At 38.7% G+C, this 576716-nt stretch overlaps 1 protein-coding gene, 1 long non-coding RNA gene and 2 pseudogenes across 18 annotated transcripts; 2 read left to right on the forward strand and 2 right to left on the reverse strand.

The window, feature by feature from the left end:
• The first annotated feature begins 12034 nt into the window (after positions 1–12034).
• On the forward strand, positions 12035–12898 carry LOC104657058 (annotated as a pseudogene).
• Positions 12899–16030: 3132 nt separating this feature from the next.
• Positions 16031–245769, reverse strand: UTY (ubiquitously transcribed tetratricopeptide repeat containing, Y-linked). 16 transcript variants are annotated; one of them, XM_030926238.1, is made up of 31 exons: positions 244594–245110; positions 244334–244397; positions 235422–235530; positions 215118–215167; positions 184443–184501; positions 180730–180850; positions 167684–167738; positions 164624–164658; positions 137949–138042; positions 134918–135044; positions 129751–129849; positions 129070–129289; positions 128397–128531; positions 127779–127934; positions 127185–127277; positions 125221–125316; positions 124669–124692; positions 124297–124386; positions 104860–105632; positions 96994–97123; positions 95368–95473; positions 94316–94521; positions 76820–76884; positions 76668–76742; positions 76028–76176; positions 73585–73699; positions 69699–69886; positions 68747–68888; positions 35900–36026; positions 33586–33756; positions 16031–16663 (listed from the first exon to the last, which is right to left on the reverse strand). In XM_030926238.1, the coding sequence occupies exons 1-31, from the start codon at positions 244743–244745 to the stop codon at positions 16619–16621; spliced, it is 4071 nt and encodes a 1356-aa protein (XP_030782098.1). In that variant the 5' UTR covers positions 244746–245110; the 3' UTR covers positions 16031–16618. The 16 variants fall into 16 exon arrangements, with proteins under 16 accessions (XP_030782098.1, XP_030782100.1, XP_010355075.2 ...); XM_030926240.1 differs by lacking the exon at positions 124297–124386 and having other exon boundaries at positions 127779–127868; positions 244594–245769; XM_010356773.2 differs by having other exon boundaries at positions 16032–16663; positions 124297–124692; positions 127779–127868.
• Positions 245770–294455: 48686 nt separating this feature from the next.
• LOC115895638 lies at positions 294456–340040 on the forward strand. The gene is made up of 3 exons (XR_004055813.1): positions 294456–294529; positions 315363–315425; positions 339878–340040. It is a non-coding gene; the product is annotated as an uncharacterized LOC115895638 (long non-coding RNA).
• A 36231-nt stretch (positions 340041–376271) lies between these two features.
• Positions 376272–377639, reverse strand: LOC115895645 (annotated as a pseudogene). Its single transcript, XR_004055826.1, has one exon. The product of XR_004055826.1 is annotated as a keratin, type I cytoskeletal 18 pseudogene (transcript).
• Between the last annotated feature and the right edge of the window lie 199077 nt (positions 377640–576716).

Below are 576716 nucleotides of genomic sequence, written 5' to 3' on the forward strand. Positions count from 1 at the left end.
CACACATATATGTGTGTGTATATACATATGTATGTGTGTACACACACACACACATATACTACAAGGTTATAGCAACGGAAATAGCATGACACTGTTATAAAAATAGATATATGGATCAATGGCAAAGAATTGAGGATCCAGAAATAGAACCACATATATAGAGCTACTAATATTCAAGTTGACAAATATATGCAATTGGGAAAGAACACCCTATTCCATAAATGGTGCTAAGAAAACAGAATAGCTAAGTGCAGAAGAATGAACCTAGAACCATATCTCTCACTACATACAAAAGCTAATTCACAATGGATTAAAACTTAAATATATCAGTTTTGTGCATATGGCTAGCCAGTTCTCCCAGCACCATTTAGTAACAGAGAACCCTTTCCCCATCGCTTATTTTTGTCAGGTTTGCCAAATACTAGATGGTTGTAGATGTGTAGTCTTATTTCTGAATTCTCTATTCTGTTCCATTGGAGTATGTGTCTGTTTTTGTACCAGTACCATGCTGTTTTGGTTACTGTATCCTTGTAATGTAGTTGGAGCTTGGGTAGCATGATATGTCCAGCTTTTTTATTTCTGCTAAGGATTGTCTTAACTATACAAGCTCTTTTTGGCTTCCATATGCATTTTTAAAGATTTTTTTTCTAATTCTCTGAAGAATGTCAATGGTAGTTTAATGGGAATAGCACTGAATCTATACATTACTTTGAGAAGTATGGCCATTTTTACAATATTGGTTCTTCTTATCCTCAAGCATGCAATGTTTCTCCATTGTTTCTGTCCTCTGTGATTTCCTTGAAGAGTGGTTTCTAGTTCTCCTCGAAGAGGACCTTCAATTCTCTAGTTAGATGTATTCCTTGGTATTTTATTCTCTTTGCAGCAATTGTGAATGGGAGCTCATTCATTATTTGGCTCTCTGCTTCCCTGCTGCTGGTATAAAGGAATGCTTATGATTTTTTTGCACATTGATTTTGTATCCTGAGATGTTGCTGAAGTTGCTTATCAGCTTCAAAAGATTTTGGGCTGAGATGATGGGGTTTTCTAGATACAGGATCCTGTCATCTCCAGGAAACTATAGATGCTGGCAAGTCTGCAGAGAAACAGGAATACTTTTTACACTGTTGGTAGGAATGTAAATTAGTTCAACCATTGTGTAAGACAGTGCAGCAATTCTGCAGAGACCTAGAAGCAGAAGTACCTTTTGACACAGCAATCCCATTACTGGATATATACCCAAAGAAATATAAATCATTCTATTATTAAGACACATGCATTTGTATGTCCATTGCAGCACTAATCACAATAGCAAAAAGATGGAATCAACAGAAATGCCCATCAATAATAGATTGAAGAAAATGTAGTATATATATACCATAGAATACAATGCAGCCATAAACAGGAATTAGGTCATGTCCTTTGCAGGGACATGGATGGAGCTGGACACCATTATCCTCAGCAAACTAACAAAGGAACAGAAAGCCAAACACTGCAAGTTCTCACTTAAAAGTGGGAGTTGAACAATGTGAACATACAGACAAAGTGAGGGGAACACACTGGGGTCTGTTGGTGGGTGGGGTGTGAGGGAAGGAGAGCATCAGGAAAAATAGCTAATGCATGCTAGGCTAAATACCTAGGTGATGGGTTGATAGGTGCAGCAAATCACCATGGCACATGATTACATATGTAATAAACCTGCACATCATGCACATGAATCCAGAATTTAAATGTAAAGCCAAAAACTATTTTAAAAGTGTATTTTTTTGGTTCTCTCTCTGTCACCCAGGCTGGAGTACAGTGGTGCAATCTTGGCTCACTCCAAACGCCACCTCCTGAGTTCAAACACTTTTTGTGCCTCAGCCTACAGAGTAGCTGTGATTACTGGCATGCACCACCATGCCCAGTTAATTTTTGTATTTTTAGTAGAGATGGGATCTCACCATGCTGGCCAGGCTGCTCTCAAACTCCTGACTTCAGTTGATCCACCTACCTCAGCCTCCCAAAGAGCCGGGATTACAGGCTTGAGCCATTGCAACTGGCCTATTAACATCTTGAAGACAACCCAGAAGCTTTGACCCAGGCAAATAATTTATGACTAAGAACTCAAAAGCAAGTTCAACAAAAACAAAATAAACGAGAATTAAACTAAAAATTTCTGGAAAGTAAAGGCTAATGGAGTGAACAGTTTACACCATGGTAGAAAATATTTGAAGACAATGGCCTAATATCTGTAATCCACAAGGAACTTAAACTATTCAACAAGAAAAAAATGTAACCCCACTAAAAATTTGGAAAAGAAGATGAACAGCTAGTGTTTAAAAGAAAACATACAAATGGCCAGGAAGAATGTGAAAATGCTGTACCTCATGAAGCATCAGGGAAATACAAATTAAAATCACAACAAGATACTATTGAGAGGTGACAATGTGCCAGCAGCCCTCACTCTGGGCGCCTCCTGGCCTCAGCGTCCACTCTTGCGGTGCTTGAGGAGACCTTCAGCCTGCCACTGCACTGTGGGAGCCCCTCTCTGGGCTGGCCCAGGCCAGAGCAGGTTCCCTCTGCTTGCTGGGGAGGTGTGGAGGAAGAGGTAAGGGCGGAACCGGGCTACCCAGGGCGCTTACAGGCCAGCCCGAGCTCCGGCGGTGGTGGGCATGGGCTTCAGGGGCCTGGAACGCCGAGTGGCTGGCTGGCATTGCTGGCCCAGGGTAGTGAGGTTGTGCAGGGTACCCCGGCACTGCCGGTCTGCATGTACTGTGCTCAAATTCTCTCCAGGGCTCAGCCGCCTCCCCAAGCGGCAGGGCTAGGTACCTGCAGCCCACAAGGTCTGAATCCACCCTGCCCTGCCCCCTGCCCCTGCCCCGCCTGCCGACACCCGCCCACCGGCCCCTCCCCCCCACCCCCAAGGTAGGCTGCTGTGTAGCCCAAGCCACTCCTAGGGAACCGCCCCCTGCTCCCTGGCATCGGGTCCCATCCACCACACCCAAGGACTGAGGAATGGAGGCCCGCATCAGTACTAGCCCGCAGCTTGGCCTGCAGCTGTGCTGCGGGATCCACTAGGTGAAGCCAGCTGGGCTCCTGAGTCTAGTGGGGACTTGGAGAACTTTTATGCCTAGTTAAGGGATCTTAAATGCACCAATCAGCACTGTGTCTAGCTCAGGGTTTGTAAATACACAAATCAATACTCTGTATCTAGCTAACCTAGTGGGGACTTGGAAAACTTTTCTGTCTAGCGCTGGGTCTAGCTCAGGGATTGTAAACACTGCAATCAGAACTCTGTCAAAACGGACCAATCAGCTCTCTGTAAAATGGACCAATCAGCAGGATGTGGATGGGGCCAGATAAGGGAATAAAAGCAAGACGCCAGAGCCGCCCAGTGGCAACCAGCTTGTGTCCCCTCCAGTTATCTATTGTGGAGACGTTGTTATTTCACTCTTTGCTATAAATCCTGCTGCTCTTTCTTTGGGTCCACACTACCTTTAAGAGCTGTAACACTCACGGAGAAGGTCTGCAGCTTCACTCCTGAAGCCAGCAAGACCACGAACTCACCAGGAAGAATGAACAGCTCCAGAGGCGCTGCCTTTAAGAGCTGTAACACTCGCAGCGAAGGTGTGCAGATTCACTCCTGACTCCAGACACATCTGAACATCTGAAGGAAAAAAACTCTAGACACGCCATCTTAAAGAACTGTAACACTCACCGTGAGGGTCCGCAGCTTCTTTCTTGAAGTCAGTGAGACCAATAACCCACCAAGTCCAGACACACTGTCTTCCACCAGTCCGAATGGATATTATTAAAAAGTCAAAGAATAACAAATGTTGGTGAGAATTTGAAGAAAAGAGAATGCTTATATACTCTTAGTGGGAGTGTACATTTTTACAACCTCTATAGAAAACCATATGGCAGTATCTCAGACAGCTAAAAATAAAACTAAAATTTGATCCAGCCATTCTATTACTGCATATCCACCCAAAGGAATATAAATAAGTATATCAAAAAGATACTGCACTTGTATGCTTATCACAGCACCATTCACAATAGCAAAGATGTGAAGCCCAACTAAGTTTCGTCAGTGGATGACTGAACTAAAAAATGTACAAACAGGCTGGGTGCGGTGGCTCTCGCCTGTAATCCCAGCACTTTGGGAGGCTCGGAAGGGCGGATCACGAGGTCAGGAGATCCAGACCCTCCTGGTTATCACGGTGAAACCCCATCTCTACTAAAACTACAAAAAAATAGCTGAGTGTAGTGGCGGTTGCCTGTAGTCTCAACTACTCAGGAGGCTGAGGAAGGAGAATGGCGAACCCGGGAGGTTGAGGTTGCAGTGAGAAGAGATTGTGCCACTGCACTCCAGCTGGGAGACAGAGTGAGACTCCGTCTCAAAAAAGAAAGAAAGAAAGAAAGAAAGACAGACAGAGAGAGAGAGAGAGAGAGAGAGAGAGAGAGAGAGAGAGAGAGAGAGAGAGAGAAAGAAAGAAAGAAAGAAAGAAAGAAAGAAAGAAAGAAAGAAAGAAAGAAAGAAAGAAAGAAAGAAAGAAAGAAAGAAAGAAAGAAAGAAAGAAAGAGAAAGAAAGAAAGAAAAAAAGTGCTAACATACTATGGAAAAATGCTGACCTGGAACTGAAGGCTGTTAAGTGAAATACCGAGAAACACAAGGTCAAATACTACATTTTTACTTGTAAGTGAAAGCTAAATAATGTACAGACTTGGACATAGAATGTGCAATGATTGGCATAGGAGAATCAGACAGGTGAGAAAGTGGGAGGGAAGTAAGGGATGAGAAGTTACTGTATACAATGTGCACTATTTAGGTGATGGGTACACTAAAAGCCCAAACGTTATTATATCTAATATGTTTATGTAACAAAACTGTACTTGTATGCCCTAAATCTATAAAAATTTTAAAATAAGATCATGAGGTCAGGAGTTCAAGACCAGCCTGGCCAAGATGGTGAAACCCTGTCTGTAATAAAAATACAAAAATTAGCTAGGTGTGGTGGCAGGTGGCTGTAATCCCACTACTCAGGAGGCTGAGGCAAAAAAATTTCTTGAACCCAGGAAGTGGAGGTTGCAGTGAGCTGAGATCATGCCATTGCACTCCAGCCTGGGTGACAGAGCAAGACTCCATTAAAAAAAAAAATTTAAAAACATGATTTATAGAATGCAAATTAGAACCAGGTGTAGGTGGCTCACACCTGTAACACCAGCACTTTGGGAGGGAGGTGGAGGTGGGAGAATTGCTTGTGACCAGGGGTTTGAGACTAGCCTGTGCAATGTTGTAAGACCCTATCTCTACAAAAAAATATTTAAAAACTAGCCAGCATAGCACATGTCTTTAGTTGAAGCTCCTCTGGAGGTTGAGGCAGGAGGATGGTTTGAGTTCAGGAGTTTGAGCTTACAGTGAGTTATTATGGTGCCACAGCACTCGATCATGAGTGACAGAATGAGACTCTCTGTAAACATTTTTAAATATAAAAAATGACATACAAATTAAACAGATTTTAATTATTGCACTTACAAAATTAAAATATATAGAAGCATAGTCTCTGGTAAGGCTGTTAGCAAACAGAAACTTTCCTATGTTGATAGTGAAAATAGAAATGCACATTGGTAAAACAGTGCTGGATAAAAAACTGGGACTAAAACGACATTGGCATTTGTCCTCTGATCCAATAATTGTGCTGGTAAAAGTTTATGATAAACTTGTATCTCAATGATAAGGAAATACATGATGACAAAGATACACAGTACAGCAGTATTTGTATGACTGTATATTAAAACCACTCAAACATTCATTTACAAGAGAGTAGTTGGATGAATTATAATACTTCCACACAATGGAGTACTTTATATCAATAAACAATGAGAAAGATCTCTAATAACCAATTTGAAGTAATTTGAAGAATATACTGTTAAATGAACAGATGTATAGTATGCTACCTTTCATGTAAGGAGGAAGTGGATGAAAAAATGTACACATATCTGTCATATATGCAGAAGAAATACAGAAAGTATAAACCAGAAACTAAGGGGATAAGTTACTTTCAGTGGAGCAATGAGAAAGGAAGAGAAAGAAATAAGGAATAGTCATTGGGTAGTAGATATGAGTAGGGAGTGACACTTCTCTGTCATTTCTCCTTCAATATTATATAATGCCCTTGTTTTTGTTGCTGTTGCTTTTACTGTTGTTGGTTTAACAAATCTGTTTTATCTGATACTCCTTTCTGCTTTTGCTTTCCATTTGAGGGATTTATATTTTCCCATTTCTTTTCTTTTTTTTTTTTTTTGAGTCGGAGTCTCGCTCTGTCGCCCAGGCTGGAGTGCAGTGGCCGGATCTCAGCTCACTGCAAGCTCCGCCTGCCAGGTTCACGCCATTCTCCTGCCTCAGCCTCCCGAGTAGCTGGGACTACAGGCGCCCGCCACCTAGCCTGGCCGGTTTTTTTGTATTTTTTAGTAGAGACAGGGTTTCACCATGTTAGCCAGGATGATCTCGATCTCCTGACCTTGTGATCTACCCCTCTCGGCCTCCCAAAGTGCTGGGATTACAGGCTTGAGCCACCGCGTCCGGCCTATATTTTCCCATGTCTTTACTATGAGTCTGTAGCTGTCTTTAGCTCTCAATGTAGGTCTTCTGTAGGCAGAAGATGGCTGGGTCTTGCTTTCTCGGTCCAACTTGACACTTTATCTTTTAAGTGGAGCACTTAGGCTATTTACATTCAAGGTTAATACAGATACGTGAGGTTTTGTTCCTGTCATAATGTTAGCTAGTTGTTTTGATATGTCAGTGGGATCTGTTTTGGAGTGTTTAAAGGATCTGTGAGCTTTGTACTTATGTATGTTTTTATGATGGTGAGTATCATTGTTTTGTTTCCATGTTTAGAACTTCTTTGATAATTCCTTGTAGGCCTTTTCTATTGGTGATGAACTCCTAAGTATTTGTTTGTCTGGGAAAGACTTTATTTCTCTTTCATTTATGAAGGTTAGTTTCATAGAATATAAAATTCTTGATCGGGTATTATATATTTCATTAAGGAACATAAAAATAGCCCCTTTTCTTTCTGGCTTGTAGGGTTTCTGCTCAGTAGCCTGCTGTTAATCTAATGGGATTTCTTTTATAAAAGATTGAAGTTTCTCTCTCACCACCCTTAGGATTTTTTCCCTTTACATTTATGTTGAATAGTCTCATGACTAAATGACTTGGTGAGGTTCTTCTTGGAATTTATCTTCCAGGAATTCTCTGGGCGTCTTGTAGTCATATGTCTAAATCTGTCCCAAAGCCTGAGTTTTTGTGAATTATTCTTTTAATTAGGTTTTCTATACTTTTTACTTTTTCTTCTCCTTGTATAATATCTAAAAGTCATAGGATTCAACACTTCACATAATCTTATTTTCTGAGGCTTTGTTCATTGTTAAAAATTCTTTTTTCTTAACTTTTGTTTGACTAGGTTAATTTGAAAGACCTGTCTTCCAGCTCTGAAATTTGTACTCCCACTTGGTCTAGCCTATTGGTAAATATTTCAGCTGTATTTAGTAATTCCTTTGATGAACACACCCTAAGTTATTTTCATGATTTTTTGTGTCAGTTTTTAGCTTTCTCTTGGATCTCATTGAGCTTTATTTATTTATGTATTTATTTATTGAGACAGGGTCACACTCTGTCACCCAGGCTGGAGTGCAGTTGCACAATCTTGGCTCACTGCAACCTCCACCTTCTCGGTTCAAGCAATTCTCCCTCCTCAGCCTCCTGAGTACCTGAGATTACAGGTGTGCACCATCACGCGTGGCCTCTCATTGAGCTTTAAAATCAATATTTTGAATTATTGATTTTCTGGTATTTCAAATATTTCATTTTGGTTAAAATTCACTGCTGGAGAGTTACTGTGATTCTTTGGGAGTGCTGTAACACTCTTTTCTAAATATACTTTTGAAGTTTTTCTTTGATTGTTTCTCATCAGGATAATTTTTTTCTTTTTCTTTTTTGTATTACTCTTGTTTGGCCAGGAATCACCTGTCCCTCACCCCCATGCCACCCTGGTCACACACACCCCTTGGGGAAGTGTCTATAATGCATAATGTCTTTGACTTTGGTTCTGTGTCCTTTCAGTGGGAAAGGGTCTATACAAGTTGCAAGAGTATTCACTGTTCACTGTTCAGGCTAGTAGATGGCACAGATAATAACTGTTGTTAATGCAGATGTGCCTATACTTGATGCGTGTTTACTCAGAGAAATTCTCTATTGCCTCATGCAATTGGCTGATCTGTGAAATGCACAATAGTCTGAGCTCCATGCTTAGCCCCACATATGGGGTTGGTTGGGACAACATGGGCAGGGCTGAACCAGAAAGGCCCATCTACAGGTCCCCCAATGACAGGCAAAAGCATTAGTTCTTCGAGACCATCCTGGCTAACACAGTGAAACCCCGTCTCTACTAAAACTACAAAAAATTAGCCGGGAGCGGTGGCGGGCGCCTGTAGTCCCAGCTACTCGGGAAGCTGAGGCAGGAGAATGGCGTGAACCCGGGAGGCGGAGCTTGCAGTGAGCTGAGATGCGGCCACTGCACTCCAGCCTGGGCGACAGAGCAAGACTCCATCTCAAAAAAAAAAAAAAAAAAAAAACCATTAGTACTGAGGGGAAGGGGAAGGGGTTCTGCTGTACACCTCCCAAGTGGCCAGAGGTGTGTGTAGGCATGAAGTTGTGAAACCTCTGCTGCCCCAAGTTCTGTCCCAAATTTAGGCTGACTGCAGCCTAAATTTATAATCTAGGGGTGGGTGTTCCAAGTGCCTGAAGACATGTCTGGGTGTCAAGTGAAGAGTACTCTTTTGTACCGAGATCTTTGCAATGGAGGGAAGTTTTGGCCAATGTTGCCAATCGAGGCAAGCAGAAGTGGGGTCTGCCTCCCTCTAACCCTTCAGAAGTGGTGAGGCATGCTTCGCTAACAAGCCAGGGGCGTAGGTTGGGACATCTAGCTGTAACACAAACAGACATGTTCCAGGTCACAAAGCTCTCCCTGGCTGCAAGTCTCTGCCTAGGAGAAACCTCGGCTTTAGCCAGTCTTCTCTTGCTTCAGTTATACAGTGGTGTCTTCCTCTCAACCTTGGATCTGGAAAAATGCCTAGAGCTTTTCCTGGTGTCTTTCTCCTTCACTGCCTCTTGGCCTCTCCACAAGTTAACTCCCAACTATGGAAGAAACAAGGTGTTCTCCCTTGGCCTGAGTTCCATAGATCAATAATGGAACAGTGAGTCACAGAAGTGGACTCTGTGCCCTTCTCACATACTGGAGCTTCACTCACTTTTATCAGCTGAATGTTGTCATCGGGTTGGGTTACCAACCCTTTCCTCTGCAGAATCTGTGGTGTCCTTCAGTGTATTCTATTCTGGTAAATTATCATTTTTTTTCCTTTTTTTTTTTTTTTTTTGAGACAAAGTCTCATTACCTTGCCCAGGCTATAGTGCAATGACTCGATCTTGGCTCACTGAAACCTCCACCTCTTGGATTCAAGCAATTCTCCTACCTCAACCTCCTGAGTAGCTGGGGTTACAAGAATGCGCCACCATACCAGCTAATTTTTGTATTTTTAAAGTACAGACAAGGTCTCACTATGTTAGCCAGCCTGGTCTTGAATTCCTGACCTCAAGTGATCTGCTTGCCTCAGCCTCCCAAAGTGCTTGGATTATAGGCGTGAGCCACTGTGCCTGGCCCTACATTTTCTTTATCGTATTAAAGCTTACAGAATGTATATTTAGTCATGATTTTTGTTATTTCCAAGTGGCAGAGGGACATTAAAAGCCTCTAATCTGCCTGTCTGGAAAAAATCTGTTTTTCAAATTTTAAGAAGAGTTTAAGAAGGGTTGATGTTAATTTTTCTTTAAACATTGGTTACAGTCATCCATGAAGCCATGTAGTCCTGGGCCTTTGTTATTGTGAATTTTTGATTATTGATTCCTTATTGGAATTCACTGAAGGACACCACAGATCCTGCAGAGGAGAAAGTTGGTAAGCAAACCCAATGACAGTAACTTCCTTTTTGTAACTCTGTTTCTTTTATGTCAGCTAGGCTGGTGACTCATGCCTGTAATGCTAGCACAGTGGGAAGCCGAGGCATGAGGATCACCTGAGCTCAGGAGTTCTAGAGCAGCTTGAACATATCCAACCCGATCTCTATAAAATTTAGCCTGGCAAGTGCCTAAGCAAGACTGTCTCCAGGAAAAAAAAAAAAGTTTCTATGTTTTCTCATTCAATCTTGGTATTTTGTATGTTTATATAAATTTATCAATATCTTCTATGTTATTTTGTTTATTGGCAAATAATTGCTCCCTGCAGTCCCTTTTGATCCCTTTTGTATCTCAGCCATTCATTGTGATGTCTCCTCTTTTATTTCTTATTTATTTGAGCCTTTTTTTCTTAGTGTAGCTAAGAATTGGTTTTATTTTTCAAAAAGTTAACAGTTTGTTGATTCTTTCTGTTCTTCTATCCTCTAATTGATTTATTTCTTGGTAAACTTTATTTCAATTTATTATTGCTTCACTGCTAAGTTTGAACTTTGTTTCCTTTTCAATTACTCAGTATGTTGTATCTTCATTTTCATTTGTTTTGAGCTGTTTTTTCCCACTTTTTCTGTTATTGACTTTTTGTTTCTATTGTGATCAGAAAATACATCTCATTATGTTCTCAGTCTTTCTAAATTTTAAGACTTGCTTGTTAAGTCTTTTTTTTTAAAGTTTTCTGTGTAAATGTTGAACCCATTTTTGAGGGGTATTAAAGTCCACTGCTGTTATTGTCATTCTGTGCATTTTTTCTTCTGATCTCTTATCACTTGCTTTATGTTTAGAAGGTCTACACATACACACCCACACCCACACATATATACATATGTATAAAGAAATATTTATATATCTAGATGCTAGATATAGATATATAGATGCTTCTACATATATAAAGGTTACTTTAGGCTGAACTTAAAAAACATCATGAGGCCGGGCGCGGTGGCTCAAGCCTGTAATCCCAGCACTTTGGGAGGCCGAGATGGGCGGATCACGAGGTCAGGAGATCGAGACCATCCTGGCAAACACGGTGAAACCCCGTCTCTACTAAAAATACAAAAAACTAGCCGGGCGACCTGGCGGGCGCCTGTAGTCCCAGCTACTTGGGAGGCTGAGGCAGGAGAATGGCGTGAACCCGGGAGGCGGAGCTTGCAGTGAGCTGAGATCTGGCCACTGCACTCCAGCCTGGGCGACAGAGCAAGACTCCGTCTCAAAAAAAAAAAAAAAAAAAAAAAACATCATGAACAATCCTCCCACGACCCCCTCCTGAGTAGGTGGGATTACAGGAATGCACCACAATGCCCGCCAAATTTTGTATTTTTTGGTAGAGATGGGGGTCTCACCGTGTTCCCCAGGCAATTCTTGAACTCCTGGACTCAAGTGACCCGCCTGCCTTAACTTTCCAAAGTGCTGTGATTACAAGCATGAGCTGTCATGCCTGGCCTAATTTTTAAAAAAACATATCACCGAATGGACAAATTTTCCCATTGTCAGATAAAGTTATCCCATTGTCAGAAAATGAAGGAGAGGAAAAAGATAATGAAAGGAAAACAGCTCATATGGGTAACAGGAAGTACAAGGAGACATTTGCTTATAAAAGAGGAAATCAGGCTGTGCGCGGTGGCTCACACCTGTAATCCCAGCACTTTGGGAGCCCGAGGCAGGAGAATCATGAGGTCAGGAGATCAAGAAGAGCCTGGCCAATATGGTGGAATCCCATCTCTACTAAAAATACAAAAATTAGTCAGGCATGATGGCAGTTACCTATAATCCCAGCTATTTGGGAGGCTGAGGCACGAGAACTGCTTGAACCCGGGAGGTGGAGGTTGCAATGACCCAAGATCACCACTCCAGCCTGGGTGACAGAGCATGACTCTTTCAAAAAAAAAAAAAAAAAAAAAAAAAAAAAAAAAAAAAAGAGAAATCAGATTCAGAGAACTAAACTACCATATCCTTAACATTACTGTCCTTGCCTTCCCCAGGGTGTTGCTGAAAATGTCAGACTCAAATTTAGATAGCAGCAAGAATTTCTTTGAGGGGGAAGTAGACGATGAAGAAAGTATGATTTTGACATTGGTGCCAGTTAAAGATGACCCAAAGATGGAACAAATGGAACCAAGTGTTTCTTTAACTTCTGATGTCAAATTGGAGAAATTTAAGAGATACAATCAAGGTCATCTACTTCAAACAAATGAATAATTTACAGCTCCACAAAAAGCTAGATGCAAAATACTAGCACTTCCCTTGACGACCATTTTGCCTCCCACTAATATGGGACACTTTGTGGGACTGCTGTCAACAACTCAGTTTGAGTACTAATAGCAAGAAAACAGAAGTTTGTCTGAGGTTGCATAGGCATGCTTAACTTGAACAACAGCAAGATATGCCTGAAATGTCACAAGATCAGATTACAGCGACGTTTGAGGAATTGCAAGGCAGTGCCCAAGAGAGCAAGGAAGGCTTAAGAAAAGTTATGAGGTGAATGAGAGAGCAGAAGAGAATAATACAGTGGAAGTGATAAGTGCAGTGCAGGGAGTCATATTGGCATCATGGGCAAGAATTGCTGCAAGAGCTGTGAATTCATGTCGCATTCCTGTTTCTATTGAGGCCTTTTTGATGCAAGCCTCTGGTGTCAGGTGGTGTGTGGTCCATGGCAGATGTCTCTTGGCAGACACAAAGGGTTGGGTACAGTTTCATGCAGGTCAGGCCTGGGTGCCTACCACTCACAGGAGGATGATTTCTCTCTTCTTGTTACCTGCGTACATTTTTCCATCCCTAGGCATAGAAGATAATATGTTATGCCCCCACTGTGTTAAGAGGAATAAGATGATGAAAAGATTAATGACAATGGAGAAATAGCTGCAACCTGATTGAATACAATGTACTAGAGAAGGAGGGATATACTTAAAACCATGTAACCTATTATGAAGGAATGGAAGAGGAGACAATTTGAAGGAATCCTTGTAACCTACAAAACAAAATCATAGTGACTAGAACTCCACGGTGAAGATGGTTGACCAGTGACACAGCCCCATCTAAAGAGCCCCTTTCTGTAAGCCTGAAAATCCATTAAAATAGTCACTGCAATTGGCCAAAAAAAGAAAAAACAAACAAACAAACAAAAACCATGCCATGAACTATAACCTAAATAAAACTAAGACTGTAATCTATTCTGTGCCAGTCACTGACTTTTGGCCAATAAAAGGTGACCAACTGTTCCAACTGTTCAAATAAGGCAAATGCTGAACTGTGACCAATCCAGCTGTTTCTTTTTTTTTTTTTTTTTTTTTTTTTTTTTTGAGATGGAGTCTTGCTCTGCCGCCCAGGCTGGAGTGCAGTGGCCGGCTCTCAGCTCACTGCAAGCTCCGCCTCCCGGGTTTACGCCATTCTCCTGTCTCAGCCTCCCGAGTAGCTGGGACTACAGGCGCCCGCCTCGTCGCCCGGCTAGTTTTTTATATTTTTTAGTAGAGACGGGGTTTCACCGTATTAGCCAGGATGGTCTCGATCTCCTGACCTCATGATCCGCCCGTCTCGGCCTCCCAAAGTGCTGGGATTACAGGCCAATCCAGCTGTTTCTGTACCTAACTTGTTTTCTGTAAGTCACTTTCTTTTTCTGTCCATAAATCTTCCACCAAGTAGCTGCAGTTGAGCATCACAGCCTACACTGGCTAGGGAGGCTGCTCTAAACTTTTATGAATTCAATTTATGAATTGTTCTTTGCTCAGTTAATTTTTTTAACACATAGGTAGCTACTTGTATTGCTATTCTGTTAACTTTACTATTTTATAGTTCTTTTGAACTTCTTTCTTCTCTGGCTGTCTTTGTACTTGTTGATTTTTGGTGTATATGTTTAGTGACATAAAGTTAGTTCTTTCCCCTTGTTTCTGCATTTACTATTGGTATTTTCTTTGTGGTTACTCTAGAGGCTTACATAAAACATCTTGTAAGTCTATCTTAAGCTGATAACTGAACTATAATTGCATCAACACTTTTACCTTTCCTCCACTTTTATTACACTTTATATGGTGTGTTCATTCATTATGATTTACTTTAGACCATTAAAGTATTTGTGTGTCTATATATTTACCTGTATCAAGGAGTTGTTTCAATGTTGCTGTTTAGCATCATTGGTTTCAACCTAACTTCCTTTAGCATTCCTTGTAAGGTAATTTCAGTGATGATGAACTTTTATCTGAAACCTCTTCAATTCTCTTTTATTTCAGGACAGTTTTTTGCTGGGTTTGGCATCATTGGTTGGCATTTTTCTCCCAACACTTTGAATATACAATTCTATTCTCTTCTGGCCTGCAAGGTTTCAGCTGACAATTCTGATTGTTCTATGGAGATTTCCTGAATGTGACAAATTGCATTTTCCCTGCTGTTTCACATTTCTATTTGGTTTGGACTTTTGACCATTTAATGATTAATGTGTCTCGGTGTAGACTTGTTATGATTCACCTGATTTGGTATCTTTTGAGTATCATGAATCTGGGTCCATTTCCCTCCCCAGAACGAGGAGTTTTGAGCCATTATTCCTTCAGATAAACTTATCTTTTTTCTTTCTCATTCCTCCTGAAATTCTCATAATGTGCTATGTTGACTTGCAACTTAAGTGGTGTTCATAAGTCAGTCACTTTCCTTAGTCTCTTCACCCTTTATTCCTTTTGTTCTTGTGTGGCTAATTTCAAATTTCATGTTTCAGAGTTCACATTTCTTTCTTCTGTGTGATTAATTCTGTTGCTCAATCACTGTATTGAATTTTTAAAATTTCAGTTATCATATTTTTCATTTCCAGATGTTTTTCCTTCCTCATATCCATCTTTGTATCATTCTGTTTATGTACCACTTTCCTGATTTCATTTAATTATGTGTATTCTCTTGTATCTCACTAAACTTTTTTACAATGACTATTTTTAATTCTGTCAGGCAATACATAGATCTCCATTTCTTTATTGCTGGTTGCTGGAGATGTGTTTTGTTCTTTTTATTGTGTCTTATTTTTCTGATTCTTCATATTCTGTATAGCTTTGTGTTTATATGCATGCATTTGAAGAAACAGTTCTCTGTCTCAGTTTTTTCTGACTGACTTTCAGTAGGAAATATATTTTTAAGTCACCATAATGAGAAGTTCTGGACCTTTCTTCCTATTTGCCCTGGGCATTTTTGTTAGTTGTTTTCCAAAAAACTGTACTATCTTCCTCTTAAAAACAATCGTGATTGTGTTACACCTATCTGATGTGTGAAGTGAGACAGAAACTGAACTTCTGGTTGGCACAAAGGAATGCTTTGGGGGTATACACTGCTCTTTCCCCTTTCCTGGGAGAGAAACCTCAGGCATGCATCATCTTCTGATTTTACATATTTATGCTAGCCACAAAAATATCTCTCTCTCCTTAGCAGCTGTGGACATCCATACTGTGCCAGTTCTTTCAGTGCTGTGAGATGAGATAGGAGCTAGAACCTCAAAATGTGTACCGAAAGACCAGGAATATTGAATCTGCCACAAACTCTTTTCCTTCAGCCATCGCTTTTTGCTGTGAGCTGTGCTGGAACTTGGAAAAGAAGCTAAACTAGGTAAAAGAATATTGTTCTTCATATTCATTTCAGTGCAGCTGGTATCAGTTTGTGATTGTCCAGGGTACTGCAAATGCTTAAAGGACTCTGAGCTTCTCAAAACGGAATCTTGATATAGTTTTAAATCTGTGTTTATGTGGGGGAAACAACATCTGTAACTTCCTATATTACTGTCTGGCTGATTTGACAATAATTTAAAATAAAATAAGGTATCATGTAAATACTTTAACAAGCAATTACAAATCTCTTGAAATTACTAATAAATTTCAGCAAAAAATGAGTAATAAAAACACCAGTTTAACTATAGAAATAAAAAATAAAGGAATTAGAATAAAAGACAGTGTATTGGCTCAATAGTAGATTATATAATACAGAGGAAAAATTTCAGTGACAAAGACAGAACTTCCTGTGTATTCTCGGTGAACACGAAAGAAAAAGTAAGTTGAAAAAAGTGAACACAGTTGTGGGACCTGTTGTTTCAGGAATCGTAGGGTGTTGCTTTTCTGGCCAGAAACCTCTCTGGGTGGTGGTGCCTTTGCCAAAGTTTTGCTCAGGCCTGCTGGGCTTGCTCCACTCACTCAGTCTGGAAGGCTGCACGTGGCTCACATTATTGGCATAGATCCCATGCCTGCTAAGGGCTAGCCAGATGTGGAGCGGAAAGAGGTATGTGAGCAAGTGAGTTTAGGGTCCCGCTATTGCACACAGTCAGGTACACTGGCTGCTGCACAAGGGTGGGCAGCTCGAGGTGTTGGCATAGGCACCAGCTCTGTGAGGGTGCAGTCGAAGCAGGCACATCACAAGCAGCTTCCACAGCTGCAGTGGTACCAGGAAGTTTGGAGACTCCAGAAACCACAAGGTCCCAAAGAGGGACTGACAACTCTGGCTCAAGGAGCTTCCAGGTCTGGGCTCTCTGAAGGGCTGCAACTCCTCTCCTCTTCACTCACAAGGTGGTGAGCAAGGGGTATGTGTTAGCCCTGTTTGTTTTACAGCTTTCAGCCCCACCATTCAGCAGCTCCCAATTTCTTCTGCTGTGTCAGGGAAGAATGAGGTCTGTGGACAAATGAAGGGAGAACAAGACAAAGAGAACTTTTATTGAGTGACAGAATAGCCCTGGAGAGGGAAGTTTCTCTATGGGTACAGGTCTTCCGGTCATCTCTGCAGCTCTCAGCAGAGATGAGGCTCTGGAGTGGGTGGTTCCTTTCTGCAGCTGGTCACCTGAAGTCTGTCCAGCTCTGCCTGAACCCAGGGCTTTTACGGGCTGCAGAAGAAAGTGAATGCCGATTTGCCCATGGGTGGAAAAGGCACCACAAGTTCACATTGGGGTTTGCCGGACTGCCCAGCTTTCAGGCCCTCCCTGACCTGAAGGTGGGGGCTCACCAGGGACCTGCCCCCTTCCACGCAGGAACCTGTCTGCCTCCTGCTGCCTTTCATGGTACCCAGGATGTATGTATCAAGGGACACCTGCAGGCCAGTGTAAGCTGCCCTCAGCCCCTCCATCAGCTTCTCTCTTATGCTCATCAGTGCCCAAAGTTCAGAGTGGGCCAGTAAGGTGGAAGGCTGGCATGTCAGTACTGCCTTTAGCATGAGTACAGCTGGCCAGGCTGACACAATGCCAAGTCCTGGCCCCAACCTTGCTCTGACATCAGAGTGGACACTGGGAGCGGAGAGACGCCAGAGAGCAGGACCAGATACCTCCAAGCCTATGGGAGAGGGGTCCTTCCTGGGCCCCTGTGAGTGCAGAGATGCCTGGCTTTGCAGCTGTGGGAAGGCTCAAGAGCACAGGGAGGCCCAGGTTCACAGCTATGACTATCAACTTGGAAGTGGGGGGGCGGGGGGCGCTCCCACTTGTCCCCAGCTCCTGATGACCTTGTTGAGTGTGCAGCTCAGGGAGTAAGTAACTCAAACATCAACACTAAGATGTAAACATCAACAAATTTAAAAGAACTGAAATAATGCACAGTGTATTTTCTGAGCAGTCAAACCAAAGTGGAAATTGATATTACACAAAAATACAGCCTCCCCACTCCCCATCACTAGGGAATTAAACAGTTCTAAATAATACATAGATCTAAGAGAAAACCCTAAAGGAAATTTTAAAGTATATAAAACTGAATAAAAATTAAAATACAACATATCAAAATATGAAGGGTATAATTAAAGCTGTGAAAAGGGAGTTATTTCACTAAATGCATGTATAGAAAAGAGATACTTATTATTATTTGAGATAAGTTTCCACTATGTTGCCCAGGCTGGACAGCAGTGTCACAATCACAGCTCACTGCAGGCTCAAGCAAGCCTACTGCCTCAGTTTTCTGAGAAGCTGCAACTATAGGCACCCAACATCATGCCTGTCTAATGTTTTAATTTTTTGTAGAGTTGAGGTCTCATCATATTGTCCAGGCTGGTCTTGAACTCCTGGGCTCAAGCAATCCTCCTGCCTTGGACTCACAAAGTGCTGGGTTTACATGCATGAGCTACTGTGCCTGGTTGAAAAAAGTTTAAATTAACTGAAGGAATTATATAAAGTAACTAAAGAATGAAGGGCAAAACAAACCCAAAGGGTGTTGTGGGTGAGGGATGAGGAAAGAAAAATCAGTAAAACTTGGGGAAAAACAGTAGAATAAATAAATAAAATAAAATTTTGCTTTAAAAATAACTGGTGAACTGGTGAGTGAAGTCACAAAATATCAATAAGGAATAAAATACATTACTGCAGATACTATACTACTGAAAGGGTAATAAAAATACCATGAGAAATTCTGTAACTTAAAAGAAACAGTTCTTCAAAACTCACAATCTGGCAAGTCAATCAAAATATAAGAGACAATCTGAATAGTCTGTGACAATTAAAGAGAAATTGAAATTTCCTTTAAAAGTCCCAAAAAGAAGACCTAGACTATTATGGCATCACTAGATAAGTCAGCCAAATATTTTAGGAATTAATATCAAGTTTACAGAATGTCTTCAGAAACTGGGCAGAACACTTCTCAATTCAAAATAAGGCCATTCTTACACTGACACAAAATTAGAAAAAGACAATGTAAAAACAGAAAATACCAATAGTACTCAAGTACATAGGTATAAAAATAAACATTTTAACAAGCTGAGCTCAGCAAATACAAAATTAAACAAGCATGCAACACAAACAGTTGGGAGAAGGCTCATCTACGTAAAGCTACTTTGACATTGAAAATCAGTTAATGTAATCTATTTAAAAAGTCATATGGTTGATATCAACAGATGCAGAAAAATGAGAGCACCTGAAAATTTCAACACTCAAAGGTAAAACCTGCTAGGAAACTAAGAAGAGGATATTCTTAATAAAGAGCATTTCCTTATAAAACTACTGCCAACATCATACTATTAAGAAAATTTTTTTTTAAAGATTGGATACAACAGAAAGTAAGAGTGTCCATTTTCATCATTCTTATTTAACACAATATTGGGAATTCTAGCTGCTGTGATAAAGTAAGAAAAATAAACACATTAACAACATATAGGAAGGGAGGAAATAACACTCTTCTTTATTGCAGACTGTACACATGGAAAATGTAAAATTTACAAAAATCTTTTTTGAACTAATAAATGAGTTGTGCATGGTCAGAGGATATTAAATAAACAGAAAAAAGTTAATCATTCTGTTGACTAAAGATGAACTTGCGGAAATAGAAATTAAAAGCCCAATACCACTTACATCTCTCAAAAATAAATGAAGAAGCCTTCATGATGGCTGAGTAGGGGCATTTGCTTTCTCCAATAAGAGAACCAAAGTGAGTAATTACACATGAACTAGACCATCCAAGAGAGAGCACTGGAAAAGAGGCAATACCTAAAGCAAGGAAGAATTAGGTGAGGCAGTCTGCTTGCCGAGGATGGGCTGGGAGCTGAGAGACTTTCCAACAAGGTCAGGGGTGAGTGATCCTCAGGAATCCATATTCATACTAGGTACCCCTGTAATTCTAGTCACTGGAGAGCTAACCCCACTCAGTAGGCCCTGAAACTAACATAGGGAGCAGCAGAGAGATGGTATGATGGTACTGCCTTAAGCATATAGCCTGTGCAGGATCCCTCACATTCCCTGAGATCTAAGCAGTTACAGCAAGGCACACTCTCTGGAACATCACCCTAAACAGACTGAGGACCATCTTTGGAGTCCAGAGGAACCAGGGCTGAGGTGCAAGAAATGCATGTGCTGCTGACTCTGGAACTTAGCTATAACCAATCACGGGCTACTTGGGACAAAGGTATGTCCGAGATGCAAAGAAAGTGCCATTCTAGAGCCATGCCGCCAACAGACTCCCTATTGTTTTGAAGCCCAGCAGTGGTAGGGCTGAGATGCAATAGAAAAGATGGCTGCTGTCGCCAAGATGTAGCTGTGAGCACTACCAGAGCTGAGGCATGAGTAGTACCTGTGCTCCCAACATATGAGCCTAAGCTGCTGTCACTGAAACCAATAATGCCTGCCTAGTGGCATGAATGCTACCACCATCTATCTAAGCATTCTGCCAGTGGCCTGAGAATCCCCATAACCCCTGCTTTCCAGGGCCAGCACACGTACACACCATCAGCCCTGAGGAAAACCCAGCCTGAGCAGGTTTAATCCCCTACCTATGCCACAGCAAAGCCTGGATCTTGGGTGTGACCCCACTCAGTCCACTAATGTTGACACCTGAACACTCCTTGTGGGGGAATCAATCTGGATCTTATCCACCTGGTTGCTATAACCACAGCTGATACCTATATGCATGTGTCAGACATAAGCCTGGAGACTGGCCTGATAAGCTCACTGCAGTCTGATACACATTGCTTAAGGCATCCTTCCATTGTCACTGCCAGCGCCATCATCCATGCCACATGAGGTGTCCAGAGGTCCAAGAACCTACCTACATGCTGAGCTCACAGTTGCCACTATCAGCATCAGAGAGTAAGCCACCTGGGGGCCCAAGCATGGCCTGCTTGGATACACTAACACTGGTGTCAACTGTAGGTCACACAAAAGCCCAAAATACAACTATTCAGTGCACTGCTGCCACTACTAGGGCCTGAAGATGGGCCAGTCTGGCATCCCAGTCCCAGGTAAAACTGCACTACAGCCTCTAATACTAACTGTACCCACAGTCAGTGAAAAAGTCTCAGATACCACTGATGCTCTTTACAACCAAAGAAATCACACAGAGATTATCCTACTGCATGAACCCAGAATCAAAGCCAAAGTGCCTTGCCCAAGCAATGCCACATATTCATCCTCAGAAATATGTGCTTCCCTATGAAAGGGAATTAAGAAAATTGGAAGTGACTGATACATCAGTTATGCAGATATCAATGAAACGACACATGAGAAAGCAAGTTAATAAGACATTTCCAAAGCAGATAATAATTCTCCAGAAATAGATCTAAATAAAAAATATATACACAAAATGGCAGAAAAAGACAGTAGGAATTGCAAAGAAGCTCAGAGAGGAAGAACATTTTAAAACAAATATTTAAAAAACCCAAAGCAAAAACAAGTCAGTATATGAATGAGAAGTATAACAAAAAGACAGATATTATTATTATTATTATTTTGAGACAGAGTCTTGCTCTGTCCCCCAGGCTGGAGTGCAGTGGCCGGATCTTGGCTCACTGCAAGCTCTGCCTCCCGGGTTTAGGCCATTCGCCTGCCTCAGCCTCCCGAGTAGCTGGGACTACAGGCACCTGTCACCTCGCCTGGCTAGTTTTTTTGTATTTTTAGTAGAGACGGGGTTTCACCGTGTTAGCCAGGATGGTTTCGATCTCCTGACCTCATGATCCGCCTGTCTTGGCGTCCCAGAGTGCTGGGATTATAAGCTTGAGCCACTGCGCTCAGCCAAGACAGATGTTATTAAAAATAAGTAAATCAATTCTGGAACTGAAGAAGTCTTTGAATGAAGTACACACTAGGTTTGGAAGCAGCAAGAATTGGCTATATTAAGCAGAAGAAAAAAACCTCAGAACTCGAAAACAAGTCTTTTGAAATTAAAAAACCAGACAAACATTTTTAAAAGAATGAAAAAGAATTAACAAAATCTTTACAATATATAGGACACCATAAAGTGACCAAATATATAAATTACTGGCATCTCAGCATATGAAAAGATAACAAAAGGTTAACAATTTTTTTAGCAAAATAATAAATGAAACTTCCCAAGTCTAGCAAGAGATTTACATATCCAGATACAGGAGATCCCATGATCCCCTCAGATATGACACAAAAAAGTCTTCTCCATGACACGTTATAGTAAAAGTGTCAAAAGTCAATGACAAAGAGAGAATTCTAAGAACATCAAGAGAAAAGTGTCACGTTATCTATAAAAGAAATCCCAACAGATGAACAGACTGCTCAGCAGAAACCTTGCAGGCAAGGTTAGAATGAGATGATATAACCAAAGTAATGAAAGAAAATACCTGTCAGCCCAGGATGCTATATTCAATTCAATTTTCCTTCATAAATGCAGAAGAAATGAAGTCTTCCCCAGACAAGCAAACACTGAGGAAATTCATCACCACTAGATAAACCCTACCAGAATTGCTCAAGGGAGTCCTAAATGTGAAAATGAAAGCACAATATTTGCCATCATAAAAACACATCACGGTATAAAATTCAATTATAAGAAAACATACAAATAGGAAAGGACTCAAATGGTACCACTACAGATAACTGCCAAACCACAATAATAATAAGAGAAAAAGAAAGAAAAAGGAATATATAAAATCAGAAAACAACAGTATGAGAGGTACAGAACCTCACATACCAACATATCAATAACCTTAAATATAAGTGGACTAAATTCCACACTTTATAAAATATATAGATTCTATGGATTAAAAACTATGATCCACTTATATGCTCTCTACAGGAAACTCACTATACCTGAAAAGTCAGCACATAGACTGAAAATAATGGTGGGAAAATAGTATATGTAAGCCAGAAGCAAGTAGAAAAAAAAAAAAAAAAGACAAAGAAGATCATTATATAAAGATAAAGGAATCAATCCAGCGAGAAGAAATAACAGTTCCATATACATGCAGCCAGTACTGGAACACCCAGGTTCATAAAGCAAATATTAATTGATCTAAGGAGAGATATTTCAACGCAAGAATAGTGAGCAACTTCAATCCCCACTCACATTAGACTGATCATCTAGACAGAAAATCAACAATAAAACACTGGACTTAAGATTAGACATTGGACTAAAGGTACCTAACAGAAACTTGGAGAATGTTTACCCCAAAACTGCAGAGTGCATACTCTTTTCACATCAGCACATGAAAGATCCTCTAGGATAGACCATGTTAGACCACAAAACACTTCTCAAAAAAATTTTAGAGAGCCAAGATCACATCAAGTATATTCTAGCACCACAGTGGAATAGAACAAGAAATTAACATTGAGCTCAGTGGCTCATGCCTGTAATCTCAACACTTTGGAAGGCTAAGGCAAGAAGACTGTGTAACCTCGAGTCCAATACCAGTATAAGCAACATAGCAAGACCTTGCCTCTATTAAAAATTTAAATCAGCTGGGCATGGTGACATGTGCCTGTAGTCACAGATGCTGAGGGAGCTGAGGTGGGAGGACTGCTTGAGCCCAGCGGTCAAACCTGCAGTGAGCCATGAGTATCGCACTGCACTCCAGAGCAAGACATTGTCTCAAAAAAAAATTTTAAAATTAAAAAAATAAAAAAGGCTGGGCATGGCGGTTCACACCTGTAATTCCAGCACTTTGGGAAGCTAAAGTGAGATGATCACTTGAGCCCAGGAGTTCAAGACCAGCCTTATAAGTGAGATGCTAATTCAATTAAAAAAACTAAAAACACAAACCATAAAACCACACAATAACAACAACAACAAAAAAAACCCCCACAAAAAACTAGAAATTAATACCAACAGGAACTTTGGAAACTATACATACATGGCAATTAAAGAACATATTCTTTAACAACCACTGGTCAAAGAAGAAATAAAGATTAAAATAAAAAAATTATTTAAATAAATGAAAATGGAAACAACACACCAAAATCTGTTTAATGTAACAAAAGCAGTTAAAAAGAGAAATGTGTAACAATAAGTGCTTACATCAAAACAGTACAAAGATCTCAACCATGCAATCTAATGATGCACCTATTTGAAAAACAAGAACAAACCCAAAAATAGCAGAAGAAAAATAATAAAGGTGACAGCAAAACTAAAAAAAAAAAAAAAGAGACTCAAAAAGAATACAAAGGATCAATCAACACGAAGTTCGTTCCTGAAAAGACAAAATTAATAAACTACTAGCTAAGCTAACCAAGGAAAGCAAGAAGACCAAATAAACAAAATTAGAAGTAAAAAAGGAAACATTACATCTGATACTAGAGAAATAGAGAAGATCATGAGAGATTATTATGCACAAGTATAAACTAATTACAAAAATTTAGAAATAATGGATAGATTTCTGGAAATATACAAACTACCTAGGATGAATCAAGAATAGCCAGGCACAGTGACTCATGCTTGTAATCCCAGTACTTTGGGAGGCTGAGGCAGGTGGATTATGACGTCAGTAGTTCAAGACCAGCCTGGCCAAGATGGTGAAACTCTGTTTCTACTAAAAATACAAAAATTAGCTGGGCATCTGTAACCCAGCTACTAGGGAGGCAGAGGCAGGGAACTGCTTGAACCTGGGAGGTGGAGGCTGCAGTGAGTTGAGATCATGACACTGTACTCCAGCCTGGGTGACAGACAGTGTGAGAGTTCAGCTCAAAAAAAAAAAAAAATAAAATAAAAAAAAAAATAAAAAATCAAGAATAAAAAATAACCCTGAAGAATAAAAAGTAGTGATATTGATTCAGTATTAACAAGTATCCCAACAAAGAAAAGCTCAAGACCAAATGGATTCACTGCTGAATTCTACAAAACATGTAACAAATAATAGCAATCTTCCTATTTCAAAACATTGAATAGGAAGGAATTATCCTTAACGCAGTCTATGAGACCAGCTTTATCTGATACCAACACCAGAAAACACACAACAAAAATCTATATACCATTATCCTTGACAAATGAATCCCCTGCTCTTGGCTTAGAGGAATTAATATCATTAAATTGAACACACTGCCTTCCCCAAAGCAGAAAACACACAACAAAAAACAAAACTACACACTATTATCCCTGATGTATTGCATCCCATGATCACGGATCCAAGGAATTAACATCATTAAATTGAACATTCTGCTCAAAGCAATCTACAGATTCAATCCAATCCCCATTGAAATACCAATGTCATTTTTCACAGACACAGATAAAATAATCCTAAAATTCATGTGGAACTAGTAACAAAACTGGCTACATAGCCAAAGCAATCCATAGCAAAAAGAGACATCATACTACCTGATATAAAAATATATTACAGGGCTACAATAGCCATAAAAGCATACTATTGAAAGAGACATAGATCACTGGAAGCAAATTGGATAACCCAGGAATAAATCTAGGTATTTACAGTCTAGTGACTTTTTTTTTTAAACTAGATGAAAAGAAAATACATTTGAAAAAGGACACTATCTTTAGTAAATGGTGGTGGGGAAATTGTAGACCCATATGAAATAGAATGAAACTAGACCCTTTTCCTTACTGAATTAAAAAAATCACCACAAGGCTAGGCACACAGTGTAATCCTAGCACTCTGGAAGGGCAAGGTGGGCAGATCACTTGAGGTCAGCAGTGCGAGACCAGCCTGGCCAACATGATGAAACTCCGTCTCTACTAAAAATACAAATATTAGCCAGGTGTGGTGGCAGGTGCCAGTAGTTCCAGCAGCATGGGAAGCAGAGGAAGGAGAATTGCTTGAACCCAGGAGGTGGAGACTGCAGTGAGTCACGATCGTGCCACTGTACTCCAGCTTGGTTGACAGAGCAAGACTCCATCTCAAAAAATATAAAATAAAATAAAACAAAGTAAAATAACCTCCAGATGGATCAAAGACTTAAAGACCTAAAATTATACTACTACTAGAAGAAACACAGGGAAAACACTACCGCACTCTGACCTAGATTTTATGGCTAACAGCTCAAAAGCACCAACAAAAACAAAAATAGACAAATGATACTATATTAAACTAAAAAGCTTCTGCACAGCTAAGGAAATAATCACTGGAGTTAACGGACAACCCACAGAAAGGGAAAAAATATTTGCAAACCATCTGACAAGAGACAAATAATATCCAGAAAATATAAGCTCATACAACTCATTTATAAAAACAATCCCATTAGAAGGCGGGCAAATTACATGAATGGATAATTCTCAAAAAGACTGTATACAGACTGCCAAAAGGCATATACAACTGCTCAACATCACTAAGCATGAGGATATTCAAATCAAAACCATAATGAGATAAAAAAATCACAAAAATTGGAGAAAATGAATGGAAGTGGAGGTCATTAGTTTACTTTTTAGAGACAGAATCTTGCCCTGTCACCCAGACTAGAGGCAGTGGCACAATCATGGCTCACTGCATCCTTGACCTTCCAGGCTCCAGAGATCTTTCAGCTTCTGCCTCCCGCGTAGGTGGCAATACAGGCATGTGCCATCACACCCAGGTAAGGTTTGCATTTCTTGCAGAGGTGGAATTTCACCACGTTGCCCAGGATGGTCTCAAACTCCTGGGCTCAAGTAATCTACCTGCCTGGCTCCCAAAGTGCTGGGATTACAGGTATGAGACACTGAGCGTAGCCCAAGTACATTATGTTAAGTGAAACAACCTAACTGTGGAAAGGAAAACACTGCACACTCTCATTCATATGTGGGGGCTAAAAAATGATTTAATAAAGGTAGAGAGTAGAATGATACTACTACATACTAGAGGCTGGGAAGGACAGATGGCTGGGAGGGAGCTGATAAAGACAAGTAGGTTAATGGGTACAAACATACAGTTAGATAAAAAGTATACATTCTATCATTTAACAGCAGTACAGATGAATGTAGTTAATAAGAATGTATATTTCAAGGGAGAAATAGAAGAGGACTTGAATTTTCCCCAACCCATAGCTATGGTAAGTCCACAAAGTAATGGACACTCAAAATATCCCAATTTAATAGTTATACATCCTACATATGTAGCAACATATCACATGTACTCCCATATATATGCAAAATATTATCAATTTAAAAAATAAAATAATCTGTAGGTATAAGATCTGTACAGGATCTACATACTGATCATTACAAAAGCTAATGAAAAAAATCAACAAGGATTTAAATGGAGAGAATTACCATATGGACTGGGATACTCAACATATTAAAGATGCCAATTTTCTTAATTTTATTAACCTACTAATTATGCTGCAAGCATATTTATGTAGGTATGTATTCTAGATATTAGAACATTGTTGTTTATATAGTTAGCACAACATAACAGAATCACAATAAGGTTTTCTGTAGCCCTAGACAAGCTTATTCTAAAATGTATATAGAAAGGCAAAGACTCTACAATAGGTAAAAACAGTATTTAAAAAGAATAAAGAACTGCTTTATCCAATATTAAGACCTATTATATAACTACAGTAATCAAGATAGTGAAGCACTTGCACAAAGATGAACAGATATAAAAACGAAACAGTCTAGAAAACACAAAAAACAACCAACACAAATTCACTCTGCTGATAACTTTTAGAGTTACAAACAAATGGTCCTGGAGCTCAGACACAAAATGCAAAAACAAAAACAACAATATTGATGTATGCCTTATAATGTATTGAAAAAATTAACTCAAAATGGATTATGAACATAAATGTAAAATCTAAAAAATTAATCCACAGGGTAATATCTTTTCAGTTCTAGGTGTAAGTACATTATTTCACTGAAGCTGCTCAGGTTAACATCACAGTAAACTTGCACTAACCCAAAGAGATCTCCTTTTCTATCTTTTCAGAATGATATAGACTTAGTTTTCAAAATATTTACTCTTCCTGCCTTTTTTTTTAGCTTGTTTTCCCTTCCCTTTACGTGATGCCAAAAGGTGGACTTGTAGTCTTCTCACTTGTAGATTCACTAACTTGCATTTCTAAATTTGAGATTCACATATCCATCTGTTACTTTCTTTTTTTTTTTTTTTTTTTTTTTTTTTTTTTTTTTTGAGACGGAGTCTCGCTCTGTCGCCCAGGCTGGAGTGCAATGGCCGGATCTCAGCTTACTGCAAGCTCCGCCTCCCGGGTTCACGCCATTCTCCTGCCTCAGCCTCCCTAGTAGCTGGGACTACAGGCGCCCGCCAGGTCGCCCGGCTAGTTTTTTGTATTTTTTTTAGTAGAGACGGGGTTTCAGCATGTTAGCCAGGATGGTCTTGATCTCCTGACCTCGTGATCCGCCCGTCTCGGCCTCCCAAAGTGCTGGGATTACAGGCTTGAGCCACCGCGCCCGGCCCCCATCTGTTACTTTCTATATCAATTAAAATCACTTAGATGTCCCTATATCTTCTGCTCTGTCCTTTCTGGATTTTGTCTTGTTAAGAGCACACTTCTCCATGGGGATCTGTGAACTTTATTCCTTAAAATGTTTCTGAAATTTGTGGCTTTACTTCCATTCCACAAAACGAAAATTCCAAGTACAAAACATTTCTTCCCTGTACTTCCAGTCTTAGAAACAATCCCGTGGGATATGTGTAAAGAACAAGTGGAGCATTGAAACAAATGCAAGTGATAAAAGATTTTGCAAATTTATTGATTCTTTGGTATAAAACCACTCAATAGCTCTGTTACTAACTACAAGAACAGTCAGAAAGTCTTAACATGACTGAGGAGTTTTACATCATCAGGTCTCTTCCCCAGTTATCTGTTTACTCACCCAATACCTTAGTTATGACAAAGAACTTGAGGTCCCCAAACATTCATGTTATGAAGTGTGAATGTAGATGACCTAATGCTGTTTTTTTTTTTTTTTTTTTTTTTTTTTTGAGATGGAGTCTCGCTCTGTCACCCAGGCTGGAGTGCAGTGGTGCAGTCTCAGCTCACTGCAACCTCTGCCTTGCAGGTTCAAGTGATTTTCCTGCCTCAGTCTCCCAGGTAGCTGGGACTACAGGCATGTGCCACCATGCCTGGCTAATTTTTGTACTTTTACGAGAAGAGATTTCGCTATGTTGGCCAGGCTGGTCTCGAATTCCTGACCACAGATGATCTGTCTGCCTCAACCTCCCAAAATGCTGGATTACAGGTGTGAGCCACGGTGCCCGGATGACTCTTGAATGGAAACTGTAACAGTACCTTTTTGTTATTTTTTCCATTTATGTTCCATTATTAGACGGTAAAAGCCTTGTGGGGTGTAAAGGACAAGTTCACATCTTATCCGTATTTGTCTTTTAGGAGAAGCTAATTAGAATGTTTAAAATAAAAATATGTTACAGGAACTTAATGGCTAACAAAAAGGCTCAAATATTTAGGAGGAATAGATTCTTTACACTGAAATTAAGTAATCATAAACGTAAGTTGATTTATACTAGTATTTTGAACATCCTACTTTGTAATGTATTACTTCAGAAAAGCTGATAAGGTTTACATTAAAATGCAGAAGCATGCCAGCTGCAGTGGCTCACACCTATAATCCCAGCACTTTGGGAAGTTGATATGTGTCGATCTGAGGTCAGGAGTTTGAGACCAGCCTGCCTAACATGGCAAAACCCCTTCTCTACTAAAAATACAAAAAATTAGCCTGACGGGGTGGCCTATAATCCCAGTTACTTGGGAGGCTGAGGCAAAAGAATCGCTTGAACCCAGGAGGCGGTGGTTGCAGTGAGCTGAGACTGCACCGCACTCCAGCCTAGGCAACAAGAGTAAAACTCTGTTTCAAACAAACAAACAAACAAACAAACAAACAAACAATCAAACAAAAAAACCAGAAGCTGAGATTTCTGGTAACAACCAGGTTAAGTAAGCCACATTATATATACATGGCAGAAATGCAAATCAATCTAAGAAAACTTCATATTTAATCGCTGAGAAAGAGAATATGGCTGTTTTCCACATAGTTCTTGTTTCTTTTGGGAAAAGTATCATTTTATGCAACTACTGGATTATTTTCTGAACAACATGTGTGCTATGAATTTCTTTTATTGAAAGGCACATAGGTAGGGTCAGCTTGAGCAGCTTCACACGTCCCGCAGTACAAAGGACAATAAAAAAGAATCTTTTTATAAAGATCTCCAAAATGCAACTTACAAAGGTGATAAATTGATTAAAGTAGATAACAGAACTTTATCTAGATAAATGCCAAACTAGTGATATATTTGATTTTCAATTTTGGTTTTCTGCCTATTTAAAGAGTGTAAGCTTCTGAAAAGTATTACTCTCAATGGATAATCCAATTATCCATTAGGAAACATGTAAAAGGGCTAGGTGCAGTGCCTCATGCCTGTAATCTCAGCACTGGGGGAGCCTGAGAAAGGTGGATTATGAGGTCAGCAGTTTGAGACCAGCCTGGCCAATGTCATGAAACCTCATTTCTACTAAAAATACAAAAAAATTAGCTGGGTGTGGCGATGCACACCTGTCATCCCAGCTACTTGGGAGGCTGTGACGGAAGAGCTTGAACCCAGGAGGCAGAGGCTGCAGTGAGTCAAGATCACTCCACTGCACTCCAGCCTGGGTGACAGAGTGAGATTCCATCTCAAAAAACAAAAACAAAAACAAATAAACAACAACAAAAAGTGTAAAAGATAAACAGGTAAAGTCATTTTCATGACTAGGTCAATTCTGTAAATTCAACATACAGTAATCCTGGCCATAAATCATCTTAAAAAGAGTTAAGATGTTATGTTTAACACAAAACAACTGGTTAAGAAAAGTTCAGGTATAGCTATGGTATTCTAGATGTTTCCTGATGGTTGATTTGTAGTTTTTTTGGGGGGGTGCTGGTGGGGGGAAGTCCTGAATTTCAATCTCAATGATTTCTGAATAAGATAATTTACAAGAAAATTACAAGAATATCAGCATTTAAAATATCTAGAAGTACTTACTATTTTTCTTCCTTAATTACAAATTGCATTTTTTCCCTGAAATTAGATATGTGATGACTACTGCTAATAGACTTCAATTGCCTAACTTAATAAAATATCTTCATGAGTTTTCTAACAACTATTTTTAGGAAGCTAAAATATACCAAACTTGTCTGAGGAAAGTACTACATTAATGCAATGATCAAGACATTTCACCAGGTAAGATTATAAATTCCCTTTTGACATTTAAATAACTTCTATTAAAGCATTCTATGATTCTTCACTAAAGCTCTCTGGAAAGCTGTTACAAAGAAGAATGTGATAAAATAAAAATGCTTCAGAAAGGAGAGGTAGAAAAGACAAGTATTATTACCAAATGAGGTAATATTAAATTAGTAAGTTTTTCATATGAAATAAAAGTTTTAATCAAACTTATTACAATTTACTAGCGATATAGATTTTTTAATGCTTTCTTTCCCTTCACCCCAAATCATGTTGTACAAGCAGGACAGTATAGCATTTCAAAGTCATCTAGCTTTAAAAAAATAAGTCACTTAGTTGTTCTCTAAAACAAGAGGTCATCATTCTGAATCTTTTCCATAAGAAACTCTTAATTATAAACAAGATTTATCAAATCTATATAATGTTTACTTTAAAATCTTTACTTCACTCACTATATGTTTTCTACTATTATAAAATACATTTGCCAGCAATTATTTATGGGCTATCACTATGGTGACTACAACTTAATAAATCACACTAAAAGACATTTACTTTAAAAATAGCATACTTCTGTGAGTAATACTTTATAATAGGCACCTCAAAAACTATCATAGATGTAAAAAATTAACTTTTTAAATCTATACAATTATATATTGAGGTTTCTGTATATATTATACGTGTGTACACACACACATATAAAATACATATAATCATTAGGTTTGAAAATGAACAAAAAGTGTATTTTTTCAGAAAGTCTTTTTTAAACTCAAACATTGGAAAACCCTTTAAATATTTAACAATTTTAATAAAAATTTCTGTATAATACTAAGCAGTTTTATTTACACATATAAAATGTAATAGGAGTAGTGTTTAAAATTACAGAACTCCTTAGTATGTAATGGCAGTTAAGTCTGGAAAAAAACAACATTCCATTCACAAATATTTTCAAGCAATAAATATGTATTTATAAATAGTGTAAATCTGTATCAAGACTAGAAACAAAAATCACAAATCTGAAGTTTATTTCTTTGTCTATGTGCAATCCATTATCTTTGTATATGGGCTATTAATATTTAAAAAAATTATTTTGGAACCACAAATGTAATCATCATGGCCTCAAAACACACAAAAACATAAAGCAGTAAAAAACTTACTCAGGTAATAGTACACATTTTTAAAAAAGCTGATCAAGAAGACATTTAAATTTGCTATCTTATGAAGAAATGACCAGCTAGGAAAGTGTTTTTAACTAAGGAAAATTCTGCAGGGTTAAATACAAATGAATATTAATTCATCAGCCCAGAAATACAGAGACATGAAAAAGGCTATCTTCAAGTCAGTATTCTGTGTCACTTTGACAGTTTTGTCATATGTACACAAAACATATGATTAATATTATTTTTCTGAAGTACAGCTGAGTCAGCATGTTAAGTCCTGAAGTAGAGGCAGCACTCTGTGTCCAGTTGCTTGACATACTATTCTTGGAAGGTTGCATAGACATAGCTTTTAGTCAATAGTTTTATGAAACAGCTACAAACCCAGTGGTGCAGAAATTTCCTGAAGAGCAGAAATTATCTCATTTAATATTCATGGAACAATATCAAGATGAGGATGACAATGAAAGACCCTAGAAATAAAAGTTAAGATTTTGTTATACAAATCCTTAATCGTGTTTGCTAGTTCATGACTATAAAAGACAGCCTTTTTATGAAGTGAGTTTACAAGACACACGAAATCTCAACAGTTTCCTAAGAGAGATGCTCTTTTCTTTGTTTTCTTTTTGAGACAGAGTTTTTGCTCTTGTTGCCCAGACTGGAGTGCAATGGCATGATCTCGGCTCACCGCAACCCCTGCCTCTTGGGTTCAAGCAATTCTCCTGCCTCAGCCTCCAAGTAGCTGGGATTATATGCATCCACCACCATGCACGGCCAATTTTGTATTTTTAGTAGAGACGGGGTTTTTCCATGTGGGTCAGGCTGGTCTTGAACTCCTGACCTCAGGTGATCTGCCCGCCTTGGACTCTCAAAGTGCTGGGATTACAGGCGTGAGCCACTGTGCCCAGTCGAGATGCTCTTACTTTATCCATTAGAACCAGTTCTTTAAGAGTGCTGCGCTATTACCTCCATTTTTCATCATTTAGTGAACAACCTTTGGAATACTGTTAAAAGTTAACCAGTTTTTTAGATCGCTAAAAGAAAAGTTGTGTGGACAAATAATTTTAAAGTTAATTAAAATTTCACTAGCAACTGGCTTATGAAAATGCCACAGCTAGATGACATTTAATATATTTTTCCTGAGTCTTACATATCACATAATCTAGTCAAGCAAGCTCCATCAAGTACTGCTATCAGGCTAACTCTTCTGGGAATCTTTAAAATCACAAAGCACATGAAAAAAACCCACACATTTCTTTCAGATAATTACTACAGAAGAATTAAGTAACTTACATGTATATACAAAGGTTTTATAAGTTATGTAAGCAGCATAACAACTACAAAATATTTTAAAACATACAGAGATTTACAAATGTAATTAGCGTAACTATTCTTTGGGGTCATTCTCACTGAGAAGCAAAAATGGTAATAAACATCAGTTTTATATAGAAAAATTAACATGAAATATGAGGAAGGCTACTAATATTTTTCCTTACACAGTATGTACTGCACTAATGGATAATTTAAGTTTCTTCTTAACACATATTTATCAGTTAGCAAAGTCAAAGATCACTGCTTTAAACCCACCTAACTAAGCGTACTCACGTGTTGATCACTTACTAGTGTAAACTGATCATAAACTTGGATTAGGTCCTCCATTTTGTACTGTTCGAGCACCACAAAATTTTCCAAACTTCTGCTTGTTTTTCGTGCACAATCTTGGCAATGTACTATGTAGGTTTTTTGGGTATTGCTTTCATTAGTGACAAAAAGCAGATTAAAAACCTCCACCTATATTAAATAAATAAACAAACAAATAAACAGTACTGGACAGTGATATCTGAAATTATTTTAGCCCTTTATCCATGGGGATTCTACTTCACATGGAACTGTACAATGATTTTTGGTTAAATCCAAGGGCTTAAGACAAAACAAGACTATGGCTGTGAGTTTGAGACACCAGGTTTCTTTTGTAGCACATCCAGAGAAAAGGATAACATTAGGTATTTAGAGATTGTCTTTAAAGAAATTAAATACTCATTATGACCATTCACTAAAGTGTAATTCAAGTTTTGATAAAAATCAGTGTATTTTTATTTTACCAATAGTACCAGATCATTACTTGCTTTTCACTTTTCTGTGAGAGTACTCATAGTGTTCTGTGTTTGAAGGATTGTGTTCCCTAAATGACTGAGATCCACAGTCATTCATTTTTGATGTCTACGGCACATCACTGTGGTTAATTTTCACCAAGGCTAGAATTACAATAAAAAAACTTGGAATATGCACATAATCTGATATTTTTCAAGATAACGAAACTGATAGGTGAATAACAAGAAGTGTGTGTTTTAAGCCTCATATTAAACAAAAGTAAAAACAAACGTGTATTCATGAACATTAATGTAACAAGAGACAAAATGCACATCTTATAGACAAAGACTGATGAGTTGCAAAGGCTCAGCCAGAATAATGGATAACATTGAGGAATACAATAGTTTTTTTCATATTCTAGAAAAATACATTCACTTTTCTGAAGTAAAACACCTAACTAGAATCCACTTGAGCTCATAATAATATACTTTGGTGAGTTTATACAATTTAAAAATTGCCAATGAATTTAATCAATTTATCTCAGAATTACAAACTTAAAGGTTTACATTAGACTTTTAATTTTAGTCAAGCATCCTCAGACTTCTGCTTGATTTCTTCAGTTAAAAAAGCGAAATCTTCATTACCTTAAGTCATCTTTAAACAGAGTTAAAATTCCAAATATGAAGCTCTCTATTACCATCAACAGGAATAACAGTACTCTAGCGACCTGAGCTGCAAATGTAGGGTTCTTCTACTTATCATAATTCCCACACTGGATCAACTGTGCTGGTAATTTTACAACGTAATAAACACTTTTGAATGCCTCCCTTTTTTTTTTTTTCACTTTCTTAAGGTTATGTTCTAGTCTAGGATGTTCATTAACACCTCCTAACACCATTCTAATAGCGTCCACACTGACTTGTTTGCTTTCTATCTCCACTTCATCCAATTATCAACCACCTTTTTTTTCTGAAACATATAACATAGTCCTCTGCTCAGAAATTTAAAAGCTCCATTTATGTCAGCATATATATCGAATTCCTTAAAATGCATCAAGATGATCTGCAAACTACACACACAGCCTACTCTAATGGACTTTAAGAATTTGCCATCTACTTTCCAGCCACATTGAAATAATTAATTACCCTTTACTGAATATACTATTCCTTTTCCCATCCATACAATGTTCCTGAAGCGTAATGATGTTCTATAAATCTCCAATTATTGCTATTTTTCTCTGCTGCAATCAGAACATTCTTCAAGAACTCAAATGTTAAGTCTGTATGCTTGAGAGGAGAAAAACAGCAGACAAATCATTTTCCTCAGTGTTTCTGTAATAGTTTGTACATATATCCACTCTCATATTCATCAGTTAGATGTGTATTACAATGTGTTATTTATAGTTTGTCTCTGCAAGTAGAATATAAACTTCTCCAGGGCAAGCAACACATACTTATTCTGTACATCTTGTAAATCTTAGCCACAAGAGAAATATCAATAATGTCTTATAAAATGAACTAAAAAGGACTTCATTCTGACCTGCCTGAATATTGAATTAAATCCTGTTTGTAGGCATCTGTGTACTTGTTATGGACTGTTCCTAGTCTAAAGCTGAGATGATTATCATTTGGATAAGGATTTACTAAATAAATTCTTCTGTAGGAGATACTTCTAATATATCTAGTTAGTGAAATATCAGATGAGAACTTAGCCTAACAGTTTTAATAGTCAATTTCAATCAAAAGCATAACATCAAAGTATAGGTAAATTTAAAATAAAGCAACAACATTCGAAACCTAGAGAATCCAAAACAAAACAACTATCAGTAAAAACAGTTACTCACCTCACAAATGCTACAGTAATGAGCTGGTTCATCATTTGTCCGCCCATGCCATATAACCTCCTTTCCTGCTGCAACAAGAGCTTCTCTCAATGTCTGACATTGCTTCAGAATTTTCAAAAGACAATACCTATTGTAGGTAAAAATTATTTATGAGAGTAACTACTGAATACTGTTACTGAATTATAGGTTGGAATTTTTATGATTATAGAGAGGCAAGAAGGCTGCCTATTCCCTCACAAGCAGTGCATTTATATAATAGATTTTAAAACTTTGCACTACAGCAGACAATTATCTATGCATATGGTCACTATAAGATACAAAGTTAGTTCCAATATGAGAACAAAGGAAAAACAAAAGAGTATTACTTGCTGAATTTTAATTCGAAAATCATATAGTAGAATCCTTCATTATTATTCACACTAACTTTTCTTATAATTTATAGTTTTCCTACACATACTTGTGAGGATAACAATATATTGTATATAATTATACAATAATTTTCCTGTAATTTGATTTTCCTGTAATTTGCTGTCACTGCTCAAAACTGTCTGCTAAAGTTCCTGCAAATCTAAGGTTTTCAAAGCAGAGGTGGTATAGGTCATACTCTGAGGTACATTTCAACTCTAAACTTACCTTAAAAAGCATGATATGGGTTTAATGAAAATGCCATTAACACCATTTGTAAACATACAACCTCCTGGAATCAGGAGAGTTTGCGCTAATTTGGAGCTTGCTGCTCTATTACAGTACAGATATTGACTTGAAATTATCATTATAGGGATTACAAACCAAGTATTTAGGGAGAAAACAATCATATTATCAGTACATAAAATTATTTTCCATATCTGTTTATTATCTTTCTTTCCCGTGAGTGTAACCATCATGGGCGTGACGCTTTATCTGTTTTGGTTTTGTAAACTGTTGTGGGACTAAATAACAACAGTTAAATTTTACAATATACATTAAATTTTACATAAATTTAAATTTACATACAACTTTACGATATACATTAATGGCAGATTTAATTTCCTTCATTTATATTTTCTTTTCTTTTTTTTTTTTTTTTTTTTTGAGACGGAGTCTCGCTCTATCCACCAGGCTGGAGTGCGGTGGCGCCATATTGGCTCACTGCAAGCTCCGCCTCCCGGGTTCACGCCATTCTCCTGCCTCAGCCTCCCGAGTAGCTGGGACTACAGGCGCCCGCCACGGCGCCCGGCTAACTTTTTTTTGTATTTTTAGTAGAGATGGGGTTTCACCGTGGTCTCGATCTCCTGACCTTGTGATCCGCCCGCCTCGGCCTCCCAAAGTGCTGGGATTACAGGCGTGAGCCACCGCGCCCGGCCCTTAATTTATCTTTTCTTGCCATTTGTTGCTTGCCAGGTACTAGTTATGTTTCTTTACTTTTTAAATCAAAATTGCTATAAGTAACCCTGGGGCAAACTCATTAGGGATATTATATACAAAATATGGAAACATTTAAAAACATAAGACAAGTACAGCAAGATAAGCCTAATGTGGCCTGACAAATTCCTGAAGTATAATATAAAATACATAATTTTCGGTTTGCCTTTAGCAATTATGCCTCTTTAGAAACAAAGCCATATTTTTGTCTATATTTGAATTTTACCAGAGCCTTATTGTGAGTTTTTGTATGTCTGGAAGAGGTGCCGGGGAGACAAGTGAAAAATTCAGTTCATGTCAAAAAGTAAGAATATAAACCACATTGGATCTGTAGCATCTACTGATGTTTTCCTCTCATCCTCTCCTACATGATTTCACTTCTGGGTACAGGGATATTACTGCATATGTTTTCAAAACAGTGTTTCAAAACATGTCATATTTCACAGGAAAATAATGTTTCAAATTTTATGAATTTGTGTTTTTTGCAAATTCAACCATGTTTCCAAATGAGAAAATAAAGTGCCACAAAGAGGTAGCAATCATGAAGGCTTAGTACCAGACAAAAGACATGGAATTGGTACATTAGATATGCCACGTAATTCTCATAACAGCTCAGTGCAAGAAGCATCCATATCCATTTAACTAAGTGGGAAACGTGGGGGTCAAAAAGGGAAAGTTTGCATGATGTTATAAGGCTATTTAATTAGGGATCCAATTTCCTACATAAGTAAGCTTACTCTTACTATGTCTTCCATACCCTCTTCTGCTCACCATTTGTCAATTTTTGTACCCACTCATCCCACCACCCTGTGCAACTGTCTTTCATGAAGATAAAATCCTTGGGGCTAAAAAAAACATTATGTTCCCCCAGACAATGAGGGTTAGTTTTTTCTTTTTTTTGAGACAGAGTTTAGCGCTTGTTACCCAGGCTGGAGTGCAATGGCGTGATCTTGGCTCACTGCAACCTCTGCCTCCTGGGTTCAAGCAACTCTCCTGCCTCAGCCTCCCGAGTAGTTGAGATTACAGGTACACATCACCACACCCACTGAATTTCTGTAACTTTAGTGGAGATGTGGTTTCACTATGTTGGCCAGACTGCTCTCAAATGTCTGCTTTGGTCTCCCAAGGTGCTCAGATTACAGGCATGAGCCACCACACCTGTATATGAATGTATAATGAAGCTTAGTTCTGTGCAGTCAGTTTGGTTCTACTTATTCCTCAGCAGATAAACTTTCATTTCCAATAATTCTCATTATTTTGACAATTACATCACAGTTTTTATTGTATTACTTTATACTTAGTTTTGAAATTTCATATAAAAACGAGGCAAAACACTACAAAGGAATAACGCTTGGTTGCTAGAAATAAACACTAAGAATGAATAGTATTTCTATAGACACTACAGAAACAAACAGTTGAATAATATTAATATAAAAATAATAATATTGTTATTATATATTACAACAGCCATTCTGCAAGCAGACTCTCTGGAATGATGGTAGAGAATTATATGCCTCAACAGTGAAATCTTAAAAGCTGACTGCTGTTATATTAACAATACTGAATAACTGAATTGTGGTTACTCCATGTTCTCATGTATTCTTCTTCAAATAAATTTTTATTCCTTACCACTTCAGAAGGCAGCAGTAGGAAATGAATAAAGAACAACAATAATTTTGAGAGGTAGAGGCTTTAATGGAGACCACATAAATGAGGATCTAATTCAATTAAAGGGTAGGGAAGAATACAGAGAAAGTAATAGTATTAAGGTAAAGAATATTTAAAAGATTCAAGATAAATTTCAAGACTTGTTTTAATATAAACTGTTGGCTTTGATACAGATTTCATCTGAAGAGAACTTTTGAATTTTTCTGAATGGCCTATACACAGCCACAGAAATGCAGTGTTGACATTTCTTCATTTTGCTCAATTTGAATAGATTTACCCTACAACAATTACAAATTCAATTTAAAAAATATATAAGAAGGGAAATGAACAGGCATATTGTGGCCTTCTGTTAAGGCATAAAACACCAGGAATACTGAGACTTCTAAAAGGCAACAGGATTGAGACAAAATTACTTTAAGTTTATATATTTTATCATACTCTGCTCTAAAGTGGGGAAAAAAATAGAAGCTGATAAAGCTTCTACTGCACAACTGTATTAGGAATAGGATAAAAAACAACTTTAGGAACCACAGAAGCAGTAAACTCCTAGACTTTTGAAAATCAATCTTATTTATTTATTTATTTACTTTTTATATTTTAAGTTCTGGGATACATATGCAGAAAATGCAGGCTTGTTAACGTAGGTGCATATGTGCCATGGTGGTTTGCTGCACACATCAACCAGTCATTCACATTAGGCATTTATCCTAATGCTATTCCTCCCCTAATCCCTGACTTCCGACAGGCCCTGGTGTGTGATGTTCCCCTCCCTGTATCCATGTGATCTTAATGTTCTACCTCCACTTAGGAGTGAGAACATGCAGTATTTGGTTTTCTGTTCCTGTGTTAGTTTGCCAAGAATGATAGTTCCCAGCTTCATCCACGTACCTGCAAAGGACATTAACTCATCCTTTTTTTTGGCTGCACAGTATTCCATGGTATATATGTACCACATTTTCTTTATCCAGACTATTACTGATGGGCATCTGGGTTGGTTCCAAGTCTTTACTATCGTGAGCAGTGCTGCAATAAATACGTGTGCTTGTGTTTTTATAGTAGAATAATTTATAATCCTTTGGGTATGTACCCAGTAATGGAATTCTTGGGTCAAATGGTATTTCTGGTTCTAGATCCTTGAGGAAGCACCACACTGTCTTCCACAATTGCTGAACTAATTTACACTCCCGCCAACAGTATAAAAACATTCCTATTTCTCCACCTACTCGTGAGCATCTGTTGTTTCCTGACTTTTTAATGATCACCATTCTACGTGGTGTGAGATGGTCTCTCACTGTGGTATTGATTGCATTTCTCTAATGATCAGTGATGATAAGGTTTTTTTCATGTTTGTAGGCTGCATACATGTGTTCTTTTGAAAAGTACCTGTTCACATTCTTAGCCCACTTTTTGCTGGGGTTGTTTTTTTTCTTGCAAATTTGTAAAGTTCCTTGTAGATTCTGGATATTAGCCCTTTGTCAGATGGATAGATTGCAAAAATTTTCACCCATTCTGTAGGATGCCTGTTCATTTTGCTATGCAGAAAAGTTCTTTAGTTTAATTAGATCCCATTTGTTAATATTGGCTTTTGTTGTCATTGCTTTTGGTGTTATAGTCATAAAGTCTTTTGCCCAGGCCTACATCCTGAATGGTATTACCTAGGTTTTCTTCTACGGTTTTTATGGTTTTAGGTCTTACGTTTAAGTATTTAATCCACCTTGAGTTAATTTTGTATAAGGTGTAAAAAAGGTGTCGAGTTTGTTTTCTGCATATAGGCCGGTTTTCCCAACACCATTTATTAAATAGGGCATGCCTCCCCCATTGCTAGTTTTTGTCAGGTTTGTTAAGACCAGATGGTTGTAGATGTTAGTCATTATTTCTGAGGCCTCTGTTCTGTTCCATTGGTCTATGTATCTGTTTTGGTACCAGTACCATGCTGTTTTGGTTACTGTAGTCTTGTAGTATAGACTGAAGTCAGGTAGTGTGATGCCTCCAGCTTTGTCCCTTTGGCTTAGGATTGCCTTGGCTATGCGAGCTATTTTTGGTTCCATATGAAATTTACAAGTAGTTTATTCTAACTCTGTGAAGAAAGTCAACGGTAGCTTGATGGGGATAGCACTAAAGCTATAAATTATTTTCAGCAGTATGGCAACAACAATATTGATTCTTCCTATCCATGGGCATGGAATGTTTTTCCATTTGTTTGTGTCCTCTCTTATTCCCTTGAGCAGTGGTTTTGTAGTTGTATTTGAAAAGGTCCTTCACATCCCTTGTAAGTTGTATTCCTAGGTATTTAATTCTCTTAGCAGCAATTGTGAATGGGAGTTCACTCATGATGTGGCTATTATCGGTGTACAGGAAGAACTGTGATTTTTGCACGTTGACTTTTGTTTCCTGAAACTTTAATGAAGTTGGTTATCAGCTTTAGGAATCTGGGGCTGAGATGATGGGGTTTTCAAAATACACAATCATGTCATCTGCAAACAGAGACAATTTGACTTCCTCTCCTCCTATTTGAATACGTTTTACTTTTTTTCTTCCCTGATTGCCTTGGCCAGAACTTCCAATACTATGTTGAATAGGAGTGGTGAGAGAGGGCATCCATGTCTTGTGCTGGTTTTCAAAGGGAATGCTTCCAGTTTTTGCTCAACCAGTATGATATTGGCTGTGGGTGTGTCATAAATAGCTCAATTATTTTGAGATACGTTCCATCAATACCTCATTTACTGAGATTTGTGAAGGGGTGGTGAATTTTATTGAAGGTTTTTTCTGCATCTATTGAGATAATCATGTGTTTTTTTCATTGGTTCCGTTTATGTGATGGATTACGTTTACTGATTTGTGTATGTTGAACCAGTCTTACATCCCAGAAATGAAGCCGAGTTGATCGCAGTGGATAAGCTTTTTGATGTGCTGCTGGATTCAGTTTGCCAGTATTTTATTGAGGGATTTTTGCATTGATGTTCATCAGGGACATTAGTACGAAATTTTCTTTATTTCTTGTGTCTTTGTCAGGTTTTGGTATCGAAATGATGCTGGTCTCATCAAATGAGTTAGGGAGGTGTTCCTCTTTTTCTATTGTTTGGAATAGTTTCAGAAGGAATGGTACCAGCTCCTCCTTGTACCTCTGGTAGAATTCAGCTGTGAATCTGTCTGGTACTGAGTTTTTTTTGGTTGATAGGGTATTAATTAATGCCTCAATTTCAGAACTTGTTATTGGTCTATTCAGGGATTCAAGTTCTTCCTGGTTTAGTCTTGGGAGGGTGTATGTGTCCAAGAATTTATTTATTTCTTTTAGATTTTCTACTTTACTTGCATAGAGGTGTTTATAGTATTCTCTGATTATGATTTGCATTTCTGTGGGATCAGTGGTGAGCTCCCCTTTATCATTTTTTATTGCGTGTATATGATTATTTTCTCTTTTCTTCTTTATTAGTCTGGATAGTGGTCTATTTTATGGATCTTTTCAAAAAATCAGCTCCTGGATTCATGAATTTTTTGAAGGTTTTTTTGTGTTTCTATCTTCTTCTGTCCTGCTGCGATCTTAGCTACTTCTTGTCTTCTGCTGGTTTTTGAATTTGTTTGCTCTTGCTTCTCTAGTTCTTTTAATTGTGATGTTACTGTGTCGATTTTAGATCTTTCCTGCTTTCTCCTGTGGGTATTCAGTGCTAAAAATTTCCCTCTATATAATACTTTAACTGTGTCCCAGAGATTCTGGTATGTTGTGTCTTTGCTCTCATTGGTTTCAAATAACTTCTTTATTTTTTCCTTAATTTCATTATTTACCCAGTAGTCATTCAGGAGCAGGTTGTTCAGTTTCCATGTATTTGTGGGGTTTTGAGTGAGTTTCTTAATCCTGAGTTCTAATTTGATTGCACTGCGGGCTGAGAGCCTGTTAAGATTTCCATTCTTTTGCATTTTCTGAGGTGTGTTTTACTTCCAATTATGTGGTCAGTTTCCAAGTAAATGCAATGTGGTGCTGAGAAGAAAGTATATTCTGTTGATCTGGGGTGGAGAGTTGTAGATGTCTGTTAGGTCTGCTTGGTCCAGAGCTGAGTTCAAAGTCCTGAATATCCTTGTTAATTTTCTGTCTTGTTGATCTAATATTGACAGTGGGGTGTTAAGGCCTCCCACTATAATTGTCACTATTAGTGTGTGGGAATCTAAGTCTCTTTGCAGGTCTCTAAGAACTTGCTTTATAAATCTGAGTGCTCCTGTATTGGCTGCATATATATATTTAGGAGTTAGCTTTTCTGGTTGCATTGATCCCTTTACCATTATGTAATGCCCTTCTTTGTCTCTTTCCATCTCTGTTGGTTTAAAGTCTGTTTTTTCAGAGACTAGGATTGCAACCCCTCCTTCTATTTGCTTTCCACTTGCTTGCTAAATCTTCCTCCATCTTTTTTTTTTTTTGAGCCTATGTCTCTGCACGTGAGACGGGTCTCCTGAATACAGCACACTGATAGGTCTTGACTATCCAGTTTGCCAGTCTGTGTCTTTTTAATTGGAACATTTAGCCTATTAACACTTAAGGTTAATGTTGTTATGTGTGAATTTGATCCTGTCATTATAGTGCTAGCTGATTATTCTGCCCGTTAGTTGATGCAGTTTCTTCATAGTGTTGACGGTCTCCATAGAATTTGCTAGTTTTCGCATAGTTGGTTCCAGTTGTTCCTTTCCATATTTAGTGCTTCCTTCAAGAGCTCTTGTGAGGGAGGCCTGGTAGTGACAAAGTTTCTCAGCATTTGCTTGTTTGTTAAGAATTTTTTTTTCCTCCTTCGCTTATGAAGCTTAGTTTGGCTGGATATGAAATTCTGTGAAAATTATTTTCTTTAAGAATGTTGAATATTGGCCCCCACTCTCTTTAGGGTTTCTGCAGAGATATCCACTGTTAGTCTGATGGGATTCCCTTTGTGGGTAATCTGACCATTCTCTGTGGCTGCCCTTAATATTTTTTCCTTCATTTCAACCTTGTTGAATCTGATGATTGTGTCTTGGGGTTGCTCTTCTCGAGGAGTATCTTTGTGGTGTTCTCTGTATTTCCTGAATTTGAATGTTGGCCTGTCTTGCTAGCTTGAGGAAGTTCTCCTGGATAATATCCTGGAGTGTCTTACAACTTGGTTCCATTCTCCCCCCATCACTTTCAATCAAATGTATGTTTGGTCTTTTCACATAGTCTCATACTTCTTGCAGAGTTTGTTCATTCCTTTTCATTCTTTTTTCTCTAATATCGGCTTTATGCTTCACTTTAAAGTGAAGGAGGGGTTGCAATCCTAGTCTCTGATAAAACAGACTTTAAACCAACAAAGATGGAAAGAGACAAAGAAGGACATTACATAATGGTAAAGGGATCAATGCAACTTTAAGTTGTCTTCAATCTCTGATATGATTTCTTCCACTTGATCGATTCAGCTATTGATACTTGTGTATGCTTCATGAAGTTCCCATGCTGTTTTTTTCAGCTCCATCAGGTCATTTATGTTCTTCTCTAAACTGGTTATTCTTGTTAACAATTTGTCTAACCTTTTTTCAAGGTTTTTAGCTTCCTTGCATTGGGTTACAACATGTACCTTTACCCAGAGAAGGTTGTTATTTCCTACTTTCTGAAGCCTACTTCTGTCAATTCGTCAAACTCATTCTCTGTCCAGTTTTGTTCCATTGCTGGTGAGGAGCTGTGATCCTCTGTAGGAGAAGAGGTATTCTAGTTTTTGGAATTTTCAGCCTTTTTGGGATGGTTTTTCCTCATCTTTGTTGATTTATCTAATTTTGATCTTTGACGTTGTTCACCTTCAGATTGGGTTTCTGTTTGGACGTCCTTTTTATTGATGCTGTTCCTTTCTGTTAGTTTTCCTTCTAATAGTCCCTTCTGTTGCAGGTTTGCTGGAGGTCCACTCCAGATCCTGTTTGGCTGGTTTTCACCAGCGAAGGCTGTAGAACAGCAAAGACTGCAGCTTGCTCCTTCCTCTGGAACCTTTGTCTCAGAGGGGCACTTGCCAGATGTCAACTGGAGCTCTGCTGTATGAAGTGTCTGTCGACCCCTGCTGGGAGATGTCTCCTAGTCAGCAGGCATGGGGTTCAGGGACCTACTTGAGGAGGCACTCCATCCCTTAGCAGAGCTTGAGTGCTGTGCTGGGAGATCCGCTGCTGTTTTCAGAGCCAACTGGTAGGGAACTGTTTAAGTGTGTGCCCACAGCTGCCCCTTCCCCCACGTGCTGTGTCCCAAGGAGATAGGAGTTTTATCTATAAGCCCCTGACTGGGGCTGCTGGTTTTCTTTCAGAGATGTCCTGCCCAGAGAGGAGGAATCTAGAGAGGCAGTCTATAGCGGCTTTGTTGAGCTGCAGTGGGCTCTGCCCATTCTGAACTTCCCAGAGGCTTTGTTTACACTGTGACGGGAAAACTGCCTACTCAAGCCTCAGTAATGGCAGACATCCCTCCCCAGTAATGGCAGAGACCCCTCCCTACACCAAGCTTGAGCGTCCTAGGTTGACTTCAGACTGCTATGCTGACAGCAAGAATTTCAAGCCAGTGGATCTTGGCTTGCTGCGCTTTGTGGGCTCTACTAAACTAGACCACTTGACTACATGGCTTCAGGCCCTCCTTCCAGGGGATTGAACTGTTCTGTCTTGGTGGCCCTTCCAGGCTCCACTGGGGGCATGAAAAAACAAAACAAAATGAAACAAAATGAAACAAACAAACAAAAAACTATAGTTTGGTGTCTGCCCCAACGGCCACCCAGTTTTGGGCTTGAAACCCAGGGCCCTGGTGGTAGAGGCACCTGAGGGAATCCTCCTGGTCTGCGGATTGTGAAGACTGTGAGGAGAGCATAGTATCTGAGCTGACTGCACCATTCCTCATGGTACAGCCCCTCACGGCTTCCCTGGGCTGGGGGAGGGAGTTCCCTGACCCCTTCCTGGGTGAGGCAACGTCCCACTCTGCTTTGGCTCGGCCTCTGTGGGCTGCACCCCCTTTCTAACTAGTCCCAATGAGATGAGCAGGGTACCTCAGTGGCAAAGGCAGAAATCACCTGCCTTCTGCATTGATCTCACTGGGAGTTGCAGACCAGAGCTGTTCCTATTCAGCCATCTTGCCAGCCACCTCCTAGAGTCAAATCAATCTTATTTCTTAAGACTTTCTTTTAGTTGTTTGGATACAAGAATGTATGAAAAGGCATGGAATAAAAGTGGCTTCTGCATTGAAAGAAAAGCCTAAATAATGTTTTGGGGCAGAATAGGTAATCAAGGAAATGACCCTGTTCTTGGGAAGCTACTGCAACAGGGGTGATCTTATAGCCAACATAGTAAGCCTTAGCATTTGCATTGTCATTGAGCTCATTCAACCTAAGCTATCTTCAGTAGAACTTCTCCCCCTAAAGAGCACGTACATTTTGATTTTATGTACATTTGAAGATTTTACCTATCTTCAAATGACCCTTTGCTCATTTTAATACAAAAAAAGCACACCCATGGGTAGAGATTTAAGATGCTAATGAGACATGTGACATATGAACAAATACCTACAGTGCACCCAGAAGACCATCCACAACATGCTTACTAGCAACATCTTTTTGACCTCCTTATGAATAATCATGTAAGATTTTCCCAAACAGGGAGTCTCCCTGAGGCCAGTCTTTGATATCTCATACCTATGAGAAGCCCATCCCCTCTCAGGATGTTGTCTCTCTCTCTCTCTCTCTCTCTCTCTCTCTCTCTCTCTCTCTCTCTCTCGGTGTATTCTCTCTATTCTGTACCTACATTTCAACACACTCTTTTTCTTTTGCAAAGAATTACTTTATGCCACACCTCTTTTGCTGTGTGTCTCTTGTTTAAATTATTTTAATTTAAGAAGACAAAAACCAAGGTATCACAATAACCATCAACAATTTCACTAAACATCTGATAAACCTGACAATTCTATTTGAAATACATTGCACATTCTATTCTACATAGTGTACAAGTCTGGGTGTGCTAACTCACACCTGTAATCCCAGCACTTTGGGAGGTGGAAGTCGGGGTATTCCCTGAGCTTAGGAGTTCGAGACCAACCTCAGCAACACAGCAAAACCCTGTGTTTACCAAAAATACAAAAAATTAGCCAGTGTGGTGGCAGGCCCCTGTGGTCCCAGTTACTTGGGAGTCTAAGGTGGTAGGATTGCTTGAGCCTATGAGGTGGAGATGGCAGTGAACCAAGATTATGTCAGTGCACTCCAGCCTGGGTGACAGTGAGACCTTGTCTCAAAAACAAACAAACAAAAAACCCTAATCTACCTACTGTACATAGTGTATTCTAACCTAATCAATAACCTATTTGTACAATGATAAGATACTTAAGATGATGACGACTATGGATAGCAAGCACAACAGGCTAGAGAAATGAAGCCTTCTAAAAAGAGGTGTTTTAGAGTTGGATTTTATTAAGAGTATAGGATTAAATATACTTGAAATAAAATACACTTGTAATATTAGAGTAAGGAAAAGTATTGATTAGAAATAAATATATCAAAATAAAACAATTTTAAAAGTGTAAAAATAAGGGGCTTTATTTTCCTGGGCAATTGACGCACACTATAGATTCATAAATAAATATATTAGGAAGTGAGGAAACTCAAGTATACAAAAAAGGAAGATGGGATTTAAATATAAGCAACATGGTTCTAGTGTCTGTGTGTCCATTACTCTGTAGTAAACTAGTTTGTTTGGAGCAGATCCTGGATCTGATTTTCCTCACCTATAAAAAGGAAATAATGATATCTATTTTATCATTATTTATTTATCTATGAAGATTAAGATGAGTGTTAACATATATACAGTAAGCAGAATAACAACCACATCTACCTCCCTAACAAGGATGTCCAGATCTTAATTCCCAAAATCTGTTATTATATCATGCAGCAAGGCAAAGGATATTAAATTTGCAGATTTAAGGTATCTCATCAGCTGACTCTGCAATCTGACATAAAATTATCCTGGATTATCTGGTGGGGTCCAATATAATGGCAAGGGGCCATAAAAATAAAAGAAGGAAACAGAAGAATTAATGTCAGAATGATGCAATGTGAGAAAGACATGATCAGACTTTGCAGGTTTCAAAGAAAGAAAGTGTCCATAAATTAAGGAATGTACACTCTCAAGAAGCTAGAAAACACAAGCCAACAGAGTCTTCCTTATAATCCTTTCCTATAATTTTAAGATAATAAATTTATGTTTTTTAATAAATCTGGTCAGGAAATCTGTAGTATTTTGTTAAAGTACTAATATAAAACTATTATGATATGCAAAGGGTTGAACAATTTGTGCTCAATAAATGAGAAACATATTATCTGAAATCAATATGAAAAATTCCTAAACACAGTTAAAATAATTACCATTATTAAAGTTTACTTTTTGAGTTGGAAAAAAATTGTGGCATAAGTGCCAATTGAAATGTTAATAGTTCACACATTGAAAACATATTTAGACCACTCTCTATTCTAAGGCCCAAATAATTCCTGAAAAATCATGTAAGATATTGTTACTATTTGTTACTTTTGCAGAAAAGGAAGCAAGAATTATAGAAGTTTAGTAACTGGTCATTAAACCCCAAGACAAAGAAGTGAAGAAACCAAGACTATATGCAGATCAGACTCCAGGGCTTAGATTTCTCACCACTATTCTATGCTGCTCTCCTTTTAACACTGTCCTGTGACATTAAATAGAACATCTCCCAAGTCTGTCTACAAAGTCAAAGAAAAACAAATAACAGTTGTTACATCATAAGAAGCATAATGAACGAAAGTACATGTACATTTAAGATAGCAAATTTTAAAAGTGAAATATAAGTAATGCTTTAAATGACAGTCAAAGAATATGTAACAAATCAACTTTACGTTGATTTCTTTGGAATTGAACTGTTTAAATTTCAGAAAACTAATTAATTAATTAATTAATTGGCATAGTTTCACTCTGTCATCGAGGCTGAGTGCAGTGACTTGGCTCACTGCTATGACCTATACCTCCTGGGCTCAAGTGATTCTCCCTTTTCAGCCTCCTGAGTAGCTGGGATGACCCAGGTGCACACCTGGGTAAGGAAATTTACTTTTTAACTACTAGTTTATGTTTATGAATTCTACAATACGTAATTCTTTGATGGATCACTGAGAATTGATTTTTTAAAACTATGTATTCTAGAAAGAATGATTTCTACTCTAATTCCTGTCTGACATATTCCCCTGAATTAAAGATTTCCTAAAAGTTCAACTTTTCAGAAGAAAATGTGCTACTTACTATTGTTTTTGATTGATTTTCAAGTGGTCTCATATTTATCATGGTGCGTTAAATGGCAAATAACAATATTGTTGCATAACTCAGAATTAATAATGTGGTTAACTGATAATAAGGTTAGGTAACCTCCCTCTAAAGTTTTTATTTTTTACTATGCTTGTCACAGCTAGTCTTATTTACTATTGTAGCAGATCACATCTGCCATTTAATTACACAAAGAAGGTCGTTTTAAATTACACTGAAAAATCTAACCAGTAGCTGCAGCATTATCACTTAATTCCTTTCAAGGATTCTGTTGAAAGAAATGCTTCAATAGTAAGACATAATGAATACACAAGTCTCATGAAAACGAAGAGTCACAGAACTATCTAAAGAATATACAGACCAAAAATACATTTCATATGTCTGAAACTATCAATGATGCATTGCAAAAAGTGAGGATTTCCTTTCACGTTCAATAAACTCATTAAAAAAAAATCAGAGTAGAAATCTTTATTTTGATGAACATAGATAAAGGGCAGGAACAAATATCTTTCCACTAAATTTTTTTTAAGCTTTAAGGTAAATTTGGTAACATCTCATAATACAAAATGAAAATTACATGCTATATATAATAAACGTTTTTATCACACCAATACTGTAGTGTTTTATTTTCCTGATTATATCACAGTAATATATTATATATAAAATTTTAAATATTTAAATATATTTTATAAAATAAATGTTACATATATTATATATAAAATGTTATATACATTATATATATTATATATATGTTTTTTCTCTCTTAGGGCAATTACAAACTAGTACACAGAATGCCTCAGTTAGCTTCCTGCTTTAAATCTCAAGTTCTACATTTCCAACAGCTTTTTCTAACATTGGTATCCAACTTCTTCAAGTTGTTACTGTCTTGAAGTGGAGTCATGTGTCACCATTATTAAGAAGTGCTTTCATATTAGAAAGGTATATTTTTAAATACTTTGTCTCTAGGTATGTGATGCAGGCTACAATAATTGAGATAAGGCTGGGTGCAGTGGCTCATGCCTGTAATCCCAGCGCTTTGGGAGGCCGAGGTGGGCAGATCACGAGGTCAGGAGATTCAGATCATCCTGGCTAACACACTGAAACCCTGTCTCTACTAAAAATATTTAAAAAATTAGCTGGGCGTGGTGGCAGGCGCCTGTAGTGCCAGCTACTCGGGAGGCTGAGGCAGGAGAATGGTATGAACCTGGGAGGCTGAACTGGCAGTGAGCCGAGATCGTGCCACTGCGCTCCAGCCTGGGTGACAGAGTGAGACTGTGACAAAAACAAAAAACAAAACAAAACTTGAGATAAATGTCATGCTTTATAGACATTACATCATAAAATCTACAACTTTCAATCAATGTATTCCCAAGTGCTATCTTTAACCTTTCTATCTCCATTGTCTCTTTTGATTATCTCCCTAATGAAAAAATACAGTAAGAACTCATACTATCTATTTACCAGCTTTCAAGACCCAATGCAGTGCTTTAAATTCAGTTAGCACTCAAATATTCGTGAACATTGCATACACACATACATACCATATATACATACATATATACATACGAAAGTAGCACTGTTGGCTGGTAAAAGTATTAGGCTGGTGCAAAATAATTGCAGTTGTTGACATTAACACATTTTCAGAGGTGGTTGAATGATTCTGGGTAATATTTTCAATCAGAGTTATAACAAAAGGTGGTTCTAATATCAAAAACTAAAGTTGGGAGTAGATTTTTAAAAAATCATAATAAATAAAATAACTATTCAACGATTCCAGATCTTGTAAGTATAAAAACAAAACTCTGCAGGTAAAATAGAGCACAGATAAATACATACATGTAGTTAGATTAAAACACAATAATCAATCACAGAAGGGAAGTATGAGGAAAACTTGTTTTCTCATACTTGTTTTCTTCTAAGAGAAACAAACTACATCTGTATGTTAGTTCAACAGTAAGACAACTGCTACCACAAAGATAATGCAATTTAAACTGAACTGTGTAGAAATGGAGAGCACCCCATATGATGAAAGAAGACCCTCCCTGCCGACCTCTTAAAGAGGAATCTTGACCAACTGGAAAGGTTTTAGAGGATATTAAGAATAATCATAGGAGAGTATAAAAATAACATAAATGGGATATGTTTTAAATTCATTAACACTAGATAAGAACAAAAGAGGATAAAAGCTGTTTTTTTAATTCAATTTCCTTCTTATCCCACCACCCGAACCATAAGTAAGTCAAATGATCTATATTTTTATAACATAACCACAACATAATCTTTCACTCAACTTCCAGTGCTACAACCTCAATCTAGGTTAGACTGTTGCATTTACTTTCTAATAATTCTTTCTACTTCTAATCTTGCACTCGGCATTCATTTTTCATAAAGTCATAATTGCTGGATTTAAAATATAAATCAGGAGCTGTTTCCATAAAATTCCATAATAATTACCTAAAGCAGCTCAGAATTACTAAGTCTACCTAAATGTCCTGCCATTGGTTTCTCACTTAAGTGAACACCCCACCATCAATTTAATTTTACTTGTATTACCTAACAGTAACTTTATTATCTATCTGGAATTTTTCTATCTGGTTGTGCTAGAATTTAAAGCATGTGGAGGTAAAAATTTCATCTTAATATACTGTTGGATGTATTATTGCAAGGCACACTGTATGGCACAGAGTTCTAGGATTATCAAACACTTGTTGGCGTTATGAATTTTGCATAAATTTGGATAGCAAATAGTATATTTTACACCAATCTGTGAATATGTTTCAAAAATTATAGTTAATGACCATGATGAAATTACTAACTGGCCAACCAGAAACTGTGGAAATGAGAAATGCCATTATGACAGTAGGTAGAAATTTGGCTGGATGTTCTTTAAAACCCCTTATAGTTTTCAAATCCAAGCACAGACCAAAAATCAAATGAGTAACTAGATAAAATAGTACATAGGTACACTATACTGGCTTCACAATTTTGGCAAAATTATTTATTTTGGTGAAATTATTATATTTATTTATTTTGGTAAAATTATTATAAAATTATTTGTTAGAACAAAATTCTGAATTTACATTAGGTTTTTATTTTTTAAAAAAAGACAGAATTACTTTTAAAAGATAGTGACGCAACAAATTTTGGAAACATGATAAATCTTCCTCTCCCTTTAACAAAATACATAGACATACTTTGAAAAAGCCATCCTATTAATAACAAAAATATACATTTAACTGCTTAATCTAAAATTCCCAAAAGGTTATTAAGAAATCACAACAGCGAGACTGTAGAATGGAAAATCCTAGCCTCCATCTGCCAACAAAAACAATTATACAGCTAGCCATGAATGGAAAAAGCTCTGAGAGAGACCAGGTGTCCAGTTAACAATCCAAAGACATACAATGGAGCAAAGAAACAAAAAAAGACACAGAATAAATTCACAGAACGGCAGGAAGAACAGTTTCATGTTTATTGTACCATATATCTCTTAAACCAGCACAACTCATTTAACAGAGGACTCTTATCAGTGAGTTTCCCTCAGGGGAAAAGGACAGCAGGGCAGGCAACTAGCTTGCTCAGGGGCAGTAGTCAAAAGACTTGCTTCCATACTACGCCCTCCCACCCTGGTGACTGAAGAGAACACCACAGCTCAGATACCTGGAGACAGCTAGTAACAGTAAAAAAGACAAGGCTATCATATAGCAGGAGCAACCATGGTCCCCAGCAGAGGATCATACCTGTAACTGACAACCTCAACGGCCACTGCAGCTGCCATGAAACCCCTAGAAAAGGAGTGACCACCCCCTCCATGATGGCCTGTGTATCAGACACCAATGTCACTGACACCATGAAAACGAATGCATACTAGGCCCAGCATCAGCAAGTACTAGTGTGACTAAGACTTCCCTTTTTGAGGAGAAAAAAGTCAGATAACCTCAATAGCTTTCACTACCAACAGATAAATGCGGCCTTGGCTGCACAAAAACAGTGCCATTGTGACAACCCTGAAGCCAGAATCCCTGTACTACATAAAGCTACTCCATCAAGCATGCACCTGCAGGTGATGATCTTTGCTCATCAGTCCATAAGTTAGAAAAAAGTGATTACTCCCTCAAATGCTCAGCCATCCAAAAAAGCTACAAGAAACATTAAAAATATCAAATAAAGATGAAAACACAAAAGGAAAATAGTAATTTTTGAGTTACTCTCCCCAAAGAAATGAAGATCTACAAACTACTTGACAAGGAATTCAAAATAATCACCTAAAGATGCTCAGTGAGCTAAAAGACAACACAGACTACTAAACAATATCAGGTAAACAATACATCGACAAAACAAGAACTTTAGCAAAGTGACAAAAACTACGACAAAACAAAACAGAAATACTGCAACTAAAGAACATAATAACTGAATTGAAAAATCTTCACAGAAGATTCAGTGAAGCAGTAGAAGGACTAACTGAACTCAAACACAGATCATTCAAAATTACCCAGTCTGAGGACAAGAAAAAAAAGAAAAACCCAGTAAGAAAGTCTATAGGACTTACGGGACACTATCAAGACACTCTATGCCTTATGGAAGCTAATGAAGGAGAAAATAAACACAAAGGGGCAGAGCCTACTTAAAATAAATAATGGCCAGATGTGGTGGCTCATGGCTAGTAATCCCAACACTTTGGGAGGCCGAGGCAGACAGACCATTTGAAGTCAGGAGATTGAGCTCAGGAGATTGAGCCCTACCTTGATGACATGATGAAATCCTTTCTCTACACAAAAAAGAAAAAAAGTTGTTGGGCATAATGGTATGTTCCTGTGGTCCCAGCTACTAAGAGGGGCTGAAATGGGATGGTCACTCGAGACTGGGAGGTTCTGGCTACAGTGAGCCCTAATCATACCACTGCACTCTAGCCTGGGTAACAGAGCAAGACCCCCTATCAAAAATCAAAGAATGAATGGATGAATAAGTAGAGAAAGGAAGAAGGATATAAAACAAACTAGAGAATAAAATGCATATTCAAATTCATTATGCCCAAAAACTCCAAATAAGCTAACCATAAAGAGATCTTTGCAGGATACATTATCATTGCTTAAAATCATGCTGAAAATAGTAAAAGAACAACCCATCAAATTGAAGGGAATCAGGAGAAACTTTACAAGCCAGAGAAGACTGGGATAATACTCAGAGCAAGGAAAAACAAACAAAAAAACCTGCCCTTAAAAAATAATATGCTCAGCAAAATTATCCTTTAAAATTAAATGAGATGTAAAGTCTTTCTCAGACACACAAAACTAAGTGAGCTAGCACGAGATCTGCCTTAACAGAAATGCTTACGGAAGTTCTTCAAATTGAAACAAAAACACATTAAAAAGCAAAGCAAAAACAGAAAAACATAACTCTGAACGTAAACTTATGAACACATAAAAATTAATGCAACACTGTAAAAGTGGTGATTTACTCTTTTTTTTTTTTTTTTTTTTTTGAGACGGAGTCTCGCTCTGTCGCCCAGGCTGGAGTGCAGTGGCCGGATCTCAGCTCACTGCAAGCTCCGCCTCCCGGGCTTACGCCATTCTCCTGCCTCAGCCTCCGAGTAGCTGGGACTACAGGCGCCCGCCACCTTGCCCGGCTAGTTTTTTGTATTTTTTTAGTAGAAACGGGGTTTCACCATGTTAGCCAGGATGGTCTCGATCTCCTGACCTCGTGATCCGCCCGCCTCGGCCTCCCAAAGTGCTGGGATTACAGGCTTGAGCCACCGCGCCCGGCCAAAAGTGGTGATTTACTCTTAACCCTAATACAAAAGTTAGAAGATTAAAATGTGCTAATATAATGTTAAAAGAGGCAAACTCTAACTTGAACAGCACAAAGAGTGTGTTATCTACAGGGCAGTAAAAATGTTGTGTTTTGTATGTGATCCAAATTAAGTTGTTGTCAATTTAAAATAAAAGGTTTAACTATAAGATACTTTAGAAGGGAGCAAGAGGGCCGAAAAGGACACTCCAGTGATCATTACCCCTGCAGGAACACCAAACTGAACAACTATTCACACACAGAAGCACCTTCATCAGAACCAAAACTCAGGTAAGGAATCACTGTATCTAGTTTTGACACAATATTTTTCAAAAGGCACTGAAGGAAGTAGAAAAGACACTTTTGAATCACTGATACCACCCATCCCCAATCCCTGTCAGTGACTATGTTGAGCAAAGAATGTGTGCTTGGGGGAGACAGAGCCGTGATTGTTGGACTTTGCATTGAAATTCTGTGCTGCCTTGTCTCAGTGAAAAGCAACATGAGGAAAATATCTCTGCCTTGTCTCAGTGAAAAGCAACATGAGGTGTCACTTTGCTGGCACCCACTGGGGGAACATTTAGACAGATCTAGCCAGAGAACTGTCCTTCACAGCAGTCAGAACCTGAGTTCTAGCTGGTCCCATCAACATGGTCGAATGTGCTCTGGGATACTAAATGAACATAAAAGTCAGTATCTGCCAGAAAGACTGCAGTTCTTAGGCAAATTCTAGTGCTGTACTGGGCTCAGAGCCATGGGACTTGAGATGCATGTGACCACGTGAGAGAGCAGCGAGGGCAGCCAAGGGAGTAACTGTCAGCTTTCCCCAGTTCTAGGCAGCACTGCCTGCAGTTCTTGGAGAGACTCTTTCTTTTCACTGGGGAGAAAAAGGTGAATTAGGAGGACTCTGTCTTGCAACATGAATACCAGCTCTGCCAGAGTATCATGCAGAGTCCTGAAGCCCCTTTCCAGGCCCTACTTCCTGGATGACATTTCTAGACATACCCTGGGCCAGAAAAGAACTCATTCCTTTGAAGGAGAGAAGACCTAGTTCTGGCAAGATTCAACATCTGCAGACTACAGAGGCCTTGGGCCTTGAAATCTCAGCCGTACCTTGACAATATTTGTCACAATCCTTTGCTGAGACCTAGGGCTATGCTGGCTTCAGGTGTGACCCAATGCATTCTTAACTGGGGTAGCCATGAGGAAATATTTCTTCTGCTTGAGGAAAGGAGAGGGAAGAGTAAAGGGAACTTTGTCTTGCACTTTGGGCACTAGTGTGGCCACAGTGGGGCAGAGCACAAAGCAGGTTCCTGGGGGCTCCCAGTTTCAGGCGTTGGCACAGATGGCATCCTGGACCCCCTCTGAGGAAAAAGGAACCTGCTGGCTTAAAGAGAGAGAGATCCAAATCTGGCCGCATTCAGCATAAGCTGACTGAAGTGCTCTTGGGCCTTCCGTGAACTTCGGTGGAGCCAGGCAGAACTTTCTATGAGTCTGGGAGTACAGAAACCATGTGGACAGACTACTTCTGCAAAAAGGAGAGGGAAGAGTCGGGGAGACTTTGTCTTGTAGTTTCAGTACTAACTCAGCCACAGCAGAACAGAGCACCAAGTAGATTCCTAACATTCCAGACTCAAGGCCTCTCTTAGGTGGCATTTCTGAACCCACCCTTGGCTGGGGAGAAGCTTGATGTCTTGAAAGGAAGGACACATTCCTGGATAGATTCACCACCTGCTAACTGATGTAGGTGGGGCACATCAGTAGGAGCCAGGCAGTGGTAACCCTGGGGCTTTGGGTTAGAGTCAGTGCTGTGCTGGGTTTGGGTTGGACCCAGTGCAGTCCCTGTGGTGATGGCCCAAAGGGTGTTTTTGCCATCTGTCCCTCAGCTCCAGGAGTCTCAGCATGGTGAAAGACTCCATTTGTATGAAGAAAAGTATGGGAAAAGAATAAGAGTGTATAACTGGTAATCCAGAGAATTCTACTGAATCATTACCAAGACCACAAAGGCGGTAACTCTCTGAGTCCATAAAAATCACAGTGTTACTCGGTTTGGGGTGCCCCTTAGGCAGATATGGCTGCGGCAACAAAGATTTTTTTCTTTAGAGATGGAGTTTCACCCTGTCATCTGGGCTGGAGTGCAATGGCATGATCTTGGCTCACTGCAACCTCCACCTCCTGGGTTCAAGCAATTCTGCTGCCTCAGCCTCCCGAAAGTAGCTGGGATTAGAGGTGCTCACCAGCACCCCCAGATAATTTTTTATATATATTTTTTTGAGACAGAATCTTGCTCTGTCACCCAGGCTGGAGTGCTGTGGCATGATCTTGGCTCACTGCAAGCTCCGCCTCCCAGGTTCATGTCATTCTCCTGCCTCAGCCTCCCGAGTAGCTGGGACTACAGGTGCACACCACCGCACCAGGCTAATTTTTTGTATTTTTAATAGAGACGGGGTTTCACCATGTTCGCCAGGATGGTGTCGATCTCCTGACCTCTTGATCTGCCGCCTTGCCCTCCCAAAGTGCTGGGATTACAGGTGTGAGTCACTGTACCTAGCCAATTTCTTGTATTTTTAGTAGAGACGGGATTTCACTATGTTGGCCAGGTTGATCTCAAACTCCTGACCTCATGATCCACCTACCTCAGCCTTCCAAAGTGCTGGGATTACAAGCATGACCCACCATACCTGGCCTGACCAAAGATTTAGATCACAACACTAAATCACCTTTGAATACCTAGAAAACCTTCCTCTGAGAAACACAGGTACAAGCAGTCCCAGACATGAAGACTACAATAAATAAATAACTCCTCAATGCCCAGACATTGACAAACATCCACATCTGCGACAATCCAGAGAAACATGGTATCTCCAAATTAAGTAAGGCACCAGGGGTCAGTCCCAGAAAGACAAGAGATTCACGACCTTGCAGACAAATAATTCAAAATAGCTGTTTTGAGGAACCACAACTACACGTGACATAACACAGAGAAGGAATTCAGAATTCCATCAGATATATTTGAAAAAGAGATTAAAAAGAGTCAAGCAGAAATTCTAAAGTTAAAAAATGCTGCTAACACACTGAAGAACGCATCAGAGATTTCTAATAGCAGAACTGGTCAGAAGAATCAGTGAGCTTGAAAATGGGCTATTTGAAAATACACTATCGGGGAGACCAAATAAAAAAGATTAAAGCCCACCTACAGGAACTGTCAAGATAGTGTTAAAAAGGCAAATCTAAGAGTTGTTGGCCTTACAGACAAGATAGAGGCTGGGCACAGTGGCTCACACCTGTAATACCAGGACTTTGGAGGCTGAGTGGGTAGATCACCTGAGGTCAGGAAACCAGGCCCAGCCAACATAGTGAAACCCCAGAATTAGTTGGGAGTGGTGGCATGTGCCTGGAATTCCAGCTACTTGGGAGACTGAGGCAGGGGACTCACTTGAACCCGGGAGGTGGAGGTTACAGTGAGCTGGGATTGCTCTACTGCACTCCAGCCTGTGCAACAACAACAAAACTCTGTCTCAAAAAAAAAGAAGGTAGATAACAAACATCAAGGTAGAAAGTTTATTGAAAGGAAAAATGGAGAACTTCCCAAACCTAGAGAAAGGTATCAATATTCAAGTACAACAGTGTCACAGAATACCAAGCAGATTTTTTTTTCTTTGAGCTGGAGTCTCACTCTGTTGCCCAGGTTGGAGTGCAGTAGCACTGTGTTGGCCCATTGCAACCTCCATCTCATGGCTTCAAGCAATTCTCCAACTTCAGCCTCCCAAGTAGCTGGATTATAGGCGCCCACCACCACACCCAGCTAATTTTTGTATTTTTTTTAGTAGAGACAGGGTTTCACCATGTTGGCCAGGCTGTCTCGAACTCCTGATCTCAGGTGGTATGCCTGCCTTGACTTAGCAAAGTGCTAGGATGATAGGCGTGGGCCACCACGCCCGGTCCACCAAGGAGACTTAACCCCAATAATATTCTTAGGCCTTTGAGAATAAAATAACCAAAGATCAAGGACAAAGGAAAGACCTAAAAGCAGTGACAAGGGAAACAAATAAAATACAAAAAAAAAAAAAAAAAAGCTCCATACATCTGTCAGCAGACTTCTTGGTGGAATCCCTAAAGGCCAAGAGAGAGCAGCATGACATACTTAAAGTGCTTAAGGAGAAAAAATTCCAGAATAGTAGATCCAGCAAAAATATCAAACACAAAGAAGAAATACTTCTGACAAACAAAAGATGAAGGATATCACCAATACCAGACTCGCTCTACAAGAAATGCAAAAAGGAGTTCTTCAATTACCAAATATAACTACAAAAAGTTTTCAAGATACAGACAATATAGTAAGATACAAATAGAAACAACAGAAAGTTTAAAAGGGGGATGAAATTAAAGTGTGTTTGTTACTTTTCTCTTTGCTTGTTTTTGCTATCAGTGTTAAGTTGTCATCAGTATCACCAGAGAAAACCACCTTCACAAAAAGGGAGACAGCAAGGAAAGAAAAAAAGAACACAGAATGATGAGGAAACAAAAATAAAGTTACAGGAGTAACTCCTTATCCACAACATTGAATGTAAATGAACTAAGCTCTCCAATCAGAAGAGAGTGGCTGAGTGCAGAATTAAAACGAGGCAACGACATACTGCCTAGAAGAAATGCCCTTTACCTATAAAGACACACAGAGACTGAAAATAAAGGGATGAAAAGAGATATTCTATGCAAACAAAAATGAGCAAAGAACAGGAGTAGCTGTATTTGTGCCACAAAACTGATTTCAAAATAAAATCTGTAAGAACAAAGAAAGTCATTATGTAATGATAAAGGGGCCAATTCAATAAGAAGGGTTAACAATTGCAAATATATATGCACCCAACACTGTAGCACACAGATATATATAAAGCACATATTATTAGAGCTAAAGAAAGATAGAGATCCCAGTACAACAATGGCTAGAGACTTCAACACCGTACTTTTGGCATAGGGCAAGTCAGATCAATCAGACAGAAAATAACAAAACAGCATTGGACTTAGTATGCACTATAGACCAGAGGGACCTGACACATATTTACAGAACATTTTATCTAAAGGCTGCAGAATACACATTCTGCTCCTTAGCACATGCATCATTCTCAAAGCCAGATCATAAGATAGGCCACAAAACAAGTCTTAAAACATTAAAAACAAAATGAAGCAATATGAAATATCTTCTCTGACCATATGGAATAAAACTAGACATCAGTAACATGTGGAGCTTTTGAAAGTATAAAAGCAACTAGAAAATTTTGGGGGGAAAATTTTTCAATTGGAAGAACAATTAAAATTTTCCAATTGTTTTTATAGTTTCAAACATCCTAGAATGACCAGAGGCCAACGAAGAGATTAAGAATAAAATTTAAAAACTGCTTGAAACAAGTAACAATAAAAACACAACATAACAAATCCTATGGGAGATAAATCTAAAACTGTCCCTGGAGCCAAAGAAAGGTCGTCACCTAGTAATAACTGGGTTCATTCAACTGGGAAGTGTAACTATCAGAAATAAATGTGGCCCCCAAAACATCAGAGTACCTACACATATATAAAGAAAATATTGACAGATATGAAAGGGAATGCTTATGGCAAAACAAAAATATATAGTAGGGGAATTCAACACTTACCTTAGAATAATGTATACAGCCTCCAGACCACCCCTAACCCCGCAAAAAAAAAAAAAAAAAAAAAAAAAAAAAATCAATAGCTGACTTGAACCAGTACTAACAGGGAAAAGTTTATGACTATAAGTGCCTACATCATAAAGGAAGAAAATCTTCAAATGAAACAACCTATTACTGGCAGCAACATACACCAATAAATTAGAAAACCTAGAAGACACAGACACATTAACAATACAACCTACCAAGACTGAACTATAAAGAAATATAAAATATGAACAGATCAGTAATAGGTTAACAAGACTGAAGCCATAACAAAAAAATCTCACAGCAAAGAAAAGCCGAGGTTCAAGCAATTCTCTTGTCTCAGCCTCTCAAGTAGCTGACATTATAGGCGCCTGCCACCATGCCTAGCTAATTTTTGTATTTTCAGTAGAGATAAGGTTTCACCATGTTGGCCAGGCTGGTCTTGAACTCCTGACCTCAGCCTCCCAAAATGCTGGGATTACAGACAGGAGCCACCATGGTTGGCCTCACTGTTGAATTTTACCAAACTTTTTTTTTTTTGACACCAAGTCTCACTCTGTCACCAGGCTGTAGTGTAGTGGCATGGCTTTGGCTCACTGCAACCTCCGACTCCCAGGTTCAAGCAATTCTCCTGCCTCAGCCTCCTGAGTAGCTGGGATTACAGATGCATGCCACCATGCCTGGCCAATTTTAAAAATTTTTAGTAGAGCCAGGATGCTCTCCATCTCCACCCACCTCAGCTTCCGAAAGTGCTGGGATTGCAGGTGTGAGCCACCATGCTCGGGCAAATTTTACCAAACATTTAAAGAACTAACACCAATCCTACTCAAACTGTTCTGAAAAAGAGGAGGAAGCAATACCTCTAAACACATTGTATGAGCACAGTATTACTCATATACCAAAACCAGACAAAGACAATTAAAAAAAGAAAGCTACTGGGCAATATAAACAGAGGCCAAAATCCTTAACAAAATATAAGCAAACCAGATTCAAAAACACATTGAAAAGACCATTCATCATAGTATGCAGCCATGAAATGGAACAAGATAATTTCCTTGCATGGACATGAAATCCATTATCCCCTGCCAACTAATGCAGGAACAGAAAACCAAACACCACATATTCTTACTTATAAGCAGGAACTGAACAATGTGAACACAGGGAGGGGAACAACATACACTGGGGCTTGTTGGAAGGGGTGGACAAGGGAGAGCATCAGGAAAAGTAGCTAATGCACATTAGGCTTAATACCAGGGAGTTGACAGGTGCAGCAAATCACCAAGGCACATGTTTACCTATGCAACAAACCTGCACATCCTGCACATGTACTCAAGAACTAACATAAAATAAAATAAAACAAAAACTATTCATTGTGACCAAGTGGAATTTAACACAGGCATGCAAGGATAGTTCAATATATGCAAATCAATCAGTATATCATATCAACAGAACGAAGGACAAAACCATATGATCATTTCAAATAATTCTGAAGACACACTTCATAAAATTCAACATCCCTTCATGATAAAAACTACTTAAAAACCAGATATAGAAAGAACAGACCTCTACATGATAAAAACCATATATTAATACAACAGACACAGCTAGTATCACACTGAATAGGGAAAAACTGAAAGCTTTTCTTTCCTTTAAGAGCTGGAACACAACAAGAATGTCCACTTTTACCACTAACAAAACTAAGAACCAGTCTTTTAAATCCATAAACAAAATTGACAAACTAAGAAAAAAAGAGAGAAGACACCAACAAAATTAGAAGAGAAGACATTATAAAAGATATTCAGAAACAGGCTGGGTGCAGGGGCTCATGTCTGTAATTCCAGAACTTTGGGAGGCCAAGATGGGCAGATCACAGGGTCAGAAGTTCGAGACCATCCTGACCAATATAGTGAAACCTATATCAACTAAAAATACAAAAATTAGCCGGACATGGTGGTGTGCACCCATAGTCCTGGCTACTCAGGAGGCTGAGGCAGGAGAATTGCTTGAACCTGGGAGGCGGAGTTTGCAGTGAGCCAAGATCGCGCCTCTGCACTCCAGCCAGAGCAACACAGAGTGACTCTGTCTTGGGAAAAAAAAAAGAGAAGAAAAGGAAAAAGATATTCAGAAAAAAAAAGTATAAAAGAGATTATTATGAACAATAATATAGCAAAAACTAGATAATCTAGAAGATACGAACAAATTCTTTTTTTTTTTTTTGAGACAAAATCTTGCTCTTGTCCCCCAGGCTGAAGTGCAATGGCACAGTCTCAGCTCACTGCAACCTTTGCCTCCCGGGTTCAAGCGATTCTCCTGCCTCAGCCTCCCGAGTAGCTGGGATTACAGATGCCTGCCACCACACCTGGCTAATATTTTTATATTTTTAGTTGTGGTTTCACCACATTGGCCAGGCTGGTCTCAAACTCCTGACCTCCGGTGGTCCACCTGCCTCAGCCTCCCAAAGTGTTGGGATTACAGATGTGAGCCACCATGTCTGGAAGATATGAACAAATTGTAAGAAATGTGCTATATGTAGCAAATCTGCATCAAAAAGATTTAGGAATTTTGAACAGACCAGTAACAAATAAGGTGCTTTAATTAGGGATTAAAATTCCCCTAACAAAGAAAAGCCCAGGACCAGATGGCCTTGCGGGTGAATTCTAATAAACACTCAAAGAAAAACACCAACTTTTTCCAAAAAATAGAAGAAAGAAGACATCTAAACTCATTTTATGAGGTCAACACCACCATAATATCAATGGCAGACAAAGACGTCACAAGAAAATGAGATGATAAGCCAACATTCCTATAAAACATAGATGGAAAAATCCTCAGTAAAATAGGAACAAATAGAATTGAGCAGCTTATTAAAAGGATCATAAACCCTGAAAAAGTGAATTTATCCTTGGGAAATAATAATGGTGTGACACAGGCAAATAAATGTGATCTATCATACTAACAGAGGAAAAGGAAAAATGACATGATTATCTACACAGATCCAGAAAAGGCATTTGAGAAAGTTCAAACTCGATTACTATTTAAAACTCTCAACAAAATAGGTACAGAAGGAATGGATCTCATGGTAAATGCTGTAATGGAAAAAGTACACAACTAACATCATAATCACTGCAGGCAGAAATGAAAAGCTTTCCTTCTAAACCCTAAGTAAAATACTCATTCTTGGCATTTGTTTAGAATCTAATACTGTTTGTTGTAGCCAGACAATTAGATAAGAAAAATAAATAAAAGAAATTCAACTTTTTTCATTTTTTTTTTGAGATGGAGTCTCACTCTGTCCAGGTTGGAGTGTAGTGGCGTGATACTGGCTGATTGCAATCTCTGCCTCCTGGGTTCAAGCAATTATCCTGCCTCAACTTCCTGAGCAGAGTTGAGACCATAGGCATGTGCCACCATTCCCGGCTAATTTTTGTATTGTCAGTAGAGACTACAAAAGGGGTTTAACCATGTTGGCCAGGATGGTCTTGATCTCTTGACCTCGTCATCTGCCCACACTGGCATCCCAAAATGCTGGGATTACAGGAGTGAGCCACTGCACCTGGTCATGGCATTCAAATTTTAAGTGAAGAAGTATAATTACCTGTATTTGCAGATACCAATTCTATATGCAGAAAACTCTATAGAGACTCAACAAAGAAAATTGTTAGAATTAATAATTCAGAAAATATTCAGGATACAGAATTGGGATAAAAAAATCAACTGCACTTTATATAGAAAAATCAAACTACTAAAAAGAAAAAAAAATGAAGAAAACAGTCCACTCATGTAACAAAAAAAATCTTAGTAATAAATGTAACCAAAGAAACGAAACATTTGTACATGGAAAACTATAAAATGCTGATACAGAAAATTAAAGACACACATAAATGAAAGACATCTGTACTCATGGTTTGGAAGTATTAATATAAATACTGTTAAAATGTCCATACTACCCACAGTAATCCACAAATTCAATGTAATCTCAAGCAAAATCCCAACTACATTGAGTCTGTGGATTACTGTGGGTAGTATGCAATTTTAGAAGAGAAAAAGTCTTCTAAAATTCACATGAAATCACAAAAGATTTCCAATACCTAAAGTAATCTTGGGGAAGAAAAACAAAACTAAAGGCATCAAATGACTTGATTTCAAAATGCACCTCAAAGGTATAGTAATAAAAACAGTAGGGTACTGGCATAAACACAGATATACAGACCAAAAGAACAGAACAGAGAGCTCAGAAATAAATACAATTATGAACAACTGCTCTCTGACAAATGTACCAAGAATAAATACGGGGAAGGAAAAGTAAAGTGTTTTCAATAAACTGTAATGGAAAAATGGCATTGTTTGATACAGAATCATAAAACTCAACTGTCACTTCATATTATATACAAAAATCATCTCAAAATGGCTTAAAGGCCAAGACCCAACTGAAAAAGTACTAGAAGAACACAGAGAAAAATATTGCTTACTTCAGGTTAAATGAAATAAAGAAGACTCAGAAAGACAAACACTTCATTATCTCACTTACGTATGTACACTCTAAAAACATTAAACTCACAGAAGCACAATGTGAATGATGACCATAAGGAGGGAAATATGGAAAGATGTCAGTCAAGAGGTACTATGTTTCAGTTATACAGAAGTAGGTTCTGGGTATGTAACATACAAGATGATGACTGTACCAGTCTGTATAGTATTGCTATAAAGAAATACCTGAGGTTGGGCGCCCTGGCTCATGCCTGTTATCCCAGCAGTTTGGGAGGCCGAGGTAGATGGATCGCCTGAGGTCAGGAATTCAAGACCGGCCTGGCTAACATAGTGAAACCCCATCTCTATTAAAAATACAAAAAATCCGCCAGGCATGGTGGTGGGAGCCTGTAATCCCAGCTACTTGGGAGGCTGAAGCAGGAGAATCGCTTGAACCCAGGAGGTGGAGGTTGCAGTGAGCTGAGATTGCACCCCAGCCTGGGCAATGAGAGTGAAAACTCTGTCTGAAAAAAAAAAAAAGCTGAGACCAGGTACTTTTTAAAGGAAAGAGGATTATCTGGCTCACAGTAGTGCAAACTATAAAAGAAGTATGACACCATCATCTGCTTCTGGCAAGAGATTCAGACAGCTTCCACTAATGGCAGAAGGCCAGGAAGGGGAGGAGATAGCAGAGATCATAGCAAGAGAAGGAAGAGAAGAGCAGAGGCAATGGGCTCTTTTTTAATAACTCTGTCAGGAACTAGCAGTGTGAGAGTTCACTGACATCCCTAGCTACAGAGAAGCATTAATTTACTCATGAGAGAGCCCTCCCCATGACCCAAACACTCCCCAGGAGACCCGCACTTCTAACACTGGGATCAAATGTTACCACTGAATTTAGGGGAACAAACATTGAAATTACAGCATTATCTCTGTGCCCCCACTCAAATTTCATGTACTTTTTATATACAAAATAACATAATTAATTTCCATTAGCCCCGAAAAGTCTTAACTTGTTCCTGCATCAACTCGAAAGTCCAGAGTCTCACCTGAGATGCAAGGCAAGCTCCTTATAGCTGTGAGCTTGTAAAATCAAAAATGAATTATTCACTTCCAAGATATAATGGAACAGACATTGGGTAACAATGCTTTTCTGAAAAGGATAAATCAAGTCAAGAAGGGAATAACAGCCTGTATACAACCCTGAAAACTAGCAGGGCACACACTGAGTCTTCAAGCTTCAAAGTAATTTTTCTTGACTCCAAGTCCCATATTTTGGACATATTGGTGTGAGCAGTAGGCTCCTAAGGCCATAAGCTGCTCCACCCACATGGCATTGCTGCACACAGGCCATGTGACTGCTCTCATGGGTTAAAGTTGAATTTCTGCAGTTTTTCCAGTCTGGACTTACATGCTGCCACTGGCACTATCAACCTGATGTCTGTAGAACTGTGGCCCTGCTCCCATACCTCCATTAGGCACTGTCCTACCAGAGGTCTCTCTGTGGAGGCTGTCCCTGTGGTAGGCTTCTGTGTGGGCATCCAGGTTTCTTATATATCCTCTGAAATCTAGGTAGAAGCTGCCAAGGTTCCATGGCTCTTGCACTGTAGGCAACACAGACTTAACACCTGTAGAAGTCATCAAGGCTTAAAGTTTAAGTTCTCTAGAGTGGTGATGGATGGGTGGAATAGCATCCTGGGGTGGCTCATGGCAGCAATGCCTTGGCTTGTCCCTCCCTACTTTCCACACGTTTCTATTCTCCCCGGTCTCCAGGCTTGTGAGGAGAGGGGCGACCTTCAACATTTCTGAAACGCTTTTAGGGACCTTTTCCAATGAGCGTGAAGATTAGCACCTGGTTCCCTTTTACTCATGCTAATCTCTCTAGTAAGTGCTTGCTCTGCAGCACCCTTGGATTCCTTTCCTGAAAATGCTCTTTCCTATTACATTTCCTTTCCAAATTTTATAATCTGCTTGTCTTTTAATTGTAAATTCCATCTTTAGTTCATTCCTTTGCTGCTGGTTTAGATCGTAAACTGTTAAAAGTAGCCACATAACTTATTGAAAGTTTGCTGCTTAGAAATTTTTTCTGCCCCTTACCCTAGGTCATCACCCTTAAGTTCAGCTTCCTGCCAAACCCTAGGGCAATGGAAACAACACAGCCAGGTTCTCTGCTGCAAAGTAACAACAGCGACTTTTGTTCCAGTTCTCAGTAAGTTCATCATTTCCATCTGAGATCTCATCAGCAAATCTTTCACTTTCTCTATCAGCTTTTTGGCCAGAAACAGTTTACCAGTCTCTAAGAAGCTCCAAAGTTACCCTTGCTGGACTTCTTCTGAGCCTCATCAGAATAACCCATTCATTATAATACAAACTTTTCCTAGCCTGGTCCTTCAACTCTTTGAACCTCTGCCTATTACTCAGTTCCAAATTTGCTTCCACATTTTCAGGTATCTTTTAGTAAAAAGTGGTATCCCATTTCTAAATATTGATTTTCTGTATTAGTGTATTTACTGTTGCTATAAAGAAATGCCCAAGGCAGGGTAATATATAAAGGAAAGAGGTTTATATGGCTCAGCTGTACAAGAAATATGGGACCAGGACCTGCTTCTGGTGAGGGCTTTGGAAGGGGAAGGGGAACTGGTATATACAGAGATCAGATGGCAAGAGAAACAAGAAAGGTGCCAGTACTTTCGTATTTATATATATGTTTATCAAATTATCAGGCTGTACATCTTAAATGTATACAACTTTCACTGTCAACTATACTTTAATATAAAAATAAATTTACAAATACACTAATACAGAAAATTAATTACACTAATTACAAATTGTCCTAGGAAATCAGTTTTATCAGAATTAGGAGAAAATAGAGATTTGTAAATTTACCAGTATATATTCATCTACACCTTTATTCTGCTCGAAGTCATAATAAACATGGGTGACTGTTAGCCATCACATCCCCTGTAACTTGCACACATACGCCCAGATGGCCTGAAGTAACTGAAGAATCACAAAAGAAGTGCAAATACCCTGCCCCGCCTTAACTGATGACATTCCACCACAAAAGAAGTGAAAATGGGCAGTCCTTGCCTTAAGCGATGACATTATCTTGTGAAATTCCTTTTCCTGGCTCATCCTGGCTCAAAAAGCTCCCCTACTGAGCACCTTCTGACTCCCACTCCAGCCCGCCAGAGAACAACCCCCCTTTGACTGTAAGTTTCCTTTACCTACCCAAATCCTATAAAATGGCCCCACCCTTATCTCCCTTCGCTGAGTCTCTTTTCGGACTCAGCCTGCCTGCACCCAGGTGATTAAACAGCTTTATCGCTCACACAAAGCTTGTTTGGTGGTCTCTTCACATGGACGCGCATGACAGTGACTATTTGTAAGGGAAGCAAATATTTTAATCTTATGTGATTTTATAACACTTATGAATATATAAGATTATTTACATCTTATTACATTTTGCCAAGACTTCTGACATTTAATGTCAATATAATTCTTTTGAAAAGAAATACTGAATGGCTACCAATACCCCCAAAGAGAAACTGCAGCAGTTTTAGAAAGCACTTACTTAATCATTTCAAAAAGCTTTGGATCTGACACTTTAATATTTCGTGCCATATTCCAGGACAGATGCACCATGGGTACCGGTGACTTCACACTTTTCAATTTGTTCCATTCGTACCGTTCCACTGCCAATTTATACTGGCAGGCTAGGAGGAAAAAAGCAACAGTCATAAAGTAACCCAAAGTAATAGAACATATGAAGATAACCATTATTTATCACCTCTAAGGCGATAAATAATGAGCTTTTTTCCAAGCCCATTGGAAAAAGTCCCTAAAAGCATAACTTCAATACCAATTCTGAAAACCTGGAAACACTGTAAGACTATTATGTTTTGTGATAACTGTGGTTGAAAAAATCCAATGTAAAGAGCACTCACAATATGCAAGACATTGTGCTAGGTTCTTTTAACATCTCATTTTATTCTTTCAAGGCCTTCATTTGGTAGAAGAAAGTGGTTTGGTAGAAGAAAAAATGAAGGCCTGAGAGTTAAAAAAAAAAAAAAAACCAACAAAACTTGCCCAAAGTCATAAAGTTAACAATGTAGAGACATGGTCTATTTCAGGTCTTTCTAGCTGTTAAGGCCAGATTATTTATTTATGTATATCAAATACTATGACATTTTTGGGCTGCACATATGGTATATCACATCAACTGAAAATTCTAATGAACAACTACAATGCTTTACTCAGTAAAGGGCTTCCTTTATAAAAACATAATCTAGCACCCTAAAAGTATATCTTGTATTTTTGCAAAGAAAATGTTTATATTTTTAAAAAATCTGTGTTCTTGGATTGCCATTTTTAAGCTAAATTTAATTTCTGTATTAAAAATTGGTATTTTTTTCCTACAAGAGATACTATTTCTATTTTCAGTGAGTTATTTTCTACTAGTAAAATAATATCTACTAGGTAACCCTTTAAAATATAAACTTTGTTGGTATTATTATTCAGAATACCTGTAAGTGGACCAACATTCCAGGCAATGTTATTGCACCAGCCAACAGCTTGAACCCAATGTACAGTGCCTGCATTTATCCAGACCAAATCTCCAGGTCGCTGAATAAATCTATACACAGGAACATTTGCTTCATAAAGATCTTCAAGGTTGGGCCACCAAGAACTCATTAAAAAATTCAAATTATTTCTGAAAAAGAAAATAATGAAAATCAAGTTGAAAAGTGTTTTATTTCTGAAAAAGAAAATAATGAAAAATCACCTTGAAAATTAATCGAATTAAAACAGATTTAACAAGAGTTAAAAAAAATGCTTTAAATTTTTCTTCCATTAATACTTTGTATCACAGGGCTGGGTGCAGTGGCTCTTGCATGTAATCCCAGCGCTTTGGGAGGCTGTGGCAGGCAGGTCACTTGAGGTCAGAAATTTGAAACTAGCCTGGCCAATACAATGAAACCCCATCTCTACTAAACACACACACACACACACACACACACACACACACAGGCAAACATTGTGGCACGTGCTTGTAATCCCAGATATTCGTGAGGCTGAGGCATGAGAATTACTTGAACCTGGGAGAAGGAGGTTGTAGTGAGCCATGATTGCACCACGGTACTCCTGTGTGGGCAACAGAGAGAGACTCTACTGCAAACAAAACAAAACACAAACAAATAAAAAAAGATTTGGCATTCACAAAAGCATTGCAACACGAACTGCCTCTTTCATTTCCTGTTGAAGACTTGGGCCACGGTCCTGAGAAAAATTAATTGCAGGTGAATACTGATAGACTTATCCAAAGATCAGCTACTATAAGCTTAAACTTACTGTTCAAAAGTCTACAAATTAATATTTAAGTTTCTAATTACAGTTAAACATACTGATTTTTAATTTTGTTTCAATAAGAAATATTTTGACTCATCCTTTCTTTTTAACTAAAAAACCTCAATACTCTGAAATCTCTAAAAATGAAAACTCTGGTTAGAAATCACATTAAGTCATTTAAATCTTAATCATAATTACTGTGGTAGATATAAGAACCAGGACCTCCTCTCAATATTCCTGAGTCAGGGGTGAGAAGGAGAGCAGAAATCATCCTCTACTGCTGTCTGGAATCCTAGGCAGGAAAGGGGAGTAAGGACAGAATGTCTATTTGCATAGGCTTTTAGGAATTAGGTGACTTAAGGCAGCTGAAAAAACTAGCACGAGAACCCATATACACATATACAAACCACCACTGGCACCAATACAGACAGATACAATTATGAAGTTTTAATATAAAAGTCATTTTTTTGTTATTCTCCTTCATCAGATTTTCTGTATTGTTGCCCAGGTGTGGTGGCTCACACCTGTAATCCCAGCACTTTGGGAGGCCCAGGAGGGAGGATTAGTTGAGGTCAGGAGTTCAAGACCAGCCTAGCCAACAAGGCAAAAACCCCAGCTCTAATAAAAATACAAAAATTTGCCAGGCATGGTGGTGCATAGCTGTGAACCCAGCTACTTGGGAGGGTGAGGCAGGAAAATTTATTGCACTTGGGAGGTGGAGGTTACAGTGAGCTGAGATTGTGCCACTGCACTCTAGCCTGGGGGACAGAGCAAGACTCCATATCAAAAACAAACAAACAAACATTGTTTTTTTCAATATTGTGATGTACTGCACAGTAACTACGTTAAGTTTTCTATTAAGAATTTAGTAAAATATTTCAAATTAAGTTTTCTCAAGAGGAAGAAATTCACATAGTTGAAAATGTTTCAGATTTAAGAACTAGCTTTTGCTTTGTTTCTATATTTTATCTTTAAAAAATGACAAAAATCTGGAGTTGTCTATATGAAATCTTAGTCTGTTTCATTTTATTCTCCTAAAATTGCTTTTGACTTCAGCAGAGGTTAGCAATTCAAGGAATGTTTTGTATGTGGAGACAGAGTCTTGCTCTGTTGCTCAGGCTAGAATGCAGTGGTGCAATTTCAGCTCACTGCAACCTCTGCTTCCTGATTCTATCAATTCTCCTGCCTCAGCCTCCCAAACAGCTGGGACTACAGGTACACATGACCATGACCTGCTAATTTTTGTATTTTTTGTAGAGATAGGGTTTCACCATGTTGATCAGGCTGGTCTTGAACTCCTGACCTCAAATGATCAGCCCTCCTTGGCCTTCCAAAGTGTTGAGATTACAGGCATGAGTGCCCAGCATGTTTCCCATAAACTTTAAAAAACTTGCCAGTAAACAGGAAGCAAAATGAAAAAAAGAAAGGAAAAGGAAAAAATTAGAAGCATAGCACAAATCTGACTTTATCTTACTCATATACTACCAATATAAAATTAGAGAAAATTTTGTATTTAAAAAAAAGGCAGCAAAACCAACAAATGCAGACAGTATTTTTTTCAAAAGTTCAAAACAACGGCTAATTACATATAGGGAGATACTTTATGCAAAATAAAGTTACAAGGAAACTGCAAAGAGGACTGCAAAGTTTTTGAACTTAAAGATAAATAAATCATTTAAACTTCGTATTTTTATTATTCCCAATCTTTAACTTTTCAGATATCACATTCCCCCCTCCCCCCAACAATCATTAACCTAAGGTCACTTCTCTGTTAAGAAAGGAAAAAAGCTAAATCCTGAAAATGGCAGTTCTCATTAAGGAAAAATGAACAGAAGTCATTATATTTAAATGTTAACAAGAACTGCAGTATACTTAAGAAAAAAAATTCTCTGTGTAGCACAATAGGGATTCCCCCGTATAAACTTCTTTTTTCCTTGTTTGCCCTTGCTGTTTCTGTGTATTTGGAGTTTCCTAGGTTCAGAACAAAGGGTTCAGATCAAAGTGTTTATTGATGTTTTAAATGTTAAAAAACATCACCTTTGCTATGCTGAGGAAACCTTACGTACCACACAACAAAGGCAACAAAAAGTGATTATTTCTTGCCAGTAGGTAAGAAAATTAACTTTATGTTTTAATAAGATGCACTTTTTACCAAATAAAATGTAAAGACGTTCCAAAAGGTTAAAGTAGAAATTATTTTGTGAAACATGCATATTAATTGATTATCATGTAACCTTCATATATAATTCTCTATGAGAATTTTGTCTATTTTTTTACATTATGTTTTAAGTACATAATACAGTTTCAATTATGTCTGTATTTTTCCACTACTTCTTTACAAACTCTAAAAAACAAATCCTGTGATTCCTTTGTTATTGATATTTTTAGGCTGAATTACAAAGATACACAAGATTGAGTTACTAAGCTACAAGGGTGCCTTATTTTATAATTTCCCGTAATTTCTAAAAACAATGTAAGTAAAATTTTTCTTTAAGGCACACTTGTCAAATCTGGAAGAATGCATGAAATTTTTACATTAACATAAAAAACAATTTACTCTCTTATCAATTCACACCTATCACCACTGCAGAGACTACTTCATGGCATCTTTCTGTTTGTTTGTTTTGAGACAAGAGTCTCAGTCTTGTCACCTAGGATAGAATGCCATAGCATGTTTATGGCTCATTGCAGCCTCAACCACCAAGGCTAAAATGATATTCCCATCTCAGTGTCCCGAGTATCAAGGACCACAAGTGCAGCTAATTATTGTGATTTTGCCATATTCCTTAGGCTGGTCTCAAACTTCTAGGTTCAAGACATCCATCTGTCTCAGCATTCCCAAGTGCTGAGACTGCAGGCACAAGACAGTGTGTTTGGCATGGCATCTTTTCATTAAGTATTTAGATAACACAAAAGATTTAAAATCAAATCACTTAAAAAAATTTCTGCTGAGCAGTAAGTAAAACCACTGATAGTTTCATTAAGAAACTCAGCTTTGCACTTTGTCCTTTACAACTATTTTCTCATAGTTATGTTAAATGAAAGTTTAGTTCAGAAACCTACTTTTCACAGAAGTCATTCAGAACACCCCAATAATCCTCAGGTACAACAAACCATTCACAATCTCCTGGACCAATATTTATGTTAACAGAGCAGAAGTTGTTATTTTCTTGGTGACCTGAAAAGTAAAAGAGAATTAAAGTCACAACTGCAGCAGCATATGGACTGAGTGAAAAATACATGCTTAGAACTTTGACTGGAACATAATACACAATACATATTAGCTATAGCATTACTATTTCCTTCTCTATAAATGACTTCTCAATTCTCACAAATAGTATCAGAAACCTTATTAAGAAGAGAAAGGTATAGTGTTCAAAATGTAACCTGTCTCCTAGCACTCTTAGCTCCTACCACATGTTAAATGTTAGCATATAATGTAAAGAATCACAACTCTTCCACAATGAGTAGGTGGATGGCACTGCCCATGGCAAGGGGCTTTAAAAATAAAAACTACAAATATTAGGACACCACGGGCACCTACCCATGGTGAAAGAGTTAGAAAGATTTACATTACATACCATATATATTATCTCAGCTTATGATCTATCAGCAATCTCAACATTTTAGAACACATTAAAGATCATATCAGAATACGAAGTGTATTATAGCAGGCATTATTTCTACTAATGCAATACTGGAATAAAATCTCCATATACAGAAATTCAAAACAATGTTTCTTTAAATTATATCTGGCAAACTAAAACATACTACATTTCTTCTAAGGAATTCCTTAACAGTTCCATAGGACATTGTTGAAGTACTAATGTTATACAAAGAAACCAAAAAACCCAAACACTTTAGAGACAAATGACAAGGAGATTATTAAAAGTTTGGTTATTCCTCTGCTAGATTTTAAAAGAAAAATGACATTTTTCATTTCATGTGATTTATTTCATTTTCACTGTGAAAATGAAAGGTGTTTAATATCTACATTTATTTGCACTGTATTATTCATTGGGCAGATCTGTGAAAAATATCATGTGTCAGTCTCATTGACCTGTTGAATGAAAGTTCCATGAATTTTGTCAGAAACAGAGATTGAATATCTTCGCTTGTCTTAAAAAAAAAAACAGGTCAATGATTTAGCAATGATGAGGTTGTATTGCTATTTTTAGAGCTCTGAGTTGCGGTGGAAATTTTTCTGAAGAAGTACCACATTCTGCCACTGTTATTGACCACTTACTGGCCATGAAATTTTACTGCAGTCTTCAAAACATTTCTTGATAAATTCAACCTAAAAATTACAAGGCAAAGAGAACTTACATGTGAAACTTTTACGATGATAAATCATTCTGAAGACAAAAGAAATTTTTTGAATTGCAAGTAGTATCAAGCTGCTTTTATACACTACTTCTTACGCTACTAAAAACAAGTAAGAAGCTAAATCTCCAGTAGCACAGACATTTGCAAACATATACTTCTTTAAGTTCAAAATATAATTTCAGCAGCATTTTCCAAACCTCAACAAAAGTGCAGGAAAATATGCATATTTCAAAAGCCATTTGTACTACTGTGAGGTTTTCCAACTGAAGGTGCAACTGACCTTCAATTTGAGGAAATTAATCTGCAATGTAATGAAACCCAAAATGAAAATAACATAAAAGGAAACAAAAATCTAATCCCGTAAGTGTCTTTAAGGCAATTAATATACTCAAGAAAATATGCTCAAAGTTTGACATTAGTACATGGTACTATTGATCCACTTGAAAAGTCATTTTTGAAGATCTTAGTACCACAGAACAACTTTAACAGATGTACATTTGTAGTTAATATTGATGACACAAGAACAGAGTATTTGAGCCCCAATGAAGTACTACTTCCTCCAAAATAATTCCATTGTTTTAACTAGTAAAAAAATGCATTCATTTGTTATTTATTTTGATTTTCATCAATAAAAATCCATAAAAAATATGAGTTATGTTTTAATAGAACACCTATAAAATATCATCAATGGAATCTCTTGGCTTGCAAAGTTTAAAATATTTAGTATCTAGCCCTTTAAAGAAATGTTTGCTTAAAATTAGGAAGTTTTTGGATTACATTTTACTAAAAAAAAAAAAAAAAAGCGCATCACATACTTTAAGCATTGTCAATGAAATTTTTATTATACATAACTTGAGTAAACTGGTTCATAATACATCATTCTTACTGTAACTGTGGTAAAACCTCTGAAAAACATTGTTAACTTGTCATTCCTAACACTCAGTAACTTAGCATCCCTTTCCCACTTCACATTTTTCTGATTTTTTTTCATATAAAAATGATGGAAAAACAATACTCTGAGCTCAATTATGAGAGTAATATGAACATTTTTACCCATAATAAAGAATTTTAAAATCCTTTTGGCTTTAGAAGTATAAATGACAACGTGTTCTCTTTGCCTATTCCACATGATAATCTCAATTTTTTCAATCATATAAGGTATGTCAGTCATTAAAATCACCTGGTGTCCGACTCCCAGGAACTTTCATATATAGTTGTACTGTATTCATGCCCAGAATGGTATGTCCAACGTGGCTTAGAAGATTTCCTGCTGACACCACACGCACAAAAGCAGGAAGTTTAGTCAGTTCATGTAACTGTAACTTCCACCTGCAATAAAATAACAGACTAAGAGTAAAAACTCATGAGCATTACCATATCCTCAAAAACCCTGTGAGTCAATCAGAAAAATAATTAAATCTATAAATATTTTACCTGTACAGTCAGTACAACTAAAGTGTTTAACTTATTTCAAAAATAATAGTCTTAAGACAAACACAGATTACTGAAAAAAAAAATGTATAACTACTAAATAAAAGAAACAAGTTATCTTCCATTTATAAAGTTGTATTAATAGAGAGGGTACTTTGATTTTCTTAAGAGTAACATTTTAATTGTAAAACCCTGTCAAAATAATTTCAGAATTGTAGTGTTATTAGGTAAAACTAACACATCAACATAAAAAAACAAGAAACAGAGAGAGAGAGAAAAAAATAACTAGGAATAGAAAAAAAAAAAAAATAGAAAACTAGACAATTCCCAATCCTGCAATCCGTCATTGGTTCAGTTCATGGAAACAGTACTAGGGCAGGGAGACTTACTTTTTGTTATCAGAGAGGTCAATGTTGGTCCCAAATTTTATGGTTTTAAACGGTCCTTTCCTTCTCCTTCCAGAACTTAAAAAAAGAGAGAGAGAATATTAAATCCATGTATTTTAGACAGAAATGTTGCGTGGGTGCTAAAAGTTACTTACTTCTCTGAAGATGTGGATTCATTATCTGAATGATCTTTGTGTTGTGTTCTTTTCTCATTTTCTTCCTTCAGGTTAAGAAAAAAATATTCATACTTAGTATCCTCTAACAGGCTATCACTTCCATTATACAAATTATGAAAATACTCATCTACATGGGCAGTATTGACAATTTTTGAGAAATAAGTTTCTACAGGCACATTTCATAGAAAGTATCTTCTATAATCACATTACATTAAGTTACAGGAAAAGTCAAAGTCCAGTGCACGGTACTCAACCTCCTCCGTCATCTACAAAATTAACATGAAATTCAGTTATTATATTAATGTCTAAGAAAAGCATGTAGTCATTCATATTTCACTTTGGAGCATGGAATTTTCTAAATAGTAAATGAATTTCATTTAAAATGATGTCAAGAGAATATGAGAGAATGAAAAATGAAAACAAGGACAACATGCAAAAACTTTCTAATTATATATGTAAAAAAAAAGATGTGAGAAAGCACCTTAATAAGACAGAATTCCTACCCCCGCCTTTTTTTTTTGAGCCAGAGCCTCACTCTGTTGCCTAGGCTGGAGTGCAGTGGCGTAATCTGAGCTCACTGCAACCTCTGCCTCCTGGGTTCAAGGAAGTCTCCTGCCTCAGCTTCCCTTCAATTCCCTTTTGCAATAAGTAAAAACCATTGTTTTGTTTTTCCCTGTAGACACTGTTTTATGAGAAAGAATCTGTAGACTCTTATACTTAGGCCAAGGACAAGATAAGAAGAACTTGAAGCTGAAAGTACTGAGGGGTGTAACTATGAAAGTTAATTATAAGTGCCAAGTAGCAAAGCAATGGCACATATTCTAAACTGGTAGAAATATGTTTCCATCCATATGCAAATATGTACAGAGTGAGCAATGTTAAGATCCTCTATTTCTGATTACAGTGTCATATTTAGTTACCCTGGCTTTCTCTGTGGGTGAATCACATTAACAAAGCTAAGAGCATATGGATGAAGTTCTTCACAGACTAAATTTTCAATGCAAAGAGTTCTATATACATAATAAAATATTTTCACATTTTTATTTAACATTTTTAATAAAAAATTAAATGCCGAATATAAAAATGTTTTTCTCTTGAGAAATATTTCAAGAATATGCAACGAGAAAATGTTTCTCAGAGGACTGGAAATCCACATGTAAAAGAATGAATTTGGACCCCTACCTCATAATGTATAGAAAAATTAGCTCAAAATGAATGTGACTTAAATATGAGATACCACACAAAACTCATGCAAAAAAAATTAGTAAATCTGTATGACTAGGGGTTAAGTAATAGTTTCTTAGTAATGACAAAAACAAATGAGATCCAAGAAATGCAAATAATTGAACTCCATCAAAATTAAAATTTTTGTGCTTCAAAGGACACTAACAAAAAAAGTGAAAAGACAACTCACAGAACAGAATAAAGTACTGACACATTTAACACTTGAGAAGGAATTTTTAACAAGAATATAGATGCAGATAATTTACAGTTTGATAATCAAAATAGCCCAATTAAACAATGGGCAAATGAAATAAACATGCATTTCACCAAAGAAAATATAACCATTAACAATTATGTTAATGAAAAGATGCTTATTACTTCAAAACCAATAGTATGCTTAGAATCAAAAGGAGATAGTATACAGGTATCAGATAAGACAGATAAATGGGAAACTTATAAATTAAGAATAAAAATGTAGGCCAGGCACAGTGGCTCATGCTTGTAATCCCAGCTGAGATTTGGGAGGCTGAGGTAGGTGGATCACTTGAGGCCAGGAATTCAAGACAAGCATGGTCAACATGATGTAACCCTGCCTCTGCTAAAAATACAAAAAACAATTAGTCAGGCATGATGTTGTGTGCCTAAAATCCCAGATACTTGGGAGGCTAAGCCAGGAGAATTGATTGAATCCAGGAAGCAGAGGCTGCAGTGAGCTGAATTATCACCATGCACTCCAGCCTGGATGACTTGAGTGAGAATCAGTCTCAAAAAAAAAAAAAAAAAAAAAAAAAGTAAAATGTAAAATGATGCAGCCATTTGAAAATTAATCTGGCCATTCCTTAACAGAATAAACAATGAGGCCGGCTCCAGTGGCTTACACCTCTAATCTCAGCATTTTGGGAGGCCGAGCTGGATGGATGATTAGAGGTCAATAGTTTGAGACCAGCCTGGGCAATGTATTTCACATGGTGAAATACTAAAGAAGTGGTTTAGTGATACATGCTGTAAATGAATAGACCTTGAAAATCTTATGCTAAAAGATAAAAAAGAAACCAGTCACAAAAGAAAACACAACAATTAGCCAGGTGTGGTGGCGCATAGTTGTAGTCCCAGCTACTCAGGAGGCTGAGGCAGGAAAATTGCTTGAATCCAGGAAGTGGAGGTTACAGTGAGCCAAGATTGTGCCACTGCACTCCAGCCTGGGCAACAAAGCAAGACTGTCAATAAAAAACCAATGAAAAACCCCAAGAATAAACAATAAGTTATTATACCACATAATCTAGCATCTATACAAGGGAAATGAAGATATATGTTCCCACACAAATACTGTTTTTGAGTATTCATAATAGCATTACTCAGAATACCTAAGAGGCAGAGCAGAGATAACCTAAATGTTCATAAACTGATGACAGAGTGCCTCCACCAAAAACAGTATATATCCAGACAATGTAATATTGTCACTAAAAGAGAAGTGGTTTAGTGATACATGCTGTAAATGAATAGACCTTGAAAATCTTATGCTAAAAGATAGAAAAGAAACCAGTCACAAAAGAAATTATATCATCCCATGCACACACACACACTCAACATCGGCAAATCTACACATACAGAAAGCAGACAGGTGGCTGCTTGAATTCTTGGAGCTGGGGGAAATGTGACTGTGGATGGGTATGGGTTTTCATCTGGGAATAAAAAAAAACTTGTAAAATTTATTATGATAATGATAGCACACCTATGAAATACACTAAAAACCACTGAACTGTATACTTGATATGTGTAAATTGTATATTATGTGAATTATCTTGATGAAGCAGTATAAAAAGAAATAAAGGACAGGTGACATGAGCCCAAATGGTGAATGAAGAAGCCCCAAGTCCTCACACTTCCTTAATGTAAAAAAATGTAAAATTACCTAACATAATCTGATAGAATTTATGGAAAACAATCACAGACCTATAGTATCCAAGTAAACAACTTATAAAAAGCCACATTGAAATCAGTAGGAAATACTATGGTGTTTTTTACTTGTGCTTGCCTCACACTCCATCAAAGGCCTGGTACAGTGTTGCTATAAAAGAGGTATCAATTTCGTTCTTTATTTGTTCCCTCAAAAGAGAGACAGCAGAGAAAACCTCACCTGTAATTTTCTAATTCATCTAGGGACTGTCTAAAATATTGGTCTCTGTTTTGCCTAATACTAATGCTTCTCAAAAACTTTTTAAAAATTTCATTTAGCATGCTATGAGCCTAGATTTATCCTGAGACCTGGACAAAGACACTGTAAGAATACAACAATATATCTTATAAATAGTAACACAAAATTTCTAACAAAATATTAGTAAGATGAATTCAGAAACACATTATAACAAGTTTGTATGTAATGAACTAGTGGACTTTCCTCCTGAAATTCATGAATGATTAACAACATATTAAAATTAGTCAATTTAATATACATTAATAAAATGAAGAAAAAACTCATATGATCATCTCAACTGGTAAGAAATACAATGTCACAAAATTCAAGATGCTTATATATGATAAAAACATTCTACAAACTAGACACAAATGGAAAGGGCTTCAACATAATAAAGGCCATATATGAAAAACACATAACTTAACGTACCTAGCAAGGACTGACAGCTTTTCTTCTAAGATCAAGACCAAGATAAGGATTTATGGTTTGGAAAACTAAATATTGTTAACATGTCAATATTACCAAAAGTGATCCACAGATTCAATGTAACCTCTATTAAAATACCAACAATTTTTGCAAGATTAAAAAATTCATTTGGACGGGTGTGGTGGCTCACGCCTGTAATCCCAGCACTTTGAGAGGTCAAGGCAGGCGGATCACGAGGTCAGGACCATCCAGACCATCCTGGCTAACACGGTGAAATCTCGTCTCTACTAAAAATACAAAAAAATTAGCCAGGTATGGTGGTACAGGCCTGATTATATGGTATGAACCTGAGAGGCGGAGCTTGCAGTGAGCCGAGATCGCGCCACTGTGCTCCAGCCTGGGCAGCAGAGTGAGACTCCTTTCCCTGCCCCCAAACAAATTCACTTTTTTTTTTTTTTTTTTTTTTTTTTTTTGAGACGGAGTCTCGCTCTGTCCCCCAGGCTAGAGTACAGTGGCGCGATCTGGGCTCACTGCAAGCTCCGCCTCCCGGATTCACGCCCTTCTCCTGCCTCAGCCTCCAGAGTAGCTGGGACTACAGGCACCCGCCCCCCACCACGCCCGCCTAAATTTTTGTATTTTTAGTAGAGACGGGATTTCACCGTGTTAGCCAGGATGGTCTCAATCTCCTGACCTCGTGATCCACCTGCCTCCCGCCTCAGCCTCCCAAAGTGCTGGGATTACAGACGTGAGCCACCACGCCCGGCCACAAATTCATCTTAAGGAAGTTCAACAGAAAAATGATCTTGAAAAACACTACTTTACTTCAAACCATACCATAAGGCTACATACAGTAACCAAAACAGCATGGTGCTGGTACAAAACAGATACACAGACCAATTGAGCAGAATAGAAAACACAGAAATAAAGCCATAGACCTACAACTGTCTAATCTTCAAGAAGACAGATAAAAACAAGCAAGGTAGAAAGGACTCCCTATTCAACTAATGGTTCTGGGTGGAACAACTTGCTAGCCATAGACCGAAGAACAAAACTGGATCCTTACCTTCCACCATATACAAAAATTAACTCTAAGATGGACTAAAGATTTAAATGTAAGATGTCAAACTATAAAAAAAGAAAACAGAAAATACCCTTCTCACCACTGGTTTTGGCAAACAATTTTTAACTATATCTCTAAATAAAACTGCAACAAAAATGAAAAGTGATTAAGTGGGACCCAATTAAGGCACAGAGCTTCAGCACAGCAAAATAAACAAAAACTATTAACAGAGTAAACAGACAAGCTATAAAATGGGATAAATTATTTGTGAACTATGCATCTGACAAAGGTCTAACATCCAGAATCTATAAAGAACTTAACAAATCAACACAAAAAACAAATGACTCTATTAAAAAATAGACAAAGGATATGAAAAGGGTATGTCTACTTAAAAGAGGACATATAATTTGTTTTCTGCTAGGAGAAAATAAAATAACATACAAGTGTCAGCCAAAAAATAGGAAAAATGTGGCTGGGCATGGTGGCTCGTGTCTGTAATCGCAGCACTTTGGGAGGTCGAGGCAGCTGGGTCATCTGAGGTTGAGAGTTCGAGACCACCTTGGCCAACATGGAGAAACCCCGTCTCTACTAAAAATGCAAAATTAGCCAGGTGTAGTGGCACATGCCTGTAATCCCAGCTACTCAGGAGGCTGAGGCAGAAGAATCACTTGAACCTGGGAGGAGGTTGCAGTGAGCAAGAGATTGTGCAACTGCACTCCAGCCTGGGCAACAAGAACGAAACTGTCACCCGCAACAAAAAAGAGAGAGAGAAAAAAGGAAAATGTTTGATCATCACTAATTATCAGAGAATTGCAAGTCAAAACCACAATGAGATACGATCTCATATTAGTCAGAATGACAACTATTAAAAAAGTCAAAAAAAAAAAAAAAATAGCTGGTGAGGCTGTGAAGAAAAGAGAAGGATTATACATAGTTTATGGAACATAAATTAGCCACTGTGGAAAGCAGTTTGGAGAGTTCTCAAAGAACCTAAAATAGAGCTACCATTTGACCCAGTAAACTCATTACTGGGTATCTACCAAATAGAAAACAGCATTCTACAAAAAAAGATACATGCACTCCTATGTTCATCATCACTGTGCTATTCACAACAGCAAATGTGGCAGGCCAGGTCTCATTAACAGCTGAATATGCAGGCCTCCATCACAACTGTTTCAGCACGGGCTGAGTAGTTAATTTAAGTATTAAAAGCTGAAAGAGTCAGTGCCCTCATATAAAGCCTGGAATGTAACAAAAGTCCATCAAGAATTTTGCCCAGGCCTTTTCTGGGCCTTGAAGATAACAAAATAACAAATTCTTAACAGGATCTGCTTAGGATTAAACAAGTTCTTCCTGGGCATCTGAAGAAACTCCCCAGACTTCCACAAGTAAGTTTTACTGGTGGTCTAAAGAAACTCCCCAAACCTCCATAATTTAGCAGGAAACAGGATAAAGGTACTCAGCACCTGGAGACATCTAGAATAACTTACTGAGGCTCCAGAGGAAGGTCTTCAAAACTCAGACCTATTATAAATTAGAAGCTGTTAATCCCTTATGAGTTTAGATTAATGCACACTACACACTAACATATAGCTTAGAAGGTATATAAGCTCTAGAATACTTTGTAATTTTGAGTTGGTATGGTAATATTTTCCTGGCTTTCTCCCTGTACCTGGTTACTTCAGAAATAAACACTCTTCTTTCCCAGTTCATCTGCATCTCATTATTGGGCCATGAGAATAAGTGGTGCAATCATCAATTTGGTCTGGAAACACAAAGACATGGAATCAACCTAGGTGCTCATCAATGTTGGATTGCATAAAGAAAATTGGTACATATAGACAATGGAACACTATGGAGTCAAAAAAAGGACAAAATGATGTCCTTTGCAGCAACATGGATGTAGCTGGTGACCATAATTCTAAGTGAATTAACTCAGAAACAGAAAACTAAGTTAGTTGCACGTTCTCCCTTATAAGTGGGAGCTAAACACTGAGTACATATGTACATAAATGTGAGCTAGATGTGAAACGAAAGGAGGTGGAGCATGAGGTAAAAAACTATCTATTGTGGGGTACTATGTTCACTTTCTGGGATTATTAAATCCAAGTGACAAACTTGCACATAAACCCTCTGTCTTTAAAACAGAAGTTGATATTTTAAAAATAAAGGGCTGGTTGCGGTGGCTCACGCCTGTAATCCCAGCACTCTGGGAGGCAGATCACGAGGTTAGGCGATCAAGACCATCCTGGTTAACATGGTGAAACCCCGTCTCTACTAAAAATACAAAAAATTAGCTGGGTGTGGTAGAAGGTGCCTGTAGTCCCACCTAGTCATGAGGCTGAGGCAGGAGAATGGCATGAACCCAGGAGGTGGAGCTTGCAGTGAGCTGAGATTGCGCCACTGCACTCCAACCTCGACTCTGTCTCAAATAAAACAAAAAAATTAAAAAATAAATGAATAAATAAATAAATAAAAGAAAGAAAAATGAACACTTCCTAATTTCAAAATTTACTATAATACTACAGCAATCAAAATAGTGTGATAGTAGCATAAAGTGACATACAGACCGATAAAAGAGAACACAGAATCAAGACAAAAACTCTTGCATGATTTCTGACGAGACTGCCAAGACTACTGAGCAGGAGAAACGTCAGTCTTCTGAATAAATGGGATTGGAAAAACTAGATATTAACACGCAAAAAACCAAAGTTAGTTCTTTATCTTGGATCACATACAAACTTAACTTGAAATAGATCAGAGACTCAAACATAAGAGTTAAAACTATAAAATTGTGAGAACAAGTAAAAATGCTGTGATATGATATTCGGCAATGATTTCTTAAACTTCAAAAGAATGTGTCAACAAAGTAAATAAATTGGACTTCACAAAAATTAAAAAATTATCAAAGGACACTATTACCAAAACAGTAAAATTATAATAAACAAAATTTGAGAAAATACTTGTAAAACATTGTAAATCATTGCAAATACTTGTAAATTCTATTGGTCATTGCCAATGGGAATTAACATGGTGCCAAAATGTTAATTTACACTGGAATTAACACTGCGCAATACAATATTGTCTTCCTTTAAGAAGTTCAGCAAGTAATTACCACACAATCCAGTAGTTCTAGAGACAGAACATGTAATTTACATCAATTTTCAGAGCAGCAGTACTCAACACAGTAACTCAAATGTGAATAAACAAAATGTAGTACATACTTAATGGAGTTACTGTTCAGTCATAAAAAACAGTAAAATTATGATGCTAAAAACATAGATGCACCTGACCGAGAAAGCCAGACATGAAAGGACAAATACTGTGTGATCCCACTTACATGAGCAACCCAGAATTTGTGAAATGTATTTTGAAAGAATGTGAAAAAGAGATGACCGGGCACAGTGGCTCACACCTGTAATCACAGCACTTTGGGACACCAAGGAAGGCAGATCACGTGAGGTCAAGAGTTCAAGACCAACCTGACAAACAGGGAGAAACCTGTCTCTACCAAAAATACAAAATTAGCTGGGTGTGGTGGCACATGCCTGTAACCCCAGCTACTCAGGAGGCTGAGGCAGGAGAATCGCTTGAACCCAGGAGGCGGAGGTTGCAGTGAGCTGAGATCACACCACTGCACTCCAGTCTGGGCAACAAGAGCGAAACTCCATCTCAAAAACAAACAAACAACAAAAACAAAACAGATTATTAAAGGAGTTGAGGAAGAAACGTAAAAGGAAAATATCTTATCACTAAGCTAACAGAAAAAGTCCAGCTTGGAACTGCTTAGGGCAAACTTGCCTCCCATTCTATTCAAAGTCACCCCACTGCTCACTGAAAGAAATGTGTATGTTATGTGATTGCCTACTTTGGAGAGGCTAATCAGGAACTCAAAAGAATACAACCATTTTTTCTGTTTTCTACCTATGGCCTGAAGGCCCCTTCCCCAGAAATGAGTTGTCCCTCATTTCCAGACCTAACCAATGGTTCATCTTACATATACTGACTGATGTTTCATTTCTCCCTAAAATGTATAAAACCAAACTATACTCTCATCACCCTGGGCATATGTCAACAGAACCTTCTGAGGCTGTGTCATGGGAGCGTGTCCTCAACCTTGGCAAAATAAAACTTTCTAAATTAAATAAACTGAGACCTCTCTGAGATTTTCAGGGTTCACACAGAGGTAACCAAAGAGGGATTTTCAGTGGAGGTGCCTCTGACCTTTGACGAATCTTCTATTAGTGCTTGGTACCAGCTTGAGTTATCTTTAGGCACCACACCAACATGACAATTTGCTGAGGCATTGGACGAAGCCCCTTTAGAGAATCCCCGATCTCCCAAAATTTGTTCAAGATCTGAAGTTTATTTTGCTGGATCCAAAGTTTATTTTGCTGTACAACTCATTTTTTTTTCCTGAGTTTTACTTGCTTCTAACACAAGGAAGACATGCTTGTCCTGCTTCCATGATGATGATGGAAGGCAAGTAACAGTTTGTGCTCTCTTCCAACAAGGAAGATGAGTTGTTTTACTTTTTTTTTTTAACCTGCTTCTAGGATGGTGTGGAGCAGTCATCAGCCTCAGACCCAGCCATAGGTAAGTAACTGAACTGTGGTTTGCTTTGGCCAAAGTTAAGATTAACAACCAGCTGATCTTAATTTCTCCTTACCAGTAGAGCACTCAGTAATCATATAAACTGTGCAATCATTTGTTTTGCATAAATGTTTTGTTGTTGTTGTTCGTTTCTGTTTTTCTTGTTGTTTCGGTCTTTTTCCCACTTGGGTTTGATCAACTCTGTATGACTTGATCAAATCCAAAGGAAGTTCCAAATTAGAGGGAAAAAGTCCTCTGAAGTGACTAAATTCCCACGAGACAGACAGAGAGAGAGAAAAAAAAGAGATTGTGTGGTAGGGGAAGAAAACCAGCTAGCAAAAGGAAAAAGAGAAAGAGGAGAAAGTCTATTGATTTTGGCTACTATAGAGCTTTACTGATGTAACAGCCACCTTTTTGCAAGCCAGCCTAAAAAGACAGAGCAATTGCTGTATTTCTGAAATAGGAGCAGTTTATCCTATTTAAATATATGGTAATGAGATTTTAAAAGATTTTTTTTTGGACAGAATTTTGCTCTGTCACCCAGGCTGGATTGCAGTGGCATAGTTTCGGCTTACGGCAGCCTCCACCTCCTGGTTTCAAGTGATTCTCCTGCCTCAGTCCCCAAGCTGACATTACAGGCGCACGACACCATGCGCGGCTAATTTTTATATTTTTAGTAGAGATGGGGTTTCGCCATGTTGGTCAGGCTGGTCTCGAACGGCTGACCTCAGGTGATCCACCTGTCTTGTTCTCTCAAAGTGCTGAGATTACAGGTATGAGCCAGCATGCCCAGACACTTCCGTACTCTTAAAAAGAAGACAGTGGTACTAGTTTTTATAGTTACATCTTGAATTTAGTAAGATTGCCACAACTTCTAATCTTTTGGCTTCAGGCAGTATAGTCCACAGGTAGTAAGGCTTATTTTAGGAAAGAAATGTTACTTGGTTTCAAAGTTAAACTATAAACTAAGTTCCTCCACAGTTACTTTGGTCTAAGCACCAGGAATAAACAAGGACAGCCTGGAGGTTAGAAGCAAGATGGTATTAATAGGTGAAATGTTTTTCTCTGTCAAAATGTAATTATAATTTTGCAACGGTGAGCTCAAAATTTTTTTTTTTTTTGAGAAGGAGTCTCGCTCTGTCACCCAGGCTGGAGTGCAGTGGCCAGATCTCAGTTCACTGCAAACTCCGCCTCCCGGGTTTACGCCATTCTCCTGCCTCAGCCTCCCGAGTAGCTGGGACTACAGGCGCCCGCCACCTCGCCCGGCTAGTTTTTTGTATTTTTTTAGTAGAGACGGGGTTTCACCGTGTTAGCCAGGATGGTCTCGATCTCCTGACCTCGTGATCCGCCCGCCTCGGCTTCCCAAAGTGCTGGGATTACAGGCTTGAGCCACCGCGCCCGGCCTCAAAATTTTAAATAATTACAATTGTAGTTTTTATAAATAATCTAGTTAAGCAATTAAGTAAAAGTAATACGATAAATCCTTGTTGATAAACTTGTCAAAATTTAGAATCTACAGTTAAATAACAGATGTGTTATTATTTGTGTATTTTCCAATAAAAATATATTTGTAGGAAAATATCCATTCTAGAAAAAAGGGTGTCTATAAAAAGCGAACAATTTTTTGTCTAATTCAAAGCTTAGGTTATGTATAAAACAAAGTAAGCCGGGCACTATGGCTCATACCTGCAATCCCAGCACTTTGGGAGGCCGAGGCAGGTGGATCACCTGAGGTCAGGAGTTCAAGACCAGCCTGGCCAACATGGTGAAACCTGTCTCTACTAAAAATGCAAAAATTAGTGGGGCATGGTAGTGTATGCCTGTAATCCCAGCTACTTGAGAGGCTGAGGCAGGAGAATTGCTTGAACCTGGAAGGCAAAGGTTGCAGTGAGCCAAGATCGTGCCACTGCACTCCAGCCTGGATAGCAGAGTGAAACTGTCTCAGATAATAATAATAATAATAATAATAATAATAATAATAATAATGTAAAAGGAGTCAGCAAATGCAAGAGGTGAAAAGAAATTTTATAAAAATAAAGAGATTTTGTTTTGGTAAGAAAGCTTAAAGAGAAATAATTTCATGTGAGAAAGAACCTTGTATAGTAAATTTAGTCCTAAGTAAAACAACCTGGTTGTTTAAGAAAGAGGGATGTTCAGGACAAATCAGAAAGTCAAATATGTCATGACCCATTAGCATAGGTCATAATAAGAGGATTTATTAAAAAAAGAAAAACTTTCATATATTCAAGTTATCTATGATTAAAGGGAAATGACAATGGTCTTTCTAGAGGTTGGATTAGATGTAAAAAAAAAATACACATTAAAGGATGATTGGTTTGTATAACAATGAAATTTTCATAAGGGGTTGATTTACTCTTTTTAAATTATAAGAGATTTTAACCCAAAGTTCAACTTTTATTGTATCTTGCTTGTTTTGGTTTTCTATCCCCTTTTAAAAGGCAAAATTAGGCCAAGCGCAGTAGCTCACATTATAATCACAGCACTCTGGGAGGGTGAGGCAGGCAGATCACGAGGTTTAGAGATCAAGACCATCCTGGTCACCATGGTGAAGCCCCATCTCAGGCAAAAATATAAAAATTAGCTGGGCGTGGTGGTGCATGCCCGTAATCACAGCTACTGGAGAGGCTGAGGCAGGAAAATTGCTCAAACCTGGGAGGTAGAGGTGCAGTGAGCTTAGATTATGCTACCACATTCCAGCCTGGCAACAGAGCGAGACTCCATCTCAAACACCACCACCACCAAAACCAACACCAACAACAAAGGCACATAATAGTAACACTCCCCTTCAATTCATTTTCAGCTCAGATAAGTTTTTCTTCAGAGGGTTCTGTTTGTTGTGGTCTGATGGTAATAATGTATTCTTAAAGGTCTAAAGAAAATGTTTCTTTCCGCAGAATATTCTGTGACAAGCACAGAGGTTGTTTCTTTTGCCTTTTGGTAACTGGCCTAACCAATTTTACATTTTATCAAAATAATTCCTATACCATTATTATTGTTTGGTTTGCTTAGGAAAAACTGAGATTAGAAACAAATTTCTTTAAATTAAGGTTGTATGTCCTTATACCTTGCCGTACATGCTTTTAAAGTCCTTGTGATACTGAGTTATAGGGCTTTGACTCGTGGTCTAAAAACAATGAGTCCTGCTGAGTCTTAAACACTGAAGCCTCATCTTCAAGCCTGGTAAAAGATGCCAACCAAAATAAACTGCATTCCTGAGAAACAGGTCCAGAAATTAAAGCTATTCAACTCCTCAAGGTCCAAGGACTATTGCAAAAGAGGTGAGTATGTGAGATTTTAAGGGACGATTTTGAAAGATAAGAGATATTCAGTTCCTGTATAAATTAACCATTAATGTCAAAGACACACTGATATAAGACCAGCATTTGTGTCCCTGTGTCAGATTAACAAGGGTTTTTTCAAGCATTAACCAATTCCTTAAGAAAGACTATAAAAGAGTATGGAAGTTATATCTTAACATCACTATGAAAATTTATAGATTTCTATAAAATTTTATAGAAAATTTTATAAAATTTTGGATAACAAATTTAATTGGTTTCATGCGGTTTTTATTAGGGCTTATTGTTTGGAAAGTTAAGTATCCTCAATAATGAAGGTTTTCACCTTCTTTTTTTAAAATTCTTGAGTTATCACTCTGTTTAAATTAATGATTTATTTTACAATGACCTCTGATCCTATTTTATAATATCAAGCTGCTTTAAATCTTTAATATTTGACAAACTTCCCAATACCAAATGATAAATTCTGTCTTTTTCTAATTTAATTAGTCCTTTAAGATATTAATAGGTCCCCTAATGTCCAAAAATCACATATTTGGCTTATTTGGCATAAAAATTATATAGTAAGCATTGTCAAATATAAAAAGGTGATTGGCTTTCTTAGGGCTGCATTTGTGTAAATCTATTACGGCTGTGTGTTCCAAAATTATAGGAAACTCCTATAATTCTGTTATGTCTTAATGTACATGATTAGTAATAATTATAATAGTTATGTTAAATTATTTTGTGCCACAGAGGTAATAAATTTCCTAGTCAATTGTGTGTTTGACTATGACTGCTCTAAAACTTGTAGTCATCCACAGACAATTGTTGTCTTTATTTGGTCCTCTTTAGAAGGTGGTTTCCCAATCAGCTATAAACTCTTTTTTTTTTTTTTTTTTTTTTTTTTTTTTTTTGAGACGGAGTCTCGCTCTGTCGCCCAGGCTGGAGTGCAGTGGCCGGATCTCAGCTCACTGCAAGCTCCGCCTCCCGGGTTTACGCCATTCTCCTGCCTCAGCCTCCCAAGTAGCTGGGACTACAGGCGCCCGCCAACTCGCCCGGCTAGTTTTTTGTATTTTTTAGTAGAGACGGGGTTTCGCCGTGTTAGCTAGGTTGGTCTCGATCTCCTGACCTCGCGATCCACCCGTCTCGGCCTCCCAAAGTGCTGGGATTACAGGCTTGAGCCACCGCGCCCGGCCAGCTATAAACTCTTAACAGGTGCTCTTGAATGCAAGTTTCTGATAACTATGAGACTGTGATATGAGAATACAGAAAAAACTGTCAGGACTCACAGAGAGCTGAAATATCAAGCAGAACAGGAATATTAAGCAGAATATTTGTGAATATCAAGCAGAACAGGAATTACCTGCATGGACTAAGCTAACAGAATTTGAAGTAATCTTTTAAACTTTTTGTTTAAAATATTGCTGATCCTTTGTTTTTCAGAGTCAAGAAAACTTTAAAGTTATTTAAAACTTTTAACAATTGAGTACTGTTATGAAGAAAATTTGCAGTATATTTCTTTCTATCTGATTTCTCCGGAATTTGAAAACTACTTGCAAGTATTCTTAGCAATTATAGCAATACAATTATTTGCATAAGTGAAATAAAAATGTTTTCATTTGTAATAGGACACAATGGTAGAAACCGGTTATTTTACCAATGCTTTGACTGAAATGGTGTACTTTCCTTTAAGGAGTCAAACTTGACTTATGGAGTCAATAAAATTCCCTTGGGGAATCTGGCCTCATACCTTTGTCTGCATGGTCCCTATATAGGGTTACTGTCCTGTGGTAAGTAAAGAATGTCACTTTCTAATAGGCCCAGGAACCCCAACTTTATCTTGGAAAATCAAGAGTAGAGGAATTCAACCAAGTCATAGGTATTGATAGTAGAAATCGATGGCTGGGTTCAGCTTTAAAAAAGTGTTAGCTGAGACTACTTCTACGAAACAAAGTTCCATCAAAGCCAATTAAAAAAAGAAGCCCAGGCCAGGCGCGGTGGCTCAAGCCTGTAATCCCAGCACTTTGGGAGGCCGAGACGGGCGGATCACGAGGTCAGGAGATCGAGACCATCCTGGCAAACACGGTGAAACCCCGTCTCTACTAAAAATACAAAAAACTAGCCGGGCGAGGTGGCGGTGCCTGTAGTCCCAGCTACTCGGGAGGCTGAGGCAGGAGAATGGCGTGAACCCGGGAGGCGGAGCTTGCAGTGAGCTGAGATCTGGCCACTGCACTCCAGCCTGGGCGAAAGAGCGAGACTCCCTCTCAAAAAAAAAAAAGCCTATTGGAAAAACAACTATTCTTGCTGTACTTTATACAAATAATACGGCTGAGTTTAATAAAGAAAATACATCCTAACTGGAGAAAGAAAAATTATGTTTCAAAAACAATAGTAAACCTGTGGCTAGAGTCTAGTATTGCCAAATATTTTTAACTAATAGGCATAAACCATCCTAGCCATGAAAGATCAGACAAAACCTGACAGCAGACTCATTTTCTTCTCAAATGCTTTCTCCAAGAGATTTTTTTTTTTAATGGGGGCAATGTGAAGGGAAAATGTCTTGGGTACCTGAAATCACTATGCTAAAGGGAAAGATCAAGCTGGGTACTGCTTAGGGCAAACCTGCCTTCATTCTATTTAAAGTCACCCCTCTATTTACTGAGTCAAATGTATATCTGATTGCCTCCTTTGGAGAGGTTAACCATAAACTCAAAAGAATACAACCATTTGTCTCTTACCTACCTGTGGCCTGGAAGACGCCTCCCTACTTTGAGTTGTCCCACCTTTCTGGACTGAACCAACGTTCATCTTACATGTGTTGATGTCTTATGTCTCCCCAAAATGTATAAAATCAAACTTTGCTCTGACCTTGGGGACATGTCTTCAGGAATTCCTGAGGCTGTGTCACATGCACACATCCTCAACCTTGGCAAAATAAACTTTCTAAACTATCTGAGACCTGTCTCAGATTTTCATGGTTTATTAACTAATGATGAGTTATGTTTCATGGGGTCAGAGTTTCAGTTTAAGATGATAAAAAGGTGCTCGAAATGAATTGTGGTTTTGGCTGCACAATAACATGAATACCCAAGGCCACTGAATTTAACAAAAATTGTTAAATCATTACTTTCCTGTTTACCATATAACAAAAAATCCAAAAAATACGCTATTTTCACAGCAGAATTGGATTCCTGTGATATCAGTGTGATGAAAATACAAAACGAGGTCAAAATTTTAAACATCTTCTGGAGGTCAATGACACTAGCAAATTATAAATTTGAAACTTCCAACAACATATTTTTCAGCTATAAAACTTTAAGTTTCAAGGAACAGCTTTATAAAAACGTAACTTTTCTATATTCTTTCATCTGATATAGTAAACCGCAGTTCTATTTTATAATTTATTTATAATTTCATTTATTTTCTTTTTTTGAGATGAAGTCTTACTCTGTCAACCAGACTGGAATGAAGTGGCACAATCTCAATTCACTGGAAGCTCTATCTCTGGTTTCAAGTGATTCTCCTGCATCAGCCTCAAGAGCAGCTTGGAATACAGGCACCTGCCACCACTACATGGGGCTAATTTTTGTATTTTTGTAGAGATGGGATTTCACTGTGTTGGCCAGGCTGGTCTTGAACTCCTGACTGCAAGCGATCCGCCTGCCTCAGCTTCCCAAACTGGTGGTTTTACAGGCGTGACCCATTGCGCCTGGCCAAATTTGTAATTTAAAGGGGCCATTAAGAACAAACAATTCAAACAAATATTTGAGAAATACAATTGTGGTTGCATTGCTTAACTATTTTCTTAATTTTTTTTGAAAAAATTCAAAAACTCTTATTTCTAACAATTCTATTTTTCCTCATTTACTATTGTATTTTACTAACCACTGTCCTGTTTAAGATTTTGTTTTTCAATTTTCCATGTATTTTTGACACATTTCTGTAAATTTCTTCTATAGTTTAAATTCAGAGACTACAATTAATAGAGGAAGACTGCTAATGCTCCCAAAGGAAAATTATCCAGATAAAGTAAAATACAAACATCTTTTCACTGCTGAGTGACTATATGAGCTGACCAGATAATTTTCTTCATATTAAGTATCATTCTGCAAACCATAAGTAGGCTTAGTTTATCATTAAAATATTCCAAAAATAAGGTAGATGTAAAATAGGAATTTTATTTCTCTATTAGCAAAGTGTGTTTCATACACTGTAATTTTGCTTACATTTTAAAAAGTTTATCAGGCATGGTGGCTCACACCTGTAATCCCAGCACTTTGGGAGGCTGAGGTGAGTGGATCACCTGAGGTCAGGAGTTCAAGACTAGCCTGGCCAACATGGTGAAACCCTGTCTCTACACAAATATAAAAATTAGTCGGGCAATGATGGCGGGTGCCTGTAATTCCAGCTACTTGGGAGGCTGAGGTGGGAGAATCACTTGAACCCAGGAGGTGTAGGCTGCAATGAGCTGAGATTACTCCATTTCATTCCAGCCTGGGTGAGAGACGGCAAGACTCTGTCTCAAAAACAACAAAATAATAAAATAAAAATTTAATAATTTATGAGCTATAGCACTTTAAAAACAAACTGTTAACAGTATGCACTAGACAATAGTTATGAAAGTAATATGCACTATTAAAAAATAGTAAAAATTAAAAAAGGAAGAAAGAAAAACTTACTCTCAATGACTCCTGGAAGGAGGAAGCCTGGTATTGTGCATATTTAGCAATTGTAGTATGAGATCTATTACTTTCACAATGCCAGATTTTCTTTGTTCCAGTGGGATCCCAGTTTTCATCTGCTGGTTGCAGCAACTGTGTCCTCACTTCTACCATATGTTCATTGTTAGCTTCTACCAAAGTTTTGGTAGAGAAAAGTCCAAGATCTTTACAAATAATAAGTTTCATTAATCAGTAAAGTTGTATTCAGTTCAATTAAAATGTCAAAGTACTTTAAAAAACTTATTTAATAGAGTTCCATCAGTTTCCCTTAAGAGGGCTCCAAGTCATTTGGTATCAGAGTTACACAGCACGTGTTTGAAGCTCTGGCTATAACCATCATGTCAGGGTGTCGAGGGTTGCAGCATTTATAAACATAATCCAATTTTACTTATATTTATAATACTCAGAACTTCTTCAACTATGTAACCTAAATATTGTATGTTGGATAATGATACCAAATTTAAATCTAAAGTAAAAATCCACCACAATATTATGTTTAAAAAATGATAATAAACTTATTGCTAGAGTCTAGTATTGCTGAATATTTTTCATAATAGGAATAAACCATCTTAGCCATGAAAGATCAGACAAAACCCCACACTGGAGACTATTTTCTTCTTAAGTGCTTTCTCCAAAAGATTTTTTCTTTTTTTAAACGGGGGAAAAGTAAAAGGAAAATATTTTGGGTACCTGAAATCACTATGCTAAAGGTAAAGGTCAAGCTGGGTACTGCTTAGGGCAAACCTGCCTCCATTCTATCCAAAGTCACCCCTCTATTTACTGAGCTAAATGTGTATCTGTTATTATCTGTATATGATATCTGCATAATCACTTGCATCAGTGCTAATGATGCTTGTTCATGCATGAGAGACAAAAAGTGAGTGAGAAAGAAAATAAACACACATTAAAATAAAGACTCAGAATGATGGGGGAAAAAAATCAGTGTTCTGTCAATGTTATAAAAATTTAAAGATAGTAAAACAAATATTCAATCTTGGTTTCAAGCTTACCTAATTTAAGAGCTCCAGCAAGGCCACGTATTACTGTAACAGGGTTTTTTGGATTTGTACAAAATTGATGTAATGGAGGAAAGAAAGCATCACGTTTATTTTCCAACTGTAAAAGCAAAATATTTTGTTAGTCTCAGACAGATGACAAAATATACCTCAGATTTGTGTCTTTAATAAAATGGCTAAATACAATACTTGAAATTTGTGAGTTTTTTCCCATCAATCTGGCTATTTAAAATTTGCAGTGCATCCTAACCTTTGATACTGTGTTGCTACATATTACAGTACTGTATCATTTGTCTTGTCAGGTAAGTGTGGAGGTAATAGCTAAAAAAAACCCTCTCTTTAAAAAATTACATTTGAAATTTGATTTGTTTTAAAACTGTTACCTATCTCTTATATCACAGTGATTCATAAAATTCTTTTAAATTATTTGAGCTGTTCAAAAGTATTTACCAAGCATATTTTTCAAGTTATCTTCTATTGCTTCTTAAATGAGACAACAGGTAGAAGTGACTTTTAAAGTTTAAAATCAAACTGTTTTCAAAACTATTATCAAAACTTTTAGAGAATTAAGAACCACAACAGGCAAATCTTAAATTTGTATTTGCTGCCTCAAAGTTTCAAAGGAAAAGCTTATTTTAGTCTCTCTTCCATGACTCTTCTAATACCAATGTCAATAAATTTCATCTAGGTAAAAAATCAATACTGAACATCTGTCCAAAAAAAAAAAAGCCAAAATCTCCAAAATCCTCTCTTACATATTTAATTAAGATCACTCTAATTACTATCTCTTCAAGTTTTAGCTTCAGATTCTTTAACTTGTGAAGGATAATGAAAAAGTTGGTGACACAAATTCTTCAGGAGAAAAAATACATAAAAGTTATTTTGATGTAAGCCACATCAGCTCACTTCTTCAAACGCTTATGTTGCTAAATAGTAAAAGAGCCACTTAAATTCCAATGGAAATTTTGTATCTACATGTATTTATGTAAAACTTTTAAATAACATGTACTCATAATCACTTTTATAACCTCAACCAGTTTTTATGAAGACAGAAAAAAATCCCTTTATTAAGGAAATGTAACATTCAATAGGTATACATAACTAGCAGTGCCAGAATTCAGATTTAGAACCGTGTTTACTAAAAGCTGACCCTGGAAAACAATTATCTTTTGCTGCTCTCATATAATTCCAGTCAATATTTGAGAAGACCTTAATTTTTCTAGACAAAATCTGTTTGCATACTCAGTGGTCAAGAACTTTTTCTGTCAAACGCAAGATAATAAATATTTTTGGCTTTACGGACAACCTAGTCTTTTTTGCAAACTCTGTCAATGTATTGAAAATGCAATCATAAAGATAGCAACTAAATAAATAAGCATGGTTATGTTCCAACAGAACTTTATTTTCAAAAACAGGTTGGTAGGCAGCTTTTAGAGTAAGATCACTCATTTGTTACGTGCCCTGAAATATAAACATGTTTTTCTGAAATATTAAACCTGTGAGAGTAAAGTCTATGCTCCGTAAGGGAATCTGGCTTGATTTAAAACATACATCTATTTTCTAAAAGACACATTAGTTCAGACTCTTGATTTATTTATAAGTTACTCAATGGGGACTCACATAAATACTAGGTGTGGGTGGATTCAACTTGTCCTTTGGCAAGGGTGGGTATGGTGAAGTTGGTGGTCTTGGAGGTGGACATTTATCTAACAAAACGCAGCTATTAGACAAGCCATTTTTACCTAGATTCCTTTTAAAAAAAAAAAAAGCAGAAGAAATATATCAGTGATATATTTATTTTAAAAATACAAAAAAAGAGAAAATCTGAAATAAAAGTCAGGCATAAGGCATTCACAAAAATACAAATAGTGTAAGATATTCAGATCTATTAAATAAGAAATTGAGAACTATTAAATTTCAGCAGGTCTTATAAAAGCTAAACAAAATATACTACACACAGAGTATATAAAATGTTGACAAAATTCCTCTTATTCATTTTCCAATTTGCTTTCTCATATGAAACATTAATATAAACTCAAATGTTCTCTCCAACATGTGCCATGGTTAAATGTTCTCCATAAACTGGTAAAATACTTGATCAAGAAGTTATTTACATATCCTTAATATCATAGTATATCTCCTTTCTCACATCACATCTTAGTAATTATTTCTAGAATACCATTGTGAAAACTTTCAAATTCAGAAAGCTCATTAGTTTCATCCTCAAGACTTACTTTCTGTGGAATTAGCTAATACTCAATAAGACTCCATTTTCCAAACTTTCGCATCTTATAATTTTAAGTGATGTGTGTAGTTGCTCTGTGTTGTCACATTGTGCATAATTATTACTTAACAGTATTTGGATTTTTTCTTTAATGAAAGGTACAATATTTGTTAAATTATTGATATAAATTCTTAAAACATGGCGAAATTATTTCCATAATCCAATTCTTCTTTTAGTATGCAAATACAAGTTATTTCCTAAACTCTTAATATTTTAACAAATTCAGAAAACTAAGCCTTTCAAATTATTCAAGCTGTCTCACCTAATTATTAAAATTATGAAATAATCAATGTATTAAAATATCAAAGGAAGGAGCTCTCAAAAATGTTAATATTTCAGACAAAAATCTGAAAATTCTGTTTTGGAAAGTAAAAAATACATCAGTAACTGCGAACAAATTATGTTTTTATTTCAATATATAGAATAATAAAAGCTGAAGCAAAAGCTTGTTTTGCTTTATTTCCCTACACAGAAAAAAACTTTCAAGTCATGCTTCTGTGGTTGGACTAATAAAAATGAAGCCTTGAAATGCAACATATACACTTTTAAGATGTCATAGTAAATAGCTACTAGGGCATATAATCTTTTTTTTTTTTTTTTTTTTTTTAATACAGAGTCTGGCCTTGTCCCCTAGGCTGGAGTGTAGTGGTGCAATCTCAGCTCACTGCAAGCTACGCCTCCTGGGTTCACCCATTCTTCTGCCTCAGCTTCCAAGCAGCTGGGACTACAAGTGCCCGCCACCACGCCCGGCTAATTTTTTGTATTTTTAGTAAAGACAGGGTTTCACTGTGTTAGCCAGGATGGTCTTCATCTCTTGACCTTGTGATCTGCCTGCCTCGGCCTCCCAAGGTGCTGGGATTACAGGAGTGAGCCACCGCACTAGGCTGTATAACCTTTTTAAACAATTAAAAAGGTCTTAATGCATTTTTAAGTTATGAATTTGGTTAGAAATTTGACTTATCTATTTTTTAACTCAAAAATGTGCAAATATCTATTAAACGTTTACATTTAACTACCTATTACATTCTAAAGTAGTATCTAGATTTCAGTTTCTCTCCACAAAGCATAATAACCCATAGGTTTAGTTACAGATGATACATGTTAAGCTTTTAAACTTAAATACAGAATTGAACCTAATTTATAAACTCCTTATAACTTCTGTTTTAAATAAATAGAATATACTTGGTGAAGAGACAATTCAATTCTCACTATACCAGTACTTAATTGTACTAAATTTGGTGAAGTATTTAATTGTACTAGAAATTTCTTTATGTTAATTTATTGTAGTATCAAAAATTAGTTAAACAATCACCTCTATAAAAAAAGAGACTAGGCAGGGTGCCGTGGCTCATGCCTGTAATCAAAGCACTTTGGGAGGCAGAGGTGGGCGGATGACCTGAGGTTGGCAGTTTGGGACCAGCCTGACCACCATGTAGAAACCCTGTCTCTAGTAAAAATACAAAATTAGCTCTACGTGGTGGCAGGGGCCTGTAATCCCAGCTACATGGGAGGCTGAGGCGGTAAAATAGCTTGAACCTGGGAGGCAGAGGTTGTAGTGAGCCGAGATAGTGCCACTGCACCCCAGCCTGGGTGACAAGATTGAAACTCCATCTGAAAAACAAAATAAAACAAACAACAACAACAACAACAACAACAAAACAATTAGACTAAGAACTTGGGATTGACTGTAGAATTCTGTCTTTGTAATTTCTACAGTCTATCTAAGAACTTGGGATTGACTGTAGAATTCTGTCTTTGTAATTTCTACAGTCTATAAAAGAAAAAAAAAGTGGATACATAGGAAGCTAAAGCATTGGAAAATGTAGATACTGGCATCTGAAGAAAGAATAAGATGAGGCACGAGCAAAGGAGCCATGATTCAATCACTTGAATGCTGAAATCAAAATTTAAATTGTGAAAGAAGCACAATGCTTTCCTGATTAAAAATAACGGACCAGGAATATACAAATAAGAAGACGATCAGAATAAATGATACAATAAATCATATCTAACAATTCCTTGACATATTTCTATCAATTATTAGAGTTAAATCACAAGCTTTAGGAAGCTTCTTAAAGGAAATAATATAGATGTTTTTAAAAAGTAAATAGTATATCTTTTACTTAACAGGTATACAATCTGACCCTAATGCAAAGAGATAGGTCTTTTTACATAGCTACATTTATGGAATAATCCTATAGACAACAGAAATAGACTATCTTCTGAATGTATGTATGAAGAATCCAAAATTCTTCAAAAGAAATTATGAAACTTTATTAAAGTTCATAACGGGAATGAAACAAAGTTGAAGAAAAAGCAGGTGTTGGAAAGACTGAAGAGTTTATCTTACTCTGAAACCTTCTTGCTAACCCTTAGTTACTTATTGAAGACACTCATCATTATATAATATTAAAAATGGCTTTTTTGAAAATAACCTAATTAAGTTTACTTTCAAGTTCACCCATATAAATTAAGGATAAAATGAGATTCTCTCCAAACACCTCATAATAATTTATCTTTCCTTATAAGCCTGCTTAATCAGGGAAATTAACTCTCTTACTCCCATATTACTTAATTTGAATCTCAGTTTTCTCTCCAGAACAGATGCTACTATCAACTGACTGAATTGGTGCCCCCATAGAAACTATCATTTCTCATTCTGGTTCTTTCTCTACAACTCAGAATAATTTCATTCCCAACTTTTGAATCCATCCGTTTTTTCTCTTTCTTTCTGCGACTGTTTTCCTTTGCTTTCTTAATTTCTCTCCTATTTTCTTTTTGGTAGGTTATCTTCAATAGCAAATTGGAACCTACATTTATTGGAATAGTCTTGCAGCCACAGATACAATATTTTAAAAATACACTATTTATAGCTTTTAAAAATAAAATTATTCATTTCTGGTAAGGTAAAGTCCTTTTACCATGTCTGACCCAAAAATAATTCTTTCAGAATGCATTTTATTATAAAGTGATTGTTTATATACACCTCAAAATGAGATAGATTAAAATCTATAGTCCATTAATATAAAATATATAATTTATTTAATTATTTTGCAAAAAAAAAAAAAAGATCACTACTATATTACTGCTCTCCAAGGTTGTTGTAACCATAAATTATAAAAAAGCAAAAAATTTTGATTTCATCTTAGTAGCTGATCAGTTAACATACATTTAATGGCTGACACACAATGGTTTCTAATAAAATAATCAAAATACCTGAGGGTCTAAACAACGTTTAGATACAGTCGTAGAGAAGAAATATGTAACACCTTAACATCTCACAGTAACAGGAAAAGAGTTGTATCATCATTTGGCAAAAGCTGTTTTCAAATTTGAAGTTTAAAAACTTTTTAATAAAATGACCAAAGTAGATTAAAAATAATGTTTAGATTGTTTAGTTATAGGGTATTTCTTTTCTGTTAATTTGCATCTAATTTCAGAAAGCTCTTTTATGAATCTAATAAAACCAATATACTATTGTTACAATTTCCAAGTTTAGGTACTAAAAATACAAAAGGAATACAGAATGTGTATTTTGGCATCGGAAGTGACTTTCACTTACATTTTATACTCTTCCATACAGAACGTTTATGAGACGTAAGAAAACTTATTAAGATTTAATTTTACTGTGTTTAAAGTATATGTCAGGTTTGTTTTTGAGGTAGTACAAATGCTGTAAAACTGACCGTGACAATGACTGTACACATCTGGTAATCTGCTAAAAACAAATGAACTATATACACTAAATGACCAAACCATATGGTATGTGAGTTATATCTCAATAAAGCTGTTTTTTAAAAAGGTAGATGAGGCTCATTGGGGGCATCAATCTGTTGCCTTAATATCAAAGAAAGTGTTCCTGATTCTTTTTTGTGGGAATGGAATGAAAACCAATTTTTAAACAAACATGTGAACCCCCATTGATTAAAAGAGTAGCACTTGAATCCCTGAACAGACCAATAGTAGGCTCTGAAATTGAGGCAATAATTAATAGCCTACAAACCAAAAAAAGTCCAGAACCAGATGGATTTACAGCCGAAAATACCAGAGGTACAAGGAGGAGCTGGTACCATTCCTTCTGATACTATTCTAATCAATAGAAAAAGAGGGAATCCTCCCTAACTCATTTTACGAGGCCAATATCATCCTGATACCAAAGCCTGACAGAGATACAACAAAAAAAGAGAGAATTTTAGACCAATATCCCTGATGAACATCGATGTAAAAATCCTCAGTAAAATACTGGCAAACCGAATCCAGCAGCACATCAAAAAGCTTATACACCATGATCAAGTGGGCTTCATCCCCGGGATGCAAGGCTGGTTCAACATACGCAAATCAATAAATGTAATCTAACATATAAACAGAACCAAAGACAAAAACCACATGACTATCTCAATAGATGCAGAAAAGGCCTTTGACAACATTCAACAGCCCTTCATGCTAAAAACTCTCAATAAATTCGGTATTGATGGAAACTATCTCAAAATAATAAGATCTTTTTATGACAAACCCACAGCCAATATCATACTGAATAGGCAAAAACTGGAAGGATTCCCTTTGAAAACTGGCACAAGACAGGGATGCCCTCTCTCACCACTCCTATTCAACATAGTGTTGGAAGTTCTGGCTAGGGCAATCAGGCAAGAGAAAGAAATCAAGGGTATTCAGTTAGGAAAAGAAGAAGTCAAATTGTCCCTGTTTGCAGATGACAGGATTGTATATTTAGAAAACCCCATCGTCTCAGCCCAAAATCTCCTTAAGCTGATAAGCAACTTCAGCAAAGTCTCAGGATACAAAATCAATGTGCAAAAATCACAAGCATTCTTATACACCAGTAATAGACAAACAGAGAGCCAAATCATGAATGAACTCCCATTCACAATAGCTTCAAAGAGAATAAAATACCTAGGAATCCAACTTACAAGGGATGTAAAGGACCTCTTCAAGGAGAACTACAAACCACTGCTCAATGAAATAAAAGAGGACACAAACAAATGGAAGAACATACCATGCTCATGGATAGGAAGAATCAATATTGTGAAAATGGCCATACTGCCCAAGGTTATTTATAGATTCAATGTCATCCCCATTAAGCTACCAATGACTTCTTCACAGAATTGGAAAAAACTGCTTTAAAGTTCATATGGAACCAAAAAAGACCCCGCATTGCCAAGACAATCCTAAGCCAAAAGAACAAAGCTGGGTGCATCACGCTACCTGACTTCAAACTATACTACGAGTCTGCAGTAACCAAAACAGCATGGTACTGGTACCAAAACAGAGATATAGACCAATAGAACAGAACAGAGCTCTCAGAAATAATACCACACATACACAGCCATCTGATCTTTGACAAACCTGACAAAAACAAGAAATGGGGGAAGGATTCCCTATTTAATAAATGGTCCTGGGAAAATTGGCTAGCCAGAAGTAGAAAGCTGAAACTAGATCCTTTCCTTACTCCTTATATGAAAATTAATTAAAGATGGATTAGAGATTTAAATGTTAGACCTAAAACCATAAAAACCCTAGAAGAAAACCTAGGTAATATCATTCAGGACATAGGCAAGGGTAAGGACTTCATGTCTAAAACAGCAGCAAAAGCCAAAATTGACAAATGGGATCTAATTAAACTACAGAGCTTCTGCACAGCAAAAGAAACTACCATCAGAGTGAACAGGCAACCTACAGAATGGGAGAAAAATTTTGCAGTCTACTCATCTGACAAAGGGCTAATATCCAGAACCTATAAAGCACTCAGTCAAATTTACAAGAAAAAAACAAACAACCCCATCAAAAAGTGGGCAAAGGATATGAACAGACACCTCTCAAAAGAAGACATTCATATAGCTAATAGATACATGAAAAAATGCTCATCATCACTCGCCATCAGAGAAATGCAAATCAAAACCACAATGAGATACCATCTCACACCAGTTAGAATGGCAATCACTAAAAAATCAGGAAACAACAGCTGCTGGAGAGGATGTGGAGAAATAGGAACACTTTTACCTGTCGGTGGGACTGTAAACTAGTTCAATCATTGTGGAAAACAGTGTGGCGATTCTTCAAGGATCTAGAACTAGAAATACCATTTGACCCAGCCATCCCATTACTGGGAATATACCCAAAAGACTGTAAGTCATGCTGCTATAAAGCCACATGCACACGTATGTTTACTGCGGCACTATTCACAATAGCAAAGACTTGGAATCAACCCAAATGTCCATCAGTGACAGACTGGATTAAGAAAATGCGGCACATATACACCATGGAATACTAGGTAGCCATAAAAAAGGATGAGTCCATGTCCTTTGTAGGGACATGGATACAGCTGGAAACCATCATTCTCAGCAAACTATTGCAAGAACAGAAAACGAAATACCACATGTTCTTACTCCCAGGTGGGAACTGAACAATGAGATCACCTGGACACAGGAAGGGGACCATCACACACCGGGTCCTATTGTGGGGAGGCGGGGGGAGGGAGAGCATTAGGAGATCTACCTTATGTAAATGACGAGTTAATGGGTGCAGCACACCAACATGTCTCATGTATACATATGTAACAAACCTGCACTGTGGCTAACTAAAGGCAAGTCTACTTAAAGTATAAGGAAAATATTAAGGAAAAAAAAAAAAAGAGTAGCACAATATAGCAAGTCTTACCAAACTGGCTGATAAGTTAGAGCTGTAGAATGTTAAAAGTAGTAACAGGCCTTATTGATTATTAAGGCTAGTCTTTGTTTATATTTGAGAAAACATTTAGTCAGACTCTAGAAGTTACATAGTTTCCAGGAGACAGGAAATGCAGAGAAACTGCAGTCTATCATATAGCAGGGCCTCTCAGGGGTTGGGGGCACAGGGAGGGAGAGTATCAGGACAAATACCTAATGCAGGAGGGACTTAAAACCTAGATGATGGGTTGATAGTTGATGCAAACCACCATGGCACATGTATACCTATGTAACAAACCTGCAGTTCTGCACATGTATACCAGAACTTAAAGGAAAATAAAGAAGAAAAAATCCACAATTTTCAACATAATAAATTTCCTTTTGACACTGTTGTTTTCTGTGAGTGACTCTATAATCTTTTGAGCATGTTACATTTATTAATATATCACATAAACCTTTTAGTTGTCTGATCTGGCCAGAAGTTGACCATTTTCATTTTGTGATGAATTTTTCCACACTAACCTGAATGCTTTCAGAACTTCTGTTGAACTGGGGCATATAGACACTGACATTGATGGTATGATCTGAGAAGTAGATCTGTGGCTAACTAAAGGCAGGTCTACTTTTGTAGAGTTCTGTGAGTTCTCCAGCCCCTCTCCATTGACCGTGTGTATTCCACTGTGAGGACTGTTAAGGCTGGTAACACTGTTTATGCTTGCCTGCTCAGTGGATTTAGGAGAAGGTGTTGCTGTGGAAATGGCTGAAGAGGGTGAAGAGGCAACAGAATGATCAGTCTTTGTATGAACAGCTGGGTGGATATTATTGACTTTGTCACAGGTTCCAGTACCCACATTGTCATTGGCTTTTCCAATCAACAAGGCAGAGAGCTGAGGATTGTCTCCAATTAATAAATTTGGTGAATCTCCATGGTTAGGACTGGAAACAGCATCTGCGATCAACTGATGAACATGATTAGAAAGTCCCTTGACATCAGCACAGCCATTAGATGTGTCTCCAGTATGCCTGCTTGTTTCAGGCACCAAGGATCTATTTTTTGAAGGCTTGCTCTCTTTGGTAAAAATAATGCCTTGTTGTCCCCCTGAGGTAGCAATATGAGAGGAGAGGTGACTGTCAGCATTCCTCTGTGGTACTGAATTACTAGGCAGAGTGAGATGTTCATTCGGCTTCTTAATACCAGTACTAGTTGCCTGCTGATACTGGGCAGACTCAGTGGAAAACACAGGTTGTTCTTCATTAGGTCCTGACACACATGAACTCTGACTCTTATGAAGCCCCTAAAAAAAAACAAAAATTGAAATTTAATGTCATGGAAGCTTGAATGCATATACAGAAAACTCTTGAGGATTAAAATGTTAAACACAAAGCCACCATAAAGAAACTAAATTTTGTGTAATGTAATTTAAGCCAAATCTCAAAATCATTTAAAAGTTCCCATAATCAACAGATTAAAGTGGTTAGTATTTTTAGAGAACATGATCTAACCTGCCTGCTTAATTTGATTTACTAATATGTGAATAATTTTCTTCCTATTAGGCTTTTTAAAGTTTAAATTATTCAGTTCTGACATACATTTTTAGCTGAATAAAAATTTATTTCAAAATTTAGATGTGGAAAAACATGTATAGTTATGTATGGTTATTATACTTAATACATGAAGTATATTTCAGGGAATACCATTTACAATAAGCCACAGACTATGCAAAAACAGTCTCAATAAAACGGAAAGACCTGAAATAATAGGAAGTGTGTTTTCTGAAAAGAGAATTACATCAAATATCAAAAACATAAAATCCTATAAATACCCGAATGTGTGAAAACTAAAGAACAGAAATCTAAATTTCCTATGGGCCAAGTTAAGAAATGACAAAATAAATTAGATAATTCTTTGAACTTGGTAAAAATAAAAGCACACCATGTAAAAATTTAGTTTAATGCAATACTTAGAAGGTTTTATACTTTCAAACACTTAGGTTGTCAAAGAATAAAGGTCTAAGATCAAAAAGATAAAACACCAATTTAAGATGTTGTGGAAAGAGTATCAAACCAAAAATAAACACAGGGGAATAAATAACAGGAAGGAAAAAAAATTACTGAAATAGAAAACAGAAAACCTATGGAAAAAATTTGTTAAAAAATATATACAACTGGTCTTTGAAAGGATCAACAACACTTAAAAAAAATCTTTATTGAAATATATCCTAACAGTAAATATAAACTTAGCAAAGTACAAAGAAAAGAGATTGTACTGTCAGAGATCTTACAAACAACATTTTAGGAAGAAATTATACTAATCTTACAAAAATCTTTTCAGGATATACAGCAGTATAGAGCTTTACTAAGTCATTTCAGAGAGCCAATAATACTCTAATACCAGTGAAAGCCAATAAAATGTATCACTGAGAAAAACATGTCCCTTGAATATAGACAACATGATCCTTAAAAACATATTAGCATGTCAAACCCAGCAATATATAAGAATTATGCACCAAGACAAATGAGGAGTTATCTTAGAAAGCAAGTAGGTTTACATGTGAAATCAAGCAATGTAATACCATACTATTAGAATAGCGACAAATAACAAAAAAGGCGGAGTTACGTTTACCTATTTTTAAAACTTACTATAAAGTTATAGTACTAAGGCTGTGTAGAATTGGTGTAAGAAAAACTATATACAGGAGTAGGACAAAAGAATCTACAAATGTATCCACATATACATTGCAAATTAACTGTTGACACAGTTGCCAAAATGGGAAGAAGAGTTTTATACAAATGATGCTGGAATAATCAAATATCCTTATGCAAAGTGGATATTCTCACACAACGTACAAAAATTAAATGACTCAATTAAATGTATGAGACAGTCATAAAAACTAAATTATAAAATATAATATGATACCAAATAGATTGCAGAGGGTAAGCTCTAGAAAGTCAGTTAATTATGTTAATCCCCTTTTTTTTTGAGACAGAGTTTTGCTTTGCTGCTCAGTCTGGAGTGCAGTGGTGTGATCTTGGCTCACTGCAACTTCTACCTGCCAGGTTCAAGTGACTCTTGTGCCCCAGCCTCCCAAGCAGCTGGGACTACAGGCACATGCCACCTTGCCTGGGTAATTTTTTTTTTTAATAGAAACAGGGTTTCATGGCTGGGGGTGGTAGCAGCAGGCAGATCACCTGATATCAGGAGTTTGAGACCGGCCTGGCCAACACGGCAAAAACCTGTCTCTAATAAAAATACAAAAATTAGCCGGGCAAGGTGGTATGTGCCTGTAGTCCCAGCTGCTTGGGAGGCTGAGGCTGGAGAATCGCTTGAACCTGGGAGGCAGGGGTTGCAGTGAGCCAAGATTGCGCCACTCCACTCTAGCCTGGGTGATGCAGCAAGACTCTTTTTCAAAAAAGAAAAAAAAAAAAAAAAAAAAAGAATTGGGTATATTGGCCAGGCTTATCTCAAACTCCTCACAAGTTGGTCAGAAAGGAAAACTGTTTCACGGACGAGGGAGGTATGTGAAATTGTGGGAAAGACACGGTCTTGGGAGAGACCAACTTGGGGTAGGACGTGGGGAGGCACAGATCTCTTAGCGTGGACTGTGTGCTCTGAGGCGAGTGTGGAAAAAACCAGACCTAGGACACTGTATACTGCCTATAGGACCAGCTCCACAGCTGCAGCTAGCTGTGAGAGGAATTAAGGCACACTCTTGGCTAAGCAGTGTCCTAACCTCCCATAATAGGATCTGGTCTGGTGGATCCAACAGTGAAAGCGTGCTGTAAGGGGGGAAATAGGAGGAAAAATGTCAAAGCCCACTCCACTGGAGTGCATGCTGAAAAAAACTTTAAAAAGGTTTTAATGGTGATTATGGGATTAAGCTAACTCCACAGAAACAGAGAACACTTTGTGAGACAGACTGGCCATCTTTTAATGTAGGGTGGCTAGCCAAAGGTACAACAGACGGAAATAATTGGCTGAGTGTCCTAGTTAGTTACTCAGGCTGGAGAACAGCCTGGGCACCCAGATCAGTTTTCCATATATTAACTCCTAGCTAAGTTTAATTCAAACCCACACTAAGTGACTACAGGCCTGCTTTGAGACCTATTGTAAGACTCTAATGGCCCGGACAAAACCAGGAGCCATAGAAGAGACTGCAAGGCATCAGAAAAAGAAAAGGAGTCACAGGAAAAGCGGAAAAAACCTGTCCTACAGGCCCCACATGAAGAGTTAGAAAGTGCATCCCCCTATGCACCAATTTATCCATCCTGGCAAGGAAGGCTTAGACAGGATGCTGTCCTGGCTGCCTCTGGAGATTCAGACTCAGAAGAAAGCACCCCTCAGGCAACACCACGCAGAGAGGAGCCAGAGTCCCTGCCTGAAAAGTCAAGGGAGAAACTCCAGGGGCATGAGGTCGGCTAGGCTGGGCTGTGCCCGAGCAATGCAGAAGCCCCTCTGAGAAACACGGTGACGAACTTATTTAAATGCACAGAATGAAGTCCAAGGGGGAGAATAGTCTTCGTTTATCAGCCCTTCTCTACTACTGATCTCCTAAATTGGCGACAACATACTCCTTCCTATATAAAGAAGCCTCAGGCTCTTACAGATCTAATGCAGTCTATTTTCCTAACTTACAATCCTACCTGTGCTGATTGCAAAAACAACTTCTTCTGTCATTATTTAATATCGAAGAGTGCTGTAGAGTTATACAAGCCACTTTCCAGTGGCTAGAGAACAATGTGTCTGCAGGCACAGGAGATATCAGACAGTCTGCACAACAGGCACTCCCAATAGAGGGGGACCCAGGCTGAGACCTTAACCAGGCTCAAGGGCTACAAAGTTTGCAAAGGTATCGAAAGGCACTCCTAAATGGAATAAAGGTTGGAGTGAAAAAGGCCACCAATACCAAAAAGGTCTTAGAGGTCCTCCAGAAGCCAGATAAAAGTCCCAGTGAAGTTTATGAGAGGCTCTGTAAGGCTTAGCGGTTTTACAAGCCATTTGATCCAGAGGCAGTGGGTAATTAGTGTATGGTTAATGTGGCATTTGTAAGCCAAGCGCAAGGAGACATAAAGCAAAAGCTTTAGAAGTTAGAAGGTTTTGAAGGCATGAATATTATCCAACTTATCCAAGTGGCTACTAAGGTGTTTGTAAATTGGAATGAGGAGGCCAAGAGAAAAGCTAGATGCAGAGCTAAGGAAAAGGCAGACTTGCTGGTGGCGGCCTTAGTTGGCGGAGAAACTGGTTTTGTGAGAGGGCATGGTAGTAGGAGAGGACAAACTAGGCAAAACCAGGAAGCTAAGCCAGGACAAGAGGGCTGACCTAGGTTTGAGAGAGATTAGTTTGCAAGACGCAAGCAGATGGGACACTGTAAGAATGAATGCCCAGACAGAGAAAAGGATAAAGTCAACAATCAGGGACAAAACAGCTGGCCAGAATCCTCTGCCGACGGTCAAGGGGTTCACAAATCAGACACAGATCTAATCAGACTGGCAGGAATCAATAATTATTATGAGGACTGAGAAAAACCAGCCTCCATTTCATTAGGCCCTGAGGAACCTATGGTCTCAATGGAGATAGGGGGCTGGAAAACGGACTTTATAGTTGACACTGGTGCAGAGCACTTAGTAGTAACTCAAGCAGTTGGCCCATTGTCTAAAAATTATGTCAATATAATTGGAGCTACAGGAGTAACAGAAAAGAGGCCTTCAATTCTAAAAGATGTAGGACTGGAGGACAGGAAATCCAAAATGAATTTCTGTATTTGCCAAACAGTCCGGTTCCCTTGTTAGGAAGAGACTTGTTCCAGAAATTGCAAGCAGAAATCTCCTTTACCTGAGAAGGCGACATGACTCTGAAACTAGGATAAAGAAAAGCCATGATAATGAACCTAATTATCCCCACAACAGAGGAATGGAGACTATGAGAGATGCAAAATTTGTAAGATGCATTTTGCCAGTGGAAAAATGAAGCAATGTATAAGAAATTATTTCTCAAGCTGCCAGGGGTGTGGGCAGAAGACAGTCCCCCAGAGTTAGCCATAAATCAGGTCCTATAGTAGTGGAACTGCTGTGGGACACTTAACAGTGCAAATTTGTCAGTATTCTATCCCAGCAAAGCCAGCCACGGGATTACAAAGGATATAGTCCGACTCCTTAAATTTGGATAATAGAAAGATGTGCCTCTTCTTGGAACACTCTACTGCTACTGATGTTAAAGCCCTCCAGAGATTACCAGACGGCACAGGATTTGCAGGCCATACATAAGGTTGCAGCTACATCATATGCCATTGTGCTCAACCCATATACACTGCGTGGGTGAATTCCTGCTGACGCTGCTTGGTTTACATGCTTAGACATAAAGGACGGATTCTTCAGCATCTGACTAGCCCCTGAAAACCAGGCCATCTTTGCCTTTAAGAGGGGCTCATGATAGTATACTTGGACCAAACTCCCCCAAGGATTGAAAAACTCCCCAATCATTTTTGAGGACCCACTTGCCTCAGACCTGAAGGGTTTCATGCCACCAAGTGGCCGCCGTGTCCTGCTGCAGTACATAGATGACTTATGCACCCACAAAAGAAGAGTGTTTTCAAGGCACACAAAGCCTCCTTCATATTCTGTGGGAGGCTGGTTATAAGGTGTGTAAGGAAAAGGCACAAATCTGTGGCCAAAGAGCAAAGTATCTTGGCTTTAACATCTATCAAGGGCAGCGTGAGTGTGGATGTGAGTGAAAAGAGACTGTGGCATTTCTCAACCTGACACTAGACAACAAATGCGGGAGTTTATAGGGGCAGCTGGTTTCTGTTGCATTTGGATTCCAAATTACTCACTCTTGGCAAAATCATTGTATGAGGCTACCAAAGTGGTGGAAAAGAACCCCTCCTGTGGGGAAAAGAACAGGATATGGCCTTCAAGGAAATCAAGAAGGCTTTGATCCAGGCCCTGGCATTGGGACTGCCAGACACGACAACGCCTTTTTACGTGTATGTCCATTAAAGAAAAGGAATAGCTACAGGAATCTTGGTACAAACACTAGGGTCATGGTATTGGCCTGTGGCATATTTGTCCAAGCAACTAGACTTTGTGGATATGGGACGGCCACTCCATTTCAAGGCAATGGCAGCCTCTGCCCTGTTAGCAGAAGATGCTAACAAGCTCACATTTGTACAAAGGTTGATAATTCAGATGCCCCACAGAATCATCACCCTGATGGGGCAGAGGGGGCATGGCTGGCTTTCTGACCCTAGGATGTTAAGATATCCTTAACATAAAAGTATGTTAAGTACTTTTGTGTGAAAACCCCTACATAAACTTGGAGACTGTGAATACTCCAAATCCAGCTACACTGCTGTCAACAGAATGGGCAGAGCACGGAAAGCTCCCATTATGTTGCCCAGGGTATCATTGTTGTGTGGAAATGGTGGATGAGGTTTTCTCAAGCCGAAATGACTTAAAGGACCAGCCATTAAAAAACCCAGATGTTGAATACTTTACTGATGGAAGCAGCTTCATATCTGAAGGTGTCAGATGGGCTGGATACGCAGAGAAACACTGAATTCAGTAGCTGAAGCCTGCCCTCTGCTGGTTGGAACTTCGACCCAAAGAGTTGAGCTAATAGCCCTCACTAGAGCATTGCTATAGGCCAAAGTAAAGTCAGTAAACATCTACACTGACTCAAGGTATGCTTTTGCCACTTTGCATGCACATGGCGCCATATACAAGGAAAGAGGATTATTAACTACTGAAGAAAAGGAAGTCAAAAATAAAAAGAAAATACAGCAGCTCTTAGAAGCTGTATGGGCTCCGAAAGCAGCAGCAAAGAGCATCAAATAGGAGGTGACGAAGCTAGAGGAAACAGGAAGGCAGACAGAGAAGTCAAAAGAGCTGCGATGATGGAGGTAACTAAGAAGGAAGGGGAAACCCTTACGATGCCCTTACTGGAGCTTCCCCTTACAGAACCCTCTAACTACGCCTCCACTGAAAAGGCTTGGTTTGAGCAGGAGAGTGGAAGTTTCCAGAAAGGAAGTCAGTGAAAGTTCTCAGATGGGAGGCTTGCCATTCCAGAAGCAACAGCCCCCTGGTTCATAAAGCAGTTTCATCAAGGAACACATATAGGAAAAACTGCATTATAAACTCTAGTAGGATGGCATTTCTATGTGCTGTGCCTAACCGCCATCACTTGAGTCATTTGTGAGCAATATTTAACTCGTGTCCATACAATCCACAGCAGGGGCCAACATAGCCCCCAGGGAATCAAGGAACTGGTCTACACCCTGTGAAAACCTGCTTGTGGACTTTACCAAGCTGTCTTGAGCAGGAGGCTACCGGTACATGCTAGTGTTTGTCTGTACTTTCTCAGGGTAGGTCAAGGCATTTCCCACCAGGACAGAGAAAGCTCGGGAAGTAACCAGGATCTTACTAAAGGACATTATTCCTGGATTTGGACTGCCTCTAACTTTAGGATCAGACAATGGCCCAGCATTTGTGGCAGAGATAGTACAACAGCCAATGCAGATGTTAAAAATCAAATGAAACTGCAAATAGCTTATCGCCCACCGAGTTCTGGAAAAGTTGAAAGAATGAACCGGACACTCAAATAGCTGTTAAGACGTTTTGCCAGGAAACTCATCTAAGGTGGGATCAGGTGCTGCCCATGGTCCTTCTCCAAGTGAGGTGCATCTTACTAAATTAACTGGGTATTCACCCTCTGAGATGGTGTTTGGTCAACCACCCACAATCATAACTCAGAAAAAAGGTGATTTAAAAGAAATCGGGGAATTAACCTTAAAAAGGCAAATGCAAGCCTTCGGTGAGGGCATGCAGGAAATATAAAGGTGGGTAGAGAAAGAATACCTGTTAGCCTCTTAGATGCAGTACATCCCTTCCAATCTGGAGACTCTGCCTGGGTCAAACAATGGAACCCGACCACCTAAGGGCCTTTACGGGATGGTCCCCATATTGGGATCTTGTTTACCCCCACTGCTGTTAAAGTTGCAGGTATCACACCATGGGTTCATCATAGCTGAATGAAATCAGCAGCGACTGCAACTCAGGACCAGTGGACCTGTCAACAAAATCCAGACTACCCAACATAGCTGATTCTGCGGCAAAACCATGCCACTGCTGAAAAGGACAACTGCCCTGCTCTGACCACATCAGAGGTTGGTCGGTCCACGTATGGCTGAAGCTTAAGGAAACATCAAGCCCTGCTCTAGTCACACAACTGGAAGCTGACTAGTCTACGCACAGCTGAAGCCTGAGGAAGTCAATGATAGATAAGTAAGTGTGAACTGATTTTACAAGCATATACTCTTACTTGTACTCATTATTTTACTATCATGTTATCTTTGCAAATGCTGCCAAGCTTTTTGCCCAGAAGGGTGCCCATGCACAGTATAAATTTAATCATATTAGTAATACTGAAGCTGCTGACACTTACACCTATGGTTATAAAAGGGGACCAAGATGACTGTCATCACTGTATGATAGAAGCCTGGACCAGAAAAGGTATGACTAAAACTCTGTTACACCAGACCTACTGTAAGTGTACAGGGACTCATACAGGAACTTGTGTCTATAACCAGACTAGTTAGTCTGTGATTCTGGAAACAGGCAGCTCCAAGTATGTAATGACCCAGAGTTCTTGCCCTGTGACTTCTGGTGAATCCCTAATGCCATCACATACAAACCTCACAGAAATCGGGGTTGGTAAACTTATAAACAAAGCAGAAGTATTCCCTTACTCACATAAAGGGCCTGTCTCCATGATATTTTGATGCCTGCCAAGCCACATATCTCAGTAAACTGAATAATACTGGGACCATCTGTAAAAATCTAGGACAAGAATCAGCAGCACAGCTGCCAAGGCCATAATAGGAGAGTCTGAAAAGGAGTGCGCTGATTGTGATAATCAGTGGACCACATATGAATTTATCAGCACCTGTACACAGGAAGGGTTGCTCTGTTTGCCAGCCAAGCAGTGAAGATAGGAACTTGCAACCCACTCAATCTGACGATACCAAAGCCAAATATGCCTTTCTGGACTAAAGGGCGTAAAGGGCTACTAATGTTTGATCAGGAAGGAGCTCTCCTAGGACTTGGTATTCCTCTGGCCAACACCATGAAAACCCAAAGGACCCAAGTTCAAGTTAGCCCAATGCAATACTTTAGGTTTTATAAATCTTTCAATGAACACTTTAATCCTGAAGTATCAAAAATTCAAATTCCTCATATATCAGCTGAAAACCTGTTTGCCCAGCTAGCCAAAAGTATTGCTAACAATTTAGGAGTTACTGTATGTTATATATGTGGAGGTACTAATATGGGAGATCAATGGCCTTGGGAAGCCAAAGAAGTGATGCCACAAGAAAATTTTACCATGCCTGAATTTGTTACACAATTCAGTGTAAATCCAAGTGTTTGTATTAAGGAACCCCATCACTGGAAAATACTGTATCGCCTGTTGGGACAAAGTCTTTCAGAACCAGGTAGGGGCAACAACTTGCCCAGGTCAACAATATTTTGGAGAATCTGAAAACAGAACACAATGGAGAAGTTTTATAGACAATTCCTCTGTGTCAGATTTAATCCCTTTTGCAGTTCCCAACACTAAATCAATCATGGTACCACCGTAATAGATGGATGACTACTTATTCCCTTCTCCTGCCACTTCTCATCAGAAGCATCCAATCCACCATAGATGCAATAGTACACAGACATACCACCACCCAAATAATGGCTCTGCAAAAGTACGAACCGGTGTCCCAAGATGAGTATGTACCCACTCAAGAAGAAATAGCTAACTGTGGTGCTCTTTACTAATCTACGTTTGTGTTGAGAAACCAAGGGGGGAAATGACGAAGGAATTAATGAAATCAACTATAACTTATTAGTAGTAGTAGTAGAAATTTAAAAATCCTCTTAAAGTTGCTGCAACTTTAAGTTGTGACTCCCCCAACCTCCAACTATCCTCAACTTAAAAGAAAATATTAACAGCCTGTCTTCTCTCTGTGATCAGTGGCCCTTATCTACTCGCCCCAGCTCTACATTCCTCAAAGTTTATTACAGGCCCAGCGAGTTCCTGCTTACCTCCCTAGCACAGCTGCCGGGTCACAAGACTGATAAGTTTAGGTTGCAAGACATGATTTTCTCAAGAGGTAAGAAATGTTGTAATGATTAACTGCCTTTGTTTCTTGCTTCTGTATCTTGCTTCTCGCCTTGTGTAGTTCCTGTCTTTAGATGTTTAAAAGTAGTAGGGCAGGGCGCGGTGGCTCACGCCTGTAATCCCAGCACTTTGGGAGGCTGAGGCAGGCGGATCACGAGGTCAGGAGATCGAGACCATCCTGGCTAACACAGTGAAACCCTGTCACTACTAAAAATACAAAAAATTAGCCGTGGGTGGTAGCCGTGGGTGGCACCTGTAGTCCCAGCTACTTAGGAGGCTGAGGCAGAAGAATGGTGTGAACCTGGGAGGTGGAGCTTGCAGTGAGTGGAGATCGCGCCACTGCCCTCCAACCTGGGCAAGGGAGTGTGACTCTGTGTCCAAAAAAAAAAAAAAAAGTAGGAAAACCTCTTTGTTTGGGACTCAGACTTTCTAGACATCTGTCCGGCTGAGCTGGTGATCACCTTAATAAATTCTCTTGAACCTTTTTCAGTCTCTCCAGTCTTGATTGTCCCGCAACATTTTGTGTGATAAAATAACTGAGCTTCTTACCCTACCAATTCTGACATGTAAAAAAACTAACCACTTCAAAATAAATTTTTAAAAATAATAAATAATAAATTTTTAAAAAATAAATTTTTAAAAATCTTCAAATACTTTCAGGATGGACAGTCTCTGTTTTAGACTGAATAGTAGCTTTTTGTTCCTTGAAGCCATTTTTATTGAGTATCTGGTTTGGCCACATCTAACTTTTTCAGGCTCAAGGGATGAAACAGAATAAAAATACCCTAATTCCCTATTTTACCCAGCTGATAAAGTAGACAAAAGGGAAATAAAATAATTTAGAATATATAATATCAGGTGATGTTTTGATAAACACCTTATAGAAAAATGTATCCGAGAAGAGGGCAGAGAACGTTGGAGACAATAGGACACAATTATGAACAAAAAGATAATGAAAAGCTGATATCCTTGAGATTGTGATGTTTGATTAAACTCCTGGAGGAGGATCTGAGAGAATAATGAAGATACAATCAACCCTTTGTATCTGTGGATTTCCACATGGGTGCCTTTATCCAACCACTAATCAAAACTATAAGGAAAAAATATATAATAATACAACAATACAAATAATACTTTTTTTTCTTTTTTTTTTGAGATGGAGTCTCGCTCTGTCACCCAGGCTGGAGTGGAATGGTGCGATCTCAGGTCACTGCAAGCTTCGCCTCCTGAGTTCACGCCATTCTCCTGCCTCATCCTCTCGAGTAGCTGGGACTACAGGTGCCCGCCACCACGCCTGGCTAGTTTTTTTGAATAATACTTATTTCTAAAAGAGTACAAATTCTTTTGAGGAGCTAACTTTTCTATGATGATCAGGACATAGCTATAATAGAAATCAAGAGGAAATCAAAAGAAAAAGCTGGTAGATTGTACAAACTGCCTGTTTGACACAAATTTCTTATTTTCCTCACTCAATTCCTATTGATCAAAAGCTAACAAAAGCAAACTGAATGGTAGCCCAGCACTATTCAACTTTCATTTTAGAAGGGTTATTAACAGGATATATTCCCTAACTTTGAAAACACAATGGCGGGTGAAAGAATTAAGAAACTAAAGGTCACATACTGTATTATTCCATGTGTATAAACTGTTTGTAATACATTAATCCATATGCACAGAAAACAGATTGGTAGTAAGTTACCCAGGGTTAAGAGAAGGGAAGTGACTGGTTAACTTACTGTTGTCACCCAAATTGAACACAAAGGCAGACAGATTCACACCTTACCATAGTATCATAACTTACCAGAGCAGATGGCCGTGAACACAAACTGCTGCTGGAACCACTAAGAGAAAAACCTAGACTGTAACTGAAAAATTGCTGGATGCTCAGTTTTTGAGAGTTAGAAGCTTCAGGGAGGCCAACTCTTAGCAAACCTCCACATTTTTCTAAGTTTTACCTCCAGAAGCCCTAATAGGATCTTACAATAAAGATTAGAAAACACACCTCTACCTCTTCTAACAGGAAAAGCAGCAAAGTAAACATTCTGAAATGTTTCCTAAGCATCCATTCTTAAAAAGGCATGACTCTGGGAAATTACTGTAGTATTTGGCCAGAGCCTAACACATCCAGGGTTTTATTATAACTAAATGACAGACAGCAAATACTCAATGCCAAGCCTCTCTAGCCTTCCTGCTTGTCTACTGGGGAATAAAATGCTGACCAGCACTTGTGAAACGCATCAGCCAAAAGGTAATGGCTCATTAAAAGACGGGCAACGGGCTGGGCTTGGTGGCTCAAGCCTGTAATCCCAGCACTTTGGGAGGCTGAGGCGGGCGGATCACGAGGTCAGGAGATCGAGACCATCCTGGCTAACACAGTGAAACCCCGTCTCTACTAAAAATACAAAAAATTAGCCGGGCGTGGTGGCGGGCGCCTGTGGTCCCAGCTACTCGGAGGCTGAGGCGGGAGAATGGCATGAACCCAGGAGGCGGAGCTTGCAGTGAGCTGAGATGGCGCCACTGCACTCCAGCCTGGGCGACACAGTGAGACACCGTCTCAAAAAAAAAAAAAAAAAAAAAAAAAAGACAGGCAACTAATACAGAACACTTCCTTCCCACACACTTTATCACCTCATCAATAGAACACCTCCAAAATAACAGAAGAATACAACTGAAAGAACTGCGTGATTCAGATCTTACATAAGCAGTAATGTCTAGGAAAAATATGATAACAGAGAAAACAAACCAAAAACAGCACATCAAATAGTAGCCTCTTACATTTGCAATCTTGGTAAACAGTAAACCCAGGCTAATAGTCTGATTAACATAAACCTCAAAGTGAAAGCCTATCTACCTGAGATACTTTTAGCCAGTATACAGGTTTAGTACAGAAAAATACCGAAAAGTGTAACAAACATTAAATGGACATACTAAAATGGGAATGAGAAAAAAAACAGAAGAAATATTTGAGCCATAATGCCTGAGCATATTAAAAATTAAGGATTGAAACTGTTAGGGACAAACTGCCCCAAAAAGCTTCTTGATCCTGTCCACCCCTCCCCACTGGGCAACTCCTCTTCATGCTGCCCCAAGCCTCTTTACATTTCTAAGTGTTTATGTAGGCGTCATGGTAAAGCCAACCAGCTGACTTTACTTACAAGGCCTGGCTGTGGAAAAATAAACTCCGATTACAAACCATCTAAAACCCACAGAGGGAGCTTGCGGGAAGCATAAGCAAACTTGACCTCCACCCTCAGGTACCATAAATGTTACAAGGTGATATGATACATGGCATAATCAACCAGTGGCAAACAATCCCATGATGTGGCCATATCAAAGAACTTCCTCAAACTCCGTCCCCAATATCAATCTCTCATTCTATAACCTGGCTGCTGCTGCCTCCTTTGTCTGTGGTAAAGTGGCTGGCAGGTTTACTAAAAGCTTGCCTGAACTTGGGTCTTCCTCTCTCTCTTTTGTTGTTTCTCTCAGCTGACCTTATGCAAACCAAACCACAGACCCAGAAAACTTATGAGACTATCCAACAATATAAATAACAAAAAATACTACAATACGCATCTATAAGTAAACTGCAAAAAAGCAAAGACAATGAAAAAAATCGTGAGAAAAATTAAGGAAAAAAAAAAAAAAACCCACCCCAGCTTACCTGTGGAGGAGCCAAGTTAAGAACTGAATCTGACTTCTCTTGCGAACATATGCACTAAAGGAGTGAATACTTGTGCCCACCTTTACTGCCCAATTCCTATGTTGAAACTGAATCACCAAGGTGAAGTTACTAGGAGGCTGGGCTTTTGGGAGGGGTAAGGTCACAAGGTGTACAGCCCTCATGAATGAGATTAGTGTCCTTACAAAAGAGCCCTGAGAGAGACTCCTTGCCCATTTTACCAAGTGAGGACACAGCAAGAAAGTAACATCAATAACCCATCTCACAACACACCACATAGGCTAGCCCTTGGTGTTGGACTTCTCAATCTCCAAAACTGTGAGAAATTTCTTTTCATTATAAGTCACTTAGTCCATAGCATTGTGTTACAGTGTTCTGAATGAACTAAGACTCCATGCGAAAGAGAGAGTAGACAGAAATGTTTGAAGTATTAAAGGAAAACTCAAACTGGAATTTCAGCAAAATTATCATTAAAAAACCAGGGAAAAAATTTTCTCAGACAAACAAGAACTTGAGAGACTTCTGTAACTAGAACACATGACTAATAGGAGAAACCGTGAGAGATAAGGAAAGGAATGGGAGCTTTTGTACTTTTTGTGTAATTTTTCTATATATCAACATGGCTCTAAAAAATAAAGTATATTAATCAATAAAAATAAAAAAAGTTTCAAGAAATTCATATCTCTATATCAAAACCTTAATAGCTTTACTGTGCCATCAGATAAAGCTGCACTGAGGTCCTGCACTGAGGCCTCACTTTCATTCTACTAATGAGGAAACCACCCCTCATATTGTCTTATGGCCAATTTCTGCCTCCAAAGAATTAAAAGACAGAAATGAAATCCACAGGGAGACAGCCAGTGCCGCACCTGGGCCTGGTTAAAGATTGGCTCCCGACCTAACTGATTATGTTATCTATAGATTCTAGACATTGTATGGAAAAGCATTGTGAAAGTCCCTGTCCTGTTCCTTTCTGATTACCGGTGCATGCAGTCCCCCATCATGTACCCTCTGTTTGCTCAACTGATCACAACCCTCTCACTTTGAGAGGTGAGAGCCCTTAAAAGCGACAGGAATTGCTCACTTGGAGAGCTTGGTGGTTGGAGACGTGAGTCCTGTCTAAGCTCCTGGTCGAATAAAGCCCTTCCTTCTTTAACTCAGTGTAAGAGGGGTTTTGTCTGTGGCTTGTCCTGCTGTACTACCTTTTCATAAGCTACTCTCCAGCCACTCCTTACCTGCGCTTTTTCCTTCAATTGTCTGAGTCTCTAATGTGTTAGACCTCCCAAGGTACTTAATCATGTCACCCTGTATTACAATTAATGGTAATTTAAATTTTGCTAGTCCTTTCCTCCCATTAGAATAAATATTGAACAGCTTGCATAGTAGTGGCATTCTCCAGGAAATATGTGCAAATATTACCTGAGGATAACCTTCTAAAATGTGTCATTATGCCTTACTGAAATAGCGATGAGATTTGGTGTAACTGTAAAGTAAAAAAATTTTTTTTTTCTGTACACTAGCTTTATAATTATTAATTATAACAGTCCCTCATATTTGTAGGGGATATATTCCTAGACCCTCATTGGATGCCTCAAACCGTCAATAGTCCTGAATTCTCAATATTTTTTTTTTTTTTGATTTGATAACTGAGGGACAGCAACTAAGTGAATAAAGGGTAGGTAACATGTACAGTGTTGATATGCTGAACAAAGTGATGATTTACATCCTGGTCGAATGGAGAGGAACAAAACAAGATTTCATGACACCACCCCGAATGGAAAGAAATTTAAAACGTATGTATTGTTTATTTCTGGAACTTTCCATGTAATATGGCCTGCAGTTGTCTCCAGGTAACTGAAACCACACAGAAAACAGTACTGTGAATTTATAACATTTCAAATAAACTTACGTGCACAGACTGAATTACCATGTAGTCCAGACATACCTCATTTTATTGTGTTTTGCTTTACTGAACTTCAAAGATACTATATTTACTACAAATTGAAGGTATGTGGAAAAACCCTGGATATCAAGCAAGCAAGTCCACCTGTACCACTTTTCCAACATAATGTATTCACTTTGCATCTCTGTAACTCTCTCAATTGTTTTAAACTTTTTCATATTATATCACTGATTTGTAATCAGGGATCTTTGATGTTATCATTTTCATTGTTTGGGGCACCACAGACAGGGCAGCAAACTTAAATTAATAAATGTTCTGTGTTCTAACTGCTACACCATCTAGTCCTTCTATTTTTCTCCCTCTCTTCAGACCTCCATATTCCCTGAGACACAAAAATATTAAATTAGGCCACTTAATAAACCTTACAATGGCCTCCAAATATTTGAATGAAAGGAAGAGTTGCATATCTCTCACCTGAGATTTGTGGATTAACTCATAATTTTGAAAGAAGTTTTACTATGGGTATTTATTTATTTATTTTTGAAACAGGGTCTCACTCTGTCACCTACGCTGGAGTGCAGTGGTGCAATCTCAGCTCACTGCAGCCTTGTCCTCCTGTGCTCAAGCAACCCTCTCTTCCAAGTGTCTGGGAATGCAGGCACATGCCATTATGCCCTGCTATATTTTTGAAGTTTTGGTACAGAGGGGGTCTTGTTATGTTGTCCAGGCTGGTCTCCAACTCCCGGGGTCAAGCAATCTTCCTGACTTGGCCTCTCACAGTGTGTAATTAAAGTCCTGAGCCACTGCATCAAGCCACATCTCTCCCTTTAAATCCAAAGCTGGAACAATTAAAGTTAGTGAGGAAGGCATGTCCAAAGCTAAGACAGTCGCAAAGTGAGCCCTCTTGCACCAGTTAGCTGAGTTGTGAAGGCCAAGGAAAGTAAAACTACTACTCCCGTGGACATACAAATGTTAAGAAAGCAAAACCACCTTATTGATGATACAAAGAAAGTTTTAGTGGTCTGCATAAAGGCTCTCATCACTGACAACATTCCCTTAAGCCAAAGCCTAACCCAGAGAAAGGGTCTAAACCCCTCCTTCACATCTATGAATGCTGACTGTGGTGAAGAAGCTGCAGAAGAAAACTCTGAAGCCAGCAGAAGCTGGTTTATGAGGTACAAGGAAAGAAGCCTTCTCCATAATATAATTAAGTGCAAGGTAAAGCAGTAAGTTATCCAGAAGACCTAGCTAATATCACAAATGAAGGTGGCTACACTAAACAACAGATTTTCAGTGAAGATGAAACAGCCTTATAATAGAAGATGATGTGATTTAGGACTTTTCTAACTAGAGATAAGTTAACGCCTGGTTCCAAGGCCTCAAAAAGACAGACTGACACCCTTGTTAAAAGCTAAGGAGGCTGGTGACTATAAGCTGAAGGCAATGCTCATTATCATTCTGAAAATCCCATAGCCTTAATGCAGTATACTAAATCCACACTGACTGTGCTTTATAAATGGGATAACAAAGCCTGTGTGATAGCCCATCTGTTGACAGCATGGTTTACTGGATATTTTAAGTCTATATGGATAGGTACTACTCAGAAAAAGGGATTCCTTTCAATATAATACTTCTCATTAAATATGCACTTGGTCATTCAAGAGCTCTGACAGATGTAAAAAGAGATTAAATTTGTCTTCATGCCTAACACAGTATCTACTCTGCAGCTCATGGACCAAGAAGTAATTTTGACTTTAAGTCTTATTATCTAAGAAATACTTTTCATTTCATAAGTCTATATATAACTAACGCAGACAGCAATTCTCTAATAAAGTTAAGCAAAGGAAACAGAAAACTTTCTGAAATGGATTCACTATCACTCAACATGTCATTAAGGACATTCACGATTCATGGGACGAGGTCAAAATGAATGTGGAAGAAGTTGATTCCAGTCCTCATGGATGACTTTCAAGAGTTCAAGACTTCAGTTGAGGAAGGAATTACAGATGTAGAAATGGCAAGACAATTTGATAAGTGAAGTGTGAAGAAGTAACTGAATTGCTGCAATCACACAAAATATTTCAAATGGATTAGAAGTTGCTTTCTCAGGGATGAGAAAACAAAGTGGTTTTCTGAGAGGAAATCTACTCCTGGGGAAATGCTGTGAACACTACTGTGATAAAAACAAACGACTTGGAATATATAAACTTATTTGATAAAGGCAGTGGCAAAGTTCAAGAGGAATGACTTTAACTTTGAAAGAAGTTCTATCATTGGTAAAACATCAAATAGCATGGCATCCTACAAAGAAGTCTTTCAAGAAAGAAAGAGTCGGTTGGGCACAGTGGCTCATGCCTGTAATCCCAGCACTTTGGGAGGCCAAGGTGGGCAGTTCACTTGAGGTCAGGAGTTTGAGACCAGTCTGACCAACATGGTGAAACTCCATCTCTACTAAAATTACAAAAATTAGTCAGAAGTGGTAGTGCAGTCCCAGCTACTTGGGAGGCTGAGGCAGAATTACTTGAATCTAGGAGGCAGAGGTTACAGTAAGCCAAGATAGCCCCATTGCACAGCCTGGGCAACAGAGTGAGAGTCTATCTCAAAAAAAGGGAGGGAGGGAGGGAGGGAAAGAGAGAAAGAGGGAGGGAAGAGAGAGAGGAACGAAGTAAAGAAGGGAGGGAGCGAGGATCACAGTAGCAACTATCATTGTTGTCTTAAGAGGTCACAGCCACTCCATCAGCAAACACCATCCTGATCCGTCAGCAGTCATCACCACAGAGGAAAGACCCTCCACCAGCAAAAAAAATTATGACTTGCTTAATGATCACAGGCTTTCTTTTTTAAGCAATAGAATATTTTCAAATTAAGATGTATATGCTGTTTGCTTATAGAAACTGTAATTGCAAACTGACACAGTATATTGTAAACATACCTTTTATATGCACTAAAAAATGAAGCTAAATTAGTGTGATTGGCTTTATTATGAACTCACTTTATTGCAGTTGTCTTGCACGAAACCTGTAAGATATCCAAGGTAGGCCTGTAATGATCTTGGTACCACTTAAAAGTTTTATAAGATTATCAATTACTTAAATTACTTTTTAAAGACAAAGACATTCTTTAAATTTCTATCTTTTCTTCTTAGAATGTACACAAACTAAATAAAGATAAACTATACTATATAAGAGCCAAGAAAGCCTCTAGTCCTTTTTTTACCTGAGCGGAGTGAGATAGTTGTTTTCTCCATGGCTCTTCTATGCTGCTGTTCAGGTCTGTATGGTTATGAGGTAGAGTGTGTGTATTCTGCTGCAGGTAAGGCACATTTCCATTACTTTCACTTCCTGCTATACAGTTACTGCCTAGCAAGACAGTGTCTGTACTTCCTAGAATTTTTGATGTGCCACAAGAAATACAGCCTGCAGAAAAAGCTCCACTGGACAAAAGTTTTTCAACGCAAGCAGGGTGAACTCCAGGCTGAGAGACGCTAGATACTCTGGTCAGAGCAGCATGGGGTTGTGGATCAGAGACAGAGTTTGTAGGCAGTGACGAATCAGCTATTGCCCCATTATGAATTCCAGTAGTTCGTACCTGAGCAACTCCTTTGTGTCTCACCTTCAAAAACAAAAAAGAAACACTGCTGTGACTTAGAAAATGTGTAGTTCATACAACTCTAATTTCATATAACATTTCATGTCTCTATTTTAAAAAACATACTTCGACAATAGATTCACTTTAAAATATAATTTCTACACAAAGAAGAAAGGTGTTTCAATATATAAAGAAACAGCCCTTTATTAACAGCTCAAGGGCAAAATAAAGCAGATAAAAATTACAAATAATGATTCAAAAACTTACAAGCTTTTTTTCTGTCATGAAACAGAAGATTTCAAATTTCCATTCAATTTACATTCCTGTCAAATCCTTCAAATCAATAATTTGGTTCTAAGTTAATCTGAGTATATTTCCTTTTTAAAAAATTTGACCATTACTAATACGTATGTGAAACTCAGATATAAACATTCCATGAAGTATACACAGAAACTATAAGTTAGCACTAATATCCTCTAAAATGATATTGTAGTAAAGAAATATTCTCAACATGTTGATAAATTTTAGAGAAAATAAAAATATTATACATACTTGCTGCATTAAGACAAACTGACTTTCTAACTGTTCCAGCTGACGCTTCTGTGCTGGACTTAAATTATCTCTATTTGCACGCAGTTGTTCCAAGTGCTAGAAGAAGAAAAGAGGCGAATACAATCAAAGTTTAATCTAAATTTTCAGACAATATAAGGCAATTCCTCACTAAAAAGACTATACAGATAGAACCTTTACACGATGAAAGACAGCAATTCCTAAACAATGTTAAGATAGCGATTTTTTTTTGAGATGGAGTCTCGCTCTGTCGCTCAGGCTGGAGTGCAGTGGTACAATCTCTGCTGCACTGTAACCTCCACCGCCTGGGATCATGCCATTCTCCTGCCTGAGCCTTCCGAGTAGCTGGGACTACAGGCATGTGCCACCATGCCCGGCTAATTTTTTGTATTTTTAGTGGAGACAGGGTTTCACCTTGTTAGACAGGATGGTCTCGACCTCTTGACCCTGTGATCCACCTGTCTTGGCCTCCCAAAGCACTGGGATTACAGGCGTGAGCCACGATGTCCGGCCACAATAGTGATTCTTAACCAATGTTAGTCAAGCTCAAAATCCTTTAAGAAGTGTGAAAAAGTGGCCGGGCATGGCGGCTCACACCTGTAATATGAGCACTTTGGGAGGCCGAGGAGGACAGATCACGAGGTCGGGAGACTGAGACCATCCTGGCCAACATGGAGAAACCCCATCTCTACTAAAAATACAAAAATTAGCTGGGTGTGGTTGCACACACCTGTAATCCCAGCTACTTGGGAGGCTGAGGCAGGAGAATCCCTTGAACCTGGAAGGCAGAGGTTGCAGTGAACTGAGATCGCATGTCACTGCACTCCAGCATGGCAACAGCGCAAGACTGTCTCAAAAAAAAAAAAAAAAAGTCTGAAAAAGGCAGTAAAATCTAAAATTCTGAGGAAAGCTGTTTTGTGTGATTTTAGTTAAATGTATTATGGAGAAATAAAAATTCAAAGACAAAGCTATTTAGCTTAAAATGTATTATAATAAAAGTGCTTAATGCAACATTATTTGTAACAGAATTACTGAAAAACATGTAAATGACCAATAGTTGGGATCTGTTTAAATAATGGATTTGCCCCATGCAATCATAAATAAAAGAATAGAGAAGCAATACACAGACACAGGAAGATCCAAAAAAACTGAGATCCTAAAATATATGTAAAAGTGTTCCTACAATTCTATTTTAAAAAGAGAGAACTGGAGATCATACCATCGCACTCCACCCTGGGCAACAAGAGTGAAACCCTGTCTCAAAAAACCCAAAAAAACAAAAAAACAAAATACACACAAGAGAGACTTTGCCAGGCGCAGTGGCTCACACCTGTAATCTGAGCACTTTGGGACACCAAGGTAGGCAGATCATTTGAGGTCGGGAGTTCGAGACCAGCCTGACCAACACGGTGAAAACTTGTCTCTACTAAAAATAAAAAAAATTTAGCTGGGCAAGGTGGCACATGCCTATAGTACCAGGTATTTCGGGAGGCTGAGGCAGGAGAATCGCCTGAACCCAGGAGGTGGAGTTGATATCGTAAGCTGTGAGCTGTGAGCAGTGAGCTGATATCATGCCACGACACTTCAGCCTGGGCAACAAAGCAAGACTGTCTCAAAAAAAAAGCAATACACAAACATATTTGTTTGTACACGCAGGAACTTAACATCTCTAGAAAAAAACTGTTAACATTGCTAGTCCATAAAAACTAAAAATAGGTGGTTAGAGACAGAAACTGGAAGGTCCCTCACCTTATGTAATCTAAGTTTCCTCTCCTCTCACAAAATGGATTCTAATTCCTATTATTCTGGAAAATGTAGGCTCATTTTAATTACATTCATATTAACTTAGTTAACCGTCATTCAATTTGACACTTAATACCTAAAAAACAATGTTTACTGTTTTTACTGCTTTCAAATTGGGGAAAGATTGTCAAAGAAATTCATACCTGTAATTTCTGTGGTGTCAAACACAACGAATAAACTTGCTGTACTGGATGATGTGAAAGACTCTGGACAACATTCCAGTTATCAGAACCATTCTAAGGAAAATGTATTGTAAAAGATTATTTGCTTAATTTCATACACTTCTAGTTATGACTAGTGAGAACCAAGTGACAAGGAATTGGAATAGGTATATATATACGTATACATATGACTTATCCTTTTAAATCATTAAAATTATTAAAAATGCACAATTAATTCATAAATGTACACATTCAGAAAAAAAGGCCCATATTTAAGTTAGGTCTCAAAAAGGTAGAAAAGTGGTTTACTCCTATTCAACATTCAATTTATTTCAACGTCAGAAGTGATGGTAAAAACTATGTTAAAACTGTAAAAGCAGGGAAATGAATAGAATGACATGATGAACACAAACTTTTCCCTACCTTCTATATTTAATGTGATGCAAAGATTATGGAATAGAAATACTGCTTCACTTTCTGATGTCCACAAGCTTAAAATACAGTCCAGGCACAATTTCAGAAGAGTTAGTTTCATTTTTGATTGGGATTTTCCATATCTCTAAAATGTATATATACCTTTGTTGGACTAGATGTTCTTTTCTTCTTAGCAGGACTGGACAGGCCTTCTACTTGGCTAGAAGTAATCATGTGTAGTGACAAGGATTGCTGTAAAATTGGTGTTTGACTGTGGTTTAATACAGGTTCGGTATTTGGATCATAAGCTCTATAAGCCTAAGGATCACAGAAGTTAGACAAAAATATGGTTCTACATATTCCTAATTCACTCCTTCAAATTATAAAACTTTATATACTTTTCAACACTATGTGGACATCATTGATGGCAATTATTCAAAATTATAATCAAATGAATCATCAAGGGAGCAATGTGTGTCTTCTTTAGAAAAGTTTCATCTTTTAAACTTAATAAACAACTATAGAAAAGTCACTTAAGAATTAACTTTCAAATCATGAGAATATACAAAGGTTTTAAACTGACACCCGTATTTCTTCCCATATCAGAGGGAATTTTATTTTGATTTTCTAAAACTTTTTGGAATTAAAAAAGTTTTATTTTTTAATTAAAAATATTTCTCTATTTTAAAGTCTTAGTGAAATAAATTTGATTACTAAAGAGTGAAAAAAAAAAAAAACCCTTAAAGCTGGGCACCTACAGAATATAACCCAACTTCTCACCTGCTGTGCTGTGTTCATGGCACCCTGCCTGGAGGTAAGCTCTGCGGGGATTGGTAGGCTCCATGCCTCCTCAATACTAGGAAGTAATTTAGTTTTATTCTGTAGACTACTTTGTGGAAGGTTACACAACTGAGCCTAGGAAAAATTATGTGAAAAGCAAATTTAACACAAGCCTACTTGAGTAAGAGCAAGTCCACAAAATCTTCCACAGTGTTATAGGTATTTAAAAAAAAATTCTAAATTTGGGGATTTTAGGTAGATGTTAAATATAAGAAGGGCAACTAGAATATTCTTGTGATAATCAGAACAAAGACAAGCTCTGTTTTTCAGTTCTCATAGGTATCTTCTCATGAAATTTTAAGCAAGAGTGAAAAATGGCATTTGTGTTATTTTCTCTACAATGCTATGAAACAAAATGTAGATAGCACACTGAAAAAGTTCACGCATATTAATGTAAAATATAAATATGCATCAATAAATGTGCAAAAGAACTTAGTTTACATACTGCATATTTCACTTAAAATTAAATGAAAAATAATACCACAAAATATTACAAAGTATGGAAACAAGGTAACATCAAAACACAAATAGACAAACATGCCAGCCACCCTTCTCCTGCCAATTATTATAGGCATATATGTGTCATTTAAAATATACTATTTAAGATTTTTACCTGTAGAAATTTAATTCTTGCAGCAAGCGTAGAGGTATTACTACAACGTTTGCTTCTAGTTGCATTTAGGTAGCATTTAATGGCATCCTGAGGTTGATTGCAGGATTCATAGAGAGTACCTAGGTCCATCCAGGCTGCTGCATGCCCATGGTCCAATTGTACAGCACAAATATAGGCCTGTAAAGCATCCATAGGCTGATTTTGCTGCTGATACAACACACTGGAAAGAAAAAGAATGCTGTCAAATTTAACTGGTTACTTTCTTTTGTTTATTTTTCTGTTTTTCTGAGACAGCAAGCATCTCACTCTGTTGCCCAGACTGGAGTGAAGTGGCGTTTCCAAGGCTCACCACACCCTTGACCTCCCCAGCTCAAGCAATCCTCCCACCTCAGCCTCCTGCGTAGCTGGGACTTTATAGGACATGCCACCATGCCTGGCTTTTTTTTTTTTTTTTTTTTCCATCTTTCATGGAAATGGTGTCTTACTATATTGCTCAGGCTGGTCCTGAAATCCTGGACTAAAGAGTTCAACCAGCCTCAGCTTCCCAAAGTACTGGGACTATAGGCATGAGCCACTACTACTTCCAGCCAGTTAATTTTATATTACTATACAGTATATTAGACGTTTCAATCATCCAGTATATCAAGCGAACTTCTATTGCTTTTATATACATAGCCTTACCCTATTGAACACCATGTATCTGCACTTGCTTCTGATTTATCAATAGATTGCCTGTAAGATATAAAGGCATCCTGAACTTTCCCAATACTTGAGTAACACCTAAAAGGAAAAAATATAAATAAATAAATACAATTCCATGAATAATTTATTTGCCAAAAAGATGAACTGTATTCCAAAGAAGAAAAAATAATGGGCAACCATATATATGTGTGTATATATGATTATCAATGTGATTTATTTTAATCTCTATTGTAATTAGATGTTAAATACTGTCTTGAAAGAGCTAGTACATGTTATATTAATAAACTCTTCTGAAACTATTGGAGATTTCTTCAATACTATAATATTGAGGGTTAAACATAAAGCTCTCTATTTACACAGTCTGACCTCAGGCTTCTTACATCATAAGAATATAGTTAAATATAAAGAGAAAAATATCTTTGATAATGACTTTTATATTAGTATTTAATATTCCCCTTCCATTTAATAACACTCAGAACACTATCATTCTTCGTTAACTGTGTGACTTGTTGAAAAAAGTAAATCTATTGTAAAAATGATTATCAACATGTAGTTCTCTACACATAAAGTTTTTAACTTTATATTCTTTATGATGGAGGAATTCCATGTGTGTGCATATGTTACCAAGAAACCATCTGTATAATTTCACTTTACTATGACATTAGATGATACAAAACAGCAAAAATCCTTCAATATCTTTAGTGGTACAGGTACTATAGGTTGATTACTCAATCTCTTCTAATTTGTGTATCCCAAACAGCTGGGAACCACAGATTAAAACAGAAAACATGAGAAGAGGCATTTCATACAGGTTTGGAAAATATGTGCAAATATTACTGAACCTACAAATGGAAAATTTTAAATCTAGGCTATCAACTTGAGATATGCAGTTTAAAGGGCAAGTAATATGATTAAAATGAAAATAAATACGGGCAGACAAAACCATATACAGACACTGGTAAAGAATAATACGGGAAAAAACAGAAATGGCAAGAAAGAAAAAGATGGGGGAAAATAATCAAACCTAATGATTAATGAAGATGTGATGATGTGATTACAGAGTAGGGGTCAGGGGGCAATTGTTTTAACCTTGGTTCAGTGGGAAAATGGCAGTATCACTTAAAAATGAAAAAAGAAAACACACACACACAAATCAGGAAAGTTGCTAGAGAACACCACGAAGAGGGTTTTTAAAAATGCCAATTTAGATGTGATGTGAGGACTTTGGTAATGCTCAGTAAAAAGAACCAGATGTGGTACTGAATTATAAGCTAACTTAAAGTCAGAGATTTTAATGTGGAATTTACTCATATGGGAGAGTGATTTAAGAACACAGATGCCTACAAGGGAGGTGCAGAAACATGTCTACAGAATGAGTCATTAATGGGCTGGGAAATACAAGAAATGACAGTAACTGAAACAGATATTTAGAGGATGCATACAAACTGCAGTGTAGGAGGGGAGTGGTGAGATGAAGAAGATACTTAATAACAATGTTAACAGCGACAGACACCAGAAAGAACATGAATGTTAATAGAAAAGACAGAAATTTTCTTCAAACCAATTTCAGATTGTCAGACAAATCTGGCTAATGCTGAAAGAAAGAAATAGCAGTATTTTCTCAGATCAACATTTTCCAATTCCATTTCCAAAAAGTGAAAACTAGAAAGCCAATGCACCAAAACACAGATCTGAGTCCAGTCACCAAATACTTTCCCTCTAATGCAATGTGTCTAGGTTCCTCTGTGATAATCCAGAGTAATACAAAAAGCACAGGGTAAATTTGAGTGGCAACTCTTTCTCTGATAATAATTACATGGCACCTTGAGGAAAACATTTTATTCCTCTGGACTTACTTCCTACATCCATAAAATGAGAGTGAACAAAGGTTTACTCCCCTAATCTCTTCCAAATTTAACATTACACAGTTCTGTGACTCCAGGAGACTATTTTAACTGAGGCAATAACCGGTGTCATTACGTAAAAATGTAATACAGCATCCCCATTTCACTTTGATATGTACATTCCAATTGAAAAGCTAAATTAATATTCAACACAGCCCTAAATAATGACAAATTATCAGATGCCTGTGTCTTACTAACACCCAATGTCCTTATGCAGAGCTTTAAGAACTTTTTAAGTATAACTTTTAGCAAATCATTTTTTCAGCACAAATTACATTAGAAGCATTAAATCAGAAGGCAGTAGATGAGACTGGAAAAAAAAGCAGAGAAAAAAATTTCCATGAAACCAAAGCTGGTTAATTACCTTCATCTGAGAAGTCAAGAAAGTATTCTGTAATGTTTGAAAATTTTAGCTAAAAAGGTTAAAACCAAACCACATCCAAATGCCTTACATTCATATGACTCAGGGAAAGACCTTCGTGAATACTACTTTCCTTACAGAGCTATAAAAGTTTATTATTGAAACTATAATTTTATTTTATTTTACTTTATTTTTTTTGAGACAGGGTCTCACTCTGTCACCCAGGCTGGAGTGCAATGGCACAATCTCAGCTTACCGCCACCTCTGCCTCCCAGGTTCACATGATTCTCCTGCCTCAGCCTCCCAAGCAGCTGGGACTATAAGCATGCACCACCACGCCCAGCTGATTTTTGTATTTTTAGTAGAGACAGGGTTTCACCACGTTGGCCAGGATGGTCTCCAACTCCTGACCTCATGGTCCACCTGCCTTGGCCTCCCTAAGTGATGGATTACAGACAGGTGTGTGCTACTGCACCTGGCCTTCATTTTATTTTTTTGAGACAGGGTCTCATTTTGTCAACCAGGCTGGTGTGTAGTGGCAAGATCACACCTCACTGCATCTTTCAACAATCCTCTCAACCTCAGCCTTCCCAGTAGCTGAGACCACACACCCAGCTAATTTTGGTATTTTGGGTAGAGACAGGGTTTCACCATTTTGCTCAGGCTGGTATTTGACTCCCGAATTCAAGCAATCCAGGCTCCTTGGCCTCCCAAAGTGCGGGGATTGCAGGCATGAGCCTGAGACGGTAATTTTAAGCATCTTTCATTATATTATCTTATAAAATTCTACAAGAAGTAAACAATTACAACCATCATTTACCATAATGAGACATTTCGGTGCTATAACAAAACATGCAACGTATCTTATTCTTGAAAAAAAAAAAGCAAAAAAATGTCCTGGTTCATAGTCTTTCTATTTACAGTAAAAAGAATTGCTCAAATACAATAAAAATGCCATAGACCAGAGTTTACACCTGCCCCTTTTGGTAATTAACCTCTTTTAATGTTATTGTATTAAGGCATACACTGTGCAAAAGCTAATAGTATGTAACAGTGCTAGCTCTAAGCCTAAACACTACTTACTTAGTTCACTTGCTCTATTTAGTAATAGAACGATTCCATTGAGTAATAAAGCCAGTTTGCTCAAAACACTTTGTTGTGCAATGCAGATATAAAAAAGATTCAGCTTCTCCTGAATTTGAATGGTGGATCAAGTCAAAGTTTGGAACTCTCAAGTTTTGTATTACAAGTAATGTAAGGTCAAATTATTTTACAAACCCTAGAGTTCTTCATTACGAAAACTCTACCGCAAAGCATTAACTTCATTATTATTATTTATCATTAACAGATGACCAATATTTTAAATAAGGAATAATCCTAACAATAGTCTCCCTTTAATATAAATATGCTTTCCTAACTTTCAAAAAAAAAAAAAAATGAAACACTGTACACAACTAAAGTTAACAGAAAAACTAAATTCGAATGCGACTGCATGTCAAAGTTACACAAAATAAGCTACCCTATGTATAAACAAAACTAAAATTTACCACTGAAACAAATTAGGGCAATTAAATTAAGATACAACCTTGTTTTGAAAAGATGCCTGACAGGTATAATCGAATCTTCTCAATAGTCAAGTAAAAACTGAGACACCAATTAATATTTATGTGTCTGATTTAATTTGCTTCATAAAGTGCTAAGCATACAGAAAAACTCAAAACTCACCCTGTGGTCAAGAAAAATAGGGAGAAAAAATGTCTGGGTTACTAAAAATTTTTATGTTCCTACCATAACAAACAATAATAACTTACACATTTCCTCTAGATTTTCCACTAGCACTGTAATCTGAGGGCTATGATTAATAAAAACATTTTCATATTAATATAGAAATCACCAGCCAAGATTATGAACAGCAAATTTCTACTGATGACTGACAGATAAAATTTGGGGTTTTGTTCAATATTTTTTAAAATACTAGATATCAAAGGAAACACAATTTAAATACTAAATTGAAAAACTATTAGTGATTATTATGTGATGGTAATGTTTAAGACTCTTTAAAAGTTAGCAATAACTCTACTCAGATTAAGAAAATGTGATGGCGACACCACAATTCTACTAAACACAAAAATCACCCAGGCATGGAGGCACACTCCTGTAGTCCCAGCTACTCGGGAGGCTGAGGTATGAGAATCATTTAAGCCTGGAAGGCAGAGGTTGCAGTGAGCAGAGATCACACCACTGCATTCCACCCTGGGCAACAGAGCGAGAGCCAGACTATGTTTCAAAAAAAGAAAAATACAAATATGAAAACAAAATCTACTAAGTACAAGAAGAGTACCTCAATAAGAGCAACAAAATTTAAAGCTATCTATTTTTTATCTCCTAGGAACTTTCAATTTTCCTTTTCTCTAAAATGAAAATAAAATATAGTTTCACATAAAATATTATATCCAATAAATTATATTTTTATAAGCATACAATACAATTATATTTTAATGTAAAATAGAAAATATAATTATTTTAATTAGGGGGATATTTTAATGATTTTTAAATATTAGTTATATTTTAATAAAAACGTAATTATATTTTAATTTTAATTAAATTATGATTATAACAGCAGTAAATAACCACAACAAAACTTCAAAGTAATACTGAAAATGCAAAATAAAACGTAGGTTCAAAGAGCTGTAGGAGTGGTACAGAGTGGGTACCACAGATTTTATTTAATAATTAGATTAATAACTACAGCTACACAGACAACTGAAAGACTAATTGGGAATTTATTTTTAAAATGTCACTTTCCAGATTACATTTTACAAAATCTACAAATGATTTTACATTACAAATAAACTCTAGATAGCACAAGTATCTATCTCACCTTCCAAGAAAATACCAAGATTGGCCAGAATTAGGATCTGCCTCCAGTGACTTTTGGAGATACTGAATAGCATAGCTTTCCTTTGAGGCTTTGTCTCCTACTATATCCATATTATGATGCATCCAACCTATAATTAAAAGGTATAAGCATTTACCCATCATTCTAGTTCTTCAGTTTCAAGAAAATCATGGGAGAAACAGCAAATAACTTTCTCAGTAATTTATTCATTTAACACAGACGACATTTTTCCAAAATTTAAAACTAACAAATAAAGTGTAGAGAAGTTTATTTCACAAAAAAAGATACAATCAAAGCTAAAAAGGGATCTTAAAGCATACACAGAAAACTAAATGATTTTAGGAACTGGCTTGACATAGAGATGACAAATCAAATTCTCTTTTGTAAATTTAATTTGAAAAAAATGCAAGTTATAAATTATAAAATTGATAAATTTACTATCCTTTAAAGGTTGCCATGCAGTGAGAGAATTTTAAAAACAACTTTCAACCCCATGCTTACATCCAAAGAATAAAAAAATGCTTATGTAATCAAAGATAATCCATTTACATTCTTTCTGCTGTTGTTGAGATGGAGTCTTGCTCTGTCACCCAGGATAGAGTGCAGTGGCACAACCTTGGCTCACTGGTATCTCTGCATCCCAGGTTGAAGAGATTTTTCTGCCTCAGCCCCTCAAGTAGTCAGCATTACAGGCATGGGACACTATGCCTGACTAATTTTTGTATTTTTAGTAGAGAGAGCATTTCACCATGTTGGGTAGGCTGGTCATAAACTCCTGGCCTCAAATGATCTGACCACCTCAGCCTCCCAACAACGTACTGGGATTACAGGCATGAACCACCACACCTGGCCCATTTATATTCTTTTTAATAGCTGTGTTCAACTTTTACCTAAAACATAAACCTTCATAACATCTCAAAATAATATATAATTAATTTAATTACACTTTAAACAACTTACAAAAGGCCTCATACATTACTGACATTGTTTATTTACAGTAATAATATTATAAATGTCACAGCATTAGATAAACAATCACAACAAAACTTCCAGGCTATATGGAAAAAGCAAAATGGAAAGTAGCAAAGAGCCATAAGAGTGGTACAGAGTGTGTACCAGAGATTTTTGTTTAATAAATAGATTATGAACTACAGCTACATAAACAATTGATAACTAATAGGTAATATATGCTAAATGCTCAAGTCAAATTAAAAACAGTCTATCAGCTGTGACTTAATTCAAGTGTATAAAATTAGCTTTGCAAAAGCATCTAAACAAAACTCTGCTTAACTGCTTTTGAAACTGTGGAAAAAATAGTGACATTATAAAAAAATATATATTACAACCAATTTGAATAAAAATTAGGATTTTATTTGCTTAGACCAAAAAAAAAAAAAAAAATTACTGTACTGAAGGACTACCAACAAATATTAACCCAAATAGCAAATATAATCAAGATAGATAAGCAACGAAATTAATTACTGGGGAGGGGGCTTGCTATATTCTAAATGATAACATATTATCTTATATTACTTTCAAACACTAGATTACCTTATCTTCAATTTAAGAATGTAACAGATTTTTGAAAAGAAAATCCAGTAAGATGTTATACATATAATTTTAGATGAAATATTCCCATTGATCATATATCAATACAACTACAAAGCAAGCTTAGTATCCGCTTACTAGCTGTGTGATAATCTTGATTTAATTTACTTCATAAAGTGCTAAGCACACAGAAAAACTAAAAACTCAACCTGTGGTCAAGCAGTAACGGATAATGTCCAGAATCCACTACTAGCTGCACCAAGCACTATCTCTTTTTTTTGGGGGGGACTGAGCCTCGCTCTGTGTCGCCCACGCTGCAGTGCAGTGGCAAGATCTCCGCTCACGGCAAGCTCCCCCTCCCAGGTTCACGGCATTCTCCTGCCTCAGCCTCCCCTGGCAGCTGGGACTACAGGTGCCCGCAACCACGTTCGGCTAATTTTTCGTATTTGTTTAGTAGAGATGGGGTTTCACCGTGTTAGCCAGGATAGTCTCCATCTCCTAACCTCGCGATATGCCAGCTTGGTCTCCCGAAGTGCTGGGATTACAGGCGTGAGCCACTGCGCCCGGCCTTGTATTTTGTTTTGTTTTGCTTTGAGACAGTTTCGGTCTGTTGCCCAGGCTGGAGTGCAGTGGCTCAATCTTGGCTCACTGCAGCCTCTGCCTCGTGGGTTTAGGTTATTCTTCTGCCTCAGCCCGGCAAGTAGCTGGGATTACAGATGCACGCCACCATGCCTGGCTACTTTTTGTATTTTCAGTAGAGAAGGAGTTTCACCATGTTGGTCAGGTTGGTCTCAAACTCCTGATCTTAAGTGATCTGCCTACACAGGACCCCCACAGTGCTGGGATTACAGGCACCTGGCCAGCATTAAGCAAAATCTTTATATAGATGGTGAGAAGGAGTGTGCTTGATACTAGGTTTTTCAATAATGAAAATACACTTATAGAAGAAAATATTCATACAGCAGTCCCCCATTACCAGCTGTGGTTTCAGTCTCCCAGTGCCAAAAAATATTTAATGGCAAAATCTCAGAAATAAAATACTCATAAGTTTTAAATTGCATGCCACTCTGGATAGCATGATGAAAACTCATACTACTACATCTTCTTCTACTACTCTCTGTCCAGTGTATCCACACTGTCTATGCTACTCATTCAGTAGTCACTTAGTAGTCATCTTAGCTACAAGATTAGAAAAACATAGTAAAATATAGGATTTGGAACTATCTGCAGCTTCCAGAGTATCATGGAACATATAACTTGGTATAACAGGGAACTACTGTAATAGAATTATTTATTTAAAATTTTACCTCAAATTAATACATAATAATTAAATGTCACATTTAGTCTTAAACCACTGACTTCTAAATGAAAACAAATGTCTGAGCAGAGGGAAAAAAACTGAACCTCAAAAGGAAAATCTCTTCAAATTAATGTAATGTATAACAAAAGTTAAGTTTTCATGTACCTAACTGTTGCAATACAGTTGCTTTTACTTGTGCAGGAAGGTTTTCTGTCTGTAAAAGTTGTTCATATGCTTCCTTTGCAGAATGATACTTCCTCTAAAGAGCAAAGGAAAAAGAATATTTAGAGAAAAATAAATATTAAAATAAAAATACTCTTGATTTTAGCAATATATACATGGCCATTCTTAACTTATAAGTAACTTAATAAATCTATATAATAATGAATATTAAAAATTATAATAAAAATAAATATTACAGTATTATTAAAATAGCTAGCACATGAATATTTACATATTAATAATGTTTAAGAAGTTTCTAGTACCATAAAAAAGTAACAGAAAGTAAAAAGTGCTAATATTTTAACTTAATATTTATTTTGCCCAGGCCAGCCATGTTTCAGATCACAGCAAAAAGATAACATTAAATATAAGACGGCATAACCAAAATATTACATTTTTAAAAAAGTCCATCTCAAATGCTACAAAAAAAATTGCAAGCAACCTCTAACATTATTTAACTTTCATGAAGTTACAGAAGTATTCTACCAGACAACGCAATATTAGCCTAGAAATACTTTCAAAGAGAAGAGTAATTTGTTAATACATCAAGTACCACTATTCTTTACAAACTTCTGCACTTAGCAAAAAGTACAGAATCAAGAAGTGTTTAAAATTTAAATTCAAAATTTAAAATACACTGAGAAAATAGTCTTTAGAAATATTTATAATTTTAAAGACATTACATTTTCCATAGATATATAGTAACGATGTTTGTAATATTTAAAGTTATAAGCAATTTTCTAAGTAAAACCATTTGCACAGCTCTACCTCATAAAATACTTGTACAACTAAAACCTATTATTGTTATAGTTATAAAGTTACACTCAACTCCTACAAATTAAAATAAAACCAATATTGAATCTGAGATATACTTAGCAAAACCATGCTAAACAAGGCAGTAAGAAAGTGACTTGTATTTATAATCTCAACTGCCTAGCTTTAACATTTTAAAAATAAAATAACAAAACGATAGAGTGCCATTTCAAGAGTTACTAATGACTGTAACAAATTACCAGAGCAATGTAACTTATTCAATGCTGTGTAAACTGGGACTGAAAATAAATGTTACCAAAACAGAGAAAGAAGTGGAGAGGTAAACAATACTATTTTTCTCTTTCTCCCTCCTTCACACACAGATGCAAATATAGCAAAACTGACCAAAAACAGGTGAAAGCAAGTCACAAGTAATGAAAAATGAAGTAAAATTTATAAGCACTTAAATTAATAAAAAACACTTATTTTCAAATAAGGCACTATAGACCACTGGAGAGTATCAGAGGGAAAGAAAATATAAAGTGAAACATTCAAAATATTTTAACGGCAAAAAATTACAATTAAAAATGGCTAACCATCTCAGTGCAAAAAAGGAGAGGGGGCAGGTGCATGACAACATACATCACTTTTTCACGATTTAAAAAAAAAAAAAATTGGCTTGGCGAGGTGGCATATGGCTGTCATCCCAGCACTTTTCAAAGTCGAGGTGGGTGGATCTCTTGAGCCCAGGAGTTCAAGACCAGTCTGACCAACATGTTGAAACCCCACCTCTACTAAAAGTATAAAAATTTGCCAGGCATAGTGTCGCACACCTATAATCCTGTAATCTCAGCTACTCAGGAGGGTTAGGAAGGAGAAGTGCTTGAAACTGGGAGATGGAGGCTGCAGGGAACCAAGGTTAAGTTACTGCATTTCAGCCGAGCAACAGAGTGAAAGCCTGTCTCCAAAACAAAACAATACAAAAACCAAACCTTGAAAATTATAAATGGAAGGGAGATTCTTCAATGCAAGGAAGGCCATATGTGAAAACCCCTCCAAACATGTCAGTGAAAGACTGACAGCTTTTCCCCTAATATCAAGAACTACAAAGGAAACCAAAATCACATTTCTACTCAACTTAGTAATGAAAGTTCTAGCTAAGCAATTAGACAAGAAATAAAACACATCCAAGTCAGAAAAGCAAATAAGCTCATTTTCCTGAGATGACATGATCTGTATAAAAAATTTTTAAGCATATACAAAAACCACAAACACAAAGCAAAGTTGCCAGATTCAAAATCAGCATTTAAAAATTAGTTGTACTTTCATCCTTCCTTATCTGCCGTTTCACTTTCCATGGTTTCAGTTACCCACATGCAAATGAAGTCCAAAAACAGTAAATAATAATAAAAAAAATCCAAAAATAGAACAATTTATAAATTTTAAACCGTGTGCTGTTCTTGGTAGCATTATGATATCTTACAACATTCATGCCACTGGGAACGTAACTCATCACTTTTTCCAGTGTACCTGCATTACATGTATGTACCCACCCTGTACATGCTGTTAAGTCTCTTAGTAGCTATCTTGATTACCAGCTTGAAAACCATGATTCATAATGTCCAGTACTATTTGAGTTTTCAGGTAACCCAAGGAAAAGTCTTGAAATGTGTCCCCCCCAAGTACGTTGATGGAGAATTTGTGGGGTGATAGGGCGTGAGAAGGATTACTGTACACTAGCAATAGTAACTAATAATTTGAAAAGAAAATTAATAAAACAATTCTATTAACAGGATTAAAAAGAAATTTTTTTCTGAAGGAATAAATGTATCAAAGGCAAAATATCTGTATATTGAAAACTACAAAACAATGCCAAATGAAATTAAAGACACAAACAGGAGACATTCTGCATTCATGAACTGAAATTCTTGATACTTTTGCAATGACAGCACTTTCTAAAGCAGTTCATGGATGTAAAACACTCTCTATGAAAACTGCATACTGATTTGCAGGAACTGAAAAACTCATCCTAAAATTCATATTGCAAAGGGCCAAAAACAGCCAAGTAACTGTTGAAAAAATAAAGTGAAGAATTTGCACATTCAAAGTCCATACTGACTAAAAAATGATAGTAAATGAAACAATACGGTATTGGCATAACAATAAAAGAGAGCCCAGAAATAAAATGCCCACACAGGTGGTAAACTGATTTTCACCAGAGGTGCCAAAACATGTCAATGGAAAATAATGTTTTAAACAAATTCAATATCCACATTGAAAATAATGAAAATGGGTCCTTATTTTATACTACATATAAAAAATTAACGGAAAATGAATCAAGGCCCTAAATGTAAGACTTTAATCATACAACTCTTAAAAAAAATTGCATGATGTCTTCACATGCTGGATTTCACAGTGATTTCTTAAACATGACACTAAAAGCATAGGTAACAAAGAGAAACTAGACTTCTCCAAAATTAAAACTTCTGTGCATCAAAGGACACTATTAAAATAGTGAAAACCACAAAGTCGGAGAAAATATATGCAAATCATGTATCTGGCAATGGGATTAACGTTCAGTATATATGAAGAACTCTTACAATTTGACAACCAAATGCCTCACAAAAGGGCAAAGGATTTGAACAGACATTTCTCCAAGAAGCTATACATGTGGCCAATAAGCATATGAAAGAATGCTCAAAACCATTAGTTACGGCGGGGCGCGGTGGCTCAAGCCTGTAATCCCAGCACTTTGGGAGGCCGAGATGGGCGGATCACAAGGTCAGGAGATTGAGACCATCCTGGCTAACATGGTGAAACCCCGTCTTTACTAAAAAATACAAAAAACTAGCCGGGTGAGGTGGCGGGCGCCTGTAGTCCCAGCTACTCGGGAGGCTGAGGCAGGAGAATGGCGTGAACCCGGGAGGCGGAGCTTGCAGTGAGCCAGGATCCGGCCACTACACTGCAGCGTGGGTGACAGAGTGAGACTCTGTCTCAAAAAAAAAAAAAAAAAAAAAAAAAAAAATTAGTTACTAAGGGTACTCTAAATCAAACAATAATGAAATACCACTTCACAACCACTAGGATTAAGGACATGGAGAAATTTGAACCTTTGTGTATTGCCACTAAGAATGGTACAACTACTGTGCAAAACAGCTTGGTGGTTCCTTAAAATACTAAACAAAATTATATTTCTCAGCAATTCCACTAGATACATACCCAAATGAAAACAAAGACTCAAGTAAATACTTGTACACTGCTGTGTATAGTGGTATTATTCACAACTGCCAAAATACGGAAACAACCCAGCTATTCATCTACAGATGAATGGAAAAGTAAAAATATAGATATGAATGAGTATAACAAAATATTGTTCAGGTTCAAAAAATAATGAAGTTCTGAAAATGTGAATGAACCCTGAAGATTCAAAGTTAAGTAAAATAAGCAAGACACAAAAAGATAAATACTACATGATCCACTTGCGTGATGTATCCTGACAGAGACCAATTCAAAGACAGAAAGCAAAGGATACCACAGGCAGAAGTCAGAAGAAAATGAGGACTTAGTAAGTATGGCTTTTGCATTATGAATGATAAAAAAGTTATGGAAACAAACAGTGGCAATGGTTACACAATACTGTGAATGAACTTAATGCTATCAAATGGCACACTTAAAAGCACGTAAAATATGGCTTAGGAGTCTGAGGCAAGAGGGTTTCTTTAGGCTAGGAGTTTGAGACCTGTATATGCCACATAACAAGACCCCATCTTTACAAAAAAATTCTAAAAACTAGATACACATGGTGGCACATGCCTACAAGTCTTAAAGATAAAAGAAGAAAAAAATAGTAAACGTCAGGGAATGTTTATTTCACTGTTATAAAACAAACCAACAAACAAAAAAGAAACAGTCAGTATAGTATGTTGCCTTACGAAAATGTTTATATATAAACCTACATATAGATATGAGCCCAGGCTGGTCTCAAACTCTTGGCCTCAAGCAATCCTCTTGCTTCAGCCACTGAAAGCATATTATTTTTAAGTGTACCATTTAAGTACATTCCCAGTGTTGTGTAACCATCATCACTATTTCCAAAGCCTTTTCACCACTCACAATACAAAATCTGTCACTTTATTAACTCCCTATTCTTTTCTGACTGCATCCTCTGGTAACCTTAACTTTAGATCTTTAAATTGGTCTATTCTGGATATCTCATACAGGTAGATCATAGCATTTATCCTTTTCTGCCTGGCTTTTTTTTTTTTTTTTTTTTTTTTTTAAAGCTCTGTCACCCAGGCTGGAGTGCAGTGGTGCAATCTCAGCTCACTGCAACCTCTGCATCCTGGGTTTAAGAGATTCTCAGCCTCCTGGGTAGCTAGGATTAAAGGCTCATGCCACTACACCCAGCTAATTTTTGTATTTTTAGTACAGATGGGGTTTCACCATGTTGGCCACGATGGTCTTGATCTCTTGACTTCATGATCTGCCCGCCTCAGCCTCCCAAAGTGCTGGGATTACAGGTGTGAGTTACTGCGCCCAGCCTAGCTTATTTCACTCAGTCTTTAAAACAAAACAAAACAAAACAAAATACGTTCTTATATACTCATACCCTAAATTCTGAAAATTTTTAGAGAAATTAGTACATAAAAGTGTTGTCCTTAGCAAAGCAGTTTGGGAACTATAATGACAGAGGAAACGGTAAGACTTTTGTTTTAGCTTTTTATATTTATTTTAAGCCACAAAAATACATCCACTGAAAATATTAAAATAAAGAAGAATAACTATAAACATTTAAAAAAAATCTTCATCCAAACAACATGGTGCCTCCACTCCACATCCCCAGGCAATTCTTGAGTTAATAGCACTTAAGACTCATCTTATGCACCAGTCCTAGAATCAGTGATTTCTCCAAGGAGCACTAGTTCCTTTTACTAGAGAACAGTACTAGTAACAGAGCAGTAGGTGTGCTTGCTGATATTGTTCATCACTGCTTCAGTTCATCTTGGCTGACAGAACAAGGATATATATAGATTTATACATATACATGACAGTTAATTTCCATATAGACACATATCTATAGGTGTATTTACATATAAGTTATTGATATAAAAATACCTTAATCCAAACGTGAGTTCATACTGATATCACCAGATATAATCCATTTCCCATAGTTCATTCTAGTATCCCCCAGTGGCCTATTTGTAGACTCCTACCTCAACATGGAATAAACTGCTTCCAAGAATACCATTTGTTTTCTTATTTCCAGAATTTCTTATTTTCCTATTTCATCTTCTCATTTCTTTTTCTCCTCTTCTATTTTTCTATTATTTTCTATTTATTTCATTGTCTTATTTATTTGTAGAATCCCAGTATGTTATAGTTTTTGAATTTCTAAAATTCATGTCCATAACAAACACCTTTCCCACTAACAGCACAATTCTTAGGCACAAGACTGTTTTATTTTGTTTAAATGTAGTTTCATTTCCAAAGATCAGCAGATTTCTCCCATTACCCTCTTCAAAGAGATCATGTGATACATTTATGACAATATTTATTTGGATATAGTCTATGTTCCTTTCTGGAACTTCCTGACCTCACAATTTTTTTAAAATTTTATATACATTTAAGGTTCATTCTTTAGGCTCTAAAGTTAGATGCTTGCCTTAAATAAGTAACCTAATGTATCCAAGATAATGTCATATATCTAACAACACAGCAGCATGCAAAATGATTTGATGATTCTAACATAACCTGGGGGCTTCATCTAATTATTGCCCCTCTCTAAACTCCCTGAAAACATCTGATCTCATTATTATACTTACAGTTTTCACAAAATGCCAAATAAATAGAGTAACAAAGTACAGAGTCTTTTTGTAATGGCTTTTTTGATTTAACAACATGTATTTAAGATTCATCTTTGTTGGTACATGAATTCATAGTTCATTCCTTTGCAATATTTAGCAATATTAAACAGTATGTATTAGCACAGTTTTACACACTCACCTAGTGAAATGTATCTTGGTAGTTTCCATTATGCAGCAGTTAGGAATGAAATTATTATAAACATTCATACGCAGATTTTTGTTAGAAAATAAGACTTTCAAGTCAGTTCGGAAAATGTGCAGAAGGACTTGAGTAATATGTAAAGTCTGTATTCAGTATTACAATAAACTGTCTTTCAAAATGGCTGTTTCAATTTGCGTTACCAAAAGCAATGGATTATTAATTTATGCTACTATGTAACTTGCCAGATATAATATTGTTAGGCTCTTAAAATTTTAGACTTTCTAACAGTTGTACACTAATAATACTTTTTTTGTTTTAATATGAATTTACCTACTAACATCTTTTCATGTTTACGTGCAATCTGAGTATCTTCTTCAATGTGTCTCTCTTCACATATTCTCAACATTTTAAATATTTTCTTATTATTACTACTATTAGGTTTTACAAGTTTCTTGTATCATTCTATAAAGCCCTTAATTTAATATGTGAGTTTTACATATTTTCTCCCACTCTATGGCTCATCTTTTCAATCTTTTAATAGTATGTTCCTGAGATCAAAAGATTTTAATGCTAATTATCAAATATAAGCATTTTTTTTGCAAAGATAGTACAAAGTGTTATATCTCAAAACTAACAATAAAGACAAGTTCTTACATATTTGTACCCTTGTGATCTATTTTGAATTCCATTTTGTGTACAGTGTGAGGTAGAGATCCACATTTTTTTCTGCATAAATGTCCAACTGTTCATTACCATTTGTTTGAAGCACAATCCTACCACCACTGTATCACAGAGAACACTGTCAAAATCAGTTGACTAGACAAGCCCTGGAAGTCAACTGAGACACAATCAAAAGAAAATTTAGAAAACCAGAATTAGAAGTGTAAACTAGCTAGGCACTCTGGGTCTAGACCAATGTAATAATAGTATTAGCATGTCCCACCTAAAAGAACAACCTGACCAGGCTCATTCCCATCACTGAAAATACGAAAGAGCAGAGCACCCAAAAAAGTGATGTAATCTAGTGGATCCCTTTTAATAAATGGCATATTCAAAAGTCCTTTTCTGAGTGCCCTTTCATCCGCATAATGCTGAGACTACCTTCCCCCACACAAAGAGGCACCAGTCAGCCTGGCTGTGGAAAGCATCCTCTTCCAGTGAAACAGCACCATTAGAGTGAGAACCTGAAGGAATACTAAATAAACAAACAGAATAACATAGAACCACCAGTATCTTACAAAGGAATTTTTTTTTTCTTTAGAACCACAGTCTGGAAGAGTAAAGGCAGAATCTACATCACAAACATGCTTCAATAATCACTTCAAATTCCCTTGAAACAAATGAAAACAATAAAGATCTCAGTAAAGAAATACAAGTTTAAAACATAAAAAATTGAATTACAAAATTTAAAAATGCTACAACAAAACTCAATGAACAGCTCACTAGCACAGGAGAAATGAAGAGAACATAATCTGTTACAATGAACTTGAGGACTTGGCAACAGAATTTACATTTGCACAACAACAAAAAAATCAGATCAAATATATACATAAAATGAGGACCTATGGACCAATAATGAAATGTCAAGCATTTACAACATAAGCATTCATGAATATGAAGCACATGTGACAAAAAGAGTAAATGGCAAAATTATGGCTAAATGTCACAAATTGACAAAAGACATAAACCTATTCAAAAGGCCAAGCAGGCTGGATGTGGTGGCTTACGCCAGTAATCCCAGCACCTTGGGAGGCTGAGGTGGGTGGATCACATGAGGTCAGGAGTTTGAGACCAGCTGGCCAAGATGGTGAAACCCTGTCTCTGCTAAAAATACAAAAATCAGCCAGGCGTGGTGGCGGGCGCCTGTAATCTCAGCTACTCACGAGGCTAAGGCAGCAGAACTGCTAGAACCAAGGAGATGGAGGTTGCAGTGAGCCAAGATTGAGCCACTGTACTCCAGCCTGGTGACAGAAGGTGACTCCATCTCAAAAAAAAAAAAAAAAAAAAAGAGGCTGACCAAAGCTCCATGGGATAAATCCAAAAATATCCATGGCAAATATGAATTTCCCACCTGAAACCACAAACAAGAGAGGAAATCACGTATTAGTCAACTGTTGGAAGAAAAGATTTTTCAACATAAATTATATCTGGTAAAAATATATGTCAGGAACAAAGAAAAATAAATACATTCTCAGATAAAGAAATTTGTTGGTAGCCAACCTACCACAAAAAGTATGGTGAAAATCAGAGTTCTTCAAAAAGAAATGATAAAAGGAACCTTAGAGAATCTGAAAGAAAAAAAAAAAAAGAGCGGACACATGTGTACTCAAAATAAGATTTCAACATATAAGTTTATAAAACTATGCTTGGCTATTTTTTTAAAAAGTATCTGATATAACATAAAATTATTTTTAAAGTGGGGAAGGTAAAAAGGCAAGGAAATGGCTATAAGGGATGTCCACATTTCAACTGAAGTAGCAAAATGTGGACACTAGAAGTCACATGTGCATACTGTAAATAACTAGAAAAATTAAAGAAAATTATATAGATATTTTCAAACATCCAACTGATATTTCAGTATGAAATTTTAAAAAATAAATCACATAATCCCAAACAGGTCAATAAATTCCTCGATGCAGTATGTAAAGACAACCATGGGTTTAAAAAAAATAAAACAAAACTCACTATATGCCATTTACAAACAATGAGTTTCAAATTTAACACAGACTGAGAGTATGAGAACAGAAAAATGGAAAATAATATTGTAATAATTTTTGGGCAAGTGCGGTGGCTCATGCCTATAATCCCAGCACTTTGAAATGCCATGGCAGATGCATCACTTGAGGTCAGGAGTTTGAGATCAGCCTGGCCAACATGACTAAACCCTGTCTCTATTAAGAGTACAAGTTAGCTAGGTGTGGTGTCACACGCCTGTAGTCCCAGCTGCTGAGGAGGCTAAGTCAGGAGAATCACTTGAACCTTGGAGGTGGAGGTGGCAGTGAGCCGAGATCGAGATCACACCATTGCACTTCAGCCTGGGAAACAGAGCAGACTGTGTCTCAAGAAAAAAAAAAATTTTTTTTTTTTTCAAGCAAGTCTCATGGCTCAGCCTCCCAAGCAGCTGGGACTACAGGTGTGTGCCAGCAGGCCCAGTTAATTTTTTGTATTTTTTGTAGAGACAGGGAGGGTGTTTGGTGATGTTGGCCGGGCTAATCTTCAACTCCTGGCCTCAAGTAATCTGCCCATCTTGTGCTCCCAAATTGCTGGGATTACAAGCATGAGCCATGGGGCCCCACCACACCCGGACTTAATATTAATAATAATTTTTAAAGACAAAAATGTGGGTGGGCGTGGTGGCTCACGCTTGTAATCCCCAGCACTTTGGGAGGCCGAGGCAGGAGGATCACCTGAGGTCAGGGGTTCAAAACCAGCCTGGCCAACATAGTGAAACCCTATCTATACTAAAAATACAAAAATTAGCTGGGTATGGTGGCAGGTGCCTGTAATCCCAGTTATTTGAGAGGCTGAGGCGAGAGAATCACTTGAATCCAGGAGGCGGAGTTTGCAGTGAGCCAAGATTACGCCACTACTCTAGAGCCTGGGTGACAGAACAAGACTCCATCAAAAAAAAAAAAAAAAAAAGCACTGACAATGCAGTAATGGACTAATACCAGAGAAAATGGTAGAGTAGACAACTCCAAGGACTCATTCCTCCACAAAACATTAAAAACAAAAAACAAACAAACAAAAAACAAAAAAAAAAAACAAGCAAACCCTATCCAAAAACATTAAGGATTTATAGTAGTCATAAAATATAGCACCAAGAGCAGAGCCTGACAGGAAAAGCTGGGGAGAAAGATTCTTTGGGAAATTAGGACATTCAAAAGTGCCAGTGTCTACTGGGATACCACACTCATGTCCAGAAAAAGATTCATGCTTGCTTGATGAAAACCGTAAGAATTCACCTTTACCTGATTTCACTTCTATGTGATTACTCAGGACAAGGAGGAAAGCTAAGATTTGTAAGCTTACTTATGTATTGGAGTTGTTCCACACCAAAAAGACAATTTATAAAGGGGAAAATGTTTCAGAGGTTTCTTTTCTTTTCCATTCTTTTCACTCTCTCTTTTTCACTTATTATATTTTACTCCTGGTGTGCAAAGAAATCTATATATAATGTTAGCTAAATACAAGCTAAAGGAATAGAGATCACACATGAAAAAGAATACCAAGAGTGAACATACCTGGTGACCATCAAATAGGCAAGAATTCCTCATGTGAGGACTTTAGAAGGGAGTAAAGACCACCTGGTAACTATCAAAAGAGGCCATCTGGAGGCAAAACTCCTTATCTGGGAATTCAGATGTAATTAAGTTTCCTTAGTATCTAACGTTAGCATCTGGTTTCAGGCCTCTTTCAACTTTTATAAGTAACAAAAATTTCTACGCATCTCTGGAATGCCATGCTGAAACTAATTTTATAATCCTAAACCATTGGGAGCAAGCCCCCCAAAATCTGGCCATAAACTGGCCATAAATAAAATCTCTGCAGCACTGTGATACGTCCATAATCGCCCTAATGCTCAAGCTGGAAGATTGTGGGTTTATGGGAATGAGGGCAAGGAACACCTGGCCCGCCCAGGGTAGAAACCGCTTAAAGGCATTCTTAAGTCACAAACAAAAGCGTGAGCGATCTGTATCTTAAGTGCGTGTTCCTGCTGCAATTAATTTGGCCCATCACTCATTTCCCTTCAGGGATAGTTTTAGTTAATTTAATATCTATAGAAACAATGCTAATGACTGGTATGCTGTTAGTAAGTATGTGGGTAAATCTTTGTTCGGGGCTGTCAGTTTTGAAGGCTGTGAGACCCCTGATTTCCCACTCCACACTCTTATTTCTGTGTGTGTGTGTCTTTAATTCCTCTAGCGCCGCTGGGTTAGGGTATCCCTGACTGAGCTGGTGTCGGCACTAAGTTCCCATCTTAAAGTCCATAAATGCTCCTAAGGAAAATTCACCATGGTCCTCTTGATGTGATACCCAGATGCACTCTTTTGCAGCATTCTTCTTTTCCAATAAACTTTCCTTTTTCAAATCTATATTGTTGGTAAATCCACTTTACACTGAGTCAACCCTGTGCTGGGGTTCTGACACCTTGCCTGGCAAATACAGACTCTGGAAACATAATTTAAACAGTCATTTAAAAACCAAATGTGGACTACAGTAAGAAACAAAATCAAATTCTGAGGAGAAGGAAGACACTGTCTTCTAGAACTGACCTCTTAAAGTATTTAAAATGTCAAACAAACATACTGAACATGTAAAGAAGCAACATATTATTGCCCATTCAAAAAATAAAGATTTCTGGTTTCTAATTTGGCATTGAAGAAGCTGGAAGTCGTCACTCCATCCTAGCAAAGTAAAAATCCAAACAAGCTGAAATATCAATAGTTCTTTTTAGATTCATCAGAGAAGTGCGGGTCACAGTGCAAGCCAACAGCCCAAACTGGAGAAATATGACAGACCAATGCAGGGAATAAGGACTGGCCAGAGCAAATACCCCTGAGCACTATCCTCAGAAGGAAATAGTGCTGTCTCAGGGAAATCGGAACTGTGAGTGACAAAATTACAGGCGCTCAGCATGGACACGTGAGAGATACAAACACCAGAGGGACCCAGTTATCTGGGGCACACACACAGTTTCTGAGTTTTACCTCCAGTTTCTCACAGTGAATAATGAGGGGAAAAAAATCTGCCAGTCTAGCTTTCCTGTCCTGTACCAACCTGTGAAAAAAAATCTGAGAAGCACTGTGAAGTTGACAGTTCAGAGGCACAGACTCCTTAAAGACTGAAACCTAAATCACAGACCTAAATACAACGCTCCTATACTCCCCATCACACTTACCACAACATTAATAAGGGGGATGTGTGTGTGTATATTTATATATATACATCTAGTGACCAGGTATGGATATCAAGAAAAAAATAACCAAAAAGGCAAAACAACAACAACAACAACAAAAAACACAGTTGGAAGAGATAGAGCAAGCATCAGAACCAAACTCAATTATGACACGGATGTTGCGAATATTAGACTACGAATGTAAGATAAATGTAATTAAGATCCAAAGAGATTTAACTGATAAAGCAGACAACAGAAACAGGTAAAGGAAAGAGAGAGAACTCCTAAGAACCAAAGAGAAATGCTAGACATAGAAAATAATGTAACAGAAAAGAAGAATACCTTTGAAAACTTACTGGTAAACTAGACAATAATGAGGAAAGAATCTCTCAGCTTGAGGTTATCAACAGAAACTTCCTAAACTGAAAAATGAAAAAAAAAAAAAAGTGAGAGAATGACAAAAAGTGTGAATTACCTATACCAGGAATTATAGAAAAAGAAACAGATAAAATATTTGAAACAAAAGTGAGAATATCCACTAATGAATCTCAGATAGAAAACCACAGATGGTGGAAGCTCATGGAACACAGGGCAGAATAAATGCCCACATGTTTACACATAGGCATATCATTTTCAGACTATACAAAATCAAGACAAAGAAAAATACTGAAAGAAACTAGAAGAAAAAAAAAATTAGACAGCAACGGTAAGTATTACCTGTGTCTCCTCCTTAGAAACCATGAAAGTAAAAAGAGGAGTGAAATGTCTCTAGTGTTTACAGGGAAAAAACAAAATAAAATAAACCACCAACCAGGGACTTTATCCCCTGATAAACTGTTCTTCCAAAATGAAGAACACAAAAGGACCCACTCAGAAAAATTAAAAAGGAAAGCAGTTGATGCCAATACACCTGCACTGTAACAAATAGTAAAACAAATTATTAGAGAGAAGGAAATTGACAATAGTCAGAAACTCAATATTCATAAAGAAGACCATCAAAAAAGGGGTAAGTGGCGACAATATTAAACACTTATAAAAATCCTTAGTTGATCTAACAAATATCAGTTCATTTAAAACAATGTAAGTGAAATGAAGAGCAAGAATGATATAGGGAGAGAGAAACAGAATTAGGATTATCTTATTATTCTAAAGTACTCTCACTACCAGTGAAGGGATAAAGAAAAATAGTGCTGTTTTATAGTGGACTTCTATTAGTGCACAATTAAGAGTAAGTGACAGCCTGGGCATGGTGGCTCACGCCTGTAATCGCAGCACTTTGGGAGATGGAGTGAGTGGATCACCTGAGCTCAGGAGTTTGAGATCATGGTGAAACCCAGTCTCTACTAAAAATGCAAAAATTAGCCAGGCATGGTGGCACATGCCTGTAATTCTAGCTATTCAGGAGGCTGATTATTTCAGGAGAATCGCCCGAACCCGGGACGGGGAGGTTGCAGTGAGCAGAGATCGCTCCATTGTACTCCAGCCTAGGCAACAAAAGTGAAACTCTGTTTTGGGTAGGGGAGAAAAAAAAGAGTAAGTGACAGTAAGACAGGAGTGAAAATGGAATCATAGAATGCTCAATTAAAACCACAAAAGGTAGAAACAAGTCAGAGACAAAAACAGAAATGGAAAGAAATGGTAACAAACAAAACAAGCAGATATTAATCAAATTAAACTCACATTACACCTAACAACTTTTTCAGTAAATCACAGATTGTGTAAATTACAGTGGTCCCATAAGATTGTAATGGATCTGAAAAATTCTTACCCCAGGTGGCATCACAGCCATGTTAAAGTCTTAGTGCCATGGAACACTTGTGTTTGTGGTGATGTCGATGTAAATAAACTTATTGCACTGCCAGTTGCCTAGAAGTGCAGAACAGTATACATACTTGGCAATGATAATAAATGACCTCTTACTGATTTATGTATTTATTATATTATTTATTGTTATTTTAGAGTGTTCTCTTCCTACTAATTAAAACACCCACCTAAAGTATTTTTTAAAATATTAAAAGTAAATTATATGAAAAGATAAAATAAATGCTGCCGGGGACGGTGGCTCACGCCTGTAATTCCAGCACTTTGGGAGGCCGAGGCAGGTGGATCATGAAGTCAGGAGATCGAGACCATCCTGGCTAACACGGTGAAACCCCGTCTCTATTAAAAACACACACACAAAAACTAGCCGGGCGAGGTAGCGGACGCCTGTAGTCCCAGCTACTCCGGAGGCTGAGGCAGGAGAATGACGTGAACCTGGGAGGCGGAGCTTGCAGTGAGCTGAGATAGCGCCACTGCACTCCAGCCTGGGAGACAGAGCAAGACTCCGCCTCAAAAAAAAAAAAAAAAAAAAAAAAATCTATATATATCTATATATATATATATATATGTATATATACATATATGCTAATCGTAATTTAAAAAAAAACCCTGGAAACACAGCAGACTTCAAGCCAAGCAACGTTTTCTGGGATAAAGAGCAGCATTACATAGTAACAAAGGGGTCCACTCTCCAAGAAGACAACAATCCTTAACATTTATGCACCTAACAATGGATAAATAAGGCAAACACTGGCAGAACACCAAGGAAACATTGATGAATTCAATAGCTGGGGAGAATTTAACATATATTTATTAGAAATAGAAAAATCAGCAAGCAATCAATAAAAACATAGAAACAGTGGAAATCAACAACACTGTCGACCAACTGAATATATAGTCATCCCTTGATATTCATGGAATGAATATCATGGGACACCAAAATCCACACATACTCAAGCTCCACAAATTACCCTGTGTAACCAGGGTATGTAAGAGTCAGCTCTCTGTATTCCTGGGTTTTCATCCCACAAACACTGCATTTTCAACCTATATTTGGTTTTGGAAGTGGAGCCTGCAGCAGTAGGAGAATACACATTCTTCTTAAATTCAAATCAAATATTCGCAAAGTCACAACACATTCTGTAACATAAAATATACCCTTAACAAATTTCAAAGAATAAGAAATCATACAATGGGTGGAGGGCAGCTTGAATCTACAAATCAGACTTAAACCAGAAGTCAATACAATTGAACGGACTGGTTAATCTCTAACATAGTTCAAGATTAAATAGCACACTCCTATTTTAATTTAGGAATTGACAGTATAAACTGAATAAAACTAAAAGGACTGGTTAATCTCCAAAACAGTTCAAGATTAAATAGTACCCTCCTATTACAGCACTAGTAAGAAGAGTTCTCAAGAAAATAAAAAAAAAATATTTTGAATTAAATGAAAATGAAAACAAAACTTATAAAAGTTTGTGGGACGGAGCAAAAGCACTGAATGAACGTATCAAAAAAGAGAACATACTGGGCAGGGTGCAGTGGCTTATGCCTACAATCCCAGCACTTTGAGAGGCCAAGGCAGGAGGATCACCTGAGGTCAGGAGTTTGAGACCAGCCTGGCCAACATGGCGAAACCCTGTCTCTACTAAAAATGCAAAAATTAGGCAGGTGTGGTGGCTGGCACCTGTAATCCCAGTTACTTGGAAGGTTGAGGCAGGACGATTCCTTCAGCCTGGGAGATGGAGGTTGCAGTGAACTGAGACTGCACCACTGCGCTACAGCCTGGGCAACAGAGTGAGACTGTGTCAAAAAAAAAAAAAAAAAAAAAAAAAAAAAATACTGGCTGGGCGCGGTGGCTCACTCCTGTAATCCCAGCACTTTGGGAGGCTGAGGTGGGCGGATCATGAGATCAGGAGATCGAAACCATCCTGGCTAAAATGGTGAAATCCCATCTCTACTAAAAATACAAAAAATTAGCTGGGCACGCTGGTGGGCACCAGTAGACGCAGCCACCTCGGTGGCAATGCAGAAGAATGGCGTGAACCGGAAGGTAGAGCTTGCAGTGAACCAAGATGGTGCCACTGCACTCTAGCCTGGACAAGAGAGCAAGACCTGTCTCAAAAAACAAAAAAAAAAAGGTACCGAAAATCGATCACTTATGCACACACCTTAAAAAATCTGAAAGAGCAAATTAAATATTAAAATATTAAGTAATAAAAATTAGAACAGAATGCAATCAAAATGAAAACAGGAAATCAATAAAAAGTCAATGAAACCAAACTAGTTCTGTGAAAAGATCCATACATTAGTAAGCCCCTACTTTTCAGGTTAACAAAAAAAGAAATAAGACACAAATAACTCACATCAGAAATGAAAGCGCAAATATAGCTATGGATGCTGTGGACAATAAAAAGGATAATAAAAGAATGCAATAAAAAAATGCCCAAAAAATGTAGAGGAAGTGAACCAACTTCTTGAAACAGATTCACCAAAACTCACATAATCTGAGTAAGTACATATCTAGTAAAAAAAATTCAAGGCAATAATAAATAATTTTCTAAAAAAGAAGGGCTGTAGGCCTACATCATCTCACTGGTGAATTCTACCAACATTTAGGGGAAAAAACTACAATTCTCTGTAATCTCTTTAAAGAGAAAGAAACAAAGTACTTGCTAACTCATTTTACATGGCCAGTACTACCCTAAATCCAAAATCAGAAAGACATTTCAAGAAGCAAAAACTACAAATCAAAATATCTTGTAAATATGACATGAAAATGCTCAGCAAAATACTAGCAAATGAAATACAACAACCTATTTTGCAATCCAACCAAGTGGGATTTATCCCAGATGTGCAGAGACAGTTTAATTGAAAATCAGTTAATGTAACCCATTAACTCAAAGGGCTTAAAAAAAAAAATCACATGACGGCAGGCCATGGGGATCACTGTAATCCCAACACTATGGGAGGCTTAGGTGGGCAGATGGCTTGAACTTAGGAGTTCAAGACCAGCCTGGGTAACATGGTGAAACCCTGACTCTACTAACAATACAAAAATTAGGCAGGTGTGGTGGTGCAGGCCTGTATTACCAGCTACTCTAGAGGCTGAGGTGGGAGGATTGCTTGAGACTAGGGGGCAGAGGTTGCAGTGAGCTCAGAGCACACCACTATACTCCAGCCTGGGCAACAGAGTGAGACCAAATCTCAAAAAATATTAGTAATTAAAAAATAAAAGGTTTACAGATTGGGAAGGAAGAAATAAAACTACTCTCTTCATGGACAAGATAATGTATGTAGACAATCTGAAGGAAGTGACCAAAAAAAAAAAAAAAAACTTGAAATTTTTAACTCACAATCGCATGATCTGAGGGTGATACGAAGAAAGACAACTGTTTCTTTATTTGAGATGGAGTTTCACTTGTGTTATGCAGGCTGGAGTGGAATGGTGTAATCTTGGCTCACAGCAACCTCCGCCTCCCAGGTTCAAGTGATTCTCCAGCCTCAGCCTCCCAAGTAGTTGGGATTATAGGCAAGTGCCACCAGGCCTGCCTAATTTTTTTCTATTTTTAGTAGAGATGGGGGTTTCATCATGCTAGCCAAACCTGTATCCAACTCCTGACCTCGGGTGATACTCTCCTTGGCCTCCCAAAGTATTAGGATTACAGGTATGAGCCACTGTGCCCCACCAATTGTTTCTTAAATATCTGCAATAAACTAGCAGAATTTGGTATTAAAAATACAATACTCTTTACATAGCATTCCCAAAATAAAAGTAGGTATAATTCCAGCAAACATGTACAAGATCTATATGAGGAAAATAACAACTACAAAAAAACACACTGATGAAGATACCAAAGAAGAAATAGAAAAATATTCCTGGAAAAGAAGACTCAATTCTAACAAGTTATTACACTTTGTGGATATAAACCAATATTAATGTTTACATGAAGAGATATATTTGTAGTACATACTGCCTTAGAATATTGTACAATTTTTTTTAAGTATACAGTTTCTTGTTCTGTCTTCGAGACAGCAGGGCAGCTATCAAAGTTAACTATAATCTCCAACTCCCGGGCTCAAACAATGTGCCCGCTTCAGCATCCTGAACATCTAGGAGAGGTATGTACCACTATACCTGGCTAATTTTTGTACTTTTTGATATGTTGCCCAGTCTGGTGTTGAACTTTTGACCTCAAAAGATTCTCTCACCTCAGCCTCGAAAGTGCTGAGATTACAGAAATGAGCCACTGCATGTAGCTAAAAAAAAATTTTTTTAGACTTTCGTGTAGACAGTCTTGCCATGTTACCCAAGCTGGTCTCATACTCCTGGCCTCAAGGGATCCTCTGACCTCAGCCTCTCAAAGCACTGGGATTACAGGTGTGACCCACTAAGTCCGGCAGTTCTTCTGTGTCTCAACCTCTGTTTACAAAGAGCTCTCCAGAATAGACTTTTGTGAGCTATTTTAATTTCTCCAACAATGATTATTTCACCTCTGCCATTTTCGTACTTTGTATACACATGCAACTTCTTTTTCTTGAAGCAACTTTTGAATGTTCTGTCTGCTTTTATTCACCAGGGGAAGAACATTAAGGCATACTTTCTAAAAATTTCTACATTATTAATTTCTGAGTGTCTATTTCATTTATATCCCATTCAAAACATTTTCTTATAATATAATATGAACTTAAATTCATAGAATAAGACTATGCCTAATACAATATTCTTTTACATAAAAACCGGATTTGGCTTACCTTTTACATAGAATTTTTGTGTTTGTCTATGTGAATAAAATCTGCCTTTAAGTACCAAAACTTAGTACCAAAACTTTTGGTGCTAAAACTAATTCTAACTTATAAATTACTTTAAGAAACAATGTAGGCTGGGAGTGGTGATTATTAATCCTGTGATCCCAGCACTTTGGGAGGCTAAGGTGGGCAGATCACTTGAGGTTAGGAGTTCGAGACCAGTCTGGCCAACACGGCAAAACCTTGTATCTACAAAAATACAAAACTTAGTCAGGCACGGTGGCACGTGCTGTAATCTCATGCGCCTGTAATCCCAGCTGCTCTGGAGGGTGAGGCAGGGTAACTGCTTGCATACGGGAGGAGGAGGTTGCAGTGAGGTGAGATTGCACCACTGCCCTCCAACCTGGGTGACAGAGCAAGACTCTGTCAAAAATCAATCAATCAACCAATCAATCAATCAATCAATATATCAAGTAAACATTCCATTCATGTTTAAAATAGCTTAAATGAAGAATTATTCACAGTAACATTATTTCTAATTTTCACAATTAAACTGTTCAAAGTATATCACTGACATTATACAATACAGCTCTACTTGTACTAATAGTAACTTCCAAGACATAAGTTAAAAAAAAAAAACAAGAAACAAAGAGAATATGCTCACTACATATAATTTGAATAAAATAAAGGAAAACAAAAACAAATTATATAAATATATGTGTGAATTTACCTAAACAATTAAAAGATTTTTGTACAATACTCAAACAACTATTAACACTGGTGGCTGCTTTGGAAATAAATATAGTTAGAGGCAGACGGAGGGAGAATTCACAGACCCCCCCCTCTTTTCATTCTGTACAAACACATGCAAAATTATGCAGTATTATAATAACAAAATGAATGTTAAAATATCATTAGTTTCTAAATCTGAAAGACTAGTCAGAAAATCCATCTTTAAAAACCATCTGGTTTTCCTTTAAAATTTTTTATATTAAATTTTAATTTCTGGCTGGGAGCAGTGACTCATGCCTGTAATCCCAGCATTTTGGGAAGCTGAGGTGGGTGCATTACCTGAGGTCAAGAGTTTGAGACCAGCCTGGCAAATGTGGTGAAACCCCTTCTCTACTAAAAATATAAAAATCAGCTGGGCATGGTGGCAGGTGCCTATAATGCCAGCTACTAGGGAGGCTGAGGCAGGAGAAACACTTGAACCCGAAAGGTGGAGGCTGCAGTGAGCCAAGATCACACCATTGCACTCCAGCCTGGGCAACAACAGTGAAACTCTGTCTCAATAACAAAAAAAAAAAAAAAAAAAAAAAAAAAAAAAAAAAAAAAAAATTAATTTATGTGAATAAGACTGGAGCAGCAACTCGCCCATTCAAGTTTTCTACTTCTGAGTAAAATCTCATCATTTATCTTCTGCTAGGAAAAAGCTTCTAGATTTTAACAGTTGTTATATTTTTATACAGTAGTTCGAAAATATCTTCTATTAACACAACTGTAACCCTGTAGCAAATTTCTCCACTACTTCTAACATTTTTGCTTTTTTTCACCTGTCAGAAATATCCATTTGATCTTTTCAAGGATTCAACTTCTGGATTCATTAGGCAATTTCTAAATACAAAACTAAAATAAAGTAGGCTTAAGGAGTTACTGTGTTAAAAATATGTACAAATAATACCAAAAGAAGTAACAATAGATGATGAAATGCTCCTGTTATCTTATTAAAATGAACAAAAAATAGCCAAGAAGAAAACTAATACATTTAGAGATGTTACTGCATATGTTGCATGCAAACAGCATTTGTGGATACTTACTTTATATATGTGTCTTTAAACATTTCACAACTTGCATTATATTAAAGATCAAATAACATTCCATTGTGTATATATTTAGATACACCCTCCCTGTTTTCTTTATCCATTCATCTTTCAATGGCCATGTAGTTTGTTTCTACATCTTGGCTGTTGCAAATAACCCTACAATTAATATGAAGTGGAGACACATGCTGATGTTGTTTTCTTTGGATATACATGAAGTGAATGGCCGGATTATATGGTAGCTCTATTTTTAATTTTTAAAGTAACCTTCATCTGTTTTCCGTAACGGCAGTACCAATTTATATCCCCCACCAGGACTGTATGGTTCATTCTCTTTTCTCCACATCCTCGGTAACACTTTTAACTTTTTGATAACATCCACTGATATAGTGAGGCTTTGTGTTCCCACCCAAATCTCATCTTCAGTTGTAATCCCCACCAATACCCAAATGTCAAAGGAGAAACCAGGTGCATGGGGGTGGTTTCCTCTATGCTGTTTTTGTGACAGTGAGTTCTCACAAGATCTAATGGTTTTATTAGGGCCTCTTCCCTCTCTGCTTGACAATTCTGCTTTCTGCCGCCTTGTGAAGAAGGTGCCTGCTTTCCCTCACCTTCTGCCATGATCCTAACTTTCTTGAGGACTCTCCAGTCCCGCAGAACTGTGAGTCAATTAAACCTCTTTCTTTTCTAAATCTCCCAGTCTTGGGTATGTCTTTATCAGCAGTGTGAAAATGGACTAATATAGCCTCCTAAGATACGTGGTGATATTTCACGATGGACTTGATTTGAAATTTCCTGATTAGTTTTACCAAGCAGTATGTCATATACTTGTTGACTGTTAGTATATTTGCTTTGGAAAAATGTCTATCCAGGTCCTTTTGCCCCTTTTACTTGTAGGTTACTTTTTGGTTACTGAGTAATATGGATTTTGGAGATATTTGGGGTATTAACCCTTATTGGAATTTATGGTTTCCAAGTACCATCTCCCAAACTTCCTGGATGCTTCTAACTTTGTTGACTGCTTTCTTTGCTGTATACAAGCTTTTTAGTTTGATGGAATCCACCTATTTTTACTTTTATTACCTATGTCTTTAGTGCCATATCCAGAAAAATCACTGCTAAGATCAATGTCACGCAGCTTTCCCTGCTGTTTTCTTCTATTATGGTTTTAAGTCTTATGTTTATAAGTCCTCAATTCATTTTGAGTTGCTTTTTGCGTACGGTGTAAGATAAGAATCTAATTCCATTTTTATACATGTGGATATCCAGCTTTCCCAAAACAACTTACTGAAAAGACTATCCTTTTCCACTGTATTTTCTTGGATCCTTTGTCAAGTATCAGCTGACCCTATGTATGTGGGGTTTTCTTCCAGGCTGTCTATAAAGTGCCATTGGTCTATGTATTTTTTTACATACCAGTCACTATTTTACCATTTTCATTACTATCGCTTTATAATATATTCTGAAATCAGGAAGTGTAATGACCCAGCCTTGTTTATCTTGTCCAAGATTCCTTTAGTTCTTCAGGGTGTCTTCTGATTCTACACAAATTTTACAATAGTTTTTTGTATTTCTGTGCAAAGGCCACTGGAATTTTGAGACATCACTTAGTGTATATGTACATTATGATAAATACTGATTCTTCTAATCCATGAACATGGAGAGACCTTGCTATTTATTTCTGTCATCTTCAGTTTCCTTCACTGATGTTTAACATATTCCAGGCTACAGATCTTTCCATTTCCTTTGGGGATGATTCGTTATTAACACATACAAATACTATGATGTTTGTATGTTAACTCTGTATCCTGAAGCTTTAACAAATTTGGTTTTGTTTTCTTTTTAGTTCTAATAATTTTTCCTGGAGGTGTTAATTAGGTTTTTTTTTTTTTTTTTTTTTTTTTTTAACAAGATCGTGACTTCTGCAAACCAAGACTTCTTTTCCTTTTTCTTCCCAATAAGTATTTTTCTATCTCTTTATCATGCCTAACTGCTTTGGCTAGGACTTCTAGTTCCATGTGGAACAGGAGTAGTAAAAGTGGGCATCCTTGTCTTGCTCCTGATCTTAGTGAAAAAACTTTCCATTATCCCCAATTGAGTACGATGTTAACTGTAGATCTGTGATATACGGCCTTAATTATGTTGAGATACATTGAGAAAACATTGAGTTTTTGTCAAATGCTTTTAATCCAACTACTGAGATAATCATATAATCATCTATCTTTCGTTATATTTATGTAGTATATCACATTGATCAGTCTGTCAATGTTTGCATGATCACTACATCCTACGGATAACGGCCTCTTGATCACAGTATGTTAGCCTTTCAATGTATAACTGACTTTGGATTGGCAATATCTTTTAGTGCTTTTATCTCTTGTTAGTATTTTTGCTGGTATTTTATTAAGAACTTACACTGATTTTAGCAATTAATGTCACCATCGTAACAACACAGTAAGGGTAAACCATATGTTTATCCAAAAAGCTACAAAGCCTATTTAACTGTCTATTGAAAGATTATGAAAAAGAAAAGCTCTGCAAATTTTAGAAAATGTATTTATCAGGTGACAGAAGATACTAAAAGGATATGAGAAAACCTAGCTGACAGTCTTTCCTTTACTGGTTAAAAATTAGGAAAATCAAAAGAACTTACATATGTATTCATACTATACTACATTTTACACTTCAGCCTACTTATAGAAGATAAATGCTTGTATCAGAATTTTTTAAATTAGGAGGACATTCTTATATTAACAAGAAAGGTATCATTGAGATAAAGAATTCCACTGAATATGTCCACTGACATGAAAGCACACTACCCATTTTTCCACTTTTGAGAAGACTGTACTCAGTTTAGACTTCATGTCCCCACTCTACTATACTGACCTCTACTACACAAAGAACAGGTATAGTCTAATTTTTAAAGATTCAAATATAAAAATTCTGTAACTTCAGTGATTACTCACTGAAGACTTTTTTATATTTCTATCTTTAAAAATTAATTATATGTCATTTAAAATTCATAAATTTCTTTGATACAAATTGAGATTATTTTAATATCTTCAACTGTACAAACCATACTAATAGGTAGAATGCATTTAAAATTAGTTTCTCTGTATCATGTGATATGTGTCCACACCCAAATCTCACCTTGAATTATAGTCCTCATAATCCCCCTGTACCGTAGGAGGGACCCAATGGGAGATATTAATAATTTAATAATGGGGGCCGTTACCCTCATGCTATTCTCATAATAGTGAGTTCTCACAAGATCTGGTGATTTTATAGGAGGCTTTTCCCTCATTGCTCAGCACTTCTCCTTCCTGTCACCATGTAAAGAAGGATGTGTTTGTTTCCCTTCCGCATGATTGTTAAGTTTCTTGAAGCCTCCCCAGCCATGCTGAACTGAGTCAATTAAACCTCTTTCCTTTATATATTACCCAGTTTAGGGGATGTCTTTTTTAGTAGCATGAGAATAGACTAATACATCAGGCGTGTTTAATGTTAGAATCAAAAATAATTTCAAGATATTTTACTGTCAAGTGTAATTTTCACCAGCTCTTGTTATTTATTGGGGTCATTAAAAATTATCTAACTGGGGCCAAGCACAGTGGCTCACAACTGTAATCCCAGCACTTTGGGAGGCTGAAATGCAAGGATCACTTTAGCCCAGGTGTTTTGAGATCAGCTTTAAAAACACAGCAAGACCCTATCTGTAATAAAAATTAAAATAAACTGGCTTGCAATGTTAGTAGTCCAAGTTACTCCAGGGGTTGAAAGGGAGGATGGCTTGAGTCGAGGAGTTCAAGGCTGCAGGGAACTAAAATTGTCCCCCTAATGTGCTCCAGCTTGGGCAACAAGGGACACCTGATCTCTTAAAAAATAAAATAATAAAATTACTTTTCCTATATCAAAAGATTAATAAAATGTTTTTAAAACAGCAACAACATAATAAATGAAAAAAATACATACCCTAAACTTGGAATGGCACATTAAGAATTTTTATTCATGACACTCATGAAAAAGATGGGCAATTCTTAACCCATTTATGCCTACTGTTCCACTATTGGAACGCTAAGCATGTGGGAGTTTTTTATATCCTACCGCTTAAGGTCATCGCCAAGGTATGTCTGCAAAAATTCAAAAAATTGCAACCTCCACCACAAATGGATTTAAATGCATTCTGTAAAACAAAATCAATCCCTAGGTTAGAATATCCCAACCTGAAGGTGTATCAACTTTGATTCAGTAAATCTAAGGCCACCGTGTGTATCTTGTGGAGCACAGGGAGAAGTGAAGTAGAGAAACATATAGATAACTCTTAAAAACTTCCCATGAAGCTTGTCACAGCTGAGTTAAAGAACCAGCCAGTTAAATGTTCTGTGTCTTACTGCATCTCATAGTAACATGAAGAATGGAAAATACACCATCTTTCCTGTCTTGGATATAATCCTGCACCAAATCTACTTGTCTACATCACTATTTTCTACTTGTACTAGAAACATAAGGGCAGACCTAAAAAATTACATGTGTGTTAATAAGCTTCCCCTACCATGAAATCGTTTGTTTTTTGTTTTTCCTTAAGACAGGCTCTCACTCTGCCACACAAGTTGGAGTGCAGTATCACATCACACTGCAGCCTCTTGACTCTTCAAGCAAACCTCCAGCCTCAGCCCTCAAAGTAGCTGGAACTACAGGCACAGGCCACTACACTTAGCTAACTATTAATTGTACAGAGAAGTCTCACACTTTGTTGCCCAGGCTAGTGTCAAACACCTGGGCTCCTGCATCGGCCTCTCAAAATGCTGAAATTAAGATATGAGCCACCATGCCCAACAGGTTATTAAATCTCTCTTTATTTCACAATTTAAATTCAAAATGTTCAGCTACTCATAATATATAGAAACACTACCAATTTTTGTAAGTCTACCAACTCCACCACAAACTGTTAATCCATATGTTACTAGTCTTAATACTATATAACAAAATCTGCTACACAAAGCAAAGTATTTAAAAAAAAAGCTAAAATAATTTTAAAAACAAAACAGCCTTGAAGTAGTGGTAACTATCATTTCAAATGGTATGATGTTTAAAAGATAACTCAATCTTAAAGAAAAACAGAAAACTTCAATAACAATGACTTATTACAATCATTCATGAATACTTTAAAATAAAAGTAGACATAACATCCAGGGTTAGAGAAAAGCTTTTTAAATAAAGGTATAGAGGCAAATTATATTAAGTCAAAGCACTGCATACATGGCCAATATTGTATTTGGGAAATAAATTAAAATACAGAGTTTAAGGTAGTTACAGAAACTGCTATAAACAAACAGTAAATACAAATCTTAAATTCCTTCATTTGTCTTTAACAATTTGTTCACTAAACAAAATTTCAAACAAATTTAATGAGAGTAAAATACAAAATATATGAAAGAGTATAATGCCCACAACTCAAATTGTCTAGTATATTTATTTCATTTAAAGCCTGATATTTTCAAGTACATTTCATTTCATCTAAAGCACAGGTGACTGCTTTATTTTTGTTCTTAAATTAAAACACTTACCTGGGTTTCATACAAATGGGCAATATGAAATTGAACTGCAATGGATCATGGGAAAAGATCAGTTACAATACAGTCTAATGTAATAAAGTAACAAAAAGTAGGGATAATATAAAATGTCAGACATAGGCAAATGCTGTAACTATGGAATATACATTTGACTAGCAGTGCAACTTCTGTTTTAGACAATATGCAATTAAACCTAACAAAGATCATGCCAAAAAATATAAAAATGAAGTAATATTGTAACCAATTTATTTATACGTCTAATAATCATCAAAATCCACAACATGTAAGTATACGTCATAAAAAGTTCTTAATCAGAGTATTAAGAAAACATAAGCATTTAAGTTTACATATCTCAACACATGGTATTCAAAATTTTACCTTAAAAACATAATATTTACTCTGTAATCAAGAAATGTTTTTCAATGTGTATGCTTTTTCTTTATATTAAATCTTTTATTAACAACTTTTTTTAGGTTATAGATCAAATACTAGTAACAACATAAGGAAACTTAGTTTTCTTTTAATTCTTCAGAAATAGATCACTGTGGTCAAGAACAAATACAAATAGTCAAACTACCTAAAGAGCAAGACTTCAAAATAATTTATTTGAAGACTCAAATAAGGCAGACTATTTGGTTTCTTTTTGCAGCCCTTCTTAATGCCCAATTTCCCATCACCAGAGCACATAACAAAATCACAACAGATAATACAAGTCCAAATATTTGAATTTTATAGTTTTTATTCATCCATGATAAACACCTTTTCTTGTTTTAAGATATATCTTTTAAAACTTTCAAAATTATAAACAGAATTTATATTTTTATATAATTCTAAATTCTATATAAAATTTATATTTTTAAAGAAAAGCCCCATAGCAATCATGAAATTCTGACATCCCTTTGTCTCTCCTCCCTTCTGAATCATCGCTCCTTGCTTCTCCTCACACCATTTCTCTCAGCCTCCTAAAAATAAATTATACCTGGGATGGTTGATACAATTACCAATTCCTAGCTAAACTCTTTCAGATTTTGGTTTAGTGAACCTGGGTAAATGTCTGGAAAGTAGCTTTCCAGTAAGTTCCCCATATCTAAAATTGGAGAACAATGCATTAGATAACCATAAATTCCTTTCTATAAGACAAAAATTACTCCAAAATTTTATAATTAACTAAAATCAAACAAACTTTCTGAAATGAAGTAATTGCTTTGGAAAAGACAAATATAAAATGTAATCAGCCATAAAGTAAAACTTTTTTTTAAAGAAAAAGTATGATTTCAAGATAATAACCTCTCTCCCCCAAAAAACAAAAACAACAAAAGAAAAATGTCACATATGCACATACAGCCTCTGTGGTTTACACAGGTTGAGAGGTTTTCTTCATCTTCCTCCCCTTTTTAGAGTTTTCCTTACCACATAAGATCCAGTTAATCAAAATCTCATGTCTCTGAATTGCTGGAGAGAGACTAGATGACAGATTAAGAAAAGGAAAAAGTACCAGGTGCAGTGACTTGCGACTGCACTCCCAGTATTTTGGGAGGCCCTGAGCCCAGGAGTTCAAGAACAGCCTGAGCAACATGGCAAAACCCTATCTCCAGAAAAAATACAAAAAAATAAAAAATAAAAATATTAGCCAGGCATTACATGCCCCTTAAAGTTCCAGCTACTTGGGAGGCTGAAGTAGGAGGATCACTTGAGCCTGGGAGATAAAGGTTTCAGTGAGCCATGGTTGTACCAAATGCACTCAGTCTGGTCAAAAGAGTGAGACCCTGACTTAAAAGAAAAAACAAAATTAAAACACACCCCCTCCACAAAGAGAAAACCAAAAACCAAAAACTATGTCCCACATCCCCAATTATCCCCCATATCTGTACTCACCAAATGAAGACAATAGAAAAAGATTAGGGATAACTGGTATCCTAATCCTACCTGAACTTAAAATACAAATTTAGGCTGGAGTCCCAGGTTTCTGACCTCACCATCCCATAAAACACAACATCATCTTCTGTAGGGTAAAAATCTCCACCTTTCATCCTTTTTTTTTTTTTAATACTGCGTGTTACTCTGTCACCTGGGTGTGTAGTGGCACAATCTCGCTTCACTGCAACCTCCGCCTCCCGGGTTCAGGCAATTTTCCTGCCTCAGCCTCCCAAGTAGCTGGGATTTCAAGTGTGCACCACAGCATCTGCCTAATTTTTGTATTTTTAGTAGAGATGGGGTTTTCACCATGTTGGCCAAGCTGGTCTCAAACTACTGACCTCAAGTGATCAACCCACCTCCGCCTCCCGAAGGGCTGGGATTACAGGAGTGGGCCACTGCTCCCAGCCCATGTTTCATTCTTGTCTATACATTAAAAGGGAGTGTAACTATATAACTAGGTATGCTTAATATGGCAATTTTCAATTATAGACTGAAATAGGTAAAAAATGGACATAAAAGGTCTCTAATATTCTAACATTTTTATTACAAAGGAAAATTACATTATTTAAATTTTCATATTCTTTTTAAACATGTTTTTTTCCCCAAAATATTAACTGTAGTCATTCACCTTCAAGAATTCAAAAAACAGTATTTATTTTTTAAATTACAGATTTTTAACTTATTCATAAATTTAAAATCTTTCCATTCAGGCTGTGTTTAAAATTGGCTTTGAAAACTTTTGATTTTTGCAACATCACTAAGTACACAAGAAAGTTTCAAAAAATAGGCTTACGGTATGTACAAATTCTAAGATATTAAAAGGTGAATTAATTTTTTAATATAAAAACACAGACACCATAAAAGGAGAAAAACTACCTGGCTTAAAGTAGGAATCACTACTTGTTAGTGCTCTGTGACATACCAATCATTTCTATAGTTATCAAATAATAATACTGACTGTCTTTGGGCAAGAAAAATAGTACCCAAATCAACTCAACTCCAGTGACTTAAACTCTCTGAATCTGGCACATGCCTTCTACTTATTTTCTCAAGAATGAACAAACACAAAGGTATCAGTAGACAGAAAGGTATCATCAATATTCTTTGCTTGAAAGTATTTTGTTTAAAAATACTTACTTTCTGCACTGGACAAAGTACATGGATTACAGTCAATCAAGGCTAACTGAAAATGCTGCAGGAGAAAAGTAAAAATATTAATGCACTAAATTAAGAGTTGCATAAAATGACATTTTCTATTATAGCCTTTCAATGTCTATCATAATTTAACAAAGCTTACACCAATGCACTACACTCAACCAAATAAAATTACTATATTTCCAAATTTATTGTTGAAAATGTAACTGTTAATCAAGTTATTTCCCCAAGATAGTTAAGAATGGAGGCTGTATGGAAGAATTTACTGTATTTATATTTTAGTTTTATTAAAAAATGTCAGATATTTGAGTTTTCCAGTAAACAAAAAATTTAGGTATAAATTAGACATGTAATTCAATTCACTATTTTAAAATCTGAAAAATACAATTATATTTTTAGAGCATTATAGCTTATCTAGACCTGAACTTCAGAAATCAATTTAGATAATATGAAAATTAACATAAAGAATAAAACATACCTGGTTTTACTGATTCTTCAATGTCACTGTACTTCAAAACATTTAAAACCTATATGTACAACCTACTTAAACACATCAAGTAACCTATTTTCAAACTCACATGTGAAATGTAGTTGTTCTTTGCCAATAACTTTTTTTTTCACTTATTGACAAAAGAAGAAACTGGATCTCAAGCACTGAAAGCAGGGTGCTTTTAAACATATTGATATCAGGGTGCTAAACATTTTAAATGTATGTGAATTGTGTATATAAAATATCTAATCAATCATGAAATATTAAAACACTTATATTTTTACTCTAAATACATCATATAAGCCTACGCAGCATGCAAACCAACTTGTAGTTCTGTCCACAGACAGAATGAATAATTGCTAAAATCATACAGTAATTAATGTTTATAATTTATGAACTATTTATCTAAAGATAATAGGCCTTAAAACTCATTTAAATAAAAAATGCACACATCTCTTTCAAACATTCTACAAACTATTCCCATAAATATTCAATTTTCAGAGCCTCCACTAACTTTCAAGAATAATCAACCATGATACCAACAAAGATCACGCTACTTTAAAAGTCAACTACAAAAAGATCATTATTTACAATGAAAGTATTAAAATTGTACTAAAGATAATAATATTTAATGTTTAAAATGACAAATAATATACACAGTCAAAACATAAGTTGTTTGTAAAAATAAATTATATTCAACGATGTTTAAAAACTAAGTTTCAAGGGAAAAATCAATGTGGGAATCACTGAGATCCTAAATACGCCTAGTCAAATTGAGAACTGTCAATTAACAAAGAACAAAATTAATGTTTTCTACATGATATTACAATCAAAGAATGATCACAAATAGCATCAAGAGAGTGAACACTTTAGCTAGGAGACATAGGCTTGGCCTCTGTGTTATAATATTTAAGTTAGACTTTTCAGCAAATGGCATTTTAGAAACTAAGTATCTGTATGAAAAAAAGTTGGGCCTCTTGTTATGTCATATGCAAAAGTTAGCTTAAATTGGATCAGAGACATAAACTTACGAGCTAAAACTATTACAGTCTTAGAACAATAAACAGGAAAAACCTTTATGACATTGAATTTGACAGTGATTTCTTGGATATGACACCAGAGACACAGGTTAAAACAAAAAAAAACAGATTTACTTAGCTTCATCAAAATTAAAAATTTTTGTACATGAATGAACCACAATCAAGATACTGAAAAGAAAAAAAAATGAAAATTATAAACTGGATAAGGAATTAAAATGCACAATACAAAATATGTTACAAAAAGACTGAAAAATTCAAAATAGGCAAAGGACTTGAACAGACATCTCGAATAATACAAATGGCCAATAAATACATGAAAACATCCTCAAAATTATTAGCTATTAGGAGAAATACAAATGAAAACCTCAATGTGATACCAATTCACTCCCATTAGGATAGCTACTACCAAGGAAACAAACAGAAATGAAAAAGATTTTTTTCTCTTTTTTCATTTATTGGCAAAGCGAAGAAGAAATTGGATCTCAAGCACTGAAAACAGGACTCAAACTCTGTGTACACCAATGTTCAAGGCAGCATTATTACAGGAGCCGAAGTGGAATAACAGAAATGTTCACCACAGATTAAAAGATTAAGAAAATGTGGTTTAACTATAGAATATTATTCAGCCATATTCATCCCAAAGGAATGGGAAGCTTCTGCCAGGGAATCTGAGGTTGCAGTGAGCTCAGATCACACCACTGTTCTCCAGCTTTGGTGACAGAGTGAGACCTTGTCTCAAAAAAAACACAGAAAACAAAAAGGAATTCTGATACATGTCACGACATTGATGAAAACCTGAAATATGCCAAGTGAAATAAGCCAGATATAAAACTACAAACATTGTACAAGTCCACTTATGTAAGACACACAGAGTTCTACTGAGAGCCGGAAAGTAGAAGAGTAAAGGAACTCCCAGGTACTTAGGGGAAAAGAGAAAGGCAAAGTATTGATTTATGGGTGGAAAAGTTTTGTATAGGATAATGTAAAGTTCTGAAAACAAGTGGTAATGGTTACACTGCATTGTAAATAATGCCACTAAAATGTACACGAAAACAGTTAAAACGATAAATTTCATGTTACGTATATCTTCCCACAATAGCAACCAAACAAAAAAGACAAAACCTAAAACTATTGAGGCTTCATTTAACTTATGAAGTTACTATTTCACTTCGTTTTTTAAAACTTACCGCTTGAAACACATTCTGAAATTGGTAAATTACTCATAATCAAATAGGCTTTTAATGATAAATACTTCATCAATCATTAATGAGAGATGATAACGTATGAAGGGGTTCAGAATATGCCACCCCAAAATATGTGATTTTGACATAAATATTACTTTGAGCTACAGGCAAATAAGAAACAGGCACAATAAAACTCCCTATCCTCCTTTCTACTTGAAAGGACAAGGTGATTCTTAATTTCTGAAGACAACTCTATACTCTTATGAACCTAAAGGCAGCACAGGAGTAATCTATATAACTTCACCCAAATATTTGCCTTTCCACAATTTGCTTCCCCTAGAAACTTCAAGTCCTTCCGTTTGTCTTGTCAGTTCTCTATAAATTTACTGTTCTTTTGGTTACATCTCACAGCGGCCCATATTGTACACTCTTCTAAGTTACTCACAGAAAGAAAATAAAACTTCAGGACCGTCTAAATGTATGATGCCAAGAGGTAAGTTAAACCCTGGAAACTGAGTCACACAGAATGTTTGCAATTCTGTTTCTTATGGTTTCTTGGACAACAGCTCCTGCTCGTTGATCTTGTTCAGTACACAACTAAGAGACACCAGACATTCCCCCTTCCAATCACTGATCTTTGAGATTAACTGTCTCTTTAATCGGCCTAATTCAGACTGGATGGTGCCTAAGACCCCATAACAGTTATATCTTTGTGTAAACTGTTGAATATATTTTCCTGAAAGATAAAGACTACCTCAACAAATCAGATTTTTGTTAACTCCGCAGTAAGTCTTACATAGAAGAAAGCTTTGTCTGTATAAGCGAACCCAAGCTTCTACACTTTGGAAAACTAACTTCCCTGGAATCTGTGTTTGCAGGGACCTTAGCTTTGCAGTTGAATAAACTCTTCTTAAACATTATGCTGACCTTTTTGATTACTTAGGTTGACACTCATCACAAAGTTCTCTAGTGTATAATGTGCAATGCACACATTAATAAATTTGTTTATTTTTCTCTTGTTAGTCTTTCTGTCAGTCTAATATTCAGGGCCCCAACCAATGAACCTAAAAATAATTGAAGGCAAAAGTTTTTTTTTCATATAAGATCAAAACAATTGCAGACATTGGAAATAAAATGCTCAAAAAAAAAAAAAAAAAATTGGACCGTATCAACGTCAACTTCCCAGATGTTACCTTTGAGAAAAACTGATGAGTATAGGATCTTTTTTTGTATTACCTTTTATAATGATACATATATATTTTTGAAATAAAAATAATAAAAGCAAAACTGGGAAATAAAAACCTTATTTCCTGAAGAAAAACCCAACATTTGAACACTGTGAACATTTCTTTTATTTCCCCTTAGTTCTGTAGTTTGAATATTCCATTCAAAATTCATGTGGAAATTTAATTGGTATTGTGACATTATTAAGAGTAGAGATCTTTAAGAGGTGATTAGATCATAAGGGTTCTCTCTCATGAATAGATTAATGCTGTCATCAAAACAGTGGGTTCCTTAGAAAAAGGGTGAGTTTCACCTGGTATCTTTCTATCTTAATGTGATGCCTTTCACCATGTTCTGACACAGCAAGAAGCCTTTCTTCAGACGTAGTCCCAAGATCTAGGACTTCCTAGCCTGTTGAACTTCAAGTCAAATAAATCTTTCTTTATAAATTACCAGTCTCTAGTACTCTATTGCAGGGGCAGAAATGAACTAAGACACTTGGTTTGCAAACCGAAATGTGGATCCTTAACATGCTAACAGAACAAGACAATACAGACTATTTTTTAAGTATATGAAGTATCGGAAGCACAGAATACTTATTTTCCTCAACACAAAAAGGAAATCGTAATAGCCACACTTCAGACTATACTATATTTTTAAGTAAAATCTGTCTTGAAATCATATTAAATATATGAGAATACAGCCTTTCCTAAACAAGTCACCACAGGATAGAAACTGGCCTGAAAAGAAAATAATCTGGCCAGGTGCAGTGGCTCACTCCTGTAATCCCAGCACTTTGGGAGGCCCAGCACCTTGGGTGGATCACCTGAGACTAGGAGTTCAAGACCAGCCTGAGCAATACGGTGAAGCCCTGTCTCTACTAAAAATACAAAAATTAGCTGGGCATGGTGGCAGGTGCTTGTAGTCCCAGCTACCCAAGAGGTTAAGACCCAGGAGGGTCTTGTTTGAACCCAGGAGGCAGAGGTTGCAGTGAGCTCAGATTGCGCCACTGCACTCCAGCCTGAGTGACAAAATCAAGACTCTGTTTCAATGACAAAACCAAGACTCTGTTTCAAAAAAAAAAAAGAAGAAAATAACTTGTAAGATTATAGCACTTCAGTACTATTTTAGTAAAACCTAAAGAAAAAAGAGCAGTACATAATTCAAATTACTCAGCCTACATTTAATTTGTCAGTACTGAAGATCTGCCAGGAGCAATAAAAAATTTGAATGCTATAGTAAAATTACTGCTTTACTATTCCACACCCCTAAGCAGCATAAAATGCCAAACATTTTTAAATAGCAAATACTTTGAAACTACATACTTCAAAACATGCATATGAGAAAAGACTTTTAAAACATATTATATATTTATAAAAGAAAGTCACGCACAACACCTCACATTATAAAAGGCTAAATTAAATACCATGAACCAAAAAAATAAACATTAAGACAGTAAAGGAAATAAGACTAAATTATATAACCTCATCTCCGTTTTCAGTATCCAGTACTCAAACTAGAGTCACCCAATCCTCAAATTAATGACTAAGCTTAAGAATGACCTTTACAAAGACAAATTATCAATTAAACCACATTTCTGAAGACATGAGTACTCTATTGCCGCAAAATATCGTTCTGTATCTTTAGTTGTAGCAATTATCCCAAAAAAAATTATGGATGTCTAGGAAGATGCTCATAGTTCGGTCTCATCCAAATTTTGCTGTCATGAAGTAAAACTCCAGTCAAACCGCAATATTTCCCATTTCTTAAACGTGGAAGAGTCCCATACCTGTAATACTTTCTCCACTCCCTCACTGGTTTGTTGTCTGCCTCAGCAAACATCATCTCATCCTCTTAAAAAAAAATCTTAGGCTAGGATTCAAACCTGCATTATTAAGCCTTTTCTGGATCTCCCCAGGCAATAACTTCTGTTGCCTAGACAGCAGTTTGATCAAAATGTTTTTGTACTAGGTATACAGAAACATTAGAAGTAACTCAATAAAATATGAAACTAATTTTAAAATCAATTTAGTATAACCATTCTCCTTCTAGGAAAGCAGTGTATCAAGTATGCATCTGCTAAATATAAACTGTGCTAATTAAAGAAGCATTTCTCAAGCCCAACTACAATGCATCCAAATACAAAACATGGGCACTAAAAATAAAGTTATCAAATGGTTACTTCTGACAATTCAGAATACTGTAGCCCATGTCCTTATCCTTGAGGAATACATTCTAAGACCTCTAATGGATGCCAGTAATCTTGGATAGTAATGAACAATACAGATACAATGTTTTTTCACTCTGGTAACTGAGACAGCTAGTAAGTGACTAACGGACAGGCTGTATAAAATATACAGCCTGGATACGATGGACAAAAGGACGATTTCATCATGCTGTTCAAAAGGGGCACAGGATTTAAAACTCTTTTTTTTTTTTGTTTTTTTGAGACGGAGTCTCCTTCTGTCACCAGGCTGGATCTCAGCTCACTGGAACCTCCGCGTCTCAGGTTGAAGCGATTCTCCTGCCTCAGCCTCCCCAGCAGCTAGGACAACAGGCACACGCCACCACGCCCAGCTAATTTTTGTATTTTCAGTAGATACGGTGTTTCACTCTGTTGGCCAGGGTGGTCGCAATCTCTTGACCTCATGATCCAACTGCCTCAGCTTCCCAAAGTGACACAGGTATGAGCCACTAAGCGCAGTGACAATTTAAAACTTATGAATTGCTTGTTTCTGTTTATTTCTCTTTATTTTCCATTTAATATCTCTGACCAAGGTTGCAGGTAATTGACCTCAGAAAACAACACTGTGGGTAAGGGGCGACTACTGCATACTTATATGCTCTACTAATCTTTAAAAATTTCCTTGTAGAAAGTCAGGCATAATGGCGCAGAACAGTAGTCCCAACTACTTGGGAGTCTGAGGTGGAAGGATCACTCTGGGCGAGGAGTTCCAGGCAGAGTACTATGATCATGCCTGTGAATAGCCACTGCACTCAATCCTGGAAAACAGTGACAGTCAGTCTCTTAAAGTATAATTTCCTTATATAAAATATATTTTAAAATCTCTCATTCTTATTTATGATAAAAAATGTTATTCATCAATGTATACTTTGAGCTTGGTCAATACTGAGCAAATACAGCCCTCAAATATCCTTTTCATTTGACAGGTAAACTGCATGACTACTAAGGCCACGTATTATGCATGTAAGAATAAACAAACATAATCTCTCCACCAAAAAGCTTTAGCCAGAGAGAAATATTAAAGTAAATAATTATGCTCATCTGATCAATTCAGCAATGGCAAGAATTTCACATAAAAGTACAAGATGTCCAGCACAGATCTAACCACCTACAAAAGGATGCCGCCTTGAAAAAATGTTATTAAGATAGGACCTACATAGGTAAGTAAAAGTTACCATGAACGAGTTCTAAAAAATGCACTACAGAATAACAAGCATCTGTTAAGGGCCCAAAAAAACATGAAAGAGATAATATGAAATTGTATTGTCTTTTTCTATTCTGAACATAATCCTAACGATTAGAAAACTACTGAAGTGTTTAGGACAAAAAGTGACAATCTGAGCTCCATTTAAAAATAATCTTTCTTTTTTAACAGATATCACTGCTGCTCCTTAATATTTTTAGTTATCTTTCCAGACACATAAAAAGATTAACTCAGATTCCTTGAGTGTCAGGTGTGACCTGGTGAGCTAATAAATCAATTTTCTTAAAGGAAAAAAGATTAAACAGACATTTCTCAAAAGAAGACATATAAGCAACAAACAGGTATATGAAAAAAAGTTTAACATCAATCATTAGGGAAAAGCAAATGAAAATTACAGTGAGATATCACCTCATACATTTAAAGGCAGCTATTATCAAAAAGACAAAGTATCATGCTGATACAGTTACAGGAAAAGGGAACTCTTAACAAAGCTGCTGGGAATATAAATTGGTGCAGTCATATGGAAAAAAGTAAGCAGATTCTCCTCAAAACTCAAACTACAATATGATCCAGCAATTCAGCTACTGGTATTTAACCAAAGGAAATGAAATCAGTAGCTGAAGAGACATCCGTCAAGTTTATTGCAGTACTATTTACAGCAGCCATGATATGAGATCAACCTAAGTGTTTATCAATGATTGAACAAGGTCAGAAAATCTGATATATATGTGCATACATGTGTATGTATATATGCGTATATAATACATACACACATTGTTCTTCCATTTAAAAGGAAGAAAGTACCAGTAAGTTATTTCTTCTTTCAAATTAATGTAGTTACAACTCTGATGAAGAAAAAAAAAAAAATGGTACTTTGTATATCGTTTCGCTTAAAGTTGAAGTTTCCAAGAAACTATTTGATGATGTTAAATGAGATCTTAAACTGTGCTGTCATTTACGGTCACACAGATGAACCAGGAGGACATTAAGACAAATACTGCATGATCTCAGTTATTCTAGAACATTGTTAAAAAACCTGATCTCATAGAAATATAGAGTAGAACAGTGGTCATCAGAGGCCAGCAAAGACTGGAGGGACAGAATGAAGCAGAGAAATTAATCAAGGAGTACAAAATGACAGGAGGATAAGAGGAATAACTTCTGGTGTTCTATATAGCATAGCAAGCAGACTACAATAAGCAATATTATATAGTGTGTATCTCGAAATAACTAGAAAAAAGATTCCAAATGTTCTTATCATGAAGAAATGTCTGAGGTGATGAATACGTGAAAACTATGATGTGATCACTACCCAATGTATACATGTGTCAGAAGCATCACACTGTATCCCATAACTATGTTCAATTATTACGTGTCAATTAAAAATAAAATTTTAAAAATAATTTTAAAATTAAAAAAAATTCTGTTAAATACGACACAATTTATTTTTATTCAAGGCAACTTAGTAATCCCAAAACGATCTGAGGAATAAGGTCTGAGTTGTTTTGTTATATGCATTTATGATCTCTTACCACAGCAAATTTTAAGAGTTTAAAAAGTCCTCACTAACAACTTTATTTCATGACTTAATAACGTCAATCACAATTGATGTTCCATGAATTTTAATCCAGACTCTGTCCTTAAATAAAACTATTTTATATTAACACATAGATAGGGACTGCTGGTCTATGTGCCGTTAGTTATATAATTAAAAGCAATTTTAAAGAGCACTTGATTTCTGATCTAGATGTGTCTCCTGTCACAGTCATCCATTCGATATTTGTTAAGAACCTACATGATGTCTTAATTTTTTAAGCTTATTTTTGTTAGATTATGTACAGTACTTAGAGTATCCTAAATACTGAAGAACAGAGTAAAATTTTGTTAGATAATTTTATATACCTTACTTACTATGTCTTAGAAGGTGGATATAGTTATTCTATGTCCACAGACATCATAAGAACCAATTAGACACCCTGAGACAAGGTTATACATTTATTTAAAAGGCAAAATAAAATCAATTATGTTTTTAAAAAATGCTACAAGAGTAATAAAACATAAGCTTTTTTTTGTCCTGGTTTTGAACATGGGAGTGATGCCGTTAATTTGCATCTTCCTTACCCCTTTCATATCTGCCTCTTAAATCAGCATTTATTATTTTCCACTAGCAAATGTTAAGGGGACAATAAACACCTCAGTATGCTCACCAATAATCCTCATTTTCAAACACAAAGGATTTAAAAAATCCAAAAGCTTCTAATGTTGTGTGTTCAAATAAACTAGCATATATAGAGATAAGCAAATATTTAGTAAACTTCTATACAATCTCTTTTCCGGCTTTACTGAGGTATGTATATATGCCTCAAAACAAACATGAATATGGATTTTTGATGAGGTATCTGTATACCTGAATCAACTAACCTTCAAGTCTGGACTTCCTATTATGAGTTAGTAATTTTTGAGTTGGAATTTATAAAGTAAAGCCCAAAATGTCCCTCCAAACACACTTTGCCAGAAAACACTTGCTGTTACACAAATATGATGATAGATTCCATCTTTAGCTAGATAAACTACTAACCAGCTAAAGAAAACTGGAAACTTGGGAGGCCGAGACGGGCGGATCACGAGGTCAGAAGATCGAGACCATCCTGGCTAACATGGTGAAACCCCGTCTCTACTAAAAAATACAAAAAACTAGCCGGGTGAGGTGGCGGGCGCCTGTAGTCCCAGCTACTCGGGAGGCTGAGGCAGGAGAATGGCGTAAACCCGGGAGGCGGAGCTTGCAGTGAGCTGAGATCCGGCCACTGCACTCCAGCCCGGGCGACAGAGCGAGACTCCGTCTCAAAAAAAAAAAAAAAAAAAAAAAAAGAAAACTGGAAACTTTGAAAATGAAGATATTTGTTCTAACTCAAACCTGTATTCATTTTAAATGCTAAGTACTTACAGCAATATACAGAAATATCTCTTTCTCAGTTAAATTATTGATACCTATAACAATCCCAACAGTAGACCAGGAAAATTTTGATTATGAGGGAAAACTTAAGAAACAAAATTTCAGGATGAGATAAAAATCAAGTAAGATATTCAAGCTGAGAGCGAGATTAACGTTGAAAACATCCCAAAACTTTTTAATGCTATACAAACGAAATAAACATCAAAAGGTTGTTGTCGGGTGTTTAAAATAAATCAAAGATGGGCAAAAACAAAGAAAACAGCATATATCTAAGACATTTTTTGCTAAAACCAACACTACTTGAAGGATTTGTTACCCTTTACATATGACTAAGCAAAGAAAAGCACATACAGGCATGAGTTATCTGTTACAACGAAATAACCAGGAACACTTTCAGTGAGTTGATGAACTCATGACAATGAACCCTCAAATTACTCTCAGCCTAAATATTTAAATACTTCCACTTCATTAAAATAAGAGCTTTGCATCCATAAAATTCTTTAAGATAACACTGTATTTACTACTGAATTAAATCTTTTCTCCTCTGGTTTTTATATGCATATTTCATACTTAGGAAAAAAATAATGTATTGTGCTTATTCCTTTCTCTCTCCAATATATTTCCAAAGAACACAACCATAAAACATTGCTGTGGCAAAACAAATACGTTCTCAGAAAATTTTACCCTATTTATTTTCTGCTGTAAAACATCTTAGAGCTTTTTATAGACATTATATGTTAGTGTGTGTGTGAATATATACATACACATACATATACATACATATATATACATATACACATACAATGTGCAGAGAGAATCAAATCTACAAAGTGGCATAGCTGTACTTTTCACTTTCAAATCCACAGATATCTCAAATGGTAAGCAATTTGAAAATGTTGCTCTGAATTTGAGAAAAACTAAAAGTTTGAGAATTTCAGAAAAACTGAAAAATTCTGTTCTACTTTTCCACATCAGTTGCACTTAACCTTGGACTTAGGGACTCCTCAATTCCAGTTTTTTTCTGAGTAGTGTGAAATCTAATTTACGTGGTTTACTTGCAATGATTTTAATGTTTTGGGATGACTATGTTCCATCAGTATCATTCTTTAAAAACATAAACAGCAGAAACAGTTTACATAATTGTACACCTTAAAACGAGGCATAATTGAGTAAGAAACACATGCAGTTAAGGCATTAATTCAGCAACTCTGGGTTGGTCAGACAAGCACATTCAAAGAAAGGTACGAATCTTGACAAGCTCCTGACAGTAATCTCTGAAGTCCTTGGAACATCTAGTCTGACAAGAGTGTCTTTATTTATCTGGGGTTGGTTCATCCCAGATAGTTATGATAATAACTGATTTATGGCAGAGGCTTGGGGCAATATGGTATCAGACCTCTCTCTATAGGCACTGGAGAATGAGCTACTAAGGGAGCCCAACTTGGAAGCTACTAAGGCAGTTTAGTAGGCAGGTCCTCCACAGCTACAAAATCAAATTCTAGTAAAAACTCTGAAAAGCAACAGTCAGTGAGCTCTTCTGGTGGACAATATTCTGTTCATGTTTTCCTAACTTGCTGTAGGGAGAATCAACTGCAGCTTACAGATGTACAATAAAGGACAAACGAAATCTTCCACCTGGTTCTCTCTCTTAGACTTTGCCCTTATATGTCTTTTCCTTTAATAATTTTAACCTGTATCCTTTCACTGTAATAAACTGTAACCATGAATATAAGTGTTATTTGGGTTAAGTTCCTCTAACAAATAACTGAATTTGAGGGTGGTTTGGGGAACCCCAAACAACACAGAGCTTTTAAAAAGTATTCCTTTAGTTTTTCTCTGTTAGTGGGTTCAAAGTAAATCCTATTGTTAAGTCACATAAATACCCTCCACCTTTAAAATTAAGATCATCTACAAAAGAGCTGTATCTGGGAAAGGAGAAACATACTTAACAGTCATAAAATCACAAACCTTATTATTTTCTCCAGAAGCTATAATTCTTTCAAAAAACAATACTTTTAACTTAAAGGTAAGGCCTATTTTCATTAAAGTCTTGGAAAACATGAAACAGCTGCACATAGCAAAAAACTAAAAAAATTTTGAGAAATCAAATTTCCACAGAATTAAGATATTTAAACAATAATTTAATTTTTCCCAAAAATCTGCATATTACCCAAAATCTGTGTATTTACCAACTGGCACTCCAAAAGCCTGAGAGAAAATATTATATTATACAACTTTGTTACGATATGTTTGCTATTATAGGTGTAGGTTTCTAATGAGACCTATACAAAACAATAATCAATAGTTAAATCACTGGTATGACATCACTAATTGGCCCGTTCTCTCTCTTTTTGGTGGCAGACACATGCAATAATGTTGATGCTCAAAGGAAATCAAAACTTTCACCATCTCCTGATTATATAAAAACTTTTAAAATTAAATAAAACAAAAAGTTTAAGACGTTAAAGTTATCTTGCAAGTGTTCGTATTTATTTTATATACTGAAACTCAGTTCCAACCTTTTCTCAACCCTTTAGGTTATATCCTCAATTTTCTAAGATTTTTATAGTGCTAAATTCCAACACTTCTCAGAGACATTAAATAAAGTGTGCGTGGGCAAATGTGCATGCGCGCATACACATACATGCACATGAAATTGTGTATGTGGGAAAAATCTCAACCACCTACCTTTAAACTAGACTTGTAGTCTGTGTTCACTTTGAACATGAGCCCAAGTCGTAAATGAATTTCCTTGGCTCGACAAAAGCTGGGGTCAACATAAAGCACATCTTGAAATGCTTTAATTGCCCTGAAAAACATATAAACGTAAGAAACTGTAATTTTTAATACTTATGTGTATGTCATAAGTACAGGAAATATTCTAGGTATTCAATTTTAATGAAAGTACCAACTTTATAAAAAACAGTATGAACAGAAAATATTAGAAAGGGGTAAGAAAGCTCATAATCCTTTTTTTCTCAATTCCATAAACTATTCAAAAATATCTAAATTTTAGTGGAAATTACTACAAATCTTTCTGAAACATCTCAAGGAGGAACAGCAGGAAAATGTGAAAAGGTGAGAAAGTGAAGTGAGAAAGTTAATCCTCCTTCTATTCAGCTTCATATAAGCCAACCTTTTAAAACTTTATTTCTGCCTTTCACTTTTGGTTTACTCTTTTTTTGTAAATGACGAGGTCTCAACCTGTTACCCATGCCAGAGTGTGGCAGGACAATAACAGCTCACTGCAGCCTGGACCTCCTGGGTTCAAGCAATCCTCTTACTTCAGCCTTCTGAGTAGTTGGAACTACAGGCTCATGCAACCATACCTAGCTAATTTTTTCATTTTTTGTAGACCCTTTGATGTCCTGGATGGTCATGAACTTCTGGGCTCAAAGGATCCTCCTGCACCAGCCTCCCAAAGAGCTGAAATTACAGGCAAACACCTGGCCTATTTGCCATTATCTAACTACTATTCTAAGTATGTGTAATAATATGGGAAGGGGATCAACTTTTATTTTTTTCACATAGATTTCCTATAGTCTAGCATAATTTGTGGAGCAGACTATTTTAATCCCAGAGCAATATGGTGCTACCTTTGATACAAATCAAGTACTCATGTTCATGTGGGACTGTTTCTGGGTTCTCCCATCTAATTCAGTGTTCATTAGTCTATCAATCCACATTTGCTTAAATGCTATTATATTGTCTTAATTATTGTTTCTTTTTAAAATGGGTCTCTCCAATAAAGAAAACCCACAGATAAGTAGAGTTTTTTTTTTTTTACTAGTGAGTTTATTTTGAATATTTTTACTGCTTGAATTATGTAAATGGTAACTTCCTCAAAAATAAATACGAGAACAAAAAGTCTGCTTGAATCTAAATTATTCTCCAAATACTCTGAAAGTAACAATTTAGAATCTTAAGTGTTTCTAATACAAATGACAATTTTCTATAGAGTATAAAAAGATATAGATACCAGTAATAGTACAAAATAGGATATAGGATACACACATGCCCCAATAGGTCAGTCTGATAACTAATTTCCTACTTCTAAAATTATGCATATTTTTATACATAATTAATATCCATTAATTCCAAGATTACACATTTTAAAAGGTAGGGGGATTGGGGAATTATACAGATATCACTTAAAGGCATTAATCTTTCACTTAGCATAGTAACATATATATTAAAGTCATTACTATTTTGTATCTATGTTAGCTTTATCTCTCAATTGATTTTATGTTCTTATCTTCAATCTGTGGGAAAACATGCGTTATCACAACTATATTAAACTTAACATGATGCACACTTGTTTATTTCCCCTAAACTGTATAGGAATACAGTTTCCCTGTCACTAGTCTTACACTGGACTTCACCTAAGTTAATTCTGGCTAAAATGATTTTATCTATACGCCCAGAGAAATAATTATACATACTGATTAAAATAACCATCTTCCCATCTTTACATGAAGCAAAGTATAATAAGTTATTTTACTAACTAAAACTTATATCCTTATTTTGAATACATGTCCCTAAATTCTTTACCACTGTTAACACTGACTTGGGCAGTCAGGGTCAGGTCCCCAGTGAAACCTGACGTTCAAGCCAGAGAAAGCCTGAAGCCTGAAAACTGGGCTGCCAGTTCCAGGTTGAGTCTGTGACCCAGAGTGAGAACTTCCTTGACAACTTTTAGCCAGCCAAAACGTGCTTTTTCTAGGCCCACCTGGGACCAATCAGCATGCACTCCCCCATTCTGAGCCCACACAAACCCCAGACTCAGCTATACTTTAGCACTATCCACCTTTGGGTAGGGGATACCCACTTCAGCTCCCCTTCTCAGCTGAGAGCTGTTCTGTTTCTCAGTAAAACTTCTCTGCCTTGCTCACCCTCTAGTTGTCCATGTTACCTCATTCTTCGTGGACCCAGAACAAGAACCCAGTACCCATCAAAGGGCAAGGCATAAAGTGACTGCAACACTGTAGTCCTCCTGCCCTCTGCCTGCACCGGGCAGCCACCCCATTTGACAGGAAGCAGCAGTGGGGCCAGGCCAGCCCAGGAGCTGTTGTCTGGAGCCAGGTAATGGGACTGAACCAACTGGCAGGCATGCAACTCCGTTCATTGGAAGTGTGTGGACTTGGTGAGGGAGCGATAATTATGTGCTGTAACATTTGTGGGGGCTCAGACACCGGAACTCCCCAAGCCAGAGCTGTAACAAACCGTAACACCCCCTTTGGGGCTCTGTGGTTTCTGGTATCTCCAAATATTTTCAGTGCCACAGCGCTCCCCTAGTCCAGATGCCCAAGGTGGAAGCCACTGAAGGTACTGTTGGTCCAGCCATAGACTTGCAAAGAACTCACCCATGTGCCAGCAACTGGAGCTGCCCAACCTGCCAACACACCTAACTGTATGCCATGGCCAGACCCCATGGTCACTGGCTCACCCACATCTTGTAACTCTGCACCTGGCTCCCCACTGGTGGGTGTGAGATCTGGGTGGGTACCATGAGCCTAGCACAGCCTGCAGGGCCAACTGGGCAGAGCCAGTCCAGCCATCAGGAACCAAACTTGAGCAGAGGCCATACCAGCCAAACAGGTCTTGTGAAGCAGCACCCAAAGGATCCTCTGTCGTTACCCTTCCCAATGATAACTGAACAGAAATGTCTTTCAATTTCAATGCCAAAATATGCAGAAAATACACATTCTTTTACTTTCAGTAGGAATTTTGTTTAAATTATTAAGTCTGGGGACCCAGACATCAGGTCTGCTTATACTACTAAATAAATGATTAAATAACAGTGACCAAGAACTAACAGATTTATGACTGATTATAAGGGAAGGTTATGAATTAAGTTTAAGATCCGTTAAAACAATGTATACCATTCATGAAAAAAAAATCATCACAGAATCTTTAATGCTCAGTAGCAAACAATTCAGTATTTCCAGACTTGAGGTAATTAAATGGCCGAAAAGCAGAGAAGGAAGAAAAACAGATGGTAGGAAAAGCTACCCAGGTTGAAGTTACATATTCACCTGTGGGAAAACACGTCAAATAGCTGTCAGTGCATATTTAAGAACTTTGTAATAAACATTACGGCAACCTACACATTGCAAATCTTGATCATATTTTACCCTATCTGAGTGCTGTCACAGTCCAAAGGAAGATAATCTGTGACATTATCCAGAGGAAGATAAACTGTGACAGCACTCAAATAGGGTAAAACATAAAACAGGAGCATGGCAGTTTATAATCAAGTTACCAGTTACTGGCCAAGAGGAAAGGATGATAGGCTGAACTGGATTAGGAACTCCCATAAAATAAGTGATACTACTGGAAATGTATGGTTATAGACATTAAAATCACCATTTACTGGAAACAAATGGTATAAGTTAACTTACCAATGAAATGCATTGTAGTAGAAGTAGACCAAACCAAGGCCATATAAAAATGCAGCATTCTGTTAATATAAAACACAAAACAACCCTTATAACAGATTTTATATCTATTACACATATTAGTAAGAACTCAAGTGAGATGTTTTAAGTTCTGAATATTTTACCATATATTATAATACTCTTCTCTACTTTTTCTCTAGTTCTCTCCATTTTGTAAATTGGAATCAATTTTCCATTCAATGTTACCAAAAAAGTAGTTACTTTTTTTTAATGCACAGCATTACCCTCTACTAAATGTTAGCACATACTGTGCATCCCTTATCCAAAATACTTGAGACTAGAGGTGTTCCAAATTTCCAACTTTTCTGGGTTTTAAGTACTTGCATATCCATAGATACCTTGGGGATGGAACCCAAGTTTAAACACAAAATTCATTTGTTTTCTGTATAGCTTATACACATAGCCTGAAGGTAACTGTGTACAAAACGCCAATAGTTTTGAGTATGAAACAAAGTTTTTGATATTGAACTATCTGAAAGCAAAGGTGTCACAATTTCAGCCACCAAGAGCACAATCTGTGGTTGTTTGGCATCACCATCATTCGTAATCAGGAATTTATATATGCCACTGACAAGTAACCACTTTCTTATACTAATTCACACGTAAGTGCTTAACAGTAAAAAAAAAAATGACACAACATTATACAGTGAAAAAACAGTATCTGGGTAACTAAATAGCAAGGTAGCATACAATCATGGGCCATGTTAATGACAGACAACATATATATATACACAACAGTGGTCCCACAGGACTATAATAATTGATTTTTACTGAATCTTTTCTATGTTTAGATATACAAACACCATTGTGTTATAATTATAGTATTCAGTATTATAACATGCTACACAGGTTTGTAGCCTATAAACTAGAGGCTATACCATAGAGCAAAGCTGTGTAATAAGCTGCATCATTTAGGCTTCTGTAAGTATACCATATGATGTTCCACAATGATGCAACTGCCTAACAATAAATTTGTCAGATTGCATTCCTATCACTAAGAGATGTATGAGTGTACCTGTATCAGTTGATAAACTGCAACAACAACAAGAACAACAGAACAGCAGGCTCTCAGTCTCCACCTATGATGCTGTATTTTGATGAAAAATTTACTGTACACACTGTATTACTTATTTATGTTTTGATACGGAGTCTCTGTCATCCAAGCTGGAGTGCAGTGGCATGACCTAGGCTCACTGCAACCTCTGCCTCCCAGGTTCAAGCGATTATCCTGCCTCAGTCTCCTGAGTATCTGGGACTACAAGTGCCCACGATCACACCCAGCTAATTGTTGTATTTTTAGTAGAGATGGGGTTTTACCATGTTAGCCAGGCTAGTATGGAACTCCTGAGCTCAAGAAATCCACCTGCCTTGACTTCCCAGATGCTGGGATTACAGGCATGAGCCACCATGCACGGCCTAAATGGCTTGTTAAATGTTTCTGCAGAATTATCTGCCTCATACACAAATGGCTTTTACCTTGGACGTCTTTCATCTTATAAACTGACATGATTTCTTGTTATGAATGCCTGCTGTCCTAGTCCTTCGATGAGTCCATGAGGCATTTTCATCACATTGTCTGTAGACACCTTCCCTGCAGTCTTAAAAATATCATCTTCATCATCACTATTATCACAATCACCTTAATTCAACCAGACTATTCTGGCTATTTCACAATTGTTAAATGAACAACCAGGGCCTTATTATTAATGTTAGAGTCTTGATATACAATTCTTGTAGCTTTATTTTATGTATTTAAGAAAGAGAAATGTCATTTTTTTCTTACTTGACATAGAATATCCTTCAAAGTTACCACCTTGTTTATTGTCATCACTGAACATGGTCACAAAGCATAGTTGTGCCAGACAGTAAGACAATGATGTCTTTAGTTACTCTCTTGAAAGTATAGGCAACAGCATATACAGCATCATTCCTCATGCTAACTCCTTCTGAAGACCTGCCACACTCACATCTCTGTTCATTCATGCCAGCATGCTATTCAAGAAAATTTTTTGTATTTAGTCTTTATTGATCTAAAGATATTCTATCCTGCTCACATGGTTGAATTAATGAAGTCACATTTGGAGAAAACGACACGGCAAAAAGATTATTTCTGAGTGAAATTTCAGCTGAAGGATGAGCAGAGCAGATGTCAACCAGTCCAGCTTCCTGCAATGATTACAAGCAGCTACTACAAAATATTTACGAAACCAATCAGAAAAGATGTTGCTGGTAATCCGTGCCTTTTGTTAGTATAATAATGAACTGGTAAGAATTCCACTCCCTGAACACAGTACACAAGCTTTTGTCAACCACAGTAAGTTCAGATTTATGCATGCTTGTCACATGAGCACATGCCAGCAGTTATTTTTAAACTTCTGCAACTAGCTTGTTGAATACTCAACCATTCTCTTCAGTTTTCAGTTTACTGTGATAACAGCCACTTGTTTGATGACGAGCACACTACTATTATGTGGCATGTACTCAATGCAACATTGACAGATCCCTTCTTTCAATACACGATCAAAATTTACATTTTTAACTTTATGCAGTGTTTTCCTATTTCTCATTAACTTCAGTTCATCCTTTCCACACATAACTTCAACAGTTTATCCTTCTGTTTCTTCAAGTCACATTGGTGGTCATTCCAGTGTTACGCTCTTCTAAAAATGTTTCACACTTACATCACAGTTCAGTTTCTCTACATTTCACTTTATGTGCTACAAACATAAATGCTTTCTCTTTTTCTTATCATTTTCACCCAAAAGGGTATCTGCCGGACTTTTCTGATACAGTCTCTTTACATCACTAAGTAGAGAATAAGCAAAAAACAGTGCATATAGGTTTTGGCCCCACGTGGGGCATTGTGGAGAACCTGTCATTGACACATCCAGTCTACATAAGTGTCATTTTATTACCCTTCATGGCCTTGCTTATCTGGATTTATCTGGCATGGATGGAGAAGGTATATAACAGCTAAAGGGACCTCAGAGTGTCTTCTTCCCTTGGGGATGGTGAATAAACTATGTGCTGTGCACCTGCATTTGGACTAGGACACATCACATGAGGCTGGGTGTGAAATTTTCAAGTTTTCAATTTATAGAGCGCACTTTAAATTTTAGATTTTTGGGTTAGAGATGCTGAAATATTCAACAGTTCTCTTCAGTTTTCAGTTTACCGTGATAATCTCTGCTTGTTTCATGATAAGCACACAATTATTATGTGGGATGTATTCACAGCAACACTGACAGATCCCTTCTTTCAATATACAATAGAAATCTATACATGATGCTCAATGTGTATTACAAACAATATTTTAAACTCAGAAAAGTCACCTAGCTATTACATTTTTAGGTTTTTAGATGTCACTAATTCTTTTTGCGGCACGAAACAGGGGGATGGATTCCTGAAGTAAATTATAATTTTCGGTTGCCTTGGCATCCATTTTGAATATAAGCAGAGCTTTTTCATATAGAAGCAGGACTTAGCTGCCCTTGACACAGTTTCTAATTTCTCCCTCTTCTACTTCCTCAATATAGTTAATCTACATATCTGCCTTAAGCAACTGCCTCCTGGTTACCACTTCCCTATGGAACAGCTAGATACAACCTACTTGATTTACCCCACTAACCCTTACAATCTACAAGGATGACACAGGTATGTCACCACAACTACCTCAGTCACACCTTGAACTCCTGTAACTTGCTCTAAACCCACCAATTAGAATCACTGAGGGAAACCTGCTGGGGTGATACCGTGAGTCCTAACAAAGGCTTTGGCCCATAGTTCTCTCCCACTGTCTCACCTGGGTTGAGCATCCCAGAGAGTTCCCCCTTTCCATGTATCCTGCAAGGCATGCTATCTTTTCTCTGTAATACACTACTTCTGTTATTTCATTTGTATTGTGGTGCCCCATCCTCTGTTTCACCTGACTGTTATACCCAAACCAAACTCCCCTCCTGTCAAAACTCTCCTAGAGATGTCTGTCTTGGTAGGAATAAAGTAGACCCTGGTTAAGAGCCACAAGGCTTCTGCCAGAACAGATGCTGCATGGCTTATGACAGGGTTACATCCCAGTAAACCATGATAAGTTGAAAGTGTGGCAATACATTTAAATGCACCTAACTTACTAAGCATCATAGCTTAGCCAAGCCTAATGCATGATTAAGACGTTTATTTATTTTATTTTATTCTATTTTTTGAGACAGGGTCTTGCTTTGTCAACCAGTTGGAGTGTAGTAGCACAATCATAGCTTTGTGCAGCCTTGACTTCCCAGATTCTGGCAATCCTCCCACCTCAGCCTGCTGACTGACTGGGAACACAGGCACATACCACCATGCCTGGCTAAGTAATTTTGGTAGAGATACGATTTCATCACATTAATCAGACTAAGGCACATTTGCATTAGCCTACAGTCAGGCAAAATCACTGAAAACAAAGCTTATTTTATATTAAAGTGTTGAAAATCTCATTTAATTTACTGAATATTGTACTAAAAGTGAACAACAGAATGGCTGTATGGTAACTGAAGCTCACTGCTTCTGTTGAATACATACCACTTTCACAGTTTCACTATGTCAGAAACTAAGAGTAATCATTGCCAGTAAGGAACTGTCTTTATAGACGCGTTTCTTCTGACAGGGTCATCTGGTGTGAAGGCCATCGGATCACAAGCATTGGGCCATCCACCAAAATATAGCAGAATCCTTTGAAAAGCACAATATATACATTCATGGCCACCTCTCCTGGATTCCTCTCATGGCAAGGCTAGAATGTATAGGCATTCTCTAGAGACCTCAAAACCAACTCAGATGTCAAGTACTCAAAGCTCACAAAGACCAGAACTAGAGAATGCCAAAGAGAATATGGACAACATGAAATAGCTGTGGCAATCCTAAGCAAAAAGAAAAAGCTAGAGGCATCATGATGCCCAATTTCAAGCTATATTGCAGGGATACATTATCCAAAACAGCATGGTACTGGTCCAAAAATAGATGTTTAGACTAACGGAACAGAATAGAGAGTCCAGAAATAAAGCCATACACCTATGGCCATCTGATCTTCAAAAAAGCTGACAAAAACAAGGGGAAAAGACTCCCTAGTAAATAAATGGTGCAGGGATAACTGGCTAGCCATACGCAGAAGACTAAAACTGAACCTCTTCCAGTTTACAGTTACCAAAAGTCAAAGATGATTAGAGACTTTAAACGTAACACACAAAACTATAAAAACCCTGAAAGACAGCTTAAGCAATCCCATCTCGGACATAGGAATGGCCACAGCTTTCATGACAAATACACCAAAGGTAATCGTAACAAAAGCAAAACCTGACAACGGGGATCAAATTAAATGTAAGAGCACCTGCAGAGCAAAACAGAGTAAGCAAAACATGCAGATTAAATGGACAATCTACAGAATGGAATAAAGTATTTTCAAACCATGCATCTGACAAAGGTCTCCATAAGGAACTTAAATTTACAAGAGAAAAACAAGTTCATCAGAAATTAGGCAAAGGACATAAACCAACATTTTTCAAAAGAAGACACATATGCAGCCAACAAGCATAGGAAAAAAAAAAGTTCAGTATCACTGATTATTAGAGAAAAGCAAGTAAAAATCAAAATAAGATACTATCTCACACTAGTCAGGATGGTTACTATTAAAAAACAAAGAATAGCAGGTGCTGACAAAGTTGCTGAAAAAAGGGAACACTTATACATCCTTGGTGGGAGTGTAAATAAATTACTTCAACCATTGTGGAAAGCAGTATAACAATTCCTCAAAGAGCTAAACGTGGAACTAACATTTGATTCAGCAATCTCATTATTGGGTATATACCCAGAGTATATTCTCACTACATAAGTGGTATAAATGATGATTTATGCTATTAATCATTGTACCACAAACACAAATGCATGCGAATGTCCACTGCAGCACTATTCACAATAGCAAAGATGTGGAATCAACCTAAATGCCCAGCAATTAAAGCATAAATAAAGAAAATCTGGTACATACACACCATTGAACATTAAACAGCCATAAAAAGGAATAAGATCATGTCTCTTGCAGGAACATGGATGGAGCTGAAGGCTATTATCCTTACCAAACTAAAACAGGAACAGAAAATCAAATACTGCAAGAGACACTGGGATCTACTTTAGGGTAGATGGTGGGAGGAGGGAGAGAAGCAGAAAAGGTAACTATTCGGTACTAGGCTTAATACATGGCTGATAAAACAATCTGAAGAACACGCCCTAGTGACATGAGTTTACCTATGTAACAAAGTTTCACATGTGCCCCCAAATCTAAAAGTTTTAAAAAGACAGAAAACGAATACAGGCAACATATCAACTGTGTCTACTACAATTTTCTATATAGAAATGCTATTATTCTACCTAGGAAACAACAGTAGTTCAATAAATGTCACTATTTCAACTCTTGATTGATTAATTCATAACATAAAACAATGTTGGGAATATAAAATATAAATAAACAAGAAATACGTATGTTCACAAATAAATGAAAATCATTATAACAACTATTTGTCACAAAATGTAATCATTTAAATTAGACTTTGCTTACCAAAATGTTATATGCCTAAAACATTTTCTATTTCTTCCTAATTCATCTTCTAAACTTCTTATTCAAGTATAACTAATGTATTTTCAAATATCTACTCAGATTTATTACAATTTGCTTAATATTTTTCTTAAAAACAGCCCATCCTATATACCTTAACTTATTTTACAAAAAACTTTAATCCTTGCCATGAGAAACAGAAACTCAGCATAAGTAGAAGGCAGTACGAAAATAGAATAAAATGAACACATCAAAATTCAACTAGCTTCATTTGCCTAGAATTGATTTCAAAAAATAATAAAGACAAAGTTCAGTAAACAAGAATATTAAAAGATAGGTACTAAAACACTTCTTTGCTTTCCGAAAAAAACTAAAAGGGGAAAAAAGAATCATTAAATAGAAGTTGAATACTGTATATCAATTAAGAACGATAGTATCTCTGAATGAAAAGTAGAAACAACTGATATAAGCTCCATAATGACAATATCCATGATACAAGATAAAGCATGTGAAACCATGCAGACTGATTAGATGAAGAACTAGATCTGTGAGTCTAAGGAAACCAACAGAACTAGGAGATCTTGAGACAGAATTCTAAAAAGTCGAGAGCTACAAAGGCAACTTCAGAGACCTGAAGAGGTTTAAACTCTTGATAAGAAAATTACCAAGATCAGGGAAAAAGCTATTGAAAGGACCAGAAAGAACAATGTCTACAAAACCGAGATCCATAACTACTATTATCAAACAGACTGAAAAAATCTGCACATAGAGAGCAGTGAATTCAAGATCTCACCTAAGTGTGTGGGAATAACTAATATGACTGAGTACTCTTCAGGACTCATCTCAAAATTCTTACGATAAAACCAGAAGCCGGACTGCATAGAGACATTGGGACTCAAAGAATGACAATATGGCAAGTTGCCTGTCTCTCCTTGTTGCCTTCTACATGTTCCAGATAGGGTACTGCTGAAGGCTCCAACCCAGGCCACTAAAAAAATCCTATTACTCCTAGCCAAAACACCAGGAAAAGAATGACATAAAGCCTGAAAACTTATCCACGATACTGCCAGAAACCAAGAGGTAAAAATGTACAATAGCATTCTCCCACACTCCACTACACACAGACGCAATAGGGCTGCAATAGGGCTAAGAAAGAAACTGATATTCTTATCCTAATTACCACTAGGAAGCAGACTGCATACCACAATTTCCCAGCACAGTAGTGTCAGCAGAACAAGCCAAAAGCTTGTCTTCCATCCTTTGCTGGCAAAGGGAACTGGCACTCTGGATTTTTCTGGAGTATCAACAAAGAGAGGAGTAAATCTTTCATTTGCCATAAAGTAGAAGAAGATGATGGCACACAGATTCCACCACAGAGTATTTTAGGCAAGGCCAAACAAAAAGCTGATGTACACACCCCTTCGTCATTTGACCAGGTAGTGCTCCAATTTTTCTAACCAGATGGTGTCAGTAGTAACGAAATTGGACTTATTTGTATATCTCCATCTAGTGAAAGTAGGCAGTACTCCATTTCACCCACCAGGATATTATAAAGAGGGCCCTATGGAGAGATAAGCCTTATTTATGTGGGAGAAAAGAACAGGTGCACTGAAGTTATTTGGAACTTTGCAACCTCTTTTTTAAATCCCCTTTAGCAAGGCCCAAAAGGAAGTTGTGTCACCACATACTCCTAGCGTCAACCAGGCAGCATTCGGCAGACCACAGTTGGCATTCTGATTGCCCCAACCTTCCCTTCCATCAGAAGAGCCCAGAAGGAAACTCACCTCAGTTACATCCTCATGCTCTAAAAGATAACAATGCCCAGCTTTCGCCTAACCCTAAGAGAGTATCAACAAACCCCACTAGAAACTTCACTGTGCACACTCACCCACACTTACAAGGCCACCTGCTTTAAAAATATGTAGAGAGAATGGCTGAATGTGGTGACTCATGCCTGTAACCTCATCACTTTGGAGGGCCGAGCTGGAGAGATCATGCAGTCAGGAGTTTGAGACTACCCTGGCCAACACAGTGAAACCCCATCTCTACCAAATATACAAAAATTAACTGGGCATGGAGGGGTGCATCGGTAGTCCCAGCTACTCGGGAGGCTGAGGCGTGAGAATCACTTGAACCCAGGAGGCAGAGGTTGTAGTGAGCTGAGACTGCACCACTGCACTCCAGCCTGGGTGACAGATCAAAACTCCATCTCAAAACAAAACAAAACAAAAAAACAAAAACCACCAGAGGCTGGGTGTGGTGGCTCATGTCAGTAATCCCATCACTTTGGGAGGCGAGGCGGGTGGATTATGAGGTCAGGAGATCTAGACCATCCTGGCTAATATGGTGAAACTCTGTCTCTATTAAAAATACAGAAATTAGCTGGGCGTGGTGGCAGGCACCTGTAGTCCCAGCTGCTCAGGAGGCTAAGGCAGAAGAATCACTTGAACTTGGGAGGCAGAGCTTGCAGTGAGTAGAGACGACACCACTGCACTCCTGCCTGCACAACAGAGACAGACCCCCCCGCCTCCAAAAAAAACAAAAAAAAAAAAAACAAAAAAGAAAGAGAGGCAAGACTACTAGGAGGACTGCGCAGGCCCAGGAGTTCAAGAGTAGCCTAGGCAATGTACTAAACCTTGTCTCTAAAAACATAGGAAAAGCTAACAAAGAGAAAAGTAACTATGTTCCAGACATTAAAGTGAAAAGCAAATTCAAGAAATTATAGACTATCAAAAGTAATACTATCCCAATGCACTTACAGACCCAGTATTAAGTAGATAAAAAGACATAAAACTAACAGGGAGAAAATAGTCAAAAACCACATATCCCACAAAGTACTAGCAAATAGAATAAATAAAGAATTCTTAAAACTCCAAAGTTTCAAAACAATTCATTAGAATGTAGGCAAAACACAGACAATTCACTAAAACACATATACACATTAACAAAAAATGTACTAACAAGGCAAATAAGCACATGAAAAGATGTTTAATATCATTAGTGACAAATAAAACGCTAATTAAAACCACATTCTGCAACTGGCATGGAAAATCACTGTTTTAAACTGTGGTCTCTTCTCTCCCAAGCAAGCATAAATACTCTCAGAAAATTTCCCCAGAACCACAGTTTCGAAGGTGAGAGGAGGAAACTGGATGTGGACATTCTACATCCTCTGCTGTCTCAGAATCTTCACAGAAAGCACACTTTGATCCTATCCCACAAAAACCACTAGGAACGCCAGAAAGGCTGACCCACCTGGAATGAACTGAGGACAAACAACAGAATGCAGATCACACTGACTGGTGAAAGAATCTTGGTGAATATTTTGAACTCCAAACAGAAGGAGAAACACAAAGAGACCAGTTGGCTCCATAGTACTACAAGGGGCACAATAAGCAATAAGGTCCAAATCTCTCTTGAGATTTTCCACAGAGCCTTGATATTCAAAGCAGTCTTTCCCTCGTCTGAAAATGAGCAAAAGGTCAGCATTAAGTTCCAGTAACTAGTTAAGTCTTCCCAGAATGAGAACATGACAGGGTAGCAATTTAAGTTTTGAAGCAGCATTTATTATTTTGTGTTTACTATAAGCTCCCCAAACTAGGGACCATCTACCTACAGGGCAATGAGTTTGTACCTGTCCAATGTTTTAGTTCTGGTGCTCACTATGAGTCTTCTCCAAAATGGGAAAAGAGAACAGTCCAGTGTTTAACTTGCAATACTAAGTAGTAAAGGTCTAAACCACCAAAGAACACTTGCAAAAACTAGAAGAGGAGGCTATTTCCTCAAAGGTGCAGCATCTACACAAAGTCACAATGATTGCAGAAACTGAAGGAAACAGACACAACCAAAAGAAACCAACAATGTTCCAGCAATGTACTCAAAAGAAGTGAAGATCTATAAGGTGTCAGATGGAGAATTCAGAACAATCCTCTTGAGGTTCAGATAATCAGAAGAAAACAGAGAAAGAAAAGTAAACGAAATCTGGACAACAATCCAGGAAAAAAAAATAAGAAAACTGACATAAAAAAATAAACAAAAACAAACAAAACAGAAATACCAAAAAGTAAGGAATGCAATAACTGAACAGAAAAAAATAGAAACTTTCAAAAGCAGACTTTGAACAATGAAGGAAGAATTACCAAGCATCAAGAAAGACCATATGAAATTACACAATCAAAGGTGCAAAAATAGATGGGCTTGCAAGAATTATGGGTAACTATCACATAAAAAAGCCTCCACATAATAAACATTCCTGAAGGAGACAGGCCTAGGATGTGTATTTAAGAAAATAATTCCATAATGCTAGAGAAACATGGCACCACCAAGTACAGCAGCTCAGCAGTAACCAAATAAATTCAATCCAAAAACAAAATACCCAAAAGACATCACAATCGAATTACCAAAACTCAAAACAAAGCAAAATAATACTCAAAATGAAGGGAAAAAAGAAGTATTATATTCAACAGAGCCCCAATATGACTTTAAGCAAATTTCCCAGCAGAAATCCTGCAGATTTCTGCAGTAGAGTGAGATGCTACACTCAAAGAGCTGAAAATAATTGCCATCCACAAATACTGTACTCAAAGGGTATCTTTCAAACATGAAAGAATGAAAAAGTCTATCCCAGATAAACAAAAGCTGAGGAAATTCATAAACACCAAAACTGTCTTAAATGCTAAAAAAAAGCAGTCTTCAACTTGAAAGAAAAATCTGTAAAAGAAAATATCTGCAGGTATTAAGCTCATTGGCTTAAAAAAAAGACAAATTCAGAATAATTGAACACTGTAATTGGGGTAAATAAACCATTCATCTCAGTATGGACACTAAAATTGAATCAAAACTATTGAAAACAATGATAGCTACAACAACAAGTGAAGAGGCAATATTTAAAGGTTAAACTGTAATGTCCAAGATTCAAAATGTGGAGGGCAGGAATGTTAAACTGTAGTTTTTGCAACTTGACATTTCTTTGCAATCACATAAACTGTTAAAATTACCAGACTTTTTCTATAAACCTCCTGGCAATCACACAGCAGAAAGCTGTACATATACACTACAAATCAATACCACAAAATCAAAACATTCTACTATAGAAAAATCACTTAATTACAAAGGAAGATAGTAAGAGAGAAAAACACAAATGATCTACAAAACAACCAGGGAACAAATAATAAAACTGCCTTAGTTAACGTTTGCCTATCAATAAGAATGCTGTTAACTGAATTAAATTATCCAATTAAAAGACCAAGTAGCTGAAAAGATTTTTTAGAACACTAAACAATATGCTGTCTACAAGAAACTCATTTCACCTATAAAGAACTCAGACTGAAACAAAAATATAAAAAGACACTCCACAAAAATGGAAAACAAGGAGGCAAGAGTAGCTTTACTTACATCAGGTAAAACAGACTTTAAGTCAAGAGTGGGAAAGAAACGTTAAAAAGGCCATTACACAATGACAAGGGTAGCAATAAAGCAAGAAGATACAATAATAACGAATATATATGCACCCCAAACTGGGATTTGGGAGCACTCAGATTTATGCAACAAGTATTAACAGACCTAACGAGAAACACTGACTGACACACAATCATGAGTTTCAGCAATGGACAGATCATCCAAACAGAAAATAAAGAAGTATCACAGGTAACTGCTCTCTAAAGCAAACAGACCTTCTGTAACAGTATATAAGCCTTCCCTTTTTTAACATGTACTTACCAGCATATTTTGCTTTTTGACTTTCTGATAATGGCCATTCTGACTTAGGAAGATGGTATCTTACCGTGGTTTTGATGTGCATTTACCTGATGATTAGTGATGGTGAACATTTTTCATGTTTCTTGGCTGCTTACATGTCTTTTTTGAAAATGCCTGTTCATACCCTTTGCCCAAATTTTTATGGGGTAGTAATTTACTTGTTGCAATGTTTAAGTTCCTTGTAGATTTTGGATATCAGCTTTTTGTCAGATGCATCATTTGCAAATACGTTTTCCCATTCTGTAGGTTGTGCTTACTGTTTCCTTAGATGTGTAGAAGCTTTGGATTCTAGTTAAGTTCTGTTTCTCCAATTTTGGTTTTGCTGCATTTGCACTTGCTCATAAATTATTTGCCCAGTACAATCTTCAGAAGAGTGTGTCCTAAGTTTCTTCCACAATTTTTATAGATATAAGTCTTAGGTTTAGGTCTTCACTCATGTTGAGTTAATTTTCGTACATGGTGAAAGGTATGAGTACAATTTCACTCTTCTGTATGTGGCCATCCAATTTTCCTACCACTATTTATTGAAGAGGGTGTCATGTTCACAAAGCATAGTTTTGCTGATCTGTCTAATAACGGTTTGTAGACATATAGTTTTATTCTCAGATTCTTTATTCTGTTTCAACAAACTAATGTGTCTATTTTTATGTAAGTATCATGATATTTTGGTTACTGTAGGATTATGGTAATTTGAAGTCAAGTAATGAGATACCTCCAGCTTTGTTCTTTTCGCTTAGAATTGCTTTGGCTATTCAGGCTTGTTTGATTTCACATGAATTTTAAGACTGTTTCTCATTCTGTGAAAAAATAACATGGATAATCTGATAGGGATTATGTTGAATCTGAAGCCTACTTTGGGCAGTTAGTTGTTTTAACTATATTCACTCTTCTAATGTAGGATCATGGGATGTTCTTCCATTTGTTTGGGTCATTTTCTTTCACCAGCATTTTATAGTTCTCCTTATAGAAATCTTTCACCTCGCTGGTTAAATATATTCCTGTATACATATTTTTTGTAGCTATTGTAAATAGCAATGCCTTCTTGATTTGATCCTTGGCTAGATCACTATTGATACACAGAAATGTTACTGAATTCTGTTTATTAATTCTGTATCCTGCAACTTTACTGAAAGCATTTATCAAATGTAAGAGTTTTTAATTTTTAGAATTTTCTGTATACAAGAGCGTATCATCAGCAAACAAGGATAATTTCACTTCCTCTTTTCCAATTTGGATGCCTTTATTTTTTTTTATCTTGTGTAACTGCTCTCGCACAGACTTCCGGAACTATTTTTAACAACAGCAGTGAAAGCTGGCACCTTTGGCTTGGCCAAACTCTTGGGGAAATGGTTTCAACTCTTTCTCAATAAGTAGGATGTTGGCTGTGAGTTTGTCATATTCAGCCTTTATTATGGGTTGAGGTATGTTCCCTCATGCCTAGTTTATTAAGGATTTTTATAATGAAGGGATGCTGAGTTACACTGAGGGCTTTTTCTACACATATTGAGAAAATCTTGTTTTTGTCCTTGATTCTGATTATGCGATGTATCATACTTATTGACTTGTGTATGGTGAACCATCCTTGGGTTCCCTAGGGTAAATCCCACCTGATTACCGTTTATAATTGTTAGATATGAGTTCTAAATTTCTCTTCAAAGAGTCAGTATGTTAGTATGTTCAATTCTTTGCCTTCTACGTTTAAACTTAACTGCCTCATAAAGTAACCTTTGTTGATCACCTGCTCCACCCTGACTCATTCCGATTGCCAGCTCCACCCTGACTCATTCAGATTACTGCACCACCCTAATTTCGATTTCCTGCTCCACCCCAACTAATTCCGGTTTCCTGCTCTGCCGTAACAATTTTTCCCACCAAACCACTTACTCTGTCACTCTCTTTAAAATAGCCAATAGGAATTAGTTTAGCCCGTGCAGTCTAACCTTAGCCCATAGGCAAATGACATAGCAGCAGGAGCCATTTGTGTCAGCAATAAGAACACCTTCCCCTCCCTTGTTCAGGTGTGTGGTCACCATGGCTCCATCTGTGAGAGTGCACCCTTCTATAGAAGTAAATTGCCTTGCTGAGAAGAAAATTTTATATTCAAGTGCTATTTCTTTTGCAGCATCGAAACTTATGACCTTATCATTTTTGTATGTTAATAGATTTATTCTGCTAGTCTTTTGTAGAGGATTTCCGCATTTGTGTGCATCAGGAATACTGGCCTGTAGTTTCTCCTTGTGCCATTGTCGGGTTTAATATCAGAGTGATACTGGTCTCATAGAATGAATTACAAAGGATTCCCTCCTCACTTGTTTGCAGTAGTTTCTGAAAGATTAGTACTATTTTTTGTACGTCTGTCAGAATTTGGCTGTAGATCCGTATGATCCTAGGCTTTTTTTGTTGTAAGATTTTGCCATTATTGATTCAATCTTGCTACTCCTTACTGTCTGTTCAGAAGTTCTTTTTCTTCCTGGTTAAATCTTGGGAGGTTGTGTATTTCGAAGGATTTATCCATTTCCTCTAGGTTTTCTAGTTTGTGAGCACACAGACATTCATAACAGTCTGTGATAACCTTTTTTATTTCTGTGTTATCAAACGTGATCTCTTTTATAATTTCTGATTGTGCTTATTTGGATCGTCTCTATTCTTTACTTTGTTAGTCTAGCTAGTGGATTTTACCAGTTTTGTTAATAAGGCTTGGGTGCAACGTGGCTCACGCCTGTAATTACTGGTCCTCTGGGAGGCCAAGGTGGGCAGATCAATTGACTTCTAGACCAGCCCAGACAACAGTGTGAAACCCCAGCTCTAACAAAAAAAAAAAAAAATTAACTTGGCATGGTGGCATGTGCCAGGGGTTTCAGCTACTCAGGAGGCTGAGGTGGAAGGATGGCTTGAGCCTGGGAGAGAGGTGAAGGTTGCAGTGAGCAGAGCTTGTGCCACTATGCTCCAACTGGGTTGACAGAGGGAGTTCTTTTTGGTTTATATTTTTGAACAGCCTAAAAACATGACTATTTTGAAAAAATAGTATTGACAAACCTTTAACTGGACTAAAAGAAAAGGAAAAAAGACCAATACAAATAAAATGAGAGGAAAAAAAGAAACATTATAACTAAAACCACAGAAATTCAAGGGATCATCAGAGGCTTTTATGAACTGTGTACAAACAACATGGAAAACCTAGAGAAAATAATTAAGTTTTTGGACATATACAATCTACCAAGATTGAATCATAAAGAGAGAGAAATCCTGAATAGACCCATAAATAGTAACAAGATTGAAGCAGTAATAAAAAGCCTCCCATTAAAGAAAAGCCAGGACCTGATGATTTCACTACAGGATTCTACCAAATATTTTGAGAAAAACTAACATCACTTCCACTCAAGCTACTTCAAAAAAATTACAGATGAAAGAATTTCTCCAAACCCATTCAATGAGGCTAACATCCTGCCACCAAAATCTGAACACAAACACACACACGCATGCACAAATTTCCCTGATGAACACATCCAAAACTCCTTAAAAAAAAAAAAAAAAAAAAAAAACTAGCAAATTGAGTTCTGCAATACTACAAAAAGATCATTCAACATGATCTTTTTCATCCTCATAATCTCCCTAAAAGAGGACTCACCTACTGCATGCAGGAATGGTTCAAACAAAAAAATTTAATAAATGTGATTGATGTATCACATTAAAAGAGTCAAGAACAAACACAATGTAATTGCTTTAACAGATGCCAAACAGGGAGAAATTGAAAGACTTTGTCCTCAAAGATATGGAACAAGTCAAGGATGCCCACTTTCATTCAACATAGTGCACAAAAGTCATAGAGCAATTATGGAAAGAGAAATAAAACCTATTCAAATTATTAAAAAATAACCAAATTATCCTTATTCACAGAAGACATGAACCTACAGAAAAATCTAAACACCAAAAATACTGTAGAAATTCAAAAACAAATGCAGTTATGTTGCAAAAAATAAAATCAACATGTAAAAATTACCATTTACATACAGCAATAGCAAATAACCTGAAAAAGATCAATGAACCAGTTCCATTTAAAACAGCTCCATAAATAAAATACCTAGAAATAAATACTACTAAACTCAAAGATTTCTAAAATGAAGACTAAAGGCATTGATAAAGGAAATTGAAAAAGACACACAAAAAGAAACAAAATTTTCACGTTCACCCAAAACAATCTACAGACTCAATGTAGTGCCTATCAAAATACCAATGACAGTCTTCACAGAAATAGAAAATAAAAATCCTAAAATTTGTACGCAACTACAAAGATCATGAAGTGTCAGATCAGTCTGGTTCTGCCCAGCATTATCACCCCTCCCACTTCTGAAAGGAAAGGATTTTCTGGGGAAAATGGAGTGAAGCTGACTCCCCCCCTTAAAGGTTAAGAATGCTCTGTGTAACAGATAGCCTAGTTTTGGCTATCTAGGTTGGCCACCAGAGGGCACCCTTAATCAGAGAATCACCAGCAGGGCGTTTGAAATAATAACAGGGGCAACACATTAGCATGGACACCCAGATCGATTTCCATATACTGATTCCAGGTTAAATACAACCCAAACTCGCCCTAAGTGGCTAGTAATCTGCATGGCTGAATATTATAAGACCCTAGTCGCCCGAGCTGGCCCAAAAGGGATCAAAAAGACTGTTATCATGTAAGCCCTTGGAGGAGACTGGTAAGCAAAAGAGCCAAGAAAAAACGATTTTGCAGGCTCCTTCGGAGGAGCTAGAAAATCCTCCCCCGTATGCCCCTCTATACCCGTCCTAAGCAAGGCGTAGACAAGGGGAAGGGCAGTTGTCTTCCGAAGAAACAAGCTCAGAAAGTAGCGGGGCATCTCCACAGCAGGAAGAAGCTGCATCCTTGCCACCTAAGACTAGGAGGGAAAAATAGGATGAGGGAGGCAAACATCTTAGGTCCAGCGGTTACCGAGCTCTGCAAATGTGGCTCAGAGAGATGTGGACACAAGTCTACCTTGATGATCAAGGCCGGGTACAAGGTGGAGAACAAACTTACTCTTATCTCCTCTTCTCCACTACTGACCTTTTAAACAGGAAACACCATAACCCATCATACACAGAAAAGCCACAGGCAATAATTGACACAATGAGAACAATCTTTTTGACTCATAGTCCTACCTGGCCAGACTGTCAGCAACTGCTAGTCATTTATTTAGTACAGAAGAAAAGCAAAGAGTGGTGCAAGCAGCCCTCCACTGGCTAGAAAACAACGCACCTGAATGCATAAATGATTCTAGGCAGTATGCGGAAGCCCAGTTCCCTGACACCGACCCAAACTGAGACCCAAACAACCCTGATCATTTAGAATGCCTACAGAGGTATATGGAGGCACTCCTAAATGGGCCAAAGTCAGAGGGAAGAAAAGCAATGCACACAGGGAAAGTTTCAGAAGTCCTTCAAAAGCCCGATGAGAGTCCCAGCCAGTTCTGTGAGCGGCTGTGTGAAACCCACTGGCTCTATACTCCACCTGACACACAAGTAGAAAATGGTAAATACTGCCTTCATTAGCCAGTCACACAGTGACATCAAAAAAAGCTCCCCAAATTAGAAGGATTGCCAAAGAGGCATGGAGGAACTCTTCAGTGTCTTATAGAAGGCTGGATACAAAGTTTAAAAAAAAAAAAAAAAGGCTTGCATCTGTTGTCCTAAAGTTAAATATTTAGGTTTTATAATAAGCAAAGGACAAAGGGAGCTTGGTGAGCAGAAAGAGGCCGTGTGTACACTCCCTACTCACACCACAGGGCGCCAAATCAGGATTCTTAGGTGCAGCGGGGTTCTGCCGCATTTGGATCCCAAATTTCTCACTTTTAGTTAAGCCTCTATATGAAGCTACAAAGTGGGATAAGAAAGAGTCCCTCCTCTGGGAGACAGAGCAAGCAAAGGAGTTTAAAAAATTCAAAAAAGCCTTAACACAGGTTCCAGCTTTAGGCATCCCAAATCAGACTAAACCTTTCTTCCTGTACGTGGATGAAAAGAAAAGAGACAGCAGTAGGAGTTTCAACACAAATGCTAGGATCATGGCATAGACCTGTGGCCTATTTATCTAAACAAGTAGACACAGTGGCATTAGGCTGGCCACACTGCTTTAAAGCAGCAGTGGCAACTCTCTTGCTGGCCCAGGGGACTGGCAAGTTAACGCTAGGACAGAAGTTAACTATTCAGGTGTCACACACTGTAATAACCCTGTTAGACCAGAGGGGGCATCACTGGCTGTCTAATCCAAGAATGGCTAACTATCAGACTGTTACATGAAAATCCTAATATAAATGTGGAAACAGTGAATACCCTAAATCCAGCTAGTCTGTTGCCTATAGAAGAATCAAAAGAATTCCCATCACATTATTGTAAGGATGTAGTAGATCAAGTGTTTTCAAGCAGGAAAGACCTGAAAGATCATCCTTTTGAAAATACAGATGGTAGCAGCTTCATTTCAGATAGAGTTTGCAGAGCTGGGTATGCGGTAGTGATAAATGATTTTAAGTCAGGTGAGGGAACAGTGGTAGAAGCACAGTCACTGACAACTGGAACCTGTGCTCCCAAAAGGCTGAGCTTATTGCTTTAACAAGAGCTTTATCACTAGCAAAAGGTAGGATAGTTAATACCTGTACTGATTCTGAATATGCTTTTGCTACACAGTGTGCTCATGGAGCCATCTAGAGAGAGGACTTCTAACAGCTGTGGGAAAAGAAATAAAAAAATAAAAAGGAGATCCTGCACCTCTTAGATGCTGTTTGGGCACCTAAAAAGGTAGCCATTATACATTGCAAAGATCATCAAACAGATGGGTCCTATAAATCCATAGGAAATAGAAAGGCAGACAGAGAAGCAAGGTGGGCATTTATGGCAACCACACCACAGGAAGAAGAAGCTTTAATGTAAGTTACCTCTTTTCCCAAAACCATTACCTTTAGAATACAAGTAGGCTCCACCCCCTGTGAGAACCTGATGGTAGATTTTACTTAGTTACCCCATGTAAGAGGACTAAAGTATTTATCGGTCTTTATATACACCTATTATGGGTGGGTAGAAGCTTTCCCCACCCAAACTGAAATGGCCCAAGAAGCAACATGGGCATTACTAGCACATATTATCCCCAGGTTTGGGGTGCCTTTGACTATCGGGTCAGATAATGGCCCAGCATTTGTGGCTGAAGTTGTTCAAAACTTATCCCAATTACTAAAAACAAGATGGAAGCTGCACACTGCATACCATCCCCAAAGTTCAGGAAAAGTCGAAAGGATGAACCAGACAATAAAGCAACTGTTAAAAAAGTTCTGTCAAGAAACCCACCTAAAGTGGGATATGGCTCTGCCCATGGTTCTCCTTCAAATCAGATGCATCCCAAACAAGCAAACTGGATACTCACCCTATGAAATTCTCTTTGGAGGGCCTCCCCCTCTTATTTTCCAAATTAAAGGAGATCTCAAAGAAGTACGGGAACTAACAATGAGAAGGCAAATGCAAGCTTTAGGAACAACCATGAGAGAAGTGCAAAGCTTGGTGCAAGAAAGACTGCCAGTAGGCCTAACTAGCCTAGTTCACCCGTACCAACCCAGGGTCTCTGTCTGGGTCAAAAAGTGGAACCTGTCCACATTAGGGCACATATGGGATGGGCCTTTTATAGTAATCATACTTACCCACACTGCTGTTAAGGTTGCTGAAGTTGTTCCCTGGAACCACCATAGCCAGTTAAAGCCAGTTACTGCCCAGGAAACATGGACCAGCCAGCCAGACCACGATGAACCCACCAAACTAACCCGAAGATGAGGTGCCAACAGAGACCAAACCTAGACCAGTCAACCTCAGACCCAACTGTTAACGAAAAATCGTTGAGCCCTGCTATAGTCACAAAACCAGAAGCTGACTATTCTACGCACTGCCAAAGCTTGAGGAGTGTTCAGCAGATAAGTAAAGTAGATATGGGCTGATATTTTAATACTTATTGCTATTCTAGTAATATTTGCTGTACTACTGTTATATTGCCATTGTTGCCAACCCTTGCTTTCAGAAAGGAACATAGCCTGCCTGTGCCTAGTCTGAAGATGTTACTCTCTGTTTTACTTATATTAACTATTATGTGAAACTTACAAAGCGGTGAAAATACAAATGAGTTTTCCATGTGCACCCAAACTACTGGGGTAAGGAACACACAGGTTAAAACCTTTATATATCAAACCCATTATAAGCAAACAGGCTCCCTAGGAATTTGTGTATATAACCAAATTACTTATTCAATGTGTGATGTTGGTGATAACCAGCCCTATGTCTGCTGTGACCCCAAACTTCTACCTCGAACTTGGTGTGACATTTGTGAAAGGTCTGAAAAAGGAACTCTTTATAATTCAACCTGGATACCCTCCATCAATAAACGCAGTGTGTATCTGTGTTTAGATGCCTGCTAGATAATAAGAACACTCCTTAAAACTAAAGTAATAACGGCGGCCCCAATCTGTTATGGCAATCCTTGCCCTAGAGTCATGTCAGTGTGTGTCTCTCGTGGTTGCCACATTCCTGACTCCAAAAGAGAGTTGACTGGAACCACTTGTATCCTGTACTGGATTAGAGATAATCCGCAGTCTCAAGACATACGTTTCTCCAGAAACCTCTCCACAGATTGCTGTAACTATGATAACTGTGTAACAGGAAATTCCTGTAGCCTCATTGAATTTGTTATTTCAAATCGGATTAGGCAATAGGCACTGAAGTTCCAGTTGGATACAGTGATGAAGCCACAGAAAAAGAGGCGGATCCTAAGCTAGAGAGATGAGGCATTAAATACTCCAGGGTGCAGGACTACCAACAGCACTGTATAGTTTTTATATTATCAAAAAGACTCAAGCTCACAAACCTCAGCAACGATTTAAAAGTTTCAAGTCATTCAGTGAAGATATTAACCAAGTAGTTCCTGAGCCATCCTTTATCACTAAAAATCTGTGCAGTTAGTTAAGAACATAGCAGGAAATCTAGGAGTTACTTCATAGTATGTATGCAAAAGACTGACATGGAGGATAGATGGCCTTGGGAGGTAAAAGAATTGCTTCCCCAGAACAACTACACTTTAATTCTCTCTGCCACAAATGATCCAGAATTAATCCCTACTAGCTATAGTACTTGGCTTTTAAAGGCTTCTATTATAGGAAGATACTGCATACCTCGTTGGGGGACTACCTATCCACACCCAGCAGGCAAATTAGCCTGTTTAGGGCAACAATACTACAATGAAACTATATGAAAAACTATGGCAGAGAGAAAATAAAACAGGTAAAAATAACTGAAGGCCATCTCATTTTAAACCATTTTCTAGGTTCTCTTCTTTAAATCACTCTTGGGATCAACCAAAAGCATAAAACATGGTAAGCATCAACATGGTAAGCACCTGCAGGCCTCTACTGGATCTGTGATCAGTGAGCCTACAGGCAGGGGCCAGAAAAACGGACAGGAGCTTGTGCATTAGGTGTTATTAAACAATCGTTCTTCCTGTTACTCTTGAAGCAAGGAGAAGCTTCAGGGTTTTCCTATTTATGATGAGCCTAGAAGTAAAAACAAAGGAGCAGCAGACTTAAAGGAAGATACAGAAATAGGGGACTGGAAAGACACAGATTGCAGAGAGAATAATAAATAATTATGGCCTAGCCACTTGGGTGCAAGATGGATTATGGGGATACTGTACTCCCATCTACATGATTAATCGCATCATTAGGTTACACGCATTATTAGAAATTATAACTAATGAAACATCTAAAGCTTTAGATTTATTGGCTGTACAATCTACACAGAATGAGAAATGCAATTTATCAAAACAGACTGCCCTTAGATTATCTGCCTCTGCAGTAAATTTAACTAGACTAATTGTTGTTTAGAAATTGATGACAACAGGTAGGCAGTTATGGAAATCACTGCCACAGTGAGAAAGTTAGCTCATGTTCCAATCCAAACTTGGAAAGGTTGGACCTCAGACTATCTTTTTGGTGGATGGTTTTCATCTTTTGGAAGATTCAAGACTCTCATAGGAAGTGTAGCACTTCTATTAGGCAGCTGTCTAATACTCCCTTGTTTACTGCGTCTCCTGTTTAGGAACATACAGTTCACTACAGAAGCAGTAGTGGCTAGACACACCCCTCCCAAATAATGGCACTAAATAAATATCAGCCATTACCCACAGAAGAAAGTTCATCTCAAGAGAAGGTGGAGAATTATGAAACTAACGTAGGTTTTTTCTAAAGTAGTTTCCTTTCCCATGTCTCACCCTCTTTACCTTCTATATGGATTGTAAAACACAAATGTATAGGTATGGGATAGAAGAGTTAGGCCTTAAACATCACTTATAAAAATAACTTGTTGAAGTATAATCTGACTTCTACTTACGCACAGGCAAATGGCGCCACAGAAAATAGTTAAGTTCAGCTCCTGACTGGCTTACTCGTGCTTCTCTCTAGAGAACAGGTGAAAATTCATGCCCCCTACGTGGATGGCTGGTTAGTCAGTGACAGGGAAGATTCCCTGAAAGATGGAAACAATCTAAAAAGACAGGGTCAGCCACAGGGAGGACAGCAAAGGCTGAGAAAAATTTAAGCCAGGGAGCCAGTCTGCTCCCACAAAGAAGGTAAGTGATGCTAAAAGCAGATACACTGGCAAAGCAACTCCCCATGCAAACAGATGAATTGCCTTTTGACAGGCCTTTGACTCTGTCCTACTATCCTAGCATCATGTGCATCATCAGGAAAAAGGTAAAAGCTTTCTAATAATAGTTTATTTTAAAAGAAAGCTTTTAAATGGGGGAATGTGAAAGGAAAATAAAATAAAATAAACAATAAAGCCAAAAATAATAAACATAACATATGAAATAGTTAACATTAACTACAGATTACTTAGAAGTTACACATAGGCTAAGAAATTTAAGTAGTCCCTCCCAGCATTGCTAACAAGTTACAGCTGCAAGCTTATCTCAACCTTCCAAGCTTATCACCTGCCTCCAGACCCCTGCATGTTTCTGTAATTCCTGTTTTCCATTACCCCAGCTCTGTCCAGCTTCGCGGTTGACTGGTCAAGATAACTAAATTGTAAGCTTTCTCAGAACTGCCACAGGGTTAAATAATTTATGTCTTTGTCTGAAACCGGTATCCTGCCTCATTTTCCCACCTCAAATGACATGTAAAGCAAGCCTGCATTCTTTGTCAGGGTCAGTAGCCATTTTGTGTGTGAGTCTGCTGTTGGCTCAGGTGCCCAAATTAAATAAAGTTGTCTTTGGTCTGCAAAGGTCTCTTTGTCTTCCTTGCCCGGAGTTTTACTGTGACATATGATCACCGGGTCAACACAGATATTAACGTGAAAGTCAAATTTTTTGAAACACAAAAAAAAGAAACACAATAAACCAAAAGCAGTGAGAAGTGAGACACAACAAAAGCAGTGTTAACAGGAAAATTTACAGCACTAAATGTCCATCTTTAAAACGTATAAATACTCCAAATTATGACTCTAATGATGCAACTCAAGAAACCAGAAAAGCAAGATCACACTCAAACCCAAAACTAGCAGAAGAAAAAAAGACCACAGGATCATTAAATGGAACATAGACTAGAAAAACTAATTACATTAAATGGAATATAGACTAGAAAAATGCATGACTAGAATTGTGTATGTGGGTGTGTATTAGCTCTAAAAAAACTAATTTTCTTGGCCAGGCATGGTGGCTCACACCTATAATCTCTGCACTTTGGGAGGCCAAGGTGGGTGGACCACTTGATGTCAGGAGTTTGAGACCAGCCTGGCCAAGAAAGAATCAACAAAACAAAAAATGGCTTCTTCTAAAGGGTAAAGAAGAATGATAAACTAGTAGTTAAACTAACCAAAAAAGTAAGGGAGAGACCAGAATAAATAAAACAAGAAATGAAAAAGGGAACACTATAATTGGTGTCATAGAAATACAAAACATTATCAGAGACTATTATAAACAACTATATACTCATAAACTTGAAAAGCTAGAGAAAGGATAAATTCCTGTGAACATACAACCTACCAAGAGAGAATCAGGAGGAGGCATCATCAGAGACTATTATGAACAACTACAAACTTAAAAACTTGAAAACCTAGAGAAAGGATAAATTCCTGAGAACATACAAACTGCCAAGATAGAATCAGGAACAGGCAGAAAACCTGAAGAGACAAATAAAAGTAGTGAAATCAGTCAGTAATTACGACGTCTCCCAACAAAGGAAAACGCAGGACAAATGGATTCATAGCCAATGTCTGGGAAGTATGAGGTTGTGGAAGGGAGATGGATGATGAGAAATCAGTTAATAGGTAAAACATACATTATTTGGGTGATGGATAACATGTTAAATGCCCTAACTTGATCGCTGTGCAATCTATGCAAGCAACAAAACTGCACATGAACCCCATAAATTTGTAAAATTAATTTAAAAAAGCATTAGTACTAATCCTTCACAAACTCTTTCCAAAATTAGTCCATTTTTCACTAATGGACGGAACAACTAGGTAAAAGAGTATGAAGAATACATTAAGACAACATTTTGAACTAACTATACCTAACAAAAATCTATCACACTTCACTAACAATAGCAGGATATACATTCTTCTCAAGCACAAAAAAATAGCTCTTGGACCAGGAGTGGTGGCTCACACCTGTAATCCCAGCACTTTGGGAGGCCAAGGCATGCAGTTCACAAGGTCAGGAGATCAAGACCATCTTGGCCAACACAGTGCAACCCCGTCTCTACTAAAATACAAAGAATTAGCTGGGCGTGGTGGTGCACACCTGTAGTCTCAGCTACTTGGGAAGCTGAGGCAGAAGAATCCCTTGAACCTGGGAGGCAGACACTGCAGTGAGCTGAGATCTGCCTCTGCTCTCCAGCCTGGCAACAGAGCAAGAAGACTCTGCCTCAAAAAAAAAAAAAAAAAAAAAAAGAAAAGAAAAGAAAAAAACCCCAGCTTTTGAACAGTCCCTATGATAAGCCATAAAACAAGACTTAACAGTTTTAAAAAGTTTTTAAAATAATATATTCATACAAAGTATCTCTTGTGACGACAGAATATATTGAGTAATAAAACATAGAAAATTCACAAATTGTGGAAATTAAACATACGTTTGTAAATTTGTGTGTCTAAATTTCCAATGAGTCAAACAAATCAGTAAATACTTCATAAGAATTAAAAGATGAAATACATCTTCACAGAACTGATAGAAAGCAGTTACAAGAATGCTCAGAGGGCAAATTAAAGGTATAAATTCCATTGCTAAGAATTAAATCCTACAAGTAACCTGCTCTTCAAAAAAACAAAAAACAAAAAACAAAAAACAACTAAACCCAAAGCATGTTCAAAAAAAAAAACATAGATATAAGTAAAAATTTAATAAAATATTATCATCTGCAAACACAGATATAGTTTGACTTCCTCTCTTCCTATCTGGAGGCTCTTTATGTCTTTCTCTCCCCTGACTGGTCTGGCTAGAACTTCCAGTACCATGTTGATCAGTGGTGGTGACAGGCAGGGCATCCCTGTTCTGGTTTTTTTTCAAGGGAGATGGTTTCAGCTTTTGTCCATTCGATGTGATGTTGGCTATGAGTTTATCACAATGGCTGTTATTATTTTAAGGTAGGTTCTGTCACTGCCTCCTTTGTTAAGGGTTTTTAACATAAGGGAATTTTCAATTTTAACAAAAATCATTTCTGTAATCCAGGAAAGGAATTGTGGTATAAATACACACCATGGTATATACTATGCAGCCATAAAAAGGAATGAGATGATGTCCTCTCCAGAAACATGGATGGAGCAGGAGGCCATTATTCTGTTGCTGTACTAAGTGAACTAGTGCAGCAACAGAAAACCAAACACATATTACTAACAAGACACCTGAGCGTGCTTGAGGGTAGACGGCGGGAGAAGGATCAAAAAACTACCTATTAGGTACTATGCATGTTACTTGGGTGACAAAATAATCTCTACACCAAATCCCTATGACACTCAGCTTACCTGTATAACAAACCTGCACATGTACCCTGAGCCTGACAGTTAAAAAATAAAATAAAATACCTAGAAATTAGTGTAAATTTGTTATTTCAACTGTAACAAAATTATAATACTTATACACTGACAACTAAAAAATATTTTGATACAAATGTTAAAAGTTCCAAATAAGTAACAAGAGGGCTGGATTTAGCGGCTCACTCCTATAATCTACTTTGGAAGGTCAAGGAGGGTGGACTGCTTGAGCCCAGAAGTTCAAGAACAGCCTGGGTAAGTGTGAGATAAACAGATAAATAAATAAATACAGGATGTTCTCTGTTGATATCTTTTCAATATAAGTGTTCATGGGGCTGGGCGCGGTGGCTCAAGCCTGTAATCCCAGCACTTTGGGAGGCCGAGACGGGCGGATCACGAGGTCAGGAGATCGAGACCATCCTGGCGAACACGGTGAAACTCCGTCTCTACTAAAAATACAAAAACTAGCCGGGCGAGGTGGCGGGCGCCTGTAGTCCCAGCTACTCGGGAGGCTGAGGCAGGAGAATGGTGTGAACCCGGGAGGTGGAGCTTGCAGTGAGCTGAGATCTGGCCACTGCACTCCAGTCCGGGTGACAGAGCGAGACTCCGCCTCAAAAAAAATAAATAAATAAATAAAAATAAGTGTTCATGGAATGTACCATGTAATATTGTTAAGATGACCCTACATATCATAATTCCTGGTGGCTTTTGGCACAAACACAAAACTAATCCTGTGGAAAATACAAGGTACCTAGAGGAGCCAAAATAACTTTGCAAAAAAGGAACCATGCTGAAAAAAATCATACTAACCAATCTGAAAACTTACTACAAGGAACACTAATTAAGACATGGTAGCACTGCAATAATGACAGGTATGTATCTAAAATAGAACTTAAGAGTCCCGAAAAAAGAAAAACTAAAAAAAATTCTTTTTTTTAACTATTACACTTTAAGTTCTGGGATACATGTGCAGAACGTGCAGGTCTATTACACAGGTATACATGTGCCATGGTGGATTGCTGCACCCATCAACCCATCTTCTACATTAGGTATTTCTCGTGCTGCTACCCTTCCCCTACCCAACCCGTCAGTTCCCTCACAGACCCCGGTATGTGATGTTCCCCTCCCTGTGTCCATGTGTTCTCATTGTTCAACTACCACTTATGAGTGAGAACATACAGAGTTTGGTTTTCTCTTCTTGTGTTAGCTTGCCGACAATGATGAAAACCTTTAAAATTTATGGTAAGTCTGAGGAACTGTCATAGCCTAAAGGAGCCTAAAAGAAAGACATGAGAAGTAATAATGTTATATTCACGATGGGATCCAAAAAAAAAATTAGGTAAAAACTCTGGAAATCTGAATAAAGAATGAACTTTACTTAATGCTAACACATCAAGACTGCATAATAAACTTTAACAACACATGTACCAGATTAACATAAGATGTTATCAACAGGGGATTATGTATAGGCACACTTTGGTATCTTTGAAATAATCTTGCAAAGCTAGACTTGTCAATAAAAAATAAAGTTTACTTTGAAAAAACGAAGACAATGAGTAAAAGTGATGAAAAACAACCAATATACCTTAAAAAGCTTGGTTAAATTCTGTGCGGAAAAAGTACAAGATCCGAAAACGGTGGATCAGAAGGTCCTCTGTTCATATACCCCATAGTAGCAATAACTTGACAATGATTCACAAGCAAAAGTGGCTTTGTGGGAGCTTTGAATTCCAACTAGAAGACAGCAAAACTCTGAGACTAACAATTGTTTGGCAAAAGCAGGCCTGTGCCCAGGTGGCAGTTTTGCCAACAAGGTCCCCAGCTATAGTCCTATCACCCTGCAGCCTCAATCATAATAACACTGAATAGCAACGATTCAGGCACTATACCCAGGGACATAGATGCCACACTATGCCTTGGGTAATGGACTGTGAACCCCAGTCCCACAAAGACTCTGAAACTGCTCTGTAACTTGGCTACAGACCTTACTAGCCTCAGGCCAGGACAGGGTTTTGCCTAATCAGTGGTTTCCTAGTTAGGCAAAACTCTGTCCAGTATGTGCCCTTGAGGTAGGCCTACTACCCTGTCAAATTGCATATTTTAAAGCAGCACTGTAATGCAGCTCCAGCTACCAGCCATACTGACCAACATCCTAAAAGCCATCCTGTCTAAAAACCATTAGAAACACCTGCCTCAGACCCCAGTAATAGGTGTCCCAACCACAGACTCTACTATATATCCAGTAGCAGCTGCCTGACCTGGTTCCTATCAGTGATCCCAGAGGCTAATCCCAACAGCCCAGGGTCCAGAGAGGAGGTCTGTAAAGACTGGAAGAGGTATTTGCTCTTTGAATACACATACAGACAAAATGACACCAGCAAAACCAATTAATAAAGCTCCAGTGACCAAGTACCAAGTACAGTGACCAAGTACAAGTAAACTACACGGAAAAGAATTTGAAATAATCACCTTAAAGAAGCTGAATGAGATGAAACATAAGACAGATAAGTAAAAGAAATCGAGAAAACAATGAATGAATAAAATGAGAGCTTTAACAAAGAAACAAAAACCATTAAAAAAAAAAACCTAGACCTGAATAAAGAACACAGTAACAAAATAGAACATTAACAGCCTCAATAGCTGACGCAAATATGAAGAAGAATCAGCAGGCTGGTATACAATAAGGTCATCTGAAATTAGCTGGCAGTTGTTTCAAGCTGGTGTCTGGAAACAAAAATGAAATTAGCCAGTTAGATGAAAAAAAAAAAAAAAAGTAAAAGTAAAGAGTGCATATGAGACTTACAGGATATCATCAGAAAAACAAATATACATTTTTTTACACAGAAATATATACAATTTCCTAAGGAGGAAAAAAAAGGCTGAAATTAAGAAAAATCAACAAAATAGTAGAACAGGAAGTTCCCTGCTCATATCAAAATTAACTCAAATAATCAAATACCAAAATGTAAAAGCTATAATTATAAAACTCTAAAAGGAAAATACTGATAAACATGTATGATGTTGGATTTATTTAACAGATATATTTAAATTAGTTAGTCACCAGTAAAGGCAGAAGCAACAAAAGAAAACACTGTATTTATACATTTTGATGTTTTCACTAAACATACAGTCAAAATATTTTTTTCCCATCATTTGTTGCATGGACACTTGCTTGTTTCTGCTTTGTGGCTTTTATGTACAATGCGGCAGTGAACATCTGTAGCCTTGCTTTTGTTTGAACATGTAGTTTTATTTTCTTTTATTATATACCTAGGAGTGGAATTGTTTGACAAGATAGTAACTTTGTGAAGAGCTGCTAGGTTGTTTTCTAGAGTAGTCACACCATTTTACATTCCCACCTCAGCATTTAAAGATCTGTTTCTCTACACCCTAGCCAACACCTGCTGTCTTTAAAAAATTTTTATCATCCTAGAAAATATGAAGTGGTCTGTAGTTTCGATTCTCATTGTCCTTATGACTAACGTTTGAACACCTTTTTGTTTACTGGCCTTTGGATATGCTTATTTTTGGACAAATGTCTATTCTGATTACTTTTCTTCCGTTATTTCTTGAGTTGCAAGAGTTTTAAAATATATGTATCTGGTTATTTGATCCTTACATGATTTGCAGATGTTTTCTTATCTTTTGAGTTGTCTTTTCAGTTTTGATAAAATTCTTTGAAGCACCGAAGACTTAAGTTTTGATGGACTCCATCAAAATTTGTCCAGAATAGGCAAATATATACAAACAGAAGGGAGAGAGACAGAAGGGTATGGTGTTTTATTTTAATATTATCAAAATGTTTCAAAATTAATTGTTGTGATGGCTGGACAACTCTATGAACACATTAACAACTACCGAATCGTACCCTTTCAATGAGTGAATTCTAAGCTATATGCATTATATGTCCATAATGTTTTACCAAAAAAAATCAAAATAAATGCATATCAATATATGTTTTGTACTAAGTAGTTTTCATTTTTAATTACATTTCTTTCCCACTCAAATAATTTATGAAAGCCAGAAATAATTTTATTTATATTAGGAATCAACACATGGCCTTTCAAAGTCTGTGACTAAAACAGGACTTTCCCTTTACCCACATTATATTATCTATGGCTAACCCTCATAGCAGTTACAACTATGAGTAATATCACGGGTTACATCCTATGACAAGATAAATGTATATTGAGTATGATTTGCCATAAAGGAAATCAAAACTGTCATTGAAAATTTGTACCAACCTTCCAGTAGTCAGACTGTAAACTGTAATATCTCTGATATGCAGATAATGCTGGAAAAGAAAACATAATTATTAGCCAAATCACATCCCATTTAAAAATCCACTGTAAGACATTAAATAGATATTTTAATATAAGCTGCTCAACATGCCCATCCATTAATAAACAATAAAAATCAAATAATCTAAATTTGATGGCTTACTAATTTAATCAGGTATATAAAACCATGATCAGATCTTACCCATGCACTCGAACAAACATAGTATCTTAGCAATTACTTGAATCAATTTGACCTCCTTCAGGGAGCAAAAGTAATGGCAATCTTCTAGAGGTATTCCCCACTATGATAAAGTTTTCTAATTTTTCTTAACATGCAATTCACTTTCTAGAAAGATAAAAATTCAGTCACCTAAGGTGCAAAATAACTCTTTGTGATGCTTCCCTTTACACAATCAGTAGACTACTATTATCTATAGTTTAAGTCCAAGTTAGGATGCCCTATGCCCTAAAACCTATCTAAAGGCAAAAAGGGTACTCAAATCATATAGAGCAGTTGTTACTGACAGGCTACAAAAATGCACAAAAATAAAATCGCAAAATAAAAACATAAAAAATAAGTCATAAAAGCACATTAGAATTAGTGGAAACATTAACAATGACAAAACTAGGAAAACCCATCACTTTATCCATTCAACTCAGAATCTCTGAAAAACAGCTGAGCAATGATTACATTCCTGGGGATAAGCTTTTAGGATAAACTATTGTAATAAATATCATCCAAAAGTCAAAAATAAATTGAAAAAAATGAAAAAGAAAAAATAAACTGAAAACAGCAGAATGCCAAAAGTGGCAGACTGAACATACTGTAATAGGCAGAGGATTCTGTCTTGAACAAACATTTTTACAAATTTCAGAGATTTTTATAATAAAGATGTAAACGTTAGCTGAAATGCTTTCACTGAATTTAACCACAAAAAGCTAAGGTGTGGGGGTAAGCCTATTGAGGAAAACTTGCTTTTTTCAAACAATTATAAAATGACAAGACAGAATTTAAAAAAAAACAAATTTAATGCTCAACAGACAGCAGCATATATAAGAATCATCTCACGATTTAGGCTATATTTATATGACTAAAATATTTACTTTCAAAACAAAAAGTGCAAAGGAGTGACATCCAAAAAAGTAGCCTGAAAAGATTCGTAGACACTTTTTCAAGAAAAGCAACCTTAAAGTCTCTCTATAGCTGTCTTAAGGGCACTATTCAAATGGAGAAAATTTTACATAAGAAAATATATCAAGTTCTCAGCAAAAACAGTGAAAATCTATCTCATTTTAGCCTGAACTAATTCTTTCTCACACCATTCCTACTCTACCCCAGCTCAGTAAGATAGGACCACTAGACCCACCAAAATATAGCGTTCTCTCTTGCTCCTGTTTTAGGGCTAGGCTAACTTCTCAATAGATGTAAGCTACCAACATTTCCCCCACTCAGCTCAGTATTGCAGAAACTATATTAAAAATAAGTGGGGGCAGGCGCAGTGGCTCAGGCTGGTAATCCCAAAACTCTGAGGGGCTGAGGCAGGCAGATCACAAGATCAGGAGATGGAGACCATCCTGATTAACACAGTGAAACCCGTCTCTACTAAAAATACAAAAAATTAGCCAGGCATGATGGCACGTGCCTGTAGTCCCAGCTACTTGGGAGGTTGAGGCAGGAGAATCACTTGAATGTGGGAGGCAGAGATTGCAGTGAGCCAAGATCATGCCACTGCGCTCCAGCCTGGATGACAGAGCGAAACTCTGTCTGGAAAACAAAACAAAACCAAAAAAAAGGGCAAATGACAAGACAAGAAGCTGCTTTGCTCTCCCATGCCCACAATGGCTAACTGGAAACTCTAATCCAGGTGCAGCAGACCAGTAAAGTACTGATGCTCAACAGCCCTTGATTTAAATAACTCTGGATAGATTCCACGTAAAAGAAGCAAGCAGACTAAAGACCATAGCTCCTACCCAGTGCCTACTCCTAAAGCACAGGGATCATTTCAGGAGTAGTGGCCATTATCTCAGGCTCCAGACCTTGAAAAGCAAAGTTTCAACTCTAGTGGAAAAAGATCATGGAATGCAGTAGTTTCTCTTCTACTGTGAATTTATTCAGAAAGCATTTGGGGATGTTCAAGCCCAAGAATATCATAGAAAACATGCAGATTTTTACAGATAAGCATCTAGTAGCTTCAAAAGAGCAAGTATCTAAACTGAAGACTGGCTAGAAGTTTTACAGAGAGAAACAGGGAGAGAAAGAAATCTCCGGGGTTAGAAGTGTCCTGGGAGGTAGACCTCAAGAAGTGTTGCACGAATAAGAAATGTGGGACACTGTTCAGCATAAACACTACAAGTAACAATTATTGGGAAAAAAGGAACAGAAAAAGGAACAGAAAGCCTGAAGAATACCACAGTGGTAAATTCCCACCATGTTACAGGTTATCTTTTTCCCTTCTATCCTACTACATTTGAAACTGAGGAAGCCACCATTCTGGAAGCACCAAAAAGAATGAAGGCAGGCAGGGTGGAACTAATCTCAGTAACCAAAGGACCAAGGAAAAAGGCAATCCAGCAAGACAGAAATCTGAGAATGTAATCTGTCCACTGCAAACAGTACAGAAAAAGAGTTCCTTCAAACCACCTACTCTACACACAAAGTTCAAGTAGAAAGCACAGACATCTATCATTTATCAGGCTACCTATTGCGTTAATGTGAGAGGATGCCAATAAGGGAGCAAGAAAAGAATTTATCTGATGGCTGGTAATGAGGCTCACATGTCCTCCGCTGAAAGTAGCCTAGATTTCACACTCACATGGCGGAAACAAGTTGCCTGCACATGTTAGTGGAATCAGAGCGCCCAGGTGGAAGTTAGGATTTTAACCACAGGCCAGAAATAAGGAAGCCTGGAAGAATAATGGAAACCATGTGGGAAGCCAAAACTCTCATTTCAGTTCAGCATTAACAAAAAGCCTAACTCAGTGAAGAATCTGAACTTTAACGTTCACCTGGCAGTAAGAAACAGCAATACAATTTACTGTAGATTAATATAAGATCCTAAGATCCACCAGCCAGGTGCAGTGGCTCACACCTGTAATTTCAGTACTTTCGGAGGCGGAGGTGGGTGGATCACTGAAGGTAAGGGGTTAAAGACCAGCCTGGCCAACAGAGTGAAACCCCAACTCTACTAAAACTACAAAACTTAGTGAAGTATGGTGACACATACCTGTAGTTCCAGCTACTTGAGAGGCTGAGGCATGAGAATCACTTGAACCCACAAGGCAGAGGTTGCAGTGAGCCGAGATAGCACTACTGCTGGGCAACAGAGGGAGACTCTGTCTGATAGCATAACATAAAACCTTTCAAGATCCAGTTAAAAATCATTCACCATATCCAAAAAAAAAAAAAGAAGAAGTAAATCACACTGAATGAAAAAGATGGGAGAAATGTTTGAATATATAACAAATTTTAAACTGGAATAAAAGTGCTTCGAAGAACAACAACAAAAAAAGGAAAAATGAGAAAGTCACAGTAAAGAAATAGAAGCTACAAAAGGCAAACCAATGTAAACTTTAGAACTTACAAATGAAATAGTCAAAATAAAGAGCTCAGCTAATAGCCTCAGTGGCACCAATGCACACAGAAACATCATTAAACTAGAATACGGAAAGACAAAAATTACTCAAGCTAAGCTAACAAGAAAAAATAAACTAAGGCAATGAAAGAATGCAGCCTCATGGATTTGTGGGTTATTAATCAGAGAACTAAGTGTCATTACACTCCACAATGAATGGAGAAAGAACGAGTTGTAAAATATACTTAAAGATTGGTATGAAATTTCTCGAAATGTGAATGAAAAAGAGATGTGGATGCTAGCCATGATAAAGCCCCTACACCCTTCAAGGGCCCTCACACTAACATAGGGGACTGCCTGGAGATCATGCAAAGGCATTGCTCCAGAGAGGGAGGTCACTTTGGGACCAATGCACTGCTAGAGCACTAAGCAACTGCAAGTAGCTAAAACAACTGTGAGGAGCAATAAACTCCAATGACTCACATTTCCCAATATTAAAACCTCCTACAAAGCTACTGTAATCAAAATAGTATAGCTAACACAAGGACAGAAATAGAGACAATGGTAGAATAGAGTTGAGAACCTGAAAATAATCTTTACATATATGATCAATTGATTTTTTCACAGAATGCTTAGTCCACTCTTGAATGGGCAGTTTAATTTTCTCAAGCAAAAGAATGAGGCTGGTCCCCCAACTCACATAATATACTAAATATAATCAATTATTTATTAAATATAAGAAGTAAAACCAAAGAAATCTGGGAGGAAATCTAAAGATTCTTCATGTTCACGAACATGGCAACAGAGAGGGCATCAAAAGCATAAGCAACAACAGATAAACTAAACTTGATCTAAATTAGAAACCTCTGTGCAAAGCTCATTGTTAATAAAATGAAATGAAAACCTATATGATGGGAGAAAATATTTGCAAATCATGTTTAATCAAGATTTATCATCGAGAATATACAAAAAACTCCTAGAACTCAGTAACAAAAAGACAAGTAGCTCAACTAAAAAATACATAAAGAATCCAAACAGACATTTATCCAAAGATGATACATAAATGGCCGATGAGCACCTGAAAAGATATTCAACAGCATTAGTCACTAGGGAAATAATGCAAATCAAACCCACTATGAGACTATCGCTTCACACTGTAATGGTTATAACAGGAGGTGTGGGGAAATAGTAAAAAACAAGTGTTGGCAAAAAACTGGAAATCTCCTCCTTTAACGGCAGGATAGTAATAATGGGTACAGCATCTGTGGAAAACAGATTTTCTTACAAAAATTACTATTTTTTCAGCAATAAAAATAGCAATTCCACTCCCAGCTAACTTGTCAAAAGAACTGAAGGCCGGGCACAGTGGCTCACGCCTATAATCCCAACACTTTGGGAGGCTAAGGTGGCTGGATCACCTGAGATCAGGAGTTCGAGACCAGGCCAACATGGCGAAACCCTATCTCTACCAAAAAAAAAAAAAAAAAAAAAAAAGACAAAAATTAGTTAGGTGTGCTCGTGGGTGCCAGTAAACCCAGCTACTCAGGAGGCTGAGGCAAGAGAATCGCTTGAACTCAGGAGGCAGAGGCTGCTGTGAGCCAAGATCAGGTCACTGCACTCCAGTCTAGGTAACAACAACAACAAAAAAACAGAAGTGGGGACTCAAATAGATGTCTGTATACTAATTTTCACAGCACATTCCCAACAGACAAAAGGTAGGGAAAAAAAAAAGCATTCATCCAAGATGAACAGTAAACCGTGGCATACACATACAATAAAATATTCAGTAATAAAAAGGAACAAAGTAGTGATACATGCTGCAACATGAATGAACCCTGCAAATATTCTGCTGAGTAAAAACAGCTGACACATACAATATGATTTCATTTATATGAAATATCAATAACAGGCAATCCACAGAGACAGAAGGTAGACTAGTGACTGCAAGGACCTAGCTGAAGAAAGGAAGAAAGAGTAGTGACCAATAAAATAACATTTCAACCAAAGAAATATATACATTGTAAACTGTTTTAAAGAAAACAAACAGGTCGGGCATGGTGGTTCACGTCTATAATCCTGGCACTTTTGAAGGCCAAGGTGCGCAGATCACCTGAGACCAGGAGTTTGAGACCAGCCTAGACAACATTGCAAAATCCCATCTCAACCAAAAATACAAAATTAGCCAGGAATGTTGGCAGGCACCTGTAATCTCAGCTACTCAAGAGGCTGAGGCAGGAGAATCCCCTGAACCCAGGTGGTGGAGGTTGCAGTGAGTCAGATCACATCACTTCATTCCAGCCTAGGTGTCAAAGTGACACTCTGTCTCAAAAAAAAAAAAAAAAACGAAAGAAAAGAAACAAGGATCTATGTCAATGATTTACTGTAGCATTATTCACACTAGCCAAAAGGTGGAAACAAATCAAGAGTCCACAAACACCAATGGATAAACAAAAAAGTGGTACATACATACAATGAACTATTAATAAGCCTTAAAAACAAATGAAATTCTAACACATATTATATGAATGACTAAATTAAACACATGACAGGTAAAAGAATCCAGACACAAAAGGAACAACACTTATAACTTACCACAGAAAGATATGTTCATGCAGATCAAGGTGTAATATAGGCAAACAAGGGCTGGGTGTGGTGAATAGGAATTTATAGCTGAATAGCTATAGAGTTTTGTTTGGTATGACAAAAAAAAAGTTTTGGAAGAGTGGTGATGGCTATGATGTACTTACTGCTAAAGAAATTTAACACTTAAAAGTGATTTAAATGGCAAATTGTGTTATATACATTTTAACATAAAACTTTAAAAAAAAAGAAAAATCATTTTTCTGGAATAAGTAAAAATCTCTCTCTGGAAGGGATGTGAAAATTCAAAGATCAGAATGACTATCCATAGTCATAGACTATCACATACCTAAAGCACATGAATAATAAAATTTCAGAGTAAGGGTAAGAATAACAGATTTTCTAAATTATCATCAAAACATTTCCAATATGAAGGACATGAGATGCTGATTCACAAGGACACATAATAGACTAAAACAGGCCTATTCTAAAACATATCAATTTGAAATTTCGGAACAAAAGTTCTATATTCCCAGTTTTTAGAAAATTAGTATTTTCCTAAGTCTTCAACATCTCCAGCGCCTGTGACTGTCTAACCCAAATGACCAGGTACATCAATAGGACAAGACTAGTCCCTTCCAAGTCGACTCTCTTGCCTTTCCCTGATTAAGATCTAGAAACATTCAAACACATCAGTAAAATTCTCTTTAGTCTTTTGCTTCAGTATTCTGTCCTGACCCCTAATAAATGGGTTCCACTGTCTATGGTTCCACATTCTCTCAGCTTCTGATGTGCTGGGTGAGGCCACCATCTGTGAGTTCCACCTAGATGACCCCTTGTGTGATGTGCCAGGCCGGCCTCTTCTAGAACCTGTGAGTAAAACAAACCCTTTAATTTCATTTGCGTCATCAAGTATAACCTCCATAGCCATAATGGAACAATCCTAGCAACCCCCAAAAGACCACTTACTCCTCTGTTTACAACATAAGGACAAAGACTTCCAGGGGTAAGGCACTGAACAACAGGTCACATGAAAAAAATTGTTATTAAAGAGCCTCAGACTCCACACTAGCAATTCCAATACCAAGAAAATGGAAAATAACCTTCAAAATTATAAAAAAAACCCATTTCCATCCTAGATTTAAATATTCAGATTATTTATTTACAGTTGCAAGGGGAAAAGAAAGATATTTCACACAAACATATATGTGAAGTCTCAAAACATTATCTCTCATGAATCTTTCCTTAAGAAGCTACTAAAGAATGTGCTCGTCCAGATAATATTATACACTGGGTGAACACAGGAGGCTCACACCTATAATCCCAGCACTCTGAGAACAAGGCAGGTATGGATTACTCAAGTTCAAGAGTTCAAGACCAGCCTTGAGTAATGAAACTCTGTCTCTAGAAAAAAACACAAAAATTAGCCAGGCATGGTGACTTGAACCTGTAGTTCCAGCTACCTGGGCAGCTGAGGTGGAAAAATGGCTTCAGCCACAAAGACAGAGGTTGCAGTGAGTCGACACTGAGCCAGTACACTACCACTTGGATGACAGAGCAAGAACCTGTCTCTAAAATATAATGAAAAATAAAAAATCATATACCAACAAAGAAGATATGTGATAAAGAAAACAGGAGAACCAGAACAAAGAAAAAAGGTTCCAAATGGCATCTATATCCCAGATAGAATTTAGGAATACAATGACTTAGGACATACACATACTCATCTACCAACATCTGCTATTCTTGTATTTCTTAATCTGAAAAATGTCCAGTTAAACTTGGTTTTGACTATTATATGTGCACACCTATTTTTTTTAAATCACCTGTATTATCCTCTTCTCACACTACAAACTAGATGACTAGAAGGCCATCTCACTCCCCATAGAAGTGTTCTAACATGACCATCATTTGAATTGTCCATTCTCTCCCTCATCTTATTTCCTCACAAATTTCTAGTACTTTGTACATATAAGAGCCTAGTCAGAGACACTAACTGTAAGAGAAGTATGTTGTCCTAAAGTCTGTTTCTAAAAATCAGTTTTATTTATGCTGGGGCATTCAGTTTTTCAAAGCTAAACAATATCCAATCATTCATAAGTGGTTGAAGAAAACAAAATTTCAAGGAATCTATAAACTCTATGCCTAGAACTAGCATGAATTTAGTAAGCTCTTATGATTAAAAGTCAATTTTAAAACTCAACTGCTATTTCTTATAGTACTAACAATAAACAACTAGACATAAAAATTTGGCACCAAAAATTTAAATATTTACATCTCAGTATAATAATATATTTAATAAAACATGCAGGATCTGTATGTTGAAACTGTCAAAACAAGAAATCAAAGCATAAAACAAATGAAAAGTCATTTCATTTATATGAATTAAAAGAATTACTATAGATAGATAAGATGAACATCCTTCCTAAAATAATTAATAAATTCAACATAATCCAAATGAACCCCCAAGGATTGGTTTGTCTATACCTGCAAAAATGTACTCCCTTGAGTGTGGGCTATTGATAGTGACTTCCTTCCAAACAATATGATATGGAAAGAAGCAAAAAGAGTAACTTTACACTAGAGAAACCTAATAAACAGTGCTTCAGCCAGTGAATAACATTAACATTGTTAAGTCATGTTGACAGTATGTATCTCTGATATGATGTGATAAAAATGTACTTTATCCTTATAACTTTTCCCCTAAAAAAAATGATAACCCTAGTTTAATCATGAGAAAAACATCACATGATTCCAGTTCAGGGACATTCTACAAAATAACTGACCAATACTCCTCAAAACTACTAGCATCATCAAAAATAAGGAAAGCCTGAGAAAGTTGCAACAGACAAGAAGATCATAAGGAGACATGACAACTAAATGAAATGAGCTATCCTAGTCAGAATTCTCAAAGAGAAAAAGGAAAACGGGAAAAACTTTAAAAAAATTTGAATAGAGACTTTAATGTATAAATATTGCCTCATAATACTGTGACAAATATATCATCCTAATGGAAGAGCTAAGAGGGAAATGGAGTATATATAGAAACTCTCCAATAACTTGTAAAATATATTGTACACTTGACCATGTCTATAAAAAGTAAAAACGTTACAATCATATTGTCAACCACTGTCCTAGATAAAGGCATTAGGAGAGTACTATGGTCAGCCTCCATTTTCAACCTATAAAGTTTAAAATTTATATTCAGAATTTATGAGGAATTTATTTACCTTTTATAATTTTGAATGTCACCTCATATACTTAAGCTTATCTACTATATTTTAAGTCATTTAAGCAAGTTCTCAAGATTCTGTCTATTCCATCAGTCGCTGGGATCTTATCATTTAAAAAATCTTAACATTTTATGTCTCCTAAATAGATTATTAAAATGAATGGCTATTAACAATCTCCTTCAATATAGTTTCTCTGTTGAATTTATCTTATCCAAAGCATTGTCCTTATTTTGAGTATTTAAGTACTGACCCATGGATAAAATTCCTAGTACTACTGTAACCCAGGCTTTCCTGAATTCTTAAACAGAGGATGGGACAAGAGTGTAAGGATCATTTATTTTGATTTCTTTATACTGCAGAATGTCTGTTTCATAATAATCGCAGTAATTGTCTAATTTATTCTTCTCTTGGTAAACCAAAATTCACGCACTCTTTAAACTAAAATTCATGTGCTTCTTGGGTCCTCATTGGCTCAAGTTGTCCTTGTCCCACTATGAAACCTTTTAATATCATCATAGGCAAGATCACTGTTTTCCTTTACCACTTACAAAAACGGTTTACCAACCATGTCAACAACAACCCCCTTAATGAATACCCAAAGCTTATGTTTTATCAATCCTTGAACCCAATTTTAGTCTTAAACAGCCTTCGAATTATTTTTAATATTTGTTTTGTATTTAAATCTATCCATTTTAGTCTGTTATAAGCTTAAATCCCTAATTTCCTTCAAAGTATTCCTAAGCACCTAAAATTGTTTCATTTAAGCCAGAGAACATCAAACTCATTTGTTAATCACAGATTAAACATACAAACATACTTCTTAAAGTATTAAAATGACTGCCAATAACCAATAATATATTTATATAAAGAAAAAAAATCAAGAGCCAATAATGATAAGTTAACTATTAAAAAGAAAATTCAGAGTTCTATAATCCCTACCATATTTTTATCTTTAACATAATAGAAATACGAGGAGAAAAAGTGGAGAAAGTGCCATATCATTTTTTCTTTAAACTCACAACCTTGTTCCACTTCTTTCAAATAAAAAAATGGGGTCGGGCACACTGGCTCATACCTGTAATCCCAGTACTTTGGGAGGTCAAGATGGCAGACTGCTTGAGCTCAGAAGTTCAGGACCAGTGTGGGCAATATGGCAAAACCCCATTTCTACAAATAATCAAAAATATATATATATCCTGGCATGGTGGCGCATGCCTGTAGCCCCCAATACTCAGAAGATTAATGTGGGAGGATGCTTGAGCTGGGGAAGCAGAGATAGCAGTTAGCCATTACTGTGCCACCACACTCCAGACTAGACGACAGAGCCATCCCCTGTCTCAAGAAAAAAAAAAAAAAAAAAAATGAGGATGAGGGATGTAGTTAACAAGATATTGGTCAAAGGAAACAAAATTTCAGTGAGATAGCATAAGTTCAAGGGATCTACTATAAAACACAGTAACTATATTCATATTACATATCTTGAAAATTGCCGAGAGTAAATTTTAAATGTTAACACCAAAATAAATAGAAATTTGTTAAGTAATGCAAACGTTAGTTTGATTTAACAATGCTACAATGTACACGTTTTGAAACAAGATGTCGTACATGAGAAAGATATACAATTTTTATATATCATTTTACAAATAATTTTTTACCGGGGGAAAAACAAACTTTTTGTTGTTACAAAAAAAAGGTCCTGACTACTGTATACATAGTACAACAAAAAAATTTTACAACTTCTCCCATTTTTTGAGTTTTAAGAATTTGTAAGAATTTTCTTAGAAATGAAAACAGAAGCAATTGTCAAGAAACAAGAAGGAAGGAAAGGAAGAAAGAGAAGCAGGGAAAGAAAGGAAAGAGAAGGAAAAGAAGAGAAATGAGGGAAGGAGGGTGGAAAGGAGGGAAGGACAGAAACAAGGAGGTAGAAGGACAGGGTGGGGGGTGGGAAGGAGAGTGGGAGAGAAATTAGTAATATAAACCACAATCCAATGGTAAAAATAATACTAAGCAGTGGTAAGAATTCAAGAACATAGTTACTCTCATACATACAGATGTTCAAATATAAATGAGTAAAACCTTTCAAGAGGACAATCTGGCATTAAGCACTTAAAAGTTCATTTAAAAACAAGAGTATTTGTGTGTATGTATTCCTTGCCTCCATCATGCTGGTAATGGATATATAACAGCAATTACTGGCACGTAAAAATTTTCACTAGGGTTATCAACAGTGATTATTTTGAAAGCATAAAAACCAACAAAGAGACTAAAATGCTCAATAAGAAAATATTTTCTGGTTTTAAGACAGAGTGTCACCCAAGCTGGAGTGTAATGGCACCATGTCAGCTCACCTCCGCCTCCTGGGTTCAAGAGATTCTCCTGTCTCAGCCTCCCAAGCAGCTAGAATTACAGGTGTGCACCTGCTCATTTTTGTATTTTCAGTAGAGATGCCATGTTGGCCAGACTGGTCTCGAACTCCCTACCTCAGCTGATGTGCCCAACTTGGCCTCCCAAAGTGCTGGGATTACAGGTGTGAGCCACCATGCCCAGCTCAGAAAACATTTAACTTAAGTAATGGAATAAGGGTTTGCAAATGTTTTTGTAAATGCAGCCTACAAATCTGAGGTATTTTGGCACGATATTATTCATATACTCTATTGAGTTTAAGCTATAAACTGGAATGCAGAGCAAAAAACAAATTTTAAATTTTGAAATGTTTTTATTGACACAATAGACTATCAGGATTTTTATCAAAACTTTAACAGTTGTCTCTTTGTGGCAAATGTGTTACTGAAGGCTTCCTAGAATTTTTCTTAAATACTGTGAGTCACTAAGCTCAATGCACTAACTACAGATGTCAACAAAACACAGCAACAGTTTAGTTTTTTTAGTTATCTGAATACTGTTTTTTTTTTTTTTTAAACAAGGAACAGAGTATTTGTGTTGTTAAGATAAATGTAACTTTTGTATTTTGTCTTAAAAATAGAGACTAGTAAACAGTGTGAAACGGGTAAGACTGAAAAAGCGGCAGAATATAGTAGGAAAAGTAACTTTCAAGTCAGCTCAACTTGAGTTCTGTATCTGGCCTTACTATATGACATCAAGTCTCTTAATCTTTCCTTGCAGGTCCCAAGCACCTAAACCTAAGCAAGAAATGACTGAAGAATGAAAAGCCATGTACTGTAAGAAATTTAAACAAGAAAGCAAAGAAATAGAAAAGGGTTAAGAAGGGCTCATGACCCTGGCATGCTTAGTATAATCTTTCCAGATGGAAAATTTTGACTAGATAATATTAGTCAACACCACCAAAAAAGAGGCCAGGTGCAGTAGCTCATGCCTGTAATCTCAGCACTTTGGGAGGCTGAAGCGTGAGGATCACCTGAGGTCAGGAGGTCAAGTCCAGCCTAGGCAACATCGCAAAACCCTGTCTCTACCAAAACTACAAAAATCAGCCAGGCATGGTGGCACAGGCCTGTAATCCCAGCTACTCAGGAGACTGAGACAGGAGAATTGCTTAAACCTGTGAGGCAGAGATTTCAGTCAGCCAACATTACACCATTGCACCCCAGCCTGGGCAACAGAGCAAGACTCCATCTCAAACACAACAACGAAAATAACTAAAGCAGAGTGTGATGGTACAAGTGCACACAGAATACACAGGGTTGAAAAGTACTAATAATATAGGAGCAGAGGTGAAGGATGGTAGCTGTGGCAGGAAAAGAAAGATGACTTCTCAAGATAGACACAAAATAAAAGGATAGATCTCAAGCTATGCTTCTGTTTTCTGACTATGCTCTAACTAAAGAAACAGTATTTCTTCTATCATCCTCAGCTGCTACCCAATATATGCCTCTAAAGGAGTAGGTTAATTAGCTATGGAAAAGTAGTAAGCCAACAGGAAGGATGAAAAGAAAATAAGGAAATAAGTCTGTTGGTCACCTTGATTGTCATCTGTCTTTGGTGTAGTTTTGGATTTCTTTTTTTTTGAGAATATGATTGGAAGTTCATACTTTTACCCTCAAATATGTTACCAAAAGAACATATATTAACTTTCACATAGTTGGCACTATATAAATGGTTAACGTATCTACCTTGTTCTCTTGCACCTTTTTATACTCACTAATGTAATGGTGCCTAAAACACATCTCCTTTTAAATGTAGCACTGACACATACTAACATTCGGAAAAAACTCCTGTCCAGCATAAACCACAATAGACCTGCATTGTGACATACTACTCTCTCCCCAACATGAAAATATTGTGGTTTAAGAAGAGACAAGGAAGCTGTAGGATACGTAGAAAAGCAAAATGACTCTTTTATTCCTACCTCTTCATCTTCTTGAAGTCATCAAATCAAATTAGTAGGCCTGCTGAAAACCTTTTTAAATGTGTTACTTCTTTGACATTATTAAAATAACATTCTCATCAAGGTCATCAGGGTCTCAGAACTGGCTACATACAACGTCCAAGAAAGTTTTGTTCCTTCTGTTTTTCCAATGTGTTCTGCCACAAATTCTTTAGTTCTCAAAGCTAACAGAACTTTTACTAGTTGCCTAATGAATCTATTCCATAGTTCTGAGAGCATGGGCATGAATATCTGAAAACCTGAGGTATGCTCACTAATCTGCTATTCTTGGAGCTTCTCAAATGGCATTTTCCTCCTTGAATAAATCAGACTACTTAGTGACACCACAAATTGTGATCATTGAGAAATCTCTGAAGGTTTTTAAGAAGTAGAGAAGGAAGCTATCTATAACTTTTTAGAACCGTGACTGAATTCTAAACACATTTAATTGGACATTACATGAAGACGTTGTGTCTTTAACCTTTGAATGCAGGGAAGATAAATAGAAAACCACCTGATGCATATGCAAAAATTTATCAGCTTCACAGAGACATATAATACCATTCTAGGAACACGAGTTTATCTCAATATTTTGCCCTTTACTGTCAACAAAAGAACACAGCCACATGATATAGGAAAAATCTTTATCTTTAAAAATTTTTCATGAATCTCTAGCTAAAAGATCATATGACATATTTGCAACAATTTATTAGCTTTCAGAGCTTTCATTGATATTTATTATTTGTGGGTTCTATGTTATTCAACTCACTAGAATTTATTTGTATACAAAATCAATACTTTTGATGGTTTCACAGTTATTCACAGACCTGCACAGGACAGCAAAAAATTCAAGCCGCTGGATACACGCATTCCCAGCTAATGTTAGAAGAGGTGAGCCTTTCTCTGACTTCATGTGTCAAGTACTCTAAACAAGCAGGCTTTTCCTGCTATATGCAGTATCACATGTTTCTTATTTTTGCTCTTTTGTTAGTAATTTCGCTTTTTAAAAATCACTATCCAGCTGCGTGCAGTGGCTCACACCTGTAACCCCAGCACTGAGAGGCCAAGGCAGGCATATCACTTGAGGTCAGAAGTTTAACATTGGCTTGGCCAACATGGTGAGACCCTGTCTCTATTAAAAATATGAAAATTAGCTGGGTGTGGTGGCGCACACCTGTAATCACAGCTCCTAGGGAGGCTGATGCACAAGAATCGCTTGAACCCAGAAGACACAGGTCGCAGTGAGCTGAGATTACACCACTGCACACCAGCCTCGTTGACAGAGTGAGACTATGTTTCAAAAAATAAAGTCAGGTGTGGTGGCTCACACCTGTAATCCCAGCATTTTGGGAGGCAAAAGCAGTTGGATCATGAGGTCAGGAGATCAAGATCATACTGGCTAACACAGTGAAACCCTGTCTCTACTAAAAATAAAAAAAAAATTGCCAGGTGTGGTGGTGGACATCTGTAGTCCTAGCTATTTGGGAGGTTGAGGCAGGAGAATGGTGTGAACCCAGAAGGCAGAGCTTGCAGTCGAGATCACACCACAGCACTCCAGACTGGGCAACACAGTGAGACTCTGTCTCAAAAAATATATATAAATAAGTAAAATAAATAAATAAAGTAAAATAATAAAATGCAATATAAAATAACAAAACAAAATAAAATCACTAACCAATGTATAGTGCCAAACAGCTATCTGATGTGCCTAAGTACAAAAAGATTGTGATGTGCCTCACAGAAAAATATATTTTATTCAGGCACGAGTTATAATGCTTCTGGCTTTGAGTTCAATGATAATGAATCAACAATTTAGATTTTAATAGGGATCTTTAAACATAAATACATATAAAATATAGTTATGTATTGATCAGCTAACAACGTTGTGATCAAAGGCTAATAGGAACTTTATCCTGTATTTCCCTTTAGGAACAATAGTTCAGTATTTGCTAATTCAGTTTGCACAATGACTTTATAACATTAACCTAAATGACAAGAATCTATATCCATTGTAAAGCAAATTCACTGTTTTATACAGACACACACACACACATACACTGAGTCTAAGTCTGGTGAGACAGGCAGCCTACCCCATGCTGCCCATCTGTGATAACAGAAGCCTCGGATTCATTGCAAGCTTCAGCCTAAGGCACAGGAAAGCTGCCCAGAGCATATGGAGTCTCATCTGTCCATGACCACTTGCACCATGGCTGAGGAACCCTGAAAAGCAGCCCTAAGTTTTACACCCTGGCATTGTAAGCCTTAATGAGCTAAACAGTTGAAAGAACACACCACCAGCTCTTTAGTGCATCCTGTTTCTGGTGTGGGAGGCAGCTGGGAAAAAAGCAGGGCTGTTTGCCGAGTGCCTCATCATCTCAAGATGTTGTATTCCCAGTACATTCTACAGTCATTCTTGAGAACTACAAGTGAGAAAGAATGGAAAAGTGGGTTGGTCCAAGACCACGCTGACTACTATCCTTCATGAAACATACGCTATGGTCACTAGTTTATATAAATATTTTACTTTATACTATAAACAAACAGTATTTCCACATTATAGATTAAGAATTCACATATTTAACAAATTCCCCATGAATTTGTTTCTCTAGGCAACAGAAAAAAAGCTATAATCAAGAATCAGGGAGGGAGAGCACTGGGAAGAATAGCTAATGGATGCTGGGCTTAATACCAAGGTGATGGGTTGATCTGTGCAGCAAACAACCATGGCACATGTCTACCTATATAAAAAACCTGCACATCCTGGACAGGTACCCCAGAATTTAAAATAAAAGTTGAAGCAAAAAAACACCAAACTCCTTTTTTAAAAAAACAGATTTTTATATTTTCAAACTACATTAACACTTCAGATTAAAGAAATATCAACTTCAATTTAAACAGCAACAAAAATAGGTTCACTCATAAATGAAATAAAATTATTATTTTTGGAGAAGCCTAACTCAAAGACCTATTACTTGGAAGCACCCATTTTATGTTCTTATACTCTATGTACCAGGGCAGAGTATTACAATTTCACCCAAGAAAGGGAAAGGCAAACAAAAAAAGAAAAAGAAACATGAAGTTTTACATACATTATTAATCATTCTGGGAATAACAGTAAATGTACAGGAACCAAAATCACAGAGCCAAAATTTTTAATAAAAGAGCCTGTCAATGTAACAGGTAACAAATTACTTACTTGAAGGAAGAAGAGAAGAGAGAAAGTTATGAATGGCTGGAATCTCAGTTAGCTTGTAATTGGAAAACTTTCAACTCATCATGAAATAAATATAAAATACAAATGAATGGCTCCATATTCACTTTCTTTTCTTCTCTACTACTACAAGTGATCAAGTTAACCTCTATCTTTAAAAAGAGTGATTCTTTTTTTCCTTTGAGACAGTCTTGCCCTGTTGCACACACTGGAGTACAGCGGCACAATCTCAACTCACAGCAACCTTTGCCTCTAGAGAGAGTGCAAGCAATTCTCCTGCCCTAGCCTCTGGAGAAGCTGGAATTATAGGCGCATGCCACCATGCCAGGCTAATTTTTTTTTTTTTTTTTTTTTTTTTTGAGACAGAGTCTTACTCTGTCACCCAGGCTGGAGTGCAGTGGTGCCATCTTGGCTCATTGCAAGCTCCACCTCCCGGGTTCATGCCATTCTCCTGCCTCAGTCTCCTGCATAGCTAGGACTACAGGTGCCCACCACCACGCCTGGATAATTTTTTGCATTTTTAGTAGAGACGGTATTTCACCGTGGTAGACAGGATGGTCTCGATATGCTGACCTCATGATGCACCTGCCTCGGCCTCCCAAAGTGCTAGGATTACAGATGTGAGCCACCGCCAGCTAATTTTTTGTATCTTTAGTACAGGGTTTCACCATGTTGGGAGGCTGGTCTTGAACTCCTGATCTTGTGATCCTCCTGCTTCGGCCTCCCAAAGTGCTGGGATTATAGGCACGAGCCACTGTGCCTGGCCAAAAGACTAATTCTTTACATGCCAATATGGACCTGAGAGAACATTTAATCAAGAACTTAAATGTCAGAGTTATTCTTCTCTGATCTTAATGTATTTTGCCCAATGTCTAACCCACCATGTGCCCAAATCACAACACAACAAAACAACCTTCAAAACAATTTCCTTGGAGTCTTTATTCACTTCACGGACCCAAAATTACACAAGACGTCTTCTCTTCTTTTTAAATAGAAAATGTAACTAAATTCTCAATCTTAAAGCTTTAAGAAATCTAAAAATATAAGCCAGCAGCCATGGCTTATGCCTGTAATCCCAAAACTTTGGGAGGCCAAGACAGGCGGATCACCTGAGGTCAGAAGTTTGAGTCCAGCGTGATCAACATGTTAAAACCCCATCTCTACTAAAAATACAAAATTAGCTAGGAGTGGTGGCAGGCACCTGTAATCCCAGCTACTCGGGGGAGACGGAGGCATGAGAATCACTTGAACAGGGAGGCAGAGGTTGCAATGAGCCAAGTGAGAGTTCGTGCCACTGCACTCCATCCTGGAGATAGAGCTACACCGTCTCCAAAAACAAAAAAAAAAAAGGAAGAAATTAAAAATACATATTAAATGACTGCTACACAGCAAAGACAGACAGTCTCTACGTAAATCTGCTTCTCAATTCAGGGTCTTTGTTTACTAGCTCTCAAGTTTACATATTAAACGCACATAAAAAATCTTAAATGTGTACTAGAAAAACCTACGTATTTTTCTTCAGCAATCACTTCCTTTGAAATATTACATTTTAGGCCAGGTGCAGTGTCTCACACCTGTAACCCCAGCACTTTGGCAGGCAGAGGCAGGTGGTTCACTTGAGGTCAGGAGTTTGAAACCAGCCTGACCAACAAACATGGTGAAAATCCATCTCTATTAAAAATACAAAAATTAGCCAGTGTAGTGGCGCATACTTGTACTTCCAACCACCTGGCAGGCTGAGACATGAGAATCACTTGAACCCAGGAGGTGGAGATTGCAGTGAGCCTAGATTGTGACACTGCACTCCAGCTTGGGCAACAAAACAAGACTCTTGTCTCAAAAAAAAAAAAAAAAAAAAAGGGAAAGAAATATTACATTTTAACCAAATTTTTATATAAAAGTTTATAAATAAACATTATTAGTAAAAGTCACCTGCTAAAATGAAGCCCATTTAACAAGTACTAAGAATTCCATTTACTGTTCATTGACTTTCTCTTCTACTACTCCTCAACCTACTACTTATCAAGAGGAAGACGTCAGAGAAACTGAAATTAATCTGTTAATATAAACCATTTTTAAATGGCAAAGTGCCAGCTGAAACATACATACCCATAGAGCATGCTGTATCAAATCAAAAGTACATTTCATTAGTAAACACTGGCTTAACCTAACAAAAAATGAGGTACATCAGATACTCTCTACTGCTAAAGCACATGAGTGGCATAACCCCACCAACTCTTTCCTCTAATCCTAACATAGTCCACTGTTCTTTCCACTACCCATATGTGCTGGAAAATACCTCTACCTACTCTCTACCAATATGTTTACTTCTATCCAAAAGTTATAAAATATTCAATGGTATGAGAATATGGGTAAGAAGTAAAAATGTTATGATTTCCTAAAAAAACAATGCTCTTGGTCAGTGGCTTGGTACTATGAAAAGTACACAATTTTTACAGTTATCTTAAGTAACTTACCTCCACCTATTGCTTTTTTTTTTTTTATTTATTTTTTTTTTTTGAGACAGAGCCTTGCTCTGTTGCCTAGGCTGGAGTGTAGTGGTGCAATCTCAGCCTCCCAAGTCCAAGCGATTCTCCTGCCTCAGTCTCCCAAGTAGTTGGGAAAACAGGCACATGTCACCACACCCAGCTAATTTTTGTATTTTTAGTAGAGACAGGGTTTTGCCATGTTGGCCAGGCTGGTCTTGAACTCCTGACCTCAAGTGATCCACCTGCCTTGGCCTCCCAAAGGATTACAGACATGAGCCACCACGACCAGCCCTCCACCTATTTCTGAGAAGGAAAATCGTCTGACAGAATGAAAAAGATCTGCTGTATACAAGGCTCAAACTCAGAGATGAGCTGTCTGTATTCCTTTAGAATAACACACTGCTACAGATCAGACTTGCAATATTTTCTTACTATAATGAAAAATTTTGAAGAAAATCAAGACAAAAAACGAGAAATACTGTTCCCCTGATCTTTCTAAAATGTCCACGTTTGTATAATATAGACAAAGATAACAAACTTACTGTCTTTCTACTGCGGTAGCATTTTTAAAAACATGATTTTCACAAGGGCAAGCAAAATAGCAATACACACGCAGGATATTATACATTTTACTCAATAATCTAATTTGCTGCATATTTATATGAAATCACATAAAATTTTCACATCTCTATTCAGTCTAAATTCTTTCTCATTGATTACTATGTTTATTAGTTTATTAAATGAAAGTAAAAATCAGTAGTATCCCTGAAGAAAGAAAAAACATTACAACTACAGTGCAAACATAAGTCAAGCAAGAAATCTAAAAAGAGAATAACAATACCTTTTGAATAATCTTCCAGCAATAGGTTGAAGTGACCTAATTGGCAAAAGAAGTCAGAGTCCACTTTTCCTTCAGCTTTTAAGATTAAAGATTCGTAGCAGCGAACAGCCTAGAAATAAACGTTATAAACATTAAGAAAAAGGCGTGTCCTTCCTGGAAGAATACATACAACTGCATGAGATTCTTAAAAAAATCAAAGCAACCATAAATGTATGTCATTTCTTCCACAGGCATAGGATTAAATTCAGCATTTCAGACAGGATATAACTTCTCTTAATAAGTTACTAATGAAGAAATTAGATCCCAAAGATTCTTGGTGAATTTTGAAGTCTTCATCAGTATAACCATATTAAAAGGAGATGACATAAGTCAAAGTAATTATGGGCCGACAGGACAACTGTATCAGTTTCATTAAAAAGGGCTAACTTGAAGATAAATCTTTTGACTCCAGCTGTTTAGAGGATCTAAAGTGACCTTGATGGACAGTGGAAGAAATCACAATATGGAATTCCTTGAATAAAAATTTATTGACTTAAAAAAAAAAAAGAATTTACTAATGAAGCCAATAGTCATGATCTAACAATATATCATATGCTCAACAAAATAAACTAGGAGCTCATTAATAACTTTATATAAAAGCTGCACATCTAAATTCTTACTATTATCCTTATTTATACAACAAAACTACTCTCAAATAAGCACTGGAAGAACATTATTGACTCTGGTAGCCATTAACCACATGAAATTTTTGAACACTGGAATGTGGAGAGCCCAAATTGAGATATACTGTGTTTCAAAGATTTCACACAAACTTTGGTGGGGGGTTATGGGTTCAGATCAAACCTTTGAACTTTCAGGAGTTTATAGGAAGAAAAACTGAATGAAAACATTACTAAAACATCAAAACAGTGTCCTGAAATTTGGCTGCAAATATTTGTAAAAAATTTGTTACTAACCACAGATTTTGAAAAACTTAACTTCTCCTAACCACAGTCTTAATAACATGCGAACAGCTTGTTATTTGCAAAGAAAAAGATGCTCAGTATTTTCAAGAATAAATGAGTTACAGGTAATGCAGAACAAAATGAATAAATCTCAAAGTAAGTTGAAGAAAAGGAGCAAGCCTAAAGCACAGTATATTTTTCACAATCTCACTTATGTAATATTCTAGAAAAGTAAACAATCTTTAGTGTCAGAAAGCAGATCAATGATTACTTATAATTGCTGCCTCCTCTTTCTGAATTACTAAACCACTGCCTGAGTTTACTTGTACTAAGGCCCCACTGTGCCAGGTCCAATACCAAGTACTTTACATAAATGTTCTTCCTTAACACAAAATGCAGTATCTGGAAAAGAGGACTTCAAGTAACTGCAGCATGAAAAGGATAGTGAATGCGTTCTACAAAAAAGAAGGGGTAATCGAAGCACTTTGGGAGGCCGAAGACATGTGTATCACGAGGTCAAGACATAGAGACCATCCTGGTCAACATGGTGAAACCCCATCTGTACTAAAAATACAAAAATCAGCTCGGCATGGTGGTGCGCACCTGTAGTCCTAGCTACTGGAGAAGCTGAGACAGGACAATCACTTGAAGTCGGGAGGTGGAGGCTGCAGTGAGCCACGACTGCACCACCGCACTCCAGCCTGAGCAAAAAAGCAAGGCCCCGCCTCAAAAAAAAAAAAAAAAAAAAAAAAAGGGAGGAGGAAAGGGAATAAAGGCAAAACATAGGAAATTTTATATTTTAACATTGTGCTAACATTCACAACAGCAAAGAGTTTCACAGTTTAGTCCACAAGTACCCTCCTCTCTATGCAAATTTTCTTAAAACACATATCCACATATCTAAAATGTCTAATTCTCCACCAAACAGTACTAGACCTGAAAACAGGTAAGTGTAACCATATTATACTAAGTCACTTTTTTCAATCAACAAAAACTGACCCCAAATAAATGTATATATTGTATTTAGCAGGAACTTCAAAGTAGCTATTACAAATATATTTAAAGAATTAAACAGTGGGCAAATACAGGAGATTGAGGTTGCAGTGAGCTGTGATCATGCCACTGCAATCTACCCTGGGTGACATAGCAAGAGTCGGAAAAAAAAAAAGAAAAAGAGGACAAAGAACAAGAACAGATCAAAAGAAGACACATAATAGTCAAAAAGCACATTTAAAAAATGTTCAACATCACTAATCATCAGAGAAATGCAAATCAAAACCACAATGAGATATCATCTTACACTAGACAGAATGTCTATCATTAAAAAGATGAAAAAAAAGAGATACTGGCAGGGATACAGACAAAATGAATCTTTACACACTTTCATAGAGTATTAGCACACTCTATGAAAAACTGTATGAAGATTTCTCAAACTACTAAACAGAAAACTACCATTCAATCTAACAATTCCATTACATGGTATATACCCAAAGAATAAGAAGTCATTGTATCAAAATGATAACTGCATTTGTATGTTTACCGTAGCTCGCTTCACAATAGCAAAGATAGGAAATTACTCCAAAGTCCACCAATGGATGACTGGATAAAGAAAAAGCGGCATATATAAAATTAAATACTATTCGGCAATTCAAAGAATGAAAATATGTCTTATGCAACAACAAGATGGAACTGAAGGTGAATATCTTAAGTGAAACAACTCAGAAACTGAAAATCAACACTAAATATTTACTACATCAATATAAATGATCAAATCCAAAAAAAGAAAACACTGAACAAAAACAGAACTTCAGAAACCTTTTGAGATCATGTCAAGCATTACAATCTTAACATAACTGGAGTCCGAGAGAAAAAATGGGAGAATAAAGTAACTATCATCCAGGCCGGACACAGTGGCTCACACCCGTAACCTCAGCACTTTGGGAGGCTGAGTGGGTGAATCAAAAGGTCAGAAGTTCAGGACCAGCCTGGCCAAAATGTGAAACCCTGTCCACAAAAAATTAGCTGGGCGTAGTGGTGGGTGGCTGTTATCCCAGCTACTTGGGAGGCTGAGTAAAGAGAATCGTTTGAACCTGGGAGGTGGAGATTGCAGTGGGCAGACATCGCGCCACTGCCCTCCAACCCAGGCAACAGTGGGAGACTCCGTCTCAAGAAAAAAAAAAAAAAATCAAAGAAAAGAACTATCATCAAAAATTCTATACTTCATTATACTATACTTTTATTAAAAAGCAGAATCATATTCCCAGACAAACAAAGGTAAAGAACTAACTGATGATAGACATACTTTACCACAAAGAAGTATTGTTTCACACTGGAAAAAAATTAACATAGCAGGTAGTAATGTGAATTCCTAAGGCAATAACACGGTTGTGGAATGAGCAAGGAGTGCTGGGCCAACTACTAAGTTTGTATATAAGGAATACACCCCCTGATAACTGCTAATCTGTTTTTGTATCCCTCTGGATTTGTAAGTTGGGAGAAAGTAAGACTTGCTAGAAAAACAAACTTGAGGGATTTCATTACAACTACACTTACCCTGTAAGAAATGCTAAAGGTAGTCCCACAGGTTAAAGAAAAATGATGTTAACTGGCACACAAAACCATTTGAAAATACAAAATAAAGGTAACATATAGACAAATATGGTAACCTATAATATTGTAAATCAGATGAAAAAATAATGAATAAATCTGGCATCAAATTTTTTAAGGCATAAAAAAACTCTAAAAAAATACATTAATGGATCCCTGAAGGACAGATATAAAGAGCAGTTTTTATATGAAAATGAAATTTAGTTCTGACAACCGATAAAAGATGATTGTTGGCCAGGTGTGGTGGCTCACACCTGTCAACCCAGAGCTTTAGGAGGCCAAGGCAGGTGGATCACCTGAGATCAGGAGTTCAAGAACAGCCTGGCCAACATGGTGAAAGCCTGTCTCTATACAAAAGTAGCCGGTGTGGTGGCAGATACATGAAATCTCAGCTACTGGGGAGGCTGAGGCAGCTTGAACCTAGGCGGCAGAGGTTGCAGTGGGCTGACATAGCACCACTGAACTTCAGCATGGGCAACAGAGGAAAATTACATATCAAAAAGAAAAAAAAACAAACAAAGATAGGTATAACTTTATGAAGCTTTATGTTACTGCCATGGTAACTACAAAGAAAACATATAGGATATATGCACAAAGTGAAATGAAAAGAGAATTAAAACTTGTCACCACAAAAAAATTCAAAGAAACAAAAAGGAAGGCAGACAGGAAAAGAGAAATAAAAAGGCTATTATTGTCAATAATTACTTTAAATAGAAACAGATAATGCACTAATCATAATACATAGAGGGAATTACTGGATTTAAAAAAACAACTATAAATTGTCCAAAAGACACTCACTTTAGACCTAAGGACACACACAGGCTAAAAGTGTATATAGATGGGAAAAGATACTGTATTCTATTCTCTGAAGAGGGCAAGAGTGGCCATCCTGGGACTACAGGTACAGGTCACCAAGTCTAGCAAATTTCTTAGTTTTTGTAGAGATGGAGTTTTGCCATGTTGCCCAGATTAGTCTTGAACTTCTGGACTCAACTGATCTATCAGCCTCCACCTCCCAAAGGGATGGGATTACAGGCAAGAGTCACCATGCTAGGACAAGTAAAGCTTATAACAAAATGAGATCAGCGAGTAAAAGAACAGGAAAGTAAGTTACTTGAAACATCTGCTAAAAGCTAAAGTCTGATTTTAAATCTGAATTCTGAATAAAATTACAAGATACACTGCTGTGGTATGAATCAAATAATCTCCAAGTAACAACTCTGTCCTATTAAGAAACAGCATGCAAACTTTTATTTTCATAAGCTAACCTTTACTGTGAACTTTTAAAGCCCTTCACACATTTATTCTATACTGATGTTCTCATGTTAGTCATCCTACCATTTAAAGGACGATTTGTTCAATCTAAACTGAGAAGTCTTACTTCAATATGACCTTCATAAAAGTGTTCCATTCATGGACTCTCAAATTTGTTTTGCTCTGAGTTGTTGTAGCAATTTACAAGCTAATTATGTGAAGACTCAAAGCAAGTTCATAAAATATGCCAGTCATTGACTAATTTATAAAATATGTATGTTTAGGTCTTAATCTGTCAAATGAAACAATCTTACATTCTTTAACATAAAAATTAGCTTTCTAGATAGCCATTAAGAAAAAATGGGATCATTCATTAGCATCACAGTAAGTTGTAATGTAAAAATAACCTTCAAAACTAAAAATTAATCTATGTCAGAACAAATATATCATACTATGGTTGGAAAGCACTAAAATTTAATTCTGGCTTACAGCATTATGCCTTTAAAGAAATTTTGCCATCTGAGTCACAGAAATTCATGTCAGGCAAAACAATCTTATTTGGCATAATAATTCCAAATGTTCCCTAGTTAGCTCAATTTGACTCTTTTAAAAGCTAGCTATTTAGTAATAAAAGCAGGCCAGATGCAGTGGCTCACACCTGTAATCCTAGCACTTTGGGAGGCTGAGAAGAGCAGATCGCCTGAGGTCAGGAGTTCCAGACCAGCCTAGCCAACGTGATGAAACCCTGTCTCTATTAAAAATACAAAACATTAGCCAGGTATAGTAGTGGGCACCTATATTCCCAGCTACTTGAGAGGCTGATGCAGCAGAATCGCTTGAACCCAGAAGACATAGGTCGCAGTGAGGTGAGACCTCACCATTCCACTCCAGCCGGGGCGACAAGAGTGAAACTCCATTTCAGGGGAAAAGAAAAGTAAAGTAAACCAATCCCAGAAAAGTGCCTAGTTATTCTCATGTAGTTTGGAACTGTGCCTAGATATCAAAATATGTTCTATAATTGCCTCAGATAGGTATGTCTGATGTTGTACCAAAATTTTATATTAGCATTCTTACAAGTCCTACTTAATACTTTGTCCAGTAGTATGTAAACAATAACAACCGTAACAGTAGGGCTGCGTCTTAGCCCTAGTTATTCCATATAACAGTTAGTATACTTTAGAAAAAAAAATCACCTAAAATTTCTAACATTCAATGTCCATAACTGTAAAAATGATTAAAAATGCTGTCTCCCTCACAGCAATAACTATTCAGCAGAAGGATAACATGGAAGTTTATTTGTAAATTGTTTTGTGATAAATATTCATTACAACTGTATCAGCATTATTATTAAGGTTTATCATGAAGACACAAATTTCTCTTTTTAAGTCAGGTCAATTGAGATTTAATATACAGTAAAGTTCGCCCTTTCAGTATGTAGTTTAGAAGACAACTTCCAAACTATAAAATACTTTTTCCTGATACACCAAATTAAAGACTTAATTCTAAATAACAAAACGTGACATTATTTATATAGTTGTTTTTAAACTCAAAACACTTATTTTTAGAACTGGAAATGAATATATGTTACAAGTTAGCAAACAAAACACATATAATGCAAGATCTTAAATATCACTATTCAAATATTACAGTGTGAAAAACCACTCAAAGCATTTTAATAGGTGTTTTTCCTGTTAATGTCTCCAGCATTATATTGAAGGCATACTGTAACAGTAACATTCTATTTGACAGAGTGAAACTCTTATCATAATACAAACAAAATCAACCTAAAAGGCTTTCCAACATGAAATAAAAGTTACTACTGCTAACATTTGTTCTTCACTTAAGTGAACTGTATATTATCTAAATATGTTAAGCTTCCACCAAAAAAGTTTTTGCTGAAAAGTATTTACACTAATTCAGATGACAATCTTATAAAAATTCCTAAATTACAGAATTGTAAGGGAATATACTGTTATAACCATCCTAATGGTTTGATACATGGGTTTATGTATAAGGTTAAAAAAAAAATCAGAGAAACTAGTCACTGGGATAGAGTATCCTCAATGTCCAGAAAACTTGACAGGAAAAAAAAAAAGATATTTATAACAATACTTTAAACCTTTAGCAGCTTATAAAACAATACTGACATTTGTAAAATCTATAAATAAAACTTTTATAGAAAACATATATATGAATAAAAACTGAAATATCAGTGATATAGATCATTCTAAGAATTTTTTAAAGAAACAGTGATGATAGGCAAAGCTCTGTGAGAAAGGGAAAAAAATATTTTATTATACATACTACAGAATAATTTGTCTTGCAGAACAGGTTTAGTGTTTTTTTTTTATTTCAAAAAAGTCACTGCAGTTTAACATAGGGCATTATCCAGTGTTTTATGAAGCTACAGTTCTCCCCAAACATAATGAAACCACTTTTTCAAATTTAAAATGTTACTGTAATCAAAGTTGGAAAGGATAAACATGTGAAAAAAAATTCCTTAAAATTTAAATCCCATATTATCTGAAAAGTTCATTCCAAACTGAACTTTAAAATTAACCACAATCCACTGAGAATTCATCCAAACTCCAGCATATGAAGATTTAAAGTTCTCAGCCAGTATTTTCCCACATTATCCCAGAAAACATCAAATTACTTTCATTTCATTATAACTATTCTAAACATTAAGGCAGATCAAGAGTCACTGTTTCTTAAATCTTATCATTGATACTGTAACATGTTTTTCATAAAGCGATTTTCACTTGCATAAATAATCAAAGTTTAACTCATGTCTCATTTATCAGTCAAATGAAGTGGATTTACTAACATATATACACATTATACACACATATATATTACATTTTAGTTTTCTGGTCATTATTTGTCTCCTAAACAAATATGCAAAAGAGATTACAGGTAAAAGAACTTAGTGTCTGTACTAAATTAAACTACAAAAGTAAAACGTTTTGGCAAGTAAAATGTTCATCTTGAGAAAAAAATTAGTATTTCCTTCTTAAATGCAATAATAAACTGAAATTCCTAGCTACTGGTTTCAGCATCTAAAAGATGGCGCGATTGTTGTACCGTCTTATTTCATGCGACCAACTGACAACATACAAATACTTTAAAAATATTTTGTTCAGAGGACAAAAAAAGATACACAGAGGAATATTCCGGGGCCGTTATGCAACAATTCAGACGGGAGTAACCAAACGTGCTGCAATTAATAAGCACATGTAGGTCAAAGAATGCTGCCATCTATGTTGGGGATAACGCAAGAATTCTACTTTTAGATAATGATAATTTTTATTAAACAACATGAAGCTACAGCAGCGCTCTTTAAAGTCTACTCATTGCTAAGGTTTCCGGGTTAATACCTCCTCCCTCCCCACAAGCTTCCCCCCTTATTGCTCCTCCCACTTTTTACCCGCCATCTTGGCTGATACGAGCAGCCATTAACTAAACGACAGTGCCAACTTTTCAGACAAACAACGAATTCTTCCTGCTGTGAGCCTGCCACCTAAGAAACAAGGCTCCTGAGTGGAAAAAGCACACACATTCATGAAATCACATTTGCAGCATTGTAGATCCTAAAAAAGTAAACACATCACTGAACTTCAGGCTAAACATACACGCATCAGTTTATAGGTTAACTACTGCAAACTCTTCACCGCTGTAATTCACTTACTACTTACATTTAGGACACCGGGGATATTAAAAAAAAAAAAAGTTTAAAAATTAGACAGCAAGAGCCAAATGCCAAAAGGCGACAGGAAGACGCAGGAAGTTATTAATTTTGAAAACTGTACACATTCACGATTTGTGACGCTGAAATTCAGGAACAAAAGGCCCTCAAGTCACAGGCATGTTTGTGTGGACCCGGTTTAGCCCGGTCCCAAAGCGCTCCGTTTTTTTTCCCTCAGGGTAGAAGGGAGGCTAGAGCAAGCGGCTAAGTATTCCAGAGTACCCGGAATGCAAAGGCAATACTTTTCCGACCCCTTGGCCATGGAGCAGCGCCAAAGTAATCCTGGCTGGGAGATAAGGGACGCTGGGCCTTAGTAGAGCAAAATGGGGACCAAAGACTCCGTCCGCGCCGGGTTGCTTTACCTTGCCTAGTAGGGTCTTCATCCTGGCGCCATCTTCATGAAGTCTCACGAATCCGAAAAGGCGGCTGTAGAGAGAGATATAAAGAGGTTGTTAGTGGTCTGAGAAAGCCAGTGACCCGTCCCTTTCGGAGTCCGAGAACGACAGCTACAGCTTGATGAGTGCCAAGCTGAGGATGACCCCGTCACCAACATGAGCAAGCTGTGTCCAGGCCTTCCCGGAGAGTACCGCCAGCCAACCAGGCGGGTGACGGAGGTGCGTACCTGTCCATGCCACCAAGCGCCTCCCTTTCCTCAACTGTCAGGCTAAGGGACTCCTCTTCGCTGTCGCGGCTCGCTTTTCCTGCCGCCATTTTCTTTGCCTCATCACCTAAGGCAACAGTAGCGGCACTGAGCGACACTCCGCAGGAATTCATGGAAATGCAACAAATTTCCAAGTCCACGTCGATACCCAACCTTAATCGAGTAACTGAAAAGACGCCTTCAATCGCTGCTTGAGACTATGAAGCCAATTTTATCGCTTCCTCACCGGCTGCAAGGAAAAAAAACCTAAGGCAAAGCCGAAAGCAGCCAAAGCACGGGCAGCGGAACTCCGCTACCTGGATCACATCTCGGAAACTACAGGAAAGGCAGAAGCTTGAAGTGCTGGAGAGCACAGCAGAATTTCTTAAAATCACAAACTTTGCCAGCACCAGCACAAAGTTGTAATTGTGTCATGAGCGAACCCCACGCAGCCGCCACGACCTCCCCGCTTCCAACCAGTCAGTTGTAGCCAATCTAGGGGACTCATTCATATCACGTGATCTTTGTTGACTTACGTCAGGCTCCACTGTACTCTCTGGCTGCTGGGACCCCGCCCTTCCAGTTCGGCAAGGACCTGGGAACGTGACAGACGCTGACTCTGATTCTGACCCCTGGTTGGTTGATGGCCATGTCTATCAAAAAAAAAGGTAGTCTCTGGGATGGAATAACCTGTAAGTTGTCCTAGTTAAATGCATTAGGTTTAGAGAATGGTGTGCCCGTGGTCTTTTTGCAGTTGCGATACACTTGAAGGGGGAAGAGAGCGGTGGGAAGAGAGCTATGGGAAGGGCGGCGTCTGGCATCTCCGAAGGCGCGCAAGTGAGAAAGAGAACACCATGGGCTTTAGGAGAGTCCGGAATGAGGCTCCCACTGTCACGAGCCTTGCGAATGAGAGACTTTGCAGGGCATGGCAGGGAAGCTGCGCAGGCCCTAAACCTTCACCCTCAGGCGACTCAAGACTTTTGGCCCTAAGGCCTTGTCACCCCTATAGGCTGGTTCTTTGCCCATTTCCTCTCCACTGACCAAGTCTAAAGAGAAAGCATAATACATTATTACCTCAGTCGGTAAACCAGGTCCTAGGGAATCAACGTCGCACCCGTATTTATTAATTCATGATATTATCTAATCAACAAATGGTGATCCCCCCCCCCCCAAAAAAAAACCAGTTACTCCACAAATCCAAAATGTTTATTTCTATTGCGGTAATTCCATGAGGTCTCAGTAAGACTAGGAGCTGCTGTGTATAGGAATTAAGAGAACAATAATTAAGACCTTCACACTTTTAAGATGCAGCAACCCATAGAAAAGAAAAAAAAATTTTTTTTGACTCTCAATTGTAACTAAAATTAGAAATAATAAGTTAAACAATTTATTTCTGAACCCCAAATATACAAGTCTTACTCAATTAAAAAAGTTTATTTTGCAAGACTGACTTCCCCATGATATATTTACCCAAGGTGGTGGGGGCACAGCTTGCTTTTGTACCTTTTAGGGAGACATCATTGGTTCAGTCAGGTAAGAGTGACAACTCCAAGTGGGGGCTTCTAGGTTAGAAGTAGGTAAGAGACAGTTCGGGCGCGGTGGCTCACGCCTGTAATCCCAGCACTTTGGGAGGTGGAGGTGGGCTGATGACCTAAGGTCGGGAGTTTCAGACCATCCTGACCAACATGGAAAATCCCGTCTCTACTAAAAATACAAAATTAACCGGTCGTGGTGGCGCATGCCTGTAATCTCAGCTACTCGGGAGGCTGAGGCAGGAGAGTCGCTTGAACCCAAGAGGCAGAGATTGGGGTGAGCCGAGATGGCACCATTGCATTCCAGCCTGGGCAACAAGAGCAAAACTCCGTCTCAAAAAAAAAAAAGTAGATAAGAGACAAAAGATCGCATGCTTTTGAGTCCTTGATCAGCCTTCTACTGAATACAGAATTTAGTCTGGCTAGTGACTCTGTATTTTTACATACATAAATAACAAGGCAGAGAGAGCAATCAGATATGCACTTGTCTCTTGTGCGCGTCAGAAGGATAACTTTGAGTTGTGTCTGTCCTTTGTCCCCAAGGAATTTCCTTGTGGGCACGTTTTGAGGAACGTATGTAGCTTCTTATCTTTGTATCTATCTTATTTAGGAATAAAATGGGAGACAAGTTTAGTGACATAGCTCCCAGCTTGACTTTTCCCTTACTTAGTGATTTTGGGGTCCCAAGATTAATTTTTCTTTCTTATATTATATGGCGTAAGTATATTGCGGAATTGTGTATATTTTTCTATGTGAAGAATCCATAAAAAGTCTCATATATGTTAAACACCTCTGTCGATTACTGTTTTCAAAAGACAAATTGCATAATATTCCATATAACAAATATTTTACTGCTTATCCCTCCAGTTATTAGGTATTAGGAAAAAGTTAATCATTAATGGACATTAGGAGAAATATTCCTTTATAAGTGAAGAAATTGAATCTTTTTTTAAGTAATAAATTTGCCTCCTCCAAAAATGGATATTATGTATTTAAACTTTGATGTTTACATGACAGGACAATATAGAACTTCCTGACAATAAACTATAACACCAGTGAGAGTTTTGGGAATCCCAACTGATTTTGTCCAGTAACGCATGTTTTCATTGTTATTTTGAAACTAACAACTAATTCTGATTCTATAGGTTACAGTCTATCATGTTCTCTCCTCATTCCATTTCAGTTGAATCACTACACAGCTGAGAATATTTTCAGTAGCTGTACTATTGAAAATATTATATTAATTGTCATAAGTATATTATTAAGCATATTTATTATTGTAGTGGTGGTCATCATTCCAAGAACTTTTTGATAATATGCATACATTTGTAGAAGCACATTCAAATAATGTAGAATATGGCATCTTCCAGGAATAAGGCCTACCTGTCTCACTTGAGGCAGGTAATTATTATAAAGTGATAAAGCACATAGAGGTAGGACAGAAATTGCAGTAAAGAAAGAATTTGAATTCTGGCTCTGTACAGGCTGTATCCCTGGAAAAGTTAGCTAATCTCTAACCCAACATTATATTTCGAATGTAAATAGCTACCTCCATCCTCATACCTTCATATACATTTGGCAGATTATAAATCAGACAGGGTATAACCTTAAGGCCTTATATTCTTTGTAATATTTTGGATCTTACCTAGTTTATAAAATATAACTACAAAATATACAAAAATGTATATACTGATAAAAGACATTATTTATACCCTCTCTAGTTTATAATTTGTCACATGTATGTGAAATGGGTGTAAAGCATCCAGATTTAGGTTATTCCCTCAAGGCACTAATGACTTTATATTATTTTTTCAAAAAAAAATAATAACACATGGAAGGTAGAGTGGTATAGCAAAAGAAGAAATACCAAAAATAAGCATTAATTTTTGGAAAATTAGAGGATATAACTATTTAACCTGATGTATGGGAATGCATGTAGCTTATTTTTTAAGTTTGTTTATTTATTATACTTTAAGTTCTGGGATACATGCGCAGAACGTGTAGGTTTGTTACCTAGGTGTACATGTGCCATGGTAGTTTGCTGCACCAATCACCCTGTCATCTAGTTTTTAAGCCCCTCATAAATTTGGTATTTGTTCTGGTGTTCTCCTTTCCCTTGAGTGCCACCCCTGATAGGCCCGGGTGTGTGATGTTCCCCTCCCTGTGTCTGTGTGTTCTCATTGTTGAGTTCCCAATTATGAATAAGAATATAAGGTGTTTGGTTTTCTGTTCCTGTGTTAGTTTGCTGAGAATCATGGCTTCCAGCTACGTTTATATCCCTGCAAAGGACCTGAACTCATTATTTTTTCATGGCTGCATAATATTCCATGGTGTATATATGCCAGATTTTCTTTATCCAGTCTATCATTGATGGGCATTTGGGTTGGTTCCAAGTCTTTGCTATTGTAAATGGTGCTGCAGTACACATACATGTATATGTGTCTTTATAGTAGAATAATTTATAATCCTTTGGGTATATACCCAGTAATGGGATTGCTGGGTCAGATGGTATTTTTAGTTCTAGATCCCTGAGGAACTGCTACACTGTCTTCCACAATGGTTGAAATAATTTACACTTCCACCAACAGCATAGAAGCATTCTTGTTTCTCCACTTACTTGCAAGCATCTGTTGTTTCCTGACTTTTTAATGATCACCATTGTAACTAGCATGAGATGGCATCTCATTGTGGTTTTGATTTCCATTTCTCTAATGAACAGTGAAGTTGAGATTTTTTTCATATGTTTATTGCCCACAAAAATGTCTTCTTTCGAGAAGTGTCTGTTCATATCTTTCACCCACTTTTTGATGAGGCTGTTTGTTTTTTTCTTATCAATTTGTTGAAGTTCCTCAAGATTCTGGATATTAGCCCTTTGTCAGATGGATAGATTACAATATTTTTCTCCCATTCTGTAGGTTGCTTGTCCAGTCTGATGATAGTTTCTTTTATAGTACAGAAACTTTTTAGTTTAATTAGATCCCATTTGTCAATTTTGCCTTTTATTGCCATTGCTTTTAGTCATGAAGTTTTTGCCCATGTCCATGTCCTGAATGGTATTGCCTAGGTTTTCTTCTAGGGTTTTTATGATTTTTAGGCCTTATGTTTAAGTATTTAATCCATTTTGAGTTATTTTTTGTATAAGGCATAAGGAAGGGGTCCAGCTTCAGTTTTCTGCATATGGCTAGCCAGTTTTCCCAGCACCATTAATAAATAGAAAATCCTTTCCCTGTTGTTTCTTTCTGTCAGGTTTGTCAAAGATCAGATGGTTGCAGATGTGTGGTGTTATTTCTGAGGCCTCTGATCTGTTCCATTGGTCTGTATATCTGTTTTGGTATCAGTACCACGCTGTTTTTGTACTGTAGCCTTGTAGTATAGTTTGAAGTCAGACAGCATGATGCTACCAGCTTTGTTCATTTTGCTTAGGATTGTCTTGGGTATGTGGTCTCTTTTTTGGTTCCATATGAAATTTGAAGTAGTTTTTTCTAGTTCTGTGAAGAAAGTCAGTGGTAGCTTCATGGGAATAGCATTGAATCCATCAATTACTTTGAGCATTATGGTTATTTTCATGATATTGGTTCTTCCTTATTTCCTTGAGCAGTGGTTTGTAGTTCTCCTTGAAGAGGCCCTTAACGTCTCTGTTAATTGTATTGCTAGGTATTTTATTTTCTTTGTAGCAGCTGTGAAAGAGAGTTCACACATGATTTGGCTCTCTGTTTGTCTGTTATTGGTATACAGGAATGCTTGTGATTTTTGCACATAATTTTGTATCCTGAGACTTTGCCAAAGTCGCTTATGAGCTTAAGCAGTTTTTGGACTGAGACATTGGAGCTTTTTAAATATACAATTATGTCATCTGCAAACAAAGACAATTTGACCTTCTGTCCTCCTATTTGAATACCTTTATTTCTTTATTTTGCCTGATTTCCCTGGCCAGAACTTCCAATACTATGTTGAATAGGAGTGGTGAAAGAGGGCAATCTTGTCTTTGAGGGAATGCTTCCAGCTCTATCCTATTCAGTATGATATTGGCTATGGCTTTGTCATAAACAGCTCTTATTATTTTGAAATATATTCCCTCAATACCTAGTTTTTTGAGTGTTTTAGCATGAAGGAGTGTTTCGGCATCTATTGAGATAATCATGTGGTTTTTGTCACTGGTTCTGTTTATGTGATGGATTACGTTTGTTGATTTGCGTATGTTGGGTCAGTCATACATCCTAGGGATGAAGCTAACTTCAAATACTGTATGTTAGTTTATTTTCTTTTCCTCTCGCCTCCTCTCCCCTCCTCTGCTCTCCCTTCCTCTCCCCTCTCCTCTTCCCTCCTGTCCTCTTCTTTTTTCTTTTCTTTTCTTTTCTTTCTTCTTTTTGAGACAGAGTTTCACTCTTGTTGCCCAGGCTGGAGTACAATTACCCGATCTCAGCTCACTGCATCCTCTGCCTCCTGGGTTCAAGCAATACTCCTGCCTCAGCCTCCTTAGTAGCTGGAATTACAGGCATGTGCTACCCCGCCCGGCTAATTTTGTATTTTTAGTAGAGCTGGTGTTTCTCCATGTCGGTCAGGCTGATCTCGAACTCCCGACCTCAGGTGGTTCGCCTGCCTCGGCCTCCCAAAGTACTGGCATTACAGGCATGAGCCACACCTGGCCAGTATTTTCAATACTAAATGCTTTCAATATTTTATTTATTTTATTATTAATCTAATTAATAAGACTGAATCAGTTACTCTAGGGTGAGTATTATCCGTTTTGAACTGGTAGATATTAAATCTAGGATTACTCCCCACAGGCTAACAACAGTGTTAATGGCAAATGACAACATAATCAGATGGTTTCTGCTAGCTTTGCCCACTATTCCAGCTTAGCATAAACAGACTTAAAAGATCCCAACCAGAGAAAAAAACATGACCAAAATCTTAGTTATGTGGATTGCAGAAATTCTAATGTTCAAGACAATGAATTGTAGTCCAAATAATTGTTACATACTGAGTGTATGTATTGTTTCATTTAGTTATCCCAATGACCTGATATATGAGATATTGCTGTTATGCTTGCTTTATACATGAATAAACTGAGACTTGGGGATGTTAAGTCCATTGTCTGTGATCATGTTTGGTGAAAGAGTAAGAGAAGGCTTTTCATGTGGAATCTGATGTGGTTTGGATTTGTTGTGTCCCTGCCTAAATCTCATGTCAAATTGGAAGGATGGGAGGTAATTGGATCATGGGGGCAGATTTCCTCCTTGCTGTTCTCATGATAGTGAGTGAGTTATCATGAGATCTGATGGCTTAAAAGTGCATGGTACTTCCCTTTCCACTCTCTCTCTCCTGGTCTGCCATGATAAGATGTAGTTGCATCTCCTTTGCCTTCTGTCATGATTGTAAATTTCCTGAGCCTCCCTGGCTACACTTGCTGTTAAGCATGTAGAAGTGTGAGTTAATGAAATCTCTTTGCTTCATAAAATACCCAGTTTTAGGTAGTTCTTTATAGCAGTGTAAAAACAGACTAATACAAGATCTTTCTCCCAATCCCAAACTCTTATTGCTGTAAATTGGTTGAGATCAAAAGCGTCCACAATGCATAAGTTGTAAATTTCCCAAAATTGCTGACTGTTGGCAGACTGTCTAGTATTCATTTTCCTGCCTCACTGCTCAACACACCATCAAAGTTTCCTCAGATCCTTTTTCATTTCAGACAGCTTGGAGTCTTTATTATTTTATGTGTCTTTGTTTACAGAATGAAATCAGTGACAAAGTGAGACTTACATTACAAACACAGTTTCTATCACTGGAAGTGAGGGACATCAGGTTTTGCAAGATTGGGCATTTGCAAATGCAACTGCAATGCCTTTGCAAATGCAAAATGCAAATATTCAAAAATTATATACATAAATTATAATTTTAAATTAGAAATCTGTGTATGTGTAGCTTTGTATTAGAAGAGTATATAATGGGTCAACATTTTTTCTTTTTGTTTTTGCAGAACAATGGTTCTCTGCTTTGGTGCCAGAGTCACAAGCAATGTTCTAGGGTAGATTTCCTATACCTGTATGAATGGTGCAAAAACTTCTAATCTGGGAATAATTATAGTTTCACAGGAAGTCACAAAGAAAGCACAAAGAAATCATGTGTATCAATTTCCACCAATGGTTATACTGTAAGTAGTTGTAAACAATATCAAAAGCACAAAATTGACATGCATGCAATGTATGTATATAATTTTGTGACATTTTATCACATGTAAGATTTGATTTGGGTAGTTACCACTGCCATTAATATACAATCGTTAATGGTTCTATATACTATTTTATTTTAGGTTTTATCTGTAATTTTCTGTTAAAAAGCTTTAAGGAGAAAATGCCCTCTGATTAGGCAAGAGAGGATTTAATGTATTCCATTTACACTTACGTAATTTTGTATGCATTTTCATTTATTTGTAGGAATTGCTGGTTAAATAATTTGCTAGCTTTTTTTTTTTTTTTTTTTTTTTTTCCTGAGATGGAATCCCCCCTGTCGCCCAGGCTGGAGTGCAGTAGTGTAATGTCTGCTCACTGAAACCTCCACCTCCAGGTTTCAAACGATTCTCCTGCCTCAGCCTCTCAAGTAGCTGGGACTACAGGCGCCCACCACCACACCTGGCCAGTTTTTGTATTTTTAGTAGAGACAGGGTTACACCATACTGGCCAGGCTGGTACCGAACTCCTAACCTTGAGTTCTGCCCGTTGTGACCTCCCAAAGTGTTGAGATTACAGGTGTGAGCTACCATGCCTGGCCAATAATTTGCTTTTTTTAATTAAACAAACCCTTTTCCATTTTGAGTATTCTTTGCTGCACACTAAAGAACATGATAAACTTTCTTATCTTACTCATTTATATGTTTGATATAATACATTTCTTACCTCAATCCCAATACACCACAACTTTTCCTTTTTTAATATTTGTGTGATGATGCTCCAACTCCTATCTGAAGTGGGTTTTATAATATTACGTTAATGAGTAAAGTTTACAAAGTTTGCTAAAAACTTTGCAGCAACTTTGGGATCATAATAATGTTTGATAAAATTTATTTCATTGGGTGGATGTGGTGGCTCAAGCCTGTAATCCCAGAACTTTGGGAGGCCGAGGTGGGTGGATCACAAGGTCAGGAGATCGAGACCATCCTGGCTAATACAGAGAAAATTTCTCTACTAAAAATACAAAAAGTTAGCTAGGCATTGTGGTAGGTGCCAGTAGTCCCAGCTACTTAGGAGGCTAGGGAGGAGAATGGCATGAAACCTGGAGGAGGAGGTTGCAGTGAGCCGAGATGGCACCACCACACTCCAGCCTGGGTGATAGAGCAAGATTCTGCCTCAAAAGAAAAGAAAAAATTATCTCATGGATATTACTTTTAATCCTAAAATAGAAATATACCTTTATTTTGTAAACAAAATTTAAGGAATATATAACATTGAAATAGCATATTTATGCAAAGGATCATTTTGTTAAAGGTCTTTCAAATACATTCAATAAATTATTATAGAATCATATTCCCAAAATAAAAACTTTTGTTTCTAATGATGCATTTCCACAATCATGCACAAATTTTGTCATTTAATACACATGAATGTTACTTTAAAATAGAACAGAATTCTTATGGGAATGTGAAATAATTTGGTGAGGGTAAGATTTGCTTATTTCTGACTGTCTAGATCCTGGGCAGAAATGAAATGTTTGGTTACAATCCAGTTACTCTTTTTATGTAATGTCTTAAGCATTTGCTCTGTCCAGACATTTTTAGGTATTAATTATATTAAGGAGTTGTCAGCTGGAACTCTGGATAACTTTTTTTATGCCATCATTGCAGATAAAGCACATAATGTCATGAAGTTGATTAAATTTCATAAGTATTCTTACTGTCCAGTTTTTAAAAATTATATATTATAGGAAAGAGAATTTGCTACATTGGTATTACTTCTTTTTTTTTTTTTTTTTCCATTTACAATGTTGTGCAGCCATCACCACTGTCTAGTTCCAGAATACTTCTTATTTAAGCACTCATATTTTCCATATCCCATCAAGAAATTATCTTGTACAGACTGAGAAGGAATTTGAATTTAACAAATTTATTTGAACTACTTTAAAATTATTGCAGTGAAAAAAATTTGTACACTAGGAATTATAGATGGTTAAACCACAGTTTGCAAATGATTAATCAAGGCTGCCATGAGAGACTGAATTTCACAAAAAAAGCAATCGTTTTTGTAAGAAAGGAAGAATCAATCAATAAGTTACAATTAATCCCAACTGAAACTCTGGAGTGTATTACAAAGCTCACAGAAATTTAAGGGTTGTCTTTAACTTGGGATCCTTGGGAATCTTTGGAATGAATCTTGTGGGTTAATCAAAATTTATCTGTTTTGGGTGTTATCACAACTGGATACCTGTGGATATAATTGTAGTTTGCATTTCTTTTGGCATTCATGAAGTACTAGATGGGCTTTTTCTCTTAATGCATTAGGTGGACAAAGGCTACTGGTAATCTGTAGTCACTCTATTTTACAGATGGGGAAATTCAGGCACACACATATTTGATGATAGTTCTATAATCATTCAGCAAGCCAATATAGGCATAGCAGATCCTGTGTCTACACTGTTACATATGGGCCAAAGATTCTGGAAACTAGTTTGTATGAATATAGGGAGAGAAAAGTTAGAAAACTCAGGAGTGTTGATGATACAATTTTCTAATGACCTATTTTGAACGATTAGGTTTGCGTGTTTTCTAGAAACGACACACTGTTTAATCGCTTCTGGTGACCATCTGCAAAGCCTGTCAGCTTCCCCTTCAGATCCCCTGTCGAATAGATCTAATCTGACCACTCTGCATCTCCAGCCTGCCATTCTCTCCAGCTGTGATTAATCCAAGAGCGTCCTATTGGGTCTCCCAATCTCCACTCTCACCCCAAAAAGTCACATTTCCTTATGGCTGCTGAAAAGAACCTTTAAAAATATAAGTGGCATCACACTGCTCTCTACTTTAAACCTAATGATACCGTTCCTTCTCACTTAGTGAATCCAAAACCCTATGCTTATTCTCACTGGTTCTCTCTTGTCTGCCTGTGCTCTGCCCCCAACTTTGTTATGGTTGTTGTTTGTTTTTTTGAGATGGAGTCCTGTTCTGTGATCCAGGCTGGAGTGCAGTGGCATGATCTCCCCTCATTGCAACTTCTGTCTCCTGACTTCAAGTGATCCTTGCACCTCAGCCTCCTGAGTAGCTGGAATTAAAGGCACCTGCCACAATGCCCAGGCAGTTTTTGTATTTTTTAGTAGAAATGGAGTTTTGCCATGTTGGCCATGCTGGTTTTGAATTCCTGACCTCAAATGATCTACCCACCTCAGCCTCCCAAAGTGCTGGGGTTACAATGTGAGCCACTGTGCCCGGCCTCTGTCCCCAACGTAATCACCTTCTACTCTACCACTTCATGACTGCTTTCAACTCCACTCAGTATGTTCCTTCCCTTGCTCACTCACTGTCTTCGTTCAGGTCTTTGCAAAAAAGTCAATTTCTTAGCCATGCCTTCCCAGGTCACCATCCAGCGTACTTATGAGCTTTATTGTCCATACCATGCCCAGATGTGATGTTACAGAATTATTCCTGTATCTGCTTAATATCTGTCTCCTTCACCAGAAAAAAGGTTCATGGGGACATACATGCTGTCCTCATTGTTCAGTGTGGTGTCCCCAAAGCCTAAACTAGTATTTGGCACATGTAGCTGCTCAGCAAACATTTTTGGTGAATGAGTGAATGAAACAAACACTTATATTGCATCATTATAACGTATGTCTTTACTGCATTACCTTCAGGAAAAATAGTAGCAGGTAATCCATTCTGTGTGTGTGACTTACTATGTTATTTAGGGAAAATTTGCTGTTATTTTTCCTATTGTGAAAGTTAATCATATAAATTGAGTCATTATTTTCCTACCCAACTAAGTCAAGGGGCCAGGGGGAGAAAACATAGGGCACATAACATTTCAAGAAGGTAATTCTCTGCAAACCTGGCCACTCAAGCTGCCTGCTATAACCTGAAACTGGTTTTATCTATAGTTACTGAAACAAGCTGTTGCAACTTTAAGACTAATTTTTCCTTCTGTTGTTACTCACCAATCAGAACTTACCAGCTCCGTAAAATTTTATTTGTGCTGGTGAACTTTTCTTTCAAAACAACACATAACATCTCTCCTTTTGGTATAACCTCTTTGTCTTTTGAACATACTGAAGACCACCTGGTCTGTCTGTGTGCCTTGAATTGAAATTCTTGCTTCCTAAATAAAACATTTGAAATGTAGAGATTCCTCTCTGTGCTTCATCAGATTTCAAGAGTATGCCAGGCTTGACATAATGGAATCAGCACTATGAGCTCAAGGGTTTGTAACCCCTGCACCACTCAACCCTAGAGAATATAGAAGAGTACCTTATTGCCCAGCACAGGTCTAGGCCAATGGTTCTCAACTGAGGGCAATTTGCTCCCCCAGGAGCAGCTGCCAATGGCTGGAAATATTTTTGGTTGTCAAAGTTGGAAATGAGGAGTTATTGACATCTAGTGGGTCAAAACCAGGTATGCTAATAAAGAACCTATACCGCACAGAAAGGCCCTCCCACAGCAAAGATTATCTGTCTCCAAATATCAGTAATGCTGAGATTGACAAACCCTGACCTACACATTTGGGGAGTTATGAAAGAAATTAAGAGCATAGTCCTCAGCAATTTTAATTTATTATATGAAAGAAAATAAATATGTAGTTTACTGAGCACAAGGTATGTACCAAGTGCCATTTTAGGGGCTCTTTATGTCTAGGAATTCTGATTGTCATCAAGTGCTCTCTAATACTGCTGAGGGAGGTTGCTGTGTGCCTCCTAATCTGGTTTCTCCTCTTCTCTGCTAATAGAAACCTCATTCCTCACCTGAGTTCATTGTCACCTTGGGTTAAACATCTATATTTTTCTCCAAGCTCCTTTACTTCTAAATTTGGCCACTAACAAATTTATTGCCCACGTGGAATTATTGCAAAGGATTTTCAAAATGTCTTTTAAAAAAGGGAACTTATGTAGCTAGAAAATGTACTGGTTATTCTTTCCCCCTTGCTCTTTGTTGCTTGTTAGAGGGCATACCAACGACAGGGGCCAAAACAGCTGTCTTGTCCCATGAGGTACTTTTGAGGATGGAGTCCAGGCTGAGAATACTGACAAGAAAGATAGGAAGAACATGGATCTTTGAAATTATTGAGTCCCCATACCATCCTTGCATGTGAAAAGGAAATAATTTTCTATTTTGCTTAAGTTACTGTTATTTTACTTTTCGTTTTCCCTGTGAAGATGGAATTGTGTGTGGGCAAACTTATTCTTAGCATAATCTTGGAATGGCCATCTTCATGTCACAGAGGCTCAGGAATGGTGGGTGACTTTCTTACAAAGTCATTTATTTAGTAAATACCAGTAAATCCTCAACACAGGATTTAAACTGAGTTCTGATGGAATTAAAAACCAGTGATTTTCTCATTGTATACCTCACACATATGAAGTCTTATAGAATAACTTTTTTAACTGATAAAAAATCTCTTGCACAATTTGTGGTTGATTCTCTTGATGTGCTAATTTTTTTCCTGAGTCACCCTTATAGTTACTGTGAATAGTGTAATGTCCTGGCACAACTGTGGCCCAATTGTAGCAAACAAGCTGTATTTTCTCTTTCTTGTTTTTATAGTGGGAAGTCAGAAAGATACAGCCTGAAGATGGCCCAATCTTCTAATTCAGCTTCATTTAGGAATACACAGTAGATTCCTGGAGAAATAGATTGCTTAGAATTTTCTTTAGTAGGGTGGTTTTTGTTGTTGTTGTTGTTGAGAGAACACTTAATCCATAAGACTGCAGTTTGCCCTTGGCCATTCCAAAATAAACTGTTTGCAAAATTGACATCTAAACACAGTTTCAGTCTTGCATGATTAAGGTCAAACCATTCATTCATTCATTCGTTTTTTGTTTGTTTGTTTGTTTTGTTTTTTGTTTTTTTTTTTTGAGATGGAGTCTCCTTCTGTTGCCCAGGCTGGAGTGTGGTGCACTGCAACTTATATCTCCCGGGTTCAAGCGATTCATGTGTTTCAGCCTCCGAAGCAGCTGGGACTATAGGCATGCACCACTATGCATGGCCTCCCAAAGTGCTGGGATTACAGGTAAGCCATCATGCCTGGTCAAACCTTTTTTTTTTTTTTTTTTTTTTGTTGAGACGGAGTCTTGCTCTGTCGCCCAGGCTGGAGTGCAGTGGCCGGATCTCAGCTCACTGCAAGCTCCGCCTCCCGCGTTTATGCCATTCTCCTGCCTCAGCCTCCCGAGTAGCTGGGACTACAGGCGCCCGCCACCTCGCCCGGCTAGTTTTTTTTGTATTTTTTTAGTAGAGACGGGGTTTCACCGTGTTAGCCAGGATGGTCTCGATCTCCTGACCTCGTGATCCGCCCGTCTCGGCCTCCCAAAGTGCTGGGATTACAGGCTTGAGCCACCGCGCCCGGCCCAAACCTTTTAAAATATATCAAATATATCCTAAAATGATGCCTTTACAATAACTTATTTTTAGTATTTCAATTTTGGTAGTAAGTAAATAATAGTATAATCTCTCTCTCTCTCTTTCTCTTTTTTTTTAAATGGAACATCCTGAGTAGCTGGGACTACAGGCACCCACCAACATGCCTGGCTAATTTTTGTATTTTTAGTAGGGATGGGATTTTGTCATGTTGGCCAGACTGGTCTCAAACTTGTGACCTCAGGTGATCCACCTGCCTTGGCCTCCCAAAGTGCTGGAATTGCAGATGTGAGCCACTGCATCTGGTCAAGGTCATCTATCTCTAATCAAGAAATAACTATATACCTTTGACTTAAAAAAATATGTATTTAAAATTCTATCTAAATAATCTTTGCAATCAATTTTTATCTTAATTGCATTTTTTTTTTTTTTTTTAGTGTAAGCCACACTAAGAACTTTTTGGAATGAAATATTACTATAATACTGTAAAACACACTGATAAAATGGGATATATTTCCATTGTAATGATATTTTTAAGTTGGTCCAATCTTAAGAATGTACATTACTTCAAGAACTTGTTTTATTTATTCTTTCTTTCAAATAACAAATTGCTCCATGCCAAATATAATGTGAATCAGATCCTTTTTTTTTATATAGGATATATTATATCCCATATGTTATAATGTGGTGGCTGTTCAGCAATTTCATTTGTGTTTCTAGTTTAACATTCTCTTTAAATACATTTCTTTTGCTCATTCCAATACATTTTGATTACTTCTGTTTCCGTAGATATTCATTGATCATCTACTATGTCCTAGACCCTAGTTATAAAGTGATTCTAAATGTAAACTTGGTCTTTGCATTAATTGCTCACTGAGAAAATTCCAAGCTATTGTTACTTCACCCCTTCTTAAAAATTTATACAATATTTCTCATGAGTCCCCATTACTTAAGGACTTATATTAACTACCTTCTCCCCCTTACTTTGCCCATTAGAGCATTCATGTACCTTTAGAATCCATTTCTGCTTTTCTCTTTGCTAAACTCTCAATTCTGGCTCTTTTCCAATGTTCTAAGGTTCCTGTGTGTTCACCCATTAATGATTAATGTGTGAATGACTTAGTTTCTATCAGGCTTTGTTTATGGTCTCCCAGCTCGATTCTCATATTCATTACTTATTTGATACTCTGGGATGGAAATATTTGATAAAGAATGAGAAAACTATTTGGATGGGTCACACACACAGATCCTAGGACTGACTATGTTAAGTGTTAGACGGCTCCTCTCAGTAAGGGAAAATGGATAATAGAGACCACTGAGATCATTGTTTGCATGAAGGATGGAGAGAAGAGTTCTAAAGCTAGAGAGAGTATTTTGGAATATTCTAGTGCAATTCTTTCATTGTGCACTTCAGGAATCTGAGGCCTAGAGCAATGATATATCCAGTCAAAAACAGCCTCCAGCTCAGAGGAAATGCTTTGTGTTAGATTCTATTTTTCATTGTGCATAGTTTCTCTAAAGGCTCACTTAGGAATGATTTGGAACATTTGACAGGAGATTTGAATTGATGGGCACGAAGCCCTTGTATTTAGTTATAGTATAGAGTCAAAATTTTTAAATGTCAAAATATTTTAATGAGCTGTGTTAACATCTGTGTTTCCTAGTAGCTTTTTCCGGTAGAGAAGACAAATATCCTTCTCTCTACCCTTCCAATGTTGATGACTTAAATACTTATAACAAAAGATGGATTACAATGACAAAAACATACAAATTTATTTAGTTTTACATGATATGGAAGTAAATGATTAATTCCACATATTTTTATGGTAACTTTCATGAAGAGTGGAAACTGTTGGAGAAATACGATAGGACAAAAAGGGTGTGATCTAGTGGAGATAAACTGGGAAATTTAGCAATGCCTGTTTTTCAGGTCCTCTCTGTGACCCTTCATCTTCAGAGATGAACATGTTCCTTTCTCCAGGGATCAGGAGGCCCTCACATGAGTGTCTTCTGACCTGCTTCTTGGAAATGTTGGAAAAGCTTTCCTAAGCTGTATGCCCTGCAAGGAGAAGCGTATGTGGGGGTGAGGAGGGGAGGTCAGAAAGACTTTCCTGCTTGTTTTTTTTTTAAGATGCCAAGGTATTGTATTATGAGGAGTGTGTCCTGAATCATATCATCCTTTTCAGTGTGACTTTCCTTTAAACATAGTGTTCTAGGATAGGGGTTAGCAAATGAGTTCCCTAAAAACATCAGATAGTAACCATCTTTGTCCTGGCAGCCCATATGGAACTCTGCTGTTGTGGCACAAAAGCAGTAGTACAGAAAACATAGACCAAGAAGAGTGACTGTGATTCAATAAAACATTATTTGTAGATACTAAAATTTGAATATCCCATAATTTTCACGGATTATTTCACTTATTTTTTTCCAACCATTGAAAATAATAATAACTTAGCTCACTAGTTCAACAAAACAGGTGGATTTGGCCTGTTGCCGTAGTTTCTAAACCCTTGTTCTATGACATTACAGTCATACAGATAAAGCAAAACCAAAACAAAATAATAAAAATGCATTTTTTCTGGCAATACAAAGACATGTCTTAAAATATTCGAAGTCAAACAAAATGGACAGTTTCTGACATTGCTTATAGAACATTGTTTGTCAACCTGCAGGGATTTGAAATAATGAATAGTAAAAAAAACAAAACAAAACAAACAAAAAAAATCCTTCAAATAAATCACAATTTTTGAAAAATCCAGTGTTAAAATTTGATGATCAGAGTCAAGAAAAATTGTGAAAGACTTGAAAATTGGCAAAAGTAAAGATTATTTTTCTCTGCTGCACTTTTCCAAGTTCCGTGCAGTGTTCACTGTCTTTTAATTATTTTTCACTTTGCAAATGGTAGAAAATTGATAATGCTGATAATTTGTCTGTGAAAATGCAAATAAATTGTGTCTAGTGGAATACACTTGATACTTCCTCTAGTAATATAACATTTTGCATATATTTGTAAATCCATTCAGCACCAGCATTCCTTATTGACCCTATTCACCCATCAGTCCATCCACCCATCCATCTTAATCTATCATTTATCTATTTATCTTCTGAATTTTTCCTTTGAAACAAGTATGACTATTGAATTAAATATGACTATTTCTTGAATTAAATAAAATCTGTGGTACATTTTCATCTTATATTTGCATGAGAGTCATGTCTTCACTTTATAAAAGATTTCTCTTTTAACCTTCAGCTCAGAGTTATTTTTCAAAACCTTGACTCTAGCAATGGCATGCCCCTTAATAATAACCACCTATCTGTGGGAAGCCTGCATGCTTAACTTTCTGCTTTTGGGTGACAGAACTCTCTGGCTTGATATGGGCGCTACAACTCCAAACTGTTAGAAATTTTCCAACTTTATTCAGAACCGATTTTAGAGGTGAGGAAGACTGGTTTTGCATGTATTAAAATCTGTATGACTTTATTTGCCATCTGTGAAATTTATTGGGTGAAAACCCAACCTCTGAAACACACCTGAATGCAAGTATTGAAATTTTTGTTTTATATTAAATGCTTTCTGTGATTTATGTGATAATGACTGTAAATCCATAGTGCCCAAGGAAGACATTTCTCAGGAGCAAAATGAAAACTCAGGCATACATGAAAATACACTGTGCCCAAGTATCGAAGAACCAAAGGTGATTTTTTTTTTACCTGATTGCAATTCTAATGTGCAGTGGATCAAGATTTTAAATGTTTAGGTACTTTAGACTTGTTGCAGTACTTACTGATGCTCATACAGTATTCCCTGACTTTGTAGATGTTACATTTCAAGAATAATGTTGCTATTCACCCAGCATTTATTGTTCAACTTACTGATCTCCTTTGGAGCAAACAATGACTTCACAACCAAATCACATTTGACAGTGACTTCAGGAGAAGTGCAAGCTTGTGTAATTCAAACAGAGAGTTTGTGCAGAAAATGTCTCATGTCAGGTATAATTAATTCTTCATTTTGGATATTAATGTTATTATTTCCACAAGTACATGTCTCTACTTCCACGAGATCATGTCTTTATTTTTCAGGAGAAAATAAATGTGATGTGATAATAAACATTAGAAGAGATAAGAGAAATATTCTATTATTTCCTTAAAGCAACATTTTGGACTTAACATTTATGTAAAATGCATGTGAAAAGAAATTGTTAGTGTGTGGTTTCAACTATTGTTCTTTTGAAAAACCCATCTGTATGAACAATATTATATTAGCATGATTAATATAAACCATTGGATGTAAATTTCTCCAACTGTCCTATAGTGTGATGCCAAAAGATGATTATAAGTAGTCTTGGCCTTTTGTGCTTAGTAAGACATGATGTCACTCTTTCTCTCTCTCTAATTTTTTTTTTTTTTTTTTTTGAGACAGGGTCTCACTTTGTTTCCCAGGCTGGCGTACAGTGGTACCGTCATGGTTCAGTGCAGCCTTCACTTCCTGAGATCAAGTAATCCTCCTGCCTTAGCTTCCTGAGTAGATGGGACTACAGGCATGTGCCACTAAGGGAGAGACCACCCCTTATATTGTCTTATGCCCAATTTCTGCCTCCAAAGAAAGAAAAAGTAAAAACTAAAAGGCAGAAATGAAATCCATAGGCAGACAGCCTGGCGTCACACCCTGGGCCTGGTAAAGATCAACCCCTGACCTAATTGTTTTTGTTATCTCTAGATTACAGACATTGTATAGAAAAGCACTGTGAAAATCCCTATCCTATTTTGTTCTGATCTAATTACTGGTTCATGCAGCCCCCAGTCATGTACCCACTGCTTGCTCAATCAATCACGACTCTCTCACGTGCACCCCTGCACCCCCTTAGAGATGTGAGTCCTTAAAAGGGACAAGAATTCCTCACTTGGGGAGCTTGGCTCTTGAGACAGGAGTGTTACCAATGCCCCGGCTGAATAAACCCCTTCCTTCTTTAATTCGGTGTCTAAGGAGTTTTGTCTCTGGCTTGTTCTGCTGCATTTCTTGGTTTCCTGACTGGGAAGTGAGGTGATTGGTGGATGATTGAGGCAGCTCCTTAGGCGGCCTAAGCCTGCCCTGTGGAACATCCCTGCAGGAGACTCTGACCAGCCCGAGTGACGCGGATCCTGAGAGTGCTCCCGGGTAGGCATTTGCCCTGATGGGAAACCTTGCCAGAGCAGTGTGTGGCAGGCCCCCATGGAGGATCAATGCAGTGTCTGAACACTGGGAAGGAATAGATACTTGGAGTCTAGACATCTAAAACTTGGTAAGACGAGTCTTTGAAACTTGCCCACTCCGTTTAAGTGGAAGCGTGGCCTGATCACCCATAGCGTGCCTTTATCAGCACTTTGTTTTTGTTTTTGACTTGATTTGAATTGCCTGACAGGACCAGTCTTAGGAACTTGCCCACTCCATTTGAGTGGAAGAATGGCCTGATCATACATGGCATGCCTTTATTGGCACTTTGGTTTTGGTTTTGGTTTTGACTTGGTTTGAATTGTTTGACATGACTGGTCTTGGGAACTTGCCCACTCCATTTGAGTGGAAGCATGTCCTGATCACCCGTGGTGTGCCTTTGTCAGCACTTTGGTTTTGGTTTTGACTTGAATTGCTTGACAGGATCGGTCTTGGGAACTTTCCATTTGAGTGGAAGTGTGGCCTGATCACGCACGATGTGCCCGTACCAGCACTTCATTTTTTTTTTTTTTTTTTTTTTTTTGAGACAGAGTCTTGCTCTGTCGCCCAGGCTGGAGTGCAGTGGCTGGATCTCAGCTCACTGCAAGCTCTGCTTCCCGGGTTCACGCCATTCTCCTGCCTCAGCCTCCCGAGTAGCGGGGACTACAGGCGCCCGCCACCTCGCCCGGCTAGATTTTTGTATTTTTTAGTAGAGACGGGGTTTCACTGTGTTAGCCAGGATGGTCTCCATCTCCTGACCTTGTGATCCACCTGTCTCGGCCTCCCAAAGTGCTGGGATTACAGGCTTGAGCCACCGCACCCGGCCGGTTTTTGTTTTTGACTTGATTTGGATTGCTTGATACTTTCGTTTTGCTTTTGACGTGGCTTGGATTTCTGGATACTCTGATTTTGATTTTGATTTTTGTTTGGTGCAAACTGCAAAAGTGTGCATCTGCCCTTTTTACCCATTCTTTGTTTTGTGGTGTGTGTGTGGTGTGAGTGTGGTGTTTTATTTCTAAGAAACATAGGTCAGGCACAAATAAACCCACCTTACTAGGAACTATGTTGAAAAATTTCAGAAAAGAATTTAAGGGAGACTATGGAGTACTGTGACACCAGGAAAACTTAAAACTTTGTGCAAGATAGACTAGCTAGCACTAGAGGTAGGTTGGCCATTAGAAGCAAGCCTGGACAGGTCCCTTGTTTCAAAGGTATGGCACAAGGTAACCTGTAGGCCAGGAAACCCAGACCAGTTCCCATACATAGACACTTGGTTGCAGCTAGTTTTAGACCCCTGCCCCTAACATACAGTGGTTGAGAGAACAGCAGCTTAAGTGGCTGATGGAGGCAAGGAAAGACTAGCAGAGAGAGAGAAAAGAAAGAGACAGAGAGGAAAAGAGGCAAAGAGAGAGAAGAAGAAACAGAGAGGAAGAGACAGACAAACAGGGAGTCATGGAGAGAGAAAGAGGGAAAGAGAGAGAGAAAGAGAGAGATATACAAGTAGTTAAGAAAGAAAAAAGTGGCCGGGCGCGGTGGCTCAAGCCTATAATCCCAGCACTTTGGGAGGCCGAGACGGGCAGATCACGAGGTCAGGAGATCGAGACCATCCTGGCTAACACGGTGAAACCCCGTCTCTACTAAAAAACACAAAAACTAGCTGGGCGAGGTGGCGGGTGCCTGTAGTCCCAGCTACTCGGCAGGCTGAGGTAGGAGAATGGCCTAAACCTGGGAGGAGGAGCTTGCAGTGAGCTGAGATCCGGCCACTGCACTCCAGCCTGGGCGACAGAGTGAGACTCCGTCTCCAAAAAAAAAAAAAAAGAAAAGAAAGAAAAAAGTGTTTCCTATTCCTTTAAAAGCCAAGGTAAATTTAAAGCCTATAATTGATGATTGAAGATATTCTCCATAACTCTATAACACTCCAAGACCACTTTGTTGTCAGTGTAAACAAGGGCATATCCTAAAAGCACTGAGGCCTCCCTATCAAAAATCCTTAACCCAGTAACCCACAGATGGCCCAAATGCATTCAGTCTGTAGCAGCAACTACTTGCCTAACAAACAAGCAAAAAAGTAAAAAAATAAAAAAATAAAAAATAAAAACTTTAGGGGAAACCTCATTGTGAGCATAGCTCACCAGTTCAGAAGTATCCTAAGGAAAAAAGGGGAGAAAAAAGAGGGGGTGGCATTTATATAAAAAGAGTATTATATGGTAAATTATTGTCTTGAGATAAATTAACTGGTGGTTTAAACAAAGAAATATTTGTAATAAGTCAGAAAGTTGAGGCATGTAGAAGAATTGTCTGCAAAAGTCATGAAAAAGAAAAATGTTATAAACAAGAATGTATGCAAAAAAGTTGTATAATTTAAAAGTAACTACGCCTTTTGAATATAAAACTATTGAAAAAAAGTTTATGTACAAGGTGTATAAGAAAAGTAAAAGATACGTTTGGTAAAAGGATTATAAGGAGGCATAAAAATGTACATTTTTACCTACATTAAAACGTTAAAAAAAATTGTTTTGAAGGTTTAAGCAAGTTTTAAAATGTTAATTGTAAAGAAAATTCTGTGTGTAAACTTATTAGCTAAAATTAGAGTATCCAGTTTTTCTGTGAACTGGACATTAAAGTAAAACCATAACAGGTTTTTCTTAAAGCACGAACCTGCTCTTTAGCAAAAATTATAGAAGATTAAAAAGAGTCTATAAAATCTTACCTTATGGTCAAACATTAAAAATTAAATAAATATGTCTATAAGGTTTTATTAAAATTATGTTTAACATTAATAACATTAATATAAAGATAAAATTTAGCTTATCTGGTATAAAAATCATACAAGAAGCATTGTTAAATGTGAAATGGCATTTGACCTTCTTTGGTTTAAAAACTAATTTAAAAAGTTGCTAAAGGGAAATTTCTCAGTAAAAAGGCACTAAGGACTATAAAGTCCACTGCCAAAGTCCCCATATTTAAAACAAAAGGTTAGTTTCTTAAAAATTATGTATTTGCTTTATCTTCCCCTTTCTTTTCTTGAAAAAAACAAAAAACAAAAAAACAACAACAACTGAAAGTATTTCAGTAAACCAGCACCAGCCTGAAGATCACATTCTCATCAAAGGGTGGAAAGAAGAAAAGGACCAGCCTGGGGGGAAGGACCCTACCTTGTGCAGCTAACCACTAAGACTGCTGTTGTACACCACCAAGACTGCTGTTGTACAGCAAAAAAAGGATGGACTCAGCACACCTGAGTCAAGAAAGAACCACCCCATCTAGAGTCATGGGCCATAATCCCAGGGGAAAACCCTACCAAACTAAAGCTAAGAAAAAATCTAACTCTTTTTATCTACTCTAGTATGCTTTCTTCTTTCTACCTTCTATTGCTGACCATCTAGTTATTAACGTGACAAAGTCAATATAACTTTGAACTATTGCATTTAATGCTTGTCTTGTTATAACCTGTAAGGACTTGCCAAGTCAAAGACAGCTCTCTACTTCAGAAGAGTACTTCTGTCCCTTCCCAACTGTTCTCAGATTAGGCATTAGTAAACTAGGACCATTTAATCCAGGGAGATTTCAAATAAGACCCCAGTGCCAGTCAAGGGTGTTGCCCCCCATTGTAAAGCTTTCAGGCCATAGTTGGTCCAACATTCCATGGACCACTACAGAGCAAGGATCAACTGCCCCAACTGTTTTTTTTAATATCCTAAAATCATGCATTCATTTTACTAGAGGATCATAGAAGCTAAAGACTTAAAACAAACTTTAGCAATTAAGGCAGGGTACCAAGATGCAAATGCCTGGCTAAAATGGATCAAATATTCCATTCTGCACGTTAAACAAAAGTCGTTGTTATGCTTATGCACATGGCAGACCAGAGGCCCAGATTGTCCTCTTTCCACTAGGTTGTTCCGCCAGTAGACCATGCATGGGCTGCATGGTAGCTCTTCTCCAGGATTCTACAGCCTGGAGTAATAAAGTCATGCCAAGCTCTGTCTGCTATATCCCAAAGTTCAGCACCCTGCCATGCAGCCCCTGAGGGCCATCCAGCTTCTGTCTCCCAACGCTGAGTTCACTTCGTGTCTCTCATGACAGGGAGGAAACTTAGCATTCCTTGGAGACCTGAAAGGATGCAGTGAGCTTAAGAATTTTAAAGAGCTTATCAATCAGTCAGCCCTTGTTCATCCCAGAGCTGATGTGTGGTGGTATTGTGGTGGACCTTTACTGGGCACTCTGCTGAATAACTGGAGTGGCACTTGTACTTTAGTCCAATTGGCTATCCCTTTCACCCTAGCATTTCATCAACCAGAAGGAAAAAATAATAATAAGACATCATAATGCAAGAGAAGCCCCTTATGGGTCTTTTGACTCTCATGTCTATTTAGATGCAATTGGAGTCCCATGAGGAATACCATACCAATTTAAAGCTGGAAATCAAATAGCTGCAGGATTTGACTGAATATTTTGGTAGGTGACAGTTAATAAAAATGTAGAGTAGATAAACTACATCTATTACAACCAACAGCAATGAGGTTTTCATAAGTTAAAAGAAAAACTCATGTTGGCCCCAGCCCTGAGGCTACGTGACCTGACAAAACTCTTTACGCTCTATGTGTCAGAAAGAGAAAAAATGGCAGTTGGTGTTTTAACCCAGACTGTGGGGTCCTGGCCAAGGCCAGCAGCCTATCTCTCAAAACAACTAGAAAAGGTTTCCAAAGGGTGGCCCCCAGGTCTACGGGCCTTAGCAGCAATGGTCCTATTAGCACAAGAAGCAGATAAACTAACCCTTAGGCAAAACCTGAATATAAAGGCCCCCCATGCTATGGTAACTTTAATAAATACCAAAGGACATCATTGGTTAACAAATGCTAGATTAACCAAGTTCCAAAGCTTACTATATGAAAATCCTGACATAACCATTGAAGTTTGCAACACCCTAAACCCTAAAATTTGGACTTGTACAGTAAGGACTTCAACTGACCTTCCTCAGACTGAGGGCTGTTCCCAGTGTATACATCAAGTCACTGAGGTAGGACAAAAGGTTGCGACAGTCCTGTTATTTTATGGTTATTATAAGTGTACTGGAACTCTAAAAAGAACTTGTCTGTATAATGTTATTCTATACAAGGTACGCAGCCCAGGAAATGACCAACCTGATGTGTGTTATGGCCCATCTGAGCCTCCCATGACCACAGTTTTTTAAAAGAAAATTAAGAACTGAAGACTGGTAGGGACTCATAAACAATACGAGTAAAGTGTTAACCAAAACAGAAGAAAAAGTGGTGCCCAAACAAGTCACCTTAAAATTTGATGCCTGTGCTATCATTAATAGTAATAAGCTAGGAATAAGGTGTGGTTCTCTTAATTATAAAAGAAGCTATATGGCAGAAAATAAGTACATCTGTCATAAATTAGAACTGTGTAGAAATAAATGTAAATACTGGTCTTGTGTCATTAGGCCACTTGGATTAAAAAAAGAAAATGAAAAGGATCCAGTTCACCTTCAGAAAGGAAAAAATTACCCTTCTTGTACTAAGGGACAATGTAACCCCTTAGAGTTAGTAATAACCAGTCCCCTTGAGCCTCGCTGGAAAAAAGAGGAGCATGTGACTTTAGGAATTGATGGGGCTGGACTGGATCCTTGAGTAAATATTTTGGTTTGAGGAGAAGTTTACACTCTCCAGAGCCAGTATTTCAGACTTTCTATGACAAACTAAATGTGCAGTACCAGAAATCCCAGGAAAGTCAATAAATTTGTTTTTGCAATTATCTGAGCATGTAGCCCAGTCTCTCAATGTCATTTCATGTTATATAGTAGTAGTAGTAGGAAATCAATGGCCATGGGAAGCCTGAGAATTAGTACCTACAGACCCAGTTCCTGATGAATTCCTGGCTCAGAAGAATCACTCTGATAATTTCTGGGTCCCAAAATCCTCAATTATTGGACAATATTGCATAGCTAAAGAAAAAAAAAGAATTCACTCACCCCATAAGATGACTTAGTTGTCTGAGACAGAAACTGTCTCAAAAACAATCACTTGGTGGAGTTCACATCACACAGAGAGAAATCCATTTAGTAAATTCTCAAATTTGCAGACTGTGTGGACCCACCCAGATTCCCACCAGCACTGGATGGCCTCCACTGGATTATACTGGATATGTAGGCACAGAGCTTACACCAAATTACCTGAACCAGTAAACAGGTAGTTGTATTATTGACACTATTAAACCATCTTTCTTCCTACTGTCCATAAAAACAGCTGAACTCCTGGGCTTCCCTGTCTATGCTTCCCACAAAAAGAGAAGCGTAGCTATAAGAAATTGAAAAAATGATAAATGGCCTCCTGAGAGAATCATACAATATTATAGGCCTGCTACTTAGGCACAAGATGGCTCACGAGGATACCAGACCCCCATTTACATGATCAAATCATACGGTTACAAGCTGTCTTAAAAATAATCATTAATTAAACCGGCAGAGCCTTGACTATTCTGGCCCAGCAAGAAACTCAGATGAGAAATGCCATCTATCAAAACACATTAGCTCCCGACTACTTGCTAGCAGCTGAAGGAGAGGTCTATGGGAAATTTAACCTTACTAATTGCTGTCTACACATAGATGATCAAGGGCAAGTAGTTGAAGACATAGTTACGGATACGACAAAATTGGCACATGTGTCCATGCAAGTGTGGCAAGGATTTGATCCTGGGGCCATGTTTGGAAAATGGTTCCCAGCTCTAGGTGGATTTAAAAGTCTTATAATAGGAGTTATAATAGTAATAGGAACCTGCTTACTGCTCCCTTGTTTGCTACCTGTACTTCTTCAAGTGATAAAAAGCTTCGTCACTACCTTAGTTTGCCAAAATGCTTCAGGACAATTGTTCTATATGAATCATTATCAATCTGTCTTGCAAGAAGATGTGGGCAGTAGAAATGAAAGTGAGAACTCCCACTATTGAATGAGAGTCTCGAATAGGGAGAATAAGGGAGGAAAACACCCCTCATATTTTCTTATGCCCAATTTCTGCCTCCAAAGAAAGAAAAAGTAAAAACTAAAAGGCAGAAATGAAATCCACAGGCAGACAGCCTGGCACTGCACCCTGGTCCTGGTAGTTAAAGATCGACCCCTGACCTAATTGGTTATGTTATCTCTAGATTACAGAAATTGTATAGAAAAGCACTGTGAAAAATCCCTATTCTGTTCTGTTCCGTGCTGATTACTGTGCAGCCCCCAGTCACATACCTGCTGCTTGCTCAATGAATCATGACCCTCTCATGTGCACCCTCTTAGAGTTGTGAGCCTTTAAAAGGGACAGGAATTGCTCACTCGGGTAGCTCATCTCTTGAGACAGGAGTGTTGCCAATGCCCCCGGCCGAATAAACCCCTTCCTTCTTTAACTTGGTGTCTCAGGAGTTTTGTCTGCCACTCGTCCTGCTACACCACCATGACTGGCTAATTTATTGTTATTGTTTTGTAGAGATAAGGTCTCACTATGTTGCCCAGGCTGGTCTTGAGTTCCTGGACTCAAGCCATTTGCCTGTGTTAGCCTTCCCAAAGTGCTAGGATTACAGGCATGAGCCACCCCGCCCAGACTGAAGTTTCTCTTAAGTGAGTTGATGCAGTTGAAAATTAACTTAGGGCTGCATGTGTGGCATGATTACAAGTAATTTATCCAGTGTTTTGCCACAGGAACATTGAAGTGGGTATCATTTCTAATGTAAAGGCAGAAATGGAAAGAAAAAATAGAAAAAAATGGGAGCATGGGAAACAAATGAAAAATAAAGAAAACTCACAAATAGCTACATAAACAACTAATTTCAAAAAACAATTTCCTAACTGGCCAGGGTATAGTCCTGAGATTTTTGAAAAACCACTGAAGGCTTCCAGCAGGGTCCCTTCTAGTGATAATGCAGATGGATGGATGAGTTAATGATTTAAACAATTAGAGATTTGCTGCAAACTTTCATCTGTCACTGCTACCTGGAATACAGACTCACCGTTCTAATTGGAGCCTCCAGCATTGAAGACAGCATCAGTTGGTGTCACTGATTTGCTTCCCTTGACCACTGTCATTCTCATGGTAACTGTTTTCTGCCCTCACACTGAGAACTTTTGTCAAACATATTTTTGTGCATTTGGGTGATCATTAGCCTGTGGTAGCTGAAACATTCCACGTTATTTTAGCCTAGAAACTAGCCTGTCTGCTGAAAGAACATGCAAAGCTTCCTGCTAAGCTGGTGCACAATCAATATATAAGGGAAAGAACGTGTGAAAGACTCTTCTGCCTGCTATAAACTTCAAAGGAAAGTCATGTGAAAGGGGAAATATACCTCTGTGTAAGTCTTCCTAATCTCTTATGATTAATTTCTTCTTCCATCTGATGAAAGAAAATGCAAACATCTCTTATTTGGCTCACAATTGAAGCCGAGTTCCATAAAGCTGTCTTTAGAAAGGGAATCCATTTGGAACATGTGAAAACCATCCAAGTCAAGATGTATTACATGGTTAGTACAGTCTGACAGATGTTTTGAAGTTGTAATGTATTCATCAGAAAGCACACAGAGCAGGGATGAACACCGATTGTTTGAAGATATTGAGGTTTATTCTGGCAACTGGAAAAACACACAAATGATGATTGAAGTTTGGGGATGCTTATGTTTCAGAAAACAGGATTGGATTTCAGTCACTGGTAGATCAGAATTTGTGGGCATTGAACATGAGATTTTATCATGTTGCTTTGTTTCTGCCATGACAGTCACTGTCAAAATATTCTCTACTGAGGTAGAGCACTCTCACTTGAATTTAAGGGGGTCCACATTTGCTTTTCTATGTTCATAATTTTGACTCCACCTTATAGGTAATCTTTGGAATGAGATTCACATCTAGTTGTCTCCTGAATCACACACAGGAGTTCCTGTTAGGAAACCTAATTTCTGTTTGTGAGGTAGTCTACTTTGGAAACCTTTCATTTCTCTGTGTTTTTAAAAGAGCATTGTAGGAAAATAAATGGAAGTTTTAAATTTAGTTCTACTTTTACCACCTGAGTGAATATAGGCAGTCTTGCTGAGAGACAGGACTAGCTGGATTTACTAGGCCAACTAAGAATTCCCAAGCATAGCTGTGGAAGGTGACCTCATCCACCTTTAAACACGGGGCTTGCAACTTACCTCTCATCCAGCCTATCAGGTAGTAAGGAGACCTCACTAAAATGCTAATTAGGCAAAAACAGGAGGTAAAGAATAGCCAATCATCTATCGCCTGAGAGCACAGCCAGAGGGACAATGATAGGGATATAAACTGAGGCATTCAAACCGAACCAGTAATGGCTACCCTCTTTGGGTCCCCTCCCTTTGTATCAGAGCTGTTTTCACTCTCTTAAATCTTGCAAGTGCCCTCTTCTGGTCTGTGTTTGTGACAGCTCCAGCTGAGCTTTTGCTCACCACCACTGCTGTTTGCAGCATCGCAGACCCGCCACTGACTTCCACCCCTTCCAATCCAGCAGGGTGTCTGCTGTGTTCCTGATCCAGCTGAGGCACCCACTACCGCTCATTATGGGGCTAAAGGCTCACCATTGTTCCTGCATGGCTAAGAGCCTGGGTTTGTCCTAATCGAGCTGAACACTAGTTGCTGGGTTCCACGGTTGTCTTCCATGACCCACGGTTTCTAATAGAGCTATAGTACTCACTGCATGGCCCAAGGTTCCATTCCTTGGAGTCCCTGAGGCCAAGAACCACAGGTCAGAGAACAAGAGGCTTGCCACCATCTTGAAAGTGGCCTGATACCATCTTGGGAGCTCTGGGAGAAAGGACCCCCAGGAAAGTTGCTGTCCAACTTGCCTGAAAAAGAGAATATAGACTAAATTGTTTTGAGTTAAAACAATTTGCCTTCCTCCAGAGTTCTTTTATCTGTTCAACAGGGAAGAACCTGCCTTGCCCTGTAAATAATGACATTCAACCTCCATGGCATATTTATTTTGCAACTAGTTTAGGTCTAGGAATGTCACTGTAAGATTCATTGATCAAAGCATTATGTTCTTTGGGTAATCTGTGTGTGTGTGTGTGTGTGTGTGTGTGTGTGTGTTTACTGGATTGCACCATCTGTTCTGGGTTGTAAAACAAAATCACTTTTTCTTTTTTTTTTTTTTTTTTTTTTTTTTTTTTGAGACGGAGTCTTGCTCTGCCGCCCAGGCTGGAGTGCAGTGGCCGGCTCTCAGCTCACTGCAAGCTCCGCCTCCCGGGTTCACGCCATTCTCCTGTCTCAGCCTCCCGAGTAGCTGGGACTACAGGCGCCCGCCTCGTCGCCCGGCTAGTTTTTTGTATTTTTTAGTAGAGACGGGGTTTCACCATATTAGCCAGGATGGTCTCGATCTCCTGACCTCGTGATCCGCCCGTCTCGGCCTCCCAAAGTGCTGGGATTACAGGCTTGAGCCACCGCGCCCGGCCTCAAAATCACTTTTTCTTAAGAGGATATTTGTCAGTTACTCCCTTCTCCCTGTTTGATACATTTCTATGCAGGAAAATTTTTTTTTTCTTTTTTTAAGGCGAATGTCTGTTAGGACCTTTAATTTCACAGTGCATGTCAGAGCTAATGAAAGTTCTGCTGTCTATGAAGTGACAATGCAGTATAAGCAAACTCACTAGGCCTCTGGAACTTTCCAAGGAGTAGAATGTGAAACTAATTATATCCTGGTGGTACCAAAGCCACTGGAGAGAGACAGTATTTATACCTGCCTGATGGATGTATCACTTCCAGGTGCTCTAGAATCTATGGCTTGATTACATGACTAAACTATGTCTTTACCATTTCAAAACCTTACTTTTACAAATGGCTTTTGCTGAATGGTATGTTGTTGCAGTGCAATGTGGGTGATAACCTCAGAAATTGTCCTACAAACCTAGTCATTGGGACTGCTCTGAGGAAGTTATTGAGGACATTAGTCTGTTATGTTATGCCATTTTGGGGAGGAAACTTGGAGAGACTTTTTGTTGTTGTTGTTGTTGTTTGTTTTTGTTTTTGTTTTTTTGAGATGGAGTCTGGCTCTGTCTCCCAGGTCAGAATGCAGTGGCGTGATCTTGGCTCACTGCAACCTACGCTTCCTGGGTTCAAGCGATTCTCCTGCCTTAGACTTCTACTTGTGTGCCACCACATCCGGCTAATTTTTTTGTATTTTTTTTAGTAGAGAGGGTAGAGAGGGGGTTTTTCTATGTTAGCCAGGCTGATCTGAAACTCCTGACCTCAGGTTATCCACCCACCTTGGCCTCCCAAAGTGTTGGGATTACAGGCCTGAGCTACCTCGCCCAGCCAAGAGACATTCATTCTGATTGCATTATCAGTACTAATTGTACCTTCTTGAGAACTGGGTAGATATTTTTAGCCAATGGATGCTGTGAATTTTGCAGTCAATAGTGCTTCCCTCTTACAAATGGTTGTTAGAAAGCTAAAACTTAAATAAAACAGCCTGTCTTTAACAAATGTGCTGAAATTGATCATATGTATTTAGGAAACTTGCTTTATCCATGACAGTATTTATTTATTTCTCCTCTTTTTAATTTCCTTTTATCTCATGTTTTTCACTCACTTAAGATGTATTTTCCAGTTGTAATTATAAGGAGCTTTGTAAATTGTCTTGAATTATTTTAAGAGTGAAAAAGGGGCCAGGTGTGGTGACTCAGGCCTGTAATTCCAGCACTTTGAGAGGCTAAGGAGGGTGGATCACGAGGTCAGGAGTTTGAGACCAGCCTAGTCAAGATGGGGAAACCCCATCTCTATTAAAAATACTAAAATTAGCTGGGCATGATGGCAGCTGCCAGTCCCAGCTACTCAGGAGGCTGATGCAGGAGAATTGGTTGAACCCACGAGGCGGAGGTTGCAGTGAGCCAAGATCATGCCACTGCACTATAGCCTGGGCAACAGAACAAGACTCCATCCCCCCCACCCCACAAAAAAATGAATGAAAAAGACCATAGATAGATGCATACATCCATAAAATGATAAATCATCAGTAGAAGGCTATTATATTTTGACTGTGTATGTTGCCTGATGAGTTGTTCAGTCTCTTGAATGCTTTTATCCAGAATTTCTTGGTTAAATAAGATGAAGTGATAAAGCGTTCATATTTATACCAAAATTCTTTCATCTGGGAAGTGATGATTACGGGATCATAACTTTATTGGAAATGAGCAATTAGAGTCTCTTGTAAATTAGATAATGGCTGTAACTGGGCAAGAAAAAATAGAACAAATTATGAAAACAGGGAGTGCAGTAGAAATGTGTCCTGATGGCAAATGTGGTAGTGGAACAAAGGTGGGGGCGCTTTTGTTTGTGTGGTCCATGGGAGCCAGAGGGGTTTGGTCGTCTTCACAGATCTCAAGTCATAAATAGCAGAGGTCAAAGAATCATCTTTAAAACTACAGAGTAAAGAAAGGATGTCTTTCTTTACTTTCAACCATGTCTTTTCAGAACATAGCCACCAATGTGGGTAGGTTCATTTCCCATTTGTGTGGGGGGAGAAATGAATTCAAGCGTGCACTCTACAAATCTTGCTGTTGGGCTCACTCTCCTTCCTTCCTTCCTCTGTCCCTCCCTCCTTTCTTTCTTTCTTCTTCCCTTCCTTCCTTCCTTCCTTCCTTCCTTCCTTCCTTCCTTCTTTCCTTCCTTCCTTCTTTCCTTCCTTCCTTCCTTCCTTCCTTTCTTCCTTCCTCTTTCTTTCTCTCTCTCTCTGTCTCTCTCTCTCTCTTTCTTTTCCCTCCCTCCCTCCCATCTCTTTTTCCCTCTATTCTTTTTTATCTTAAGGTTTTTTTTATTATTATACTTTAAGTTCTGGGGTACATATGCAGAACATGAAATTTTATTACATAGGTATACACATGGCATAGTGATTTGATGAACCCATCAACCCATCATCTACATTAGGTATTTCTGCTAAGGATATCCCTCCCCTAGCCTACCTACTCCTTAAAGGCCTTGATGTGTGATGTTCCCCTCCCTGTGTCCATGTGTTCTCTTGTTCAACTCCCAGTAATGAGTGAGAACATGTGGTGTTTGCTTTGCTGTTCTTGTGATAGTTTGCTGAGAATGATGTCTTCCAGCTTCATTTGTGTCCCTGCAAAGGACATGAACTCATCCTTTTTTATGGCTGCATACTATTCTATGGGGTATATGTGCCACATTTTCTTTATCCAGACTATCATTGATGGACATCTGGGTTGGTTCCAAGTCTTTGCTATTGTGAATAGTGCTGCAATAAACATACGTGTGCATGTGTCTTTATAGTAGGATGATTTATAATCCTTTGGGTATATACCCAGTAATGGGATTGCTGGGTCAAATGGCGTTTCTGGTTCTAGATTCTTGAGGAATTGCCACACTGTCTTCCACAATAGTTGAACTAATTTATGCTCCCACCAACAGTGTAAAGGCATTCTTATTTCTCCACATGCTCTCTAACATCTGTTATTTTGTGACTTTTTAATGATTCTAACTGGTGTGAGATGCTATCTCATCGTGGTTCTGATTTTCATTTCTTTAATGACAAGTGATCATGAGCTTTTTTTCATATGTTGGTTGGCTGCCAGAATGTCCTCTTTTGAGAAATGTCTGTTTATATACTTTGCCCACTTTTTTGATTTTTTTCTTATAAATTTGTTTAAGTTCTTTATAGATTCTGGATGTTAAACCTTCATCAGATTGATAGCTTGCAAAATTTTTCTTCCATTCTGTACATTGCCTGTTCATGCTGATGATAGTTTATTTTGCTGTGCAGAAGCTTTTTAGTTTAATTAGATCCCATTTGTCAATTTTGGCTTTTGTTGCCATTGCTTTTGATATTTTAAACATGAAGACTTTCCCTATGCCTATACCTTGAATGGTATTGCCTAGGTTTTCTTCAAGGACTTTTATGATTTTAAGACTTATATTTAAGTCTTATATCTATCTTAACTTTTGTGTAAGGTGTAAGGAAGGGGTCCAGTTTCAGTTTTCTGCATATGGCCAGCCAGTTTTCCCAATACCATTTATTAAATAAGAAATCTTCACCCCATTGCTTGTTTGTGTCAGGGTTGTCAAAGATCAGATAGTTGTAGATGTGTTGTGGTGTTTCTGAGGCCTCTGATCTGTTCCATTGGTGTATATATCTGTTTTGGTACCATTGCCATGCTGTTTTGGTTACTGTAGCCTAGTATAGTTTGGTTACTGTAGCCTATTATAGTTTGAAGTCAGGTAGCATGATGCCTCCAGCTTTGTTCTTTTTGCTTAGGATTGTCTTGTCTATGCAGACTCTTTTTTGGTTCCATATGAAGTTTTAGGTCATTTTTTCCAATTCTGTGAAGAAAGTCAGTGGTAACTTGATGATGATAGCATTGATTCTATAAATTACTTTGGGCTGTATGGCCATTTTCACAATATTGGTTCTTCCTATCCATGGGCATGGAATGTTTTTCCGTTTGTTTGTGTCCTCCCTATTTCCTTGAGCAGTGATTTCTAGTAATTCTTGAAGAGGTCCTTCACAGACTTTGTAAGTTGTATTCCTAGGTATTTTATTCTCTTTATGGCAATTGTGAATGGGAGTTTACTCATGACTTGGCTCTCTGTTTGTCTGTTATTGGTGTATAGGAAAGCTTGTGGTTTTTGCACATTGATTTTGTATCCTGAGAATTTGCTGAAGTTGCTTATCAGCTTAAGGAGAGTTTGGGCTGAGATGATGGGGTTTTCTAAATATACAATCATGTCATCTGTAAACAGCGACAATTTGGCTTCCTCTCTTCCTAATTGAATACTCTTTATTTCTTTTGTTTTCCTCATTGCCCTGGCCAGAACTTCCAATACTATGTTGAATAGGAGTGGTGAGAGAGGGCATCCTTGTCTTGTGTTGGTTTTCAAAGGGAACGCCTTCAGTTTTTGCCCTTTCAGTATGATATTGGCTTTCGGTTTGTCACAAATAGCTCTTATTATTTTGAGATATGTTCAACTGATAGCTAGTTTATTGAGAATTTTTATCGTGAGGGGTTTTGAATTTTATCAAAGGCCTTTTCTGTGTCTATTGAGATAATCATATCTTTTTTTCATTGATTCTGTTTATGTGATGGATTATGTTTATGGATTTGTGTATGTTGATCCAGGCTTGCAACCCAGGTATGATTCCGAGTTGATCAGGGTGGATAAACTTTTTGATGTGCTGCTGTATTTGGTTTCCAGTATTTTGTTGAGGATTTTGCATCCATGTTCATCAGGGATATTGGCCTGAAATTTCCTTTTTTGTTTTGTGTCTGCCAGGTTTTGGTATCAGGGTGATGCTGGCCTCACTAAATGAGTTAGGGAGAATTCCCTCTTATATTGTTTGGAATAGTTTCAGAAGGAATGGTATCAGCTGCTCTTTGTATTTTGGTAGAATTTGTTTGTGAATTCATCTGATCCTGGCCTTTTTTGATTGGTAGGCTATTAATTACTACTTCAATTCCATAACTTGTTTTGGTCTATTCAAGGATTCAAATTCTTCCTGGTTAAGAGTTGGAAGGGTGTATGTGTCCAGGAATGATCCATTTCTTATAGATTTTGTAGTTTATTTGCATGGAGTTGTTTATAGTATTCTCTGATGGTAGTTTGTATATCTGTGGGATCAATGGTGATATCCCCTTTATCATTTTTATTGTGTCTATTTGATTCTTCTCTCTTTTCTTCTTTATTAATCTGGCTTAGCAGTCTGTTTATTTTGTTGACCTTTTCAAAAAACCAGTACCTGGATTCATGGATTTTCTGAAGGGTTTTTCATGTCTCTGTCTCCTTCAGTTCTGCTCAAATCTTAGTTATTTCTTATCTTCTGCTAGCTTTTGAATTTATTTGCTGTTGCTTCTCTAATTCTTTAAATTTTGATGTTAAGGTGTCAATTTTAGATCTTGTCTGCCTTTTCTTGTGGCCCTTTAGTGTTATAAATTTCCCTCTACACAGTGCTTTAAATGTGTCCCAGAGATTCTGGTACATTGTGTCTTTTATTTTTATTTTATTTTATTTTATTTTATTTTATTTTATTTTTTTTGAGATGGAGTCTTGCTCTGTTGCTCAGGCTGGAGTGCAGTGGCACCATCTCCGCTCATTGCAAACTCCGCCTCCTGGGTTCATGCCATTCTCCTACCTCAACCTCCTGAGTAGCTGGGACGACAGGCACTCACCACCATGCCTGGCTAATTTTTTGTATTTTTAGTAGAGATGGGGTTTACTGTGTTAGCCAGGATGGTCTCGATCTCCTGACCTCGTGGTCCGCCTGCCTCGGCCTCCCAAAGTGGTGGGATTACAGGCATGAGCCACCATGCCCAGCCACGTTGTGTCTTTATTGTCATCAGTTTCAAAGAATATCTTGATTTCTGCCTTCATTTCATTATTTACCCAGTAGTCATTCAGGAGCAGGTTGTTCAGTTTCCATGTAGTTGTGTGGTTTTGAGTGAGTTTCTTAATCCTGAGTTCTAATTTGATTACACTGTGGTCTGAGAGACTAATTGTTATGATTTCCATTCTTTTGCATTTGCTGAGGACTGTTTTACTTCCAATTATGTGACCAATTTTAGAATAAGTATGATGTGGTGCTGAGAAGAATGTATATTCTGTTGATTTGGGGTGGAGAGCTCTGTAGATGTATATTGGGTCTGGTTGGTCCAGAGTTGAGTTCAAGCCTTGAAAATCCTTGTTCATTCTCTGCCTTGTTGATCTAATATTGACAGTTGGGTGTTAAAGTATCTCACTATAATTGTGCAGGAGTGCTGAGACTAGCTCCATTGGGGAGACCCTGACCCAACAGTGCTAGAGGAGTTAAAGACACATACACAGAAATACAGAGGTGTGAAGTGGAAAATCAGGGGTCTCACTGCCTTCAGAGCTGAGAGCTCTGAACAGAGATTTACCCACATATTTATTAACAGGAAACCAGTCATTAGCGTTGTTTCTATAGATATTAAATTAACTAAAAGTATCCCTTATAGGAAACGAAGGGATGGACCAAATTAAAGGAATCCGTTGGGCTAGTTAACTGCAGCAGGAACACGCCCTTAAGGCACAGATGACTCATGCTGTTGTTTTTGGCTTAAGAATGCCTTTAAGCAGTTTTCCAACATGGGAGGGCCAGGTTTTCCTTGCCCTCATTCCCATAAACCCACAACCTTCCAGCATGGGCATTAGAACCATTATGAACATGTTACAATGCTGCAGAGTCTTGGGGCCAGTTTATGGCCAGATTTTGGGGGGCTTGCTCCCAACATGGGAGTCTTAAGTCTCTTTGTAGGTCTCTCAGTATTTGCTTTATGAGTCTGGGTGCTCCTGTGCAGGCTAATCACCCAACTGTGTAGGGTGCAAATATATTTAGGATTGCTAGCTCTTGTTTCATTGATCCCTTTACCATTATGTAATGCCCTTAATTTTCTCTTTAGATCTTTGTTAATTTAAAATCTGTTTCATCAGAGATTAGCATTGCAACTCCTGCTTTTTTTTTCTTTTTTCTTTCCATTTGCTTGGTAAATATTCCTGCATCCCTTTATTTTGAACCTATGTGTGTTTTGCATGGAGATGGGTCTCCTGAATACAGTGCACTGATAGGTCTTGACTCTTTAATTTGTCATCTGTGTCTTTTAATTGGGTCATTTAGCCCATTGACATTTAAGGGTAATTTTGTTCTGTGTAAATTTGATTGTGTCATTCTGATGCTTACTGGTTGTTTTGCCCAGTAGTTGATGCCGTTGCTTCATAGTGTAGATGGTCTTTACAATTTGGTATGTTTTTTGTAGTGGTTGGTACCAGTTGTTCCTTTCCATGTTTAGTGCTTCCTTCAGGAGCTCTTGTAAGGGAGACCTGGTGGTGGCAAAATCTCTAAACATTTGCCTGTTTGTAAAGGATTTTATTTCTTTTTCATTTATGAAGCTTAGTTTGGCTGGGTATGAAATTCTGAGTTGAAAGTTCTTTTGTTTAAGAAATTGAATATTGGCCCCCACTCTCCTCTGGCTCATAGGGTTTCTCCAGACAGTACTGTTAGCCTGATGGGCTTCCCTTTGTGAGTAACTCGACCTTTCTCTCTGACTGCCCTTAACATGTTTACCTTCATTTCGACCGTGGTGAATCTGGTGATTATGTGTCTTGGGGTTGTTCTTCTCGAGAAGTATCTTTGTGGTGTTCTCTGTATATCTTGAATTTGATTGTTGGCCTGTCTTGCTAGGTTGGGGAAGTTCTCCTGGATAATATACTGAGGAGTGTTTTCCAACTTGATTACAGTCTCCTTGTCACTTTCAGATACATCAATCAAACATAGAGTTGGTCTTTTCACATACTCCCATATTTTTTGGAGGCTTGGTTCACTTCTTCTTATTCTTTTTTCTCTAATCTTGTCCTCTTGCTTTATTTCATTAAGTTAATCTTCCAATTCTGTTATCATTTCTCCTGCTTGATTGACTTGGCTATGGATATTTGTGTATGCTTCATGAAGTTCTCATGCTATGTTTTTCAGCTCCATCAGGTCATTTATGTCCTTCTTTAAATTATTTATTCTAGTTAGCAATTTGTCTAATCTTTTTCAACGTTCTTAGCTTCCTTGCATTGGGTTAGAACATGCAAGGTTCTAACAAGCTCAGAGGAGTTTGTTATTACCCACCTTCTGAAGCCCACTCCTGTCAATTCATCAAATTTATTCTCCATCCAGTTTTGTTCCCTTGCTGGTGAGGATTTGAGATCCTTTTTAGGAGAAGAGGCATTCTGGTTTTTGAAATTTTCAGCCTTTTGGGACTGGTTTCTACCACTCTTTGTGGATTTATTTACCTTTGCTCTTTGATGTTGGTGACCTTTGGATGGGTTCTTTAAGTGGATGTGTTACTGTTTTTTTAGTTTTCCTTCTAACATTCAGGCCCTTCTGCTGCAGATGTGCTGGAGTGTGCTGGAGGTCTCCTCTACACCCTGTATGACTGGGAATCATCTGCGGAGGCTGCAGAACGGCAAAGATTGCTGCCTGTTCCTTCCTCTGGAATATTTGTCACAGAGAGGCACCTGCCAGATGCCAGCCAGAGCTGCCCTGTATGAGGTGTCTGTTGGCACCTACTGAAAGGTTTCTCCCAGTCATGATACAAGGGAGTCAGGGATCTGCTTGAGGAGGCAGTCGGAGCCTTAACATAGCTCAAATGCTGTGCTGGGTGATCTGCTACTCTCTTTGGAGCCATGAACCAGGGACAGTTAAATCTGCTGAAGCTGCACCCACAGCCACCTCTTCCCCCAGGTGCTCTGTACCAGGGAGATGGGGTTTTCATCTATACATCCCTAACTAGGGCTGCTACCTTTTTTTCAGAGATGCCCTTCCCAGAGAGGGGAAGCCTGGCAGTCTGGCCACAGTGGCCTTGCTGAGCTGCGGTGGGCTCCATCCAGTTAGCTGGTGGCTTTCTTTATACTGTGAGAGTAAAAGTGCCTACTCAAGCCTCAGCAATGGTAGACATCCCTGAATTTCTCCTATTTAAACCCAGCATTTCCTCCAATCTGTTATCACACAGGAATATACACATTGACACCAACTGAGTTATTGCTATTAATACAATGAACACAGCATCGACAGAGTAGACTTTCCATTATCATTAAATAAGCCAGAAGCCATTCATTACACCTCTCTGTGCTTAAATTTTTCATCTGGGACTCTCACAACTTAAGGCAGAGAGAAAGTCTTTCATGGAAATCAACATAAACATTTACTACCCATAAGAATGAAGAGAAATTTGCTGTTTGTTAGAAAATTGGGCTTATGTCAAACTGTCTAACTAAATGATACTCATTTTTAACTTATTCCAAATTACTAATTCTGCCTCATATTCCCCATAAGGAGCATTGTTTGCAGGGAGAACTGTGAGAACTGCAAGAGCCGGCACAAGCCCTGAACTGTGCAAGTAGAGATGATTTAAGAGTTCAGCTGCTTGCAGATGCACCCAGATTCAGCCTTCTGCAGACTTCTCTAGTGATGCTGGAAGGGGTCCTTGTGGAGAGGAGAAGTGAGTTCCCGAGATCGTCCTCGGGGACGCAGCTCCTATGGCTTCCGCTTGCTGAGGAAGCTGGGTCTTTTGACGGCTGCAAGTCTCCCAGTTCTCACAACTGAATGGTTGAACTTGGTCAGTCGCAGATGAATGAACAGCCTTTCCCAAGAGAAACCTCACAGTGGCTTCGGGACTATTAAGCTGTGAAGATTCATGCTTTTGTGTTTGGGAGTGTGTGTTCAGCAACTTTTCCTCGGGGAAGTGGGGGGCAGGCATTCGAAGTTGGCTTTTTACATGCGACTGTATGCACATTTTCCCTTTTTGTATAAGGAAATAATGCCTGCACTAAGGATAACCCTCCCCTCCTCCTAAATCCTTCCACAAAAAGATACTTATTAAGGCCAGCATTCTGAAGAACTAAATGCTTCTTTAGCTTTACTTTATTTGCTTCACTGAGCACAGTGTACCGACTCTGGGGAATTCACATTACGGCCGGCAAGCAGCCCTTCTGTATTCTCTAGGGGCTCTTTGGGCACAGAAATAATCCCTTCCTAGAATGTTTTGAAAAAGCAACTGAGCTATGCAGGCTAATCAACTGTAAATCTTAGCCCTCTTGGATGAAGCAGCACCGAAAAGTCCCCTGATGACCGGGAAGCCCTGTTGCAGAGGCCCTTCAAAAATAGCAGTTCCAAGACCCAAGGCAAATTTGCCGCAAGTGCAATTGTCTGCTGTGTTTTCACGTTCCTGAATGTTGCACTATTCCCCACATGTGTCCTGTGCATCCTCTGCCTGTCTCCCTATTTTGTTTTGAGGCAGAAAGGCAATAACCTTCCTTGGAACTTTTGTTTTCTGGTTGGTAATAGCCATAGTATAAACAGGCCATATTATAAGCTCAGATAGAATAAATACATGGGGAGGGTTTTCTATATTTCTTCTAAGTCATTTTCTGTGCAGTCCTAGCATAGTATTTGTCAGGAAAAAGTAGCATAGCTCAGAAGGGTGACATCTCCCAGCCTTTGTGTGCACTGTTGTGAAACCCCCAGTGTTATAACATTAGCTATCACTCTGCTGACAGGTTACCTCCTGATCCGGACAACGACAACACTAGTTTGTCTGCATTCTGCTTGGACTTGCAGGATAATGACAGTCATGCATTCACAGCAGCAGCATAAATCAAGCCTTAAGATGATTTAAAGAATAAAATTGAAGCCTCTCTTTCACAATCACCATAATCTAAAGGAAATGGGGGCAATGGCGTTGCTCTCTGATATTTGGAGGCAGAGAAATAATTATATTTTTGGCCAAGGAAATACCTCTTCTTTTGTTGCCTGGTTTCTGTAACACATGTAGAATGTTGCAGTTTTCCTGTCCTAACCTCTAGATTCAACTTTTTACTGCCCATTTCTGATTTCAGATCCTATCTAAATCCTTGACATTGATGTGTCCTGATTTAATTGGATGTCTTCTACCATTTGAGTGAGAAGCACAATAGAGTTTGGTCTTTGGGCACCAGTGTTGAAGGCTGAAGCGATTCACTAGCTCTGTCACCTGGGCCAAGTTACTGATTAATGCTCCCCAAACGTGTATTTCTCTCAGGAATTATTAATATTAGTTGAAAGATTAACATATCTCAGGCATCCAAGCTAAAAATCTCAAAATTCTCCTTCATCGCTCCTCGTCCTTTACCTTTCTGTCTACATGTCTGCAAAGTGCTTCTGATAAATCTCTCAGACTGTTTGGCTATCCCCTCTGATATCACTGAAGCATATACTATCCCTAAAATGTGGTAATCCCATAGCCCCAGTTTTTCTCCCCACTTTTGCTCTTGATAGCTCCCAAGGTCTTAGAGGCTCTGCATCTCAAACTTTAGCATACTCAAAGATCTCCTGGTGGGCTTTTTCAAATGCAGATTCCCTGGCCCCAGCTCCATAGATTCTGATGTGGTGTGTCTGGGCTGGAGACTGAGAGTCTGCATTTCTAAGAAGATACCAGTAGATAGGGGTCCATGATAGCCCTAACCTACGGGATCACATAATTTTTGGCACATTTTCCACCATCCTTCATATTGAGTCTCCATCTAACTTTCCAGATGACTCTGCTCTTTTGTTTGTGTGTATTTTCTCAGGGTTCATTTTGTCATTCTCATTAGACAATTTTCCCAGAATCCTCAGCATGCCATATTCCTCCATACCTCTTTGCTTTTGCTTGTAGTAATTTGGAGAGGTAATACAGCATGGAAATGAAGAGAAAGTGGCAAGCCTGTGACTACTAAAATAGTTCAGAAAATAATTAACACATTGTGGCCTCTCTCCTTAGGGGCTGTGTGACCTTGGGCAAGTGAATTTGTTTTCTATGCCTCGATTTTTATATCTGAAGAAAAAATGGAGCAGATTATAATAGGGGCTACCATGCAGATTCTTGTGGTGAGTAGATGACTTAAGGCATCCCACAGGTCTTGAACAGCCATACAGCATGTGTTAAGTCTTTTTGTTGTCTTCTTTACACTTGTTCCTTTACCTGTTACTTTACACCCATATATGTATTTTTTTAAATTTTTTAAATTTTTTGCTGTGAAATTCTCCTTTTCTGACAAAGGCCAGATCTTTTTTTTTTTCTCTCTGCAGATTTCTCTGCTGTTTACCTTTCTTTAGTCCCAGGACCAATTGATGAATCCTTCCTGCCTGTTAGCAAGATGCCATATTGATGCTTGCATTCATTGTCTTGTAGTTTTTGCCTTATGCATATTTTGCAGGTAGAGCCTGAAATTCTGGATTCTTGGAAATTCATTACCGCGATTCTGCCTTCTTAGTTCACTTTTCTTTCTCCTTTTTTTTTTTTTTTTTTTTTTTTTATTTGAGACAGAGTATTGCTCTGCCACCCAGGCTGGAGTGCAGTGGCACAAGCTCGGCTCACTGCAGGCTCCTGGGTTCCCACCATTCTCCTGCCTCAGCCTTCCGAGTAGCTGGGACTACAGGCGCCCACTAACACACCCAGCTAATTTTTTGTATTTTTAGTAGAGATAGGGTTTCAACGTGTTCGCCAGGATGGTCTCGGTCTCCTGACCTTGTGATCCACTAACCTTGGCCTCCCAAAGTGCTGAGATTTCAGGTGTGAGCCACTGCGCTTGGCTGCATTTGTTAAGTTTTAAATAGATGCCATCCATGTGCCTGACCTCATGCTTGTGAACAGTTCATTTTGCTGATGGAGTGCTGTGTGGGGAGTGAATTGGACATAAATTCAGTCATCTAAAGCAGAAATCTTAAGTTCTATGTTCTCAGAAGTGTACTTCCCTATCAATGTGATTCTGTCACTTCCTTATATTAGGAGTGATTTGACATTTTTATTACTTCTGGATTTTTCCCCAAATATGCTGGTAGTAACTTTGGCTTGATCTTAGGTCATTATCTTAATATCTTACATTTGGTTAGGATTTACAGTTTGCAAAGAATTATCACATAAATGAATATCCTTTGCTTTTAAAGCATCTTTCTGAGATGGGAATGGAAAATATTAACTCTTCTTGATTATTATGCAAAATGCTGGATAGAGTGACCCTCTCAAAGTCCTGCAGCTAATAAGATGTGGGGGACCATAGAATGGGCCTTAATGTCCTTGGGGACTTTGAAAGAAGAGTCTTAGGTAAAAATCCTAGAAGACAGGAGGCAGACTGCATATTACTTGAGGAAAGTGTGAAAAGGGAGAAATTTTATTCTGGGTATGGTTTTCCTTTCTTTTGCTAGTGTGCCCATGAGGAAGAGAAAAAAGACGGAAGTCAGGTTTTGAGAGGCTGGGCAGTCTTTCAGACAACTGATGTAGCTATATTCTCTTGAAAGCACATAAATATTCATTTTCACATTTTACTGGTTTGTATTGATACTAATTTTCTTTGTCCTATATAAAATTGCTAGGTGGTTACACTAGTATAGTGATGGAAAAACTTTCCCTTTACCCTCATAGGGTTCTGTTAGGGCCGATAAATTTAATTCACAAAAGACATATTAGTAGGGAATAAAAGGTAAAAAAAAATCTTATTAGACGACAATATTTTCACATGTACAGGGACTTCACAGAAAAGAAATAAAAAAAAAAAAAAAAGAAGTGGTTAGACCTAGAAGTTTATGTACCATTTTAATGAAGGACAATACATTGTGGAGAAGAGAATAGACAAAGAATAGGGGGTTTTGGTCTCCGGGGAGTAAATTGTGGGAAAGTGACCTAGAAATATATGGCAGATCAGGCTTGTTTACTAAGGCTTGTTATGCAGATGAGTTATTTTTCTCTTCCTGGTGTGGGAGAAGGGAACGTTTTTACAAATGGAAACTTTTATTACATTTACAAAGGGAAACTGTTACCTGCTTTTAGGCAGAAATGGGCAAGGCAGAGAGAGTTCTTCCTGCATCGACTACCTCTCAGGTGCTCTCAGCTCAAAATAATCCTTATGCCAAGGTAGCATATTTTGGGATGGCATATTCTGATACTTATCACTAGGAAATCTGGACCATACAAAACCTGATCACATGAGAGTTGATTAGTATTCAGTGCCAGAGTGAGAGTATGACGGGAAGGAGGAGATTACTGGACATGAGCTGAGGGCAGTGTTCTCAGTGTGGAAGGTGAAATGAGCAGGTGCCTCTATGTCACTTAAGTTGTATAAAATAGGAGAAATAAGCACAGTTGACTAGATTGATTTATGTCTTCCTGGGATATCATCTAATCGACAACTCTAAAACGTTTCCTCACCAACAAAAACATCCTGGTTCAAAATTTTTATTATAGTTGTCTATTTGGAAATTTAATTTAAAGAAATATCATTGAAGTATGTTGAAGAAAGTATTTTATGACCACTACTTTTTATTAAACAGCTTTTCTTTATTATAAAAGTAACATTTTTATTTTTTATTGTGGTAAACACACACACACACACACACACAACATAAAGAGATACGATCACATCATTGCACTCCAGCCTGGGTGAGAGTGAGGTCTTGTCTCTAAAAATAATTAAATAAATAATTTAAAAATTAAAAATTTACCACGAGAGCCAATTTTGAATATACAGTTAAGTAGCGTTTAGTATATTCCCATTATTGTGCAATAGATCTCCAGAACTTTTTCATCTTACCAAACTAAAACACTATACTCATGAAATAACAAATTCTCATTTCCTCTTGTCATCTCTTTGCAACCTCTAGTCGACTTTCTGCTTTTATGAATTTGACTATAGAAATAACCTTTTTGAAGGATAAGATTTTTTTTTTTTGGCAAAAATACATAACGGTGGATATTTATAAGCATAGATAATTTAAAAATGTGAGGCCAGCATTTTGGGAGGCCATGGTGGGTGGATCACCTGAGGTCAGGAGTTCAAGAGCAGCCTAACCAACACAGTGAAACCCCGTCTCTACGAAAAATACAAAAATTAGCTGGGTATGGTGGCAGAAGAATTGCTTGAACCCAGGAGGCAGAGGTTAAGTGAGTCAAGATTGTGCCTTTGTACTCCAGCCTGGGCGACAGAGCAAGACTCCACCTCAAAAAAAAAAAAAAAAAAAAAAAAGTGTGAAACGTTTAACTGTATGTCTCCAGAAACCTAAGAATCTCAGTACACCTACTTATAGGGACTCCTGTAAAGAAAATCAATATAATTTTTCTTACGCTCACCTTTATAGTAGATGTAATATTGTTTTGTTTCTTAAAGTAGCAATTTAGAAACCAAATAAATATCTGGAACTATTTACTTTGTTTACTATTATTATTCCTATCATTAAGCTTTTGCTAAGTTATGCTATGGTAACAAACAGTTCCCAAACTTCACTTTATTTTACTTTTTCTCATATGCATATAAGGTATAATTTATGCTAATTTTTATGGTCAGGGAAGAAAAATGGCAGAACTTTGGGAAAACTCTTAAAAATTCTGCTGAAATGTGACACTTGCCGCTTCTCATATTCCATTGGTCAAGCAAGTCACAGAGCCAAGAGTGACATCAATAAGACACAGAAGTATATATAGTAATGGTCATAGATACAGTATCCTCTTCCAGGTAAGGCAGAAAATATTTGGGATTCACACATGCACTTTACCTTACTAGGCAAATCACTTGTAATGGTGAAATACTATTTTTAACCATGAGCATTTTCATAGGTCTGCAGATAATGGCAGCAATAGGAAATGCTTCAATTCATTTATGTACTGAGAATCTGAAATGAAAATCAACACACAGGAAGAATGACTTTTGCATCCTATCTAAGCCATCACTTATTTAAGATGTTGAAAACAATATTCTCTTGCACTAATGTGAGCATGGTACTCCCTAATTTAGGACTGGTAAGTGCAACCTAACTGGATAAAATGGTGTCCATTCATTGTGTGAAAATTCACATAATGTTTTTTTTTAATTTAATTTAATTTTTTTTTTTTGAGACAGAGTCTCGCTCTGTCTCCCGGGCTGGAGTGCAGTGGCCGGATCTCAGCTCACTGCAAGCTCCGCCTCCCGGGTTTACGCCATTGTCCTGCCTCAGCCTCCCGAGTAGCTGGGACTACAGGCGCCCGCCACCTCGCCCGGCTAGTTTTTTGTACTTTTTAGTAGAGACGGGGGTTTCACCATGTTAGCCAGGATGGTCTCGATCTCCTGACCTCGTGATCCGCCCGTCTCGGTCTCCCAGAATGCTGGGATTACAGGCTTGAGCCACCGCGCCCGGCCCACATAGTGTTTATTTACGTATATTATATGCATCACAATCTGCTGGAAATTTTTTTTCTGCACTTAAACTTTTGAATTACTTTACATATTACTCTGCTTAATGTCTTGGCTTTATTAATTGGTTCAGCCAATCAACTCTCTGACTTTGTCTGTATCTCCTCCCTTACTTTCCAGTTGTTTTCTCAGTTAAGGAATTTTATAGAGGTTTATATGTGTGAGATTCATGCTTTAGATTAGTAATTTAAAAATGTGCCCCAAAATATTTGTCATTTTTAACTGTTTTTGCTATTATAGATCACAAATTACTGGTGCCAGGCCACACAACAGAATATGATGCACTTTTGTGCTCAGACCTGCATTTGAGGGGCCACTGGCCTAGACCAAATTTCTTCAAACCTTAAAGTGCTGGAGATCTTGTTCAAATGCAGATTCAAATTCAGCCATCTGTGTGAGTCTGAAGGCTTTGCATTTCCAACAAGGTCCCAGGTGATCTGAGGCTGTAGAGTCCACGAACAACATTTTGAGTAGCAAGAGTCTAACTGACAGAATTGTGAATACTGAAGCTCATGGGTGTGGCACCTTATCTACAACTATGTTACTAATTAGAGGTGAAGGTCCTCCTGACACATGGCTGAGTGAACCTTCCATCCTACTGTGTGTAGCCACTGTTGTTTATTTAGTTTTGTTCCTAATGGAAATTATTCTGTGCCTCAAGCCAGGAGTTTATTTGACTTCACCACAAGCTAAAATTCCTTGAGATAAGCTGGGTTACAGGATCTTAAAATTAAAGGACACAATGTTTCCAGCACAGAAGTTTATTTATGTTGGTGGGGATAAGTCTCTGGATTGGTAGCAGTTTGTTCATCTATCAGAAAAGTCCCTTGGACATGGCCCCAAGAGAAATGGAATGTTTTAAACTATAGCAGGTGGGCACAGGAGCAGAGAGGGAGTGTCTTTAAGCACAATAGCTACAGCAATGGAATGCTGGCTCTTCTCTGATTTCCTCTCCTTACTAATTCTATAGTCAAGCAAAAGCAGAGGTGCATGCCAACCAAAGAGGGGCATATTTTCAGAACTGCTTTTCTCTCCTGGCCGCTCCTGTCTTGAGGAAAAGGACCATGTGAAGTATGTGTGTGTGTATGTGCCCAAGCATGTGCCTTGTGGCTGGGAGCGCCATGTAAACATGCAGTTCTTCTTCCCCTTCTCCTCCTTCTCCTGCTCTTCCTTCTTCTTCTTCCTCTTTTCCTCCTCATCCCTCCTCCTCCTCCCTCCTCCTCCCTCCTCCTCTTTCCTCCTTCTTCCTCCTCCTCCCTCCCCCTCCTCCCTCCTCCCTCCTCCCTCCTCCTTCTTCCTCCTCCTCCCTCCTCCCCCCTCCTCCCTCCTCCTCCCTCCCCCTTCTCCCTCCTCCCTCCTCCTTCTTCCTCCTCCTCCCTCCTCCTTCCTCCTCCTCCCTCCTCCCCCTCCTCCCTCCTCCTCCTTCCCCCTCCTCCCTCCTCCTTCCTCCTCCTCCCTCCTCCTTCTCCTCCTCCTCCTCTTTCCCCTCCTCCTCCTCCCTCCTCCCTCCTCCTCCCTCCTCCTCTTTCCTCCTTCTTCCTCCTCCTCCCTCCCCCTCCTCCCTCCTCCCTCCTCCTTCCTCCTCCTCCCTCCTCCCCCCCTCCTCCCTCCTCCTCCCTCCCCTTCTCCCTCCTCCCTCCTCCTTCCTCCTCCTCCCTCCTCCCCCTCCTCCCTCCTCCTCCTTCCTCCTCCTCCCTCCTCCTTCTTCCCCCCCTCCTCCTTCCTCCTCCTCCCTCCTACTTCTCCTCCCTCCTCCTCTTTCCCCCTCCTCCCTCCTCCTTCCTCCTCCTTCCACCTCCTCCCTCCCCCTCCTCCCCCCTCCTTCCTCCACCTTCCTCCTCCTCCCTCCTCCTCCTTCCCCCTCCTCCCTCCTCCTTCTTCCTCCTCCTCCCTCCTCCTTCCCCTCCTCCCTCCTTCCCCCTCCTCCCTCCTTCCCCCTCCTCCCTCCTTCCCCCTCCTCCCCCCCCCTCCTCCTCCCTCCTCCTCCCTCCTCCTCCCTCCTCCTTCCCCCTCTTCCCTCCTCCTTCCTCCTCCTCCTTCTTCCTCCTCCTCCCTCCTCCTTCTTCCCCCCTCATCATCCCTCCTCCTCCTTCCTCCTCCCCCTCCTTCTTCCCCCTCATCCTCCCTCTCCCTCCTTCATCCTTCCTCCTTCTCCTTCCTCCTCCCTCCTCCTCCTTCCCACTCCTCCTCCCTCCTCCTCTTCCCTCCTCCTTCTTCCCCCCTCCTCCACCTCCTCCTCTTCCATCGTCCTTGTCCCTCCTCCTCCCTCCTCCTCCCTCCTCCTCCTTCCTCCTCCTCCCTCCTGATCCTTACACCTCCTCCTTCCTCATCCTCCCTCCTTCTCCTTCCTCCTCCTCCCTCCTCCTCCCTCCTTCTCCTCCTTCTCTCTCCTCCTCCTCCCTCCTCCTCCTCCTCCTCTTCTTCTTCTTTTTCCTTTCTGCTTCTGCTTCTTCTGCTTCTGCTTCTTCTGCTTCTGCTTCCTCCTCCTCCTCTTCCTCCTCCCCCTCTTCCTTCTCCTCCTCTTCCTCCTCTTATTCTTTTTTCTTCTTTCCTCTCCTTCTTTCTCTCCTCCTCCTCCTCTTCTTCCTCTTCTTATTCTTCTCTTTTTTCTTCTTCTTTCCTCTCCTCCTCCTTCTTCTTCCTTCTCCTTTCTCCTCCTCCTCCTCCTCTTCTTCTTCCTCCTCCTCCTCTTCCTCCTCCTCCTCCTCCTTCTTCTTCTTCTTCTTATTCCTCCCCCTCCCCATCCCCCTCTTCTTCTTCCTCCTCCTCCTTCCCCCTCCTCCCTCCTCCTTCCTCCTCCTCCTCCTCCTCCTCCTCCTCCTCCTCCTCCTCCCCTCCTCCTCCTCCTCCTCCTCCTCCTCCTCCTCCTCCTCCTCCTCCTCCTCCTCCTCTTCTTCTTCTTCTTCTTCTTCTTCTTCCTTCTTCTTCCTCTTCCTTCTTCCTTCTTCCTTCTTCTCCTTCTCCTTCTCCTTCTCCTTCCTCTTCCTTCTTCTTCTTTCTTCTCTCTCCTTCTCCCCGCCCCCCCCCTTCTCCTCCTCCTCATTCCTTTCTTCTTCTTCTTCTTCCATTAAAAAGGTACCGTTCCAGGCCGGGCGCAGTGGCTCAAGCCTGTAATTCCAGCACTTTAGGTGGCCGAGGCGGGCGGATCACGAGGTCAGGAGATCGAGACCATCCTGGCTAACACGGTGAAACCCCGTCTCTACTAAAAAATACAAAAAACGAGCCGGGCGAGGTGGCGGGCCCCTGTAGTCCCAGCTACTGGGGAGGCTGAGGCAGGAGAATGGCGTAAACCCGGGGGGCGGAGCTTGCAGTGAGCTGAGATCCGGCCACTGCACTCCAGCCTGGGCGCCAGAGCGAGATTCCGTCTCAAAAAAATAAAGTTACCATTCCAATCTTTTAAGTGTGTGGTTCTGTGGAATGAGGCACATTCACATTGTTGTGCAACCATCGTCACCATCTCTAGAATATTTTCATCTTCCCAGACTAAAACTTGCCTGATTGAACATTGATTTCCCCCCATTCCCGCAACCATCATTGTAATTTCTGTCTCTATGAACTCAAGTACTCCGAGAACCTCAAACAAATGGAATCCCAGGATATTTATCCTTTTATGTCTGCCTTATTTCTCTTAGCATGCTTTACCTCTTTTAAAGCCAAGCTTTAATTTAATAACCTTTATTATTATTTTTACTCTGTTGAACTGAAGGTTGGTGGGATGGTATCATCCTCAGTCCCTTGGTCTCTTGGGTTGAATAACTGCATATATTAATCCATTATTTTAGAACTATTTATGCATTGTAAAAGCCCCTTGAACCTAACAGATGCCTAACACGTGTCTCTCTCCCCAGATTGTTTGGTGCCTCCATGGCAAAAGAGGCTGTTGAGAATACAACTATTCAGGCTCCCATGAACTCCTTAAAAGGTAAAGCAAGATTTTAGTCTTTTCTGTGCCTTTGGACACCAACATTGGTCATGCTCAGTAAAGGGAATTGAAGTTTAGAGAATGTGAAATGGGCGTCATATACAGGTTGGTCTAGGGATCCTTTTGAGTTCTCCCAATAACCCAAGAAACTACCTGTAATTTTCCATCTAAATCACTGGGATTTAGATGGAATAATGGACAAGTTTGACAAAATTTGTTGGTTGGGGGCTACATTACAGGACTTTTTGCTTTAAAAGCTCATGTTCTTTCTTCATACTTTAAATTTCTATTCTTTTTTTTTTTTTTTTTTTTTTTTTTTTTTTTTTTTATTGAGACGGAGTCTCGCTCTGTCGCCCAGGCTGGAGTGCAGTGGCCAGATCTCAGCTCACTGCAAGCTCTGCCTCCCGGGTTCATGCCATTCTCCTGCCTCAGCCTCCCAAGTAGCTGGGACTACAGGCGCCGCCACCTCGCCCGGCTAGTTTTTTGTATTTTTAGTAGAGATGGGGTTTCACCGTGTTAGCCAGGATGGTCTCGATCTCCTGACCTCGTGATCCGCCCATCTCGGCCTCCCAAAGTGCTGAGATTACAGGCTTGAGCCACCGCGCCCGGCCAAATTTCTATTCTTGACATCCGAAACTGAGTAGATTCTCCCTCCAAGTATTTGGAAAGGAAATACAAAATTTAATTTTTTCACCATACGAAATATTGTTTCTTTCAGACAATATACCTACACGTAGAACCAGAAACAAAGACATTATAGTCTTTAGGCACTTGGGGTTCAATCTCCTTTGCAATTCTCAGAAGGATCATTTGTTTTACACAATATTCCCTTTGAATTTGGACTCACTTTGGGACTTTAAGTAACCTACAGGATTCCCTAACTGAACACAATTGTCCCATTATGACAGGGAATTGTTTTTACTCCTCAAATCAAAATGATAGTAAACTTTTCAATGTGTAGGGTGAACCCTTGCAAACACTTTCTTTCAAGTTCCTTTGCCTTGGCTCAGTGTCTAACTAAGGAAATGAGAAACCATCAGCGCAGATGGGTAGAGAGCTTGCTGGTCAGGTCATCCCTGCTGCTTGCAAACAATCCAGACCTTGTCTGAGTAGGGTAAGCATGGCGAACCCAGTAGAAACAGCTTGGGATGGTCATGGCTGTTAATTTTTTTCTCTATTTCTGGACCGTACAACCCACAGCATCTATTTGTCTCATTATTCCCTTTCTGGGTGGCAGAAATGGATATAAAACCACTGTGGTGGTTTCACCTTCCTCCCTTTTATCATTACTTTTGTACCTTTTTATGCGTTGCTATGTTATGAACATTCTTACTGCTCTGAGTTGAAGCCAACACATACATAATTATGGAAATAAAATGAAAGCATGTATTGTTTAACTTACCTTTAGTTATTTCAGAGGGAAAAAAAATACATGTAACCTAAACATTCCAACGTATTTCTTAACTGTTGTATCTGTTTTGGAAAAACAGTATCAGTAAATTTTCTTTTTAAGTTTTTATTTCCTTAAGTTTTTGTGGGTACATAATAAGTGTATATATATTTATGGGGTACATGAGATGTTCTGATACAGGCATGCAATGTGAAATAAACACATCATGAAGAAGGGGCATTGAGCATTTATCTTTTGAATCTCACTAAATTTTAAAGCAATTCAGTGCAATAGGTAGATATCAGTCACATTTGGTATTCAATTCTAACTTTACTTAAATTAATACAATGAAAATTCTCCATATCTGTAGCCTAGTGCTTTTCAACCAGAGGTGATTTTGTCCCCAAGGAGATATTTGGCAATGTCTGGAGACATTTTTAGTATCACTACCAGGGAAGAGGTGCTAGTGCGTATCTACTTGGGGGCTCAGGGATGCAGCTCAACATGCTGCATAGTAGCATTACCATGCACAGAATAGCCGCCATCACAAGGAACAATCAGCACAATATGTCAACAGTGGTGAGAGTGTCACTGGTATCTAGTAAGGGCCCCAGGGATGCAGCTCAACACATAGCTGTTCTGTAGCATTACCATGCACAGAACAGCCACCATCACAAGCAACCATCAATCCAATATGTCAACAGTGGCGACAGTGAGAAACTGCACTTGTCACATTTCATGTGCTGAATGTCCTAGGTAGCTAGAAGCTGCAATTTTGGGCAGCACCAACTTAGAGCATTCCCCACTGTCACTGCTGACATTTGGTTCTATCAGGCAGCATGCTCTCAGGTGAGATGGAAAAGTTAAGGAGGACTGGGAGCACAAAAGTGATATTCCTATGAAAACACATTTCTTTGAATGAGACACCACAGATTCTAGAATTCTTTGCCATAGACAGCCTCTGTGTTTCTCAGGTTATGATTGTCACTGAAGTCATACTATTAGTAACAGTACTGAGCTGTTTGTGGAGTACTCCACGATCCACAAATGGTTTGTCATAAATTGTCTCATTTAATTTTTGCAAAACTGTAAACTATAGAAGCTATTTTGAAGGTGAGAAAAGTGGGGTGATTTATTTGTTTGTTGTAACAATGTGTAGCATGAACCCTTGCAATAAAAAAGAATATATTTTAAAAAGAAAATATATTTTAAAAAGAAAACTGGCTAGAACATGACCTGTTACATGGGTGAAGTCCAGGTCTTTATGTGACAGTATCTACCAATTCATAGATCATATTTTTATAGGGACATCTCATTAAAGAAAAGCAGAACTTCACTCCCTTCCCCTCACACTTAAACAGGACTTTTTGACAAATGATGTGTCCTTTTTTAACATGTATCAAGTCATTTTATTTTTCATATTTGGGAAGACCATTTCACTCAGATTAGCTTATGCAATTAAAGATAACATAATGCATGTGTCTTATTTTCCTTTAGCTTCTACTTTAAAAAGAATATTTGAGGATGTCTTTAGTTGCACATTAGTTATGTTATCTTGGCCAAATGAGGTAATTTGGAGAGAAATCAAAGTATATAATATGAAATGAGACATATAGGAAGCTAACACTAAAATTCAGTCATTTGCTGGTTGTACAAAGTAAAGGTAGCTAGCTGGCCATTTGCATTTCATAAAAGACAGTCTTAACAACATTTTGCTAATGTTGTTATGAAGAGAGAAATATGTGATGGACTGGATAAAAATAATGTTGTACATATACATCATGGAATACTGTGCAGCCGTAAAAAGGAACAAGATCATGTCATTTGCAGGGAGATGAATGGAGCTAGAAGTCATTCTCAGCAAACTTACTCTGGAACAGAAAACCAAACACCTTATGTTCTCATTCATAATTGGGAACTGAACACGGGGGGAATAGCACACACTAGGGCCTGTTGCGGGGTATGGTAGGGAGAGGGAGGGCATTGGGATAAACAACTAATGCATGTAGGGTTTAATACCTAGGTGATGGGTTGATGGGTGTAGCAAACCACGATGGTACATGTTTACCTGTGTAACCAACCAGCATATCTTGCACATGTGCCCTGAAACTTAAGAGTCGAAAAAAAGAATTAGGGCACCCAAAGAGAGACCCTTCAATAATTTCTACGCTGGATTGTTGAAATAGAAGCGTAAGTTTTGAAGACCATGAAATGGGCTTCCTATGTTTAAATATCTTAATGATTTCATTGCATAGATGGCTAAGACTAACCACTATTTTCGTCTCCACCTGCAACATAGCCACTGTTTTCATTATTTCCTGAAGCTTTATTATGCACCTGAGTGGACTATCTTTGCACACTACCATGGAGGAAATGATTTCTGGTGAAATAGTTTCCATGCCTTTCTTAGATAAAGGATTTGAGGAAATCTTTTTGAGATGATGCCTTTCTCTGCTGAGTGTTGCAGATGGAATATGATCAGTTTATGTAATACTATATGTTTTGGCCTAAAAATGATGCCTATGGACAGAGTTGCAGTGAACCAAGATTGCTCTACTGCACTGCAGGCTGGGAGACAGAATGAGACTCTATCTCAAAAAAAAAAAAATAATAATAATAATAATGCCTATGGAAATGTGGAATACATTATGTGACAAAATACTTAGGAGTCTCTTTGTCTTCCTAATGTTTGAAAGGATATTTGTGCTAATTGAGAGGTGCCAAATTTACAGCTTTGAGATTTTGCAAAATTCATTTCTTGTATAGGATATACAGGAGCCCAGACAAACTAGACTTTATTTCTGGACTTCCTTCACTGGCTCACATAATGCATTTTCAATCATATTTGAAAAAAATGACTCTTCCATCAATAGCAGGCTGTGGAAATGAGGATTTGTTGTTATAGTAGGTAAAGTAGATTTTATAGAAGGAAGACATGGCAGGAGGTATGGCAGACATGACTTGGTTAGTAAGTAAAATATACATTTATGTATTACAGTTTGCTTAAGAAAATCCATTTGGAGCTTCCCTGTGGTTCCTGGTGTCCCCTATGTTTTAGGAGTTAGTCAGGAAGTTACATGTGTCAATTACAAATTTCACATAAATGAGACGTGCATTTTATTATGAAGTCTTCAGTGCCATGCTTATCATTTTAACCTTCCAGTTTCCTAAGGCCTTAAAGCAAGCAGGTCCAACCCATATTATATATATTTTATATAGTATATGTAATATATATGTTTTATATATATGGAATATATATAATGTAGCATACTATATAGTATATATAGTATCCATATATGATGCCATATACGAGGCCATACACACACACACACACACACACACACACACACACACACACACAATATGCCACATTATTAAGTAAGTTATGTATAAATGTTGATTGATTTGACAAAAATCTGGGTTTTCTAAGCATGTAGAGATATCAAGATCCTAAGATATGAAAACACAGGTAACTCGTGGTGGATCTGGGTATTAGCTCAAGTGTTCTTCCCTACATAATCAATACTGGGACATCAGAAAGATGTTCATTTATTTTTGTTTTAAATGAACAGGAAATTATTTTTCAGAAATTTACTTTAGCATTGTGTTCCTCAGTAATAACCAGAAGAGAAATCTGAACCTTTCTACAGATATTATTTTATCTGACTTTTACATGCTTTGACCTGGTTCTCTTGAAAATATATTTGAACATGAAATATGTAAATGAAGCAACTTTTGTTTATGGAAATAAAAACCACTTTCCTTAGGGCATATTATATAAACTTTTATAAATACATCATAAGATGAAAAATGGAAGTATTTGTGAGAATCTAGTATTTCAATTTTCCTTCCTCTGGAATGAGTTACTCTCATATGTGACAGGTGCCTTTACATCACCTCATGAATTATAAACACTTAAATATTATGAGAAATACTTTTCCCTTCCTGTGACATACTGGGGTATGGTATAAACATTTAGTGAATGAATAAATTCTGATAGCGCACCGATTTCTCCTGTTTAACATAATCAACTCAGCCATTTATTCATTTGCTTTTTAAAAACATTCTTGTGTTTGTTTATTATATGCCAGAGCTTTTTATGCAAGGTGCTACTCATATAGGCATAGACTCTGTCCTTCATGGAGCAGAGTTAGTATACTTAACACAGAAAGACTTAAAAAAGTAACAAAGGCAGCATTTGCTCAATTAGTACACATTGTATCATGTGATTTCAGGAAAGTAGGGTACTAGGTTAAGAAAGATAGAAGATAGGAATTATTGCAAAAGTGCTCTGAGGATATGAACTTTCAAAGAGTAGTAGGGTTTTCTAGGTAAAGGGAAGAGCAGGTGCAATGGCACTGAGGCAAAAAATTATTTGATACCTTTAGGAAAGTTTAAGAAGCTACTATATCATGACAAGACACCTGGTGACAGGGCCTTAGAGGATCACTTTATATTCTGTATAAAGTGCACTGATGGAAACCAGAGAGGTTATAAGCAGGGGCAGGGGGAGGGGCGTGATTTGACCCAAGGTATTTTTGGGACCGATGAAGCAGGCTGAGAATGGAAAATGGGAGTCTGGTTCTGAAACAAATGCACTAATTTAGGCAGGTGAGGCTGCACTGAAGGCAGTGAGGCAGATGGATTTCGGGAGATGAGAGGCAAAATTGGTCAGGGTTGGATACAAGAAGCAAGGGAGATGGAAAATCTGTTCCAATGCCAGTTTCTTAGGAAAATGCGGAGAAATACTAGTTATTTAGATGAAGGCAATTGGAGGAGAAGCTGGGATTTTCCTGGCAGGATAAAGGGAAACCCTGTTAAAATTCATTTGGGGCATGATAACTTTAAGCCTGTGAGATTATCAAGGGGAGCTACTGAACAGACAGGTGGATACCTGAAGTCTCTGGCTTAGAAACAGTGAGGAATAGAGATGTAAATTTGAGTTGTCCAAAATGATATGGTATTTATGGTCATCAAGGAAAATTCTTGGGTAAGTTTGATATTTCAGCACATTCCTGGGATTCTTCCAGGGTTTGGCCCTAGGAGTATTTGTAGTTGCTCCTCTCAATGATAATTTAGCAAACATGGTTGGAGAGATGAGGACTGGCATTTTCTGAAATGTTGGCCTCCGTGAGAATTTGACATGATGAGTTTTAGATGGTACAGCAGTTGGAATCAGAGGCTGAGGAATGGGACCAATACCTGTTCCAATCCCGATTCTTGGCCACATCCATCACCTTCATCTCCCTGCCCTTTTCTTCTCCAAAGTAATGATTAGAAAAATAAAACTTTTGTCAGGCACAGTGGCTTATGCCTGTAATCCCAGCACTTTGGGAGGCCGAGGCAGGTGGATCATGAGGTCAGGAGATCAAGACCATCCTGGCTAACATGGTGAAACCCCGTCTCTACTAAAAATTCAAAAAACTAGCCGGGCGAGATGGCGGGCGCCTGTAGTCCCAGCTACTCGGGAGGCTGAGGCAGGAGAATGGCGTAAACCTGGGAGGGGGAGCTTGCAGTGAGCTGAGATTCGGCCACTGCACTCCAGCCCGGGCAACAGAGCGAGACTCCGTCTCAAGTCACTTCACATTTCAAATAGAAAGGTAGAGTTCAGAGAATGAAAATGATTGTGGACCGGGGCTTGCACAATGGGAAGGAGACAAAGTGTTGACTGTAACATGAGTCACACACCCTTTGTCCATTTCAGACCTTGTGAGGTCTACTGGAGATAGAATATCATCAGCGGAATGGGGGTTGCTTCTTAGAGGGACAGGGCAGAGTAAGGTAAGGGATTTAGTGGACCAATACCCAGAAGGAGCAGTGTGTTTTTAGAAGGCCTTCTCCCAAATCCTGCCTGGCCAGGAAGGGGAAGAGTATAGCTGTGGAGGATTAGGGGAGTTGGGGAGCTCAGAGCGTCAATTGTAGAGTCAGATGAGCTGGATCAGAATCTTGTCACTCCTGCATTCTTCATATGTATAATGAGAAGACTATTTTATAGAAGTGCAGTGAGGTCTGAGTGACTGCAAAATGCTGGCAAGTGTAAAGTTTCAAGCACACATAAGGTCGTTTTTCAAAAATATTTTTATTTCCATAGGAAACAGGTGATATTTAGTTACATGTGTAAGTTCCTTAGTGGTGATTTGTAAGATTTTGGTGCACCCATTACCCAAGCAGTATACACTGCACCCAATTTGTAATCTTTCATCCGTCACCCCCTTTCCACTCTTCCCCTGGAACCCCCAAACTCCACTGTGTCATTCTTATGCCTCTGCATCATATAGCTTAGCTCCTACTTATGAGTGAGTGCACAATGTTTGGTTTTCTATTCCTGACTTGATCATTTTGATACTGTGACTCCCCTTTCTCATCCCAAACCTTTTGACTCAAAGTTGATCAATCAAGCGATTGGTTTGTGGCTAGGAAGATGACAAGTCTTCTTTCAGTCAAAGGTTTTTCTCTATGGAAGGGTCCGTGGTCTCACGGACTTCAAGGAATGAAGCGGTGGCGTGTGCTAAAGCTGAATTAGAGAAATGCGCAGACTCAAAGAGTGTGCTGCCGCAAGATGTATTAAAGCAAAACAGAAAGTAAAGTGAAAGCGAAACTAAAGCTTCCACGCGATGGAAGGAGACCTAAAGGGTTGCTGTTTCTGGCTTGGGTGTCTTACGCTTATATCCCCTTGTGACCTCTCCGTCTGTCCTTTTTCTGTCATATATAATTAGCTTATTTTCTCTCTGCTTGTGGGTTGAAGGACCTGACTGGTTATAAACATCAGGCTGCAGCTACAGCTTTAACTCCCTATATGATTGGTTGAGGTTTCAATCCCTTAGCTTGCAGCTATAACCTATTTTGGCTTAGGGGAAAGTCCCCTTAGGGAAGTTCGTATTGATCCAGGAAGTCCAGACAACTTTGCCACTTAGTCCCTCACTAGGGCAGTAGAAGGTTAAGGACTCCCACAGGTTGATTTGCCTGTCTTGGATGGGATGCTCCAGGCTTGTCTTGTCATTCTCTTGCCCATGCCTGGAATCAGCTCTCTCTCAAAGGGGTCCAGGGTACACTTTGTTCATCATTTTGTTTGCCTGCTTATACAGTGTTCACAAAAGAGCCCTGGGGGAGACAATATACATAAAAACATCTCTTATGTGTATCTGTGAAAATGTGCCCCGAAAGTCGTAAATATTGAGTTGTTATAAAAGAGAAACAGTGCTGGAGAAAGAATGCAGAAGAGCCTGTGAGGGAGGCAGAGACACTTCAATGGTTGCCCTTCTTTGTTGCTCTCTGTGCCTGCTGAGATTTTACCAGGAAGAGAAACCTATCTGCAGAGACCACTGGGTACCACTGCGCCAGCAGGCTCTCCTCTTAACTTACACCTTATCTGGTTTGGGGCTTGCAAATCAAGTTCATCAAGGGAGAGTGAATTTGTTTATGGAAGATGCCCAAGTGTTAGGGTAAACGGGTGTTTGTGTGTATGTGTGTGTATGTATGCATAAGTTTATTTTGCAGTGGTTAGGATGTTTGTGTTGCTGTCACGGAGGCTACAAAATGCCATATTAAAAAAAAAAAAAAAAGAAACCCACAAGTATCCTATAGGAAATAAAGTGTTTGCTGGGATATGGCCTTAAAAATCCAGGTGTGAATACAGAGACACCTGAAAAAAATGTAGGCCTTCACTTTCCCCAGTGCCACAACTCTGTTTTAGTTATTTCCCATTACAATGTCTTTCCGTACTGAGTATTCCTGTCTCCTTATATTCCCTATGTGGAAGGGGAATTTTGAGTCATTGTATTAGTCTCTGTTTATGGCCATAAACTCATACAAAATTTGATAGATTTAAGTGATTTAGTAACACACCATTTGTCAATTGTGTGGAAAAATGTCCGAGTTCAGTAATCCATTATACAAAACCAGAAACATGGATAAGACGTGTTTGGAAACACCACATTTTGTTGTTGTTGTTGTTTTCCTATTTTTTATTCTTTTTTTCCCAATAGTTCCTTGGTTGATTAACAGCCTGTATTTCTAAAACGTTTTCCACCCTGCTTCCCATCAGTAATATGATGTTATATTTATTTTATCAAAATAAAAAAGAGAGCCCTTCACTGGATGTGATGGCGTGCACCTGTAGTCTCAACTACTTTGCATTCCAGTCCTTTCTTCTGTGACGTTCCTTTTGAAGTGATATTCTCATCCATCCTTTCCTTCTATTTTCTTTCTCCTGGGCCCACACAATTTCCTTTTGATCACTTCCTCCTCCTTCTCCTCCTCCTTCTTCTACTTCTTCCTCTTCCTCCTCCACCTCCTCCTTCTTCTTCTTCCTCCCACTTCTTGCTTTCTTTTTCTTCTTCCTCTCCTCCTCCCTCCTCCTCCTCCCTCCTCCTCTTCCCTCCTCCTCCTGCCTCCTCCTCTTCCCTCCTCCTCCTCCCTCCTCCTCCTCCTTCTTCTCCTCCTCCTCCTTCTTATTCCTCTTTTCTTCCTCTCATCTCCTCCCTCTGCCTCCTCCTCCTTCTTCTCCTCCTCCTCCTCCTTCTTCCTCTTTTCCTCCTCCCATCTTCTCCCTCCTCCTCCCTCCTCCTCTTCCTCCTCCTCCTCCTCCTTCTTCTTCCTCCTTCTCCTCCTCTTCTTCCTTCTTCCTTCTTCTTCTTCTTCTTCTTCTTCTTCTTCTTCTTCTTCTTCTTCTTCTTCTTCTTCTTCTTCTTCTTCTTCTCTTCCTATTTGTTATTATTCCTCGTCCTCCTCTTCTTTCTTTTCTTTTTTCTTCTTGTTCCTCCTCCTCCTTCTTCTTTCTTCCCACTTGTTCCTTCTTTCTTCTCCTCCTTTGTCCTCCTCCTCCTCTTCTTCCTTCCCCCTTCTCCTTCTCCTTTTCCTTTCTTCTTCTTCTGTTTTTTTTCTCAGATGGTGTTTCACTGTGTCACCCAGGTTGGAGTACAATGGTGTGACCTCAGCTGACTGCAACCTCTGTCTCCTGGGTTCAGGCAATCCTCAGACTCTCGAGTAGTTGGGACTACAGGTGCCCACTGCCATGCCAAGCTAATTTTTGTTTTTTTTTAGTAGAGACAGGGTTTCACCCTGTTGGCCAAGCTGGTGTTGATCTCCTGACCACAAGTGATCTGCCCACCTCAGCCTCCCAAAGTGCTAGAATTACAGGTGTGAGCCACTGCATGGGCCAGGAATCCACTTTCTGTCTTTGTAGACCACACTTTGTTTTAATAATGAATGCATCCAAAATGGGTTTGAGACCTGCTGAGACCAGCTAAGTCATGGAAACCCTAATCTAGCAGTGCTAGAGGAATTAAAAACACACACAGAGAAATATAGGGTGTGGAGTGGGAAATCAGGGGTCTCACAGACTTCAGAGCTGACAGCCTCAAACAGAGATTCACCCACATGTTTATTGACACCCAGCCGGTGATAAGCATTGCTTCTATAGATTATAGATTAACTAAAGTATTATTTATGGGAAACAAAGGGATGAGCCAAAATAAAGGGATGGGCTCTTGCTAGTTATCTGCAGCATGAGCATGTCCTTAAGACACAGATCACTCATGCTATTGTTTGTAGTTTAAGAACACTTTAAGTGGTTTTCTGCTCTGGGTGGGCCAGGTGCTCCTTGCCCTCATTCTGAAACCCACAACCTTCAACTTGGATGTCAAGGCCATCATGAACATGTCACAGTGCTGCACACATTTTATTTATGACCAGTTTTGGGGCCAGTTTATGGCCAGATTTGGGGGCCTTTTCTGAACAGAGACCCACAGAAATCAAGTGGGGTTCAAGTCTCTGATTGAAGATGAGGTGCTATCATCTGTTTTCAAGTAGGAATGAAAACGTAAGTACCTCTTTGTGAGTTCATTTAGGGGAGAGAACTGCTAGTGAAGAAAGCCAGTGAGAGGTCAGAGCTGTGTAGAGGAGGCACATCCCTTGGAGCACACCATCGTTGTTCAAAGGAGGAAGGGGATGCACTGTGCATGTGTTGTACTGCAAGTTATAGGTATTTGAAGATAGCGTTACTAAACAAAAGGGCTTGCTGCCTGACACAGTAGAAGATGATACTACGACACCAGGTTTTGGAGGAAAGAAAAACTTTTTATTATAGGTTGACCAACAAGGAGGAAGGAGTCCAGCTGAAATCTGTCTCCCCATGATGACTTTAAGGCAATAATTTTTATTTAAAAACTTATTTTAAGTTCTCGGATACAAGTGCATGATGTGCAGGTTTGTTACATGGTAAAAGTGTGCCATGGTTGTTTGCTGCACCTACCAACCTATCACCTAGGTATTAAGCCCCACATGCATTTGCTACTTTTCTTGATGCTCTCCTGCCCCCTGCCCCTACAAGAGTCCCTAGTGTGTGTTGTTCCCCTCCCTGTGTCCATGTATTCTCACAGTTCGGGTCTCACTTATGAATAAGAAGAACATGCAATGTTTGATTTTCTGCTCCTGTGTTAGTTTTCTTAGGATAAGGGCCTCCAGCTCCATCCATTTGCTTGCAAAGGACATGATCTCATTCTTTTTATGGCTGCATAGTAGTCCGTGGTTTGTAAGCACTACAATGTTTTAATCCATCCTATCATTGATAGGCATTTGGGTTGATTCTATGTAATGCAATAATTTTGTTAGAAAAGATTTTGGGTGTGGATCCTAGGATTAGTAGGTGATTGGTGGAAGGAAAGGAAGATGTGGCAAATCCTTGGGCAGGCACAGTTATCTCTTCACACTGCCTTATGGATCACATGTGGCAATTCAGGGGGTGTTAGTAGGAAGCATATGATGGAAATTCAGGCTATGATGTCAGCAAGCTTGTTCTAGACAGATTTTAGTTAGCTCTATTGGTTTCAGCTGATTTCAGCCAGTTTTGTTATATTACAAGCATAGGAAGTTTCAGCATTTCAGCAGGTTGTTTCTTTTCTTATGTGCTATCCTGTAAACCTATCAATTTCTCTTGGTCATTGGTTTCTTTAACTCTTTGGAGCAGAATTCAGTAGAAGTTGGCAAACTACTGCCTGCAGCCCAAATGGGCTCTGCTCTCTATTTTTGTAAGGCTCATAAGCTAAGAATAGTTTTTGCATTTTTAAATGATGAAAAAAATTCAAAGAAACAACGTTTTTTGACACATGACATTTATACAAAGTTTAAATTTCTGTCTCTGTCAGTTTGCTCAGGCTGCTGTGATAAAGTATCGCAAACAGTTTTGCTTAAACAATAGAAATTTATTGTCCTACAATTCAATTCTGGAGACCAGAAGTGTGAAACTCAGGTGTCGCTGGGGTTGGTTCCCTGTGAGAGAGTTGTGAGGGAAGGATGTGTTTCAGGGTTCTCTTCTTGGCTTATAGGCATTTTTCCTATGTCTTCACATCGTTTTCCCACCATGGGTATCTCTCCCTGTGTCCAAATTTTTCTTTATTATAAGGAGATCAGTAATTTGGTTAGAGCCCACCCTAAACACCTCATTTTAAGCAATCATATCTGCAAATAATCTGTTTCTAAATAGTATCACACACCAGGGTGCTCAGGGTCCAACATATCAGTTTTGGGGGGAACAGAGTCATATGTGACAGCATTTCTACATAAAATATTATTGGAGCACAGCCACACTTATTCCACTTATTCACTTTTGTCTGGTCTATGGCTTATTTTGCACTATGCCAGCAGAGTCAAATAATTTCAGAGCAAACTGCATGGCCTGTGAAGAGGTAAACCAGAATCTGTGGTATTACATCCAGAGCCCTGTGCAAAATAAGAATGCAAGTCCCCTTTGAAAAATTAAGAATCTGAAGACAGTGATGGCAAAGCATTAAACCAAGGTTTGGCCCCTTCTAAATGTGGGGCCCTGAGTGGCTGCAGTTTGCTCACCCATGAAGACTTCCCTGCCTAAAACATCCACTATCTGGTCATTTACAGAAGAAAACAAAAATTGTTGGTCCTGCATTAAGAACAGAGCTGGGAGTGAGAGCTTGGGCTTCAGGGGCATCAGCCTGATGCAGGACCACAGAGGCATCAGGCCTGAGTATAATCAAAAGATACTAAGAAATGAGGTTCATGTAATTTACCAAGGACCAGTGTTGGTTTAGTTCCTCTTTCTTCTTTCATCTTTGTAGAGTTTTCTGTGCTCAGCATGTCCTTAATGGTCACTGCAGCTTGCTCCATTTCATTTGAGTGTTTTAAACCCTCTTTCCTGCAGCTTCCCCGAGAGAATGTGCTCCTGTTTGATGTCCGTCCCTTACAGTATGTGATCGTAGCACATGCACCCTGGCAGAAGGGCTAGTTGAAATGTGATGCTGTTGTTTTTAAGCTCTTAGAAGTAACCATGCTAATTGGGATTTTGATCAAGGGTGCTTGCCGTCTAAGCAGTCCAGGACCATCAGGGGGCAAGGACCACATGGAGATCATGGGGAAGATGGTTCTTTATTACCTTTGTTGTGGCTGCAACGCTTCCTGGCTACCTCTAGTGTTTGGACTTGTAGTCAAATGTAATCCTTCATTAAAATCAAACAGGCAACAGCATTCCAAAAAGTCTTCGGTTACGGGCTATATTCTGTCTTCCCTGCAAATTCAGATGTTGAAGTCCTAACCCACCATTGCTCAGAATGTGACTGTATTTGAAGTTAGGATATTTAAAGGGGTAATTAAGGTAAAATGAAGTCATTAGGGAGGGCCCTGATCCAATAGAACTAGTGTCCTTATAAGATGAGGATATAGACATGTAGACATGCATAGATGGATGACCCTGTGAGGACACAGGGAGAAGACAGAGTCTACAAGTCCCGGAGAGGGGCCTCAGGAGAAACCAGCCCTGCCCACACCTTGATTTTTGACTTTCAGGCTCCAGGACTGTGAAAGAATCAATGTCTGTTGTTTATAAGTCAGCCAGTCTATGGTATTCTGTGATAGCAGCCTGAAGTGGACTAAAACACTTCATAAGAAGAGGAAATGAGGACACAGACACACAGAGAGGGACTAGCTGGTGAAGACACAGGAAGAAGATGGTGTCTACAAACCAGGAGAGAGGCCTCAGGAGGAACCACCCTGCCCACACCTGGATCTCAAACTTCCAGCTTCCAGGGCTGTGGGAAAATAAATGTCTATTGTTTAGGTGGCCCAGTCTGTGGGGCTTTGTTGTGGCATTTCTAGAAAACTAACCCATCCACCTATATCCTCATGATTTCTCACCTGGCTGCTCTGTATACTCCTGTATCCTGTAGTGTACTACTTCAAAATATCTTCTAGTCCACACTCCTGTGGTTTTCTTGTCCTCCTATTTGCTGTTCTGCGTCTAGGCCTGCCTTGGCCTGTAGCACTTTCTGGGCCATTAAAGTTTTGTTTATTGTGACAAATATATATCAAAGACAGGCTACTTACAGGATACCCTATACATTCTTTAGGGTATGTATGCATAGGAAACATGAAGCCGACTTTGTGTTCTAAAGATTATAGCATAGTTTTAGGTTAAAGTCTATATATATATCTCTCTTGAAAAAAAATTTTTTAAAATTATAGACAGGGTTTCACTGTTTTGCCCAGACTGGTCTTGAACCGCTGGCCTCAAGCAATCCTCCGACCTTGGCCTTTTTGAGGACTGGGATGACAGGCATAAGCCACCATCCCTGGCCATATTTCTTGGTCATAAGAAGTATCTGTAGGAGAGAAGGAGGTAGAGAATGGAGCCAGGATGAAATAAATGAGGTGGGTTTTAGTCCCAGTCTGGCAAGCTGGATGACCTTGGGCATGTCGTTAAAGTTCATGGTGCAAGTAAAAGTTAGTATTAATAACTCATGAAGTAGAAATATGTGCAAGGGTCATTCGGACTTCAGTCTAATGCCTAGTCAGAAGGCAGAGGAATGGGGAGTGCACCAACAAACCTAAACCAGTCTCCCACTCCCCAGAGAATGTCCAGATGTGTTCACCTGAGACCTTTTTTTGTGTGTGGAACAAGACAGTGTTGCCCAGAGAGCTGCCTCGGAAGTCATTTTCAGGGATAGGTTTCATGCTGTGTGCAGGAATGCAGCCACTTTTTCTCCATGCTGGCTCCCTTGTTTTCAGTGGGTATCAAGCTGATGTCTGCTCTTGTTCATGTTTTCCATGACATTCTAGTGCATTTCTGCCTACCTCTGCCACTCTTGAGAACCTGGCCAAAGTGTGAAAGTGTCTCCTCCAGCCTGCCATCCACTCTCTTTTTGCTTTTTATTTTTGTGTTTACAGAAAAAGCAAAACACAAAACACAGACATATATAATGTAGAATTCAGGATATACGGTGTACCAGTACTACTTTTTCACCCTATTTTAGTCCTCCTCCTTATTTTAAAATACAGGTATAGTTAGAAGATACACTGGAAGACAGAATATAGCCTATAACAGTAGACTTTTTGGAATGCTATTACTTTTTGGAATGTTTGATTTTAATGAAGGATTATATTTGACTAGTCCAAACACTAGAGGTAGCCCAGAAGGGTTGCAGCTGTAACAAAGGTAACAAAGAACCAGCCACCCCACGAGTGGATACAGTGACTCATACCTATAATCTCAGCACTTTGGGAGGCCAAGACAAATGGATTGCTTGAGGCCAGGAGTTTGAAACTAGCCTGGCCAACATAGAGAAACCCTGTCTCTAATGAAAATATAAAAATTGGTCAGTTGTGGTGGCACTCTCTCGTAGTCCCAACAACTCGGGAGGCTGACACTATGCCCAGCTACTGTTTTTGATTTTTAGTAGAGATAAAGTCTTGCTATATTGCCAAGGCTGGTCCTGAACTCCTGACTCAGGTGATCCTCTTGCCTCAGCCTCCCAAAGTGGTAGAGTTACAGGTGTGAGCCACTGTACCTGGCCAGTAGTGCTTTATTTTACATACTTTCATAGATGTGTTGTGATGAGATTACATTAGGTAAATAGTTCTAAAAGTGGTCAATAATCTGTAAAGGTTCTAGGCTAAGTAAAAGCATACTTAGTATCTACCTGCCAAATGATGATATATGATTAGTTCTCTCAATGTACAAGTTTTTATTTGAAATTTAAAGTGTTTCTTCATTGGGGTTGAAGAAGTAGCCTCAGAAGTAATGATTTTAGTACATCATAAGAAAACTTGAAAGCCTAAAACCTTTGCTAACTTTTTGGATAGTTGTAGGCAATACATGATCATAGCACCTATATGTGTGATATGGAATAAATTCTAAAGTAATTGTCTGCTTGTAGTATTATTTCTCTAATATTCACTCCTCTTATGGAAGAGAGATGTAGGGTTGTCACAAGGTGAACTCCAAAATTGAGGGTCAACCTGAGAGGCCACATGGGTTCTTGGTTTCATGCAGGAAGGAATTCAAGAGCAAGACTGCAGAGTGTAAAGTGAAAAAAAGTTTATTAAGAAAGTAAAGAATAAAAGGGTGGCTGTGCCATAGACAGAGCAATGGCCTGGGCTGCTCGACTAAGTAAACAGATTATTTCTAGATCATATGCTAAGTAAGAGGTGGATTATTTATCAGTTTTCTGGGAAAGGGATAGGGAGTTCTGGAACTGAGGTTTCCTTACCATTTTAGACCATATAGGTTAGTTTCTAGACCTTGTCATAGCATTTGTAAACTGTCATGGTGTTGATGGGAGTGTCTTTTAGCATGGAAATACATTGTAATTAGTGCATAGTGAGCACACAGACAACCAGAGGTTCCTTTCATTGCCATCTTGGTTTTGGGAGGTTTAGGCTGGTTTCTTTACTGCATCCTGTTTCATCAATGGGGTAATTGTGACCTGTATCTTGTGAAACCAGTCCTGCCAACCTCCTGTCTCATCCTGTGCTAAGGCGGCACAGCAGGTCTTGGACACATTTTACCCAGCCCCTGTTCAAGATAGAGTCCTTTGGGTTCTCACATCTCTGGCAGGGCTGCTGTCTTTTATGTATCTTTTAATTTGTCTGGAGAAATAGGAAGTTTTTTCTTCCATATGAAGTGTGAGAGAAAATGTGTCGTTGTTTTCTCCTGCATCACTTTAAATTTTGATGAAATTTTTTTTTTTTTCCTAGTCAGAGTATTAGAAAGCAATAGACTTTTGGCAGACTTAGCCTGCAAATATTTACTCAGATGATTGCATATACGTTGTATTGTCAGAGAGATTTCATGGAAGATTATTAAAAGAAAATGTTGGCTGCCATTAATACAATTTTGAGAAATGTCTTTAGATACTGCTGATTACTAGCTATTGGAAGTGAAGCAGGCATGCAATTAAATTGGAGCTTTAAATGATTTACATATACCGATGCTATACTTGGCAGCCAGAGATTCTAGATTAAGAGCAAAACAAGTGTGTTATGCATTGCTTTGATTAGCATTCCAGAAATATGCCTATTTGTGTAAGTGATATTTGTTTTCTATATGGCATTTGACTATTCCACAAGCTGCCAGGACCTTGGCTATGTGGGATTATGGAGTTTTCAAATGCTTGAGACTTTTTGTTCTCTGATGTCTATAGTTGTGAAAATGCGCCTGTATACACATGTAGCAGCATATTTTTATAATTTATATTTTTAGCAATGAGAGAAAACAAAAATCACATGCCTATTTTTCAGACATTGTTAGCCACACAGCATTTAACAGTTTATTTATGGAATAAATGTTTGTTCCTTGAGTGAAATGATAAAGACTTAGTTTGCCAATAGCAGGAGTGCCATGTGTTCACTTCAGATGGTCTTGAGGAAGAATTAGGTCTAAGCATACGTATTAAATAATCACTAAATATTTTTGCCTTGGAGCAAAGTCGATATAGCCGTAAGTAACAAAATTAACTCTTTAAGGAACTCATAAGATATATATGTTGGATAAGTTTTTTTTTTTTTTTTTTTTTTTTTTTTTTGAGACGGAGTCTCACTCTGTCGCCGGAGCTGGAGTGCAGTGGCCGGATCTCAGCTCACTGCAAGCTCCGCCTCCCGGGTTCATGCCATTCTCCTGCCTCAGCCTCCAGAGTAGCTGGGACTACGGGCGCCGCCACCTCGCCCAGCTAGTTTTTTTTTTTTGTATTTTTTAGTAGAGACGGGGTTTCACCGTGTTAGCCAGGATGGTCTCGATCTCCTGACCTCGTGATCCGCCCGCCTCGGCCTCCCAAAGTGCTGGGATGACAGGCTTGAGCCACCGCGCCCGGCCATATGTTGGATAAGTTTTTAAACAACGTTTCATTGTTACTAGAAAATTGGCTTTCGTTTGGGATTGCTATACTGGTAAAAAAATTGTTTTTGAACATGGTTTGGAGAGGTAAGTACTGTGAGTTGGGACAGGCTCACATATGTCTTGGAAAAAACTATTAAAGCGCTCAAAAATTTTAAAATTAAAATAATTAAAAATGAATTGTTCATATGCAACATTATTGACTATAGAATCTAAAATATTGTCATAAGAAATGTATGCTATTAATGAAACTTATGTAAAGTAAGAAAGACACATTACTCCAAACAACAGTGGTCTGGGGATTGTTCATGGGCAGAGATTCAGCTGCTTGCAAGATTAAGTCTCTGTCATTTCACTTGAGAAATATCCAACAAACATTTATTCCATAAAGACGATGCTAAATGGAAATATCAAACTTGATGGTAGTTCTTTTGAAAGATTAGTAAGCATCAGAATTTTCAGTAGAACTTATTAAGAGAGATTTCTGAACCCTGATCCCAGAAACCCTGATTGTAGATTGAGAAGAAGGCCCATGAGTTTTCATTTGAAATAAACTCCAAGAGGTGCCCATAATATCAGTCACTGGTCATGCTTTGAACAGTGTTGTTATACAGAATTGACAGCTGGCATGGGGCAGTTAGTTTCGTACATATCTTTGATTTTAAAAATTGGCAATGGATATTGAAAGTAAGTTTCTTCATAGAGTCTTCCAGTGTATCTTCTAACTATATCTGTATTTTAAAATAAGGAGAAGGACTAAAATATGGTTAAAAAGTGGTATTGGTACACCACATATCCTGAATTCTATATTATATATGTCTGAAATTTAACTGGGAATTTCTACTGTAATTGGAAAATTTATCAACAATGAATATAATAATGAAATTCATTATTATAATAATGAACATATATAATAATGAAAATAATCATGAATGTAGGAGAGCTATATGCCTATATTTAGATGATGGACATTTTACTATATATGACTATTAGTGTTTACAATTACAATTTACATTAAATATAATTTTGACAATCAAATCTCCATGCAAATGAATGTAACATTTTATTTTTTCAACCGTGAGACATAGCTACTATCAATCAGGCACACACAGACATCCCATATGTACACACATGTTATATATACTTTATATATTATGTGTCTATATATTATATATGCTATATGTAGCTATGTATTATTTGTGTATATAGTTCATTTATTCAACAATCTTACTGTTTATTATTATAGTCATTCTTGAACAATGGAGTCTGGCTAGTGTCTTTTTTAATTGGAATGTATATAGTAATAAGTTATATACATGTATGTGTAAGTAAACTTCATTTTCTGTTATGAAACTCTCATGTCAGAATCTAATAGATTTAGTCAATGTATTTTAATGGAGCAATTAAACTAGATTTATCCTAATGCTGTTGGATTCACTGAGATAAGGACCCAACTTAACAATACATATGTGCACATACATGTAGACATACATTTAATACAATGCATTTTCACTTAATCACTTGTAAACTAGTATACAAAAAATAGCCCTATACTGCATATTTAAAAGAAATGTTATATTAAGTATTCTGAGAAAAAATTTCCTTTGAAACAACAACCTTTACAAAGTATTTCTTACTGAATAGAAAATATTTCTTGGCCGGGTGTGGTGTCTCACGCCTGTAATCCCAGCACTTTTGGAGGCTGAGGTAGGCAGATCATGAGGAGATCAAGACCATCCTGGCTAACACGGTAAAACCCTGTCTCTACTAAAAATACAAAACATTAGCTGGGCATGGTGGTGGGTGCCTGTAGTCCCAGCCACTTAGGAGGCTGAGGCAGGAGAATGGTGTGAATCCAGGAGGTGGAGCTGCCAGTGTAGTGAGATCATGTCACTGCACTCCAGCCTGCATGACAGAGCAAGACTTCTGTCTCAAAAAACAAAAACAAAAACAAAACCATATATGTATATATATATGTATATGTATATGTATTTGTATATGTATTTCTTACCCTAATTCCTCTGGCTGATGGTAACAATCACTGCTTTCCCTATAAGTTTGTGCCAGGAGGTGTAACTTTTGCTTTTTAATTCTGTTGAAATACGTTTTTGTTCCCTGTTTCATAATGACGCTTTTGCTCACATTCATTTTATGCCAAGTGAAAAGGAGCAGGTGATTTGTTCAGTTTTCTAAACTAACCAGAAAAAACGAGCATTGAAAAGCAACAATCACAGGTGAATTCATTTTCCCCCTTGGCTTTGTTTCTTTGTTTCCATGTTTTATTTATTTTTATTGTCCTTCTATTCCAGTGTCTGGAGCCCTGCAAGGAATCAGAGGACCTGAGGAAACACCAGTGCCAAAGCTTTTGTGAGGTAGGAGAACGTCAGTGGTACTTAAAACACTGACCCAAATCTGACTGTGCTTACATGGGGTTATGGGTATGAATGGACCCTCTTATTCTTCTGCAGCTTTGGGAGTTCATTAACTGCAGGTGTGTGTGTGTATATGTAAATTATTGTAAAAAAATGGAGCCTTCTCAAAACCTGGCTACCCACTGTGTGCATTATTGACTAACAAAACAAAAAAATTTTATGATGTATGGATGTAAGACTAGAAGCATTCTAAAGGTATAGATTGTCACCACCTTCCCACCTTACATCATAGCTATCTGAGAGATTTTCTACATGCTTTTGAAATATACATGCCACTGGGGAGAAGAGACTCATATTACTGCTAATGGGGTTTCTCAAATATTTTCATCTCATTGTTCTCCCTTGGGGCTCCTCCCCATATACTGGGCAGAATGCTTGCCTGCTTTTAACTGTACAGGAGAGAGACATCTTACTTCACCTGCCTATCAGTTAGATTAGTATCTGTTTATCCAATCATCCGTCCATCCATCCATCCATCCATCCATCCATCCATCCATCCATCCATCCATCCATCCATCCAGCTAGCCATCCATCCATCCCTTTGTCTATCTATCCACACATATCTGTCTATGTATGTATGTATGTATGCATCTATCTATCTATCTATCTATCTATCTATCTATCTATCTATCTATCTATCTATCCATCCATCCATCCATCCATCCATCCATCCATCCATTCATCTCTCCATTCATCCATCCACCCTTGTATCCAGTCATTCATCTCTCTATCAGCCTTATTAGGAGACTGTATAATGTTGTCCTAGAAGACAACTGTCTAAAATCACCAATAGTGCTAAAAAGGGGAAGAGCTGCTTTACTGGACTTTCTTCCCCAGGGAACACAAGAGGCACAGGCCCTGAGTCAGCCTGGATTCTGCTGAGAAGTAACCAGAAAGACATAAGGCCAGGCAGACTGCCTGATTCCAAGGTTTCCAAGGACAGTGGGCTTGAGAATTATGAGAATTTGAAAGTTTTGGGGGACCAGCAAAGAAAGAGTTGAAAGAGTCCACTTTGGCAGTCGGGAAAGTTTAGTTCAGGGTCTTGGCCAGAAGAAGTGCCCCCAACATCAGAATGAAATGATGTCATGGAGTATCTTTGAACAGAACTGGGGGGTGAAAGGGAACTCTTCCAAGGATCAAGAGACATTGATCTGGTCTTCATCCACTACAGCAAATAATGTTATTGTAATTCCATGGCCTGTGTTTCACTCTCAATCTTATTCTGAGAAAATGACTGCAGAATTAGTACAATAATGACTTCATCAATATATATTGTATGTAAAATATCTTCATAATCTTACTTGACCTTTCCCATACTCCTGTAGTTAATCAGAGCAGAGTAAGTCCCGAAGAGTTACGTGTGGAAACCAGAAAGGACTGGGAAGTTGAGACTCCTTAGAGGAATGGCTTGTCCACAGCTAACCCTCCAGGTAGAAAAACTGGGTCTAAAACTCCTGTCTTCTGACCCCTCTCACTGATTAATTGTTGTTCCTGGTCTATTGCACTTGGCCAATCACCAGAGGTGATAGTGGGTTTGGGCCCCTTGAGACATAGAAAAGATGCGGCAGAAAGAAACAAAACTGATGATTTGCTGCAAAGACAAGGAGAGTGAGACCATCTCAAGTTTTTTTAATGTAGTCTGCTTTTACCTTTTCTGTGCACTCACTTTAACCATTTTAAAAAGATCTATTCATTCATTTATTCAACATGAACTTTTTGAATACCTACATCATGCCCTGCAGTTTGGTAGAGATATGGCTGTAAACAAATCACACAAAAATTCCAGGCTTTTTGGGGCTTATTTTCTCTGCATGAAATATCTCAGATGTGAATGAGGGGAACTTAAGTCTAATCCTAACTGCAAAATCAACTCACTCTATGAATTCAGTTAAATCAATTAACCTGTGTCTTCAACCTCATTTCCAAATGAGGGATTTATCCTATTGGTCTTGCACGGTGTTTATTAAAATAGATAATCAATGTCAATGCATGGTACAGAGCTTATCAAGCTGTACAAAAGTAACACAATGATATTTACTTTGTATTATGTGTTATAGGCTTGCAGGTCACAGCTCTGTGAGGTATCTGAATTAACTATTGATTCTGAATTTTTGCCCACATTGGTAATCCTTGTCAACACAATTAGAGCAAACTCCCTAGTGGAGTGACTATTGTGCTGTTAACTTTTATTTTATATTCTATTCCATACATAAGTTGTACATCCATATGCATGAAAAAATATAGAATCTTTTGTGTGTGTGTCATCCAGGCTGGAGTGCAATGGCCATTATTTTGTGATCTCCGCTCACTGCACCTTCTGCCTCCTGAGTTCAAGTGATTCTAGTGCCTTGGCCTCCCAAGTAGCTGGAAGTACAGGCATGCACCATGATGCTCAGCTGACTGTTGTATTTTTAGTAGAGGCAAGGTTTTGCTGTGTTGGTTAAGCTGGTCTCAAACTCCTGGCCTTAAGTGATCTGCTTACCTTGGCCTCCCAAAGTGCTGGGATTATAGGCATAAGCCACTGCTCCTGACTTGTTTATAGAATCTTGAGGAACAAGATGTTTGTTTTATAAATTTGTTATGCCTAAACATCAATGACTATGGGCTCATATTTTTACACACTATCACTGGGAAGGAAGATATAATTGAAGGTCTTTTGAAACCTTTGTCCCTGTAAATGCCAAATTCAAGAGCAGGTTTCTGTAACTGCCATCCTCTGAGGTAACTGTGAGGTGTTCTGAACCAAATCCTGTTTATTAAAATAGGACTCAGGTGTTCGAATTGTGATCCCTTCTGGCAGGAAAGGTTAATTGAAACTTGAAATGTGGGGAAAATAGATGCCATTTAATGTGAGGAGTTTGTTGAGTTGCTTCAGCCCAACGGTTGAATAACTCAAGACTTGATGCTCCATTTCAGTGGCTTTGATTGTTTTTACATCCCTGTGTGTTTTTTGCATCTGTTTTAATTTGCAGTAAGTATCTGACTATTGTTTTGAAGTAGGCTGAACCTTGAAAACACTGATGGCTGTTTCAGCATTTTTAAGCCTAGTCACTTATGGAGGCAGGTCTAATACAATCCTGTTTATCCTCCCCATTCTCACATTATTTGTTAGGAATACACACAAATTGTCATGACTCCAATCAATGATGATTGTCAAAGTTTTCCCTTTGTAAAAGTTCACCCTGAAAAGGGACTCAAGGTTACATTGTTCTTTGACTGAAATAGTTACCCTGTTAGATATGTTTATTTGCGAGGCAGTCCAGGTTTGTCTTTTAAGGCATGAATTTGCAAACCATGACTTGCAGGCAAACTGAATTGCCTTTTATTTCATAAATACAGCTTTGTTTGAACACAACTACAGTGGTTTCTTTACATATTGTCCATGACTGATTTTGTGTTACAACAACAGAATTGAGTAATTGTGACATTATATGGCCCTTGTGGCTGAGAATATCTATTATCTGGCCCTTTATAGAAAAAGTTTGTCAATTCCTGCTCCAAGAGAAAGAACAGGTGAGGACATAGTAGCTAATGACTGTAATATCAGCCCGAGGGAAGCTGAGGCAGGAGGATTTCTTGAGGCCAGAAGTTCCAGACTGCAGTGAGCTATGATTTATGTTATTGCAGACCAGACTGGGCAACAGACTGAGACCCTGTCTCAAACAAACAAACAAACAAAAAACACATACCAAAGAACAGTCACAATTATATTACAAAATTCACCTAACCATTTAGATTATTGTTACTTCTTAATCTGTATTACCAGCACCCAAGCACCCATTTCTAAACATAAAGCATTGTTCTTGGTAATTTTAATCACAAAATAAGTTTTCCTATGTGAAAGAGACTTTTGGAGACATGTTAATAGCAACATATCTAGAATTGGTTCATTTTGTTCTCATACCCTGATCTCTTTCACTTCTCATTTGATTACCTATGGTTATATGTTACAAGGCAACTTTCATTTTTAGGCTGATATCAGAGGTAATGTCATTTTTAAATGAGGAAGTTAAATGTTTGTGTTAGAAAAGTAATAAAATTCAGATATTTCAGCAGTCCTCTGGATTATATAGATTTTTTTAATGTATCAATTTTTAGAACATGACATGTAATAATAGATACATGGACAGGCAGATAGATTCTGTTTCATTGGTTTAGTTTGTTAACTAACCATTATCACTACTCTATTATTTTTATTATTTATTTATTTTTTACCAAATCCAAAATGTACATTTTCCTAGATTGAAATACTCCTTTCTCCCACTTTCTTCTGTGAGCATTTAGTGCTATAAATTTATCTCTACACACTGCTTTAGCTGTGTCCCAGAGATTCTGGTATGTTGTGCCATTGTTCTCACTGGTTTCAAAGAACATCTTTATTTCTGCCTTCATTTGGTTATGTATCCAGTAGTCATTTGGGAGCAGGTTGTTCAGTTTCCATGTAGTCGTGCAGTTTTGAGTGCGTTTTGTAATCCTGAGTTCTAATTTGATTGCACTGTGGTCTGAGAGACTGTTTGTTATGATTTCCATTCCTTTGCATTGGCTGAAGAGTGTTTTACTTCCAATTATGTGGACAATTTTAGAATAATTGTGATGTGGTGCTGAGAAGAATGTATAATCTGTTGATTTGGGGTGGAGAGTTCTGTAGATGTCTATCAGGCCCGCTTGGTCCAGAACTGAGTTCAAGTCCAGAATATCCTTGTTAATTTTCTATCTCATTGATTTGTTTAATATTGACAGTGGAGTGTTAAAGTCTCCCATTATTAATGTGTGCAAGTCTAAGTCTCTCTGTAGGTCTCTAAGGACTTGCTTTATGAATCTAGATGCTCCTGTATTGGGTGCATATATATTTAGGATAGTTAGATCTTCTTGTTGAATTGTTCCCTTTACCATTATGTGGTACCATTATGTGGCCTTCTTTGTCTCTTTTGATCTTTGTTGGTTTGAAGTCTGTTTTATCAGAGACTAAGATTGCAATCCCTACAATTTTTTTGTTTGCTCTCCATTTGCTTGGTAAATGTTCCTTCATCCCTTTATTTTGAGGCTATGTGTGTGTTCACATATGAGGTGGGTCTCCTGAATATAGTACACCAGATGGCTCTTGACTGTTTATCCAGTTTGCTAGTCTGTGTCCTTTACTTGGGGCAGTTAGCTCATTTACATTTAAGGTTACTATTATTATGTGTGAATTTGATTATGTCATTCTGATGCTAGCTGGTTATTTTTCCCGTTAGTTGATGCAGTTTCTTCTAGTATTGATGGCCTTTACAATTTGGTATGTTTTTGCAGTGGCTGGTACTGGTTGTTCCTTTCCATGTTTAGTGATTCCTTCAGAAACTCTTGTAAGACAAGCCTGGTAGTGACAAAATCTCTCAGCATTTCCTTGTCTGTAAAGGACTTTATTTCTCCTTCACTTATGAAGCTTAGTTTGACTGGATATGAAATTCTGGGCTCACAAGTCTTTTCTTTCTTTTTTTTTTTTTTTTTTTTTTTTTTTGAGACAGAGTCTCGCTCTGTCGCCCAGGCTGGAGTGCAGTGGCCGGATCTCAGCTCACTGCAAGCTCTGCCTCCCGGGTTCACGCCATTCTCCTGCCTCAGCCTCCCGAGTAGCTGGGACCACAGGCGCCCGCCACCTCGCCTGGCTAGTTTTTTGTATTTTTTTAGTAGAGACGGGGTTTCACCGTGTTAGCCAGGATGGTCTCGATCTCCTGACCTCGTGATCCGCCCGTCTCAGCCTCCCAAAGTGCTGGGATTACAGGTTTGAGCCACCACGCCCGGCCAAGTCTTTTCTTTAAGAATGTTGAGTGTTGGCTCCCACTCTCTTCTTGCTTGTAGTGATCTCTTGCAGAAACGCAAAGAGATAATTGTTAATCTTATTGGGCTTCTCTTTTGCCCTCAACATTTTTCATTCATTTTAACCCTGGTTAATCTGATGATTATGTATCCTGGGTTGCTCTTCTTGAGGAATATTTTTTTTTCTTTTTATTTTATTATTATACTTTAAGTTCTAGGGTACATGTGCATAACGTGCAGGTTTGTTACATATGTATACTTGTGCCATGTTGGTGTGCTGCACCCATCAACTCATCAGCACCCATCAATTTATCATTTATATCAGGTATAACTCCCAATGCAATCCCTCTCCCCTCCCCCCTCCCCATGATAGGCCCCGGTGTGGGATGTTCCCCTTCCCGAGTCCAAGTGATCTCATTGTTCAGTTCCCACCTATGAGTGAGAACATGCGGTGTTTGGTTTTCTGTTCTTGTGATAGTTTGCTAAGAATGATGGTTTCCAGCTGCATCCATGTCCCTACAAAGGATGCAAACTCATCCTTTTTTATGGCTGCATAATATTCCATGGTGTATATGTGCCACATTTTCTTAATCCAGGCTGTCACAGATGGACATTTGGGTTGATTCCAAGTCTTTGCTATTGTGAATAGTGCCGCAATAAACATACGTGTGCATGTGTCTTTATGGCAGCATGATTTATCATCCTTTGAGTATATACCCATTAATGGGATGGCTGGGTCATATGGTACATCTAGTTCTAGATCCTTGAGGAATTGCCATACTGTTTTCCATAATGGTTGAACTAGTTTACAATCCTGCCAACAGTGTAAAAGTGTTCCAATTTCTCCACATCCTCTCCAGCACCTGTTGTTTCCTGACTTTTGAATGATTGCCATTGTAACTGGTGTGAGATGGTATCTCATTGTGGTTTTGATTTGCATTTCTCTGATGGCGAGTGATGATGAACATTTTTTCATGTGTCTGTTGGCTGTATAAATGTCTTCTTTTGAGAAATGTCTGTTCATATCCTTTGCCCACTTTTGGATGGGGTTGTTTGTTTTTTTCTTGTAAATTTGTTTGAGTTCTTTGTAGGTTCTGGATATTAGCCCTTTGTCAGATGAGTAGATTGCAAAAATTTTCTCCCATTCTGTAGGGTGCCTGTTCACTCTGATGGTAGTTTCTTTTGCTGTGCAGAAGCTCTTTAGTTTAATTAGATCCCATTTGTCAATTTTGGCTTTTGCTGCCATTGCTTTTGGTGTTTTAGACATGAAGTCCTTGCCCATGCCTATGTCCTGAATGGTATTACCTAAGTTTTCTTCTAGGGCTTTTATGGTATTAGGTCTAACATTTAAGTCTCTAATCCATCTTGAATTAATTTTCGTATAAGGAGTAAGGAAAGGATCCAGTTTCAGCTTTCTACTTATGGCTAGCAAATTTTCCCAGCACCATTTATTAAATAGGGAATCCTTTCCCCATTTCTTGTTTCTCTCAGGTTTGTCAAAGATCAGATGGCTGTAGATGTGTGGTATTATTTCTGAGGACTCTGTTCTGTTCCATTGGTCTATATCTCTGTTTTGGTACCAGTACCATGCTGTTTTGGTTACTGTAGCCTTATAGTATAGTTTGAAGTCAGGTAGGGTGATGCCTCCAGTTTTGTTCTTTTGACTTAGGATTGTCTTGGCAATGCGGGCTCTTTTTTGGTTCCATATGAACTTTAAAGCAGTTTTTTCCAATTCTGTGAAGAAACTCATTGGTAGCTTGATGGGGATGGCATTGAATCTATAAATAACCTTGGGCAGTATGGCCATTTTCACAATATTGATTCTTTCTATCCATGAGCATGGTATGTTCTTCCATTTGTTTGTGTCCTCTTTGATTTCACTGAGCAGTGGTTTGTAGTTCTCCTTGAAGAGGTCTTTTACATCCCTTGTAAGTTAGATTCCTAGGTATTTTATTCTCTTTGAAGCAATTGTGAATGGAAGTTCATTCATGATTTGGCTTTCTGTTTGTCTGTTACTGGGGTATAAGAATGCTTGTGATTTTTGCACATTAATTTTGTATCCTGAGACTTTGCTGAAGTTGCTTATCAGCTTAAGGAGATTTTGGGCTGAGACAATGGGGTTTTCTAAATATACAATCATGTCCTCTGCAAACAGGGACAATTTGACTTCTTCTTTTCCTAACTGTATACCCTTGATTTCTTTCTCTTGCCTGATTGCCCTAGCCAGAACTTCCAACACTATGTTGAATAGGAGCAGTGAGAGAGAGCATCCTGTTTTGTGCCATTTTTCAAAGGGAATTTTTCCAGTTTTTGCCCATTCAGTATGATATTTGCTGTGGGTTTGTCATAAATAGCTCTTATTATTTTGAGGTACGTTCCATCAATACCGAATTTCTTGAGCGTTTTTAGCATGAAGGGCTGTTGAATTTTGTCAAAAGCCTTTTCTGCATCTATTGAGATAATCATGTGGTTCTTATCTTTGGTTCTGTTTATATGCTGGATTATGTTTATTGATTTGTGAATGTTAAACCAGCCTTACATCCCAGGGATGAAGCCCACTTGATCATGGTGGATAAGCTTTTTGATGTGCTGCTGAATACGGTTTGCCAGTATTTTATTGAGGATTTTTGCATCGATGTTCATCAGGGATATTGGTCTAAAATTCTCTTTTTCTGTTGTGTCTCTGCCAGGCTTTGGTATCAGGATGATGTTGGCCTCATAAAATGAGTTAGGGAGGATTCCCTCTTTTTCAATTGATTGGAATAGTTTCAGAAGGAATGGTACCAGCTCCTCCTTGTACCTCTGGTAGAATTCAGCTGTGAATCCATCTGGTCCTGGACTTTTTTTGGTGGGTAGGCTATTAATTGTTGCCTCAATTTCAGAGCCTGCTATTGGTCTATTCAGGGATTCAACTTCTTCCTGATTTAGTCTTGAGAGAGTGTAAGTGTCCAGGAAATTATCCATTTCTTCTAGATTTTCTAGTTGATTTGCGTAGAGGTGATGATAGTATTCTCTGATGGTAGTTTGTATTTCTGTGGGGTCGGTGGTGATATCCCCTTTATCATTTTTTATTGGGTCTATTTGATTCCTCTCTCTTTTCTTCTTTATTCATCTTGCTAGTGGTCTATCAATTTTGTTGATCTTTTCAAAAAACCAACTCCTGGATTCATTGATTTTTTGGAGGGTTTTTTGTGTCTCCATCTCCTTCAGTTCTGCTCTGATCTTATCAGGAAATTTTTTAATCTCTGCAGACCTCAGTTTATTTGCCTGCAGTGCAGGTGCAGCAATGATACCCAGCTGGGTTTCTGGGAAAATGCAATGACATAATATGTGTAAATTAGACAGGACAGGATCTAGCATGTAACAAACATTCAGTACATTTTATCTATGTCTCTTAGTTCCTCCCGTGTCATCTCTGACCCAAATCATAGGAGCTCGAGATTTCTACTAAAGATGGGGTGGCATATATATGTGACTCTCCAGAAAGCTTGCTCTACTCCAACAGTAAGTTGGCCTGTAGCAATAAGTAAGGCTGATGGTCAAGTCTTTCCTATGAAAATGTCATTTATGCAATTGGATGACTTGCTGTAGCTATTATTCTTTCCTTCATGGATAAACTTATTAATAGGGTTGTCTATTACTTGTCCTTGAACTACTACTACTCGACTCTCCACAATCTGGCTTCTACACCAAGTATATTACTGAAATTAACTGAAAATACTGTCATCATCTCAGTAATCTTTCCTGCATGCCACCAAACTCATACCTATTTCCTAAATCTGAACAGTCATCATGTTTGCCTTATAGGTCACATATAATGTCGCAGACAAAAGCTAATGGTGATATAATGCATTGGCATTACATATTAGCTAAATATACTTGTGGACTTTATTAATATTTTATAGGTCCTTTAAAAAGGGCTATTTGAGATGCTGGGGATGCCAGAGTGATAACTAATCATCTTCTACACTGTCTCCCTGCCAGGCATTTTGCAAGTCAGGCAGATGGATTGTGGTGGAACTTCCTAGATTCTTATCTGTATACATCTCCATAATTTTTTCTTTCTCTTTCTGTTCTTTATGTTTCTAATCTGTGAGACACAGAAAGTGGTACAGTCAGTTGGTAAATTCACAGTTGTTGTAACTAAATAAATGTACCCCCTTCCCCATCTCTATGGGTCTCTTTCTTATTTAGTATTGAGTATTTGATTTGAATAGAGCAAAATGATATAAATCTAAATTTTCTACAAACACAGTAATATGGTTTCTTATGGTGAAACTGAGGGGTAATGAGATATGATACAAGAAAGGCTTACTTTTCAATTCATGTATGCCCTTTTGTACCTTTGATTTTCTGCCATGTACATGTGTTACTTATTGAAATATGTTAAATAAGTAAATTAAATGAACAATCATGTGAACAAATTTAACTGCAGAATTAAAAAACCTGTAAAGTTTTTGTGATATAGACATACATATATATTCAAGAATAAATGTTTTTTATAGATCTTCCTTTATAATTTCCTTCTTCCAGATTTAGCTTTTCAATAAATAGAAACTGTGTCACAAAAGGAGCCACTTGAGGGTTTAGGACATGGATTTCAGAAATCAAGATGCCAATCATATTCTCTTTGAGGCAATTCGGAAAGAAATATTGCAGATTGCCTGCCTAATAATAACTGATGAATGACACCTCCCTGTGTCCACCATAAAGACACAGAGTCTATGTCCATACCCTTGACCTGGGAATAGCCTTGTTATGTACTTTGACTAACAGAATGTGGCAGAGGAAATGCTGTGCAAAGTCTGGGAATTCAATCTTAAGAGACCTCGAAGCTTTCACTCTTGTCCCCTGGTAAAGGAACTCTGAGGCCACCATACAGTGAGGAAGTCAAGTGTAGACTCTTGGAGAGAGGTCATATACAATGCAAACCAGGACGCCCCAGCCAGCAGGAAGTACCAGCTCCAGGCAGATGGGTGAGGCTGTGTCTTTCTACTTCTTGGCTTCTTCATTTTACACCATGTGATCTCTGATCAGTGTAAAATGGGATTTCTCTTTTTGATGTTTTCTCCTGATATTTCTACTTTTGAACTGGGAAACGTACCTACAACTTTCTAGAATGATATGAAACGAACCTATGCAATAATAAGAATTCTCTATTAGATGTCAGAACTGCCTTTCAAGTTGCTTCTCACCTTAGGAAGCTACTTTATTCCAGCAACTGAAAAGGGCTGAGTTTCTCAAATACAGAAGAGCAGATGCTTCTAAAAGTCTCTCCTCTGGATTCATTGTCAATGTATGGCTGCCATGATGCATCCCTTCCCATAGCCTTATCTTCTGATGTTGAACAAAGCATAGAAAATCAGGGTGGCAGCTCAGTGGCATCGAGGAGGCAAATAGCATATAACTGTCTCCACACATCACTCTGATTTGACTTCAGGAGTAAAATCTCCCCTGTTCATCTTTAGATCAAGAAGAGAGGAGAGCACCAGATTAAATGGGCAGATCTTAGGCCGTGCCCTGCCTGTCTTCATTGTCATTCTGACACATCTACCACTACCTTCCACAGGTAGCAATCATAGAACTTTGACATGGCTCAGCTTCTGCCCACACACATCTTTGACCATTGGAGACAACGGAGGCATCATTGCACCAAGAGTTCTGGCTAAATATTTGATGAATGCAGTCCAGAGCACATCTGCCTTTAAAACTGCTTCACATTCAAACTAAGGTAGAGTCACTGGGAGAGATCTGGAAGATGAGCATTTATCTCACATCACATTAACCCACTGTTCCATTAGAACACATGGATCGCTTTCGAAAACATCGTCATGTTTTCAGTAATCTCCTCCTCTTTTGTTTTCAGTAACCTCCTCTTTCATTTTGCTCCAGATGATTTTCCCAACCTTCCCTTTATAGGGACACACATTTTCTCCTAAAGATTTTTTGCATCACACCAAACATGCGAGACTGTGTACAAAAGTGTGCCATTAATAAGAATATTTGAAGAAATTGCCTTAGGCATTTTTATTTATTTTATTTATTTTATTTTTATTTTTTGTTACTCTGTCACCCAGGCTGGAGTGCAGTGGTGGGGTGTTGGCTCACTGCAAGCTCCGCCTCTCGGATTCATGCCATTCTCCTGCCTCAGCAGAGTAGCTGGGACTACAGGCACTCACCACAGCGCCCGGCTAACTCTTTGTATTTTGAGTAGAGACTGGGTTTCACCATGTTAGCCAAGATGGTCTCCACCTCCTGTGATCCACCCGCCTCGGCCTCCCAAAGTGCTGGGATTACAGGTATGAGCCACCGCACCTGGCCACCTTAGGCATGTTTTAAGTAGCAACAACATAATTGGAATAAACATGTGTCCTTACAAGTTGACTGCGTTGAAAGACAAAGTTCATTTGGGTAGAGGAGAACTGATATTAGTTTTTAGACAATTAAAGCATAACCACTGTAATCTAGCCATAAACATAAACCACAGTAAAAAACAAAACAACATACAGGTGTTTATTTATAGTTGCACTGTGAATCATTTCCCATTTAAAGGTATATATAGTAATCCAGCATTATTTTAATCTCACAATGTAACATTTGGTCTCCTGGCTTTACTTCACTTTTCTTCTGTTATATGATTCTTTAGAACTAATATCAATTCCAGAGGGCATCTGATTTTCCACATATCCTAAATTATTAAGAAATATGTCAAGGGAAGGAAACTAGCATTAACCCTTTTAGCAGCTTGTCTGTTCCTTAACTCAATATAAATATGTATTACTGACCTTCATGTCATTTCTCCACAGGCTATGCTGTTTTGGAGGAAGCTAATTTGTTCCTAATTGTAAGGGAGAAGAATGGTGCAGTGGATAAAGTAATTTTGTGAGAGAGAAGGGGATAGGTTTGTATTCCTGTTACTGTCAGATGTCATCATGAAACCTCTCCTGATCTCAGTCTGTTCCTCTGTACAAGAAAAGGAAGATCTGGGATTGGAACTTCCAAGTCCTTTTCCATTTCAGGATTCTGTGCCAATGCTTCCTTTAATGTGGGAGGGGAAGGCAACCTGGTAACTAGAAATCTACACAGAGTTTTGCCACCCTGGGAGTGCAGACCTCCAGAGCAGGCTCCTCACCACTTTTGACAGCTATATACACTAGACAAGCTGCTGGGAGAATGCATGACATGACTATAAATCCAGAACTTCAATTACCTCCACCTATTAATTCTCTTGGCATCATTTTTGAAGGAGAGAAAGAGAATAGACTGAGTAAAATGTCAAACACATTCACATCAGTTTCAATGTGAAGTTTGTACTCCAATTAGGTATAAGAGAACCAATAAAGAGAACAAACAGAATTTCCTGGGCATCTCCTCTGCACTCTTTGATTATACAATCCCAATTTTGGCGGGCACTATGGATCATGTCTGTAATCCCAGCACTTTGGGAGGCTGACGCGTTATGTGAGCCCAGGAATTTGAGACTAGACTGGGTTATGTAGCAAGACCCCCATCTCCACAAAAAATTTAAAAAACAGCCAGGTATGGTGGTACATGCCTGTGATCCCAGCTCCTTGAGAGGCTAAGGTGGGAGGATCATTTCAGTTCAGGAGTTTGAAGCTGTAGTGAGCTGTAATTGCACTACTGAACTCCACCCTGGTTGACAGGGTGAGACCCTGTCTCTAAAAAATAAATTGAAATAAAATGAAATAAAATCAAATTCTAGGTAAGCATTATTACTTTCTGGCTACTGATAAAACAAACTATGCTTAAAAGAATAAAATAGCTTGTCTAGAGTCTCTTTGTCCCTTTCTCCTTCCTGGAGTGGGCAGAAGTATGGTTACCAGATGGCCTGCTTTCAGTGGCTGCACTGAAGGGGTAGGTTGAAAAGGATTTAGACCACACAAAAATCTCCATCATATCCCTCAGAGTCACCTGAACAAATATATTATCTCAGTGATATGGTTTGGCCATGTCCTGACCCAAGTGTTACCTTGAATTATCATAATCCCCAGGTGTCAAGGGTGGGGCCAGGTGGAGATAATTGAATCATGGGGGTGATTCCCCTCATACTGTTCTCACAGTAGTGAAAAGTCTCACAAGTTCTGATGGGTTTATAAATGGGAGTTCCCCTGCACATGCTGTCTTGCCTTTCACCATGTAAGATGTGCCTTTCTCTTCCTCTGCCTTTCAAGACTGAGAGGCCTCCCCAGTCATGAGGAACTGTTAGTCCATTTAAGTTCTTTTTCTCTATAAATTACCCAGTCTCAGATGTGTCTTTATTAGCAGTGTGAGAACAGACTAATACACTGAGCCATCAGAAACCAGGTGCTTGCTATGTAAACACAGCTTCTAAGCAGCATGTATGCCCTCCCTTCCATCACATTGATGATCCCAGCCTCCTTCATATAGAGATCCTCGGGTCTCCACTACCTAAATCAGATCACAGAGGGTTCCACTTAAGAAACACAACAAAAACAGCATGTTCCCAAGCTTCATCTCAGAATTGGACCACCTTGCAGTGGGGACCCAGAATCTTCACTTTTAACTGGAAAGCCAGGTAATTCTTGATAGTTTCGAAAAGCAATGCTTGAAAACTACTGCCCTGCAACACTCTAAGTTGTACTAGGCTGAGGTGAAGGGAATGGAACAAGAGAAGATGTCAGAGGGTATAAATATGATTCTGTACTAAACCTGCTTCCTAGTTTCCCCCATGACATAGTGCTGCCACCCCCTGGGCATCATGTGATCCATGAACCAGTGGCACCAACATCACCCAGGAGCTTGTTAAAATCACAGAATTTGGGGGCCCATCTCCGAATCTACCAGATCATAATCTATTTTAATGAGATCCCCAGATATTTCATGTATATATTGGAGTTTTAGAATGGGTGAGGGAATAAATATGATGATTCACCAGGAATCCCACCTTCCCCACCTCAGCAGAAAAGAAAACAAGTTTTCACATAACATCTGCAAGGCACACTTTATAAGCCATGCCAGCAATTTCTTTTGAGATTCACTAAAGTGTTAATGGGTTCAGCACACCAACATGGCACATGTATACATATGTGACAAACCTGTACGTTGTGCACATGTACCCTAGAACTTAAAGTATAATTTTAAAAAAAGAAGAAGAAGAAAAAAGATTCACCAAAGTGTTATGCACTTGGTGTCTCAAGTCACTTGCTTGGCTCTCTTCCAAATGTACTTTCCTTTCTTTCTTTTCTTTCCTTCCTTTTCTTACCATTCTAAAGCTTTTTGATTAACTTTCACTTCTCTTCTGAAACTTGTCTCAATCTTTTTTTCTGCCCTATGCTCTTCTGTTGAATTCTTTCTTCTGAGAAGGCAAGAATGGAGGTTGTCGCAGACCCATATGGGTTTGCTGCCAGTAACTAGGATACCTTCCACCAGGAACACATGGTGCCACATGACTCAGATACATTAGGGATACAGATACAGTATCCCTACTCAGATACAGTAGGGATACTGGTAAGAGATTTTTATGCCTCATCTGCTGCTGCTGGAGGCGTCTGGCCCACATGTGTGGTTTTTCTTCTCCTTTCTCTCTTTCTAATTAAAAAATAAAAAGTAAATTTAAAAAAAAAAGATTCACCAAAGTATGTTATTTCAAATTCATAGAGCAAGGATTTTTATTTTTATTTTTTTTATTTATTTATTTTTTTTTGTGTAATAATTTTATTTTTTATTTTTTTTATTTATTTTTTTTTTTATTATACTTTAAGTTCTAGGGTACATGTGCATAACGTGCAGGTTTGTTACATATGTATACTTATGCCATGTTGGTGTGCTGCACCCATCAACTCGTCAGCACCCATCAATTCATCATTTATATCTTGTATAACTCCCCAATGCAAGCCCTCCCTCCTCCCCCCTCCCCCCTCCCCATGATAGGCCCCAGTGCGTGATGTTCCCCTTCCCGAGTCCAAGTGATCTCATTGTTCAGTTCCCACCTATGAGTGAGAACATGCGGTGTTTGGTTTTCTGTTCTTGTGATAGTTTGCTAAGAATGATGGTTTCCAGCTGCATCCATGTCCCTACAAAGGACGCAAACTCATCCTTTTTTATGGCTGCATAGTATTCCATGGTGTATATGTGCCACATTTTCTCAATCCAGTCTGTCACAGATGGACATTTGGGTTGATTCCAAGTCTTTGCTATTGTGAATAGTGCTGCAATAAACATACGTGTACATGTGTCTTTGTAGTAGAATAATTTGTAATCCTTTGGGTATATACCCAGTAGTGGGATGGCTGGGTCATATGGTACATCTAGTTCTAGATCCTTGAGGAATTGCCATACTGTTTTCCATAATGGTTGAACTAGTTTACAATCCCACCAACAGTGTAAAAGTGTTCCTATTTCTCCACATCCTCTCCAACACCTGTTGTTTCCTGACTTCTTAATGATTGCCATTCTAACTGGTGTGAGATGGTATCTCATTGTGGTTTTGATTTGCATTTCTCTGATGGCGAGTGATGATGAGCATTTTTTCATGTGTCTGTTGGCTGTATGAATATCTTCTTTTGAGAAATGTCTGTTCATATCCTTTCCCCACTTTTTGATGGGGTTGTTTGTTTTTTTCTCGTATATTTGTTTGAGTTCTTTGTAGATTCTGGATATTAGCCCTTTGTCAGATGAGTAGGTTGCAAAAATTTTCTCCCATTCTGTAGGTTGCCTGTTCACTCTGATGGTAGTTTCTTTTGCTGTGCAGAAGCTCTTTAGTTTAATTAGATCCCATTTGTCAATTTTTGCTTTGAGCAAGGATTTTTAAATCAAAATGAATCTCCAGTTCAGCTGGCTTTTGCACAAAGAACCAGACAAAAGGAGGCTGCAGGCAATCCAGGCACAGTGGCTCACAACTGTAATTCTAGCACTTTTGGAGACTGAGGTGAATGGATCACCTGAGGTCAGGAGTTCTAGACCAGCCTGGCCAATATGGAAAAATCTCATCTCTACTAAAAATGCAAAAATTAGCTGAGTGTGATGGTGTGCACCTGTAATCCCAGCTACTTGGCAGGCTGAGGCAGGAGAATCACTTGAACCAGGAGGCAGATATTGCAGTGAGCTGAGATCATGCCACTGTACTCTAACCTGGGAGACAGAGCGAGACTCAGGAAAAAAAGAAAAAAGAAAAAAAAGAGGTTGCAGGCAACAGGCTGCAGGCAGGCAATAGGAACCAGTTTTCACAACACCTCATCCCCTGCCCACCCTTGTCCTCTGTACAAGAAAGACTTAACACAGCAGGACTGGGTTGATCAAACTGTGCACATTCCCAGGAACAGTACACATTGGTGATTGACCCTTGCTTGGTTCCTGTCATTTAAGTGCTTAGAGTGTTGACATTGATGAAAGGGCTGTTCATGCTTTGGGTGGGGGCAGTGTCTTGAATGATGCATACAAGATTGTGTAGGTAGTGCATGCAAGTGGTGTCCATTGTGGCAAATACTTGTTTCCTTCTAGGTGTACGGAGATTTAGAAATCATGTTTGATTATGTGCCTTTGTGTCCGACATTCAATAAAAACTATGTACTCCAAGGTTTAAGTGAACTTTCCCAATTGACAATACTTTGCATATATTGTTGCAACTCTTGTCAAGCCACTGGGAGGACACACTTGGAAGTGTGCCTGGTTTCTCTTGTACATTGGAAGCTTGTGACTGTATTCCCTTGTACTTTGCCTATCCATCTTTTGCTCCATGCTGATTTCATTGGTGTCCTTTCCTATCACAAACTGTAAGTATGAGTAGTATGAGTACAAACAACTTCTGAGTCCTGTGTATCCTACCAAATTATTCAATCTGGTCATGATCTTGGGGACCAGTGATACATCCCTCTTCATTTTAAGAGACTGCTCCATTATCTCAAAGCCTGGTGGGGAAAAACTTTTGCTCCTCATCAGGCCATCTGTGTTAGTCCATTTTGTGTTGCTCTGAAGAAGTACCTAAGTCTGGGTAATATATATATTTATTTATTTATTTATTTTTATTTTTTATTTTTTATTATACTTTAAGTTCTAGGGTACATGTGCATAACGTGCAGGTTTGTTACATATGTATATTTGTGCCATGTTGTGGCCAGGCACAGGGGCTCACGCCTGTAATCCCAGCACTTTGGGAGGCCGAGACGGGCGGTTCACGAGGTCAGGAGATCGAGACCATCCTGGCTAACACGGTGAAACCCCGTCTCTACTAAGCAATACAAAAAACCAGCCAAGGGAGGTGGCAGGCGCCTGTAGTCCCAGCTACTCCAGAGGCTGAGGCAGCAGAATGGCGTAAACCCGGGAGGGGGAGCTTGCAGTGAACCGAGATCCAGCCACTGCACTCCAGCCTGGGCAACAGAGCTAAACTTAGTCTCAAAAAAAAAAAAAAAGAAAAAAAAAAAAAAAAGAAAAATGTTTATTTGGCTCACAATTCTGATGTCTAGAAAATTTCAAGTTTTGGCATCTACCTCTGGCAAGGACCACTGTCTGTTTATACTCACGGTAGAAGGTAAAAAGGAGCTGGTATGTGCAGACATAGCATGGTGAGAAAGGAAGCAAGAGAGCGAGAGATGCAAGAGGTGCCAGGCTTTTTTAACAACCAGTTCTTGTGGAAACAAAGAGAGTGAGACCTCACTTATCTCTTCCCTCGACTAGGGTATTAATCTATTCATTAAGGATCTGTTCTCAACATCTAAATACCTTCCATTGGGTCCCACCTCGAATTTTGGGAATCAAATTTTGACATGAGGATTGGAGGAGTCAATATCCAAATTTTAACACCATCTTTTTTTTTTCTGTACGGTGTGATTGATGATCAGACACCAAATCACATCTCCTACAGGCTTCTCTATATTTTCCCCAATCTTTCTTCTCCAAGATCAAAATTCTCAGATGCTTTGATATCATCATGTTCAGCTACTTCAACATACCATGGTCATCCTCTCTGGAATGTGTTCAAGTATGCCTGTGCTCTTGTCTAAGTGATTAATTCCAGTATTCCCAGATGTGTTCCAATCTGCACAGAATGGAACTTGGTCAACACTAACCTCTAGGAATGAAGCCTGAAATCTTATCTCAGCTATTTTTGTAGATACTTTTAATTTTCCATTTATGAAATAATACCATATTGAGTTGCTTTTTATTTTTTCTTATTCTGTGCTAACGATTCACAAAATATTTTCTTTTGAATTTCTTTCTAAGCCACTTTAGCAAAGCCTGCAACATTCATACAATCAGCATTTATCTTGGGAGAGTTGATTCATAATTCCCAGCTTTCAATATCTTTTGGATATTGATGAGTTGATGTGACACAAGATTGTAAATGTTCAAACAGATCTTTTATTAGATAACTGAGGATAAACATGAAATTCTCCCCAAAGAGTGATGAAAAAAAGTTTACAGAGTAGCAGTGGTTGTCTCTGATATTAATTTCAACTGCATTGAGCTAAAATATACTTTGGTTGGTGATAATTGTGACTATCTAGGCCGGGTTAATTTTGCTTTGCCTCTAAACAAAGAAACAATCCTTTTTTTCTGAGATAAACTCATCTTGGCACTGCTTATGTTTGTTCAAGCTTTACCACTTCCAGCCTGGCTTGCTGTCCTCCTGGCAGCTGGAGGACAATGTCTGCACAGCATTTTCTGCTCGGCTTCTGGTATTCAGTCCCTAAGGCCCCAGGTGTTAGGAGACACTTCTCATTGCACTGCCAAGTTTTCTTTCCTGGTTTTAGGCTATCTTGCATTTGGTTTTGAATTTATCTTCAATCCTTTCCTAATGGACCTTATGACTTGGTTGTTATTCTAGCTAGAAGAAAGCTATTTGAAACCTGACTCATTCTCCTGAGATACTTGTGATCTAAGTCTCAAATGACATGAAAGCTCCTGATATCTCATATCCGTGCATGCAACTCATTGATAATCATGTCAGGGCAAAAGAGCCTGAAATCTAAAACTTCTAGCACTAGTGTGTTGGTCCATTGTGGACAACCTTTAGACCAATCATTTAGAGAGCTGTTATTTGCTTAACTTAGCCTATCTTTTGTCACCTTACCTTGTATGCATTTTTTTTTTTTTTTTTTTTTTTTTTTTTTTTTTTTTTTGAGACGGAGTCTCGCTCTGTCACCCAGGCTGGAGTGCTATGGCCCGATCTCAGCTCACTGCAAGCTCCGCCTCCCGGGTTCACGCCATTCTCCTGTCTCAGCCTCCCGGGTAGCTGGGACTACAGGCGCCGCCACGTCGCCCGGCTAGTTTTTTTTTTGTATTTTTTAGTAGAGACGGGGTTTCACCGTGTTAGCCAGGATGGTCTCGATCTCCTGACCTCGTGATCCACCCGTCTCGGCCTCCCAAAGTGCTGGGATTACAGGCTTGAGCCACCGCGCCCGGCCGTATGCAGTTTAAAAGCAGGAGATTGGCAAAGCCAGGAAAGCCTATTTTAAGCTCTAGATGAAAACAGACACCCAATAAGGGTAAAGCTAAGGCAAAAATGTTCCAATATGACTTCGATAAAATATGTGCTCTGCCTCAGTAGGATGCTTGAGTTTGGAAGAGAGATATGTGAGCTCTGGGAGAAGAAGTGATGATTGGGAGGCATGGTGAAGGAAAGGTCTTAGAATATGGGATGAGAGAATTAAAAAAAAGGTATTCCAAAGGACCACAAATTGAATTCTTTTAAATCTTCTTAGAAAGACAGAGGTAAATAATATAATTCTTTTTGAGTATGTTTTTGTGCTTGGATTGTACTGTTTTTTTTTTTTGTTTGTTTGTTTTTTTTTTTTTTTTTTTTGAGACGGAGTCTTGCTCTGCCGCCCAGGCTGGAGTGCAGTGGCCGGATCTCAGCTCACTGCAAGCTCTGCCTCCCGGGTTTACGCCATTCTCCTGTCTCAGCCTCCCGAGTAGCTGGGACTACAGGCGCCCGCCTCGTCGCCCGGCTAGTTTTTTGTATTTTTTAGTAGAGACGGGGTTTCACCGTATTAGCCAGGATGGTCTCGATCTCCTGACCTCGTGATCCGCCCGTCTCGGCCTCCCAAAGTGCTGGGATTACAGGCTTGAGCCACCGCACCCGGCCTGTACTGTTTTAAATAAGACACTACTATGGCTCAAACCAAGTAAGGGCTGTGTCCCTACTCAAAACTCACCTTGAATTGTAATAATCCACATGTGTTAAGGGTGGGACAAAGTGGAGATAATTGAATTATTAGAGTCTCTTCTCCTATACTGTTCTTGTGGTAGTGAATAAGTCTCACAATATCTGATGGTTTTATAAATGGGAGTTCTCCTGCACAAGCTCTCGCCTACCACCATGTAAGATGTGACTTTCTCTTCTTTACCTTCTGCCACAATTGTGAGGCATCCCTAGTCATATGGAACTGAGTCCATTAAACCTCTTTTTCTTTATAAATTGCCCAGTCTCAGGTATTTCTTTATTAGGAGTATGAGAACAGACTAATATAGAAAGCCATATAGTAACTTCATCAGCAAATACCCTTACCTTCTTGGAGTAGCTTGCTTGAGAACTTCAATCATACCCAAAATTGCTTTAGTAGAAAACTTTTTCGTGCTTTTTGACTTCAAATCCTCTACCTTTTGCTTTTATTGTAGTAAAATGCACATAACATAAAATTGACCACGTGAAGCATTTTTAAGTGTACAGTTCAGTGGCACTAAGGATATTTGCATTGTTGTGCAAGCATCACCATCATCCTTCTCCAGAACCTTTTTCATCTTGCAATATTGAAACTCTGTACCTGTTAAACTATAACTCCTCATTCCTCTTTCCCCCCAGTGCCTGGCAGTGGCCATTCTCTTTCTGTCTCTATGAATTTGACTACTCTAGGTGCCTCATATAAGTAAAATCATACAGTATTTGTTCTGTGTCTGGTTTATTTCACTTAACATAATGTGCTCAAGGTTTATCCATGTTGGAACCTGTGTCAGAATTTCCTTCCTGTTTAAGCCTCAATTCTTAGTAGATGAAGCACATGCTGGTATCAGAACATTGTAATGGAGAGGTTTTATCAGATTTGTACTACAGGCTATGGTTTCCCTAATTTTTTCTTTAATCAAATACACACAGTTGCACACATCTCCAACCCACACTTAGTCATTCTTTTGGATATTACTTCTCTATTCTCCCTGTTTTTCTGTAAATCAACCTCTATAACACTGTCTTCCAATATACTTGTCTGCTTTATTGATTGATCACTGCTGGTTGATCATGAGCCATGACTATCTCAATCATAGATGTGAGAGGCATGGATGCATGAAAGAAATAGGGATTCCCTGATTTGCAAAGGTTTACAAATTGCCTTATCATACTGATTTTCGCCTGTTTTGCATAATATATAAAAAATGCATGGTTCCTCCTTTATTCCTTTTATGCATTCCTGGCTCTCATATCTATGATTGACAGAAGTCCTGGACAACTTCAAAGCTTTGCTTCTGACTTTTGTTTCTCTCCTTGGTTCCACTGCTTCCTATGGTATATTGTGTCATGTGGGCACATGAATCATTTTGTACCCAAAGGGTAGTTAAGGTGAGGCAAATGAACAGCGTCATGCCCATTAACATGATCAAAAATCCTTAAAAACACCCTTGGAGGGCTGGTTGGGGTGGCTCATGACAGTAGTCCCACCACTCCTGGAGGTTGAGGCAAGAGGATTGCTTGAGTCAGTAGTTCAAGACCAGCCTGGGTAACACCGCAAGATCCCATGTCTACAGAAAATAAAAAAAATTAGCCAGGCGTGGTGGTGAGCAGTTGTAGTCCCAGCTACTTGAGAGGCTAAGATAAGAGGATTGCTTGAACCCAGGAAGTTGAGGCTGCAACCCAGCCTGGGTGACAGAGTAAGACTTTATCTCTACAAAAAATAAAAATACTTCCTGAAATGAAGCCATGAATATATGCTCATTAGAGACAATAATAAATGGAAGAGGATTTACCAGAATTTTACCACTTCTACTGTATTTAGTATGATAATGTTTGGATAAAAGTATTACAACTACTGTTAACATTTTGTTACATACTCTCTGGAGTTTCTTTCTAAATATATAGCATGTGTTTATTATTTTACAAAAGTATTCTATGTATGGAATTATGTGTACACTTATATACACACATTTTTATGTTTTATTTGAATTTCTTAAATTTATAGCAAAGTTGAACTTACATTTATTTATTTATATTTCTTTAATAAATAGCCTGTAGTAGTGTGTGTTTTCTTGTTCTTGACTTACAAAGCTGGTTTTGTACTACAAATATCACTACATGTCATATTTGGAAATTATTTCCTCCATGTTGACATTTATGGTTTGATATTTTGATACATTTTAACAATAGTTGTTTTTAATAAGTATATAAGAAATTGCTTTTTCAAGTATTTTCTTTGTGATATTGCCTTTTAGTGTTATGCTTTGTAATTCACCCTTTTACAGTAAGATGACATAAATGCTCACTTTTATTTTTAGAATCCCTTTATTACTTTTTATTTGTTTTTTTACATGGTTGATTCATTTCCATATTTACTCCAGCAAATAGAGTAAGTAGGGTCTTTAACATCCCCCTATCCCTTACCACTATGGCTAAACCCCAAATCTGTATGATAATATGCAGCGTCCAGACATCTCCTCTTGAAGGCCACATAGGCAGACTAAATTAAAATCCTCAAGCCACAGCTTCATATTGATGCCAGAGCTTCAACCTAAGAGGCTCAGGTTTAATTGTTCTGGGTGCTCTGTGGCATCACCCTTTATAAAATATCCACCCCAATGCACCATCACCTACTATTTCACCACGTGATTTTAAGATGAAGATTGGATTAAGAAGCAGTAATTGGCTGGGCTCTGTGGCTCAAGTTTGTATGTAATCTCAGTATTTTGGGAGGCCGAGGCAGGGAGATCGCTTGAGACCAGGAGTTAGAGACCAGCATGGCCAACATGTGAAACCCCATTTCTACTAAAAATACGAAAATTAGCCAGGTGTGGTGGTGCAGGGCTGTCATCCTAGCTACTCAGGGGTAGGAGGCAGGATAATTGATTGAACCCAGGAGGCAGAGATTATAGTGAGTCAAGATGGCACCACTGCACACCAGTCTGGGTGACAGAGCAAGACTTTGTCTCCAAAAACAAAAGAAGCAGTAATCTAGATTCTTTGAAAACAATGTTTCTCACATTGTTTACCCACTGGGGTGAGTCCTCAAACTGTGACAGGTATTGAGATTAAGCGTTCATAGCAATTTGACATGCCGTGACATCCAAGCAACTGGACAGTGTCCACAGATGGGAAGTAGTGTTGAAGATTTGTGTAGCAAGAGGTTCTCTGGTACAGTTGCAAAGCTAGGCCAACTTTATGTGTATACATATATAATATATATCCTACACTATGTATGTATGTCATAGATACATATACTCACATAGCCTAGATGTATATAGCACATTTATTGTATGTGTGTATATATGTACATGTATATATGCATAAAGATATAAGGAATAGAGTTATAAGAATATGGCAGATATAAATTGTGAGGCTTTAAAATTTTGTTTTCAAATGCCTGTATTTCTGTCTTGCATTTATTAATGGCAACTGTTGCATTCATATCTCTCTCCAGTTCCTTTTATGGCACCTATCCAAGAATAAAAAGTGAACAACAGTGTATAGCAGCAGTAATACAGCTACTTGGAGCTCTCTATGTCAAAACAGGAGGAGGAGAAGTGGGGGATAGTGAAAGAAGAGGAGGGAAAAATCACCTCTGCTGAAAAACCAAAGAAAAGAGGAACAAAAAAATGCAAAGGTAAGTTGACATTCACTTTGATCCAGTCTGATTTTCATGGGGTACATTTCATGGGGTACATCCTCAATTTATTAAAAATGCCCTGAAAAACCTCAAAACAGTGAGGAAGTAGACCAGTGCCAATGTTCGTTGCTGAATTAAAATCCTACCTTGTTCTGTTCTCCTCAACAAAAGGCATGCTAAGGTCTCCAAATATGGTGTAACAGCCACAGATAGAGGAACACCTTTTTAGTAACATTGTACTGGAGTCATCTTGCCCAAGGCAGCTTTTGAAGTCTGAATTTGTGTAGGTCAAAGAGCCATTCAGTAATGAAATACTTCTTGAATTTGTATCCTTTAGTGGAGATGGAACTGCATAGTATAGAGAGTAAAACTTGATGCAGGTGACATTTATCATTACAGTAATTTGAATGAAGAAACAGAAACAAAATCTTGTTTTCTCATATATGGGCAGTCTAGCTATTGACAAAAGTGGAATGTGAAATGGAGGTGTTTAGTTAGGGTTCTCCATAGAAAGAGAACAAATAAGAGACATAGCTCCTATTAAAGAGATTTATTATGAAACATTGACTCATGTGATTATGGAGGCTAAGTCGCACGCTTGCCATCTGCAGTCTGGAGACCCAGGAAAGCTGGTGGTGAAGGGTGAAGGCCAAAGAGCCACAGAGCACCTGTGGAATATATTTCAGTCTAGATATGAAGGTCTGAGAGCCAGAAGCACAAAGGGCAAGAAAAGACTGATGTTTCAGCTCAAGCAGCCTGACAGAATGAGGGCAAATCCAAACTTCTTCTACCATTTTTTTTTAGTCAAGCCCTCAACAGACGCATAAGACCTACCCACAATGGAGAGGGCAATCTGCTTTACCTGTCCATCAATTCAAGACTTAGTCTCTTCTGGAAACACCCTCACAAACACAATGGGAATATGTTTAATCAGTTATCTAGATTGGTTAAACATAGCATGTCATGGCCCATCACATCAAGTTGACACATAACTTCTTATCCTCTAACAGAGAAAAACAAAGTCAAATGGCAATGGGCATGGATAGTGGGACAGCCGGTTGAACAGAAGTGCTGGGGGTTCATTATATCATCATGTAATAATGAGGACTTACTATATTATGTTATATTTTTTTCTGTATATTTGGAGATTTTCATAAATGCATACCATTCTCATTCCTACAAAACTCCCTCTAATGTTCTATTATGCTGTTTAATATGGTTTGACTCTGTGTTCCCACTCAAATCTCATCTCACGTTGTAATCCCCACATGTTGAGGGAGGCAAGTGATTGGATCATGGGGGTGTGGGGGTGGTGTCCCCCATGCTCTTCTGGTAATAGTGGGTGAATTCTCAGGAGATCTGATGGTTTTATAAATGGCAGTTTTTCCTGTAGTCTCGATTCTCTCTCCTCCTGTCTTGTGAAGAAGTTATCTGCTTCCCTTTTGCCTTCTTCCATGATTGTACATTTCACAAGACCTTTCCAGTCATGCAGAACTGTGAGTCAATTAAATCACTTTAGAAATTACCCAGTCTCAGGTATTCCTTTATAGCAGTGTGAAAATGGACTAATACATGGCTCTCTGTGATTCTTTTTCTCATTCTACTTTACTGGCTAAGTTATGCTCAGACCGATGGATCCTTTCCTGGAAAACCTCCCAGTGACATCTCCACACTCCTCCTCCATGCTCTCCCAGTAGCCCTGTACAAGTATTCATCTTAGTCCTTTCCAGACTATATTGTATTTGTTGTTTTCTTGTCTGTTCACAAGCTAGACTGAGCTGCTTGAAGGCAAGAACTGGGTCTCTCAGGCCTATCTGTGTACAGAGGCCTACACAGAAGACACATTTAGTAGAAATTTGCAGAGTGAACGTGCATAACAAATTGATCACTTGTCTGCATGGTGGAGAAGTACATTTTCTCTGTATTCCATTTCTCATTTTTCTGGAAAAGCTGGTCAATAAATGTTAATTCATCATGATGAAATAAGTTTGCCTCCTAGACTGCCATTTATAAACTCCCTCTCAAGTCTTAAACCAAAGTTGAGATTTATCCTTCATATGCACCTATTCTGTTATTGGCATAATCTCAGAGGAGCAAAATTCAGTGACGATGAAAGTCATGATTACAATGTTCAGTTTCCAGGGAGCAGTTGACCGTGTATCCATTTTGCTTGGATGGAAATATAGTAATCTCATCCAGCCTTCGGTATTGAACACATTGGTTATGATTTTTTTTTTTTCATGTTCATGGTTGCTATACCCATGTCCCAAGTATTCCTATTGGATGGGACCATTAGCAGTCTAGTGTTAAGCCTGGGACCATTGGTAGACCAGTGTTTTTAGCAGACTCACTTTTAAGTCTCTAGGATGTGATCAAAATATCACAGCCAGTCCATATTGTCCGTAGTGGGATTCTGATCCTAGAGCAGCTACCAAGATCACATTCTGAAGTTTGACAACCACCATATTAAAGATAAGTTGAGCATTTTCCTGAATACTGAAGGTAGGTCCTTCTCTGATCTTGTGATACAAGTCTGAAAACCAGATTTCACTTTCTTCCTGATACAAGCTTCCCTCTTTGTAGTTCTTTCTCTTCCTCTTCACTTGTGTCCCTCTTTGATAACCTTTCCAAGGTCTAGTCCTTTTATGTTGAAGACATGGTCTTTGTGATGGTTAATTTCACATGTCCACTTGACGCACTTAAGAGATGCTCAAAGAGCTGGTAAAATATTATCTCTGGGTGTGGCTTTCAGGTTATTTCCAGAAGGGGTTAGCATTTGAATTCATAGACTGAGTAAAGAAGATCACCTTCATCAATGCAGGCAGGCATCATCTAATCTGTTGAGAACCTGAATGAAACAAAAGGTGGAAGGAGGGAGAAATTCACTCTCTGTTTGAGCTTGGAAATCCAGGTTCTCCTGCAGCTGGACAACAGTGATTCTGGCTGTCAGACCTTTGGACTTCAAAGACTTTGGACCTTTGGACTTCAGCTAGTGCAAGTCTCCAGCTTGCAGACAGTAGATGGTGGGACTTCTTGGCCTCCAAAACTTCATGAGCCTATTCCCACAACAGATAGATATAGACATAGATATAGATACAATTATAGTTATATCAACATATATGTATAGATGTGGATATAGATATAGGTATAGATACCGATAAGTATAGATATATGTATATAGATGTAAATACTAGGCATAAGTATAGATATAGGTATAGCTATAGAGATAGATGTCAATATAGATGTTGATATAGCTATAGATTTTCTATTGGTTTTGTTTATCTGGAGAACCCTTATGAATACAGCCTTCCTGTCTGAGGCTTCTGATCACATTTTCTGGGACTGATATAATTTTCTTGGAAGAAGACATAGTTGTTGAGACTCCTTACCAATTGTGAAGCTTCTAAGTTTGTTCTATCAATTATCACCTATCCCTTATTACTGGGCACATCATTTATCAACCTGTTGGATCTAACCTCTTAGATTTTGGGTTAGGTGTCCTTGAAGCTCCCTGCTCAGCCTGGTCCATTTTGTGTTACTCTCTCACCATGACCTAGCTGTCACACGTATTTCTGGAGAACCTCTGGAGAATGTGGCATTAGCTGGGAGCTTTCTGTCCTTGTTAATTGGCCCATTTAATTTTGCTTGGATGAGATGCAAATACTTGGATATCATATAGACAGCTAAACATTTGTTTAACTCTTGATGCTTGTGCCACAAGGTTTAGTGGAATTCTTACCTGTGCAATTTAATTCCCTGGACTCTGGTTTAAGTGGAAAGACTTTGTCAGTCCAAGTGATCACTGCAGTGGCTATTTCACTACTGAAAATATTTGTCCATGTGCTAACCCCACTGGTAAATTTTCTGGAATATTTCATGCTGCAAATCTAATCAATAATCCATACAATTTTGTGAAATTTAATTGAGAAACTTCCCATGTTGACCTTTATTCACCTACTGTAATATATAATTTGCATCTTCTTTCAGGTCAAAAGTGAAAACTAGGGTCATTATCACTTACTCCCCGAGCCTCACTCTAAGTAAAACATCGAGCTTGCTTTAGCTTTTCTGTGCATTTTGCATTTAGATAGACACAGCATGAAGCTTCTCCATAATAGCAGAAGTAATGGGTTTTAGAGAAAAAGATAAGCTTTCTCCACTCACTTGTTATTTTGTATTTGTGTTCTAACAAAATAGGAACACACACATATTTGATCAAGTTAAACTAATAAGTATGTTGTGGTAATTGCCTCATAATGAATACAGATAAGTTAAAAAAGAAAGAATATTCCAAAGTAAGTGAGATGTTAACCATGGACTCTTTGGTCTTGAACAAATCAGATGTTTATCTTCTGGGCCAACGACGAAGTTAAACAAATCGCCCTTACTGTTTTCCACTACTGTAGGGAGAAAAAATAAATTACTACATATTACATGTATAACATAGCATGTAAGTATAGAAATGCTTATATTTTATATATTAGCTAAGTATGTAACTTCCAATTAACTGTTGTTATAAAGAACCAATAGTAATCAAATTATTTGTCTAGGTAAGTGATTCTCAACAGACAGAGTGATTTGGTCCTCAACAAGAGACGTTTTGCAATACCTAGATAGTTTGATTTCTACAACTGGGTGGGGATGGGAGGAGGGGAGCAGCTAACATCTAGTGGGAAGAGACCAGGGATGCTGCTAAACATTCTTCTGTGCACAGTATAGATCCCACAAAACTCAAAAATGTTCCGCCTCAAATATAGGTAGTGCAAAGGTTGAGCATTCCTAGTGCAAATAAACTGAATATGAATATTTTCAGTTCTGATGTTAGGTGTTCACTACATTTATGAGGCATGATGCTTTGAATCTTTATTTAAATTGTCTCCTTTGATTTTCACAACTTGCTTATGAATTTATGCCCATTTTTCAAAATGAGAAAATGAAGAACAATAAGTTCAGTGACCTATTCACATTAGTTATAAAAACAAAACAAGACATCCACCATCCACAGCAAGATATAGCTGGTTCCAATGGCATCATGTATAATTTCTTTTTTTTAAATTTAATTTAATTTAATTTAATTTAATTTAATTAATTTATTTATTTTTTATTATACTTTAAGTTCTAGGGTACATGTGCATAACGTGCAGGTTTGCTACATATGTATACTTGTGCCATGTTGGTGTGCTGCACCTATTCATCAGCACCCATCAACCAGTCATTTACATCAGGTATAACTCCCAATGCAATCCCTCCCCACTCCCCACTCCCCATGATAGGCCCTGGTGTGTGATGTTCCCCTTCCCGAGTCCAAGTGATCTCATTGTTCAGTTCCCACCTATGAGTGAGAACACACGGTGTTTGGTTTTCTGTTCTTGCGATAGTTTGCTGAGAATGATGGTTTCCAGCTGTATCCATGTCCCTACAAAGGACGCAAACTCATCCTTTTTTATGGCTGCATAATATTCCATGGTGTATATGTGCCACATTTTCTTAATCCAGTCTGTCACAGATGGACATTTGGGTTGATTCCAAGTCTTTGCTATTGTGAATAGTGCCGCAATGAACATACGTGTGCATGTGTCTTTATAGCAGCATGATTTATAATCCTTTGGGTATATACCCAGTAGTGGGATGGCTGGGTCATATGGTACTTCTAGTTCTAGATCCTTGAGGAATTGCTATACTGTTTTCCATAATGGTTGAACTAGCTTACAATCCCACTAACAGTGTAAAAGTGTTCCTATTTCTCCACATCCTCTCCAGCACCTGTTGTTTCCTGACTTTTGAATGATTGCCATTCTAACTGGTGTGAGATGGTATCTCATTGTGGTTTTGATTTGCATTTCTCTGATGGCCATTGATGACGAGCATTTTTTCATGTGTCTGTTGGCTGTATGAATGTCTTCTTTTGAGAAATGTCTGCTCATATCCTTTCCCCACTTTTTGATGGGGTTGTTTGTTTTTTTCTTGTATATTTGTTTGAGTTCTTTGTAGATTCTGGATATTAGCCCTTTGTCAGATGAGTAGATTGCAAAAATTTTCTCCCATTCTGTAGGTTGCCTGTTCACTCTGATGGTAGTTTCTTTTGCTGTGCAGAAGCTCTTTAGTTTAATTAGATCCCATTTGTCAATTTTTGCTTTTGCTGCCATTGCTTTTGGTGTTTTAGACATGAAGTCCTTGCCCATGCCTATGTCCTGAATGGTACTACCTAGATTTTCTTCTAGGGATTTTATGGTATTAGGTCTAACATTTAAGTCTCTAATCCATCTTGAATTAATCTTCGTATAAGGGGTAAGGAAAGGATCCAGTTTCAGCTTTCTACTTATGGCTAGCCAATTCTCCCAGCACCATTTATTAAATAGGGAATCCTTTCCCCATTTCTTGTTTCTCTCAGGTTTGTCAAAGATCAGATGGCTGTAGATGTGTGGTATTATTTCTGAGGACTCTGTTCTGTTCCATTGGTCTATATCTCTGTTTTGGTACCAGTACCATGTTGTTTTGGTTACTGTAGCCTTGTAGTATAGTTTGAAGTCAGGTAGCATGATGCCTCCAGCTTTGTCCTTTTGACTTAGGATTGTCTCGGCAATGTGGGCTCTTTTTTGCTTCCATATGAACTTTAAAGCAGTTTTTTCCAATTCTGTGAAGAAATTCATTGGTAGCTTGATGGGGATGGCATTGAATCTATAAATAACCTTAGGCAGTATGGCCATTTTCACGATATTGATTCTTCCTATCCATGAGCATGGTATGTTCTTCCATTTTTTTGTGTCCTCTTTGATTTCACTGAGCAGTGGTTTGTAGTTCTCCTTGAAGAGGTCCTTTACATCCCTTGTAAGCTGGATTCCTAGGTATTTTATTCTCATTGAAGTAATTGTGAATGGAAGTTCATTCCTGATTTGGCTCTCTGCTTGTCTGTTACTGGTGTATAAGAATGCTTGTGATTTTTGCACATTAATTTTGTATCCTGAGACTTTGCTGAAGTTGCTTATCAGCTTAAGGAGATTTTGGGCTGAGACAATGGGGTTTTCTAAATATACAATCATGTCCTCTGCAAACAGGGACAATTTGACTTCTTCTTTTCCTAACTGGATACCCTTGATTTCTTTCTCTTGCCTGATTGCCCTAGACAGAACTTCCAACACTATGTTGAATAGGAGTGGTGAGAGAGGGCATCCCTGTCTTGTGCCAGTTTTCAAAGGGAATTTTTCCAGTTTTTGCCCATTCAGTATGATATTAGCTGTGGGTTTGTCATAAATAGCTCTTATTATTTTGAGGTACGTTCCATCAATACCGAATTTCTTGAGCGTTTTTAGCATGAAGGGCTGTTGAATTTTGTCAAAAGCCTTTTCTGCATCTATTGAGATAATCATGTGGTTCTTGTCTTTGGTTCTGTTTATATGCTGGATTACGTTTATTGATTTGTGAATGTTGAACCACCCTTGCATCCCAGGGATGAAGCCCACTTGATCATGGTGGATAAGCTTTTTGATGTGCTGCTGAATCCGGTTTGCCTGTATTTTATTGAGAATTTTTGCATCGATGTTCATCAGGGATATTGGTCTAAAATTCTCTTTTTCTGTTGTGTCTCTGCCAGGCTTTGGTATCAGGATGATGTTGGCCTCATAAAATGAGTTAGGGAGGATTCCCTCTTTTTCTATTGATTGGAATAGTTTCAGAAGGAATGGTACCAGCTCCTCCTTGTACCTCTGGTAGAATTCAGCTGTGAATCCATCTGGTCCTGGACTTTTTTTGGTGGGTAGGCTATTAATTGTTGCCTCAATTTCAGAGCCTGCTATTGGTCTATTCAGGGATTCAACTTCTTCCTGGTTTAGCCTTGGGAGAGTGTAAGTGTCCAGGAAATTATCCATTTCTTCTAGATTTTCTAGTTGATTTGCGTAGAGGCGTTTATAGTATTCTCTGATGGTTGTTTGTATTTCTGTGGGGTCAGTGGTGATATCCCCTTTATCATTTTTTATTGCGTCTATTTGATTCCTCTCTCTTTTCTTCTTTATTAGCCTTGCTAGCGGTCTATCAATTTTGTTGATCTTTTCAAAAAACCAACTCCTGGATTCATTGATTTTTTGGAGGGTTTTTTGTGTCTCTATCTCCTTCAGTTCTGCTCTGATCTTAGTTATTTCTTGCCTTCTGCTAGCTTTTGAATGTGTTTGCTCTTGCCTCTCTAGTTCTTTTAATTGTGATGTTAGAGTGTCAATTTCAGATCTTTCCTGCTTTCTCTTGTGGGCATTTAGTGCTATAAATTTCCCTCTACACACTGCTTTAAATGTGTCCCAGAGATTCTGGTGTGTTGTATCTTTGTTCTCATTGGTTTCAAAGAACATCTTTATTTCCGCTTTCATTTCGTTATGTACCCAGTAGTCATTCAGGAGCAGGTTGTTCAGTTTCCATGTAGTTGAGCGGTTTTGATTGAGTTTCTTAGTCCTGAGTTCTAGTTTGATTGCACTGTGGTCTGAGAGACAGTTTGTTATAATTTCTGTTCTTTCACATTTGCTGAGGAGTGCTTTACTTCCAATTATGTGGTCAATTTTGGAATAAGTGCGATGTGGTGCTGAGAAGAATGTATATTCTGTTGATTTGGGGTGGAGAGTTCTATAGATGTCTATTAGGTCCGCTTGGTGCAGAGATGAGTTCAAATCCTGGATATCCTTGTTAACTTTCTGTCTCGTTGATCTGTCTAATGTTGACAGTGGAGTGTTGAAGTCTCCCATTATTATTGTAGGGGAGTCTAAGTCTCTTTGTAAGTCTCTAAGGCCTTGCTTTATGAATCTGGGTGCTCCTGTATTGGGTGCATATATATTTAGGAGAGTTAGCTCTTCCTGTTGAATGGATCCCTTTACCATTATGTAATGTCCTTCTTTGTCTCTTTTGATCTTTGATGGTTTAAAGTCTGTTTTATCAGAGACTAGGATTGCAACCCCTGCTTTTTTTTGTTCTCCATTTGCTTGGTAGATCTTCCTCCATCCCTTTATTTTGAGCCTATGTATGACTCTGCATGTGAGATGGGTCTCCTGAATACAGCAGACTGATGGGTCTTGGCTCTTTATCCAGTTTGCCAGTCTGTGTCTTTTAATTGGAGCATTTAGTCCATTGACATTTAAGGTTAATATTGTTATGTGTGACCTTGATCCTGGCATTATGATATTAACTGGTTGTTTTGCTCGTTAGTTGATGCAGTTTCTTCCTAGCCTCGATGGTCTTTACATTTTGGCATGTTTTTGCAATGGCTGGTACCGGTTGTTCCTTTCCATGTTTAGGGCTTCCTTCAGGGTCTCTTGTAAGGCAGGCCTGGTGGTGACAAAATCTCTAAGCATTTGCTTATCTGTAAAGGATTTTATTTCTCCTTCACTTATGAAACTTAGTTTGGCTAGATATGAAATTCTGGGTTGAAAATTCTTTTCTTTAAGAACATTGAATATTGGCCCCCACTCTCTTCTGGCTTGTAGAGTTTCTGCCGAGAGATCTGCTGTTAGTCTGATGGGCTTCCCTTTGTGGGTAACCCGACATTTCTCTCTGGCTGCCCTTAAGATTTTTTCCTTCATTTCATCTTTGGTGAATCTGGCAATTATGTGTCTTGGAGTTGCTCTTCTGGAGGAGTATCTTGGTGGCGTTCTTTGTATTTCCTGAATTTGAATGTTGGCCTGCCCTACTAGGTTGGGGAAGTTCTCCTGGATGATATCCTGAAGAGTGTTTTCCAACTTGGTTCCATTTTCCCCCTCACTTTCAGGCACCCCAATCAGACGTAGATTTGGTCTTTTTACCTAATTCCATACTTCTTGCAGACTTTGTTCATTTCTTTTTCTTCTTTTTTCTTTTGGTTTCTCTTCTCCCTTCATTTCATTCATTTGATCTTCAATCGCTGATACTCTTTCTTCCAGTTGATCGAGTTGGTTACTGAAGCTTGTGCATTTGTCACGTATTTCTCGTGTCATGGTTGTCATCTCTGTTATTTCGTTTATGATCTTCTCTGCATTAATTAGTCTAGCTGTCATTTCTTCCACTCATTTTTCAAGAATTTTTGTTTCTCTGCTCTGGGTACGTAATTCCTCCTTTAGCTCTGAGAAGTTTGATGGACTGAAGCCTTCTTCTCTCATCTCGTCAAAGTCATTCTCTGACCAGTTTTGATCCGTTGCTGGCGATGGGCTGCACTCCTTTGCAGGGGGAGATGCACTCTTATTTTTTGAATTTCCAGCTTTTCTGCCCTGCTTTTTCCCCATCTTTGTGGTTTTATCTGTCTCTGGTCTTTGATGATGGTGACGTACTGATGGGGTTTTGGTATAGGTGTCCTTCCTGTTTGATAGTTTTCCTTCTGACAGTCAGAAGGACTGTCTGTTGGTCTGTTGGAGATTGCTTGAGGTCCACTCCAGACACTGTTTGCCTGGGTATCAGCAGCAGAGTTTGTCGAAGATAGAATATTGCTGAACAGCGAGTGTACCTGTCTGACTCTCCCTTTGGACGTTTCCTCTCAGGGGTGTACTCCACCCTGTGAGGTGTGGGGTGTCAGACTGCCTCTAGTGGGGGATGTCTCCCAGCTAGTCTACTCAGGGTTCAGGGACCCACCTGAGCAGGCAGTCTGTCTGTTCTCAGATCTCAACCTCCGCGTTGGGAGATCCACGGCTCTCCCCAAAGCTGTCAGACAGAGTCGTTCGCGTCTGCACCGGCCCCCGCTGCTTCCCCTGTTGGTCTTCAGCTGTGCGCTGTCCCCAGAGGTGGAGACTACAAAGACAGGCAGGCTTCCTTGAGCTGCTGTGAGCTCCACCCAGTTCGAGCTCCCCAGCGGCTTTGTTTACCTACTTAAGCCTCAGCAATGGCGGGCGCCCCTCCCCCAGCCTCGCTGCTGCCTTGCGGATAGATCGCCACAGACTGCTGTGTTAGCAGTGAGGGAGGCTCCGTGGGCGTGGGACCCTCCTGGCCAGGTGTGGGATATATTCTCCTGGTGTGCCTGCTTGCTTAAAGCGCAGTATTGGGGTGGGAGTTACCCGATTTTCCAGGTGTTGTGTGTCTCAGTTTCCCTGGCTAGGAAAAGGGATTCCCTTCCCCCTTGCGCTTCCAGGTGAGGCGATGCCTCGCCCTGCTTCAGCTCTCGCTGGTCAGGCTGCAGCAGCTGACCAGCACCGATTGTCCGGCACTCCCTAGTGAGATGACCCAAGTACCTCAGTTGAAAATGCAGAAATCACCGGTCTTCTGTGTCGCTTGCGCTGGGAGTTGGAGACTGGAGCTGTTCCTATTCGGCCATCTTGCTCCGCCCCTCATCATGTATAATTTCTATGGAAGATTTTCATTCTTTTTATAGAAGAAACTACCTAGCTTCATATTAGGAAACAGATTGGATTAGGTGTTGCAATTCTCATTTTATAATTAAAGAAATTAAAGAAGAAGGATAATCATTGTCCAGGGTTATCACTAATAAATGTTGGAGTCAGTGTGTAAGATTATTATTCTGACTCCAAATCTAGAGCTCTTAAACAAAATATCGTTTTGTGTCCACACTGTCCAGAATAATTACCATTGTAGTCAGAATGTTGGTCCCCAAAGATGTTTATATTCCAATCTACAGAACCTGCAAAGATATTCTATTAAAGGGGAATGAAAATTGCCCTTGGAATTAAGGATTGTATTAAGACTGGAATTAAGTATGACTCTGAGATAAGATTACCTCAAATTGCATGTGTGGGCCCACTGTTATCACTTAGCATTGAAAACCCTTTCCCATATTCGGGACAGCCCCATCATTCTTGTTTTCATGGTAACAGAAAACGACGTCTTATTACAGAAAGCAAATTACCATGTTTGACATTCCAAATGGCATGGGACATTGTGGTCAGACACCTCTGGTGTCAAAGGTTATCCAAAGAATTAGGAATTACAGAGAATTCCTGCTACTTAAAAAAGTGATTATTACAACACTCAGTTTCCAGGGGCCAGTTGGTCATATGTCTGTGCTGCTTGGATGGAAGCACAGTGACTTCATTCAGCCTCCTGTGCTGAACACAGTGGTGATAATTTTTTTGTGTGGTCATGCATGCTAGACCTATCTTCCAAATGTTCCCACTATTTCTGCCCACTCCAAGCTCACTTCTCCAGTTTTCCTGGTGATTATGTGAGATGCTCACTATCTTTTCAATATACTCCTTTACCATGCCATCAATCCCCTTAGTTGCTTCTCCTTGTAACTATATATGTATGCATGCGTCAATGAATGCCAAGTACTTGAAAAGGACAGCATCAAGTACATAAGCTCAGCAGGGATAGTTGGTTGTCCAGAAGTCCCAGAACATATATAGGATCTTGACAGTCATTTACAGACTGGGAGAATGCAAAAGCAGACAACATCCACAGAGAGAGAAAAGGGAAGCAAAAGTGAAGAGATAAACAAAGGTAAAACTTAATGGGCCTCTTAAAGAGAGTCAAAAGAGGGTCATGGAATGTAACTACCTGCTCCACTATTCTTGACATCTTACGGGTTCAAGACATCATCTTCCCATGAGGTTCTGTTGTTCTTCCTGTCCTAAAAACCCTAAGTATCATAGAGAAAAAGTTTGGCCAAAAATGTTAGAGGAGTATCTTTTAATTGCTGCCAAGCATGTTTTGGTTAAGACTTCTACTGTGAGCCTGTGGTTGTGCTAGTTTTTTTGCTGAAGATGCAAATGATTACCATCTGTGATGTCTCTTCTCCAAGCTCCATGACTCACGGTTGGCATCTGTTCCATCACTGAATGAAAGGTGGTGAAAACACATAATACCTAAGGAGGTATGTAACAAGTCACAAATTAAATATTCCAAGGTGCTAAACAAGACATTCCCATGATCACACAAGGTGAAAATGCTTGGAAGTTCAAGGAATATAAGATTTCAATATGTATGCAATTCTTAAGAAGAGATGGAGAAGGAATCAATATTTCCACTGAGAAGCAGATATTGGGAGCTATGCTGTGTTCAAATGACAACAAATGGCAACCATAAACATTTACCTTACTTCTAGAGATCTATGGGATATTTTTTAAATCAAGATGTCAAGTTAAAAAAATATGATTAGAATAAAAGGCTTTTCAAGAAATTGTGCTTCACAGAACATACTGAAAAGGAAACAAAGTAATTAATTATAAGAGGTGAGAGGTAAGTGTAGAGAGAATCAAGACTAAATATGAAGAATACTCTAATATAGTCAACTTTTCTGTTAGTTTTGTTTTAATTAGTAACTAGAATTAAAAATCATGATATTTTAGAAAGGGATATTGGTAAATTCTACACTTTTGTGAATGCACAAAGTGAGAAGTACTGGCCTACTGAAAGGGAACTCAAGGTCATGTCTAGTTCTGTTTCCCCGCCACCAAATTATGTAATGCACTGAATTATCTAATGTGCAGGCATCAAATGCACAAGGAGTCCTGTGCACCAGGGGTGTTTAGCCACATCCTGTCTTTTACCCACTAGATGCCAGTAGCATCCTTCTGCCAGTTGTTTCAACCAAAGATGTTTCCTTATGTTGCCAAATATCCCTGGAGGAAGATTTACCTCCAGTTGAGAAGAATTGTTCTGATTAATGTCTGTCCTGGTAGACTGAAACAAATGCTTGCTAACCCTTAAAAATTATGTTCAGAGACTCCACCTTTTTGGCTCTTTCTTTCTGATTCTCATATCTAACCACGAACTCTGTACTTATAAACCACCAGCCATTCATCAAATGACTAAATTAATTATATCAAAACATGGTAAATTCTGTTTTGTGAGTCCAATTAGTCACAGCTATAAAGTAGTGAAATTATTTTGTTCAAATTGTTCTCTCAATCTTTCATGCTTATAGAGATTTACTGACAAGACTCACTGGGTGTGTAAACTTACTGTACTGTGACAGTAGTGACAAAGACAGCTACAAGGAAGAGATATTGCCTATGGTGATGGTGCTTAAGTTGTTGAAGAGCCAGTCTCAGCAATGCAGGAAGTTGTTGGGTCTCAGTTTGTGAAAGGGAAAGGAGTTCATATAAAGTGGATGCTGTCAATACCCATAGTACAATTTCCTTAGGCACTAGCCAGGGGAGCTAAGGTAAGTTTTAGGTATCATATACCCAAGAATTTCCCATAAATAGTGTCTGAGCCTTTGATCCCCTTCTCTGCTGTGCACCCCTATATCTAACACTTCTAGTATGTTGGTCCCTGTGTCTTCCCACAATGCATTCTGAAAGAGCAACCTTTTGCTCACTCCTTGCTAAAGCTTACTGTGACCCAGAAAAGGAGCAGGAAAGAGCTTCCCTTTCCTCTCAGTCTAATTTTCCAAAAAGAAATGTGGCTGGCACCATCCTGTGCCCAAATGATTAAACCTCAAGTTTTAGATAGATCTTTACTTCTGATGTGCTGTTTTTATTTTAGAAAAACTTCATACATTTCAAAAAAGGAATATATCTAAAACAGCAGCGTGCCCGTGAAAAAGAGATGACAATTACATCCATAATATTTTCTTAGCACAATATTTCAAAAGGTAATTCTGAGTATGAGGCTTATTTTTTATAACATGTTTCCCAGCTTTTTCTTGAATCCAAAATTTGTGGGATAATCTAAAGTTTTTGGATTTGAAAAATAGCTGCAGTAATCTTTTCATTTTCTATAGGCTTTCTTGTTCTTAACTACATTGAATATAAATATGTTTTATGACCCTGAACTTCAAGTAGGTTTTAAAAGTCATTTAAGGATGTACTTTGGTCATATTTGGGATCAAATCTTGATAAACACCCGACTCTGTGTATCCCTTCTGGATAATCCACTACTTTATGAGGTTGGGCTGTGGCTAGTGAATAAGAGTAAGAACAGACATCAAGGATCATAGTCAGAAGTAAAAATGTGCTATCATTGTTATAAAATATGATGTTGGGCAAGCAGCATATTGATGTGTCTTAGGACAAGATAAACATGGCTATGTGCCAACGAACAAGCAAGCAAGGAGTCAGAATTAATGATCACACCCTGATTATAAAGGCTGAAAAGGTGGTAGTTTAGGGAATCTGCAATTTCAGACATATAAATTTTAATTCAGTTTTATAAACATTATGCCATGAATGTCTGTTTTTAGCTTTTCTATGCTACTGAGGATTGGCTTATTATGTTATGAAAGGGGAAGAACTTACAGAAGTGATCTGTATGGCCTCTACAGATCACTCTCAGATCTAGTATTCTAGCCCCAACCAAACTGCTGTGTGAATCAGAAATGTATCCCCACCTATCTGCTGGATAGTTACACCTGAATGTCTTGCTGTTGCTAATGTCTCAGTGTGCCCATTGCTGAACTTTCTTTTCCCCTAAATGCTGCCTGGGTGTGATTTTCCTATTTCCTCTAATGACATCATTGATTTCCAAGCTCTTGGATCAGGAAACATAAAGTTCTTTACTCTAGGCCCCTATATCTGGTAGGATTCCAAGTGCATTAATGTTTCTTTTTTGTTTTATTTTTCAGCTTTGCCTCCATTATTTACCATTCTACCAACACCAACCAAAACCATCTTCGTTACTTGTCATGCATGCTACCATTACAGCCTCCTAATTTCCTCTTACCAGTATTTTTTCTTAATTCAGTTCTAAAATAAATTTGTCTCATCTAACTCTTTTCCTACATAATACCAAGAAATTCTCTGTATTTAAAGTAACTAAAATTTCTTAGTAAGATAAGAAAAGACATTATGATCAGCCCATCTTTATGATATCTTTCTCCATCTAGCTGAATCATCCACCATTCCCATTTTTTGAAAACAAAAAAGCAATCTCCATGGATTCTTTACCTGTAATATTCCATGTCTCAGAATCATTTGCTCAGTGTGAGGAAATGGGTCTAATACATTCAAACCCACTACCACTAAACAGCTATAAAGCACTGTGCACACAGGAAAAGATGTGTAACATTTGTTGATTAAAGTCAGTTGGCTACCTGTGAGATTATACAATGATTGCAATATAATTTCTACATGTTTCCTGAGATGTAAAAGTCATCCAGTGAATTTATTTTGTATTTTGTTGTTTGTATTTGTTATTTTTAGTTAAAGCATGTGGAATTATCCTCTTACCAAAATTAGAGCTAAGCAAAAGCCTTAAAGAGGTGATCTTATAGTAAAGAATATATAGGGTTAGGTTTACAAATTTAATTAGTAGAACGACCTTTGACAAACTGAGCTTTATTTCCAGTACTTACTATAGTTCTTGCATATTGTGGAAAGCAAAAATACCTTAACCAGAAATAATGTAATAAACAGTTGAAAAAATAAGTAAGAAAGATGTTTTTCATATTTTGTGAAGTTTTATGAGAAGAAGTAAATGAGCTGAGGAATAAATGAACTGAAGAATTAGGGAGTAATTTTCATAGTGTCTACTTTAAATAAGTTAGAAAAAATGAGAAAGTACTCAGAGACATGCATGATGATATTGAGGATATGTTTATTTCAGAAAATGTGAGGATTAGTGGGATTTTTGCTTTAGACTAAAAAGGGATAAGCAATAAACAGACTATTAGACAAAATACACAAAACAATTACTTTCAGATGTTACACAATGATAAGACAGAAATGGGATCTCTTGTGTATATGAGTCTGACAGTTGCCCTTTGAACCTGGAGAAACATTCCAGGCTACAAAAACAGAGGAAGGCAATCACTGAGTTGATAAAACAGAAATCAAAATTTAGGGAAGCTGAGGTGGCAAGAGTTGCAGGACAGAGATCCAGAAAATGCAAAATTTCAGAAAGAAGACCTCTAAAAATCTGCATAGAGATTCCTTTGTGTGTTTTCTAAAAACAAGGTCAAGTAATAGTTGATGAAATTCTAGCAGTCTGGTCAGAAATTTCCAGGGATTTGTAAGAAGAACAATTTCCAGAGCATAAACAGGGTAATGAGGTGTGAAAGTTTAAGTTGTTCAGAGTATAGAATTAAGAACTAGGGTCTTATTATTGACTGCAGTAGGATCCACATCTTAGTATTAATACTAAACTAAACCAGGGCAATGCTCTAGCAATGCCCTGACAAAGCATAAAACCAATCCTTTAAACCACCCATCTGATCCAAAAGTAACTTAAATTTACCTCAGGTGAGAATTTAAACTCCTAAAGGGAGATAGCATTTAGACTCTAAAATAAATAATGTGCATTATTTTTGACATCTAATTAAAAATTATATAGAAAGGCCAAAAATCAAGACAATGTGATATGTTTTCCATCATAAAAATAGTAGAATCAGATTCAGAAATTAAAGTGATGGGATTAGCAGAAAAGGATTTTAAATTAGTTGTTATACTCAAAATGGAAAAGGATTAAAAGAAAGCATGATTATAATAAGGAGACAATTGGAAGACTAAGAAAGAACTGTATATATATATATGTGTGTGTGTGTGTGTGTGTGTGTATGTATATATGCATGTGTGTGTGTATATATATATATACTGGAGATGAAAAATAAAATATATGAAATAAAAATTTATTGCACAGCATCAATTGCAAGATGGAGAAGAAAAGACATGTGAAGTAGAAGACCCAATAATTGAAATTGTTAAGCTGAGGCAAAGAGACAAAAGCATAAAACAAAGAAGTCATTAACTGTGGAAAAAATATCACACAGCCTAATATAAGTTCTGTTGTAATCCCCGAAGTAGAAAATAGTGAAATGGGACAGAAAAATATTTGGAAAATAATGATTGACATTTTCCCACATTTGATAAAAACTGTAAAATTAAGATTGGATAAGGTAAACGAACTCCAAATTGAATAAATGTAATAAAATAACATCAAGACAAACCCTTAGCAAATTGACTAAACATAGCAATAGAGTGAAAAATCTCAAAGTGAGTTAGAAGAAAAAGGCATAATTAATGTAGAGGAATAAAGATAATAATCACTTCAGATAACTTGTTAGAAACCATGCCAGTCAGAAGACAATGGATTAGCACGTTTGAAACAATGAAAACAAAAACTTGGAATTTTTTATCTAGTACAAAAATTATTGTAAAATAAATGTAAATATAAGACTCTTTTTAGACAAATAAAACCAGGGAAAACTTACGGCCAATAGAAATCTTTTACAAAGAATATAAAAATAATTTCTCCACACATTAAAAAAATGACATCAGATGGATATGTGGAACCAAGTCAGGGAATGAGGACTGCTAGTAATAGTATAACAATATATATGGGTAAATTTTTAAACTTATTCATTGGTAAAGACAATGCAATAAATCTAAGTTTTAACTTAACAACTTATGTAAAAATTGACTCCAGGTGTATCATAGACAGTCCTAAACCCCAAAGCTAAAATTATAAGGAGAAAACCATGAGCTCAAGTTACAGAGTGTTTTTTTAAGTGTGTTTTGAAAAGCACAAACCATTAAAAGTTGATAGGGTGTATTTCAAATTCTAAATCTTCTGCTCTTCTAAAGACATTATTAGGAAAATGGACAAAAGATGGTGAATACAAGACATTCAACAAAACCTTAATTCTACATAAAGAACTCTTACAGCTTATGATAATGCAAAATTCAGTTAAAATCATCAATACATTTCACTGCACAATAGACATTTCACTGCACAATACACACAAATGATAAAAAGCATACTAAGAAATATTCAACATGATTAGCATTAATGGCTAAAACCTGGAAGGTCATAACACTGTACATCCATCAGAATAGCTAAAATAGAAAGACTAATAATATCAAGTGATGATGAGAATGTGAAGGAGATGGAACTTAGATACATTTGTGGTGGGAATTGAAACTGTATAATTATTTTGGAAATTACATGAAATTTAGCTTCGGTGACGTCATCCAACACAGGTTTGGATATATCTCTTGTAGAAATTATTTCTCAATTGTTTTCTTTTTGGCAGATAGCCTCTTATTTGGAAGTTTTATGTCATCTGCCCTACTCACCGTGGTATGCTTTTGTGTAATTATCTCAGACTGAATTGCACTTACACTAATTTGGAAAGGCATCTCTAGCAGAGTCTAAGGTAGCCTATCCAGAATCTGCAGAAAATCATCCTTAGAACCCCTATCAGTGGTGTACCTTATGGAAAATACTTTTATCAAGCAATATCTTTGGATGCAAAATATAGGTTTCAATATTGTCTATCACAAGAAGAAGGAAGAATTACTCAATGTCATTATGTAGCTGAACAAAATTCCAAACTGTCACTGACACACTCTCTGTCATCTGGCCCCACTATTAAAGTCCTGGGTCAGAATATCCAAATGACCAATAGTAGGCAATGGACCTATGATGGTCCAGGTCAGAGCAAAAAGCAGAGCTCCACTCCCTTTAAGACTCATCACTAACAACTCCCCAACCCCAAAAGGACATCAGATATGCAACCAGAAAATAATGACAAGTGTCATTACAAACAACCCATCACTCCAGGAATGAGTTGGTTATTTTATTTTTTGTTTAAACCAAATATATGAATTAATCATCAAAACATTATTATAACTTTCTTTTCTAATTAAATTAAAAATATCAAAACATTGTATTCCTGTTGATATGGATTGGCTCTGTGTCCCCATCTAAATCTCACCTCAAACTGGAATCCCCATAATCCCCACGTGTCAATGGTGGAACCAGGTAGATGTAATTGAATCATGAGGACAGTTCCACTCATGCTGTTCTCCTGATAGTGAATGAGTCTCACAAGACCTGATGGTTTTTTAAGGGTCTGATATTTCCCCTGCTTGTACTCGCTCTGCCCTGCAGCCCTGTGAAGAAGGTGCCCGCTTCTCCTTTGCCTTCTGTCATGATTGTTAGTTTCCTGAGTCCTCCCCTGCCATGCAGAACTGTGAGTCAGTTAAATATCTTTCCTTTATAAGTTACTTAATCTTGGGTATTTCTTCATAGCATTGTGAGAACAAACTACACATGTTATAATATCAAATGAATCTAGTATTTTCAAATAGGATCCTTTTGTTTTGAAATCATTAGGCTAGTTAGAGGAGCTTCCGATAACTTAAAATTTCAATGGCAAAATTTCACAAGTTTCTTTAGGTGTTAAATGAAAATGTGTATCTTCAGTTACACTGAAAGCCATTAGTAAAAGGGAAAATAAGAATAGAGGTTTCTTCATGGCATTAAAGGATCTTACAGGTGAGATGATCCATTTGCAAATCTAGCCCTTTAAGTTCCAAATTATATCTCAAAAGAGGAAAAAAATTCATAGTGTATTTTCATAAGCCCAACTTAAGGTAGGTTTTCAGTCTTCTGTTTTCTAACCTTACTCCTATTACAGATAACTTTAATACCACAGCCATGTTATATATATATATATATATTTTATGTAAGTAAAACATACATTATGTATATTTGTGCTTTATAAACAGAGGGAGGTTTTCTATTCCCCAGAAAGAAATTACAAAGAACAGTTTGCAACAATTCTGTTAGTGTCTGGATCTCTATTTTGTTTTAATGGTATAAGCTTTGTCACAGTGAGTAGTGCATGGCATAAAATATTTTGGGGAAAGTAATAGAAGAAAAGTCACAGAAAAACTGGTTTTAAAGAAGCTTGGGTCTCTGTTAGAGGAGTCTTATAGTCTTACAGTGGATCCCTATTTTACAGGGGGAGGGGTTTATTCATACCCCTGGGGGATCTCAGAAAAGGAATTTATATGAGGCACAGATTAGTGTCAAATTTTTTCTTATTAATGAAATTTAGTTGCCTGGAAACTAAAATAAACTACAAATAGAATATAAGTCACAAAAGTCGTTAAATATTTTCAAAGAGAACACATTTTCATTTATTAGTCACCTGGGTAAGTTTTCCTTTTCAACAGCATAGTGATCCTAAATATGATTACAGCCCTCAAATATAGGGACAAAGATTCTTCGATTTCTTCAGGTTGAATTTAATCACTTTTCATTTTTCACATTAAAAAAATTTTTAGAGACAGGGGTTTCACTCTCTCACCCCAGGGGGCATGCAGTGGTGCGATCACGGCTCACTGTAGCCTGAAACTACTGGGACCAAGAAATCCTCTCACCTCAGCCTCCTGAGTAGCTGGGACTACAGATATGAACCACAATGCCTATCCAAATGCCTTTTAGCTGTGGATCAGGACTCAGCTGTGGATGAAAAGTCCCTGGAGCAAAACATTGCTGTTGTCATTCATTGTGAAACTCTGCTAAAAGTTAAAATGGGGCGTCAAGATGCTCAGAAATTTGAAATTTCTGAAATGTACTAAAAAATCAGCCAATTCCCTGGACAAATGAGTTATTTAAAGGTTGCACCACTGGAAAAATGTCTCTCCCCTAAGGTATCTAGAAATCTCCAGGGAAGAGCAAAACCTGAAGAAGTCCACAGGAGGCAAACTGTTTAAAGATCTTGAGGCAAAAGAAAGAAGACAAAAGGAAAGGCTTTGGTTTAAGATAATTGTTCATGTATTTCCCACCTGCTTCTTTAAGCTTTTGTTGTTGTTGATAAAAAGTTCCTGAACTTTATGAGGAAAAGTAGGGATTTTACAAAATAAATGGGAAAAAGGCACCAGCTGTAATTCTTTTCTTAACTGAATCTTACAAGGAATCCCACTGAGAATGATAGCCAGCTAGACTTCCTGGGTCAAGTGGGGACTTGGAGAAAATTCCTATCTTACAAGAGGATTGTAAAATGCACCAATCAGGAATTTTCCTGTTTTACAAGAGGATTGTAAAATGCACCGATCTGCACTCTGTAAAATGCACCATCAGCACTCTGTAAAATGCACCAATTAGCAGGATTCTAAAAGTTGCCAATTACAGGAAGGATTGAGAAAAGGGCACACAGATAAGACAGAAATGGAACATGGGAAGGGACAATAAGGGAATAAAAGCTGGCCACCCCCAGCCAGGAGTGGCTACCTGCTTGGGTCCCCTTCAATGTGTGGAAGCTTTGTCATTTTGCTCTTCACAATAAACTTCACAATAAACTTTGCTACCACTCACTCTTTGGGTCCATGCCATCTTTAAGAGCTGTAACACTCACTGTGGAGGTGTGTGGCTTCATTCTTGAAGTCAGCAAGCCCAGGAATCCACCAGCAGAAACCAACTCCGGATTCATCTTGGGAGTTTGTCCAGGATATCGCCTGGTGGTGAGTATCCTTTAACTTGCTATTCTGTCCTATTTTTCCTTAGAATTCAGGGGCTAAACACCGGTGGCCACCAGACTAAAGACACAAGTGTCAAGCTTTCTGGGAAAGGGCTCTTTAACAACCTATGACTCTTTGGAGTCAGGAACATTGGTTTGCCTGTAAGCAGCTTCCACTTTTTCTGCACTTCTGGGCTAAGCCAAGGGTTGAAAAACAGGAAAACCATTCAGAGTCAGGGTCCTGACAAAAAGTTGGTTGACCCTGCAGCCATGTGTAGAACTCTCAAATTTATGTCACCAAAGCAAGACTTGCCCATCTATTGTATCTATCCTGATCCTTGTCTCCTGGGTCCTAACGCCTGTCAGACAAACTTTCTCTGACCTCTCTTCTCTGAGGCTAGTCCCACTTCTAAAAACCACTGCCGGTCTCTGGTTCTCTTCTAGTTTCTCCTATAAGAGTGATTTTTAATGTAAATTTCAAGACTCTGTTCCCTTATTTAGGCACCTGGACTCACCAATCAGAAAGACATAATTTTTGTCCAAAGCCCTGTTTAAGGGGACTATATGGAATTTTAGGATCCCTTGTCAGACTAGCAGGTCAAAAAAAGTCTATTCCTGAAGCTAGGATATGGGGAGCCTCAGAAATTATAGACTCCAAAATTGTATGGGGGGTATATCCTTTCTATTCACATGATGAGAAGTGAGGAAAAAAGCTGTTACCCTTTCAAACCTGGAGGTCCCTTCCCTCCCTCCGTGTATAGTCCTTCACTACATTTTGAGGCATATAATCTTTATATGACAAGGGTAAGGTGCCTATACCAGCTAGAGAAAACACTTAGAGACTCTAACAGGTTTTCAAGAATGCATCAGCAAGGACCACTAAATCCAACTTTTCTAGGTCCTTTTTGTGGTCTAAGAGGAAAGACAAGGGCGCAGGTTTTTGAGAATGCATTGGTAAGGGCCACTAAATCCATCCTTCCTTGGTCCTCTTTGTGGTCTAGGAGAAAAACAAGTGTTTCTGCTGCTGCTTTGGTGAGTACAACTACTCCAAATATCAGGGTTCAGGGACTCTTGTGGGTTCTTGGGCAGGGGGGGAAAAAAAAAGGACCAAAACCATTGTCAATCTTTTTCTTTAAGATGGAAAATACCCAGGAATCAATAAGCTCATGCTTGAAATTCATCCTAAGCCATTGGGACAAATTTGATCCACAAATCGTGAAAAAGAAGCAGCTTATGTTTGTCCGCACTAAAACCTGGTCACAATATTTTCTCTCTGATGGGGAAAAGTGACCATCTGAGGGAACTGAAAATTACAATACTATCCTGCAGCTTTACATTTTTGGAAGAGGGAAGGCAAATGGAGTGAAATACCTATGTCCAAGCTTCTTTTTCATTGAAGGATAATCCAGAACTATGCAAAGTTTGCAAATTACATTCCACAGGAGGATCTCTCAGTTTACCTCCATATCCTAGAGTCCCTACAGTTCCCCTTTCTATTAATGATAAGCCTCCTTTAATATCCCTCACTCAGAAGAAAACAAGCAAATGAGTCTCCAAGGGACCACAAACTCCCCTGGGCTATCAGTGATGCCCCCTTCGAGCTACAGCAGGCAGAGGGAAATTTGGCTCAACCCAGGTACACGTCCCCTTCTTTCTCTCTGACATAAAGCAGATCAAGGTAGACCTGGGGAAGTTTTCAGATGATCCTGATATGTGTATAGATGTCCTACAAGGTCTAGGGCAAACATTCGACCTCACTTGGAGAGATGTCATGCTCTTGTTATATCAAACTTAGCCTTTAAAGAAAAGAATGTGACTTTAGCTGCAGCCTCAGACTTTGGAGATACCTGGTATGTTAGTCTAGTAAATAATAGAATGACAGCTGAAGAAAGGGACAAATTCCCTACCGGTCAGCAAGCCATCCCCAGTATGGATCCCCACTGGGACCTAGACTCAGATCATGGGGACTGGAGTCGTAAACATCTGTTTACCTGTGTTCTAGAAGGACTAAAGAGAAGTAGGAAAAAGATCATGAATTATTCAATGATGTCCACCATAACTCAGGGAAAGGAAGAAAATTTTACTGCTTTCCATAAGAGGCTATGGGAGGCCTTAAGAAAATATAATCCCCTGTCACCCAACTCTTTTGAGAGTCAATTGATCCTAAAAGATATGTTTATTACCCAATTAGCTGCAGATATCAGGAGAAAGCTCCAAAAGCTAGTCCTGGGCCCTGAACAAAATTTGGAGGCATTATTAAACCTAGCAACCACAATGCTCTATAATAGGGACTAACAGGAACAGGACAAAAAAGAAAAGCCAGAAAAGAGAAGGGCTGCAGCCTTTGTCATGGTCCTCAAACAGACAAATCTTGGTGGTTCAAAGAAGACAGAAAATGGAGCAGGCCAATCACCCGGTAACATTTGTTTTCAGAGTGGTTTGCAGTAACACCTTAAAAAAGATTGTCCAACAAGAAAGAAGATTCATCCTCACCAATGTGCACTAAGCCAAAGCAATCCCTGGAAGATGCACTGTCTCAGAGGACAAAGGTTCTCTAAGCCAGAAGTCCCTAAGCAGATGGTCCAACAACAGGATTGAGGCTACCCAGGGCAAGTGCCAGCTCATGACATCATGCTCACTGAGCCCCACGTAAGTTTAACCATTAAGGGCCAGGAAATTGACTTCCTCCTGGACAATGGTGGGGATTTCTCAGTGTTAATCTCCTGCCCTTGACGTCTGTCCCCAAGGTCCTTTAGCATCCAACGAATCCTGGGACAGCCTATAACTATGTATTTCTCTCACCTCCTCAGTCATAACTAGGAGACTTTGCCCTTTTCAGATGACTTTCTTGTTATGCCTGAAAGTCCCACACCCTTATTAGGGAGAGACATATTTGCCAAAGCTGGAATTATTATCTATATGAATATGGGGAACGAGTTACCCATTTGTTGTTCTGTACTTGACGAGGGGATCAATCCTGAAACATGGGCACTGGAGGAATCATTCTAAAGGGCAAAAATCCCCAATCAGGCTAAAAGACCCCATCACTTTTCCTTATCAAAGTCAATATCCCTTAAGGCCCAAAGCTCATAAGGGACTACAGGATATTGTTAGGTATTTAAAAGTTCAAGTTCATAAGAAAATGCAGCAGTCCCTGCTGCACCCCAATTGTAGGAGTACAAAAACGAAATGATCACTGGAGACTAGTGCAAGATCTTTTCTTTTCTTTTTTTTTAATTATACTTTAAGTTCTAGAATACATGTGCACAACGTGCAGGTTTGTTACATATGTATACATGTGTCATGTTGGTGTGCTGCACCCATTAACTCATCATTTACATTAAGTATATCTCCTAAGGCTATCCCTCCCTTTGCCCCCTCCGTACAAAAGGCCCCAGAGGGTGATGTTCCCCTTCCCGAGTCCAAGTGATCTCATTGTTCAATTCCCACCTATGAGTGAGAACATGTGGTGTTTGGTTTTCTGTTCTCGTGACAGTTTGCTAAGAATGATGGTTTCCAGCTGCATCCATGTCCCTACAAAGGACACAAACTCATCCTTTTTTATGGCTGCATAATATTCCATGGTGTATATGTGCCACATTTTCTTAATCCAGTCTGTCACTGATGGACATTTGTGTTGATTCCAAGTCTTTGCTAGTGTGATTAGTGCTACAATAAACATACGTGGGCATGTGTCTGTATAGTAGCATGATTTATAATCCTTTGGCTATATACCCAGTAGTGGGATGGCTGGGTCAAATGGTATTTCTAGTTCTAGATCCTTGAGGAATCACCACACTGTTTTCCACAATGGTTGAACTAGTTTACAGTCCCACCAACAGTGTAAAAGTGTTCCTGTTTCTCCACATCCTCTCCAGCACCTGCTGTTTCCTGATTTTTTTAATGATTGCCATTCTAACTGGTTTGAGATGGTATCTCATTGTGGTTTCGATTTGCCAGTGATGATGAGCATTTTTTCATGTGTCTATTGGCTGTATGAATGTCTTCTTTTGAGAAGTGTCTGTTCATTTTCTTTGCCCACTTTTTGATAGGCTTGTTTGTTTTTTTATTGTAAATTTGTTTGAGTTCGTTGTGAGTTCTGGATATTAGCCCTTTGTTAGATGAGTAGATTGCAAAAATTTTCTCCCATTCTGTAGGTTACCTGTGCACTCTGATGGTAGTTTCTTTTGTTTGTTTGTTTGTTTGTTTTTTTGCTGTGCAGAAGCTCTTTAGTTTAATTAGATCCCGTTTGTTAATTTTGGCTTTTGCTGCCGTTGCTTTTGGTGTTTTAGACATGAAGTCCTTGCCCATGCCTATGTCCTGAATGGTATTGCCTAGGTTTTCTTCTAGAGTTTTTATGATTTTAGGTCTAACATGTAAGTCTCTAATCTATCTTGAATTAATTTTTGTATAAGGAGTAGGAAATAATCCAGTTTCAGCTTTCTACTTATGGCTAGTCAATTTTCCCAGCGCCATTTATTAAATAGGGAATCTTTTCCCATTTCTTGTTTTTCTCAGGTTTGTCAAAGATCAGATGGCTGTAGATGTGTCGTATTATTTCTGAGGGCTCTGTTCTGTTCCATTGGTCTACATCTCTGTTTTGGTACCAGTACCATGCTGTTTTGGTTACTGCAGCCTTGTAGCATAGTTTGAAGTCAGGTATCATGATGCCTCCAGCTTTGTTCTTTTGACTTAGGATTGTCTTGGCAATGTGGGGTCGTTTTTTGGTTCCGTATGAACTTTAAAGCAGTTTTTTCCAATTCTGTGAAGAAAGTCATTGGTAGCTTAATGGGGATGGCATTGAATCTATAAATTACCTTGGGCAGTATAGCCATTTTCACAATATTGATTCTTCCTATCCGTGAGTATGGTATGTTCTTCCAACATTATGATGAATAGGATTGGTGAGAGAGGGCATCCCTGTCTTGTGCCCATTTTCAAAGGGAATGCTTTCAGTTTTTGCCCATTCAGTATGATATTGGCTGTGGGTTTTTCATAAATAGTTCTTATTATTTTAAATAGCTCTTATTATTTTGAGGTACTTTCCCTCAATACCGAATTTATTGAAAGTTTTTAGCATGAATGGCTGTTGAATTTTGTCAAAGGCCTTTTCTGCATCTATTGAGATAATCACGTGGTTTTTGTCTTTGGTTCTGTTTATATGGTGAATTACATTTATTGATTTGCGTATGGTGAACCAGCCTTGCATCCCAGGGATGAAGCCTGTTTGATCATGATGGAAAAGCTTTTTGATGTGCTCCAGTATTTCACTGAGGATTTTTGCATCAATATTCATCAGGGATATTGGTCTAATATTCTCTTTTTTTGGTGTGTCTCTGCCAGGCTCTGGTATCAGGATGATGTTGTCCCCATAAAATGAGTTAGGGAGGATTCCCTCTTTTTCTATTGATTGGAAGAGTTTCAGAAGGAATGGTACCAGCTCCTCCTTGTACCTCTGGTATAAAGTGCAAGATCTTAAACTCAATAGTGAGGCAGTAATTCCTCTACATCCAGGTGTATCCAGTTCCTATATCCTGCTCTCTCAAATATCAGAGGAAGCAGAATGGTTCCCTGTTCTGGACCCCAAAGATGCCTTCTTCTGCGTTCTCCTGCAATCTGACTCCCAGTTTCTCTTTGCTTTTGGGGAGCCCACGGCACACCTTCCAAATTACATGGACAGTCTTGCCTCAAGGTTTTAGGGAGAGCCCTCATTGTTTGGTCAGGCACTGGCCCAAGATCTGGGCCACTCCTGAAGTCCAAGCACTCTGGTCCTTCGGTATGTTGATGATTTACTTTTGGCTACCAGTTTGAAAGCCTCATGCTGGCAGACTACTCTAGATCACTTGAACTTTCTAGTTAATCAAGAGTATGAGGGCTCTAAATTGAAGATCCAGCTCTGCCTAAATCAAGTTAAGTATCTAGGTCTAATCATATCTAGAAGTACCAAAGCCCTTAGCAATGAACAAATACAGTTATACTGGCTTGTCCTTGATAAAACATTAAAACCGTTGCATGGGTTTCTTGGGATCACCAGCTTTTGCTGACTATGGATACCTGGATACAGCAAGATGGCCAGGTGATTCTGTACTCCAATCAAAGAAACATAGAGGACAAATACTCATCTATTAGAATGGGAGCCAGGGCAGAAACAGCCTTCAAAACCTTAAAGCAGGCCATAATACAAGCTCCAGGCTTATGCCTTCCCACAGGACAAGACTTCTCTTTATACATCACAGGAAGAGAATGAATAGCTCTTGGAGTCTTTACCCAGACTTGTGGGACAACCCCACAACCAGTGGCATACCTAAGTAAGGAAATTGATGTAGTAGCAAAAGGCTAGACTCACTGTTTATCAGCAGTTGTGGTGGTGACTAACTTAGTATCAGAGGCTATCCAAATAAAACAAAGGAAGGATCTTACTGTCTGGACTACTAATGATGTAAATGGCATACTAGGTGCCAAAGGAAATATATGGCTATCAAACAACTGCCTGCTTAGATACAAGGCATTACTCCTTGAAGGACCAGTGCTTCAAATACACATGTATGTGGCCCTCAACCCTGCTACTTTTCTCCCAGAGGATGGGGAACCAATTGAGCATGACTCCCAACAAATTGTAGCCCAGATTTATGCTACCTGAGAGGATCTCTCAGAGGTGCTCTTAGCTAATCTTGACCTTAATCTATATAGTGATGGAAGTTCATTTGTGGAGAATGGGATATGAAGAGCAGTTTATGTCATAGTTAGTGATGTAAATACTTGAAAATAGGACTCTTCCCCCAGAGACCTGTGCCCAGTTAGCAGAACCAGTGGTGCTTACCCAAGCCTTAGAACTGGGAAAGGGAAAAAGAATAAATGTGTACTAAAATAACACATGTGCTTATCTAATCCTATATGACCATGCTGCAATGTGGAAAGAAAGGGAGTTGCTAACGTCTGGGGGAACCCCCATTAAATGCCACAAGGAAATTATGGAGTTATTGCATACAATGCAAAAACCCAAGGAGGTGGCAATCTTACACCTCTGAAGCCATCAAAAAGATGAAGGAGAAAAAGCAGAAGGAAAATGTCAGGCAGACGCTGAGGCCAAAATTGCTGCCACACAGAACCTCCCATTAGAAATAACTATGAAAATACCCTTAGTGTGGAACAACCCTCCCCAAGAGATTAAGCCCCAGTATTTCCTAACTGAAACAGAATGGGGACTTTCATGAGGGCATAGTTTTCTCCTCTCAGGGTTGGTAATGACAGAAAAGTGAAAGGTACTCATACCCAAAGCCAGCCAGTGGAAAATACTTAAAACTTTCCATCAAACCTTTCATATGGGTATTGAGAATACTCACAAAATGTCCAAATTCCTTTTTACAGGGCCATATCTCTGCCAGAACATCTGGCTAGTAATCAAAGCCTCTGAGGTGTGCCAAAGGAATAATCCCTCGATTCATTGTAAGGCACTTCTCGGGGAACAAAGAATAGGGCACTATCCCAGATAGGTCTAGCAGTTAGACTTCACCCATATGCCTAAGTCAAGGGGATTTTAATACTTGTTGGTCTGTGTTGATACCTTTACAAATTGAATAGACGTCTTCCCCTGCAAGACAGAGAAGGCCCAGGAAGTGGTTAATTCATAATTCATGAAACAATTCTTAGATTTGGACTTCCCCAAAGCTTACACAGTGACAATGGTTTGACCTTTAAATGCATGATAACTCAGGGAATCTCCAGGGTGCTAGGGATACAATATCTCCATTGCACCTGGAGGCCACAATCCTCAGGGAAGGTCGAGAACATAAATAAGACACTTAAAATGCACATAAGGAATCTAATACACGAAACTCATTTCCTATAGTCTACTCTATTGTCTATGGCCTTATTGAGCAACAAAAATTCTCCTCTCTAAATAGGGGTCAGTAAACATGAAGTGCTGTATGGACAACATTTTCTCACAAATATCCTCCTACTTGATCAAGAAACAGCCAACTTGGCCAAGGATATAATTTCTTTGGCAAAATGTCAACAAAACCTTAAAAACCTACCTCAAGAATGTCACAGAAAAAAGGGAACAGAGTTGTTCCAACCGGGAGATCTGGTGTTGGTCAAGTCCCTGCCCTCTACCTTGTGTCTCATATTTTGGAAGGAAACATCCCAGACTAAAAAGGCTGGCACCACTGATCTTGAGGAAAAAACCCTTCCTACTTTAAAAGTTAAGTGATCTGGCTAGGGCAATCAGGCAAGAGAAAGAAATAAAGCGTATTCAGTTAGGAAAAGAAGAAGTCAAATTGTCCCTGTTTCCAGATGACATGATTGTATATTTAGAAAACTCCATTGTCTCAGCCCAAAATCTCCTTAAGCTGATAAGCAACTTCAGCAAAGTCTCAGGATACAAAATTAATGTGCAAAAATCACAAGCATTCTTATACACCAGTAATAGACAAACAGAGAGCCAAATCAAGAATGAACTTCCATTCACAATTGCTTCAAAGAGAATAAAATACCTCGGAATCCAACTTACAAGGGATGTGAAGGACCTCTTCAAGAAGAACTACAAACCACTGCTCAGTGAAATAAAAGAGGACACAAACAAATGGAAAAACATACCATACTCATGGATAGGAAGAATCAATATTGTGAAAATGGCCATACTGCCCAAGGTAATTTATAGATTCAATGTCATCCCCATCAAGCTACCAATGAATTTCTTCACAGAATTGGAAAAAAACTGCTTTAAAGTTCATATGGAACCAAAAAAGAGCCCGCATTGTCAAGACAATGCTAAGTCAAAAGAACAAAGCTGGAGGAATCATGATACCTGACTTCAAACTATACTACAAGGCTACAGTAACCAAAACAGCATGGTACTGGTACCAAAACAGAGATGTAGACCAATGGAACAGAACAGAGTCCTCGGAAATAATACCACACATCTACAGCCATCTGATCTTTGACAAACCTGAGAAAAACAAGAAATGGGGAAAGGATTCCCTATTTAATAAATGGTGCTGGGAAAACTGGCTAGCCATAAGTAGAAAGCTGAAACTGGATCCTTTCCTTACTCCTTATGTGAAAATTAATTCAAGATGGATTAGAGACTTAAATGTTAGACCGAATACCATAAAAGCCCTAGAAGAAAACCTAGGTAATACTATTCAGGACATAGGCATGGGCAAGGACTTCATGTCTAAAACACCAAAAGCAACGGCAGCCAAAGCCAAAATTGACAAATGGGATCTAATTAAACTAAAGAGCTTCTGCACAGCAAAAGAAACTACCATCAGAGTGAACAGGCAACCTACAGAATGGGAGAAAATTTTTGCAATCTACTCATCTGACAAAGGGCTAATATCCAGAACCTACAAAGAACTCAAACAAATTTACAAGAAAAAAACAACCCCATCAAAAAGTGAGCAAAGGATATGAACAGACATTTCTCAAAAGAAGACATTCATACAGCCAACAGACACATGAAAAAATGCTCGTCATCACTGGCCATCAGAGAAATGCAAATCAAAACCACAATGAGATACCATCTCACACCAGTTAGAATGGCAATCATTAAAATGTCAGGAAACAACAGGTGCTGTAGACCATGTGGAGAAATAGGAACACTTTTACACTGTTGGTGGGATTGTAAACTAGTTCATCCATTATGGAATATAGCAATTCCTCAAGGATCTAGAACTAGAAGTACCATATGACCCAGCCATCCCATTACTGGGTATATACCCAAAGGATTACAAAGCATGCTGCTATAAAGACAGATGCATACATATGTTTATTGCGGCACTATTCACAATAGCAAAGACTTGGAATCAACCCAAATGTCCATCAGTGACAGACTGGATTAAGAAACTGTGGCACATATACACCATGGAATACTATACAGCCATAAAAAAAGGATGAGTTTGAGTCCTTTGTAGGGACATGGATGCAGCTGGAAACCATCATTCTTAGCAAACTATCACAAGAACAGAAAACCAAACACCTCATGTTCTCACTCATAGGTGGGAACTGAACAATGAGATCACTTGGACTCGGGAAGGGGAACATCACACACCGAGGCCTATCACGGGGAGGGGGGATGGGGAAGGGATTGCATTGGTAGTTTTACCTGATGTAAATGACGAGTTGATGGGTGCTGATGAGTTGATGGGTGCAGCACACCAACATGGCACAAGTATACATATGTAACAAACCTGCACGTTATGCACATGTACCCTAGAACTTAAAGTATAATAAAAAAATAAATAAATAAAATAAAATAAAAGTTAAGTGAAAACCTACATAATGTTTAACACCTCTCCTTGCCTCTTTAATGAAATCCATTTACTGTTTCATCATATTATTAAGCAACATACTAACTATAGTCTTTGCAGTAGTACTATATACTATAGCTCCTGTGGAATGAAAATCCTAATCACATCCACCTCTTTTCTATCATCCTTCTTCTGACAGCAATTAACTCCTCCCTTTAACTCAGATTAGATAAAATGATCTCATTTTTCAGGGCACCCTATTTACCTTCCTACTTTCTCTTTGCCTGTTTATCCCCACTGCTTCCTTGGATACTCCACACAGTCTCCCCTCCCCTTCCACTAACTCCTAATTACTTCTGCAAAAATCTCAACTTAACCCACTCTCTGTTAAACAAGTCCAATCCTTCCCTGGCAAATGACTGTTGTTTTTATATCTCTCTATCAGCCACTGCTTACATTGTCACTCCCATTCCCGCAAGAAAACTGTGTCTTTACTAACTTCACCTACCACTGCTGTTATGAAGGCCATGACCCTTTCCAACTTCTAAATATGCAAACATAAGCAAAATTCCCTATCTCTGATAGGATGAAAAATATCCTAACAGGATGAGCAATCCAACTTTTACATTCTTACATTTTTAACCTCACCCAGTACATGAGCAATACAAAGTCATACATGGCCCTGTAACCATGAATACAGTTTTAACTTTCCAAGCCCCTTTATGCATCCAATGCAACCTGTTATCAGATCTGTCCCTGGGGTACCTACTATTTCACCTACACCCTACAACTTCAAGACCCAACTGATCATAGTAACTTCCTAGTCACCCAAACAGCTCCATTCAGCCAGCTTGTCTTCTTCTCAGAGCTCCCAAAAACCATCACCTCCTCCCTGCTTAACAAACAGTCCAGGTTTTGTAATGGCAAACATACTCCCTGCATTACCATTCACCTCTAGAACACTTTCAGCAGTGTCCCCACCACTAATGAATGCCTTCTCATCCCCTCTTTCAATCCCTGTCTTGAATGGTTTCTAGCAGATAAAAAACTATTTTTCTCTAGTGGGAAAATAGAATACAGGGAGTCACTCAGTTTGCTCCTGACACCCCTTTGCAGCCACTCACTGGGCTACTTTGGTAAGTATTCCAGAAGTATGCAAAAATGAAAACAACAAAGTCACACACCTTTTTAACATACACAGCCAGTTCTGTCTACCCAGCCAAGGCATATTCTTCTTATGTGGAACTTCAACCTATAACTGCCTCCCCACCAACTGGACAGGCACCTGTACCTTAGTTTTCCTAAATCCCAACATTGACATTGCCCCAGGAAATCAGATCCTATCAGTGTCCCTCAAAGCTCAAGCCTATCACCACAGGGCCATGCAACTAATATCCCTCTTTATAGGGTTCGGAATGGGCACTGCTACAGGAAATGGAATAGCCAGTTTACCGACTTCATTACCCTACTACCACACAGTCTCAAAGCATTTCTCAGTTTTCAAGAATTAACAAAACCTATCCTTACTCTTCAATCCCAAATAGACTTTTTGGCAGCAGTGAGCCTCCAAAACTGCCGGGGCCTAGACCTCCTCACTGCTGAGAAAGGAGGACTTTGCACCTTCTTGAAGAGTGTTTTTTTTACACTAACTAATCTGGGATAGTATGAGACACTTCATGACATTTACAGGAAAATACTTCTGAAATCAGACAACTCCTTTCAAACTGTTATACCAACCTCTGGAATTGGGTGACATGGCTTCTCCCCTTTCTAGGTCTCATGACACCTATTTTGCTGTTACTCACCTTTGAACCCTATATTTTTAACCTCCTTGTCAAATTTGTTTTCTCCAGGATTGAGGCCATCAAGCTACAGATGGTCTTACAAATGGAACCCCAAATGAGCTCAACTCAGAAATTCTACCAAGGAGCCCTGGACTGATCATTTGGCCTATAGAGATCCCCTCTGGAGGACACTACAACTGCAGAGCTCCTTCTTCACTCCTATCTGCAGAAAGTAGCTAGAGCAGTCATCACCCTGTTCCCCACAGCAGTTGGGGGTGTCCTGTTTAGAGGGGGCATTGAGAGTTGAGGCCACCTGGACTTCCTGGGTCGAGTGGGGACTTTCCTGCTGACAAGAGGGTTGTAAAATGCACCAATTAGCAAAATTCTAAAAGTAGCCAGTTGTGGGGACGATTGAATGAAGGGCACTCTGATAGGACAGAAATGGAACATGGGTGAGGACAATAAGAGAATAAAAACTAGCCACCCCAGCCAGCAGCGGCAACCTGCTTGGGTCCCCTCCCACACTATGGAAACGTTGTCCTTCTGCTCTTCACAATAAACCTCGCTATCACTCATTCTTTGGGTTTGTGTCATCTTTAAGAGCTGTAATACTCACCACGAAGGTCCACGGCTTCACTCTTGAAGTCAACGAGACCATGAACACACCAGCAGGAACCAACTCTGGACACACTATGCTCTCATGAGTGAGATTAATGGCTATAGAAACTGAACATTGCAGGCAAACCTAAAAATAAGCACATCCTGCTGGGAAACCAGTTTTCAACTACATATCCAAATGAAAGAAACTCCTATACCCTTTGACTCAGAATCCAAATTTATAGGAATCTATGCTAAAAGCTATTTAAAATAGAATAAAAACGTTTGATTAAGGATGTTCATATGGTAAAAATTACCATCTTATATGTATAGCAAGAGTGGAGACACTAAACAAACAAGGATACATTTACTTGCTAGAATATTTTTAAGACATTGTAGCCACTGAGAATATTTTGTGTAGTCTTATGGAAGGAGGGCAACTTGGACACTCCCTTCTCTATCAATTCCTTTTTGGTAATAAGAAGGATTGGAAAAGTATAAAAGTATGTCCTAGATCTTGAATTGGCCTGATATTCTCAGGCAACAGAGTAGGAAAACCTAGTGTTTATAGTCTGTACTGCCAGGCAAAAAACAGTAACCTATGATGTAGAAGAATGATAATACATCCTTACAACTTGCAGAAAAGACATCTAAGTCTCTTCTCTGGTAGGATTTTCTGAAACCTCTCCATTTTAGACTGGAGACCTGAGAAGCCACTGAAGTCAGAGGATGTGAGTCCGAGTAGATTGCACACAATTTTTTGTCCAAGGAACCATGGAAGAGGTCTCCCAAGAAAGAAAAAGGGAGTTTGGTCATAGCTTTCACTTTGCTCAGAGCCAGACCATAAGAAGTATAGCCTTCCTGGCCATGAACTACTGCCTGGCTTATCAACAGAGTGCCCCCAGTAGGGGTCTAGATATAATGTCTTATAAGCTGGCAAAAAGAAAGTACATTTCATTGAAGAGGACTGTGTAGTCCACAAGACTAGGGCTGAGGCTCATGAAAACAGCCAACAGTTCCTGTTCAAGTTGAAATAACAGGAAGGAAAGAAAAAAAATTTCACAAGAGTTATAAGAATTTTAAAGAAGTTATAATTGGAGAACAACATAGGCTGCCTGGGTATAAAACAATGAGTTCCTAAATAAACACAAAATAAACTCAGAAAGAGCACGGTAATTCTTGAGAATTGAAGAATCTTGCTAGAAATATTATTATAACAAGACAAAAGGAAATGAACATCAAAAGTAAAATGCTGAGACTTGCAATACAGTGTCTTCAGTGAAGAGATTACTGGTATCTTTCCAGGTACAGAATATGCCGATAAGTATGCAAATAAGTAAATATTACTACCTTATTTAAATAAGTTGAATTGCATTATACATATCATTCTTCATTTTGCAACTTTCACTAATATTAGAGGAGTCAGGTAACATACCAGTTTACAAAGCCCTAAGAAATTAGTTTATGATAGCATTTAGAAGCATTGACCCCAAATCTTTTTTTTTTTTTTTTTGAACTCTGAACTTTTTATTGGCCTCCTGCTCCCCAAAGGGTACCCTGCTTTTGCTGGCTTAATGCCTCAGAACTTTGGTGTCGTTGGTCTCAGACACCACTTTGCCATCCACTATCCGGCGGGTGGTGGTCTTTTGGATGGTTTGCATGGAGTTGCTGCTGTCCAAGGCATCACCAAGATTGAATTCCTCACCATCTTCCAGCAGGTGGCGGTAGGTGGCAATCTCAGCTTCCAGCTTGACCTTGATGTTCAGCAGGGCCTCATACTCCTGGGCCTGTCGCTGTCCCTCTGCCCGGGTCTGTGCCAGCTCTGACTCCAGGTGCAGCAGGATCCCATTGAGCTGCTCCATCTGTAGGGCGTAACGGGCCTCCACCTCCCTCAGGCTGTTCTCCAAGCTGGCCTTCAGATTTCTCATGGAGTCCAGGTCAATCTCCAAGGACTGGACTGTACGTCTCAGTTCTGTGAGCATCGTCTCAGCAGCTCCAACCTCGGCGGACTGTGTGGTGACCACTGTGGTGCTCTCCTCAATCTGCTGAGACCAGTACTTGTCTAACTCCTCTCGGTTCTTCCAAGCCAGCTCGTCATATTGGGCCCGGATGTCTGCCATGATCTTGGCGAGGTCCTGAGATTTGGGGGCATCTACCTCCAGGGTCAACCCAGAGCTGGCAATTTGGGCTTGTAGGCCTTTTACTTCCTCTTCGTGGTTCTTCTTCATGAAGAGCAGCTCCTCCTTGAGATCCTCGATCTCTGTCTCCAGCTGCAGTCGAGTGACATTGGTGTCATCAATGACCTTGCAGAGCCCATGGATGTCATTCTCCACAGACTGGCGCATGGCCAGCTCTGTCTCATACTTGACTCTAAAGTCATCAGCAGCAAGACGGGCATTGTCAATCTGCAGAATGATGCGGGCATTGTCCACAGTATTTGCGAAGATCTGAGCCCTCAGGTCCTCGATGATCTTGAAGTAATGGCTCCAGTCTCTGACCTGGGGTCCCTTCTTCTCCAAGTGCTCCCGGATTTTGCTCTCCAGCCTCCGGTTCTCGGTCTCCGGGCTCCTCACTCTGTCCAGGTAAGAGGCCAGGCGGTCGTTCAGGCTTTGCATGGTCTCCTTCTCGTTCTGGATACCTCCCATTCCTGCCAGACCCCCAGCCATCCCTGAGGCCAGGCCCCTGGACCCCATGCCGCCCCGGAAGCTGGTGGAGTGGGACACGGAGATCCGGGAACCAGAGCCCCCGGCGCCTGCATAGACACTGGCTGTGCTGCTGACCGGCCGGGCGCCGTAGCTGGGCGCCTGGACAGAGCCCAGGGATCGGTAGTTGGTAGAGAAGGTGGAGCGAGTGGTGAAGCTCATGCTGTATGGGAGGAAGGTGAGACGACAGGACTCAGGCTTTGCCGACTGACCCCAAATCTTGACTGCTCAAATTCAGATTCTGCCCTCCCAACGTCCAACCTGTGAGACTTTGGGTAAATTACTGATAGCTTTCTTAAGTCTGAGTTTCCCGTTTTGTAAATAGGCCCAAAATATCACTGGCCCTGTAGGCTAAGTATAACGATTATTTACATCAAAGCACCTAAGGAAGTAGAATAATGTAATACACATAACAAATGTGCTATATAATTAGTAACTATCATTGACTTACACTTTTTAACAACAGCACTATATTGTCTTGAAGTACCTTAACAATGGCCGTTTTGACTAACATTTAGAACTTTTCCTTTATTCCGTCATTGCAACAAACTTCTTTGGACACAGTATTTTTGTTCCTTTGTTCACATGCCTGCCACCTTTTCCTTATCATATTTGGTGTCAAGCTCATTAACTTTGAGGAAATGTAACATATTTAAAGAAGTGTTTAATTCCTGAGGTACACAAATATGCTGGCTGTCTGATGGTATGTAAAATAATGATGCTCTGATAACGACACTAATAAATAACATATATCAAGCTTTCTAGAGGCACTACTTAGCTTAATGTCAAATTCATTTAAAATGGGACCACCACAAGGGGGCTGCTTTTTTGAAAACACAATCATGGTTTTGTTTGAAATGAAAACAAACAAACAAAAAATCTCCTTCTCTCATAGACATTTATAAAATATGTGTATCTTCTAGATCATTTAATTGTACATATTTGTGCATGTTAACTTATTTTCTAGGTTAAAGTTTCTCTGATGTTTTACATTTTATTTACTTTTTTATAGTCTTGGTAGTACCAAAGTACCAGGAACAGTGACTAGCCCCCAAAAGAAGAGTAAAAGAATCACAATTATATTAGTAATCATAGTGGTCTGGCAATAGCAGTGATTATAAGAGAAAATATTTTTTAATACAGGGGTTATAAATTGTGCTCAGATAGATATTCACAGCCCCGATGTGTTCGTTTGTCCTGTAAGGTATTTATAAAAATCGAGTAAGTTGTAAACATTTAAAGATCAACATAAAGGCTGGGCGCAGTCATGCCTGTAATCCCAGCACTTTGGGAGGCTGAGGCGGGTGGATCACGAAGTCAGGAGATCGAGACGTTCCTGGCTGACGTGGTGAAACCCTGTCTCTACTAAAAATACAAAAAAATTAGCCAGGCATGGTGGCGGCGCCTGTAGTCCCAGCAACTTCGGAGGCTGAGGCAGGAGAACGGGGTGAACCCGTGAGGAGGAGCTTGCAGTGAGCCAAGATCGCACCACTGCACTCCAGCCTGGGCGGCAGAGCGAGACTCCGTCTCCAAAAAAACAAAATCAACATAACAGTCAGATTGTGATGTATTGTCTCTTACAAAACGTGATGATCTGGCAATACAAAGATCTCCTGCATTGATATCAGTGTTTGGAGGTGAGAGAATCTCCTTTGAAAAGCAGGTTCCCTTTATACATCAGCAAAACTTCATCTAGTTTTGCTCTCTGCAGTCGGACTTGTAAGTACTTGAAATACTGTCTTCTGAGTTAGGTTGTGTCAGGCATTAGATGAAGGGGTTCACATTCACTATTTCACTTAATTCACAGCATCCTCTGAGTAGATGCTTTTTAAATATACATTTTACAGGTGAGAAGACTGAGATTTGAGGAAGTCTGATGAAACTCTCTCAGTGTCACCTAGTACCCAGCTAGGATGTCAGGCAGGATGTGAACTAAGGTTTATTTGACCTCACAGTTGAAATGCTAAACCACTAAACTACAACATACTCACTAACCCTATAGGAGCTACATTTGTGCCTGGATATTCTTTAAGTTTCCTTCTCAGAGGTTGCTGTGTCTATGACCATCTTCTCTTTCTGAGTATCGTCTATATCCCTGTTTCCTATTGTTATATTTGAATGGTCTCCATTCTGTATCCGTCTTCTTTTTCCCTCATCTTCATTCCTGTAAGTCATTCCATAATTATTTTCCTCTCTCACACAGTTTCTCTATTTTTCGCCATTTTTTCTTTCTATTCTATTTTTCTTTCTATTCCATCCCTAGCTCTCCAAAGATGCAGATAATAAAATAATTTTCATTCCTGTACTCTATTTTGTACAAGAAACACATTTTGCCTGAATGGAAAGGATTATGTTGAACAATTTAAGTTTTTAAATATCAGTACCCCTTGATAGTATGCACCCAATTTCCCCTCATTCTCTGCTCATACTCTCATCTGAATTATATCTTCATCAGTGGAAACTTCTTGTGACCCATGCGTGATAAAGTCCTAAACATCATCCCCTTTGAGTAAAAAGAGAGTACAGTTAATCATCCTTTGGGAATAAAGGTATGAATAAGATTCAGTTGTTTGAAAAAGAAATCTTTGTCAATTATATGGGACAGAGATACCTACATGCACCTGAACCTAACAGCAGTGGCTCACTGTAATTCTCCATTCATTGCACAATTCCATTCATCACCATGTAGTTGACATCTGTAACACTCACTCCATGGCTCCCAAAGCTTCTGTTGCATTCTTCTCTCCCAGGAACAGAAATTGGTTTCCTTTCTAATTCTACTTCCTTCTAACCTTCAAAGCAGTAAATGTTCTGATATCTTTTTACTATTTGTTACTGATCTGATCACAACTAAATTACAACTTAGGTGTGCAAATGCTATCTCATGAAGGCCTTTATTAAGTTATTCTTCTTTAAAAAGTTCTATCTCAACCTGCCCAAACAAACTCCTTACTGTAGTGATAATGTGTAAAATGCCTCTATCATAATTCATTTTTCATGATAGGTATGCAACATAGTATCATACCTCCACCCTAAATATTTTTCATGGTATATGCACTAAGTTATTTCTTCTTTTGGTTGTAACATTTCAGTCAAAGTGCCTGAAATGCTCTTTTCTTTGTAAAGGACCAGATCTCCTATATGGATTGATATGGTTTGGCTGTGTTCCTACCCAAATCTCATCTTGAATTGTAGTTCCCATACTCCCTACGTGTTCTAGGAGGGACCCTATGGGAGACAATTGAATTCTGGGGGTGGTTCCCCCATGCTATTCTCATTATCATAAGTTCTCACACGGTCTTATGGTTTTATAATGGGCTTCCCCTTTTACTTGGCTCTTATTCTCCTATTCCTACTGCCGTATGAGAAGGACATGTTTCCCTCCCCTTCTGTCATGATTGCAAGTTTCCTGAGGCCTCACCATCCATGCTGAACTGTATATCAATTAAAGGCCTTTCCTTTATAAATTACTCAGTCTCAGGTATGTCCTTATAGCAGCACGAGAAAGGACTAATACATGGATCTAGCAAGGGACTACTAATTTGACTTGTTAAAAGTTTCATTCAGTATACACTGGAAATCTACCATATCCTCATCCCACTGAAGGATACCACAAATCAAAAGCTCATAAACCCCTCTCCATTCCCTTAGAGACCTCACAAGAAATGGGAGACTAATGTACAATCAAGTTACTTCACTAAACGGTGATTTGTACCACCTCTGATGTCTACATAACATGAAGGGATATGGGTAGTCCCACCTTTCAACTCAGAATAACAGGGTCACATAATGTGAGGTGTTTGTGTGGTCATGTAATCACTCCATGGGAACTCCAGGAAGCACCTTTTTTTTTTTTTTCTTTTTTGACAAGTAGGTCATCCAAACATGAATTAGAACACTTTTGGCTTCAAGAAGTAGACATCAATTTTTGTTACGTGAAGCCCCAAGTAGAAACTCATTGGAAAGATTATAAGGTTTCTCATTAGAAACTGAAAAAGTTGAAAGAAAAGAAAACCAAAACCAACAACCAGGAGTCTCAGGAAGAAGGACAACTCCAGAGACCTCACCTGAAGAAGATTGAGCACCTCCTAAAAAGTAGCCACAAACACAACTCAGCTTCTAAAAATCCCAGCCTTGGGATGTCAATCCCAAAAGCCAATTTCCTGAATGCATGTGACAGTGGTTCAGCTTGAATGACCTGTGCAGCCTTGGGTTCATCAGGTATAGCCTAGATACCAAGTGCTCATGCAATTTGAGTGTAGCCACTGGGTCCAACCTTTCTAAGAAGCCATGTCCAGAGAAAAGGAAAGGAGGAGCCTAAACCCAGTGACCCTGAATATTGTTTCTGCCAGTTTCAAATACCAACAGCAACATAGTCATTAGAGTGCTCTTTGACATTTATGAGAAGGGCATTTGTATTTCCTCCAATCAGCTGTAGAAATTAAAGCATTCATGTAAGCTTTAGAGAATTGGAAATGTGAGAAGTTCTAAATGTAAACTAAAGAGGGTGATAAGGAAGAGATATTTGCATTCAATCCACCCACTGCTTTTATACTATTACTGCTTCTAAAATAACATATATGAACAATAGTAAGAGAGAAAATGAGGGAACACAAAGAAGGTTGGAGACATTTACTATGAAGGGTGATTCAGTAATTGTCATCAACTGAGAGTTTACTAGGAAAAGAAGGCTAGACAACTTTTCTTAATCTTTCTAAAGCAAGAATAAATAGATTTAAATGACAACAAGGGAAGGCTATGTTAGAAGTTTTAAAAGATGTCTTGTCAATAAAAGTTATTAAGCATTAACCGAGCATTCTTGGTCATAAAAGGTGGGAAATGAGATCCAATACTTCATTTTAAAAATCACTTATCACCATTTCTTTGTATACAAAATTGATTGTTATCAGAAGGCATTTAGATGGAAAAGAACCACCAGAGGAAACAAACAATTTTTACAGTCATGTTTGAGAGTTTGGGAATTAGGCAATCTCACAGTGTCCAAAGAATGATAAACAATTGATAAGATCAGTTTTAAGTCAACTGTTTTATTTTTTTTTTAAATAGAGTTGAAATGAAGTTCACTAAAGTTTACCAATTTACATTTTGGAATTTATGTCACGGGACTGCTCCTAGATAAGAAAACCCTCTTAATGAAGTGCCCTGGGTTGTTGAAATCACTTGGAGGAATTTCAAATCAGATATGCTTAGCTACTTACTGGAGGACCCTGAATATTGTTTCTGCCAGTTTCAAATTCCAACAGAAATATCATCATCAGAGCTCTCATTAACTTTTACTAGAAATGCATTTGTATTTCTTCCGATCAGCTGTAGTAATTAAAGCATCCATGCAAGCTTTAGAAAACAGAAAATATGAGAAGTTCTTAATGGAAACTAAAGAAAAAGTAAAAAAAAAAAAAATTGAAGTATTATCATGCACAGGCCATGTGTTAGTAATGACAGATATAAAAATGCTTGTGCTTAAGTATTCAAATTTTTCAGTTTATCATCATCAAACTCTTTATGAAAGCACTAGGTATCCATTTTTTAAATTCCTATCACTCATAAACCTTTATGGTTATCAGTTGTTAATTTTAGTTTATTTACTAAAAATTCATTTTCAAAGGGGACACACTATGGAATACCATCTTCGATTGGTTATTGGAGTAGTATAGGTTAAACTAGAGTGAAAGATGATGATAAGGCAGAATTGGTGTTGTCAGAATAAATTCATCCATTTCCAAATTGTGTTTTTTACATAGAGATTTCTACATGGCAATGTTTTAAAATAATGCTCCCCAATTAAGCACAGTACAAAAGTATATGTTCATTATTTCTTGTGTCTTGGTGTTGCACTATTATTGTTGCTGGGAAAATGGGAAAAGTTATTTTGTGTTATATCATTAGAACCAAGTAAAACAAACTGTGGGTACAATGGAGTAATTTGGGATTAGTGAAAAGTTACTATGTAGAATAAAACACACAGACACAATCCATTCTCTTATTCAGTGGAACCATGTATTTCCCATTGACTACCACCTGTGTACAAAGGGCTTTGCAAGTCACAACTACAAACAAACACACAATTAAAATTAAATGTACATTAAAAATTAAAAAAGAGATAACTAGTGTTGGCGAGGACGTGAAGGAAAGGAAACCCTTGTATACCACTGGCAGGAATGTAAATTAGCACAGACATTATGGAAAACAGTATGAATGTTTCTCAAAGATATTAAAAATAGAAATACTAATCTGACATTAAAGCAGCAATCCTATTTCTGGGTATATATCCAAAGGAAGGGAAATCAGAGTCATATACAGATCTCTAGATGGCAATGCCTTTTAAATAACGTTCCCCAGTTTAATAGAGTACAAAAGCACATGTTCATTATGTTTCAAATTTTGTTGTTGCTACTACAATTGTTGCTAGAAAACTGGGTTAAGAGATAGCTGCACTTCTATGTTCATTGCAACATTATTCACCACAGCCTAGACATGAAAACATAAGTGTCTATCAATGGATGAAGAGACTTTTTAAATGAGGCATATATGCATAATGCAAAACTATTCAACCTTAAAAAACTAGGAAATTCTGTCACCTGCAGCAATATGTATAATCCTAGAGGATAGTCTGTTGAGTGAAATAAACCAGACACAGAGGACAAATACTTCATGTTCTCATTTATATGTGGAATCTAAATGTTGAAATCATTAAAGCAAAGAGTAGAGTTGTGGTTACCAGGGCCTGGGGATGAGGAGGTGCTGAAGAGATGCTGGTCAAATAATACAAAATTTCAGTTAGACAACAGGAATAAGTTAAAGAGATCTATTATTATCAGGTTGACTGTAGTTAATAATAATGTATCATCTGCTTTAAAACTGTTAAAAAATAGATTTTAGGTGTTTTCATTATTTTAAAAAGTGATGTGTATGTGAGGTAATGGATATGTTAATTAGCTTGATTTAGCCATTCCACAATGTCTGTACATGTATTGAAACATCATAACGCATACCATAAATATATGCAATTTTTATTTGTTAATTTAAAGTAATAAGTAATGAATAAGTAGAGGAAGTTCAGTTTGATGTTAAAAATACAGACCTCTATCTTGGCTTTGTAGTACACTGGCCCAATTTTAGTGTGTTATCTGTTTCCTGACAGGCTAAACGGTGGCATAGACTATGTTCTCTAAATGTCTATACTCACAAAATGACTTTTTCCAATCTACATTCAGGATCATGCTATATATTAAATGTCTTCCACTGAACTCTGCAGGAAATTGAGTCTGGAAAGCAGATTTTTTCTTATTCTCTCAATTTCTAAACCGCTGTTTTTGGTGCCATAATTGCCAGTGTTCACTTGTTTCCTAGTTGTAAATCTCATCTTACCAAGAACTTCAGTTGAAGACCCAGGGAGATCCTAAACTTTGGTTGTGTAGCACTCACAGTGCAGGGTTAGAAGAATGAGTGGCATCCTTGCACTGGTCCAGCTAGGTGACTCATGGAGGCTAAGAGATGCTGTGAACATTGTCCCCAAGTCTGGAAAGAGGTAGATACACAAGAAAGCAGAATCCCAGTGGGTTTTGTGAGGTTTCTTGAAGTACCTAAGCACAGCCCACTTTTAGTAGCTGTGGTCCAAATAAGTTTCTTTGAAACTCAGAACACTGACCACCTTTGTTTGGTTCACAGAATCAGAACAATTAATATTGCAGCCCAGATTAAGTTTTCCATCCACTATTTTCTCAACAAATATGTGACAACTGAAGCTAGATAACACAGTTGCTGCTCCATGAAGCAAAGTAGATCTGTGTATCTACATATAGATAATATGTATTTGTATGTGTGTTTTAAGTAACAATGCAGAGGCTTGAATCAATATCTCTTCATACAAAATGCAGGATCAAAGTGATATCATCATTCTACTTCATTGAATAGAATAGTGTAGTTAAATGGACAGTACACTGGGTATCAATTAATCAAATGCATTTCTTAGCCAGGTGTTAATTTGAAAGTTACTAGGTGACAGTTTTAGTACTTGGAGGATGTCTTCACATGGTTCACTGAATTCCAAAAGTCTTAAGTTTCCATCGAGGGCCCAATGTGTTCGTTTTAACTTCTCTGAATGAAGCCATCACCCCCGACTCTGAGGCAAGGCTTAGAATGCACATCATTTATCTGAGAGGTAATTCTTCCCAAGGAGAACTTGGAGAGATGACACAGGGAAGCAAGAAAAGGCAGTAAATCAATAAATGGTATGTTCAAAAGTGGGCACTCTTGCAGAGGACAAGGGTCCAGTCTCTCAAGAGACTGTAGAACATGCCTCAAAGTTGGCTAAAGTGGAGGGGCTGGGATATGTTATGCCAGCTCCAGCCCTCATTGTTTGAGGTTCACTGGCAAACCGACTGCCTAGTGTTTCTAGTCTGTGCCTTCTGGAGTTAGAAAATGCACATGAAGAATGATGACATTATTAAGTAGGCAATACTAATAACTGCTACACACTTTTTGTGACAGTCTCACTCTGTTACCCAGCCTTGAGTGTAGTGGCATGATCATAGCTCACTGCAGCCTCAATCTCCTGGGCTAAGGTGATCCTCCCACCTCTAACACTATTAGGGGGGCTTACACAACCAGGTCATATCCTTCCAAACCTGGGTATATTTGGACCCGGGGTTTCAAGTAATACATTATTTCTCCTAGTATGAAATGTTTGCTTCAAACCAGCTTGCATTTCTTCTGTTACATCTTTTGATAGATAAAATTCCTTGCAGTCACTCACTGTTCTTTCTGCTGCAAGTCTGGGTAAAATGGTTAGGTGGGACCAGACCCTCAAATTGGCAGCAATTGATCTGTGCATGTCCCCACAGGTGAATTCTTCCAACTTAGATGGGAATGCTTAGTCTTTGCTAAAGTTTGTACAAAATCTATCATGACTTTAAAGCTCAAATGGAAGTGATCAAAGTCTGTTCTTTTCTTTTATGGCTACATAAATTTATGACATATCTGTATATATAAATGCATGCATAGGAGAGTTCTACCAAAGAACAGCAGTAAGAATCTCCATGTCTTTTTATTAAATTAAAAAAAAAGTGTGTTCAGTTCACCACCCCACTCTCTTGAGTGACTCTCCCTAGAAAACTGACAATGCATGATAATCATCTAATATCTACAGGACTAAAGGCATTGTGCAATGACACTTTCCTAATTCTAGAGCCAAAAAGCTTTTGGCATCTCTGGAATCATAGTTCTCCAGCTTTACAATAAAGCCATAAAGGAATTGCAGTCTCCATCAGATGTTGCATCCCATGTGCAATGAACAATAGCCTAAACTTCTGACAACACAAACCAACTTGAGAGAAAATTCAAGATGAATGCATGTGAGAAAATTCTGTGCACAAGCCTGTTTTTTCTTATCACCTGGATTACAGCATGTGACCTGTTTTGGGGCACTTTAATAATGGAACTTTCCCAAATTCCAGAGAAGAATTTTAATTTTGGAAATGCAAATGAAATGTAGTAAAATTTAACAATAGTAATGATTTCAAACTTTGAAACTTAATCAATATTTATGAAATTGGATTACTGTCATTTATAGATGATGTAATCATCATTTGAAGCTACCTTCTGTGAATTAATGTCAAAGATCAAATGTATGTGATAGTCACAATGTTTTGATATTTTGTTATCTGTTCCCTGGGTCTAAATGCTAGAATTATAATCACATTGCAAAATGAATCCTAAAATAAAAAACTTTCATTTATTTCATATCATATTCATGCTTTAAGTGGTGAGTTAATTGAAAGTGTATGCAGTTAACATATTTGACAATTTGATTCATATGTTAAAATATAACTAAAAGATGCATTTTGCTGAAGCAATGTTGAACACATAATCTGGAGATTTTCAAAATCCTGATATTTAAGTCAAAGTGTTCATTGTGGCTTCTGAACATGGCAGACATGAATGGTTAATGATTTTAATACGTTTGGTATAATAACAAAACTGGATACAGTTTACCAAATATGTTTTAATACAACCCAAATAAATAAAAAGAGTATTTTAATGTTAATCACTTGTGTGTGAGAAAACAGACAGCATATTTGTTTCTGTAGGGTTAACTACAATGTGTAGCATACGCAGAGAATAATTAATACTTGATTGTGAAGTTGAGAAAAAAGACTTACATGTGATATTTAAACAATGAATTTGATGATCAGAAGCAATTATTTGAAAAGCATTATACCAACCCTTTCAATCAAGATGTAAAATGATAGTAATTATAGCCTCCCCTCTCTATTCCAAACATGGACCTGTTCCTATTATTCAATTATACATGTGAGAATTGAGGAGAGATCATTGAATTTAGTCATCAGGCAGTTGTTGGTGACACATGTGAAGAGTTTCATGAGCTAGGAACAGAAAGCAGACATCTGAGGGTGACAGAGTAAACATTAATTGGAGAACATTTGAGGTCTGGTGGAATTCAAAAACTTTTGGGCAAAGATGGTTAAAAAACATTTTCAAAAAATACATAAAACAATGTATTTTTAATAAAATAAATAAGGCAGAATGACTATCTCATTGAGTAAACCTAAACAATCTTTTAGTTTTATGAGAAAAGTCATCACCCTGATGAATCATCAAGCTGTCCCTTCGGCACTCTTGAATGCAAGTTTAGGGATTCCCACCTTAGTATCACGAGTTTTTCTGTGTTATTCCATATAAGATTTGTCTTTCCCCAACCCAACTCCCAGTACATGTAATCCTCATGCTTCCAACCCCAAACACAGGCAAAGATATATTTACAGTCTGAATACACAGAAACAACACAGGAGGTAAATACACAGAACATACACAGAATACACAGTTCTTCTGAATTGTCCAGAGCCCTACAACACTAGGACCTGGATGCAGGTTTCTGAGGGCACCTGTTCACCTTAGATACTGGTCATGGTCTCTAGAATGAGGGTCAGAAATTGCAACTCCCTGGCCCTGCTTTATATACATATATATATGTCTGTGTGTGTATATGTACATACATATATACATATATATGTATATGTATATACATATACATTTTAATGTCTATGCCTCAAACTTTATTGGATTACAGCCACATCCATTGGTTTCAATGTTGTCTACATCTGTTCGTGTGCTTCAGAGGCAGGGCTCAGTAGGAAAAGCAGAGACTATACGGCCCACAAAGCCAAAATACCTTTACTATCTGACCCTTTACAGAGAATGGTTGCTGATGTCTGGTCCAGAATTCTTGAATGTTTGAAGGTTAGATTAAGTGTTTTTGTTTGTTTCTAAAAAATTAGATATATCAGGTAAAGTGATATCATTTTATTCTTTAATATTTTATAATACAAATATTTGAAAATGCTCACTATTAAATGATTAGAAGATTAGAATAAAAGTAATCCCACACCACCAGGAATTCACTAAGAAGTTAAAATGAGTCATGTGTATCTTCAGGAAATAGTCAAGGATATGAAGAAAGACTTGATTCTAAGGATATTTGTTGCAATATTATTGATAATAAAAGATTAGAACCAACAGGATATTTAGGCTAACTAAAATATGGTTTGTTCCTTATACCCTCCTGCTCCTGTCACTAAGTCCCAGGTAAGAGAAAAGATTGTCCTGTTTGCCACTCTGTGGCAGGGGACGGACCCTTTCTAAGTTCAACATGGAGTCAATGAGACAAGGCTGAGATCATTAGCAGGAAGTGAATGAAATTTTCAGGAATAATGGAGGGAATTTACATAATAAAAAACATCTTATAGCTACTGACTGTGGTAACCCTTACCTGTCCAAAGCCAAAGGCCCCTTGCTGGCCCAATGCCTTATCAATAACCTTGCCTGTATTCCAATAGCAAGAAGATCCTCATCTTCCAACAACTGCAAATATTTCATGCATTTGTTATTACTTAGAGTCTGAGTCAGACTGAACTCTTGTGCCAAAGAAATATGTTTTCCCTCACCTCATCTCTGAGGTTTCTTGAGTCTTTTTTAAAAAAATTTATTTATTAGTATTATTATTATTTTTTGAGATGGAGTCTCGCTCTGTCGACTAGGCTGAAGTGCAGTGGTGCCTTCTGGTTCACTGCAAGCTCTGCCTCACCGGTTCACGCCATTCTCCTTCCTCAGCCTCCTGAGTAGCTTGAATTACAGGCACCCACCACCACACCCTACAGCTAATTTTTTGCATTTTTAGAAGAGATGAGGTTTCATCGTGTTAGCCAGGATAGTCTCGATCTCCTGATCATGATCTGCCTGCGTTGGCCTCCTAAAGTGCTGGGATTACAGGCGTGAGCCACCACGACCGGCCAAGTTTTTGTTTATTTTTTTTCTTTTTGAGGCATAGCCTCACTCTGTTGCCCAGGCTGGAGTGCAGTGACACAATTTCAGCTCACTTCAACTTTCACCATCCAAGTTCAAGTAATTCCCCTTTCTCAACTCCCCAAATAGCTGAGATAACAGACATGTGGCACCACGTCTGGCTAATTTTTATATTTTCAGTAGAGATGGGGTTTCGCCATGTTGGCAGACTGGTCTCAAACTCCTGACCTCAAGTGAGGTCATACATATCTCTGGGGTAATTGGGGTGTAAATTGACACAACTATTTGAACAACAATGTGTCTCGAACTTGTAAAGTTGAATAGTAACAAACCAATGACTCCACCATAGTTTACTCCTAAGAGGAATATGCCTCACTTCAATGCTTGCAGAGGTGCAGTGGTGCATATAAAAAGAATGTTTAAGTCAGCATTGCTTATAATATATAAAACTTGGAAAATCTCAAATGGTTATCAATAGGAATAGGATAAATAAAATATCATATATGTATGGGGTGAAATATTTTACAGCAGTGAAAATGAGTGAACTATCCCTACATGAACAAAATAGATCACCATAAAACTGACAAATGCAAAAAGAAAATCATAGAAGAGTACATGTTTTACAGTATTTTCATGAAACTCACCTGCCTCAGCTCACCAGTGTTTGGATTATAGTCATGAGGCACTGCAACTAACTTCCCTTGAGTCTTAGTTCACGTTTCAGGAGGAACCGCTTCTCAAAATGAGAATAGTTATATCTCTTACTCTACATCTTTGAAAAGTATGTGGTTATGCTCAAAGCCAATTGCAACATTCCATTTCTAGATAGCCCTTTCTTGATTATCTGGACCATAAAGCTTTAGAAATGCCCTATCTAAAATATCAACCCAGGTCTGGATTTGGTGGTATTAAGCCCAGCGTAGTTATTCATGTCTTCCTTACCAAAGATTAAAATACATTTATGTTCAGTTTTATAGTAACCACCTTGTCTTAGACACAAAAACATTCATAACAGAGTTGGATTTTAGGTTAAATTTTAAAAAATGAACTAACTTTAGAAAATCTTGTTTTAGGAGAAGCGATGTTGGGCAGACTTGTTGGTTACCTTTGTTGCTGCTATTGCCTCAAAGATGATTATGAGAATCTCTATGTATTTTTCTCACTTTCACCCCTTAATGTGGTATCTCTCCTAGAGCTCGCATAGCTCAGAGGACATACAGCATTATCCCTATTGTCTATTTACTCTATGTTTCCTCGAAATATTGAGATTGACTCCTCTGTATGAAGAAGTATACTCAAAGCCATATGCAGTATTGCATCCACGCCCACAATACCTTTCTCCTGGAGGGCAGACACTTATAGTGATGTCATTCAAACTTGACAAATATTGGTTCAAGGTCACTTGACTGGTGCAAGTCAAGTGATGAGTGAAACAGGGTTTTGGAAGATTAGGTGGCATGACTAAAATCAAGAGATAACTGCAGGTCATAATTTTTTAAACGTAACTTAGTAAATTTTCAGTTATAAAATAATAAATGTTTAATGTAACTAGTGTCTTTTTTTACCATGTAGCTTTGGCGGTTAATTCTCCTTCCCATGTCCTTTCCCCTCCTCTCCCTCTTCCTTCTCTTATTCTTCCTCTTTCCTCTCCCCATCTTTTCCCTTGTCCTCCTTCTTCTTGTGCTTCTCTGTCCCCTTCTCTTCCTCCTCCTTCTTATTCCTAATATTATTTTAATATTTTTAAAATCAAAGAGTAGTAGTCTCAGACTTTTACCTTAGGCATCAAAGACAATAGAGATGTTGACAAATTTTAAAAATTTAAGCAATTCATTACCAAACAAGAATTTACCACCAAAAACAAATTATCAGCAACAAACCCACCTGCACAGAAAAGGGATTAAGATGATCATGGTCCAGCAAAAAGAAAGCTGTGAAGAAACTTAATGATCTTCAAATCCACATAGAGCTGTGCTCAGCTATGTTTTTATCTCAGCTGAAAACATTGTGCATGGGCTGAGGAAAAGGAAGTGACCTAAGACACCAACTAGCTGAAAAAGGAAGAAAAGTTTCTTTTGATACAGTTAGTTTTAATATTCTGAAACAGACTCACCCTGAATCTGGCAGAACTGTCGTCTCCGAAAATCTTTAAGAACAAGCTGAAAATTTTCTATTTCCCTGAAAGGGTTCTAAAAGTAAAATGCTGGAAAAATGAAAGTGAAATAGGAAATCTCCAAGGATTCAGAACTGCTATTCAATTTTGGAAATGTTTTAAGATCCTCAAATTAATTGTGCAGATGCATAAGTATTTTTGAAGTATGTGCTGTGCCCACTATGCTGCTGGTTATGAATTGCACTAGGCACTGTGGAAGCAGGAAGGATGAGTAACTATTAATACATCTCTCTTAGACATTATAAAACAGGTGGGAGCAATATTTATGTACATAAGAATGTGTCATTTAGGCAGAAGGCTTTGAGTACCAAAGCAGAAGGGCCAATAAAAGTCAAATGAAGAGGAAGTGTTTATATGAGATGTACTAGTGTAGTATCCCATATAGTAGCAGACACAGAAATTACACATGCCAACACAGTGAACAAAACAATAGGTAAATAAGCTAAAAACTCTGGGCAATCCTACAAGAGATTGTGTGGCATGTATGAGATCCACTCTGGAACAGGAAGACATTCCAAGATGAAGGACATCAGATGGGAGCTGCTGTTTGCAGAAAACACTTATTATTTTAAAAACCACATTGGCAGTGTGTTAGACCATTTTCATGCAGCTAATACACATCTGAGACTGGGTAATTTGTAAAGAAAAAGAGACTCACAGTTCCACATGGCTGAGGAGGCCTAACAATCATGGCACAAGGCGAAAGGCACTTACATGGCAGCAGGCAAGACAGAAAATGAGAGCCAAGCAAAAGGTTCCCATCAAATTTCATGAGACTTATTCACTGCCATAAGAATGGTGTGGGAGAAACCACCCCTATGATTCAATTATCTCACACCAAGTCCCTTCTACAATATGTGGGAATATGGAGCTATAATTCAAGATGAGATTTGGGTGAGGACATAACCAAACCATATCAGACAGCATACAATTTCTTAAATCTTTTTAATACACTTTCAAATTGTTTTAATAAATTTTAAATAAATTTTCAAATAGTTTTAGATTTACAGAAATATTGCAAAGATATTACAGAAAGTTTCCATGTTCCCCACATTCAATTCCCCCTATTATTAACATCTTCCACTGGTACAGTAAATTGGTCACACTTAGTAAACCAAGGTAGCTACATTATTATTAACAAAAGTCCATAGTCTTTTCCAAATTTCTGTATTTTTATCTAATGCCCCATTTAGAATACCACATTACATTTACCCTTTATGTCTCCTTGTCTGTAACAGTTTCTCCGTCTATTTATTTTCCATAATTTTGACAGTTTTGAGAAGTACTAAGTATTTTGTAGAATGTCTGTTAATTTGAGTTTGTCTGATGTTTTGATTATGATTCAACAAAGGCTGTAGGTTTTAGAGAGGAAGACCATAAAAGTACAATGCCTTGTTGATCACATCTCATCAAAGGTACATACTGTCCACATGACATTTCACTGTGGAGGTCGACTTTAATCAACTGCAGGTAGTGTTTATCAGGTTTCTCCACTCTGAAGTTACTTTCCTCACCTTCCCCTACCTTACTAAGTTACTAAGCACAACCCATGCTTAATGTGGAAGCGATCTTCCACCTTTCAGAAGATGGAGTTTCTACATCAAGTACTGGAATTCTTCTGCACAGGAGATTTGCCCTTCTCTCTTCACACATTTGCTTATTTATTCAATAATTTATTTATATCAGTATAGATTCACAACATGTAACTTTGATACTCCAAACTTTATATGAGCCTCTCTTTATTCTCCTGATATCAAAAATAACTGTCACATGTCTTTTGGATACAGACCTTAAAAAAATTCTCCAAATATTGTATCAGTAGATTGTTTTGTCTGTGGTATTTATTTGGTGGATGGGTCACCTTAAGATTCAATAAGCTCATATGTGCATGATTGAAACAATCCCATTCTACCCATTGAAGCATGTTCTATTAAGAACAAATGGCTTACTCATTCTTCTGAAATTTTCCAGTTTCAGATTTATAAGTTTCTAATTTGGTGAAAATGTCTTCTGGGTGTTGCTGAGAAACTTGGTAAATTGAGTTTCCAAACATGACCCTGAGTTCCTTCAAAGAATTGAGTTCTGATGAATGAACAGTAATAACACATTTGCATCAGTCCTGTGTTCATCTAAAATTTTTAAAGCTTCAAATTGCACATGGCCCTACATATGGGATGTGTTTAAAATGGACCATTTCCCTAGCATCTGGTGAAACAAAGGGCTTTTGTTTGGAACTGTTAATGTGGAAGGTGGGACAGATTCTCTTAGCAATTAAACCATTAGAAACATGAAAAATCCTCCCAAATCATCTCGTGTTTAAGCTGAATACTAGGAGAAGTCTGTAAGTGTGATGGCTTATTTTATTACCCAGGGTATGCATTTTCAAAGGGCAACCTAGGGAAGAAATTTCTGTGATTGTATGACATACAGAGACAAATGGCTGCATTTCCAAAGTTCTGTAACCCTATGTTTTTACATGAATCAGATCTCTTTTAACACCAATAGAAGTAAGACATTTCATTTCAGTAAAACTCTCCAGTAAAAATGTGTTTTTAATATTGCAACTCTAAGTGTGTTCTCTGATACTGAGCATGGTAGTGTTTCTATTATTAGACTATGTGGGAGCCTCATTGCCCAGAGCTAGCTGAAAAACCTAAGGGTAAACTAGTACACATATCTCAGAAAGCTTTACTACTACTCTTTTCTTAGGCTAGAAAAAAATACTTCCTGTGGATCTCTTCAAGGTCATTCTTCTTCCCCTGAGGGCTTTATTGAAAAATCAGTTTTGTGGGCTCATATTTGGCATAAAATGTCAGAAAGTGAGATTAGGACCTTGCCTTTTATTTTAGTAGTGTTCCGTTGAAAATGTTCTCATTCTATACTCAGATTCAGAAAAAAAATGTGCTTTTAATATGTTTAAAAGTAAATCTAATCTTACTTTTTTTTTAGCATAGAGGTCTTGCTCTGTTATTCAGACTGGAGTGCAGTGGTATGATCATGGCTTGCTACAGGTTTGACGTCCTGGACTCAAGTGATTCTCCCACTTCAGTCTCCTGAGTAGCTACCACACCTGGCTAATCTTTCTCACCTCATTAGGAGTAAGGAATACCATAAATTTTCAACCCACCAATTCAGAGTATGACAATTTCTTCTGTCTTGTCTCTTGAATGACTTGATTTCTGGATCAATACTCAGTTACTCATTTTTTTATTGCCCTATACTTCTTACCATGTTAATATCCATGTGTATTGGCAATATACAATGACTCTGGGGAGCTAGGAAGAAAGGAGTCTTAAAATCCTGTGGGTGCCATGAATCCTTACTGTTCTATGTCATAGAGGGACCTGTAGAGTCTGGTTCCTGGACTGGCTTAATCTTTACAATCTATTCTTCTGGGGGAATGTGCCAGCATCCTACCCTGAATTTCACAGCCCCAGCCATGTGTCAGTAGTTTCCAAATTTGCATATAGCAATTTTCCCTTCCATATTGACCTCCTAGTCACCACTTCTGTGTCTCCACATTCACACATACATCATGTTTCCAATCCACTACATGTGCCAGCATCCTACCCTGAATTTCACAACTCCAGCCACGTGTCAGTAGTTTCCAAATTTGCATATAGCAATTTTCCCTTCCATATTGACCTCCTAGTCACCACTCCTGTGTCTCCACATTCACACATACATCAAGTTTCCAATCCACTACATGTCACAGAATGGCTCAGATGAACTAAAATTCCCACCCCCCAATCCATCAAGACCTCAGATAACATCTCCCCACTCCTTTCAAACCATGAGAGATCATGAGCTTTGCAAGACTTGGTTTTATCTGAGAGCCTCATCATCTCCTCAGCAGAGATGAGAGATACAGGTGCTAATTTTTTCACAGCATCTTTATGCCATTCTAATGTTTATGTATCCCTAACCCAAAGTAACTGGGGGAAACAAGGATCCTGCTCCGTGATTACCACACTGTCTCTCAGTCTTCCCACTCTTAACTCAATGTACACAATGACAGAAGGCACAGGTTTTCCACTTCATTTACTCTCTGGCATAGACTTCAGCTACATTCCATCTTCCTTCAAAATGGTGCCAGGAAGCCAACTCAACCTCTGGAGAACTACAGATGATTGAAAACAAAACTATTGTGCTTATTTCTCCTATTTGACCTAGCAAAAGTCCAAAGAGAGTCATGGCATGAAGTAACAATCCTCAGCTTTCTAACCAATTTAATCTTCTCTCCCTCTTTCTTTTGCACTTAATAACAGCATTGTCATAGCATTTTGCACCAACTGGCACAGTAGAATGATATTTCGTGCTCTTCCTCACACCTGCAGAAAAAATTCTTCCCATGACATCAGTCAAATAGGTTTGCATCACAGGTTAATTCAAGTCAAAGGATTTGATTCAGGACCAAGGTTGGTAGCAGATTATTCGTTCCATTTTTCAGGGCCCTATAACTTATTTTCTTCAGATCAGCCACAGTATCTCAGTTCAGGGGCAGCTTGGCACAAATATTTTGTATAGAAGCAAATATTTTATCAGAAGTATTGCTGATAGAATTATAGACCACTCTCTGAGTCAGCCCAATATTACAATCTGATAAAAAGAAAAATGAAGCAGAAAGCTGCTTGATAGAAAGACCAAGACCCTCTATGGGTCTATCAAGCAGAGGATGGTGCATTGAGTTCTGTGATTCCTATCCATATAAACAGTCCACTTGATGGCATCTAAATGTTTTAAAGACTTTAGCCTGCCATGGTCATCACATCTACCTTCTTGATAATGCCTATGAGCAGCACTATGATGTTGGACAGAAAAAAGAGGAAGTAGAGCCTGGTCATCTGACTCTTATTACAACTCTCTGGATCTGCCAGAGGACAGATGCATGAGTGCAGGGTCCCAAAGCAACTAGTAATTACTTTGTTAAATTGTTTTCTTTCTTGCAAAATCAGAGAGGGTGCCTAAAGGGAACAGACAAGCTGTAGCTGCTCACAGGGAAACACATCTGAATTATCTGTAGAGCAGGGCTGGTGGAGCGATTGGGATGAGTAATTAAGTAGCCCTGAGGCATGGCCCATGGATGGTTGACTACTGAGAGTGAGGTTCATTCTCTTGATGAAAAGGGTTGAGGTGGAGAGGGAAGTTCAAACAGTAGGGTGAGGGGGAGGGCAGTGGACAACCTCTCTAAGTGGCAGCAAGGGAGGGAGCTTAGCTATTTTCTAGTTGTGTGCCAGGGCAACTGGTCCACTCACATCTTCAGTTTCTTCATGTGCAAACTCGGAATGGTTATTGCTAAATCTTACCATGCTCAGTAGGATTACACCAAATTCTCATTACAAAACACTGCTCCAGACAAGAGGTAGATGCTCAGTGAGGATGGTGCCTTCATTTGCTATAAAACTTTCATTTGCTGCAGTGGCTCACGCCTGTCATCCCAGCACTTTGAGAGGCTGAGGCGGGCGGTTCACAACATCAGGAGATCGACCATCCAGGCTAACATGGTGAAACCCCATCTCTACTAAAAATACAAAAAATTAGCTGTGTGTAGTAGTGGGTGCCTGTAGTCCCAGGTACTCAGGAGGCTGAGGCAGGAGAATGGCATGAATTCAGGAGGCAGAGCTTGCAGTGAGTCGAGATCATGCCACTGCACTCCAGTCTGGGTGACAGAGCAAGACTCTGTCTCAAAATAAATAAATAAATGAATGAAAAGGAAGGAAGGAAGGAAGAAGGAAACAAAGAAAGAAAGAAAGAAAGAAAGAAAGAAAGAAAGAAAGAAAGAAAGAAAGAAAGAAAGAAAGAAAGAAAGAAAAAAAGAAAGAAAGAAAGAAGAAAGAAAGAAAGCTTTCAATTGCTATTCTTCTTCTTTTCTTTTTCAGAAATGGTTCTCCTTTGAACATGAATTGATGGGACGTAGCTGTTCATGATTTAGAAACCCACTCTTAGTCTAGTCAAGTAGTGTGTATGTATGGATAAATTCACTTGATACTTAAAAAAAAAATGAAACAAATGAAACCTTGAGGCTGTTTTCCAGCTTTGTCCCGCTGGATGCACCTTATGAATTATTTAAGTCCTCAGAGACTCTGTTCCTTGAAATATAAAATAAAGACGTTCCACAAGACTTTGTAAAAATTAAGAGATAGCACATGTAAACCCCAGCATATATATGTATATATTCAGGTAATATTACTTCATTTCATTGTCTTCTGTCAATTTTTCATCCAAATAAAATTTGTGTTGTGCTACATTAGTCACAAGAAATAGTTTTCTATTGCTTTTGACTGTGGTGAAGGTGTTTTGTGATTATCTGTTTGGAAAACACTTCTCAAATATCCTCCCTGGGTGTTGACCTGTGGTGTAGGTTCCTATCAAGCAAACTGTCCTCCTCTCAAAGTATTTCAGTACTAATCTATCACATTATAGTTTCCATCACAGGTTTTAGATTTATGTAACTTTTAGGCTGGCCCACTGTATTGTCTGACACTACCATCTGACAGCATATCTGTCTAGCTTTTGAATAAAATATCTTCTGCCATTGCTTAGTCCAATCTTGAGTCACACCTCACCAATGGGAACACCTGCATGCCTTTGTGTTCATGTTTTTATGATTTACTCCCTGGGTTTTGGCATACCCATACCTAAGGCTATCACTGTGCTTCCTTCCTTATTTCCAAAGTGTTTTTGCTTACTTTGTTTTCTGTTTCTGAGAGCAACTGAGCATATTTCTTCAGTGCCCCAAAAACATTTTCATCCTGCCAGAAACATGCTGTCTCATCCTTCATTTTATATTGCACATGCTCTGCCAGCTTTCAAAAAAAGAATGAGGCTGTAGGTACAATGATCTTCCCATGATATGCCTGATTTCTCAGTTATAGTCATCTGTGCAAGCTTATAATAGGCTTCCAATTTTCACCTCCAGCCAGAGAAACAGGTATGAATGTGAGGAGTGTGTGTGTGTCTCTGTGTGTGTCTGTGTGTGTGTGTGTGTTTTGAGCCACAGCCTCTTTACATCTCTGTTCTCAATATTTTCATTGCCTGTGCCCTGTAGGGTGAAACCCTACTGGGAAGATACTTCTAGAACTTGTACTTGTTCTTCTGTTTCAATTAATCTGCTTTCAAATTACAGCAAGGCAATTGTAATGGCCTGCATAGTAGAGTGTCATGGTGCAATTCCTTTGAAATGTTTGTGTTTACAGGATGGTATTCTTAAACAGTATGAATTAGGTAACAATGTGGTCGCAATGGAAAATGTTCTACAGAAAGAAAGCATTTTTCTAGAGTTATGTTCCCTTTTAGCTACATAAATGCCAAGGCCATGCAGGAGGATTCAGTTGCTTAAAAAGTTGCAATTGTGTGGACTTCATTCTGTAGCACATGCTGATTGCCATAGCAAAAATCAGTGCATTTTAAAGAGAGACAGATTTTGCTGTTTTCCTGACAGCAACATTTCTTTTTTTTTTTTTCACACCTTAGTTTTCAGATCACTAGCATTATTAAAAAATGATTTTTTTTAAACAGCATGTAACATGGCAGGATGTAGTGACTCACACATGTAATCCCTGCACTTTCAGAGGACAAAGTGCAAGGGTCACTTGAGGCTACTTTTTCAAGATCAACCTGGGCATCTCTACAGCAAGTACCAAAAACACGAGCTAGACATAGTGATGTGCCCTCACAACCCAAACTACTCAGGAGGCCGACATGGGCCAATCTCCTGAGCTCAGGAGTTTGAGGATGCAGTGGGCAATGAATGCACCTCTGCACACCAGCCTGGGCAACAGAGCAAGAGCCTGTGCCCTGTCAAAAAAAGGAAAAAGAAAAGAGCATGTGCTTTATATCAAGAAGTGAAACACTTGATGCTTTGGTTACATTTTCTTTTGCTCTGTATTGCTTTGCTTTTGCTTATTTGGTGAGAATAACAACAGTGACATTGTTACTCAAAATTTAGACCTTAAAGAAGAAGCCATGGCCTCATCAGTGAGTTTGTTACAAACGCAGATTATTGGGAACCTGTTGCAGATAAAAACCCGAACTTTTACCAGATGAGAGTTACCAGATGAGTACCCACCAGATGAGAACCTGAACTTTTACAAGATCCCCAAGTGATTTTCATATATCTAAAACTTTAAGAAGCACTACACTTCAAGAAGCATGACAAGAAGAACTATCACTTTTATAAATTTGGGCTAATGATTTTTAAATTTCACAACATATTTAAAATGGTATTATGGGATTTAATAAGAGATTTATATAGAGTTGGTCTAGCGAGTCCATGGGATTTTTTAAAAGTCCTCCTTTGAAGATGGCCAAATAGGAACAGCTCCAGTCTCCAGCTCCCAGCATGAGCGACACAGAAGACAGTTATTCTCTGCATTTTCAACTGAGGTAGTGGGTTCATCTCACCAATGAGTGCCAGAAAATTGGTTCTGGTCAGCTGCTGCAGCCCGACCAGTGAGAGCGGAAGCAGGGTGCAGCATCTCCTCACCTGGGAAGGGTAAGGGGGAAGGGAATCCCTTTTCCTAGCCAGGGGAACTGAGACACACAACACCTGGAAAATCGGGTAACTCCCACCCCAATACTGCACTTTACCAAGGGTCTTAGCAAACGGGCACACCAGGAGATTATATCCCACAGCTGGCCAGGAGAGTCCAATGCCCACAGAGCCTCCCTCACTGCTAACAAAGCAGTCTGCGATCTAACGGCAAGGTAGCAGCGAGGCTGGGGGAGGGGCGCCCACCATTACTGAGGCTTAAGTAGGTAAACAAAGCCGGTGGGAAGCTGGAACTGGGTGGAGCTCACAGCAGCTCAAGGAGGCCTGCCTGTCTCTGTAGACTCCACCTCTGGGGACAGGGCACAGCTGAACAACAACAACAACAACAACAACAACAACAACAACAAAAAGCAGCAGAAACCTCTGCAGATGCAAACGACTCTGTCTGACAGCTTTGAAGAGAGCAGTGGATCTCCCAACATGGAGGTTGAGATCTGAGAAGGGACAGACTGCCTGCTCAAGTGGGTCCCTGACCCGAGTAGGCTAACTGGGAGACATCCACCACTAGGGGCAGACCAACACCCCACACCTCACAAGGTGGATTACACCCCTGAGAGGAAGCTTCCAAAGCAAGAATCAGACAGGTACACTCGCTGTTCAGCAATATTCTATCTTCTGCAACCTCTGCTGCTGATACCCATGCAAACAGGGGCTGGAGTGGACATCAAGCAAACTCCAACAGACCTATAGCTGAGGGTCCTGACTGTTAGAAGGAAAACTAACAAACAGGAAGGACACCCACACCAAAACCCCTTCAGTACGTCACCATCATCAACGACCAGAGGCAGATAAAACCACAAAGATGGGGAAAAAGCAGGGCAGAAAAGCTGGAAATTCAAAAAATAAGAGTGCATCTTCCCCTCCAAAGGAACGCAGCTCATCGCCAGCAATGGATCAAAGCTGGATGGAGAATGACTTTGACGAGATGAGAGAAGAAGCCTTCAGTCCATCAAACTTCTCAGAGCTAAAGGAGGAATTACGTACCCAGTGCAAAGAAACTAAAAATCTTGAAGAAACAGTGGAAGAATTGATAACTAGAATAATTAATGCAGAGAAGGTCATAAACGAACTGACAGAGATGAAAACCATGACACGAGAAATACGTGACAAAAGCACAAGCTTCAGTAACCAACTTGATCAACTGGAAGAAAGAGTATCAGTGATTGAGGATCAAATGAATGAAAAGAAGTGAGAAGAGGAATCTAAAGAAAAAAGAAGAAAAAGAAATGAACAAAGTCTGCAAGAAGTATGGGATTATGTAAAAAGACCAAATCTACGTCTGATTGGAGTGCCTGAAAGTGAGGGGGAAAATGGAACCAAGTTGGAAAACACTCTTCAGGATATCATCCAGGAGAACTTCCCCAACCTAGTAGGGCAGGCCAACATTCAAATTCAGGAAATACAGAGAACGCCACAAAGATACTCCTCGAGAAGAGCAACTCCAAGACACATAATTGCCAGATTCACCAAAGTTGAAATGAAGAAAAAAATCTTAAGGGCAGCCAGAGAGAAAGGTCAGGTTACACACAAAGGCAAGCCCATCAGACTAACAGCAGACCTCTCGGCAGAAACTCTACAAGCCAGAATAGAGTGGGGGCCAAAATTTAACATTCTTAAAGAAAAGAATTTTCAACCCAGAATTTCATATCCAGCCAAACTAAGTTTCACAAGTGAAGGAGAAATAAAATCCTTTACAGATAAGCAAATGCTTAGAGATTTTGTCACCACCAGGCCTGCCTTACAAGAGACTCTGAAAGAAGCAGTAAACATGGAAAGGAACAACCAGTACCAGCCATTGCAAAAACATGCCAAAATGTAAAGACCATCGAGGCTAGGAAGAAACTGCATCAACTAACGAGCAAAATAACCAGTTAATATGATAATGGCAGGATCAAGTTCACACATAACATTATTAACCTTAAATGTAAATGGAGTAAATGGTCCAATTAAAAGACATAGACTGGTAAACTGGATAAAAAGTCAAGACCCATCAGTTTACTGTATTCAAGAGACCCATCTCACATGCAGAGACATACATAGGCTCAAAATAAAAGGATAGAGGAAGACCTACCAAGCAAATGGAGAACAAAAAAAAGCAGGAGTTGCAATCCTAGTCTCTGATAAAACAGACTTTAAACCATCAAAGATCAAAAGAGACAGAGAGGGCCATTACATAATGGTAAAGGGATCAGTTCAAAAGGAAGAGCTAATATCCTAAATATATATGCACCCAATACAGAAGCACCCAGATTCATAAAGCAAGTCCTTAGAGACTTACAAAGAGACTGAGACTCCCATACAAAAATAATGGGAGACTTCAACACCCCACTGTCAACATTGGACAGATCAATGAGACAGAAAGTTAAATAGGATATCCAGGAATTGAACTCATCTCTGCAGCAAGCAGACCTAACAGACATCTACAGAACTCTCCACCCAAATCAACAGAATATACATTCTTCTCGGCACCACATCATACTTATTCCAAAATTGACCACATAATTGGAAGTAAAGCACTCCTCAGCAAATGTACAAAAACAGAAATTATAATAAACTGTCTCTCAGACCACAGTGCAATCAAACTAGAACTCAAGACTAAGAAGCTGAATCAAAACCACTCAACTACATGGAAACTGAATAACCTGCTCCTGAATGACTACTGGGTACATAACAAAATTAAGGCAGAAATAAAGATGTTCTTTGAATCCAATGAGAACAAAGATACAACATACCAGTATATCTGGGACACATTTAAAGCAGTGGGTAGAGGGAAATTTGTAGCACTAAATGCCCACAAGAGAAAGCTGGAAAGATCTAAAATGGACACTCTAACATCAAAATTAAAAGAATTAGAGAAGCAAGAGCAAACACATTCAAAAGCTAGCAGAAGGCAAGAAATAACTAAGATCAGAGCAGAACTGAAGGAGATAGAGACACAAAAAAACCCTCCAAAAAATCAATGAATCCAGGAGTTGGTTTTTTGAAAGGATCAACAAAATTGATAGACCGCTAGCAAGACTAATAAAGAAGAAAAGAGAGAAGAATCAAATAGATGCAGTAAAAAATGATAAAGGGGATATCACCACTGACCCCACAGAAATACAAACTGCCATCAGAGAATACTATAAACACCTCTATGCAAATCAACTAGAAAATCTAGAAGAAATGGATAATTTCCTGGACACTTACACTCTCCCAAGACTAAACCAAGAAGAAGTTGAATCCCTGAATAGACCAATAGCAGGCTCTGAAATTGATGCAATAATTAATAGCCTACCAACCAAAAAAAGTCCAGGACCAGATGGATTCACAGCTGAATTCTACTAGAGGTACAAGGAGGAGCTGGTACCATTCCTTCTGAAACTATTCCAATCAATAGAAAAAGAGGGAATCCCTCCTAACTCATTTTATGAGGCCAACATCATCCTGATACCAAAGCCTGGCAGAGACACAACAAAAAAAGAGAATTTTAGACCTATATCCCTGATGAACATTGATGCCAAAATCCTCAATAAAATACTGGCAAACTGGATCCAGCAGCACATCAAAAAGCTTATCCACCATGATCAAGTGGGCTTCATCCCTGGGATGCAAGGCTGGTTTAACATTCACAAATCAATAAACGTAATCCAGCATATAAACAGAACCAAAGACAAAAACTACATGATTATCTCAATAGATGAGGAAAAGGCCTTTGACAAAATTCAACAGCCCTTCATGCTAAAAACGCTCAATAAATTCGGTATTGATGGAACATATCTCAAAATAATAAGAATTATTTATGACAAACCCACAGCCAATATTATACCGAATGGGCAAAAACTGGAAAAATTCCCTTTGAAAACTGGCACAAGACAGGGATGCCCTCTCTCACCACTCCTATTCAACATAGTGTTGGATGTTCTGACTAGGGCAATCAGGCAACAGAAAGAAAGAAAGGGTATTCAGTTAGGAACAGAAGAAGTCAAATTGTCCCTGTTTGCAGATGACATGATTGTATATTTAGAATACCCCATCATCTCAGCCCCAAATCTCCTTAAGCTGATAAGCAACTTCAGCAAAGTCTCAGGATACAAAATTAATGTGCAAAAATCACAAGCATTCTTATACACCAGTAACAGACAAACAGAGAGCCAAATCAGGAATGAACTTCCATTCACAATTGCTTCAAAGAGAATAAAATACTTAGGAATCCAACTTACAAGGGATGTAAAGGACCTCTTCAAGGAGAACTACAAAGCACTGCTCAATGAAATAAAAGAGGACACAAACAAATGTAAGAATATTCCATGCTCATGGATAGGAAGAATCAATATCATGAAAATGGCCATACTGCCCAAGGTGATTTATAGATTCAATGCCATCCCCATCAATCTACCAATGATTTTCTTCAGAGACTTGGATAAAACTGCTTTAAAGTTCATATGGAGCCAAAAAAGAGCCTGCAGTGCCAAGACAATCTTAAGTCAAAAGAACAAAGCTGAAGGCATCATGCTACCTGACTTCAAACTACACTACAAGGCTACAGTACCCAAAAGAGCATAGTACTGGTACCAAAACAGAGATATAGACCAATGGAATAGAACAGAGTCCTCAGAAATAATACCACACATCTACAGCCATCTGATCTTTGACAAGCCTGACAAAAACAAGAAATGGGAAGGATTCCCTATTTAATAAATTGTGCTGTGAAAATTGGCTAGCCATAAGTAGAAAGCTGAAACTGGATCCTTTCCTTACTCCTTATATGGAAATTAATTCAAGATGGATTAGAGACTTAAATGTTAAACCTAATACCGTAAAAACCCTGGAAGAAAACCTAGGTAAGACCATTCAGGACATAGGCATGGGCAAGGTCTTCATGTCTAAAACACCAAAAGCAATGGCAACAAAAGCCAAAATTGACAAATGGGATCTAATTAAACTAAAGAGCTTCTGCACAGCAAAAGAAACTACCATCAGAGTGAACAGGCACCCTACAGAATGGGAGAAAATTTTTGCAATCTACTCATCTGACAAAGTCCTAATATCCAGAGCCTACAAAGAGCTCGAACAAATTTACAAGAAAAAAACAAACAGCCCATCAAAATGTGGGCAAAGGGTATGAACAGACATTTCTCAAAAGAGGACATTCATACAGCCAACAGACACGTGAAAAAATGCTCATCATCACTGGCCATCAGAGAAATGCAAATCAAAACCATAATGAGATACCATCTCACACCAGTTAGAATGGCAATCATTAAAAGGTTAGGAAACAACAGGTGCTGGAGACCATGTGGAGAAATAGGAACACTTTTACACTGTTGGTGGGATTGTAAACTAGTTCAACCATTATGGAAAATAGTGTGGCGATTTTTCAAGGATCTAGAACTAGAAGTACCATATGACCCAGCCATCCCATTACTGGGTATATACCCAAAGGATTATAAATCATGCTGCTATAAAGACACATGCACACGTATGTTTATTGTGGCACTATTCACAATAGTAAAAACTTAGAATCAACCCAAATGTCCATCAGTGACAGACTGGATTAAGAAAATGTGACACATATACACCACGGAATGCTATGCAGCCATAAAAAAGGATGAGTTTGTGTCCTTTGTAGGGACATGGATGCAGCTGGAAACCATCATTCTCAGCAAACTATCGCAAGAACAGAAAACCAAACACCGTATGTTCTCACTCATAGGTGGGAACTGAACAATGAGATCACTTGGACTCAGAAGGGGAACATCACACACTGGGGCCCATCATGGGGAGTGGGGAGGAGGGAGGGATTGCTTTGGGAGTTATACCTGACGTAAATGACGAGTTGATGGTGGGTGCTGCACACGAACATGGCACAAGTATACATATGTAACAAACCTGCACATTGTGCACACGTACCCTAGAACTTAAAGTATAATAATAATAATAAAAAGTTCATATATCATTAAAATTTAACTTTTAGTAAATCGAATTTGGTTTATAAGAGAAAAAAAAAAAAAGTCCTCCTCTTCCAGGCTAATGTGCAGTAAAATTTAAGAATATGGTTAGGCCGGGCGCGGTGGCTCAAGCCTGTTATCCCAGCACTTTGGGAGGCCGAGACGGGTGGATCACGAGGTTAGGAGATCCAAACCATCCTGGCTTACATGGTGAAACCCCCACTCTCTACTAAAAAAATACAAAAAAACTAGCCAGGCGAGGTAGTGGGCGCCTGTAGTCCCAGCTACTCTGGAGGCTGAGGCAGGAGAATGGCGTGAAGCCGGGAGGCGGAGCTTGCAGTGAGCCGAGATCCGGCCGCTGCACTCCAGCCTGGGCGACAGAGCGAGACTCCGCCTCAAAAAAAAAAAAAAAAAAAAAAAAAGAATATTTTTATCACTATCGAGAAGAAATTGAAATGGATCCTTAGATTTTATAAAATATTAAAATTATATACACATATAATTTTTTTTGCAGGGAATTTGCTATGGTGAATGCATTTTCTCTAAAATTCAGTTGTTATTAATGTGATAGTATTAAAAAGCAGGGCTTTTGAAAGCTGGATCTGCCTTGAGGGCTCCTCCCTCATGAGTGGGATTAAGTCTCTTATATAAGAAGCTGTAGGTACCATTCAACTCACTTGCCTTTCTGCCTTTTGCCGCATAAAAACACAGTGGTCCTTCCTTCTGGAAGACGCAGCCCTCAGCAGCCAACTGAACCTGTTGGAACCTTGATTAGGGACTTCCCAGCCTCCAGATTTGTGACAAAACACATTTCTATTCTTTATAGATTATCTAATCTCTGGTACTTTGGTATAGCAACACAGAATAAACTAAGACAGAACCCCTCAAAAATTCATCAATGGTTAGAACTAAAATTGCATATAGTATAAAACTACACAGATGGACTGGATTTGAAAATCTTTGCAAAAAGAGCACAAACAGTATTCTGACAAGAAACCATTATAAATTTAAATTCTAAGGAATTTTTTTTTCATAAGAGCCATCCCAGCATCTTATGCCTAAGGATGTTCACAAGGGCCTGAGATTTTACTCTATATGCAAGCTTTCTAGTTCACTTGCCACAATATCATAGGTGCTACCTGAAGACATGAGACTTCTGGGTTGAAGCAGATGCGTTGAAATGGACTCCCACAAATGCAGTGGATATGTTATAGAAGAGGCGTCCCACGCTTAAGGATCCTGGTAGATAGGGTCCCTGTCCAAATCTTACATTAAAATGCAATTCTCAATCTTAGAAGAGGAGCCTTGGAGGAAGTGAATGGACCATGGGGACAATTTCTAATGCTTTAGCACCATTTCCCTACTGCTTTTCTTGTGATAGTGTTATCAATTGATCTAGTCATTTAAATGTGTGTAGCACCTCCCCCATCTCTCTTGCTCCTGCTCTTGCTCCTGCTCCAGCCGTGTAAGACATGCTAGCAAGCCTTCCACCTTCTGCCTTACTGTAAATTTCTTGAGGCCTCTCCAGAGGCAGAGCAGATGGGAAACACCATGCTTCCTGTACAGCCTGTAGAACTGTGAGCTAATTTAACCTCTTTTCTTTATAAATTATGCAGACTCTGATACTTCTTTTTTTTTTTTTTTTTTTTTTTTAAGACGTAGACTTGTTCTGTTGCCCAGGCTGGAGTGCAGTGGCGCGATCTTGGCTCACTGCAAGCTCGGCCTCCAGTGTTCAAGCGATTCTGCTGCCTCAGCCTCCTAAGTAGCTGGGACTACAGGCGCCTGCCATCATGTGCGGCTAATTTTTTGTATTTTTAGTAGAGATGGGGTTTCACTTTGTTAGCCAGGATGGCCTGGATCCCTGACCTCGTGATCCGCCCGCCTCCGCCTGCCAAAGTGTTGGGATTACAGGCGTCAGCCACCGCGCCTGGCCTCAGATATTTCTTTACAGCAGTGCAAGAACGGACTAATGCAGTGACAGACATTCTGGCCCTTTGCTGTGGAAGAAGACACTATTGTCTATCTTTCCAAAGCTAATCGCTATACAACCATCCTTGAAAAGATGATCTGAAACAAACAGTAGATAACACTTCCCTTCAAGATACGGTGAAGCAAGACAAACTCAGTGGGAGCTGTTGCCCCAGAAGTAGCACAAGATGTTTTCATTAATGAATGTGATGACACTTCCACTGGGTGTTGCTACATAAAATTTCAGTTAGGTGAACAATGTTTCCTTGCTGATTCAATTATAAGCTCAGGGATGCATTCTAATAAAAGGAGAGTTAATACTTTAATGAAATCCTCTTTTGTGAAATCTTTGCTTAAAGTTAATTATGTATTAAAAAATCCATAACTATCTTATTCTCTTTATTGATAATGTATTAAGAATAACAAAACAGATTTAGACTGTGATGATGTAGTTACTGCCAGAGTACTGATTATAAAATTCTATTTGACCAGAGATAAGAATGTGCCATGATATTGAATACTACCATAGTGGCTTCATCTTGACAGTAGCACACTATAGGGTGAAAAACATCCAAAAGTTATGAAAGATGTGAATTGCTGGTGTCAGGAAGTAATTTCAATAGGTTAGGTCATATAAATATAATAATAGAAAAATTAAGAAAAAAGTATTATAGTCAAAATTGATAAAAATGGGTTATATCTCTCAACAGGACTTCTTAACAAATAGTTTTTTTATTCATGCCTTGTAGACACCAGTTTAGGTATAAATGAACAGTCTTCCATAATGTCTTTATAAATCATCTTTATAATATTCAAGTGTATTCAGAATGCATTGATACATAATAAAAATAAATGCTCATCAAATAAGAATGATTACACATCTTAATAAAATATTAATTGAAAATATACTAAAATGTAAGTCATTGACTGTAAAATTATCTGCCTCACACATCGATCTACTGTTTGTCATAAGATAGAAATAACAAAACAATTAATGTGCTTTCCATGTAATAATTTGCCAGGTACTACACCATGCTTTTTATTTGAATGGCCCCTTTAATTTTAACAAATACCTTGGCCAGTTCTATTGTAGTCTTCCCCATTTTATGTTCAACAAACAAAGGCTTAGTGTTCCTGTAGTTCACAACAGTTCACAATTACTTCAGCAAGGTTCTGACTGCAGCCCCAGCCAAGCTCTACTTATCTGTTCTTTTCTTAATTAAAATAAATAAATAACAACTTAGAATTTTATAGACAAGTACACTTCAATTTTATAGACAAAGTAATTATCATTCTTGCACTTAGGTATACCTGAAAACATCTCTTTGTGGTTTTTTTACACCTCAATGAAAAATAATTTGTTAAGAAGATAGTAACTAAAAATTGTGCCATCTCATGTTCATTTAACATTAAAGTGTATCTATGGTCTCTGGGATTTTTCAACCTACATACAGGTAACAGAAACACATGCACATCTTTACCAGTTAGCTAACATTATGAAAGCAAAAATCTAAAAATGTGCACCGTCTCATGTTACATCAACAAAAGTTATGCTTCGTGTTTCATTTCACTCTTCTCCTTATATATTTTACAGCTGCAATCTTGCCTGCCATGGATAAAATTTTGTTGCTGAATTGACACAAACATTTTCAATGTCATTATACAAATTTAGGGATTATCATTTTAATGGCTGTATGATATTTCTATCAGTTGAAAAAATCAGTTTTTCATTCATTTACCAACTAACACTCAAGTTGTTTCCAATTGCCCTTTTCTTTCTTTCAGATTACTTCCCCATATGTATCTTTAAAGACAATACTAGACAGTAAAGTAGGCATTTATTTTTATGCCTCTTTAAATATCACATGGCTGTTCATAAGATTTTAATGAACAATGTGCAATTATATAATTTGCATTATAAATTTAATGACATAGTAGTATAGTACTTTTATTTTACATCCTTATCCTCCAAATTTATTAAAGTAAATCATATTTTCATTTTTGTTATGGGTATAATTAGTTGCCAGGAAAGAAGCTCTCTCAGGCCAATTCAAGAATAGCTGATGCACTCCAATGCCCATTGCTAGGCACCAGGGGCAACCTGGAGGCAAAAGAAAATCTCTGAACCAGAGAGTGGAAGCAAAGAAAGGAAGAAAGATGAGAGAAGAGATAGCCAAGACCAAAGCAAAAGAGGTTCCTTTGTTAGTATCTGCCGTTGAGGACATTCAGCTTTTCCCCAAATATGTGCTGCTTCTTGTCTTCCTACAAAAACCAACACAATCTCACTGTCTTCTAGCAAGAACCAGTACATCTTTGGAACCCTTGTCAGTAACATAAACTCTCTAGAGATAATCTAATTAGTTCTTATCTGTTAACTGACAGATGCTGCATCCACCCGCTGCATCCACCCGCTGCATCCACCATGTCAGCCATCTTCCCCAATCCAGTCTGTTGTGAGGCTCTGAAGCTGATGAGGTGTGACCATTGTATCTGCTTGCTTGTACTGTCTGTTCAATGGGGACCTGGATATTGTAGAGAATGGGACCTGGAAATTGTAGAGAATTCTCCGAAAACAGGAGGCTGCATGAGCCAGAGCATGGCTTGTTAAACTCCATGTGCAGAGAAATCCCCTGGGGGTCTTGGTAAAATGCAGATTCTGGGCCTGTAGGTCTGGGAATCTGCATTTCTGACAAGCTCTCAGATGGTGCTGATGTTCCTGGTTGGTGGACCTGAGTTTAAGTTGCAAAACAACAGCCCATTGATTGTCAAGCTAGGCTGCAAATTCAAATTACCTGGGGTATTTTGAAATACCAATATAAAAATTGGTATTGTCAACAGGTTGACAATTAGAGTGACTCTAATGAAGGCAATGTTGTTCCATGGTGGACATGTGGCAAAGTCAGGAGACATTTTGAGTTGTTTCAATGTGGGTGGGATAGAGCGTGGGGGAGTTATAATCATTCAGAATATAGAGGCTAGGGATATTGCACAGCAGCCTGAAATGCACAGGACAACCCTACAGAAAGCTTCCTCTGGCCCCAAATGTCAACAGTACCAAGGCTGAGAAATTCTCTGATAGGCTCTTGCTCCAAATGACACCCACCATCTCTGCTGTTGCTGGCTAGTGTATGTTGAACCATATTTACTAAGTACAATGTTGCTCATCAATTTTGTCTAACTGCCACATAGACTAGCAAAGAGCCAGCCCTGCACTTAGTTTCAGTTATTATGAGGTGCAATATGCTGGTAGAAATTCCCCATATTTTCTAAACTTAGGAGTACTGTCCCTTGATATTGTTCTCAAATCTAAACAATGAATTCTGCAACACAGACTTTTGAGGATGAATAATTGCATGGTGATACTTTTAATATCAAACTCCTTTAAAAAGGCTTTTGTTTTAACATGTTATCCTTTGCATGGTACTGGGTAGCTAAGTGCTTTGCTTTACAGATGGTGTATTTTGTGACCTATTTCAGCAGTTATATTCCCCTATATCTGCAGAAGGAAACTGGATAGTGGCCCAAATCCTTGAGGCATCGAAGAGATCAATTTAGCACTCTGCAGAAATAGGCAGATGATAGTATGTGGAGAAATACTAGGGAAGGGCATTTTATAAATTTTATTCCATGCAGTGCCTTGTATTTTATTTTCTGTATTTTCTTCATAGGTCTGCAAAAATGTTTTACAGAAGGAAAAAAATAATCTTGGTTGGCATTTTTACTAAGGCATAGAAACCATGTAAACATATAAAACAAATAAAGAGAAAACATATTTGTTATGGAAAATTATAAGAGCTAAAATTAAAAGACTAGAAAATAATGATTATCAAGAAGTTTTATTAATATTTTCTAAAATAAAAGAGTTTTCAGTGCTGGTTCACTCTTTATACATAGCTTTATATGAGTAAAAAAACAGATGTGAATATACACATGATCCTCAATTTTGATGTGTGTCTGTGTGCATATACACACATATCTTGCAGGATGGATTTATGAATGCAGAAGTAAAGCAGGGTTTTTGACATGAATGTAGAGTATTTCAAGGCTGGGCACAGTGGCTCACATTTGTAATCCTAGCACTTTGGGAAGATGAGGTGGGAGGATTGCTTAAGGCCAGGAGGTCAACACCAGGCTGTAAACATAGTGAGATCTTGTCTACAAAAAGGTAAAGTAAAATATTAGCCAGGCATGGTAGTATACGCTCCTAGTTCCAGCTGCTAGAAAGGCTGAGGAGGGAAGATTGCTTGAGCCCAGGAGTTTGAGGCTGTGGTAGTCATGATAGCACAACTGCACTCTAGCCTGGGAAACATAGCAATACCGTCTTAAGAAAAAACAGAGTAGTTCAAGAGTAGAGGGTTTCTTCTGCCTTTTCCGTCTCTGAAGGAGATTCGTGAGACCCTCATACCTATTGAGCAGGTACTATAAAAATATTTCATCTTCATTTGTATGAGTTTGTATAATTTTTTAAATGTACAAAGTTAATTGCCTTGCAAAGGAGCACACAGTCAGGATCAGAACTTGCCTCTGAACCCAAAGCCCAGAGTCTTGCACCGTATCATCCTACCTGCTGCCATCAAGGACCTTCCTCAGTCTTTCCCAGGGTATGGAATTGCTGCCCAAGAACAACATTCTAAAAAACAAAATGGCTGCAGAGCTGGAATATTTTTCCCATCATTTCAGCCAGCGTATTGATTATGGAGGGTGATCAGATAAGAGATAGCAACCTATGTGAATGGAAGAGGTCACAGAGAAGAGAATGAATTAAATCACAGTTGGCTCCCAAACTCAGATACTGGTCCCTGTTCTCATTCTGATTTGTGATTCTGCTCAGGGACAGATCTGCATTACCCTAAGGGTGGAGCTTTGGAACTGCAGTTTTTCCATAGATCCCCAGCTAAATGAGAATGTCTTGCCAGATTTGGGAATGATTCCAAAACGGGTTCAAACACATTTCCATATTAAGAGGGATGTCTTTACCCTCGAACAGACGTGTGTGGAGAGCTTGAGTGATTTACACACAGGAACAGAAGCAGAATTAAAGCCTTTAGAGGCTGAGAAATTTGAGGGTAAAAGTTCAGCCACCAAAGCATGGCAGCTCAACCCTCACCTTGTCACTCACATTTACTGGGCCTGGGGTCTTGCACAAGCTGTAGAACTTCTGGATTGTTAGTTCTGCCCTCCTTACCAGACCACCATGTGATTTTTTCCTTCTCAGCTGAATCTTCTCCCAGCTTGTGCAAAAATCTAGTGTGAGAGAACAGCAATATTTGTTAACCAAATTACTTCAGAATGCACAATTTCTTCAGCATAAGCTTTTCTGATGTTAACCATATAAAAGCTAGTTATTGGCATACTTTGCAACCTTAGCAAAGATTTTGGAAGCTATCAGTTGTTTGTAATTATCAAATAATTACATAACTATTGATTAATTTAATAACACACATTTTTTATGTCACTTCATAATATATGTGTGTGCTTGCGGGGCACTGTGTGTTAGGTTCACATTTAGCTTAAAATAACTTTTGTTAAATAAAAAATGGTTTGCTACCCACATGCATTTCAAAAGATGTTCCTTCTCTTTCTTTACCTACAATTGTTTGTGCAGGAATAAGTAGGTGTCCTTTATTGAACTACCCTAAATATACCTTTTAAAGTTTGAAATCTCAAACTTGTAGCCTCGGCTCTCATCTCATGAATTACAATGAGGATATCACTCTCATTTTAGGATTGTCAACTTAAAGATAAGTACAGGATGTGTGGATAACTTAGGTACCTGAGCAAACATTAGCAATGGGCTGAATTCCAGGCAAATAGCCAAATGATCTCTCGAAATTCCAAAGCTCCAGATATTGCTTTACTTTCTTTGTTTGTTTTTGTTTTTGTTTGTTTATTTGTTTGTTTGGTTTGGTTTGGTTCTTGAGGCAGAGTCTCACTGTGTCACCCAGGCTGGAGTTCGATGGTGTGATTTTGGCCCACTTCAACTCAACCTCTGCTTCCTGGGTTCAAGCGATTCTCCTGCCTCAGCCTCTTGAGTAGCTGAGATTACAGATCCACCCCACCAAACCTGGATTTGTGTGTGTGTGTGTGTGTGTGTGTCTCTGTGTGTGTGTATACTGCTTTTTGAGTTCAGCAGCACTTCCAGAGGAATTCTGAGATAGTAAGATGCTGCAATTCTGAGATTACAAGGCTAAAAAGTCTCAGATGGCCTGAAGACTGAAGAGGAGGAGGCTTCACTTGCTTACTTACAGGGGGAGGAAATTCCATGCACCAAAAGAAAGGGGAGCAAGTGAGATGAAGTTGTCAAAATGCCAAATCCCTGAGTCTTCTCACTCTCATGTATAAGTGATGGCTGGTGTTATCTGCAGGAAGCCATTTGAAAGTGCCTAGAGGAGGAAGGGTGGCTCAGGAAGGAAAACACACAGCAGCCCCCATCCAAGACACCAATCCACACTCTGAGTTTAGAAGAAGCTCTATACAGGACTGGTACAAACCATTTTATTTTATTTTATTTTATTTATTTTATTTTATTTTATTTTTAGTTTTTCATAATTTTGGAACATATTTATTTATAATATATTTATACAAATATAACCCAATAACATATTTATACAAATATAACCCAAAGAAAGTCAAACACTGTTTCATATTTAATGATGCTTCCTGTATGGATTTTATACCAACTAAGAGAAATTTCACCTTTACGTTAGGGTACTACTAATGTTAAACCCAATCCTTAATATAACCTTATAGACAAATTTACTCAATCTTAATCAGACAAATCATTTTAAAAGATGTTATTTCACATGAAACTGCAAGGTAAACCCTACAGACACCACATTTCAACACAAAAATGACATTGAGTTTGTCATAAGCAGTTAATCTGAAGCAAATACAAACAACACATTTAATGCAGTCAGGTGACTTCACAATACAGAATCTTCTCACTTGTTCTTAAGAACCTGTAATCTCAGCCCTTTTGGAGGTCAAGGCAGGTACATTGCTTGAGGTCAGGAGTTTGAGAACAGCCTGGCCAATATGATAAAACCTTGTCTCTACTTTAAAAAATACAAAAATTAGCCAGGTATTTTGGTAGATGCTTGTAGTTCCAACTACTTGGGAAGCTGAGGCAGGAGAATTGCTTGAACCAAGGAAGCGGAGGCTCCAGTGAGCAGAGATCACCCACTATACTCCAGCATAAGTGACAAAGCAAGACTCCATCTCAGGAATTTAAAAAAATAGAACCAGCATGTGATTGACTCACTAGCATAAGACATTCCTATACCACGTCCTTACAGAATCAGCATCATCAGTTTGGTTTCCATCAGTTTGGTCAAGTATTAAAAAAAAAAAAAAAAAAAGTAAAAATGACCAAAAGGATCTGCGCTAAGGACTCACACAGAATTATTGTGTAATTCTACCAAGTCTTTCTGTCATCACAGGAAGAAACATCCAGAAAGTTCTTGAGATTCCTACGCATCTCGGGTACACATCTACACATAACTGCACACCACACATTCTGTTATATCAACCCATTTGGCGATAGTAAATTGAAATCCAAGTCTTCCCCCAGAGGTGGTTTTTGTGCTTTTGCTTTAAAGCAATAAAAACAAACTGTATTATTTGTATAAAGAATTATCTTGTTCTGTGACACTATTTATTTAATTAATTAATTAATTAATTAATTAATTTATTCCTTTACATGTTTTATGTGCCTATGGAGAAATCTTGTTGCACTGTAAGTAGTTCAGCCCCTCTTAAGTCAAAATTTCACTTTATACTTTTCCTTTGCTGGTTGGATTAGTAAACACAACAGCTGCACAGGGGATGCCAGTAGCTGAGGAGTAGGAGCCAAGAATTAAGCAGATGTTTGTTCAAAACACAGAATAATGAGATTTAAGTTATATTAAGAGCACAGTAAGAATGCATGTTCCCTCACTGTGACAGAAATGAATACTTCACACAGTATAAACTGATAATGCTCCATAGTAAAATGTTATTACAACCAAACAGCTCTTTCACTAGCAAACTGTTGAATTTCTCAGAGAAAAAACAGAAAAAATACTATTGTTATTTGTTCCTTCATATCCCCATATGTATACTAAAGATCTCAAAATAGTTTGAAATATCACTGTATAATAAAGATGATAGTAACAATGGGGAAAAATCTCTATTCTAAAAATTCACGTAAGCTTTTATTAATATTCGGGGAAGAAAATGTAGAAAAAGGGATGATACAAATTTCTTGAATGCAGTTATCTTCTTTATGTGAGTACACTTATTTCTCACATTATATTATAAAGCTTTTATTATAAACATTGGACCAACATTTTTATGCCTTCTATCACAGTACAAAGGGGCTAAGTACAGTATGTATGACTTGGAGGACTTTCTCATTGTTCACTTGTCTTTTAAATTTAATAAACAATGCTGCTTTATAAGAATGTCTTCAAATACAGGGTTTGGAATGCTAAGAATCATATGTAAAACAAATCAGATCATTTCCTGGATGTGCTCTGAGCAGCTTTATGCCTTTTCATAATACAGTGTCTTGTAAGGCTCTTGCTCCATGATTTAAGCAATGAATACAATGCTTGGTCCTGGCTTGCCATCCTTGGGAGGATGGTTTGAGTCCAGGAGTTCAAGGTTGCTGTGAGCTATGACAGTCCCACTGCACTCCAGTCTAGGCAATAGAGTGGGAAACTGTTTTAAAAAAAAAACAAACAATCAAAATATGATGCCCCTGTGATGTGGCCCTATGTCCATCTAAACAAGCAGATGATTCCTTGAAACACCTGTCATCTTGGCATCTCACAATACAATGTGTAATCCTCAACTTCAGAAATTCAGGATTTTTACTTCAAAGCCCAACTTGCCCTATGTATATTTCAAAGACACAAAGCAAAGCAAAGCAATCATTGAGGATATCTTAAGCTCTTGCCACTTAGACAGAATTTCAGTAGGTTTTTCATACCCCTTTCCTTACTCATAAAGTTGGAAAATAAAGAATACCCTGGTCATCTAATCCACACACACACAAAAAAAGGCTGAATTTAATTGGAGCCGTTTCACTAAGATAATGGTTACTTGAAAATCTGTCTAAAACTGCTGTGAACTGAAAACTTTCTTTCCATACATAAAGATTACGAGAACATGTTAAAAAAATCAATAAGACTGTTTCTAGGGGATGTATATGCACATGTATGTATGTGTAATACACATAGAGAGAGATAGAGAGAATATATATGGCTATAACAATTTAAGAAAGATATCCTGTGAGCTTTTCATGCTCCCAAGTTTTGACTGAAAAACAGAGGGATAAGTTTATATTACGGTCTACATTTATACTTACAAAACCAGGTAGAAGCTGAGGTAAGAAGTTCAAATTGTTATTTATAAGTCCAGAGTGAAGTGAATCTCTCAGTATATTTCCATTTTCAGTGAAACAAAAACTTTGTGTAATTCAACTGTTGTGATAAAAAAACAAAATCCATGGTTGTTTCTCAGGATTATGTAAAAGATAAGTTCTACAGCTATCTTAGAATTTCCAAAATATGTTTAGATTTAAATATTATGTTATTTTAGGACTTTGAGCCTCTGAAATCTTTAATGGGTAGCATTAAAAAGAGATTGAGGAAGACAAGAGAAAACAAGAAAAATAAAAAATAAAAGACAATAAAACTGAGTTAATAGAGTAGTTGAATTCAATTTCAAGATCCACCTATCCAACCACATACACATATGTATGTATAAGTAATACATATGACAATGATGTCACCTATGAGAATCATATATCTATATCTATACAGCTATGGTTACATATGTATCTGTAGTTCTACTGCGTGTATAGCACATTGCTTCATTTACTGAGCACTTTCAAAGGAACATACCCTGGGAAAATTAGTTTGAATTTATCAATTTAGTGAGTCACCTTTTAGCCAGATTCCAAATTTATGAAAACTGTATTGGAATCCTAATTAATCACTAGAAAAAGTGTTGTTATTTGGAAAAGTGGGGTGTTATAATGGTTAACAGGCCACTAAAAAACCTTTGTTGATTCTTGTTCTTGAAGTAGTTTCCCTGTCTTTAATTCCTTTATTTTTCAGCAAATTCCATTTACTTCTGAAGTTTTTGGAGAAGGAAGTTCAGACACAACTCTCATAATTTTGACTAGGAGGTCAAGTGACTTCTGTATGGGCTAGAACTGATAAATAGCTAGTTGGCTATTCACAGAGACATTATCATATTAAAATGCTCTGCCAAAAAGGACTGGCAAAAAGCAGCATTTGGCTTCTACACACCCATATAAATAACACAATCCAATAACTCTGCACATTTGTTGGGCTAGGTAAATGACGTATCAAAACGTAAAAATATTTCATCATTTGCCTCATTATTCCAATAAAAAAATTCTCATAATCTCCACTATTAAGTGTGCAGGGTCTACTAAAAATAGCCCCACAATGAAAATGCTCTGTAATATGGGTCTTTAAATGTGGAATAATGTTATTCTACAAAAGGATCTTAAATTCTTATGTGTGTAAGAATGTTTAGTGTCACATCACACATTATGTGATGAGAAATGAGAAATCCTAGACAAAATGCATCCAACAGAAATCATTTTTCCAAATTTAACTTATCCATACTTTATCCTTTATTCCATATTTTGAGAGTCCAGTTGTCTACAGCTTTCACACCTCAACTCCTTTTCTAAACACAACTCCAGTTCCTCTTAAAGACACCAGTAAGATGAAATCAAGTGTATTTTCAATTTAGACTGTGTTATTTTTGTTTGTTTAAAAAAATAAATACAATCAAGGGTGCTTTGTGTCAAATCTTATGTGGATGCATTTTTTTAAAAAAATGATATGTCCTACAGGGCCAAAGGTCTTTAACAGGATTAAAAGACCTATTATTTACAAGATAAAACATTAGAGACCAAAACCATCATGAGATATATTTGCTTCATGGCTATGATTATGATCAATTTGCATAAAATAAATGTCTTTTGTGGCTTTATGTTTTATGGGAAACATATGTGTCTTAAATATCTATAAATTTTGTTTCTGTTACAGATGAAAAGGAAAAGAGAGAAAAGGGGAAGATCATTGTAGGACTAACTGTCTAGTAGATAGGGTCAGTTCGGAGTTCTTCTAAAGGATGTTTATGTTCCTGTAATAACTTTGAGTCTTTCAAGAAAAAGAGTTGGGAAAAAGATTATCGGAAAAAGTAATGATCTGTGTCTCTAGCTTTCATATACACATTCAATAAAATACACATTTATGTCCTCTGAAATAAGTATAGAAACCTGTCCAACTAGTTTGTATTAATTTTCACTCCACATTTAGGATCTGGTAGCCTTACAATTGAGGAGTGTTCGGAATATTACACAGTATTTTACTAACCAGTGTAATTTCTTCTATTTCTAAACCTTAATGGCATTTTAAAACTATTTCTTCAAGTCCAAATGCTTAATGCATCCCTGTGTTATGCAGTGTGAGCCTTAAGTTACATGAGAAATGTTCAAATTAATGATGTTCAAATATTAAATTGATCTGTCAGAGTTCAGTGAAGCCATGAAACTAGTCTAGTAATTTGGATTCTCTCCTTTCCTGAGATATTTTAATGCCCTAAAGTGCTCCTATTTTCAACATGTAATAGGCATACTATATCATAAATAACTTCCATCATTCTATAGCAGATAAATGGTATAAAAAATTCAGTTATTAAAAGTCCAATATGTAGAGAAAAATCTTTTATAAAGATAAGTAATACTTTATTGTGGTAGAATTCAGATTCCATTTTTCTTGGATTGTGTTTTGAGATATTTCTTTTCTTTCGTTACATCGAAGAGCATCTGCTTTGTAAAATACATCAGATACTTTGAGTCACTTTGGCTTCTACTGATAGTTTAGACTTTGGTTTACACTACCAATTGCTCTGGCTGGTTCCTCTTCCTGCTTCCAATTTTCTTGTTTATTCCTTATGAAGTTTATTTCAAAATGTAGCCTCCTGAGACCCCTGAAGACTCATTAAGCATGAAGGTCATAGATGTATTAATGAAAGTTTAAACATGCTGCTTGGTAGCATAGCTGTGACTGATGGACACTGGGTAAACAAAGGACTCACCCAAATCCAGGATCAAGCCTCTGCCTTGATTTATCCCTGCTTATTTTTACAAACTGGACAGTTCTGGTGCCTTACACCATTAGTGCTTCTCCTAACAAACTGGGGAATCTAAAATACCACTGATGACAGGCATCCTAAACAGTTGTACATAACCTGGCATTTCAAGAAGACTTCGCCAAGAAGCACAGCTTAATTACAGAGAAGCAATTATGAAGACGGAAATAAAATGATCAGACTTCCCTGATGTTTCTTGAGACACTGACAATTACGTAAATATAGTTTCTGCACATTTATTGTGTCTGATATTCTTGATTTTAGTTTTTCAGAAAAAAACTATTAACCATAGGTAAGTACACACACACACAGACACACAAACACACACATAGAGTCAGCTGAGATGGAACACAGACATGTTTATTATTATTTTTTTGAGATAGAGTTTTGCTCTATCTGACAGAGTCTCCCTCTGTTGCTCAGTCTGGAGTGCGGTAGCATGATCTCAGCTCACTGCAACCTCTGCCTCCTGGGTTCAAGTGATTCTTATGCCACAGCCTCTTGAGCAGCTGGGACTACAGACATGTGCTACCACGCCCAGCTAATTTTTGTATTTTTAGTAGAAAAGGGGTTTCACCATGCTGGCCAGCATGGTCTCAATATATTGACCTTGTGATCCATCCTCCTTGGCCTCCCAAAGCTCTGGGATTATGGCACGAACCATCGTCCTGGTCAACACAGGCATATTATAATAAACAGCTAATTCCAACCGACAGAAATTTTTCATCATTGACCCACATAAGAAAAAATTTTAATGAAGTACTGCATAAATACATTATGTTTTGTCTAGTTGTAACTGTCAATATTATAAATATGTGAATCAAAACATTCTATATATTTTTATGTCTACATTAGTATAATGTCTACACTGAAAAGGTATCCTATTTTTAAAATTTGTCAAGTTTGTTGTCCATTAAAACCACTAAATTTATACTCACTGAGTAATTTTAATTGACCATAATGACGAATATGTTTATTTAGAACTATTTTTTTTATTTGCCAACATTTTTTAGTCCTTTTTAACTGCCGATAATATTAACCCAAATTCTGAGAAGTAGGCTATACCTTACCACAGATTATTTAAAAAATTTTATGTGGGATTCCATCTGCCAAAGGACTTCTAATAATGACTTTGTCTTATTATTGCTTTTATTTTGACTATTATTATTTGCCACTAGAAGAAGAGACAGAAAGATGCCGTGGCTCTGATTATTTAAATTTAAGCAAGCCCAGCTTTAAAACTATACTGTTTTGCTTTGGGTTGTGTGTGGAAACTGTGAGAGACTCAAGCTCATTCCAGTAGACTCAGTGGATAACAAAAATGCATTGCTGATTCTCCTCCTTGAGAACTTGTTTGCAAGAATAATGGCTCGGCCTGACACTTATTCATGTTCATTATTTATGTTTCCATATCTGAATGCATCCCTGATAGTCCATAAACAAGCCTACTAGTACCTAGTGCAGTCTGTTGACTAGCCTACCCTACCTAGTGTAGTCTATAGACTAGCCCTTATCAAGTATAGTCCATAGACTAGATTACCCACATTCAGTTTATTCTATAGACTAGCCTACCTATCTCTACCTAGTGGAGTCTATAGGCCTGCTTACTAGCACGCAATTTAGTATGTATACTAGATTACCCGTATCCTCTATAGTCTATAGACTGACTTACACAAAGCAAATATAGCCTATAGACTAGATTACCCATATCCACTGTAGTCTATAGACTAGTTTACCCATATAAAGTATAGTGTTTATAATAGACTACCTATATCCAGTTTAATCTATAGACTAGCTTACCAAACCCAGTGTAGTCTATAGACTAGCTTACTCATACCCACTATAGCCTATAGACCAGCTTACCCATACCCAGTGCTGTCTGTAGAGTAGCTTACCCATCCCCAGTATAACCTATAGACTAGATTACACATGTCCAGAGTATTGTATAATGTAGCTTACCTATACAGAGTGTAGCCTATAGACTAGCTTACCCATACACAGTGTCGTCTGTACACTAGTTTACTTATAACAAAAAATATGCAAAATATTTATCAAATTGTAATTTCTGTAGGGCATCTAATTATTTAAATAAAATCATTCTATACAACAAATAATGTTATTAAAGGAAGATTAAAATGACACACATCTGTAACCCTAAGCCTCTTTGTTTTAAATGTTATTTGGGTACTTCTTGGTCTCTAGTGATCATCTAAACACAGGCCTATCTCACTTTGTTGTGCTTCACAGGTATTGTGAAGGTTTGCGGCAACCCTGCATTGAGCAACGCTATACATAATTTCTCTAACACCAGGTGCCCACTTTGCATCTCTCTGTCATAATTTTGGTATTTCTCCCAAACTCTTTCATTACTATTGTATTTCTTATGATTATTATACTTGTCTTGGTGATCTGTGTCAGTAATCTTTGTTATTACTATTGTAATTGTTTTGGGGTGCCACTTACCACACCTTTACAAGATGGCAAACTTAATTGATAAATGTGTGTTCTGACTGCTCCCCCAGCTGGCCATTCCCCATTTCTCTTCCTGTCTTTAAGTCTCCCTATTACCTGAGACACCCAACTAACCCTACAATGGCCAACCGATCACATAAAAGGCATGATCTCTCCCTTTAAATCACAAACTAGAAATGATCATGAGGAAGGTATGTCAAAAGCTAAGAGAGGGCAGAAGCTAGATTTTTGCACAAAACAGTTAGCCAAATGGTGAATGCAAAGAAAAAATATTAAAGGAAATGAAAAGTGTTACTTCATCAACAAATGAATGCTAAGAAAGTTAAACAGCTTTATTGCTAATATGGAGAAAGTTCCAGTGGTTTGGACAGAAGATCAAACTAGCCACAATACTCTCTTAAGTTAAATAATCCAGAGCAAGGCTTTAGCTGTTTTCAATCTATGAAGCCTGCGAGAGGTGAGACAGCTGCAGAAGAAAAGCTGGAAGCCAGTGTGGGTTGGTTAATTAAGATTAAGAAGCCACCTCCGTAACATAAGAATAAAAAGTGAAACAGCAATTGCTGATCTAGAACTGCAGCAAGTTATCCAGAAAGCCTACTTAGATCATTAATGAAGGTGCCTACATTATACAACATATAAATAAGTTGTCATCTAAGACTTTCATAGCTGGGTAGGAGAAGTCAACGTAAGGATTCAAAGCTTCAAAGGACAGGATAATTTTTGTTAGGGGCTAATGCATCTGGTGACTTTAAGTTGACTCTAATGCTCATTTATTATTTCAAAAATCCAAAGGCCCTTAAGAATATGTAAAATCTTCTCTGCCTCTGCTTGAGAAATGGAAAAACAAAGCCTGGATGACAGCACATCTGTTTACGGGACTGTTTAGTGAATACTTAGAGGCCACTGTTGAGATCTACTTCCCAGGGAAATAATTAATTTCAACATTTACTGTTCATTGACAATAAATCTGGTCACCCAAGAGCTCTCATGGAGATGTATAAAGAGATTAGTGGTGTTTTGTGCTTCTTAGCACAACATTCAATCTGTAGCCCTCAAATCAAGGAGTCATTCAAGTCTTATTACTTGAGACATTCAAGTCTTATTACTTGAGAAATACATCTCATAATTTATGTTTTTCACAGATAGTGATTCCTCTGATGGATCTGGGCAAAGTCAACTAAAAACCTTCTGGAAAGGATTTATTATTCCAGAAGTCATTAATAACATTTATGATTTGTGGGTGGAGGTTAAAAGATTAACATTAATAGGAGCTTGGGAGATGTTGAGTCCAAGCCTCATAGATGACTTTGAGGGTTTCAAGACTTTGGGGGAGGAATTAACTGCGGATGTGGCAGAAATAGTAAGAGTAGAAGAAGAAGTGAAGCCTGAAGTTGTGACTGAATGACTGTAACGTCATGACTAAATTGAGAAGATGAGGAGTTGCTTTTTGTGCATGAGCAAAGAAAATTATTTCTTGAGAAGGAATATACTGGTGAAAATGCTGTGAAGATGGTTGAAATAAAAAAATCTAGTATATTACATAAACTTAATTGATAAAGCAGTGGCAGTGTTTCAGAAGATTGAGTCCAATTTTAAAATATGTTCTACTTGCAGGTAAAAGTGCTATTAAACATCATCTCATGCTACAGATAAATATTTTAAGAAAGGAAAAGTCAACTAATGTCACAAACTTCGTTGCTATCTTAGTTTAAGAAATTGCCACAGCCATCCCCATCTGCAGGAACCACCACCCTAGTCAGTCTGCAGCTATCAACATTGAGGCAAGAACCTCCACCAGCAAAAAGATTACATATTTTTGAAGTCTCAGATGATTGCTAGCATTTTTTAGCAATAATACATTTTAATTTAGGTATGTGTATTTTTTAGACACTTATATACTTAATGGACTACAGCACAATGTGAACATAACTCATATACTCACTGAGAATCCAAAATATTTGCAGGACTTGGTTTTATTGTGCTATTTCCTTTGTTGTTGTGGTCTGGAACAAACCCACAATATCTCTGGAGGATACCTATAGAAGCTTCTTGGACTCTCTTGCAAGACAATTGACATCTTTGCCAATATCTACATTTTCCAGTAGAAGTGGAATTTGGCAACATGCCTCCTTTTGAGAGTGAAGGCCACCTGGACTTGTTGGGTTGGCTGGGGACTTGGGCAACTCTCCTGTCTTACAAGAGGATTGTAAAATGCAACAATCAGTGCTGTGTAAACTGCACCAATCAGTGCTCTGTAAAATGCACCAATCAGCAGTCTGTAAAATGCTGTGTTTACAGCACTCTGTAAAACAAGTGTTTCTGCAGCTACTTCAGTGAGTGCAACTATTCTGAACAGCAAGGTCCAGGGACCACTGCATTTTCTTGGCAGGGAAAAAAAAGCAGAACCAATCAGCAGGAGTCTAAAAGTAGCCAATCACGGGGAGGATTGAAAAAAGCTCACTCTGATAGGACAGAAACAGAACATGGGAGTAGACAATAATGGAATAAAACCTGGCCACCCCAGTCAGCATCAACAACCCACTCCAGTCCCCTTCCACACTAAAAGTTTTGTCCTTTCACTGTTCACAATAAGGTTTGCTACCGCTCGCTCTTTTGGTTCATGCCATCCTTAAGAGCCATAACACTTACCGTGAAAGTCTGTGGCTCCATTCTTGAAATCAGCGAGACCACAGACCCACCAGAAGGAACCAGCTCCAGACACAGGTACCATTAGACCCCTTTTGCCTGCAGTTCTGTCCTGCTTTTCCCTAGAATTCAGGGGTTAAACACTGGGAAACTGTTGGCCAGTTGAAAGTGACTAGCACAGCTGCCAAACTAAAGACATAGGTGTCAGGCTTTCTGGAAAAGGGCTCTGTAAAACCTACAGCCCTTTGGATTTGGGAGCATTGGTTTGTCTGGAACCAGTTCTGCTTTTCCTGCACTTCTGGGCTGAGCTGAGGGTTGACAGAGAGAAAAGCCATTAAGCCCCAGGGGTCCCAAGAAAAAGTTGGTTGGCCTTGTAGCCTTGAGCGGAGCTCTCAAAGTTATGTCAGCCAAGTGAGACTCACCCATTCATACTATCTATGGTGGCCCTTGCCTGTTGAGTCCTAATGCCTGTCAGGCAAACTTCCTCTGTCTCTCTTCTCCAAGGTTACTCCTACTTCTGAAAACCACTCCCTGTTCCTGGTGCTGTTCTAGTTTCTCCTATAAAGATGATTTCTAATATAAATTTCAGGACTCTGTTCCCTTCCTTAGGCACTCTGGCTCACTAATCAGAAAAAGCCAAATTCTTCAAAGAGAAACAGATGTCCCGGGGCACATAGTTTTTCCCCAGAGCCCTGTCATGGGGGCACTATCTGGAACTTCAGGATCCCTCCTCAGACTAGCAAGCCTAACAAAGTCTATTCCCAAAGCTAGGATATGGGGAGTTCAGAAATTATAGACTCCAAAATTGGGGGGATAGCCTTCCTATTTATCTGATAAATAATGAGGACAAAATACATCACTCCTCCAACCCTAGAGACCTCTTTCCTCCCTCAGGGTATGGCCATCCATTCCATTTTGAGGCATATCATCTTTATAGGACAACGGTAAGGTCCCAAAAACAATAGGAAAAAATGCTTAGTACTCTAACTGGTTTTTGAGAATGCATTGGTAAGGGCCACTAAATCTTTTCTTTCTCGGTACTCTTTGTGGTCTAAGAGGAAAGGCAAGGGTGCAAGTTTTTGAGAATCATCCATAAAAGCCACTAAATCTGACCTTCCTCGGTCCTCTTTGTGGTCTAGGAGTAAAACAAGTGTTTCTGCAGCTACTTCAGTAAGCGCAACTATTCTGAACGGCAAGGTCCAGGGACCACCGTATGTTCTTGGCAGGGAAAAAATAAAATATAAATAAATAAAAAATAAAATAAAATAAAAAACAGAAGAAAACCACATGCTGTTTTTTTCTTTAAGATGGAAAATATTCAGGCATAAATAAGCTCACCCTTGAAATGCATCCTAAGCCACTGGGACTGATTTGGCCCATAAACCCTGACAAAGAAGCAGTCTATTTTCTTTCTGCACTATGACCTGGCCCCAATATTTTCTCTCTGATGGAGAAAATGGCCATCTGAGGAAAATATAAATTACCATACTATCCTGCAACTTGACCTTTTCTGGAAGAGGCAAGGCAAATGGAGTGAAATACCTTATGTCCAAGCTTTCTTTTCATTGAAGGATAATCCACTACTATGCAAAGCTTGCAATTTACATTCCACAGGAGGACCTCTCATCTTACCTCCATATCCAAGCCTCCCTACAGCTCCCTTCCTATTAATGATGTGCCTCCTCTAACTTCCCCCACCCAGAAGAAAACAAGCAAATAAATATCCAAGGGAAAACAAACCCCTCCGGTCTCAGTGTTAATCTCCTGCCCCGATGGCTGTCTTCAAGGTCTCTTACCATGCGAGGAATCCTGGGATAGCCTGTTACCAGGTATTTCTCCCACCTCCTCACTTGTAAAAGGGAGACTTTGCCCCTTTCACATGCCCTTGTTGTTATGCCTGAAAGTCCCACACCCTTATTAGGGAGGGGCATATTAGCCAAAGCTGGAGCTATTATCTACGTAAATATAGGGAACATGTTACCCATTTGTTGTTCTGTACTTGAGGAGAGAATCAACCCTGAAGTCTGAGCATTGGAAGGACAATAAAGAAAAAAAAAAAATGCCAGCCAACTCAAAAGAGGCTAAAAGACCCCATCACGTTTCCTTATCAAAGGCAATATCCCTCAAGATCTGAAACTCATAAAGGATTACAGAATATTGTTAGACATTTAAAAGTTCAAGTTTTAGTAAGAAAATGCAGCAGTTCCTGCAACACCCCAATTTTAGGAGTACAAAAACCCAGCGGGCAATGGACAGTGGTGCAATATCATAAAGTCATCAGTAAGGCAGTAATTCCTCTATATCCAGCTGTACCTAACCCTATACCTTGCTCTCTCAAATACCAGAGGAAGCAGAATAGTTCACTGTTCTGGACCTCAAGAGTGCCTTCTTCTGCATTCCCCTGCACTCTGACTCCCAGTTTCTCTTTGGAATCCCACAGCACACCTCCCAACTTACATGGGCAGTCTAGCCTCAAGGTTTTAGGGGATAGCTTTCATTGTTTAGTCAGGCAGTGGTCCAAGATCTAGGCTACTCCTCAAGTCCAGGCACTCTAGTCCCTTTGTATGCAGATGATTTACTTTTGGCTACCAGTTTGAAAGCCTCATGCCAGCAGGCTACTCTAGATATCTTGAACTTTCTAACCAATCAAGGGTACAAGGCATCTAAATTGATGGCCCAGCTCTGCCTAAAAGTCAAATATCAAGGCCTAATCTTAGCCAGTGGAACCAGGGCCCTCATTAAAATGTGAATACAACCTATACAGGCTTGTCCTTGCTCTAAAACATTAAAACTGTTGCAGGGTTCTTTGTGATCACCGCCTTTGCCAACTTCGGATATCCAGATACAGGAAGAGAGCCAGACCACTTTACACTCTAATCAAGGAGACCCAGAGGGCAAATACTCATCTAGTAGAATAGGAACCAGAGGCAGAGACAGTCTTCAAACCTTAAAGCAGGCCCTAGTATAAGCATCAGCTTTGTATATTTCCACAGGACAAAACTTCTCTTTATATGACACATAGAGAGCAACAATAACTCTTGGAGCCATTACTCAAATGTGTGGGACAACCCCACAACTAGTGGTATACTTAACTAAGGAAATTAATGTAGTAGCAAAAGCCTGATCTCACTGTTTATGGGTAGTTGCAGGGGTGGCCATCTTAGTATCAGAGGCTATCAGAATAATTCAAGGAAAAGATATCACTATCTGGACTCTTCATGGTGTAAATTGTGTACTAGGTGCCAAAGGAAATTTATAATATAGCTATCAGACAACCACCTGCTTAGACACCAGGCACTACTTTTGAGGGACTGGTGCTTCAAATACGCATGTGTGTGACCCTCAACCCTGCTACTTTTCTCCCAGAGGATGGGGAACCAATCGAGCATGACTGCCAACAAACTGTAGCCCAGAATTATTTCACCTGAGAAGATCTCTTAGAAGTCCCCTTAGCTAATCCTGAGTTTAACCTATATACCAATGGAAGTTCATTTGTGGAGAATGCTATATCAAGGGCAGGTTATGCAATAGGTAGTGATGTAACATTACTTGAAAGTCAGCCTCTTCCCCCAGGGACCAACCCCAGTTAGCAGAACTAGTGGCACTTACTTGAGCCTTAGAACTGGGAAACGGGAAAAGAATAAAAGTGTATACAGATAGTAAGTTTTCTTATCTAATCCTACATGCTTATGCTGCAATATGGAAAGAAAGGCAGTTTCTAACTTCTGGGGGATCCCCCATTAAATACCACAAGGAAATCATGGAGTTATTGCACATAGTGCAAAAACCTGAAGAGGTGGCAGTCTTACACTGCTGAAGCCATCAAAAAAGTGAAGGAGAACCATTATTCTTAGCAAACTATCGCAAGAACAGAAAACCAAACACCGCATGTTCTCACTCATAGGTGGGAACTGAACAATGAGATCACTTGGACTCGGGAAGGGGAACATCACACACCGGGGCCTATCATGGGGAGGGGGAGGGGGGAGGAATTGCATTGGGAGTTATACCTGATATAAATGATGAATTGAGGGGTGCTGACGAGTTGATGGGTGCAGCACACCAACATGGCACAAGTATACATATGTAACAAACCTGCACATTTGGCACATGTACCCTAGAACTTAAAGTATAATAATAATAAAAAATAAATAAATAAATAAATAAATGAAAAAAAAAGTGAAGGAGAAAATACAGAAGGAAAATGTCAGGCAGATGCTGAGGCCAAAATTGCTGCCAGGTGAAACCTCCCTTTGAAAATACCAATAGAAGCACCCTTGGTATGGAAGAACCCTCCAAGAGATTAAGTCCCAGTATTCCCTGACTGAAACAGATTGGGGACTTTCATGAGTGCATAGTTTTCTCTTCTCAGGGTAGTTAATATCAGAAGAGTGAAAGTTACTCATACCCAAACCAGCCAGTGGAAAACACATGAGATCTCCCATCAGACTTTTTATATGGGTATTGAGAACGCTCAATAAATGGCCAAATCCCTATTTACAGGGCTAAATATCCTCCAGATTATCCAGCAAGAAGTCAAAGTCTGTGAGGTGTGCCAAAGGAATAATCCCTTGGTCCTTTGAAGGCACAAGTTGCCATGAATTTTTCAGTCACCAGGAAATGATTTCTGCCAACAACTCAATGGGGATTGAAATCAGATTCTTCTCCAGTCAAGTCTTCAAATGAGAGCACAGCTTAGTGACACCTTGACTGAAGCCTTGAGATATTCTGAGTTCATGACTTAGTAAAGTTGCATCCAGATTCCCAACTCACGGAAATGGGAAGGAAGGAAGGAAGGAAAGAAAAGAAAAGAAAAGAAAAGAAAAGAAAAGAAAAGAAAAGAAAAGAAAAGAAAAGAAAAGAAAAGGAAAGGAAAGGAAAGGAAAGGAAAGGAAAGGAAAGGAAAGAAAAGAAAAGGAAAGTAAAGGAAAGGAAAGGAAAAGAAAGAAAAGAAAAGAAAAGAAAAGAAAAGAAAGAGAAAGAAAGAAGGCAGGAAGGAAGGAAGAAAGGAAGGAAGGAAAGGAAGGAAGGAAGGAAGGAAGGAAGGCAGGAAGGAAGTTGATTTAAGTTGCTAACTTTGTGGCTGTTTGTTGTGCAACAAAAGATAATTAAGACATCATCCATCCCAACTACTCCTTCACAAACATTCTTTTCTAAGGAATGAGAAGCTTTGAAATCCACCCTGGCATACTACATATTAAAAGACATTAACTTATAGTCAAGTTCAGTAGCTAAAACTGGGCTGATAAATAGATTCATAAAGAATGTAAATGTTTATTTTTGCTATATTAATGATGAGAAAATGTGCAAATTCCACCTTTTATTCTAAATATTAATACAAAGCATTTATTAGCCTTTTCAACCAAGAAGTAAGGAGAATCTTACACTTTTGAGTGCCTTGATTATTAAGGGTACATTTACAGTTTTTCTGTTAATGGAAAGGAAAATTCATTTAACAGCATTAATTTAGGTGGAATTCTTTCACATACCACAAGGAAGAGCTAACCAAGCCTCTCATCACCCACATAAACTTCCTCATCTAACATTTTCTGCATTCTATTTCTTCTGATAAAATGTCTTATAGAACTTAAGGAGAGCTTTTAATATGGAATCTACCATTTATATTTTATGTTATGCTTAAATACAACTGCAGAATATCAAAGCTGCAATCTTCAAGGCATTTCCTACCATTGGTGGAGCCTCAATAAATATAGGACAAAATATTATTAAATATATGCAAAAACCACATACAGTGCTCTTGGATGCATCAAACTGGAGGTAGATGGCTGGTTCTGTTGATGACTGCATGCATTTGACACTTGATTTTCTGCATTTCCAGAGGTTTTCTCCAGTGCTATCACTAGGTTTTTTAATATGTCCAACTCTGAGGGGAAGGCAGATGTTTCAACAAACTGGTAGAGGGTTAAGGGAGCAATAAATTCAGAATAGACTATTGTGTCCTGAAATTGCCCTGGGAGACTCACTGCATCAGAGATAGTTTCCTGTCAATGAACTATAGCGATGTATCTGAGTTCTGTGAAAAGACCCATGTTAGCAGATTCTTCCACAGACCAACAGAACTAACAGAAAGTATTTCAAAGGAGACCCATGAAGTCAGCTTCAGTTTAGATATAGAAGGCAGCACTGTTACTTTCTTGTCCCTCATGCTAAAATGAGTAACCTTTCAGCAATCATTCCAGCATCCAAACTGAAATCTAATATCATAGGCTACGATGAAATAACCAGAAGACAATTTTTATCTCCAGCAGAAGGGCCACCATCAATAATTATTCTCTATGATGAAAACCAATACAGTGGTGGTCATGCTGGTGTTTAAAACCCAGAAATAATGTGTGGTTTTCCCTGCAGTTGCTGAGATAAATTAAAGATATTTTATTCCATTTACATAAAATTTTAAAGCAAAATGTTCTGAACTAAATAATAAACCTAATCTTGAAAAAGAATAAAACGAAAGAAGAAAGCCTCCAAGAAATATGGAACTATGTGAAAAGACAAAACATATGTTTGATTGGTGTACCTGAAAGTGATGGGGAGAATGGAACCAAGTTGAAAAATACTCTCTGGATATCATCCAGGAGACTTTCCCCAACTTAGCAAGACAGGCCTGAATTCAAATTCAGGAAATACAGAGAACACCTCTGAGATACTCCTCAAGAAGAGCACCCCAAAGAAACAAAATCATCAGATTCACCAGGGTTGAAATTGTGTCCAGAATTGGTTCCTTCCAGTGGGTTATTGATCTCGCTGACTTCAAGAATGAAGCTGTGGACCCTCACAGTTAGTGTTACAGCCCATAAAGGCAGCGCATCCAGAGTTGTTCATTCCTTCTTGTGGGTTCGTGGTCTGGTTGGCTTTAGGAGTGAAGCTACAGACCTTCACGGTGAATGTCACAGCTCTTAAAGGTAGTGTAGACCCAAAGAGTGAGTAGCAGCAAGATTTATTGCAAAGAACAAAAGAACAGAGCTTTCACAGGATGGAAAGGGACCCTAGCGGGTTGTGGCTGCTGGCTCCCCAGCAGACAGCTTTTATTCCCTTATTTGGCCCCACCCACATCCTGCTGATGGGTTCATTTTACAGAGAGCTGATTGGTCAGTTTTACAGAGTACTGAATGGTCTGTTTTACAGAGTGCTGATTGGTCTGTTTTACAGAGTGCTGACTGGTCCATCTTGACAAAGTGCTGATTGGTGCATTTAAAAACATTTAGCTAGACACAGAGTGCTGATTGGTGCATTTACAATCCATTAGCTAGACAGAAATGTTTTCCAAGTCCCCACCCAACCCAGAAGCCCAGCTGGCTTCATCTCTCAGAATGAAGGAAAAAGTGTTAAGAGCAGCCAAAAGAAAGGTCAGGTTGCCCACAATGAGAAGCCCTTCAGACTAACAGCAGATCTCTCTGCAGAAACCCTACAAGTCAAAAGACTGGAGGACAATATTCAACAGGAAAATAATTTTCAATCTAGAATTTCATATCCAGCCAAATTCAGCTTCATAAGAAAAGATCTAAAATCCTTTTCAGACAAATGTTGAGAGATTTTTGTCACCACCAGGCCTGCCTTACAAGAGCTCCTGAAGGAAGTAATAACTATGGAAAGTAAAAACTGGTACCAGCCACAGCAAAAACATACAAAAATGTAAAGACCATTGAAACTATGAAGAAACTGCATCAACTATATGGCAAAATAACCAGCTAGCATTGTAATGACTGAGATAAATTCACACATAGTAATATTAACATTAAATGTAAGTGGGCTAAATATCTCAGTTAAAAGACACATACTGACAAATTAAATAGAGTCAAGATCCAGTGGTGTGCTGTATTCAAGAGACCCATCTCACGTGCAAAGACATATATAGGCTTAAAATAAAGGGATGGAGAAATATATACTAAGCAAATGGACAGCAAAAAAAAAAAAAAAAAAAAAAGCAGAGGGTGCAATCCTAGTCTCTGACATAACAGACTTTAAACCAACAAAGATCAATAAAAAGAAAGAAGGGCATTAAATAATGACAAAGAGATCAATGCAACAAAAAGAGCTTACTATCTCAAATATGTATGCACTCAATACAGGGGAACCCAGATAAATAGAGCAAGTTTTTAGAGACCTACAAAGAGACTTAGACTCCCACACAATAATAATGGAAGACAATAACACCCATCTGTCAATATTAGACAGAACAATGAGACAGAAATTTAACAGGGATATTCAGGACTTGAGCTCTGGATGAAGAAAACCTAATAGATACCTACAGAACTCTCCAAACATTCTTCTCAGTAACACATTGCACTTATTCTAAAATTGACCATATAATTGGGAGTAAAACACTCCATAGCAAATGCAATTAAAGGAAATCATAATGAACAGTCTATCAGACCACAGTGCAATCAAATTACACCTCAGGATTAATAAATTCACTCACAACCCCACAAGCTCATGGAAACTGAACAACCTGCTCCTGAATGACCACTGGATAAATAATGAAATTAAGGCAGAAATAAAGAAGTTATTTGAAACAAATGAGAACAAAGACACAATGTACCAGAATCTCTGGGCCATAGCTAAAGCAGCATTTAGAGGGAAATTTATAGCATTATAACCCTACAGGAGAAAGTAGGAAAGATCTAAAATCTACACTCTAACATCACAAATGTAAAAACTAGAGAAGCAATGCAAGAAAATTCAAAACCTAGCAGAAGACTAAGATCAGCTGAAATAGATAGAGACACAAAAATCATTCAACAAATCAATGAATCCAGGAGCTGGTTTTTTTTGCAAGGATTAATAAAATAGACAGACCACTAACAAGATTAAAAAAGAAGAAAAGAAAGAAGAAGAATTAAATAGATACACTAATAAATGATAAAGGAGATGTCACCACTAATCCCTCAGAAATACCATCAGAGAATACTAAAAGCAACTCTGCATAAATAAACTAAAAAATCTAGAAGAAATGGATAAATTCCTGGACACACACACCCTCTGAAGACTAAGCCAGGAAGAAGTTGAATCCCTGAGTAAACCAATAGCAAGTTCTGACACTGAGGCAGTAAATAATAGCCTACAAGACAAACAAACAAACAAACAAAAAACCCAGGTCCAGACGTATTAACAGCAAAATTCTACCAGAGGTACAAAGAGGAACTAGGAGCATTCCTCCTGAAGCTATTCCAAGAAATAGACAACGGGAATCTTCCCTAACTCACTTTATCAGCATTATCCTGATACCAAAACCTGGCAGAGACACATTAGAAGAGAAAATTTCAGGCCAATATTGTTGATGAACATCAAAGCAAAAATTCTCAACAAAATACTGGCAAACTGAATCCAGCAGCAAATCAAAAAGCTTATCCACTACAATCTAGTTGGCTTCATCCCTGGGATGAAATGCAGGCTCAACGTACACAAATCAATAAATATAATCCGTCACATAAACAGAACCAATGACAAAAACCACATGGTTATTTCAATGGATGCAGAAAAGGCCTTTGATAAAATTCAACACTCTTTCATGCTAAGAACATTCAATAAACTAGGTATAGATGGAATGTACCTCAAAATAATAAGACTTTTTATGACAAACCTACAGCCAATATCATACTGAATGGGCAAAAACTGGCAGCACTTCCTTTTAAAACTGGCACATGAGAAGAATGATCTCTCTCACCTCTCCTATTTAATGTAGTATTGGAAGTTCTGGCCAGAGCAATCAGGTAAGAGAAAGAAATAAAAGGTATTCAAATAGGAAAACAGGAAGTGAAATTGTCTCTGTTTGCAGATGACATGATTGTATCTTTAGAAAACTCCATCATCTCAGCCCCAAAACTTCTTAACCTGATAAGCAACATCAGCAAAGTTCCAGGATACAAAATCAACGTGCAAAAATCACAAGCATTTCTATACACTAATAGTGGACAGAGAGTTGAATCGTGAGTTCACTCCCATTCACAATTGCTACAAAGAGAATGAAATAGCTAGGAATACAACTTACAAGGGAGGTGAAGGACCTCTTCCAGGAGAACTACAAAGCACTGCTCAAGGAAATAAAAGAGGACACAAACAAATGGAAGAACATACCATGCTCATGTGTAGGCAACATCAATATCATGAAAATGGCCACACTGCCTAAAGTCATTTATAAATGTAATGCTATCCCCATCAAGATAACACTGACTTTCTTCACAGAATTAGAACAAACTAATTTACATTTCATATGGAACCTATAAAGGAGCCCATATACCCAAGACAATCCTAAGCAAAAAAGAACAAAACTGGAGTCATTATGCTATCTAACTTCAAACTATACTGCAAGCGTATGATAACCAAAACAGCCTGGTACTGGTACCAAAACAGATAAAGAGATCATTGGAAAAGAATAGTGGTTCCAGAAATAATACCACACATCTACAACCATCTGTTATTTGACAAACCTGAAAATAGCAAGGAATGAGGAAAGAATTCCCTATGAAATAAATGATGTTGGGAAAACTGGCTAGCCATATGCAGAAAACTAAAATTAGAACACTTCCTTAATCCTTATACAAAAATTAACTCAAGATGGATTAAAGACTTTAGCATAAATTGTTAAAACATAAAAACCCTAGAAGAAAACTTAGGCAATACCCTTCAGGACATAGGCATGGCCAAAAACTTAATAACCAAAACACCAAAACCAATGGCAACAAAGCCAAAATTGACAAATGAAATCTAATTAAACTAAAGAGCTTCTACACAGCTAAAGCAACTATCATCAGAGTGAATAGTAAACTTACAGAATGGGAAAAAATTATTGCCATCTATCCATCTGACAAATGACTAATATCTAGAATCTACAAGAAACTTAAACAAATTTACAAGAAAAAAACAACCCCATCAGAAATTGGACAAAGGTTAAGGACAGGCCCCTCTCAAAAGAAGACATTTATGCAGCCAACAGACATATGAAGAAAAGCTCATCTTCACTAGTCATCAGAGAAATGCCAGTCAAAAGCATAATGAGATGCCATCTCACACATGTTACAATGGCAATCATTAAAAAGTCAGGAAACAACAGATGCTGGAGAGGATGTGGATAAATAGGAAAGTTTTTACACTGCTGGTGGGAGTATAAATTAGTTGACCACTGTGGAAGGCAGTGTGATGATTCACAAGGATCTAGAACCCCAAATACCATTTGACCCAGCAATCCCATTACTGAGTATATACCCAAAGGATTATAAATCATTCTACCATGAAGACACATGCACACATATTTTTACTGCAGCACTGTTCACAATAGCAAGGACTTGAAACCAACCCAAATTCCCATCAATGATAAACTGGACAAAGAAAATGTGGCACCTATACAGCATGGAATATGATGTAGCCATAAAAATTTGAGAACTTCATGTCCTTTGCAGCAACATAGATGAAGCTGGGAACCATCATTTTCAGCAAACTAACACAGGAACAGAAAACCAAACACCACATGTTCTCGTTCATAAGAGGAGTTGAGCAATGAAAACACATGGACACCTGGAGGGAAACATCACACACTGGAGCCTATCGGGGTTGGGGGCATAGGGAAGGACAGTATTAGGAGAAATACCCAATGTAGATGATGGGTTGATGGGTGCAGCAAACCACCATGATGCACGTATACTTGTGTAACAAACCTGCACTTCGGCATGTATATCCCAGAACTTAAAGTAAAATAAATAAATAAATAAATAAATAAATAAATGGCAAACCTAAATACAGAAACAGTGTATTTGCTATACTTATGTGGCCACACATACAACTTATTATCATAAATTGGAATTAATAGTAAATTTTGAGTGTGAACCGTCTATGCAAATAAAAAATGTTTATAGTCAAATCACTTATGATTATACATATGGTATCAAGACTGTTACTATGCATTGGATATACATGTATTTAAAGTGAGGGATGCTAGGTTAGATATGGTGGCTGACACTTGTAATCACAGCTCTTTAGGAGGCCCAGACAGAAAAATTTCTTCAGGCTAGGAGTTTGAAACCAGCCTGAGTAACATAGTGAGATCTCAGCTCTACAGAAAATAGAAAAAAAATTAGTCAGGTGTAGTGGTGCACACCTGTGATCCCAGCTAATTTGAAGGCAAATGTAAGAGGATCACTTGAGACCAGTGGAGGATGCAGTGCACCATCACTGCAACACTGTACTCCAGTGGATGACAGACAGAGACACCTTGTCTCTTAAAAAAAAGAGTAATAGTAAACAATAAAGTGAGGAGTTGCTGACTATGTTCATGTTCAAAAACCATACTTGGGCGGGTGTAGTGGCTTCTGTCTGTGATTCCAGCACTTTAGAAGGCCAAGGTGGGTGGATCACTTGAGGTTACGAGTTGGTAACCCACTTGGCCAACATGGTGAAACCCTGTCTCACAAATCAGCCGGGAATGGTGATGGATGCCTGTAATCCCAGCCACTCATGTGACTGAGACAGGAGAATTGCTTGAACCTAGGAGGTGGAGGTTGCAGTTATTGGAGATTGCACCATTGCACTCAAGTCTGGACAACAGAATGCAACTCAAAAAACTAAAACAAAAACAATACTTACTGAGCATGAACCTGATGTGTAACCTTAAAACACAGCTCAGTAAAATGATTCTGTGGCCAGACCTCAACATTTCCTGGTGCTTTCATATTAGAAAGCCTTTTATTCAATTAAGTAAATTATTTAATTTTTAAAGTTTTGGTTCATTTTATAATTATATATATTTATGAAGCATAATGTGGTTTTGATATATGTTTATAATATGGAATAATTAAATCAAGTGTATTAACCTACCTATCACCTCAAATACTCACTTTTCTATGTCAAGACCATTTGACATTTATTCTCTTAGCAATTTTGAAATATACAACTCATTACTGTCAACTATAGTCATGCTACTGTGTGACAGATCTCATACACTTATCTGCACCAAGTCGTTGGTAGATTTTCTCCTGAAAGGTTAGCATTCACAAATCCACATTCTGTAAATAATTCAGGAATGCATAACCTCAGAAGTGCGTCTGCCTACAGGGCATACTAGGAAAAGAGTGCCCTATAAAGAAGCAAAGGGCATATTCAAATTAGGATTTTCTGTGAAAGAATTGTGCTGTTGTTTTATTAACTAGACATGTGTGTAGGGAGGCCATAAACCATGCAGGAAGTCTTTCTTGGTGAGGGTCAGGCTCCTGACACCTGAAAGGAAAGAAGTTTGCCTCTAGAAGCCTTTAGAACACACTAGGTGTCTTCTCTGTTGAGGTCATCTCAGCCCTGGACATCCTCACAGGGACCACACTGGAGAAAGAGGCACCTATCTTTATTCTCCACCCTTCCTTGAATTTCCCACCAGTGATACTGTCCCCATAACTGTAAAAATTGATCAAAGAAAAACAGAGGGGTAGAAAAAAACTATAGCAAGCTTGCAGAATATTCAGCATTAATCCCTAGGTCAGCTAGCTCTCTGACCTTCTTCATAGTGGTTTGGTATCTTTTGCCTGAGCCTAGAATATAGCTCCCCATAACTGCTTTATAGATAACAACTTAAGCATTGTGAAAAGTGAAGTTCTCCCTTTGAGATGTTCTTTCAGGTTCTGCATACCAAAAAAAAAAAAAAAAAAAAAAAAGGCCGGGCGCGGTGGCTCAAGCCTGTAATCCCAGCACTTTGGGAGGCCGAGACGGGCGGATCACAAGGTCAGGAGATCCAGACCATCCTGGCTAACACGGTGAAACCCCGTCTCTACTAAAAAATACAAAAAACTAGCCGGGCGAGGTGGCGGGCGCCTGTAGTCCCAGCTACTCGGGAGGCTGAGGCAGGAGAATGGCGTGAACCCGGGAGGCGGAGCTTGCAGTGAGCTGAGATCCGGCCACTGCACTCCAGCCCCGGCGACAGAGTGAGACTCCGTCTCAAAAAAAAAAAAAAAAAAAAAAAAAAAAATTATAATGACTGACGCCAGCTGGTCTAAAGGACCCTACAGGGAGTTGATTCACCAAAGAACGCTGTTGGCACATCCTGATTACTTCACCCCCCTTACACTGACCAATGAATGACCCCAATGTTCTAGCACCTTGATTTCCATGATCCCCTTAAAAGCTTCAGTCAAGACGTCCTGGGGGAGATTGATTTGAAGGTCCCCCCAATCCCTTCACTTAGCACCCTGTGATTATTAAAATATTTATCTGCTGTAAACCCTGCTGCTTTACTGTATTGGTGCATTACTGTGTAGTGGGTTTATAAACCTGTTGTTCCTATAACAACATGGCTTATCATTGCCCAAACCATACTGAAGCCAGAGACACAGGATCCACAGACACAGCCCACATTGGTCATCCTCCCATGACACAAAGCAAGATGAAGAAGGAAGAAGGAGAAAACTCAGTGGAAGCTCTAGAAAAGCAAGTGAATGATTGAGGATCATAAGGAGACCTCTACACCTGCATTAGAGAACCACTTATAGTCCCTCCAGGAGTTCCTAGATTATCCCTAACCATCAGCAGAGCTCAAAGTATTAGAATTCATTAATGTATCATAACCATCATGACCAGCACAGGTTAGTGCCTATTAGTAACACCAGACACTGTGTAAATCATTCTTCACATACCATTTCATTCTGATTCTCCCAACAGGTCAATGCGAGGTATCATTCCATCCACCCTGTTTCAGAGATGAGAACAAATAATCCTAAAGAATAGTTCAGGAACGTCCCAAAATTGCAGGGACAACAAAGGAAAGATCTCATATGGAAGTTTAGACAGCCTGAGTCAAAAATCAGAATGTGTATTACTACTTGGAATAGTAAGTAGTCATTCATATCACTAGGAGTGTGGTAGGAGTAGAGGGTAGTTTCAGATGCGTAGTGAAAGACCAACAAAAACTATATATAATCACTTCAAAAAGATCAGCCTAAGCTCTTTTCTAGTTCATAATCACAGCCATTGCTCAATTTTGTGAGTAGACAAATGAAGGGGACAGATTGCTGTATGGAGCCTTCAGCTGGCTCTCCCTCCTCCTATGATGAGAGGATTAGAGCAAGCAATACATGGTGTTAAAGTTTCCTCTCTGCTGCCAGATGTACAACTTCAACCAGGATCTAGTCTGGTGCATTTATGAGGCACCCTATCAAAATATCTCACAGACCCTGCCCAAAGAGGACACGCTCCCTCCTCCAGCACATTCTGGACATTAGTATACTTTAAGTTCTGGGATACATGTGAAGGATGTGCACATCTTTTTTCCTCTAGCACTCTGGGAGCCTTGTTATCTGAAGTCAAACAAAAATCCTCTGTGATGTTAGCACATCCATTGGACACTTCTTGTTTCTCATGGAAACACTTCCCTCTTAAAATCATCAACCACAACACAGAAAGACTGCACACAATGGGACTGGATAATAAAAAATATTTTAAAGAAGACCAATCACATCATATATTCAAAGATGGTTGGATACAAGATTGAAAGCCATATTTCACTGTTATTCTCTCTCATCATAAAATGTCATGTGATTTGTTAAACTGACTCTTGTTCTCTCAACTGTTTTGCCCAAACAACTTTGCCTTTCTAGCTCTCCCTTATAACAGATTAGTTCAAACTTCATCGTGCTGCTGTAAAATATATTAACCCGACACTTTATTTTCTACTGGGCTTTTCTAGAAATGAATATTTTATTCCAGTTATTCCTGGACACGTTCTTGCCTGTAAGTTCTTACTACTCACACTAGGATATTATCCAACATAAATTCTCCCACCCCAGTTCTGACTTCTCACTTGTTATTTACATAAAACTCCTACCAATTATCTAGGGCCTTTGAAGGCATTTAATAGACCATGAAAAGCATCTCTTCTTAATGCCTTTCCTTTCACATTGGATCTCTGAGTTGCACTTGGTATTATTCTATGTTGTCCTACTTAGTCTTTCTTTTGTCATTATTTAACCAAAAAAATACAGGACCTTTTAGTATTGTTTTCTTGGAAACTTCAGGTTTGTGGCTGGATGCAGGAGCCCACATTGTAAATCTAGTACTTTAGAAGGCCAGGTGGGAGGACTGCTTGCTTCACTGAAAAGTTTGGGAACAGCCTTGCAACATGGTAAAACCTGATCTCTTAAAAGAAAATAGCTGAGCATGGTGCTCTACTTGCAGAGGATTGCTTGAGCTCAGGAGTCTGAGGCTACAGTGACCTGTGATCATGCCACTATACTCCACTCTCAGTGACAGAGTCGGACCTGCCACTCTACAAAAAGGAAAAAGAAGAAAGTTCATGTTTGAGTTCTTTAAATCTTTAATTTTAAATCATATTGGTTGAATATGTGAACAAATGAAAGCTAGGTAAACTCATTTCATCATGTGGAGACCTGCTGATGTTTTTGCATCACTCACCTGTTTCCTACCTTGATTGTCTTTGTGGACAATTATGAAAAGTGAAGTAATACCAATTTTGGCACTTATTAAAACTCACTTAGGCCTGGACAAAATCTCTTGGGCTTGGAAAGTAGAAATTCTGTTAGACCACAAGTAACTCATCTCTTTTGGACTGTAAAGTGAATTAAAGATAAGACTGTCTGGATTTTAGGGTTTGGTTTATGCCCCATGATCAAGAAGGTTGAACCTCAGTTATTTCACAGAAATATAAGAAACCTGTGATGTTTCCATAGTCAAGACACCAAAAAAATCAAACTGTGTATGTTTCACTTTTAAAAAGCAAAGGAACAAGAGAAAACATTCAGTATATAATCCATGTTTTCTGGTGCATCTTTGAAGGTTATCCATAATTATTGATGATGATCTAACAGAGTCATTGTTCATCATGGATGCTGCAGAAAGATAACAAAATACACACTGTGGTCAAAAAATAGCTTATAAAAAAGGGAAAATACATGCTGTCATTTGAGGTAATGTCTATTATGTTTCTGTGGAAAGAACTCATCAGTTTCTCTGTGAAAAGAGGAAAGGAAAGCTTGGCAAGGCAAAAGTTTACAGACTCAATGTAAAGAAGTGGTGAATTTCAGAGTTTCCTTCCATATGTTTTGAAAACTCATTGGGAGGCTTTGCTGATAGCCAAAATTCTGGACAAAAATAGTGTGCACATGTGTATTTCCCCAGAATGAAGATGACAAGTGGTGGATCTTCCTTCAAATACGTGAGCTAATGATTTTGCCCTTAGGGTGGGAAAAGCATTTGAATCATTTTACTTGGATGCTGTAGCAACGGGAGGCACAGGTCAGGTGAAGGTTCAATTCAAAGCATGAGGCTATCTTCAACATTTTAAATACCTTAAACACCACTCTTCCAGGTTTCTCAGGTATGTCCATGTGAATCAGTATACAGCTTTTAATGCTCTTGAGCTACCAAGAGTGTTTATTATGCTGAGTGAAGATACTCAGAAAAGAAAAATAAAAAAAAGAATTTGAGAAGACAACACTTGGCTTTCTAGGAGATTGGTTCATTGTATCAATTTCCTCTTGCTGCTGTAACAAATTATCACAAACTTGGGCTTAAAACAACACATACATATATTGATTACTGTTCTTGCAGTCATAAGACTGAAATGGCTTCCAAGGGCCTAAATCGTCATCTTTCAATTATAGAGACCCTTGTGGCTATATTAAGTCCACCTGAATAATTCAAGATAATCTTTACCTCTCAAGGTCCTTGCCTTCACCACATCAGCAGAGTCACAGTCCCTTTGGTCACATAAAGTAACATATTCAAAGATTCTAGGTATTAAAGCATTGACATCTTTATGTCCAGAAGAGTTCTTCTACCCACCACACTGGGGTTAATGGGAATTTCCAAAGTTTTCATCTAATTTATTTTCAGGGAACATTTTCTGCATTTGTATAATATAATCAATTTCCACTTGCCATGGCCTGGCCTTCTATTTGCAATTCTTTCTGTTGTGAATTTACAACATCTTTTTTCCATTGTTCTCTTTCCCTTTTATGATTCCTGGCTTCTTGATCCCCACACTGAGGGTCAAATCTTCTCTCTTTCACTAAACTTTTTTGATAACACCTTAAGTTATATTTTTCTCCATAATTCCCTTTTAATATGATATAACTGTCTTCAATTGCTGTCATTTAGTTGCAAGTTGCAAGTTGAGGATATCAGTCATATTTGGGTCAGCTTTTCTTCCCAATCTCTCTCAGCCTAGTTGATTTCACATGAGAGTTACTCATTCAATCATTCTTTCACTCACTCAACAATTATTATTGTCACAAGAACAGGTTAGAGGAAGAATTTTTAGAGCCATCCCTGTTTTTTTTTTTTTTTTTTTTTTTTACCAAAAACATGTAAGCTACATGCCATATGAGGAATCCACTGCATTTTGCAATACTCTAGAATAACAGCAAAGCAATGCCAATATATTACCTTAATAAAAATTGTGGATTTATATATGTATACATACATATGTGTATACAGCTTCCCCATTATGAGAAATATTTTTTTCTCTTATCAGCACTTGGATTTATTTCATTTGTCAAGCTCTTACCCAGTGGAAATTCCATGAAGAATGGTGCTGATTTTTGAACATCTGCCTTTGGGAAAATGTGAGCAAACATATACCCGATTGGCTTATGGCACATTTATTGTATTTGTTAAACATGTTGATTTGTTCCAGACTCTTATGAGAGAGACTGAAAGAAAATTGCCTTCATTTTCAACTGAGAAAACAAATTTACCTTAATTAGAAGACAAACTTTTCATAGACAATTCCAATAGATCACAGACTTTGTGTATGCTTAAGATAATAGAAGAATTAAATGCAATGAAATTACATGTGACAAATATAAAATACAGGAAAAAGAATGTCTTAATCTATTCTTCAATTCCTACGGCATTTTCTTTCCCCTCACTTCTTCCTTTTCATCTTTCCTCCTTATTTCTTATTAGCAAAACAGAGAACTCCTATTCATAACAAGTAATATCTGTCTTCTTAGGCTTAGTCAACCCTCTCACACTGATGTTTGAGGAATTTTCTCAATATCATGTCTTCTCATATCATTTCAGAAAGGCTTCTGGATTCCCACCATGGGAAAACAAAATGCAAAAACAGGCAAGTGCTTGAAATTCATTAGCACAACCAGGTATACGTTTTCCTTCCATTACTCTTTCTACAACCCAGCTCACTTTGATGGATAGAAAATGTAGATTCCTATGTGCATGACTTAAAGAGTGAGCCTACAATAAATAACAAATCTCTTTTTTAAGTAATTTTTCTTAAAAAATTGATGAATACACTTGGGATTATCCAAAATTGGAGGAGATTATAAAGAGATGAGGAAAAGGGCATGGAAGGTACCATAAGAAATAATTCTTAGCTTGAGAATAGACCTATAGTTTTTTTTTTATCTCTGAATTGCTATCCAGGGAGATAAGGCCCCCAGCTGAGAGACTCCAGATAGCTCCCTTAGTTCTTATCACTCACTAAGAAGTTATCTTGGTTCTATATGAACTTTAAAGCAGTTTTTTCCAATTCTGTGAAGAAACTCATTGGTAGCTTGATGGGGATGGCATTGAATCTATAAATTACTTTGGGCAGTATGGCCATTTTCAAAATATTGATTCTTCCTATCCATGAACATGGTATGTTCTTCCATTTGTTTGTGTCCTCTTTGATTTCACTGAGCAGTGGTTTGTAGTTCTCCTTGAAGAGGTCCTTTACACCCTTGTAAGTTGGATCCCTAGGTATTTTATTCTCTTTGAAGCAATTGTGAATGGAAGTTCATTCATGATTTGAATCTCTGTTTGTCTCTAACTGGTGTATAAGAAAGCTTGTGATTTTTGCACATTGATTTTATATCCTGAGACTTTGCTGAAGTTGCTAATCAGCTTAAGGAGATTTTGGGCTGAGATGATGGGGATTTCTAAATATACAATCATGTCATCTGCAAACAGGGACAATTTGACTTCTTCTTTTCCTAACTGAACACTCTTTATTTCTTTCTCTTACCTGATTGTCCTAGCCAGAACTTCCAACACTGTGTTGAATAGGAGTGGTGAGAGAGGGCATCCCTGTCTTGTGCCAGTTTTCAAAGGGAATGCTTCCAGTTTTTGGCCATTCCATATGATATTGGCTGTGGGTTTGTCATAAATAACAAAAAGAGAGCCCGCATTGCCAAGACAATCCTAAGTCAAAAAACAAAGCTGGAGGCATCACGCTACCTCACTTCAAACTACACTATAAGGATACAGTAACCAAAACAGCATGGTGCTGGTACCAAAACAGAGATATAGACCAATGGAACAGAACAGAGTCCTCAGAAATGATACCACACATCTACAGCCATCTGATCTTTGTCAAACCTGAGAAAAACAAGAAATGGGGAAACGATTCCCTGTTTAATAAATGGTGCCGGGAAAATTGGCTAGCCATAAGTAGAAAGCTGAAACTGGATCCTTTCCTTACTCCTTACATGAAAATTAATTCAAGATGGATTAGAGACTTAAATGTTAGACCTAATACCATAAAAACCCTAGAAGAAAACCTAGGTAATACCATTCAGGACATAGGCATGGGCAAGGACTTCATGTCTAAAACACCAAAGGCAATGGCAAGAAAAGCCAAAATTGACAAATGGGATCTAATTAAACTAAAGAGCTTTTGCACAGCAAAAGAAACTACCATCAGAGTGAACAGGCAACCTACAGAATGGGAGAAAATTTTTGCAATCTACTCATCTGACAAAGGGCTAATATCCAGAACCTACAAAGAACTCAAACAAATTTACAAGAAAAAAACAACCCCATAAAAAAGTGGGCAAAGGATATGAACAGACATTTCTCAAAAGAAGACATTCATACAGCCAACAGACACATGAAAAAATGCTCGTCATCACTGGCCATCAGAGAAATGCAAATCAAAACCACAATGAGATACCATCTCACACCAGTTACAATGGCAATCATTCAAAAGTCAGGAAACAACAGGTGCTGGAGAGGATGTGGAGAAATAGGAACACTTTTACACTGTTAGTGGGATTGTAAGCTAGTTCAACTATTATGGAAAACAGTATAGCAATTCCTCAAGGATCTAGAACTAGAAGTACCATATGACCCAGCCATCCCATTACTGGGTATACACCCAAAGGATTATAAATCATGCTGCTGTAAAGACACATGCACACGTATGTTTATTGCGGCACTATTCACAATAGCAAAGACTTGGAATCAACCCAAATGTCCATCAGTGACAGACTGGATTAAGAAAATGTGGCACATAGACACCATGGAATACTATGCAGCCATAAAAAAGGATGAGTTTGCATCCTTTGTAGGGACATGGATGCAGCTGGAAACCATCATTCTTAGCAAACTATCACAAGAACAGAAAACCAAACACCACATGTTCTCACTCATAGGTGGGAACTGAACAATGAGATCACCTGGACTCGGGAAGGGGAACATCACACACCGGGGCCTATCATGGGGAGGGGGGAGGGGGGAGGGATGGCATTGGGAGTTATACCTGATATAAATGACTAATTGATGGGTGCTGACGAGTTGATGGGTTCAGCACACCAACATGGCACAAGTATACATATGTAGCAAACCTGCACATTATGTACATGTACCCTAGAACTTAAAGTATAATAATAATAATAAAGAAGTTATCTTAAGAAAAATCCAGCTCAACTAAGATTGCTTTTCTCTTGGGCCTTATTTTACATAAAAAATCTACACTAGCTCTGACCTTTCTGCTTCAGCAGCACACAGTGCTTCCTTCCATAAGGACAGCAAAGTTTAGGGATTAATTCCGAGAGGATTAAAGTGAGTGAAAATGGAAAGGATTAAGAACTGCCCTCGCACTCCACAGTTGACCTTTATCATAATTGATGTTAGAGCAGATGAATTTATGAAGTCTATCAAATGGCATATTTTTCATGAGCTGTGTATAACATTTCAATAGAGTATATTGCAAAACGAGCTCTTTCCCGACATCTCAAAAGCTCACAATATCAAAAGTCTGCAATTCACAACAAAAAGTCTTTGATTGTAATGGCAGATATTCTTTGACTTCTCATTGAAGCTAGGACACTTAGACATTTGCAAAACAATGAAGAAATAAAATTAGAAAATATGTTTCCAAGCTAACCAGTGATTTTGTCTCAGTGAATTGGATTAAGGCAAAAGCTTAGGGCTAGGTACACAGTAGTTGAATCAATTTGGTTCCCAGTAAACAATACCAGATAAAATACTTCTTTAAGCTCTCTCGCCCTCTCTCTCTCTCTCACTACATCCCACTCCACCCCCGACCATCTCCTCCTGCTCTTTCCTCCTCTCCATTCACCCTCAAGCATTTTTCTTTGGGTCTTTGTCTTTACCCACTCATTAGATTAAACTTTTTTCCATTTCAACACCCAGATCCTACTATGACACATGTATTTTTTCTCTCTGAGTGAAAAGAAAATTGTCCTGGTAGAAATTGCATTCTATTTAAGCATATGAGCAAAACTGCCATGGCATTAAAGGACAAAATAGTGGATGGATTTTTTCCCAAACATATGAAACATTTCAATCATACACTAATCACTGTTCCTTGGCCATTTTCACACTATTTTCTCCTTTGTTAATTCTAGTGCCATTAAGCAGCTACAAGTGATGAAGTCAAAATCCTTTTACTGTAATCATCCAGAGTCATACGAATCAACATGATTTTCTACTGACCTTGAGAACCATTAACATTAAGGACACTGATGCTGAAATAAACACTGAAAAAAATAAAAATATCATGCTGCCCAATTTGCATGTCAGCCTCTGGATTTCAGCACCTGTACCATGGAAAGACACTTTGAATCTAGACATACAGCTGAGGTCAGGGGTCAAGGGGCAGCTGAGAATAGGTTTTTGCAGGTAATCTTCCAGATAAAAAGTAAAAAGTAAGCATTTACTGAGAGTGTACCATGCCCTAGGCACTTCATCATGTGATATTTACTACTCCTATGAATTCTGTCATATAGGCAGATGAAAATTATTCAGATTTTGTAGGTGAGGAATGGAGTAATTTTCCCAGGGACACACAGCTTGTGTATGACCAGCTAGGAATCTGAACCAAAGATTCCAAAGCTCGGTCTCTTTTATGCTACCTTTGCTCTTTTATGCTCTTTTGGGGAGAAGAAGCCTTTCCTACGCCAATGTGGGTGGGTCAATAGATACATGTCTTGGGGCACAATGGCAATGCCAGAGGGAAGAGAGCATGTGTGTGATGTTATTCTATCTATCTTCCCCCTGCAAATACTGATAACCTACCTTCTAGCACCTACCCTGCTAAAAGGGCAAAGAACTGGAGTGGGAACATTCTAGCCCAACAGAAAGGCAGGGACTAAGATGCAAAGTGAGGGTCAAGGCAACACCAGGATCACAGCAGAGTGGAGAATGAGACCCAATATAGAAACAAGCTGAGATCTCCAGAGCTAACAGACCCACACAGCTGTTCTCCTTCCTACCAGGACTTAATGGGTGATAACTGGTGGGGTATATTTCATTCCTCTCATAGGCTGACAAACTACAGACTGGCTGAATAACAACATCACTCCAAGAGCAAAGGGCTGGAAGGGCTTAGATAAAGACTGGACTTTGGCGGGGAGGACTTGAACCCAACATAAGCTGTAAAGAGATTCGATTCTACTCATTGTCTTCAAGGAAGATATTGGCAACTGCTGATCATTAATTAACTAATTTATTTATTTATGTTTGAGATGGAGTGTTGCACTGTCATCCAGACTGGACTGGAGTGCAGTAGTGTGATTATGGCTTACTGCAACCTGTGGCTCTCAGGCTAAAATGGTCTTCCTGCCTCAGCATCCCCAGTAGCTAGGACTACAGGTGTGTACCACAATGCCTGACTTATTTTTGTAGTTTTTTGAGGAGATGGTGTCTCACCATGTTGCCCACACTGGTCCTGAACTCTTGAGCTCAAGTGATACACCCACCTCAGCCTCCCAAAGTTCTGGGATTACAGGCATGAACTATTGCCCCTGGCCTGCAACTTCTGATCTTTAGAATTTATGCTCTCAAATCATGCTATCCTTTATGATATTACAATTTATAATTGCTACTGTTCTTAATTATAAATATATAGAACTAGCTTACTTTAATAACTAGCAGTAAATGAGAAATCAGGGATTCAATAGAAAATACATATATATTAATACATAAAGCTGATAATGGATTTGAAACAGTAAACCAAAATATATTTTCTTCTAGCTAGTTCATGACATTCTGCCCACTGAATCCACTGAGCCAGGATAACTAATTCCTTCAGAAAGAATCACACATGCCTAGAATAAAGACCTCATTACTCCATTTTGGGCTTGCAAAGTTGATCTCTTTCAATCTTCAGAGATGGTCTAGTTTTGCATGCACAGTATTGACAGCAAATGAAAAGGCTTTCTAAGTCCACAACATTTTTCTTGATAAACCAAGAGCAAAACCTGGAAGTATAATCCTGGTGTTTTTCTGTAAGCAATTACACAAAGAAATGCAGATGCTAACATATAAAGAAAGCCCAACAATAAGAACACTTGGACACAGGGTATGGAATATCACACACCGGGGCCTGTCGTGAGATGGGGGTAGGGGAGAGGGATGGCATTAGGAGAAATACCTAATGTTAATGACGAGTTAATGGGTGTAGCAAACCAGCATGGCACATGTATGCATATGTAACAAACCTGCACATTGTGCACATGTAACCTAGAATTTAAAGTGTAATAAAAAAAAGTCCTGACCTGATATAAAGGTGAAATAATAGGTTATTTGATTTTGTGAGGATGAACTAAAGATAAGAAGAAGAAGAGGGAAAGCCAGAGAGTTGAGATGTAGGCAGGTTAAGTTCTTTAAGCTGAGAACCTCAAAAAGAAGGAGACACCTGAAGTCTAGGCAGAGGAATCAAGTAGAGAACAGGTAGCTTCCCTTGCCTATGAAAAGAAACATCTCCTGAGAAATAATTCTGGGAAAACACCACAAACATCTCCCATAAACATCAGGACAAAAAGAAAGATGAAGAAAGAGAAAATACACAGGTCATACTCCAACCTCTACAAACCTATAGAGGCTTTTACTGAACCCAGACACCATTCTGTGATGAGGATGGGAGGCAGCTTTTGAGATGAAGTGGAGGAGGACTCAAACCTGATGAAGTTTGAATTCTGAGTGGATCGAATATTTGCCGAAAATATAAGATCAGAAAAGACTGTTATCCTGACTGGCAAGTTGAAGCTTGAGCTTTTTTCCTGCCCCCATCAGCAGAGGAAATAGACTAATATGAAGCAACACAAACAATAATGCAGGTTCATTGGTTTTCCATGCAAACAAAATGCAGTGTGAAATATGTTGACATATATTAATTTCCTGGCCTGGAAGTCTGTGGCTATTGCAACAAGTTTTCCTTTTGCTTGTGCTAGGTTTTTCTTTGTTTGTTTGTTTTTGTAAATTCATCCAACAGATTGAATCCTGAGCAAAAGAGAATAAGAGAATCAGGGCACTTACTCAGATGACTGACAAAACTGCCCTGGTTTTCTTTTCGGCTTGGATCTGTAAATTTCCCACTAGCTGATTTTCATGTAAATGCATCTATCAACATTACACAAATATTTAGTACTCATTTCTTTAACTGTAGCCATGTACATGTTTGAAGGTTCACAGCTGCAAGATGCATATGCTGACAGCTCCATTCAAAGACTCTTAAGGTATCTAATTTGATTCTTGTTTTTCCAAGACGTGGCTGGGTCTTTAAAGCTAGCACTAGGGACATCCTATGATGGCATATCCATCATCACCAGGAAGATCTGTGAGACCTATGACCTTTCCATATCATCAGCCAAGCATCTCTCCGTATAATATGTGAAAAATGTGAATTATCATGTGTATTTCTACATGATTTACTCCATAATGACATTAATAACAATAATGACATTCAGATAGAATTACCAACATGCAGATTATATTTTTAAATTAATCTACATGAGTGCCAGTGCGGGAAGAATATGTTGGTTTCTAAATGGTCCCCTCAACACACAGCTTGTTTCTTAGTCTTCTTGGCAATCAACCATTGGAATTTCCAGCACTATGAAGGCTTGATTTACATGAGCACCCAACAGTGTAGAAGAGGAATCTGATCCTGTCATGTGATGCATTCCAAACTCTGGATGTAACATTTCTAGATGACCATGGAGGTTATCTCAAATGATACTCATAACATGTAGTTTTTGGAAAATCTAAGACATTGCTCTAAACACCTTATGTAGTAATCACATCTACTAATTCCAAGGTCATTACCAATTACAGGTTTTGTGATGAGAGTAATACAGTCTTACCTATGAATAAGTCACTTACGTGCAATGAGCTATCAAAACATTTTGAGACTATTTAATTGTCCATGGTTGTGAGTGAAGAATGACAAGGTCAAAAAATTCTAATCTAACAGTTCTCTTCATTTCAGGCGTATATATTCAGGATCGATAAAATAATTACTGCATGAAACAACTATGTGCTGCCACTTAGTTTGAAGAATTTGACTACTCTCTGCCTTAACTACTTTGGCAATGTGACTGAACTGACCAACTATTTCCCCATTAGTAGGCAGATCCTGAATCTCACTTGACTTACTACACTTATGAGGGAGTTGAGAGCCTGAGATATGAAAAATTCTTTGTCATAAAAAGGCCTATCAAAGGGCAGATTGATAAGAAGAAAAACTAAAGCCAGGCTCATTAGGATGAAAAAGAGCACAGTGACTTTATTCAAATTAGATGAATAAGTTTAACTGTTTGATACACATTGATTCCAATTAATTTCAATTATGAAAAACTAGTGTATAACAGGCCAGACATGGTGGTTCACTGTTGTACTCCCAGTACTTCGAGAGACCTCGGTGGGTGGATCACCTGAGATCAGGAGTTCGAGACCAGCCTGGTCAACATGGTGAAACCCCATCTGTACTAAAAATACAAAATATTAGCCAGGCATGGTGGCAGATGCCTGTAATTCTAACTACTCAGGAGGCCAAGGCAGGAGAATCACTTGAACCCAGGAGGCAGAGGTTGCAGAGAGCTGCGATCGAGATCGAACCATTGCACTCCAGCCTGGCAACAGCACAAAACTCCATCTCAAAAAAAAAAAAAAAAAAAAAAAAAAAAAAAAAAAAATGGATGTGTATACATAAAGTTATAAGGCAGCTTGACTGACGTCATTAGACATGATATTCATGTATGATGGTGAGTCATTCCTTCTCAACTATCACTTCTGTTTGCTGGAAGTCATGGTATGGTACTCCTAAAATGAAGTATGCCATTAAATATTCTAATCAACCTTGACATGCTTATGGGTTTTTTTGTTAAGAAAATTAATAATGCATAAGAACCACAGACAGAAACTAAGGCATTCTTGTCTTCTTTTTCATATCCTCTCAGAATGCTGCACACAAAGGCAAGGCAAAAATGGGCTGATGATTTTGAAGCAGGTCTTGGTAATGAAAATTCAAAGTAGACTCTGTGGAGGATCACCACATCATAGCAAATTTACCCTGAAACCTAAGATCTGTCCCTAAAGTAGCAAATGAAATAATTATGATAGTCATGTTAGCGAACCTCACTTTCTCTGAGGGTTCCAGACATGCAGACTACAAATATCATCAACAAGGAAATCAGATACGGCGGGCATATGTCCAGAGTTTATCATGAAAAGGTGACCATCACAAACCTGAAAAGTTCAGGCTTGAGACCCCTGAGAGTGAGGGAGATGTTTCAAGGGATTATGAAAAACATATCGATTTTTGTCATAACACTGGCTTTTTTTTTTTACATTGCTGACAATTGCACTAATGGTGCACAAGCAACATGCAAAACTGCTGGCATGTTAGACTTGATCAAAGCAAGGACCTCACACTGTACTACCACTTACTCATCATTCACCATGACATGTTGAGCAAACAAAGTGAGGGTAAAAGCTGATTTGTCAATGATAAGTAAAATGCCTTAGAGAATGTGTTTTGTAGGAGGTGAACTGTGAGTATAACTGAATTATTTTTTCAAATGCTTTTCTCAGACATCAGTGAAATGGTAAAATTGCTATGTTATAATGTAGAATAGACCTTATGAAAACGACAGTTGACCAGGCATGGTGGCTTATACCTGTAATCCCAGCACTTTGGGAGATCAAGACATGAGGATCATTTAAGCTCAGGAGTTTGGGGCCAGCCTGGCCAACGTAGTAGGACCCCATATCTACAAAAAATTTAAAAATTAACCAGGCATGGTGGTGCATACCTGTGGTCCTAGGCAGGCTGAGTTGGGAGAATCGCTTGAGCCTAAGAGGTTAACGGTGCAGTGAGCTGTAATCACACCACTGCACTCCAGGCTGGACAATAAAGAGAAACCCTGTCTCAAAATAAATGAATAAATAAACTAAAATAAAACAACAGTTGTGCTTATTGAGTGTTGTGTGCATAGTGCTCCACAAAATAAAAACAATACTTAGGCTTATTGTGTGTCTGCTGTGTGAAAAGTTCCACATATATGATTTCTAACTTTTACAATGTCTTGAAGATGTTTTTATTCAAGTTCACAGAAAAGTGAACTGAGGTTCAGAGGACTATGAAGGAATCCCCTATTATCATTGCCACATTCTTGTTAGTAGAACCCAAAACTGTCTCATCTCTGTCATGCTGTGGAGAAAATACACAAGTTGGTGCTTCATCATGGAAAGGCATATCGACAGAAACTGGGAATCAGGTCTTGGGCAGGTGTAAAGTGATAACACCTGGGGTAGAAAATTGTCCATACTCAAAGCATTTATACAAATTCCTGATCTACATTGTGTCAAAAAAGCTGTACGATGGAAATGCTGCTGGACCATGAACACTGAGAATCACCACTACATGTTAAGCTATTTCTCCTATGCAAACTGAATTAAGAGCAATTACAGAACACTTGCTTTTAAGAGTTAAGTTGTTATTCAATCAGTTTTTGTTTTAACTTCTATTTATTTCTCTCTGTCTCTCTCTCTCTCTTTCTGGAATTCTTTTAATTCATAATTGCTAATGTTGCCCATGTCACATATTTCAATGAGCTTTTCAAGGTGTGTTTTAGTAGATGGAATTGAAAGCTTGTGTCGGGGGTGGGGGGTGGGGGGGGCGGAGCAAGATGGCCGAATAGGAACAGCTCCAGTCTCCAACTCCCAGTGCGAGCGACACAGAAGACCGGTGATTTCTGCATTTTCAACTGAGGTACTGGGGTCATCTCACTAGGGAGTGCCTGACAATCGGTGCTGGTCAGCTGCTGCAGCCTGACCAGCGAGAGCTGAAGCAGGGCGAGGCATTGCCTCACCTGGGAAGTGCAAGGGGGAAGGGAATCCCTTTTCCTAGCCAGGGGAACTGAGACACACAACACCTGGAAAATCGGGTAACTCCCACACCAATACTGCGCTTTAAGCAAATGGGGACACCAGGAGAATATATCCCACACCTGGCCGAGAGGGTCCCGCACCCACGGAGCCTCCCTCATTGCTAACACAGCAGTCTGTGGCGATCTATCTGCAAGGCAGCAGCGAGGCTGGGGGAGGGGTGCCCACCATTGCTGAGGCTTAAGTAGGTAAACAAAGCCACTGGGAAGCTCGAACTGGGTGGAGCTCATAGCAGCTCAAGGAAGCCTGCCTGTCTCTGTAGACTCCACCTCTGAGGACAGGGTACAGCTGAAGACGAACAGGGGAAGCAGCGGGGGCCTGTGCAGACACGAACGACTCTGTCTGACAGCTTTGGGGAGAGCGGTGGATCTCCCAACGCAGAGGTTGAGATCTGAGAATGGACAGACTGCCTGCTCAGGTGGGTCCCTGACCCCTGAGTAGCCTAGCTGGGAGACATCCCCCACTAGGGGCAGTCTGACACCCAACACCTCACAGGGTGGAGTACACCCCTGAGAGGAAGCTTCCAAAGTAAGAATCAAACAAGTACACTCGCTGTTCAGCAATATTCTATCTTCGGCAACCTCTGCTGCTGATACCCAGGCAAACAGGGTCTGGATGGACCTCAAGCCATCTCCAACAGACCTATAGCTGAGGGTCCTGACTGTCAGAAGGAAAACTATCAAACAGGAAGGACACCCATACTAAAACCCCATCAGTACGTCACCATCATCAAAGACCAGAGACAGATAAAACCACAAAGATGGGGAAAAAGCAGGGCAGAAAAGCTGGAAATTCAAAAAATAAGAGCGCATCTCCCCCTGCAAAGGAGCGCAGCCCATCACCAGCAACGGATCAAAGCTGGTCAGAGAATGATTTTGACGAGATGAGAGAAGAAGGCTTCAGTCCATCAAACTTCTCAGAGCTAAAGGAGGATTTATGTACCCAGTGCAAAGAAACTAAAAATCTTGAAAAAAGAGTGGAAGAATTGACAGCTAGACTAATTAATGCAGAGAAGGTCATAAACGAACTGACAGAGATGAAAACCATGACACGAGAAATATGTGACAAATGCACAAGCTTCAATAACCGACTCGATCAACTGGAAGAAAGAGTATCAGTGATTGAGGATCAAATGAATGAAATGAAGCGAGAAGAGAAACCAAAAGAAAAAAGAAGAAAAAGAAATGAACAAAGCCTGCAAGAAGTATGGGATTATGTAAAAAGACCAAATCTACGTCTGATTGGGGTGCCTGAAAGTGAGGGGGAAAATGGAACCAAGTTGGAAAACACTCTTCAGGATATCATCCAGGAGAACTTCCGCAACCTAGTAGGGTAGGCCAACATTCATATTCAGGAAATACAGACAACACCACAAAGATACTCCTCGAGAAGAGCAACACCAAGACACATAATTGCCAGATTCACCAAAGTTGAAATGAAGGAAAAAATCTTAAGGGCAGCCAGAGAGAAAGGTCAGGTTACCAACAAAGGGAAGCCCATCAGACTAACAGCAGATCTCTCAGCAGAAACTCTATAAGCCAGAAGAGAGTGGGGGCCAATATTCAACGTTCTTAAAGAAAAGAATTTTCAACCCAGAATATCATATCCAGCCAAACTAAGTTTCATAAGTGAAGGAGAAATAAAATCCTTGACAGATAAGCAAATGCTTAGAGATTTTGTCACCACCAGTCCTGCCTTACAAGAAACCCTGAAGGAAGCCCTAAACATGGAAAGGAACAATGGGTACCAGCCATTGCAAAAACATGCCAAAATGTAAAGGCCATTGAGGCTAGGAAGACATTGCATCAACTAAGGAGCAAAATAACCGGTTAATATCATAATGGCAGGATCAAGTTCACATATAACAATATTAACCTTAAATGTAAATGGACTAAATGCTCCAATTAAAAGACACAGACTGGCAAACTGGATAAAGAGTCAAGACCCATCAGTCTGCTGTATTCAGGAGACCCATCTTACATGCAGAGACATACATAGGCTCAAAATAAAGGGATGGAGGAAGATCTACCAAGCAAATGGAGAACAAAAAAAAGCAGGGGTTGCAATCCTAGTCTCTGATAAAACAGACTTTAAACCATCAAAGATCAAAAGAGACAAAGAAGGACATTACATAATGGTAAAGGGATCCATTCAACAGGAAGAGCTAACTCTCCTAAATATATATGCACCCAATACAGGAGCACCCAGATTCATAAAGCAAGGCCTTAGAGACTTACAAAGAGACTTAGACTCCCATACAATAATAATGGGAGACTTCAACATTCCACTGTCAACATTAGACAGATCAACGAGACAGAAAGTTAACAAGGATATCCAGGATTTGAACTCATCTCTGCACCAAGCGGACCTAATAGACATCTATAGAACTCTCCACCCCAAATCAACAGAATATACATTCTTCTCAGCACCACATCGCACTTATTCCAAAATTGACCACATAATTGGAAGTAAAGCACTCCTCAGCAAATGTAAAAGAACAGAAATTATAACAAACTGTCTCTCAGACCACAGTGCAATCAAACTAGAACTCAGGACTAAGAAACTCAATCAAAACCGCTCAACTACATGGGAACTGAACAACCTGCTCCTGAATGACTACTGGGTACATAACAAAATGAAAACAGAAATAAAGATGTTTTTTGAAACCAATGAGAACAAAGATACAACATACCAGAATCTCTGGGACACATTTAAAGCAGTGTGTAGAGGGAAATTTATAGCACTAAATGCCCACAAGAGAAAGCAGGAAAGATCTAAAATGGACACTCTAACATCACAATTAAAAGAACTAGAGAGGCAAGAGCAAACACATTCAAAAGCTAGCAGAAGGCAAGAAATCACTAAGATCAGAGCAGAACTGAAGGAGAAAGAGACACAAAAAACCCTCCAAAAAATCAATGAATCCAGGAGTTGGTTTTTTGAAAAGATCAACAAAATTGACAGACCACTAGCAAGACTAATACAGAAGAAAAGAGAGAGGAATCAAATAGACGCAATAAAAAATGATAAAGGGGATAACACCACTGACCCCACAGAAATACAAACTACCATCAGAGAATACTATAAACGCCTCTACGCAAATCAAGTAGAAAATCTAGAAGAAATGGATAATTTCCTGGACACTTACACTCTCCCAAGACTAAATCAGGAAGAAGTTGAATCCCTGAATAGACCAATAGCAGGCTCTGAAATTGAGGCAACAATTAATAGCCTACCCACCAAAAAAGTCCAGGACCAGATGGATTCACAGCTGAATTCTACCAGAGGTACAAGGAGGAGCTGGTACCATTCCTTCTGAAACTATTCCAATCAATAGAAAAAGAGGGAATCCTCCCTAACTCATTTTATGAGGCCAACATCATCCTGATACCAAAGCCTGGCAGAGACACAACAAAAAAAGAGAATTTTAGACCAATATCCCTGATGACCATCGATGCAAAAATCCTCAATAAAATACTGGCAAACCGGATTCAGCAGCACATCAAAAAGCTTATCCACCATGATCAAGTGGGCTTCATCCCTGGGATGCAAGGCTGGTTCAACATTCGCAAATCAATAAACGTAATCCAGCATATAAACAGAACCAAAGAAAAGAATCACATGATTATCTCAATAGATGCAGAAAAGGCTTTTGACAAAATTCAACAGCCCTTCATGCTAAAAACGCTCAAGAAATTCGGTATTGATGGAACGTACTTCAAAATAATAAGAGCTATTTATGATAAACCCACAACTAATATCATACTGAATGGGCAAAAACTGGAAAAATTCTCTTTGAAAACTGGCACAAGGCAGGGATGCCCTCTCTCACCACTCCTATTCAACATAGTGTTGGAAGTTCTGGCTAGGGCAATCAGGCAAGAGAAAGAAATCAAGGGTATACAGTTAGGAAAAGAAAAAGTCAAATTGTCCCTGTTTGCAGATGACATGATTGTATATTTAGAAAACCCCATCGTCTCAGCCCAAAATCTCCTTAAGCTGATAAGCAACTTCAGCAAAGTCTCAGGATGCAAAATTAATGTGCAAAAATCACAAGCATTCTTATACACCAGTAACAGACAAACAGAGAGCCAAATCAGGAATGAACTTCCATTCACAATTGCTTCAAAGAGAATAAAATACCTAGGAATCCAACTTACAAGGGATGTAAAGGACCTCTTCAAGGAGAACTACAAACCACTGCTCAGTGAAATCAAAGAGGACACAAACAAATGGAAGAACATACCATGCTCATGGATAGGAAGAATCAATATCGTGAAAATGGCCATACTGCCCAAGGTTATTTATAGATTCAATGCCATCCCCATCAAGCTACCAATGAGTTTCTTCACAGAATTGGAAAAAACTGCTTTAAAGTTCATATGGAACCAAAAAAGAGCCTGCATTGCCAAGACAATCCTAAGTCAAAAGGGCAAAGCTGGAGGCGTCAAGCTACCTGACTTCAAATTATACTACAAGGCTACAGTAACCAAAACAGCATGGTACTGGTACCAAAACAGAGCTATAGACCAATGGAACAGAACAGGGTCCTCAGAAATAATACCACACATCTACAGCCATCTGATCTTTGACAAACCTGAGAGAAACAAGAAATGGGGAAAGGATTCCCTATTTAATAAATGGTGCTGGGAAAATTGGCTAGCCATAAGTAGAAAGCTGAAACTGGATCCTTTCCTTACTCCTTATACGAAGATTAATTCAAGATGGATTAGAGACTTAAATGTTAGACCTAATACCATAAAAACCCTAGAAGAAAACCTAGGTAATATCATTCAGGACATAGGCATGGTTAAGGACTTCATGTCTGAAACACCAAAAGCAATGGCAACAAAAGCCAAAATTAACAAATGTGATCTAATTAAACTAAAGAGCTTCTGCACAGCAAAAGAAAGTACCATCAGAATGAACAGGCAACCTACAGAATGGGAGAAAATTTTTGCAATCTACTCATCTGACAAAGGGCTAATATCCAGAACCTGCAAAGAACTCAAACAAATTTACAAGAAAAAAACAACCCCATCAAAAAGTGGGGAAAGGATATGAGCAGACATTTCTCAAAAGAAGACATTCATACAGCCAACAGACACATGAAAAAATGCTCATTATCTCTGGCCATCAGAGAAATGCAAATCAAAACCACAGTGAGATACCATCTGACAGCAGTTAGAATAGCAATCATTAAAAAGTCAGGAAACAACAGGTGCTGGAGAGGGTGTGGAGAAATAGGGACACTCTTACACTGTTGGTGGGATTGTAAACTAGTTCAACCATTATGCAAAATAGTATGGCGATTCCTCAAGTACCTAGAACTAGATGTACCATATGACCCAGCCATCCCATTACTGGGTATATATCCAAAGGATTGTAAATCATGCTGCTATAAAGACACATGCACACATATATTTATTGCGGCTCTATTCACAATAGCAAAGACTTGGAATCAACCCAAATGTCCATCAGTGACAGACTGGATTAAGAAAATATGGCACGTATACACCATGGAATACTATGCAGCCATAAAAAGGGATGAGTTTGTGTCCTTTGTAGGGACATGGATGCAGCTGGAAACCATCATTGTCAGCAAACTATTTCAAAAACAGAAAACCAAACACCACATGTTCTCACTCATAGGTGGGAACTGAACAATGAGATCACTTGGACTTGGAAAGGGGAACATCACACACTGGGGCTTATCACGGGGAGGGGGGAGGGGGGAGGGATTGCATTGGGAGTTATACCTGATGTAAATGATGAGTTGATGGGTGCTGACGAGTTGATGGGTGCAGCACACCAACATGGCACAAGTATACATTTGTAACAAACCTGCACATTTGGCACATGTACCTTAGAACTTAAAGTATAAAAAAAAAACAAAAAAAAGTCAGGAAACAACAGGTGCTGGAGAGAATGTGGGGAAATAGGAACACTTTTACACTGTTGGTGGGATTGTAAACTAGTTCAACCATTATGGAAAACGGTATGGTGATTCCTCAAAGATCTAGAACTAGAAGTACCATATGACCTAGCCATCCCATTATTGGATATATACTCAAAAGATTATAAATCATGCTGCTATAAAGATACATGCACACGTATGTTCATTGTGGCACTATTCACAATAGCAAAGACTTGGAATCAACACAAATGTCCATCAGTGACAGACTGGATTAAGAAAATGTGGCACATATACACCATGGAATATTATGCAGCCATAAGAAAGATGAGTTTATGTCCTTTGTAGGGACATGGATGCAGCTGGAAACCATCATTCTCAGCAAACTATTGCAAGAACAGAAAATCAAACACTGCATATTCTCACTCATAGGTGGGAACTGAACAATGAGACCACTTGAACTCGGGAAGGGGAATATCACACACCGGGGCCTATTTTGGGGAGGGGGGCAAGGAGAGGGATTGCATTGGGAGTTATGCCTGATGTAAATGACAAGTTGATCGGTGCTGACCAGTTGATGGGTGCAGCACACCAACATAGCACAATTATACATATGTAACAAACCTGCACGTTATGCACATGTACCCTAGAACTTAAAGTATAACAATAATAATAATAATAATAATAATAATAATAATAATAATAATAATAGAGAAGTGGGAACTAACCTGGCCAAGTGTGGTGGCTCATACCTGTAATCACTTGCACTTTGGAAGGCCAAACTGGGTGGATCGCTTAAGGTGAGGATTTCAAGATGAGCCTGGACAATGTGGTGAAACCCTGTCTCCATTGAAAATTCAAAAATTAGCTGGGCATGTTTTCACATGCCTGTAGCTACTTGAGAGGCTAAAGCAGGAGAATTGCTTGCACTCAGGAGGTGGAGATAGAGGTGAACCATGATCATGTCATTGCATTCCAGTTAGGGAAATAGAGCAAAACACCATCTCAAAGAACAGAAACCAAAAAGTGGTAGCTAAACTATGGATACACATGGACATAAAAATGGCACAATTGACACTAGGGACTCCAAAAGAGGGACAAGGGCTAAAAATAACCTATTGGGTGCTTTCACTATTTGGATGATAAGTTCACTATAAGTCTAAACCCCAACACCACAAAATACCCCCATGTAACAAACCTCCCCATGTGCCCACTGAATCTAAAACTTTTTTAAAATGGGGAGATGGAAGAAAGAAACTCCTAAACTACTGCTAAAGATGGGTTAGCAGTATCAAATAGCACTGAGCATTCCATTAGAAGGAACATGAATAGAGGCCATTAAGTAGGCAACTGGAAGACTACTAGAGAATTTGGAAAAAAGAGCTCCAAATGGAAAACTGTTTGAGAGGGCATGTTCAATGGTTGAAGGGCAAGCTGGAAAGGTAGAAGTCAAATCAATAGCATGCACCACTGTGTGAAGATGTGGCAAAAACTCGAGTGCAACTAAGAATGTAATGAAGCATTAGTGTATCATGGAAGGAGATTTGAAGGAAATCTTCCTGAGACAAGGGACACAGGGTGGGAAGGGATGTTGGAGAGGAAGGGGTTGATGTTACAAAAGAAAATTTCAGACGGAAAAAGTTCATAAAGAGAGGACAGTGGATGAGTTCAAGAGTTTGAGAGCCCAAAACAACAGGTAAGACTTGTGAAGAAGTCTGCTGAGACAGAAATAAATGGCCAGGGGCTGTTTCTCATACCTTTAATCCTAACACTCTGGGAGGCCAAGGTAGGCGAATTGCTGAGCTCAGGAGTTCAAGACCACTCTGGGCAACATAGTGAGATCTTTTCTCTGTTGAAAATCAGAAAAGTTAGCTGGATGTGGTGGTGCACACCTGCAGTCCCAGCTACTAGGGATACTAAAGTATGAGGATCACTTGAGCCCAGGAGGTCAGGGTTGCAGTAAGCTATGATTGCACTACTGCATTCCAGCTTGGGTGACAGAGTGAGATCCTGTCTCAAAAACACACAAACAAACAACAAATAAATATAATAAAACATAATAACATGGAGAATATTTGAGGGGACATATAGAAAACCTGAAAGTGAGTTAGCTAAGGAAATTCTATATTCTAAGTCCAGTAGAAGTCCAGAGAGAGAGACAGCATAAAGGACTAGAGACTCAAAAATAGTGAACACTGTACAAACAGCTGTTGCATGGAATAGAATAAAACATGCATTATGTGGATGAAAAGAACATCTGAGCATGGGCTAAGAGTACTTGTAATGGCAACAGTGACCTGTCTGGAGTTGCCACTGCCATGATGCTGTCTACAGTGGAGTAAGCATGGCCAGGACTGTGCACTCCATTGAGCAACGGGAGCTAGAAACACTTGGGAGCCCCACCCCGTTCCGAGTCAGGAGGTGAGCCCCACCCTCATGGGCAGAGATGCTGCCACCCAGACATGGCTGCAGAACTGGGCATTCTTGTGCTCTCAGGAGTTGATGGAATAGTTTGTTTTCATGCCGCTGAAAAAGACATAACCAAGCCTGGGTAATTTATACAGGAAAAAGCATTTAATGGCCTTACAGTTCCATGGGACTGGAGAGGCCTCACAATTAGGACAGAGGCCTCACAATTAGGACAGAAGGCAAGGAGGAGCAAGTCACATCTTACTTGGATGGGGGCAGGCAAAAGACAGCTTGTGCAGGAAAACTCCCACTTTTAAAACCATCAGATCCAGTAAGACTCGTTCACTACTGAAAGAACAGTGCAGAAAAGACCTGCCTCCATAATTCAATTAGTCCCCACTTTGTTCTTCCCATGACATGGAAATTGTGGGAGTTACCATTCCAGATGAGATTTGGGTGATGACATAGACAAACCATATCAGCTGGGAAGCCCTCCTCCCTCCACAGGCTCAAAAGTACCTGTTCCAACTGTCTGGCTTCTCCTCACTCCCAGCATCCACTCTGATTTGGCAGCAAGGTTGAAGCCAAACTCAGGCACTGTCATGACCCAGCTGGATGTGTGCACACTTGGGGCAGAACTGATACATCAACCTTCTGCTGCCTCAGTCCCCTGTGGGCTTAAGACACTGATAAGCACAGGAGGAGGCCAAAGGGTGGGACTCAGGGCTCTCAGTGTGGGCCTGAAGAGACCCATAGGCACAAACAGCCTGTGTGCTGTGGACACCACGGCAAGCTGATGGTGGCAGAAGGCAGACAGGGTCCTAGTTAAAAAGGGGCAGGTCCCCTTTGAAGTTCCACCTTCAAGCCATGGAGGGCCTGAAATCTGGGACCTGGACTGACCAAACCAGAGTGAGAACTGAAGGTGCTTTTTTTGGGCCTGACCATGGCAGCCCATGGACCAATCAGCAGACACTCCTCCCCTCTGAAGACTATAAAGACCCCAGACTCAGTCAGATTCAGGCAGACAAAGGAAAAACCCGTTGCAGATAGGAACTACCCACTCCCAGTCTCCTCTCCACTCAGGGCTGCACAAAAGTCAGGATGATCTGTCTGTGAATAGGAACTACCCACTCCAGGTCTCTTTTCCACTGAGGGCTGCACAGACACTGGGATGACCTACTTCCAAAGGGGAGCTACCCACTGCAAGTCTCCTCTCTGTAGACAGCGGCACAGACATTGGGACAACCTGCCTGTGAAAGAAGCTTCTGACTCTGGGTCTCCTGAGAGCTGTTCTGCTTCTCAGTGAAGCTCCTCTCTGTCTTGCAGGTCCACATACCTTATACTTCCTGGACACAGAACAAGAATGCAGGACTCACTGAACAACAGTACTAAAAGAGCTGTAACACAAACAGGGCTGAAACATGTGCCCCCACTCACCACACTGCCGCTGATGAGAAGGCAATAAGAGCTGCGTTCCTTTTGGAGCCCAGCCTAGAGGCTCCCTGAGCCAGGGCTGTGACAGCCTCTTTGGGGTTCTGCACTTTCTGGCATCTCCAAGCTTCCAGGTGCCACTGTGTTCCCCTTGTCCAGATGTGAGTGCCCACAGTGGAAGCTATGTGCTGTATGTCTGGTTCAGCGACAGCCTCTCACAAAGCTGGCATCTGTGTCAATGCCTTAAGCTGCCTGCCCCTCTGCAGCAGCCAGCATGCCTGGCTGTATGCAATAGCTGGACCCTGTGCTCTTTCACCCACAGGCCCTTCATCACTCTGTGCTTGGCTCACACTTGGCAAGCATGGAATCTGGGCTGGTAGCATGAGCCAAGTGCAGCCTGCCTGGCTGAGTTGGTGGAATAAGCCCAGTGCATGCAAGCAATACCCAAGCAGAAGATCCCATCAGCCACAGATGCTTCTGGCTGGTAAAACAACACTCCAAGTATTCCGTGACACCTGTATAGGTGGATTACCAATGAATGTTGAAAAATTAGTATTAGGCATACATTATAGATACTGCAAACACTTTTATATATGTGCGTGTATTTATTATATTACAGTATGATGCTCCGAGGTAACCAATGTCCATCCATCCTTATTACCAAAGAGAAACTGAGAAAAAATCACAAAACTGCCAGCCATGGAATTTTTAATTTTTTCATATATATTTTTAGAAACAGGGTCTTGCTTTGTCACCCAGGCTATAGTGCAGTGCTGCAATCCTAGCTCACTGCAGGCTTGAACTTCTGGCCTCTAGTGATGCTCTCTCCTTGGTCTTCCAAAATGCTAGATTACAGGTGTGTGCCACTGCATCCTGCCCAGACATGGAGTTTTAAATGTAGGTTTGTGAAGCTTCAAAGACTATGTCCTCTGCCTCAGTGTGTGACCAGAGAGTGAGGGAGATCTTGCCCAGGGAAGGAAGACGTGGAGAAGTATGAGGGTAAGAACGTGAGTGAGGCTTTGGCCCCTGGTACTCACAGGATTGAGTTCTCCTCTCACCTTTTACTCTTCTTCTTCACTTAACTCATTCAAAATCACTCCTGTCCAATTACAGTCTATTGAGCAATTTTCCTTGGTCACTTTATACTGTTCCTTACATTATTGTTGTAACTATTGTCATCATCATTGTTTCCTCGTACTCATAGCTTTCTCTTTTTTTTTTTTTTTTTTTTTACTATAGGTCCACCCTCTCTTAAGGAATACCCAACAGCAGTAAACAGTTGAATTAACTGAAATCCTTGGCTTGGGGTCCACTTATATTTTAATGTACTGTCAGTCCACTGGGTATTTCAGGGAAGTGGAGATCCTTATATTATAAATAAACCAACTAATACACAAAATACACCAGGTATAGAATTCACATTTCCTTCAGTATAATATGTAACGTAACCCTTTCCCATGAATCTCTCTGACTGGTGGCATAATATAGAGGCTGAGGTTGTGGTATCTGAGTCTCACTGACGAATATGCTTTTCCTGGCCTAAGTTTCTACATTTTAAAATGTAGCTAAAATACCTAATAATGCCCTTTGAGAAATAACAGAGTCAATATCCATAAAGCTTTTAGAATACTGCCTGGTACATAGTAAAGAGTTGGTGCATATTAACTAATTTTTGTGTAAAGAATGAATGTTGTTTTTGTTATTGTTTTTCTTGTGAAAATCAGATATCCTCTTGAGGAAGTCCATGTTGGGCAAGAAGAGCATGTTATTATAAGAGTCCAGGGAAACTTCAGGAAATCCAGAGAAAGGAAACCAGAAAGAACTCAGCACCCAAGGAACTAGAAATGAAGCCATATCTTTGTAGAATCACAGTGTTTCGGTTTGCACTCTCCGATATATGTGACTCCGTTTCTGAAGTTCCCAATTTAAAAATGCTGGCAAGAAATTGGACTGACCTAGCTCCTGCACTCACAGCAAACCCCACAGGCCCTACACATCTTAGCATCCTGCACATAAATCCATTATCTAATCCTATTCCAAGCTTCTCATCACCTCATTCAGAAGTGAGCACAGCTGCTAAATAGGGGCTTCAACAAGGGTCATTCTAGAAAAGAGTTCTAGGTCTATTTATTACATTGAAACACATCTAGTACAAGCTGCCAAGCATGAAATTTATAGCACCTCTACTTTCTGTTCTACCATCACTTATTTGATGGTAGAGCATTTTATACAGTGCCTCAGAGTAAATAAGGAGGAAGGAGGAACAGCCATCTATCTTTCCTCTGAGTTACATTGGTTGGTACAGATGTCATATCTCAAGACAGCAACCAGTTTATCACATCTGCTACTCCTCCAATTCATTTATAGTCCTAAGGCAACTAACTTTTGCCTTGTGATATGATGCTGGAGGCGCTTCCAAAGATATTCCATGCAAATGAAGGAGGCAAAAAGAGGGGAGAAACAGGGCTAAGCCCCTCTGCAGAAGGGTTCTATCATCCTTATTCAAACCAGAAGAGACATGAGCGCTTTGCAAAAAGAATTCTTTCAATTCTGGAAAGAAAACTCCTTGCATATACATTACTTTTCCTCTTTGAATTACAGGAGCACAAATTGCAGAAACATGAGGAGGTATTTCTGCAGTTTTACATAACATACAAAAAAAAGTATTTATTTTTGCTTTCAGATAAGATAGTTTTGGGTATCCCTTGTCCAGGCAGTGATATATTGAGTGACTTGTTTTAAATAACCATATCTTTTTTTGAAAGTTTCACTTTGTTGCCCAAGCTGGAGTAGAGTGGCATCATGATGGCTCACTGAAGCTTCAAATTCATAGGCTCAACTGATCCTTCCTCCTCAGACTCTCAAGTAGTTGGAATTAGAGGCATGTACCACTGTGCCCAGCTATATAATTTATTTTATTTTTTATTTTTTGCAGAGACAAGATCTTACTGGGTTGCTAGTGTGAAACTCCTGGGCCCAAGCAATCCTCCCACCTTGACATCCAAATGTGCTGGGATTACAGGGGTGAGCCACCATGCCTTTTATGCATACCACCTTTCACCCAGGTGTTTCATATAGGTTCTGTAGGCACCAAAGATGCAACATAGAAAGGGCTCCCAAGTTTAATTTCTGAGAAACATTTTAGCCCCTTCTAAAAACCTTACATTACTAGTCTCTTGAACCATAGCTCTCATTTTCAGCTCTCATAATTAATACATACAAAAGCATACTCATATACACTGATACATAAACACACAGAAATTCAGACATATGCATAGACATAGTCACAAGAACACTAAAGGAATTGCAATTACTAAACTGTAGAATAATATTTCACCCTGTCTTCCTCATCTCCACTTCCATCTTCTGCCTGAAATTTCTTCGCTACTTTACCCACTCAGCACTAATACCCTCAAGTGTCACAGGTTTTTCTCAGTTGTTAATTGAGAAAACTGTCACTCCCTCATGGTTATCATATAAGAATAAAATGAAATGTAAATGAGGCGAGGCTGGTGACATACCAGAATGTAAGTAAGTCATTACAACAGATATTAGCTTAACACCAGCAGCCTTTACTGCCTACAGTGTTAAGTCAATACCTATTCTCCATTTCTTTCATATCTGAGCATGTAGCTAGTCTGCTAAAGACTGCATTTCCCAGCCTCCTCTTTGGCTTGGTCCTATGACTACATTCTAGCCAATGAAATATTTCATTTTGTATATTGTATTTTATTTTGTAGAGACAGAGTCTCTCTCTGTCACTCAAGACACAGTGCAGTTGTATGATCATAGGTAACTGAAGTCTCAAACTCCTATGCGCAAGTGATCCTCCCCTCTAAGCCTCCTGAACAGCTAGGACTATGGGCATATGCCACCACACCTGGCTAACTTTTGAATATTTTTGTAGAGACAGGGTCTCACTATGTTTCCCAGGGTGGTAACCAATAAGATATTTTAAAAAGTTGAAATAATCTCATTTCCCAAAGTTGGTAATATGGAACAAGAACACTGGTGAGGCCATGGTGGTGTTTTAGGTCAGAGTAGGGCTAGGAGATTGTTCAGCAAATATTTGCTTCTGTTTCTGGGATAGGAAGAATTTTCACCATCATGACTTTGTTTCACCTCCTGGTGATGTTTCTGTGGATACAAGTAGGTCACATGGTAAAAGGAACTCTGCAGATGGAATTAAGGTAAGTAATCAGTTGAATGTATCTTCCCAGTTATAAGTGAAATAACCAGCTGAATGAGTTGAACTTACTTCTGACTGAATAGGATTATTCAAACTCACTTCAGAAGATTCCTACTTAATTGGAGATTATCCTGAATTACCTGACGGATTCATGTAATAACATGAGCTCTTAGAAGTAAAAAAGAATGAGAATAATATCTGAGAGATTTGAAGTGTGGGAAGTACTTGACCCGCCACTGGTGTTTTAAAGATGGAAGAACCTGGTCTGTTGTGGTGACTCATGTTTGTAACCTCATTACTTTGAGGGGCTGAGGATTGTTTGATCCAAGGAGTCTAAGACCAGCCTGGGCAACATGGAAAAAACCCATTTCTACAAAAAAAAGCAAAACAAACAAACAAAACAAACAAACAAACAAACAAAAACCATTAGCCTGGCACGGTGGTGGACACCTGTAGTCCCAGCTACTTGGGAAGCTGAGATGGGAGGATCACCTGAGCACAGGGAGGTCTAGGCTGCAGTGAGCCATGATCACCCTACTGCACTCCAGTATAGGTGATAGAGTGAGATCTTTTCTTAAATGAAAAAAAGATGGATGAACCCACGTGAGGAGTGTGAGAAGAAAAATAATTCTGCCAATAATTATTGATCTTGGCAGAGAACCTCCAGCTCCAGGTGAGACCAGAAGTCCCAGATGATTCATAAATTCCATTCTGGTAATACCAGGAGCTGAGATACCAACTAAGCTCCCTTGCATTTCTGGCTCATGGAGCTAAGATAATAAATGGTATGGTTTTAGACTGCCAAGTTTGTGGTAATTTATTACACAGCAATAAAAAGCTAGTATAGTCTCCCTCAAGCTCCATGAGAGTATACTTCACTGCTGCATGGTCTGACAAACCAAATGTAGACAGAAATGACACTTATAGGCTTAAATCTGAAAGACAGCTTGTGTCACTTCTGCAAAGCAGTTTGTTTCCCACCGGGTGCTCTGTCCTCTGCCTCCAAGTTTGGCCCTAAATATAACAGATGGAGTAAAACCACAACAGATGACCCCCAGAAAAAATGAGCATAAGAATAAATGTGTATTCGTATGTACTGCATTAGATGACAGCTTGCTATGTAGCATCATTATGGAAACAGCTGACTGATACATGGTCATTTCCAAGCGAAACCCTGTGGGACCTCAGCCAGAATTCATAGGCTCCTCTGAAGGCCAATACCGGTGGTCCTCTTGCCCATGGGATTTAACAGAAGAAAGCACTAGCATTAAAGAGGTGAAGACTAAAGAACACCAATAAACTGTGTTCAAATGAAGAAATGACAATAGAAAAAAAATAAACCCATGAAAGTAAGGGTTGGTTCTGAAACAGATCCATCAAAATCCATATATTCAAAAATACTTTTAAAACTAAATACTAATTTGTGTAAATGCTTATGTAAGTTAATAACATGACATATGACTAAGAAATTTGCCTGCATTTTGAGTCATCAAAATGATCAAATTATTTCATTTAAGAATCTATATAGAGCTATATTCCTCTGTGGCATGTCTAGCAGTGTAGTAAGTCAGTAACAACTCATTATTTAATTCCTGATTGCCAGCATCAATAAATTAGCTCACATTTATTCTACATTTCACCTTGGAAAATCTACACCTTCTTCAGACATCAGGCTTTGGGAAAACTGTTTGCAAAATGCCAAATAGTTCCGATGACAAGGAAATAATCAACTTGAATGAGGAATGAGAGCAAACACACACAAATTATTTTGTCCTTTTAAAGGATTTAATTGTATAGCTAAAGTTTATTTATCATTGACAAACCACCAAGTATCTGATGTCTTGAATAATTGAAACCTATGTTATGTAACTTTTGGGATAAATAATTTTAATTAGGCCAAGACTCTGTTCCTATGATTATCCTCCAACACGGGTTAAAGTTATTTTAAATCTGTACTGTCTCCAAGAAAAACATCACATTTTCCCTTGTGGCTCCAGTATTTTTAATCCCAGAACTAGGTATGTCTGCATTTTCATTTTTTTGCTACTAGAAATATACCTTTCAAAATATACCAATATATCACTTGGGGTCTAGAACATGTGGAAAACTTGCAATCTGCTAACATAGGAAATTCCATGAGCTATTTTTCTTATTTCAGGATAGCCTAAAGAAAGATAAGATATTGACCTCTAGAAAAGAAGTGGGATGCAAATGTTCATATTAAAATATTCACTTATAAAGTGACATTTTTAGGTCAATGAAAGATTACACAAATATATTGGATATATACATTTAGGCCATGATGATTCTTATTGAATAACTTCTTAAAAGATAGTCATTTTTATGCAGGTAATTCAGAATGGTAGCTGAGCTCAGTACTGGTATGTGGAGTGAGCTGTACCTCAGAAAAGAGAGAGTTCAAAATGCATGCTTCTTTGAGAGATCACATTGGCAACTCAATTTTTGAATAATGTTATCTAGATTGCTTTGCAGAATTCATTGCATTTTAGTTAAAATACATAAGGAGTTACTGATAAATACCCATGTAGAAATGGGGGCAAACAGAGTTACTGGAGCTAGTAAGAATGAATATAGGGGATTAATTTCCATTCAAATGGACAAGTATAAGTATGAGCAGTGGGGAAAATTCTCAGATGAGCTTAAACTATCAAGCCAAGTTGGAGATAAGTAAAGTTTGTGTTGAAAGTTTAGGAATGAGGTTAATTATTCAGAGCCTGGTTAAGAAGGAGCCCTCAAAGAAGACTGATCAGAAATCTCTACATCTGAGGCTGTCAGTTAGAGCTGGGATAGCTGGTATATTAGTCTGTTTTCATGCTGCTGATAAATACATACCCAATACTGGGAAGGAAAAGTGGTAAATGGACTTATACATCCACATGGCTGAGGAGGCCTCACAATCATGGCAGAAGGCAAGGAGAAGCAAGTCATGTCTTACATGGTTGTCAGCAGGCAAAGAGAGAGCACTTGTGCACAGAAACTCCCATTTTTAAAACCATCAAATATCATGAGATTTATTCATTATCATGAGAATAGTATGAGAAGGACCTGACTCCACGATTGAATTACCTCCCACCAGGTTCCTTTCATGACACATAGGAACTGTGGGAGTTGCAATTCAAGATGAATTTTGAGTGGGGAGAGAGCCAATGCATATTATTCCACCCCTTACACCTCCTAATCTCATGTCTTCACATTTCAAAACCAATCATGCCCTCCCAACAGTCCCCTAAACTCTCACCTCACTTCAATATTAACTCAAAAGTCCACAGTCCAAAGTCTCATTTGAGACAAGGCCAGTCCGTTCCCCCTAAGGGCCTGTAAAATTAAAAGCAAGTAAGTTACTTCCTAGATACAATGGTGATGCAGGTATTGGGTAAACAGTCATTCCAAATGGAAGAAATTGGTCAAACAAAGAAGCTATGGGCCCCACACAAGTCTGAAATCCAGCAGGGCAAATCTTAAAGCACCAAAATGATCTCCCTTGACTCCATATCTCACATCCAGGTCCCGCTGATGCAAGAGGTAGGTTCCCATAGTCTTGAGAAGCTCTGCCATTGTGGCTTTACAGGGTACAGCCACTCTCCTGGCTGCTTTCACAGGCTAGCATTGAGTGTCAGAGACTTTTCCAGGAACATGCTGAAAGCTGTCAGTAGATCTAGTATTCTGGGGTCTGGAGGACAGTGGCCCTCTACCCACAGCTCCAGCAGGCAGTGGCCCAGGAGAGACTCTGTGTGAAGGCTGTGACCCCACTTTTGCCTTCTGCACTGCCCTAGCAGCTATTCTCAATGAGGGTACCAGTCCTACAGAAACCTTCTTCTGCCTGAGCATCCCAGTGTTTGCATACTTCTTTTGAAATCTAGGCAGAGATTGCTAAACCTTAGTTCTTGACTTCTGCACACTCACAAGCTCAACACCAAGTTGCTAAGGCTTGGGGCTTCCACCTTCTAAAGCCATGGCTGGAGTTCTATGTTGTCCCCTTTCAGGCATGGCTGGAGCATCTGGGACAAATGGCACCAAGTCCCCAGGCTGCACACAGCACAGGGGCCCTGGGCTCAGCTCACAGAACCACTACTTCCTCCTAGGCCTTTGGGCCTGTGATTGGAGTGGTTGCCATGAAAACCTCTGACTTGCCCTGGAGATACTTTTCCCATTTTCTTGAGGATGAACGTTCAGGTCCTCTTTATTTATGAAAACGTCTGCAGTTGGCTTGAATTTCTCCTCACAAAACGGGATTTTATTTTCTAATATGTTGTCAGGCTGCAAATTTTCTGAATGTTTATGCTCTGCTTTCCTTATAAATGAATGCCTTTAACAGCACCCAAGTCAGCTCTTGAATGCTTTGCTACTTAGAAATTTCTCCTGCCAGATATCCTAAATCATCTCTCTCAAGTTCTAAGTTCCTCAAATCTTTGGGGCAGAGGCAAAATGCTGCCAGACTTTTGCGAAAACATCACAAAGGTCAACTTTGCTCCAGTTCATAATAAGTTCCTCACTTGCATCTGGGACCACCTCAACCTGGATTTCATTGTCCATGTCATTATCAGCATTTTGGTTAAAGCCATTCAACAACTCTTTAGGGAGTTTCACACTCTCCGGCATTTTCCTGTCTTCTTTTGAGCCTTCCTAACTGTTCCAATCTCTGCCTGCTGCCCAGTTTCAAAGTCACTTCCACATTTTTGGATATCTTTTCAGCAGCGTCCTACCCTACTGGTACCAATTTATTGTATTAGTTTGTTTTCATGTTGTTGATAAAGACATACCCAAGAGTGGGCAATTTACAAAAGAAAGAGGTTTATTGGACTTACAGTTCCATGTGGCTGGGGAGATCTCACAACCATGGGGGAAGGTGAAAGGCAAGGAAAAGGAAGTCACATCTTACATAGATGGTGGCAGGCATAAAGAGAGAGCTTGTGGAGGGAAACTCCCATTTTTAAAACCATCAGATCTCATGAGTCTTATTCACTATCATGAGAACAGCATGGGAAAGATCTGCCCCATGATTCAATTACTTCCTTCCAGATTCCTCCCAGGGCACATGGGACTTGTGGCAGTTACAATTCCAGATGAAATTTGAATGGGGACACAGTCAAATCATATCAGCTGGATAGGATAGGGTTGGAAAGAAATTCCGAGCAAAGGAATGGTTTGGAGCAGGGGATGGCTACATTACAGAAGGCATGGGAGCATCACTTATGTTTCTTAAATAGTGGAGTATTGTTCACATGATCAAAGTGAATTAGGTCCACTGGACTTGGGGTGGCTGTCTGTTGGGATTCAGGTTGAAGTCAGATACAAAAAGTACATTGTGGATAGAAGAATGTACTCTATATCATAGAATCCAGGAAAAGCTGAATGAGTCCATCTAGGTGGTCAGCTTACAGCTCAAGTGTCGCCACTTGGTGTGTATGGGTATTATGAGTTAAAATCTTATTTTTTTTTTTTTATTTTTTTTTTAAGACGGAGTCTCGCTCTGTCGCCCGGGCGGGAGTGCAGTGGCCGGATCTCAGCTCACTGTAAGTTCTGCCTCCCGGGTTCACACCATTCTCCTGCCTCAGCCTCCCGAGTAGCTGGGACTACAGGCGCCCACCACCTCGCCTGGCTAGATTTTTCTATTTTTTAGTAAAGACGGGGTTTCACTGTGTTAGCCAGGATGGTCTCGATCTCCTGACCTCATGATCCACCTGTCTCAGCCTCCCAAAGTGCTGGGATTACAGGCTTGAGCCACCGCGCCCGGCCAAAATCTTATTTTTATGTATGTAAGAGTTAATACGATTTTAGATCAATTTTACATTCATAGAGAAAATGTGTCAAAAGTACAGACATTTCCTCTATACCCTTCCCCAATTCATGCACAGCCTCCCCCATTATCAACTTCATGCACCAGAGCAGTGCATTTGTTACAACTGATGAAGCTACATTGACACATCATCATCACCACTGTCTACATTAGGATTCACTCTGGGTGTTGCATATTCTCTGGGTTTGGACAAATGTATTATGACATGGATCCACCATTATATAATGTTACACAGAGTAGGTTCACTGTGTTCCACCCTAAAAATCCTCTGTGCTCCACCTATTCATCCCTCTGTCCTCCCTCTGGCACCCACTGATGTTTTTACTGTTCTCATGGTTTTCTCTTTCCCAGAATGTTCTGTAGTTAAAAGCTACAGTATGAGACTTTTCAGATTGGCTGTTTTCATTTGGCAATATGCATTTATGCTTCCTCCATGCCTTCTCATAGCCTGACGATTTATTTCTTTTTGGCATTGAATAATACTCATTTGTCTGGATGTACTAGTTTGTTTATCCATTCATCTACTGAAGGACATCTTTGTTGCTTCCAAGCATTAACAATTGTGAATAAGATTGCTATAAATGTCCATGGCCAGGTTTTTGTGTGGAAATAAGTTTTCAACTCCTTTGGGAGAGACAACTCCATTTTTAACTTACTTTTACAACCTGGGCAGAGGAGGAAAAATGTACAGTGAGTGCTGGTCTGAACTGAATGCTGCAGAGGTCGTGGGGACAAAACCTTCACTGTCCCCAGAGAAGATTAAAGATTCTTGCTAAGGTGCCAGGCAACACGCTATGCACTTTGGATACAAAAATGAATAGAAATTGGTCCCTTTCTAAATGAGTTGGCAGTCTAAAACAAATCTAATTGAGATTATCTGTTACCAAAGATATAATAGCAGCAGTAATGGGTTCCAATGTGGAAACAAGTTTTACAGAGAGAAGATGATGTAGCTGAGACCTCTAAGATAAATTGTGGTGCATAATGTTGGGAAAGTGACTAGGTGAATAGAGAATGGAGCATTGAAAGCAGGAAGAGTAGCTGGAATGTAGACATGGGAACTCATTCAAAAAGGCAAACTAAAGAAAGTGCTGTCAATACCCCAGGAATCCAACCTAAAGATGGTATAGAAGTTGGACAATTTTGCAATAATGTCACTCTAGAGAGTCCATTTTAAATAACTGATGGCAAAAAGAAATTTACTTTTTAAAATTAATTACTTTTTTTTTAGAGACAAGGTCTCACTTTGTTCCCAGGCTGGAGTACAGTGGCACAATCTCAGTTTCCTCCAAGGTCAACATTTCAGGCTCAAGTGATCCTCTTTCTTCAGCCTCCTGAGTAGCTGGGACTACAGGTGCATGTCACCACACCTGCCAAATTTTTCTTTTTTTGTTGAGATTAAGTCTTATTCTGTCGCCCAGGCTGGAGGGCAGTGGATTGATCTTGGCAGACTGTGACTTCCACATCCTGAGTAGCTGGAATTAGAGGCACTTGCCACATTTTTGTATTTTTATTCTATGTAGATCAGGCTGATCTTGAACTCCTGACCTCACATGATCCACTCGCCTCGGCCTCCCAAAATGCTGGGATTACATGTAAGACTCACATGTCCAGCCTAATTATTCTGTTTTTTTTTTTTTATTTTTTTATTTTTTTTATATAGAGACAGGATTTCTCCATATTGCCTAGACTGGTCTTGTACTTCTAGGCTTAATCTATCTGCCTGCCTCAGCCTACCAAAGTGTTAGGATTACAGGTATAAGCCACCATGCCCAGACTACGTTGTATTTTTTAAAAAATTTATTGAAATAGTGGATTTCATTTTTTAAACAATGAAACAGAATTTCCATCCTATAATATTTAGCATCTTAACCTGGACAATTCAGTGGTTTTCTATCACAAAATTGTGCAACCAGCACCAACATCTAATTTCAGAATATTTTTATCCCTGGAAAAAGAAACTCTCTACCCCTGAGAGGTTGCTCCTTGTCCCTCCTCTCTTTAGCCCCTGGCAACAGCTATCTCTCCTTTCTGTTTCTATGGGTTTGCCTGTTCTGGACCTTTCATGTAAATGGGTCCTAGATGTTGTGTTTCCTCATGTCAGATTTCTTTTACTGAGTGTTGTTTTCCACGTTCATACATGTATTGTAAGTATCAGGGCTTCATTCCCTCTAAGAAAAGATTTCTTTGTACTAGGCAACTCCATATCAGGTCAAACACAGACAAACACACCAACATTAGGAATGAAGATATCCTGGAACTCCAGCCATATGCTGTTCCCTCTGCTGCCTGGTAGAGAACCCGTGGCCTGTAGTTTTTGCAGCCACCATTCAGCAGGAGAATGTACGCTTGCATTAGGGTAAGCTCAAAAGATAACCAGCACACTCTTCTTACTGAGATCCCACTGTTTTCCTTGAATAAATTTCCCCAGGGGTGGCAAGAAGCTTTTGGCTAATTTCTAGAGTTCTGTAAAAGCTATTTTCTGGCAGTTTTCTCTATCACTTTATTACTGATTGCATAGAGAAAAGAGTTTTTGGAAGTCCTTATTTTCTATGTCAACCTCATCTCTTTTTGATAAGACTTTCACCTTTATAAAGTAGATTGTAAAACTGGCCACAGAAACTTCCCTCCCTCATACACATGTTTTTTATTTTATTTATATTATTATTATTATTATTATTATTATTATTATTTTTGAGACGGAGTCTCGCTCTGTCACCCAGGCTGGAGTGCAGTGGCCGGATCTCAGCTCACTGCAAGTTCCGCCTCCCGGGTTTACGTCATTCTCCTGCCTCAGCCTCCCCAGTAGCTGGGACTACAGGCGCCCGCCACCTCGCCCGGCTAGTTTTTTTGTATTTTTTCTTTTTAGTAGAGACGGGGTTTCACTGCGTTTGTCAGGATGGTTTCGATCTCCTGACCTCGTTATCCACCCGTCTCGGCCTCCCAAAGTGCTGAGATTACAGGCTTGAACCAGCGCGCCTGGCCTATTTTATTTTATTTTATTATTTATTTTATATTTTATTTTATTTTATTTTGCAATGTGCTTTTGTGACTATCTCCTTTAAGCATTGTCTTTATACCTACCCTTGCAGCTGGGCTTAGCCAGGTGACTTGTTTGGGGTCTAGAGCAAGTAGACACAAGCATAGACTTGCAATTGTATCTGCACACCGGGCCTGTATACTCTGCTGCTGATCTTGGAACCACTAGAATTATAGCCTTGACAACAGGCTGGAGAATAAGAAAACCACATGCAGAGAAGCCCCAGGTGTTCCTGCTTTTTCAGATGAGGCCGTCATAACCCAGGTACCTCAGTTGTTCATCAGCCAGTGGGCAGATGTTGAAGCAAGCTGAACCAGTGAGCTAATATAAACCACTCAACTAATAAAAACCACTCATCTGAGCCCAAATGTCAGCCCAAATGATCAGCGTTTAAATATGTGGGTATAGCCTTATGCTACTAAGTTTTGAGATGGTATGACACACAGAAGATAGTAATACAGTTTATGTCTTTACCGAATGTACCTCCTTTACGATTTACCTTTATGAAAATACATACAGTCTGAAGGAATACAGTATCATAGCAATGTGATACATTGCACTAGATTTTCTTTTATCGTCATAGAGAAACAGAGTGATTTTCAGCATGGAACTCAGTTCTCTGATTACTTTGTAATCAGAGTACTTAAGTAGAGTACTACTTAAATTTTCATTTATTCTTGTGCACTACAATTAAAACAGGAGGAAAGATTCATCACTTGGGTGTTAATATGGTCCTGCCAATAACATTTTCTAATTGGATAATCCTCTCTTATTGGCATACTTAAAATGTGTTATGTAAAAAATTACATTTAATCACACACTTCAGACACTAGAGTGACTTTTGTTTTGTTATAAAACTGAATTATTTATATATTTATTTTTATTCATTATACTTTAAATTCTAGGATACATTTCCAGAATCTGCAGGTTTGTTACATAGGGATGCATATGCCATGGTGGTTTGCTGCAACTATCAACCCATCATCTAGGTTTTAAGCTCCGAATGCATTAGGTATTTGTCTTAATGCTCTCCCTTCCCTAGCCCCCCCAACCCCTGACAGGCCGCAGTGTGTGATGTTCCCCTCCCTGTGTCCTTGTGTTCTCATTGTTCAACTCCCACTTATGAGTGAGAACATGCGGTGTTTCATTTTCTCTTCTTGTGATAGCTCGCTGAGAATAATGGTTTCCAGCTTCATACATGTGCCTACAAAGGACATTAACTTATTCTTTTTTATGACTGCATAGTAGTCCATGGTGTACATGTGTCACATTTGTTAAACCAGTCTGTCATTGATGGGCATTTGGGTTGGTTCCAAGTCTTTGCTATTGTGAATAATGCTGCAATAAACATATGTGTGCATGTGCCTTTATAGTAGAATGATTTATAATCATTTGGATATATAACCAGTGATGAGATTGCTGGGTCAAATGGTATTTCTGGATCCAGATGGTATTCTAGATCCTTGAGGAATTGCCACACTGTCTTCCACAACGGCTGAAATAATTTCCACTCCCACCAACAGTGTAACAGAGTTCATATTTCTCCAAATCCTCTCCAGCATCTGTTGTTTCCTGAGTTTTTGACAATCACCATTCTAAATGGTGAGAGATGGTATCTCATTGTGGTTTTGATTTGCATTTCTGTAATAACCAGTGATGATGAGCTTTTTTGCATATGTTTGTTGGCCACATAAATGTCTTCTATTAAGAAGTGCTTGTCCATATCTCTCATCCATTTTTGACGACGGTTTTTGTTTTTTTCTTGTAAATTTGTTTCAGTACTTTGTAGATTCTGGAAATTACACTTTTGTCAGATAAATAGATTGCAAAAATTTCTCAAATTCTGGAGGTTGCCTTAAACTCTGATAATAGTTTCTTTTGCTGTGCAGAATTGCTTTACTATAATAAAATCCTGTTGGTCAATTTGGTCTTTGTTGCCATTGCTTTTGGTGTTTCAGTCATGAAGTCTTTGCCCATGCCTATTTCCTGAATGGTATTGCCAAGGTTTTCTTCTACAGTCTTTGTGGTTTTACATTTTATGTTTAAGTCTTTAATCCATCTTGAGTTAATTTTTGTATAAAGTGTAACGAAGGAGTCCAGTTTATGTTTTCTTCCTATGGCTAGCCAGTTTTACCAGCACCGTTTATCAAATAGAAAATACTTTCCCCATTGCTTGCTTTTGTCAAAGGTTTATTGAAGAGCAGATGGCTGTATTTGTGTGGTATTGTTTTTGAGGCCTGTGTTCTGCTCCATTGATCTATAATATCTGTTTTGGTACCAGTACCATGCTGTTTCAGTTACTGTAGCCTTGTAATATAGTTTGAAGTCACGTAGGATGATGCCTCCAGCTTTGTCCTTTTTGCTTAGGATTGTCTTGGCTATATGGGGTCTTTTTGGTTCCATACGAAATTTAAAGTAGTGTTTTCTAATTCAGTGTAGAAAGTCAATGGTAGTTTGATGGGGGATAGCACAGAATCTATGAATACTTTGGGCACTGTGACCATTTTCATGATATTGATTCTTCTTATCCATGAGCATGGATTTTTTTTTCATTTTTTTGTGTCCTTCCTTATTTCCTCAAGCAGTGTTTTTCAATTCTCCTTGAAGAGGTCCTTCACCTCCCTTGTAAGTTGTATTCTAAGATATTTCATTCTCTTTGTAGGATTTGCGAATGGAAGTTCACACATGATTTGGCTTTGTTTGTTTATTGTTGGTGTATAAGAATGCTTGTGATTTTTGTACATTGATTTTGTACCCTGAGACTTTGCTGCAGTTGCTTATCAGCTAAGGAGTTTTTGGACTGAGATGATAGGGTTTTCTAAATACAAAATCATGTTGTCTGCAAACAAGGACAATTTAACTTCCTGTCTTCCTGTTTTGATACCTTTATTTCTTTCTCTTGCCTGATTTCTCTGTCCAGAACTTCCAATACTATGTTGAATAGGAGTGTTGAGAGTCCTTGTCATGTACCTGTTTTCAAAAGGAATGCAGCCGGGCGCGGTGACTCATGCCTGTAATCCCAGCACTTTGGGAGGCTGAGGCAGCTGGATCTCGAGGTCAGGAGATTGAGACCATACTGGCTAAGATGGTGAAACCCCATCTCTACTAAAAAATACAAAAAAATTAGCTGGGAGAGGTGGTAGGTGCCTGTAGTCTCAGATACTCAGGAGGCTGAGGCAGGAGAATGGCGTACCCCAGGAGGCAGGGCTTGCAGTGACCTGAGATCATGCCACTGCACTTCAGCCTGGGCGACAGAGCAAGACTCCATCTGAAAAAAAAAAAAAAAAAAAAAGAAAGAAAAAAAAAAGGAATGCCTCCAGCTTTCATCTACTCTGTGTGCTATTCGATATGAGTGTCATAAATAACTCCTACTATATTGAGATATGTTCCCTCAATACCTAGTTTATTGGGTGTTTTAAGCATGAAGAACTGTTGAATTCTATCAAAGGTTTTTTCTGCATGTATTGAAATAATCATGTGGTTTTTGTCATTGGTTCCATTTATGTGATGGATTACATTTTTTGACTTGTGTATGTTGAACCAGCCTTGCATCCCAGAGATGAAGCCAACTTGATTGTGGTGGATAAACTTTTTGATGTGCTGCTGGATTTGGTTGGCCAGTATTTTATTGAGGATTTTTGTATTGATGTTCATCAGGGATGTTGGCCTGAAATTTTCTTTTTTTGTTGTGTCTATGCCAGGTCTTGGTGACAGGATGATGCTGACCTCATAGCATGAATTAGGGAGGATTTCCTTTTTTCTATCACTTGAAATAGTTTAGAAGGAATGGTACAAGCTCCTCTTTGTACCTCTGGTAGAATTTTATAGTTAATTCTTCTGGACCTAGTCTTTTTTTGGTTAGTAGACTATTAACTGTTGTCTCAATTTCGGATCTTTTTATTGGTCTATTCAGGGATTTGGCTTGCTCCTGGTTTAGTTCTGAGAGGGTATATATGTCCAGAAATTTATCCATTTCTTCTAGATTTTCTAGTTTATTTGCCTGGAGGTGTTTACAGTATTCTCTGATGGTAGTTTGTATTTCTGTGAGATCAGTGGTGATATCCCCTTCATCATTTTTAGTGTGTTTATTGGATTCTTCCCTCTTTTCTTTTTTGTAATCTGGCTAGCAGTCTATATATTTAGTTAATCTTTTCAAAAAACGAGGTCCTGGTTCACTGATGTTTTTGAAGGGATGTCGGTCTCTATGTCTTTCAGTTCTGTGGTTTGAGTGACTGTTTGTTATGATTTGCATTCTTTTGCATTTGCCAGGGAATGTTTTACTTCCTATTATGTGGTTGATTTTAGAATAAGTGTGATGTGGTGCTGAGAAGAGTGTATATTCTGTTGATTTGAGGGGGAGAGTTCTTTAAATAATGTCTATTAGGTCCACTAGGTCAGAACTGAGTGCAAGTTCTGAATATCTTTATTAATTTTCTGTCTCATTGTTCTGTCTAATATTGATAATGGAGTGTTAATAGACTTCCACTATTATTGTATGGGAGTCTAAGTCTCTTTGTAGGTCTTTAAAAGCTTGTTTTATGAATTTGGGTGCTCCTGTATTGGGTGAATATATATTTAGAATAGTTAGCTCTTCTTGGTGCATCAATCTCTTTACCATTATGTAACGCCCTTCTTTGTCTTTTTCAGTATTTTTAGTTTAAAGTCTGTTTATCAGAGATGAGAATTGCAACCTCTGATTTTTTTTTTTTTCGCTTTCCATTTTCTTGGTAAATACTTCTTCATCCCTTTATTTTGAGCCTATGTGCATCTTTTCAGCTGAGATGGTTCTCCTGATTACAGGACACCAAAGGGTCTCGACTTTTATTTTAATTTGCCAGTTTGTGTCTTTTAATTGGGGCACTTAGTCCATTGGCATTTAAGGTTAATATTGTTATGTATGAATTTGATTCTGTCATCATGATGCAGGCTGATTATATTGTATATTAGTTGATGCAGTTTCTTCATAGTGTCATCGCTCTTTATATTTTGGTATGTTTTTGCAGTGGCTGGTACTGGTTTTTCCTTTACATATTTGGTACTTCCTTCAGGAGCTCTTGTAAGGTAGGCCTGGTGGTGACAAAATCCCTCAGCATGTGCTTGTCTAGAAAGGATTTTGTTTCTCCTTCACTTATGAGGCTCAGTTTGGCTGGATATGAAATTCTGTGTTGAAAATTGTTTTCTTTAAGAATGCTGAATATTGACCCCCACTCTCTTCTGACTTGTAGGATTTCTGCAGAGAAATTCACTGTTACTCTGATGGGCTTCTTTTTGTGGTAACCTGACCTTTCTCTTCAGCTGCCCTTAATATTTTTTTCCTTTGTTTCATTCTTACAGAATCTGACAATTACATGTCTTGGGGTTGCTCTTCTCATGAAGTATCTTAGTGGTGTTCTCTGTATTTCCTGAATTGAATGTTGGGTTATCTCTGCTGGGTTTTGGAAATTCTCCTGGATAATATCCTGAAGTGTGCTTTCCAACTTCGTTCCAATCTCCCAGTAACTTTCAGGTACACCAATCAATTGTAGCTTTCGTCTTTTCACATAGTCTCATACTTCTTTGTTTTTTCTCTAATCTTGCCCTTTATTTCATTAAGTTGATCTTCAATCTCTGATATCCTTTCTTCCACTTGATTGATTCAGTTATTGGTACTTGTGTATGGTTCATGAAGCTCTCATTGTGTATTTTTTAGCTTCATCAGGTCATTTATATTCATCTCTAAACTGGCTATTTTAGTTAGCAGTTCCTTTAACCTTCTATCAAAGTTCTTAGCTTCCTTTCATTGGGTTACAACATGCTCCTTTAGTACAGCAGAGTTTGTCATTTCCCAGATTCTGAAGCCAACTTCTGTCAATCCAGGAAACTCATTCTCCATCCAATTTTGTGCCATTTCTGAAATGGAGTTGTGATCATTAGGAGAAGAGGCATTCAGGTTTTGGAATTTTCAGCATTTTTGCACTGGTTTTTCCTCATCTTCATGCATTTAGCTACCTTTGATATTTGATACTCATTACCTTTGGATGAGGTTTTTGTGTGGAAGTCCTTTTTCTTGATATTGATGTTATTGCTTTGTTAGTTTTCCTTCTAACAGTCAGATCCGTCTTCTGCAAGTCTGCTGGAGGTTCACTCCAGACCCTGTTTGCCTGGGTATCACCAGCAGATGCTGTAGAAGAGCAAAGATTGCTGCCTGCTCCTTCCTCTAGACTCTTCAACCAGAGGGGCACCCATCAGATGCCAGGTGGAGCTGTCCTGTATCAGATGTCTGTTGACTCCTCCTGTGAGGTGTCTCCCAGTCAGGAGGAACAGGGGTCAGGGAACCACTTAAGAGGCAGTTTGTGCCTCAGTAGAACTTGAGTGTTTTGCTAGTAGATCTGCTGCTCTCTTCAGAGCTTGCAGGCATCAACGTTTTAAGTTTGCTGAAGCTGTGTCCACAGCCACGCCTTCCTCTATGTTCTCTGTTTCAAGGAGATAGGAGTTTTACCTATAATCCCCTGACTGGGGCTGCTGCCTTTTTTTCAGAGATGCCTCACCCAGTGAGGAGGAATCTAGAGAGGCACTCTGGCCATAGCCACTTTGCTGTGCTGTGGTGAGTTCAACCCAGGCTGAATTTCCTGGTGGCTTCCTTAACACTGCAAGGGAAAAACTGTCTACTAAAGCCTCAGTAATGGTGGATGCCCCTCCCCCCACCAAACTTGATGGTCCCAACTGGACTTCAGATTGCTATGCTGGTTGCAAGAATTTCAAGCCAGGGTTTCTTAGCTTGCTGGGCTCTGTGGGAGTGGGATCTGCTGAACAAGATCACTTGGTTCTGTGGCTTCAGCCCTCTTTCCAGGGGAGTGAAAAGGTTCTGTCTTGCTGGGGTTGCAGATGCCACTGCTATATGGAAAAAAACTCCTGCAGCTAGCTTGGTGTGTGTCCAAACAGCCACCCAATTTTTTTCTTGAAACTGAGGACCCTGGTGATACAGGCTCACGAGGGAATCCCCTGGTCCGCAGGTTGCAAAAACCATGGGAAAAGTGTAGAATCTGGGCTCAATGGCACAGTTCCTCATGGCCTCCCATTGCTGGGAAAGGGAGACTCCCCCGACTCCTTGCACTTCCTGGGTGAAGCGACTCCCCATCCTACTTCTGCTCACCCTCCATGGGCTGCACCCACTGTGTAACCTGTTCCAGTGAGATGAACCAACTACCTCATTTGTAAATGTGGAAATCACCCACCTTCTGCATTGATCTCACTGGGAGCTGCAGACTGGAGCTGTTGCTATTCGTCCATCTTGCCAGATCCCCCAGAACTGAATTATTTTGTGTTGAAAGTTAATCCTCAAACTTGGTGATGTAGGGCAATGTGAATTTGCAGAATTTAATAATTTTCTTCCATCATATACATTTTTCTGTGATTATAGTGCAAAAATGTGAGATTGGAAGCTTAGCCATGGAGGTTAGTCTTGATGTACAATAGAAGGAAAGTAGGCAGATCTAACTCCAGGCTTATTATTAAAGGTTTGAAAATGGATGGGCAATGCTAAGTGTCTTTGTCCCTCACAGAGTACACATTAACATACCTGCCTGGGCTGAAGAAAAAAATAGATTTGTCATTGCCATTAAATTCTAGAAATGGCATAAAGCCATCTAGTTGTTAGCGGTACTTACTCATTGTCAGATCCCATATAAAGATAATTCAAGGACGTTGTCATTTCCTAGAATAAATCTTTGAATCTCTAAAAGGGATTTCTTTTATTTTTAGAAAACTTCTGTGGAGCAAGGAAGCACTGAGATGATGAAATATGTATTTTTATACCATGGTAAATGATGAGCTGACATTAGATCCCTGCACATTTTAGACATACAAGACAGGTAAGGATCTGAAATTCTGGTTCTTTTCTCTGCCCTGGAGCTTAAATAGTGGTTAGGATGGAATCATTCATCAAGAACTTTCTAATGCATTTTCTAAGATAGTTGAAGATAGACTATTACAGGGTAATCATCACCCTGAGACTGATTGTGTGTTGGTTCTCTTAGCCTCTATTTTTTCATCTTTCAGAAAACTGCATCATAAACAGACGTGGGATGACTAAGGTTTGCCTCCATGTCTTCTACTCACCTTTCTCTGGCCTTTCCATTCCTTTCTCCCATTTTGACACAGAATTCCTTGTCTCATTTGGGCTTGGTAGCTCTCTTCTAAGGGCCATTACTGTTTAATTTAATGAACTCTCTATGAAAGGAACAATTACAGCCCTGGAAAAGCTTTAATATTGTCTTGCTGTGATAGAAATAACACAATATAATTTTAAATATTCTTCTTCATATAAGTTACCCTTTAAAGCATTGTCGTGAAAAATAATAGCACTACATAATTTTTTTAAACAGCAGAATTAACTTAGCATGATTGGGATTAAAAAAAAGGCACACAATTTAAACAAGAAAGTGTCAAAAGACCATTTTGTTATATTCAAAGCACTAATAAGTAGCATGCACATGAATATTATTGTTCCTACTAGATAGTCTTTAACTTTAAAGGATTGTCAAATAATTAACATACAATGAAGTAGGATTAAACATTTTAAACACATTTAAAGTGACATTAAAATGCAGGGCTTGCTATAGTTGTTAAAATAAAGGGATTTGAAGTTGCACAATTATTCAATTTCCATGTGGCGTAAGATGTTACCAAATGAAGGGCCATTCACCTCCCTAACATTCACTCAGTAAAAGTTAGTAGATGTGCATCTCAACAGTGAATCTCAGCATTAGTTTCATTTGGTTTTGTTTTTACCTGGCCAGAAGTCATTCTCACTTTTTCTTTCCTCTATCTAAATTATCTTTCTGTTTAAACCTCATATATTCCATGGTCCAAAATATTCCAGGATTCCTTAGCTATAAACTCCCTAAGGGATAAAAATGGGAAATGAAATATTTTGCAAAATGTAATACTCATTCCTTTGCAGAAAAAGGATGGTAACGTAAGCTGCTCAGGATGAATGTATCTAGGCTACATGAACAATAACTAAATCTCAGTGGCTTCAGGAGCAAAGTTTTCTTGCTTGCTCACACTGTGTATTCCTCCGGAGTTATCTGGAACTCTGTTTGGTGTCATCTTAATTTGGAGACCTCCCTGAGGGACCAGTCTGTGTGGGATGTTAAGAAAGTGCTGGTGACAGATGCTGTAGCTCTGAAATAGACTGTGACATCTCTCCTTACTGTTCGCTAAAGGCCAGAGTTCAGCACTATGATGTACCTGAGCAGCAGAGTGAACTAGAAATCTTTAGCAGATGGCATGGTAATGCCCAGAGAAAAGTAAACTAACGAAATCTTGTGCCTTTTTTCTCAATGCAATATATCAACTATTTGTTAATATGAGCTCTATTTTAATGAGCAGTACACTTGTATTGCTTTTTCCACTCCAGAATGTCTTATGTTGATACACTAGCTCACAGACTGATCCATGGGTTTTACACATCATTCTCCTGTGTCCCTTGCTACACAAATCATAGTAATCAGTTGTGTCCAACTTACATATGCATCTATTTTTCCAACATCACCATCTAATGGATATTGCTACATATGGTGGCACAGGTTGTGCACTGCACAAATTTAGAACATGTTCTTCCCACTGTGGATTATGTTAATGCTGCTTCTTGGAATTGTTCAGTACATGGAATGCAAAGTTATATATGAAGTTCATGAATCTATCCATTTCCTTTTATATTAGCCAACAGATCATTCCATAAATCTAAGCATAAAGCAATTTATGTATTTTTGTGTTCATGTGCAGTGAAGATTAAATAGATGTATCTATTAAAGCATTCAGAATCATGTCTGGGATCCATGCAACTCATCAAACACCATCCCACATCCCCACTTGTAACACCTGCATATGGCCCCCAGACCCTGCCCTCTACTCCCCTTCAGTGCAATGGAATATGCTACAGAGCTCACTTTGTCTGTGCCCCTGATGCAACAATGTGAACAGCTCTCCCTAATACAAGCTCTAATGGATGGACTGTCTGATTCAGCTTTCTCTTAGCAGTTAGCAGACCAGATGCATTGCCCTTGTCTGATAAAATGCCACCAGTACCCTTTCCTGAATTATTTCAAGCTTTGACTTTTCCCCAGCTTCTTCCTATAGTACTCGTCACTTTCACACACATCAACCTGAGGCACTAGACAAGAGTGTGTTCAAACCTTGTTGCAGAATGCCTTCAGATTTTAACACAGAGCCTACACTTTGCATTAATGACATAGTTAACAACCTGACTTTGAAAGAATAGCACAAAATGTAAGAATCACATTAATTAATTGAAAATATTAAACACAAGTTCAACAGCATTATTTCAAAGACCGCAGAAATAACTTGGCTTAAAATATGTCATTTTAATCTTTTCCTAAGACCAAGATCTCGTTAACAAAACTAAAATATTGCATTTACTGAAGTATTATGTAGGTATGACAGTATTTTAAAAAGTATTCCAAAAGTGACACACTTTATAGGGAATTCAATAATACATTATGTAAATATATCCCTGGGGCTGGGTCCAGTGGCTCCCGCCTGTAATCACAGCAACTTGGGAGCCCAAGTTGGGCAGATCACCTGAGGTCGGAATTTCAAGACCAGCCTGGACAACAGAATGAAAACCTGTCTGTACTAAAAATAAAAAAAAATAAAAAAATAATAATAAAAAAAAACATAGCTGGGCATGGTGATGGGTACCTGTAGTCCCAGATACTCAGGAGGCTGAGGCAGAAGAATCACTTGAACTCAAGAGGAGGGGGTTGCAGTGAGCTAAGACTGTGCCATAGGATTCCAGCCTGGGTCCTTTAAGAGTTTAAGATTGAGGGGCAGAGCAAGACGGCCTAATAGGAACAGCTTCAGTCTCCAACTCCCAGCGCGAGCGACACAGAAGACCGGTGATTTCTGCATTTTCAACTGAGGTACTGGGGTCATCTCACTAGGGAGTGCCGGACAATTGGTGCTGGTCAGCTGCTGGAGCCTGACCAGCGAGAGCTGAAGCAGGGCGAGGCATCGCCTCACCTGGGAAGTGCAAGGGGGAAGGGAATCCGTTTTCCTAGCCAGGGGAACTGAGACACACAACACCTGGAAAATCGGGTAACTCCCACCCCAATACCGCGCTTTAAGCAACGGGCACACCAGAAGAATATATCCCTCACCTGGCCGGGAGGGTCGCACGCCCACGGAGCCTCCCTCATTGTTAGCACAGCAGTCTGTGGCGATCTAACCGCAAGACAGCAGCGAGGCTGGGGGAGGGGTGCCCGCCATTGCTGAGGCTTAAGTAGGTAAACAAAGCCGCTGGGAAGCTCGAACTGGGTGGAGCTCACAGCAGCTCAAGGAAACCTGCCTGTCTCTATAGACTCCACCTCTGGGGGCAGGGCTCAGCTAAAAAAACAACAGGGGAAGCAACAGAGGCCTGAGCGGACGCAAACGACTCTGTCTGACAGCTTTGAAGAGAGCAGTGGATCTCCCAACACGGAGGTTGAGATCTGAGAACGGACAGACTGCCTGCTCAAGTGGGTCACTGACCACTGAGTAGCCTAACTGGGAGACATCCCCGACTAGGGGCAGTCTGACACCCCACACCTCACAGGGTGGAGTACACCCCTGAGAGGAAGCCGACTAGGGGCACTCTGACACCCCACACCTCACAGAGTGGAGTACACCCCTGAGAGGAAGCTTCCAAAGTAAGAATCAGACAGGTACACTTGCTGTTCAGCAATATTCTATCTTCTGCAACCTCTGCTGCTGATACCCAGGCAAACAGGGTCTGGAGTGGACCTCAAGCAATCTCCAACAGACCTACAGCTGAGGGTCCTGACTGTCAGAAGGAAAACTATCAAACAGAAAGGACACCTATACCAAAACCCCATCAGTACGTCACCATCATCAAAGACCAGAGACAGATAAAACCACAAAGATGGGGAAAAAGCAGGGCAGAAAAGCTGGAAATTCAAAAAATAAGAGCGCATCTTCCCCTGCAAAGGAGCGCAGCCCATCAACAGCAATGGATCAAAGCTGGTCAGAGATTGACTTTGACGAGATGAGAGAAGAAGGCTTCAGTCCATCAAACTTCTCAGAACTAAAGGAGGAATTATGTACCCAGTGCAAAGAAACTAAAAATCTTGAAAAAAGAGTGGAAGAATTGACAGCTAGACGAATTAATGCAGAGAAGGTCATAAACGAACTGACAGAGATGAAAACCATGACACGAGAAATACGTGACAAATGCACAAGCTGCAGTAACCGACTCGATCAACTGGAAGAAAGAGTATCAGCGATTGAGGATCAAATGAATGAAATGAAGCGAGAAGAGAAACCAAAAGAAAAAAGAAGAAAAAGAAATGAACAAAGCCTGCAAGAAGTATGGGATTATGTAAAAAGACCAAATCTACGTCTGTTTGGGGTGCCTGAAAGTGAGGGGGAAAATGGAACCAAGTTGGAAAACATTCTTCAGGATATCATCCAGGAGAACTTCCCCAACCTAGTAGGGCAGGCCAACATTCAAATTCAGGAAATACAGAGAACGCCACAAAGATACTCCTCGAGAAGAGCAAATCCAAGACACATAATTGCCAGATTCACCAAAGTTGAAATGAAGGAAAAAATCTTAAGGGCAGCTAGAGAGAAAGGTCGGGTTACCCACAAAGGGAAGCCCATCAGACTAACAGCAGATCTCTCGGCAGAAACTCTACAAGCCAGAAGACAGTGGGGGCCAATATTCAACGTTCTTAAAGAAAAGAATTTTCAACCCAGAATAAGTTTCATAAGTGAGGGAGAAATAAAATCCTTGACAGATAAGCAAATGCTTAGAGATTTTGTCACCACCAGTCCTGCCTTACAAGAGACCCTGAAGGAAGCCCTAAACATGGAAAGGAACAACCGGTACCAGCCATTGCAAAAACATGCCAAAATGTAAAGACAATCGAGGCTAGGAAGACACTGCATCAACTAACGAGCAAAATAACCAGTTAATATCATAATGGCAGGATCAAGTTCACACATAACATTATTAACCTTAAATGTCAATGGACTAAATGCTCCAATTAAAAGACACAGACTGGCAAACTGGATAAAGAGTCAAGACCCATCAGTCTGCTGTATTCAGGAGACCCATCTCACATGCAGAGACATACATAGGCTCAAAATAAAGGGATGGAGGAAGATCTACCAAGCAAATGGAGAACAAAAAAAAGCAGGGGTTGCAATCCTAGTCTCTAATAAAACAGACTTTAAACCATCAAAGATCAAAAGAGACAAAGAAGGACATTACATAATGGTAAAGGGATCCATTCAACAGGAAGAGCTAACTATTCTAAATATATATGCATCCAATACAGGAGCACCCAGATTCATAAAGCAAGTCCTTAGAGACTTACAAAGAGACTTAGACTCCCATACACTAATAATGGGAGACTTCAACATTCCACTGTCAACATTAGACAGATCAACAAGACAGAAAGTTAACAAGGATATCCAGGAATTGAACTCATCTCTGCACCAAGCGGACCGAATAGACATCTATAGAACTCTCCACCCCAAATCAACAGAATATACATTCTTCTCAGCACCACATCACACTTATTCCAAAATTGACCACATAATTGGAAATAAAGCACTCCTCAGCAAATGTAAAAGAACAGAAATTTTAACAAACTGTCTCTCAGACCACAGTGCAATCAAACTAGAACTCAGGACTAAGAAACTCAATCAAAACCGCTCAACTACATGGAAACTGAACAACCTGCTCCTGAATGACTACTGGGTACATAATGAAATGAAGGGAGAAATAAAGATGTTCTTTGAAACTGATGAGAACAAATATACAACATACTAGAATCTCTGGGACACATTTAAAGTAGTGTGTAGAGGGAAATTTATAGCACTAAATGCCCACAAGAGAAAGCAGGAAAGATCTAAAATTGACACTCTAACATCACAATTAAAAGAACTAGAGAGGCAAGAGCAAACACATTCAAAAGCTAGCAGAAGGCAAGAAATAACTAAGATCAGAGGAGAACTGAAGGAGATAGAGACACAAAGCCTCCAAAAAAATCAATGAATCCAGGAATTGGTTTTTTGAAAAGATCAACAAAATTGACAGACCACTAGCAAGACTAATAAAGAAGAAAAGAGAGAGGAATCAAATAGATGCAATAAAAAATGATAAAGGGGATATCACCACCGACCCCACAGAAATACAAACTACCATCAGAGAATACTATAAACACCTCTACACAAATCAACTAGAAAATCTAGAAGAAATGGATAATTTCCTGGACACTTACACTCTCCCAAGACTAAACCAGGAAGAAATTGAATCCCTGAATAGACCAATAGCAGGCTCTGAAATTGAGGCAACAATTAATAGCCTACCCACCAAAAAAAGTCCAGGACCAGATGGATTCACAGCTGAATTCTACCAGAGGTACAAGGAGGAGCTGGTACCATTCCTTCTGAAACTATTCCAATCAATAGGAAAAGAGGGAATCCTCCCTAACTCATTTTATGAGGCCAACATCATCCTGATACCAAAGCCTGTCAGAGACACGACAAAAAAAGAGAATTTTAGACCAATATCCCTGATGAACATCGACGCAAAAATCCTCAATAAAATACTGGCAAACCGGATTCAGCAGCACATCAAAAAGCTTATCCACCATGATCAAGTGGGCTTCATCCCTGGGATGTAAGGCTGGTTTAACATTCACAAATCAATAAACATAATCCAGCATATAAACAGAACCAAAGATAAGAACCACATGATTATCTCAATAGATGCAGAAAAGGCTTTTGACAAAATTCAACAGCCCTTCATGCTAAAAACGCTCAAGAAATTCGGTATTGATGGAACGTACCTCAAAATAATAAGAGCTATTTATGACAAACCCACAGCCAATATCATACTGAATGGGCAAAAACTGGAAAAATTCCCTTTGAAAACTGGTACAAGACAGGGATGCCCTCTCTCACCACTCCCATTCAACATAGTGTTGGAAGTTCTGGCTAGGGCAATGAGGCAAGAGAAAGAAATCAGGGGTATTCAGTTAGGAAAAGAAGAAGTCAAATTGTCCCTGTTTGCAGATGACATGATTGTATATTTAGAAAACCCCATCATCTCAGCCCAAAATCTCCTCAAGCTGATAAGCAACTTCAGCAAAGTCTCAGGATACAAAATTAATGTGCAAAAATCACAAGCATTCTTATACACCAGTAACAGACAAGCAGAGAGCCAAATCAGGAATGAACTTCCATTCACAATTGCTTCAAAGAGAATAAAATACCTAGGAATCCAACTTACAAGGGATGTAAAGGACCTCTTCAAGGAGAACTACAAACCACTGCTCAGTGAAATCAAAGAGGACACAAACAAATGGAAGAACATACCATGCTCATGGATAGGAAGAATCAATATCGTGAAAATGGCCATACTGCCCAAGGTTATTTATAGATTCAATGCCATCCCCATCAAGCTACCAATGAGTTTCTTCACAGAATTGGAAAAAACTGCTTTAAAGTTCATATGGAACCAAAAAAGAGCCTGCATTGCCAAGACAATCCTAAGTCAAAAGGACAAAGCTGGAGGCGTCACGCTACCTGACTTCAAACTATACTACAAGGCTACAGTTACCAAAACAGCATGGTAGTGGTACCAAAACAGAGCTATAGACCAATGGAACAGAACAGAGTCCTCAGAAATAATACCACACATCTACAGTCATCTGATCTTTGACAAACCTGAGAGAAACAAGAAATGGGGAAAGGATTCCCTATTTAAGAAATGGTGCTGGGAAAATTTGCTAGCCATAAGTAGAAAGCTGAAACTGGATCCTTTCCTTACTCCTTATACGAAGATTAATTCAAGATGGATTAGAGACTTAAATGTTAGACATAATACCATAAAAACCCTAGAAGAAAATCTAGGTAGTACCTTTCAGGACATAGGCATGGGCAAGGACTTCATGTCTAAAACACCAAAAGCAATGGCAGCAAAAGCAAAAATTGACAAATGGGATCTAATTAAACTAAAGAGCTTCTGCACAGCAAAAGAAACTACCATCAGAGTGAACAGGCACCCTACAGAATGGGAGAAAATTTTTGCAATCTACTCATCTGACAAAGGGCTAATATCCAGAATCTACAAAGAACTCAAACAAATATACAAGAAAAAAAAACAAACAACCCCATCAAAAAGTGGGGAAATGATATGAACAGACATTTCTCAAAAGAAGACATTCATACAGCCAACAGACACATGAAAAAATGCTCATCATCACTCGCCATCAGAGAAATGCAAATCAAAACCACAATGAGATACCATCTCACACCAATTAGAATGGCAATCATTAAAAAATCAGGAAATAACAGTTGTTGGAGAGGATGTGGAGAAATAGGAACACTTTTACACTGTTGGTGGGATTGTAAACTAGTTCAACCATTATGGAAAACAGTATGGCAATTCCTCAGGGATCTAGAACTAGATGTACCATATGACCCAGCCATCCCACTACTGGGTATATACCCAAAGGATTATAAATTATTCTACTACAAAGACACATGCACACGTATGTTTATTGCAGCACTATTCACAATAGCAAAGACTTGGAATCAACCCAAATGTCCATCTGTGACAGACTGGATTAAGAAAATGTGGCGCATATACACCATGGAATACTATGCAGCCATCAAAAAGGATGAGTTTGCGTCCTTTGTAGGGACATGGACGCAGCTGGAAACCATCATTCTTAGCAAACTATCACACGAAGAGAAAACCAAACACCGCATGTTCTCACTCATAGGTGGGAAGTGAACAATGAGATCACTTGGACTCGGGAAGGGGAACATCACACACTGGGGCCTATTATGGGGATTGGGGAGGGGGGAGGGATTGAATTGCGGAGTTATGCATGATATAAATGATGAATTGATGGGTGCTGACGAGTTGATGGGTGCAGCACACCAACATGGCACAAGTATACATATGTAACAAACCTGCATGTTATGCACATGTACCCTAGAACTTGAAGTATAATAAAAATAAAAAAAATAAAAAAATATAAAAAAAAGAAAAGATAACAATTAAAAAAAAGAGAGTTTAAGATTGAACCTCCATCTTAAAAAAATCTATATATTTGTAATACAATAAAATATATATGTTCATTGGAAAATTTGAAAGTTTCAACTACCACTAAAAATTACATCATAACACCTCAATAAGTGTAATCTATTATTTTCATAGAACCCAAAGAAGCAAAATGCAATGTTTCAAAAAGGACCTTAACATTTAAGTAATAATTATAGTTGTTGTGGAAATTAATCAACTCTGCCTTCTGCCTTTCCACTCATTTGCATTAGAATTGCAGAATCATTTATAATCAATTCTGGGCCATGGTCAATTGATAGTAGACTCCACTATATTTTTATGTTTAATTTTATTTGATTCTCACTTTAACATAGCTAGATAGCTTTAAAGAATTAATATACATGACTTCCATTTAAAGCAGTACCAGTAAATCAAAGCATCTTTTGGAAATCCAAAGAACTATCATAAAATGTTAAGTTTATCTACTACGGCTGACCTCTTGTATTAGCCGAGGTAATTATCTCCTGCTGGTGTTATACTTAACAACCTCCAAACCTCAATGCCTCATATTTAAAAACAGTTTAGTTCTTGTTCAAGTTACAGCCACCTGTTGAACAGGCAACTCTCTGGAGCTGCTCCCAGTGGTTACACAGGGATCCAGGTTGTCTTGTGCCCTCTTATGGTAATACATTTTGGCTGTGTTCTCATCCAGATCTCATCTTGAATTGTAGTTTCCATAATTCCCACATGTCATGAAAGGGACACAGTGAGAATACTTGAATTATGATGGTATTTATCTCCATGTTGTTCACATCATAGTGAGTTCTCACAAGATCTGGTATTTTTATAAGTTGCTTTGCCCCACCTTTGCTCTGTACTTCTCCTTGTTGCTGCCATGTGAAGGCCATGTTTACTTCCCATTCTGCCATGATTGTAAGATTCCTGAAGCTTCCCCATCCTTGAGGAACTGTGAGTCTATCGAAATTCTTTCCTTTACTAATTTCCCTGTCTTAGGTATGTCTTTATTATCAGCATGAGAACAGACTACTACAATAAATTGGTAGCTGGTAGTGGAGTGCTGCTGTAAAGGTACCCAAAAATATGGAAGTGACTTTGCAACTGGATAACAAGCAGAGATTGGAACAGTTTGGAGGGCTCAGAAGAAGACAGAAAAATGTAGGACAGTTTGGAACTTCCTAGAGACTTGGAGGGCTCAGAAGACAAGAAAATGTGGGAAACTTTGGAACTGCCTAGAGACTTGGAAGACTCAGAAGACAGGAAGATGTGAGAAAGTTTAGCACCTCCTAGAGACTTGTTGAATGGCTTTGACCAAAATGCTCATATTAATATGGATAATAATGTTCAGACTGAGGTGGTCTCAGATGGAGATGAAGAACTTATTGGGAACTTGAGCAAAGGTGACTCTTGCTGTGCTACAGCAAGGAAACTGTCAGCTTTCTGCCCTGCCCTAGAGATCTTTGGAACTTTAAATTTAAGAGAGACAGTTTAAGGATGTCTGGCAGAAGAAATTTCTAAGCAGCAAAGTATTTGAGAAGTAACACAGCATAAAAGCATAGAAAATTTGAAGCCTGATGATGCAGTAGAAAAGAAAGAAAACCATTTTCTGGGAAGAAATTCAAGTTCACTGATGAAATTTGCAAAATTAACGATGAGTCAGTGGGGAAAATGTCTCCAGGGCATCTCAACAACCTTGATGGTAATCTTCCCATCACAGGTCTGGAGGCATAGGAGGAAAAAAATGCTTTTCCCACTGCTTTGTGCTGCCTCTGGACTTGGTGCCCTGTGTCCCAGCTGTTCCAACAGTGGTAAAAAGGAGCAAAAGTACAGCTTGGGCCATGGCTTCAGAGGGTTTAAATCTCAAGCTTTGGCAGCTTCCATGTGGTGTCAGTCCTGCAGGTGAATAGAATACAAGAACTGAGGTTTCAGGACCTCCACCTAGATGTCAGAAGATATATGAAAATGCCTGGATATCCAGGCAGAGGTGTGATGCAGCAGTGGAGCCCTCATGGAGAACCTCTGCTAGGGCAGTGCATAAGGGAAATGTGGGGATGGAGCCCCAAAACAGAGTCCCTATTGGAACACTGCCTAGTAGAGCTGTGAGAAGAGGCAACTATCCTCCAGACCTCAGAATGTTATATCCACTAGCAACTTGCACCATGATCCTGGAAAAGCCACAGACATTCCACACCAACCTATGAAAGCAGCCAAGAGAGAAGCTGTACCCTGCAAAGTCACAAGGGTGGTGCTTACCAATATCGCAGGATCCCATATTTTGTACTGGTGTGACCCAGATGTGAGATGTGGAGTCATAGGAGATAATTTCAGATCTTTAAGATTTATTACTGCCCCATTGAATTTTGGACTTCCATGGGGACTGTAGCCTCTTTGTTTTGGCCAATTTCTCCCATTTGAAATGGGTGTATTTGTCCAATGCCTGTATCCCCACTGTACGTAGAAAGTTACTAAGTTGCTTTTGATATTACAGGCTCACAGGCAGAAGGACCTTGTCTTGTCTAATATGAGGCTATAGACTTGGAATTCTGGGTTAATGCTGGAATTAGTTAAGACTTGGAGGACTTTTGGGAAGGCATGATTGTGTTTTGAAATGAGAGGACATGACACTTGGCAGGGGCCAGGGCAGAATGATGTGTCCCCACCCAAATCTCATCTTGAATTGTAGTTCCTGTAATCCCCATGTTGTGGGAAGGACCTGGTTGGAGGTAATTGAATCATGGGGGCAGATACCTCGATGCTGTTCTCATGACAGTGAGTGAGTTTTCATGAGATCTGATGGTTTTGTAATGGGCTTTTCCCCACCTTTGCACTGCACTTCTTCTTGCTGCCATATGAAGATGGTTGTATTTGCTTCCCCATCTGCCATAATTGTAAGTTTCCTGAGGCCTCTCCAGGCATACTAACCTGTGATCAGTTAAACCTCTTTCCTTTATAAATTTCCCAGTCTCAAGTATGTCTTTATTAGCAGCATGAGAATGGACTAATATATCACAATTCATTCCTTAGGAACTCCTCCTCTGATCTCTTATCTGGATTTTCAGTGGCAACAAGCAAAGAGTACCCTTAGAGTAGCAGTTCCCACACTTTTTGGCAACAGGGGCTGGTTTCATGGAAGACATTATTTTTCCATGAACCAGTGGTGGTGGGCATGAGGAATGGTTTCAGGTTGATTCAAGCTCATTATATTTATAATTACATTGTAATACATAAAAAATATATATATACAACTTACCATAATGTAGAATCAGTGGCAGCCCTGAGCTAGTTTTCCTGCATCTAGTCTGTCCCTTCTGGGGGTGATGGGAGACAGTGACAGATAGTCAGGCATTGATTCTCATAAGGAATACACAACCTAGCTCCCTCATATTTGCAGATCACAATAGGGTTCATGTTCCTATGAGAATCTAATGCAGTCATTCATCTGACAGGAGGCAGGGTGCAGGTGGTAATATGAGTGACAGGTAACAGCTGTAAATATGGGTGAAGCTTTGCTCAGTTGCCCTCTGCTCACTTCCTGCTTAACGTTCCAGTTCCTAACAGGCCACAGACTGCCAGTGGTCTATGGTGTAGGGGTAGGGGAGCCCCACCATAGAGGATTATCCAGGAAAGTTATGGCCAGACCCAAGTCGTTCATATGGTGCCAATATTACTGTAAGAGAAGTAGGAAAATATCATCTTGCTCAGAACTCACTGGAATAAATCTGTATATTTGATTCATGAGATAGCTTCTATTCCAAATGTAGTCACCACTGGGGCCTGCCCACTGGAGAATTTGTGTATCTTTGTAAATATGGTACTTTGATGTATTTATTTCTGCATACATTGTTAAATTTGTATAAATTTTCACAAGCAATTCAAAGTACATAGTTATAAAAACATGTTCATTAACAATTTTTCCTTTAGAAAAACATTATCATCTCTATGTATAAATAATTTAATTTGGGCATCCCCTCCTTTTGTATGGGAGCTCTGTTTTCACTCTTCACTCTATTTGACTCTATTAAATCTTGAAACTGCAAAAAAAAAAAAATAATAATAATTTAATTTGAAACCTTGGATTCTCATACACTCAGTGAAGCGAGTTTTATACACCAAACTTCAATGTAAAAGTGATTGTATTTGCTTACTATGTAAAGTATATAAGAAATTATACAATTTACTACTTTGAAGTTGTGATGTATTTGTCAGGTAAGATAAACTTATTATGGCTAGGTTCAGTGGCTCATGTCTGTAATCCCAGGACTTTCGGTGGCTGAGTCAAGCAGATCACCTGAGGTCAGGAGTTTGAGACCAGCCTGGCCAACATGATGAAACCCTATCTCTACTAAAAATACAAAAATGTACATGGCATCATGGTGCACACCTGTAGTTCCAGCTACTCAGGAGGCTGAAATGGGAGAATCTCTTGAATCAGAGAGGTAGAGGTTGTGGCGAACCAAGATCACACCACTGCACTGGTTGTGAACTCCTTGTGAGAATCCAATACCTGATGATCTGTCACTGTCTCGCATCACTCTCAGAAGGGGCAGACTAGATGCAGGAAAACTAGCTCAGGGCTGTCACTGATTCTACATTCTGCCTGGGTGACAGAGTGAGACTCTGTCAAAAACAAAAAAAGATAAACTTGCTGAAAAATCATTTAGAGGACTTGAACTGAATGAGTAGAACCATTTTCTAATGAACCCCTGAATTTGAGTGTCTCCTATATGAAAGACCCTTGAAGTTCTTAGAAAACTGATAAATAGTTACATCGGAATGTTTCCTTTTCAGAAAGATGGGTAGTTTTTAAGACGCTTGCATTCTAACTAGGAAAGCTGATGTTTCCTTCATTGGAAAGGCTTCCATTAAAATAACACTTGACAAAGTAAAATAGTGGTACCTTACAATTACTTTATTCAGAGTCACAAAGAGATGGTATTAAGCAATTGGCTCAAGTGATCTCTTGCAACATGAAACAGGTTCACGGTGTTGGAAAACCAAGAATGCTCAGGGCCTCAGAAAGCTGAGCTCTAAAGATCCCACAGAGTTATGCTGTCCCAGCAGGTTTCGAGTTCTCATGGATAATGTTAATGAAAAAAAAATATTCAGTGCTAGTTACTAAAATACAATAAGGAAGACTTCATTCAGGACCATTGTGACTGCGGAAGCAATGCGGGCTTGCAGTGGGGAAGAGAGATTGGGCTCAGCTCTTAATACAGCATGGGAAAGTGGAGATTCATAGCCAGGGAGCAGGGTGCCCATCAGTGAACGGAAAACTACTAAGAGGAAACACCAAAGGCCAGGAGGATTCCAGCTAAACAGACCTAACAAGATTCTAGCAAAGGCCGATCAGGTGACTACACATCCCCTGGAGAGTGGTGGAGGCTGAGGAACATGATCAGATGCTGAGGATGAACAGATACAGGGGATAGGGTGTTCTTGCTAAACTGACTTAACAGACTTCTTGGTAAAATTGGACTTTACAAGGAAGTGCACAGATGGGCCTGGGAGAAGGTTGAGGAGTCTGGCTAACATTTGGCCAAGAGGAGAATCTTTGTCCATGAATCCTGGGATAGATGTGAGTTCCGTGGAGGTTAGACAGCTTTGATTTAAGAGGTTTTGAGCATTCGCATCACACACCACATTCTCTGGGCACTAAAGGGAAGGCAACAAGGCTTTAGCTTTTAAAAGTCTCCAGGGAATCAACACCTTTCTTCCTGAGTGTGTTAGCTCCCTATGGGCATGCACTCACCAGCAGCATCTTTATGGACATGTTTTGATATTTTATTAAATTTGCTAGGTCAATGAACAGTTGATCCTAGTACCCATAGTATGCTTTTGTCACTCCAGCTTCTCACTGCTTCAGGGATTTGTTCTGACACTGGATTGGTTTTCCTAAGGAATCTGGTTAAAAGAAAAGTGAAGACAGAACAATATTTCTTAAACCAAATTTCTGCCCCAGGTGTTTGTAGAGTAAAGCAACTGCTTCACCAGGATAGGGTCCCTTCCCCAGGGCCCAGTAAGACTTTCTTGGGCCAAAAAAGCAAAATATATTAGCATATTTTAATATAAAAGTATACTACATAAAAACTTAAAATGTATTAACATAATATTTGACTATGTTTCTGCAAAGGCCAATACGATCTCTAATCCCCAATGTTCATTTTCTTTTCTTCTGACTATAAAATAAATTAAAACATTTTTGTAGGCCCCTAAAAAGGCATTAGGAAGTGTGCCTGATGAGTAATAATCTAGCCTTTTCCCAGTCTCAGATCATGGAGGTCGGAGCTATTTTATGTTTTATTCCTCTATGCATTTCTCAGTTTCTCTCTTGAGCTAAGAAAGTTGATGAATCTTTGCAGAACTGGAGCTTGTATTCCCCATTGCTTGACATCAAGCTGGAAATGTAGTTAATATACCGCACGTTGTTGAACTGAATAACATTAGAAAGTACGAATTAGTGCACAGCACATTTAATTGCCAAGGAAAATCTTATTTTAACTTTGCATTAACATATTCTAAGTAATCATTTCCTTTGATGCAATCAGATTCCTGTGATAAGCCAAATACTTGTTTTATGTGTCCTTTTTCCCGTCCTTCCTCATTGTGTGACCTTCAGAAAAATCTGAGAACTGAGCTTCCTTTTTGGAAAAAAAAGACCTCCTTAGTAACATTGATATGTAGATTTCAATTTTAGTTTTCCTGCAGAGTTGCTAACCTTGTAAAGTGATGCCTATGTATACCTCACTAATCTATTTGCTTAACATTTAACGTCTATGTAATGCTAGAAATATAACAATATATTTTTTTTTTGAGATGGAGTCTTGCTCTGTCACTTAGGCTGGAGTTCAGTGGCATGATCTTGGCTCACCACAATCTCTGCCTCCCGGGGTCAAGCAATTGTCCTATTACAGCCTCCTGAGTAGCTGGGATTACAGGCACCTGCAATCGCACCTGGCTAGTTTTGATATTTGTACTAGAGACAGGGTTTCACTATGTTGGTCAGGCTGGTCTCAAACACCTGACCCCCTGATCTGCTCACCTTGGACTCCCAAAGTGCTGGGATTACAGGTGTGAGCCCCCATGCCTGGCCAATAATTTTTTTTAATAAAAAGTTTTAAAGGTTTCAAAACCCACTGAAGTTTGGAAATACAACTCCAGAAGTAATATGAATATGATGTTTTGTAAACAAGTAGCTATGTCTTACAGCCGTGCACAAACAAACAAACAAGCTATGCTTTAAAGAAGGCTTGTTAGATTTCTCCTGGAGAAAAGAATACCAATTTCCTGTTACACATTCAAATCAAAGCTTTCCAGTGGTAAATGGTTTGACATCTCAGATGATTATGGTTACCACAAATCAACGTGATTTCCAAATGCCCTGAAATGTGATCTCAATTATTTTGAAGCACTTTTAAACTCAATACATTTGCATCTGGAAACCTACTTTATTCTTCATTTGCCGTTAACATTTTATAGACTAACTAGTTCTGGACACAAACAGGCATTTATATAATCTATACAGATTCTTCAAGTTATTTAATCCTGCAGCATCCCCACATCATCAAATGTTTTCAAAAAGTCATACTTTCATTGAATATATCAGACTTTGAGTAAACATTGTCATCTTGTAGCATAAGTTTATAATAGTGCCTTTAAGTAGTTTCCTCATGATAGTATCAGGAGTAATCCTAACACATCATCAGTAAGCTAGTACCCTCATTCATAAGAATGTTTTCTAAAGCAAGAAGACAGATTCTTCTACGATTTCTGGAATGAGAAATATACCTTAAAAGGATGAATTTCATTTGATTTCAGCTTTCAACAATTCTGGGGTTGTGGGGAGGTGAGAGTCACTCCTTTTTCCTTTCCTTTCCTTTCCTTTCCTTTCCTTTCCTTTCCTTTCCTTTCCTTTCCTTTCCTTTCCTTTCCTTTCCTTTCCTTTCCTTTCTTTTCCTTTCCTTTCCTCTCTTCCTGTCTGTCTCCTTCTTTTTCTTTCTTTCGGAAATGGAAACAAAATTAATGTCTGAATATAACAACTTAAAGTGCAACTGGGGAAATGCTCTTGAATCCTGCCAGCCCCATGGTACGCCCTTCTTGCTTCACTTCCCAGGGTTGTAGGTAGGGAAAAAGAAATTATGGCCAAGTTTCAGAAAGAATGTTAGCCATGTCACAGTTAACATTCTCTGTACACAGCTTTGTGGTGTATGGCTGTTCCATTCATGTTCACTGTCTTGGAATTGAGCAAACTCTGGACAAACAGAAGGTGGTCAGATAAGTCCAGAAAAAACATGAATGGATAAGCAGCTTGGTGGATGGCAGCTTCTCTCAATTTTTCCGTAAAATAATCCAATCACATTGTTGGGGAAAGTCTTATATCTAAAGAAATGATCATACTTTGCATTCCACAGGAGCCTTTCCTCAGGATGGGCTTGTGGTTTAGACTTTGAACTATCTCCAGCTGTACCATTATCAGGCCCTCTCTTAGGTACCCAGTTACACATTTTCCCTAATGTATGGGGGTGTGGGGGAAATGGGATCAATATAAAACTGTGCATCTTATTGTGAATGGGAAGCACAGAAATTTGTCAGCCACAAAACTTGCATACACGACTGCTCTCTAATGACTAACTTTTGCCTGGAACTACAGGAAATCATGCTTATGTGTATAGATGATGGATTGCTTGTGAGTGATTTTTGTTCCCCTCCAAACATCAGAGACCTTCTAGGCCAGTGATTCTGAATTACACTGGAAGGGATTCCCTGAACCATAGCATCTCCACAGTGGGCTTTTAATTCAGAACTTCCATTTCCCAAAGAAACAGTGGAATCCAAGAATTATACTACAGTTATGGGATGGAACTCACTTCAGGAGAATATTTGTCTTGTGATTACTGTCATTGTAAAATTTTGCAAACAAATCTATTTGTGATCCTCTACAGTTTCTATTTAAATAGTGATGGGCTTCTAGGTCACTATTTTAAACATCCTAACCCTCTTGGAGAAAGAAATATAGTGTGTGTGTGTGTGTGTGTGTGTGTGTGTGTGTGTTTATAACTGTATATATGATGAAGAGCATTTGATGTGTGTTTTAACTCCCAGCAATAATGAGTTGCCTTCCAATAACTAAACTGGAACTTACCATCATCTGTTATTCCTAAATAAGATCTTTCATTCACCTTAAAGTTACTCATATCTAGATGACTAAACTCTTTTTTATGTGATTGCCTTTTTTTATGCTGGGTATTGCATCACTTCAGATTATAGAGTAAATGGTAACTTATACTGTTGACATAGATATTTGCTGAGGAGTGAGTAAAGGTACCTCCTGCACCTTTCTGTTTTAAGATTGCCTTCTGCACCTTTTTGTCATCTGCCTGCACTGGTGTGCCTTGTGAATGCCCCTGTATTCATTCTATTTCCATGAGTCCAAGACTCTGGCCACAGAAGGCATAAACCTACCATTTTCCTCTCTGTATGCTACAGACTTTATCCCCCTTGCCCCTCCAGTTGAGTAGCTGTTGAGCTCTGGCCCAAGCCTTCAGGTGATAAAATAGAGAATCAGTCCAAATCCAAGGTGTAGACAGAGTTATGTTTCCCCAGTGCCACTCTCAGGCGTGTGTTTGTAATGAAGATGGTGAGCTCTGCCACATGCATTTGTCTGGTCCCCAGGCAAAGCTAGTGGCTCAGTCTCTTATGGCATTTTTCTCTGTCACACTGGCAAGACAGGCTGGTGGTGGGACAGCACAGTTGAAGCCAGGGCTTCCAAAGAAGTTGCCCCATGAAAATTGGTTGGGCACCTCTGGCAGGGTCTGGGTGTGTCTGTCTATAGCTTCCTGCATGACTGAAGATTTCTTGGAACTGGGGATTGGTCACCAGAGTTAATGGATTTCTCTTCTGGGATCTTTGGAAATATCAAAGAGTAAAGGCGGGTCATGATGGGTGATGTAACTCCCAAAACAGAAGCACATGTCTGTGGAAAAGCATCCATTGGAACTCACAGGGTTGAAGTTGGGGGTAAAAAAAATGCCTTTCAAATGGATGTGCCTGTGGTTTAAAGGAAGGAAATGTCGTTAGGTATGAATCATCCTTGTATGTACCACAAATGAAAAAGTGATGTGGAAATTATGCTGCCATGTACGTTAAGAAGGTGAAGATATTATAAGGCTGCAGGCCAGTGTTAATATATACAGGAGAAATTGTGAAGCCACACATAGACACCCACACACACAGCCAGCGGGAACAGCGTTAAAGTTGGTAGGACTGCAGTTAACAGTTTATTTTCTCAGTTTTCAGAAAGTCCAAAAAATGTCGAATCAAAAATGACCTGAACTTTAGGAGGCAGAAATGGACAGATTACTTAAGGTCAGGAGTCAGAGACCTGACCAGTGTGATGCAACCCCATGTCTCCTAAAAAAATACAAAAATTAAGCAAGTATTGTGGCAGCTACCACAATCCCAGCTACTCAGGAGGCTAAGGCAGGAGAATCACTTGAGTCTGGGAGGTGGAGGTGGCAGTTAGCTGAGATGTTGCCACTGCACTCCAGCCTGGGTGAGATAATGAGAATCCATCTCAAAAAAAAAAAAAAAAAAAGAAAAAAAATTAAATGAGGGTTGGGTGCAGTGGCTCATGCCTATAATCTCAGCACTTTGACAGACCAAGGTGGAAGAATCATTTGAGCCTAGGGGTTCAAGACCAGCCTGCGGAACACAGTAAGACCCTGTCTCTATAATAAATTTTTTTTTTTTAAAAAAGCTGGGTGTAGTGGCATATGCCTGTAGTCCCAGCTACAACAGAGGCTAAGGCAGGAGGATTACTCCAGCCTAGGTGGCAGAACAAGACCCTGCCTCAAAATAATAATAAAAGCAATAAATAAAAATTTAAAAAGAATTAAATGAGGCTAGAAGTGAGAGTGAGGAGGGATTACAAATGGGGAATGGAAATGATCTTTTGGGGACTAAGGATATGTTCTGAAATTAGATTGCTCAACGCTATAAGTTTACTAAAAATCTTTAAATTAGAATATAATGGCATGCAATGTATACCTTTAAGAGCTGTTAGAAATTCATGCTCTGAAATTAGATTGCTCAACTCTATAAGTTCACTAAAAATCTTTAAATTATAATATAATGGCATGCAATGTATACCTTTAAGAGCTGTTAGAAATTCCAAACCAGGAATTCATCAACACAAGAATAGGATGGTTACTCTTTAAAATGGAAGTTTTGTATTTCAATAAACTCCAGAATATTAAAATTGCTAAAAAAAACCTGATATACAAACAAATGAATAATTATGAAATAATTAATTCATTTCCTATTTATTGTATACCATTATTTTCTGAGGAGCTGACTGCTCACCAACACCTGAGAGGAGCCTAAACATGATTCCTGGGTAGGAAACATGTGACAAATAAAAATAGAGAATTAAAATGCATGAACCGACTAGAATCAGGTATAGAACATAAATTCCCTTACAGTTTTTACATAAAACCAAAAAGGCATTCTTCCTAGGAAGCTCCCCACCCCTATGTAGGTCATCCTGATCATTTGTGCATACAATAGCATAAGTGACTTTTGTAATTATAGGTATTTCATGATCAACTGATCAAAATGCAAAATAGATTAATGCAATCAGTTTAAACTGACAGTCACTGGGGTCTGTGTTGACCCCACATCTCCCCTGACCTTGGACAAGGTTAGTGATGGGAAAAGTCAGCCTGTGTGTGTGTATGTATGTGTGTGTGTGTGTGTGTGTGTCTGTGTGTTTTAAGCTGAGAAAGACAGTGGAAGCAAGTGAATATGTTCTAGATGAATACTTTAGAGAAGATTCATAATGAGACACCTGCTGTCTGTGGCATAGCTGATTATATAAGAGTCAGGACATAACATCTGTGCACTTTACACGGGCTTAGTGCACCTGCTTTAGAAAGATAAGGTCAAGCTGACACACAGACATGCCCAGCTGTAAGAAGAATTCCTGCAGAATTCTTGGGACTTGGTTACTGTCTCTAACAGAATTTAAAAAGGCAGCAGGTAAACTTAAGATGCTTCCCATCCACTCCTCTCATTCCATACTTTCCTCCTGGGTATGTGAGATTTCCTTCAGAAACTTTTTTGGAGACAGGCTGGCAGATCCTAGCCTTTGCAGCCACTTAAATATATCATAAGAATCCCACATAAGGATCAGCTGAGAGAAAACGGTTACACAGAGAAGTGAGCCAGGAAGACTCCCTTGCTCATGCTCCCAATGTCACAAATCTAAAGGGTGTTTTGAACTGGACATTTCAGTCAAGCCTCTGCATGTTTAAAGTCCCAGGGGAATGCAAGTTCCTGGAATAAATTTATGTAAAGGGCCTATATTTTCAATTGCTTTTGAAAGCCATTCGCATAGATCCCATCATTACCACCTTAGCATGGTCCTCCCCAGATGCGAGTTGGAAGATCAGACTGATGTCAGGCCGAATCAAAAGATGCAGGCATCCTGGTCCAGGAGAGGCAGTGGTGTTGCTGGATAGCTAGAGACAACTGTGGAATTAAGATTTAATTACTCTAAAGAATTATTTAGCATGCTCTGGGGTTACTTGCCTTTTTTATCATTTCATTTGGATTTTTAAAAACTTTTCATAAAAAGGTAGATTACTTAGACTCTGTGCAGTTTCTCTGGACCACTTTAGATTTACTAAAAGGAGAGAACTAGAACTGCACATTTTATTCTACGGAGGTTTACAAGATAACAACCACTACTTTGGGAGCTTGCTCATCAGGAACCCAAAAACTGACATCTTCAAGGATGTCATTTCACAGATAAAGAGCACAACTCAGTCACTAAATAAAATAGAAGGCAACTGGCAAAGTCATCTTCTTTTCTTTAATTTATGTGTTCGATTTGTGTTTTCTAGAGATAGGGTCTCTCATTATCGCTCAGGCTGTAGTGCAGTGATATCATAGCTCACTGCAGTCTCGAACTCCTGGGCTCAACCAGTCCTCCTGCCTCAGCCTCCCAAGTAGCTGGGACCACAGGTGTATGTCACCATGTCCAGCTGTATGTTAAATTTTTTTGTAGAGATGGGGTCTCTCCATGTTGCCCAGGCTGGTCTTGAACTCCTGGGCCCAAGCAGTCCTACTAGATTGGCCTCCCAAAGCACTGGGTTTATGGGTAGGAGACACCATGCCTGGCATTATCTTATATTTTTCATAGGTATATTTATTCCTGTATTCCAAAATCATATTGATAACACACTTCATGCTGAATATCCTTATATATTACAAAAATGTTAAATTTTTAAAAAATGTTTATTCACTATTGTATTTTAAAAATTATCATCAACTGCTCTGACAAAAGACTGTTTCTCCCTCACCACAGAAAATGATAAATATTTTTACCAAACTGGGAACTTAGACTGATTTATAACTGAGATCCAATGACCTGGAAAAGGAATTATTAAATTAGATATACAGAATGCAGGGAAATTAAAGTGGACAGTTTTTTGTTTTTTGTTTTTTTTAACTTGTTTAAGTAGTCTAAGTGGTGATGAGGACAATAATTCTACACAGATGCTTAAAATCCTCCCCTAAATTAAGAAAATGAATTGTCACAAGTAATGGTCAAAGATACCAATGACATATGATATGGTACTGTTATGTCACTGTACTAGAACAAAATGCTTAGGAAATCATCATCCATCTGGCGAAACATATTTTTATATAAAATCACCACTAAACAATGTGACTCATCTTATGTGAGAAGAAAGTTTGTTGTCATTTGACAACAAGGCAGATAGAATGTAAGTGAGAGAAAGTTGATGCCTAAGCCAGGAACTGATTCAGCATCCTCCACACAGGATCCTAAAGCAGCTATCTTATTAACAATAAACTAAGCTGCGAGCAAAGAGAAAAAAGAGGTCTCTGGGTTCCCTGGGATTGCCTGGGGACCACAGGGGCTTCTGACCCTGGAACGGGAAGAGACGTTGTCATTTCTATTACTTCGTGTTACAGCAACTCAGCCACGGGAAGCAGGAACCCTGGCAAGGAAGCCCCGAAAATGAACACACGTGCTCCCCAAGAACAAAAATACAGAGGGCACAAACCGGAACTTTCATTATGTTCTAAAATTTTTTAAGAATCAGTATTAGTATCTAGCACAAGCTCCCTCTTAATCTCTTGAAGTCAGAGCTTATGTGCCTTCTAAGCTGTATGTCTACATGTAAGTGTGCATTCATCTAAAGCTGTAAGTGATTAACTTTTCAGCAGTATTACTGGGAGATACATTTTGTGGTCATAGCTGCAGTGGAGCAGATGTGCTATTGATACCTGGTGGGGAGAAGCTGGGGATAGTTCCCAACAGTGTACAATACACAGAGCAACCTCCAGCACAGAGAATGGTCTGGCCCCATATGTCGACAGTACACAGTTTGAAAAATTTTGTTCTACAACAGGAGTTAGAATAAATGTTTGCCAGGTGAAGCCCCTGAAAAGTCAGGGATATCACAGCACAACTTCATCATTCCCTACACATGAACTGCCTGAGAACTAAACTATAAAATAAGACAAACTTTATTCTTTATATAATAAGTCAAAAGCTGGACTGAAACAGACAGTCCTCACAAGTCTCCAAGTCTTAGTGATAAATGGCATGAATGAATGAAGAGCTCTAAAAGATAGAAAAGGCATAAAAAATCCATGAGCAGTATAGAAGGAGCAGAGACAGACAGGAAGAGTTGCTGTGCTCTTCCAACACAAATATGATGGAGAAGGGACAGTGACAGAGGCCTGAAAGACTCTCTTGTTCCAGAACGATAGCAATGTCTTTATAAAAGAGTTAGATGTATTTGCACATAGCCTGAAGCTATGTGAGACTTGCGTAGAAAGTAAGAGGACAGGGGACAGAGAGACAGACACAGAGAGAGACAGAGAGAAAGAGAGAGAGAGAGAGAGAGAGAGAGAGAGAGAGAGAGAGAGAGAGAGAGAGAGACAGACACAGAGAGAGAGGATACACTAGCCAGAGGGCAGGTACTTAAGCCAAGGTTTTTCCTGCCACTGACTTGGTGAAGGGCATACCTCTGAGGATCAATAGTTTAAGGTTCAACCCTGTGCTCTACAATTTTCTACCTATGTGATAATGGGCATAGGTACTTTCACCTCTCTGTGTCCCAGTCTGCTCCTCTGTTAAATGTTCATAGTAATTGTTCTTGCCTAGTAGCATTGTTTTGAGGATTAAAAATTCATCACTATATGTGATGCTCTCAGAAGGAGACTGGGTCTATAGTAGAGGCTATACTTGAGTTGCTTTGAAAGAAAGCTGCAGCCAATCTATGCAAGAAACAGACCAGCTTCCATCTGCCCTTCAATCTGTTGCTACTGTGATGCATGCTGGAAGATTTTTTTTTTTTCTGCTAAGTATTCTTAAAGTATATGGAAAACTATTAATAAATCTACATGGCATCAACACATTGGCTCTTATTGTATCACTCAGATTTAAACTTCCCTTGATGAATGATGTTCAACTGGTAGTTTTGGTGAGATTTATTTTGGATGCTTGGGAGACTGCACGTATACATCATAGAAGGCATATGCAGATATTTTGGGTTATCAATCTTAGCAGCATGTACCTCTGTTGCCACCTTCAGGTTCTTCAAGATAACAACCCCTACTTTGGGAGCTTGCTCATCAGGAACCCAAAACTGACATCTTCAAGGATGTCATTTCACAAACTGTTACCTTTTTCTATTATGAGGAACCCCCCCCCCGCCCCGCCCACAAAGAACCCTAGGTCTGACCCCTCAGTAAGTTTATGGAAAAGTTGATGTCATATACTGAATTGATGTCTGAAATCCCATCCCATGGTGCCCTTCTGTCTCCTACTATCCACCTAAAAATTTGTTCAATACATTCCCTTGATTTCATCCAGACACCTCACATGAATACCTAAATCTTTTCATGGATCCAAATATTTTACAATGTGTCCATACCTGAGCCACCATAGATCATGTGTCTTCTAACTAAACACATGCACATTCCCCAAAACCATCTTGGCCCCAAGCTCTGTTTCTGACCCCTGAGGTTCACTGTCATCTGTTCACCATAGCCCCAACCCTTTAACTATACAGCCCTTGGCTGATATATAATCTATGACAGTAGATAAGTTCTGCCTGGTTCCTGAAGCGGACAGCATTGGAGTTCACAATTCAGCAACCATAAGAAGGATGAGCAAGCAGCTCCAGTGGCTGGGTGCATCTGCTTCACAGTCAGGCAATTTGAGAGCAACACAAGTTTTCCCAAATGATCCTGAATATTTGAGGATAAAGCACTCCCTTCTACTTAGCCTCAGGTTTTTCATATTAAGAGACAGGAATATATAACCTGGGACAAAGTGGACGCATGATGTATATGAGACTCTTCCTTCACTTTCCCTTCCTTGTCTCCATATTGATATTCTAGCTGTCCTTCAAAGCCCTGCTATGTTCTCCTCTAGGAACCCATCTGAATTCCTAGCTGGAAGTCACCAGTCTTCCTCTGTTCTTTTCAACAGTTTTCGCTATTGAGTCAACCTTTGAGGTCTGCAATTCTCTGGCTAGATTATTTCCACTCTGAAGGCAAGGACTGTATCTCCCAGACCTCCTAAATGTGTAGTTCCTACTCTCTTAGATAGACTAGAGGGCCAATAAACAATTGTTGGATAAATTAAAAAATAAATGAGATGCTACTGAGCTTCACAGGCACCAGTGAAATAATGACTACATGCCTGAACAATTAAAACCTTGTGGTAATGCAGCATTTGATGTGTTCACAGGAAAGAATAACAACAACAACAACAACAACAACAAAACCCTAAGACTTAAAAGATAACCTTGAAATGATTTACATATATGTGCTTTTTCTTAATTGCTACAAAAGTTACAGAGTAGGATGAGAATATGTCCTTTTATAAGGTAAGTTGAAACACTGGTTAGTATTTGGTGAGCTTAGATTTGGCAATGCTCCATTTCACATTAGGTCAGCTTTAGCCCTCAATATTTTATTTCTGACACTTTAGATCCTAATTCTGAGGACTAGATGAGGAAGGGCATCTGACAAGTACTCACCAAATTGCTAATGAAAGCAAAAGCCAAGGGCTGACATTCTGATGCTATTAACTCATATGTGGCTCTTATGAAAATCTCCTCTCTTTTATTAGGTATATTTTAGAGGGAAACTTAATTTTTAGTTAAATGAAAATGTTGTATAGTAAGTAATGAAATCTTTTTTTTTTTTTTTTTTTTTGCCTTACCAATAGAAACGTTGGTTTTGATTTTAAACCATTACTGAGCTCCTAAAAGAAAGAAAGGTGTCCTTCAGAAAGTTGTATAAGAACACATTCCTTCGGAATAAGTTTCATTATCCTATTGCTGTTTGTAATAATTTTATTTACTTATTTTTTATTGATGTATATTTGATGTACATATTTTCAAGGTACCTGTGATCATTTGAAACACTCATATAATCAAATCAGGGAAATTGGGATATCCATCACCAGTTAATGTTAATTTATTATATATTTCACAATAACTAAAAAAGAATCATTCAAATGTTCCTCATGTTGTCATTTTTAAAATAAAGCTTTTCTATCACAGGGAAAAAAAGTTTCCAACAAACTTGAATTGAAAATGGAGCAAGATTTATGAGGCTCTGCTAGTTCTGTGTGAGGATGTCTACATCCTTCTCCCAGAGAAAGGATGGTATGTATCAGTGCCCTGTTCCTCTGCACTAATTTTGATAGCTTCATAGAGATTCCATTTCCTGACTAAAGGATGACATTTCAGATAAATGTCACTTTTTTTCTACATGATGCTAAACTTCCATATATGTCTGTACAAAATGCTCTAAGCTATTAATTGTGTACTATGTTGCATTGCATTCTAGAATATACCTACAGCTATCCCATGGATTTTAGTATGACCAGCTGGTTTCGGTACTCTGCATTAATATGAGTATTTATCTCACAGACTACAGTGATCAGCTTGAAAATCCTGGAGTGAAGTATCCATCTACCCTGTAAGATAAATTCCATCTATAAAATCAAGTTGACTTTGTGTTTAATTTTAATAACACTAATTCATACGTCAAACGTTAAATCCAAAATTTGTCATATCCATTGAATGGAAAATTTTAACTCAAAATTCCCATTTTGGTGCGAGAAAAGTTATCCATGTTATAATCATGCTTTCCATGGGCTCTTTTAATATGTAACGAATAATGATATCAGATCATAATTAAATTATGTCATTCAATTTGCTGAGAAAACTGAATTATAGAGAAGACATTATATATAAAACTTAAAGGAGATTCATGTATTTAAAGGATGGAAATGACATCCTAGCTCTAGAATCTTTAAAAATCAGTATTTCATGAATTTGGAATAATATTTTGTCTTCCAAGTAATCAAGATAAATAGTAACTGCATCTTAAAAATATTTGCAGTCAGTTCTACTAATACCAACAAACTATTGTTAATCTAGGGCTCTGAGAGAGGAAGCCAGCCTGGATTTGTTGTGTTTGACAAGTGCCATGGTGTAAACACCCCCAACAGAGCCAAATGAAAACGAGCAATGGTTTAACAAGCAGCTGGCAACATTCCTGAATGATCAGGAGCTGATTCCAGCATACCACTGCCTGCTACTAAACCCTAATACTACATTTCTTTTTTTTTTTTTTTTTTTCTAATAAAGTATTCTGAGGTCAGACAACAGCCCTCTTATCCCTAAGATTCATGGAATATGTTCAACAGTCTAGTGATTATTGACAAGCTCCTACCAAAGTCTATCTGAGATGACCTAAGCAGACTCATTCAACTAGTACTAGTTTAAGATCCATCTTCCCCAGATGACAGAAAGCTCCATATGGATGAGAGTCACATTTTCCTTATGCATCCCTGTATTCCCAGCACATTGTACAGCTAGCAGTGCCTTATGGTCTAAAATGTAAGCTACTTCTCAGTAAAGAACTTTATCTGTTTAGCTCCCTGACAGATGCCAGCACAAACACAGTACATTTCACACAGTAGGGGCTCAATACATATTTCTAGAGAAAAATGAACAGATAAAATACAAATGACTGAATATGTCTGAATATGACTGAATATGAAATCATATATGAAACCCAAGTCAGAAAACATGGTTACCAAGTTTCAAATAGCATCTGAAAAATACATCATAAATGATTCATAAACATCAGGTTTTCTTGAGGTTCTTTATCTTGATGATTGATTCTATCCTTCCTTGAGATATTTTCATTTCTCCTTTGTTGTTGTTGTTGTTGTTGTTGCCCATTCAAGGCAGTGGAGTTAAAGGAATAGCATTCGGAGGAAATGTTACTTGCGTCTAATAAGCAAATTCTATCCTGGGGCCTGTTGCGTATCAGAAACTGGGTCTTTTTTTCTCACTTCTGCTTTCTATCTCTTCCTGTCCCCTTTCTCTTTACTCCTCCACATAACGTGTTCCTCCAGCCTCTGATCTAATATACTCCTTCTGACTTCTCTAACTAGGGATTTGGCTCTATTAAAATACAATTTTGCAAGGTTTAGGACATGATACAGAGTTCTTCATGCACTCAGTAATCATCAAAACTTTGTTGTTTACATTCCTTGCAGGCTCTGTATAAAAAGAAATTAAGAGTCATCAAGCTTTCATTTATTATAAAGCTCAGAAGCTGATGCTATAAACTGATATTAAAAAAAACAACAACAGTATTCTTAGGGAAACTAGGAATTGTGGCCACATGGATGAGATACGTGAATAAAATGCTTCCAGACGTAAAATTGCAAGCCCATGTTTCCGTTGTTTTTTTTGTCTTCTAGAACGTATCTTGAAGAAACTGCCCAGAAAGGAGAAACTCTTAAGCATAAACCTGGTGTGATTTCTCTGCCTAACAGAAGGGGTGTAATTTCATAAAAATGTTGTATAAATAAAAGAGAGGTTGTTCTTTAAATAAGTATTCGGTAAGTCGGCTAGGTGATTGAGGAAGAGAGAAAGATTTGTTGGAAAATGGAATGGAATCACTTGAGTTTAAGAAGAAATTAGCAGGTAAGATATTATTACATGCCCTCCCTATCGGGGGCCAGTCCTAGGTTCTAGAAGTAGAGCTACAAAGCCCCTTAGAGAAAAGGGGAATTTTATTTTACCTCCAAAGAAGGAACTGAAAGTCCAACCTCAACAGGTATCTCTAGAACATACAGTAGTTGTATAAATTGCTCACCACTTTCCATTGACTCCCAGGTATCTTAGTGAGAGAAATATTACTGTAATTCTAAGTTTTAAAAATATGAAAGAAAGGTCTGAAATCAATAACCACACCTAAGATTATAAACCATTTGTTCCTGTTTGCTAATTGGAAATGTCACTATAAAATGAGTATTAGAAAACCAACATGAGATCCTGTTTGATTGCACAATTAAAGAAACTCCCAGTTCAAGAAATGTGACAACACTGAAGAACATTTTAACTTTGCTTTAGATATCTAAATACAGCAAATATGCATGATGCACAAAATACAGATTCAGTGAGTCATGATCCATCATCTTTAGGCTGGGAAGTAAGTCAGGTAAATGTTTAAATGCCATTTACTCATTCATTCTCAAGTTTTTAGTGCCATGTTAGAAGATTGAGGGAAATGCTTTGAGGACAGGAAGAGGAGGCATTTCAGTGGGGTCTGGGGTGCATTGAGTAGGACCTTCCAAGAAGGATGAGGTGAGAAGTCCTTCTAGGAGAAGAACCTGCAAGTATAAGGACAGCAATGCATAGAGCACAGGGGCTGCTGGCCTCAGTGTGAGAGAGGTGTGCCAGGTAGTGAAGTTGGACAGCTGTGCATGCAATAAGGACCAGCCACAGCGCCCTGTTGAGAATTTGGGACTTCCTCTGCTGGGAAACAGGAGCTGTGGCTGGTGTTCTGGTAGGTAAATGACACAGCCCCCCTGACATCATCCTACCTGAACAACTATGTGACCAGAAGTAGAAGAGAGGAGGAAGACGGAGAAGAGGACAAAGCAAAGTTTGGTCACACATTGAGGCACCTGTTGTCTTCTATCAAGTAGAGCTGCCTTTTAGCTTTATCTATTCCCACGGCATAGGTTGCATGAAGCATGAAAAGCATGGAAAAGTCTGTTTACTGACTGTCCCAAGGGTGCCAGTGCACAGTGTTTAAGTAGGTGTTGCAGTAATGGAAGAGAAACTCAGGATCAAAGTGTTGGTTTTTTCCTTCAAGCAAGGGCATCAGATAACGTCCATCAATGATCCCGTGGGATAAACAGCCAGGCATCAAGTGGTGAATCATCCCTGTGCTCTCAAATGTCCTTCTGAACCAACAAGAACATAAGGGAGCTCCAGTTGTAGTTAATACAAAGAAGACCGACCAACTCCACCTGGGTGCCTTATGCAACACATTGATCTCAGCTGTGTCCATGCATTATCTTATTACATCTGCAAAGAGCACCATGAGCTGGAACTACTGTTGTCTCCATTGTACAGATGAGAAAATAGAGGTACACAAAGGTTAAGTAATTTGCCCAAGGTCATGGGACGAATGAGAACTGATGGGATTGAAATCCAGCTGATCTGGCATTCACACTCTTATTCTTCTTATTGCTTCTCCAAAACACATTTTTTTTTTCCTTTGCCTGACCAAAGAGAATGATTTATTCATAAAATACAGGTCTGTTGAAAAGAAGGGCTCTTAGCAATTTAGATTTTTGCAAAAATACTATATTGCATGAGGCAACTTGGATCTCATAGACTTCAACGAAAGCAAATTTCTCATTAGAATGAATTAATTCATATGTAATAAAAATGATACCATTAAATAAACAGGGAATAGATAATTCCCAAATGAAAATATGCTTGCTCCCCTACTGGGTGTCTAACTAGGCTAAGAAGGGGAACTTTCCAAATTGCAAACAATAAAACACATGGAATTGGTGATGAGCAAAATAAGATTGCTTGAAGTTTAAAGAAAGGGATAAAGCGTAACATTGTGTTTTGCATTAAACATCAGTTAAGAGCTACATGAAAAATTAAAGCCATGGATACCATTTGGCTGTTGTCATCAAAACGAGGGGCAGGCAATTATTTTGTAAGGGTGAGTGTTTAACTTGAGGATTTTCTTTCTCTGACTAAAAACACTACAACCTTGTCATCTCTTGTTACAAGGCGTTTCAAAACTGGAAGTTTGATACAGCTGTATAATTTGCGAAGTGTGCTTAAAAGGTCCTATGTCCCTTGAGCTTTCTCCAATGGTTTATTTTGTTGTCACGAAAGACCCATAATGTAATTATAGCCTTGTTAGCACTTCTTTGGCCTCAACCTTTGTTATTAATCACGTGCCTCGCAGAAGTCTGTAGACTAAAAATATTCTATTATCATAAGTAAAAATAAGAACAAAAGACTGGCTTGGCTCACTTCCCAAACCAATGTTCCCGTGAACCACGAGGGGAAGAGAAAGAAACATGGTAGAGAGAGTTTTACTGAGACATGGCATGTGCCCTGAAATACTGTTTCCATTCCAAAATGGCAGTCATTGGGCTTGGTTCTTTTCAAATTCCTTTCAAGAAAGACTCAGGCCTTAATGAGATCCCAAATAAAGTTGAAAGGAAGGAAGAAGTAAGGTGGAAAGTGGGCAGGCATGAGAATTACACCAGGAAAAGCCCCCAGTAGTGAAAAGTGATCTGAAGGGGAGAAACAAGGGACAAAGGATTTCCATCCTTCCCCAAGTGGGGAGAATGTCTTTCAATGACTCCCCAAAAGCAAGATGGAATCCCCATTTTCTGGGACACAAGCTAGATTTTTACTTTTTGAATCTGGCTTTTTTTTCATTTGGCAATAAAATTCAATATGTGATATAAGAACATGGGAAATGGAATTGCTGTCTTAAGCTTAGTATTTTTTTAAAAAAAATTTTTAGAGACAAGGTCTTGCTGTGACATCAAAGCTGGAGTGCAGTGGCACAACCGTACCTCACTGCAGCCTCAACCTCCTGGGCTATTGTGATCCTCCTGCCTCATCTTCCCAAGTATGTGAGACTACAAGTACATGCTACCATTTCTGGTTATTTTTCTTTCTCTCTCTCTCTCTTTTTTTTTTTTTTTGTAGAGGTGAGGTCTTGCTATATTACCCAGACTAGTCTTGAACTTCTGGTCTCAAGCTCTCCTCCAGTCTTGGCCAAGATCAGTATTTGATAACTGAAGTTGATCATGATTACAGGAAAGAGGGATTTAATTAAAACAAAATAAGACTCCAAGTCTCATAATTATTTTTTCTTACTTAAAAATAAGATATTTGAGTATTTTTTTAAGGAAGAGAACAAGTTTATTATGCAAACTTCCTTTTCTTCCAATGTTGAGACAGACTTTTTAAAAATATACTACACCTAACGTGGTCCTTCCTAGAGGCAGGCCATAAATTATGCTGCTGTGGAAAGCCACCCTTTAACAATGCGGCAGAAATATGGTGTGTCAAAGAAAGCCTCATTTCTGCCAAAAAATATAGAAAATGACTCTATGGAGCTAGATTTTTAATTGGCATCTAAGCTATCGAAATATTTGGGATTTTTTAAACCATGTGTGAAATTGCAGTTAACCATCACAATAACCCAGAGAACAACACATTTCCATTAATGTTGCTAGTACAAAAATGCTTTTAGAATGTCGTATTCTGGGGGAGATGGGTCAATCCACTTTCAAAGTGACCCCAAGCACTGGTATTTTCTCTGTAAACAGTCTAATGGGCTTTCTTTTGCAAACTAATTCAAGTTTTTGTTGCATGTTTGAAATAGCAGCCAATACTAAAACCTGGATGTGTTTTCTGTCCTAGTGTCCTCATGGCTCTTGATAGAAAAGCAAGTGTTTGGAAATGTTGTTAATTTGGAAGGTGAAATTAGCTTCCTTTGGTTTCTGACTGCTGATGGACAACAAGGGTAGCACTATTAACAGTTCATTTTCAAGGGATCCTTGTCAAAATTTCAGGTCAAGTTAAATACCATAGAGCCAATTTTTACACAATTAAAAAGGACATGTTCTGGAAACCTTCCCTGAACCCTATTGACATCACTCCTCCAAGAATGTGCTGTGCTGTATCTCACCTCCGAGGATTTCAGCATCCCCGTCCCTCCACATGGAATATCCTTTCCACATGACCTTTGCCTGGCCAACTCTGGAAGGACTGAGGATTGTAAGAAAAGGAAAAGGTTTGGGAGTGATACAGAAAGGAAGGTCTTGGAGACTAACAGAGAAGCTTATTTGCGGCACAATGTTTGTGAGCAACTTGTTCGATATACAAACGACAGTGATTTCAATGTAGACAGTCATAGTTAAGGAAACCTTTTTAGGAGACAGTACATATATCTGTAGTAAATTACAGGGAATCTTAAGTATCTAGAAAGTTGTTTTTACAATTTAGAAAAATATGTTTCCATTTGTAAACATTAAACCATCTTCCCATTGTTGAACAGAAAGCAAGATCAGTTATAAGTAGTTGCACACACAAACTTGGGATTGTTCCCATGAAGAGAGTCACCTTTAATTCTGCAAAACTGATGTAAGCAAGATATAGCTCACTCACTTTTTCATCTGTATTACTGTATTGAAAAGATATTCTCTAGTGGCTCAACTATAAGTCAGAAAAAGTTACTGGGAGAAGTCAGCTAAATACGTTCCTTGTCTCCATTAGACAAAAGTATGTTGAGCATTAAAAACATTATTTTATTTTCATAACTTTAAAAAAAAGTCAATTTTTATTTTAATTATGGAACATAAGATCTAAATATTTCACCTCTAAAATCTGATTATTGAGGTTGCCAGCACTCTGTCCCAGCTGAAAGGTCTATTGTTAAAATGTTGGTATTTACAAAAGGTGTAACCAGCTATGGTTTGTTACCATTCTTTATTACTGATGTTAATACCATGTTAGGAACGGGCATGGTCATACTCGTACTATGGCAATATTGTATCTGCTTGCAAAGGTGAGACCCACAGAAGGAATTTTCATGTTAATAAATTAATGCATTTAGGTATTAGATTCTTCTTTTTTGCAAGCCCCTGTTGCTGCCTTTTATAACACAAAAGACTGCCCTCCATTTATTTCCCAAATCAGTTTATTTAGAGACCTGGGGGAAATAATTTTTCTGAATATGCCCAGGGTGATGGGCACTGAAAGTTCTTCTGATAAATCATACCAGTGAATGAAAATGAATCACTAACACATGTATGAAGAAACAATTCACTGCCAGAGAGAAGTCTTACATAAGCACACCATTAGGCTGAACTACAGAACTATTCTCCCTGCCATGCTAAGATGCTGCAAAGCAAAAATAAAGTAAATCTTTCCTGTGTTCCTCCAAACTACCTTTCTTTCCGCTTAAGTAGAAACCCTGGATCCAAGAGCTTCTGATCTTCCACCATACTTTTATTGGCCAGGAAGGGATCCCACTTGATCCAAAATGCATCTTGAGAATTACCAGACAATACTTGAAGAATAGGGGCCTGCTGAACAGAAATTCTCTTCTTCAAACAAAGTGAATAAAGAATTGAAGGCACTTTGTTAAATGCTCATCAAAGAGCTTGGATGCAACCCTCTGCATGAGTTTCTTCTCCTGAGAAATGCAAATTTAAATACTGTTCTATCAGGAAGGTGACAAAGCTTATTAGCACCTCTCTGAGCAAGACAGAGTTACGACTATTTTCTGAAGGGCAGACATCTGTGTATCATATTTATAGATTGATACAGATGTAAGAGTGCTGTCTAGATGCCTTTACTGAAAAGCTTTGACGGGATTTTCCATTATAACAACATTTTTGGTTTTTTGTTTTTTTCTTGCTTCTGAAATTTTTCCTTACCTTGCTTTTCCCCCACTGGGTAGAAAACCATTCCAAGATATTATGAAAGTGAAGGGAAGCTATGGTTTTAATATTATAGGTCATGAGAAAGAAATGAAATGAATGAGATTGCCTGAACACTCTGTTCTAGCTACTTGAGGAAGTATTAAGCTTTATTTCAAAGGTAGGAACAATAGCCAGTGAGAAGGTGAAATAGAGAATGAGATTTTTGCCTTTACATAAGAAAAAACTTCCTGTGAGTTATTTCTGCCATGTTTTCCATCACTAGTGTGAAAAAAAAAAAAAAAGAATAATTTGACTGGAGTAGAAGATCTTAAAATTCCACTTTTGCCCTCAGATTCTATGATTTTATTACATTGGATGAATATTAAACATGGAAGAGGAAAGAACTGTACTAATGTATAGGTACCTACTATCTCAATATGGCAGGCAAAATGAAAAATGACAAATATTCCTGACTTATTTGTACTGCACATTATAGGCAAGTAGGTTTTTAATCATCCTATCAATCCTGTAAAGTCAGTGCTATTACCAAATTCATTTTGTAGAGAAGGAGTGAAAGCCCAGGAAGTTCAACACTTATCCTGTAGTAAATACAAGAATATGAACTCGGTGGGTGTGGTGGTTCATGTCTGTAATCCCAGCACTTTGGGAGGCCAAGTCAGGAGAAGTGCTTGAGCTCAGAAACCCAGTCTTTACCTAAAACACAAAAAATTAGTGTTTGTTGCCATTGCTTTGGTGTTTTAGTTATGAAGTCTTTGGCTATACCTATGTTCTGATGATGGACTGATGGGTGCAACAACCACCATGACATATGTATACCTATGTAACAAACCTGCATGTTCTGTACATATGTCCCAGAACCTAAAGTAAAATTAAAAAAAAAAAGAAAGAAAGAAAGATAAGAAAAAAAAAAAAAAAAAAAAAAAAAAAAAAGCTGGGCATGGTGACACACGCATATAGTCCCAACTAATCAAGAGGTTGGGGTGAGAGGATTGCCTGAGCTTGGGAGTTGGAGGTTTCAGTGAGCCAAGATCACACCATTGCACTCCAGCCTAGGTGACAGAATGAGACCCCCATCTTAAAAAAAAAAAAAAAAAAAAGAAGAATACAAATTCAACCATTGGGGGTCTAGAATATCTGCTCTTAGCCATAGCACCAGCTAGTCTCAAAATGTGATCCAGAGATTCTTAGGGATCTCTGAGACCAAACAGCCTCTTTGTAGGAGTAACACACCAACATGACATAGCAAGTCCTGATAGAAATTGAAGTAGTTTTCCCCAAAATATATTTCACTGACATATTTCAAAATAACCCCTAAAGATGTCTCTTGTGGGGAAAATGTACCTTCTGTGCACAATCCCCATCTTTTTTAGGGTCTTTTCTTTGATCCAGGAGACAACTGATTAAGAGTCTGGTATCTTTTAAAGTGTGATGAGAAACATGTACAGTCTATTCTCTCTGAACCCTGCTACCTGGAGGCTTAACCTGCATCATTAGAACCTTCGTCTCCACAACCCCTTATCTTAATGCAGGTACTGCCTTCTATTGACTGAAGGTCTTCAGATAAATTCTTTCGAACAACTGCCAATCAAAAATTCTTTTAGTCCATTTGTGGCCTGAAGCCTCCTCTCCCTCTCCTTTGACTTGTGCTACCTGTCCATACTGAATCAATCAATACGTATTGATCCATGTCAATCAATCCTTATGTCTCCCTAAAATGTATAAACCAATCTGCAGCTAGAGCAACTTGGTTACATGTTCTTAGGATCTCCCAGGGTTATATCTACTTGGCTCACAATAAATCTCTTCAAACGTTTTACAGTGTCTGACTCTTTTTGTAGATAGGGTCCTTTTCAAGGTAAAGACGGAGTCAGAGAAGTAGAGGGAAGTAATCACAGAGAGAGGCTGGTAGATGCTACGCTGCTGACTTTGAAGAGAGAGAAGGGCTCCCCAAGCCCGGGAATGCAGGCAGGCTCTAGAAGTTGGATGAGGCAAGGAATAAGATTCTCCCCTAGAGCCTTCAGCAAGGAGTGCAGCCCTGCCAACACCTTGAGGACCCATTTAATTCATGGTTATTCCCAAAGGAAAATAAATCATTCTACCAAAAAGATACGTGTACATGTATGTTCATTGTTGCACTATTCACAATAGCAGGCATGGAATTAATCCAGGTGCCCATCAACAGAGATTGGATTAAAAAAATGTGGCATATATACATCATGGAACACTACACACCCATAAAAAAGAATAAAATATTATCCTTTATAGCAGCGTAGTAGAGCTAGAGGCCATTATCCTAACTGAATTAATTCAGTAACAGAAAATCAAACACTGCATGTTCTTATTTATAAGTGGGAGCTAAAGATTCAGTACTCATAAACATAAAGATGGCAACAATAGACACTGGAAACTAGTAGCGGGGAGAAAGGGAGGGGTCCAAGGAGTGCAAAACTATCAGGTGCTATGTTCACTACTTGGATGACAGGCTTATTAGAACTCTAGACCTCACCATCACTTAATATGCTCATGTAACACACCTGCACACGTACTCTCTGAATCTAAAATTTTTTTCAAAAAATCATGTTTTGAGCCACTAAATTTGTAGTCAACTATTACAACAGCCATAGGAAACAAGCACATCAGCCATGTTCCCTTGAGAAAACAGCTTCAGCTTTCTGTGTCTCACATTCCCACAGTGTTTCCATGTGAGCATTATGTGGAGTGATTACCACAAGCACCAAGCCTACTACCTGCAAGATAGGCAGTTTTCCTGTGACCCTTATACGACCAACACCTCCCGTTGAGGGATGGAGACCACGTGCTCCAGTATAGGGCTCAGACAGGCCAGGGCTGAAGTCACTCCAGTTGGGCAGGCGACCCATGGCTGGGGGAATAAACACTGCTACCTTACCCTTTATGGCAAAGACAGCATAGAGCTAACTGGCATAGAAGTAGCCTTCAGGAAGTTAGGCTGGGGAAAAAGGGAGTGGAGTTGAAGTTCAGCTACTCTAAGAAAGAGACTGTTTTAAACAATTGGCGTGAGATAAGTGAGAATAGAGCCAGTGGAAAAACAGGCATTCCTCTCAGGAGTATCACATATGAGTCACTAGGGAAGTAAATGCCACTTCAATTTAGGAGGCAAATTTCTAGCGACAGAGGTTTCAGGAATCCTGTAGCAAATCTCCATTGTTAAAAGCTCATCTCTCTCTCTCTCTTTTTTAAATCTTTACAGGAATGCCTTCTTTTATTGCATTCTGTTCCAGTGTGTTTTTCAGATGTAGCATTATTTATCTATGTATTTGTTTATATATTTATTTTTATTCATTTTAGGTTAAGGTGTACATATGCAGGTTTGTCACATAGGTAATCTTCATGTCTTGGGAGTTTGGTGTGCAGATTATTTCATCAAACAGTTAATCAGCGTAGCACCTGATATGTAGTTTTTCAATCCTCTACCTCCTGCCACCCTCCACTCTCAAGTAGGCCCCAGGGTCTGTTGTTTCCTTCCTTGTGTCCATGGGTACTTAAAATTTAGCTTCCCCTTACGAGTTAAAGCATGCAGTATTTGGTTTTGGTTCCTGCATTAGTTCTTTTAAGGTAATGGCCTCCAGCTCCATCCATGTTCCTGCAAAGGACAGGACCTCATTCTTTTGTATGAGTGCTTAGTGTGTATATATCACATTTTTTTTTATCCACTCCACTGTAGATGGGTATTTTGGTTGACTCCATGTCTTTGCTATTATCGTGAATACTTAAAAGATTGTTTCTTACAGCTGAAGACTGTAGCCTAAATTCCTCTCCTTGGCAGGCTCTGCCTTTTGCAGACATTCATATGTTCTATATGCACAGACACTTAGGGGAGATTATCACGGAAATTCACATCATGTTTTCTAGATACTGTAATGGCCTCCCATGAAAGTTAAAACTCTTCCCCTATTTTATCTTTTCAATATCACCTGAAGGTAATTCTCTGACAGACACTGTGATTCCTGCTTCACAGAGATCACAGCCAGCAAACAGGAAGTTTAATTACTTTGCCATCATTCATTCATGCAGTTGAAAGCAGAGCTTTTGGAGGAATCATAATGTGTGAATTATAGTCTTCTTTTTCTCTGATCCGTGAAACTCATAGAATTTTCACCTGCTTATCTTTCTACTTAATCGATCTCACACTATTTCCACTTTAAATTTAAACAACAAAACAAGTGATTCCTATATAACAAAAGAGGTCTAGTTTCATTAATGGTTTTGATATACACAAATTGCCCCCTTGGGGTCAATATATAAGTGGAGAAGTTTCCCCTTGCCCTCTGAACTTTTCCTGATAAATCAACTTACAAAAGGGAGATTTATAGAAGAAAACTCATACTAATATATATAATGTGTATATACATGGTCCGATGGTTTATGTGAATAAAGACCCAAAGATAAAAGGGAAACTATATATATATAAATGTATATATATATATATAGAGAGAGAGAGAGGTAAATAATATGTATCTATATCTGTATCTATCTATATCTATATATATTATCATGGAAATTCACATTACGTTTTCTAGATACTGTCATGACCTCCTATGAAAGTTAAAACTCTTCCCCTATTTTATATTTAGAGCTATATCTGTCTATATATACAGATACATAGATACAGATAGATATAGATATAGATAGATCTATATATATCTATATATATATATATAGGGATAGAGATATCCCTATCACTATTTAATATTATGGGTCATGAGAAAGAAATGAAATGAATGAGATTGTCTGAACACTCTGTTCTGGATACTTGAGGAAGTATTAAGCTTTATTTCAAAGGTAGGAACTTATAGCCAGTGAGAAGGTGAAATAGAGAATGAGATTTTTGTCTTTATGTAAGAAAAAACTTTCTGTGAGTTATTTCTGCCATGTTTTCCTTCACTAGTGTGGATATCTATATATAGATCTATATATACACATAGATACAGATATATAGATACAGATATTGATAGATATAGATCTATATATATAGCGACAGATATTGATAGATATATACAGATAGATATACATAGATATATAGAGTGAGTTGTGGCTATACATATACCAAGTGTAACTGAGGCTCAGAAGAGAAAATATGTCAAATGCAGACCTCAGCAGCAGCCTCAGAAGCCAAGTGTCTCTCTGACCTTCTCCTGCCTTCCTGTCTTTCAGCCTCATTCTCTCCACAGGCTAGTCATAGAAACTAGAATTCTTCTTCTCTAAGGTGGATCATACAAACCACAACCCCTTTTCCCAAAAGTCAGCCATAAACCCTAAAAATGTTACTTTAACTTATTCCCCCAACCTTTCTGTGTCAAAACTGGCCATCTACCTTTTCTGAGAGGGTTCTGCCGCACACGCAGAAGGAAGAGAGGCCAAGAAAGAATCAGGACAGACAGGCCTGGCTGGGTTTCCCTGCTCAGCTCATCAGTATTAGGTTAAGCCCTTTTTGTCCGACCCTGTTTCTACATGACCTTCCATACTTTGTAGAACTTAAGCATAAAAATGAACAGTCTCGCTTGTATATTTGGGTTTTCATTCTCATGCACCATGTGTGTACATATTAAATATATTGGTATGATATTTCTTCAATTAATTTGCCTTCTGTAAACTGATTTTTCAGCAAAATTTAAGAGAGCAAAGGGGAACTTCTCCCCTTCACCACTACCACATAGATAAATAGAAAGATTTATTTTTTACTATATATATGATTTTCTTGCTTGACTATGTGATTCTGCATTCCCAAAGTAGGAATAACAACACAGATTCTCTCAGAGTGTTGTATAAAGACTGTTTCTCCACAATAATAATGGCTCAATTTAATTGATCACCTATTATGCAATATGGATTGTGACAGACATCTTATTCATTAAGTCTTTATGTCAACACCCATGAAGTCACAACCGTTCTCCCCATTTTATAGATGCACAATCTGAGGCTGAGATTACTTAAGTTATATGCTGATGGTCACTCATTTAGTAAGTGGTAGAGTTATAGATACAAACCCAACTTTGTCTGACTGATTCCAAATCCTGTGAATTTAAACAGTTCTCCAATGTCACTTTATCTTTGTAGCAAGAACGTTGGTGCCAAGTTGTCTATGTCTTGTCAGAAGAAGATCACACCATATTTATAAACCACATTTAGTTTCTACACCCTATTTAGAAACTCAGAGAGACACATCTGAACAGTAGAATTAAGAAGGATAGAGACAACAACCAAATTTTCTACCCACCCAGGAGTTGATCTGTGCATTATCTTTAAGGTGAAAGGCAATATCCTAGGATAGTTTACTGGGTGGTTTACCAGTGGAAACCAAGGGATACACCTAGCTGTAGAGCCATATGAGAGAGTGGCTGAAAAATATGGCCTTTAAATAGCAGGTAGTGACTGGGTACGGTAGCACATGCTTGTAATTCCAGCACTTTGAGAGGCCTACGGAGGTGGATTGCTTGAGATCAGGAGTTCAAGACCAGCCTGGGCAACGTGGCAAGTTGCCATCTCTACCAAAACAAAATATATAAGTTTAAAACATAGCCAGGGATGGTGGTGCACACCTGTAGTCCCAGGTACTTAGGTAAGTTAAGCGGGTAGGACTGCTTCAGCCTGGGAGTTTTGAGACTGCAGTGAGCTATGATTGTGTCCCTGCACTCCAGTCTGGGTGACAGAGAGAGACAACATGTCTTATAAAAACAGAAAACAAAGAACATAGGGACACAAAAATCCACAGGTACATCCAAAGTCTGTGTATTTTACCACCCAAATACCGATCTATTCCCCTCTGGGGAATTTGCTAATATCCCAGAACTCCAGGAGATGGAAGAGATGTCTTATGAGAACACAGCTTGATGCATAACTACTTTGAAAACAAAACAAAATAAATCTACTGCACTGGCCCTAGAAATATCACAGATTGCCACATATTCCAAATCCCCAAAGGAGCTCCAAGCGACAAATGGCAACTTGTCTGCCTAGGTGCAAAGAAGTGGCTTACCTCTGCTAAGATCCACAGAGCACCTCTACGGCAGACACAGGACTATAACGGCAGCTGTGACTGTAGCCCCCAGATCCAGCCACCTACTGACTACCTGAATGTATGTTGTGGTAGCACCAGGCATGGTTTCATCCACTGCTAGTGTTCCAGTAACAAACTGTCACACTTGAGAAATGTTCTGTTGGAAAATCAGAACCCACTATGTGGAACATCATGAGATTCCTATCTTGTATTAATAGTTACGAGTCTATATTCAGATCTTAAAAAATGTACCCATAAACATAATCTTGTGCAATTTTCTAAAGCTGTAGAGGGAGAATTTTTACAACAGTCATGGCAAAAAAAAAAGTTAAAATTTTTTCTTAACAGTTAATGAACACATCTGAGCACACACTGCTTACAGAAAAACATGTTGGAGGAAGCATGCTCACACATTTGCAGGCATGTATTGATGAGTAAGTGCCCTTGCTTGTCAGATGGTGTAGCTTTGAGTCTCCTTACTCCTGCGACATTGCATAGAAAGTGAGATGCGTGAAATGTGTCTGTCAGGCTGAAGAAGCACTGAAATCTGTTCTCCCAGGCACCAGTCACATTATCATTGAGCAGAGTTCAGAGGAACTCAGAGGGTGGACACGGGATGCTTCATTCATTCAGCAGACATTTAATAAGCAATGACTTGCTATAATCTGGACTAATGATGGAGTTTCACATGTTCCCCAAACCATTCAAACTCGTGCCTTAATATTAACTCTTGATTCTCGCCATCACTCTGCAAGACAGGTAACCCATATCACAACTAATAATACTTTGCAAAGGTTACACAGCCAGTAATTGATAATATCAAGTATAGTTCTAGAATCTGTCCTACCAAATGCTAGGTCTTATTGATTTTCACATGCCCAAAAGGTACACAAAAATATACATTGGAGGTTACACCCTACAGAAACTCACAACCTCAAAGGATAGCTCAAATAATACCCAGTGTGGACTCTGATTGTATGCTAACAGAGTTTGAGAGAGAACACAATGAATGGGGATCTTGTCCTGTCGAAAATAAAGGTCTCAAAAGAAAACTCATATATATTCACAGGCCAAGCTCAGTGGCTCACACCTGTAATCCCAGCACTTTGGGAGGCTGTGGTAGGAGGATCACTTAAAGCCAGGGGTTTGAGATCAGCCTGAGTAAGACTGAGTCTATCCAAAAAAAAAAAAAAAAAAAAAAAAAGCAGAAATAAAAATATTAGCCAGGTGTGGTGGTGCATGCCTGTAGTCCCAACTACATCAGAGGCTGAGACAGGAGGATTGCTTAAGCTAGAGAGGTTAAGGCCATGCTGAGCTGTGATCATGCCACTGTAGTGGGTGAAGAAGTAAGGCCTTGTCAACACACACACAAAATAAAACCCAAAAAGATACATCTGCAGGTAACTGACTGAGTGCCAACAGAAAATGACGTTTACCTGGAAAAACCTACCCTGTGCCAAGAGATTTTGATTTAGGTTTCAAAGTAGAAATAAACTTAAGAAAGCTGGAGAATGGAATATGGGGCAAAGAAAAAGAAAATCAGGTGAAGGAGTATGGATTATTTTTTCTGAAAATTTATGAGCAGAGAAAAAGTCTTGCTATGGTGTAAGTTTAAAATTTGGTAGAGCAATTGTTCAATTCATACTTTTAATATCTTGATGGCATGTTGTGGTGGTGTTCCCATCATAGAAGAATGATGGCTGAGTTATTCAATCTCTCCAGGCAAACGTAGAGAAGATTCTCTTACAAGAGACTCCAAGACTTTTGATAGAAACAGCTGTTTGCAAACAAGGTTGCTATTTTTGTCCTTCTGAATGCTACCACACAGCAGGTCAAATCACTCCTAATGGCAAGAGCATATGCTAGTCATTTTTATGTTTGATCTAGGCAGAGATTCATGTAATATTCTGTTTTTCATTTTTTCTCCTTGAATCTCCTCAGCTGGAATGACACTGATTCTCTGAATTGAGGCAAACCACATTGAAGCACATGATAATTCATGTGAAATGTTTTCTCAACCAAGATGCTACATTTAACAGTTTCCTTGATTTATTCATGCCAAAGACTAAAACCTATAAATTGCACATGGGAAATGTAATGAGATTTTTCAAGTTCTACCACGTATTACTCAACTATTATGAGGACACATGCCATCACACCTGAGAAACTTTTTCATTGTTTTAAAGATAGGGTCTCACTATGTTGCACAGGCTAATTTCAAACTCCTGGGCTCCACTGATCCTCCTGCCTTGGCATCTCAAAATGCTGGAATTACAGGTGTGGATCCACTGCACCACCAAGCTACACTTTCATCCCTAAAAATCCTGAGCTGCTTTTTTGCTCCCTATAAGTATTTCACACCTGCCTACTGTGTACCTCCCACCTGTCCTCTCCTAGACAACAGTGCAAAATATCAGCCTGCAAAATGTCAGCTTCTACTGGAAGGTTCTCCAAATTCCTAAGTTGGACTAATCACCTCTATCATTCTTTAAAAGTTCCCTTACCAGTGCATTATATTGAAGTGGTTGGTCTCTTACATCTCTATCTGAAAAACTCGTAGAATTTTGAGAATTTAGAATTTAGAATTATCTCTTTTAGTAGAACTTAAGCTACTAGTTTCTAGTAGAATGTAAATTAGTAGCAGTTATAGACCCTTTATTCTTTGCCTATATACCCAGCAGCTATGCCTGTGCCTGGAATGTTCTATAGAATCAATATTTATTTGCTTTCCAGGAAACTGATTTGCTTTCTAGGAAGCTGATTTGCTTTGTAGGAAGCTGATTTGTTTTCCAGGAAGCTGATTTGCTTTCCAGGAAACCAAGGCAAGTATTAAATGACCAGCGAGTAGGCAAGGCTAGGAGCAAAACTGCACATTTATTTTTGGTCCCCCAGCTTCAGGAAAGAAGGTGTGGGGGAGAGGTGAGGTCCGTCGGTCTCCGGCAGGGGAGGCCAGGGGAGTCACCCGGTGGAGCTCTCAGGCGGAGTTCCTACAGTCCCGACAGGAGTGAGGGCTGAGGAAGTGCGCCCAGCGCGCTGGCTGGGAGCAGTTTTTATGTCCTGGGCCTGGAAGTGGGAGGGCAGTGGGCGGGACGTAGGTGGGTCGGGGGCCGGGCAGTCGGCGTGGCTATGCGGATTGCAGTTTTTCTCCATCGGAGGTCGGGTTGCGCCTGCGCAGTCCACCTGTGTCTTTCCCGGATGTGGGAAAGCTGACGGTGAAGAACCCGGAACTGCACCATCTTGCCTCCGTTCGTCCAAACAGTCCAACCTTTTATTGATAATAGTGATAAGGGGCACCGTGGTCTGTCTGGCTACTTCCTGCTGTTAAAGGACGTCATTAAGGTTGGGGTCTATGGTTGGTATTTGGACGTACGGATGAAGAAGCAACTGGTTGAAGGTGATGCGCGTGCTCTCTTGAAATTTGGCTCAGAGAAATTTGATTAAAACAGGAGCGAAACATAAGACAAAACAGAGGATTAGTATGGGAATTAGGAATGGGAGCATCTGCTGTATTATGGGGAGCAGCCATACTGGTGGTCCGGGGGTGAAGGGGGAATTGTAGGTTTTTAATTCTGCTTTAATCCTGTTTAGGGTTTGGATGTTAGTGTCTACTAGGCCTGACTCGTTTATGTAATAGTAGCATTCTTCTCCTAAGAAGAGACATGTTCCTCCTTTTTCGGCAGTAAGTAAATCTAATGCTCGTCTATTCTGTGCTGCTACTTGGGCAACTGAGGTAATTTGATGCTGTAGAGAAGCCAGGCTTTCAGCTGAAGCCTCTATGGCCTCTCAAATTTGAGCTGTTAGAGATCGGGTAGACTGTACCGAGTGGGCAAGTGCCCCAGCTCCAAGCCCTGACGCCACTAAGGAGGAGGCCAGGGAGACTCCGATTACTAGGGGAAGGAAGACAGCCCATTTTTGGAGGTCATTAGGAGGAGGGTTAAATTGTATGACAAGTTCAGCTATTTCTGCTTTGCTATATAAGGTTAAACTAGGTACTAGGGACACTGAGACACAGAGGGATTGGCCAATGGATGTGTGATTAAGGACCTTGAAGAGGGTTTTGTTGCACCAGAAATAACCTCCGATGGGAGCCGTGTGGGTCTTAGTGGGTGGCTGGGTATAATTACACCAGGAGGTGTTTGGGGTAGAGTAGCAGAAAGGAAGGATTGGACTTTCTGGGTTTTGGTATAGTGGGACTTGGAGTAAGAACGGTTTTTGGGAGGTGCCTGTGGAGTTAGTTGTAACCTTGAAAGCAGTAGGTAAGGGAACTGCCACTAAGGGGGCTCTTTCAAGGGCCGCACAGAGGAAACAGTGGGAGAGATTTGTTAGGTTGGCTGCCCATGTTAGGTTTAACCCTTGACAGACTAGTTTTAACCATGAGAAGGGGTCTTTATTGGAAGAGTGTAATTGATCTTTAAGGCCTGTTCTTGTGATTGTATGGCTAAGGTTAAATTCTGTAGGGCTTGTATGTTTTGAGGAAGGGATTTTTGCTGGACAAGTGTTCTTTTTATGAGGAGAGTAGCCATGGGAAATGAACTAAGAATTGTGTAGCCTGTGTAGAGTCCACCTTTGACTCCGTCTGCCCATCGGGGGCCCCATGGGTCTTTGATATTTAATTGGTATTGAAGGGGGGTTCATTGATTCACAACGGTGAAGAGAGCAGTGGGTTTCTCCTGTCTCAAGGTTGCATAATGGATGTTACAATAAATATAAGGACATCCTAGGTTCTTTTGTTTCCAGTATGTCTTACAATTATAATGTGTCTGGTCGTGCAGGAAGCAGAGAGCCTTAGCTCCGGCCGCACTGCAACACGATAGGGTGAAATTTATAGTAAGATGGGGTTGGCAGCCTGAAGGGGGGCAGTCAGCGGTGCCTTGTAGCTGTGAGTGCTGTTTATTTTTGCGTGACCAGGTTTCAACTATAGAGAATCTCCATGTGAAAGTTGGGTTAGTAACAGAGATTGAAATGCAAGAAAAAGATAGCAATATAAGTATGAAATAGTACTTCATCTTCAGTGTAATCACAGGGTACACCTTGTCACTGAAGATGTTCTATAAAGGTAAGCGGGAGAACCACTGTGATGGGCTGTTATCTGGAGGCAAGTAGGGATCTGGGGTAAGATATTGGAATTCTGTTATGTTTATATAGAGTATGGCAAGAAATCGGGATAAGCGTAAGAGATCAAGGAACATGTGGTGGTTGGGAGAATTTGGTGAATTTGAGACGGGTAGGGGTAAGTCTAGTAGATGTCCACTGATTGTCTTCTGTGGGGGCCTTTTTAAATTGTGATATATGGACCCAGTGTGTGTGTGTCCTAGAAGTTTGGCTGCTGTGTATGTGGATAGGAGGACAGTATAGGGACCTTTCCACCTGGGTTGAAGATCTTTGGCTTGGATATCTTTTAAGTATACTTGGTCTCCTGGGCTGAGAGAGAGATGTGGGCTATAAGTGTCTGTTGGAGGGGGGTGTGCTAGTTCTGCATGTTGTCTCAGGAGTTGTCTCAAGAGGGTGAGGTATGGAAGATAAGTTGCCAGCAGGGAAGAAAGGGTGGGTAACTGCTGGAGGGTGAGGGGCCAGCCGTAAACTAATTCAAATGGACTGAGGCCTGTTGGACTCCATGGGGCTGCTCGCAGCTGGGTTAGGGCTAAAGGGAGGAGATATACCCACTATTGTCAAGTCTCCAGGGAGAGTTTGGTGAGCTGTTGTTTGATGAGTCCGTTAGCCTTTTCTACCTTACCAGAAGACTGAGGTCTATAAGGAATGTGGAGTCTCCAGGTGATGTGTAGGAGGGCTGCCACCTGTTGGACTACCTTGGAGATGAATGCTGGGCCGTTGTCAGACTGAAGAGTGAGCGGGAGGCCAAACCTAGGAATAATGTGTACAGTGAGTATGGAGGCAACTATATTGGTGGTTTCTCCTGTAGTAGGATAGACTTCTATCCATTCTGAAAAAGTATCAATGAGGGTTAAGAGGTGTTTGAATTTTTTATGTTTTGGCATATGTGTGAAATCAATTTGCCAGTCTTCACCTGGTTGGTGTCCTCTCAGTTGGTGGCTGGGATGGGGATTACTCAATGCGCCTTGAGGATTTGTCTTTAGCCAGATAGGGCACTGCTGGTTGATTGTAAGTAAGTGTTTTTGTAGTGTTGGACAGTGGAGGAGGGGATTTAGAAAACTGTATAAGGCTTTGGGTCCTATATGTAAAGAATTATGTATGTCTGTTAGAATGGTATGGAGTTGTGTTTCAGGAATAACTAATTTGTTATCAATATATATCCAGTTGTCTGTAGTTAGTTTGGCTGTTGGATTTTGTAATAGTTTGGCCTTTTCCTCTTGGGTGTAAATAGGGGTATATTGAGGAGAGAGAAAACAAATAGAGGGAAGCGTGGGGGTGGAGAATCCGGCCACCGATTTGGCAGTAGTGTCGGCAAAACTATTGCCACCTGCTACCGGGTTAGATGGAGTTTGGTGGCCTTTACAATGTATAATGGCTACCTTGGAAGGTGCTGACAGTGCATCTAGTAGTTTGAGTATTTTTTTTTGTTGTTGTTTATAATAGGGGTACCGCAGGTGGTTAAAAACCCTCTCTCTTTCCAGATGACTGAATGGGTGTGTGCAATTAGGAAAGCATATTTAGAATCTGTGTATATGTTTACTGTTTTTCCTTTTGGTAGGAGGAATGCCTTGGTTAGTGCAGTGAGTTCTGCCTGCTGTGATGTGGTCCCTTGTGATAGGGGTTTTGCCTCTAAAACTGTGGAGGAGGTAACTACTGCATATCCTTCCTGTCTGTTTCCTTGAGGGTTGATAAAGGAGCTGCCATGCACAAATAAGGTTAGTTGTGCATTCTGAAGGGGCTGATCATGCAAGTGTAGGTGGCTGGGGGGTTGAGCCTCCAGGACTTCAGGACAAGAATGTTCAGTATGAGGTGGTTTGAGAGGGTCTGGCAGTAAAGTGGCTGGATTTAGAGAGGAGCAAACTTCTAAAGTAACAGTGGGGTCTTCTATGAATATGAGATGGAAAAGTTGGAGCCGGGATGGAGTTAAGTGGCTAATACTTTTATGAGAGATGAGATCCTGAAGATGGTGTGTGGAGAGGACTGTTAGATTACTGCCTCTAATGAGCTTTTTCGCTTCCTGGGTCAGGCAGGCTGCCACTGCCAATGCACACAGACAGGGTTGCCAGCCTTGTACAGTTGGGTCTAGTTGTTTGGATAAATAGGCCACAGGGCAGTGGGTGCTGCTGACAGGCTGGGCTAAGAGACCAACTGCCACTTTCTGCCTTTCATCTGTAAAGAGTTGGAAGGGACGCTGAAAATCAGGCAGTGAGAGAGTGGGTTGTGAGAGAAGGCAAGCTTTTAAGTGGGTGAAATGAGTTGAGATTAACTTGGGGTTGGACAAAGGCCCATGTGGGGTTTCTTTAACTGCAGCGTATAAAGGTTTGGCTAAGATTCCAAAATTGGGGATCCAACGTCTGAAAAAGCCTATTAGACCTAAGAAGGATTGAACTTCTTTTGCATCTTGAGGGGGAAGAAGTTTTCATATTAGGGCCACACGGTCGGTCCTTAGTGACCGGGTTGTTGGGGTGATTTCAATTTGAGCCTAAATGGTTAGGGAGAGTTGCAGTGTCTAGAAGAGAGTCTTGTTTGGTAGAGCTACAGATTAGGAGATCATCAACATGCTGCAGAACTTTGCTATTAGTGAGGGGGCAGGAGGCAAGTCTTTTGCTAAGGCCTGACCAAAGAAATGGGGGCTGTCTCGGAACCCTTGTGGGAGGACTGTCCACGTCAGTTGAGTGGAGGTGTGTGTGTCTGGGTCTTCCCATGTGAAAGCAAAAAGGAACCAACAGTCTGGGTCTAGCACAGTAAAATAAGTAGAATTGGTGGGGATATGGGACAGAAGGGTGTAAGGGTTGGGAACTACTGGGTGCATTGGACGGATAGCCTCATTGAGTAGCTGAAGATCCTGTACTAACCTATACATTTCATCTGCCTTCTTAACTGGAAGTATTGGGGTGTTACAGGGGGAATATGTGCAGACAAGAATACGTTGGCTAAGTAGTCGTGTGATAATTGCCTTTAAACCTTGTAGATGTGTCGGAGAGAGAGAGAATTGGGGGCAGTTTGGGAAACGAGTGGGGTCTTTGAGCTTGACAAGACTTGGTGGGTGGTGGGCCACTATTACCAGGGTGGAAGTGTCCCACACTTGAGGGTGTACAAAAATAGGGAAGATGGGGGGTGGAGGTGACATAGGAGGAACATGTGTGCATGCACAAAGCATGAGCAACAGGTCGTGAGGGGATTGAAGGGGAGTGGATGAGTTGGTGGGAATGGATATGGAGGCCCTTAATGTGCTTAAGATGTCTTGACCTAGTAAGGGGGTAGGGCATGAGGGTATAATGAGGAACGAGTGCGCAAAGTAGTTGTTGGCCAGAAAGCAATTAAGGAGTGGAGTTTTTCATGGGGTGAATGGCTTTCCATTTATCTCTGCTACGGAGATATTGGATGGAAGGCTAGGTCCAGAGAAGGATAGCAAAACAGAATAGGTAGCCCCGCTGTTGATTAAAAAATTAATTGTCTTACCTGCTACCAGGAGAGTTACCTGCGGCTCGGCGAGGGTGATGGGGGTCCCCGAGTCTCAGCACCTTCAGTTATTGTCGTCCAGATGTAGGAGCTGAAAGGAGCTCCCAGGATCCTGTGAAAGCGGGTCACGTTGAGATGTGGCACCTGTTCTCAGGGTGGGGCAATCAGACTTCCAGTGTCCTTCTTGTCGGCAAGCAGGGCAGGGGGTTGCTGGTGGACGAGGGTTAGGACATTCGCTGGCCCAATGTCCTGATGCCGTGCACTTATAGCAAGGCTGCGTTGGGGCTCGGGGACCTTTTGGACACCTGTTGGCATAGTGTCCTGCCTTGCCGCACTTATAGCAGGCTCCTTTTGTAGCCTTGGAGTCTGCGGGGTGTGTGCTCTCTGGTTTGGGGTTACAACTGGACTGTAAAGCCACCGCTAGGAGCTGTACCTTCTGTTTGAGGCGAGCCTGCCACTATGCCTCAGCCATCTCCTCTCTGGAGTTATAGACCTTAAAGGCTAATTTAACTAGGTCTTGTATTGGTGTCTGAGGACCATCCTCTACTTTCTGAAGTTTTTTTGCGAATGTCAGGAGCTGATTGAGAAATGAAATAAGTCGCCAAAATGGTGGCCCCTGTGGGGGAGGCCGGATCTAACCGGGTATATTGGGTTAGAGCCTCAGTCAGCCTATTTAAGAATGCGGCTGGATTTTCTTCTGGATTTTGAATAATTTCTTTTAATTTGTTAAAATTTACAGTTTTGTTTGAGGCCGTTTGCATACCAGCCAACAAACACTGGACCATTATGTCTCGCCTACAGTGCCCAGGCTGGCCTACTTGGTAGTCTCAGTCTGGGTCTGCCGAGGGGACTGCTTGCTCCCCTAGTGGAATGGTGGCATCAGTTAAATGTAGTTGGTTGGCATGCTGCTTGGCGGCCGCTAGGATGTGCTCTTGCTCCTCAGGGTTTAGGGTAGAGGTTAGGACAACCTGGAGGTCATGCCAAGTTAAGTCATAGGCCTGACCAAGGTATCTAAATTCTTTTATGTATATAGTAGGATTAGCTGAGAAATCTCCTAAACACTTCTCAATTTTGGAAAGGTCGGCCAGTGAAAAAGGGACATGTACTCTGACTACCCCCTCTGCCCCAGCTACCTCTCTCAACAGCGCTAACACTGTAGGAGGGTGTGGGGCAGGAGTGGGGGTGTCAGAGGGCACTTAGAGCGGGTGTGTGCAGAGATAGGGGACCCTATGCAGCTGGCTGAGGACGTGGAAGGGGGCATGGGTGTGAGTGGGTTACCAGTCTATGAGGAGCAAGGAAGAGGAGTCTGGGCAGGAAGGGAGCGGGTGGGGAGAGCGGGGAGAGAAGGAGGAGTACAGGGCAGGAGTGAGGGTGCAGAGGCGGAAGGAAACCCTAGGCCCTCCAGCTGAACAGAAAGGAATGAAGACTCCTCTTTTTCGGGTTTCTGTGAGCCGACACCCTTGGCTAGCATAACTTGGGCCAAAGAGCATCAGCTACACAGGTCGGGATGAGAGCGTAAGGCCCAAAGGCTTGTATGTAATTAATTTCGGACCACTTGCCTAGCTGCTGGCAGAAATTGCTGAGATCTATCAGAACATTGAGGTCTAGGGTGCCCTCTGGTGGTCACTGAGACCGATTGTCTAGTTTGTATTGGGGCCACGCCACAGTGGAAGGGAAAATTAACCACTTCCTCCTAAGGTCTTGTTCGAGCTGTAAGGTTTTTAAATTGGCTAGGAGGCACCCTAAGGGGGTGCTCTTCGAAATTTTGGACTGGGGGTTTCCCATTTGTTTCCTCTTTACTTACGCAATGGGAATGGAAGTGGATCTCTGCCTGGCTTCAAAGCGTCCTTTGGAACCACCAGAGACAGACTGGAGGCTCTTGGAGCCAAGGTGGAGATTACCTTCAGGTGGACGTCTCCGTCCTGAACGGGTCTCCCAAGCCACTTCGTGGCTCAAAAGTGGGCCTCGGACCTGTGTAGGATTTTTGGCCAAGGGAGGTAAAGAGGAGACAAGGGCACTTACCCCAGAGAGGCCGTGAGAGTGAGGGAAGCGGGTCTCAGGTCCTGGTCCGTCCGCGGCATGGAAGCAGGAGGAGGTTCCTCAATCCTTAGAGGCCTGAGGGGGGGTCTCCTCCCGGGTTTCAGCACCACCTGATTTGTTTTTCTAAGACCACCAGAGCGAGTACTAAAGAACCAGCGAGTAGGCAAAGCTAGGAGCAAAACTGCAAATTTATTTTTTGGTCACCCAGCTTCAGGGAAGTAGGTGTGGGGGGTGAGGTCCGTTGGTTTCTGGCAAAGGAGGCCGAGGGAGTTGCCCGGTGGAGCTCTCGGGTGAAGTTCCTGGTGCAGTCCCGACAGGAGTGGGGGCTGAGGAAGTTCGCACCGCGTGCCTGCTGGGAGCGGCTTTTCTGGGAGTGGGAGGGCAATAGGCGGGCGTGTTGGGGGGCGTTCCATAGGTGCAGCCAGGTAAATCTTGGTCTGTTCAGATTGACGTCACCTGGCGCATGCGCGGTTGATCTGCACCTTCCTGGGCGCCGGCTATTTTCGTGCGAGCGGGAAAAGTTGGTGATGAGGAACCCGGAAGTGCGCCATCTTGCCTCCGTTTTTCCAAACATTTACTTTTTCTCTCTATGGATTTGTGTATTCTGGACATTTCATATGAATGAAATCATGCACCATGTAGCCTTTTGTACCTGGCTTCTGTATCACTAAGCATGACATCTTCTAGGCTCAGTCACCTGAAACTATCTGTATAAACATACTACAGTATTACTAAAAGTATTTTATTCCTTTTATGCCTGATATGGTTAGACTTTGTGTCCCCACACAAATCTCATCTTGAATTATAATCCCCAAGTGTTGAGGGAGAGACTTGGTCAGAGGTGATTGGATCATAAGGGCAGTTTCCCCCATGCTGTTCTTGTGATAGTGAGCTTTCATGAGATCTCATGGTTTATAAGGTGCTCTTCCCCCTTCACTTGCTCTTCTCTCACCTATCACTGTGTAAGATGCGCCTGCTTCCCCTTCTGCCATGATTGTAAGTTTCCTGAGGTGTCCCCAGCCATGTGGAACTGTGAGTCAAGGAAATCTCTTTCCTTTATAAATTACGCAGTCTCTGATATTTCCTTATAGCAGTGTAAGACCAGACTAAAACAAAGCCAAATGAATATTGCAATGTATATCTGTGCCATATCTGATTTACCCATTCCTCAGCTGATGCATATCTAGGTTGTTTTCACTTTGGGGATATTATGAATAGTGTTGCTATGAACAATTACACCTGTTTCAGTTCTCTGGGGTACACATCTAGGAATAGAATTGTCAATACCTAACTTTGTTTTTAGAATCTCCTTTAATCACCTAGCCTTGTTTCCACGTGAATAGGCTCTCCCTTAGCTGAGAAAGCCTGATGAACTCTTTTTGGTTCTTTCATTTACAAGACATTAAGGACTCCTTATCCCACCCCCTTTCTTAAGGAGCTAACTTGCATAAGCTGGCTCTCAATATATCAAAGAGTCCAATTAACTGATAAGGTATTGAAGCAAGCAATATATGAAGTTCCCAGGATTTTGCTCAAAAGATAACACCATAACGCCTTGAGTTTTTGTCTGGCAGAGCCCCCATATATAACATCTTATGAAAGATTTAGAGCCCCTGGACCTGGAACTTTTTGTTTCTCTGCAGCCATTTGTCTTTTTAATTTTTTGCATGTTTTTACTTCAGTAGAATCATTGCAACTGATCTCCCCCACCCCTTCCTAAACCAAAATATGAAAGAAAATCGAGCCCCTTCCTTGGGGCTGAGAGAATTTTGAGAGTTAGCAGTCTCAATCACCAGCTAATAAAGGACTCAAATTCATCTCAAAGTGTGGCGTTTCTCTAACTTGCTCAGGTAAAACAGAATGACTGGGTCATATGGAAATTCTAAATTTAAATTATGAAGGAACTACCAAACTTCTTTAGAGGGGCTGAACCACTTCACATTCTCAACAGTGATTTTTGAGACTTCCAATTAAAATTGTGGCTTTTTTTTTTTTTTTTTTTTTTTGAGATGGAGTCTCGCTCTGTCACCCAGGCTGGAGTGCAGTGGCCAGATCTCAGCTCACTGCAAGCTCCGCCTCCTGGGTTCATGCCATTCTCCTGCCTCAGCCTCGGAGCAGCTGGGACTACAGGCTCCCGCCACCTCGCCAGGCTAGTTTTTTGTATTTTTTAGTAGAGATGGGGTTTCACCGTGTTAGCCAGGATGGTCTCGATCTCCTGACCTCATGATCTGCCCGTCTCGGCCTCCCAAAGTGCTGGGATTACAGGCTTGAGCCACTGCACCCGGCAAAATTGTGGCTTTTTAACATGCATAAAAAAGCTAAGCATTGACCTGGCTTGGTGGCTCATGCCTCTAATTGCAGCATTTTGGGACGCCAAAGCTGGAGGACTGCTTGAGGTTATCAGTTCAAGACCAGACTGGACAATATAGAAATACCCCATATCTGCAAACAAATAAATAAATTAGCCAGACATGATGCAACATGCCTGCAGTCCCAGTTACTTGGGAGCCTGAGGTGGGAGGATCTCTTAAGCCCAGTGGTTTGAGGCTGCAGTAAGTCATGATCACTGCACTGTAGCCTGGGTGACAGAGCAATACCCCGTCCCCTCCACAGCACCCAGAAAAAGGCTGAAGATGCAGAAAAAATATACATGAACTAGAATCCAGAATGTGGTGAACCTTCCTACCAAGCAGAAACATTCAGCTGCTTTCATCTCTCATAGAGGGAGTGAGGAGATGAGAAGGAATTTAGCTGATGTTGAGTTCTTAACAACTGCATGTGAGTAGGCTGGCATGGAAGATCAGCATCCTTATGAGGCCCAGCCAGACAGCCCATCTGCAGCCAACCCTTCAACGCTCTCCCACAGCCTTCATAAACCCCCCTGAGGAATCCTACACTATGCAGTGCAAAAAAGCTCAGAGGGAGCTGGTGCAGGAAAGATCAGATGCACCCCTTCAACGCACTCCAAGCCTTCTCCATGGGCAGTCACACATTTGTCCCTGTCTCCCAACCAGGGTGGAAATTTGGAATGACCATATCCAAGGTATGAGAGAAAACAAAGAGGACTCTTCTTTTCAAAAGCCCAACAAGTGAGCAGTCAGGCTGCAAACAGAGCATTACTTAGAGTGTCACCAACGCTCAGATCCTAAGCTCTGCTAAAGGGAAAGTGTGGGACCGCTCTCAAAGCACCTTAAGCCAAGACGGTGAGCAGAATCTAATTAAAACTAAACAAACGACATCCCCACTGACCGCAGCAGCTTATCAAGTAGTCACACAGATGAAGTGTGTGATGTTTTCTAGGGGAATATATGACTGACTCTGTCTTCACTATTTTTACAAACAATGTCTATTATGCATGCATATTTATGTTTACATTTATGACATGTGAAATAGCATGAGATACTCAAATGTTAGAATTCTCATTTACAGCCTTTAAGACATCCATAGGAAATGCATTTAAGGATTCATAAAATAATCTAGCAGGAAAGGCAAACAGCATGTGTTAAGACAAGGGGAATTTCAGGGACAAGATGAAAATACAAAAGAAGCAACAAACAGAAATGCTAAATATAAAACCAAGTAGATATAACATCAGAAATAAGAAATTCATGCTATGAGCAAAGAAAAGCATCACAGACCTTGAAGAGAGGTCAAGAGAAATTACCCAAATTAAAATATAAAGAGTAAAAGGTAAAATGAAGCAACTATTTCTGTTCATCAAAAAATAATTTTGAGAATGTGAATAGGCTTTAGGCAATAGAAGTAAAAATAGACAAGTGGGAGTGTGTCAAACTAAAAAACTTCGGCGCAGGAAAGGAAATAATCAATGGAGTTGAAAGACAACCTATGAAATGGGAGAAAATATTTGCAAACCATATACTGATAACCATGTAGCCAAAGTATATAATGAAATCTCACTCTCAATAAGAAACATACATATAACCCAGTTAAAAAATGGGCAAAGGACTTCACTAGACATTTCTCTGGAGAAGTCATACAAATGGCCAAGAAGCACATGAAAAGATGCTCAACATCACTAATCATCAGGGAAACGCAAATCAAAGTCACACACAATGAGATATCACCCCATTCCTGTCAGAACGGCTGCTCTTAAAAAAACAAAAGACAAGTGTTAGTGAGGATGTGGAGATAATTTCTTCACACGCTGTTGATGGAAATGCATAAAGGTGCTGCTGTTATGAAAAGCAGTATGGAAGTTCCTTGACAAATTAAAAAATGGAACTACCTTGTGATCTGCCAATCCCACTGCTGGAAATATACCCAATAGCACTAAAATTGGGATCTCAAAGCACTGATCTGCTCACTGCAGTACTATTCACCATAGCGAAGATATGGAAGCAACCTAAGCACCTATCAAAAGATAAATGGATTTTTTAAAAAACATGGTATATACATATGATGGAATACTATGGAGGCTTACAAGGGAGGAAATTCTACAATATACAACAGCATGGATGAACCTTCAGAACCTTATGTTAAGTGAAATGAGCCAATTACAGAAAGACAAATTCTGCATGATTCCACTTATAAGAGGTATGTAAAGTAGCTAAATTCATAAGACCAAAATGTAAAGTGTTGGTTTCCAGAGGTTGGGGGAAGGGAAAATGAGGAGTTATGAATCAGCAGGCATAAAGCTTCAGGTTAGCAAGATGGATTAGCTCCAGAGAACTGTAGTCAAACATTGTACCTGCAGTCAACAATACTGTACTACACACTTAAAATTTTAAGAGTGTAGATTTCATGTTTAGTATTCTTGTCACTATCAAATAAAATGTCTTTAAAACCATGGAACAATGACAACGGCAAATACTAAAGTCACCATTCATTATTTCACATTTTTATGTCTATTCTAAGAGTTTTGCTTGGAAACTGCCTAATAATATGTGCTTTTCTTAATAATTACGTGCTTGAAAACTTTCCTTAATAACAAATATTCATAATGTTTTTTATTCCAAACCTTCAAACCAGCATATTATCTCATCAGACAGCAAAATAAACCTTGCTTTTATAAAAAATAAAATAAATAAATAAAAGACTATTTGAAAAGGCTAATACAGTAATTGGAAGAGAACAATGGCTATTGTGGTTTTATCTTTTGGAAAGCCCTTGGGGCCAGGTTTGCTAACTGCAGAGCCAGGTTGCATTATACTGCTAAGTGACAAGTGGTGTCCCCCTGAGAGACCCCCAAGTGAGCTTTCTGGCCATCCTTGATCTTATAACCACAACGTATCTCTTATTATATGCTGTTCCAACCTAAGTGAGCATTTTCTTGGTGGACTCCTTGAATATTTCCTCCCTTTCAACTCAGCAACCATGACAAAACAGAAAAAGAGGTTGCTAAGTTGAAATACCACTGACATTGTCACATTTCACCCAAACCCTTTGATCTTGTAACACAGCAAAGGTTAAGAAATTCCTTGACAAAATTCTTTGCTTGACCAAATACAAGCCAGTCTCCTGAATCTTGTTCTAAGATTATCTGTGCACTTCTTTGTAAAATCCAGTTTTTGCAAGAAGCCCTCACTCTCAATATCTGATCACACATGATATCAGATCATTCTCTATAGGGTTCCTCAAACTCCACCTGCCCTCAGGCAATGTCTATATTCCTAGCATTATATAGATGTTAAAAGTTAAGCACATAGATTAGTGATGCATACATAGGCATCATTTTACAAGATCAGCAATCCTGCAGGAGAAGCAAAATGGTAGTCTATATATTTACGTGACTAAGAATTCAGAAAAAGAAAGCCAGCTTTTCAGATTTCCTTGAAAGGCATATGATGAAGAGTGGAGAAAAAAAAAAAAAAAGAAAACAGGAAAAATATTGGCTTATCTCAGCAATCAGGTATAAAGGTTCGTTAGATCATATTAATGCAAAGTTAAAATAAAATTTTCCTTGGCAATTAAAAATGCCATGAACTAATATGTGCTTTCTAATGTGATTCAGTTCAACAATGTGGGGAAAGTTTACTACTTTTCCAGCTTGATGTCAAACAAGTGGGGAATACAAGTTCCAGTTCTGCCAAGATTCGTCAACTCCCTGCTCAGTTCAAGAGAGAGGCCAAGAAATGCAGACAGGAATAAGACACGAAACAGTCTCAAACTCCATGATCCGAAAGTAGGGAAAGGCCAGATTATTACCCATCAGGCAAAGTAAACAAACAAAATGTTATAATTTGTCTTATAATCAAAAGAAAAGAAAATGAACATTGAGGTTTAAGACCATATTGGTATTAGTACCAATATAGCTATCAAATACAAATGTTAATATGTTTTATGTTTTCATATAATATATATTTATATTAAAATATATTTAATATGTTTTGCTCTCATGGTCCCTGAAAATCTTACTTGGTCCTGGGGAAGGGACCCTAGCCTGGTGAAGCAGCAGCTTTGCTCTATAAACATTCAGGGCAGAAATTTGATTAGAAAAATATTATTCTCTCTTCTGTTTTTCAATGGCATTCCTTAGCAAAACCAAACCAGAGTCAGAATAAACCCTTGCAGCAGTAAGAGGTTGGATGATATGGGCATACTATTGGGACTAGAAGTGGCTCTCATTATCCCAAGCAATTCTAATAAAAAGGCAAAAAGTTTCCATCGAGAGACTGCCGGTGAGTGCATGGCCATAGGGAGCTGACCTACTCAGGAGAAAAGGCATTGATCATGTGGAGGCTCTAAAAGCTAAAGCCTCATTACCTTCTCTTTAGTGCCCGGAGAAAGTAACATGTGATGCACATGCCCAGAACCTCTTAAATCATAGCCATCTGACTTCTGTGGATCTTCAACCTTCTCCCAGGCCCATCTGTGCACTTGCTTGTAAAATCCAGTTTCAGCAAAAGCCTGTCCAGTCAATTTAGCAAGAACACTCTACCCACCACCCTGCCCCACAAGCTGCTCAACCTGATTATCTGATCAGGCTCCTCAGCCTCCACCACCCCCATGGGATGTGTGGTCACCTGGTCGGAGCCTTCTGATAGAATCCCATTAGGTCAGTTTAGCAGGAATCCCTCTGGTTCTTGGTGTTTCCTCTTAGTAGTTTTCCATCCACTGATGGACACCCTACTCTGTGGCTATGAATCCTCACTTTCCCATGTGGTATTCAGATCTGAGTCCAATCTTTCTCCTCCACTGCAAGTCCCTATTCCTGTGGTCGCTGCACCTGTTGCCATGGTCCTGTATAAAGTCTTCCTTACTATGCTTTATCAAGTGCTACTGAATACTCCTTAACATCCTCTCACACCCTGTGTTCTGGAAAATGGCTTATTGCAAATAATCCCCTTCCCCATATGACTGAGAAAAGACTCATGGACGTCCCTTGTCTAATAGGACAGAGACAGACCCTCTAAATCCTCATACTTTGTCTTATAAACATTTGTAAGGTAGCTGAGCCACTTGTCCTTCCTAGTCAAATGTTGGATCAGTTTCTCTCTTTCCCTCAGAACCCTGAACATGGGTCCATCCTCAGTCTGAGTGAGCAGGCACTTCCTCCTGGGAACAGCCTGCCCTCAGGGCAAATATTTTCTCACCTACTGTCTAATGAGGCCACGCTCAATTCCACATCAGTGGCTGTGACATTTTCTAGCTGTGTTTACTACTGTTTGTAAAACAAAAACCTGTGTTGCCTCTAGTCTTTGAGATGCTTGCAGACCTTATTGTCAGAATGTTTTCCTGCTTACATTAAGCCTTTTGAATAAAAGTCCTTACTTACTAAGTCTGCATTTTATTTTATTTTTTTGACACCAAGCAAGGGAGACTTTTGGACCAATGGAGTTGCAGCTCTGTTGAAGTTCGACTTTTATGTAAAATAAACTATCCTTTCCTGGGAGACCCCTTAAAACTAGAGAATCATAGCCCTGGGTGTAGCATCCTGCTATTGTGTATTGGAAGCCACATGTCACTTATTCACCATCATGTCGATAAAAAGGGGTTACATGTGCATGTCTGTCCCATTTCTTAAGATGTCGGTTACATCACTGTTAGGCTGCAAGGCAGATAGCCCTTCTGATGACTCCAATGCTATGGAAAAGGTCCAGCTTGGAGGAGCAACACAACCCAATATGTTTGCTATGTACATGAGCTCCTAATTAGCCCTCTGGTTCCTCTGTTGTGGACAGCCTTGTGATCTGTGAATAGGCTGTCATTTGCCTGGGGGTGCTAAGCAGTGCCTAGCATTGGTACAAGGTCCCAGCAGAAAAGAGAAGACATATGCAATATAGGAGAATGAGAGGAGAATTTACTGAAAAGACAGCTAGCAGCAGTGTGGACAGGAAGACAGCTCACTCCTGAGGCTGGTACCACCCAGAGACCCAAAGGGGAAGGAGTGATCCCAGAGCTTGTGATGACCTTTGAGGAGTGCAGGATGTAATCCTGGGCAACCCTGCAGGAGGGAACATAGGAGATGAAAACCCCTATCTGGTTCTCGTTTCCCTTTATTTGTCGACTTTCCTTGGTCAAAAACAACAGGACATCAGAAAGGCAAGACAGCTTATGGATGCCATACATCTGGGCTTCTTCCAGGGTAGAGAACAGGTTGGAATAGGTAGAGGGGCTCCAGGGATAACAGGAAAGATTCCAATCCAGGCCAGTCCCCATTGAGGGCATCATTCATCAAGAGCCCTAAATACACAACTGCATCACTCCTTTCTCACCCCACATTAGGTGATACTGTTCTTCTCCCCATTGCACAAGAAGTGAGGCTTAGAGGGTTCCCACATTTATCCAGGATTTGAAGAAAGAGAATACCAGAGCAAGAGCAATGAATGAAACTCTGGTTTATCTGCCTCCAAAATACCTTGTTCTCTCATTCCTTGGTATCTACCCAGCACTAAAGAAGTCATTGTACAAAAAAAGATACTTGCACACAGATGATTACAGCAGCACAATTAGTCATTGCAAAAATGTGGAACCAGCCCAAATGCCCATCAATCAATGAGTGGATAAAGAAACTGTCACTTATATATGTGATGGAATACTACTCAACCCTAAAAAGGAATGAATTAATGGTATTTGCAGCAACCTGGATGGGATTGGAGACTATTACTCCAAGAGAAGTAACTCAGAAATGGAAAATCAAACATTGTGTATTCTCACTCATGAGCAGAAGCTAACCTATGAGGATGCAAAGTCGTAAGAATGATACAATGGACATTGGGGGGAAAGGTGGGAAGGGAGTGAGGGATAAAAGACTACAAACAGAGTGCAGTGTACACTACTCAAGGGATAGGTGCACCAAAATCTCATGAATCACCACTAAAGAACTTACTCATGTAGCCCAACACCACCTGTTTCCCAAAAACCTATGGACAAAAATTAAATATCTAGTTCTCCTCATTACTCCCCATAGATGTGTAAATTCCCCATAGATGTGTAAATTCCGTTCATTCCACACGGGAAGGAAAAACATTTAAAGAAATAAAACAGGAAACTGACCACGGTGGCTCACACCTGTAATCCCAGCACTTTGGGAGGTGGAGGTGGGTGGATCACCTTATAAGGTAAGGAGTTCAAGACCAGACTGGACAACATTGTGAAACCTCGTCTCTACTAAAAACACAAAAATTAGCTAGGTGTGGTAGTAAGCACCTGTAATCCTAGCTACTAGGGAGGCTGAGGCAGAATCACTTGAACCTGGAAAGCAGGGGTTGCAGTGAGCCAGGATCGCACCACTGCCCTCCGACCTAGGTGACAAGAACAAAACCCAGTCTCAAACAAAACAAAAAACAAAAAACAAAAACAGAAGGAGGAGTGTGCTGACTCAGATTTTTATTAAAGTATTAAGACAGTTAGTCATTCTTTCTAGATAGATGTGATTAATCAGAGACAATAAGGCCACTGTGAGCATGTGCAGGCTTTAGAGGAATAGTTTTATGGAAAAGTTAGGGAAACAAATACATAGAGAAAGCTGCGAGAGTTGCCGATTTTGCACTGGGTGCCCCCCTGCAATCAGTCAAAAAGTAATGTGACTCAGCAGAAAAAGGGAATGTGTTCAAGGGGGGAAAACATAAACAGTGTTTATTGTATTCCTACCACATACCAGGCATGCTTTACATTTTATATAAATCATGATGATGACAAGTCATTTAATCTTTTATATTTTTATATTTTGAGACAAGGTTTTGCTCTGTGGACCAGGCTTGGGTATAATGGTGCGCTCATAGCTCAATGTAGCCTTGATCTCCCAGACTCAACCAATCCTCCCATCTCAGCCTCCTGAGTAGATGGGACTCCATGCAGGTACCAGCATGCCTGGTTAATTTTTTAACTTTTCTTTTAGAGATAGGGTCTTGCTATGTTGTCCAGACTGGTCTCAAAATCCTGACCTCAAGCAATCCTCCTTCCCTGGCCTCCCAAAGCACCATGATTACAGATGTCAACCACCACTACAGCCTTGATTAACAGTCTTTGAAGTAGATATGCAGGGATGGGTGAGAGGAAGCAAAAAGTGAACGGGGACACACAAAAAAGCCAGGAGTGGCCTGAGATGGGGGTTGTAAATTGTTTATTTCCTGAGCTTGGAGATGGATACAGTTTTTACACACAAAGGAAACTAAAATATCCCATTTTAAAATAATGAGGTTTATTGATTGAAAAAAAGAAGGTTAAAAGGCAGTGGACACACAGCCCCTCCATCTGCTTTCCTCACAGCAAAACAGCAATTGACAAAGACAAGGTCTTCCTGCCCTCCTGCCTGCCTTTTGCTCTGAAATATAGTCCACTTTACAACTCTCATCTATTAGCTCAGAGACAGCACCATGGCAGCTAGAGGCAGATTTAACTCTTCCCAGAAATTTACCTTTTGGTAGCCTGCACATGTTCTCTTCTCTGTCTTGTCAGTACATGGGATTTATGGCTCTTTGTTAAAATCCTATTTGAGCAAGGCCCCCAAGCCACTGCCTTGAGAGATAAGTATTTTTGAACTGAGGCCTCTCCTGTGTGATGGGTAGAGTATATGTCAATAAACTTCTGATGGTTTTTCTCTTGTGAATCTGACTTTTATTTTCAGGAGAGTGTTCTCAACTAGGAACCTATGAGGGAAAGAACAGACATTAGACTTTCTCCCTTACACACACAAAAGAAACATGAAGGTAGTGGGATGGCCATTAGAAGGCACTTCAGGTTGTCTCATTTTTGACAGGAACTGCATTTGTAGATACTTACACAGCAAGCAACAAATTCCATTTCATTATTACAATTTAATCAAGCAAATTCACTTAAGTACAGTACTTGTCAGCCAGAAAATTATTTATTCAATATAATTCATCATCAATGACCTAGAAAAGAAAACATTTTGTGACATATATGTATAAATAACTATGTATTCTGGTTATACCAGAGGCATTATCTGCAGGATCTGTAGATGAGCTATGTATTTAAAACAAGTAACTCCTGGGGCAAGAAGGCATAATGTCAAAGGTGCACATTGTATAAACTTATCTTTATAAATAGCAGCCTTTTGGCTCCCCTGGACTCTTGAGACAGAAATATTTTTTTCTTTTATTTTTTGAGACAGAGTCTCGCTGTTGCCCAGGCTGGAGTACAGTGGTACAATGTTGGCTCACTGCAACGTCTGGCTCCCAGGTTGTAGCAATTCTTGGACCTCAGTCTTCTAAGTAACTGGGGATTACAGGTGCATGCCATGATACCTGGCTAATTTTTGCTTTTTTAGTAGACATGTGGTTTCACCATGTTGCCCATGGCTGGTATTGAACTTTTGAGTTCAAGCCATCCGCCCACCTCAGCTCCCCAAAGTGCTGGAATTACAGGCATCAGTCACCACGCCTGACCCAGTATTCTTTCTTAAGCAATCATTTATAACCACATCCCCCGCTCAATTCACATCTTATATTATTGTTTTGTTTTTCTAAGACCACCAGAGCGGGTACAAAAGAACCAGCGACTAGGCAAGGGTAGGAGCAAAACTGCAAGTTTATTTTGGTCACCTAGCTTCAAGGGAAGAAGGTGGGTAGGGAGAGGTCTGTTGGCCCCCCGACAAAAGGGGCCCCCAGAGTCACCCGTACAGCTCTCGGATGGAGTTCCCGCAGTCCTAACATCCTGACAGGAGTGGAGGACTGAGGAAGGCCGCGCGTGGTGTGCCTCCGGAGCGGCTTTTCTAGGAGTGGGAGGGCAATAGGCGGGGCACGGGCGTGTCTGGGGGCGTTCCACAGGTGCGACCCGGTAAATCTTGGTCTCTTCAGATTGACATCACCTGGCGCATGCCTAGTTGGTCTGCACCTTCCTGGGTCGCCGGCTGGATTTTCGTGCGCGCGGGAAAAGTTGGGGGATGAAGAACCCGGAAGTGCGCCATCTTGCCTCCGTTCATCCAAACAGTCCAACCTTTTATTGGTAATAGTGATAAGGGGTGCCGTGGTCTGTCTGGCTACTTCCTGCTGTTAAGGGGCGTCGTTAATTTCGGGGCCCATGGTTGGCATTTGGACGTACAGATGAAGAATAAAATAAAGCACAGTATTAGTATAGGAACGAGGTATGGAAGCATTTGAGGGTTTGAATGTTAGTGTCTGCTAGGCCTGACTTGCTAACATAATAGCAGCACTCTTCTCTAAGGAAGAGACAAGTGCCTCCTTTTTCAGCTGTAAACAAGCCTAGGGCTTGCCTGTTTTGGGCAGCTACTTAGGCTATTGAGGTAGTTCGGCGCTGCAGGGAGGCCAGGCTTTCAGCTGATTCCAATAACTAGAGGGAGGAAAAACAGCCCGTTTTGACAGGAGTGGCGTAGTGGCATGGAAAGTTGCTGGAAAAGCTCTGCTACTTCTGCCTGGCTGTATAGAGTTAGACTGGGGACCAAGGACACGGGGACATAGAGGGATCAGTTAGTGGCTGTATGGTTAAGAGTTTTAGAGAGAGATCAGTTGCACGAGAAATAGCCTTCAATGGGGGCTGTTTTGGCCTCCATTGGGTGCCTGAGTATGATTACCTCAGGATGAATTTGGAGTTGAATAACGGAAAGGAAGGATTGGGCAGTTGCACTAGAAATAGCCTTCAATGGGGGCCGTTTTGGCCTCCATTGGGTGCCTGAGTATGATTACCTCAGGATGAATTTGGAGCTGAATAACGGAAAGGAAGGATTGGGGAGTAGCATGAGAAATAGCCTTAAGGAAGACAACTGGCAGAACTATGTACTACTGAGTGTGTTCGGCTGTCTTATGGCCAAGTTTCAGTGATGAGAAAAAAATTGCCATACAGTAGGCGGACTAGCAAAGGTCTGAGTGTATGAGTGAAACAGCAATATAAGTATAAAATGAGACTTCATTTTCAGTGTAGTCACGGAGTGTCCCTTGCCACTGGAGATGTGTCTGGGTCCTCCCATGTGAAAGCAAAAAGGAACTGGCAGTCTGTGTGTAGGGGTATGGTAAAGAAAGCATTCTTAAGGTCTAGCACAGTAAAATAAGTAGAATTGGTGGGGATATGGGACAGAAGGGTGTAAGGGTTGGGAACTACAGGGTGCGTGGGACGGGTGGCTTCATTGACTAGCCGAAGATCCTGTACTAACCTATACATTCCATCTGCCTTTTTAACTGGAAGTATTGGAGTGTTACAGGGGGAATGTGTGCGGACAAGAATATGTTGGCTAAGTAGTCGCGTGATAATTGGCTTTAAACCTTGTAGATGTGTCGGAGAGAGAGAGAATTGGGGGCGGTTTGGGAAACGAGTGGGATCTTTGAGCTTGACGAGAACTGGTGGGTGGTGAGCAGCTATGACCGGGGTGGAAGTGTCCCACACTTGAGGGTGTACAGAAATAGGGAAGATGGGGGGTGGGGGCAACATAGGAGGAGCCTGTGCACTTGCACAAAGCATGAGCAACAGGTAATGAGGGGGTTGAAGGGGAGTGGATGAGTTGGTGGGAATGTATATGGAGGCCTTTAAGGTGCTCAGGATGTCTCGGCCTAGTAAGGGGGTAGGGCATGAGGGTATAATGAGGAACGAGTGCGCAAAGTAGTTGTTGGCCAGGCAGCAGTTAAGGAGTGGAGTTTTTCGTGGGGTGGATGGCTTTCTGTCTACTCCTACTACAGAGATATCGGATTGAAGGCTAGGTCCAGAGAAGGACGGCAAAACAGAATAGGTAGCCTCGCTATCTATTAAAAAATCAATTGTCTTACCCGCTACCAGGAGAGTTACCTGCGGCTTGGCGAGGGTGATGGGGGTCCCCGAGTCTCGGCACCTTCAGTTGTCGTCATCGTCCAGATGTAGGAGCTGGAAGGAGCTCCCAGGATCCTGGGAAAGGGGGTCACGTGGAGACGCAGCACCTGTTCTCAGGGTGGGGCAATCAGACTTCCAGTGTCCTCCCTGCTGGCAAGCAGGGCAGGGGGTTGCTGGTGGACGAGGCTTAGGACATTCATTGGCCCAATGTCCTGATGCCTTGCACTTATGGCAAGGCTGCGTTGGGGCTCGGGGACCTTGCGGACACCTGTTGGCATAGTGTCCCGCCTTGCCACACTTATAGCAGGCTCCTTTCATAGCCTTGGAGTCTGCGGAGTATGTGCTCTCTGGTCTGGGGTTACAACTGGGCCGTAAAGCCGCTGCTAGGAGCTGGGCCTTCTGTTTGAGGCGTGCCTGTCGCACTGCCTCAGCCGTCTCCTCTCTGGAGTTATAGACCTTAAAGGCTAATTTAACCAGGTCTTGTATTGGTGCCTGAGGACCATCCTCTACCTTCTGAAGTTTCTTACGAATGTCAGGAGCTGATTGAGAAATGAAATAAGACGCCAAAATGGTGGCCCCTGTAGGGGAGGCCGGATCTAACCGGGTATATTGGGTTAGAACCTCAGTCAGCCTATTTAAGAATGCGGCTGGATTTTCTTCTGGATTTTGAATAATTTCTTTTAATTTGTTAAAATTTACAGTTTTGTTTGAGGCTGTTTGCATACGAGCCAACAAACACTGAACCATTATGTCTCGCCTACGGCGCCCAGGCTGGTTTGCTTGATAGTTCCAGTCTGGGTCTGCCGAGGGGACTGCTTGCTCCCCTAGTGGGATGGTGGCGTCAGTTAAATGTAGTTGGTTGGCTTGCTGCCTGGCGGCCGCTAGGATGCACTCTTGCTCCTCAGGGTTTAGGGTGGAGGTTAGGATAACCTGGAGGTCATGCCAAGTTAAGTCATAGGCCTGACAAAGGTATCTAAATTCCTTTATGTAGACAGTGGGATTAGCTGAGAAATCCCCTAAACGCTTCTCAATTTTGGAAAGATCGGCCAATGAAAAAGAGACATGTACTCTGACTACCCCCTCCGCCCCAGCCACCTCTCGCAAAGGTGCTAACACTGTAGGAGGGTGTGGGGCAGGAGTGGAGGCATCAGCAGGGCACTTAGACCGGGTGTGTGCAGAGACAGGAGACTCAAGACAGCCAGTTGGGGGCCCCGAAGGGAGCACGGGACTGAGTGGATTACTAGTAGGTAAGGAAAAGGAAGGAGGAGTCTGGATGGGGGGAGGAGGAGGAGTCTGGGCAGGAAGGGAGGGGGTGGAGAGAGTGGGGAGAGAAGGAGGAGTATAGGGATGAGAGCTTAAGGCCCAAAAGCCTTGTACGTAATTAATTTTAGACCACTTGCCTAGCCGCTGGCAGAAATTGCTGAGGTCGATCACGCCACAGTGGAAAGGAAAATTAACCGCTCCCTCCTAAGGTCTTATTCAAGCTGTAAGGTTTTTAAATTGGCTAGGAGGCACCCTAAGGGGGTGCTCTTTGGAAATTTGGACTGGGGGTTTCCCATTTGTTTCCTCTACCGACACAATGGACCCAATGGACATGGGAATGGATCCCTGCCTGGCTTCAAAGTGTCCTTTGGAACCAGCAGAGACAGACGAGAGGCTCTTGAAGCCTAAGTGGAGATTACCTTCAGGCGGACGTCTCCATCCTGAACGGGTCTCCCGAGCCACTTGGTGGCTCCAAATGGACCCCGGACCTGCGCAGGATTTCTGGCCGAGGGAGGTAAAGAGGAGACAAGGGCACTTACCCCAGAGAGGCCATGGGAGTGAGGGAAGCGGGTCTCAGGTCCTGGTCCGTCTGCTGCGTGGGAGCAGGAGGAGGTTCCTCAACCCTTAGAGGCCTGAGGAGGGGTCTCCTCCCGGGTCTTCGGCACCAACTGTTTTGTTTTTCTAAGACCACCAGAGCGGGTACAAAAGAACCAGCGACTAGGCAAGGGTAGGAGCAAAACTGCAAGTTTATTTTGGTCACCTAGCTTCAAGGGAAGAAGGTGGGTAGGGAGAGGTCTGTTGGCCCCCCGACAAAAGGGGCCCCCAGAGTCACTCGTACAGCTCTCGGACGGAGTTCCCGCAGTCCTAACATCCCGACAGGAGTGGAGGACTGAGGAAGGCCGCGCGTGGTGTGCCTCCGGAGCGGCTTTTCTAGGAGTGGGAGGGCAATAGGCGGGGCATGGGCGTGTCCGGGGGCGTTCCGCAGGTGCGACCTGGTAAATCTTGGTCTCTTCAGATTGACATCACCTGGCGCATGCCTAGTTGGTCTGCACCTTCCCGGGTCGCCGGCTGGATTTTCGCGCCCGCGGGAAAAGTTGGGGGATGAAGAACCCGGAAGTGCGCCATCTTGCCTCCGTTCATCCAAACAATTATCACTTGCATATGCCTAGACAGCAGCCCATATTGTACTTCTCTTATGCATTGCTTAATAGACCTCACGCTGGGGATATTTGCCTATCTTACCTAAAGAGTTATTGTTTAAATATTAAAAAGTATTAAAAGCTTTATTATTTATATATGTTTAACATATAATACCTAGTATAAATACATATTTATACATAAATACATTGATTAATTTATAACTATATAATATATATTAAATAATATATTACATATAATATGTAATATATTAAATACATAAACATTTATTCATTTATAATAAATATAAATAAATAAAAATTAGCTCACCCATTGTGGAAAACGGTGTGGCAATTCCTCAAGGATCTAGAACCAGAAATACCATCAGACCCAGCAATCCCATTACTGGGTATATACCCAAAGGATCATAAATCATGCTACTATAAAGACACATGCATGTGTATGTTTACTGCAGCACTATTCACAATAGCAAAGACTTGGAACCAACCCAGATGTCCATCAATAATGGACTGAATTAAGAAAATGTGGCACATAACACACCATGGAATACTATGCAGCCATAAAAAGAGGATGAGTTTATGTCCTTTGCAGGGACATGGATGAAGTTGGAAACCATCATTCTGGGCAAACTATCACAAGGACAGAAAACCAAAGACCGCATGTTCTCACTCATATGTGGGAGTTGGACATAGAGAACACATGGACACACAGAGGAAAACATCACACACCACGGCCTGTTGGGGAGTTGGGGTGAGGTGGGGAAACTTAGAGGATGGGTCAATGGTTGCAGCAAATGACCATGGCATACATATACCTATGTAACTAACCTGTATGTTCTGTACATGCATCCCATAATTCTGGAAGAACTAAAGAAGAAAAGTAAAACAAAATAAAATAATATATAAAATAAATAACATGAAAATAAATATGTATTTTCAAATCTGTATTCATTTTTGTATTGTAATTCATTTTCAAATTATATTTGGATTTTTTCTTTTTTAATTACATATATTTTAATTAAATATATTTAATAATTATATATTTAAAATAAGACATAATAGTAAGTATAAAAATATAAATATAAATATATTTATATAAGCACATACGCATTTATATATAAAATCATATATAAAATATGTAATATGAAAATAAATATTTTGAAAAATCTGTGGTATTCATCTTTGTATTGCAATTCAGTTTTTAATTCCATCTACAAATATCGATTGAACCACAACTTAATGTTACCTGCTATGCAAGGCTTGAAACCACCCCTACATGTGAAAAAGGTCCAGAATCTATTGGCTGGATGATCTAACCCTAAAACAGAAAGAAGAAAGGGATGTGTTGTGGGCTAAGTAATGATCAGGCCCTGAGACTCGCACAACCTAATCCCTGGCACCTCACACACTTTACCTTACATGGCAAAGGGCATTTGGCAAGTGTCATGAAGGATCTTGAGATGGGAAGAACTTCCCGGATTAGCCAGGTGTGCCCACTATCATCACAAAGGCTCCTCTAAGAAAGAGGTGGGGAGATATTGGAAGACACTATGTTGCTAGCCTTGAAGATGGAGGAAGGGCCCACCAACCTGGAATGTAGGAACCCTCTAGAAGCCACAGACTGCAAGAAGAGGAATTCAACCCCTAGAGCCTCCAGAAAAGAAGGCAGCCCTGCCAACACCATGATTTTATGGCAGTGAAACACATTTTGTGCTTATGACTTCCAGAACTGTAAGGTTATATTGTTTTATGTTGTTTTAACCCAACTGAGTTCACTATAATGTGTTATAGCAGTATTTGGAAATTATAGAAAGGAAAGGAAAAATACAAGGAAGGAGGAAGGTAGGGAGAAAAGAAAGAAGAAAGGAAAAGAGGAAGGAAGAAAGTGGAGAAAAATTTTGTGAGTCTACTCAGAAATTTTTCTCCAAGTCTAGAAATACAGGAAAAAGGGTCTGCTGAAAAACAGCAGTTTTTGTTATCATTGGAAAAGACAGGGTAAAGGGTAGGAGAGACCGCTCTGTACTGTTTTTATAATTACTTGTGAGTCTATAATTATATCAACATAAAATATTTAAAAACAAAATTATAAAACATAATGAATAGTAACCTAACATTTCTATACATTACACATAGAAAATTCTGGAATGATATCTATAAACTGTTTCCATGGTGAGTGTGGATGGTAGCACTATCACATGCTTCTTTTCTATGCTTTTGTGATTTTTTAATTTTTTTCCAATAAGCATATTTTATTTTCATTAAAAATGAACAAAAACACTTTTAAAAAATAAATTATAAAGGGTTGAAGGAACACTCATTCTCTCTTGGAGAGAAAGAGCTAATGCCCAAGTTTCATTAACTCATATTTTCACTGTATTGCAAATACCACAGCAAATGCTACTGCTTTGTATCACTGAGTGTGAAGCAAATGTTGGATTTTACCATAGTAGAGAAGTGAGCATTTTAGGCTCTCTGTTGAAGGTTCCAACATCATCCAACTGAATGGTTGTTTTATCTGTTTTCCTACAAACCAGAAGGCTAGGAAACCATTCTTTTGTCTCCACAATCATCTCATCTCTTAGAGCAAAGCACAACAGGGAAAATATTTACATGCATTTATTTGGGGAGAAGTCATGATATTAAATAGATATGTGTACCCTTGAGCCTGCTAAGAGTAAGTGAATAGTAGCTGATGCTTTCTCTTAAGTTATAGTATGATTCTTCAGTTACTTGTTAAGTTCCTGACCAGTTTATAATTATAAATTGTTTTACAAAAATACCATAAAATATATATGCAATTTCATTTGTGCCTAATGATCCTTCTCTCATTAAAGCTCAAAATTGGTTTACAACATGAAAATACTTTGAACTCTGAATTTACCTATTATTACACTGTACTATATGGCAAAACCTTACTATTGAGACTTGGTTATTTCATCACTATAAGACCCTTTTATGAAATCATTTAGGCAAAACATTAATATTTATAAATTCAATCAATATAGAAAACCCTAAACTTCCTTCCTGCCTAAAAGTGCTCATAACTAAGAATTTCTTAAGTGAATTGTTAAAAGTTAACCACCATTCTCCAAACCTCCACTTCCAGGTACAGTGTTAATCCCTGTAATTTGCACATATCATGGAAATGCTTGAGGACAATGCCAACAAAGTCATGTCTGCAATGCAAAAGAGATTTGAGGACAGTGTGCCAATTGTCACTTCTTGAATAAAAACTCAACTCAATTCAACTGAACAATGCAAAAAAAATTAATCAACAACTCTTTAAAATGTGTTTCCTTTGCATGACGGAAGAAGGGTAATTTTTTTTTCTTTTCTATTTTTTTTTTTTTTTGAGACAAAGTCTCACTCTGTTGTCCAGGCTGAAGTACAGTGGTGCAATGTCAGCTCAACCCCCTCCTCCCAGGCTCAAAGGAGTCTCCCATTTTAGCCTCCTGAGGAGCTGAGACTACAGGTGTGTGCCACTGTGCCCAGCTTTTTTTTTTTTTTTCATTTATATTGGAGACGGGGTTTCACCATGTTCCCTAAGCAGGTCTCCAGCTGCTGAACTCAAGTAATCTAACCTGCTCGGCTTCCCAAAGTGCTGAAATTACAGTCATGAACCATTGTCCACCCCTACAGCCCAAGGTGTAATTTTTCATGAAAAATTTAAGCTATTAAAATGAAGTATAGAAAAAGAATATCAATTTTGTTTGCCAAACCTAAACTAAGCAACTGCTTTTTTTTCTCTGATAACTATTGGGTCTAGATGACATATCAAATAATAATTAAATTCACAAAATCTTTCAGCATAGCTTTTAGGTTCATACTTCCTTAAATTGGGATTTAAATTTTATTCATACAGATACACACATACCTCTTATTTAAGACCCTTGGATCACACGGTTCTATATTGGATTGGAAAGAAAAGGAAGTGTTTTCATTATTGACAAGTGGGACAACATCTCTTTCTCAAACTAATAGGATGAATAATTTGATACAGTCATTTTTACAGATGAAATATGATTATCAGCAATATCATATGCTGGTCATATATGGCCAGCAATCAAAGAACCAAAAAAAAAAAAAAAAGAAAAGACTGATCGATAAACAAGCAAATAAATAATAAAAGGATGGTATGAGAACAATACATTCAGAGAACAAAATAGAAATTTTGAAAATGAAGAACACTATAAATGAAATAATTCAGTGGAATGCTGGAAAGGTCAAGGTAAGGACATCTCAAAGAACATCAGAACAAAAAGGCAAGGTGAATGATAATAGGAGAAAAAAGATATGAAAAGTAGGGCATCATAACCAGGGGCCCAATCTTCAGTTATTAGATATTCCAGAAGAAGACAGAAAGAGAGAAAGAGACAGAAAAGGAGGGATGGAGGAAGGGAGAGAGATTGCCAAAGCAATAAAGCAAAACATAGTTTTAGACTTGAAAGGCATAAATCTCAATATTGAACAGAACTGGGGTCCAAAAACAATGAAGAAAAATTAACCCAGAGCAAAGCTCATTTTCTTGGAACCTTAGGATACAGGGGACCAAGATAAAATCCTAAGTGTATAGGGGGTGCAGTGAGTAGATAGGTTACATGAAATCAAATCATGGCTTTGGCAGTTCTCATGAGTGGTACAAGACAATCATGCAATGACTGTGAAATTCGGAGGAAAAATGATTTTCACTGAGAATGGTGGCTCACACCTGTAATCCCAGCATGTTGTGAGGCTGAGGCAGGAAGTTTGCTTGTGTCTGGGAGCTATAGCACAGACTGGGCAATATAGCAAGATCTTGTGTCTACAGTTGTTTCTTTTTTAATTAGCCAAGTATGGTGGTGGTGTGTGCCTATGGTCCTGGCTACTCAGGACACTGAAGTGGGAGGACCACTTGAGCCCAGTAGGAAGAGATTGCTATTATGATGGCGTCACTGCACTCCAATCGGGAGTGCCATGCTCTTGCAACAGGGCAAAAGCCTATCTCAAGAACAACAACAACAACAACAACAACAACAAATATATATAGAAAGAAAGGAAAAAAGAAAAAGAAAATAAACCAAATAATTTCCAATCTAGAGTTTTACACCAGCCAACCCCTCCACTCACAGTTGCACTGACCCCTGAATAAAGTCAGTGAATACACTGAGTGCCCACTATTTGCTCCTCAAGCTGACGGTCTCTGCTCCCAAGCAAGCTACTAGTCAGTGTCAGAAGAAAGCCTTCATGCCCAACTGATATCGTTTTCTGTGGTTGCACTATCACATGTAAGATCCCCAAAGAACCACAGCACAGAGTTGTCACTTTTAGCTTGGGGGAACAACAAAACATGGTGAATAATAACTGCAAATAATTAAATTCCCATTCTTTCTCTTCCTCACTACAAAATCAGGACACTGGTGTGTAGGTAGGGAAAGCCCCTTACTTCATTCAAAGAAATTAAACTAGAAAGAGTTGTTCCTGCTAAAAGCTTTCTTGTGCTAGCACGAATGATCATGCAATCGCCCAAGGGTCTATTTTACTCAGACAGCCCCATATCTTATTCTTTTTCCCTTGTCCATGGAGTCTGGATATGGACACATGCCCAAGCCCAGCAGTGCATCTGCAACAACAGGCAACAGAAGCCCTGCTACTGAGTAGCACCTGGCCTAGGGTCATGTGAGTCCACAAAGCAGCTCAGCAAAACTATCATGATTATCCATGATCTCACAGTGGGGAAGGATATCATAAGTAATTGATGAGGGAGGGAGGGAAGAGAGGAAAGGAGGGGGGAAGGGAGGGAGGGAGGGAAGGAAAAAGGAGGGGAGATTTGAGATTTAGTCAATTTTCCTTGGGTATTTCCCAGATATACAGGAAGTGTCCATATTAATAAACTTCTACTTATTTCCTTGTTTATCTGCCTTTTGTTAACAAGGGTCTGTCCTAGATAAGAACTTAGAAAGGGTAGAGGAAACCTCCTCTATGCAGGAATTCAGCTAAAGAAGTCATGTCTAAGATGCAGCAGAGGGTATCCACAGATCTTATCTAGTCTTTACATAAACAGCTTAATATCTTTCAGCCTCAGTGTTGCCTTCTGTTATAAAACAGAACAGGTAGAGAAAGTAGTGGTTGTCATTGCTTTTAGTCACAGGAACTTCTGTCCATAAGAATGTCTAATAGAGATGAAAATCAGTGTTGTTATAGAAGTGGGTGGAATTAAACCTTTGACAATTGCCCCCCTCCCGCCCCCCGCCTCTGCTCCGCCCAGCCTGAAAAAGCTCCCAGGAGCAGCCTGAGGAACCTGAGGTTCCAACAGGAGCAGTTTGCCAAGCACTGCACATGAAGTCAAACATTCTAAGTGCTTTTACTACAATGGATGTAAAGGTAGCAAATTAGTGTTGACTGGAGTGTCTGTAAGGTGTCTTCTTATAAATGCAATGTTTTGTTCCTTAGGCACTTTTATACACTATATTTTGAAACATAGAACAAAGTTATTCTCAATTCTGAAGACAAGGTGTGCTTGCCAAGAAAAAGCAAAACAGGCTTTGTTGCTCTTGCTCTAATTTAAAAGTCCACAGAGCCACAGTACCTGTGATAATTCTGATTCCACAAACCATGCAGAATGGGAAGTGTGAAATCCACCACTATGTCTATGAATCCTGAGACAACTCTAGAGATTGTTTCAGTAGTGATTATGTTGTCATATGAACCCTGTCTTGGGTAAAAGAGTCAAAGTTGAGCAGTTTGGAGGGTGGTATAGGCATTACCAAAGACAAGTTCTAATTGCACTTCTTGACAAAAATCTCCCATATGGTGAATACTACAAAAAGAAGCCACATAGAAAAGCAACACTGAAGCCTCCATACTTGTATTTTAAATACAGTCATGTACTACATGATGATGTTTCTGGCAATGATGAATCACATATACAATGGTAGTCCTATAAGATTATAATTCTATATTTTTGCAGTACCTCCTATTTTTAGACATGTTTAGATACACAAATAATTACCGTTGTGTTACAGCTGCTTGCAATATTGAATACAGTCTCACGCTGTCCAGGTTTTTAGTGTAGGAGCAATAGGCCATGCCATACAGCCTACATATATAGTAGGTTTTTGTGAGCACACTCTGTGATGTTCACCCAATGACAAAAATCACCTATTGTTGCATGTCTCAGAATGCATCCCCATCATTGAGTGATCCATGACTGTATCACATAATGAAGCAATAAGAATGTGAAAAAATGCCTTTGCAAAATTATGATAGTGAGAGAATTCTAACATAACTGGTTCCATCTTGCTTCTGATGTCACAGGCTATCTTCCCTTGCTCATTTCTGGGTAGACCAAGCAAACTATGGGAGGATTTTAGTTTACAGTTTAACATTAAAGCAAGGATGATAACACTCCCTTCCCAAAAGTACCGCTCGTTATTCAGAGACATTAAAAAAATTAAAAAACAATACATGTAATGAAATTTCATTCTTTGCAAGGTATAAATCTCTAGGCCCCTTAGAAAGGAAGTTGAACAAGAAAAAAAAAAGTGAGATTTCAGCTCTCATCTACCTCTTGATGTAAGCCTGTAAGGACACAACAACACCTGTGTAGTGTCCATGAGTCATACCTTGCAAACCATGAAATTTCATTAAACGTGTTTTTGTTGTTTTTTTGTTTTGTTTGTTTTTGTTTTTAATTAACCTTGCATAATGCAGCTTCCTTTCCAAGCTGACTGTTGTACAGCATCACATGACAGGTCACAGGACTCCTTATATTGACCATTTCTTTCCACTGACTGCAAGTGTTTAGACAAAACTTAACTCTTTCAACCAATTGCCCACCAAGGAATTCCTAAATCTAGCTATGATTTGTAAGCCTCTATTTTCAGATGTCCCTCATTTTGGTGCTGAACCAATTTTACTTGCATTCTGTAATCCAACCAACTTGAGTGCACTCTCTCAAGACCTCTTGAGACTGTATCCCCATGCCATAGTTACTTGTATCAGTTCAGAATAAACCACTTTAGATATTTTGGCAGAGTTTGTATTTTATTCATCATCATACATGATGCCAGGCACTCTGTAATCAATCAACACATGGTCAAGGCTGCAAGTTCCAAATTGCTGCATCTCCCCTACCCATTTACCTCTTAACTTTTTCTCCTTTATTTTTTCTGCTACACACTTTTTGTGCTAAGTTACTAGGATTAGTAACTTGACACTAAAATGTGCTTCTTATTGTCTATATTCACTACCGTAACAGAGCCTTATTAAACATTACAGTGCACTTTAAATGTTTTTTTCACCATCAAAGGAATTAAAAAAAAACTCACTATTCTGGTACATGCCTAAGCAAAATTAAGCCAAGATACTTCTGATAGGCTCCTTCAAATAAAATGGCAAGCAATACAAAGGAAATTCTCTTTTTTTAATTCTTAATACAATTATATTTTCCTGTCAGTAAGCCTTTTTATTTGGAGGGGAACAAATCAGGAAAACTACAGACAATATAAGCATTTTCCTGACAATCTCCAAAGTCTTCATCCATTTAGGGAAGGGAGAGAGTTTAATACTCTGTATGTAAGAACCCTGAATTCTGAATTGTGAAGCACATTAAAATACCTCCATGAGGATGGCTTTATGCTGGCAAGATAGAATGCACACTGTTGTTAGATATTTAGACCCCTACTGCAACACTCCCACTTTACCTTAGAACATTAAGAAATGATAAAGAATGTTGTATTAGTTTATCATTAATTAATCATAAACTCAGCTGCATAATTGTAATGAGCTACTGTGTCTGTCAATTTTTTCAAAACCTTTCTAGCTGGGTCTAGAGAATGCCAATCTTTATATTAAAATGACAAAAAAAAAAAAAAAAAAAGGTACTTAAAGCATTTCCCTGCAAAATGTATAGTTTCCAGGGGAATAAATAAAAATAAAACCCGACTTAGCCAACGCTGAAAACCTTGAAAGCAAGGTCAGAAATTCAAGCCAGCCCCTGTATTATCAATGACTTCAGAAAATAAATTATTCTTTAAAATGCTGAAAAAGTTTGTTTCTGAATCACATCCTTTAAAGAACAAATTACAGGAACCACAATGGAAAAAGAATCTGTTAAGGTGCTCAGTGTTAGGAATGAGTAGAAGCTGAGGACTTCAGCCTCCACGGATGTCGCTTTCAGACAGAGAATCCTCTGTTATGGGGTTTAAACTCAATAGAAAGAAAAATCCTAAAAGGTCATTATCCTTTTGTTCTCTTTAATTCTTATTCTGACTCATATCCCTCAAAGTAAATGACCATTGACTATTACAGGAAGAAAGAGAAGATTAAGCTAAAGCCTCTTATTGCAGTGAGCAGGGTCTGTCGCCCGCAGCAGGACACTTGGGATTTGTGAGGAACTCTGGGTGCACCGTGGGATAGTTAGCGGCACGCCTGGCCTCCACCCACTACATGCGCCCCACTTCAAAATTCTCACAACCAAAAATGTCTCCAGACTATTAAATTCTCTCTGAAGGTCAAAGTCTACCCTGGAACATAACTACTACCATCCCTAACCCCTGAAGCTGCCTGTTGAAAATCATTAAATCACCCTGCAAGCCTGCTTTCAGCTCCCATCGCCCTGGCTGGGAGGATTATCCAAGTTTTCACCGTATTTTCTCCCAAACAGAGGTCGTCTCTTACCTTTTATAAGCATCACATGAAACTGCCACAACTGCCACTCATCTCCCCCGCCCCCCCCCCTTTTTTTTTTTTTTTTTTTTTTTTTTTTTTTTTTTTTTTGAGACAGAGGCTTGCTGTGTAGCCCAGGCTGGAGTGCATTGGCAGGATCCCAGCGCACTGCAACCCCCGCCTTCTGGGTTCAAGCGTTTCTCCTGCCTCAGCCTCCCGAGTAGCTGGGATTACAGATGCATGGCACGACGCTGGGCTAATTTTTGTATTTTTAGTAGAAACGGGGTTTCACCATGTTAGCCAGACTGGTCCCAAACTCCTGACCTCAGGCGATCCGCTCGCCTCAGCCTCCCAGTGTGCTGAGATTGCAGACCTGAACCACCGGGCCGTCTTTAAGTCACTTTTTACAAAGGAGGAAACTAAGACATGCAGAGATAAAACATTCTCCTGGGAACACACTGCCAGCTTGGGATGGGATGGAATCCCCAGCCCCAGGGCTTCTGAGTTTGGGAGTCTTTTCACACTGATTTGAACCAAATATCTCCTCAGAAAGCATCTTCCCGCCCATTTCTTTGAGCCAGCTGCTGTGGGGGACCATGAATGCTCTGAATGGCCAAATATTGTGCCCCCTGGTGTTCTGATAGCATAGTGCCATAATGGTGCAGACATGTCCAAGAACAGATGTGAAGTAAGGGATTCTTTCCTGCGGGGGCTTTTAAAACTGTGTTTCCCTCATCCACCCTAAAGACTTTCACCATGCACACTCACCTCCCACCAGCGAAAAGAGCTCTTCCTGCAGGGAGGGACCATGCTCTGCCCCTCAGGCCTCACCTCCACCAGGGGAAGGAGCTCTTCCTGCAGGGAGGGTCCTGGGTATGCTCTCAACCCTCACCTCCACCAGGGGAAAGAGCTCCGCCTGCAGGGATGAACCTGGGTATGCCCTTAACCTTCAACTCTACCAGGGGAAAAAGAACTTCCTGCAGGGAGAGACACAGGTATGCCCTCAGCCCTAGCCTCTACCAGGGGGAGGAGCTCCTCCTGCAGGGAGAAACCTGGATATGCCCTTAGCCCTTACTCCATTAGGGTGAAGAGTTCTTCCTGCACTGAGACGTGGGTATGCCCTCAGCCCTCAACTCCAAAAGGCAGAGGAGCTTCTCCTGCAGGTAGGGACCCCATTCTGCCCTTGGATATTGCAGCAGCAGACCAGTTGAGAACAAGTGTACTGTGAGCCTTCCCACTGTGCCATGGTTCTGTACCTTTGCTGATTCAACTAAAGCCACCTCAAGGGTCCAAGGGAATCATTAAATCATTCGTAAGCCCCCTCCTCTATATTCCTCTAGACTTGCCATGTAACAGGCCACTTGCTTATGCTTTTCAGATTATGCAGGCTGTCCTTATTGGCCCAGCACAGTCTTTTTCTATAAAAATATATTTGCCTTACAGATGTTCCCCTTTGACCTTTGGATGGAAAGTTCTTTCTGACTGAAAGACAGTTGCAGTAACACCATGTGCATGTCATCCCAGCAATATCAGGATGCCTCAAACACCGTTATAAAGGTCACCGCACACCACTATTTGACTTAGACCACACGGTCCAGGTGAATCAAACATGTTAGTATCAGGGTGAAGATACAAACACATGCACCTCTCATACTTACGCTATGTTGACCTGAAGATCATCTTGCTCCGTGGTCCTCAGGAAGATTTTTTTTGAGACGGATTCTCACACTGTTGCCTGGGCTGGAGTACAATGGCTCGATCTCGATCTCGGCTCACTGCATCCTCCACCTCCCAGGTTCAAGCGATTCTCCTGCCTTAGCCTCCTGAGTATCTGGGATTACAGGCGCCTGCCCCCACGCCTGGCTAATTTTTTGTATTTTTAGTAGAGATGGGGTTTCGCTATGTTGGCCAGACTGGTCTTGAACTCCTGACCTCATGATCCACCCATTTCAGCCTCCTAAAGTACTGAGATTACAGGCATGAGCCACCGCGCCTGGCCAGGAAGATCTTAACTTACTGAGATTACTATGTCCTGGTTCAGCAACTGAGAGACTCTTAGCAGAGTTAAACCAACAGCATTGGGCTCTTCCTATGAATTCATTCAAAAGATCAATAATCACACATTGGGTAATCATATATTGACACACTTAATGACATGATTTAAAAATTTTTTTTTTTTTTTTTTGTATTCAGGGTCTCACTCTGTTTCCCAGACAGTGGGATGATAATGGCTCACTGCAGCCTCGAATCCCTAGGTTCAAGTAATACCCACCCTCAGTCTCCCAAGTAGCTGGGACTACAGCTACACCACCACAGCTGGCTAATTTTTGTAGTATTTGCAGAGATAGGTTCCACTATATTGTCCAAGCTGGTCTCAAACTCCTGGGTTAAATGGAGCCTCAGCCTGACAAAGTGTTGGGATTACAGGTGTGAGCCACTGTGCCTAGCCTCATGAGCTCTTTCTTTACTAGAGCAGGGTTGGGAACCCAACCCCCAGGCCTCTTAAGAACCAGACTGGATAGCCAGAGGTGAACCGCCAGTAAGCCAAGCTTCATTTGTATTTACAGCTGCTCCCCATCACGCACATTATTGCCTGAGCTCTGCCTCCTGTCAGATCAGTGGCAGCATTAGATTCTGATAGAAGCACAAACCCTATTGCGAACTGCACATGCAAGGGACCTACTTTGCACACTCCTTATGAGAATCTAATGCCTGATGATTTGTCATCCCCTTCACCTCCAGTTGGGACCGTCTAGTTGCAGGAGAACAAGCTCAGGGCTGCCACTGATTCTACATTATGGTGAGTTGTATAATTACCTCATCATATATTACAATGTAATAATAATAGAAATAAAGTGCACAATACATGTGACACAGTTGAATCATCCCCCAAATCTCCCTGTCTTTGGAAAAAATTGTCTTCCATGAAACTGGTCCCTTGTGCCAAAAAGGTTGGGGACTGCTGGTCTAGAAGATTTCTCTCCCCACTTTTCTTCCCGCTCTCTGTCTAACTCCTACCCATCCTCATGTCTTAGCTTACACCACTGCTGCAAGGAAGCCCTCCATCATTACCCTATATGAAGCAGGCTCCCTCACTGTTAACTATCATAGCACCTCTTTTCCCCCAGATAGCAATTATTACTGCTTGCATAATAGATTCATTTATTTTCTGATTTATTCATGTAACAGCTGTCCTTTCCACAGCTCTAAGGATCAAAAGGACAGAGACCACATCTCATTTGTTCACCATAGCAAACATTCAATAGATATTTTCTGAATAGGGCTGGGTTTGCACAAACAATGGCCCACAAGAAAAGTCTGTCCTGACACCTGTTTTCATAGAAGGTTTACATGCTTAAATGGTTGAAAAAAAAAGAATATTATTTTAGGATATGTGAAAAGTACGTAAGACTCATATTTCAGTGTCTGAAATACAAAGTGTATCAGAACATAGTTGCCTCCACTCCCTTACTGCTTTTGTGCTGCAATATCAGAGTTGAATAGTTGTGACAGATACTATTTGCCCCTCAAAATTGAAACTATTTATTTACTATCTAACCTTTTACAGAAATAGGGTTTTTTATTTTATTTTTTATTTTTTGACCTCTGATACAGAGTCCTAGACATGAATAGAAAATGGTCTCAGAAGAAACCCAGGAAAATAGCTTTGAACCTACTTAGGACTTTTCTTTCAATTTGTTGACATTTACACAAAGAAAACAACTATATGGTCTTGAACAGTTTATTAATGTATAAATCTATTGTTTAAGCTTTGAAATATAAATCATAATACCACTTGGTAAAAAACACTCAGAAGAGAACATCACATTAGAGAAAAATTGCAATGCCATATAGATTTTTGTAAATACTGATTTTGCTTTATTGAAGTTAGGCTTCTAGCAACAATTTCTGAGGTTCAATCTGAGTCTCAGAAATGTAATTTCCCCCCCCAGAGATGGTATCTGCAACTGTAATCAATCTTCCAACATGATTTTTCATGTTAGATTCCTCTTGAAATGGGATAGTTTGCTGTCAATATTGATCCTTTACCTTCCATTGCAGAATAATGATGGGACGAAAAATAGTTTTGTCCGTTGACAAAACCACTGGGCAGGGTTGCCCCTTCTACTCATTCACCATGATATCATCAGGCGAGACTAAGATTGCATGGACGTGGGTTTGAACAATTCGGCAACTCTCCTTGTGAGATAAGAAAGATGTTTATTTTCCTTTTTTTTGTTTTGTGCACACCTTTTACTTACAGAAAATAGATTTTTTTTTTCTTTTTTCTTTTTTCTTTTTTTTTTTTTGAGATGGAATCTCAGTTTGTCACCCAGGCTGGAGTGCAGTGGCATGATCTCAGCTCACTGCAACCTCTGCCTCTCAAGTTCAAGCGATTCTCGTGTCTCAGCCTTCTGAGTAGCTAGGATTACAGGCTTGCATCATGACACCTGGCTAATTTTTGTACTATTAGTAGAGACAGGGTTTCATCACGTTGAGCAGGCTGATCTCAAACTATTGGCCTGGCCTCAAGTGATCTGCGCACTTCGACCTCCCAAAGTGCTGGGATTACAGGCATGAGTTACTGCATCCAGCCCAGAAAATAGAACTTAAGGTATCAGCATGAAAGCTCTTTGACTCATACTTGATACTCAGTGTTTATCAACCCCCCAGTGAGAAATGAAGACAAAGAACACATCTGAAGGGATTAAGTCACAGTGCCTATCACAGTACTACTGCCACTAAGAGCCTATACTTACAGAATGAAACAGCACAATGGAAAATCTAAAGGTCCATATTCTGAGGACATTTTTCAAGTTAGTATTAGATAGATTGTCACCCAGTAGCAATTTTATCCCACTGGGAACAAAGGTAATATGTAGAAACAGGTTTGGTTATTGCAATAGGGGGATGCTAATGGTATCCAGTAGGCAGATGGCAGAAATTCTGGCAAATATCTTACAATGCACAGGACAGCCACCCCACAAAGAAGTATGCAGCCCAATGCCCATTCTCAATCAACAAACAATGATCTTCTCCCAAGTGTCGGTAGTGCCAAGGTTTAGGAATGTTGTGTTAGACCACTCATCCAATACTCCTTAAACTGGTTGTTGCTAAAAGCACAGGCAAATTTAGGGGTTGAGGGAAATGGTACCCAGTTGACTCAAACAATCACACCTAGTAACTATTTATAGTGGTTCCTCTGTTACCATCACAACTTATATGCAAGTAAGTCTTTTCTATAAAATATATAACCCAAACCAGAGTCACAGAAGATTGAAGAAGATCAAGAGTTTAAGTCTGCTTTATTATGAGGAACCTCCATTCTGATTTGTGTGTGAAAAATATTAAGTATGCATTTTTATCCCCTTGAGTCTCTATAATTTTCATAACCATCATTTGCTTGGCGATTTTTTCTCATCATTTGCATGCCCCCTCCAAATGAAGTTCCAGTTGTACAAGGCTAAAAATGATTGGGATCTAAAAACGGCATTGGGGTCTACTGTCCATTGCCCATAATTCTGAGACACAAAAAGTCCTAAAAACAAAATGATTTTTGTAATGCCCATTTTGCTGTATTGAGCATCAAAACCCAGACTGAACTAACTTGAGGTATCAATCTTGTCTCAGCCTACCATCTTCTGCTGTTCATTAGTATTGTGTTACTTTGCTGTGATTTCAGGTTTAATGGCATGGGTTTAATATTCATTGTGAAAATGTCAAAGAGTTAAAGGCATCCTACATTCAACAGTGAGAAGAAGAAGAACACATTTGTCCTTAGCCATAGCCCAGGTAGAATAGTTATTAAAGAAGACTGACTGTGGTATTTTTAGGAAAATAGGAAATAACTAGAAAAGTTAGTTATTGAAATTTGACTGATGGGTTTGCTATAGGCTGAACCACATCCCAGTGTATCCAGGACTGATGAGGTCCAGTTTTCAAACCAGGGCAGTCTCAGGCAAAGTCAGATGAGTCATTCACCCCACTTTCTCATGAAAGTTTCCAAATCATTCCATGTAGAAGTAAACACTGAAAACAAGTGTGAATATCCCAGAGATAGACTGAAGGAATTTATAAGGGTAAATGGTAATCCAGGGTGAAAAAGTATATTTTGAAGAGGGAGACATAGAATATGGTGTCAAGGAATTTGCACAGAGAATGTCCTTGGTTGGTGCTGTGGTAGGAATTTAGATGTCAAGAGAAGACCCAAGTCTTCCTCCCCCAGCTACTGCTGGTAGTTTTGATGGCTGACACACTGAGCAAAGTAGTCTGTCTCTGGAAACTGGTCTCGGTCAAAGAGAACTACCTTTTCCCAGGGGACAGCATCTCCTTGCCTCAAGGGGGAAACCTCTGAGGGAGTTTCCCAGCTCCAGAGCTCCCTGTGAAATGGGCTGAAGTCTTTGTTGATAGCTGGGCTGCTCAACTCCTCCCTTGGCCTCAATTTCCTTTCCTCACTTCCCTGCAACTATTGACCCCAAGAATACACTTCCCCTAAAATATCTCTGAGCACCTCAGAATCTATTTCCCGTAACTTGACCTAAGATGACATCTGAATTTTAAAAAACTACTCCCGAAAATATTTCTGATGCTGATCAAATAGCCTCATCTTGCTGATCAAATAGTCCAACTTGCTACTAAACTATAATCCTAGAGAATCTCTAATATATAGGAGCACTCTTGACATAAGTGACTCAATCTTAGAAGACTCCATCTTGTTTTTCAAAAGGCATCCTTCTAATAGGACCAGATGTTTGCCTAATCAATACAAACTGCATTCAACCAGTTGAAGTTGTAACTCTTTATTGGCATCCCTCACCAGCGGACTTGGAGGGATTAAAGAGCAGGACTTCACCGGTTCTACATGGATGTCTCACTGGACCCAGTTTTGCTGTCACTTGTGGTCACCTCCAGGCACCTGCTGCTGAAGGCTTTGTCCAAAGCAAGGCCTTTTCCGCCAGTTGTGGTAGCTCACACCTCTGTAGTCCCAGCACTTTGGGAGGCCAACATGGGCAGATTATGAGGTCAGGAGTTCGAGACCAGCCTGGCCAACATAGTGAAACCCTGTCTCTACTAAAAGTACAAAAATTAGCTGGGCATGATGGCGCACACCTGTAGTCCCAGCTACTTGGGTGGCAGAGGCAGGAGAATGGTTTGAATCCCAGAGGTAGAGGCTGTGGTAAGCCAAGATTGTGCCATTGCACTCTAGCCTGGGCAACAGAGTGAGACTCCATCGAAAGTAAGAAAAGAAAGAAAGAAAATCTCTTCTTTACATGAGCAATTGTCCAGATCAGCCCAGGACACTCTCATTGTCCATGTCAGTCTCCTTGGACTCATTTATTAACTCCCTTTCCTATCCCGTTTATATGAATGTTAAATGTTTCTTTGTTTGTTGTGGAATGTTTAATCTAGAACATTTATATATTAAGTACATTGCCATGTTTAGTTTGCAACATTGACTGTTGTAAATTGGCTTGAGCCTATGTATCCCTGGCTCTGGCAACCAAGTGAATGGGATGTACTAAGAAGTAATAAAGAGTATTTAGTACTAAGGAGAATTGGATCTTGTTTCTTTTATGACTGAAGAAGTATTTCCACAATTCCAACTCTGTGGAAAGACAGACATATGTGTATCTTGTTGTCTGATCTTGTGCCATTCACAACACCTAACAAAAGCCAACAAGAGAGATGTTTGCAAGCTCAGATTGACAGTCTGCTTGTGTAAATGGTCCAGGCAAAAGTTGTCAGTGACTGGTAAATCCAACATCCACGATGATGGAAATGTTAACTCAATTTATCTATTCATAATCATGCAAATAAGAATTTCCTGAGAAACATTTTTTGAGTAATCTAGTAACAAGCATACCAGTAGCAGACAATCTGGGCTAACAGAAAACCATAAAATAATATAGTTTCTGGAGTGTCCTCCCTCCTTCAGACTTCATTAAAAATGAAATGTTTTAGGTACTGCTCTTTTCCTCAATATGAAATGTATTTAATATAACCTTATGGCCAAGGAATTTTGTATTCCATCAAGAGCAGATGTGCATTTTCTTTAACTCTTTGTTTGCCATATACTGATAAGCATGATAATAATAGTAATAATAATAATGGAATTGTGAACCACAGTGAAAAAAAAGTCACGTTACAGGGGTCACCTAAGTATGGCCATTGGCCAAACCCAGCCTACCACCTTTATTTGTAAATAAAGATCTACTGAAATACACCATGCCCATTCCTTTATACATCTACTTTTGCACTACAACTGCAGAACTGACTGTATGCTCCACAAGGCTGAAAATATTTACTGTGTGGTCCTAGGTAGAAAATGTTTGCCAACCCCTGACCTTGGTGATAGGGTTAGAAGGTGTAATCTGTTCATTTTTGGCCTCAAGAATGAGCAGGTAAGAGAATTTGTTCAACTAGAGAGAAAATGCTCTGAGAGAAAGCCAGGTTCACAGGGCAAATGGCAATGGGAGAAGTCTTTTAAAGGGTCATTTTTCACATTGCCGTTGTGTCCTTAAAGAAATGGTTCCCTTATCATACTTGTTCTCTAGCCGTCAACACATGGTCAACTCAGAGAGACCAATGACACCCCTGAGATGCAACCTCTTCTTAAAAAAATAACAGACCAGTGACATCCCTGATGCTTCCTCTTCTTACAAAAATGCAAGCATCCAGAGGTCATGGATGTATGTGGCAAGTATGTATAAATGTATTTAACTTATTTTGAATTGGCTCTTTCTGATGTTAGAAATAGGAAAGTCCAGGTTATTGATAGTCTGTCATCACACAATTTAATTTATCAGTGTATTACTACAAAAAAATGCACTTTACTATACCACTTGTGGTCTTCCTGCATCCTACTTACAGGAATATTCATATATTTTTTCTGCAGAAATATTAATATGTTTGATTATTGAACGTTGCTCTCACCTGCTGAGAATGTCTTAGGAGGTAAGGCAAAGACATATATTATCTTTCTACAATATGCATAACTGAATTTCAGAAAACACCTGGGTGTCAGGGTTTCAGATGAGATATTTGTAATGTATATCAGCATTCAGCATGTGTTACTCAACACTGTGGAAATACTCTAAATTTAATCAAAGCTAGTGTCAAAGTTCAATGAATAAAGAAAAAAATGGAATGATTAGACCAAATCAGTAACATTCCTGATTCACAGAAGCCCCTGTCTTGAAGGAGAAAATTTTAACTGGAAGAGTAAAATAATTTTTTTAAAATTCCAGACAATAACTTCTTCATTTTGCGTGGTGAAAACGCAGTCATTTTGCAGGGAGACTGGCATATTACGGCTTATTTCAAAACCATAATAGAAATTCCTAGAATTTTTGGTAGTCAAGCCTCACTATAAAATAGCATTGATGCCTAAAATGGAACCAGATTTGAATTTATGATGAAGCAAATTCCCTAAATCAACTAAATATAATAATGTTGACCCAATAAGGAAGAAGAATTTCAACCACATAATTTTCTTCTGCTGCTTCCTTGTGGGTTGGGGATAGTTTCAACTGGCCAATGAATTTGGTTTGTGTTTTGCACAGTTACTCAGGCCACTTTTTGCATTGTTCAGGTGGGAGAATAGTTAGTCTTCCATTTATGTTAAGGGTATTGCAATATTGAAAGAGTTAACTGGTAATTTGATATCTCAAAAAGAATGGAATCTCAAAAAGATTCGAAATCATTTGATTATTCTCATTCCTATGCTCTACATAATGGAAATATCTTCATCTGCAAGATTACATTGGTGATGCGATTAATATCTACTGTAACCAACTCTGTGTGCCTTAGGAAACAGTAAAAACTGCTGTGGATCAGGCACAGTGAGGGTCAAATTCTAGTTCTGTGAGTCATTACTTGTGTGATCTTGGGCAAGTAATTTTGCCCTTCTGCATCTTAGTTTGGTGGGCATTTACATCTTGTCTCCCTAAATCCACGGTGTAATTCTTACAACAGAAGCCACATCTTTTTATTTCCATTGTCCACAAGGTTGTGTCTAGCAGCAGACAGAGGGAGGTCTTAATAAGCATTTGCAGATTTATTGCTTAAATCGTACAATGAGTTCTGAAGATTTCTCTTGGGAAACTATGAATAGTCTTAGGGTTTAAGATTAACACAGAATTGGACATGAAGACCTGTGTAAAAGTACATCTTATAAATATCAACCTGTATAAAAACTGTAGATATAAAAAAATGAAGAAAATATAAGCATTTATTTGATTGCTGGTACTCCTTGGCTCATAGATTTATCACTCAAATCTCTGCCTCTGTGGAAATAGGACATTTGTGCTGCGTGTCTTCACATCATGCCTCTGCGAGTGTCTTCTTTTTTGAGAAGGACACCAGTCATATTCAATGGGGGCCCATCTTACTCCAGTATGACCTCATCTTAACTTTGCTAATTACATCCACCATAACCCTATTTCCAGAAAAGGTCACATTCTGAGGTTGTGGGAACCACACGATTTTGGGGGGACTGTTCAGCTCACTGCAAGCAGAATTGAAGGAGGAACTGAAATAAGGTCCCTTCTATAAGAACTGATGGAGGCCCCAGATTACAAGCCCCCGCAGAGTCTCAAGAGGTAGGGAAAGGGAAGGCAAGGCTGATTGGGAGCTCACTGTCTTTTGTCGTATCTGAGAATTGTTAGGGTAAATTTCCTCATTTCGATCATTTCTTGAAGCAGCACCCATAAATCAACCCCAGGGACCTTATACAATCCATGTGTACTTACTGTAGTTCAAAGCACTTTCCTATCCAATATTCCACCAATCTCTCCAATAACAGGATGTGTTTATGAAAAGTCACTACAGGCATAAGGACCAGAGTGGTGAAAGGTCAGTGGGAATGCTGGAATCCATTTCTGCTTGTAGTTAGGTACCCGGCCCCAAAAGCTACCTAGGAGGCCTTGACACAAGTTACAGCCACCCCATGACAAGGAGTATCTGCCAGCTGAGGCCAGGGGAATAGAAGTTGCCCAAGAGGAAGCCAGCACCCCGCATGTGAGGACACAGTATCAGTACTGAGCCCACCCCTACAGCATGCATGTGTGTGATAGCTTTACCTCTCTCCTCTCCTGCTAGACCCTGTTTTTGGTAACCACTGCAGGATGAATAAGTCCTAATCTAAGACAGACAGATAAAGCCAATATTCAGGGCATCCTTAGAAAATAGAATCAAGGTATAACAGAAACAATCATCACTGGTTGTTTTGGGTTTATTTGTCTGTGTTGACCAAGCTGGAGTGCAGTGATGCAATCTCAGCTCACTGCTACCTCTGCCTACCAGGCTCAATCAATCCTCCCACCTTAGCCTCCCAAGTAGCTGGGACTACATTTGATTAATAGCCTCCCAAGTAGCTGCCACCACACTTGGCTAAATTTTATTTATTTTTTTTGTTTCATCATTGCCCAGACTGGTCTCCAACTCCTGGGCTCAAGGGATCCACCCACCTCAGCCTCCCAAGTGCTGGGGTTATAGGCATGAGCCACCACACCCAGCTTGATCATTGATTTTTGTTTGTTTTTCAAAGGCATCCCTGCAGCATCAACCCATAGAACAAATAAGTTTCATTTCAGCCTAAAACAGGAGACTCCTGAAACTGCTGCCAAGTTTTCAAGGACAGAGCTAAGTCAGTGAACAACCTGAAACCCACTGCCTCTAGGTGATGTTGGCATGCACGTGGGCTGTGCCAGGTGTCTGTTCGGGATGCCCAGGTTCATGGGCCAAAGGCCAGATCACTGTGAGCCCTGGACAAGCACACTCCAGGGGTCCTTTGCAGAGTCACTTCCAATGCTCTGAGGGTGTTTCTCCTGATACCTTACAGTTACCTTCACAGGAGGCTCTAAAACAGTATCCGCTATTCTTCACACTTAATG

The sequence above is a fragment of the Rhinopithecus roxellana genome, chromosome 22, assembly GCF_007565055.1.
Source record: "Rhinopithecus roxellana isolate Shanxi Qingling chromosome 22, ASM756505v1, whole genome shotgun sequence".
NCBI lineage: Eukaryota > Metazoa > Chordata > Mammalia > Primates > Cercopithecidae > Rhinopithecus > Rhinopithecus roxellana.

What these genes read in the sequence shown, in the direction of transcription:
- UTY (XM_010356759.2), bottom strand. Translation starts at nt 244,745, where the DNA reads ATGAATTCCTGCGGAGTGTCGCTCAGTGCCGCTACTGTTGCCTTAGGT. An exon ending in AACTATCTCACTCCGCTCAG is followed by an intron (nt 105,633 to 124,296) that starts GTAAAAAAAGGA and finishes GTTTTTTTTTAG; the next exon opens with GGGCTTCATAAGAGTCAGAG. An exon ending in GAAGTTCTGAAAGCATTCAG is followed by an intron (nt 97,124 to 104,859) that starts GTTAGTGTGGAA and finishes TTTTTTTAAAAG; the next exon opens with GAATCTAGGTAAAAATGGCT.